The 508,554-nt window shown below is 45.7% G+C and overlaps 1 protein-coding gene across 9 annotated transcripts; it reads right to left on the reverse strand.

Moving 5' to 3' along the window:
• Positions 1-27,700: 27,700 nt before the first annotated feature.
• On the reverse strand, positions 27,701-314,243 carry LOC143782273 (synaptonemal complex protein 2-like). Of its 9 annotated transcripts, none has more exons than XM_077269574.1 (19): positions 314,085-314,243; positions 311,161-311,204; positions 306,002-306,062; positions 283,510-283,548; positions 253,859-253,916; positions 239,320-239,363; positions 239,108-239,168; positions 179,694-179,811; positions 178,859-178,911; positions 165,151-165,292; positions 164,686-164,765; positions 164,405-164,537; positions 156,899-157,023; positions 102,673-102,767; positions 80,144-80,212; positions 77,339-77,438; positions 65,765-65,823; positions 31,241-31,292; positions 27,701-28,558 (listed from the first exon to the last, which is right to left on the reverse strand). In XM_077269574.1, exons 6-19 carry the CDS (start codon positions 239,361-239,363, stop codon positions 28,508-28,510), a joined length of 1,182 nt encoding a protein of 393 aa, XP_077125689.1. In that variant the 5' UTR covers positions 253,859-253,916; positions 283,510-283,548; positions 306,002-306,062; positions 311,161-311,204; positions 314,085-314,243; the 3' UTR covers positions 27,701-28,507. The 9 variants fall into 9 exon arrangements, with proteins under 9 accessions (XP_077125689.1, XP_077125682.1, XP_077125685.1 ...); XM_077269567.1 differs by having other exon boundaries at positions 283,510-283,553; positions 314,085-314,240; XM_077269570.1 differs by having other exon boundaries at positions 164,480-164,537; positions 283,510-283,553; positions 314,085-314,238.
• Positions 314,244-508,554: the final 194,311 nt, after the last annotated feature.

Genomic DNA, 508,554 nt, shown 5'->3' on the forward strand with positions numbered 1-508,554 from the left:
GTGTCGTCCATTGCCGATCTTGTGCCGCCTTCTACTACTTCATGGTCGTCACTGTCTTTATTTCCACTACATGGGATGACAGTCCGGTATTGCCGAGTCCCTGTGATGGGTTCTGCTTCCTGTAACCGATGTTATAACAAACTCCTCCTCCCCCCCGTAGTCCTGGTTTGTACAATACATGAACTGGATGTTAGGAATATTTTTCTCCCTCCATTTGAGGAGTGGCCTGGGTGATAAGATTTGGTGTGAATATGGCCTCTGGAGACCCGAGCTGCCGGCCTGTCATCTGCTCTGCAGTCACCGTCTACCCCTGGTCATCCTCAGCCCTAACACAGTTTCTCCTCTGTCCTCTCCTGCTTCTAAGTGGTAACATAGTAAAATAATACAGGAATATCTAGCAATCATGGATTATTTGGTAAATCTAGACCCCACACTGTTAGACCACAAGCTGAGCAGATCTGAAATCAAGATTTTTGAACTGACACTGTAATAATTTTATTTTTTAAAATATGATCCCATCTTGTATTTTGGTACAGATGTGAATAGGAGCATAGCAGGCACATGTGCAGTTTTTGAAATTTTTAAATTAAACGTTTTTTTCGGAAATGCGTTTTAAAATTTTGCGCTTGCGTTCGCATAGGTAAATTATTATCAAAGATACTCTTGTGACATATCTGGTGAAAGCCTGTACTGTTCTGAGTAGAATGGTGTTTATTTTGTTTCTCTATCTCTTTTCTAGCCTGAGTTATGGGGAGAAATGTAAAGGCAGTCAACACCGAAATTCGCACTTTTTCCGAACTTTGAAAATCAATAAAAAATAAAAAAAAAATCTAGAATTTTTTTTTTCTTCACATTTTGCATTCTCTGACACACTGTTACCAAATAACAAAATCTCAAAAGAATTAAAAATATAGTGGTAAAAATCATTGGTTCACTTGACATGGAATGACCCACCATTGGTAATTTGCAGCCTAAATTTATTTTGTCTGTGACTTTAATTTGTTCATTGTCTTCCTACCCTGTTATGGCATTTGTGGATTCAGGTGCTGCCCTGAGTCTTATGGACTTGTCGTTTGCCAAGTGCTACGGTTTTGTCCTGGAGCCTTTAAAGGTTCCGATTCCTCTCAGAGGAATTGATGCTACGCCACTGGCGGAAAATAAACCGCAGTATTGGACACAAGTGACCATGTGCATGACTCCTGAACATCGGGAGGTGATTCGTTTTCTTGTTCTGCATAAAATGAATGATTTGGTCGTTTTAGGTCTGCCATGGTTACAGACCCATAATCCTGTTTTGGATTGGAAGGCTATGTCTGTCTCAAGTTGGGGTTGTCAGGGAATTCATTGTGATTCTCCGCCGGTGTCTATTGCTACTTCTACTCCTTCAGAAGTTCCTGAGTATTTGTGTGACTATCAGGATGTATTCAGTGAGTCCAGGTCCAGTGCTCTTCCTCCTCATAGGGACTGTGACTGCGCTATAGATTTGATTCCTGGCAGTAAATTTCCTAAGGGACGATTATTTAATTTGTCTGTACCCGAGCATGCCGCGATGCGTTATGTCAAGGAGTCTTTGGAGAAGGGGCATATTCGTCCATCCTCTTCCCCTCTCGGTGCGGGATTCTTTTTTGTGGCCAAGAAAGACGGGTCTTTGAGACCTTGTATAGACTATCGGCTTCTGAATAAAATCACTGTTAAGTTTCAGTATCCTTTGCCACTATTGTCAGACTTGTTTGCTCGGATTAAGGGTGCCAAGTGGTTCACCAAGATAGATCTTCGTGGTGCGTACAACCTTGTGCGCATTAGGCAGGGAGATGAATGGAAAACTGCATTCAATACGCCCGAAGGTCATTTTGAATACTTGGTGATGCCCTTTGGGCTCTCTAATGCCCCTTCAGTGTTTCAGTCCTTTATGCATGATATCTTCCGGAAGTATCTGGATAAATTTTTGATTGTGTATCTGGATGATATTCTAGTTTTCTCGGATGATTGGAATTCTCATGTAAAGCAGGTCAGGATGGTGTTTCAGGTTTTGCGTGATAACGCTTTGTTTGTGAAGGGCTCAAAGTGTCTCTTTGGAGTGCAGAAGGTTTCCTTTTTGGGTTTTATTTTCTCCCCTTCTGCTGTGGAGATGGACCCAGTCAAGGTCCGAGCTATTCATGATTGGACTCAGCCCACGTCTGTTAAGAGTCTTCAGAAGTTCTTGGGGTTTGCTAATTTCTACCGTCGCTTTATCGCTAATTTTTCTAGCGTTGTTAAACCTTTGACGGATATGACCAAGAAAGGTTCTGATGTGGCTAATTGGGCTCCTGCAGCCGTGGAGGCCTTCCAGGAGCTGAAGCGCCGGTTTACTTCGGCGCCTGTTTTGTGCCAGCCTGATGTCTCACTTCCCTTTCAGGTTGAAGTGGATGCTTCTGAGATCGGTGCTGGGGCTGTTTTGTCGCAGAGAGGCTCTGGTTGTTCTGTGATGAGACCATGTGCCTTTTTCTCTAGGAAGTTTTCGCCTGCTGAGCGGAACTATGATGTTGGTAATCAGGAGTTGTTGGCCATGAAGTGGGCATTTGAGGAGTGGCGTCATTGGCTCGAGGGTGCTAAGCATCGTGTGGTGGTCTTGACTGATCACAAAAATCTGATGTATCTCGGGTCTGCTAAGCGCCTGAATCCTAGACAGGCTCGTTGGTCATTGTTTTTCTCTCGTTTTGACTTTGTGGTCTCATACCTGCCTGGTTCGAAGAATGTTAAGGCTGATGCTCTCTCTAGGAGCTTTGTGCCTGACTCTCCTGGAGTCTCGGAGCCAGCTGGTATTCTTAAAGAGGGAGTAATCGTGTCGGCCATATCTCCGGATTTGCGACGTGTATTGCAGAGATTTCAGGCTGGTAGACCTGACTCGTGTCCACCCGACAGACTGTTTGTTCCTGATAAATGGACCAGCAGAGTCATTTCCGAGGTTCATTCCTCGGTGTTGGCAGGGCATCCGGGAATTTTTGGTACCCGAGATTTGGTGGCTAGGTCCTTTTTGTGGCCTTCCTTGTCACGGGATGTGCGGTCATTTGTGCAGTCCTGTGGGACTTGTGCTCGGGCTAAGCCTTGTTTGTTATGGTTCTCAATGGCAAGAGAACATAGCCCAGCATACATAAGAACTAGCTCTTGGAAGGATGGAAACTTAAACTCTTGGAAGGATGGAAACTTAAACTGACCATGAACTAAACCTGTCGCACAACTAACAGTAGCCGGGTAGCGTGCCTACGTTTTATCCCTAGACGCTCAGCGCCAGCCGGAGGACCAACTAATCCTGGCAGAGGAAAATACAGTCCTGGCTCACCTCCAGAGAAATTTCCCCGAAAGGCAGACAGAGGCCCCCACATATATTGGCGGTGATTTTAGATGAAATGACAAACGTAGTATGAAAATAGGTTTAGCAAAATTGAGGTCCGCTTACTAGATAGCAGGAAGACAGAAAGGGTACTTTCATGGTCAGCTGAAAACCCTATCAAAACACCATCCTGAAATTACTTTAAGACTCTAGTATTAACTCATAACATCAGAGTGGCAATTTCAGATCACAAGAGCTTTCCAGACACAGAAACGAAACTGCAGCTGTGAACTGGAACAAAATGCAAAAAACAAACAAGGACAAAAGTCCGACTTAGCTGGGAGTTGTCTAGAAGCAGGAACATGCACAGAAAGGCTTCTGATTACAATGTTGACCGGCATGGAAGTGACAGAGGAGCAAGGTTAAATAGCGACTCCCACATCCTGATGGGAACAGGTGAACAGAGGGGATGATGCACACAAGTTCAATTCCACCAGTGGCCACCGGGGGAGCCCAAAATCCAATTTCACAACAGTACCCCCCCCTCAAGGAGGGGGCACCGAACCCTCACCAGAACCACCAGGGCGATCAGGATGAGCCCTATGAAAGGCACGGACCAGATCGGAGGCATGAACATCAGAGGCAGTCACCCAAGAATTATCCTCCTGACCGTATCCCTTCCATTTGACCAGATACTGGAGTTTCCGTCTGGAAACACGGGAGTCCAAGATTTTTTCCACAACGTACTCCAACTCGCCCTCAACCAACACCGGAGCAGGAGGCTCAACGGAAGGCACAACCGGTACCTCATACCTGCGCAATAATGACCGATGAACATTATGAATAGAAAAAGATGCAGGGAGGTCCAAACGGAAGGACACAGGGTTAAGAATCTCCAATATCTTGTACGGGCCGATGAACCGAGGCTTAAACTTGGGAGAAGAAACCCTCATAGGGACAAAACGAGAAGACAACCACACCAAGTCCCTGACTCAAAGCCGAGGACCAACCCGACGCCGGCGGTTGGCAAAAAGCTGAGTCTTCTCCTGGGACAACTTCAAATTGTCCACTACCTGCCCCCAAATCTGATGCAACCTCTCCACCACAGCATCCACTCCAGGACAATCCGAAGATTCCACCTGACCGGAGGAAAATCGAGGATGAAACCCCGAATTACAGAAAAAAGGAGACACCAAGGTGGCAGAGCTGGCCCGATTATTGAGGGCAAACTCCGCTAAAGGCAAAAAAGCAACCCAATCATCCTGATCTGCAGACACAAAACACCTCAAATATGTCTCCAAAGTCTGATTCGTCCGCTCGGTCTGGCCATTAGTCTGAGGATGGAAAGCAGACGAGAAAGACAAATCTATGCCCATCCTAGCACAGAATGCCCGCCAAAATCTAGACACGAATTGGGTTCCTCTGTCAGAAACGATATTCTCCGGAATACCATGCAAACGAACCACATTTTGAAAAAACAGAGGAACCAACTCGGAAGAAGAAGGCAACTTAGGCAGGGGAACCAAATGGACCATCTTAGAGAAACGGTCACACACCACCCAGATGACAGACATCTTCTGAGAAACAGGAAGATCCGAAATAAAATCCATCGAGATGTGCGTCCAAGGCCTCTTCGGGATAGGCAAGGGCAACAACAATCCACTAGCCCGAGAACAACAAGGCTTGGCCCGAGCACAAACGTCACAAGACTGCACAAAGCCTCGTACATCTCGTGACAGGGAAGGCCACCAGAAGGACCTTGCCACCAAATCCCTGGTACCAAAGATTCCAGGATGACCTGCCAACGCAGAAGAATGAACCTCAGAAATGACTTTACTGGTCCAATCATCAGGAACAAACAGTCTACCAGGTGGGCAACGATCAGGTCTATCCGCCTGAAACTCCTGCAGGGCCCGCCGCAGGTCTGGAGAAACGGCAGACAATATCACTCCATCCTTAAGGATACCTGTAGGTTCAGAATTACCAGGGGAGTCAGGCTCAAAACTCCTAGAAAGGGCATCCGCCTTAACATTCTTAGAACCCGGTAGGTATGACACCACAAAATTAAACCGAGAGAAAAACAACGACCAGCGCGCCTGTCTAGGATTCAGGCGTCTGGCGGACTCAAGATAAATTAAATTTTTGTGGTCAGTCAATACCACCACCTGATGTCTAGCCCCCTCAAGCCAATGACGCCACTCCTCAAAAGCCCACTTCATGGCCAAAAGCTCCCGATTCCCAATATCATAATTCCGCTCGGCGGGCGAAAATTTACGAGAAAAAAAAGCACAAGGTTTCATCACGGAACAGTCGGAACTTCTCTGCGACAAAACCGCCCCAGCTCCGATTTCAGAAGCGTCGACCTCAACCTGAAAAGGAAGAGCAACATCAGGCTGACGCAACACAGGGGCGGAAGAAAAGCGGCGCTTAAGCTCCCGAAAGGCCTCCACAGCAGCAGGGGACCAATCAGCCACATCAGCACCCTTCTTAGTCAAATCAGTCAATGGTTTAACAACATCAGAAAAACCAGCAATAAATCGACGATAAAAGTTAGCAAAGCCCAAAAATTTCTGAAGACTCTTAAGAGAAGAGGGTTGCGTCCAATCACAAATAGCCTGAACCTTGACAGGATCCATCTCGATGGAAGAGGGGGAAAAAATGTATCCCAAGAAGGAAATCTTTTGAACCCCAAAAACGCACTTAGAACCCTTCACACACAAGGAATTAGACCGCAAAACCTGAAAAACCCTCCTGACCTGCTGGACATGAGAGTCCCAGTCATCCGAAAAAATCAGAATATCATCCAGATACACAATCATAAATTTATCCAAATAATCACGGAAAATGTCATGCATAAAGGACTGAAAGACTGAAGGGGCATTTGAAAGGCCAAAAGGCATCACCAAATACTCAAAGTGGCCCTCGGGCGTATTAAATGCGGTTTTCCACTCATCCCCCTGCTTAATTCGCACCAAATTATACGCCCCACGGAGATCTATCTTAGAGAACCACTTGGCCCCCTTTATGCGAGCAAACAAATCAGTCAGCAGTGGCAACGGATATTGATATTTAACCGTGATTTTATTCAAAAGCCGATAATCAATACACGGTCTCAAAGAGCCATCTTTCTTAGACACAAAGAAAAAACCGGCTCCTAAGGGAGATGACGAAGGACGAATATGTCCCTTTTCCAAGGACTCCTTTATATATTCTCGCATAGCAGCATGTTCAGGCACAGACAGATTAAATAAACGACCCTTACGGTATTTACTACCCGGAATCAAATCTATGGCACAATCGCACTCCCGGTGCGGAGGTAATGAACCAAGCTTAGGTTCTTCAAAAACGTCACGATAGTCAGACAAGAATTCAGGAATCTCAGAGGGAATAGATGATGAAATGGAAACCAAAGGTACGTCCCCATGCATACCCTTACATCCCCAGCTTAACACAGACATAGCTTTCCAGTCGAGGACTGGGTTATGAGATTGCAGCCATGGCAATCCAAGCACCAACACATCATGTAGATTATACAGCACAAGAAAGCGAATAATCTCCTGATGATCCGGATTAATTCGCATAGTTACTTGTGTCCAGTATTGTGGTTTATTACTAGCCAATGGGGTGGAGTCAATCCCCTTCAGAGGTATTGGAGTTTCAAGAGGCTCTAAATCATACCCACAGCGTTTGGCAAAGGACCAATCCATAAGACTCAAAGCGGCGCCAGAGTCGACATAGGCGTCCGCGGTAATAGATGATAAAGAACAAATCAGGGTCACAGATAGAATAAACTTAGACTGAAAAGTGCCAATTGAAACTGACTTATCAAGCTTCTTAGTACGCTTAGAGCATGCTGATATAACATGAGTTGAATCACCACAATAAAAGCACAACCCATTTTTTCGTCTAAAATTCTGCCGTTCGCTTCTGGACAGAATTCTATCACATTGCATATTCTCTGGTGTCTTCTCAGTAGACACCGCCAAATGGTGCACAGGTTTGCGCTCCCGCAGACGTCTATCGATCTGGATAGCCATTGTCATGGACTCATTCAGACCCGCAGGCACAGGGAACCCCACCATAACATCCTTAATGGCATCAGAGAGACCCTCTCTGAAATTCGCCGCCAGGGCGCACTCATTCCACTGAGTAAGCACAGACCATTTACGGAATTTTTGGCAGTATATTTCAACTTCATCTTGCCCCTGAGATAGGGACATCAAGGCTTTTTCCGCCTGAAGCTCTAAATGAGGTTCCTCATAAAGCAACCCCAAGGCCAGAAAAAACGCATCCACATTGAGCAACGCAGGATCCCCTGGAGCCAATGAAAAAGCCCAATCTTGAGGGTCGCCCCGGAGCAAGGAAATCACAATCCTGACCTGCTGTGCAGGATCTCCAGCAGAGCGAGATTTCAGGGACAAAAACAACTTGCAATTATTTTTGAAATTTTGAAAGCAAGATCTATTCCCCGAGAAAAATTCAGGCAAAGGAATTCTAGGTTCAGATATAGGAACATGAACAACAAAATCTTGTAAATTTTGAACTTTCGTGGTGAGATTATTCAAACCTGCAGCTAAACTCTGAATATCCATTTTAAACAGGTGAACACAGAGCCATTCCAGGATTAGAAGGAGAGAGAGAGAGGAAGGCTGCAATATAGGCAGACTTGCAAGTGATTCAATTGAAAGCACACTCAGAACTGAAGGAAAAAAAAAAAAAAAAAAAAAAAAATTTTCAGCAGACTTCTTTTTTCTCTCCTTTCTCTGCCAATTAATTTAACCCTTTGTGGGCCGGTCAAACTGTTATGGTTCTCAATGGCAAGAGAACATAGCCCAGCATACATAAGAACTAGCTCTTGGAAGGATGGAAACTTAAACTGACCATGAACTAAACCTGTCGCACAACTAACAGTAGCCGGGTAGCGTGCCTACGTTTTATCCCTAGACGCTCAGCGCCAGCCAGAGGACCAACTAATCCTGGCAGAGGAAAATACAGTCCTGGCTCACCTCCAGAGAAATTTCCCCGAAAGGCAGACAGAGGCCCCCACATATATTGGCGGTGATTTTAGATGAAATGACAAACGTAGTATGAAAATAGGTTTAGCAAAATTGAGGTCCGCTTACTAGATAGCAGGAAGACAGAAAGGGTACTTTCATGGTCAGCTGAAAACCCTATCAAAACACCATCCTGAAATTACTTTAAGACTCTAGTATTAACTCATAACATCAGAGTGGCAATTTCAGATCACAAGAGCTTTCCAGACACAGAAACGAAACTGCAGCTGTGAACTGGAACAAAATGCAAAAAACAAACAAGGACAAAAGTCCGACTTAGCTGGGAGTTGTCTAGAAGCAGGAACATGCACAGAAAGGCTTCTGATTACAATGTTGACCGGCATGGAAGTGACAGAGGAGCAAGGTTAAATAGCGACTCCCACATCCTGATGGGAACAGGTGAACAGAGGGGATGATGCACACAAGTTCAATTCCACCAGTGGCCACCGGGGGAGCCCAAAATCCAATTTCACAACACTTGTTGTTCTCGTGCTAGCGGGTTGCTTTTGCCCTTGCCCGTCCCGAAGAGGCCTTGGACACACATTTCCATGGATTTCATTTCAGATCTTCCGGTGTCTCAAGGAATGTCTGTCATCTGGGTGGTGTGTGATCGTTTTTCCAAGATGGTCCATTTGGTACCCTTGCCTAAGTTGCCTTCCTCTTCCGATCTGGTTCCTTTGTTTTTTCAGAATGTGGTTCGTTTGCACGGCATTCCGGAGAATATCGTGTCCGACAGAGGATCCCAGTTTGTGTCCAGATTCTGGCGTTCTTTTTGTGCTAAAATGGGCATTGATTTGTCGTTTTCATCTGCCTTCCATCCTCAGACTAATGGTCAAACGGAGCGAACTAATCAGACACTGGAGGCTTATTTGAGATGTTTTGTTTCTGCGGACCAGGATGATTGGGTGACCTTCTTGCCGTTGGCTGAGTTTGCCCTTAATAATCGGGCTAGTTCCGCTACCTTGGTTTCGCCATTCTTCTGCAACTCTGGTTTTCATCCTCGTTTCTGCTCGGGTCATGTTGAGTCTTCTGACTGTCCTGGGGTGGATTCTGTGGTGGATAGGTTGCAGCGGATTTGGAATCATGTGGTGGACAACTTGAAGTTGTCACAGGAGAAGGCTCAGCGTTTTGCCAACCGCCGCCGCGGTGTGGGCCCCCGACTTCGTGTTGGGGAATTGGTTTGGTTGTCTTCTCGGTATGTCCCTCTGAAGGTTTCCTCTCCTAAGTTTAAGCCTCGCTTTATTGGTCCTTATAAAATTTTGGAAGTTCTTAACCCGGTTTCTTTTCGTTTGGATCTTCCTGTGTCGTTTGCCATTCACAACGTGTTCCATAGGTCTTTGTTGCGGCGGTACGTTGTGCCTGTGGTTCCTGCTGTTGAGCCTCCTGCTCCAGTGTTGGTTGAGGGCGAGTTGGAGTACGTGGTGGAGAAGATCTTGGATTCTCGTCTCTCTAGACGGATGCTTCAGTATTTGGTCAAATGGAAGGGCTATGGTCAGGAGGATAATTCCTGGGTGGTCGCTTCGGATGTTCAATCGGCCGATTTGGTTCGTGCCTTCCACGCTGCTCATCCTGATCGCCCTGGTGGTCTTGTTGAGGGTTTGGTGACCCCTCCTTAAAGGGGGGGTACTGTTGTGAACTATACTTCTTGGCTCCCTCTTGTGGTCACTAGTGGTTTGGCACTTGGATTGTCCTTTCCCAGGTTGGTACTCACCTGCTTCGTTAGGCCTGGGGTGTTGCTATTTAAACTTCCTGGATTCTCAGTCCAGTGCCTGGCATCGTTGTAATCAGTTCACTTCTGTTTGCTCCTATCTGCAGGTCCTGGTTCTTTGCAAGATAAGCTAAGTCCTGCTTTCGTACTTTTGATCATTTGCATTGTTCATATTTTTTGTCCAGCTTGTACAAAATGTGATTCCTGTTTCCGCTGGAAGCTCTAGGGGGCTGATATTCTCCCCCCACGCCGTCAGTCGGTTTGGGGGTTCTTGGATATTCAGCGTGGATATTTTGCAGGGTTTTTTGCTGACCATATAAGTCTTCTTACTATATTCTGCTATTAGTCAGTGGGCCTCTCTTTGCTAAATCTAGTTCATTCTTACGTTTGTCTTTTCTTCTTACCTCACCGTTATTATTTGTTGGGGGCTTGTATTACTTTGGGGTCTTTTCTCTGGAGGCAAGAGAGGTCTTATTTTCCCTGATAGGGTTAGTTAGTTCTCCGGCTGGTGCGAGACGTCTAGGATCAACGTAGGCACGTTCCCCGGCTGCTGTTAGTGTTTTGTGCTAGGATCAGGTATATGGTCAGCCTAGTTACCACTTCCCTATGAGCTGGTATTTATGTTTTGCAGACTTTGCTGTAATCTCTGAGGTCCCCTGCCATTGGGACCATAACAGGTTACATACAGGGTTATAGCTATCATTTACAGTAAACAGGTTTACAGTGACACACTGGTACAGAGGGAAGAGAACCCTGTCCTTGCGGACTTACATTCTATGGGATAGTGGGGAAGATACAGAAGGTAGGGGTGGGCGGCGGCAGCTCTGGCGGTGGTGAGACGGCGGCTCTGTTATTGTAGGCTGTAGGCTTTCCTGAAGAGATGGGTTTTCAGGTTCCGTCTGAAGGATCCGAGGGTGGTGGATAATCGGACGTGTTGAGGCATGGAATTCCAGAGGATGGGGGATATTCGGGAGAAATCTTGGAGGCGATTGCGTGAGGAACGAATAAGTGCGGAGGAGAGTAGGAGGTCTTGAGATGAATGAAGATTACGATTAAGGTAATATAGTAACTAATAAAAAAGGTAAAATAAAAATAAACACCAGACGTGCGAAAGGTATAACATATTGGTTTTATTACCAAGAAAACCACGCTTTTGGGCCTTTTTTTTTTTTTTGGAAGAAACACATTTTTTACATAAACAAAACACATGGAAAACATGTCACACAATGATGTCTTGCCATGGAATCCGCCCGACAGGTGACACAAAATAATCCGCAAACTGGTCCCTCATCCTGGTAACAGAACCTGTAGAGCGAACAGAGCTGCTGCGGTAATCCCACAAGGTTGTCTCCAATTCTTCGTCATCCAAGGAAACGGGCTCCTTTGAAAGGACAAAGTTATGGAGCACCACACATGCCTTAACAACCTCGTCTACAGTTGTGGTTTGCAGTTTGATTGCCATCAGCAGAACTCTCCACTTTGCCGTCAATATACCAAAAGAACACTCTACTACTCCTCTTGCTCTAGTAAGGCGGTAATTAAATACCCGTTTGGCACGGTTTAAGTTCCGGCTACTATATGGTTTCAGTAGGTGCGGCGAGAGTTGAAAGGCTTCATCACCTACACAAACATATTGCATGGCTGGTTCACTTGTTCCTGGGAGTGGTCTGGCTGGCGGGAAATCGTATGTCTCTCCATACAGGCAACGACCCATTGGAGAGTTTTTAAAAACGTGAGAATCGTTGGACCGTCCATAGGCTCCTATGTCCACAGCAAGGAACTTGCAGTTGGCGTCTGCAATAGCCATGAGTACGATTGAGAAGTATTTCTTGTAATTGTAGTACTCCGAGCCTGTTCCTGCCGGTTTAGCAATCCTTATGTGTTTCCCGTCAACGGCACCAACACAATTTGGGAAATGGCAAATTTGCTGAAACTGTTCTGCACTTCTCAACCAGATGTCCATGGATGGTTGGGGGATATACTCTGGCTGTAAAGTGTCCCAAATAGCCCGACATGTCTCCTTCACTATTCCGGAAATAGTGGAAAGGCCCAGCCGGAATTGGTAATGGAGCGAAGTCAGAGATTCACCCGTAGCTAGGAAGCTGAGAAAAAAAATAAAATGTTAGAAAAAATTGCACAGACCAACATTTTTTGGGGGGGTTTCCTGGTAAAGTTTCAATAAATGGCACTGTGAAAATTTTTTTTAGGACGGGACACACAATAAAACCTGCATGAAACCGGTGTAAAATAGTGGAATGGCCTCAAACAATACAAAAATTACATGCTGCAGAAAATGGTACACAATGTGTCAGCGCAGTATTGTCTGCAGCATGTAATATAACATTAAATATGAGCAATGACATGAAAAAAAGCAGTTGAATGTCAACAAACAAACAAAAAAAAAAACATTCTGCAGAAAATGCAACGCAATGTTTCAGCGCAGTATTTTCTGCAGTCTGTTATAGGACATTCAATATGAGCAATGACATTAAAAAAAAGCAGTGGAATGGCCGCAAACAATACAAAAATTACATGCTGCAGAAAATAGTACGCAATATGTCAGCGCAGTATTGTCTGCAGCATGTAATATAACATTAAATATGAGCAATGACATAAAAAAAAGCAGTTGCATGTCAACAAACAAACAAAAAAAACATTCTGCAGAAAATGCAACGCAATGTTTCAGCGCAGTATTTTCTGCAGTCTGTTATAGGACATTCAATATGAGCAATGACATTAAAAAAAAGCAGTGGAATGGCAGCAAACAATACAAAAATTACATGCTGCAGAAAATAGTGCGCAATATGTCAGCGCAGTATTTTCTGCAGTATGTTAGGCTACGTTCACATTTGCGGTCCTCGCCGCAGCGTGGGGCGCCGCAGCGGCGCCGCATGCGTCATGCGCCCCTATATTTAACATGGGGGCGCATGGACATGCGGCGCACTTGCGTTTTGCGCCGCATGCGTCGCTGCGGCGCCCGCGTCGGGGCGCAGAGGACGCAGCAAGTTGCATTTTTGCTGCGTCCAAATTCAATGAAAAAAACGACGCATGCGGCGCAAAACGCAGCGTTGTGCATGCGTTTTGCTGCGTTTTTATTTGCGTTGTGCGTTGCGGCGCCGACGCTGCGGCGCACAACGCAAATGTGAACGTAGCCTTATATGACATTCAATATGAGCAATGACATAAAAAAAAGAGGCTTACCGCAGGGTCACCATCAGCCGCTCCGCCGGTGTGATGGCAAGCCTCGTCCTTGTGTCCTGCCTTTGGATGACATCCCCTAGTTTTTCAAGCAAAAAGTCAAAATGTTCCATCCTCATCCGTACGTAATTGTAGAATTTGTGTGGGTTGTGCCGCAACTCCAGGTACAGAGTGGACTGGACACCCCGGGTCATCCGCAGTTCATTTATCGGATGGATCCATAGTCTTCTCCGTCTCCGTTCCTGCAGAAGCATCCTCCGTCTTTCCGCTGCCGCCTCCTTCTCCCGCACTATGATATCCAGGCGATTCGTCTCAAATATCACGTCAGTAACCAAACTCGCAATCCTCACAAGAACACCTTCCATCTCTGCCACAAAACTAAAACCCTCAAAGATGGGCTGTAAAAACAGTAACTATATAGTTTTCCATATTTTCCAGTAGCCAATCAAATTTGGGAGCCTCCCATTTTAAAAACGGATCCGTCGTAAAAACGGATGCAACGGATGGTAAAAACGGATGCAACGGATGCAACGCATCCAGTATTTCGACGGAAACGTTTAGCGGATTTGCGACGGATCCGTCGAAATGCTGTATGCGTTGTATACGTTTTTCACTTTTTTGACGCATCCGTTTTTTCGGCAAAAAGACGATTTGTGACGGTTTGCAGTTAACGCTAGTGTGAAAGTAGCCTAATAAAGAGAAAACCACATATATTACCCGATTAGTGAAGTACATTACTGACCCGGTGAAAAGGTTGGTGTCCCTCCTCACCCCGAAGCACGTTTCGCATCCGCTTCTTCCAGAAGAAGCTGATGCGAAACGTGTGTTGGGGTGGAGGGACGCCGACCTTTTCACCGGGTCTGCAATGTACTTCACTAATCGGGTAATATACAGTACTAGATGGTGGCCCGATTCTAACATATCGGGTATTCTAGAATATGCATGTCCACGTAGTATATTGCACAGCCCACGTAGTATACTGCACAGCCCACGTAGTATATTGCCCAGCCCACGTAGTATATTGCCCAGTTACGTAGTATATTGCCCAGTGACGTAGTATATTGCCCAGCCACGTAGTATATTGCACAGCGACGTGGTATACAGCACAGAGCCACGTAATATATTGCCCAGTTACGTAGTATATTGCCCAGTTACGTAGTATATTGCCCAGTCACATAGTATACAGCACAGAGCCACGTAGTATATTGCACAGCGACATAGTATACAGCACAGAGCCATGTAAAATATTGCCCAGCCATGTAATATATTGGCCAGTCACGTAGTATATTGCCCAGCTATGTAGTATATTGCCCAGCCACGTATGTCACATGTTAAAAAATTAAAAATAAACATACACTCACCTTCCGAGGGTACCCTTGTAGTTCTGTCGCCTCCTTCTCGCGCAGGACCTGTGATGACGTCGCGGTCACATGACCGTGTCGCGGTCACATGACCGTGTCGCGGTCACATGACCGTGACATCACGGCAGGTCCTTCTCGCGCAGGCGCGTAAGACCTGTGATGACGTCGCGGTCACATGACCGTGACGTCATGGCAGGTCCTTTTCGCAGACCATCCTTGCCACCGGAACCTGCCTGGAGCGTCGCGAGGAGCGGGAAAGGCGGAGGAAGGTGAGTATATAATGATTTATTTTTTTTTTTAAATTATTTTTACCATTAGATGTTTTTACTATTGACGCTGCATAGGCAGCATCAATAGTGAAAACTTGGTCACACAGGGTTAATAGCGGTGGTAACGGAGTGAGTTACCGCGGCATAACGCGGTCCGTTACCGCCGCTCCTGACGAAGCCACGCTGTGGCGATACGCGTTGGGCGTTCTTTTGCCCCCCCCCATGACCGGTGCTATGCTGCTTCAGCGCTGTTTCTAGCCCTGGGCAGGTTGTATTTGGCGTCTATGGCTCTTTCTCACTCCCCTTTATGCGCATCTGCATGCCTTTCCATCTAGCCACTGTTTGTAGGCAGATGTGATATTTATGTGCCCTGTATCTGCAGGTCCGTATATACTCCATTTGCAGTCTGTGGTGTCTAGGCATTGTTCTTCATTTTACACCACAGCCTTGAATATCTTGCATATAGCACTTTATATATTGGGATCTTGCATATAGCACTTTATATATTGGGCTGTTGCGGTATATAGGATGCATTTGTATATTATTAATCTGATTTACCATAGGATATGGTCTGCACGCATCTCCTTCTTCATCCAGTAATTGCCTACGGGCAGGTGTGATATTTATGTGCCCTTCATTTGCAGGCCTACATACAGTATATCCTGTTTGCAGTCTGTGGGGTTCAGGCATTGCCTCCCCACCTCATATTATTGATTCTGTACATCTTGCATGCAGCACTTTATACATATATGGGATTCTTATAGCATATGGGACTCATTTTTAAGTTTGATTAGTTATTTGATATTGTTTCCTGTATTTTTGCAAGGGGGTGTATTAGATTGAATATCATCACTTTGTGAGCTTTTTTCATCTCATAATTGTTATGGCCATAACAATCTCATGCCTTTAGGGAAAACATGATAAATCCTGCCCATTGAGCAGTTGTACACTTTATATGCGCCTTTTACCATCTGTTTTACATCTGTATTTGCACCTGTTACGGTACATTTGTATTATACATATATATGTATATATACATATACATATATTTTCAGTATCAGTTTTCCCTTGTCTTGGGGGGCATTCCCCTTTCGGGGATGTACCAATTTGGTTTTTAATTGTTTTTACTGTGTGCTGTGTCTTTTTTTGACCACAATAAAATTGAGTATTATAAATAATATTGTTGTTTTCTTGGTGATCCCCGGTCATGTGTATGTCTTCTTTTCTCTTGTTCATTGACATTACTCTCTTGGACATACCCCGGGTTGATCCCAGTTTGATATAAGGTTGATGGTGCCCTCCATCCTTCTTTCCTATTGTCCGTTACCGCCGGCATTACCCCTGTGTGAGCGGTGACTGCGGGGAGTATGGAGCGGGCACCAGGCACTGACTGCAGGGGAGTAGGGAGGGACTAATCGGACTGTGGCCGTCGCTGATTGGTCGCGGCAGCCATGACAGGCAGCTGCCGAGACCAATCAGCGACTTGGATTCCATGACAGACAGAGGCCGCGAGCAATGAATATCCGTGACAGAAGGACAGACAGACGGAAGTGACCCTTAGACAATTATATAGTAGATGTGGTTTTCTCTTTATTATTTTTATGCACGCATTGGGGATAAAAATGGCTTTCTTTACATAGATTAGCAATGCTATTATCCATATATTGTCACTAGACAGGACATAACGTGCTTTACACTTGCCTGAAGTATAAACTTATGTCCATAAACTATTATGCTGCATTATATTTATTTGTCTATTTGGGATATTGAGACACACTTGCTATAAGAATAGTCTCGTATTTTTCATTACTGTGAAGCACTGGTTTGGACCAGGTGTCGCTCCTGGTTAGGGCACTCTTGTTTGTTCTGTTATATGTGACAATTATTTGTCTTTATATTATTAATAAAAAAACTGTGGATTTTAACATTTAATAATTGGATCTCTTCTTGCGGCTTCTGGTTAAGTGTTAGTCCGTATTTGGGTAATTATTTGATGAGGAAGTGCCAGTGTATTACTATTGGACTAAATTTGGGTTATTTAACTGTAACATATGTTGCCTGTATTTTCATTTTTTTACAGCAAAACAGTGTCAATAACTATGGTAAGACACAGCAAAAACAGTTCAATGTAGGCCTGAAATGCCACAACTTTTGGGCCACAGATAGCTGAGTCGTGTTGACGAGATACCACACTGTAAAATATGTGATAATATATAATAAAAATTGTATTTTGCATTCCTAAAATGGGACTTTAACTCCGTATTGTCTCTCCAGTTTATATGTATGCTTTTGGAGTGTCCTTTAGTGATTCATTCTGATCTCCTATACGATTACTAAATTTCCTATGTCATACTATGCATAGGTATAGGAGATCAAAATTACTATGGTTCTTGGTGGTATGTTTTTATTGTATCTATTTCTGTGTTTTCACAGCAACCACTGTGGAACAAATGGACTTTCTTGCACGCGAAAAAGCGTGGCTGACTCAGCTGGATAAAGTTTTCAGTGAGGGATCTGGGAACACTGTTGATTTTAATAATGGAGACTCAAGTATCTTGACGTCTAAATATAAGGAACTTCTTAATAAACGTACCCGCCTATGGTGGAACAGAGCTTTTCTGCAACGTTATTTGGGATGTGGCCTCATACCTAGAGGGTTGAGGGTTCAAGTTTTTCCCTCGTTTATAGTGGATGATCCCGAGTTTGTTAGACAGTGGGAGGAGGCAGCTTCTGCATGCTCCAGGAAATTCATGGAACTTTTGTCTAAATCCAACGATAGTCAACTAAAGGAGTTAGATATTGAACTTAAGAAAATACAGGATGAGATCAATAAATGTCTGACAGGCGACATGGTGGTAAAATTTAAAAATGAGGTGGACGGAGCCCTAAAAAAATGGGAAACAGAACTAGTACAAAATAAAACAAAAAAGTATCAACGTGACCTAGGGGATCGACAGCAGGACCGGGTCTACAAGTGGCATAAACGTATTCCATATAATAGGCAACATTCTAGAAATCGTTCCACCTCAGTGTCATCAGCATCCTCAGCTGAAGAAAGAATAAGTAACAGAGATAGTTCCACACCATATTGGGAGAGGAGAGATCATGTGAGAAACAATGAATGGAGAAGTGGACGGTCCAAAAACAAAAGGAAAATGACGTCCTCCCCACAAGCAGATAAAAAAACCAAAACTAACAACTTAGAGGTAATAAATTTGTCCTCACATGATCTCTCTGGACCACAACGGGAGGTTTTAGAGCTGGGTTTGTCGTTTTCCCCATCTAACAATTTCGATTTTTTTGTAGCCCTGAAGGACCTCCAACTGTTTTCTAGAAAAATCATTCTTAAAAAATTACATCTACAACCCTCTTCTTCAACTTCCGGAATAACTGACCCAATTGAAATGGAAGCCCTACAAAATCTCGAGGAACTGGAGCGAGAATCGACTGATACTGTGGTGAGTACCTCTCCACCTAACATCTCAGCCAGGTGTACTACGTTTCCCCCCCTGTCTTCGTGTCCTCAGGTGGAAATTTTCACGAAATTAGTAACGGAAGAATTTAAAAGAATTAGTAATTATAAAAAAAGAGATAATCTAACTAAAGAGCAGAGACACGCACTACAGGAAATTAAACAATGGGATGACGTTGTTATAAAACCTGCGGACAAGGGGGGCAACGTGGTCATCTGGCCTGTGGAGAGGTACGAACGAGAAGCATTTAGGCAGTTAAAAAATAAAGACACCTATATGCAATTGGCACAGAACCCTCTCCCAAAGTTCCAGAATCAACTCCAGAATATCTTGGAGCTGGCCTTTGAGAGAGGTCTGATAACCAAAAAAATTTTGGGTGGTCTCTTGCCCCAGGATCCGGTGATACCTACCTTTTACCTTCTCCCCAAGGTCCATAAAGACCCAATTTCACCACCCGGACGTCCGATTGTCTCTGGCATGGGAGGGCTGTGTGATATGACGTGTAAGTTCATTGAACACTATCTGAGGCCAGAGGTCGAGACGCTGCCCTCCTATGTCAGGGACACGACGGACGTCCTTAAACGGGTTGATGGCCTGATCGTGGAGGGTGATATGTTGCTGGTAACAGCTGATATCGAGGCTCTTTACACGAGTATTCGGCACGTGGATGGCATGAGGGCGGTGAGGTTTTTTCTTGAATCAAGTAATTTGGATATTGATCTTTGTGAGCTGATATTGGAGTTATTGGATTTTGTTTTGACACACAATTTTTTTGTATTTAAAGATCGATTTTTTCTTCAGAGACAGGGCACCGCCATGGGGGCGGCCTGTGCACCATCTTATGCAAATTTGTTTTTGGGTTTCTGGGAGAGAGAAATCTTCTCCAGTGAGGCACAGGCCGTCCCCCAAATACTTGGCTGGTACCGTTATATCGATGACGTGCTGTTCATATGGCACGGCCCTGTCTCTGAACTAGTTAATTTTATGGCTCAGCTCAATCTCAATGACTCCAATATCAAGCTCACCTACACGTATCATAAAAAAGAAATTCCCTTTTTGGATATTATGTTGAGAGTACAGGAGGATGGGACAATTTATACTGATATGTATAGAAAAGAGACCTCTGTAAACGCCCTTCTGCACTCCACTTCCTCACATCCGCCCTCCACGATCAGGGCTATTCCGATTGGACAATTCCTTCGGGCCCGGAGGATTTGTACCTCTGACTCAATGTTTGAAAGTCAGGCGGTGGACCTTGGGGAGAGGTTTAGGGCACGTGGTTATAGCGGCCACGCCATTAAAAAGGGTTATCGGAGAGCAAAATGGACCAGACGAAATGATTTATTAGCAGTAGGGAAGAAGGATAATCAAAAGAAGAGAGAGGGTGATGGACAACCAAGGTTCGTGTCAACCTACAACCACAAATGGGATGTGATGAGGTCCATTATGAATAAGCATTGGTCTGTTTTATTAACAGACCCAGTATTACGTAAGCATCTGTCGGACCGACCTCTGATGACGGCACGGAGGAGCACCAATATACGCGACATGGTGGTACATAGCCACTATGTCGCCAAAACCCCGAATCCTTTTGGAGCAGGACAACCACGAAAGGGTTTTTTTCCATGTGGGAGTTGTCTTGCGTGCAAAAATTTGGTGCGGTCCACATCGTTCACGTCATCCAATGGTAGAACTTTCCAAATTAGGGAGCACATTACATGTAGCTCCACTTTCGTGGTGTACTACGCAATATGTACATGTAAATTGATATATGTAGGATTAACCACACGTGAACTACGTGTACGCGTCCGTGAACATATACGGGATATCATGGGAGCAGGTGACGTGGACGATGTGGACAGTCTTAAACCAATACCCAGACATTTTCGCCTGCACCATCAATGCAACCCGAAACATCTAAAGGTCTGGGGTATTGATAAGGTGCGTGCCGGCATCAGAGGAGGTGATCTGAAACGTAAACTTGCCCAATGTGAATGCAGATGGATAACTCTGTTGGATACCATCTCCCCATTAGGGCTTAATGAACATCTCAGCTTTAGTTCCTTTTTATAATAATATACTTTGTCTCCTTTTTTATGTTCATTTTTTAGTTGTTCACTTATGTGTTTGTGTTTTGTATGGGTTATTAATTTATATTTTGTATTATACCTTCATCTAGTTTTGTATATACTTTTCATCGTATATGGGTCCATGTATGGAGTAGTCCGTGAGTGGCTCCGTGGAAGAATATGGAATGACTCTGGATCAAGATACCAATAGTGGGACTATGTTCGTGACCAACATATAACGTGTCATCGGGATCGTATTGCGCGCAGTAATATTATGCCTCTGTCAGGATGTTTATATTACGTGTTACCAGAATTGTATGGCTTGCAGCATTAAGTAATGATCACATTATCCTTATCTTTATTATTATTTTTTATATTTTTTCATTATGAATATTTTGGTTTTCGGTATATATTTATAAAATCATATACTTCAGTTTTTGTATATATATACACTTTATCCCCTGGTTGTTTATTGGGTTTTATGTTTATATTTTATTATGATTCCAGGGGGATTTTTCTCATATATATACGTGATAGGCACTGTTTTTATTCACTGGCAGTTTGTCTGCGTTTATCACATTATTATGGCTTGTATTATGCTTATTATATTGTGATTTGTAGTATAATGCACATTCATCCTTGTTATTTGTCCTTTTTATTTTTGTGCACTTATGAAAATTTGTTATTATTGGGGTCTGTGCGTTTTTCCCTTTTTTTCTTCACGTCTGTGCTGCAGCTGATGATTCTAAAAAAATCCGTTGTTTTCGGTGCGCTTGAGCGTCCTGTTTTGAGTCATATTATATTGCGGTGTAGCGTTCTTTTTTCGACGCTTCAACGTCACGTTTATCTCCATGTTCTTCCATGCCTAGTGCGCATGTCCCTCGTGGCCAATCGCCGGGGCATTGTGGGCGGCGCCCTGACAGTGACGTGTGCGGTCCAGTGACGTCATCAGGACGTGACTGTGAACCGCAGCGCCATCTTGGGCGCCGAACACCATGCAACTCCTGGCGTGGATGACGAGCTACATGCGCCGCAATTAGGCGCACATGATCCGGTATCATGGACACTATATATTTTGGGTCCAATACAGAGCACTTCACTGCCCCCTGAAGAAGCAAGCCGACGCGAAACGTGCGTTGGGGCTGCGGCGGTGATTCCCCCAACACCGGCTCTTTTATGGGTAAGAGTTATACCTACCATGCTGGATGCTATATAAGCTGATTGGGCTAATGGATTCCTTGGTTGGGTCCAGGCACATCCCCACACACTAGTGAGGTAATATGGTGGGCTCCTCTACCTAAAATATGCACTAACAGCACTTTACGAGTAATACTGCCAGTGTTTGAGTGGGTTTCACTGCTGTTATTTTTCAGTGTTCCATGAAGGTCTTTTCACTGTCTTCAGTTATATGTTGTTATTTATTGTTATGTATTATCTGATTAATAAAAATTGTATTTTGCATTCCTAAAATGGGACTTTAACTCCGTATTGTCTCTCCAGTTTATATGTTACTGTAAAATATGTGACCTGTATTTTTTTTCACAGCAAAATAGTGTCACTAACTAGGGTAGCACACAGCATAAACAGTTCAATGTAGGCCTGAAATGCCACAGTTTTTAGCCCACAGATAGATGAGGCATGTGACGGAGAAACCAGACTGTAAAATATGTGGCCTGTATTTTTATTTTCTTACAGGAAAATAGTGTGAAGAACAAGGGTAACACAGCAGTTAAATTGAGGCCTGAAATGCCACAATTTTTAGCCCAGATAGATGAGGTGTGTGACAAGAGATACCACACTGTAAAATATGTGGCCTGCATTTCTATTTTTTTTACAGCAAAATAGTGTCAAGAACTAGGGTAAGACCCAGCAAAACAGTTGAATGGAGGCCTGAAATGCCACAATTTGTAGCCCACAGATAGATGAGGTGTGTGACGGAGATATCAGAATGTAAAATATGTGGCCTGTATTTTTATAGCAAAGTAATGTTAAAGGGACACTGTCACCTGAATTTGAAGGGAACAATCTTTAGCCATAGGGGCGGGGTTTTCGGGTGTTTGATTCACCATTTCCTTACCCGCTGGCTGCATGCTGGCTGCAATATGGGATTGAAGTTCATTCTCTGTCCTCCATAGTACACGCCTGCGCAAGGCCTTGTGCAGGCATGTACTACAGAGGACAGAGAATGAACTTCAATCCCATATTGCAGCCAGCATGCAGCCAGCGGCTAAAGATTGTTCCCTCCAAATTCAGGTGACAGTGTCCCTTTAATGATTGGAGTAAACACACAGCAAAAACAATTTGAATGAAGACCTCAAATGCCACAATTTCTGTAGCCCACAGAGAGATGAGGCGTCTGACGGAGATTGTTGTGAATTCTGTTGTGGGTTCTGCTCTTGGGCTCCCTCCGGTGGTTATGAGTGGTAGTGCTGCTGTTTGTCCTTCACAACAGTCATCAGCTGCTTCCACTTTGGACGGGGCTATTTAGTCTGGCTCCTTCCTTTAGTGAGTGCCAGTTGTCCATTGTTTTCTAGGGATCCACATCTCTGCTTGGTTTCTCCTTCTGGATTGTCCAAATCATCAAAGATAAGTCCTGGCTCTGTTTTTGCAGTCCACATGCGGTGAAATAATAGTTCTGTGAATTGCTATGTTTTTTCTTGTCCAGCTTTGTCTGTGTTAAGATTTACTCAGCCAAGTTGGAAGCTCTGGAGTCACAGAGTTACCCTCCATGCCTTTAGTTAGGTGTGGAGATTTTTGTATTCTCTGTGGTGGATTTTGTAGTATTTTTTATACTGACCGCACAGAACTCTTTCCTGTCTTTTCTTTCTAGGTAGCGTGGCCTCCTTTGCTAAATTCTGTTTTCAGTCTGCGTTTGTAATTTCCCTCTCCTCTCACAGTCAATATTTGTGGGGGGCTGCCTTTCCTTTGGGAATTTTCTCTGAGGCAAGATAGTATTCCTGTTTCTTCCTTTAGGTGTAATTAGTCCTCCAGCCGTGACGAGGTGTCTAGGGAGTGACAGGAACATCCCACGGCTACTTCTAGTTGATGTGTTAAGTTCAGGGTCTGCGGTCAGTATAGAGGCCACCTACTCCAGAGCTCGTCCATGCTGCTCCTAGGCCACCACTTCATAACAGGAGATAGCCCACTTTCAAGCATCTGGCCTGTATTTTTATTTTTTTTGGCCAGCAAATTTGAGTCAATAAGTAGGCTAAGACACAAAAAAACAATTCTAAGGAGGCTTTAAATGGCACAATTTTGACCGCATTGATCTGCGATCTGTGTGGCGGACAAAAGCCAGTGTAAAATATCTGCCCTGTAGCTAAATATTTTTTTGGCAGCTAAATATTTTTTGGCAGCAAAAAGGTGTCAAGAAATTGTATAAGACACTCCCAAAAAATTTTTCAGTAGCACAAAAATGGCAGAATTTCATGCGCACTCAGATGTGACAGCTGGGACCGCTGGAGTTTCACGTTGTTCTATGAAAACCATCTGGCTGTATTCTGCAGCTGTATTCCCAAAAACCAAATGGAGAAAAAAACATGGGCTCTGGATTGCTTTGGAATTAAACAGGATTAAGATGCAAAAAAAAATATTCCTGGCCAATGATACCTGGGGCTATGTATAATCGGTCAATACATGTAATAGGCAGCAGCAGACAGTAATGGAATGGACCCTCTTGATGTATGCAATTAAGTATGCCACATACAATGCCTGCATGCTACTGATATCTATATACCCACAGACACTCCTTGCCTACCTAGCAAAGCAATCTATATACCCCATAATTAGTCCTTAGAAGGACTGTTGGTTTAGCTGGATTTGTGTATTCAATTATGGTATACCCACAGTAACTGTAAACCCCATCTATTCTGTCCCTATCGCTGCAGCAACTCTCCCTACACTGGTGATTCCAGAGCTGACTGTGCCGAGAAGGGTGGCGCCAACTCTGATATAGACTTGATGACTCTGTGTGGCCAGCCAATCAATGCCACAACCAACTTGGCTCGGCGAGTACGGCGATGCTCAGGCGAGTACCGAGCATTACTGAGTATGCTAGCTCATCACTAATGCCAACCCATCAGCAACCCGCGGTCATGTGACACAGGCGCCAATGGGAGGGATTAGTGAAGAGCTTCCAGCACAACCACATTAAATGCCGCTGTCAATCTCTAACAGGTTAACAGCCGCGGGTGGATCGCGATTCCACCCACAGCTGTTAGGGGCACATGTGTGACGGGAAAGATGTGGGCTATGGCGTTGAGCCCACATCAAAATGAGAGACATGTCATGCGCAGTACATGTATGGCACATGTCGTGAAGGGGTTAACGTACGCTTTGCTGTATACACATTGATCACCAAGAGTTTATTGGGTGCAAAACAATAATTTGTGTGCCCTTGCTGATCTACAGTGTTATTTTATCATGAAAATAGGGCATTTAATTAGAAGTATGCAATGGTGATTACCTCTCAAACAATTTATTGAAACAAATGCAAAGAACAGTGGTGGGTATACCCCAACAAAAAATGTCAATGTCTCAATAATTTGTCATGTCGCCTTGAGCAACAATTACAGCTCGACAACTACGTCTCATTCTGTTAACAACTCGAGTCATTGTCTGCTGAGGTATGGCATCCCACCCTTGTTGAAGGGCGGCCCACAGGTCATCGAGGTTCTGGGATACAGAGTTACGAGCATCTGCACGGCAACACAGCTGTTCCCATAGCTTTTCTAAAGGATTTACGACTGGAGAAAATGCAGGTCACTCCATTTGAGATACTCCGGTCTCCATCAGCCGTTCCCCAATGATGCAACCTTGATGAGCTTGAGCAGTTGTTCATAAAGATGAAATTAGGCCTGTGCTGTTAGTGCAGAGGCACAATGACTGGATTCATGTTGTTATTCAAGTAGTAGGGGCTTGTCACTGTACCATTCACAAAGTGTAGGGCAGTTCTGTATAGACTAAACACAAATGCGCACACTGGAACACCACCACACCAAAAGGCTCATCTGGTGACAACAGTGGGTAATGCATAGCGCTCTCCTTGACATCTCCAACATCACCATAATTTCTGCTTAGCACGAATAGACTTTCATCAATGAACAACAATGACGCTCACTGGTCCCTAATTCAGAGTAGATGCTCCCTGGCTCATGCAAGACGATGACGCTTGTGCCTGGTGGTGTGCTTAGGTACCCATGCAGGTCATCTAGCACACAGACCACGCTGATTGAAACTGTTTCGAATGGTCAATGTGATATGTTGAAGCATTTCAGAGTTATTACTACATAAAGTGACATGTCACTAAGGGGTTAAATCAATTGTACACATGAAAATAAGCAACTTTATAACGTAAATCAGATAAATCTGTTTCCTTCTGCTCCTGGATTGATCTTTCACTCTCAATTCATGGGTTAAATCTGTATTCAGATCTGTAAGACAGATTTTGCTACGGAAATACTTGACAGTTGGTTCTCATAGAATTCTATGCTGAAGAGCAGGGGTGTCAAACTGCATTCCTCGAGGGCCTCAAACCATGAGTGTTTTCAAGATTTCCTTAGCATTCCACAAGGTGCTGGAATCATTCTGTGCAGGTGATTAAATTATCACCTGTGCAATACAAGGAAATCCTGAAAACATGACCTGTTTGCGGCCCTCGAGGAATGCAGTTTGACACCTCTGCTGAAGAGTGTCATTTCAGGAGAATTTCCAGTATCAGTCTCTTTTACCTCCTCCTCCTCTCCATAAAAATTTAGAAGCACCTACTGTCATCTAATATGGAGAGAAGGAGAGAAGAGGAGATGGAAGCAGACACAGATTTTCTGCTGCAGGTTCTGATATGACACTTTGAATTTTATGAGCACTGTCATCTCCCATCTCTGTATTCATTGAAGAAAGATTTTATCAGTGAATTGAAAATATATTACAAAGTTGATTATTTTCGAACATTGTTCATTTTTGAAGAAAGATTAAACTACAAATACTCTAAGAGTTGTAAGGCAATCTATGTCTGTTCAAAAGAGCTGTGGGTACAACATTGTGATTCAATAGGCTCAATAGTGCAGTCTGAAACGGAGCTTACTTTCCTGCCAGGCAAAAGTTAAAGGATAAACACCACAAAAACGCAGTTAGATGCTCCCATAAAATGTATAAATTTATTAAATAACCAATAAAACACGGATCAGAACAGAGGACAGATTAATGGACAACAGTGAGGGGAAGTAAAACACTATGTGGCAGTGCAAGTTGCCCAAGGACTCCAAAGACCCATCACAGCACGATCATACCAACGATCATAATGAAAAAACAATCAATGGCCATATCACAATATAAAGGATCCAGACCGCCCCCTGAGGAAGGAGCTTTACGCTCCGAAACGCGCGTCGGGTGGACTCTCGGCTTCCCGCTGTCAACACATACCAGGTATTATTGTTGCATATTTTGATGCATGTGGCCATGACTTGCGTAATGCTATTATGCCGGCATACATAGGGATATGGATCCTTTATATTGTGATATGGCCATTGATTGTTTTTTCATTATGATCGTTGGTATGAGTGTTTATGCAATGAGTTTTGGCAGTTTCCCTGAATATAGTCCTGATACGCATGCAGGTGACATTTACAGTAAACTATTTGCTGATTGAACATTAACTGTATATTCATGCATGTATAATGTTTGTGACTACTTTATTATTAAAAGTTAAAGGAGTATACCCATCTCATGACCCTAACCCGATATGTAGTAGATGTAAAAATAATATTAGCAAATACCTTCATTTAGAAGAAGACTACCATATTTTCTGGTGTATAAGACGACTGGGCGTATAAGACGACCCCCAACTTTTCCATATAAAATATGGAATTTGGGATATGTCCGCCGTATAAGACGGAGGTCATCTTATACGCCCAGTCATCTTATACGGCGTGTGGTTCCCAGGGTCTGGAGGAGAGGAGACTCTCCTTCAGGCCCTGGGATCCATATTCATGTAAAAAATAAAGAATTTAAAAAAAAAAAAATGGATATACTCAACCCTCCGACGAACCCTGGCTGTCACCGCTGCAAGCGTCTGCCTCCGTTCCTAAGAATGCGGAGAGTGAAGGACCTTCAATGACGTCGCGGTCACGTGAGCGGTCACATGAGCGGTCACGCAACCAATCACAAGACCGCGACGTCATCGCAGGTCCTACACTCACTGCATTATTACGAACGGAGGCAGACGCTTGCAGCGGTGACAGCCAGGGGCCGTCCGAGGGTGAGTATATCCATATTTTTTATTTTTATTCTTTATTTTTTACATGAATATGGATCCCAGGGCCTGAAGGAGAGTCTCCTCTCCTTCAGACCCTGGGAACATCCAGGATCGCTCCCTGCACACGCCGTACCCGGCGTATAAGACGACCCCCGACTTTTGGGACAATTTTTAGGGGTTAAAAAGTCGTCTTATACGCCGGAAAATACGGTAGTTCCTCTGATTTCTTATGTTGCTTAACCAATATGCAGAGCATTGCAGTAGCATAGTGGTCATAATCATGGATACCTAACAAATGCTCCTGCAATGACTTGAATTTGGGGTAAGTGATATCGCTAATCAGAAGAACTATACTACATTTTTAATTGGTGGTATTTGCTAATATTATTATTACACCTACTACATACTGAGATAGGATCTTGGAGATGGGAATATTCACTTAACAAGTGCAGAACAAAAAAAAAAGTCATTTTCTACTAGAAAGGTTTATAGTCAACAAAACATTAAACTTTTATTTGCTAAATAGAAAATTGACATGCATAACAAAATTGTCAATTTGGGCAAACAAACAATGAAAGGTTACAATTTCTGGAGGCTCTCATTGACATGTAGAATTCTTTCTTACTTATATAAGCAAGCATACATGGTGGATGCCAAGAAAAATATTTGGTAAACATGTAGAAATTATCTAGTGATTACTAAAGATAATAGCAGATCTAATCTAGACAACAAAACAAACTAATATTAAGCTAAATCGAAAATTGACATACATAACAAAATTGTCAATTTGGGCAAACCATGAACAATGAAAGGTTACAATTTCTGGAGGCTCTCCTTGACAGCATCAATTGTTATTTCTTCTGCCTGTAAGCAAACATACATAGTAGTTATCAAGGAATACATTTGACAAACGTTTAGAAATGATCTTGTGATTAATTGAAGAAAATAGATCTCAAATATTATATGAAGACACTTTGCACACTTTTAAAGGTTACCTTTTCATATAACCCCTTAACGCTCAATGAAGGGCAATGTGAAAGGAGAAAATAAACATTTTAACTTTTTTTCACAAAAATTTTACTTAAGACACAATTTTTTTCAATTTTCACAAGGGTAACAGGAGAAAATGTACCCAAGTATTTATTGTGCAATTTCTCCTGAGTACGCTGATACCCCATGTGGGGAAAAACCACTGTTTGGGCGCACGGCAGAGCTCGGAAGGGAAGGAGCGCAATTTGACCTTTTGAACACAAAATTGCCTGGAATAGAGAGCAGACACCATATCGCATTTGGAGAACCCCTGATGTGCCTTAACAGTGAAAACGCCCCACAAATGATCCCATTTTGGAAACTAGACCCCTCAATGAACTTATCTGTGTACCCACAGTGACAATTCAGTGCTGACAGCTGTCATTTATATCTGAGAGGCACAGGAAGAGGTGCAGTGATCCATGCCATCGGTCCCTGCACCTAGATCACTGTGATCGGTCAATCATATGGGGTATCAGCGTACTCAGTAGAAATTGTACAACAAATATTGGGGTCCATTTTTTCCTGTTACACTTGTTCAAATAAAAAATTGGGAGCTAAAAGATAATTTTTGGGGAAAAAAAGTGATTTTTTTTATTTTCATGGCTCTAAGTTATAAACTTGTGTGAAGCACCTAGGGGTTCAAGGTACTCACCACACATCTAGATAAATTCATTGAGGGGTCTAGTTTCCAAAATGGGATCATTTGTTGGGGATTTCCACTGTTTAGGCACATCAGGGTGTCTCCAAATGCAACATGGTGACTGCTCTCGATTCCAGGCAATTTTGAGTTCAAAAAGTCAAACGGCGCTCCTTCCCTCCTGAGCCCTGCCGTGCTCCCAAACAGTGGTTTTCCTCCACATATTGAGTATCGGCGTACTCAAGAGATATTGCACGACAAATACTCGGGTCCATTTTCTCCTGTTACCCTTGTTAAAATTTAAAAAAAAATGTCTCTTAAGTAAAATTTTTGTGAAAAAAATTAAAAATGTTTATTTTTTTCCTTCCACATTGCTTTAGTTCCTGTGAAGAACCGGAAGGATTAATACATTTCTGTGGCTTTGAGCACCTTGAGGGGTGCATTTTTAGAATAGTGTCACTTTTGGGTATTTTCTGCCATATAGGCCCCTCAAAATCATTTCAAATTTGATGTGGTTCCAAAAAAATTTTGTTGGAAAAATGAGAAATTGCTGATCATCTTTTATCCCTTAAAAATAACAAAAAATAAAATAATGTTTCAAAAATTGTGCTGCTGTAAAGCAGACATGTCGGAAATTAACTATTTTGTGTGACAGAACTCTCACACTCTTAGTTTAAGGGCAAAAAAAAGTTTGAAAACTGTGAAATTTTCACCAAATTTGTTTTTTTCACAAATAAATGCAAATTATAACAAATAAATGTTACCACTATGATGAAGCACAATATGTCTTGAATAAACAATCTCAGAATCAGTGGTATCCGCTCAAGCGTTCCAGAGTTAATAACTCAAAGCGACAGTGGTCAGATTTAAAAAAATGAGGCCTGGTGATTAAAGGGAATCTGTCACCTCTGGACGATTTTTAACCATTAAATGAATGGTTAAACCGGGGGGGGGATAGCATAATGAAGTGAGGAGGCAGAGACTTCTTCCAGGCACCGCCATCCCCCCCCCCCCCCCCCCCCCCGCAGAGGGCCAGGAGGAAATCATTAACATAAATGATTATAAATCAATTTCTTGATGTCTACATCACAGATATGAAGCATACAGGCAAGACTGGTTTAAACATTCAAGCGCCTGCATGCCCATAGTAATAGATACAATTGTCCGGGGGGGGTGATAGCATAATGAAGTGAGGAGGCAGAGACTTCTTCCAGGCACCCCCCCCCCCCCCCCCCGCAGGGCCAGGAGGAAATCATTAACATAAAAGATTATAAATCAATTTCTCGATGTCTACATCACAGCTATGAAGCATACAGGCAAGACTGGTTTAAACATTCAAGCGCCTGCATGCCCATAGTAATAGATACAATTGTCCAGGGGCTAACAGATTCCCTTAAACCTGCAAAGTGGCTCGGTCCTTAAGGGGGTTAATGTAATTTTTTCTTAAAAAAAAAAAAAAAATGTACAATTCCATTCATCATTTTACAATTAAAATGTCCCCAACCCCAAAATAGATAAACTAAAAACCCCACAAGATGGTGTTATGTTCAAAATACGACCATCAAGATCAATCATAATGAAAAAGACCAGTTAAAGAATGATAGGAATGCAAGGCTGAAAAGGAAAGCATTTTATTTCTCTAGAAAATTATTAATCTTATTAAAATACTGTGCATTTCCATTGCCTCACATGCATTTTGGAAAAAGCTATGAACCATATGGCTTACTACCTACTACCATGAAAAATGTTAAAGTATGAACCATTTTTTTTACATTTACAGATCATAATAATATAAAAAGTGCTTGTAATATGTAGAAGTGAAAAAAAAAACATTACTACAATATAAGTAGACCTAAATAAAGCAATACAATAATTACCTGTTTAAGCAAGTTTAAAGCCTCAGGAACGGCACGTTCTATGGCTTCAATACTAAATGAAAAAACATTTACGGCAGTTTAATAATAATAATAATAATAATAATCTTTATTTTTATATAGCGCTAACATATTCCACAGCGCTTTACAGGTTGCATACATTATCATCGCTGTCCCCATTGGGGCTCACAATCTAAACTCCCTATCCATATGTCTTTGGAATGTGGGAGGAAACCGGAGGAAACCCACGCAAACACAGAGAGAACATACAAATTCTTTGCAGATGTTGTCCTTGGTGGGATTTGAACCCAGGACTCCAGCGCTGCAAGGCTGCTGTGCTAACCACTGCACCACCGTGCTGCCCACAAATTACTCTGCCTGACACAGAAGATAAAGTAGATTATATAAACCGCAATTTTTCAAAGACTTTTACCGTAACAACACACAGCTGATGCTCCCTTAAATATCTAGGTAGTATGCTTTACTAGGGTTGAGCGAAACAGGTCGTTCATTTTCATAAGTCGCCGACTTTTGGCAAAGTCGGCGTCTCATGAAACCCGACCCGATCCCTGTGTGGGGTCGGCCATGCGGTACGCGATCTAGGCGCGAAAGTCGCGTTTCGTATGACGCGTTTAGCGCCATTTTTGCAGCCAATGAAGGAGCGGTAGAGTGCTGACGTAGGTGTTAGGGGGCGTACACAACAACAGGCATTTTTTTTCGCGTGCATTACAGCGATGTGCAAAGTGTAAAATGAGCGTTCTGGGAGCGACGTGGAAAATATAGAGAGAGAGAAAGAGAGAGATATTTAAAAAATAATATTAAAAAAATGTCTTCATTGGGTTTCGTGTTTCGGCCGAAACCCAACTTTTCACGGTGGTCGGCCGATTACACTCGACTCGACTTTTAAGACAGTCGGGTTTCACAAAACCCGACTCGACCCTAAAAAACTAAAGGTCGCTCAACCCTATGCTTTACACCTGGACATGAGATTTCTAATTATGCAGAAAGAATAGTATGATGCAATTTTTGCTGCTAAAATTATATTATAATATATACGGTACATATATATATATTTTTTGTTGTTGCAAAAAAAGCCTTAATTAAAAAAAATATATAAAAATGATATTATTCCCTCATACCCATTTTCTTAAAAGACTTGACACACTGAAGATTCTGCTTAACACTTCGCACTCGCCTTACAGTAAAAATGCAACATGTTGTAGTTAAATAAATAATGCTTGTGCCTAATAAGATTGACCCATACAAAGTCTGGGACTCACAATGCCTCCTAAGGCTATGTGCACACTTTGCGGGGTCCTCTGCGGGTTCTCCCGCAGCGGATTTGATAAATCTACAGGGCAAAACCGCTACGGTTATCCCTGCAGATTTATCGCGGTTAGTTTTGCGGTTTCCGCTGCGGGTTTACTCCTATACTATTGATGCTGCATATGCAGCAATATGCAGCATCAATAGTAATGTTAAAAATAATTTAAAAAATGGTTTATACTCACCCTCTGACGTCCCGATCTCCTCGGCGCTGCACGCGGCGGTCCGGTTCCAAAGATGCTGTGCGAGAAGGACCTTTGTGACGTCACGGTCATGTGACCGCGACGTCACGGTCATGTGACCGCGACGTCACCGCAGGTCCTGCTCGCACAGCAACCCTGCGACCGGATGGCCGCGTGCAGTGCTGAGAGGTGAGTATATCATTATTTTTTATTTTAATTCTTTTTTTTTTACACAAATATGGTTCCCAGGGCCTGGAGGAGAGTCTCCTCTCCTCCACCCCGGGTACCATCTGCACATTATCCGCTTACTTCCCGCATCGTGGGCACAGCCCCATGCAGGAAGTTAGCGGATCAATGCATTCCTATGTGTGCAGAATCGCAGCGATTCTACACAAAGAAGTGACATGCTGCGGAATGTAAACCGCTGCGTTTCTGCGCGGCTTTTCCTGCAGCATGTGCACAGCGGATTGTGGTTTCCATAGGGTTTACATGTAAATGTAAACGCAATGGAAACTGCTGCGGACCCGCGGTAAAACCCGCAAAGTGTGAACATGGCCTAAAAATACAACATATAAAAATAAAATTCCTTCTTGTCCATATATTTTCTCAAATTTAAGACCCATCACATTATGAATATTCCAGCCAACACTTAGCACTTACTTTATGATCACTAAAATGCAACATTTTGCAAATAAATTAGTTACTTGCTGGGTAAGGGGCAAGCTCACCCCTTGAGCCTGCTCCATTCACTAACAACCGATGTGAGTCGTACATGTACGGCTGATGACTAAGTGCTTAAAGGGAGCCTGTCACCAGGTTTGGCCAATAAGAGATATGGCCATCACCTTTCAGGGCTGATATACAGCATTCTACAATGCTGTATATCTGCCCCCAACCCTACCTGCAAGAGAAGAAAATTAAACTTTTATTATATTCACCTGTGGGGCGGTCTCGTGGGTGTCGATCTTCTTGGTCTGGCGCCTCCCTTCTTCTTGCGATGCCACCCACCTGCTTGCTTCGTCTGACCCGTCTCCTCCGCACCCCGCTACTGCGCAGGCGTACGTCTCTGCCCTGTTGAGGGCAGAGGGACGGAAAAGTTCAAAGAGCTCCGATGCATGTGCACTGCAGTACTTTACTCTACCCTTGAAAGGGCAGAAAAGTACGCCTGCGCAGGACCGCTGTGCCGAAAAGACTGTGTGGATGACGAAGGGACGCATCAACCACATGAAGCAAGCAGGAGGACGGGGATCGCAAGAAAATGGGAGGCACCAAACCAAGACCAACGACACCCATTGGACCAGACCGCCCCGCAGGTGAGTATAATGAAAGTTATTTTTCTTCTCGTCGGGTTGGGGGCAGATATACAGCATTATAAAATGATGTTTATCAGCCCTGAAAGGTGATGGCTGTCTCTCTTATTGGTCAAACCTGGTGACAGGTTCACTTTAAATCACCCCCTACTTCGAAGATAATGATAAGGCCGGGGTCACACTAGCGTAGAATACGGATGAGTGCTCTGCAAACTGTAAAGCGCTTCGGAATATGTTAACGCTATGTAAAAATAAAAATTATTATTATTAACACACTGCATAGCAATCGGAACAGTGTTGATCTATGGGGCAGCTCATATCACCATATTTTTTCTCCGGCGTATTCTATGGCTACTTTCACATTAGCGTTTGAATCTGCAGCGTTTAATCCGCAAACGCAAGGACACGAAAAACGCATGAAAACGCGTGTAAACGCAGCGTTTTTAAAACGCTTACGGTTACCGCATGCGTCATTACAACGCTGCGTTTACATGCTTTTGCTTGCGTTTTCCATGCGTTTGCGTTTTTTGTGCGCATGTCGCAAAAAATTACCAGAGAAAAAATCTAGATGCAAGAACCAGCCAATGGGACTACAGAGGGCGTGTATTATGTGAAATCTATATATAGACCCTAGGACAGCTGAAATCTTCAGATTTTGCTCCTGTGTCCTGTGACAAGATGGATCTTCACATGGATAGCTATTACTTCAAACTGGATCTGAGCATCAAGATTTTTCTGGCATGTGCGTTTGCTTGGGAGCAACACCGAAACCGGGAAAGACAGAGAAGGACACGGCGTAGGCGGTTTTGGCAACACCCCATTGTAGAATTGCGTGAGAGCCGTGGTGCATATCACACCCTGTATGGTGAGCTCAATGAGAACCCAGAAAAATTCCCGGAATATACCAGGATGTCACAAGACTCTTTCCGGGATTTGCTTGATCGTGTCCAAGGAGCCATCCGGAGACAGGACACACAGCTCCGTAGAGCCATTCCACCAGAGGAACGTCTCCTGGTTACCTTAAGGTACGTAATAATTCTAAACAAAAGCTACCCAAAATTTTTTGCAGGTCTGATGTTTTTTTGCCTATTTTGTAAATTATTTATTCTTACTACAGATTTCTTGCAACTGGAGAGAGCTTGTCATCCCTTCATTTCCAGTACCGCCTTGGGATTTCCACGCTGTCCGGAATGGTTTTTGAAACCTGCCGGGCTTTATGGACCATTCTCCGTGAGGAATTTATACCCATACCCACGGAGGACATGTGGAAAGAAATTGCTGACAAATTTTGGACTGTTTGTGATTTTCCCAACTGTTTGGGTGCGGTGGATGGGAAGCACATCCGGATTACCAAACCAGCCAGAACGGGATCACAGTTCTTCAACTACAAAAAATATTTTTCAGTAGTTCTTATGGCAATAGCCGATGCGGACTGTCGCTTCATTGCTGTGGACATTGGTGCTTTTGGCCGTGGCAACGATTCACAGACTTTTAAAACCTCTGATATGGGCCGACGTGTTTATGGCAAAAATTTTAATTTCCCACAGCCACGACCACTCCCCTACACTCAAGGCCCACCGCTGCCATTTGTAATGGTTGGGGATGAGGCCTTTCAGATGAGTGAAAATCTCCTGAAGCCCTATTCAAGTCGGGACTTGAACCGCACAAAACGGATCTATAACTACAGACTAACCAGGGCACGCAGAACAGTAGAGTGTGCCTTTGGGATTATGGTGTCCAAATGGCGCATTCTAGCAACTGCAATAAATCTAAAAATGGAGACAGTGGATGAGGTGGTTAAAGCCTGTGTGGTTCTCCACAATTTCATTCTGGCTAAGGAGCGACCCACCATAGAACTTGATGAACCTGTTGCAAACCCTTTGCCTGATTACCGTCATCACCCGCTGCGGTCAACAGTTGAAGTAGGCCACATGCGGGACCAATTTGCAGCGTTTTTTGATTCTGACATTGGACGTGTGCCATGGCAGGACAATATGGTGTAAAATGTACTGCTGGTTTCGGGTCTGCAAATTTATGTTTGGAATGTTAATGTTTTTTCTAATAAAATAATTGTGATTTACTTTCTTCACCATGTCTCCTATCTATTTCCTTAACAAACCACTTTGGGTTTTTGGGCTTAGGTTCTTGACGTCATTGAGTGCTGTCTTGTTTCACCATTAGCTATTTGCCGCAGACTGTATAGACGATGTCTGTTATTGTCGCAGTAGTTGTCCAGTACTTAACAGCATTATTTGTAAGCCAAAAACAGGAGTGGTAGTTAAATGCTTTTAGTGGTGCATATGTGTTTATTGAACTTTTCCTCACATAGCTCCACTCCAGGTTTAGGCTTACAAATAGTGCTGTAAAATACAGAGCGAATACTGAGAGTGTGACGGCAGCCTGTACCACAAATCTATAGTAATCAAGTCAGGTGTCTGAAATAATGAATTTATGATGCTAATTGCTCTTGAATTCATTTTTCATGACACTTGTCCGGGTGAGTATAGATATGTCATGTATGACGTACATTGACCCTTCACTTTGTGTGAAATATATGTATATGTACCCATAAGATAAAATGGAGGTAATATAATGCATTTCTAAAATCAGCAGGTCAGGGGTCATAAATAATGTTTCTGATAAGACACGACTTGTTGAGTACACTTGTGCTGTGTATTACCACCATTTTGTCTTCTGTGTGCTACCAAAACTCACGGAGTAAACAGAAAGAACTGTTTTTGGAGAAAATACAAGTGTTTTTTTGGGGGGCAACCTCATATCTCTTAAGCAAACACACACCAAGCTTCAGTGTTCTGTTAATTAAGTACTGTAGGTTGGAGGTGGCCCCCCAAAAAGTGTTTGACGCATTATTTGTTATTGGCGCACGGTGTGTGGTGACGGCGGCGAAATACACAATTAACCAAACCTCATTGGGGCAAAACACAGGTTTATTATACACAAAAACAAAAAAATTAACTGCGCCTGCTTGGGGTTGAGTGCCGATATTGTGGGGTGTTGAGTTGTGAGGTCTGGCTTACTGTAGCCGACATAGGGGTGGCAGGAGAAGGCGCAATGAAACTGCTGGGGTCAGGATATTCAGGGATAGGGCTAGACACATGAGAGGGCTGAGACACACTGGAAGGGTGAGACAAACCAGACATTACAGACACATTGGGAGGTGAGGGGGGAGGGATAGCTATGGTTTTTTGTTTTTTTTTGCCTTTCCCCTTCCTTGTTTTGCGCGGGCTCGTTGTCGTGGTGGCAGGGAACGCCAGGGCAGGGTCCGGCAATGGCAGTCTGGTGGCGGTGCCAGGAAACGCCAGGGCAGGGTCCGGCAATGGCAGTCTGGTGGCGGTGCCAGGAAACGCCAGGGCAGGGTCCGGCAACGGCAGTCTGGTGGTGGTGCCAGGAAACGCCAGGGCAGGGTCCGGCAACGGCAGTCTGGTGGTGGTGCCAGGAAACGCCAGGGCAGGGTCCGGCAATGGCAGTCTGGTGGCGGTGCCAGGAAACGCCAGGGCAGGGTCCGGCAACGGCAGTCTTGTAGTGGTGGCGGGGAACGCCAGGCCAGGGTCTGCGGCGGCAGCATGCTGGTGGCAGTGGAGGAGGCCCAAGCAGGAGCAGCAGTTGTCATGGTGGTGGCGGTGGGCTGACCCACTGCACTGGGCATGGTGGTGGTGCTATAATACGGTACGGCAGTGTTTGGAATGGAGGTGGCCGTGCAGTGGTATGCAGCAGATGTCGGCATTGATGTAAAGCGTGACAGTGTGGGCACTGTTGGAAATGCCCCCACTGTCTGCTGAAAATACCGACTCTGCTGCATAGCCTGCACGTAAGCAGCATTGCAGGCCTGCATAACAGTAATCTGGAGCTCAGGACTAAGGTGTTCCGACATGCCCTGTTCTATCTGATTAAAAAAATGATGTGCTGGCCTCTGGAAGTCGGCTTTCACTTGGGCAAGGGCTGTGGTTACCTCCTGGATACGTGTGCTCATATGACTAATGGCAGTATCCAGTCGGTCACCCATCGCCTTGAGTCCCTCATGGAAGACCGAGCTCAAGTGCAAAAACTCGGGCATGAGTGACCTGTCCGCGGCCCTCTGCCGCTGCCGGGAGGAGCCCATAAAAAATTGGCTAGAGGCAGATGACTGGGGAAGGGGAACACCTGATGGACCAGCTTCCTGGTCTCCAGGTTGTGTGGCAGGCCCACTTGCTGCAGCGCTGGAGGATGGCTGGGACGGGTCCGTGGCTGACTGATGAAGGACTGCTCCAGAACCTGGGCCAACAGTGGAGCTCCAAGTGCTGCGGAAAAAAAAAAAAATATTACAAAACATTTACAAAAAGATAACTCAACAGTTAGATAAACATTCAGATAGGGAAAGGTCACACTAACACTATTTGTAGTGAATTTTACATCAGAATTTGCAAGCCAGGAGTTCAACAGTAGGAATAAAAGTTTCATAAAACAACATGCTATACTTCTGCATGCATCGACCAGTCCTTGGGGATTAAAAAAAACTGATGTAAAATATGAAGAGACGATGGAGGCAATACAAGCCATATCTCTATACAAGGTATTGGTAAGCCAAAACCTGGAGAGGAACTATGTGAGGGAAAGTATTCAAAGAACACGTACCCCACTTCTGCATCTATCAACCACTCATGGTTTTGGATTACAAATACTGATGGGAAATACGAATTGACGACAGAGGACATACAAGCCACCTGTATACTCACCAGGACAAGTGTCAGGAAAAATGAATTGAGGAGCCATTGGCATCCTGAATTCATTATTTCTGACACCTAACTTGCTGAGTATAGATCTGTTGTGCAGGCTGCCGTCACACTCTCAGTATTTGCTCAGTATTTCAAATCAGTATTGGTAAGCCAAAACCTGGAGAGGAACTATGTGAGGGAAAGTATTCAAAGAACACGTACCCCACTTCTGCATCTATCAACCACTCATGGTTTTGGATTACAAATACTGATGGGAAATACGAATTGACGACAGAGGACATACAAGCCACCTGTATACTCACCAGGACAAGTGTCAGGAAAAATGAATTGAGGAGCCATTGGCATCCTGAATTCATTATTTCTGACACCTAACTTGCTGAGTATAGATCTGTTGTGCAGGCTGCCGTCACACTCTCAGTATTTGCTCAGTATTTCAAATCAGTATTGGTAAGCCAAAACCTGGAGAGGAACTATGTGAGGGAAAGTATTCAAAGAACACGTACCCCACTTCTGCATCTATCAATCACTCAAGGTTTTGGATTAAAAATACTGATTTGAAATAATGACCCCCAAAAAATTGCATTATACACCACTTTTTTTTTTCTTTTTTAACCAATATACTTACGTTCTTCGTGCAAGGACCGGTCTCAAAAACGCAAGGATGCGGTGGTACTTGTATTTGCGTATCCTTGCTGCAGAACCACTTGGAAGCTGGCTCTCTTGGCGCAGGTCCTTGTTAAAGCGGTCCTTCATCGATCTCCAACGTGTTTTCACTTTTGACACTGTTGGCAAAACAAAACATAATAGTTAGGACAATGGTCTTTTGACCATGGTCACACAACTGTATGTGCTGTGAAAAAGTAATGACTTTCTGACATCATACACAGTTGTGTGAGCATGGCCAAGGTATTGACTACATCACACTGCATTGCGATACTTACCAAATGCAGAACGGACCCGAGCCGGGGCATTGGCCCAGCCATCCCACAACGCTGCGGCCACCTCATTCCAAAGCCTCCGGATCGTCACATTGTTGGCGTGCAGTGGATCCCGGGTGTCCCACAATGCGACTCGCTCGTGAACCAGGGAGATGAGGTGTTCATTCTCAATTAGGTCCTCATCCTCCTCTGGAACCTAACAACAAAAAGTACATTAATATAGGAGGCGTTCACATACGGAAGACAGAAAACAGAATCAGAGGAATGGCATGAATATTGAAGTAAAAAAAAACACTGGTGCTGAAGCAAAAGGGAAAGAAAGAGAGAAGTAGAAAGAAATGAAGATTCAAGAATTATAAAGTGAGGATACAATACACATTCAGCCAGCTATACTTACACGATGCCGCCGTGTTGCCCGGCCGTGACTACGCTGCTCCTGCCCAGTCTCTTCCGCTGTAGAAGAAGTGGTCTGAAAAAGGGAAAATATACATTGTCATATGTGTAGATGTGACAGTGAATACTTACCAATCTGAGGAGGTGAATACTCACTTCGCTGACATGTTCCCCTTGTGCAGGCCCAGGCGTTTCCTCATCAGAAGAAGAAGACATTCTGATGTGTGCAGAAAGAAAGGAATGACAGAAATTAGGGCATATAGACACAGATTATAGAAAAGAAATGCATTGGATAGGATATACTCACATAGTTCTGAGGCTAGTTTGCTGCTCCAAGGGGCTGTGGGGCGTCTCGTCTGCAAGGCAGTCTGATGAGTAGTGACCTGCAACTGTCCACACCCTCCCTTTATCACCTTGTATGTGGGGGGTGGCTTATCAGTGTCTAGACATGTTTTTCTCAATTGAGACGCATGCGTCGGCAAACGCAAGCAAACGCATGTACTGAAAAACGCATGCATTTACATAGACTACAATGCGTTTTTTTGGCGCAAACCTTGCGCAATCAGCCGCATACGTTTCCAGGCGGCAAAATGACGCCTTTAAAAATTACTACATGTTGCCTTTCCGCGCCAAGACGCAGACGGCTAGACGACGCATGCGTCGTCAAACGCGGCAAAACGCGAACATAGAAAAACGCATGCGTCGATAATGTTAAAGATAGGAATACACAACGCATGCAGATATTTGCGGAAGAAACGCTGCGGACACAACCGCAAATGTGAAAGCGGCCTAAATGCGTGTAAATTTGCAGCATGCAGCGATTGTCACAGAGTCTCGGCCGAGACTTGCCAATGCAAGCCTATGGGTGCGAGAAAAAAAATCGCATAGCACTCAGACCATGCAAGTGCTGTCTGATTTTTACGCAACGGTGTCCTTTGAAAAGCCGGCAATTCATCTGCAGTGTTCTCTAAAATCACTGCAGGCACTGACAGGATAGAAGAGATGGATTACATACAGTAAATACAAATGGAATAAGTACATACTGTATATAGATGTCAGTGACAAATATACCGTAATTAGTACAGTGTGTGCAAACTACTGGACATGTATTTAATTAATAAAAGATTATTTTTCGGAAAAAAATAACATGGGCTCCCGCGCAATTTTCCTAACTAGCAGAGGGAGAGCCGATGGCTTGGGGCAGTTGTTTATAGCCTGAGAAGGGGGTAACACCCATGGAGTTCCCAAGCTATTAATATCAGCTTACAGCTGTATAATTAGGCTTTACTGACTATTAAAATGGGGGACCCTAAAAAAAATGACATAGGGTCCCCCTATAATTAATAACCAGCAAAGGCTATGCAGACAGTTGCCGGCTGATATTCATAGCCTAGGAAGGGGCCATGGATACTGGCTCCCCGAGACTAAAAATATCAGCTTTCAGCCGTCCCAGTAAAAGCACATCTCTAAGATGCGCCAATTTTGGCACTTAGCCTCGCTCTTCCTATTTGCCCTGTAATGGTGGCAAGTGGGGTGATAGTTGTATGGTTGATGTCACCTTTGTATTGTCAGGTGACATCAAGCCCAGAGGTTAGTAATGGAGAGGCGTCAATAAGACGCCCCTCCATTACTAACCCCATAGTTACATTGTAAGAAAACACAGACACCCTGAAAAAAGTCCTTTAATGAAAGAATGACACAGACTCCATTAATATTCTTAATTAAACCATACTTACAACCTCGCCCATTCCTCCAATGCCCTTGTCATCTGCAAAAGAGGTAAAAAAAACAAACAACAGTATTTCTCACCTTTCTGCAGAGATGTTTTTAATCCATTTGTCCCACAATGACTCCAGCTTTGCTACATCTAGATGGCAGGCTGCATGATGCGACCATGCAGCCTGTCACTCAGCAGACACACTTATCACCGTGTTCTCAGTGTCTCTGTGAACTGCTATTCCCTGTCTGACGGCGCCGCAAACGAGAAAAAGTTCTCCTGCTCGCGGTGCCATCTGACAGGTCCTGCGAGTTCACGGCCAATGAACTCATTTCACCTTTCTGACGTCAGTGTGAGGGCAGTGGGAAAATTTCCCTGGTATAGTGTAATGGTTAAGTGCACATCCTTTGACATTGGAGACTGGGGTTCAAATCCCAGCTCTGCCCTGTTAAAAAAATAAACTAAGGCTCCTAACACTACAATACCTACCTTAGGTGGCTGTTATAGCGTAGTGGTTAAAGGGAAGGTGCCATAAAAAAAATTTTTTTTACAGCAATTGTAAAAATGTAAAGAATTAATGTTTAAATTTTCTTAAAAAATATTTTCATTTGTTTATAATTTAGTAAAATATGAAAAATAATTTGAAAAGTTTTGGAATTTCCACTTTTAAACACTAGGGGGAGCAGCTGCTGAAATTTCAGAAAAACCTAGTGTACAACTAGCTCACATTACAGCACTGCAGTAATTATGGGCGGAGTCTGCTGACGTGTGTGATGTCACTCCTCTCCTTCCATGTGTTTGCTAAGGGATGAGAGGATTCAGGAACACAGTGAGCAGCCATTTTGTTGGTGACGTGCAGGGTAAGGCCACGCTCACACTAGCAGTATTTGGTCAGTATTTTACATCAGTATTTGTAAGCCAAAACCAGGAGTGGAACAAATAGAGGAAAAGTACAATAGAAACATATGCACCACTTCTGCAGTTATCACCCACTCCTGGTTTTTGCTTACAAATACTGAGGTAAAATACTGACCAAATACTGAACGTGTGACGGCAGCCTTATACTGACAAGTAGACAGTCACCGAGGATGGCAGGCAGCAAGGATTCTGGGAGATATGTGGTGGAGGGAGCAGGGTGACAGCAGCACAGAGTATTTCAGGAGAGCAGTGTGCTGGTCTATGGAGGGGGCACCATGTTCAGTGCGCAGAGCAGCCAGGGATTGTACATAGAACGCTGTCTTTTATACACATGGATGGACCGTCTGCTCCACAGAAATCCAGGAAACATTTCTGCGGATTGATGGCCTGTTCTGATCCAGACTTTGCATGCAGACCCCATTCCCCTCCTCAGATCCTGTCTTCTCCATCCTGTCCTGGCGATGTGTGAAAGTGAGACGTCAGGCGAAGTATGGGGTGACGCTGGGAATGAAATGTAGCCATAGAGTAATGATAAAAATGAGATCCCTCTCTTCAGCTGCCTCACCAGCCCTGACTGCACCTAACTGAAGGTCATGCTGCCCCCTCTATTACCCCAGACCCGCGTGCAGGTGCTCAGCCAGAACCACCATAGAATGGGTCCCCTTTCTGAAGATAATACTGCCATAGTGTTCTCACATAATGCCACCATATAGATCACACATAATACCGCCATATACATCACACACAATACTGTCATACAGTTCTCACATACCACCATATAGATCACACATAATACCGCCATATAATTCTCACCTAGTACTTCCACATAGATCACACATAATCCCACAATATAGTTCTCATATACCACCGTCATATAGTTTTTACATCATTCCACAACACTGAGCAAACATAATATTGCCATATAGATCACATATAATACCGTCACATAGATCACACAATACTTGGCGGCATAATGTGTGATATTATATATATATTATAATATCCCGGCATAATGTGTGGTCTTTATGGGAGTATATGTGATATATATATATATATATATATATATATATATATATATATATATCGGCATTATACGTGATCCATATGGTATTGTGCTGCTCTAGGGAGGTGAGAGACGTATGGTGGAAGGAGCAGGGTGACAGGAGCACAGTATTTCAGGACAGCAGTGTACTGGTCTGTGGGTGGGAGGGTGTGCTCACTCACACGCTCGCAACTGTATACTTATAGCCTTTACTGGCTATTAAAATGGGGGACACCCCCCCAAAAAAGACGTGGGGCCCCCTTATAATTAATAACCATCAAATATTATGCAGACAGCTGCGGGCTGACATTAATAGCCTAGGAAGGGGCCATGGATACTGTCCCCCCCCAGGCTAAAAACATCAGCTCTCAGCCGCCTTTTACATGCGCCTTTTCTGGCGCTTTGCCTGGCAATTTCCACTTACCCTGTAGCGGTAGCAAGTGGGGTTCATATTTGTGGGGTTAATGTCACCTCCATATTGTCCGGTGACATCAGTAATGGAGAGGCGTCTATAAGGCACCCATCCATTACTAATCCTATAGTTGTATTGTAAATAAAGACTCGGCCAGAATAAAGTCCTTTATTAATCTTTTTTAAACCATACCGAACGCATAATCCCCGACTCCCTCATCTCCCACAACAAAAATAATAAACCACATTGAGGAAAGACACGCAGGGGGGAGAGGAGTGCATAGGAGAGGATTAGATACTGACTGCTGAGCCGTGTATCTAATCCTGGCCTGTGTGATACCGACAGCTGAGCCGTGTATCTAATCCTATCCTGTGTGATACTGACTGCTGAGCTGTGTATCTAATCCTGTCCTGTGTGATACCGACAGCTGAGCCGTGTATCTAATCCTGTCCTGTGATACCAACTGCTGAGCCGTGTATCTAATCCTGTCCTGTGATACCGACTGCTGAGCCGTGTATCTAATCCTGTCCTGTGATACCGACTGCTGAGCCGTGTATCTAATCCTGTCCTGTGTGATACCGACTACTGAGCCGTGTATCTATTCCTGTCCTGTGTGATACCGACTACTGAGCCGTGTATCTAATCCTGTCCTGTGTGATACTGACTGTTGAGGACACAGTACACGGGACAGGATTAGCTACCCAGGACAGAGGTAGCAGTGGTAGGTGTATATAGAGGCAGGTAGCAGTGGTATATAGAGGCAGATAGTGGTATACAGAGGCAAGCAGGCAGTGGTATACAGAGGCAGGCAGGCAGTGGTATACAGAGGCAGGCAGACAGTGGTATACAGAGGCAGGCAGACAGTGGTATACAGAGGCAGGCAGTGGTATACAGAGGCAGGCAGGCAGGGTAGCAGTGGTATACAGAGGCAGGCAGGCAGTGGTATACAGAGGCAGGCAGACAGTGGTATACAGAGGCAGGCAGACAGTGGTATACAGAGGCAGGCAGTGGTATACAGAGGCAGGCAGGCAGGTAGCAGTGGTATACAGAGGCAGGCAGTGGTATACAGAGGCAGGCAGGCAGGGTAGCAGTGGTATACAGAGGCAGGCAGACAGTGGTATACAGAGGCAGGCAGTGGTATACAGAGGCAGGCAGGCAGGTAGCAGTGGTATACAGAGGCAGGCAGTGGTATACAGAGGCAGGCAGTGGTATACAGAGGCAGGCAGTGGTATACAGAGGCAGGCAGGCAGTGCTAGGTGGTATATAGGGGCTGGTAGCAGTGGTAGATGCATAAGAAAATAAAAACGCTGTACTTACCTTCTTTCCTCTACCAGGAAGTGCTGAGTCATGTTCAGGGCAGAGCAGTGTGACGATCTCCCTGCTCTGCTCTGAACAGGTCGGCAGTGATTGCAGCCTGTAATGTAATACTAAGTACAGGCTGCAATCACAGCTCCTCGCTGCAGATATTTACCCTGGACCCTCGGCAGCAGCTTCTCCCAGCAGCAGCTTCTGCCATCGCACGCACTGAGCTGTGTGTGCGATGGCAGAGGGAAATAAACAAAATGGCCGCGATCTCCTCTCACAGCTGTGACGCGGCAGCTCAGTGGGCGTGGCCAAGTCACAGCTGAGAGGCAGGAGATGCGGTCGGGGCCCGACCGTTGGCTCCTATGTACATGGCTGCCGTAAGTGAGGTGTGCAAGTGTCGTGCCCAGACACTTACACCCACACTAATGAAAATGGCGGCCTCCAGTGGTGAATGTAAAAGTGAATAAATAAAAAAGTATGAAAGAGGTACATTTACTTTTGTATTAAAAATAATTGATTGTATAATCAATAATTATTAATACAAAAACTAAAATCACGGCACCCTCCCTTTAAGGTGCACAACCACCAATGTGGGAGACTAGGGTTATAATCCTGGCTCTGTCCTGTTGGAAATAATATACCAGTAGTGGTCCTTTGGCAAGACTACTAACACTATAGTGCCTACATCAAAAAACGTGAGAGTGTCACGAACAAAGAGAGTCAAGGTCCGCGTCAGATGTCGAGGAACCAGGACAATCTGATGATAATGGGCTACTGGAAAAAAACATACATGGACAAGGTGAAATGCTACTATAACACCAGACCAAATGAGAGAAGATATATGAAGCGTATGAGGAAACTCTGGATACAACACCTGCATGTCAACTGACTGAGAAACAACTAGTCACCTAAAGTTTCAATATCATAAAGAGAAAGCTATTATCACAACTTGAGATGGATCAACTGCACTGCAGATCCACCCCACATGAAGACCTGAAAGAACATGTGCAATCCCCTGAAAATCCCGATCCAATTCTGCAACTAGAGAGCACTGCAGCTGATCTGAAACAGTAGATCTTAGATAAACTAAATACCATCAATACCAGAAATCGACTGCCAAGGCTCAGCAAAGAAACACCACCAGACAGTATGCAAAAAGATGCCAAAAGAGCACTTGTATCAATACCTACCACCACCATAACTCAAACTAGTAAACTAATCTATGCTACCGCCTCAGCAATCATGGAAATGCTTGGCTATACAACCAGCAAGAACAACAGAAGTACATGCCCCACTTGGAAAAGAAGACTGGAGATAAATATCAAGGTGACACGAAGAGAAGTCAGCTAACTAACAGAAATACAGAAGGGTGTAAAGATCAAGAATAAGAACAAGCTGGACAAGTACAAAGGCCTGACCCCAACTGAAGCACTAGAGACTGCTAAACAAAGGCTCACAGCACTCGCTGCAAAACAAGGGAGATACACTAGAGAAGCTGAAGCCAAGAAGATTAACCTAGAATGCTTGACGTCACAAACCTACACTTTTAAGTAACGGGGGCCTTCATATGGGGGCAAATAATATGGAGAAACTCATATAAATAACGTTTACAAGTTTATTTCAAAATTGCAAAATAAGATAGGAATAATGCACAACATTTTAATTATAATTTTTTTGCAGAAAACTTTGTTTTTTCCAAATTTCAAACAAAGATATGAAAAATGCACATAGGTATATAAACCTAGAGTAAACTAGCTGCAGCTACATTTCTTGTACTGCTGAGTACATGATAAAAATAGCAGGGGCCTAAAAGGCCCCCGCTCCGTACAGATGTGGTTTTCCCCAAAAAAGCATTGTTACACCAAAATGCCTATCAAAAAAATTATATGAACAACTGGATATTACCAACAACAACATGCTTGAGGAATACCTAGAGTTTCAAAATTGTAACTTAAAGTATATACTCGAGTATAAGCCGAGATTTTCAGCCCACTTTTTGGGCTGAAAGTCCCCCTCTCGGCTTATACTCGAGTCATACCCAGGAGTCGGCAGGGGAGGGGGAGCGGGGGCTGTCTAAAAATACTCACCTAGTCCAGGCGCAGTCCCTGCACGTCCCTGCTTCCCCGGCGCCGGCAGCAGCAGCTTCTTCCTGTACTGAGCGGTCACATGGTACAGCTCATTACAGTAAATGAATATGCGGCTCCACCTCCCATAGGGGTGGAGCTGCATATTCATTACTGTATTCAGCGGTAACGGTGACCGCTCAGTACAGTTAGAAGCTGCGGCGCCGGGGAAGCAGGGACTGCATAGCGCCAGGACCAGGTGAGTATACGGGGAGGGGAGCGCAGCGCTGTGCGAGTCACCTTTCCTCGTTCCGGGCGCCGCTCTGTCTTCAGCAGTGACGCTCAGGGGCGCGGTGACGTAGTTAGTGTGCGCCCTCTGCTGAACGTCGGTGCTGAACATGGAGTAGCGCCGGAACGAGGTGCGGGTGACTATTGAAAGTGCCGGGGGCCTGACCGACGGAGAGGCGAATATGTGATTTTTTTTTTTTTATCGCAGCAAATGGGGCAAATATCTGTATGGGGCATCTATGGGGCCATAATGTTTGTGCAGCACTATATGGGGCCATAATGTTTGTGCAGCACTATATGGGGCCATAATGTTTGTGCAGCACTATATGGGGGCCATAACGTTTGTGCAGCACTATACGGGGGCTAAGTTTGTGCAGCACTATATGGGGCCATAATGTTTGTGCAGCACTATATGGGGCCATAATGTTTGTGCAGCACTATATGGGGCCATAACGTTTGTGCAGCACTATATGGGGCCATAACGTTTGTGCAGCACTATATGGGGGCCATAATGTTTGTGCAGCACTATATGGGGGCCATAACGTTTGTGCAGCACTATACGTGGGCTAAGTTTGTGCAGCACTATATGGGGCCATAATGTTTGTGCAGCACTATATGGGGCCATAATGTTTGTGCAGCACTATATGGGGCCATAACGTTTGTGCAGCACTATATGGGGCCATAACGTTTGTGCAGCACTATATGGGGGCCATAATGTTTGTGCAGCACTATATGGGGGCCATAATGTTTGTGCAGCACTATATGGGGCCATAACGTTTGTGCAGCACTATATGGGGCCATAACGTTTGTGCAGCACTATATGGGGCAAGTGTCTGTATGGGGCCATAATTAACGTTTGTAGGGCACTACAGTATATGGGGCAAGTGTCTGTATGGAGCATCCTATAGGGCCATAATCAAGGTTTGTGCAGCACTATATAGGGCAAATATCTTTATAGAGCATCTTATGGGGCCATAATCAGCATTTGTGCAGCATTATATTGGGCAAATGTGTCTATGGAGCATCTTATGGGGCCTTTATTAACCTTTATGCAGGATTATATGGGGCATATTTTAATATGGAACATCTTATGGGGCCATTATAAACTGCATGGAGCATTATATGGGGCTCCTGATTCAATATGGATATTCAAAAACACTTAACCTACTGATGTCTCAATTAATTTTACTTGTATCTATTTTTACTTTTGACATTTACCGGTAGCTGCTGCATTTTCCACCCTAGGCTTATACTTTAGTCATTAAGTTTTCCCAGTTTTTTGTGGCAAAATTAGGGGGCTCGGCTTATACTCGGGTCGGCTTATACTCGAGTATATACGGTAAGTAATGTTGCAGATAATAGCAAAAAAGTAAGCACGGGGGCCTAAAAGGCCCCCAATATGCATATTAAAGCCCTGTTTTCCAAACAACCATCCAAGGTGTACTCCCAACTACAGAGTAACAGCACAAAGGCAGCAACTCCACCAAGAGCAGAGACTGAACAATACTGGAGGAACATATTAGAGAAGGAAAAAACACACAACATCAGTGCAATGTGGCTGCAAGATCTGAGAATGAAACGCAGCAACCACCTAGAGCAAGAACCAGTCACCATTACAGATGCAGACATCCAGCAGCGTGTCAAGAACATGAAGAGCTGGACAGCATCTTACCCAGACACGATCCACACCTACTGGCTAAAGAAATTAACAGTGGTACATGAATGCATGGCAAAGCAGATGAACCAACTGCAAGAAGCAGGCCACCACCCAGCTTGGCTAACACAAGGAAGAACAGTGCTGATCATGAAGGATCCTCACAAAGGAACAGTTCCATCCAATTACCGCCCAATAACTTGATTTACGACAACATGGAAACTTCTGTCAGGCATCATAGCCACCAAGCTACAGAACCATATGAACCAGTACATGAATCCAGCTCCGGATGGCATTGGGACTGACACCAGAGGCTCTAAGCACAAGCTCCTAGTAGATAGAGCAGTCACTCAAGACTCAAGATCCAGACAGACCAATCTCAGCACAGCCTGGATTGACTGGATGACTCAATACCACACATGGATCTGGGACTGCTTGGCTCTCTACAATGTCAACAGAAAATTAAGAACCTTTCTCAGAAACTCAGTGGGGCAATGGATAACAACATTGGAAGTCAACTCAAGACAACTAGCACAAGTGACCATCAAATGCGGCACAAATCAAGGTGATGCACTGTCTCCATTGCTGTTCTGCATAGGCTTGAACCCCCTCAGTTAGATAATTACAGAGTCTGGCTATGGATACAAGTTCAAGAGTGAAAGCACCATCAGCCACCTCCTCTACATGGATGACATCAAGCTGTATACGAAAAACGAACGAGACATCAATTCACTGATCCACCTTACAAGGATCTACAGTGAAGACATCGGGATGTCCTGCGGACTGGAGAAGTGCAGCCGGTTGGTAATAAAGAGAGGCAAGGTAGGCAGGACTGATGGAGTGAAATTACCAGCAAGGCACATAGCAGATGTACATAGCAGATGTACAAACATGCTACAAGTATCTCGGCATCCCACAGAGATACAGTAACCATGATGAGGCAAGGAAAGCAGCAACATTCAAATACCATCAAAGGGTAAGGCAGGTCCTGAAGAGCCAGCTCGATGGGAAGAATAAAAGTCCAGGTGGGAGACCCCAGAAAAAGATGTGGAGAATTAAAGGGCTAAAATCATGTGGGACTTTCAGATCCAGACGGATAAGCAGGTTTTGGCTAACCAACCAGATATTGTGATAGTAGACAAGGATCAGAAGACAGCAATGATAATAGATGTGGCAGTGCCAGGTGACAGCAACATCAGAAAGAAGGAATATGAGAAGCTGGAGAAATACCAGGGCCTCAAAGGAGAACTGGAGAAGATGTGGAAGGTGAAGGCAACAGTGATTCCAGTGGTGATATGAGCACTTGGAGCAGTGACACCTAAGTTGGAAGAATGGCTACAACAAATCCCAGGAGCAACATCTGATCTCTGTCCAGAAAAGCACAATGCTGGGAAAAACTAAGATCCTGCACAAAACCCTCAAACTCCCAGGTCTCTGGTAGAGGACCTGAGGATGAGAGAGGACAAGAAAGACCACCTGGGGAGAAGGAAGTGTTATTTAGAGATATATATATATATATATATATTTATTTATTTATTATTTTTTTGAGGATTATTTCCTATGAAAACAATGTGTAAATGACAGAGAATTGCTGTATGTAACAGCTCATGTTAAAATCGCATTGCAATTGGACAGCAATCGCACTGCACACGGATGTAAATGGGATGGTAGGTGAGAAAAATCAGATTGTATTCACATTACACTCACTCGTGTGACTCTCAGCAGGGAGACTTGGACCGATTTTTCATACGTTTATTGTGACTGCAGTCACACTAGCAGTATTTGGTCAGTATTTTACATCAGTATTTGTAAGCCAAAACCAGGAGTGGGTGATAAATACAGAAGTGGTGCATATGTTTCTGTTATACTTTTCCTCTATTTGTTCCACTCCTGGTTTTGGCTTACAAATACTGATGTAAAATACTGACCAAATACTGCTAGTGTGACGGCAGCCTAATACTGATAATCTAAAGCAATGTTGCCCAAACTTCAGTCCTCACGGGCCCCCACAGATCATGTTCTCAGGATTTTCTTAGCATTGCAGAGGTGAAGTATCATCAAGGTATCAGGAAATCTCTCACCTGTGCAATAGTAGTCAGTCAAATCCGCAGTCAAAACACAGGTGTAAAAAGTCTGCGGATTTGTGCAGAAAGGAAGGAGGAAGACTGTGTAGGATGTGTGAGCGGAGAATATATGCGGGCCTGTCTACAGGTGTCTGTGCGGATATCTGTGTGTGTGTAGCCAGGCATCATCTGAAGGGACTACTACTCCCATATGGCTATGTCTGCTGTCACATATAACAATGACAGCACGAGCCGATGATGGTACTGTAGTCCCATTATCCGGCGACTGTGTTCAATTGTAAACCAAAAAAAACATTCATACTCGCCAAACACCTAATCCCCGATTGCTCGCGTCTCCTGCAACAAAAATAAAATAATAAACCAACATCTACTTAGCTTTCCGCCGTAGTCCATTTAATAACGAGTGACCCACGACGATCTCACATGTAGAACAATCACGTTGGGAGATGTGACAGCTCTACCTGGCTTCCGACAATAAACTGACAGCAGGTAATCCCTCCCGCAGTGTATCACTGCGCTGCTATGAGAGTTCATCAGCTGATCAGCTCCGGTTCTCAATTGTGGCACCGCTGCGTGAGAAAATTTTCACGCAGCGGTACCGTAGGTGAGAGCACGAACTTCGGTGAACTCTCAGTGATACACTGCAGAGTCAATTAGCTCTACATGTGAGATCGTCGTGGGACACTCGATAAATGGACTACGGCGGACAGGGAGCATTTAAGTTGGTTTATTATTTTATTTTGTTGCAGGAGATCGAGGGATTCGGTGATTAGGCGATGCAGTAAGTATGGTAAAATAAGATTAATAAAGGAGTCTGTGCTTTTATTTCAATTAAAGGACTTTGTTCTGGCTGTGTCTTTATTTAACATATAACTATAGGATTAGTAATGGATAGGTGTCTTATAGACGCTTCTCCATTACTAAGCCATGGTTTGATGTCACCGGACAATACAAAGGTGACATCAACCCCACAAATATTACCCCACTTGCCACCGCTACAGGTCAAGTGGGAAGAGCGAGGCTAAGTGCCAGAATTGGCACATCTATAAGATGCACCATTTCTGGGGAGGCCGAGAGCTGATGTTTTTAGCTTGGGGGGATGCTAATATACATGGCCCCTTCCCAGGCTATTATTAACAGCCCGCAGCTGTCTGCCTAGTCTTTGCTGGTTTGATTTTATAAGGAGACACCATGTAAATTTTTTTCTGGGGCTCCCCTGTAAACTAGCCAGTAAATGCTAAGCACATAGCTGTGAGCTGATATTAATGGCCTGGGAACCTTTATGGCTATTGGCTCCTGTCCAGAATATTAACATCAGCCCTCAGCCAAAGCAATTTAAAATTTTTTTTTTTTGCAAAATAAACAGATATTGCGTTTCACACAGATTTCTGAGGGTATGTTCCCACAGTCAGTAAACTGTTATGGACCTGGTGGTTAGGAGCACCCGGAATGACCTGATGAGTAAACTAGTAAACGGAACAAGCTCTGGGAAAGTGGGAACTCTGCTTACCGCAAACCCTACTCCTATCACACACACTAGAAATAGCCGTGGAGCGTACCTAACTCTCCCTAGACGCCTCTTCACAGCCTAAGAGCTAACTACCCCTAAAGATAGAAATAGAAGCCTAACCTTGCCTCAGAGAAATTCTCCAAAGGTAAAGGCAGCCCCCCACATATATTGACTGTGAGTAAGAGGAAAGTCACAAACACAGGAATGAAACAGGTTTTAGCAAAGGAGGCCAGACTTCACTAAATAGTCAGAGGATAGAAAAGGAAACTATGCGGTCAGCACAAAAAACTACAAAAACCACGCAGAGTATGCAAAAAAGACCCCCACACCGACTCACGGTGTGGAGGTGCAACACTGCACCCCAGAGCTTCCAGCTAGCAAGGAAATATCATGATAGCAAGCTGGACTAGAATTTAGCAGTACTAAGAAATATATTCAGGCAGCAGTAACAACAAATGAACTAGCAGGGACTTAGCTTCTGCTGGAGTAGACAGGTCCTCAGAGAAGTCCAAGAGAGATCTGAACCAATACTGATACATTGACAGATGGCATGAAGTAACGATCTGAGTAGAGTTAAATAGGGAAGCCAGCATAACAATAAACGAGGGCAGCTGACAAAGCAAACCTCAGAGACCAGCAGTTCCGCTCAAAGCCACCAGAGGGAGTCCAAGAGCAGAACTAACCAAAGTACCATTCATGACCACAGGAGGGAGTCCGAGAAATGGAATTCACAACAGTAAACGCTGCGGGTTGGATGCTGCGTACATCCACTGCGCCCAACCCGCAGCGGCCAGATGTTACAGCATAGTGGAGGGGATTTCAAGAAATCCCATCTCCACTATGCGTGCACCGACACCCGCGGCTTCCCTGCGGAGACGGACATGCGGCAGATCTTTCCAGACCGCAGCATGTCTATTTATCTTGCAGAGACTCAGTCTCCACAAGATAAATATCACCCATCCAATGTATAAGGCGCGGTGGTTCTGCACGGTTCAATGAACACACGTGTTCAAAAGCCAGCAGCATCCAAAGCTCTGCCGATTACTGACTTAGCCTAATAACAGTTGCTATTTTGTTACAGCATATGCAAGAAGGGGAGGACAAAGGAGGATCTAGGTTAAAAAAACAGTAATATTTGATTGACAATTCATCAAAAGTGCATACAAAAAGTACAAAATTCAATAAAGTGCATCAGGATAGAATAAAGAGGACACCCCAGGTGTGAGTCGCCAACTAGATCAATGCATATAATGGCAGAGAGTTGCTATTAGGTACAGACTCTGTGCAAGTGAATAAATGTCACTGCAACCACTGTTTAAGTGAATAGAGCAGCGCTTACCGGTAAAGTAGAAGAAGGCGGCGAACAACGGGTTGGATCCAGGAAGAAACCCTCGACACGTGTTTCGCTTACAACGGTATTTGCTTTCTCAAGGGGAAGAATGCTTTGTTACAGCATATGTAGGTCAATTATGTTAATGCTCCTACATAGGCTGGTGTGTGTGTGTCTTTAGTTAATTGTGTGTGTGTCTGTTTATTTAGTTGTGTGTGGGGGGTGTTTTTATTTAATATTAATGAGGGTATCTGGCTGACGAGTTTGAACAAAGAAATTACAACACATTTTTTTTTTTATAATATATCTTCATTTAGCTTACAAATCCGCATCAAAAACTTATCAAATCCGCGTGGAATTTCAACTGCGTTTTATGCCAAGAGACAGAATCTGCGCAGAATTATGCACAAGCAAATCTGCAACGTGCAAACATAGCCTTAATCTTATCTACCACCATCATCACAGCAAATGCGACTTTAGTAAGACAGGTATTATTCCTGGAGGCTGTAAATGGGTACAGCTTCTAGGAATAGTATGTCTCTTACCAAGTTCATATTTACTGTGGTGGTACAGGAGTGTAAGGGCACAGTCAGATGGCAGCATTACTTGTGTGAGGATCACATCGGAATCCTCGAAGTGGCCGTCTGTTCTCCTTACCTGAGCGTGACAGTATGTATTTTTATAAATATCTAAGACTGACCGTCACTTCCAAACAGAAAGACAGGTGTGAACAGGTGCAAGCCAAGAGTAGCCACTTCCCTAGGTAATGCTACAGTATACAAACATGGAATATATGAATTTAGGATTGCATTACTGCCCTAGAAAATAGATTAAAATGGAAGTACTTAACACATCAATTGCCCAGCTCATGTATGGCCAGCAGTAAACCACAAGGCAATCCTCTAGAAAATAAGCTAAAATGAAAATTGATCAGCCTATGGCAGTTTTAATCACAGCAGGATCCTACCTATCCATATAACTGTAGTCTTCAGCCCACGAGAGGTATCATTAGTATCTTCATTTTAACTTATTTTCTATAGCAGTAATGCAATTCCAATTTCATATATTCCATGTTTGAATGCTATAGCGTTAGATTGCAGCTTTAATTTGCTAGTTACATAGGGAAGTGGCTCTTTAGCTTGCACCTGTTCACATCTGTCTTTCTGTTTGGAAGGGCTGTCCCACACGTCCAGATAATTCAGGTACCGGAAAAAATCGGTACCGGAGTTATCCGTGTCCGTGGGCCCGTGAGCTCACGTAGGCCATACGTGCGGCACACGTGTGCCGAGTGGGTACCACACGGAGCGTGTGGTACCCACGCGTGTGTTACACTGCATCGTGCTGAAGCCGCGATTCATATCTTCTGTGCAGCAGCGTTTGCTGCATAGAAGATATGAATAATAGTGTTTAAAAGAAAGATCTATCTGTCCGCCGCCCTCCCACCCCCTGTGCGCCCCCCCGCTGTTCTGAAAATACTCACCCGCTCCCTCGTTGGCTGTCGCTGCTTCCTGGTCTGGCCCCATCTTCTCCTGTATGCGATCACGTGGGGCTGCTCATTTACAGTCATGAATAGGCGGCTCCATCCCTATGGGAGGTGGAGCCACATATTCATGACTCTAATCTGCGGCCCCACGTGACCGCATACAGTAGAAGGGGCGGCCAGACCAGGAAGCATCGACAGCCAACGAGGGAAGCGGGTGAGTATTTTCAGAACAGCGGGAGGGCGCACAGGGGGTGGGAGGGCGGCGGACAGATAGATCTTTATTTTAAACACTATTATTCATATCTTCTATGCAGCAAACGCTGCTGCAGGGAAGATATGAATCGCGGCTTCAGCACCATGTGGGGGGGACAGCGCTTACTGTAGCGCTGTCTCCTGCACGCCACACGGACTGCACACGGAGAAGGTCCGTGTGTGGTCCGTGTTTTACACGGACCCATTGACTTTTATGGGTCTACGTGTGTCAGTGGCTCCGGTACGTGAGGAAACTGTCACCTCACGTACCGGAGCCACTGACGTGTGAAACTGGCCGAAGGGACGGTCGGTCTTTTGATATTTGTATACATAGGCCACCTGACCGAGCACTCTACTCATCAGCCTATAGAGTTTTAAGTCACAGCAGGATCCTACCTATCCATTTAATTGTAAGCTTCAGCCCAGGAGGTATCATATAAATAATAATTTTATTTATATAGCGCCAACATATTCCGCAGCGCTTTACAAATTATAGAGGGGACTTGTTCAGACAATAGACATTACAGCATAGCAGAAATCACAGTTAAAAACAGATACCAAGAGGAATGAGGGCCCTGCTCGCAAGCTTACAAACTATGAGGAAAAGGGGAGACAAGAGAGGTCGATGTTAACAATTGCTTTAGTTATTTGGACCAGCCATAGTGTAAAGGTACCTTCACAGTAAGCGACGCTGCAGCGATACAGACAACGATGCCGATTGCTGCAGCGTCGCTGTTTAGTCGCTGGAGAGCTGTCACACAGACGGCTCTCCAGCGACCAACGATGCCGAAGTCCCCTGGTAACCAGGGTAAACATCGGGTTACTAAGCGCAGGGCCGCGCTTAGTAACCCGATGTTTACCCTGGTTACTAGCGTAAATGTAAAAAAAAAAAAACAGTACATACTCACCTTCTGCTGTCTGTCACACGTCCCTCGCCGTCTCCTTCCCGCACTGACTGTGAGTGCCGGCCGTAAAGTAAAAGCAGAGCACAGCGGTGACGTCACCGCTGTGCTCTGTACTGCCGGTGCTCACAGTCAGTGCGGGAAGGAGACGGCGAGGGACGTGTGACAGACAGCAGAAGGTGAGTATGTACTGTTTGTTTTTTTTACATTTACAATGGTAACCAGGGTAAACATCGGGTTACTAAGCGCGGCCCTGCGCTTAGTAACCCGATGTTTACCCTGGTTACCACTGTAAAACATCGCTGGCATCGTTGCTTTGGCTGTCAAACACGACGATACACGCCGATCTGACGACCAAATAAAGTTCTGAACTTTCAGCAACGACCAGCGATATCACAGCAGGATCCTGATCGCTGCTGCGTGTCAAACACAACGATATCGCTATCCAGGACGCTGCAATGTCACGGATCGCTATCATTATCTTTGCAAAATCGGTTAGTGTGAAGGTACCTTTAGGCTCGGGTGTTCATGTAAAGCTGCATGAACCAGTTACCAGCCTACAGTAAGTATGTAGCAGTACAGACACAGAGGCTATTAACTGTATAAAGTGTATGAGAACATGATGTGAGGAACCTGATTATGGTTTAAGTTTTTTTTCTTTTTGAATGGGCCACACAGGGATAGTTAGGTTAATGCGTTGTGGCGGTAGGCCAATCTGAACAAATGAGTTTTTAGAGCATGCTTAAAACTGTGGGGATTGGGAATTAATCGTATTAACCTGGGTAGTGCATTCCAAAGAATCGGCGCAGCACGTGTAAAGTCTTGGAGATGGGAGTGGGAGGTTCTGATTATTGAGGATGCTAACCTCAGGTCATTAGCAGAGCGGAGGACACGGGTAGGGTGGTAGACTGAGACCAAATCATATTAGGTTAGGTTCCCAGCAAAGAAGTTTGCCTTGTCATTGGCTCCTGGGCACACATGAATTGGCCAATTTAAGCTCTAAGTATTTTCATTTTAACTTATTTTCCATAGAAGTAATGCAATTCCAATTTCATAAATCCCATGTTTCAATACTATAGTGTTATAGAGTGCAGCTTTAATTTGTTAGTTTGCATGTATTTCTATGCAGCGGTCACACTGCGGTTAGGAAAGCCAACGGTCAGTCTGAAGATTGCAATGAGATGCTTGAGCAAGTAATACGGACGTCTATGTGGCCGAGCGGAGAGGACGCGTCTGGCTGGAGCTCCCGTGATCCTGCTCAAAATCCTGTGATATACTCACCCAGGAGGGTTCCTTTGGCTGCCGCTATGTTCCCCTGGACACCTGGAGGTGCCCGGCTTCAGAGGAGGTGTCAGGCGCAGCTCTGGCTGGGTGAGCGCCGGGGAAGCCAGTACGGAGGACGGGCCTTGAAGGAGACGGCGGCCATCTTTCTTGCCGCTTGTGCCGGCGGTGAAGGACGTGGACCGGCGGCACTAGGCTCAAGGGGAGTTAGCTGGACACAGGCGAAGCTCAGGGAGGTACAAAAGGGGGATCGCGCGGTGTGAGTCCTGAGAAACGGGCCCTACGCTCCTCCCATCCTTAAAGGGAACCTGTCACCCCCAAAATGGCTGGTGAGGTAAACTCACCGGCATCAGGGGCTTATCTACAGCATTCTGTAATGCTGTAGATAAGCCCCCGATGTTACCTGAAAGAGGAGAAAAAGACGTTAGATTATACTCACCCAGGGGCGGTCCCGATGCGGTCAGGTCGGATGGGTGTCTCCGGTCCGCTCCGGCGCTTCCCATCTTCATTCAATGACGTCCTCTTCGGGTCTTTACGCCGCGGCTCCGACGCAGGCGTACTTTGTCTGCCCTGTTGAGGGCAGAGCAAAGTACTGCAGTGCGCAGCGCCGGGCCTCTCTGACCTTTCCGGCGCCTACGCACTGCAGTACTTTGCTCTGCCCTCAACAGGGCAGACAAAGTACGCCTGCGCCGGAGCCGCGGCGTAAAGACCCGAAGAGGACGTCATGGAATGAAGATGGGAGGCGCCAGAGCGGACCGGAGACACTCATTTGACCAGACCGCACTGGGACCACCCCTGGGTGAGTATAATCTAACGTCTTTTTCTCCTCTTTCAGGTAACATCGGGGGCTTATCTACAGCATTACAGAATGCTGTAGATAAGCCCCTGATGCCGGTGAGCTTACCTCACCAGCCATTTTGGGGGTGACAGGTTCCCTTTAATACAGTATAACGCCTGATAGTCCCAGCGTCTGCTCCCAAACAGATATATCTCCCTCTGTTCCCGCAATTCAGAACATAACTGCAGACATTGCAGTGTCTGATGGGTGGCTGACCCACCGAGCACCACACAGACTGATATACAGTGGGGCAAAAAAGTATTTAGTCATTCAGCAATAGTGCAAGTTCCACCACTTAAAAAGATGAGAGGCGTCTGTAATTTACATCATAGGTAGACTTCAACTATGGGAGACAAACTGAGAAATAAAAATCCAGAAAATCACATTGTCTGTTTTTTTATCATTTTATTTGCATATTATGGTGGAAAATAAGTATTTGGTAAGAAACAAACAATCAAGATTTCTGGCTCTCACAGACCTGTAACTTCTTCTTTAAGAGTCTCCTCTTTCCTCCACTCATTACCTGTAGTAATGGCACCTGTTTAAACTTGTTATCAGTATAAAAAGACACCTGTGCACACCCTCAAACAGTCTGACTCCAAACTCCACTATGGTGAAGACCAAAGAGCTGTCAAAGGACACCAGAAACAAAATTGTAGCCCTGCACCAGGCTGGGAAGACTGAATCTGCAATAGCCAACCAGCTTGGAGTGAAGAAATCAACAGTGGGAGCAATAATTAGAAAATGGAAGACATTCAAGACCACTGATAATCTCCCTCGATCTGGGGCTCCACGCAAAATCCCACCCCGTGGGGTCAGAATGATCACAAGAACGGTGAGCAAAAATCCCAGAACCACGCGGGGGGACCTAGTGAATGAACTGCAGAGAGCTGGGACCAATGTAACAAGGCCTACCATAAGTAACACACTACGCCACCATGGACTCAGATCCTGCAGTGCCAGACGTCCCACTGCTTAAGCCAGTACATGTCCGGGCCCGTCTGAAGTTTGCTAGAGAGCATTTGGATGATCCAGAGGAGTTTTGGGAGAATGTCCTATGGTCTGATGAAACCAAACTGGAACTGTTTGGTAGAAACACAACTTGTCGTGTTTGGAGGAAAAAGAATACTGAGTTGCATCCATCAAACACCATACCTACTGTAAAGCATGGTGGTGGAAACATCATGCTTTGGGGCTGTTTCTCTGCAAAGGGGCCAGGACGACTGATCCGGGTACATGAAAGAATGAATGGGGCCATGTATCGTGAGATTTTGAGTGCAAACCTCCTTCCATCAGCAAGGGCATTGAAGATGAAACGTGGCTGGGTCTTTCAACATGACAATGATCCAAAGCACAACGCCAGGGCAACGAAGGAGTGGCTTCGTAAAAAGCATTTCAAGGTCCTGGAGTGGTCTAGCCAGTCTCCAGATCTCAACCCTATAGAAAACCTTTGGAGGGAGTTGAAAGTCCGTGTTGCCAAGCGAAAAGCCAAAAACATCACTGCTCTAGAGGAGATCTGCATGGAGGAATGGGCCAACATACCAACAACAGTGTGTGGCAACCTTGTGAAGACTTACAGAAAACGTTTGACCTCTGTCATTGCCAACAAAGGATATATTACAAAGTATTGAGATGAAATTTTGTTTCTGACCAAATACTTATTTTCCACCATAATATGCAAATAAAATGATAAAAAAAACAGACAATGTGATTTTCTGGATTTTTTTTTCTCAGTTTGTCTCCCATAGTTGAGGTCTAGCTATGATGTAAATTACAGACGCCTCTCATCTTTTTAAGTGGTGGAACTTGCACTATTGCTGAATGACTAAATACTTTTTTGCCCCACTGTATAGACAAATTTATCGCATACCAACATTGTTTGGAGGCCCTGACCTGCACCTCCCCCCAGGGTAATAAGTGCAGCAGCTGCAATAAATCCTTGGTGCCGCACGCTGCTTCCCCCGCAAGGACCCTTTGCAGGCTGTGTGGATATTTAACACAGACTTATCTGCTCTGCAACACATTGCTGCATTAACTAAGTAGTGACTGTATTCAATTATAGTGCAACAGTACTTGGACCTTACCTCACAAAACATTAACTATAAACCGTCCAAGAACCTCGGGTGCAACTGAAAAGTTGAGAAAGTATGCAGGACCTGACCCCCCTGATAACCTGCGGTCAAACAAAGATAATTCACCTGGGGCTAAGGGTACTGTCACACTCTGCAACTTTCCAACGATCACAACCAGCGATACGACCTGGCCGTGATCGTTGGAAAGTCGTTGTGTGGTCGCTGGGGAGCTGTCACACAGACCGCTCTCCAGCGACCAACGATGCCGAGGTCCCGGGTAACCAGGGTAAACATCGGGTTACTAAGCGCAGGGCCGCGCTTAGTAACCCGATGTTTACCCTGGTTACCAGTGTAAAAGTAAAAAAAAACAAACCATACATACTCACATTCCGGTGTCCTTCAGGTCCCTTGCCGTCTGCTTCCTGCTCTGAATGACTGCCGGCCATAAAGTAAGAGCAGAGCACAGCGGTGACGTCACCGCTGTGCTCTGCTCCGGCCGGCAGTCAGTCAGAGCGGGAAGCAGACGGCAAGGGACCTGAAGGACACCGGAATGTGAGTATGTACGTTTTTTTTTTTTTACATTTACGCTGGTAACCACGGTAAACATCGGGTTACTAAGCGCGGCCCTGCGCTTAGTAACCCGATGTTTACCCTGGTTACAAGCGAACGCATCGCTGGATCGCTGTCACACACAACGATCCAGCGATGACAGCGGGAGATCCAGCGACGAAAGAAAGTTCCAAACGATCTGCTACGACGTACGATTCTCAGCAGGGTCCCTGATCGCTGCTGCGTGTCAGACACAGCGATATTGTATGGATATCGCTAGAACGTCACGGATCGTACCGTCGTAGCGATCAAAGTGCCACTGTGTGACAGTACCCTAAGACCACTAGTCAGCCGAAAAAACGTGCCTCTGTTAGCGAGGAGGATGAGATAGGGAGGACCTATCTTTGAAGCAAGCGTCTGAGCAGAGCAGTTAATGCAGGCTATATCACTAACCAGTATGCTAAGAAAAACCGTATCCACTACCAGGGGTGGCGCCAAAGTAGGGTCCAAAACCAAATAGTGAGAGATAAACTAAGGCACTCAACTTATATGTAGTTTTTGTAGGTATAATGTCCACGCGGCATCCACCGAGCTGACGAGCGGTGGATGCCGCGTCACTGCCAGACACGCTGGCACATCTCCTAGGGCTTCCCACTTATATTGGACACACCAACGTGGACATTATACCTTGCTACAAGCATTTACTGTTACTGAAGAAGGCCCGTGTATTTGGGCCGAAACATTATTTGATGACTACAATAAATAGCAAAAACTACATATAAGTTGAGTGCCTTAGTTTATCTCTCATATCACTAACCAGGACATTCTTAACTGGGAAAATAGAGGAGGTGCACTCAGAGGTGGGACGCCTTCGACAAGACATGCAATCTTTGAGGGGCCACATCATGGAAGTGGAGTCCTGGGTATCTTGCCTGGAAGACAACTCTGTGCCCATGGAAACTAAATTGACAAAAGTGGCTGGCTCTATAAATGCCTGGAAGCAAAAGGCAGACGACTTGGAAAATAGACTACGTCGGAATAATATCCGCATTATTGGGCTACTAGAACGCTCAGAGGGTCAGCAACCGAAACAACTCTTGGAGAGTTGGCTCAAAGATACTTTAGGAGACGAATTCTCCTCTACATTCTCTGTGGAAAGGGCCCACAGATTGCCAACAAAACCTCTTCCTCCGGGCACCCCACCGAGACCCTTTTTGGTGCGCCTTTTGAATTGCAAGGATAGAGATGCAGTGTTCCGTAAGGCAAGACAAAAAAGCCCCATTAAATTTAATATTGCCACTATATCAATATTCCCAGATTTCTCTATGGAGTTGCAGAAACAACGTGCCCAATTCACGGAGATAAAGAAACAACTCAGGGAAAACAACATTTTATATTCAATGATCTATCCAGCCCGTCTCAAGATTGTTTACAAGGGCTCTTCCTCGTTCTTTACGACCCCAACAAAAGCCGAAGATTGGGTGCGATCTCATGTGGGAGCGAATGGGGGAGAAAAATCCTAAATCACCAGCCGTCTTTACATATAGATACTCAGGAAATGGAACTCTCTCACTGGGTTTTCTTCTACTTTTATTTTTTTCTTCTATTTTCAATGATAAGAGCTCTTTCCGCCAAAGTCCAAGAAACCAACTATAGCGGACTCTGTTTTCAGAGATGGTACCCTCTTTTTTTCTGGACAGTGACAGGAGCAAGGAACTTTGCTCCCTTTTGAAGCGTATTTTGCTTTATCTTGTTTTAGTATTGTTAGGTATTGGTTATAAAGGAATTGCTGCCATGTTTTGTTTCAATTGTGTATCAGAAGTGTGATTGGCATGACAATGTATATTATATGTGGATGAAGAGGAATGGCATCTGATCTTACATGTTTAACCTGGAATGTGAGAGGTCTTGGATCACCCCGAAAGAGAGCTAAAGTATTTTCTCAAATAAGATGTCACCATCTTCATATTGTAACCCTAGCTGAAACACACTTGACGAGAGATTCGGCCCGTTATGTACAAAAAACGTGGGTACAATGGTCTGTACATACATTCCATACTAGTTATTCTGGGGAGGGGGGGGGATCTCTCTATTAATCCACAAGGATGTTAGATGGGAGGTTGGGTAGGTACGGAGAGACCCTGAGGGCCGTTTTATCTTTGTACATGCGTGGATTAATTTGAAAGATTACGTTATAATATGTATATACAACCCCCTCCTGCTAATATGTCCATCATAAAAAAGGCGCTGAGTTTTCCATATATCATATGCATGGGAGACTTCAATTTGGTTATGGACGAGTGCCTTGATAGACTCAGGCTGGATGGCGAGGCTTTAGGGGTGACTTCCTCCCCATCTCGTTTGTCCACATTCATGGAGGGTAGTGGGTGGCTAGATCTGTGGAGAATACGTCATCCCGATGTAAAAGAATACACCTGCCACTCGTCCGTTAGTCGCACTCTATCCCGCTTGGATTATATTTTTTGATCCAGTAACTTGGCGATGTGGGTGGGGGAGATAGAACATGGGAACAGGGGCATTTCAGATCATAGCCCGGTAATACTTAAGCTCAACTTTGGTCAGACAAGACATAATGCGGTCTGGAAACTAAATTTAAGGCATACCTGAGAGGATGCTTGACCTCTACAATTTCCTACATTACACGAATGACCTCACGGGAAGACGATGAGATGGAGAGATGACTGAGAGACTCAGAAGAGGCCTATATCACTAGCCAAACCAGCGAGAATAGGGCTGAATGGTTACTTTCCCATATCTTTTCTATTTTTTCTGTCAATATGGAAGCATAAGGGCTTGTTTTTTGCAGGATGAATTGTACTTTTGAATTACACCATTTATTCTAACATATAGTGTACTGGAAAACAGGAAAAAATTCCAACTGCGGTGAAATTGCAAAAAAAAAAAGTGCAATTCCACAATTGTTTGGGTTTTTAATTTACCATGTTCACCAAATGCTAAAACTGACTGTCATTGTGATTCTTATTCTCAGGTCAGTATGAGTACGCAGATACCGAACATGTATAGGTTATTTTTTCTTTATTTGAGTAATGGAAAAAAAATCCAAAGTTTGTAAACAAAAAAAAAAAATGGAGCCATTTTCCGAGACTCGTTGCGCTTCTATTTTTCGGATCTGGGGCTGGGTGATACCTAATTTTTTGTACGCTGAGATGACGTTTTTATTTATACCATTTTGGTGTAGATAAGATATTTTGATTGCCTGTTATTGCATTATATTGCAATGTTGCGGTGGCCAATGAAACCTAATTCTGGTGTTTCGATTTTTTCTCTCGTTATGCCGTTTAACGATCGGATTGATACACTTAATATTTTCATAGATAGTACATTTCTGAATGTAGCTATACCAAAAGTGTGGGTTTTTTTAATGGTTTTATTTTGAATGGGACGAAAGCTGAAAACATGTTATGTGCAAGTTAAATCATGATCACGCTCGTGGCTGGAGTTCATAGAAGATTTACAAATGACAGGTACGGGGGTCTTCTGCAGACAACCCAGCGGCGCCCCGCAATCACAGGACGGGCAGGTCTTCTGGTGCGCTTCCATACAGCACAGCATGTGTTAAATCCCGCTGTCCAAGGTTGACAGCGGCATTTCATTTGTTAACAACCACAGGTGGATCACGAAGGGTCTTGAAAGGGTTAATCATATTAATATAAAAGCAATCTCACCACACTTAGCGTACTGGAAAATGGGAAAAAAATTATGTGTGGTAAAAAGAATGGTGTCAGCCAAAGTACAACTTGTTCCGCAGAAAACAAGGCTCATACATTTATGCAGACAGAAAAATATGTTATGTCTCTTGGAAAAGGGGAGGAAAAAAGAAAAACAAAAAAACACGGAAATTGGCCATGTTAGGAAGGAGTTTAGCTGTGTCCAAACAAATGGAGACAATGCAATAGTTCACACCTTAGACGTTGATTGTTGCAGAATTCCATAGCTTTCAATGTCTGTGCTTCCCAGAAATCCTGTTTAATAAAAAAAAAGGTTTACACAAATGAAATTATACAGCTTTATAACAAGAATTATACCCAAATTTCTTGAAAGGCTTAAAGAATAACACTCATTTTAATATTTATTTTATAAACCAATATTACACATGAAAATATGGAACTTTGTTATACATCTCAAGAGGAAAACTTGCTTTTATTCCTCCTGAACTGATTTTTCACTAATTACATGGGCAAAATCTGTATTCAGTGAGCACAGGTTATTCACATTACTAATATAGGAGATCACAATTGCTACTACTAAGATTCTAAGGAGGGGGAGGGAGAGGAACTAGAAACAGATACAGACATTCTGCTGCAAGTTCTCCTGAAATGACAATAATAATTAACTATTGTTTTAGGTGAACTTGCAGCAGACCGTGTCTGACTCTAGTTCCTTCTTCCTCCTGCCCCTCCACACTTCATAGAACCTTATGAGTCATCTCCTATTTCAGTAATGATAAAATCTGTTTTCACTCTAATACAGATTTTATAGCATTTACCCTTGAATTGAGATTGCAAGATGAACCTAGGAAAAGAAAAAAAAAGCAAATTTATCTGAAAAGATATATAACAAAAGTTTGTTTTCAAGTGTACTATTAATTTATAAAGTAAAATTGTTACTTTTTAAAGAACGTCTCCAAGAATGTGATAAATATGGTGACCGTGACATCATTCAAACTACAGATGTCCTAATTATGCATCAGCACCAGGGCTGTGGAGTAGGTAAACCAAACCTCCGACTCCTCAATTTCCCCAAATCCCAACTCCACAGCACTGCCTCACTACTGAGCATGTACATAAAGTGCAGCACAGATTCATCTCAACTAAAAGCCCAGATCCTCAGATCAGGAACAGAACAGACATTTATAGGACATTTCACAAGTTTCTCATATTTTTATGAAAACATTTACAGCCAACCTCAATTGAACTACTAAACCCAATTTATACTTTTTGGAGTCGGTCCATTTTATACCGACTCCACTAAAATGGACACAGACTCCACAGACATGATCAGGACCATTGCACGCTGAAGAAACGGAGCTTGAAATGTATATCAACTGTCAAGAGAAGCTGATGTCATAAATCTATCAGCTCAAGAGCAGCGCCGTGGACATGAGACAAAGTAAATCTTTTCACTGACTAGGCACAGTGGGGATAATAAGGACTTCTCCAGTTTCAGTGCTAAGTAGAAAGGGTAAACAGGCTCAGTCAGAGACTAGATTTGTTCTGTCTCTAGTCCACAGTACTGCTACTCAGTTGAGAGAAGCTGCCATCATAAGGACACATACCTGAGAATTAAGATACATCTTGAACCCTGTTTTTTCAGCATGCAGCGGTCCTGACACGTGACTAGGACTAAAGGAAATAACCAAAGCAATGGACTAATATATAAAATAAAAAATTCATATCAAAATTATGTGAAATATATATGAATAAGGATACGTCAGGAACGAAGGAATACATTCCGAAAAGCCTGGTAGACCTTAAAGGGCCACTGTCACCCCCCCCCCAGCCGTTATAAACTAAAAGAGCCACCTTGTGCAGCAGTAATGCTGCAGTCTAACAAGGTGGCTCTTTTAGTTTTTGATTCATTTATTACCTCAAAAAAGCGTTTAAAAAATTGGCCACACATACCAGATATTGTACCTGGAGGCGGTCCGAAGCGTCCTGTATGAAGCTCCCAACTGCCTTCACTCTTCTCTTCAGGGGCGATGGTACCCGCCCCCTGAGAGCTGTTATCTTCTGAAATCCGGCACCTGCGCTGTGCGCGCCTGCCTGGGGCCTGCGCAGTGTTCTTTGTCAGTGCGGCCACACTGTTGCTGAATCCCCCGCCCTGCACTGTTATTCATTATGCACAGTGCGGGGCTGGGGTTCCTGGGAAGGCGGGGGAGCTGGGGAGCGTCGGAGCTGGGGAGCGTCTAAACAGCGCAGTGCGCATGCCCAGGAACCCCAGCCCCGCACTCTGCATAATGAATAACAGTGCGGGGCGGGGGATTCAGCCGAAACGTCGCGCAGTGATGTGGGTCGATTAAAACTTCACATTTTTTCTACTGGAAAGTCTTGGTGCTGCCTTCTTTTTACTTTATATATATATATATATATATATATATATATATATATATATATATATATATATACAGTATATATATTATTTTTTTTCTTTGGGGCTCCTTTTGTGATCAAATACATATACTTTATATATGCTTTTACATAATATAATTTTATGTGATCAACTATTTCACTTTTTATTTATTGGTCCATCATCTTTGGTATTGAATCTATACAGTTATCCCTCAATGTATATTTTCCTGTATCATTTTACATTTTATATTCCTAGTACGTGCACATGTTTTTAAATAGTACCACCGTTTGCCATCTTTGCATAATAAAGGCAATTTTATTGGAATCTCCTCTGTCCGGTATTTCCTTTTAGTATATATATATATATATATATATATATATATATATATATATATATATATATATATATATATATATATATATATATACAGTCATGGCCAAAAGTATTCACACCCCTGCAATTCTGTCAGATAATACTCAGTTTCTTCCTGAAAATAATTGCAAACACAAATTCTTTGGTATGATTATCTTCATTTAATTTGTCTTAAATGAAAAAAACACAAAAAGAATTGTTCTAAAGCCAAATTGGATATAATTCCACACCAAACATAAAAAAGGGGGTGGACAAAAGTATTGGCACTGTTCGAAAAATCATGTGATGCTTCTCTAATTTGTGTAATTAACAGCACTTGTAACTTACCTGTGGCACCTAACAGGTGTTGGCAATAACTAAATCACAATGGCAGCCAGTTAACATGGATTAAAGTTGACTCAACCTCTGTCCTGTGTCCTTGTGTGTACCACATTGAGCATAGAGAAAAGAAAGAAGACCAAAGAACTGTCTGCTGAGTTCTTAAGAAACCAAATTGTGAGGAAGCATGAGCAATCTCAAGGCTACAAGTCCATCTCCAAAGACCTGAATGTTCCTGTGTCTACCGTGCGCAGTGTCATCAAGAAGTTTAAAGCCCATGGCACTGTGGCTAACCTCCCTAGATGTGGACGGAAAAGAAAAATTGACAACAGATTTCAACGCAAGATTGTGCGGATGTTGGATAAAGAACCTCAACTAACATCCAAACAAGTTCAAGCTGCCCTGCAGTCCGAGGGTATAACAGTGTCAACCCTTACTATCCGTCGGCGTCTGAATGAAAAGGGACTGTATGGTAGGAGACCCAGGAAGACCCCACTTCTTACCCCGAGACATAAAAAAGCAAGGCTGGAGTTTGCCAAAACTTACCTGAAAAAGCCTAAAACGTTTTGGAAGAATGTTCTCTGGTCAGATGAGACAAAAGTAGAGCTTTTTGGGCAAAGGCATCAACAGAGTTTACAGGAGAAAAAAGAGGCATTCAAAGAAAAGAACACGGTCCCTACAGTCAAACATGGCGGAGGTTCCCTGATGTTTTGGGGTTGCTTTGCTGCCTCTGGTGTTATGATCCTTAGTGGCTGAGGATCACGAATAGACCAGCAAGTGAATAAACTAAGGACAAGCTCTAGGGAGATGGTAACTGAACTGATCGCAAATCTAAACCTATCCAAAACAACTAGAGGTAGCCGGTGAACGTGCCTAAAAAATTCCTAGACGTCTCGAGCCAGCCTGAGGAACTAGCTACCCCTAAAGAGAAAGAAAGACCTCGCTTGCCTCCAGAGAAATAATCCCCAAAAGATATAGAAGCCCCCAACAAATATTAACGGTGAAGTAAGAAGAAGGCACATACGTAGGGATGAAATCAGATTCAGCAAAAGAGGCCCACTAGTACTAGAAAGCAGAAAATAGAGCAGGGGTCTATGCGATCAATAAAAAACCCTTACAAAATATCCATCCTGAGATTTCAAGAACCCACGCACCAACTAATGGTGTGTGGGGAGAAACTCAGTCCACTAGAGCATCCAGCAAGCGAGGGAATCACATTTTAGCAAGCTGGACAAGAAAACATGATAAACACTGCTGATCAAAAAAAGAGCAAACAAAACTTAGCTTGTCCTGGATGGACTGGGAGCAAGGTAGTCAGAAGGAATCTGAGTAGCACTGATTACATCGACAGCCGGCAACAAGTGGAAGTAAAACAGAGCTATATAGGAACCTCCCAGAGGATAACGAACCAGCTGATAGCCAGAGACCAGCAGGATAACAAACAAAGCCACCAGGGGGAGCCCAAAGCAAAAGTCACACCATACCACCAGTGACCACAAGAGGGAGCCCGAAAACAGAGTTCACAACAGTACCCCCCCCTTAAGGAGGGGTCACCGAACCCTCATGAAAACCCCCAGGGCGATCAGGATGAGCCACATGGAAGGCACGAACCAAATCGGCCGCATGAACATCAGAGGCGACAACCCAAGAATTATCCTCCTGACCATAGCCCTTCCACTTGACCAAATACTGGAGCCTCCGTCTAGAAACACGAGAATCCAAGATCTTCTCCACCACGTATTCCAATTCTCCCTCAACCAGCAGCGGGGCAGGAGGCTCAACCGGAGGAACCACAGGTACCACATACCTCCGCAACAACGAGCGATGGAACACATTATGAATAGCAAATGATGCTGGGAGGTCCAGACGGAATGACACAGGGCCAAGGACTTCCAGAATCTTATAAGGACCGATAAACCGAGGCTTGAACTTAGGAGAGGAGACCTTCATAGGAACGAAGCGAGAAGACAACCACACCAAGTCCCCAACGCGAAGTCGGGGACCCACACAGCGACGGCGGTTGGCAAAGAGCTGAGCCTTCTCTTGTGACAACTTCAAATTGTCCACCACATGATTCCAAATCTGATGCAACCTATCCACCACAACATCCACTCCAGGACAGTCAGAAGGCTCCACCTGACCCGAGGAAAAACGAGGATGAAACCCCGAATTACAAAAAAAAGGAGAGACCAAAGTAGCAGAACTAGCCCGATTATTAAGGGCAAACTCGGCCAACGGTAAAAAAGTAACCCAGTCGTCCTGGTCAGCAGAAACAAAACATCTTAAATAAGTCTCCAAGGTCTGATTAGTTCGCTCGGTTTGGCCATTCGTCTGAGGATGGAAGGCCGACGAAAAAGACAATTCAATGCCCAACTTAGCACAAAAGGTCCGCCAAAATCTAGACACAAACTGGGATCCTCTGTCAGAAACAATGTTCTCAGGAATCCCGTGCAAACGAACCACATTTTGAAAAAACAGTGGAACCAACTCGGAGGAGGAAGGCAACTTAGGCAAGGGCACCAAATGGACCATCTTAGAAAAACGATCACACACCACCCAGATGACAGACATTCTCTGAGAGACAGGGAGATCTGAAATAAAATCCATGGAAATGTGCGTCCAAGGCCTCTTCGGGACAGGCAAAGGTAACAGCAAACCACTGGCACGAGAACAGCAAGGCTTCGCCCGAGCACAAATTCCACAAGACTGCACAAAGGAACGCACATCCTGATACAAGGAAGGCCACCAAAAAGACCTGGCCACCAAGTCTCTGGTACCAAATATTCCAGGATGGCCCGCCAACACCGAATAATGAACCTCGGAGATTACTCTGTTGGTCCATCTATCCGGGACAAACAGTCTCTCCGGTGGACAGCGGTCAGGTCTATCCGCTTGAAACTCTTGCAGCACACGTCGCAAATCTGGGGAGATGGCAGACAAAATCACCCCTTCTCTAAGGATACCAGCCGGCTCTGAATCTCCAGGAGAGTCAGGCACAAAACTCCTAGAAAGAGCATCAGCCTTCACATTCTTCGAACCCGGCAGGTACGAGACCATGAAATCAAAACGAGAGAAAAACAACGACCAACGAGCCTGTCTGGGATTCAGCCGCTTGGCCGACTCGAGATAAATCAAATTCTTGTGGTCAGTCAAGACCACCACACGATGTTTAGCTCCCTCGAGCCAATGTCGCCACTCCTCAAATGCCCACTTCATAGCCAACAGCTCCCGATTACCGACATCATAATTCCGCTCGGCAGGCGAAAACTTTCTTGAAAAGAAAGCACATGGCTTCATCACAGAGCCATCGGGGCTTCTCTGCGACAAAACAGCCCCCGCTCCAATCTCGGAAGCATCAACCTCCACCTGGAAGGGAAGTGAGACATCTGGCTGACATAAGACCGGAGCCGAAGAAAACCGACGCTTCAGCTCCCGAAAGGCCTCCACAGCCGCAGAAGACCAATTAGTCACATCAGAACCCTTCTTGGTCAAATCCGTCAAAGGCTTAACAACGCCAGAAAAATTAGCTATGAAGCGACGGTAAAAATTAGCAAAACCCAAGAACTTCTGAAGACTCTTAACAGATGTAGGCTGCATCCAGTCATGAATAGCCTGAACCTTGACTGGGTCCATCTCAATAGTAGAAGGAGAAAAAATGAAACCCAAAAAAGAAATCTTCTGGACTCCAAAAAGACATTTTGAGCGCGTCACAAATAAAGCATTGTCACGTAGGACCTGAAAGACCATCCTGACCTGCTTAACATGAGACTCCCAATCATCCGAAAAAACCAGAATATCATCCAGATACACAATCAGAAACTTATCCAGATATTCACGGAAGATGTCATGCATAAAGTACTGAAAGACTGAAGGAGCATTAGAAAGTCCAAAAGGCATCACCAAGTACTCAAAATGGCCTTCAGGCGTATTAAATGCAGTTTTCCATTCATCACCCTGTTTTATACGCACAAGGTTATACGTACCACGAAGATCTATCTTGGTGAACCAACTAGACCCCCTAATGCGAGCAAACAAATCAGTTAACAATGGCAAAGGATACTGAAATTTGACCGTGATTTTATTCAAAAGGCGATAATCAATACAGGGTCTCAGGGAACCATCCTTTTCAGCCACAAAAAAAAATCCTGCACCAAGAGGGGATGAGGACGGGCGAATATGTCCCTTCTCTAAAGACTCCTTTATATAACTCCGCATGGCAGCATGCTCCGGCACAGATAAATTGAAAAGTCGTCCCTTAGGAAACTTACTACCAGGAATCAAATTTATAGCACAATCACAGTCCCTATGAGGAGGTAGAGAATTGAGTTTGGGCTCCTCAAATACATCCTGGTAGTCTGACAAAAACGTAGGGACTTCAGAAGGAGTGGACGAAGCAATTGACACCACAGGAGCGTCACCATGAATACCCTGACAACCCCAACTTGACACCGACATAGCTTTCCAATCCAGGACTGGATTATGAGTCTGCAACCATGGTAGACCCAACACGACGACATCATGCAAATTATGCAGTACAAGAAAGCGAATCACCTCCTGATGAACAGGAGTCATGCACATGGTCACTTGTGTCCAGTACTGAGGTCTATTCGTAGCCAATGGTGTAGAATCAATTCCCCTTAGTGGAATAGGGAATTTTAAAGGCTCCAAATCAAAACCACAGCGCCTGGCAAATGACCAATCCATCAGACTCAGGGCGGCACCTGAATCTACAAAAGCATTAACAGGGTAAGATGACAGGGAACAAATCAGGGTAACAGACAAAATGAACTTAGGCTGTAAAGTACCAATGGTGACAGATTTATCAACCTTTTTTTTGCCCTTAGAGCATGCTGAGATAACATGAGCTGAGTCACCACAGTAAAAGCACAACCCATTTTGCCGTCTATAATTTTGCCGTTCACTTCTGGTCAGAATTCTGTCACATTGCATAGATTCAGGTGTCTGTTCAGAAGACACCGCCAAATGGTGCACAGGTTTGCGCTCCCGCAAACGCCGATCAATCTGAATGGCCAGAGTCATTGACTCATTCAGACCTGCAGGCGTAGGGAACCCCACCATGACATTCTTAATGGCTTCAGAAAGAACTTCTCTGAAATTTGCAGCCAGGGCACACTCATTCCACTGAGTAAGCACCGACCATTTCCGAAATTTCTGGCAGTACACCTCTGCTTCATCTTGCCCCTGCGAGAGGGCCAATAACGTTTTTTCAGCATGGTTCTCAAGATTAGGTTCCTCACAGAGCAATCCAAGGGCTAGAAAAAGCGCATCTACACTAAGCAATGCAGGATCCCCTGGCGCCAATGCGAAGGCCCAATCTTGGGGGTCACCACGCAAAAAGGAAATGATAATCTTAACTTGCTGAATGGCATCACCAGAGGAACGAGGTTTCAAAGAAAGAAACAACTTACAATTGTTCCTAAAATTCAGGAACCTAGATCTATCTCCAGAAAACAACTCCGGAATAGGTATTCTAGGCTCTGACATAGGACTGTGAACAACAAAATCCTGAATACTTTGAACCCTAGCAGCAAGATAATTCAGACTGGAAGCCAAGCTCTGGACATCCATGTCAGCAGCTGAACTCAGAGCCACACCAAGATTAAGAGGAGGAGAGAAGCTAGCCACAGCAGCTAGACACACGGCAACAAAAAAAAAAAAAAAATTCTCAAGGCTTCTTTTCTCCTGCTTCTGCCATGCAATTAACACTTTAGAGGCCGGCTGTACTGTTATGATCCTTAGTGGCTGAGGATCACGAATAGACCAGCAAGTGAATAAACTAAGGACAAGCTCTAGGGAGATGGTAACTGAACTGATCGCAAATCTGAACCTATCCAAAACAACTAGAGGTAGCCGGTGAACGTGCCTAAAAAATTCCTAGACGTCTCGAGCCAGCCTGAGGAACTAGCTACCCCTAAAGAGAAAGAAAGACCTCGCTTGCCTCCAGAGAAATAATCCCCAAAAGATATAGAAGCCCCCAACAAATATTAACGGTGAAGTAAGAAGAAGGCACATACGTAGGGATGAAATCAGATTCAGCAAAAGAGGCCCACTAGTACTAGAAAGCAGAAAATAGAGCAGGGGTCTATGCGATCAATAAAAAACCCTTACAAAATATCCATCCTGAGATTTCAAGAACCCACGCACCAACTAATGGTGTGTGGGGAGAAACTCAGTCCACTAGAGCATCCAGCAAGCGAGGGAATCACATTTTAGCAAGCTGGACAAGAAAACATGATAAACACTGCTGATCAAAAAAAGAGCAAACAAAACTTAGCTTGTCCTGGATGGACTGGGAGCAAGGTAGTCAGGAGGAATCTGAGTAGCACTGATTACATCGACAGCCGGCAACAAGTGGAAGTGAAACAGAGCTATATAGGAACCTCCCAGAGGATAACGAACCAGCTGATAGCCAGAGACCAGCAAGATAACAAACAAAGCCACCAGGGGGAGCCCAAAGCAAAAGTCACACCATACCACCAGTGACCACAAGAGGGAGCCCGAAAACAGAGTTCACAACACTCTGGCACTGGACTGCTTGACCGTGTGCATGGCATTATGAAGTCTGAAGACTACCAACAAATTTTGCAGCATAATGTAGGGCCCAGTGTGAGAAAGCTGGGTCTCCCTCAGAGGTCATGGGTCTTCCAGCAGGACAATGACCCAAAACACACTTCAAAAAGCACTAGAAAATGGTTTGAGAGAAAGCACTGGAGACTTCTAAGGTGGCCAGCAATGAATCCAGACCTGAATCCCCTAGAACACCTGTGGAGAGATCTAAAAATGGCAGTTTGGAGAAGGCACCCTTCAAATATCAGGGACCTGGAGCAGTTTGCCAAAGAAGAATGGACTAAAATTCCAGCAGAGCATTGTAAGAAACTCATTGATGGTTACCGGAAGCGGTTGGTCTCAGTTATTTTTGCTAAAGGTTGTGCAACCAAGTATTAGGCTGAGGGTGCCAATACTTTTGTCTGGCCCATTTTTGGAGTTTTGTGTGAAATGATCAATGTTTTCCTTTTTGCTTCATTCTCTTGTGTGGTTTTTCATTTAAGACAAATTAAATGAAGGTAATAATACCAAAGAATTTGTGTTTGCAATCATTTTCAGGAAGAAACTGAGTATTATCTGACAGAATTGCAGGGGTGTGAATACTTTTGGCCATGACTGTATATATATATATATATATATATATATATATATATATATATACTGTACATATAGTTTGATTTTTTTATTTGGTTGTGGTATATACAGGTGTTACTGTTGATTCCTAAGTGACTAGGTCTACAACTTGAATTGTTAGTCACCATAATTATCAAATTCTTGGAGAATCTCATTAAGGGCTGTCCCACACGTCCAGATAATTCCGGTACCGGAATAAATCGGTACCGGAGTTATCCGTGTCCGTGTGCCTGGGAACTCACGTAGGCCATACGTGCGGCACACGTGTGCCGCCCGTATGGCGAGTGGGTACCACACGGAACGTGTGGTACCCACGCGTGTGGTACCCTGCATCGCGGATTCATATGTTCCCTGCAGCAGCGTTTGCTGCAGAGAAAATATGAAGAATAGTGTTTAAAATAAAGATCTATGTGTCCGCCGCCCTCCCACCCCCTGTGCGCCCCCCCGCTGTTCAGAAAATACTTACCCGCCTCCCTCGCTGCTTCCTGGTCTGGCCGCGGCTTCTAGTGTATGCGGTCACGTGGGGCCGATCATTTACAGTCATGAATATGTGGCTCCACCTCCCATAGGGGCGGAGCCGACTATTCATGATTGTAAATGATCGGCCCCACGTGACCGCATACAGTAGGAGGCGCGGGGCAGAGAGGAAGGAGTGACAGCCAACGTGGGAGCGGGTGAGTATTTTCAGAACAGCGGGGGGGCGCACAGGGGGTGGGAGGGCGGCGGACACATAGATCTTTATTTTAAACACTATTATTCATATTTTCTCTGCAGCAAACGCTGCTGCAGGGAACATATGAATCGCGGCTTCAGCACCATGTGGGGGGGACAGCGCTTACTGTAGCGCTGTCTCCTGCACGCACACGGACCCCAGACGGAGAACGTCCGTGTGAGGTCCGTGTTTTACACGGACCCATTGACTCTATTGGGTCCGTGTAATCCGTGCGCTCCCACGAACACTGACATGTCTCTGTGTTTGGCACACGGAGACACGGTCCGCAAAAAATCAATGACATCTGAACAGATGCATTGATTTTTATGGGTCTACGTGTGTCAGTGTCTCCGGTACGTGAGGAAACTGTCACCTCACGTACCGGAGCCACTGACGTGTGAAACCGGCCTCAAGCTCTTTTTGTATACATTACCATTTAAGAGCAACTCTAAAAAAAGATGTCCATGCATTTATTAACATTGGTAGTGCTCTCTAATATATTTATAGTCTGATTAGAGAATAAATTAGCAGGCGCTTGGTCCAAAGACCAAGTCATTATTCTGTGGTTACCTCCTATGTACTTGAATCCCCAACGTTTCTTCCGTTTGATAGGCCTAGGGCAACATCATTGTTGTGGCATGATGCACACAATATCACATCAAGCCTACTAGTGAGGAGAGACATCAGGGATTCCAGCAGGTAGGAGTTGGTTTGCAGGTCTCCCAACTTGTGGCCACAATACTGACAAATTGCTCACCTCTACAGACTAAACAGATGCGTGTAAAGATAGTAAAGATAGTGCTCACCATGGAATCCTTTTCCAGCTTTATGAAAGCCTTATTTTGGAACTGAAGACTAGAGACATGCTCTGCTACCACTGCGTGCAAATTATCCAAATTTCGTAATCTATAAGCATTTAAAAAAAAACAAAACAAAACACAACATAGTTAAAGACTGCCAACACTAAACAAAATAGACAGTGTGACAGGTATTTATAGAAGTAAAACTCTACCCCCTCTCTGAGAATTCATTAACTAGAGTAGAAAGCTAAAGAATACGGTCACGCCAATTCACTGAACAAGCAAATTTTCAAAACATACACCAAATAGCACATTGTCTGCAAGAGCAAATGGGAAAGACTTAAGATAGTTGTCCCATGAATATCAATAGATCTTGGAATAATAACTTCTACAATTGGATGTGTTAAATAAAATGTTCCAGTGCTGAGATAATCTTATAAATGTGCCCCTGCTATGCACTGTGTAATGGCTTTGTCTCACCATACAGAGAAATGGTCTGGTCATACCTCAGATCCTGGGCAGGGCAGAGGGCATAAAAAAATTATACAGCCTTTACACCAGGGAATCGCAGCTGATTCTTTGAAGTAAAACATTGTTTAAAGGGCCACTGTCGCCCCCCTCCAGCCGTTATAAACTAAAAGAGCCACCTTGTGCAGCAGTAATGCTGCATTCTAACAAGGTGGCTCTTTTAGTTTTTGGTTCAAGTATTCCCAAAATAAAGCGTTTTGAAACTTATCCAAAATACCTGTCTTTAGCCAGGGAGGCGGGTCCTCACTCCCCAGCTTGAACCGCTACTCTGCCGTTACTCAAATCTTCAGGGGCTTTCGGCGCCGCCCCCTCAGCGCTGTTTTCGCTTCAAAACCGGCGCCTGCGCTGTGTTTAAGCTCTGGCCGTCTGACGTCCCAGCCAGGCTTGCAGACTGCGCCTGTGCGGGCATTGCGACCACCCACCTTGGGAATCCCAGCTCCGCAGTGTGTTATGCATTATGCAGAGTGCGGGGCTAGGATTCCTGGGCATGCGCACTGCGTGTGTCAGCCTGTCACCCAGGTCCCCCGCCTTACAGCGTCTGTATACTGTACTGTATACTGTACTGTATACTGTATGAGGAGGCACGATCAGCTGAATACAGTATACAGACGCGCAGGCGCCGGTTTTGAAGCGAAAACACCGCTGAGGGGGCGGCGCCGAAAGCCCCTGAAGATTTGAGTGACGGCAGATTAGCGGTTCAAGCAGGGGAGTGAGGACCCGCCTCCCTGGCTAAAGACAGGTATTTTGGATAAGTTTCAAAACACTTTATTTTGGGAATACTTGAACCAAAAACTAAAAGAGCCACCTAGTTAGAATGCAGCATTACTGCTGCACAAGGTGGCTCTTTTAGTTTATAACGTCTGGAGGGGGGTGACAGTGGCCCTTTAATAACAGGCAGGGCAGTCTTTTACCTGACAAAAAGAATCAGCTGTGATCCCGTGCTGTAATGGCTGTATACTCTTTTTCTTCCTCCCCAGCAGATTTGGTATGATCAGACAATATTCCTGTACGGTCCGACACGAACATTACACAGTACACAGCAGGGGCACAATTATAAGATAATCTCAGCACAGGAACATTTTATTTAAACACATCCAATTGTGGAAGTTCTCATTATTCCAAGATCTATTGATTAAAATGAACTTTGTTTCGTTGGACAACCTTTTTAAACCACAATTTAGGGGAAAAAAATCAATTGGCTTAGGTCGGGTTCACATTAGGGTTTCTGTGTCCAGTGTATGATCCGCATACATCAGAATGCATCATGCATATATAGCTTTAACATGGGGCATGCGTTTGCATACGTTCACATGCGGATGTGTACGCATGCTTCGTTTCGCGGTGTGCGACGGAGTCAGGCGAACGCAACATGTTGCATTTTTGAGGGGTCAAATATTGCGCAATCATGCGCATGTGGATGATTGTATAAAAAACGCATTAGTACGCAAGGACATGCGCATGCATGCATTCGATACGCATGCGTACTTCACACTAATCATGTCCAGGAAATGATGTTACCACCTGCAAAATCCCTGATGCATAAAAGGGGGTCTTGAGACAGGTAGTCCATTACTCTCAAGACTCTGGATGGAAGCACAAGACTCTGGACAACACTCTGGATGTAAGTATAGAAGCTTTGAAAATGTCTGTTTGTCTTTGCAGTCTGTACTCCGTACTAATTTTTTTTCTGTTCCTTGTAGACTTTTTGCTGCTCCAGTCCTGGTGCTGCTGCCATCTTGGTGCTGCTGCTGTCCTGGTGCCGCTGCCATCCTGGTGCCGCTGCCATCCTGTTGCTGCTGCATTCCTGGTGTTGCTGCCTTCCTGGTGCTGCCGTCCTGGTGCTGCTGCCTTCCTGGTGCTGCTGCCTTCCTGATGCTGCTGCCTTCCTGGGGCTGCCGTCTTCCTGGTGCTGCCGTCTTCCTGGTGCTGCCATCTTCCTGGTGCTGCCATCTTCCTGGTGCTGCTGTCTCCTGGTGCTGCCTGACTGCTGTGCTGTTGGACTACTGCCTGTAATGTAAGTATTGGTGTCCATTGTTCCTTTTTTTTTTTGGGGGGGGGGGGGGGCTACATTGTGTTTGGCTCTTAACAAGTTAAATTTTTCTTATCTGTTCTTTTCTCTAGTGTTTCACTTGACTGCTGCCTGCTACTCCAACATGTCCTCCACTGAAGCTTCCGAAAGTGAACATGACACTGGATTATGTAATCACGTTTGATTTACTGATTGGTATGTATTGACTGTTAATACTATACATGTGGTAAATCATGTATTTTCTTTACAGGTACCTTCCAGTGCGGAAGAGCAGGAGCAGTCGAGTGGAAATGATTCTTCCCAGGTTCGTCGGCCTCAAGTTGCTGAGGAGGAAAGACAGGGTGTAAGCAGACTTTATCAGAATTATAATTGAATTTGTTTTAAGTTTCACTTACAATTTTTTTTCTATTTCATCTATAAATTCCACAACGTGAGGAAGGACAACGTGACATAGATAACGACCTACTTATTCAAGCTGTGCAAGAGCGAGCAGCGTTGTGGGAACACCGTGATAGGAATCATTCCGACTGAGCCTTGATCCGACAACTCTGGGAAGAAGTGGCCAGATCCCTGTTGGATGATTGGGACCATGCAAGGCCACAAGTCAGAAATAATTTTTGTAAGTATTGCAATGTGGTCTTATGCGTCTGTTTTGCTGTAAATGTTGGTGTTTTTCTTTTTTCACAATTAATTTTTTTTTCTTCCCCCTTCACAGTGAAGAGAATAAAAGTCAGTTGGCGTTCGATGAAGGATCGCTTCAATAAGGACATGAAAGAGGAAATGCGGGTTCGAAGTGGTGCTGCTCGAAAAATCAGAAAATATAAGTACCATCATCAGCTTTCTTTTCTAAAGCCTGCGGTTGCTCAGCGAATGTGAGTATCTTTTGTGTTCTCTAACTATTATTTAAACGTTTTCCTTTTTTTTTACTAATGTTTTTCATTTATTTTCCACACAGAACCTGGAGTAGCACCACACAACCTGGATCGTCCTCTGTTGGAGCGGCCCCTCATTGACCAGCCAATGAACAGGCCCAGTCTCAATCATCCATCAGCGATGGAGCAACCAGGCAGGCTTCACAGGCTGGGGAACAGGAAGCCTGTCCATCTGGTTTTCCCCTCTCCCAGCCCTCTGCCACTATTTTACTTGGGTCTGTTCGCCAGCGGCAGAGGGCCTGGGAGAGGTCAGTCATGCCGAGCTTATTCACTTAAGCTCGGTCTTCCATGCTGGGATGAAGGTGGTTATAGAAAGACTGGATAGTGGGTTCACTAAGGTGAACAAACTTTTCCAGGAATTCCACAGATGCCTTGACTGCCTGGAAGCTGACCTTAAGGCTACTTTCACACTTCCGTCAGTACGGGGCCGTCGCAAACCGTCGGCCCGACATACGTTGTGCTAAATTTAGCACAACGTGGGCAGCGGATGCAGTTTTACAACGCATGCGCTGCCCAGTGTGATGAGCAGGGAGGTGGGGGCGGAGTTCCGGCCGCGCATGCGCGGTCGGAAATGGCGGACACGTCGCACAAAAAACGTTACATTGAACTTTTTTTGTGCTTCGTGTCCGCCAAAACACGACGCATCCGTCGCACGACGGATGCGACGTGTGCACATTCGTCGCGATCCGTCGCTTATTGAAGTCTATGGGCAAAAAACGCATCCTTCAAGCACATTTGCAGGATCCGCTTTTTTCCCATAACGACGGATTGCGACAGAGGGCAAAAGACGGAAGTGTGATAGTAGCCTAAAAGACCGGTGCGACATTATTTTTACACTATAGAATGGGGTGAGACGGAAAACCTTAGTCCTGATTTCCAGCTGTATGTGATGAAGGCCTGTCAGGCTGCTTACACCGAGGCCATGCAGTGTTCCCGATATTAGCAGCAGGCACAAACTTCATTCCCTATAGGACAACAAGCTCCAGCACAGCATCAGTGGCACCAAATGACCTATCCACCACCACAACCACCACTGGACATTAGGACTGTTCCAACAGTACTCAGCTACACCATGCAGCCGAGTGCAGCAGCCCAGCCTTCCCCCTCAACCATGCAGCTGAACGCAGCAGTCCAGTCTTCCTCTTCGACCATGCAGCCAAGTGCAGCAGCCCAGCCTTCCACTCCCACCAGGCAGCAACAGGAACCAAAAGGCCAGGCAGCAAAACAAAGGCCAAGCAGCAAAACAAAGGCCAGGAAGCGAAAAGGAAAGAGACATTAACCACCCCCTTCACCCTCATCTCTGAATGTGTCTTTTTATTCTATCCACACCTTCCCTTGGTCCTTTCCCATCCAATGTGTCAATCCCTTCCAACTTGTTTTCCACTTCTAATGTGTCCTCTACCCCAATGTGTCCTCTGCCAATGTTTCTGACCCAATCCTCCAATTGACTGCCACTTCCACAACCACTCCTAGCTTACCATCTCAGCTTGACACCCCCCAGGTCCACCATGTAACTCCCTCCTGCAGACCCCAAAAGTAAATCACATTATTTTCTTTTTTTTCTAAAATTTCAAATTGTTTTTATTTTTGTTAGTAAAAATTCTTCAACGTGTCAATTGTTGAGTGTATTGTTGAGTGAAGTATTAACCGGTGTTAAAGTTAGGTGTTAGGTGTTTATTATTAAAGTTACAGTCAAAGTGTTAATATTAAAGTCAGAAAACAGTACAGATACATAACATTACAGGTACATTTGACTTATTTACAGCTTAAACCATTTCATCTTGCCATGCCAATATCAGAAACAAAGTAGGCAGCCAATGTATCTCTCATTTGGGCAAGTTCCACTGTAGTCCTCAGGTGAGCATGGTAACCCGGCAATGTGGTATTAACAGCTTCCTCATGTTCGACGTGGGGTTGCTCTTTTGACAGGATGTAATTATGCAGAACAACACACACTTTCAAAACCTCATCAATTGTCTCTATTTTAAGATTGATTGGTGTTCCCAAAATGCACCATTTAGCTGCCAGCAAACCAAAGGCACAGTCTCCACATTTCTTCGTGCCCTTGTCAGTCTGTAGTTGAAAATTCTTTTTGTGTGAATCAAGTTCTAACTCAAGTATGGTTTTATGAGGTTGGCACGCATTTGAAACGCCTCATCCCCAACAACAAACGGCATTGATGGTCCTCCAGTGTTCAGAAGAGGTTGTGGCGGTGGAAAAGAGGGATTTTTGGTACTCACCATAAAAATCTCTTTCTTGGAGCCTTCATTGGGGGACACCCCAGCAGTATACACCCACCAACAGGCACAAAGCAACTCAGTTGGAGTAAAAGCAGTAGGAGAAGCAACAAAAAGCTTAACATATGTACCAACCCAAAATAAAGGCACGTTGGCCCAACTGTGCAAACATTAGGGAGGGTGCTGTGTCCCACAATGAAGGCTCAAAGAAAGAGATTTTACGGTGAGTACCAAAAATCCCTCTTTCTTTATCGCTTCATTGGGGACAAAGGTAACCATGGGGCATCCAAAAGCAGTCCCAAGGGTAGGAGCAGAAATAATGCCAAGAAAGCTGACTTAGGTTGGCCGGTGTGCAACCGCCGCCTGCAACACCTTCCTACCCAAGTCTGCATCAGGCAAGGCATGGGTATGAACCCGCAAAAGTGTGCAAGGACGACCAGGTTGTGGCCTTGCAAATCTGTAAAGCAGAAGCCTGGTGACGAACAGCCCAGGAAGCCCCCACGGCCCGGGTTGAGTGAGCCCTGACTCCCGGAGGAGGCTGTTTGTCCTGAATGCGGTATGCCTCCATTATTGCAGAATGAATCCAACGAGCAATAGTGAACTTAGAAGCTGGGAGCCCCTTAAGACAACCTTCGGAGATGACAAACAGGGAATCGGAATGACGAAAGGAAGCAGTCCTAGAAAGATAGACCAGAATAGCTCTGACCAAATCCAGCTTGTGGAGGGACTTTTCCAGGCGATGAACCGGAGAAGGATAAAAAGAAGGAATGACAATGTCTTCGTTGATGTGAAAGGCAGAAACAACCTTGGGAAGAAAGAAAGGAACGGGTCAAAAAAGTACCTTGTCCTGATGCAGGATCAGGAACGGAGAACAACAAGACAGAGCTGCCAGCTCAGAAACCCTGATAGACGTAATGGCGATTAGGAAGGCCACTTTCCAAGACAGTAGAGAAAAGGAGTTATTTTGAATGGGTTCAAAAGGCGTGCACCAAGGTAAAAGAGATTCCAAGGTTCTATCGGGGAATGGTAAGGTGGCACCAGGTGGGCAACACCCTGAAGAAAAGTCTTCACCTGTGAATAAGAAGCTAGATCTCTCTGAACGAGAATAGAGAGAGCGGAAACCTGTCCCTTAAGGGTACTAAGCGATAGACCCGAGTCAAGACCCGCCTGAAGAAAACCAAGGACGGACGGAGGGAAAAAGACATTGGGAACAAGCTATTCTCCTCACACCACCGGAAGAAGGCCTTCCAGCATCTGTGGTAGATGCACGAGGATGCTGGTTTTCTCGCTTCTTAATCATGGTCTGAATGACCCTATGAGAAAAACCAGCTTTCTTTAAGACTGCTGCCTCAACAGCCATGCCGTTAATCTCAAAGACTGAGAACTCGGGTGGAAGAGGGGGTCTTGTGAGAGAAGATCTGGAAGCCTACAGAGAACGTCCATGAGCATGTTCACCAGCTCTGTGTACCAAGTCCGTCTTGGCCAGTCTGGCACTATCAGGGTTATGGGAATCCCTTCTGCCTTTATCTTTTTTACAACTCAGAATCAAGAGAGGCGGAAAAAAATAAGGCAGCTGAAACTGGGACCATGGGATCACCAGGGCATTGCAACCGATCGCCAGCGGATCCCGTGCCCTGGCTACGAACTGAGGAACCTTGTGGTTCATCCGAGATGCCATCTGGTCGACGTCCAGAGTGCCACACCTCTGGCATATTTGATTGAAGATGGCTGGATTGAGAGAACACTCGCCTGATGCGAGACCCTGACGACTCAGAAAATTGGCTGCCCAATTTTCCACCCCTGGAATGTGAACGGCTGAAATGGCAGGGACGTGCCGTTCCGCCCATCTCAGGATCCTTGTCACCTTTGACATGACCTGTTTGCTGCGGGTTTCACCTTGGTGATTTATGTAAGCTACAGCCGTGGCGTTGTCCGACTGAATGTGAACCACCTTGCCTGCGAGGAGCGACTGCCAGTGAAGAAAAGTAAGGAAGATTGCCCTGATCTCTAAAAGATTGATGGGGAGAAGGGCTTCCTGAGCGCTCCAGCAACCCTGCGCTGCGTGATGAAGGAAGACCGCTCCCCAGCCGAGGGGACTGGCATTGGTGGTGATGACATCGGAGAGGGAGAAAAGACCTCCCGAGCAGGACCAAGGCATCCACCAAGTCAGGGATTGCCTCACTCTGAGAGGCAGGAGAACCGGTTGGTCCAGGAAAACGGTTTTCTTGTCCCAAGCAGACAAGAGGGCAAGCTGAAGGGGCCGAGTGTGGAACTGGCAAAAGGCACAGCTTCCATGAAGGCAATCATTTTCGCCAGGACCTTAATGCAGGACCGTAGAGGAAGGGGGGCTGGACGCTTTAGAAAGAGGATCCCCTGGAAAAGAGAGGCAAACTTCTCCTTTTGGAGAAAGACACGAGCTTGAGCCGTGTCAAACTGCATACCTTGAAACACCAGGCGCTGAGCTGGGATTAGAGAGGACTTCTCCCTGTTGACTATCCAGCCTAGACGGATCAGAGTGTCTAGAGTGATCTTAAGACTCTAGTCGCAGTCTCGTCGGGACGGTCCCTTGATCAGAAGATCGTCCAGGTAGGGGATTATGAGAATCCCCTTGGAGCCAAGTATGGTCATGACCGCCGCCATGACCTTCGTGAATACTCTGGGAGCAGACGCCAGGTCGAAAGGTAGGGTTGTGAACTGATAATGATCCTCTTGGATCACAAAGTGAAGGAATCTCTGGTGTTGTACACAAATTGGAATGTGGAGATAAGGATCCTGGATGTCTACGGAACAAAGAAATTCTCCTGGTTCCATGGAGGCGATCACCGAGCGTAAGGACTCCATCCTGAAGTGGAGGATCCGAACGTGACGGTTCAGCTGCTTGAGATCCAAGATGGGGCGGAGCGACCCATCATTTTTCTGGACTACAAAAAGATTGGAGTTGAACCCTGAAAATCATTTGTTCTAAGGAACGGGTATAATTACTCCTGAACAAAGAAGGGAGGAGACAGCCTGAAGCATCCCTGGGGCTTGGGACGGCAGTTTTGGCGGGCGAGCGAGACAGAAAGAAACGTCTGCTTGGGGGAGAAGAAAAGTCGATCTTGTAACCGGACAAAACGATTTCCCTGACTCAGGCGTCGTCGACCACCGACAACCAAGCGTCTCTGAAAAGAAGTCTGGAAATATTTTCAGGTGGGGGTGACCCGTCACTTAAGAGGATAATCTGTGAGAGCGGGACCCCGAAAACCTTGAGGGGTGGCCCTTAGGCCTCCAGTGAGATGCAGGTCTGAAGGATGGCTTCCTTCTGTCCTTTGGGGCAGACGCATGTAGAAAAGCCGCGGAGACACCATCACGTGTTTCTCAACGCAAGCAATGAATAGCCAGCTTTGGGGCAGACGAGCGGTCCTGCTGGGAGTAGGGGGGTAGTCCCTGAAGAGGAAAAAGATCGAAAGGAACGAAAAGGCAGGGGGCCTTTCTTGTTAAAGGGACATTTAGGTCTGGACTGAGGAAGAGAAGTACTCTTCCCCCAGTAGCGTCTGAAATAATATGGTCCAGTCTGGACCCAAAAAGCCTAGAACCCTGAAAGGCCAGGTTGGTGAGAGACTTTTTAGATGTTGTATCCGCATTCCATGCCTTCAACCAAAGGATGCAGCGCATGGCAATGATGCTGCTGCTAGCTCTGGCAAAACAGGCAGCCGCATCCAAGGAGGCAGCCAAAAGGTATTTCCGGTATGACCAATCTGGTCCGCCAACTCTGTCAGCTCATCCGGAGGGGCTGCTGCTACGATGCCCTGGCGAAGTATTTTGGCCCAGGCAGAGATGGACTTCACCACCCAAGTGGAGGCGAAGCTGGGGCAGAGAGAGGCACCAGTTGCTTCAAAGGCTGACTTGGCCAGGGACTCAATCTGCATGTCTGTAGAGTCCTTAAGAGACGTGCCATCCGGCAAAGGCAGAACCGTTTTGAAAGATAGGTGGGAGACCGGCAGGTCCACTACAGGTGATTAAGCCCACTTGCTGACAAGATCGGGACTAAAGGGATAGAGAATGTCCAGCTGCTTCCTTCCTGAGAAGCGCTTACCGGAAATTTCCAATGTTTAGCCATAGTCGCCTCAAACTCCTTATGATTAGGAAAGGTCCGGGAAAGATGTTTTACCCGTTTGAAGGAGACGGACTGTTCCTCAGTGGGAACCTCATCCTCTTTTCAGTTTAAGAGTTTGCATAATAGCCAGGATAAGGCTATCTACCATGTCCTGCATCTTTGAAGTTTTGTCTGTATCAGAATCAGATCTGGACTGGGATAGCATATCCAACCCAAAAGCCGCCTCTGAGAAGGAGGAATGGGGAGAGGGGGGCATCCTTGGAGATGCCGAGGGGCCCAGGGAGCTGGATGGGGAGTTAGAGCGAGCCCACTTTCTAGACCTTTTACCCGATCGGTCCCTGCGAAGGTTGTGGTCAGGTGCTTGCAAATCGCACTGAGAGGCGTTCGGAGCACTGGTGGCCGCATATATATGTGCAAGGTGTTCTAGGACCTAAACAAGGGACTGGGAAACTTTAAGTCAGGTCAGAGACCGACTGAGACATAGCAACAGCCCACCCCGGGGGGAGGGATGTGTTCGCATCCCGGGCGTTATAGTGCTTCTGTGGGGCAGACATGGTGGAAAATCACATGCCATGATTATGTAACTTTGTCCTCCTACAGTGTGGGAGCCGGCACCGTGTTTGTGTGTGGGCGTGTCTTACGGCTCGCCTGGGCGTGTCCAATGGGCACTGCTCATGTGGAGCTGGGTGTCATGCGTATTCGCATACCGGAGTTGGCACTGCACGTTGGAGAGAGGCCGAATCTCTGCTGGATATGACGGGTAAGCGAGGTCCCGATCAGGTGATGTGGAGCTTTCTTTGGATTGGTTCTACTGCGTCGGCCTGAGATTCTGGCTCCATAGCCAATGGCAGTCACTGTATCAGACTGTGCTGGTGATAGTGCTGTGATTTGTTGATATATTTAGTGCTCTGATTGGGTTAAACTGGACATGTGACCACTTTTTGTTGGTAGCCAATGGCAGTCCTTGTAGTACACCATGTTGGAGGTAACGCTGTGATTTGCTGATATATTTAGAGCTCTGATTGGGTTAAACTGGACATGTGACCACTCTTTGTTGGTAACCAATGGCAGCCCTTCTATTAGACCATGCTGGGGATAGTGCTGTGATTTACTGATATACCTGGAGCTCTGATTGGGTTAAACTGGACATGTGACCATTTTTTTGGTAGCCAATGGCAGTCCTGGTATTAGACCATGCTAGAGATAACACTGTGATTTGTTGACTTTTTTAGAGCTGTGATTAGTTTAAACTGGACATGTGACCACTCTTTGTTAGGTTACATCTTATTGGTAGTGAATTAGTGACCAAAGCACCTTTTGATGTAACGATTGGTTTAGATACAACAGCATGTTTCTGTTTATTTACGTTTGATGTACTCCATGTGCTAGTAGTGACATCTATAGCGTTTTTATTAGGAATCTCTCCATATAAATAAGAATTGACACATTTATTTAGGTAGATGTGATGTATTAATGTGTGTTTTTATATATTGTTCACTTTATTATATATTTGTATGTAAATTATATGGGCGGTTTCTTGTAAAGAGATTGGTGGGATTTACAACCATTCCCTATTTAAAGCCGCCATTTTAATCATTTTGTATGCTTGAAAAAGACCTTTGATGGTTGAAACGTTGCACTTGGCACAATAAAAGAAGTTTTTTTCACCTGGATTGGATGCTGTCCTTCATCATTTTTATGGTGGAAGGACTGACCTATGGACCACTTTATTTTGCAGCAGGCGCAAGCATAGTGAACCATAGTGGGTCTAGAGTGGGGGTGAGAATCCTCTGCAGAGGTGAGCATAAATCGAGGTACTGCTGAAGAGAGGAACTGCTGAGGAGAGTTATAAAGGGAGGGAAGGGAGAGAGAAAGCCGAGCCTACCCGATGCAGCGATGTGCAGCAGAAGACCCAGGATAGCTTTGTCCCCCTAGTCCAGACACCGAGGCGGAAGCAGCGAGTCTGAAGAGCAGGGACACGAAACAAAGATGGACCCGGAAGAGCAGGCACGCTGTAGAGCGGGGGTCGTGGCGAAGGAGATGAATCCGGTTTGCTGACGAGCCAGAGAGGGCGGGGACGGCATGAAACGAAAGCGCCCCCGATAGGCTGACGTGCCGGGGGACGTGGCCAGCCGGGAAGATCTGCCGTCTGGGAAAACAAAAGCACTTCTCTGATTGGCTGATGCGGCGGGGGCGTGGCCAGCAGAGAGGATCTGCCGGCCGGCAAGAAAAGCACTGGCCCTATAGGCTGGTGGTATGTAGGTGGAGGACAAAGGATGCCGAAAAGGCGCACAAAGTGTGGGCGTGGATATACGGAGCGCCCGCCGAAAAGAGTGGTAAGTTTAAAGCGCGCAGCCGGGGAAGGAGACGTGGCCATATAAAATGGCCGGGGCTGAAAAAGATGGCTGGGACTGAATGGGATTAAAGATACTGCTGCACAGCTGCCATGGCGGTACCAGTAGAGGTACTCTGTCCCAAAAAGGGACAGGAATGAGAAAGGAACTGCCTGAGCCGCTGAAGGACATGGGAATACCTTAACCGCAGGAGGGACGTGCTGTTCCTGGGTCCACGAAACCTCTTCACGGATGAGGATCCATCAGGAGCCCTCGGGTGGGAGAGGGTCGCTGCATCGGAGATCCTCCTTCCCACACCGTCTCCGGAGGGTGCAGAAGACGGCGTCAACCGTCCCTCAAGGCTCTGTCCTAGGGCCCCTACTTTTTTCCATCTATACCCTTGGCCTAGGACAACTCATAAAGTCCCATGGCTTCCAGTACCACCTGTATGCGGACGACACTCAGATCTACCTCTCTGGCCCAGATGTGACCTCTCTGCTGTCCAGAATCCCGAAGTGTCTGTCAGCCATATCCTCCTTCTTCACCTCTCGCTCCCTAAAACTCAATGTAGACAAAACCGAACTCATCATCTTTCCCCCATCTCACGTATCCCCCCTACCTGACCTATCTATTATGGTAAACGGCATCACGCTCTCTCCCGCACCTGAAATCCGCTGCCTCGGGGTAACTCTCGACTCTGCCATGTCCTTCAAACCGCACGTCCAAACTCTTGCCACCTCCTGTCACCTCCAACTCAAAAATATTGCCAGAATCCGTCCCTTCCTCAGCCCACAGTCTACCAAAACTCTTGTGCATGCCCTCATCATCTCCCGCCTCGACTACTGCAACACCCTCCTCTGTGGCCTCCCCGCTAACTCTCTTGCACCACTCCAGTCTGTCCTCAACTCTGCTGCCCGGCTAATCCACCTCTCTCCTCGCTACTCCCCTGCTTCTCCCCTCTGCAAATTTCTCCACTGGCTCCCAATTCCCCAACGAATCCAGTTCAAACTACTAACACTGATCTACAAAGCCATCCACAACCTGTCCCCTCCCTATATCTCTGAACTAATCTCCCAATATCTTCCCACACGTAATCTCCGATCCTCCCAAGACCTCCTACTCTCCTCCACACTTATTCGTACCTCACACAACCGCCTCCAAGATTTCTCCCGAATATCCCCCATCCTCTGGAATTCCATGCCTCAACACGTCCGACTATCCACCACCCTCGGATCCTTCAGACGGAACCTGAAAACCCATCTCTTCAAGAAAGCCTACAGCCTGCAATAACCATTCTGCTGCTTCGCCATCGCCAGAGCCGCCGCCTCTCCATCGCCAGAGCCACCGCATCTCCTCGCCCCCTACCTTCTGTCTCTTCCCCACTATCCCATAGATTGTAAGTCCGCAAGGACAGGGTCCTCTCCCCTCTGTACCAGTCTGTCAATGTAAACGTGTTTACTGTAAACTGTATCTGTAACTCTGTATGTAACCCCTTTCTCATGCACAGCACCATGGAATTAATGGTGCTATATAAATAAATAATACTAATAATAACCCCTTACATGAAGGGGGGAGGCCACCGCAGGTGACCACCGTCTTCCTCTCAGTCCTCTACGAGGTGAGGGGTGAGGAGGGGAAAAGGCAAGGACTGGCTACCAGGAATCACCCTGAAACACCCAAAAAGGGTGACAGGGGAAAGACCTGCCTGCGGGTCCGAGAATGGGCGATGCGGATGACACCACTGCTCTCTCGGTCGCATACACGTGGGAAAACAGGGTGAGACATTACACCCTGTTACCCTGAAGCTGAAGAACCTGAAAGACAAAGGGAAAAAAAATAATAAAACACAACAGGGTACCTGAAAAGGAAAAGACGGATCTGGGATCAGATCCAGGTCTGCCTCCTACAGACACTCAGCTTAAACTGAGTTGTTTTGTGCCTTTTGGTGGGTGTATACTGCTGGGAAGCAGCTATTTTCCTTTTTTTGCCTAGTATCAGCCTCCTAGAGGCAGCAGCATACTCCCATGGTTACCTGTGCCCCCCAATGAAGCGATAAAGAAATAAAAATTATTAGCATACAAACATTGTCCCATGTCAGAGTTTTTAAAAGGAGGAGTCATTTCCTTGTCCAAATGAGCCAACGTCAACAAATCGGCACTCAGCATTTGCAATTGCCATGACAACAATGGGAAAGTATTTTTTATAATCCACTTCCAGCAAATTTCAGAATCCGAATGTGTTTGCCGTCCACAGCCCCCACACAGTTAGGAAAATTACAAATTTCCTTGAATTTTTCTGCATTTTTCACCTAGAGTTCAGTTGTGGGTTGGGGGAAGGAATTCTGCAAGCAGAACATCACACAATGCACAGCAGGTGTCTCCAACAATCTCAGAAAGGGTGGACAGTCCAATCCGAAATTGAAAATGTAGAGATCTTAACTTCTCTCTGGTAGCCAGAAATATGTGGAAAAGAAAATGGGGAAAAATCAGTACATGGCTTTTAGAACAAGAATATTAATGACGAGTGTTTCCTTTTCAAAATTACGTACCTTAGGGTCACCAAAAGACCTTCCTCAGCAGGAATTGCTCTACGTAGCTGTGTGTCCTGCCTGGTGATGGATCCTTTTGACAAGTAGCAGCAATTCTTGGTAGCTCTGTTCAGAGATTCTTGTGTACTCGAAAAACTTTTGCGGGTTTTCACGAAGCTCGGTGAACAATGAGTGGTAGACTCCACGGCTCTCTCGGATTTCAAGAATGGGGTGTTGCCAATAGCGTCCACGATGTCTTCTCCGTCTTTCTCTTCTCCTTTCTTCTTCACAAGCCACAGCAAAAGACAATTTCAGTGATAAATCCAGATTCAGATTGAAGCTCTCCACGCTAAGATCCATCTTACAGCAGGATACAGCATCAAAAGAGAATTTCATCTGTGCAGTGTCTCTATATATAGAAATCCCATAAGCCACGCCCATAGGGAAATACCGTACGCATGCGAATAAACAACGCAAACGCATACAAAAAAGCGTTTTTTCGCCATCATGCGCAAGATCATGCGGATAAAAAACGCTGAGTAAACATGCATTTTGGCATGCATATGATACGCTGCACACAGAAATGCTAATGTGAACATAGCCTTAAAGGGTTTATTCAGGACCTTTTTTTTACCATGGGCTTAAAAACTAATCAGCTACCTAACTACCTGACTGTACTACCTAGCGCCAGTACAGAGCTGTTAGTGACCGCTCCTTCCGACAATTCAGCAGCTCACTCCCGGTCAATAGAGTAGCCTGGAAGAAGAGGTGCTGCTTAGTTGATGGGGCGTGACTGCAAATGTCACGTTGATTGACAGCCAGCTCCTTGCAGTCTGCAGTCACACCTAGTTAACACAGCAGAGCAGAAAAGAAACCGCTGTTCTGTTAATGTAATGTCAGCAGAAAACCCCTCTGTGCCGACAGAGATCGGCGTCAGGCACAACAGGCAGATAGTACCACATACCTGCCTGTTAGTTTTTAGGCTGGACACAATCTCTTAATGGAAAACCGCATACATGCATGTCCTGATATGGTATAATTTGAGAGCTTCCAGAGAAAATTATTCTAGTTAGCGTAACATTATTCCTTTTTGCCCTATTTAAAGACCTTGTACATCACCTCATTCAATGCTGCCATGATTCATCTAGGGCTTAGCCCTTTATGATAAAAAAAAATGCTAGTTAATATAGTACAACTATGGGTGCACCTCCTGAGTAGTATATTTTTTTAGTTCACTTATGTTTTATCACTTATCACTTTACTACAATAAATACACAGAAGAAAATATATTTTTTGTCTCACCATCTTCTGAAGCCTATACATTTTTCTCATTACTGGAATTATATGAGGGCTTTTTTTGCACGACAAGCTGTAGTTCTCATTGGTTCCATGTAACCGTACATACAACTTTCTGATCAGTTTCTAATCAATTTTTTGGAAAGGAAGAGGGAAAAGAAATATCGTATTTTTTAGTATCTTTTCCAGCACATGATGGCTGTTTTATTCATCCATCATCTGCTTCTAGCAGTCGTAAATGAAGAACAATCATAAGGCGCTAATAGGTTGCCAAGACAAATGAGGGTCTGTTGTAGACCCCCGTGTGGCTTTCATGAAGGTATTTATTGCTATGAAAACCAACCCATGGCTGGCATTCATAGACCAGGATTTTTTTGCTATACACAGCAGTACTTTGTTCTTGATCAGACGATTACATGTTTAAGTACCTTGAAGTGATTTTCCCAAGAACAAAGTTAATTTTAACCAACATTCTATTCAATAGAATTTTAAATAGTAATGTCCACAATTGGATATTTAAAAAAAAATATTCCTGTGCTGAGATAATCTTATAAATGTGCCCCTGCTGTGTACTGTGTAATTGCTGTGTCTGACCATACAGGAACATGATCAGATCATACCACAGCTCCTGGTCAGAGGAGGATGGAAAAAACTATACTGATTCTTTATTTGAGATACAACATTCACTAAAACCAGGCATGTTTCGTCTCGCAAAAAGAATCAACTGTGATCCCCATGCTGACCTATCTGAATATCTTTCCATCCTCCCTGCCCAGGAGCTGTAGTATGATCAGACCATGCTCTTGTACAGTCAGCCACAGCCATTACACAGTAGGGGCACATTTATGAGATTATCTCAGGATGGGAACATTTTATATATTTATTTTTAACACATCCATTTGTTGAACTTATTATTAATCCAAGGTTTACTGATTAAGGAAAACTTTATGAAGTCCCTTTTAAGAAAACTGCAATACACAGTGAAAAGTAAAAAAAAAAGTTTTAAAATATATTTAAAAAACCTGACAGGGTTAAATCAGCCCGCAAAAAAAAAACAAAAAAAAAAAACGTGGCATCTCCATGTCCATAAAAGTCTGAATAAAACCAGGATTTTTGGTTACCTTAAAATCTGCTTCTCAGAGCCTTCATTTGGGACACAGGAAACTACCGTATTTTTCGGACTATAAGACGCACCGGACCATAAGACGCACCCCAAATTTTCAGAATAAAAATAAGGAAAAAAAAATAATGTTTCAAATGGGGGTACGTCTTACAGTCCGAATACAGCTTACCAGTGAAGGGATCGGCACAGGTGGAGAAGTGGTCACAGGGGTCTTTCGGTGGTCCAGGCTGGTGCGTTGGCCTCCAGGAAATCCCATCCCAGGCTGGTGTTCTGTACTTGGGCAGGGGTGGAGGCTCCGTGCTCTGGGGTAGTGGCTGTGCTCCAGGGCAGGGGCTGTGCTCCGGGGCAGTGGCTGGGCTCCGGGGCAGGGGCTGGGCTGCGGTCAGGGGCTGTGCTGCGGGGCTGTGGCAGCAGCTCTCTGGGCTCAGTGGGGGCTCCGACGACATTTCGTCAAAGCCCGGAGGCCCCCCGCTCATCCGTTAATGGCATGTTGCGGTGGCCTCCGAGAACATGGGCGCCGGGCTGACGCACGCTCAGATTCAGATCTTGTTGCTGAGATCTCGCCCGGAGATCTTGGAAAGACGAGATCTCGTTGACGAGATTTGAATCTGAGCGTGCGCCGGCTCGGCGCCCATTTTCCCGGCGCCCATGTTCTCGGAGGCCACCGCAACATGCCATTAACGGATGAGCGGGGGGCCTCCGGGCTTTGACGAAATGCTGTCGGAGCCCCCACTGAGCCCAGAGAGCCGCTGCCACAGAACCGCAGCACAGCCACTGCCCGCAGCACAGCCCCTGCCCGCAGCACAGCCACAGCCCCACCAGCATGGGAAGGGAGGCTGCATCGGTACCGCCGCCGCATGATTTGTAAGTATATTGCGACTAAAAGACGCACCCCCATTTTCCCCTAACATTTTTGGGGAAAAAAAGTGCGTCTTGTAGTCCGAAAAATACGGTATATACTGTATACTGCTGCCACTAGGAGGCTGACATTATGCACAGAAAAAGTTAGTTCCTCCTCCTGGCACTAGGTTAATCAGTTAGTGAGAAAGCAGGAGAAGCAACAAATAAAAAAAAACAACTCAAAATGTAACAATACAACACAGTAAGTAAAGCTGATAAACATGGGAGGGTGCCATGACCCCCAATGAAGGCTCCGAGAAACAGATTTTATGGTGAGTAACCAAAAATCCTGTTTTCTCCATCGCTTCACTGGGGACACAGAAAACCATGGGATGTCACAAAGCAGTCCCTGGGGAGGGAGCAGCATAAACTCCGTTTAGGTCAGAGAACTCACGACTGCCGCCTGCAAGATCCTTCTATGTAGGCTGGCATCTGCCGAAGCGTAGGTATGGACCCTGTAAAATTTGGCAAACGTGTGCATGGAATACCAGGTTGCCGCTTTGGAGAGTTGCAGGGTGAATGCCCTATGGTGTACAGCCCAGGAGGCGCCCACTGCCCAGGTAGAGTGTGCCTTAATCCCCAGGGGAGGCACTCTGTTCATAAATCGGTATGCCTCCAAAATAGCTGTCCTGATCCAGTGAGCAATCGTAGCCTTGGAAGCTGGCAGGCCTCTATGTGCACCCTCTGTAATGACAGAGTCCATCTTCCTAAAGAGGGCGGTCCTAACCAAATAGACCAGTACCGCCCTGACCAGGTCTAACCTGTTCAGTGAACGCTCCAGAGGATGAGTCAGAGACAGGCAAAAGGAAGGGAGGACAATATCCTCATTTAAGTGAAAGGATGACACCATCTTGAGAGGGAAAGAAGGTAGAGGAAGCAAATCCACCTTGTCCTGATGGAGAATCAAGAAAGGGGAACGAAAGAAGAGAGGCCCAAATCTGAGATGCGCCTAATGGAGGTGACGGCCACAAGAAATACCACCTTCCAAGACAAAAAGGACAGAGACCTCTCGGAAAGGTTCAAAGGCTGAACCTAGCCCTTTAGCGAACTAAGAGCCAGACCTGCGTCAAGGAGCCCGCCTGGAGAAACGCCAGAATGGAAGGAAGAGCAAAGGACATAGGCGATATGTGATTAGACTCGCACCAGCTGAAATAGGCTCCCCAAATCCGATAATAGACCCCAGACGACAACTGCTTTCTAGCCTGGATCATGGTCCGAATCACCTGATCTGAAAAACCCGGATGCTTTCAGAACAGCGGTTTCAACCTCCACGCCGTTTGCAGTTAAATCGAGCGACCGACAATTCTGCTGGCAGATCGGTCCTTGGGACAAAAGATCAGATCTCTCTGGAAGCCTCCAGGGGACGTCCGCGAGAAGATTGCCGATCTCTGAAAGCCAAGACCTTATGGGCTGTTATGGACCTGGTGGTTAGGTGCACCTGGAATGACCTGATGGTTAAACTAGAAGACAGGACGAGCTCTGGGAAGTGGGAACTCTGCTGACCGCAAATCCTAATCCTATAACACACACACTAGAAATAGCTGTGGAGCGTACCTAACTCTCCCTAGACGCCTCTTCACAGCCTAAGAGCTAACTACCCCTAAAGATAGGAAAATAAGCCTTACCTTGCCTCAGAGAAAATTCCCCAAAGGTAAAGGCAGCCCCCCACATATATTAACTGTGAGTTAAGAGGAAAGTCACAAACACAGGGATGAAACAGGTTTCAGCAAAGGAGGCCAGACTTACTAGATAGACTGAGGATAGGAAAGGGATCTATGCGGTCAGCACAAAAAACTACAAAAAGCCACGCAGAGTGTGCAAAAAGACCCCCGCACCGACTCACGGTGCGGAGGTGCCACTCTGCAACCCAGAGCTTCCAGCTAGCAAGGCAATATCATGTTAGCAAGCTGGACTAGAACTTAGCAAGTAGTAAGAAATATATTCAGTACACAATGAACAACAAATGAACTAGCAGGGACTTAGCTTCTGCTGGAGTAGACAGGTCATCAGAAAGATCCGAGAGAGATCTGAACCAGTGCTAATACATTGACAGCTGGCATGGAGTAACGATCTGAGTGGAGTTAAATAGAGAAGCCAACCCAGCCGCAAACGAGGGCAGCTGAGGAAGCAACCTCAGAACCAGCAGTTCCACTCACAGCCACCAGAGGGAGTCCATGGACAGAACTCGCCGAAGTATCATTCATGACCACAGGAGGGAGTTCAAGAACGGAATTCACAACAATGGGCCAATCCAGTGCAATCAGAATGACCTTGATCTTTTTCAACAGCCTTGGAAGAAGAGGGAGTGGAGGAAACAGATACGGAAAAACAAACTGTGACCAGGATATTGCCAGAGCATCGACGCCCACCGCAAGAGGATCACGGGACCTGGAAACAAACAGTGGAACCTTCCTGTTCAGCCGGAGGCAAATCTGATGGAAGACGTCTTGATGCAGAGACCACGCTCCCGCCGTGAGACTCTCGGCGGCTCAATTGTCCACGCCGGGGATATGTACTGCAGATATCGACGGAATCTTCACCTCTGTACAGAGCAGACTCTTGGATACCTCGGCCGTCCCCAAGGGACTCAGAGTTCCTCCCTTGTGATTGATATATGCCACCTCTGTGGCACTGTCTGTCTGAACTCAGATCGGCAGACACCTGAGACGGAGCGACAGAAGAATAGCCCTTATCTCGAGGATGTTGATCAGCAGAACTCTGCCGACTAACGACCCTGGACAGTCAGGTGGCTAAAGACCGCACCCCAACTGAGAAGTCTGGCATCCATTATCACAACCTGCCAGTGAATGGAAAGGAAGGACCGACCCTGGAAGATGAGAAGGGATGACAGCCACCAATTGAGAGATCGTTTGACTTGGGAGGAGAGCCGAATCGGACGATCCAGAGAGAGAACAGTCTTGTTCCACTGAGATAGGATGGCCTGCTAAAGCGGTCTTGAACGGAATTGCGCAAAATAAATCGCTTCTGACCCTGCCACCATCCTTCCCAGGACCGCCATGGCTGAGCATAAAGAAGGAAGCTGAGGGCCCTGCAGAGAACGAACCCCCTGCTGGAGGATTGCTCTCTTCTACGTGGGAAGAAAAGTCCTTGTCTGGCGGGTGTTGAACAGCATGCCTAGAAAAATTAGGCGCTGAGTTAGGACAAGGCAAGACTTTGCCCTGTTGATTAGCCATCCGATTCGAGAAAGAGTATCTAGAACGATGGACAGACTTTCCAGGGCCTAATAAAAGGATGGAGCCTTGATGAGAATGTCTTCGAGGTACGGTATGAGCACTAAACCTATGATCCACAAAATGGCCATTAATGTCGCCATGATTTTTGTGAAAACCCTGGGAGCGGTTACAAGCCCGAACAGCAGGGCGACAAATTGAAAATGGTCCTTCCGCACCAAAACGCAGGAATCCCTGATGCCCTGGGAAGATAGCGACATGGAGGTAAGCGTCCTGGATGTCTATGGAGCACAGGAACTCCTGAAACTCCATGGAAGCAATTACTGAACAAAGGGACTCCATCCTGAAATGTCACAAACGGACCCTTTCGTTCAGTAACTTTAGATCCAGGATGGATCGAACTGCATCATCTTTCTTCGGCACAACAAATAGGTTAGAATAAAACCCTGCAAAACGTTTCTGGTCTGGGATGGAAACGATGACACCTGAACTGAGAAGAGAGGCGATGGATGCAAAGAACCCTGGAACCAGAGAAGCAACTCTTGGAGGACGAGATTCGAACAATCGATCTCGGGGCCATGAAACAAAATATATTTTGTATCCAGAGGATACAACCTCCCTGACTCATGCGTCCTCTACCGAGGTAAGCCAAACATCTCTGAAAAAACAGAGACGGCTGCCCAGCCTGGGAGATTCCCAGGAATCTGGAGATGAGTCATGCAGAGGAAGATCTGCCAAGTCTAGGTCTGGTGGATCTACCCTGCACATTATAGAAACGCCAGGAGGCTGTGGGTTTAAAAGAGGCCCTTTTCCTATCCTGGTGAACCTGTGGCCTCTCCTGGCGGGGAAAACTTCCTTTGCAGAGAAACGGCAAAAGGGCCGAAAGGACCGAAGCTTACGCTTCAGAGGAGGCCAGCGAGGTCCCTCGTCCCTCCTTTGGCTCCAACTTGGAGCCAAATAGATGTGAACCCTGGCAAGGCAAGCTGGAAAGGGATTTTCTTTAAGATAAGTCCGCCTGTCACGCCTTAAGCCAAATAGTTAGTTGGATGGCAGATGCCTGAGCAGCACATGAAGCGGTGTCCAGGAAGGTGGATACCATGTACTTCCCTGCATGAGAAATCTGATCTGCGAGGTCTGCCAATTCCTACAGTCGGACTCCAGAAAGAATGCCCTGACGGAGTTGTTTAGCCCATGCGGCTATGGACTTTGACACCCAGGTGGTGACAAAAGCAGGGCACAATGTAGAAGCGTCTGCTTCAAAGGCAGACTTAGCAGAAGACTCTATGATCCTGTCATTGGAGTTCCTTGCGGGATGCTCCATTCATAAGCGGGAGGACCGTTTTGGTGGATAGTCTGAAAACTGGAGGGTCCACAATTGGAGAAGTGGTCCAGTTCACCATGAGCTCAGGTGTGTAGGGATAGGATGCCGAGGCGCTTCCCTCTTTGGAAGCATCTGGTCGGGTTTTCACATTCCCTAGAAAGTACCTCCTCAAATTCTCTGTGTGTGGCAAAGACCTTAGGAGCTAGTCTTGACCATCTAAACGAAACCACCTGTTATGCAGGTTCCGTACCGGTATCCATGATGTTAAAGGTCTGATTTACCGCCACAATGAGGCTCTGGACCATGTCTCTCACATTAGAGGCCTGATCAGAATCCAGGTTTGAGTCATCCTCTGATAGTGCGTCTGAAACCGACTCGCCTGACTCGGGAGAGAAGGACTGGGAAGAAGCAGTCCGCCAGGAAAGATCAGAGGGAGAGACAGAGCAGGAGGAGGTCCTAGAACGACACTTCAGCCTGGATCTCTTATGGTCCATGTTCGTAGGCACCGCCGGTAAGTTCTGTGATCCGCTAGTAACGGTGGAGGCAGGAAGGGGCAACCTGTCAAGAGCGGACACCAGGGTCTGCGACACCTTGGTTAAGTCCACCACAGACTGTGCTAAAGAGGTAGCCCTCATTGGGATAGGGGCACCACTCTCTCCTGGGACAGTAGGGGGCTCCTGCGTAGCAGGCATGGGGGGACTGCTGCAGTCCTGACAAAGGGGAAAGGACTGGCCTGAAGGGAGTTTGCATTTACATGAAGAGCAGACAAAGTGTCTGACGAGCAGAAGAAGAAGAGGAAACAGGAGGGCGAGAGCACTCTCCTTTAGGATTAGGCATGCTAAGGAGCAGACCCACTATCTAATGCCAGAAGGTTAGGGGACAGAAAGATATATGCCGAGGAGAGTGTCAGTCTGCAGAGCAGAGCTACTCACAGTAAGATGCAGGACCTGTCTGGTTCCAGGCTGTAGAGGGAGCACCATGACAGCTGCAGACGTAAATGCAGCACTTCCTGCAGAGAAAAGCCACCTTCCAGGTTCTGATGTCGGCAAATGGTGACCACAGGGAGGAAAAGGAGGGCCTCCAGTGTGAAAAGCGTGCGGAGATTCCACACCACTGGAGGAAAGGGGAACGTATGCAGAAGAACTTCCACAATGAAGGACGGGGAAAGGGGGCGGAGCCAACAGCAGGCGCTGTTAGAAGGGGGAGCAACTGCGGGAGCTCCGAGAAGGGGTGGGGCCAACCGTGGGAGCCGCGAAAAGGGGCGGAGCCAATCACGAGCATCCTGAGAAGGGGAGACGCCAACCGCAGGAGCTCCGAGAAGGGGAGGATATATTAAGATGATTTGACACAAAACTCAAAAAAATTATAATCAACTAGCGGCCAGGAGTGCAGTTGTCCACCTCCCTCAGTAATAATGTCCAAATCTAAGGGACAACTCAGGGAACTCCAGAACAAATATAGCACAAGAGAACGGAGTAATAAAATCCAAAAAATCATGTTCATAAAATAGTATAAATTTTATTTTGACCAATATTAACAATTTATATTTATAATACACAACAGGCACATAGCCAAAAAGAACAGGGTGTAGAGGAAACCTATGGTATGCTTAGTGGAATACGAGGAAAACAAAAAACATTTACATCCCGGGCTCTGCCAGTAAAGTAATGCAGTCAAAGTAAGGACTTATGGAGACATTCCCAACGTCCTAGGTGCCCCAATAATGAGTCCATGGTAATATAAATACAAAGTGCCCAAATGCAAATAAACATGGACCCTAACAGAAATAAGGCAGCTTACCCATACATGTGGATGGTTCCCTCAGGTTCCACAAGCGGCCCCCTGACGCACGTTTCGCGGTCTGCTTTTTCAAAAGGGGTATGTCTATTGGTCGCTCTTGTAAGTTTAAATAGGGGATAGACCGGAAATACACCTGGAGCATCGGCGCATGCGCATCCGGGATCCAACTCACATCTCCCTAGCGGCCGTCATCACTGCGCGCACATAGGGCGGAAATCCGCCCATTGACGTCAAATTATATGCGCGCGCAGCTATATCAGATAGCCCCACAGGAGAACGGAAGTAAAGACCCGGGATGCGCACGCGCACTGCCAGTGGCCATCTTGCCGAAGACCATACAGGTCGCCATTTTGCTGAGGATATTTTAGGGGACATAAGCTAACACCGCAGTGACAGCACTTAAGACATATTAATAAAATAGTCTAATGATTAAAAATTGGTACACAGCCATTAATTTCTGAAGATAGATATTTTTAAAATAGATATTCAAGGATGCTAATAAATTCTCTGGCACAACAAAAAAGAAGGCCAGCATGTACAGGGTGACCGAAAAGTAGGTATACAGCTGAATCTATTAAACTTATCACAACAGATTAGATGGGTGAAAATACACACTGGCGTGCAACAAAAGGAGTTCATTTGCTTCTTACTACATAGTTTAGCACACTTACAAGGCTAAACAGCATTAAAAAAAAATGTAAAGTGCTCAAAGTGTCTCATCAGCGTTGCAACATTCTTCATACTAGTCCTGTGTTACAGGGAGGCACAAATTCCTATCTACATCAGCATCTAAAAACGCTTCCAATTTTCATTTGTCCATTGTGTGGTCAGTCTGTGAGGAAAGTTGCGCTAACAAGAGAAAGTGGCCGACCTCTTTGTTGTGAGCCAGTGTGTATGTGTACCCATAAAATCTCATAGAATCCCATTGATTCAACTGTATCTCTACTTTTTGACCATCCTGTACACACACACACAACGAATCCCAACTCGTGGAACTAAAAAAGTTCTCCCTTGTTAAACCACATACTTGCTCTCTTGCATCTCAGTCAATAATGTTGATACTCGCTCATAGGTTGTTTTCAGTCCATCCTGTGCCCGAACTTCCATTTTTTTATAACTATCCTAAAAGCATAAAATAAGAAAAAGCAGTAAAAATTATCATATGTACTTTTGAGAAGGAAGCGGGATAAATTAAAAAAATGCAATTTTGGAGTTTTGATTCATCCCCCCCCTTTAACCCCTTCATGATCGGAGCTTTTTTCGGGTTTTGCGTTTTCATTTTTCGATCCCCTTCTTTCCAGAGCCATAACTTTTCTACTTTAAAGAAGTTGTCCACTACAATAATTTTTTTTTTTTCATAAATCTTGCTATTATGTGCCACTGAAAACATCCACTGTGTTTATTTTAGCAATATTACCTTTTATCATGCTGTAGCAGCACATCTTCAGTGCTGGATCCAGCTCTCATGGGGTTAATCGACAACTTCCTTTCTCCTGAGTTATTGTGCTCTAATACTACAAGATCCATGATGCTTTGCACTGGCCACTAAGCACGAACCTACCACACCCACTCCAAAACACACCCCAACCCCTCCCTCCTCTCCCCCCTCTAGCTTCAAAAAGATTTGTGATGTCATTTCTGTCCAACCTCCTCTTTTACATTTGCCCAACCGACACTCCATAACACACACAAATGGATAGATGGATGGATGGATGGATGGATGGATGGATGGATAGATAGATATTTAGATTTTTCGTTTATTGCTCCCCTTCTTTCCAGAGCCATAATTTTTCCGTCAATATGGCCATGTGAGGGCTTATCTTTTGCGGGACAAGTTCTACTTTTGAACGACACCATTGGTTTTACCATGTCGTGTAACAGAAAATGTGAAAAAAATTCAAAGTGCGATGAAATTGCAAAAAAAGTGCAACTCCCACACTTTTTGCTTGGCTTTTTTGCTAGGTTCACTAAATGCTAAGGCTGTGTGCACACGTTGTGGATTTGATTGCAGATCCGCAGGGTTTTTTGCTGCACAGAACTGCATCAAATCCGCAGTGTAGTGCACAACCAATGTAAGTCTATGGGAGCCGCAGACTAGTTGTGCACATGCAGCGGAAAAAGTCGCACCGAAACGCATCTTTTTTTCCGGCAGCATGTCACTTCTTTTGTGCCGAACTGCAGCGTTTCTGCACCCTTAGGCCGGGATCACACACAGTGAGATACGGCCGAGTCTCGCAGGTTAAACCCAAGCTCTGGCACCGGCACTCCAGAGCAGAGTGTGCAGCCGCATAGCAATACATAGAGCTGCACGCTCCGCTCCGGAGTGCCGGTGCCAGAGCTTGTTTTTAACCTGCGAGAATCGGCCGTATATCGTTGTAGTGTGACTCCGGCTTTAGACTTTCATTGAGTCAGGCACATCCGCAGCAAAACCGCAGATGTAAAAAAGATCTGCTGTTTTGCTGCGGATGTGGGTCCAAGAAACGCTGCAGTTCGAGAGGAGGGAAGTGTGTGGGCGGTAACTGTGTGCGTGTCTGTTTGTGCTGGTTGGCGGGATCTGCGGTCTGTTCGGGTGTGTACGGGACTGTTCGGGTGTGTGCAGGGCTGTGCGGGGGGTCTTTTGGAGGGGGTGTGCAGGCATCATCCGATGGGACTACAAGTACGCAGCATCCAATCTGCAGCTAATTCGGATGTAAGGCTACTTTCACACTTCCATCGGTACGAGGCCGTCGCAAACCGTCGGCCCGACGTACCGACAGATGTTATGCTAAATTTAGCACAACGTGGGCAGCGGATGCAGTTTTACAACACATCCGCTGCCCATAGTGATGAGCGGGGAGGACGGAGCGGAGTTCCGGCCACGCATGCGCGGTCAGAAATGGCAGACACGTCGCACAAAAAAAGTTACATTGAACTTTTATTGTGCGCCGCGTCCGCCAAAACACGACGGATCCGTCGCACGACGGATGCGACGTGTGGCCATCCGTCGCTAATACAAGTCTATGGGCAAAAAACGCATCCTGCAAGCACACGACGGATTGCGACGGAGCCCAGAAGATGGAAGTGTGAAAGCAGCCTAATCCGGACAGTGGACACGCACCCTACACTATCCATACATCTATCAATAGATATACAGTATCTATCCAGATATATCTATAGATAGATATATGAATAGATAGATGTATGCATCTATAGATCTATCTATATGTAGATCTGTCTATCCATTTCATCTATCATCTATCTGTGTGTAATTGAGTGGGGGTTGGACAAATGTAAAAGAGGAGGTTGGACAATAGTGACATCACAAATCTTATTTTTTTTGGTCAATAATATATCTTTATTTAGCTTTCAAAAACGCATACAAAACCGCACAAAAACTGCACAAAAAAAAAATAAAAAATGCATCAAAACCATGCAAAAAATGCACCAAAAACTGCATCAAAAAGCATAAAAAACCTGAACCAAACCACGCAAAAAAACGCACCGAAAACCACACAAAGGACTGTATCAAAACTGCACAAAAAAACGGCATCAACACCGCGCAAAAACCGTGAAAAAAATGCATCAAAAAGGCAGCTGCGTTTTCTGCAAGGAGATGCAGATTTTGTGCAGAAAATTCTGCACCCAAATCTGCAATGTGTGCACACAGCATAAAACTGACCTACCATTATGATTCTCTAGGTCATTACGAGTTCATAGACACCAAACATGTCTAGGTTATTTTTTATCTAAGTGGTGAAAAAAAAATTCCAAACTTTCCTAAAAAGAAATAACATAATTGCGCCATTTTCCAATACCCGTAGCGTCTATATTTTCTGAGATATCGGGTCGGGTGAGGGCTAATTTTTTGCGCGCCGAGCTGACATTTTTAATGATACCACTTTTGTGCGGATACGTTCTTTTGATCGCCCGTTATTGTTTTTTAATGCAATGTCGCGGCGACCAAAAAAACATAATTTTGGCTTTTGATTTTTTTTTCTCGCTACGCCGTTTAGCGATCATGTAAATTTTTTTTTAAGTATTGAAAACAGCTGACATGTTCTGGCTTTGAAGTGGGCTCACCGCCGAAGCCCACCTCAACGCGGGGGATGCTGCCAGCTGACGTACTATTCCCCCCCCCGGCTACAAATACCAGTCCGCAGCCGCCCCAGAAATGGCACATCTGTAAGATGCGCCAATTCTGGCACTTAGCCCCTCTCTTCCCACTCCCGTGTAGTGGTGGGATATGGGGTAATAAGGGGTTAATGTCACCTTGCTATTGTAAGGTGACATTAAGCCGGGTTAATAACGGAGAGGCGTCAATAAGACGCCTAACCGTTATTAATCCAATAGTAATAAAGGGTTAATAAAACACACACACATTAGGAAAAAGTATTTTAATATTCTTCATTCAACCATACTTACCATACTTCAGCGCCTGCAAAAAAACATAAAATAATAAACAGTATACTACCTGTCTGCCGTAGTCCAATTAATAACGAGTGTCCCACGATGATCTCCCCTATAGAACAGTGACATCGGGTGATGTCACTGCTCTATAGGACCTTCAGTGACACACTGACAGGAGACAATGGCTCCTGCAGTGCATCACTGAGGTTACTATAGTTCAAAGTCTCACTTTATGGCAATTGCTGCGTGGGAAAATTTCTCACACAGCAATGCCAAAAGTGAGACTAGGGACTATTTTCTCACAGGGGCGTAGGAATACATTGTGAGGAATACATTGTGGAATGATACCTTCCATCATTGCATTCCTGGAGCCCCTGGAGAGCGGTCGCATCAGCTGATGCTGCTGCTCTCCATGGGAGATCGTCGAGGGACACTCGTTTTAATTGGATATCTGCCTGATCAGGGAGTATAGTGTTTGTTTATTAGTTTCATATTTTTTACAAATGACACTGGCTTCGGGGAACAAAGTGACAAGTGATGGTGAGTATGTACTCTATGTTATATGTACTGTATGTCTATATGTATGTTGTATGTATGTACTGTATGTATGTACTGTATGTGGCATGTTGCATGTCATTGCATGTCGCATGTCATCGCATGTCGTCACATGTTGCATGTCATCGCATGTTGCATGTCGTCACATGTTGCATGTCATCACATGTCGCATGTCATCGCATGCTGCATGTCATCGCATGTCGTATGTTGCCGCATGTCGTTGCATGGTGCATGTCGCATGGTGCATGTCACATGTTGCATGTTGTCGCATGGTGCATGTTGTCGCATGTTGTCACATGTCATCGCATGTTGCATGTCATTGCATGGTGCATGTCACATGTTGCATGTCGCCGCATGGTGCATGTCATCACATGTTACCACATGTTGCATGTCACATCCTGCATGTCATCGCATGTTGTCACATGTCATCGCATGTTGCATGTCGTATGTTGCATGTTGCCGCGTGTCGTCGCATGGTGCATGCCACATGTTGCATGTCATCGCATATTGTAACATGTCGTCACATATTGCATGTCATTGCATGTCGCATGTCATCGCATGCTGCATGCCGCATGTTGTCACATGTTGCATGATGTCACAAGTTACATGTCACATGGTGTATGTACTGTATATGTGTTTTTTGGTTTTTTTTTACATTCAACACATTAGCCGGATGATGGGACTACTACTGTCCCATCATTGGCTAATGTGTCACTCACTGTCACTGTAGCAGGCAGAGCCCGATGGGACTTGTAGTCCTATCAGACGATGCCTGCACACAGAGACACACCAATGACCCCCTCCGCAGCAGACCCCAACTGTTATGACCCCAATGGCGAGGGTCTCAGAGGAACGTGGAAGTCTGCAGAATACAAAAATCCAGCTCATAGGGCAGTGGTAACTGGGTTGACCATATATCTACTCCTAACGCCAACACTAGAAGTAGCCGGGGATCATTCCTACGTTGATTCTAGATGACACGCGCCAGCCGGAGAATCTAGCTACCCCTAGTAGAGGAAAACAAAGACCTTTCTTGCCTCCAGAGAAGGGGACCCCAAAGCTGGATAGAAGCCCCCCACAAATAATGACGGTGAGGTAAGAGGAAATGACAAACACAGAAATGAACCAGGTTTAGCACAGAGAGGCCCGCTTACTGATAGCAGAATAAAGAAAGGTAACTTATATGGTCAACAAAAACCCTATCAAAATCCACACTGGAAATTCAAGAACCCCCGAACCGTCTAACGGTCCGGGGGGAGAACACCAGCCCCCTAGAGCTTCCAGCAAAGGTCAGGATATAGATTTGGAACAAGCTGGACAAAAATACAAAACCAAAACAAATAGCAAAAAGCAAAAGGCAGACTTAGCTGATATAACTGGAACCAGGATCAGTAGACAAGAGCACAGCAGACTAGCTCTGATAACTACGTAGCCAGGCATTGAACTGAAGGTCCAGGGAGCTAATATAGCAACACCCCTAACTAACGACCCAGGTGCGGATAAAAGGAATGACAGAAAAACCAGAGTCAAAAAACTAGTAACCACTAGAGGGAGCAAAAAGCAAATTCACAACAGTACCCCCCCCTTAGTGAGGGGTCACCGAACCCTCACCACGACCACCAGGGCGATCAGGATGAGCGGCATGAAAGGCACGAACTAAATCGGCCGCATGAACATCAGAGGCGACCACCCAGGAATTATCCTCCTGACGATAGCCCTTCCACTTGACCAGGTACTGAAGCCTCCGCCTGGAGAGGCGAGAATCCAAGATCTTCTCCACCACGTACTCCAACTCGCCCTCAACCAACACCGGAGCAGGAGGCTCAGCAGAAGGAACTACAGGCACAATGTACCGCCGCAACAAGGACCTATGAAATACATTGTGAATAGCAAACGACACAGGAAGATCCAGACGAAAAGATACAGGATTAAGGATTTCCAATATCTTGTAAGGCCCAATAAAACGAGGTTTAAATTTGGGAGAGGAGACCTTCATAGGAACAAAGCGGGAAGAAAGCCATACCAAATCCCCAACGCGTAGTCGGGGACCCACACCGCGGCGGCGGTTGGCAAAGCGCTGAGCCTTCTCCTGTGACAACTTCAAGTTGTCCACCACATGATTCCAGATCTGCTGCAACCTATCCACCACAGAATCCACCCCAGGACAGTCAGAAGGCTCCACATGACCCGAAGAAAAGCGAGGATGGAAACCAGAGTTGCAGAAAAAAGGCGAAACCAAGGTGGCGGAACTAGCCCGATTATTAAGGGCAAACTCAGCCAACGGCAAGAATGTCACCCAATCGTCCTGATCAGCAGAGACAAAACACCTCAAATAAGCCTCCAAAGTCTGATTGGTTCGCTCCGTCTGTCCATTATCGTTCATTAATTGTAGAAAAATACCAAAACTTTATTGTTTAAAATATAGTGTATGGGGGTACAGGATATGCATATGTAAAGTTGGTCACATCATAAAATGCAATACAAAAAATGGCCACGCCAAGATACGGTACCATCTATAAGAATTAACAAAAGTCAAATACAAATAAATCAAGTATAAGACACCACCCCTATAAAAGCATCCCCTTATGAGGTCAGCCAATGCTGTAATTAAGTATACTGGTATAACCACAATATTTTAAACGCTAGATGCTGGATGTTAGATTATACAGGTACATAGGTGAGCAGTCAAAATACCTAGGTATGCAGACTATTTAATGTATGAGCAACGGAATAAAGTAATGTCTACAGCTCACCCTTAGTAACCCTAATAGTTCAGCATAGTACTTTGCTATAACGATAAGTCGGAATATTTACCAGTAAGCAGGGGGGTAGGAGAGATGGACCAGTCCTGACCTGCGGTCATGTGACGCCGACGCCTTCCAGCGTCTCGGTTGTCATGGGGAGGTGCGCGTCATCAGAAGGTGCGGCGCATCACTTCCGGTCTTCTCGCTGTGATTATCGCAGCTGCAGTGGACATATAAAAGAGGCTCTAGTATGGTTACACACAGGCCCCCCGAAGAAGGAAGGTCCGAAACGCGCGTCGGGGCGGACGCGCTGGGTACTGGTCCATCTCTCCTACCCCCCTGCTTACTGGTAAATATTCCGACTTATCGTTATAGCAAAGTACTATGCTGAACTATTAGGGTTACTAAGGGTGAGCTGTAGACATTACTTTATTCCGTTGCTCATACATTAAATAGTCTGCATACCTAGGTATTTTGACTGCTCACCTATGTACCTGTATAATCTAACATCCAGCATCTAGCGTTTAAAATATTGTGGTTATACCAGTATACTTAATTACAGCATTGGCTGACCTCATAAGGGGATGCTTTTATAGGGGTGGTGTCTTATACTTGATTTATTTGTATTTGACTTTTGTTAATTCTTATAGATGGTACCGTATCTTGGCGTGGCCATTTTTTGTATTGCATTTTATGATGTGACCAACTTTACATATGCATATCCTGTACCCCCATACACTATATTTTAAACAATAAAGTTTTGGTATTTTTCTACAATTAATGAACGACCTTGGTATCATCTTTGTGTGGTATGTATCTAGTTTTGATGATGGGTTGGAATAGTCCAGACACTTTTTCCACATTATCGTGTTATTAACTCTATAAAATGTGTGGTTGTTGCTTTAAAACGTATGGTTCCGTCTGTCCATTAGTCTGAGGATGGAAAGCAGACGAAAACGACAAATCAATGCCCATCCTACTACAAAAGGATCGCCAGAACCTGGAAACGAACTGGGATCCTCTGTCTGACACAATATTCTCAGGGATGCCGTGCAAACGAACCACGTTCTGGAAAAACACAGGAACCAGATCGGAAGAGGAAGGCAGCTTAGGCAAAGGAACCAAATGGACCATCTTGGAGAAGCGATCACATATCACCCAGATAACGGACATGCCCTGAGATAGCGGAAGATCAGAAATGAAATCCATGGAGATATGTGTCCAAGGTCTCTTCGGGACAGGCAAGGGCAAGAGCAAACCGCTGGCACGAGAACAGCAAGGCTTAGCTCGAGCACAAGTCCCACAGGACTGCACAAATGACCGCACATCCCTTGACAAGGAAGGCCACCAAAAGGACCTGGCCACCAGATCTCTGGTGCCAAAAATTCCCGGGTGACCTGCCAACACCGAGGAATGAACCTCGGAAATGACTCTGCTGGTCCACTTATCCGGGACAAACAGTCTGTCAGGTGGACAAGACTCAGGCCTATCAGCCTGAAATCTCTGCAACACACGTCGCAGATCCGGAGAAATAGCTGACAAGATAACTCCATCTTTAAGAATACCAACAGGATCAGCGACTCCAGGAGCATCAGGCACAAAGCTCCTAGAAAGAGCATCGGCCTTCACATTCTTTGAACCTGGTAAATACGAGACAACAAAATCAAAGCGGGAGAAAAACAATGACCAGCGGGCCTGTCTCGGATTAAGGCGTTTAGCAGACTCGAGATACATCAGATTTTTGTGATCAGTCAAGACCACCACACGATGCTTAGCACCCTCGAGCCAATGACGCCACTCCTCAAATGCCCATTTCATGGCCAACAACTCCCGATTGCCCACATCATAATTTCGCTCGGCAGGCGAAAACTTCCTAGAGAAAAAGGCACAAGGTTTCATAACAGAGCAACCAGGGCCTCTCTGCGACAAAACGGCCCCTGCCCCAATCTCCGAAGCATCCACCTCAACCTGAAAGGGAAGTGAGACGTCAGGCTGGCACAAAACAGGCGCCGAAGTAAACCGGCGTTTCAACTCCTGGAAAGCCTCCACGGCAGCAGGAGCCCAGTTAGCTACATCGGAGCCCTTCTTGGTCATATCCGTCAAAGGTTTCACAATGCTAGAAAAATTAGCGATAAAACGACGGTAGAAGTTAGCGAAGCCCAAGAACTTCTGAAGACTCTTAACTGACGAGGGCTGAGTCCAATCAAGAATAGCTCGGACCTTGACTGGGTCCATCTCCACAGCAGAAGGGGAAAAAATGAACCCCAAAAAGGGAACCTTCTGTACACCAAAGAGACACTTTGAGCCCTTGACAAACAAAGAATTTTCACGCAAAATTTTAAAGACCAACCTGACCTGCTCCACATGCGAATCCCAATTATCAGAAAAAACCAAAATATCATCCAGATAAACAATCAAAAATTTATCCAGATACTTCCGGAAAATGTCATGCATAAAGGACTGAAAAACTGAAGGCGCATTGGAGAGCCCAAAAGGCATCACCAAGTACTCAAAATGACCTTCGGGCGTATCGAATGCGGTTTTCCATTCATCACCTTGCTTAATGCGCACAAGGTTGTACGCACCACGAAGGTCTATCTTGGTGAACCACTTGGCACCCTTAATCCGGGCAAACAAGTCAGACAACAGCGGTAAAGGGTACTGAAATTTGACAGTGATCTTATTTAAAAGCCGATAATCAATACAAGGTCTCAAAGATCCGTCCTTTTTTGCCACAAAAAAGAATCCCGCACCAAGAGGGGAAGAAGACGGACGAATATGTCCTTTCTCCAGAGACTCCTTGATATATGAACGCATAGCGGTATGTTCAGGTACCGACAGATTAAACAGTCTTCCCTTAGGAAATTTACTGCCTGGGATCAAATCTATAGCACAGTCACAGTCCCTATGAGGAGGCAGTGCACTGGACTCAGACTCACTGAAGACATCCTGATAATCAGACAAATACTCCGGAACTTCCGAAGGCGTAGAAGAAGCAATAGACACAGGCAGGGAATCCCCATGAATACCACGACAGCCCCAACTTGAGACTGACATAGCCTTCCAGTCCAGGACTGGATTATGGGTCTGTAACCATGGCAGCCCTAAAACAACCAAATCATGCATTTTATGTAAAACCAGGAAACGTATCACCTCGCGGTGTTCAGGAGTCATGCACATGGTAACCTGTGTCCAATACTGCGGTTTATTTGCTGCCAATGGTGTAGCATCAATACCCCTAAGAGGTATAGGATTTTCTAATGGTTCAAGAGTAAAACCACAGCGCTTAGCAAATGAGAGATCCATGAGACTCAGGGCAGCACCTGAATCTACAAACGCCATGACAGGATAAGATGACAGTGAGCAAATCAAAGTTACAGACAGAATGAATTTAGGTTGCAAATTACCAACGGTGACAGGACTAACAACCTTAGCTATACGTTTAGAGCATGCTGAGATAACATGTGTAGAATCACCACAGTAGTAGCACAAGCCATTCCGGCGTCTATGAATTTTCCGCTCATTTCTAGTCAGGATTCTATCACATTGCATTAAATCAGGTGTCTGTTCAGACAACACCATGAGGGAATTTGCGGTTTTTCTATCACATTGCACCGAATTAGGTGTCTGTTCAGACAACACCATGAGGGAATTTGCGGTTTTGCGCTCCCGCAACCGCCGGTCAATTTGAATAGCCAGTGCCATAGTATCATTCAGACCTGTGGGAATGGGAAAACCCACCATAACATTCTTAATGGCTTCAGAAAGGCCATTTCTAAAATTAGCGGCCAGTGCACACTTGTTCCAATGTGTCAGCACGGACCATTTCCGAAATTTTTGGCAATACACTTCAGCCTCGTCCTGCCCCTGAGACATAGCCAGCAAGGCCTTTTCTGCCTGAATCTCAAGATTGGGTTCCTCATAAAGTAAACCGAGCGCCAGAAAAAACGCATCAAGATCAGCCAATGCCGGATCTCCTGGCGCCAGCGAAAAAGCCCAATCCTGAGGGTCGCCCCGTAAGAACGAAATAACAATTTTTACTTGCTGAGCAGAATCTCCAGATGAACAGGGTCTCAGGGACAAAAACAATTTACAATTATTCACGAAATTCCTAAACTTAAACCTGTCTCCGGAAAACAGTTCAGGAATCGGTATTTTAGGTTCTGACCTAGGATTTCTGATAACATAGTCTTGTATGCCCTGCATACGAGTAGCCAGCTGGTCCACACTTGTAATCAAGGTCTGGACATTCATGTCTGCAGCAAGCATAGCCACTCTGAGGTAAAGGGGAAGAAGAAAAAAAAAAAAACTCAGAATCTTCTTTCTTATAATCCCTCTTCTGCAATGCATTAAACATTTAATATTGGCCTGGCAAACTGTTATGACCCCAATGGCGAGGGTCTCAGAGGAACGTGGAAGTCTGCAGAATACAAAAATCCAGCTCATAGGGCAGTGGTAACTGGGTTGACCATATATCTACTCCTAACGCCAACACTAGAAGTAGCCGGGGATCATTCCTACGTTGATTCTAGATGACACGCGCCAGCCGGAGAATCTAGCTACCCCTAGTAGAGGAAAACAAAGACCTTTCTTGCCTCCAGAGAAGGGGACCCCAAAGCTGGATAGAAGCCCCCCACAAATAATGACGGTGAGGTAAGAGGAAATGACAAACACAGAAATGAACCAGGTTTAGCACAGAGAGGCCCGCTTACTGATAGCAGAATAAAGAAAGGTAACTTATATGGTCAACAAAAACCCTATCAAAATCCACACTGGAAATTCAAGAACCCCCGAACCGTCTAACGGTCCGGGGGGAGAACACCAGCCCCCTAGAGCTTCCAGCAAAGGTCAGGATATAGATTTGGAACAAGCTGGACAAAAATACAAAACCAAAACAAATAGCAAAAAGCAAAAGGCAGACTTAGCTGATATAACTGGAACCAGGATCAGTAGACAAGAGCACAGCAGACTAGCTCTGATAACTACGTAGCCAGGCATTGAACTGAAGGTCCAGGGAGCTAATATAGCAACACCCCTAACTAATGACCCAGGTGCGGATAAAAGGAATGACAGAAAAACCAGAGTCAAAAAACTAGTAACCACTAGAGGGAGCAAAAAGCAAATTCACAACACCCAGCACTGCCCGCAGACCCCCGGCGCCGGCACGCAGACCCCCCGCGCCCGCACATCACATCGTGATCGGATGTACACATCCCTGCCTAGCCCCGCCCGCCCCCAGCACAGCCCTGCAGCCCCACCCACAGCCCAGTCACTCTTGATGAGTGAGGGTATGTGCCCACGTTGCGGATTCTGCTGCGGATTTTTCCGCTGCGGATTTGTAAAATCCACAGTGCAAAACCACTTCGGTTTTCACTGCGGATTTTATCGCGGTTTCTTCTGCGGATTCCTCTGCGGGTTTTCAACTGCACTTTCCTATTGGTGTTGGTTGAAAACCGCTGCGGAATCCGCACAAAGAATTGACATGCTGCGGAAAATAATCCGCTGCATTTCCGCGCGGATTTTTCCGCAGCATGTGCACAGCGGGTTTTTTTCCCCATAGGTTTACATGGTACTGAAAACTTTGGGAAAACTGCTGCGGATCCGCAGCGTCAAATCCGCTGCGGATCCGCAGCAAAATCCGCAGCGTGTGCACATACCCTGACTGCTGACTGTGGAGGCTGGTCACGCCTGCTGCTGATGTCACGTCAGTTTCCAGAGTCTGGAAATTGACGTGACGTCGGCGGAAATAAGCGGCAGCTGCAGCCTGAGGGTCACGTGACCCGGACTCAGCCGCCAGCATAGCGCCGTTCACAGGCGAAAACGGCAACGGAATGTATTTACACAATTCATTAGGGGCCCCTGGGGGATACATTGGGGGGTTAATTGAAAGTAGTGGACAACCCCTTTAAGGCTGGTTTCACACTTGCGTTTTGATCTGCAGCGTTTTAGCGCTAAAAAACGCATGCGTTTTAGCGCTAAAAAACGCATGCGTTTTTTCCCCTATACTTAACATTAAAAACGCATGCGTTTTTTAGCATGCGTTTTGACGCGTTTTCGGCAACGCATGCGTTTTTTGACGCGTGCGTTTAGTAGCAGAAATGCAACCTGTAGTAATTTCTAGCAGCGTTTTTTTGCCGCAAAAAAACGCATGCGTTTATTCGCGGCAAAAAAATGCATTGCTGTCTATGTAAACGCATGCGTTTTTAAGCACATTCGTTTGCTTGCGTTAAAAACGCATGCGTTTTTATAGAAAAACACAAGAAAAAACAAGAAAACCCTAACCCTAAACACAAGAAAAAAACAAGAAAACCTTAACCCTAGGGTTACTAGGGATCCTAACCCTAACCCTAAGGTTAGGATCCCTAGTAACCCTAGGGATCCTAACCCTAACCCTAGGGATCCTAACCCTAACCCTTAGGGTTAGGATCCTAACCCTTAGGCCGGGGTCACACTAGACCGTAATACGGACGAGTGCTATGCGATAAAAAATCGCATAGCACTCGGCCCAATGTTAATCTATGGTTCAGCTCCCATCATCCGATATTTTCTCCACCGTATTTCAGATCCGAGGGAACTCGCAGCATGCTGCGATTGTCAGCGTATCTCGGCCGAGACTCGCCAATGCAAGTCTATGGGTGCGAGAAAAAATCGGATTACACACGGACCATGCGTGTGCATTGCGAGAAATACGCAGCGGTGTTCTATAGAAAAGCCGGTAATTCAATTGCCGGCTTTGCATTTCTCCTTCACAAACCCGACAGGATATGAGACATGGTTTACATATAGTAAACCATCTCATATCCCCATTTTTTTTGCATATTCCACACTACTAATGTTAGTAGTGTGTATGTGCAAAATTTCAGCGCTGTAGCTGCTGAAATAAAGGGTTAAATGGTGGAAAAAATTGGCGTGGGCTCCCGCGCAATTTTCTCCGCCAGAATGGTAAAGCCAGTGACTGAGGGCAGATATTAATAGCCAGGAGAGGGTCCAGGGTTATTGGCCCCCCCGTGGCTAAAAACATCTGCCCCCAGCCACCCCAGAAAAGGCACATCTGGAAGATGCGCCTATTCTGGCACTTGGCCACTCTCTTCCCACTCCCTGTAGCGGTGGGCTATGGGGTAATGAAGGGTTAATGCCACCTTGCTATTGGAAGGTGACATTAAGCCAGATTAATAATGGAGAGGCGTCAATTATGACACCTATCCATTATTAATCCAATTGTTGGAAAGGGTTAAAAAACACACACACACATGATTTAAAAGTAGTTTAATGAAATAAACACAGCGGTTGTTGTAATAATTTATTGTTCTCTCAATCCATCAGGACCACCCTCGCTTGGAAAAATAATAAACGCACAAGATACATACCTTCTGGTGAACCGTCTCGTCCCACGATGTAATCCATCTGAAGGGGTTAACTAATATTACAGGCAGGAGCCCTGCAAATGCAGCTGTGCTCCGTGCCTGTAATCCCCGGCGAATGAATGAAATGTAGGTCATTGACCTACATTTCCTTCAGTCGCGGTGATGCGCCCCCTGGTGGATGTCCTCATATGACCTGGAGCGTGGGAAAAAGTTCCCAGGCTGCAGTTCATGAGAACATCCACCAGAGGGCGCATCACCGCGACTGAAGGAAATGTAGGTCAATGACCTACATTTCATTCATTCGCCGGGGATTACAGGCACGGAGCACAGCTGCATTTGCAGGGCTCCTGCCTGTAATATTAGTTAACCCCTTCAGATGGATTACATCGTGGGACGAGACGGTTCACCAGAAGGTATGTATCTTGTGCGTTTATTATTTTTCCAAGCGAGGGTGGTCCTGATGGATTGAGAGAACAATAAATTATTACAACAACCGCTGTGTTTATTTCATTAAACTACTTTTAAATCATGTGTGTGTGTGTTTTTTAACCCTTTCCAACAATTGGATTAATAATGGATAGGTGTCATAATTGACGCCTCTCCATTATTAATCTGGCTTAATGTCACCTTCCAATAGCAAGGTGGCATTAACCCTTCATTACCCCATAGCCCACCGCTACAGGGAGTGGGAAGAGAGTGGCCAAGTGCCAGAATAGGCGCATCTTCCAGATGTGCCTTTTCTGGGGTGGCTGGGGGCAGATGTTTTTAGCCACGGGGGGGCCAATAACCCTGGACCCTCTCCTGGCTATTAATATCTGCCCTCAGTCACTGGCTTTACCATTCTGGCGGAGAAAATTGCGCGGGAGCCCACGCCAATTTTTTCCGCCATTTAACCCTTTATTTCAGCAGCTACAGCGCTGAAATTTTGCATACACACACTACTAACATTAGTAGTGTGGAATATGCAAAAAAAATGGGGATATGAGATGGTTTACTGCATGTAAACCATGTCTCATATCCTGTCGGGTTTGTGCAGGAGAAATGCAAAGCCGGCAATTGAATTACCGGCTGTTCACAGATATCGCGCTGAATGAAATATAAATACAGAATATATATATATGTGTCTCAATGACATATATATATATATATATATACTGTATATATGTTTTCCCGAACATTTGAGCACATAAATCCATTAGATGTCGGTTTTGCAAGCTTGCGAGAAAATCTCGGCATACGGATGCCATACGGATGTCACACGGATGTCACACGGATCATTTGATGCGAGGAAATCGCATCCTCGCACTGCACACGGATCACTGTTTTTGAAACATTTGTGCGATTCTCGGCCGTGAAAAACGGACCGTTTTTTTATACGTTAAGTGTGTCCCCGGCCTTAGGGTTAGGATCCATAGGGTTAGGGTTAGGATCCCTAGGGTTAGGGTTAGGATCCCTAACCCTAGCTATTTCTGTTTAGTGGGTTTTCTAGTTGATTTTGATGATTGGCAGCTGTCACACACTTCTCAGCATGCGTTTAAAAAACGCAAACGCAGGAAAAAACGCATGTAAACGCGGCAAAACACCGCGGTTTTATTCTGCATGCAAAAACGCATGCGTCTAAAAACGCGGCATTTTGCCGCGTTTACATGCGTTTTTTCACCACATGCGTTTTTTTTAAAAACGCTGCAGATCAAAACGCAAGTGTGAAACCAGCCTAAGTTAATATGGCCATGTGAGGGCTTATTTTTTTGCGGGATGAGTTGTACTTTTGAACGATATCATTGGTTTTACCATGTCGTGTACTCGAAAATGGGAAAAAAATTCCAAGTGCGGTGAAATTGAAAAAAAAGTGCAATCCCACACTTGTTTTATGTTTGGCTTTTTTGCTAGGTTCACTAAATGCTAAAACTGACCTGCCAGTATGATTCTCCAGGTCATTACAAGTTCACAGACACCAAACATGTCTAGGTTCTTTTTTTATCTAAGTGGTGAAAAAAAATTCCAAAGTTTCCTAAAAAAAATAAATAAATATTGCGCCATTTTCCGATACCCGTAGCATCTCCATTTTTCATGATCTGGGATCAGGTGAGTGCTTATTTTTTTTTTTTTTTTAAATTCGTTTATTAATTGCAGGATAAATCATACACACATTTGCTCGTATTCATTATTATCCATTAGTTACATAAAATTACCATACATAGCCATATCAAAAGTATTGCAAAGGTAAGAAACAGTGCATGTTAATCATTTATGTCTTATTTTGAACTTTAACTAGTTTAACTTCTAATAAAACCTCTAAAACTAACATAATGCCGCCTGGAGGAGATTTCTAAATAGGTTCCGCCCTGTGAGTAAATAATGCCCGCATAATCGTACACCCATTTCTTATGCATATACTGAGTTATTTTAACTTAAACTGTATGGCAGGAGTTCCATCTTCCCCATATCTTCTCAAATTTGGCCGGACAACCTCTATTTTGATACAATGTCCGCTCATACGGAATAATTGAATTCACCAAGTCAACCCATGCTCTGTGAGTGCTTATTTTTGGCGTGCCGAGCTGAAGTTTTTAATGATACAATTTTTGTGCAGATAGGTTTTTTTGATCGCTCATTATTGCATTTTAATGCAATGTCGCAGCGACCAAAAAAAGTAATTCTGGTGTTTCGAATTTTTTTCTCGCTACGCTGCCAAGCGATCAGATTAATCCTATTTTTATTGATAGATCGGGCGATTCTGATCGCGGCAAATATGCAAATATGTGCAAATATGTGTATGTTTGATATTTTTTTATTGTCTTATTTTGAATAGGACAAAAGCGGGATTTATTGTCTTATTTTGAATGGGGCAAAAGGTGGGTGATTAACCCCTTCACCCCCAAGGGTGGTTTGCACGTTAATGACCAGGCCAATTTTTACAATTCTGACCACTGTCCCTTTATGAGGTTATAACTCTGGAACGCTTCAACGGATCCTGGTAATTCTGACACTGTTTTCTCGTGACATATTGTACTTCATGATAGTGGTAAAATTTCTTTGATATTACCTGTGTTTATTTGTGAAAAAAACGGAAATTTGGCGAAAATTTTGAAAATTTCGCAATTTACCAACTTTGAATTTTTATGCAATTAAATCACAGTGATATGTCACACAAAATACTTAATAAGTAACATTTCCCACATGTCTACTTTACATAAGCACAATTTTGGAACCAAAATTTTTTTGGGGTAGGGAGTTATAAGGGTTAAAAGTTGACCAGCAATTTCTCATTTTTACAACACCATTTTTTTTTAGGGACCACATCTCATTGGAAGTCATTTTGAGGGGTCTATATGATAGAAAATACCCAAGTGTGACACCATTCTAAAAACTGCACCCCTCAAGGTGCTCAAAACCACATTCAAGAAGTTTATTAACCCTTCAGGTGTTTCACAGGAATTTTTGGAATGTTTAAATAAAAATGAACATTTAACTTTTTTTCACACAAAATTTACTTCAGCTCCAATTTGTTTTATTTTATAAAGGGTAACGGGAGAAAATGGACCCCAAAAGATGTTGTACAATTTGTCCTGAGTGCGCCGATACCCCATATGTGGGGGTAAACCACTGTTTGGGCGCATGGGAGAGCTCGGAAGGGAAGGAGCGCCGTTTGACTTTTCAATGCAAAACTGACAGGAATTGAGATGGGACGCCATGTTGCGTTTGGAGAGCCACTGATGTGCCTAAACATTGAAACCCCCCACAAGTGACACCATTTTGGAAAGTAGACCCCCTAAGGAACTTATCTAGAGGTGTGGTGAGCACTTTGACCCACCAAGTGCTTCACAGAAGTTTATAATGCAGAACCGTAGAAATAAAAAATCATATTTTTTCGCAAAAATTATCTTTTTGCCCCCAATTTTTTATTTTCCCAAGGGTAAGAGAAGAAATTGGACCCCAGAAGTGGTTGTACAATTTGTCCTGAGTACGCTGATACCCCATATGTGGGGGTAAACCGCTGTATGGGCGCATGGGAGAGCTTGGAAGGGAAGGAGCGCCGTTTGACTTCTCAATGCAAAATTGACAGGAATTGAGATAGGACGCCATGTTGCGTTTGGAGAGCCACTGATGTGCCTAAACATTGAAACCCCCCACAAGTGACACCATTTTGGAAAGTAGACCCCCTAAGGAACTTATATAGAGGTGTGGTGAGCACTTTGACCCACCAAGTGCTTCACAGAAGTTTATAATGCAGAGCCGTAAAAATAAAACAAAAATTTTTTCCCACAAAAGCCCCCAGTTTTGTATTTTCCCGAGGGTAACAAGAGAAATTGGACGCCAAAAGTTGTTGTCCAATTTGTCCTGAGTACGCTGATACCCCATATGTGGGGGGAACCACCGTTTGGGCGCATGGGAGGGCTCGGAAGGAATGGAGCACCATTTGGAATGCAGACTTAGATGGAATGGTCTGCAGGCGTCGCATTGCGTTTGCAGAGCCCCTAATGTACCTAAACAGTAAAAAAAAAACACAAGTGACATTATTTTGGAAAGTAGACCCCCTAAGGAACTCATCTAGATGTGTTGAGAGCTTTGAACCCCCAAGTGTTTCACTACAGTTTATAACGCAGAGACGTGCAAATAATAAAAAAAAAATTCCCCTAAAAATTATTTTTTAGCCCCCAGTTTTGTATTTTCACAAGGGTAACAGGCGAAATTGGACCTTAAAAGTTGTTGTCCAATTTGTCTTGAGTACACTGATACCCCATATGTGGGGAGGAACCACCGTTTGGGCGCATGGGAGGGCTCGGAAGGGAAGGAGCGCCATTTGGAATGCAGACTTAGATGGAATGGTCTGCAGGCGTCACATTGCGTTTGCAGAGCCCCTAATGTACCTAAACAGTAGAAACCCCCCACAAGTGACACCATTTTGGAAAGTAGACCCCCTAAGGAACTCATCTAGATGTGTTGTGAGAGCTTTGAACCCCCAAGTGTTTCACTACAGTTTATAACGCAGAGCCATGCAAATAAAAAAAAATTTTTTTTCCACAAAAATTATTTTTTAGCCCCCAGTTTTGTATTTTCCCAAGGGTAACAGGAGAAATTGGACCCCAAAAGTTGTTCTCCAATGTGTTCCGAGTACGCTGATACCCCATATTTTGGGGTAAACCCCTGTTTGGGTGCACGGGAGAGCTCGGAAGGGAAGGAGCACTGTTTTACTTTTTCAACTCATTATTGGCTGGAATTGAGATCGGACGCCATGTCACGTTTGGAGAGCCCCTGATGTGCCTAAACAGTGGAAACCCCGCAATTATAACTGAAACCCTAATACAAACACACCCCTAACCCTAATCCCAACGGTAACCCTAACCACACCTCTAACCCAGAAACACCCCTAACCCTAATCCCAACCCTATTCCCAACCGTAAATGTAATCCAAACCCTAACCCTAACTTTAGCCCCATCCCTAACCCTAACTTTAGCCCCAACCCTAACTGTAGCCTTAACCCTAGCCCCAACCCTAGCCCCAACCCTAACCCTAACCCTAGCCCTAACCCCAGCCCTAACCCTAGCCCTAACCCTAGCCCTAACCCTAATGGGAAAATGGAAATAAATACATTTTTTAAATTTTTTTATTTTTCGCTAACTAAGGGGGTGATGAAGGGGGATTTGATTTACTTTTATAGCGGGTTTTTTAGCGGATGTTTATAATTGGCAGCTGTCACACACTGAAAGACGCTTTTTATTGCAAAAAATATTTTTTGCGTTACCACATTTTGAGAGCTATAATTTTTCCATATTTGAGTCCACAGAGTCATGTGAGGTCTTGTTTTTTGCGGGACGAGTTGACGTTTTTATTGGTAACATTTTTGGGCACGGGAGATTTTTTGATCGCATTTTATTCCAATTTTTGTGAGGCAGAATGACCAAAAACCAGCTATTCATGAATTTCTTTTGGGGGAGGCGTTTATACCGTTCCACGTTTGGTAAAATGGATAAATCAGTTTTATTCTTCGGGTCAGTACGATTACAGCGATACCTCATTTATATCATTTTTTTATGTTTTGCGCTTTTATACGATAAAAACTATTTTATAGAAAAAAATAATTATTTTGGCATTGCTTTATTCTGAATACTATAACTTTTTTATTTTTTCGCTGATTATGCTGTATGGCGGCTCGTTTTTTGCGGGACAAGATGACGTTTTCAGTGGTACCATGGATATTTATATTCGTCTTTTTGATCGCGTGTTATTCCACTTTTTGTTTGGCGGTATGAGAATAAAGCGTTTTTTTTGCCTCGTTTTTTTTTTTTTTTTTTTACGGTGTTCACTGAAGGGGTTAACTAGTGATATAGTTTTATAGGTGGGGTCGTTACGGACGCGGCGATACTAAATATGTGTACTTTTATTGTTTGGGGTTTTTTTATTTAGATAAAGAAATGTATTTATGGGAATAATATTTTTTTTTTCTTTATTTAGGAATTTTTTCTTTTTTTTTTACACATGTGGAAATTTTTTTTTTTACTTTTTTACTTTGTCCCAGGGGGGGACATCACAGATCGCCGATTTGACAGTTTGCACAGCACTCTGTCAAATTGGCGATCTCACTTACAGCCGTGCAGGCTGCAGCTTTCATATGCAGCCTGCTCTGCACCCGGAAGTAATCCCTGCAAGACCCGGATGCAGCCCCGCGGCCATTTTGGATCCGGAGCCTGCAGGGATACGAGGTAAGAGACCCTCGCAGCAACGCGATCACATCGCGTTGCTCCGGGGGTCTCAGGGAAGCCCGCAGGGAGCCCCCTCCCTGCGCGATGCTTCCCTGTACCGCCGGCACACCGCGATCATGTTTGATCGCGGTGTGCCGGGGGTTAATGTGCCGGGGGCGGTCCGTGACCGCTCCTGGCACATTGTGCCGGATGTCAGCTGCGATAGGCCGCCGTGAGCGCGGCCGATCGCGCTGGACGTACTATTCCGTCCTTGGGAATTAGGGCCCACCCCACATGGACGGAATAGTACATCCATTGGCAGAAAGGGGTTAAAACTGTTACATTTTTTTTTTATATTTTTAAAACTACAGTGTATATATCTTTAAGTTTTGGCATGCTTCAATAGCCTCCATGGGAGGGTAAGGGTATGTGCACACGCCTGGAATGCATGCAGAATTTTCTTGAGATAAACCTGAGGTTTTTTCCGCAGGAATTCCGTATGCGTTTTTTTGGGCATTTTTGGGGCGGATTTGACGCGTTTTTTTTTTGCGGATTTTATGCAGATTTTTTTGCGTTTTTATCCTGACACTCCAAAACAATGGGAAATCCGCAAAAAATCCCCAAAAATAATGAACATGATGCTTCTTTTTCCGCAATGCGTTTTTTTTGCGGAAAAAAACGCTTCATGTGCACAAAAATTGCGGAATGTATTCTAAATGATAGGATGCATATCTATGCGTTTTTTATGCGTTTTTATAGCGAAAAAACGCGCAAAAAAACGTGCAAATTCCTGAACGTGTGCACATACCCTAAAAGCTGCCACAACTTGATTAGCTCTGCTACATAGAGGTGATGCTCAGATCGCCTCTACGTAGTAGAATTACAGCATTGCTATGAGCGCCGACCACAGGGTGGCGTTCATAGCAAACAGACATCAACAACCATAGAGGTCTCAAGGAGACCTCTGGTTGTTATGCCGATGACTGATGACCCCCGATCACGTGAAGGGTGTCACGGGGAGACAAGGTGGGCAAGAGCTAATAACCCGGACCCCTGCAATTTCCCTCAGACTAGGGAAATCCTGACTGACCCTCTACCTGGAGTTTACACTGATGGTGTGCATGTCCAGGCCTCGAACCTCACCCTGTCTCCTGTTTCAACCCTAGGCTGAAACCTCCACCAACCACCCAGTGAAGACGTAATACACCAATACCCACAGTTAGCACAGAAAAGGATAACGGAAAATATACACCACTGTCATGAATCCCCAATGGCTAGGGATAGCACAGGACAAGCAAAGTACAAATAAATGACGGACGAGCTCTAGGGTGATGGAACCTGGGCTGACCGCTGCCCTACGCCTGACAAACGCAACTAGAGATAGCCAGGGAGCGTGCCTACGTTGGTTCTAGACGCCACGCACCAGCCTAAGAGCTAACTAGTACTGCAGAGAAAATAAAGACCTCACTTGCCTCCAGAGGAACGAACCCCAAAAGATATAGTTGCCCCCCACATATATTGACGGTGAAATGAGAGGAAGGCACACACATAGAGATGATATATATAGCTTTAGCAAATTGAGGCCCGCTGTAAACTAGAAAGCAGAACGATACAAAAGGGGACTGAGCGGTCAGCAAAAAACCCTAATCAAAAAAACCATCCTGAGATTACAAGAACCCATGTGCCAACTCATGGCACATGGGGAGAACCTCAGTCCACTAGAGCTACCAGCTAGCATAGAGACATATAAGCAAGCTGGACAAAAAACCAAACAACTGAAAATCAGCACTTAGCTTATCCTGAAAGATCTGGGAGCAGGTAGGCAGGAACCAAACAGAGCACATCTGAATACATTGATAGCCGGCAAGGGAAATGACAGAAAGGCCAGGTAAAATAGGAAACACCCAGCCTCTGATGGACAGGTGGAAACCAAAGGCCGCAACCCACCAAAGTCACCCAGTACCAGCAGTAACCACCAGAGGGAGCCCACAAACAGAATCCACAACAGTACCCCCCCCTTGAGGAGGGGTCACCGAACCCTCACGAGAACCCCCAGGGCGATCAGGGTGAGCTCTATGGAAGGCGCGGACCAAATCAGTCGCATGAACATCGGAGGCGACCACCCAGGAATTATCCTCCTGACCATAACCCTTCCACTTAACCAAATACTGGAGTTTGCGTCTGGAAACACGAGAATCCAAGATCTTTTCAACAACATACTCCAATTCTCCCTCCACCAGCACCGGAGCAGGAGGCTCAACCGAAGGAACAACGGGCACCTCATACCTCCGCAACAACGACCGATGGAACACATTATGAATAGCAAACGATGCTGGGAGATCCAAACGAAAAGATACAGGGTTAAGAATCTCCGAGATCCTATAAGGACCGATGAACCGAGGCTTGAACTTAGGAGAAGAGACCTTCATAGGGACAAAACGAGAAGACAACCACACCAAATCCCCAACAAGAAGTCGGGGACCCACGCGGCGACGGCGATTAGCAAACTGCTGAGTCTTCTCCTGAGATAACTTCAAATTGTCCACCACCTGATTCCAAATCTGATGTAGCCTGTCCACCACCACGTCCACTCCAGGACAATCCGAAGACTCCACCTGACCAGAGGAAAAACGAGGATGAAACCCCGAATTACAAAAAAAAGGAGAGACCAACGTGGCAGAACTAGCCCGATTATTAAGAGCAAATTCGGCCAGTGGCAAAAAAGCAACCCAGTCATCTTGATCAGCAGAAACAAAACACCTCAAATAAGTTTCCAAGGTCTGATTAGTTCGCTCCGTCTGGCCATTCGTCTGAGGATGGAATGCAGACGAGAAAGACAAATCAATGCCCATCTTGGCACAAAACGTCCGCCAAAATCTAGACACAAACTGGGATCCCCTGTCAGAAACGATATTCTCCGGAATCCCATGCAAACGAACCACGTTCTGAAAAAATAAAGGGACCAACTCAGAGGAGGAGGGCAACTTAGGCAAGGGCACCAAATGAACCATCTTAGAAAAGCGGTCACACACAACCCAGATAACGGACATTTTCTGTGAAACCGGAAGATCAGAAATAAAATCCATGGAAATGTGCGTCCAAGGCCTCTTCGGGATGGGCAAAGATAACAACAACCCACTGGCCCGTGAACAGCAAGGCTTAGCTCGAGCACACACTTCACAAGACTGCACAAATGTACGCACATCCCTAGACAAGGAAGGCCACCAAAAAGACCTGGCCACCAAGTCTCTCGTACCAAATATTCCAGGATGACCAGCCAACACAGAAGAATGGACCTCGGAGATGACTCTACTGGTCCAATCATCCGGAACAAACAGTCTTTCTGGTGGACATCGATCCGGTTTATCCACCTGAAACTCCTGCAATGCGCGTCGCAAGTCTGGGGATACGGCGGACAATATTACCCCATCCCTAAGGATACCAGTAGGCCCAGTGTCTCCAGGAGAGTCAGGCACAAAACTCCTGGAAAGAGCATCTGCCTTCACATTCTTTGAACCTGGCAGGTATGAAACCACGAAATTGAAACAAGAAAAAAATAACGACCAACGAGCCTGTCTAGGATTCAAACGCCTGGCAGACTCAAGGTAAATGAGATTCTTGTGATCAGTCAAGACCACCACACGATGTTTAGCACCCTCAAGCCAATGACGCCACTCCTCAAATGCCCACTTCATGGCCAAAAGCTCCCGATTACCCACATCATAATTGCGCTCGGCGGGCGAGAATTTTCTAGAGAAGAAAGCACATGGCTTCATCACCGAGCCATTAGAACTTCTCTGTGACAAAACCGCCCCCGCTCCAATCTCGGAAGCATCAACCTCAACCTGAAAAGGAAGTGAAACATCTGGTTGACACAACACAGGAGCAGAAGAAAACCGGCGCTTAAGTTCCCGAAAGGCCTCCACGGCCGCAGTAGACCAATCAGCAACATCAGCACCCTTTTTAGTCAAATCAGTCAAAGGTTTAACAATACTGGAAAAATTAGCAATGAACCGACGATAAAAATTAGCAAACCCCAAGAACTTCTGAAGGCTCTTAACAGATGTAGGTTGTGTCCAGTCACAAATAGCCTGAACCTTGACGGGATCCATCTCAATAGTAGAAGGAGAAAAAATGTACCCCAAAAAAGAAATCTTCTGGACTCCGAAGAGACACTTTGAGCCCTTCACAAACAGAGAATTGGCCCGCAGAACCTGAAACACCTTCCTGACCTGTAGAACATGAGACTCCCAGTCATCAGAAAACACCAAAATATCATCCAAATACACAATCATAAACTTATCCAGATATTCACGGAAAATATTGTGCATAAAGGACTGAAAGACTGACGGAGCATTGGAGAGTCCAAAAGGCATTACCAAATACTCAAAATGGCCCTCAGGCGTATTAAATGCGGTTTTCCACTCATCACCCTGTTTTATCCGCACCAGATTATACGCACCGCGAAGATCTATCTTAGTGAACCACCTAGCCCCCTTAATGCGAGCAAACAAATCAGTTAATAATGGCAATGGATACTGATATTTGACTGTAATCTTATTCAGAAGGCGATAATCTATACAAGGCCTCAGGGAACCATCTTTTTTTTGCCACGAAAAAAAAACCTGCTCCCAGAGGGGACGAAGATGGACGAATATGTCCCTTTTCCAAGGACTCCTTAATATAATTCCGCATAGCAGTATGCTCTGGCAGTGACAGATTAAATAAACGACCCTTAGGGAACTTACTGCCAGGAATCAATTCTATAGCACAGTCACACTCTCTATGAGGAGGGAGCGAATTGAGCTTAGGCTCCTCAAAAACATCCCTATAGTCAGACAAAAACGCAGGGATCTCAGAAGGAGTAGATGAAGCGATTGAAATCGGAGGTGCATCATCATGAACCCCCTGACATCCCCAGCTTAGCACAGACATTGTTTTCCAGTCCAGGACAGGATTATGAGTTTGTAACCATGGCAGACCAAGCACTAGTACATCATGTAAATTATACAGTACAAGGAAGCGAATCACCTCCTGATGAACGGGAGTCATGCGCATGGTCACTTGTGTCCAATACTGCGGTTTATTCATAGCCAATGGTGTAGAGTCAATTCCCTTCAGAGGAATAGGAACTTCCAGAGGCTCCAGACTAAAACCGCAGTGTTTAGCAAATGACCAATCCATAAGACTCAGGGCAGCGCCCGAATCCACATAGGCATCGACGGAAATGGAAGACAGTGAAAAAAATCAGAGTCACAGACAAAATGAACTTAGGCTGCAGAGTATCAATGGCAAAAGATTTATCAACCCTTTTTGTGCGTTTAGAGCATGCTGATATAACATGAGCTGAATCACCACAATAAAAACACAATCCATTTTTCCGCCTATAATTTTGCCGTTCACTTCTGGACTGAATTCTATCACATTGCATAGTCTCAGGTGCCTGTTCAGAAGACACCGCCATCTGGTGCACGGGTTTGTGCTCCCGTAAACGCCGATCAATCTGAATGGCCATAGTCATAGACTCATTCAGACCTGTAGGCGTAGGGAACCCCACCATAATATCCTTAATGGCCTCAGAAAGACCATTTCTGAAGTTTGCAGCCAGGGCACACTCATTCCACTGAGTAAGCACCGACCATTTACGAAAATTCTGACAATATATTTCCGCTTCATCATGCCCCTGAGAGAGGGCTAATAAAGCCTTTTCAGCCTGAATCTCTAGGTTAGGTTCCTCATAGAGCAATCCCAATGCCAGAAAAAACGCATCCACACTGAGCAATGCAGGATCCCCTGGTGCCAATGCAAATGCCCAATTCTGAGGGTCGCCCCGCAGGAAAGATATGACAATCCTGACCTGTTGAGCAGGGTCTCCAGAGGAGCGAGATTTTAAAGAAAGAAACAATTTACAATTGTTCCTGAAATTCAGGAAGGTAGATCTATCTCCAGAAAAAAACTCTGGAATAGGAATTCTAGGTTCAGACATGGGAGTGTGAACAACAAAATCCTGTATGTTTTGAACTTTTGCCGCGAGATTACTCAGGCTGGAAGCCAAACTCTGGACATCCATGTTAAACAGCTAAGATCAGAGCCATTCAAGGGTTAAGAGGAGGTAAGAAGCAGCTAGACAGCAATTAAGGGCTAGGCAGCAAAACTCTGAAGGGAAAAAATAAAAATAAATTTCCCTTGAACACTTCTTTTTCTCCTGCTTCAGCCCAAACAATTAACACTTTGTGGGCCGGCTATACTGTCATGAATCCCCAATGGCTAGGGATAGCACAGGACAAGCAAAGTACAAATAAATGACGGACGAGCTCTAGGGTGATGGAACCTGGGCTGACCGCTGCCCTACGCCTGACAAACGCAACTAGAGATAGCCAGGGAGCGTGCCTACGTTGGTTCTAGACGCCACGCACCAGCCTAAGAGCTAACTAGTACTGCAGAGAAAATAAAGACCTCACTTGCCTCCAGAGGAACGAACCCCAAAAGATATAGTTGCCCCCCACATATATTGACGGTGAAATGAGAGGAAGGCACACACATAGAGATGATATATATAGCTTTAGCAAATTGAGGCCCGCTGTAAACTAGAAAGCAGAACGATACAAAAGGGGACTGAGCGGTCAGCAAAAAACCCTAATCAAAAAAACCATCCTGAGATTACAAGAACCCATGTGCCAACTCATGGCACATGGGGAGAACCTCAGTCCACTAGAGCTACCAGCTAGCATAGAGACATATAAGCAAGCTGGACAAAAAACCAAACAACTGAAAATCAGCACTTAGCTTATCCTGAAAGATCTGGGAGCAGGTAGGCAGGAACCAAACAGAGCACATCTGAATACATTGATAGCCGGCAAGGGAAATGACAGAAAGGCCAGGTAAAATAGGAAACACCCAGCCTCTGATGGACAGGTGGAAACCAAAGGCCGCAACCCACCAAAGTCACCCAGTACCAGCAGTAACCACCAGAGGGAGCCCACAAACAGAATCCACAACACACCACGTCGCAGTCACTCAGGAATACACTATAAATGTGCAGGGCAAAATAAATACAAATATAGGAAGGAGTAAATAAGACAAAGGAAAATATACCACCAGCAACGAATCTCCAACTACCAGCTCACCACTCCAGACCGAGATAACAACGCACAAGACAGAAGCTATAATCGGCAACGCCCAATGTTCAGGAGAACTATTTAAAGACAATGGGCATGGCCCAGCTTCCAATCCGAGCATCGGGTAAATTAACCCAGGAACAGCTAGATAAAATCTAGCCGACGCCAATGAGCACATAGTGGTCAGAAGCGGAATTACCGCTGTCTGTCGAACGACCTGGTCTGAACAGCGCCCGACATGACAGTACCCCGCCTTCTACGAGGGACCCCAGGGCCCTCACGGCTTATAGGACCCGGCTTGTCTGGATGGCGACGATGAAAAAACCTGACAAGCCGATCCGCATGAATGTCCGAGGCTGGTACCCAGGACCTCTCCTCAGGCCCATAACCACGCCAGTGTACCAAGTACTGTAAAGTGCGGCGCACTACACGAGAGTCAACCACCTTGGAGACTTCAAACACCAAATTACCATCCACCAAGACTGGAGGTGGCATAGGCGCCGCGTCCACAGAACCCACCACCTTCTTTAGAAGAGACCTGTGGAACACGTTGTGTATCTTATACACCGTAGGGAGCTCCAATCGGTACGCTACTGGGTTAATGACGGCGGTGACCCTAAACGGACCAATAAACCGTGGACCCAATTTAAGGGACGGTATTTTGAGTCTTATGTTTTTTGTGGATAACCACACCCAGTCATCCACACTCAGGTCCGGACCTGGCACACGCCTACTGTCAGCCACACGTTTGTACCTAGCACACATACTCAACAGGCGCTGTTTAACTCTCATCTAGACTGATGACAATTGTGCTCCTAACTGGTCCTCCTCCGGAACGCCGGAAGAGCCCCTCTGACTCAAAGTACAAAATTGAGGATGTAGCCCGTAAACACAAAAAAATGGAGACTCCCCAGACGACTCCTGGCGGTGATTATTGATGGCAAACTCAGCCAAAGGAAGGAACGTCGACCACTCCTCCTGGTTATCAGAGACAAAGCAGCGTAGGTACTGTTCCAAATTTTGGTTCATACGCTCAGTCTGACCATTTGACTGAGGATGAAACGCCGAAGAATGAAACAACTTGATCCCCAGCCGTGAGCAAAATGCTTTTCAAAATTTTGCCACAAACTGAGACCCCCTATCAGACACGATGTCAGACGGAACCCCATGAAGTCTGACCACCTCCTGCACAAATACCTGAGCCAGAATCTTAGCGTTAGGCAACGAAGGCAAAGACACAAAGTGCGACATGTTTGAGAACCGATCAACAATCACCAAGATGACCGTGTAATCCAGCTGATGAGGGCAAATCAGTGATGAAATCCATGGAGATTTCTGTCCATGGCTTACTAGGTACCTCAAGAGGAAGTAGTGTGCCAACAGGACGGGAGCGGGGCGTCTTAGCCCTAGCGCACGTGGTACAAGCTGACACGTATGAGACCACGTCCTGTCGGATCTTGGGCCACCAAAACCGACGTGACACCAACTCCAAGGTACCTCTAACCCCTGGGTGGCCAGCCAGGACAGCGTCATGATGCTCCGCCAAAACCTTTAAGCGGAGATGAAGCGGTACAAAAGATTTGTTGATGGGAAGCTCAGATGGTACCTCCTCCTGAGCCTCGGCAATCTCAGCCTCAACCTCGGTAGTGAGAGCCGAAACCACAACACCCTTTTGGAGGATGGGTACTGGATCCTCCCAAGGTTCTCCCCCCGGAAAACACCTGGACAGAGCATCCGCCTTAGTGTTTTTAGTCCCCGGTCTGTAAGTGACAACAAAATTGAACAGCATGAAAAACAATGCCCAGCGAGCCTGCCTGGGGGACAGACGCTTAGCTGACTCCAAATACAACAGATTCTTATGATCGGTAATAACAGTAACCTGATGTATCGACCCCTCCAAGAAGTGTCGCCATTCCTCAAAGGCCAACTTAATTGCCAACAACTCCCTGTTGCCGATATCGTAGTTACGTTCGGCGGACGACAGTTTCTTGGAGAAATAGGCGCACGGACGCAAACCACTCAAAGATGAGCCTTGAGATAGTACCGCCCCCACACCAACCTCAGACGCATCGACTTCCACAACAAAAGGTTTTGATATGTCTGGCTGCACAAGAATGGGGGCTGAAACAAAACTGTTCTTAAGAAATTCAAATGCGCGCACAGCAGCCTCAGGCCAAACGGAGAAATTGGTACCCTTTTTAGTCATGTCAGTTAGCGGTTTAGCAATGATAGAAAAATCCTTGATAAATTTCCTATAGTAGTTAGAAAACCCAAGGAAACGCTGAAGTGCTTTCAGGTTATCAGGACGTTCCCAATGCAGCACCGCTTGCACCTTAGCGGCGTCCATTTTAAAACCAGAAGCAGACACAATATAACCCAAGAAAGGCAACTCTTGAACAGAAAATTGTTGTGAATTAGACTTTTTGGCTTCCTCTTGTGGTCACTAGTGGTATGACTCTGGGATTGTCTTTTTTCTGTTTGGCACTCACCTGGGTCGTTAGTCCAGGGGTGTCGCTATATTAACTTCCTGGATCCTTAGTCCAGTGCCTGGCATCGTTGTAATCAGATCCTTCTGTTGCTCCTGTCTGCTGGTCCTGGCTCTTGCAAAATTAAGCTAAGTCTTGCTTCTTTGTTTTTTGAGTTACTTGCTTTGCTACTATTTTTGTCCAGCTTGTACTAAATGTGATTTCTGACCTTGCTGGAAGCTCTAGGGGGCTGGTGTTCTCCCCCCGGCCGTTAGACGGTTCGGGGGTTCTTGAATATCCAGCTTGGATATTTTAATAGGGTTTTTTGCTGACCATATAAGTCATCTTACTATATTCTGCTATTAGCTAGTGGGCCTCTCTTTGCTAAATACCTAGCTCATTCTTGTGTTTGTCTTTTCCTCTTACCTCACCGTTATTATTTGTTGGGGGCTTGTATCCAACTTTTGGGGTCTTTTCTCTGGAGGCAAGAAAGGTATTTCTTTTCCCTTCTAGGGTTAGTTAGTTCTCCGGCTGGCGCGAGACGTCTAGAACCAACGTAGGCACGTTCCCCGGCTGCTTCTATTTGTGGTGCTAGGATTAGATATATGGTCAGCCCAGTTACCACTGCCCTATGAGCTGGTTTTTTGTGTTTGCAGACTTGATATTTATTCCTGAGACCCTCTGCCATTGGGGTCATAACAGTATGCCAGGCCTACATTGAATGTTTAATGCATTGCAGAAGTGGGATATAAGAAAGGAAATTCTGAATTTTTTTTTTTTTCCTCTCTTCCTCCCCTTTACCTCTGAGTGGCTTGAGCTTGCTGCAGACATGAATGTCCAGACCTTGATTACAAGTGTGGACCAGCTTGCTGCTCGTGTGCAAAGCATACAAGATTTTGTTACCAGTAGTCCTATGTCTGAACCTAAAATACCTATTCCTGAACTGTTTTCTGGAGACCGATTTAAGTTTAGGAATTTCAGGGATAATTGTAAATTGTTTCTATCCCTGAGACCCCGTTCATCTGGAGACTCAATTCAGCAAGTTAAAATTGTTATCTCTTTTTTACGGGGCGACCCTCAGGATTGGGCCTTCTCGCTAGCGCCAGGAGATCCGGCATTGGCAAATATTGATGCGTTTTTTCTGGCGCTCGGATTGCTTTACGAGGAACCCAATCTTGAGGTTCGGGCAGAAAAAGCCTTGCTGGCTATTTCTCAGGGCCAGGATGAAGCTGAAGTGTATTGCCAAAAATTTCGGAAATGGTCCGTGCTTACTCAGTGGAATGAGTGTGCTCTGGCCGCAAACTTCAGAAATGGCCTTTCTGAAGCCATTAAGAATGTGATGGTGGGTTTCTCCATTCCTACAAGTCTGAATGATTCCATGGCGCTGGCTATTCAAATTGACCGGCGTTTGCGGGAGCGCAAAACCGCTAATCCTCTGGTGGTGTTGTCTAAACAAACACCTGATTTGATGCAATGTGATAGAATTCAGACCAGAAATGAGCGGAAAAATCATAGACGTCAGAATGGGTTGTGTTTTTACTGTGGTGATTCTACACATGTTATATCAGCATGCTCTAAACGCCTAACAAGGGTTGTTAGTCCTGTCGCCATTGGTAATTTGCAACCTAAATTTAAGCCTCGCTTCATCGGTCCTTACAAGATATTGGAAATCCTTAATCCTGTGTCCTTTCGCTTGGATCTTCCTGTGTCGTTTGCCATTCACAACGTGTTCCATAGGTCTTTGTTGCGGCGGTACGTTGTACCTGTGGTTCCTTCTGTTGAGCCTCCTGCTCCGGTGTTGGTTGAGGGCGAGTTGGAGTACGTGGTGGAGAAGATCTTGTATTCTCGTCTCTCCAGGCGGAGGCTTCAGTATCTGGTCAAGTGGAAGGGCTATGGTCAGGAGGATAATTCCTGGATGGTTGCCTCTGATGTGCATGCGGCCGATTTAGTTCGTGCCTTTCACGCTGCTCATCCTGATCGCCCTGGTGGTCTTGGTGAGGGTTCGGTGACCCCTCCTTAAGGGGGGGGTACTGTTGTGAATTAGACTTTTTGGCTCCCTCTTGTGGTCACTAGTGGTATGACTCTGGGATTGTCTTTTTTCTGTTTGGCACTCACCTGGGTCGTTAGTCCAGGGGTGTCGCTATATTAACTTCCTGGATCCTTAGTCCAGTGCCTGGCATCGTTGTAATCAGATCCTTCTGTTGCTCCTGTCTGCTGGTCCTGGCTCTTGCAAAATTAAGCTAAGTCTTGCTTCTTTGTTTTTTGAGTTACTTGCTTTGCTACTATTTTTGTCCAGCTTGTACTAAATGTGATTTCTGACCTTGCTGGAAGCTCTAGGGGGCTGGTGTTCTCCCCCCGGCCGTTAGACGGTTCGGGGGTTCTTGAATATCCAGCGTGGATAACATAGGGTTTTTTGCTGACCATATAAGTCATCTTACTATATTCTGCTATTAGCTAGTGGGCCTCTCTTTGCTAAATACCTTGCTCATTCTTGTGTTTGTCTTTTCCTCTTACCTCACCGTTATTATTTGTTGGGGGCTTGTATCCAACTTTTGGGGTCTTTTCTCTGGAGGCAAGAAAGGTCTTTCTTTTCCCTTCTAGGGTTAGTTAGTTCTCCGGCTGGCGCGAGACGTCTAGAACCAACGTAGGCACGTTCCCCGGCTACTTCTATTTGTGGTGCTAGGATTAGATATATGGTCAGCCCAGTTACCACTGCCCTATGAGCTGGTTTTTTGTGTTTGCAGACTTGATATTTATTCCTGAGACCCTCTGCAATTGGGGTCATAACAGAAAATACACATTTCTCAAGTTTAGCATACAGCTTATTCTCTCTGAGAAGCTGTAACACCTGCCTGACATGATCTAAAAGAGCATCACGGTCGCAAGAATGTATGAGAATGTCATCTAGGTACACGATAACGAATTTCCCCAAAACATGCAAGAACACATCATTAATGAAATGTTGGAACACTGCAGGTGCGTTAGTCAACCCAAATGGCATCACCAAATTTTCAAAATGACCCTCTGGGGTATTAAAAGCCGTCTTCCACTCATCACCTTGACGGACTCTTATGAGGTTGTACGCCCCCCTGAGGTCAAGCTTGGTAAACCACTTAGCACCTGCCACCTGGTTGAACAAATCTGGTATCAGTGGCATAGGGTATGGATCACGAACCGTAATCTGGTTCAACTTCCTGAAATCCAAACATGGGCGTAATCCGCCATCTTTCTTCTTCACGAAGAAGAACCCTGCTGCCACAGGCGAAGATGACGACCTGATGTGCCCTTTGCTCAAACTTTCAGCAATGTAATCTTTTAACGCTTGTCTCTCCGGACCGGAGATGTTAAACATCCTTGCTTTAGGCAATTTGGCCCCTGGTTTAAACCTGATAGAACAGTCATAGGGACGATGTGGCGGCAACTCTGAACAACCCTTCTCAGAGAACACATCCACAAAATCCAGAAGTGACTCCGGAACGCTTGAAGTCACCGCAGCCACACATGTGGCCAGGCAATTCTCCTGGCAGAACTCGCTCCACTGAATTATGTCCTGAGTTTTCCAGTCAATAACCGGGTTGTGCATAGACAACCAAGGAAAACCCAAAACCACCTGAGCAGGAAGATTCCTGAGCACCTTACATGTAACCTGCTCGGAATGTAGAACCCCAATGTGGAGTTTCACCTCAGCCACAAATTCAGTAATCTCCCCCTGAGAGAGAGGAGCAGCATTGATGGTGACCACGCGGATGGGATGAGGCAGTTTTTCAATCCTAAAACCTGCTGTGCGTGCAAACTCCTCATCAATGAGATTTGTGGCTGAACCACTATCCACAAAAACAGTAATTGGCAGCTCACTGCCAGCGATAAAAACCTTAGCAGGGAGCATGCATTGAGAAACCACCATGGAGGATATACATAAGCTCAGATTGGTCACCTCCACACTCTCTGAGCTTAGAAGTTTTCCGCCGTTGCGTTTTTCTTAGACAGCAGAGGACAGATGTTAATAAAATGACCAGATTTTCCACAGTAAAAACAGGCTCCCTGCTTCCTGAGCTCAGGGGCTCGTCGCTTCACATGTGACACCCCTGCGATTTGCATAGGCTCCGTGGGCTGACCTGCAGCAACCTCACGTGAACCTAAACCCTCTCCCATAGGCGGTGTCTCATGCTCCCCCTGACGCAAACGGCGATCAATGCGGACAACCAGACTCATAGCGGAATCTAGAGAAGCAGGAGTCTCGTATATCAGTAGGGCTTTTTTAACCCTTCCAGAAATCCCATGTATAAACTGACTCCGCAATACTGGATCATTTTGTGTATCGATCGCCCAGCGACGAAATTCAGAACAGTAATCCTCTGCAACTCGCTCCCCCTGGCGAATAGTGCGTATCTTAGATTCTGCTAGAGCCAGTCTGTCAGGTTCATCGTAAATTTTTCCAAAAGAGGAAAAAAAACTCTCCACAGAGTCAATTGCAGCAGAATCAGATGGCAAAGAAAATGCCCATGCATGGGGATCCCCGCTTAACAATGACAACACCAGGCCCACACGCTGAGCCTCATTACCCGAGGAGATCGGGCGCATACGGAAATATAGTTTGCAAGCTTCACGAAAAGAAACAAATTTACTGCGTTCCCCAGCAAATTTTTCAGGCAATGGAAATTTAGGCTCAGCAACTCTACCTGTCGCTCCAGCTTGCACATTAGATACTGCTAGTCCCTGTTGCTGTACTGCCCCCCTCAACTCAGTGACCTGTAGGGACAGCGCCTCCAACTAGCGGGTTATGGAAGTCATGGGATCCATGACAAAAAAAAAAAAAAAGGAAACCCCGTTTTTTGTTTTTTTTTGGGGCCGATTATGTCACGGGGAGACTAGGTAGGCAAGAGCTAATAACCCAGGCCCCTGCAATTTCCCTCAGACTAGGGAAATCCTGACTGACCCTCTACCTGGAGTTTACACTGATGGTGTGCATGTCCAGGCCTCGAACCTCACCCTGTCTCCTGTTTCAACCCTAGGCTTGTGAAGTGAAGAGGTAATACACCAATACCCACAGTTAGCACAGACAACGATAACGGAAAATATACACCACGCCGCAGTCACTCAGGAATACACTATAAATGTGCAGGGCAAAATAAATACAAATATAGGAAGGAGTAAATAAGACAAAGGAAAATACACCACCAGCAACGAATCTCCAACTACCAGCTCACCACTCCAGACCGAGATAACAACGCACATGTTGTGAATTCCGTTCTTGGGCTCCCTCCTGTGGTTATGAATGGTACTTTTGTGAGTTCTGCCCTTGGGCTCCCTCTGGTGCTTTCAAGTGGAACTGCTGCTCCTTGAGTTTAGCCGCAGCAGCTGCTCTCACTAATCGGCTTCCCTGGTCTTGCTATTTAACTTGGCTCTGGTCTGTAGTCCATGCCAGCTGTCAATGTTCTCTGGGTTGGATTCAGATCTCTCCTTGGATTTCTCTGATGGCCTGTCCATTTCAGAATAAGATAAGTTCTTGCTAGTTCTTGGGTTGTCCATTTGCTTTGGACTTTACTGCTCAGTTTAAGTTATGTTTCTTTTTGTCCAGCTTGTCATTATGAATTATTCAGGCTAGCTGGAAGCTCTGGGGAAGCAGATTTGCCCCTCCACACCGTGAGTCGGTGTGGAGATCATTTTTGTAAACTCTGCGGGGATTTTTAGTTTTTAATACTGACTGCACAGTATCCTTTTCTATTTCTGTCTATCTAGATTAGAAATTGGCCTCCTTTGCTAAAATCTGTTTTCATCTCTGTGTATGTCATTTCCCTCTCTACTCACAGTTAATATTTGTGGGGGGCTATCTTTCCTTTTGGGAATTTCTCTGAGGCAAGATAGTTTTCTGTTTCCATCTTTAGGGGTAGTTAGTTCTTAGGCTGTGACGAGGTGTCTAGGGAGAGTCAGGAACACTCCACGGCTATTTCTAGTGTTGGTGTTAGGATTAGGAACTGCGGTCAATAAAGCTACCACCTCCTCAGAGCTTGTCCATGATTCATTTTACCCACCAGGTCATATCAGTGCTTCTCCGTAACCACCAGGTCATAACAGTACAGCTGGCCCACAATGTGTTGAATGCATCTCAAAAGAGGGAAAAGAAAATTCTGAGCCATTTTTTTTTCCTTTGCAGCTTGTTTTGTCTTTTTTTTCCCCTTAATCTTTGGGTGGTTCAGGATTCTGGTGCTGATATGGAGGTTCAGGCTCTGTCCTCGCGTGTCGATCATCTCGCTGCAAGGGTACAGAGTATCCAAGATTATGTTGTTCAGACTCCTGTTTCAGAGCCTAAAATTCCTATTCCTGATTTGTTTTCTGGGGATAGATCTAAATTTCTGAACTTTAAAAATAATTGCAGATTGTTTTTTGCTCTGAAACCCCGCTCCTCTGGTGACCCCATTCAGCAGGTGAAGATTGTCATTTCTCTGCTGCGTGGAGACCCGCAGGATTGGGCATTCTCCCTTGAGCCAGGGAATCCTGCATTGCTCAATGTGGACGCACTTTTTCAAGCACTCGGACTGCTGTATGACGAACCTAATTCTGTGGATCAGGCAGAAAAAATCTTGCTGGCTCTGTGTCAAGGTCAGGAAGCAGCAGAAGTATACTGCCAGAAATTTAGAAAGTGGTCTGTGCTCACAAAATGGAATGAGGATGCCCTAGCAGCTATTTTCAGAAAGGGTCTTTCTGAAGCCCTTAAAGATGTTATGGTGGGGTTCCCCACACCTGCTGGTTTGAACGAATCGATGTCTCTGGCCATTCAGATTGATCGGCGCCTGCGCGAGCGTAAGGTGGTGCACCATATGGCGGTGTCCTCTGGGCTGATTCCTGAGCCTATGCAATGTGATAGGATTTTGACTAGAGCAGAACGGCAGGAATTCAGACGTCAGAATGGGCTGTGTTTTTACTGTGGTGACTCTACTCATGCTATTTCTGATTGCCCGAAGCGTACTAAGAGGGTCGCTAGGTCTGTTACCATTAGTACTGTACAGCCTAAATTTCTCTTGTCTGTTACCCTGATTTGCTCATTGTCGTCCTTTTCTGTAATGGCATTTGTGGATTCTGGCGCTGCCCTGAACGTAATGGACTTAGAATTTGCCAAACGCTGTGGTTTTTCCTTGGAGCCTTTGCAGAGCCCTGTTCCCTTGAGGGGGATAGATGCTATGCCATTGGCCAAGAAAAAACCTCAGTACTGGACACAGTTGACCATGTACATGGCTCCAGCACATCAGGAAAATATTCGCTTTTTGGTGTTGCATAATTTGCATGATGTTGTTGTGCTGGGTTTTCCATGGTTACAGCTAGATAATCCGGTGCTGGATTGGAAATCCATGTCTGTGACTAGTTGGGGTTGCCAAGGGATACATTGTGATATTCCTTTGATGTCAATTTCCTCTTCCCCATCTTCTGAAGTTCCTGGGTTTTTGTCGGATTTCCAGGATATATTTGATGAGCCCAAGTCCAGTTCCCTACCTCCTCATAGGGACTGTGATTGTGCTATTAACTTGATTCCTGGCTGTAAGTTCCCTAAGGGTCGACTCTTCAATCTGTCTGTGCCAGAGCATGCCGCCATGCGGAGTTATGTAAAGGAGTCCTTAGAGAAGGGGCATATTCGCCCGTCTTCGTCACCATTGGGAGCTGGGTTCTTTTTTGTTGCCAAGAAGGATGGCTCCTTGAGGCCCTGTATAGATTATCGCCTTCTCAATAAGATCACGGTCAAATTCCAGTACCCTTTACCTTTGCTTTCTGATTTGTTTGCTCGGATTAAGGGGGCTAGCTGGTTTACCAAGATCGACCTTCGAGGGGCGTATAATCTTGTTCGTATTAAACAGGGTGATGAATGGAAAACAGCATTTAATACGCCCGAAGGCCATTTTGAATATCTTGTGATGCCTTTCGGGCTCTCTAATGCTCCATCTGTGTTTCAGTCCTTTATGCATGATATTTTCCGGGATTATCTGGATAAATTCATGATTGTATATTTGGATGATATTTTGGTTTTTTCCGATGATTGGGAGTCTCATGTGAAGCAGGTCAGGATGGTATTTCAGATCCTTCGTGCTAATGCATTGTTTGTGAAGGGGTCTAAGTGCCTTTTTGGAGTTCAGAAGGTTTCTTTTTTGGGTTTCATTTTTTCTCCCTCGGCTATTGAAATGGACCCTGTTAAGGTCCAGGCCATTCATGATTGGACTCAACCCACATCTGTGAAAAGCCTTCAGAAATTTTTGGGCTTTGCTAATTTTTATCGCCGCTTCATTGCTAATTTTTCTAGTGTGGTTAAACCTCTGACCGATTTGACGAAGAAAGGTGCTGATGTGGTGAATTGGTCCTCTGCGGCTGTGGAGGCCTTTCAAGAGCTTAAACGTCGTTTCACTTCTGCCCCTGTGCTGCGTCAGCCAGATGTTTCTCTCCCTTTTCAGGTTGAGGTTGACGCTTCTGAGATTGGGGCAGGGGCCGTTTTGTCTCAGAGAAGTTCTGATGGCTCTTTGATGAAACCGTGTGCTTTCTTCTCCAGAAAGTTTTTGCCTGCTGAGCGTAATTATGATGTCGGCAATCGGGAATTGTTGGCTATGAAGTGGGCATTTGAGGAGTGGCGACATTGGCTTGAGGGAGCTAAGCATCGCGTTGTGGTCTTGACCGACCATAAGAATCTGATTTATCTCGAGTCTGCCAAGCGGTTGAATCCTAGACAAGCTCGATGGTCTCTGTTTTTCTCCCGTTTTGATTTTGTGGTCTCGTATCTTCCGGGATCTAAGAATGTGAAGGCTGATGCCCTTTCTAGGAGTTTTTTGCCTGATTCTCCGGGAGTCCTTGAGCCGGCTGGTATTCTCAAGGAGGGGGTGATTCTTTCTGCCATCTCCCCTGATTTGCGGCGGGTGCTTTAGGAGTTTCAGGCTGATAAACCTGACCGCTGTCCAGTGGGGAAACTGTTTGTTCCTGATAGATGGACTAATAAGGTAATTTCTGAGATTCATTGTTCTGTATTGGCTGGTCATCCTGGGATTTTTGGTACCAGAGATTTGGTTGCCAGGTCCTTTTGGTGGCCTTCCTTGTCGCGGGATGTGCGTTCTTTCGTGCAGTCCTGTGGGACCTGTGCCCGTGCCAAGCCCTGCTGTTCCCGTGCTAGTGGGTTGCTTTTGCCTTTGCCGGTCCCTGGGAGGCCCTGGACGCATATTTCCATGGATTTTATTTCTGATCTTCCTGTTTCTCAGAAGATGTCTGTCATCTGGGTGGTTTGTGACCGGTTTTCTAAGATGGTCCATTTGGTACCTTTGCCTAAGTTGCCTTCCTCCTCTGATTTGGTTCCATTATTCTTTCAGCATGTGGTTCGTTTGCATGGCATTCCGGAGAATATTGTGTCTGACAGAGGTTCCCAGTTTGTTTCTACGTTTTGGCGGTCCTTTTGTGCTAGAATGGGCATTGATTTGTCTTTTTCGTCAGCATTTCATCCTCAGACAAATGGCCAAACGGAGCGAACCAATCAGACCTTGGAAACCTATTTGAGATGCTTTGTGTCTGCTGATCAGGATGATTGGGTGACCTTCTTGCCATTGGCCGAGTTTGCCCTTAATAATCGGGCTAGTTCGGCTACCTTGGTTTCGCCTTTCTTTTGTAACTTCGGTTTTCATCCTCGTTTTTCTTCGGGGCAGGTTGAGCCTTCGGACTGTCCTGGTGTGGATTCTGTGGTGGACAGGTTGCAGCGGATTTGGACTCATGTGGTGGACAATTTGACGTTGTCTCAGGAAAGGGCTCAACGTTTTGCTAACCGTCGTCGGTGCGTTGGTCCCCAGCTTCGTGTTGGGGATTTGGTCTGGTTGTCTTCTCGTAATGTTCCTATGAAGGTTTCTTCCCCTAACTTCAAGCCTCGCTTTATTGGTCCTTATAAGATTTCTGAAATTATCAATCCGGTGTCTTTTCGTTTGGCCCTTCCAGCTTCTTTTTCCATTCATAATGTGTTCCATAGATCTTTGTTGCGGAGATATGTGGTGCCCATGGTCCCCTCCGTTGACCCTCCTGCTCCGGTGTTGGTTGAGGGGGAGTTGGAATATGTGGTGGAGAAGATTTTGGATTCTCGTCTTTCGAGGCGGAAGCTTCAGTATCTGGTCAAGTGGAAGGGTTATGGCCAGGAGGATAATTCTTGGGTTTTTGCCTCCGACGTCCATGCTGCCGATTTGGTTCGTGCTTTTCATTTGGCTCATCCTGATCGGCCTGGGGGGCTCTGGTGAGGGTTCGGTGACCCCTCCTCAAGGGGGGGTACTGTTGTGAATTCCGTTTTTGGGCTCCCTCCTGTGGTTATGAATGGTACTTTTGTGAGTTCTGCCCTTGGGCTCCCTCTGGTGCTTTCAAGTGGAACTGCTGCTCCTTGAGTTTAGCCGCAGCAGCTGCTCTCACTAATCGGCTTCCCTGGTCTTGCTATTTAACTTGGCTCTGGTCTGTAGTCCATGCCAGCTGTCAATGTTCTCTGGGTTGGATTCAAATCTCTCCTTGGATTTCTCTGATGGCCTGTCCATTTCAGAATAAGATAAGTTCTTGCTAGTTCTTGGGTTGTCCATTTGCTTTGGACTTTACTGCTCAGTTTAAGTTATGTTTCTTTTTGTCCAGCTTGTCATTATGAATTATTCAGGCTAGCTGGAAGCTCTGGGGAAGCAGATTTGCCCCTCCACACCGTGAGTCGGTGTGGAGATCATTTTTGTAAACTCTGTGTGGATTTTTAGTTTTTAATACTGACCGCACAGTATCCTTTTCTATTTCTGTCTATCTAGATTAGAAATTGGCCTCCTTTGCTAAAATCTGTTTTCATCTCTGTGTATGTCATTTCCCTCTCTACTCACAGTTAATATTTGTGGGGGGCTATGTTTCCTTTTGGGAATTTCTCTGAGGCAAGATAGTTTTCTGTTTCCATCTTTAGGGGTAGTTAGTTCTTAGGCTGTGACGAGGTGTCTAGGGAGAGTCAGGAACACTCCACGGCTATTTCTAGTGTTGGTGTTAGGATTAGGAACTGCGGTCAGTAAAGCTACCACCTCCTCAGAGCTTGTCCATGATTCATTTTACCCACCAGGTCATATCAGTGCTTCTCCGTAACCACCAGGTCATAACAGCACAAGACAGAAGCTATAATCGGCGACGCCCAATGTTCAGGAGAACTATTTAAAGACAATGGGCATGGCCCAGCTTCGAATCCGAGCATCAGGTAAATTAACCCCGGAACAGCTAGATAAAATCTAGCTGACGCCAATGAGCACATAGTGGTCAAAAGCGGAATTACCGCTGTCTGTCGAACGACCTGGTCTGAACAGCGTCCGACATGACAACGGGGGACAGCAACACGCTAATTTCCGGCCCGATGGCTGGAAGCGCGCGTTAAATGCCTCTGTCAGAGTTTGACAGCGGCATTTAACTAGTTAATAGGCGAGGGTGGATCGCGATTCCACCCGCGCCTATTGCGAGCACCACTGGAGCCCACATCAAAGCAGGGGTATTGCCATTGGACGTACTATCAAGTCCAATGGCAGTAAGGGGTTAAACCAGAGAGTTACCAGTGATTTCTCATTTTTTCCAACACAATTTACAAAATCATGGGTTTTTTTAGGGACTACATCACATTTGAAGCAAGTTTGAGGAGTGTATATGACAGAAAATACCCAAGAATGACACCATTCTAAAAACTGCAGCACTCAAGGTGCTCAAAACCACATTCAAGAAGTTTATTAACCCTTTCTGTGCTTTGCAGGAACTAATGGAACACAAAAAAAGTGAACATTTAACTTTCTCACCAAAATTTTACTTTACACCCAATTTTTTTTATTTTCACCAGGATGACAGGAGAAAGTGGACCCCAAAATTTGTTGTGCAATTTCTCCTTAGCATGCCGATGCCCCATATCTGAGGGAAAACCACTGTTTAGGTGCACAGCAGAGCACAGAAGGGTAGGAGCATCATATGACTTTTTGAATGTAAAATTTGCTGGATTAATTAGTGGACGCCATGTCGTCTTTGAAGAACCCCTGATGTGACTAAACAGTGGAAACCCCCTACAAGTGACACCATTTTGTAAACTAGACACCTCAGGGAACTTATCTAGATGTGTCGTGAGCACCCTGAACCCCCAGGTGCTTCATAGAAGTTTATAACATTAGGCCGGGGTCACACTAGAGTGTTTTACGGACGTACGAGAGGCGCAAAAACAACGCATTGCACACTGACCAATGTTTCTCTATGGGGCAGCTCCTATCTGCCGTATATTTCTCGGCCGTATTTTACAGGCTGAGAAAATCGCAGCATGCTGTGTTTATCAGCGTATTGCGCAAAAAATCCGCCAATGAAAGTTTATGGGGGCGAGAAAAATATGGATTACACACGGACCATTCGTGTGACTTGCGAGAAATGCGCAACGGTGTTCTATAGAAAAGCCGGTAATTCAGCGCGGTGTACAGTAAAATCACACTGACAGGTTAGAATAGATAAATGTCTACACATAGTATAGGTATATATATTGTAAGGCAGGGATCGGTGTCATATGCGAGGGTCGCTATGTATCCCCCAGGATGTGCTTAGAAGCATATTAGATCCGCTGGAGTGCCCTGTGCTCACACAGCAGGTTTGCCTGTGAGACACAGGGAAGAATAAAAGTGAGTGTGAACTGGGTCAAGTTATTTGACCCAGAAATTATTCAGGAAAACCCGGTATGGGCTTTTATTTTTGAAACGGACTGCAGAAAGGTAGTGGGGCCAGTCCGTTTCCTCCAGCCCAGATCTTACAGTTGCCCATGGCCATAGAATCTGGAGGAAAGAAAAAAAAAACCCTGCAAGAGAGTTTGGGTGTGTCAGTATTGGTCTGGGAGTCAGACCTAGCAGGAGGCTTATGAGGGAGCTCTTTCCATGTGGTGCAACACGGGCCGGGCAGAGCCTAGAAAGCCAGACACCCCAGCGTACACGGGGGTGTAATACGTTCACGGCAACGGATTGTGGACTGTCTTTGTTTTTTCCCGGCTGCGTACCGAAGGATTTGTTTGCTTATTTTTTCAGTTTGTGAGTATGCTATAAAATAAACAAGACTTTATTTTGAACTTTATATGGGTCACTGCCTTCTCACTGCACAGCAAGGACAGCGCTGCATCACAATATATATCCAAATACGAAAGAAAACAGACGCACCACACAAGTCTTCCATGTAATTAAAAAACCTTTGTCCTTTATTTCAAACAACGTGATGTGGACATGGTTGCAGAGGGCAGGACGACTGCAGAACAATCTGGTGCAGTCAATGGACTATGGCCGTTTCGGATTGTTGCACATTTTTTTTCTAGCAAGCACGCCAATTTCGGTGGATCTACCGTTTGTGGTGTTGTCGACTCAGCAAACCTGTTTCATCAGTGAGCATTAACCTTGCTCTTAGTGCCATTCAGTTTCTTCTTGAATATATATATATACTAGCTGTACTACCCGGCTTCGCCCGGGTTAATGACTGCTGTTAGCAAAATAGAATGTGTTAACAAAAATTTATTCTGCACACAAAAACCACAAAACAAATAGATAGAAATGTAATTATTAAAAGGCAAAAACTAAGCAAATAGAAGCATTTCACAACATATATTAGCTTTGTTATACTGAGAATGTCTTTGTTGCCTATATTAACCAATCAGAGCTCAGGTTAATTAACTGTAGCAAAATAGAAGCTGAGCTGTGATTGGTTGCTATTGGCAGCCTGATAAATCCCCAGCCAACAGGAAGCCCTCCCCCCTGGCAGTATATATTAGCTCACACATACACATAATAGACAGGTCATGTGACTGACAGCTGCCGTATTTCCTATATGGTACATTTGTTGCTCTTGTAGTTTGCTTATTAATCAGATTTTTATTTTTGAAGGACAATACCAGACTTGTGTGTGTTTTAGGGCGAGTTTTATGTGTCAAGTTGTGTGTGTTGAGTTGCGTGTGGCGACATGCATGTAGCGACTTTTGTGAGATGAGTTTTGTGTGGCGACATGCGTGTAGCAACATTTTGTGTGTTGAGTTGCATGTGACAGGTTAGTGTAGCAAGTTGTGTGCAGCAAGATTTGTGCATGGCGAGTTTTGCGCGTGGCGAGTTTTATGTGTGGTGCATTTTGAGTATGTGCAAGTTTTGTGTGAGGCAACTTTTGCATGTGGTGCAACTTTTGTACATGTGGCAATTTTTCTGTGTGTGCAAGTTTTGCATGAGGTGAGTTTTCCATGAGGTGAGTTTTGCACGTGTGGCGAGTTTTGCGTGAGCCTAGTTTTGCATATGGCGAGTTTTGAATGTAGCGAGTTTTGAGTGGTGACTTTTGTGTTTCGACTTTTATGTGGCGAGGTTGGTGTGTGTGTGTGGTGAAATGTGTGCTGAGGGTGGTATATGTGTTCAAGCACGTGGTAGTGTGTGGCGCATTTTGTGTTTGTGTTCATATCCCCGTGTGTGGTGAGTATCCCATGTCGGGGCCCCACCTTAGCAACTGTACGGTATATACTCTTTGTCGCCATCGCTCTCATTCTTTAAGTCCTCATTGTTCACATCTGGCAGCTGTCAATTTTCCTCCAACACTTTTCCCTTCACTTTTTCCCCATTATGTAGATAGGAGCAAAATTGTTTGGTGAATTGGAACGCGCGGGGTTAAAATTTCACCTCACAACATAGCCTATGACGCTCTCGGGGTCCAGACGTGTGACTGTGCAAAATTTTGTGGCTGTAGCTGCGACGGTACAGATGCCAATCCCGGACATACACACATACATACATACACACATTCAGCTTTATATATTAGATATACCTGTATGTAATCTCCTGTATATAGTATATACCTGTGTGTCATCTCACCTATATATAGTATATATCTGTGTGTCATCTCCTGTATATAGTATATACCTGTATGTCATCTCCTCCTATACATAGCATATACCTGTGTCATCTCCTCCTGTATATACTATATACCTGTAGGTAATCTGCTCCTGTATATAGTATATACCTGTGTGTCATCTCCTCCTGTATATAGTATATACCTGTATGTCATCTCCTCCTGTATGTAGTATGTACCTGTATGTCATCTCCTCCTCTATATAGTATATACCTGTGTGTCATCTCTCCTGTATATAGTATATATCTGTGTGTCATCTCCTCCTGTATATAGTATATACCTGTGTGTCATCTCCCCTGTAAATAGTATATACCTGTGTGTCATCTCCTGTATATAGTATATAGCTGTATGCCATCTCCTCCTGTATTAGCCCTCGTTCACACGTTATTTGGTCAGTATTTTTACCTCAGTATTTGTAAGCTAAAATGGCAGCCTGATAAATCCCCAGCCAACAGTAAGCCCACCCCCTGGCAGTATATATTAGCTCACACATACACATAATAGACTGGTCATGTGACTGACAGCTGCCGGATTCCTATATGGTACATTTGTTGCTCTTGTAGTTTGTCTGCTTATTAATCAGATTTTTATTTTTGAAGGATACCAGACTTGTGTGTGTTTTAGGGCGAGTTTCGTGTGTCAAGTTGTGTGTGTTGAGTTGCGTGTGGCGACATGCATGTAGGGACTTTTGTGAGATGAGTTTTGTGTGGCGACATGCGTGTAGCAACTTTTTGTGTGTTGAGTTGCATGTGACAGGTTAGTGTAGCAAGTTGTGTGCAGCAAGTTTTGCGCATGGCGAGTTTTGCGCGTGGCGAGTTTTATGTGTGGTGCCTTTTGAGTATGTGCAAGTTTTGTGTGAGGCAACTTTTGCATGTGTTGCAACTTTTGTGCATGTGGCAATTTTTCTGCGTGTGGCAATTTTTCTGCGTGTGCAAGTTTTGCGTGTGGCGAGTTTTGCACGTGTGGCGAGTTTTGCATGTGGAGAGTTTTGCGCGTGGCGAGTTTTGAGCGGCGACTTTTGTGTTTCTACTTTTATGTGGCGAGGTTGGTGTATGTGTGGTGAAATGTGCACTGAGGGTGGTATATGTGTTCGAGCACGTGGTAGTGTGTGGCGCATTTTGTGTGTGTGTTCATATCCCCGTGGTGGTGTGATTATCCCATGTTGGGGCCCCACCTTAGCAACTGTACAGTATATACTCTTTGGTGCCATCGCTGTCATTCTTTAAGTCCCCCTTGTTCACATCTGGCAGCTGTTAATTTGCCTCCAACACTTTTCCTTTCATTTTTTCCCCATTATGTAGATAGGGGCAAAATTGTTTGGTGACTTGGAAAGCGCGGGGTTAAAATTTCACCTCACAATATAGCTTTGACGCTCTCAGGGTCCAGACGTGTGACTGTGCAAAATTTTGTGCCTGTAGCTGCGACGCCTCCAACACTTTTCCTTTCACTTTTTCCCCATTATGTAGATAGGGGCAAAATTGTTTGGTGAATTGGAAAGCGCGGGGTTAAAATTTCACCTCACAACATAGCCTATGACGCTCTCGGGGTCCAGACGTGTGACTGTGCAAAATTTTGTGGCTGTAGCTGCTACGGTTCAGATGCCAATCCCGGACATACATACATACATACATACATACATACACACACACACACATTCAGCTTTATATATTAGATATATATATATATATATATATATATATATATATATATATATATATATATATATATATAATTTTACTACAGAGTTAGATAGCTTAAAAGCCGGTAATTCAATTGCCGGCTTTTGCCATCTCCTTATCAAACCTGACAGGATATTAGGCGTGGTTAACATACTGTAAACCATCTCATATCCCTTATTTTTTTTTTACAAATTCCTCACTACTAATGTTAGAAGTGTCTGTGTGCAAAATTTGGGAGCTCTAAGTGTTAAAACAAAAGGTTAAATCACGGAAAAGACTGGCATGGGCTCCCGCGCAATTTTCCACCATAGTGGGAAAGCCAGTGACTGAGGGCAGATATTAAAGGGAACCTGTCACCCCCAAAATCGAAGATGAGCTAAACCCACCAGCATCAGGGGCTTATCTACAGCATTCTGTAATGCTGTAGATAAGCCCCCGATGTATCCTGAAAGATGACAAAAAGAGGTTAGATTATACTCACCCAGGGGTGGTCCCACTGCGGTCCGATGGGCGTTGGATTAATAGGTGTCTTATTGACATCTCTCCATTATTAACCTGGCTTAATGTCACCTTACATTAGCAAGGTGACATTAACCCTTTATTACCCCATATCCCACCGCTACTCGGGAGTGGGAAGAGGGAGGCTAAGTGCCAGAATAGTCGCATCTTACAGTTGAGCCTTTTCTGGGTTTGCTGGGGGCAGATGTTTTTAGCCGGGGGGGCAATATCCATGGTCCCTCCCAAGGCTATTAATATCTGCCCTCAGTCACTGGCTTTCCCACTCTGGCGGAGAAAAATGCCCGGGAGCCCACGCCAGTTTTTTCAGTGATTTAACCCTTTATTTTAACAACTAGAGCTCCCAAATTTTGTACACAGACACTTCTAACATTAGTAGTGAGGAATATGTAAAAAAAAATAAGGGATATGAAATAGTTTACTGTATGTAAACCATGTCTCATATCCTGTCGGGTTTGGTAAGGAGTTGGCAAAAGCCAGCAATTGAATTACCGGATTTTATGCTATCTAGCGCTGCATGAAATATATATACAGTTAGGTCCATATATATTTGGACAGAGACAACATTATTCTAATTTTGGTTCTAGACATTACCACAATAAATTTTAAACAAAACGATTCAGATGCAGTTGAAGTTCAGACTTTCAGCTTTCATTTGAGGGTATCCACATTAAAATTGGATGAAGGGTTTAGGAGTTTCAGCTCCTTAATATGTGCCACCCTGTTTTTAAAGGGACCAAAAGTAATTGGACAGATTAAATAATTGTAAATAAAATGTTCATTTCTAGTACTTGGTTGAAAATCCTTTGTTGGCAATGACTGCCTGAAGTCTTGAACTCATGGACATCACCAGACGCTGTGTTTCCTCCTTTTTGATGCTCTGCCAGGCCTTCACTGCAGTGGTTTTCAGTTGCTGTTTGTTTATGGGCCTTTCTGTCTGAAGTTTAGTCTATAACAAGTGAAATGCATGCTCAATTGGGTTCAGATCAGGTGACTGACTTGGCCATTCAAGAATATTCCACTTCTTTGCTTTAATAAACTCCTGAGTTGCTTTGGCTTTATGTTTTGGGTCATTGTCCATCTGTAGTATGAAACGACAACCAACCAGTTTGGCTGCATTTGGCTGGATCTGAGCACACAGTATGGCTCTGAATACCTCAGAATTCATTCGGCTGCTTCTGTCCTGTGTCACATCATCAATAAACACTAGTGACCCAGTGCCACTGGCAGCCATGCATGCCCAAGCCATCACATTGCCTCTGCAGTGTTTTACAGATGATGTGGTATGCTTTGGATCATGAGCTGTACCACGCCTTCGCCATACTTTTCTCTTTCCATCATTCTGGTAGAGGTTGATCTTGGTTTCATCTGTCCAAAGAATGTTCTTCCAGAACTGTGCTGGCTTTTTTAGATGTTTTTTAGCAAAGTCCAGTCTAGTCTTTTTATTCTTGATGCTTATGAGTGGCTTGCACCGTGCAGTGAACCCTCTGTATTTACTTTCATGCAGTCTTCTCTTTATGGTAGATTTGGATATTGATACGCCGACCTCCTGGAGAGTGCTGTTCACTTGGTTGGCTGTTGTGAAGAGGTTTCTCTTCACCATGGAGATTATTCTGCGATCATCCACCGCTGTTGTCTTCCGTGGGCACCCAGGTCTTTTTGCATTGATGAGTTCACCAGTGCTTTCTTTGTTTCTCAGGATGTACCAAACTGTAGATTTTGCCACTCCTAATATTGTAGCAATTTTTCAGATGGGTTTTTTTCTGTTTTCGCAGCTTAAGGATGGCTTGTTTCACCAGCATGGAGAGCTCCTTTGACCGCATGTTTACTTCACAGCAAAACCTTCCAAATGCAAGCACCACACCTCAAATCAACTCCAGGCCTTTTATCTGCTTAATTCAGAATGACATAATGAAGGGATTGCCCACACCTGTCTATGAAATAGCCTTGGAGTCAATTGTCCAATTACTTTTGGTCCCTTTAAAAACAGGGTGGCACATGTTAAGGAGCGGAAGCTCCTAAACCCTTCATCCAATTTTAATGTGGATACCCTCAAATGAAAGCTGAAAGTCTGAACTTCAACTGCATCTGAATTGTTTTGTTTAAAATTCATTGTGGTAATGTCTATAACCAAAATTAGAAAAAGGTTGTCTCTGTCCAAATATATATGGACCTAACTGTATGTATATAATATATATGTGTATGTATATATATGTATGTACACACACACACACATATCTGAGCCCATGGATCCATTCTATGTCCATTTTGCAAGCCGGCGAGAAAATCGCAGCCACAGCTTGCCTACGGATGACATACGGATCACTGTTCAGGGAACATTTCTGCGTATTTGGTCTGTAAAAAACGGACCGTATTTTTATACATTGTGTGACTCCAGCCTTAAGCCAAGAAATAAAAACAAAAAAAATCACACAAAAATGATTTTTAGCCCCAAATCTTGCATTTTCTCAAGGTAACTGTCACCATCCATGTTTGGATCTGTGGCAGATCTGGTTTCCCTCTGATTTAAACCTTTTTTACTTTCTGGTCATTGGGGGTTAATGCAGTTTTCTCCCCCGGTGGCCGCTGGTGTTATTGCATTGCTGCTGGGTCAGCTGATGTTTGTGACCTCTCCCACCATCCTTTATAAGGTCACCTGGTGCATCAGCTGACTGGTTATACAGGTCCTTTCAGGAGACCAACCTTGCAGTAGCAGCTCCCTGGTATCAGCCAAGTCTGGTGTTTGGAGCTCAGTTGCTGTACTATCTGTGTTTTGGAGTCTGCAGCGGCGTGCACAAGCTAAGTCCTGAGTTTTTGTTACTTTGTAGTTTGTGCATTCACCTTTTGGTATCTTGTTCCCCTCACTCTCATATTGTTTATTTGCTTTGTGGTGCTGTTTACACTGTTCACCTCCTGGGGTGGGGGTTGGGGGTTTAGTTCAGGGTTTAACAGGAGACAGGGACAGGTCGGTGACTTGGGCCTCCCTACCTTCAAGGGTACCCCCAAGTTAAGGAATGACAGGGCTCCCCCTAGCCTGAGGGGCAGTTCAGGGACCCAGATTCCTCATCTCCTGTCTTCCTATTTCTGCCCCGTGACAGTAACCGGAAAAAATGGAACCCAAAATTTGTTGTGCAATTTCTCCTGAGTACGCATATACCACATATGTGGGTTTAACGTACTGTTTGGGCGCACAGCAGAGTTCACAAGGAAGCGCGTGGTTTTGGACCGCAGATGTCGATAGAATTGTCTGCGGATGTCATGTCACGTTTGGAGAGCCCCTGATGTGCCTAACCAGTGGAAAAGAACAACAAGAGACCCCATTTTGGAAACTAGACCCCTCAAGGAATTTATCTAGATGTGTGGTGAGAACCTAAAACCCACAGGTGCTTCACAGAATTTTACAACGCGGATCTGAAAAATGAAAATAAATAAATAAATACATTTTCTCACAAAAATGTTGTTTTAGACCCTAATTTTTTTAATTTTTAAAAGGATAGCAGGTGAAAAATGACCCTATAATATTTTGTGCAATTTCTTCTGAGTACGCAGATACCCCATATATGGTCGAAAATGACTTTGGAGGCACAGTGCAAAGCTCGGAAGAGAAGGAACGCCATATTGGAGTTTAGATTTTGCTGGACTGGTTTGAGGGTGCCATGTCACATTGGCAGAGACCCTGAGAAGCCAAAATAGAAAAAAAAAACATAAGAGACCCCATTTTACAAACTACACTAAAATTCATCTAGAGGTGCAGTGATCATATTGACATTGCAGATGGATCAGAGAATTTCATGCCATTGGGCAGTGAAGAAAAAAAATAATTACCGTATTTTTCCAATTGTAAGTCGCACTTTTCCTCCCCCAAATTTGGGGGGAAAATGGGAGTGCGTCTTATAATGCGGATATACCTTATCGACATGCTGCACTGTGTCCCGGTGGCGGTGCTGTGCTGTGTCACCGATGCTGCGGGGGGCTCTGCTGACATTTTGTGAAAGGCCACAGCCCCTGGCAGTTCTTTCAAGGTATGACTGTACAATACTTCTTAGCCATAGAGCAACCCTTGGGAAGGACAGAGTGCTTCCTGGAGCATTTGGAAAATGGCAAAAAAACTTGAAAACTTTTTTTTTTTCATACAAAAATGTTGGTATATTTATTTCAACGCTTAAATAAAAAATAAACTATACATGTTTATCTGTGTATTCGTACTTACCAGGGGAATCATATTGTCAGGTCAGTTTTACCATATACTGAACATGGTAAATTAAAAAATTATTTTGGCATTGCACTTTTTTTGCAATGTCAGCGCATTTGGAATTATTTTCCAGTACACTATATGGTAAAACCAATGGTGTCGTTCAAAAGTACAAGTCGTCCCTCTAAAAACAAGCCCTCACATGGCTATATTGATGGAACAATACAAGTTATGGGTCTGGAAAGAAGGGGAGCAATAAACAGCCGTGACGTGAAGGTGTTAATATGTGGGGTTTTGATTTTTCAGAATGTTCTTTTCTGCGTCCCTGCTGACTACTTGCAATAAAACTTTTGATGGTTCTGTGATCATGCCCCAATTTCTTAGCAACTTCAAGAGTTCTGCATCTCTCAAAGACTCACGTTTTGACTTTTCAAAGTTAGTTAACACTCTTTTGGGGCCCATTTTGCCTGAGGAAAACAATCTGCCTGCTATTTCTGCACACCTTGATAAAGGTTGTTTTATCCTTACACACAACCTCATTACACAAATACACATCACCTGATCTGTTTCATCCAATAAGTATTGAAGTTTATACAGCTTGGAGATGGAAAATCTGCATAAAAATGTTATCTAAGCAAATACTCGCTATCTAATAAGTGAGCACTCAGAGTAAGTTTAAAACATCCATTTTATGCCATCACAAAATGACAAAAATATGCAGTTTCAGTACCACTACAAATTAACCAAACATGTATAGTAAAAAAAAATTCAAAAATTGAGGAAGTATCATAAATTGAGAACCATTGTGTATTGTAAATGAATCAGGAGCCAAATCTCAGATTTATTTGGTTCAGTTTTTTTGTTCTTCACGTGATCGGATACTGCATGACGATTATACAACCCCTGGCAGAAATTATGGAATCACCAGCCTTGTAGGATATTCATTCAGTTGTTTAATTTTATAGAAAAAAAAGCAGATCACAGACATGGCACAAAACTAAAGTCATTTCAAATGGCAACTTTCTGGCTTTGAGAAACACTAAAAGAAATCAAGAACAAGAAAATGTGGTAGTCAGTATCCAAGCATAGGGGAAAAAAATATGGAATCACTCAATTCTGAGGAAAAAATTATGGAATCGCCCTGTAAATTGTCATACCCAAAACTAACACCTGCATCAAATTAGATCTGCTCGTTATTCTGCATCTAAAAAGGAGTGATCACACCTTGGAGAGCTGTGCACTAAGTGGACTGACATGAATCATGGCTCCAACACGAGAGATGTCAATTGAATCAAAGGAGAGGATTATCAAACTCTTAAAAGAGGGTAAATCATTACGCAATGTTGCAAAAGATGTTGGTTGTTCACAGTCAGCTGTGTCTAAAATCTGGACCAAATACAAACAATATGGGAAGGTTGTTAAAGGCAAACATACTGGTAGACCAAGGAAGACATCAAGCGGTCAATACCGGAAACTTTAAAGCAATGTGTCTCCAAAACAGGAAATGCACAAAGAAACAAATGAGGAACGAATGGGTGGAAACTAGAGTCAACGTCTGTGACCGAACTGTAAGAAACCACCTAAAGGAAATGGGCTTTACATACAGAAAAGCTAAACGAAAGCCATCATTAACACCTAAGCAGAAAAAAATAAGGTTACAATGGGCTAAGGAAAAGCAATCGTGGACTGTGGATGACTGGATGAAAGTCATATTCAGTGATGAATCGCGAATCTGCATTGGGCAAGGTGATGATGCTGGAACTTTTGTTTGGTGCCATTCCAATGAGATTTATAAAGATGACTGCCTGAAGAGAACTTGCACATTTCCACAGTCATTGGTGATATTGGGCTGCATTTCAGGTAAAGGCACTGGGGAGATGGCTGTCATTACATCTTCAATAAATGCACAAGTTTATGTTAATATTTTGGACACTTTTCTTATCCCATCAATTGAGAGAATGTTTGGGGATGATGAAATCATTTTTCAAGATGATAATGCATCCTGCCATAGAGCAAAAACTGTAAAAGCATTCCTTGAAAAAAGACACATAAGGTCAATGTCATGGCCTGCAAATAGTCCGGATCTCAATCCAATTGAAATTCTTTGGTGGAAGTTGAAGAAAATGGTCCATGACAAGGCTCCAACCTGCAAAGCTGATCTGTCAACAGCAATCAGAGAAAGTTGGAGCCAGGTTGATGAAGAGTACTGTTTGACACTTATTAGGTCCATGCCTGAGACGGCAAGCTGTTATAAAAGCCAGAGGTGGTGCAACAAAATACTAGTGATGTGTTGGAGTGTTTTTTTGTTTGTTTTCATGATTCCATAATTTTTTCCTCAGAATTGATTGATTCCATAATTGTTCCCCTATGCTTGGTTAAAAAAGTAACCATTACTGACTACCACATTTTTTGTTCTTGAGTTCTTTTAGTGTTTCTTATAGCCCGAAAGTTGCCATTTGAAATGACTTTAGTTTTGGCCCATGTCTGTGATCTGCTTTTTTTTTTTTTTTCTATAAAATTAAACAACTGAATGAACATCCTCCAAGGCCGGTGATTCCATAATTTTTGCCAGGGGTTGTAGCTGTATTTAGCAAGGCTGCTAAAGATGGCAAGTTTTTATAAATTACAGAACCTGTATTTCAAAATGGAAAGAAAAATATTTGTTACCATTAGTGTCTTTTTAAGGTTGGCAGTAAATGTTTCCAAAGAGGGGATGAAGCTGCATTCTGTCATCTCCGATTCACAAGTGTCTGAGTGAAAAACTTCACCTTCTAGGTCAGCTGAAGGATTCCCTGTATAGATATTAAAACAGATGTTACTTTTGCGAATGCATCATTCACAGGGACTTAAAAAGGTATTATTTATGTATTAGCATGATAGCATTGGAGGCAACATCTTCCAGCACAGGACTGGTTATTTGTTTTCTTTAAAAGACCACAATACTAAAGCTGTCATTCTTGTTTCAACAAACATTGCACAAAAATAGTACAAGGAAATATAGTAAGCTTCGAAATATAGCTCAAGTTAATCTCCACTTATGAGCCAGCTCCAGTCTCCTTTGTTTATAATTCACTAGGAAAAATCTGCTTTACTGAAAAAAAGATGTACTGCCAGCTCACTGAGCTATCAAATTACAGCTGTTTGTCTAAAGGTACCTTCACACTTAACGATATCGCTAGCGATCCGTGACGTTGCAGCGTCCTGGCTAGCGATATCGTTGAGTTTGACAGGCAGCAGCGATCAGGATCCTGCTGTGCCATCGTTGGTCGGAGCTAGGAGGCCAGCACCTTATTTCATCGCTGGATCTCCCGTAGACATCGCCGAATCGGTGTGTGTGACGCCGATCCAGCGATGTCTTCACTGGTAACCAGGGTAAATATCGGGTTACTAAGCGCAGGGCCGCGCTTAGTAACCCGATGGTTACCCTGGTTACCAGCGTAAACGTAAAAAAAAACAAACACTACATACTTACATTCCGGTGTCTGTCCCCCGGCGCTGTGCTTTCCTGCACTGCCAGCGCCGGCCGGAAAGCAGAGCACAGCGGTGACATCACCGCTGTGCTTTCCGGCTGGCGCTTACACAGTGCAGAGAAGCACAGCGCCGGGGGACAGACACCGTAATGTAAGTATGTAGTGTTTGGGTTTTTTTACGTTTACGCTGGGAACCTGGGTAAACATCGGGTTACTAAGCGCGGCCCTGCGCTTAGTAACCTGATGTTTACCCTGGTTACCAGGGGACTTCGCATAGTTGGTCGCTGGAGAGCTGTCTGTGTGACAGCTCCCCAGCGAGCACACAGCGACGCTGCAGCGATCGGGATCGTTGTCTAGATCGCTGCAGCGTCGCTAAATGTGACGGTACCTGAAGTCTGAGTGAGTAAGGAGTGCGAACACACACACACAAAGAGGGTGTGGTTGCTTTCTAGTTTGTGTTTTTACCTCATCCAAATTTGGATTCACAGCCACACTGCTTAATGTCTCTGCATAATATTATACATGCTGCTGCTAAATTTTCAACATGTGCTACAAAAAGACAGGAGACCAGTTATCTCTTATGTCTCTCTTGCTGTCTCACTTACAGAGTACAATCTACTCCCAATAGGGTTGAATTTGCATATCCATGTGAAATGTCCGTGTACTGTTTAATTTTTTTTTTCCCAGATAGCACTCGGACCCATAGAGTGCAATGCATAAAATTCACAGATCCGAGTGCGAAATCTGTAACTCAGAACATGTCCTATTCTGATCCTTGTCTGAAGATCAGTCAAGGATACATATTTGAATGCTGAAAATTTGCTTCCATCTCTCACAGTTCTGTTGCTTTGGGATCAAATTTAATACAATAATTTGACCTTCCAGGAGTCTTTTTATTGGCTAGGCAGCAAACACACTTCCAGTTGTCCACAGCATATCAAGACCATGCTTATATTTTCCATTGCAGTTTAGTAAATTCAGTCTGAACATGGATTGCTGCTGGGAGACTATAACAAACTTATCAGTCAGTCTTTACAGCCAAGCATACAATGTATGCAAACTCATCCTTTCAGCAGTGAGTTTTTCTCACCAGAACTGAATAGTTTACGTGGTTTTAAAGTAATTTCAGGCCTTTCATCGCTTGTGCACTTTCTATTCTTTGAATCACCAACTTTGACTGAATGATGCACCTCTTTAATAAGCTCTAGCACGATACACTGGTAAACAATCGTGTTACATTGTAGAAGATAAGTGCTTAAAAAAATGTAGTGACACAATTGCAATAGAGGATACACACTGTATACATTGTATTGCTTTGAAATTAGTTTTGTATGACCAACATAGTGGGCACTACAAGAACAGTATAATACGTAGCAGAGAAGTTAGTCAAATTCTGGTATCCGATTTCCTATCGAGTCGATCCATTTCCTTCCATAGCTATAAGTTAGGGCTCATTTAGGCATCCATTTTTCACATACGAGTTCTGTTAGTCATTTTAGTCATCCAAGTGGTGTCAGTTTTTCATGGATTGCGAGATAAAAGGTGGAAAAAAAATGTTTCTTAAAAATGTGAAAAAAAGGACATCTACAGTATCTCACAAAAGTGAATATACCCCTCACATTTTTGTAAATATTTTATTCCATCTTTCCATGGGACAACACTGAAGATCTGACGCTTTGATACAATGTAAAGTATTCAGTGTACAGCTTGTATAACAGTGTAAATTTGGTGTGCTCTCTAAATAACTCAACACACAGCCATTAATGTCTAAACCGCTGGTAACAAAACTGAGTACACCCTTAAGTGAAAATGTCCAAATTGTTCCCAAAGTGTCAATATTTTGTGTGGCCACCATTATTTTTAATCACTGCATTAACTCTCTTGGATATGGGCTTCACAGGTTGCCACTCTAAGACCAGGGTCACACTAGAAACACAGACGAGTGAGAGGCGCAAAAACAACGCATTGCACTTGGACCAATGTTTCTCTATGGGGCAGCTTCCATCAGCCGTATATTTCTTGGCCGTATTTTACGGGCGGAGAAAATCGCAGCATGCTGCGATTGTCAGCGTATTCCTACAAAAATACGCCAATGCAAGTCTGGGGGCGAGAAAAATACGGATTATACACGGACCATGCGTGTGAATTGCGAGAAATACGCAAGACTTTTCCAGGTGACAGGAAATGGGCCAAGCCATTATCAAGAAGCTTAGACATGGTAATTAGCTCAAAAAAACGCTGAACACATCCCGGAAGAACGCCTCCACGGAGTCATGCAGCATGCCTTCATTTATCAATGTAGAGATGCTTATTGTTCTGGTCCAAGAAAGGCCTGAGCTTTGGGACCAGAGGGATGCACATTATTCCGACCGGGCCAGAAAAGAGGCGGCATGGAGGAGAATCTGTGGGCTACTTTTTGCAGGCAGACCGTCCAAGTGAGGGACAGCAACAAATAAATAAGTCCTTAATGTTTTCTAAATCATATTAACTGCACTAAATAACACATTTTCACGGTATCCCCTTAAATCCTATTGTGTATTTTTTTATCATTATGTGTAATCTAGATAATGTCTATAACTGACACCTTACTAGCCCACATGACTATGTAAAATGTCTATAAACTTGTGGATCCTTGTGTCCTTATACATTATTATTGTCTGTCATTGCAGTGGAAGATGTTATGAGATGCTGGCGCAGCATCTGCGACCAATATAGGCCGGAATGTCAGCAGCGGGCCAGGAGTGGTTATGCAGCACCGACCAACCGGAAATACATTTATTTTGACCGTCTGGCATTTCTGGCTCCCAGTATGGATCTCAGACCGTAAGTACATACATCACACCACATTACACATGTTTTTTAGGATCATATGTCAAAATTTTTATTTTTTAATTAAAATTTCATAACAGAACTCAGTCCAACCTCACTGAGAGGGAGACAGGGTTGGATTCTGAAGCCATTATTGATCCTGTCGGGAAAGGTGAAGAGGTGGCTGGCCCATCTTCACAGCCTTCCAGTTGCATCACCCAAGCACCACCTGAACCAGCACCAGTAGCTTTAACAGGACCTGGACCAGCAGCTGCACCAGCACCCGTCAGCCTTGAAGAACCAGGCAACAGCAGCAGCCCTACTCTTCCTCGAGGCCTCCCCCAAGCCTGCTATTATATCCCGTTGTGGGCGACGAAGGCGAGAGATCCCTGCTTCTGATACCAAGAGGAATATTGACACGGAGGTTCTCAATTACCTGTCCAGGGCTGCCCAGGATGAGGGTGGGGAGGCATATTCCCGCAATCTGTCCCGATACCTCTGTCCCTTACCCCGTGAGGTGAGGCTACGTGCGCGAGGATCAATACAGATCCTGATTGATGCATGTACACCCCACAATACCCCATATGAGGTCTTTGAGTTCTTGGAGAGGTAGCAGCTGTCACCCCGTAACCTGCTGAGACTTCAACCAAACCCAGAAGTGCATGCTCAACATGGATCTGACGCACCTCTTCCACGGGTGCCTACACCTCAACCCATTCCCCCCCCAAAACCAACCATGGCCACAACAGGCCCAAATGGCATCCTATAACCAACCTGCCCAATATGGCCACTTGTACAGACCCAGTGTTGGAGGCTAGTGGACGACATGGCCATATTGGGGGGTATGAGTCACGTGGGTTCCAGAATCCCCGGGAGTTTCATCTCCATTTTCCATATGGTCACTTTGCCACTCAACAATCTGACCCTGGCTACAACATACAGCATGGCCAAGATTATACACCCACACAGGATGAAGACCAATTTGGACAACAAAGCCAGCAAGAGAGGCTGGACTCCCACCATCATCTCCACCAACATTCCAAAATCTCCAATTTTGGGGGGTATTTGATTTTGCTGCTGCTAAATAATGTTTGTTTTATTGTTATGTTTAACAACATTTAAAAAATGGGTATGGCCAAATTTCTATGGCCACAAAAGCCATTTGACTTCAATATAGTTTTGCTCAAAAAATATTATGTTCTGATTTTATACAAAAAAGTTTGAAATGCCACTTTTTGTCTCTTCTTACAATAATTAATACAAGATACAAAATGAAAAACCAAACCATCTATTACATAAATCAATTGAACACACCCAACAACTTAAATGAAAAAAGTATATTTAGATACACAAACATTTTAATCTTATAACCTAGATACAGCATGCTCTTGCCAGAGAGTAGCACCTGAGGTGTCACAAAATAATTAGTGAAAATATCACGTCCTTTCAGTCCGGAAAGCGGACGACACTGAGGAATCACATGTGGTCTAGGCCTACCCACATTGCCCAACACACCTTCAGCACCATCAGATGATGAGCATTCATGAACTCGGGTGAAGTTATGTAGGACCACAAATGCTTTGATGACCTCATTTACGTTGGCTTCCCTCAGCTGAATGGCTGACTGGAGGACCCGCCATTTAGCGCAAAGAATACCAAAGGCGTGCTCCACCAGACGCCGTGCGCGTGATAGGCGCAAGTTAAAGATCCTACTCCGGTGGTCTAGGTTTCGACGCAGCTATGGCCTCATTACATGCCTGGTTAATTGAAAGTAAATAGCAAAGCCACTAGAGACTCAAGGTCTACAAAAATTCAATTTTCAACAGCAGAAAAAAAAGGCAGCAACACTTACCTGCCCAGATCTTGGAACAAATGCACTGCAGGGTGCAGCCAGCCCATAAAGTTATGTTAGCAACACAGGTGCAAAATACCAGATCAACAGCCACTCTCCATATACCCACTCCTGGAGGGGGTGACTGCCCAGTATAAAAGTGCACAATAAAGGCCCATATAGGGCGTTGTTCACACAATGGTACTGCATAGTAAAAATAAAAATCTGATTAATAAGCAGACAAACTACAAGAGCAACAAATGTACCATATAGGAATCCGGCAGCTGTCAGTCACATGACCAGTCTATTATGTGTATGCATGAGCTAATATATACTGCCAGGGGGTGGGCTTACTGTTGGCTGGGGATTTATCAGGCTGCCAATTTAGCTTACAAATACTGAGGTAAAAATACTGACCAAATAACGTGTGAACGAGGTCTAATACAGGAGGAGATGACATACAGATATATACTATATACAGGAGGAGATGACACACAGGTATATACTATTTACAGGGGAGATGACACACAGGTATATACTATATACAGGAGGAGATGACACACAGATATATACTATATACAGGAGAGATGACACACAGGTATATACTATATAGAGGAGATGACATACAGGTACATACTACATACAGGAGGAGATGACATACAGGTATATACTATATACAGGAGGAGATGACACACAGGTATATACTATATACAGGAGCAGATTACCTACAGGTATATAGTATATACAGGAGAAGATGACATACAGGTATATGCTATGTATAGGAGGAGATGACATACAGGTATATACTATATACAAGAGATGACACACAGATATATACTATATATAGGTGAGATGACACACAGGTATATACTATATACAGGAGGAGATTACATACAGGTATATACTATATATAGGAGGAGATGACATACAGGTATATACTATATACAGGGGAGATGACACACAGCAGGTATATACTATATACAGGGGAGATGACATACAGGTATATACTATATACTGGAGATGACATACAGGTGTATACTATATATAAGGGAGATGACAAACATGTATATACTGAGGTGAAAATGAGAGGTGTGAGGTGAAAATGAAAAGGTGTGAGTGCAAAATGAGAGGAGTGAGGGAAAATAGTGGAGTGATCGGAAAATGACAGATGTGAGGTCGAAATGACAAGTGTTAGGGGGGAATGAGAGGAGTGAGGGGGAAAATAAGAGGAGTGAGGGGGAAAATGAGAGGTGTGAGGGAGAAAATGAGAGATGTGAGGGGGAAAATGAAAGATGTGATGGGGAAAATGAGAGGCGTGATGGGAAAATAAGAGAAGTGAGGTGCTATAACTAACCACAGATATTTACTATGCCCAGGCAACGCCGGGCTCTTCAGCTAGTTAATAATAAATTAACAGCAGCTGGTAAGCAGAACTAGATAAGACATTTAGAGACACATCATCAACATAGAGTATGGGGAGGAGGAAAACATACCGAAATGTAAGAAGACGCTCCTCAGCAGATATACATTTATGCATCCTGGTGTCCTGAAAGGTGATCCCAGGGCGCACTGTCTCCAACAGAATATCAAAGGTGGCAATACTCATGCGACAATATTAAAACTTGTCAGGATGTGTTCGCAGAGGTGCATAGAGACGGTGGAAATGGCCTTTAGCGGGGCGTTGCCTTAAAAGCGGATGGACCCACATTTGTCTCCTCTTCCTGGGATCCACTATCACTGGGTATGGCTGCCCAAAGCGGCGTAACAAAATCCAGTTGTATAGGACTCGCTCAGTTGTAACACTAATGAGTCACATGACACTGGGGAGAGAAAATGGCTAATTGGGCACATGTTGGCCATGTTCACTTAGGAGTGTACTCACTTTGGTTGCCAGAGATTTATACATTAATTGCTGTGTGTTGAGTTATTTAGAGAGCGCACCAAATTTACACTGTTATACAAGCTGCACACTGACTACTTTACATTGTATCAAAGTGTCAGATCTTCAGTGTTGTCCTATAAAAAGATATAATAAATTTACTAAAATGTGAGGGGTGTACTCACTTTTGTGAAATACTATATATGTGGAGGAAAAACAGAGACTTGCAGAACACTGGTTATTTAGGGGAAAAAAAATACCCATCTGGTCTTCATTGCTTCCAATATCCATTTTACTGGCAGTGTCACTTGGCTTCGCCTGAAAATGAATAAATATATATTGAAATGTATGATACTACATCTATGTGTACTTTACCAAAACAACCTTACAGGACCATAATCTACACACTTAGATTAGATATTAAAGACATTTTATTATACAAAATATCGTAAGACTAAAAACTTACCCCTTCTAACTGGTCAACAAAAGAATCATCTACTAGAGGATCCATGGTGTCCTGATCCAGGTCAGACAAATATACAGTGCCTGAAAAAGTTTAGCATTAACTGCATTTTAGAGCAATTATACCAACACAAATGTATCACTCTGCAAACATCTTATGCATTCATAGAAAGCTGCTAATCAGTGGTGTCGGCGGGATTATACACGGCTCAGCATTAGGGAACTGCTAGATCTGCAGCTGAGAAATCAGTGACTAACAAAATTACAACATGCAGACCAAGAAGTGACGCATCACAGGAATCATGGTCTCTGCCCCTACATTGTGCTGCTCTCGGATTACATAATATCTGATAATGTATTCCCTTTAGTAGTCTACAGACCAAATGCATTGTCCAGAAGAACATATATGCAATGTGCTGTTTTTGACTTTTTAATCAAATTAATTTTTTTTAATGCAATGCATACCCACCTGAGGTTTGTGGATGGAAATTGTGAGGAGTTAGCAGGACTGAAACACCGGGCAGGTTTAACTCAGAGAATGACAGACTTTTTGCCACACCTCTTTTTTGTTTATTGTCACTTTTCATTTCTTTATCTTTTGACAATTTAGCCTTTAAATATAAAAGAATTAAATAAAAGTGAAAAATGGAACACTGTTCCTTACATATAGAGCTGTGAGATACATGCCTCAGCATTTCGTTGTGTAGTACGAAAATACATCAGGTCTAATCCCAAGTTTGGAAATGGCCCTTTTGCAATTTCTTACACAAAAAAAAAAGTTACGGTAAATTATTTAATTCTTGCTTCAAAAACTTTATGGTCCTCAGCTTCTTAGGGCTGCTTAAAAATACAAACAGAAACCTTATTCAGATAGATGTATACAGAGGTGTTTTAGTGAATCCATCCTAATGTTTGGAACCGTAATGTTATGTTAAGGGTATTTGCACACGATGCGAAAAACGTTTCCGCAGCTGCGGATCCGCAGCAGTTTCCCATGAGTTTACATTACAATGTAAACCTATGGGAAACAAAAAACGCTGTGCACATGCTGCGGAAAAAACCGCGCGGAAACGCATCGGTTTACATTCCGCAGCATGTCACTTCTTTCTGCGGATTCCGCAGCGGTTTTACAGCTGCTCCTATAGAAAACCGCAGTTGTAAAACCGCAGTGAAATCTGCAGAAAAACCACGGTAAATCCGCGATAAATCTGCAGCAAAAACGCAGCGTTTTTGCCCTGCAGATGTATCAAATCCACTGCGGAAAAATCCGCAGTGGACCATTCTACGTGTGCACATAGCTAACACGTCACGTTCTTGCTATGTAATTTTTCCACACAAGTTTTTTATGCAGTATTTTTCCTGCCAATAGAAACCTTTTCAATGCAGAAATGTCTGCGGGAAATACTTCTAGTGTGCACATACCCTAAAACCAGCAAGAAGTACAAAAATAAATGATCAAATCTATGCACGTCAGGACAGACCTCATCCACACAATTTCTTTAAAAAGGAGCTCTTCCAAAACTTGGCATTTTTATATGGAAAATGCTGTGACCCTTCAAAACTATAAGTGCAGAGGAGTCTGAGGAAACCAGATCGTGCTGCAACTTTCCAGATTTTTTTTTTTTAGTTTGCCATACTTTTCTTCAAAATACATAGCTGGCACTTTCTATGATGCTGGTGCCATCATCACCCTATCCAATGATTGCAGTAAACAAAAGTGAGAATTTTTAGGCTAAGTGCACACGTTGCAGAATTGCAGCGGAAATTTCCGCAACTCCTGCCGCGGGTATATCGCATGCGGAATTGGCATGCATATTCCCGCAGAAAACTAGCGTTTTGCAAGCATAATTAGCTTACAGAATGCTAGCGTTTTCCAAACGATCTGTAGCATCGCTTGGAAAACTGACAGCTTGGTCACACTTGTCAAACATAGTGTTTGACAAGTGTGACCAACTTTTTACTATTGATGCAGCCTATGCCGCATCAATAGTAAAAGATAGAATGTTAAAAATAATAAAAAAAATGGTTATACTCACCTTCCGCAAACAGCCGATCTCCTCAGCGGCTTCCGTTCCTATAGATGGTGTGTGTGCAGGACCTTCGATGACGTCGCGGTCACGTGACCGCGACGTCATCGCAGGTTCTTCACACACACCATCTATAGGAACGGAAGCGGGCACGTGCACCGCTGAGAGGCGGGAGGACTCCGGGGCCATCAGAGGGTGAGTATATCACGATTTTTTATTTTAATTCTTTTTTTTTTAACAATTATATGGTGCCAAGTCCGTGGAGGAGAGTCTCCTCTCCTCCACCCTGGGTACCAACCACACATGATCTGCTTACTTCCCGCATGGGGGGCACAGCCCCATGCGGGAAGTAAGCAGATCAATGCATGCGGATTGCATTCTATTAAATAGGATGCTTAATGTGAGCGTTTTTTTCGCGTTTTTATAGCGAAAAAACGCGAAAAATCTGCTACGTGTGCACACAGCCTTACTCTGAGCCACTGCCAGTTCATAAACAAGGAAGCCGTATGCTAGCACCAGGCTCTTAAAATGCTGTAATTGTTTCTGCATTCACAGGAAGTCTGATCATATGGCTAGCCACATGATTCTACAGATGACCAGCCACTTGCAGCTCCTCATGGGCAATGCAGGAAAGACAGAAAAAGGTGAGTAGGTACAAGGGATGTAGGTCCAGGACTAGCTATATGGCCATGGATCCACATGGTAGGCAGAGCCAGATGGGCATAAACAGTTGGTACAGGCCACATGCCTAGCTAATGATAGTGTTTTTTTGTTCACGTGTATTAACCACCATAGAAAAGGAAAGATACATTGCCAGAGAAGAAAAATACAAAATGCATATATGTATCTGGCAAATTAGCTGGAGAAAGCCTTTATGAAAATCTGGACCAGAAGAACCCAAAGCCATTATGTCTAGCAAATCAGCCCCATAGTGTGTGATTAAAAGACCATGAACGCCGCCACAGTGCTTAGCAGGTCCAAACGTCCTACATTGTTTGTAGCATGCGAAAAGTAGAGAACCACTAAATATGCAGAGGGATCAGTTGTTAGATTTCAACATTTTGGATCCCTTTGTTATCAGGAGGGAAAGGTTCTATCCTACACCCCTTTCCATTTTCCGAACACCTGCATGCTTACAGGGACTCGGTTTGAACAGTCACTCATTTTATTTACCTTCCCACCTGCTTGTTTCCGATCAATCTGCACTTCCCCTCTTCTTTGATTGACAGCTCTGGCTTCATAGAACCAGAGAAGGGTGAAGATAGATGGAAACCAAGCAGATGTATATAAATGATTGGCCCCACCATGAAGAACAGAGCGCCTGTACTTGGTTTGAACAATCATTCTTTCTGTGCCGACAGTCCCGTAAATAACATTAGGTCATCATATTGAAGATTTAATTTTTTTTTTTTTAAAAAGAAAATGTTGCATTAGCACCAAATCTTTCAATTTAGCAAGAAGTATCACAAAAAGGTGGACCCAAAAGTTTGTTACCTACTTTCTTCTGAGTGTAGTGACACTTCACAAAAGTTCTGTTTTGACACATGGCAGGGCTCAGAAGGGAAGAAGCGACATTTTGTATTTGGAATATAAATTTGGTTGGAATAGATTCCAAACACCATGTCGCATTTGCAGAGCCCATCCGCTAAAGTATAAAAACAACAAAAACCCCCACATGTGACCCCACTTTGTAAACTAGACCCATCAAAATACAGTTTTAGCACCAAATGTATAATTTACACAGGAGGTACTAGGAGAAAATTTACCCCATAATTTGCTAAAAAATTTATTCCTAACACAGTGATGCCTCATATGTGATCAAAAACTAAATGTTTGCACACATGGCAAAACTTAACAGCAAAAAGCACTGTTTCATTTTTGCAAATCAAATTTGGATATTTGCAGAGTCTCAGAGGTGTCAAAAATGCAGAACCACCCACAAGCCACCCCATATGGCAAACTAAACTCCATAAGGCATTCATCTATTTGTGTGATGAGCATTTTTAACTCACAAACTACATCATAGAATTTTATAAGACTGAGTCGTGAAAACGAAAAAACGTAGGGCTTTCGCTGAAATTTAACTTTAGTCTCAGCATTATATTTCACACAAGGGGTTATCAGTAAAAATTGCATAACAAATTGTCCTATGTGATCGGATGGGAAAGAGCGCTACTTGGGTTTTAGAACGCAAATTTCTTTTTTACAGACTGTGGGTGCCATTAGCCGAGCTCCTGCCCATACATTGTGCCCCCATGTATTGCAGCGCCCCCGCACATTGTGCTCAGATTGTGCTTCTGGAGATACGCACCCTGTATATTGTAAAGTGCTCTCTATGCTACAAGAATGCCAAATTTGTGACTGCTTCCTGCGGTTTAAGCACAGTGGGGGTCAGAAGAAGGGGGCATTTGGATTTGGGAATGCTGAAGTCACTGTATTTTATTTGAGGGGGTGGGAGCCTTTGTTCCACCAGTAAAATGGGAACTCCCTATATTTCCAGTGACAGATAAAAGACCTGAGTGGGGGCAGATTTTTGCGGGATAAATTAGGGTTTCTGTTGGTAACATTTTGGTGTACATACATTTTTTAGGGCTGTCAGTATAAGGCGGAGTTACGTTCTTTTTTTCTATGCAGAGCACTTACGTCGGGGTTTTGTGCAAATACAACAATGTGATTCAAACGGAACGACTCACTTTAATAAGGCAAATGAAGTCACTTTGGAGTCTGTTTGGCGTCTCTTCCAGTGGTATCCATCATTTTAGGCATCCAAAGACTCCCAGAACTGTATTCGACCAGACTTGTGAGCAGAAAAAATGCCCATTGTAGTCCCGGCATGGATAGCAGTGAGTATTTCGACAGCTGTCCTCAGCTTGTAAGCTGTGCATGACGTCCGTGCCATGCGCTGCTTGCAACCATAAAGCAGCTGCTGGCATCAGAACAAGACGCTGCGAGGGAGCAAGTATAATGGTTTATTGTTTTGGTTTTTTTTCTGGGGGCCATACATGCTAGGATGGGGATGGGGGACAATCATACCAGGATAGGGATGAGGGGGCCATGCATACCAGGATAGGGATGAGGGGGCCCTGCATACCAGGATAGGAATGAGGGTGCCATGCATACCAGGATAGGGATGAGGGAGTCATGCATACCAGGATAGGGATGAGGGGGCCATGCATACCAGGATAGGGATGAGGGGGCCCTGCATACCAGGATAGGGATGAGGGGGGCCATGCCTACCAGGATAGGGATGAGGGGGCCCTGCATACCAGGATAGGGATGAGGGGGCCCTGCATACCAGGATAGGGATGAGGGGGCCCTGCATACCAGGATAGGGATGAGGGGGCCATGCATACCAGTATAGGGATAAGGGGGCCCTGCATACCAGGATAGGGATGAGGGGGGCCATGCCTACCAGGATAGGGATGAGGGGGCCCTGCATACCAGGATAGGGATGAGGGAGTCATGCATACCAGGATAGGGATGAGGGGGCCCTGCATACCAGGATAGGAATGAGGGTGCCATGCATACCAGGATAGGGATGAGGGAGTCGTGCATACCAGGATAGGGATGAGGGGGCCTTGCATACCAGGATAGGGATGAGGTGGCCCTGCATACCAGGATAGGGATGAGGGGGGCCATGCCTACCAGGATAGGGATGAGGGGGCCCTGCATACCAGGATAGGGATGAGGGGGCCCTGCATACCAGGATAGGGATGAGGGGGCCCTGCATACCAGGATAGGAATGAGGGTGCCATGCCTACCAGGATAGGAATGAGGGTGCCATGCATACCAGGATAGGGATGAGGGGGCCATGCATACCAGGATAGGGATGAGGGGGCCCTGCCTACCAGGATAGGGATGAGGGGGCCCTGCATACCAGGATAGGGATGAGGGGGCCATGCATACCAGGATAGGGATGAGGGGGCCCTGCATACCAGGATAGGGATGAGGGGGCCATGTATACCAGGATAGGGAGGAGGGGGCCCTGCATACCAGGATAGGGAGGAGGGGGCCCTGCATACCAGGATAGGGATGAGGGGGCCATGTATACCAGGATAGGGAGGAGGGGGCCCTGCATACCAGGATAGGGAGGAGGGGGCCATGTATACCAGGATAGGGATGAGGAGGCCATGCATACCAGGATACGTGATATTGGTACAGAATTGACCACATTTTTTGCTTCGATTTTTTTTTTTATTTTTTTTATATAATTTCCTCTAAAACCTAGGTGAATCTTATGGTCCGATGCTTCTTATAGTAGGAGAGGCTGGGGCAGGAGCATACACCTCACATAGGAGAAGCTGGGGCAGAAGCATACACCTCAAATAGGAGAAGCTGGGGAAGGAGCATACACCTCACATAGGAGAAGCTGGGGCAGGAACATACACCTCACATAGGAGAAGCTGATCCAGCAGCATACACCTCACATAGGAGAAGCAGGAGCATACACCTCACATAGGAGAAGCTGGGGCAGGAGCATACACCTCACATAGTAGAAGCTGGGGCAGGAACATACACCTCACATAAGACATGCTGAAGCATATCCATCACATAGACGTTGGGGCTGGAACAAATACATCACAGGAAACAGTGAGTTTTGGGCATGTACATCACAGGACACAACAGGGCTGCAAAATGTACATTACAGGAGACACTGGAGATGCTGTTACTGCTATCTTCATGTGTGCGAACGGCACGCATTGCGAACAAATTCTGCCCACAAAGTATATACAGAAGCTGGCACTGGCCAGTGTCAGGACGTGATTCTTCAATGCATTCAATAATGCATGCTGAAGGCATGTGCTTGCAGTGCAAGAAGAGATTTAAAGGACTGACACCAGCAAAACATGGTTGTCGCACCTGGGAATCTGCCCTCGAACGGGAAGTTCCCTACCCCTGCACTAAATAGTAGGACATTGATCATAAGAACAATTTGCTTCAATGAATCTAAAATAAAAAGTTTGCAAAGAAAATAAATGTAATAGAAGCTGATATATTGTCATTACTAGTATTAACCCTTAATCCCCAAGGGTGGTTTGCATGTTAATGACCGGGTCAATTTTTAAGATTCTGACCAGCGTCCCTTTAGGAGGTTATAACTCTGGAACGCTTGCATGGATCCCGGTGATTCTAACATTGTTTTCTCGTGACATTATAGTGGTAAAATTCCTTTGATTTGTCTTGCGTTTATTTGTGGAAAAAAATTGAAAATTTTTTGAAAATTTCGCAATTTTCCAACTTTGAACTTTCATGCCTTAAATCACAGATACGGCACACAAAATACTTAATAAGTAACATTTTCCACATGTCTACTTTACATCAGCACAATTTTGAAACCAACATTTTTTTTTTTGTTAGGAAGTTATAAGGGTTAAAAGTTGACCAGCGATTTCTCATTTTTATACCACCATTTTTCTTTAGGGATGGACCACATCACATTTGAAGTCACTTTGAGGGATCTATATGATACAAAACACCCAAAAGTGAAACCAATCTAAAAACTCCCTCAGGGTGCTCAAAACCACAATCAAGAAGTTTATTAACCCTTCAGGTGCATCACAAGAATTTTTGGAATGTTTAACCCCTTTCTGACATCTGACGTACTATCCCGTCGAGGTGGGGTGGGCCCGTATGACCATCAACGGGATAGTACGTCATACGCGATCGGCCGCGCTCACGGGGGCATATCGCAGCTGACATCCGGCACTATGTGCCAGGAACGGTCACGGACCGCCCCCGGCACATTAACCCCCGGCACACCGCGATCAAACATGATCGCGGTGTACCGGCGGTATAGGGAAGCATCGCGCAGGGAGGGGGCTCCCTGCGGGCTTCCCTGAGACCCCCGGAGCAACGCGATGAGATCGCGTTGCTCCGAGGGTCTCCTACCTCCCTCCTCGCCGCAGGTCCCGGATCCAAGATGGCCGCGGCATCCGGGTCCTGCAGGGAGGGAGGTGGCTTACCGAGTGCCTGCTCAGAGCAGGCGCTGGTAAGCCTGCAGCCCTGCACAGCAGATCGCAGATCTGACAGAGTGCTGTGCACACTGTCAGATCACCGATCTGTAATGTCCCCCCCTGGGACAAAGTAAAAAAGTAAAAAAAAAATTCTCCACGTGTGTAAAAAAAAAAAAAAAAAAAAAAAATCCTAAATAAATAAAAAAAAAATATATTTATTATTCCCATAAATACATTTCTTTAGCTAAATAAAAAAAACAAAACAATAAAAGTACACATATTTAGTATCACCGCGTCCGTAACGACCCAACCTATAAAACTGCCCCACTAGTTAACCCCTTCAGTAAACACCGTAAGAAAAAAAAAAAACGAGGCAAAAAACAACGCTTTATTATGATACCGCCGAACAAAAAGTGGAATAACACGCGATCAAAAAGACTGATATAAATAACCATGGTACCGCTGAAAACGTCATCTTGTCCCGCAAAAAACGAGCCGCCATACAGCATCATCAGCAAAAAAATAAAAAAGTTATAGTCCTGAGAATAAAGCGATACCAAAATAATTATTTTTTCTATAAAATAGTTTTTATCGTATAAAAGCGCCAAAACATAAAAAAAATGATATAAATGAGATATCGCAGTAATCGTACTGACCCGAAGAATAAAACTGCTTTATCAATTTTACCAAACGCGGAACGGTATAAACGCCTCCCCCAAAAGAAATTCATGAATAGCTGGTTTTTGATCACTCTGCCTCACAAAAATCGGAATAAAAAGCGATCAAAAAATGTCACGTGTCCGAAAATGTTACCAATAAAAACGTCAACTCGTCCCGCAAAAAACAAGATCTCACATGACTCTGTGGACTCAAATATGGAAAAATTATAGCTCTCAAAATGTGGTAACGCAAAAAATATTTTTTGCAATGAAAAGCGTCTTTCAGTGTGTGACGGCTGCCAATCATAAAAATCCGCTAAAAAACCCGCTATAAAAGTAAATCAAACCCCCCTTCATCACCCCCTTAGTTAGGGAAAAATAAAAAAATAAAAAAATGTATTTATTTCCATTTTCCCATTAGGGTTAGGGTTAGGGCTAGAGTTAGGACTAGGGTTAGGGCTAGGGTTGGGGCTAGGGTTAGGGCTAGGGTTAGGGCTAGGGTTGGGGCTAGGGTTAGGGCTAGGGTTAGGGCTAGGGTTGGGGCTAGGGTTAGGGCTAGTGTTACGGCTAGTGTTAGGGCTAGTGATAGGGCTAGGGTTATTGCTAGGGTTAGGGCTAGGGTTGGGGCTAGGGTTGGGGCTACAGTTAGGGTTGGGGCTAAAGATAGCGTTAGGGTTTGGATTACATTTACGGTTGGGAATAGGGTTGGGTGTGTCTGGGTTAGAGGAGTGGTTAGGGTTACTGTTGGGATTAGGGTAAGGGGTGTGTTTGGATTAGGGTTTCAGTTATAATTGGGGGGTTTCCACTGGTTAGGCACATCAGGGGCTCCCCAAACGGGACATGGCATCCGATCTGAATTCCAGCCAATTCTGCGTTGAAAAAGGAAAACAGTGCTCCTTCCCTTCAGAGCTCTCCCGTGTGCCCAAACAGGGGTTTACCCCAACATATGGGGTATCAGCGTACTCAGGACAAATTGGACATCATCTTTTGGGGTCCAATTTCTCCTGCTACCCTTGGGAAAATACAAAACTGGGGGCCAAAAAATAAGTTTTGTGGGAAAAAAAAGATTTTTTATTTTCACGGCTCTGTGTTGTAAACTGTAGAGAAACACTTGGGGGTTCAAAGTTCTCACAACACATCTAAATAAGTTCCTTGGGGGGTCTAGTTTCCAATATGGGGTCACTAGTGGGGGGGTTTGTACTGTTTGGGTACATCAGGGGCTCTGCAAATGCAACGTGACGCCTGCAGATCAATCCATTTAAGTCTGCATTCCAAATGGCGCTCCTTCCCTTCCAAGCTCTGTCATGCGCCCAAACATTGTTTCTCCCCCATATATGGGGTATCAGCGTACTCAGGACAAATTGGACAACAACTTTTGGGGTCCAATTTATCCTGATACCCTTGTGAAAATACAAAACTGGGGGCTAAAAAATCATTTTTGTGAAAAAAAAAAGAATTTTTATTTTCACGGCTCTGCGTTATAAACTGTAGTGAAACACTTGGGGGTTAAAAGCTCTCAAAACACATCTAGATAAGTTCCTTAGGGGGTCTACTTTCCAAAATGGTGTCACTTGTGGGGTTTTTTAATGTTTAGGCACATCAAGGGCTCTCCAAACGCAACATGGCATCCCATCTTAATTCCAGTCAATTTTGCATTGAAAAGTAAAATAGCGCTCCTTCCCTTCCGAGCTCTGCTATCCGCCCAAACAGTGGTTTACCCCCACATATGGGGTATCGTCGTACTCAGGACAAATTGCACAACAACTTTTGTGGTCTAATTTCTTCTCTTACCCTTGGGGAAATAAAAAAATGGGGGCGAAAAGATCATTTTTGTGAAAAAATATGATTTTTTATTATTACGGCTCTGCATTATAAACTTCTGTGAAGCACTTGTTGGGTCAAAGTGCTCAACACACATCTAGATAAGTTCCTTAAGGGGTCTACTTTCTAAAATGGTGTCACTTGTGGGGGTTTCAATGTTTAGGCACATCAGGGGCTCTCCAAACGCAACATGGCGTCCCATCTCAATTCCAGTCAATTTTGCATTGAAAAGTCAAATGGCGCTCCTTCCCTTCCAAGCTCTGCCCTGCGCCCAAACAATGGTTTACACCGACATATGGGGTATCAGTGTACTCAGGACAAATTGTACAACAAATTTTGGGGTCTATTTTCTCCTGTTACCCTTGGTAAAATAAAACAAATTGGAGCTGAAATAAATTTTGTGTGAAAAAAAGTTAAATGTTCATTTTTATTTAAACATTCCAAAAATTCCTGTGAAACACCTGAAGGGTTAATAAACTTCTTGAAAGTGGTTTTGAGTCCCTTGAGGGGTGCAGTTTTTAGAATGGTGTCACACTTGGGTATTTTCTATCATATAGACCCCTCAAAATGACTTCAAATGAGATGTGGTCCCTAAATAAAATGGTGTTGTAAAAATGAGAAATTGCTGGTCAACTTTTAACCCTTATAACTTCATCACAAAAAAAAAATTTTGGTTCCAAAATTGTGCTGATGTAAAGTAGACATGTGGGAAATGTTACTTATTAAGTATTTTGCGTGACATATGTCTGTGATTTAAGGGCATAAAAATTCAAAGTTGGAAAATTGCGAAATTTTCAAAATTTTCGCCAAATATTAATTTTTTTCACAAATAAACGCAAGTTATATCGAAGAAATTTTACCACTATCATGAAGTACAATATGTCACGAGAAAACAATGTCAGAATCGCCAAGATCCGTTGAAGCGTTCCAGAGTTATAACCTCATAAAGGGACAGTGGTCAGAATTGTAAAAATTGGCCCGGTCATTAACGTGCAAACCACCCTTGGGGGTGAAGGGGTTAAAAAACAATGAATATTTAACTTTTTTTCACAAAAAAATTACTTTAGATCCAATTTGTTTTATTTTACCAAAGGTAACAGGAGAAGTTTATAATGTAGAGCCGTAAAAATAAAAAATCATATTTTTTTCCACAAAAATGATTTTTTGACCCCAATTTTTTATTTTCCCAAAGGTAACAGGAGAAATTGGACCCCAAAAGTTGTTGTGCAATTTGTCCTGAGCGCGCTGATACCCCATATGTGGGGGTAAACCACTGTTTGTGTGCATGTCAGAGCTCGGAAGGGGAGCGGCGTCGTTTGATTTTTCAATGTAAAATTGGCTGGAATTGAGATAGGACGCCATATCACGTTTGGAGAGCCTCTGATGTGTCTAAACAGTGGAAACCCCCAACAAGTGACAACATTTTGGAAAGTAGAACCCTTAAGGAACTTATCTAGATGTGTGGTGAGCACTTTGAACCCCCAAGTGCTTCACAGAAGTTTATAATGTAGAGCCGTAAAAATAAAAAATCATATTTCTTCACAAAAATACTATTTTCGCCCCCAATTTTTTATTTTCCCAAGGGTAACAGGAGAAATTAGACCACAAAAGTTGTTGTGCAATTTGTCCTGAGTACGCTGATACCCCGTATGTGGGGGTAAACCACTGTTTGGGCGCATGGCAGAGCTCGGAACGGAAGGAGCACAATTTTACTTTTTCAATGCAGAATTGGCTGGAATTGAGATCGGACGCCATGTTGCGTTGGAGAGCCCCTGATGTGCCTAAATAGTGGAAAACCCCCAATTCTAACTCCAACTCTAACCTGAACACACCCCTAACCCCAATCCCAACCCTAACCATAACGCTATCCACACCCCTAACCCGAACACGCCCCTAACCCTAATCCCAACCCTAATTACACTCCTAACTCCAACACACCCCTAACCCTAATCCCAATCCTAATCATAACCCTAACCACATCCATAATGCTGACACACCCCTAACCCTAACCATAATCCCAACTGTAATCCAAACCCTAACCCCATCTCTAGCCCCAACCCTAACCCTAACTTTAGCCCCAACCTTAACTGTAACTTTAGCATCAACCCTAACCCTAGCCATAACGTTAGCCCCAACCCTAACTTTAGCCCCAACCCTAAACCCAACTTTAGCCCCAACCCTAACTTAAGCCCTAACCCTAACGGGAAAATGGAAATAAATCCCTTTTTTTATTTTATTATTTTTCCCTAACAAGGGGGTGATAAAGGGGGGGGTTGATTTACTATTTATAGCGGGTTTTAATAGCGGGTTTTTGTTTGGCAGCTGTCACACACTAAAAGACGCTTTTTATTGCAAAAAATAGTTTTGCATCACCACATTTTGAGAAATATAGTTTTAATATTTTGGCCCACAGAGTCATGTGAGGTCTTCTTTTTTGCGGGACAAGTTGTCATTTTTATTGGTACCATTTTAGACCACATGACATTTTTTGATCACTTTTTATAACGATTTTTGTGAGGCAGAATGAACAAAAAAACCAATTCATGAATTTCTTTTGGGTGGAGCGTTTATACCGTTCCACGTGTGGTAAAATTGATAAGGCAGTTTTATTCTTTGGGTCAGTACGATTACAGTGATACCTTATTTATATCTTTTTTCATGTTTTGGCACTTTTATACACAAAAAACTATTTTATATAAAAAATAATAAATTTTGCATCGCTTTATTCTGGCGGCAATAACTTTTTAATTTTTTTGCTGATGATGCTGTATGGCGGCTCGTTTTTTTGCGGGACAAGATGTCGTTTTCAGCGGTACCATGTTTATTTATATCCATTTTTTGACCGCATGTTATTCCAGTTTTTTTGAGGCAGTATGATGATAAAGCATTGTTTTTTGCCTTGTTTTTTAATTTTTTTTACCGTGTTCACTGAAGGGGTTAACTAGTGGGCCAATCTTATAGGTCGGGTCGTTACGGACACGGCGATACTAAATATGTGTTACTTTCATTGGTTTGTTTTTTTATTTACATAAAGAAATGTATTTTTTGGGAAAAATATTTATTCTTATATTCTTTTCTTTATTTAGGAATGTTTCAAAAAATATTTTTACATGTAAATTTTTTTTTTTTACTTTTTTACATTGTCCCAGGGTGGGACATCACTGTATAAAGTCAGATCGCTGATCTGACACTTTGCACAGCACTGTGTCAGATCAGCGATCTGACAGGCAGTGTAGGAGGCTTCTCAGCACCTGCTCTCAGTAAGCACTGACAAGCCACCTCCCTGGTCCAGAAGGACCCTGCAGCCATCTTGGATCTGGGGGCCTGCAGGGAGGAGACCCTCGGAACAACGCAATCACATTGCGTTGTTCTGACGGTCTCAGGGAAGCACGTAGAGAACCCCCTCCCTGCGCAATGATTCCCTATGCCATTGGAACACTGCGATCTTGTACGATCGCAGTGTTCCGGTGGTTAAATGCCGGGAGCGGTCCGTGACCGCTCCTGGCACATAGTGCCGGGTGTCAGCTGTGATAATCAGCTGTGATAATCAGCTGACACCTGGCCGCGTTCCCCCCGTGAGCGCGGCTGATCGCGTATCACGTACTATCCCGTCGATGGTCAGACAGGCCCAGGTCACCTTGATGGGATTGTACATCGGATGGCAGAAAGGGGTTAATATTACCCAAAAGATAAAAAAACAAACAAAAATAACATACCATCTTCGAGGGCTTGTTTTCATCCCCAGAACTGTACGAAGGCTGGGGAAGTACTGAAATAATTAAAACTAAGTAAGTACAGAGTATATACAAACACTTTTCACTTCAGTTTGTGGACAAGGCTTAGTCAGGCTAATTTATTTACTTCTTACACAAAGGCAAGAAATTAAAAAGATTGTATAGGTTTTTTAATATATTGCTAATATAAAAGTGTCTATATAACTTCCCAATCAAGTATTACAATTTAACAGAGTATGGATATCTTGCATTAACCCTCATAAAATTTAAGGGTTAATAGCGTACTAACCAAAAACCCGGCTAGCGGAAGGAAATTAAGTGCCGGGGTTTGCTTACAGTCGGCACTCACTCTGTATTGAGCAATGACTAACCACTCTAGGCTCTCACTTCTACAACTGAAAGCCAGCGGCTTGAAAGAGAAATTAACGTTGATTTTCACCCAGCAACAGTGTTTTCAGTAAGGGAGTTAGGCAACACTGTTAACGCTATTAATATGCAGATTGACCCTATATAAGCAGGTCAATAGTCTTTCGGGACATGACCGGTCCCTTTAATGTATTTTAACCATAGAAGTGAATGGGGTGAATAGTGTTCAGTCCTTGTATTGTTTTGTATACAAAATAGAATACTGGTAACAGAATCTAATTAAAGGAATCTGTCACCAGGTTTTCGCTGCCTCATCTGAGAGCAGCACGATGTAGTGGCAGAGACCACATTATACTGCTCTCAGATAAAATGACAAAAAGCGAATAACAGACTCTCTTTTACATGATAAGAAATTTGTGCCATTTTATGATGTAAAAATGACTTGTGTTACCTTTACTCTTTTGCCCTTTACGACTGTTGTCAACAGATTTTGCTAAGGATTTTCTAGAAGCTTCTACGAGCCCGCTTAGGTCACTCCCTGAAGGACTGCTCTCGTTATTGTGTACAGCCTGCAGAAGTCAAGATGTGTCAAGTTATAATAAAACAATGCGAAGCCCTTTACTAAAGAATAGCAGAAGGCGCACGTAAGCAATGATTTCTAATGATCCAATGCAACCAGAATGAAATTACAATAGTTTTAAATTTAACCAGTTCAAGACTAGGGGCAGTTTGAGATTTTTTTTATACATGCTGCTTAAAGAGCTGTAATATTTTTTTATTTTTTTTTCCATCGGTCATTCAAGTGATTTTTGTATCTTTCTTTGTGATGCATGGGGCTTCATTGTTATATCAGCAAAACAAAAAGATACTATACCAGTGATTTAAGTGGGATAGTAAGTGTCTGATATTCCTATATTTTTTAGAACTAAAATACGTTTACAAAAATTTTCCACATTACATAATTATTTTTATACACTCACCGGCCACTTTATTAGGTACACCATGCTAGTAACGGGTTGGACCCCCTTTTGCCTTCAGAACTGCCTCAATTCTTCGTGGCATAGATTCAACAAAGTGCTGGAAGCATTCCTCAGAGATTTTAGTCCATATTGACATGATGGCATCACACAGTTGCCGCAGATTTGTCGGCTGCACATCCCAAAGATGCTCCATACAAGGCAGGATGGATCCATGCTTTCATGTTGTTTACGCCAAATTCTGACCCTACCATCCGAATGTCGCAGCAGAAATCGAGACTCATCAGACCAAGCAACGTTTTTCCAATCTTCTACTGTCCAATTTCGATGAGCTTGTACAAATTGTAGCCTCAGTTTCCTGTTCTTAGCTGAAAGGAGTGGTACCCGGTGTGGTCTTCTGCTGCTGTAGCCCATCTGCCTCAAAGTTCGACGCACTGTGCGTTCAGAGATGCTCTTAGGCCTACCTTGGTTGTAACGGGTGGCGATTTGAGTCACTGTTGCCTTTCTATCAGCTCGAACCAGTCTGCCCATTCTCCTCTGACCTCTGGCATCAACAAGGCATTTCCGCCCACAGAACTGCCGCTCACTGGATTTTTTTTCTTTTTCGGACCATTCTCTGTAAACCCTAGAGATGGTTGTGCGTAAAAATCCCAGTAGATCAGCAGTTTCTGAAATACTCAGACCAGCCCTTCTGGCACCAACAACCATGCCACGTTCAAAGGCACTCAAATCACCTTTCTTCCCCATACTGATGCTCGGTTTGAACTGCAGGAGATTGTCTTGACCATGTCTACATGCCTAAATGCACTGAGTTGCCGCCATGTGATTGGCTGATTAGAAATTAAGTGTTAACAAGAAGTTGGACAGGTGTACCTAATAAAGTGGCCAGTGAGTGTATATCGGCCCAATTATTTTTTGAGGGGGTAGAGGGGAGCAGAGCTAGTAACAGCAATTTGGATTGACAGTTGTTTTCTTTCCATGCAGTCTTTCCAGCTGCTCTGGCTACTAACACCCCCAAGCAGCATCCCATCCCCTTCGCTCACACTGAGTGTATTATCTCCCTTACAGCATCCTTCCCGGGCTCCAACTGTGGGGTCCCTCCTATATTTTAAAACCAACGCAGCAAAGCTATTCTCAGGCTGGTAAGGGGCCGTGGCCCCCCCAGCCTAACAGCAGCCCGCAGCTGCCAAGAAAAGGCCCATCTATTAGATGCGCCAATTCTGGAGCTCTGCCCCGTTCTTCCCACTTGCCCTGTAGTGGGGTTAATGTCACCTTCCTACTGTAAAGTGACATTAAGCCGGCTTAGTAATGGAGAGGTGTCAATAAGACACCTCTCCATTACTAATCCTATAGTTGTTAAAGGGTTAATCAAACACCACTCAGTAAGAAAAAAGTCTTTTAATGAAATAAAACAATATACACAGTTTGGCATTTTCCCATGCTGAAGAGTTCATTTTACTTCAGGCCGGCAGGGAGAGCAGCTTCAGTGACGTCACCACTAGTCACTGAAGCTCCACTCCCAGTATTTCATTCATTCCACAGTAGTTTACAGCCAGGAGCTGTCGCATTAGCTCCGCTCCCAGTTGTAAACTGTACATACCCCCGATATGGATTACGATGTGGGACTGACTGTATGATGGACAGGTATGGGTATACTGTTTGTTTTTTATTTTAACATTTATTTTTTTTTTACAGGAGATCGAGGGCTTAGCTTGGAATGGCAGACTAATAAAGATGGAAAAGCTGTGTATATTGTTTTATTTAATTAAAAGACTTTTTTCTTACTGTGTGGTGTTTGATTAACCCTTTAACAACTATAGGATTAGTAATGGATAGGTGTCTTATTGACACCTCTCCATTACTAAGCTGGCTTAATGTCACCTTAGAATAGGAAGTTGACATTAACCCCTCATTACCCCACTTGCCACCACTACAGGGCAAGTGGGAAGAACCATGAGCCGCATGTATGACACACATGGACAGCAAAATTTTAACAAAGCGAAAAAAGGTAGGGGCAGACTAAACTACTCTCACCAGTAGGGAGAACATTGGTCTAGACATTAACCCCTTCATGACGAAGGCATTTTCCGTTTTGCGGGTTCGTTTTTTGCTACCCTTCGTAACTTTTTTTATTTTTCAGTCAATATGGCCATTAGTGAGCTTTCTATTTGCAGGCCGAGTTGTACTTTTGAACGACACCATTGGTTTTAACAGATCTTGTACTGGAAAACGGGAAAAAAATTCCAAGTGCGGTGAAATTGCAAAAAAAAGTGCAATCCCACAGTTGTTTTTTGTTTAGCTTTTTTACTAGGTTCACTAAATGGTAAAACTGACCTGCCATTATGATTCTACAGTTCATTACGAGTTCATAGACACCAAACATGTCTAGGTGCTTTTTTTATCTAAGTGATGAAAAAAAAATCAAAACTTTGCTAAAAAAATAAATACAAATTTGCGCCATTTTCCAATACCTGTAGCATGTCCATTTTTGGTGATCTTGGGCTGGGTGAGGGCTTATTTTTTGCATGCGAAGCTGAAGTTTTTAATGATACCATTCTGGTGAAGATACAATCTTTTGATCGCCCGTTATTGCATTTTAATGAAATGTTGCGGCGATCGAAAAACTGTAATTCTGGCATTTGACTTTTTTTTTCGCTACGCCATTTAGCGATCAGGTTAATTCTTGTTTAATTGATAGACCTGGCGATTCTGAAAGCGTTGATACCAAATATGTGTATGCTTGATTTTTTTTAAATTGTTTTATTTTGAATGGGGCAACAGGAGGGAGATTTGAACTTTTATTTTTTTTATATTTTAAAAAAAAACAACTTTTTTTTTTTTTTTTTTTTTTACTTTTGACATGCTTCAATAGTCTCCATGGGAGACTAGAAGCTGCCATACCCCGATCGGCTCTGCTACATACAGGCAATGCTCAGATCACCTGTATGTAGCAAAATGCCTCACTTGCTATGAGCGCTGACCACCTTGTGGCGCTCACAGCAATGCGGCAGTGACAACCATAGAGGTCTCAAGGAGACCTCTGGTTGTGATACCAACCCATCGGTGACCTGCGATCATGCGACAGGGGTCACCAATGGACGGATTTCAGCCGCGATTGCTGGAAGTGTATAACATGTTTATTTACTCCTGATGAACCTCATGCGAGAGGGGAAATGCGTCGAGTTTACTTTTTCATAGACATGCTTGCTGTTTTTTTCACTAATTATTATGAGAGTTCATCTCTTCACATATATGCTCTCTTTTTTGGACTAATTGATGTAGGACCTATTGAGTATATGTGTGATGTTTACATTGGCTCCAACTATGGAAAAATGTAAATTGTTCTTTTAGTCTATAAACGTCTGACATGTCTCCGAATTTCCAAGCAATAAATTTTGTATTTTTTTCTGAAAAGGAGAAATGGTAAAAAAAAAAAAAAAAAAAAAACCCAGTGCTTTCAGACCTCAAATAATGCAAAGAAAACAAGGTCATAATCATTTAGAAACAACAATACTAATGTTTTAACTCAGGAAGAGTTCAGAAATCAATATTTTGTGGAATAACCATGATTTTTAATCACAGCTTTCATGCATCTTGGCATGCTTTCCACCAGTCTTTCACACTGCTCCTGGCACAAAAATTTAAGCAGTACTTCTTTGTTTGATGGCTTGTGACTATCCAGCATCTTCTTAGATTCCAGAGGTTTTCAATGGGGTTCAGGTAATATTGTTAAAGCAATCACTCTGCTATATTCTCACCCATCAGCGTTGGTTCCTGTCTCTGGAATGATGTCGGATAGGTTTACTATTACTAACGGGACGAGACACTCATGTCCGCTATCACCCCTTATATTCGCTTAGGTGATTGAGCCTCTAGCGGAGAAAATTAGATCTCACTCGATGATATCAGGAATCCAGGTGAATAAAACAGAACACAAAATAGGTTTATTTGCGGACGTCATCATTCTAGCGCTAACAAACCCGACAGAGTCATTACCGGCAGCAATGCAAATAATCGAATCGTATACTAAAACATCATATTATAAACTAAACGTGTCTAAATGCCAGGTTTTAAACCTAACCCCATTCATAAAACACCCAAAAAACTTTGAGAATAAATACCCTTTTAAATGGGAAAATTACTATATTGAGTATTTAAGTATTCGGCCGACACTCTCAGCAGATAAAATCCAAACTGACATCTTACGCATGAAGAAACACGAACTATCATGGCTGGGCAGGATCACGTTGGTGAAAATGTTTATTCTCCCACAAATACTTTATTTGTTCCGCAATCTCCCTGTCATTTTTACAAAAGAAAATATTAAAAGAGATTCAAGCAATGATTTTAAAATACATCTGGTAAGAGAAAAAACCCAGAGGCTAAGCGGAGACGCTTTACATCCCTATGAGTAAGGGTGGCCTGAGTGCCCCTCAGTGGTCCGTTACTACAGGGCCGCATTATTTGAACAGTTATGATTCATGTGGAATAATTATGACGACCGGCACTGTAAAACATCTGATGAGAACCTCCAATGGAGAGAGAGAGAGAAAGATTGAGAGAGAGAGATTGATTTTTCCCATGCCAGAATCAAAAACAAAGCTTCTGGGCATGCTCAATGTGTAAAAAATGGATTCGGTAGCCGGAACCGTTCATTCACACACCCGTCCCATGCGTTTATTGCCAGAAACGTCCCTTCAGGCTTTTTCGCCGCACGGAAAAAACATTGCAGTGAACGGTTTTTTCTGTCCGGCAAAAAAGCCTGAAGGGACAGATCCGGCACAAAATGGATGAAACGCATGTCCCTCAGGCACAATCCGGCGCTAATACAACTCTATGGGAAAAAAAAACAGATCTGGCGTAAAAAAAAACGGATCCGTTTTTTTCCGGAATTGCCGGTTTGTGCCTGAAACAAAAAACCTGATGTGTGAAAGCAGCCTTATAAATTAGGCCTTATACAATCCGCATTTCTCAAAGCTCCCATAGAGACACTGGAACGTTGTATCCCGGACCTCAAACTTAAAAATTGGAATTTACCCAAAACCACCTCAATTGGGAACCTATACGAGGGGGAGGAAATAATTACTTTTTCATCATTGCGAAATAAATACAATGTCCCTCATAGGGATTTTTACAAATATTTGCAGATCCGGCATTTCCTAACTGAAAGGAAAAAACAGATGCCTGCACCGCCATCTAAACTATACTCTCTGCTGATGACCCCGACGTCACAGATTAGGGCGCTGTCCACAAGCTGTATGTTGGAGAATACCCTGCCCTCTCTAACTACATACCTGCAAAAGTGGGAAAAAGACCTAAACTGCACATTCACACCGGATCAGTGGAGGGCATCTTTCTCAATTATTGGAAGCCAATCTAAATGTATTAACCACATAGAAAATGCAAGGAAATTGTTATATAGGTGGTATTTCACTCCCAATAGACTGACTAGGATGTTCCGCAGTTCCCCAGACACGTGCTGGAGGTGTGGAGACCCCAGTGCAGACATGCCACATATATGGTGGAGTTGTGACAGAATCAGGGTGAGTGTCCACGGCAAGTTAACGCTGCGTGATTGACGCTGCAGCGTCAAACACGCAGCGTCCAGATGTTCCAGCATAGTGGAGGGGATTGTTTGAAATCCCGTGTCCACTATGCGTGGAATCCCGCACGCGGCGGCCCTGCGACTCCGGACATGCTGCGCGTCGTTTCAGATCGCAGCATGTCCGTGCTACCTGCGGCGACGCTGCGACGCCGCAGGTAATATCACAGGGCCCTATGGCGAGGGGTGCGATGATCCCGGATGTGTACTGTACACATCCGGCATGATCGCGTCCCAGAAAGGGGGCGGAGCTTAGCGCCAAGCGGCTTCTCCGCTGCGGCGATACCGCCGGCCATCCTGAGCGTGGACATGCAGCCTTAGGGCTGTCCCACACGTCCAGATAATTCCGGTACCGGAATAAATCGGTACCGGAGTTATCCGTGTGCCTGGGAACTCACGTAGGCCATACGTGCGGCACACGTGTGCCGCCCGTATGGCGAGTGGGTACCACACGGAGCGTGTGGTACCCACGCGTGTGGTACCCTGCATCGTGCTAAAGCCGCGATTCATATGTTCCCTGCAGCAGCTTTTGCTGCAGAGAAAATATGAATAATAGTGTTTAAAATAAAGATCTATGTGTCCGCCGCCCTCCCACCCCCTGTGCGCCCCCCCGCTGTTCAGAAAATACTTACCCGCCTCCCTCGCTGCTTCCTGGTCTGGCCGCGGCTTCTAGTGTATGCGGTCACGTGGGGCCGATCATTTACAGTCATGAATATGTGGCTCCACCTCCCATAGGGGCGGAGCCGACTATTCATGATTGTAAATGAGCGGCCCCACGTGACCGCATACAGTAGGAGGCGCGGGGCAGAGAGGAAGGAGTGACAGCCAACGTGGGAGCGGGTGAGTATTTTCAGAACAGCGGGGGGGCGCACAGGGGGTGGGAGGGCGGCGGACACATAGATCTTTATTTTAAACACTATTATTCATATTTTCTCTGCAGCAAACGCTGCTGCAGGGAACATATGAATCGCGGCTTCAGCACCAGTGGGGGGGACAGCGCTTACTGTAGCGCTGTCTCCTGCACGCACACGGACCCCAGACGGAGAAGGTCCGTGTGTGGTCCGTGTTTTACACGGACCCATTGACTTTAATGGGTCCTCGTAATACGTGCGCTCCCACGAACACTGACATGTCTCCGTGTTTGGCACACGGAGACACGGTCCGCAAAAAATCAATGACATCTGAACAGATTCATTGATTTTTATGGGTCTACGTGTGTCAGTGTCTCCGGTACGTGAGGAAACTGTCACCTCACGTACCGGAGCCACTGACGTGTGAAACCGGCCTTAGACGTCTGTGGGAAGCCATAGATCATCTGATGTTCCAGCAGGCGTTACTCGCTACTGATTTGGACTCGTTTCCCTATGAGTTCCGTACAGTGATTGTACATATTATTGCAGCAACAAGAATCAAAATTGCAAGTTACTGGAAAAACTCCAAATGCCCCTAACTGTCTGAGGTCATGTCACTGATCAACGAGAATTGCCTATCAGAAAAGATAATTGCTACATCTAATAATAATATAGCTCAATATTATACAAAATGAAACAATTGGTTATCTTTCCGTTTAAATACCGTTATGAAATAATTTTGCAGATTCGCACATAGAGAATGTGATTAGATAGTTACTGTAATGTCACCATTTCCCCTCTCCTCTTCCCTTCCCTAATCCCCATAACATTGTGTTAATCATTAAGAATGTACTGTCAATAAGGCTACTTTCACACTAGGGTTAACTGCATTACGTCGCAAATCGTCTTTTTTCAGAAAAAAAGCATCCTGCAAAAGTGTTTGCAGGATGCATTTTTTCCCCATAGACTTGTATTGGCGACGTATTGCGACGGATTGGCATACGTCGTGTCCGTCGTACGACGTATGTGTCGAAATTTGGCGACACGTCGTCGGCAAAAAACTTTGATTGTAACGTTTTTTGTCTCCGCCTAAAAAACGTGTCGCGACGCATCCTGCGGCATGCGTCGTTGGCTACAATGAAAGCCTATGAGCGACGGATGCGTTGGGACACGTCGTACGACGCAATGCAGCGCTGCAATACGTTTTTTTACACTGAGCATGCTCAGAAGCTGGATTTTGTTGCCAATTGGCCAGACACCCCCAAATCTATATAAACCTGGCCTGGGCCTTCAACCCCACATATGCCAGCAAGACCCAGAGAGGAGAAGACTGCCAGCAAGACCCCAGCCAGCCACAAGACCCCAGCCAGCCACAAGACCCCAGCCAGCCACAAGACCCCAGCCGGCCACAAGACCCCAGCCGGCCAGAGGAGCCTGCCAGAGGAGCCTGCCACAGGAGCCAGCCATAAGACTCCAGCAAGCCAGCCACAAGACTCCAGCAAGCCTGCCACAAGACTCCAGCCACCATAGAGCCAGTGTGAGTATTGCAATTTTTGTGTGCATCTGTGTGCCTGTGCATTTGTGTGTGTATGAGGTACTGACTACAGCAAGAGCTTAAAACCTGAAGAGAACCAGAGGCCTGCCATCGTCCTGCACCAGCCAGTGCCATGCTAAGAGTCCAGATCCACCCTGATGCCAGCCACTGTGAAGACATGCAGCTCCAGCCAAAGGATTGTCAGCCTTTTTTACGTGTGTGTGTATGTGTGTGCGTATGCGTCTTCTGATTGGGTCCACCTTTCTGCCTTTGTTGTACATATGTGTATTTGAATAAAGCTTATGTGCTTGTGTGTGTGTGTGTGTGTGTGTGTGTGTGTGTGTGTGTGTGTATTTTTGTACGGCTGTGTGCTTTTGTAAGTATGTCTTCATGTGCCTGCACCTTATTATGCCTTCGCCAATCTTATGCCTGTTCATGTGGGAGGGTATGTGTCCACGTTCAGGATTGCATCAGGATTTGGTCAGGATTTTTCATTAGTATTTGTGTGGGTGATAAATGCAGAAGTGGTGCATATGTTTCTATTATACTTTTCCTCTAATTGTTACACTCCTGGTTTTGGATTACAAATACTGATGGAAAATCCTGACCAAATCCTGATGCAATCCTGAACGTGGACACATACCAGGCATGTTTGTGCGCATCATGTTGATTGCATGTGCATTTGTCCATGCCTAATTGGTTAATTGCCTTTTTCGGATGGATTTACTAAGTATAGTGGTCTGTGCAGCATGTGGTTTAAATGTGTGTATTTTTTTTTTATTTTTTTTATTTTTTTTTTAAATCTGATGTATTTTTGCAAAGTGTAGTCTGCAGCTTGTGGTTTGAATGTGTGTGTGTTTTTTTTTCTATTTAAAAGTGTTGATTTTCTGTTGAAACCATTCGCAGTTGATGTACCGTACTTGTATTTAAAATAAAGAGCATTTCAGCTCCCAATTGTGATGTGAAGGAAAAAATAAAATAAATAAATAAAATAAAATGTTTGTTAATAAAAATGTCTGTAGTATCATTTCAGAAAGGTAAATTTAAAACTGGTGTATGTACCAAAGGTTACACATGCAATAAAGAGTTGGTTGACATCTCACTTTTTAATAAAGGTTATACTTTAAAGGTTTTTTGGGGGAGGTGATTTTTGAAAATAAAATGTGGTAAATATATTTTTACATGGTGGGTTCACATTTAAAAATATTTTTTTTGGGACATGGAAATGAATGGTCTAACGTGCACCTGTTTTTGGGTTTTGGTGTTCACCTTTAATGAACATTTCTCACATCATTTCAGCAGGGTGTTTATCTTAAACATTACCTAGGTTCAGGGGGTGGTCTAACTATAAATCCATTATACTTATTACAGATACACCAGGGACCAGGACCACATCCGCCGCCGTCTGTCTTGCAAACCTGGAAGTCAACCAGGACCTGCCCACCAGGACCACAGCCACCAATCTTTTAAAGTAAGTTTTGAAGACCCCAAATCTGCTACTTCAATGTGTAGAGCAGATTGCAAGTGTCTTTTAACTTACAGATACACCAGGACCACAGCCGCTGCAAGCCGCCGCCGCCTCTAGTCCCAACCAGGACCACAGCTGCAGCAAGCCGCCGCCGCCTCTAGTCCCAACCAGGACCACAGCCACCAATCTTTTAAAGCAAGTTTTGAAGACCCCAAATCTGCTACTTCATTGTGTAGAGCAGATTGCAAGTGTCTTTTAACTTACAGATACACCAGGACCACAGCCGCAGCAAGCCGCCGCCGCCTCTAGTCCCAACCAGGACCACAGCCACCAATCTTTTAAAGTAAGTTTTGAAGACCCCAAATCTGCTACTTCAATGTGTAGAGCAGATTGCAAGTGTCTTTTAACTTACAGATACACCAGGACCACAGCTGCCGGCTTGCTACAGCAACAATGTCCTCTTCTGACAGCCCTCCTCCACAGCAACAGCGTGTATCGGTAAGTTAACACAAAAAAAGTAGTTTTTTTTTTGTTTGTTTGTTTTTTTAATTTACATTTTTGTTGATCACTACATGCATAAATTATGTTTAAACAGGAAGCTGAATCAGATGAGGAGCTGTCAGAAGGGGGCGAGACGGGTGGAGAGATGCAAGTGGAGGAGGAACCAAGTGTAAGTAGTGGTGAAACAGTTGCTTCACACATCACACTGCACCATACACAAAACAGATTTTCATACATAACTAAACACCGAAAACATGCCTACATTACAGAGAATTTGTTTCCTTTTTATTTCAGTCTCCTGCTGCTGCTGCTGCTGACCAGTCAGCAAATCGTGAAGGTTCTCCCAGCCGCTCCCAGAGTCGGCGGAATCGTCGCCGCGGTCGGCCATCAGTGAGTTTTTTTTTTTGGAGGGTGATTCTATTGGTACTTTAGTGTTTCAGTGTACTAATTTGTTTGTTTTTCTTCTTCTTTTTTTTGCACAGGCTTCACAGCGTGCTCCCGCAGAGGAGTTTGATGATGACATAGACATCGACAGTCTCATCGAGGAGGTTCGCGAGCGGGAGCCGCTGTGGAACATGGCTGACCGCAGGCATGCCGATACCGGTGTCACCCGTCGGCTCTGGGACGAAGTGTGTCATAACATCTTTCCAAGGTGGGAGAGCCTTCATCCACAGCAGCAGAGCAAACTATGTAAGTATTCACTTTTCAGTGATGTTTTGAGCTGACTGTAATGTATTGCATTTACCAATTTTTTTCTTTTTTTTTTCTTTTTATTCTTGTCTTCACAGGTGGAAAGGTTAGGAAGCGATGGCGGTCACTGAGGGATCGCTTTAAGAGGGAATTTAATGCGGAGATGCAGGCCCCGAGTGGCTCAGCAGGAAGGAAGAGGAGCAGATATAAACACGGCCAGGCCCTCTCCTTCCTGAGGCGAACAATGCTGAGCAGAGTGTAAGTATTCTACAGCCCACTAATAACCATGTTAACCTGTATACTTAGTTTTGTTTCAGTCAGGGCTTTTTCATATCAATATATTAATTTCTTTTGTTTTTTCTTTCACAGCACCTTCTCCAGCCACCGGGCGCCTGCATCTTCCTCTGCGCCCTCTGCAGCGATCCCTCCTGAGTCCGCCACTGAGGGCCACGTCGGTAGGCCCCACACCACTGACCCCTCCTCTGACCCCTCTGTTCCCTCCACTTCATCCGCCCCAAGCAGTGGAGCATTATTGCAGCCTTCATTGCTCGCATCTGATGCTGAACAGATAGCGTTCCCTTTACCCCACCCCTCTGATCCTGCCACCTCTAGACCACCATTAGGTTCGTGGTGGCAGCGACAGAGGGGTCAGGAAAGGAGCTATGCTCCTGAATTCTTACATCTGAATGCATCCTTCCAAAGCTCTTTCAAGATTTTGGGAGAGCAAGTGACTGCTGGTTTCAACATGGTGCAATCCCGCATCAGTGAAACAAGCCATGAAACCAGCAGTCGCTTGGATAGGCTGCATTCAGATGTAAGTCAGTCTCCGGCCAATCTTTTTTTTCAATCCATGCTCAGGAGCATGGAAAAGCTGTCTTTTGAGCAACAGATGCGGGTAATGAATACCTGCCATAATGCTCTACTGAAGGCCCTTAACGAACCCCAATCTACCCACACATCCACTACAATTCCACCCCAGGCCCCATTTCCACACCATGCCCCACCCCAGGCCCCATTTCCACACCATGCCCCACCCCAGGCCCCATTTCCAAACCATGCCCCACATTACCAAACCCAGCCCCAATACCCACACCAGCCCCAATACCAAACCCAGCCCCAATCCCCACACCAGCCCCATTACCAAACCCAGCCCCAAACCCCACGCCAGCCCCATTACCAAACCCAGTCCCAATACCCAACCCAGTCCCCATACCCATCCCGGCCCCCAAACCAAATTCCTTCCCCAATGTTTTCTTCCTTGCACAGCTTATCTTCCCCAGTAAGTATTCCCCCTACCCCAACACCACCCCCCTCTGGTCAGCCTCCTGGTTTTACCCCCCCCTTCCACTGCACCCCAAACAAGTAGGGTTTCCCCACCTATCGACGTGGTCCAACCTTCCTGCCCCTCCTCCCCTCGTATCTCCACCCCACACTTTGCAGATTTGTAATGTTATGTAAATGTTATTAAAAAAAAATTTGCAAAGTTTTAGAAAAAAAAATTTGAAAATAAAAAATATCTACTTTTTTTGCAAAGAAAAAAAAAAAAAAAAAAAAGAGTTAAAATAAAATTCTGATTTAAATTCTAGTCTTTGTGTGTGTGTGTGTGTGGATTTATTAAAGTAATATGGCAACTAATAAAAAAGGTAAAATAAAAATAAACACCAGACGTGTGAAAGGTATAACATATTGGTTTTACTAGCAAGAAAACCACGCTTTTGGGCCTTTTTTTTTTTTTTTTTGGGAGAAACACATTTTTTACATAAACAAAACACATGGAAAACAAGTTACACAATCATGTCTTGCCATGGGATCCGCCCGACAGGTGACACAAAATAATCCGCAAACTGGTCCCTCATCCTTGTAACAGAACCTGTGGAGCGAACCAAGCTGCCGCGGTAGTCCCACAAGGTTGTCTCCAACTCTTCGTCATCCAAGGAAACGGGCTCCTTTGAAAGGACAAAGTTGTGGAGCACCACACAGGCTTTAACAACCTTATCTATAGTTGTGGTTTTCAGTTTGATTGCTGTCAGCAGAACTCGCCACTTCGCCGTCAATATACCAAAAGAACACTCTACTACTCTTCGTGCTCTAGTAAGCCGGTAATTAAATACCCGCTTGGTACGGGTTAAGTTCCGGCTACTATACGGTTTCAGTAGGTGCGGCGACAGTTGAAAGGCTTCATCACCTACACAAACATATTCCATGGCTGGTTCACTTGTTCCTGGCAGTGGTCTGGCTGACGGGAAATCGTAGGTCTCTCCATAAAGGCAACGACCCATTGGAGAGTTTTTAAAAACTTGCGAATCGTTGGACCGTCCATACGCTCCTATGTCCACGGCATCTGCAATAGCCATAAGGACGATGGAGAAATACTTCTTGTAATTATAGTACTCCGATCCTGTTCCTGCCGGTTTCGCAATCCTTATGTGTTTCCCGTCAACTGCACCCACACAATTAGGGAAATTGCAAATTTGCTGAAACTGTTCTGCACTTCTCAACCAGATTTCCATGGATGGTTGGGGGATATACTCTGGCTGTAAAGTGGACCAAATAGCCCGACATGTCTCCTTCACTATTCCTGAAATAGTGGAAATGCCCAGCCGGAATTGGTAATGGAGCGAAGTCATCGATTCACCAGTAGCTAGGAAACTTTAAAAAAAAAAAAAAAAAATGTTAGAAAAAAATTGCACAGACCAAAAAGTTTCAATAAATGGCACTGTGAACATTTTTTTTAGGACGGGACACACAATAAAACCTGCATGAAACCGGTGTAAAAAAGCAGTGGAATGGCCGCAAACAAAACAAAAATTACATGCTGCAGAAAATAGTGCGCAATATGTCAGCGCAGTATTGTCTGCAGCATGTAATATAACATTAAAAATGACCAATGACAGAAAAAAAAGCAGTTGCATGTCAACAAACCCCCCCCCAAAAAAAAAAATCTGCAGAAAATGCAACGCAATATTTCAGCGCAGTATTTTCAGCAGTCTGTTATAGGACATTCAATATGAGCAATGACATAAAAAAAAAAGCAGTGGAATGGCCGCAAACAAAACAAAAATTACATGCTGCAGAAAATAGTGCGCAATATGTCAGCGCAGTATTGTCTGTAGCATGTAATATAACATTCCATATGAGCAATGAAATGAAAAAAAGAGGCTTACCGCAGGGTCACCATCAGCCGCTCCGCCGGTGTGATGGCAAGCCTCATCCTTGTGTCCTGCCTTCGGATGACATCCTCCAGTTTTTCAAGCAAAAAGTCAAAATGTTCCATCCTCATCCGCACGTAATTGTAGAATTTGTGTGGATTGTGCCGCAACTCCAGGTACAGAGTGGACTGGACACCCCGGGTCATCCGTAGTTCATTAATCGGATGTATCCAGAGTCGTCTCCGTCTCCGTTCCTGCAGAAGCATCCTACGTTTTTCCGCTACCGCCTCCTTCTCCCGCACTATGATATCCAGGCGATTCGTCTCAAAGAGAACGTCGGTAACCAAACTAGCAATCCTCACAAGAACACCTTCCATCGCTGCCACAAAACTAAAACCCTCAAAGATGGGCAGTAAAAACAGTAACTATATAGTTTTCCATATTTTCCAGTAGCCAATCAAATTTGGGAGCCTCCCATTTTAAAAACGGATCCGTCGTAAAAACGGATGCAACGGATGGTAAAAACGTATGCAACGTATGCAACGCATCCAGTATTTCGACGGAAACGTTTAGCGGATTTGCGACGGATCCGTCGAAATGCTGTATGCGTTGCATACGTTTTTCACTTTTTTGACACATACGTTTTTTTTGCAAAAAAGACGATTTGCGACGGTTTGCAGTTAACGCTAGTGTGAAAGTAGCCTAAGATGTAATGCTCGACACAATTTGTAGATAAATAAAAATGTATGTTTAAAAAAAAAAAAAAAAGACAGTTTGGATGTGATGGTCTCTTAACTTTTGCCAGGGGTTTATCCATACAGTACCGTTAATCAGCTCCAGTGACACTGTGTCCAATTCTATGGTCCATATGTTTTAATATTGGCACATCGAAGCACTCTAGCACCTTATGTACTATAAGGCCGGCCTCACACTGGGCGTAAGACAATACGCCACGTATTATACGTCCGTACTACGGCCGTAATACGGAGAAATGTTCACAAAATATTGATCCGTAGTCAGGGTGTGTCAGCGTATTTTGCGCATGGCATCCTCCGTATGTAATCCGTATGGCATCCGTACTGCGAGATTTTTGCGCAGGCTTGCAAAACCGACATCTAATGGATTTATGTGCTCAAATGTTCGGGAAAACATATATACAGTATATATATATATATATGTCATTGAGACACATATATATATATTCTGTATTTAGATTTCATTCAGCGCGATATGTGTTAAAAGCCGGTAATTCAATTGCCGGCTTCTCATTTCTCCTGCACAAACCCGACAGGATATGAGACATGGTTTACATACAGTAAACCATCTCATATCCCCTTTTTTTTGCATATTCCACACTACTAATGTTAGTAGTGTGTATGTGCAAAATTTCAGCGCTGTAGCTGCTGAAATAAAGGGTTAAATGGCGGAAAAAATTGGCGTGGGCTCCCGCGCAATTTTCTCCGCCAGAATGGTAAAGCCAGTGACTGAGGGCAGATATTAATAGCCAGGAGAGGGTCCATGGTTATTGCCCCCCCCCGTGGCTACAAACATCTGCCCCCAGCCACCCCAGAAAAGGCACATCTGGAAGATGCGCCTATTCTGGCACTTGGCCACTCTCTTCCCACTCCCTGTAGCGGTGGGATATGGGGTAATGAAGGGTTAATGTCACCTTGCTATTGTAAGGTGACATTAAGCCAGATTAATAATGGAGAGGCGTCAATTATGACACCTATCCATTATTAATCCAATTGTTGGAAAGGGTTAAAAAACACACACACACACACGATTTAAAAGTAGTTTAATGAAATAAACACAGCGGTTGTTGTAATAATTTATTGTTCTCTCAATCCATCAGGAACACCCTCGCTTGGAAAAATAATAAACGCACAAGATACATACCTTCTGGTGAACCGTCTCGTCCCACGAAGTAATCCATCTGAAGGGGTTAACTAATATTACAGGCAGGAGCCCTGCTAATGCAGCGGTGTGCTCCGTGCCTGTAATCCCCGGCGAATGAATGAAATGTAGGTCATTGACCTACATTTCCTTCAGTCGCGGTGATGCGCCCCCTGGTGGATGTCCTCATATGACCTGGAGCGTGGGAAAAAGTTCCCAGGCTGCAGTTCATGAGAACATCCACCAGAGGGCGCCTCACCGCGACTGAATGTAAGTATAGATCACTGCTTTCCTTTCAGCACCCGGGGATTACAGGCACCAGCGAGTGGTTTATCGCAGCTCGTGCCTGTAATATTAGTTAACCCCTTCAGATGGATTACTTCGTGGGACGTGACGGTTCAGCTGAGGGTATGTATCTTTTGCGTTTATTATTTTTCCAAGCGAGGGTGTTCCTGATGGATTGAGAGAACAATAAATTATTAAAACAACCGCTGTGTTTATTTCATTAAACTACTTTTAAATCATGTGTGTGTTTTTTAACCCTTTCCAACAATTGGATTAATAATGGATAGGTGTCATAATTGACGCCTCTCCATTATTAATCTGGCTTAATGTCACCTTACAATAGCAAGGTGGCATTAACCCTTCATTACCCCATATCCCACGGCTACAGGGAGTGGGAAGAGAGTGGCCAAGTGCCAGAATAGGCGCATCTTCCAGATGTGCCTTTTCTGGGGTGGCTGGGGGCAGATGTTTGTAGCCACGGGGGGGCCAATAACCATGGACCCTCTCCTGGCTATTAATATCTGCCCTCAGTCACTGGCTTTACCATTCTGGCGGAGAAAATTGCGCGGGAGCCCACGCCAATTTTTTCCGCCATTTAACCCTTTATTTCAGCAGCTACAGCGCTGAAATTTTGCACATACACACTACTAACATTAGTAGTGTGGAATATGCAAAAAAAATGGGGATATGAGATGGTTTACTGTATGTAAACCATGTCTCATATCATGTTGGGTTTGTGCAGGAGAAATGAAAAGCCGGCAATTGAATTACCGACTTTTCACTAACAGCGCTGCGTATTTCTCGCAAGTCACACTGCAGGTCCGTGTGGAATCCGTATTTTTCTCGCCCCCATAGACTTTCATTAGCGATTTTTTTGCGCAATACGCTGACAAACGCAGCATGCTGCGATTTTGTACAGACATAGAAAGCCGTATAATACTGAACCGTAATATACGGCTAATAGGAGCAGCCCCATTGAGAATAATTGTGCCGTTTATTTTGCGAGTTTTACGGGCGTAGTTTATGCGCTCATACGTCCGTAAAACTCGCTAGTGTGAGGCCGGCCTAAGAGTTTCCTTACAATTGAGTGACTAGGGTCATCTCGGGGACAGCCGTCAAGGAGCGTAGGCCCCATTTTCGCTAATTGTGTAAGTAGGGTGCCAACCTCCGCTGACATGCCGGGTCAGAACAGGGACAGTCTGACCATTAGCCACCTGTTGTCTGCAAGACACAATATATGTTTCCGTTCCCTTCCCCTGTTCCTATATTTTGTACTGTATTCGTACTATTGGATACACTTTATTTGTGTAATTGGTTTTTCTACCCTACACCTACAGGGTTACATAGGAGTAGAAGGGATAGTCGACGGTGAGCGGGGGCGCCATCTGCGCAGGTATAGGGTCACGCAGTAGCGTAGCTATCGGGGGGCAGAGGGGGCCATCGCCCCGGGCCCGGAGCTCAGAGGGGGCCCACCTGGAGCTATGCTACTGTAACTGTATCGGCGCGGCCCCCTGCCGGTCACTGCAAGGTCAGCTGTATCGGCATTTAGCCGATACAGCTGACCGCATTGATGAGGGAAGGAGCGCGCAGCGCTCCTTCTCCCATCACCCCCCTGTCAGCATCTGACGTCACCGACACCGACAGTGGGCGTGGTGACATCACCACCCGGCGCCCGCTGTCAGAAGATGAGCGGGTACTGTCTTATACTTACAGGGTCTGCCTATAGGGGTACTGTCGTATACTTACAGGGTCTGCCTATAGGGGTACTATCTTATACTACAGGATCTGCCTATGGGGGTACTGTCTTATACTTACAGGGTCTGCCTATAGGGGTACGTTCTTATACTTACAGGGTCTGCCAATGGGGGTACAGTCTTATACTTACAGGGTCTGCCTATGGGGGTGCTGTCTTATACTACAGGGTCTGCCTATGGGGGTACTGTCTTATACTACAGGATCTGCCTATGGGGGTACTGTTTTATACTTACAGGTCTGCCTATAGGGGTACTGTCTTATACTTACAGGGTCTGCCTATAGGGGTACTGTCTTATACTTACAGGGTCTGCCTATGGGGGTACTGTCTTATACTACAGGATCTGCCTATGGGGGTACTGTCTTATACTTACAGGGTCTGGCTATGGGGGTACTGACTTATACTTCAGGATCTGCCTATGGGGGTACTTTCTTATACTTACAGGGTCTGCCTATGGGGGTACTGTCTTATACTTACAGGATCTGCCTGGGGGTACTGTCTTATACTACAGGGTCTGTCTATGGGGGTACTGTCTTATACTTACAGGGTCTATCTATGGGGGTACTGACTTATACTACAGGATCTGCCTATGGGGGTACTTTCTTATACTTACAGGGTCTGCCTATGGGGGTACTGTCTGATACTTACAGGGTCTGCCTATGGGAGTACCGTCTTATACTTGCAGGGTCTATCTATGGGGGTACTGACTTATACTACAGGATCTGCCTATGGGGGTACTTTCTTATACTTACAGGGTCTGCCTATGGGGGTACTGTCTGATACTTACAGGGTCTGCCTATGGGGGTACTGTCTTATACTACAGGGTCTGCCTATGGGAGTACTGTCTTATACTACAGGGTCTGCCTATGGGGGTACTGTCTTATACTACAGGATCTGCCTATGGGGGTACTGTTTTATACTACAGGGTCTGCCTATGGTGGTACTGTCTTATACTACATGGGGGTGCATCTTATAATCTGAAGGTAGCTTACCAGGAGGGGGGGTTGCTGTGGAGAGGGGTTACAGGAGGCAGGATTGCTGCTTCAGGAGGCCAGTGTCAGGAGTTAGGCTAATGCTGCGGGTCCCAGCGGTGGGAGGCTGTATCCCCGGCAGGGGCTGGCTGGGCCAGGTGGCAGGGAGGCAAATGCCCCTCCCCCCGGGCTGCGAAGGGCCGACCGCCTGATTGCCATGCACAGCAAACTGTGCGAGGCCGTGTCTGCTGTGCTGCGGCCAGCAGCAGGCATGGCCACACGCATCAGTCTGTCTCATAAGCTGCAGACCGCGGCTTGTGAGACCTCAGCGTGCTTGTGCGGGGGTGCGATGACGTCATTGTCTCACGCCACTCTACAGGCCAGAAGACGGAGGCTGCGGTGTCGGGAATCAGGATGAGGTGAGTATAAACTTCATTATTTGTTATATGAATGGGCTGTTTGGCCATCCTACTATATATATGGGGCTGGGGCCATCATACAGTACATATGGAGGAACTGGGGCCATCATACTATATATGTGGAGGAACTGGGGCCATCACACTATATATATATTTTGCGTATAATCAAAAGAGTAAACAGTATACAGCACCGCCAATTTCACCGGATCTATGCACCTTTGATGCAATGTGTAGTTTGAGGCTGTGCCTTCGGATCTCGGGTCGTTAGCACCTGCACACTCCTGCCCTCACACTCCCGGGCCATGAAGAGTTTTTACTGTGACTGAATAAAGGAAACACTGTTTTAAAAGATCGGTGAGTGCTACCTATTTTTCCTTCTGGTTATGGACTGTATATACTTTGGCTGGGGCCATAACACTTTATATATGGAGGAATTGGGGCCATCATACTGTATATATGGGGGCTGGGGCCATCATACTGTATATATGGAGAAACTGGGGCCATCATACTGTATATATGGGGGCTGGGGCCATCATACTGTATATATGGAGGAACTGGGGCCATCATACTGTATATATGGGGAAACTGGGGCCATCATACTATATATTTGGAGAAACTGGGGCCATCATACTATACATGATGGAATTTTATACGAGAGACTCACGCGACTTTCCCAAATCACACTCGCAAGTGTGACCCCGGCCTAACAGAAAAAGTGACTGAAACAATGAGAACTAGTCTGAATAGGTGCACTCCGCCTTTCACCATGTGGTGATTTTAATTACATCTGATCACATCAGGTTCCAACCAACCAATAAATGTAGGCTTTACCAAGAGAGGTGTTTATATTCACCCATAGATTCAGAGATTAGCCATAGGTAAGTGTTCACACTGGGCAGTTACAGTAGGTCAGGGACCCATCCGATTCATGAGATAACCTTGATGATGGTGGATGGGCTCACTGTTATGATCCGGTGACCTTGGAGCCGCATGAGACTTTCTCAGGAGTAGGTGGAACCTGTACTGACCGCAAACCCTAAACTGTCACCGCAACTAGAAGTAGCCGTGGGGTGTACCTAACACATCCTAGACACCTCGACACAGCCGGAGGACTAAATACCCCTATAGATGGAAATGGGAATTCTATCTTGCCTCAGAGCAGAACCCCAAAGGATAGGCAGCCCCCCACAAATATTGACTGTGAGTATTAGAGGAAAGATGCACGCAGGCAGAAATCAGGATTTAGCCAAAGAGGCCACGCTAGCTAAATAGGAAAGGATAGGACAGAATACTAAGCGGTCAGTATTAAAACCCTAAAAATATCCACAGCAGATAATACAAAAATTCCACCATCTAACTAAAGACATGGAATGTATATCTGCATCTCCTGAGAATCCAACTTGACTGAAATATCCAAACACAGTCTAAGCTGGACAAGAAAAAACATTGAATAGTACTGAATTGTAAAGCACACAGCATGTGTGCTGCAGAAACAAAACCAGACACTTATCTTAGCTGATTTGGCAGCAGGGCAGGAGGAACCAGACAGAGATGCAAAACCTCCAAGAACAATGCATAACTGGCAAGGGCTAATGAATCCTGCACACCTAAATATCCCAGTCAGAGCTGCAATCAGCAGGGACACCTGCCCAGGATTGCAACCCAGGGACAACTGCATTACTATCAACAACCACCGGAGGGAACCCAAGAGCAGAATTCACAACAGTACCCCCCCCCCCCCCTTGAAGAGGGGTCACCGAACCCTCACCAGAGCCCCCAGGCCGATAAGGACGAGCCAGATGAAAGGCACGGACCAAATCAGCAGCATGGACATCAGAGGCAAAAACCCAAGAATTATCCTCCTGGCCAACACCTTCCATTTGACAAGGTACTGAAGCCTCCGCCTCGAAAAGCGAGAATCCAAAATCTTCTCAACCACATACTCCAACTCCCCACTCCAACTCCCCATCAACCAACACAGGGGCCGGAGGATCAACAGAGGGAACAACGGGCACCACATATTTCCGCAATAAAGATCTATGGAAGACATTATGGATAGCAAAAGAAGCCGGAAGGGCCAATCGAAAAGACACCGGATTAATAATCTCAGAGATCCTATAAGGACCAATAAAGCGAGGCTTAAACTTAGGGGAAGAAACCTTCATAGGAACATGACGGGAAGACAACCAGACCAGATCCCCAACCCGAAGCCAGGAACCAACACACCGACGACGGTTAGCAAAACGTTGAGCCTCCTCCTGAGACAATAGCAAATTGTCCACCACATGAGCCCAAATCTGCTGCAACCTGTCAACCACAGAATCCACACCAGGACAGTCAGAAGGCTCAACCTGCCCAGAAGAAAAACAAGGATGAAAACCAAAATTACAAAAGAAGGGCGAAACCAAGGTAGCCGAACTAGCCCGATTATTAAGGGCAAACTCGGCCAATGGCAAGAAAGCCACCCAATCATCCTGATCAGCAGACACAAAGCATCTCAGATAAGTTTCTAAAGTCTGATTAGTTCGCTCGGTCTGGCCATTTGTCTGAGGATGGAATGCGGAAGAAAAAGACAAATCAATGCCCAGCTTAGCACAAAAGGCCCGCCAAAACCGAGAAACAAACTGGGAACCTCTGTCGGACACAATATTCTCCGGAATACCATGCAAACGAACCACATGCTGAAAAAACAACGGAACCAAATCAGAAGAGGAAGGCAATTTAGGCAAAGGCACCAAATGGACCATCTTAGAGAACCGGTCACAAACAACCCAGATGACAGACATCTTCTGGGAAACCGGAAGATCAGAAATAAAATCCATAGAAATATGCGTCCAGGGCCTCTCAGGGACCGGCAAAGGCAAAAGCAACCCACTAGCACGAGAACAACAAGGCTTGGCCTGCGCACAAGTCCCACAGGACTGCACAAAATAACGGACATCACGTGACAAAGAAGGCCACCAAAAGGACCTACTAACCAAATCTCTGGTACCAAAAATACCAGGATGGCCAGCCAACACAGAACAATGAACCTCAGAAATCACTCTACTAGTCCATCTATTAGGAACAAACAGTTTCCCCACTGGACAGCGGTCAGGTTTGTCAGCCTGAAATTCCTGAAGAACCCGTCGTAAATCAGGGGAAATGGCAGAAAGGACCACCCCTTCTTTCAGAATGCAGACCAGTTCAAGGACCTCAGGAGAATCAGGCAAAAAACTCCTAGAGAGGGCATCAGCCTTAATATTCTTAGAACCCGGAAGATACAAGACCACAAAATCAAAATGGGAAAAAAACAAGGACCATCGAGCCTGTCTAGGATTCAGCCGCCTGGCAGACTCGAGGTAAATCAGATTTTTATGATAGGTCAAGACCACAATACGGTGCTTAGCTCCCTCGAGCCAATGTCGCCACTCCTCAAATGCCCACTTCATAGCCAACAACTCCCGATTGCCGACATCATAATTGCGTTCAGCGGGCGAAAACTTACGGGAAAAGAAGGCACACGGTTTCATCAAGGAACCAACAGGATCCCTCTGAGACAAAACGGCCCCTTCCGCAATCTCAGAAGCGTCAACCTCAACCTGAAACGGAAGTGAAACATCCGGTTGACGCAACACCGGGGAAGAAGTAAATCGGCATTTAAGCTCCTGAAAGGCAGAGACAGCCGCAGAGGACCAATTCGTCACATCAGCGCCTTTCTTCGTCAAATCGGTCAAGGGTTTAACCACACTGGAGAAGTTAGCAATGAAACGGCGATAAAAATTAGCAAAGCCCAAAAATTTCTGAAGGCTCTTCACAGATGTGGGTTGAATCCAATCATGAATGGCCTGAACCTTAACCGGATCCATCTCTATAGATGAGGGAGAAAAAATGAAGCCCAAAAAAGAAACCTTCTGCACTCCAAAGAGACACTTAGACCCCTTCACAAACAAAGCATTATCACGAAGGATCTGAAATACCATCCTGACCTGTTTCACATGAGACTCCCAATCATCGGAAAAAATTAAAATGTCATCCAAATATACAATCATGAATTTATCAAGATAAGTCCGGAAGATATTGTGCATGAAGGACTGAAAAACAGATGGAGCATTAGAGAGCCCGAATGGCATCACAAGGTATTCAAAATGGCCTTCGGGCGTATTAAACGCAGTTTTCCATTCATCACCCTGCTTAATACGAACAAGATTATATGCCCCCCGAAGGTCAATCTTCGTAAACCAACTAGCCCCCTTAATCCTAGCAAACAAATCGGAAAGCAGAGGTAAAGGGTATTGAAACTTGACCGTGATCTTATTCAAGAGGCGATAACCAGTACAGGGTCTCAAGGAGCCATCCTTCTTAGCAACAAAAAAAAATCCCGCTCCCAACGGTGAAGAAGATGGCCGAATATGTCCTTTCTCCAAAGACTCCTTAACATAACTCCGCATGGCGGTATGTTCAGGCACAGACAGGTTGAAAAGTCGGCCCTTAGGAAACTTACAGCCTGGAATCAAGTCAATCGCACAATCACAGTCCCTATGCGGTGGAAGGGAACTGGACTTGGGCTCATCGAATACATCCTGAAAATCAGACAAAAACTCTGGAATTTCAGAAGTGGAAGAGGAGATTGACATCAAAGGAACGTCATTATGAACCCCCTGACATCCCCAACTAGTCACAGACATAGACTTCCAATCCAACACAGGATTATGTGCCTGCAACCACGGAAAACCCAGCACGATAGCATCATGTAAATTATGCAACACCAGAAATCGACAATCTTCCTGATGGGCTGGCGCCATGCACATGGTCACCTGTGTCCAGAACTGGGGCTTATTTTTAGCCAAAGGTGTAGCATCAATCCACCTTAAAGGAATAGGGTTCTGCAAAGACTGCAAGGGAAAACCACAACGCCTGGCAAACTCAAAGTCCATTAAGTTCAAGGCGGCGCCTGAATCCACAAACGCCATGACAGAAAATGATGACAATGAGCAGATCAAGGACACAGATAATAAAAATTTAGGTTGTACAGTACTGATGGAAAATGAACTAGCGATCCTCTTTGTACGCTTAGGGCAGACTGAAATGACATGAGAAGCATCGCCACAATAAAAACACAACCTATTCTGACGTCTGAATCCCTGTTGTTCCGTTCTAGACAGAATCCTATCACACTGCATTGACTCAGGCATCTGCTCTGAGGACAACGCCACAGCGCGCACAGTTCTACGCTCCCGCAAACGCCGATCAATCTGAATGGCCAGAGACATAGAATCACTCAGACCGGAAGGCGTGGGAAACCCCACCATAACATCTTTAACGGATTCAGAAAGACCCTTTCTGAAAATTGCCGCCAAAGCATCATCATTCCATTTAGTCAACACAGACCATTTTCTAAATTTCTGACAATACAATTCTGCCGCTTCTTGACCCTGAGACAGGACCAACAAGGTCTTCTCCGCTTGATCCACAGAATTTGGTTCATCATATAATAATCCTAAGGCCTGAAAAAAGGCGTCTACATTAAGCAAGGCCGGATTCCCAGATTCCAGGGAAAATGCCCAATCCTGAGGATCGCCACGCAGCAGGGAGATGACAATTTTAACCTGCTGAATGGAATCACCAGAGGATCGAGGTCTCAGAGCAAAAAACAGTTTACAGTTGTTTTTAAAACTCAAAAATTTGGACCTGTCCTCAAAAAAACAAATCAGGAGTAGGAATCTTAGGCTCTAAAACTGGAGTCTGAACAATATAATCAGAAATACCCTGTACCCTAGCAGCAAGCTGGTCTACACGAGAAGCTAATCCCTGAACATCCATGCCAGCACAAGGCTCCTCAGCCACCCAGAGAAAAAGAGGAAAGAAAAGACAAAGTAGGCTACAGAAAAAAAATGGCTCTTTCTTCCCTTCTTCTGAGATGCATTTAACTCATTGTGGGCCAGTTGTACTGTTATGATCCGGTGACCTTGGAGCCGCATGAGACTTTCTCAGGAGTAGGTGGAACCTGTACTGACCGCAAACCCTAAACTGTCACCGCAACTAGAAGTAGCCGTGGGGTGTACCTAACACATCCTAGACACCTCGACACAGCCGGAGGACTAAATACCCCTATAGATGGAAATGGGAATTCTATCTTGCCTCAGAGCAGAACCCCAAAGGATAGGCAGCCCCCCACAAATATTGACTGTGAGTATTAGAGGAAAGATACACGCAGGCAGAAATCAGGATTTAGCCAAAGAGGCCACGCTAGCTAAATAGGAAAGGATAGGACAGAATACTAAGCGGTCAGTATTAAAACCCTAAAAATATCCACAGCAGATAATACAAAAATTCCACCATCTAACTAAAGACATGGAATGTATATCTGCATCTCCTGAGAATCCAACTTGACTGAAATATCCAAACACAGTCTAAGCTGGACAAGAAAAAACATTGAATAGTACTGAATTGTAAAGCACACAGCATGTGTGCTGCAGAAACAAAACCAGACACTTATCTTAGCTGATTTGGCAGCAGGGCAGGAGGAACCAGACAGAGATGCAAAACCTCCAAGAACAATGCATAACTGGCAAGGGCTAATGAATCCTGCACACCTAAATATCCCAGTCAGAGCTGCAATCAGCAGGGACACCTGCCCAGGATTGCAACCCAGGGACAACTGCATTACTATCAACAACCACCGGAGGGAACCCAAGAGCAGAATTCACAACAGTACCCCCCCCCCCCCCTTGAAGAGGGGTCACCGAACCCTCACCAGAGCCCCCAGGCCGATAAGGACGAGCCAGATGAAAGGCACGGACCAAATCAGCAGCATGGACATCAGAGGCAAAAACCCAAGAATTATCCTCCTGGCCAACACCTTCCATTTGACAAGGTACTGAAGCCTCCGCCTCGAAAAGCGAGAATCCAAAATCTTCTCAACCACATACTCCAACTCCCCACTCCAACTCCCCATCAACCAACACAGGGGCCGGAGGATCAACAGAGGGAACAACGGGCACCACATATTTCCGCAATAAAGATCTATGGAAGACATTATGGATAGCAAAAGAAGCCGGAAGGGCCAATCGAAAAGACACCGGATTAATAATCTCAGAGATCCTATAAGGACCAATAAAGCGAGGCTTAAACTTAGGGGAAGAAACCTTCATAGGAACATGACGGGAAGACAACCAGACCAGATCCCCAACCCGAAGCCAGGAACCAACACACCGACGACGGTTAGCAAAACGTTGAGCCTCCTCCTGAGACAATAGCAAATTGTCCACCACATGAGCCCAAATCTGCTGCAACCTGTCAACCACAGAATCCACACCAGGACAGTCAGAAGGCTCAACCTGCCCAGAAGAAAAACAAGGATGAAAACCAAAATTACAAAAGAAGGGCGAAACCAAGGTAGCCGAACTAGCCCGATTATTAAGGGCAAACTCGGCCAATGGCAAGAAAGCCACCCAATCATCCTGATCAGCAGACACAAAGCATCTCAGATAAGTTTCTAAAGTCTGATTAGTTCGCTCGGTCTGGCCATTTGTCTGAGGATGGAATGCGGAAGAAAAAGACAAATCAATGCCCAGCTTAGCACAAAAGGCCCGCCAAAACCGAGAAACAAACTGGGAACCTCTGTCGGACACAATATTCTCCGGAATACCATGCAAACGAACCACATGCTGAAAAAACAACGGAACCAAATCAGAAGAGGAAGGCAATTTAGGCAAAGGCACCAAATGGACCATCTTAGAGAACCGGTCACAAACAACCCAGATGACAGACATCTTCTGGGAAACCGGAAGATCAGAAATAAAATCCATAGAAATATGCGTCCAGGGCCTCTCAGGGACCGGCAAAGGCAAAAGCAACCCACTAGCACGAGAACAACAAGGCTTGGCCTGCGCACAAGTCCCACAGGACTGCACAAAATAACGGACATCACGTGACAAAGAAGGCCACCAAAAGGACCTACTAACCAAATCTCTGGTACCAAAAATACCAGGATGGCCAGCCAACACAGAACAATGAACCTCAGAAATCACTCTACTAGTCCATCTATTAGGAACAAACAGTTTCCCCACTGGACAGCGGTCAGGTTTGTCAGCCTGAAATTCCTGAAGAACCCGTCGTAAATCAGGGGAAATGGCAGAAAGGACCACCCCTTCTTTCAGAATGCAGACCAGTTCAAGGACCTCAGGAGAATCAGGCAAAAAACTCCTAGAGAGGGCATCAGCCTTAATATTCTTAGAACCCGGAAGATACAAGACCACAAAATCAAAATGGGAAAAAAACAAGGACCATCGAGCCTGTCTAGGATTCAGCCGCCTGGCAGACTCGAGGTAAATCAGATTTTTATGATAGGTCAAGACCACAATACGGTGCTTAGCTCCCTCGAGCCAATGTCGCCACTCCTCAAATGCCCACTTCATAGCCAACAACTCCCGATTGCCGACATCATAATTGCGTTCAGCGGGCGAAAACTTACGGGAAAAGAAGGCACACGGTTTCATCAAGGAACCAACAGGATCCCTCTGAGACAAAACGGCCCCTTCCGCAATCTCAGAAGCGTCAACCTCAACCTGAAACGGAAGTGAAACATCCGGTTGACGCAACACCGGGGAAGAAGTAAATCGGCATTTAAGCTCCTGAAAGGCAGAGACAGCCGCAGAGGACCAATTCGTCACATCAGCGCCTTTCTTCGTCAAATCGGTCAAGGGTTTAACCACACTGGAGAAGTTAGCAATGAAACGGCGATAAAAATTAGCAAAGCCCAAAAATTTCTGAAGGCTCTTCACAGATGTGGGTTGAATCCAATCATGAATGGCCTGAACCTTAACCGGATCCATCTCTATAGATGAGGGAGAAAAAATGAAGCCCAAAAAAGAAACCTTCTGCACTCCAAAGAGACACTTAGACCCCTTCACAAACAAAGCATTATCACGAAGGATCTGAAATACCATCCTGACCTGTTTCACATGAGACTCCCAATCATCGGAAAAAATTAAAATGTCATCCAAATATACAATCATGAATTTATCAAGATAAGTCCGGAAGATATTGTGCATGAAGGACTGAAAAACAGATGGAGCATTAGAGAGCCCGAATGGCATCACAAGGTATTCAAAATGGCCTTCGGGCGTATTAAACGCAGTTTTCCATTCATCACCCTGCTTAATACGAACAAGATTATATGCCCCCCGAAGGTCAATCTTCGTAAACCAACTAGCCCCCTTAATCCTAGCAAACAAATCGGAAAGCAGAGGTAAAGGGTATTGAAACTTGACCGTGATCTTATTCAAGAGGCGATAACCAGTACAGGGTCTCAAGGAGCCATCCTTCTTAGCAACAAAAAAAAATCCCGCTCCCAACGGTGAAGAAGATGGCCGAATATGTCCTTTCTCCAAAGACTCCTTAACATAACTCCGCATGGCGGTATGTTCAGGCACAGACAGGTTGAAAAGTCGGCCCTTAGGAAACTTACAGCCTGGAATCAAGTCAATCGCACAATCACAGTCCCTATGCGGTGGAAGGGAACTGGACTTGGGCTCATCGAATACATCCTGAAAATCAGACAAAAACTCTGGAATTTCAGAAGTGGAAGAGGAGATTGACATCAAAGGAACGTCATTATGAACCCCCTGACATCCCCAACTAGTCACAGACATAGACTTCCAATCCAACACAGGATTATGTGCCTGCAACCACGGAAAACCCAGCACGATAGCATCATGTAAATTATGCAACACCAGAAATCGACAATCTTCCTGATGGGCTGGCGCCATGCACATGGTCACCTGTGTCCAGAACTGGGGCTTATTTTTAGCCAAAGGTGTAGCATCAATCCACCTTAAAGGAATAGGGTTCTGCAAAGACTGCAAGGGAAAACCACAACGCCTGGCAAACTCAAAGTCCATTAAGTTCAAGGCGGCGCCTGAATCCACAAACGCCATGACAGAAAATGATGACAATGAGCAGATCAAGGACACAGATAATAAAAATTTAGGTTGTACAGTACTGATGGAAAATGAACTAGCGATCCTCTTTGTACGCTTAGGGCAGACTGAAATGACATGAGAAGCATCGCCACAATAAAAACACAACCTATTCTGACGTCTGAATCCCTGTTGTTCCGTTCTAGACAGAATCCTATCACACTGCATTGACTCAGGCATCTGCTCTGAGGACAACGCCACAGCGCGCACAGTTCTACGCTCCCGCAAACGCCGATCAATCTGAATGGCCAGAGACATAGAATCACTCAGACCGGAAGGCGTGGGAAACCCCACCATAACATCTTTAACGGATTCAGAAAGACCCTTTCTGAAAATTGCCGCCAAAGCATCATCATTCCATTTAGTCAACACAGACCATTTTCTAAATTTCTGACAATACAATTCTGCCGCTTCTTGACCCTGAGACAGGACCAACAAGGTCTTCTCCGCTTGATCCACAGAATTTGGTTCATCATATAATAATCCTAAGGCCTGAAAAAAGGCGTCTACATTAAGCAAGGCCGGATTCCCAGATTCCAGGGAAAATGCCCAATCCTGAGGATCGCCACGCAGCAGGGAGATGACAATTTTAACCTGCTGAATGGAATCACCAGAGGATCGAGGTCTCAGAGCAAAAAACAGTTTACAGTTGTTTTTAAAACTCAAAAATTTGGACCTGTCCTCAAAAAAACAAATCAGGAGTAGGAATCTTAGGCTCTAAAACTGGAGTCTGAACAATATAATCAGAAATACCCTGTACCCTAGCAGCAAGCTGGTCTACACGAGAAGCTAATCCCTGAACATCCATGCCAGCACAAGGCTCCTCAGCCACCCAGAGAAAAAGAGGAAAGAAAAGACAAAGTAGGCTACAGAAAAAAAATGGCTCTTTCTTCCCTTCTTCTGAGATGCATTTAACTCATTGTGGGCCAGTTGTACTGTTATGATCCGGTGACCTTGGAGCCGCATGAGACTTTCTCAGGAGTAGGTGGAACCTGTACTGACCGCAAACCCTAAACTGTCACCGCAACTAGAAGTAGCCGTGGGGTGTACCTAACACATCCTAGACACCTCGACACAGCCGGAGGACTAAATACCCCTATAGATGGAAATGGGAATTCTATCTTGCCTCAGAGCAGAACCCCAAAGGATAGGCAGCCCCCCACAAATATTGACTGTGAGTATTAGAGGAAAGACACACGCAGGCAGAAATCAGGATTTAGCAAAAGAGGCCACGCTAGCTAAATAGGAAAGGATAGGACAGAATACTAAGCGGTCAGTATTAAAACTCTAAAAATATCCACAGCAGATAATACAAAAATTCCACCATCTAACTAAAGACATGGAATGTATATCTGCATCTCCTGAGAATCCAACTTGACTGAAATATCCAAACACAGTCTAAGCTGGACAAGAAAAAACATTGAATAGTACTGAATTGTAAAGCACACAGCATGTGTGCTGCAGAAACAAAACCAGACACTTATCTTAGCTGATTTGGCAGCAGGGCAGGAGGAACCAGACTGAGATGCAAAACCTCCAAGAACAATGGACAACTGGCAAGGGCTAATGAATCATGCACACCTAAATATCCCAGTCAGAGCTGCAATCAGCAGGGACACCTGCCTAGGATTGCAACCCAGGGACAACTGCATTACTATCAACAACCACTGGAGGGAACCCAAGAGCAGAATTCACAACAGCTCACATTATTTCGCCATATTTTGTGCTAAGCATCTCATGTGTACTTTTCCTAAATTTCAAAAGCCATTTTGCTATTCACACTCCATGCATTTCACTTTGACATGCTTTAATACTATTGAGTGCAACCATTTTTCTTATTTTGATATACAAGTCATTTTTTGGTATGCAACTATTCAGACTAGTTCTCGTTGTTTCAGTCAGTTTTTCTGTTGCTTAGGCTGCTTTCACACTAGTGTCGGTACGGGGCCGTCGCGCTGCGTCGGCCCGAGGTACCGACGCATACTGTGAAAAAAATGCCCAACGTGGGCAGCGGAAGCAGTCTTACGACGCTTCCGCTGCCCCATTGCAAGGTCCAGGGAGGAGGGGGTGGAGTTTTGGCAGCGCATGCGTGGTCGAAAATGGCGGACTCAACGCACAAAAAAACATTACATGTAACTTTTTTTGTGGCGGCAGTCCGCCAAAACACGACGCAACCGTCGCACGACGGTTGCGACGTGTGGCAATACATCGCAATGCGTCGGTAATGTTAGTCTATGGGGAAAAAACGCATCCTGCAGACAACTTTGCAGGATGCGTTTTTTCTCCTGAACGACGCATTGCAACGTATTGCAAACAACGCTAGTGTGAAAGTAGCCTTATATGGGGGGAACTGGGACCATTCTACTATATATATAAGGGGGAACTGGGAGAACTAGGGCCATCATACTATATATGTGGTGAAAACTGAGGTCATATATACAGGGGCAGTGGGGCCCATCATACTATATATATGGGGCAGTGGGGACATCACATTGCACAGTATATAGGGGCTATGTAGCCATTCTACTATATGGGGAGCTATGAAGTCCTCAATCTACAGTATATATATAATCGTCTAAGGGGTACTTCCGTCTGTTTGTCTGTCTGTTTGTCTGTAACGGAAATCCCGCGTCACTGCCGGCCGCGACCAATCAGCGACAGACTTAGTCCAGCCGCGAATTGGCCCCTCCTTACTCTCCTCAAGTCAGTGCCCCTCCCTACTCCCCTCCAGTCAGTGCCAGTGTGCCGCCCCATTCCAGACCAACTTTTTACTATTGATGTTGCCTATGCAGCATCAATAGTTAAAAGATATAATGTTAAAAATAATTTAAAAAAATAAATATTTGTGCTATTCTCACCTTCTGCCGTCCACCGATGTGCGAGATGCTGCTGCCACCTTCCGTTCCCAGTCATCTGGGTAATTTCACAATGCATCACTGGGAACTGAAGCTGGCGGCAGGATCGTGCACATCGGGACAGCTTCGGTGGACGCCGGAGGGTGAGTAAATAACTATTTTTTATTTTAATTCTTTTTTTTAACAGGGATATGGTGCCCACAGTGCTATATAATACGTGGGCTCTGTTATATACTACGAGGGCTGTGTTATATACTACGTGGGCTGTGTTATATACTACGTGGGCAGTGTTATATACTGTGTGGGCAGTGTTATATACTGCGTGGGCAGTGTTTTATACTGCGTGGGCTGTTATATATTACGTAGGCTGTGCTATATATTACGTAGGCTGTGCTATATACTACGTGGCTGCTATAGACTACGTGGCTCCTATATACTACATGGCTGTGCTATATACTACGTGGTTGCCTGTGTTACGTGGGCTCTGCTATATACTATGTGGCTGCTATATACTACGTGGCTGTGCTATATACTATGCGGCTGTGTTACATACTACGTGGCTGTACTATTCCTGCGCCCTGAACCCCCGACATCCTGCGCCCCGAACCCCCCGACATCCTGCGACCAATCAGCGACAGGCGCAGTCCGGCCGCGAATTGACGCGGGATTTGAACCACGCTTCGCTGATTGGTCGCGCCCGGCCGGTCGCGACCAATCAATCAGCGATATTGTCTCGGGATTTAAACACTGTTTCGGTGATTGGTCGTGGCCGGCAGGGCACAACCAATCAGCGATATTGGCGCGGTATTTAAAACACCGCTTCGGTCATTGGTAGTGCCCCGTCGGCCGCGACCAATCAGCGACAGGCACAGTCCGGCCGCAAACTGGCGCCGGATTTGAACCACGCTTCGCTGATCGGCCAGCTGGGCGCGACCAATCAGCGATATTGGCGCGGAATTTAACCCCCACTCACAGCGCGACGTACATACATATTCTAGAATACCCGATGCGTTAGAATCGGGCCACCATCTAGTGTATAATAAAGGGTTTTGGGGACCATCATATTGTGTATTGGGGGCTGTAAGACCATCATTCTGTATATGCAGAGCTGTGTGGGCACTCAGATTCCAGTACTTTTTTGGGTGGGGACATTGTTAACTTGAAATGGACACTCAAGGGTATTTGTTGCTGGAAGGGGGCACATGGGATATTACATCCTTCAAAGAAGCATACAGGCATTTGCACAGTGGGGGTATTAATACTTTCTATGTGACACTTTAATTTTGGGGGGGAGGAAGTAATCATAGTAATGACACCGTTTTTTAAATATTGGAGTCAGTATTCTATGCCTCAGGTGCACGCAGAGTGGGGAGTTTTTGTAGGTTGGGAATAGAAGGAGATATCACTAGAAACGTGAGAAGTCAAATGTGTTTTTGTTGTAATCTGTGCAGACGAGATATGGCTGGAGAAGTGGTAATGGAGGTATGGGCGAGATGGAAAAGACAGGAAAAGTGAGCGACCCAAATCAGAAAGATGTCAGCTGTAAGTCACTATACAGTATATAACTGTACTGTACTCGTGTATGCTCTGCGGAACTGGTATCTACCAATATACAGTTACAGTAAGGTGGTAATATTGCTGTCTTTTTTTATTTAGTAACAGCTAAATTTGTTTCACTCATTATGTAGTAGAAGATGTATGGTGGTGTCATTGGTCTCTGTATAGTGTTTTGTTATGTAAAGTTAATGGTCATATTATATTACATTATGTATTCACTGTGTAGTGGTGATGGTGCTGGACATTGAGTAGTTTTATTGTTTTGGTCTTTTGTAGTAATAATTTTGATAATATTGGTCTTTGCATTGTATGTTTTTGGTTAGCAACAGTGGTATACTGTAAATATATATGGATAGATGCTCTTTTAAATGGCTATAGGGGGTTAGATGGGGAGACATGCACTTTGGGGCTTGGACCCCTGATCTTTTAGAACCCTAGCAATGTCCCTGCTGTACTGTGTGTTTACTTGTCAGTGTTTCTAGAGATATATGTATGTTTGTAAGTAAGCTCAGTTATGGTACCATATCTAAGGCCGGCATCACACTGGCGTGTTTTACGGACGTATGAGAGGCGCAGAAAATACGGATTGCTTACGGTACACTGATTCTCTATGGCCCAGCTCCTATCTGCCGTATTTTAAGGATCCGTATTATACGGTCTTGTACGGCCGTAGACCGGGGTAACACTAGAGTGTTTTACGGACGTATAAGAGGCGCAAAAACAACGCATTGCACACTGACCAATGTTTCTCTATGGGGCAGCTCCTATCTGCCGTATATTTCTCGGCCGTATTTTACGGGCTGAGAAAATCGCAGCATGCTGCGTTTGTCAGCGTATTGCACAAAAAATCCGCCAATGAAAGTCTATGGGGGCGAGAAAATTACGGATTACACACGGACCATGCATGTGACTTGCGAGAAATACGCAGCGGCGTTCTCTAGAAAAGCCGGCAATTCAGTGCGGTGTACAGTAAAATCACACTGACAGAATAGAATAGGTAGAATAAATGTATACACATAGAATAGGTATCTCTCTGTGTGTGTGTGTGTGTGTGTGTGTGTGTATATATTTATGTATATGTATATATATATATATATATATATATATTCAGTGGGACATATATATATATTTATATTTAATTCAGCGCTAGATAGCAGAAAAGCTGGTAATTCAATTGCCGGCTTTTCCTCTCTCCTTCACAAACCCGACAGGATATGAGACATGGTTTACATACAGTAAACCATCTCATATCCCTTCTTTTATTATATATTCCTCTTTACTAATGTAACAAGTGTCTCTGTGTAAAATTTGGGGTCTCTAGCTATTAAACTAAAGGGTTAAATCCCGGAAAAAAATGGCGTGGGCTCCCGCGCAATTTTCTCCGCCAGAGTGGGAAAGCCAGGGACAGAGGGCAGATATTAATAGCCTAGGGAGGTACCATAGTTATAGGACCCCCCCGGCAAAAATCATCTGCCCCCAGCCACCCCAGAAAAGGCACATCTGTAAGATGCGCCTATTCTGGCACTTAGCCTCTCTCTTCCCAATCCCATGTAGCTGTGGGATATGGGGTAAGGAAGGGTTAATGTCACTTTGCTATTGTAAGGTGACATTAAGCCAGGTTAATAATGGAGAGGCGTCAATTATGACACCTATCCATTATTAATCCAATAGTACGAAATGGTTAACCCCTTCCCGACCTTTGACGCCACGTAGGAGTCATGAAAGTCGGTGCCAATCCGACCTGTGACGCCTATGAGGCGTCATGGAGGGATCGCGTCCCTGCATATCGGGTGAAAGGATTAACTCCAATTTCACCCTACCTGCAGGGACAGGGGGAGTGGTGCTTCAGCCCAGGGGGGGTGGCTTCACCCCCCGTGGCTACGATCGCTCTGATTGGCTGATGAAAGTGAAACAGCCAGTCAGAGCAATCTGTAATATTTCACCTATGAAAATTGGTGAAATATTACAATCCAGCCATGGCCGATGCTGCAATAGCATCTGCCATGGCTGGAGACCCCGATCTGCCCCCCCCCCCACCAATCTCCTCTTCTCCGTCCTGTCATGTCCCCTGCTCTCCTCCGTCCTCCTGTCCGCTCCCCCCGTCCTCCTGTCTGCTCCCCCCCATGCTCCGATCCCACCCCCCCCATACTTACCGAGCTCCGATGTCCCTCCCGGTGTCCGTCCATCTTCTCCATGGGCGCCGCCATCTTTCAAAATGGCGGGCACATGTGCATTGCGGCCAGCAGATTCTTTCCAAGTACATTTTGATCGCTGTGATAGGTTCTATCACAGCGATCAAAATAAAAAAAATAGTAAATAACCCCCCCCCCCCCCTTTATCACCCCCATAGGTAGGGAACATTGAAAAAATAAAGAAAATATATTTATTTTTATTTTTCCACTAGGGTTAGGGCTAGGGTTGCACTTAGGGTTAGGGTTGCACTTAGGGTTAGGGTTGCGGTTAGGGTTGCACTTAGGGTTAGGGTTGCGGTTAGGGTTGCACTTATGTCACGGGAGACCTAGGTAGGAAAGAGCTAATAACCCGGGCCCCTGCGATTTCCCTCAGACTAGGGAAACCCTGACTCACCCTCTCCCAGAGTTTACACTGATGGTGTGCATGTCTGGGCCTCCACCCTCGCCCTATCTCCTGTTTCAACCCTAGGCTGAAACCACCACCCCCCACCAGTGAAGAGACCACACTCCAATACCCACAGTTAGCACAGACAAGGATAACGGAAAAATAAGCACCACGCCGCAGTCACTCAGGAATACACTATAAATGCAAAGGGCAAAACAAATACAAATATGGGAAGGAGAAAATAAGACAAAGGGAAATACACCACCAGCAACGATACTCCAACTACTTAGCTCACCACTCCAGACCGAGAGAACGCACAAGACAGAAGCTATAATCGGCGACGCCCAATGTTCAGGAGAACTATTTAAAGGCAGTGGGCATGGCCCAGCTTCCAATCCGAGCACCAGGTAAATTAACCCCGGACCAGCTAGATAAAATCTAGCCGACGTCAATGAGCACATAGTGGACAAAAGCGGAATTACCGCTGTCTGTCGGACGACCTGGTCTAAACAGCGTCCAACATGACAACTTAGGGTTAGGATTGCACTTATGGTTAGGGTTGCACTTAGGGTTGCACTTAGGGTTAGGGTTGCACTTAGGGTTAGGGTTGCATTTAGGGTTAGGGTTGCACTTAGGGTTAGGGTTGCACTTAGGGTTAGGGTTGCACTTAGGGTTAGGGTTAGAATTAGGGTTGCAATAAGGGTTAGGGTTGCAATTAGGGTTAGGGTTTCAATTAGGGTTAGAATTAGGGTTAGGGTTGCACTTAGGGTTAGAGTTAGGGTTAGAATTAGGGTTACAATTAGGGTTAGGGTTACAATTAGGGTTAGGGTTAGAATTAGGCTATGTGCACACTGTGCGGATTTGGCTGGGGATCCGCAGCGGATTGGTCACTGCGGATTCGTAGCAGTTTTCCATCACATTTACAGTACCACGTATACCTATGGAAAACCAAAACCGCAGTGGCCATGGTGCGGAAAATACCGCGCAAAAACGCTGTGTTGTATTTTCCGCAGCATGTCAATTCTTTGTGCGGATTCCGCAGCGTTTTACACCTGCTCCATAATAGGAATCCGCAGGTGAAATCCACACAAAAAACACTGGAAATCTGCAGTAAATCCGCAGGTGAAGCGCAGTGCGTTTTACCTGTGGATTTTTCAAAACCGGTGTGGAAAAATCCACACACAAATCCGCAACGTGGGCACATAGCCTTAGGGTTAGGGTTGGAATTAGAGTTAGGGTTGGAATTAAGGTTAAAGGGAACCTGTCACCCCGTTTTTTGAAGATGAGCTAAAAATAGCGTTAAATAGGGGCAGAGCTGGGCGTTACATTAGTGTCTTTTGTGTGCCTTTATTACCCACCTATGCTGCTGAAATACCATTGTAAAGTCGCCGTTTTCTGCTGTCACTCACGCTGGTCTGGTCCTATGGGCATGGTGACAGCGCTGTTTCTCCCCCAGATCAGGCTCATCATTCCGTTGGTGGCGTAGTGGTGTGCGCATGTCCAACAGAGAATATCCACTGCCCAGGAGATGAAAAAGAGCGCGATCTGCGCTATTCAGCCATTTAGCGGTGGGCGCGGCCATCTTTCCTGTGGCCGCACGTGCGCAGATGGAGCGCTCTGCTGCCCGGGGCTTCAGGAAAATGGCCGCGGGATTCTGCGCGTGCGCAGATGGAGATCGCGGCGGCCATTTTCCTGAAGCCCCGGGCAGCAGAGCGCTCCATCTGCGCACGCGTGGCCACAGAGAGATGGCCGCGCCCACCGGTAAACGGCTGAATAGCGCAGATCGTGCTCTTTTTCATCTCCTGGGCAGTGGATATTCTCTGTTGTGAACTGTGTTTCTGGGCTCCTTCTGGTGGTCACTAACGGTATTGTGTTAGGCATGTCTTGTTGCAGGCCTGAGCTCCAGCTGTGTCGTTAAGCAGCGGGTGTTCCCTATTTAAGTCTCCTCCGGACTCAGTCTCTTGCCTGGCATCGTTGTATCCAGACCTATATGGTCTCCTCCGGATTCCTTTCAGTCTGTCTCATGCAAGAAAAGCTAAGTCCGTTTTGTATAATTTGGATCGTTTGCATTTTTCAGTGTCTTTGTCCAGCTTGCTTAATGTTTGATTTTCTGGCTCGCTGGAAGCTCTAGGGGGCTGATATTCTCCCTCCGCACCGTCAGTCGGTGTGGGGGTTCTTGAATGTTCAGCGTGGATGTTTTTGTACGGTTTTCTGCTGACCGCATACTCCACTATCTGTTTTCTGTCTATCTAGACTAGTGGGCCTCACTTTGCTGAATCTAGTTCATCTCTACGTTTGTGTTTTCCTCTTGCCTCACCGTTATTATTTGTTGGGGGCTTTCTATATCTTTGGGGTTCAATTTCTCTGGAGGCAAGTGAGGTCTTATTTTCCCTCTAGGGGTAGTCAGTTCTCCGGCTGGCTCGAGACGTCTAGAACCAACGTAGGCACGTTCACCGGCTGCTTCTAGTTGTGTGTGTTAGGATCAGGTATGCGGTTAGCCCAGTTTCCACCTCCCTAGAGCAGTATTTATGTTTTTGCTATCTTGCCGGAATATCAGAGGTCCTCTACCACTGGGATCATAACAGTATGCCAGGCCGAAAGAAAATGTTTATTGCATCGCAGAAGCGGGATTAAAAAGAAGTTCTGAGGGTTTTTTTTGGTTTTTTTTGTTGCTGCAGTTTGCCTAGCTTCTTCCATCCCCTTTTTCTCTGAGTGGCTGGAACTCTGCTGCAGATATGAATGTCCAGACTCTGACTTCTAGTGTGGATCAGCTTGCTGCTAGGGTGCAAAGCATTCAGGATTTTGTTATCCATAGCCCTATGTCTGAACCAAAAATACCTATTCCTGAGCCGTTTTTTGGAGATAGATCTAAGTTCCTGAATTTTAGGAATAATTGCAAATTGTTTCTGTCTCTGAAACCTCGTTCCTCTGGTGATTCCGCTCAGCAAGTTAAGATTGTTATTTCCTTCTTGCGCGGCGACCCTCAAGATTGGGCCTTCTCTCTGGCGCCAGGAGATCCTGCATTGGTGAATGTTGATGCGTTTTTCCAGGCACTTGGTTTGCTTTATGAGGAGCCTAATCTTGAAAATCAGGCTGAAAAGATGTTGCTGGCTATCTCTCAGGGTCAGGACGAAGCTGAGGTATATTGTCAAAAATTTCGGAAATGGTCCGTGCTTACTCAATGGAATGAGTGTGCACTGGCCGCAAATTTCAGAAATGGTCTTTCTGAAGCCATTAAAGATGTGATGGTGGGGTTTCCTAACCCTACAGGTCTGAATGATTCAATGGCTCTGGCCATTCAAATTGATCGACGTTTGCGGGAGCGCAAATCTGTTAATCCTTTGGCGGTGCTGTCTGAACGGTCACCTGATTCTATGCAATGTGACAGAATTTTGACCAGAGCCGAGCGACAAAATCATAGACGTCAAAATGGGTTGTGTTTCTACTGTGGTGATTCAACACATGTTATCTCAGCATGCTCTAAACGCTTAAAAAAATTGTTAATCCTGTCGCCATTGGTACTTTTCAGCCTAAGTTTATTTTGTCTGTGACTTTAATTTGTTCATTATCTTCTTACTCAGTTATGGCTTTTGTGGATTCTGGTGCTGCTTTAAGTCTGATGGATTTGTCGTTTCCAAGCGCTGCGGTTTTGTCCTGGAGCCTTTGGAAAATCCTATTCCTCTTAGAGGAATTGATTCTACGCCATTGGCAGAGAATAAACCTCAGTATTGGACGCAAGTGACCATGTGCATGACTCCTGTACATCAGGAGGTGATTCGTTTTCTGGTACTGCATAAAATGCATGATGTTGTCGTTTTGGGTCTGCCATGGTTACAGGCCCATAATCCAGTTTTAGATTGGAAAGCTATGACTGTGTCTAGTTGGGGGTGTCAGGGGATTCATGGCGATTCTCCATTGGTGTCTATTGCTTCTTCTACTCCTTCTGAGATCCCTGAGTTTTTGTCAGACTTTCAGGATGTATTTAATGAGGCCAGGTCCAGTGCCCTTCCTCCTCATAGGGACTGTGATTGTGCTATAGATTTGATTCCTGGTAGTAAGTTTCCTAAGGGACGACTCTTTAATTTATCTGTGCCAGAGCATGCCGCGATGCGGAGTTATATAAAGGAGTCTTTGGAGAAGGGACATGTTCGCCCATCCTCTTCTCCTCTTGGTGCAGGATTCTTTTTTGTGGGCAAGAAAGACGGGTCTTTGAGACCTTGTATAGATTATCGTCTTCTGAATAAGATCACGGTTAAATTTCAGTATCCTTTGCCATTGTTGTCTGATTTGTTTGCTCGGATTAAGGGATCCAGTTGGTTCACCAAGATAGATCTTCGTGGTGCGTATAACCTTGTGCGCATAAAGCAGGGAGATGAATGGAAAACGGCATTTAATACGCCCGAGGGTCATTTTGAGTACCTGGTGATGCCTTTTGGATTATCGAATGCCCCTTCTGTGTTTCAGTCCTTCATGCATGACATCTTCCGGAAATATCTGGATAAATTTATGATTATTTATCTGGATGATATTTTGGTTTTTTCTAATCATTGGGAGTCCCATGTGAACCAGGTCAGGATGGTGTTTCAGGTTCTGCGGGAGAATGCTCTATTTGTGAAGGGCTCAAAATGTATCTTTGGGGTACAGAAGGTTTCTTTTTTGGGTTTTATTTTTTCCCCTTCTACTGTGGAGATGGACCCAGTCAAGGTTCGTGCCATTCATGACTGGACTCAGCCCACGTCTGTTAAGAGCCTGCAGAAGTTCTTGGGCTTTGCTAATTTTTACCGTCGTTTTATCGCTAATTTTTCCAGCGTGGTTAAACCTTTGACGGATATGACCAAGAAGGGTTCTGATGTTGCTATTTGGTCTCCTGCGTCCGTGGAGGCCTTTCGGGAGCTGAAGCGTCGGTTTACTTCAGCGCCACTCTTGTGCCAGCCGGATGTCTCTCTTCCCTTCCAGGTTGAAGTTGATGCTTCTGAGATTGGTGCAGGGGCTGTTTTGTCGCAAAAAAGTTCTGATGGCTCCGTGATGAAGCCATGCGCCTTCTTTTCAAGAAAATTTTCGCCTGCTGAGCGGAACTATGATGTTGGTAATCGGGAGTTGTTGGCTATGAAGTGGGCATTTGAGGAGTGGCGACATTGGCTCGAGGGAGCTAGACATCGTGTGGTGGTCTTGACTGATCATAAAAATCTGATTTACCTCCAGTCTGCCAAGCGCCTGAATCCTAGACAGGCTCGTTGGTCGTTGTTTTTCTCCCGTTTTGACTTTGTGGTCTCGTACCTGCCTGGTTCGAAGAACGTGAAGGCTGATGCACTTTCTAGGAGTTTTGTGCCTGACTCTCCGGGAGTCTCGGAGCCGGCTGGTATTCTCAGAGAGGGAGTGATTTTGTCTGCCATTTCCCCAGATTTGTGACGAGTGCTGCAGAAATTTCAGGCTGATAGGCCTGATCGTTGCCCACCAGAGAGACTGTTTGTCCCTGACAGATGGACCAGCAGAGTTATTTCTGAGGTTCATTCTTCAGTGTTGGCGGGACATCCTGGGATTTTCGGTACCAGAGATTTGGTGGCTAGGTCCTTTTGGTGGCCTTCCTTGTCGCGGGATGTGCGTTCTTTTGTGCAGTCCTGTGGGATTTGTGCTCGGGCTAAGCCTTGCTGTTCTCGTGCCAGCGGGTTGCTTTTGCCCTTGCCTATCCCGAAGAGGCCTTGGACGCACATTTCCATGGATTTCATTTCGGATCTTCCGGTATCTCGGAAGATGTCGGTCATCTGGGTGGTGTGCGATCGTTTTTCTAAAATGGTCCATTTGGTGCCCTTGCCTAAGTTGCCTTCCTCCTCTGATTTGGTTCCTTTGTTCTTTCAGAATGTGGTTCGTTTGCACGGCATCCCTGAGAATATTGTGTCTGACAGAGGATCCCAGTTTGTGTCCAGATTCTGGCGATCCTTTTGTGCTAAGATGGGTATTGATTTGTCTTTTTCGTCGGCTTTTCATCCTCAGACTAATGGCCAGACCGAGCGAACTAATCAGACGTTGGAGACTTATTTGAGATGTTTTGTTTCTGCTGATCAGGACGACTGGGTTACCTTTTTGCCACTGGCCGAGTTTGCCCTTAATAATCGGGCTAGTTCTGCCACTTTGGTTTCACCCTTTTTCTGCAACTCTGGTTTTCATCCTCGTTTCTCCTCGGGCCAGGTTGAACCTTCTGACTGTCCTGGGGTTGATTCTGTGGTGGATAGGTTGCAACGGATTTGGAACCATGTGGTGGACAATTTGAAATTGTCACAAGACAAGGCCCAGCGTTTTGCCAACCGCCGCCGCGGTGTGGGTCCCCGACTTCGTGTTGGGGATTTGGTTTGGTTGTCTTCTCGGCATGTTCCTTTGAAAGTCTCCTCTCCTAAGTTCAAGCCTCGCTTTATCGGTCCTTATAAGATTTTGGAAATCCTTAACCCGGTGTCTTTTCGCTTGGACCTTCCAGCGTCATTTGCTATTCATAATGTGTTCCATAGGTCCTTGTTGCGGCGGTACGTGGTGCCTATGGTTCCTGCTGTTGAGCCTCCTGCCGCGGTTTTGGTTGAGGGCGAGTTGGAGTACGTGGTGGAGAAGATTCTGGATTCTCGTATCTCTAGACGGAAACTCCAGTATTTAGTTAAGTGGAAAGGCTATGGTCAGGAGGATAATTCCTGGGTTGTCGCCTCTGATGTTCATGTGGCTGATTTGGTTCATGCCTTTCACGCTGCTCATCCTGATCGCCCTGGGGGTCTGGGTGAGGGTTCGGTGACCCCTCCTCAAGGGGGGGGTACTGTTGTGAACTGTGTTTCTGGGCTCCCTCTGGTGGTCACTAACGGTATTGTGTTAGGCATGTCTTGTTGCAGGCCTGAGCTCCAGCTGTGTCGTTAAGCAGCGGGTGTTCCCTATTTAAGTCTCCTCCAGACTCAGTCTCTTGCCTGGCATCGTTGTATCCAGACCTATATGGTCTCCTCCGGATTCCTTTCAGTCTGTCTCATGCAAGAAAAGCTAAGTCCGTTTTGTATAATTTGGATCGTTTGCATTTTTCAGTGTCTTTGTCCAGCTTGCTTAATGTTTGATTTTCTGGCTCGCTGGAAGCTCTAGGGGGCTGATATTCTCCCTCCGCACCGTCAGTCGGTGTGGGGGTTCCTGAATGTTCAGCGTGGATGTTTTTGTAGGGTTTTCTGCTGACCGAATAGTCCACTATCTGTTTTCTGTCTATCTAGACTAGTGGGCCTCACTTTGCTGAATCTAGTTCATCTCTACGTTTGAGTTTTCCTCTTGCCTCACCGTTATTATTTGTTAGGGGCTTTCTATATCTTTGGGGTTCAATTTCTCTGGAGGCAAGTGAGGTCTTATTTTCCCTCTAGGGGTAGTCAGTTCTCCGGCTGGCTCGAGACGTCTAGAACCAACGTAGGCACGTTCACCGGCTGCTTCTAGTTGTGTGTGTTAGGATCAGTTATGCGGTTAGCCCAGTTTCCACCTCCCTAGAGCAGTATTTATGTTTTTGCTATCTTGCCGGAATATCAGAGGTCCTCTACCACTGGGATCATAACAATTCTCTGTTGGACATGCGCACACCACTACTACTGATCTGGGGGAGAAACAGCGCTGTCACCACGCCCATAGGACCAGACCAGCGTGAGTGACAGCAAAAAACGACGACTTTACAAAGGTATTTCAGCAGCATAGGTGGGTAATAAAGGTACACAAAAGACACTAATGTAACGCCCAGCTCTGCCCCTATTTAACGCTTTTTTTAGCTCATCTTCAAAAAACGGGGTGACAGGTTCCCTTTAAGATTAGGGTTAGGGGTGAGTTGGGGTTAGGGTTAGGCTTGTGGTTAGGGTTATGGTTAGGGTTGGGATTAGGGTTAAGGGTGTGTTGTGGTTAGGGTTGGGATTTGGGTTAGGGGTGTGTTGGGGTTAGGGTTGGAATTAGGGTTAAGATTAGGGTTAGGCTTGTGGTTAGGGTTATGGTTAGGGTTGGGATTAGGGTTAGGGGTGTGTTGGGGTTAGTGTTGGAGTTAGAATTGAGGGGTTTCCACTGTTTAAGCACATCAGGGGGTCTCCAAACGCGACATGGCGCCACCATTGATTCCAGCCAATCTTGAGTTGAAAAAGTCAAATGGTGCTCTCTCCCTTCCGAGCCCCGTGTGCCCAAACAGTGGTTTACCCCCACATATGGGGTACCAGCATACTCAGGACAAACTGGACAACAACTTTTGGGGTCCAATTTCTCCTGTAACCCTTGGGAAAATAAAAAATTGCGGGCTAAAAATCATTTCTGAGAAAAGAAAAAATATTTTTTATTTTCACGGCTCTGCGTTATAAACTTCTGTGAAGCGCTTGGGGGTTCAAAGTGCTCAACACACATCTATATAAGTTCCTTTGGAGGTCTAGTTTCCAAAATGGGGTCACTTGTGGGGTGTTTCTACTGTTTAGGCACATCAGGGGCTCTGCAAATGCAACGTGACGCCCGCAGATCATTCCATCAAAGTCTGCATTTCAAAACGTCACTACTTCCCTTCCGAGCCCCGACGTGTGCCCAAACAGTGGTTTACCCCCACATATGGGGTATCTGCGTACTCAGGACAAACTGGACAACAACTTTTGGGGTCCAATTTCTCCTGTAACCCTTGGGAAAATAAAAAATTGCGGGCTAAAATTCATTTTTGAGAAAAGAAAAAATATTTTTTATTTTCACGGCTCTGCGTTATAAACTTCTGTGAAGCACTTGGGGGTTCAAAGTGCTCATCACACATCTAGATTAGTTCCTTGGGAGGTCTAGTTTCCAAAATGGGGTCACTTGTGGTTGAGCTCCAATGTTTAGGCACACAGGGGCTCTCCAAACGCGACATGGTGTCCGCTAATGATTGGAGCTATTTTTCCATTCAAAAAGCCAAATGTCGTGCCTTCCCTTCCGTGCCCTGCCGTGCGCCCAAACAGTGGTTTACCCCCACATATGTGGTATCAGCATACTCAGGACAAACTGGACAACAACATTTGGGGTCCAATTTCTCCTGTTACCCTTGGGAAAATAAAAAAATCCAGGCTAAAAAAATCACTTTTGAGGAAAGAAAAATTATTTTTTATTTTCACGGCTCTGCGTTATAAACTTCTGTGAAGCACTTGGGGGTTCAAAGTGCTCACCACACATCTAAATTAGTTCCTTGGGGGGTCTAGTTTCCAAAATGGGATCACTTTTGTGGGAGCTCCAATGCTTAAGCACACAGGGGCTCTCCAAACGCGACATGGTGTCCGCTAACGATTGGAGCTAATTTTTCATTCAAAAAGTCAAATGGCGCTTCTTCCATTCCGAGCCTTACCGTGTGCCCAAACAGTAGTTTACCCCCACATGTGAGGTATCGGTGTACTCAGGAGAAATTGCCCAACAAATTTTAGGATCCATTTTATCCTGTTACCCATGTGAAAATGAAAAAATTGAGGCTGAAAGAATTTTTTTGTGAAAAAAAAGTACTTTTTCATTTTTATGGATCAATTTGTGAAGCACCTGAGGGTTTAAAGTGCTCACTATGCATCTAGGTAAGTTCCTTGGGGTGTCTAGTTTCCAAAATGGGGTCACTTGCGGGGGAGCTCCAATGTTTAGGCACACAGGGGCTCTCCAAACACGACATGGTGTCCGCTAAAGATTGGAGACAATTTTTTATTCAAAAAGTCAAATGGCGCTCCTTCCCTTCCGAGCCCTGTCGTGCGCCCAGACAGTGGTTCCCCCCCAAATATGGGGTATCAGCGTACTCAGGACAAATTGGACAACTACTTTCGGGGTCCATTTTCTCCTTTTACCCTTGGGAAAATAAAAAAATCGTTGCTAAAAGATCATTTTTGTGACTAAAAATGTAAATGTTCATTTTTTCCTTCCATGTTGCTTCTGCTGCTGTGAAACACCTGAAGGGTTAATAAACTTCTTGAATGTGGTTTTGAGCACCTTGAGGGGTGCAGTTTTTAGAATGGTGTCACTTTTGGGTATTTTCAGTAATATAGACTCCTCAAACTGACTTCAAATGTGAGGTGGTCCCTAAAAATTTTGTTTCCAAAATTGTGCTGATGTAGAGTAGACATGTGGGAAATGTTATTTATTAACTATTTTGTGTCACATAACTCTCTGGTTTAACAGAATAAAAATTAAAAATGTGAAAATTGCGAAATTTTCAAAATTTTCGGCAAATTTCCATTTTTGTCACAAATAAACGCAAAAATTATCGACCTAAATTTACCACCATCATGAAGCCCAATATGTCACGAAAAACCAATCTCAGAATCGCTAGGATCCGTTGAACCGTTCCTGAGTTATTACCTCATAAAGGGACACTGGTCAGAATTGCAAAAAATGGCCAGGTCATTAAGGTCAAAATAGGCTGGGTCATGAAGGGGTTAATAAAACACACACATTATTAAAAAGTATTTTAATGAAATAAAGACACATGTTGTTTTAATATTTTATTATACTCTTAATCCACCTGAAGACCCTTGTCACCTGAAATAAAGTTAAACAAAACAAACAACAATATTCCATACCTTCCGTCGTTCAGTCTTGTCCCACGCTGTAAATCCATCTGAAGGGGTTAAATCATTTTACACCCAGGAGCTCTGCTAATGCAGCTGTGCTCCTGTCTGTAAAACTTAAGTGAATGAATGGAGTGCAGGGGAATGTACTGTAGTTACCTCGAGTCGCGGTGATGCGCCCTCTGCTGGATGAACTCATATGAACTCGAACCTGGGAACTTTTCAGAATATTTTATTTTACGCCCCTTATGTGAGGAAGCCAGTCAGGCGAAACGGCGCTGTCGGGGTCGCTGTGGAACATTCTCTGCTGTGAGTTCACACCTATGTAAGTTTGTACTGTTTTACATTATATAGGGGCACTGTCCAATTTCTAGCACGATGCACTTTTTTTCAGCTTTGCTTAGGTATTAGGAGTTTATACACAGGCTCATACAGCCATATATTATGTAGGAAACTTTCTGTTTCCACCATAGTTTTGTCACGTTATTACTCCTGGTCCTTCATATATTGTATTAGAATAGTGCAGTTGGTGTGCAGAGTGGTACAGATAGCCTGTAGAATTTATTAATTTTTGTATCTCTCGCACTGAGTTGTTGTTCCCGGCTATTTTAATGAAGAGGTTTCCCTGTAGTATATATTATTTTAATTGTTGTTAATAAAAATATATTTTAAATATCGCTAAAGCCTCGTTTTTCCTCATTTGTTTGGGATGAGGAAATTGGTTTGATATGATTACTGTGAGGTATGCGCTTTACTATCTATGGGCATTTGATAAAATTATCTCTGTAGTAGTAGGCTCAGTTCCTCTCCAATATCACTGTAGTAAGCTCTGTTCTGCTTCCATATCTCTTTAGTAAGCTCGGTTCTGCTCCTATATCTCTCTAGTAAGGTCGGTTTTGCTCCCTTATCTACATAGTAATCCATCCTTCTCATGTCTATGTAGTCACCTTGCATATGTTACAGTATCTATGTAGGCAGTAAGCTTGGTTCTGCTCCCATATCTATGCAGCTAGCTCCATTCTATTTATATATCTATGTACCAGCCTGTTTTTAAAGCCTGTTATCTCTGTTGCTTTAATGCAGCAGCCAGCAATAAGTAGGGCAAAGGTTAGCGACTGCAACTCGAGGGCCACTGCCTTGTGATTGCCCCCAGGCTGAAAAGTGCCAGCCAGCCCCTGATCCTCAGGCTTTCCTAAGATGTCAACGGTGATCAGAGTCCCATTTCCCACTGATTTCCCTTTGGTGAGCTTTCGGAAAATGGCTGCAGGAGGTGACGCATGCGCAGATAGAGATCTCGGGAGAAGGTATCTCATCTCGAGACCTCAATCTGAGGATGTGCAGACTCTGCTGGCCATTTTCCCGAACCCACCACATGGAAAATAAAAAGGGAAGGGGGACTACAATCACCGCCAACATCTTTAGGAAAGCCCAGAGCTGCAGGCTCGCACCACCGGGACACGCCTGTTGTGAATTAGACTTTTTTGGCTCCCTCTTGTGGTCACTAGTGATATGACTCTGGGATTGTCTTTCCTCAGTTTGGCACCCACCTGGGTCGTTAGTCCAGGGGTGTCGCTATATAAACTTCCTGTATTCTCAGTCCTGTGCCTGGCATCGTTGTAATCAGTTCCTTTCTGTTTGCTCCTGTCTGCTGGTCCTGGATCTTGCAAAATTAAGCTAAGTCTTGCTTCCTTGTTTTTTGGTTATTTGCATTACTATTATTTTTTGTCCAGCTTGTACTAAATGTGATTCCTGATTTTGCTGGAAGCTCTAGGGGGCTGGTATTCTCCCCCCGGGCCGTTAGACGGTTCGGGGGTTCTTGAATATCCAGCGTGGAAATTTTGATAGGGTTTTTGCTGACCGTATAAGTCATCTTACTATATTCTGCTATTAGTCAGTGGGCCTCTCTTTGCTAAATATCTAGTTCATTCTTACGTTTGTCTTTTCTCCTTACCTCACCGTTATTATTTGTTGGGGGCTTGTATCCAACTTTTGGGGTCTTTTCTCTGGAGGCAAGAAAGGTCTATCTTTTCCCTTCTAGGGTTAGTTAGTTCTCACGCTGGCGCGAGACGTCTAGAACCAACGTAGGCACGTTCCCCGGCTGCTGCTATTTGTGGTGCTAGGATTAGATATATGGTCAGCCCAGTTACCACTGCCCTATGAGCTGTTTTTTTTGTGTTTGCAGACTTGGTATGTATTTTTGAGACCCTCTGCCATTGGGGTCATAACACACGCCCTCCTCCCAGCCTGGGGCCCACAGCATCGCTTCACCGCTGCCACCGGCCTCTTGAAGCAGCGACCCTGCCTCCTGTGATCCAGTGCCACCCTTCCTCCCCAGTAAGCAACCTAAAATCAGACTGTAAGCTGCACCACCAGATGCCGTTAACAACCCATCAAATCTACACAGGCAAAGAAATCAAACCATAGATGTCCATAAATTAAGGTATGTGTAATAATGAAAAATTACACATAGAAAAGGGTTTTTAACACATGAAGTAAGAAAGGTGCAAAATACATGGAAAGTCATAACACCAGCTGAAATCTATCAGTAATTAGAAAGCAATTCTGCCACTTCGTTAAAAATATCAGCTGCTTCGGGGGCGTGGCCTAGAGCGCAATGTGAACGGACGTGCAGTAGAGCTCTCCCGCTACATTCTCCTCTAATGAATCCTTCATAGGCCCTGCGCTTAGTAAACCGATGTTTACCCTTGGTTACAAGCGAACACATCGCTGGATCGGTGTCACACACACCGATCCAGCGATGACAGCGGGTGATCCAGCGACGAAATAAAGTTCTGGACTTCTAGCTCCGACCAGCGATGTCACAGCAGGATCCTGATCGCTGCTGCGTGTCAAACACAACGAGATCGCTATCCAGGACGCTGCAACGTCACGGATCGCTGTCGTTCTCGTTGGAAAGTTGCTCAGTGTGACGGTACCTTAACTGTTAAGTTTGTCTGAATTTGATAGTCAATTGGCACTTTTACTGTGACTTGATGTTATCTTGATATAATCAGGTGGTGTTCGGCAGCGCAAGGGATATTGCATTTTGATAAAGGTGGGCGGGAGAGTTGTAGGAGCATTGAGTTTGTATTGTTAGGCTGTAAAACAGCGCTCCCAGATCACAAATTGAGAGTGTGAGTTGATTCTGATACTCCAAGAGTTGATAGGGGTTAAACCAAACTCTTTTGGTGGGGGGGAGGGGAGTTAGTTATTTCAGTTGGGAATTAGAGATGGGGAGGGAAGGGTTAGAGACCTTAGGGAGCCTGAACTTATTCATCGTTTCTATAAGTCACAATGGGTGGTGATTATTTAAATTTTAAGTTGGAATGTTAGGGGCCTTGCAAATGCTACTAAGCGTACAGCTATTTTCCAATATGTACTGAAACAAAGGCCCTCAATGATATGCCTACAGGAAACCCACCTGGTGGAGGAAAAAGTAGCTATGCTGCAAAAGAGATGGGTGAGAAAGGCGTATCACTCGACGTTCTCAACTTATGCCAGAGGAGTGTCCATACTGATACACATTAGTGTCCCGTTCGAAGAGATTGAGGTTATTATTGATAAAGATGGTCAATATGTGTTTCTAGTATGTAAGATATTTTATAGACTAATTTGTATTGTGTCGATATATATTCCACCACCATACTCCAAGAAAAAGCTACAGGAGATTCTGGAAATTATGGGTAGGTGGGACGGGGTCCCTCTCCTTATAGTGGGCAATGTAAAGGACAAGGGAAGGCACGCTGTGTTGAGAGGGGAGAGGAATGCTACTCCTTTTGGAAATTATTTAAGGGAAATAGGATGGATAGATCTATGGCGGGTACGTAATGTTGATAAATATACCTACTCTTGCTATTCGATAACATACGGCTCTTTGCCTCGTATTGACGTTGCTTTGGGAAACGAAGGAATGAATAACTTAATACACGAGGTGGAGTATAGGCCTAGAGTACTATCGGATCATAGCCCAGTATTGGTATCGCTACAATTGGCAGACCAGAGTAAATTAGGGGGGATGGGATGGAAAATTCACCCCTCCTGGTTACAGCTTTTAGATATGGAACAGGTGGGTGCAGAATTTGTGGAGTTTTTTAGGATTAATGAAGGGAGCCCGGGGACCACGTAGTGTGGGACACTATGAAGGCGTACCTGAGAGGAATCTTATTCCGGGACATCTCAAGACACAAAACCCGGTCTAAAATCCAGGACAAGGCGGTGATGGAGGAACTGAAGGCAGCAGAGGAGGCATTGGGCACTCAGTGTACTAGGGACACGCAAATCCGTATGAGGGCAGCTCAGGCAGCGGTCGATCAACTGCATAAGCGCAAGTCAGACAGGTTTAGAGTATTTCAAAAGGAAACCTTTTATTCGGAGGGAGAAAAGGGACATTTTCTCTCAGTGGTGGCCTCTGCGCAGCGCGACTCTTCTCACATATAGTCCATAAGAACAGAGGAGGGAAAAGTGGTTACTCAGGGGGAGAAAATTTTAGAAGTCTTTCGGAAATTTTACAGTAAATTATATTCCTCTAGGGTGGAAAAAGGAACTGAGGAGTTGAACAGATATTTGAAAGAGGTTGACTTTCCCAGACTAAGTAGAGAAGACCGTGAGTGGATGGATAAACCGCTTGGGGAGGAAGAATTGAAGGCGGCTCTGGCGGGTGTGGCGGGGGGCAAAGCTCCGGGGACGGACGGCATACCGGCAGAGGTCTATAGAATTCTTAATGCAGAGTTAATGACCAAATTGGAACGGGTGTTCACTGAGTCATTGGAGAGGGGAGTGCTGCCTCCATCAATGAGAGAGGCCATTGTTGTGGTCATCCCTAAAGCTGACAAAGACCCTCAGCAGCCGGAGTCTTACAGACCAATTTCACTCCTAACGGCAGACATAAAGATTTTGGCAAAGGCCCTGGCGAACAGGCTGTCCCAAGTGATTGATAAATTGATTCACCCAGACCAGTCTGGCTTTATGCCCCATAAATCCATGGCAATCAATCTAAGGAGGCTATTTTTAAATATGCAAATCCCTGCTGATAATGCCGGAAAGAGAGTAGTATTCATCTCTTGGGTGAAGTTGCTGTACTCTGCCCCAACGGCAAAAATTAGTTAATAATAAACTGTCAGAGAGTTTCCCACTGTTTAGAGGTACCAGACAGGGTTGTCCGCTGTCCCCATTGCTCTTCGCTTTGGCTGTGGAGCCGTTAGCTGCTAAAATAAGAGGTGCACAGGAGGTGAGAGGTTTTATTTACGGTATGAAGGAGGATAAAATCGCCTTATATGCCGACGATATTTTGCTGTTCCTTGAGGACTCTGAGAGGTCCCTGTGCAATGCGGTGGCTATAATTGAAGAATTTGGTCGGTTTTCGGGACTCATGATAAATTGGGACAAATCTTGTATTTTGTTGATTGAGGGGGACGGTATGGGCAATGGAGAGAGGGTGATAACTACAAAACTGAAGATAGTCCAAAAATTCAAATATTTGGGGATTCAGATTGCTCTCCCCTTTGACTAATTTTGAGGAATGGAATGTAAGCCCGCTACTGCAGAAAATACGTACGAAAATTTCGGCGTGGAATAAATTACATTTGTCGGTAGTTGGTAGGGTGAATCTTTTAAAGATGATTGTAATGCCACAATTACTCTACGTGCTACACAGCTCTCTCATATGGATTACACAGTGTAGATTCCACAGGATTAAGTCTTTGTTCGGTGAACTAATATGGGGGGGAAAGAGTCCTAGGTTTAAAGGGAACCTGTCACCCCGTTTTTTCAGTATGAGATAAAAATACCATTAAATAGGGCCTGAGCTGTGCTGGACAATAGTGTATTTTGTGTACACTGATTCCCCACCTATGCTGCCGAAATACCTTACCAAAGTCGCCGTTTTCGCCTGTCAATCAAGGTGGTCTGGTCAAATGGGCGTGGTGAAATCGCTTCTTCTCCCCCAGATCTTGCTTATCTTTCCGTTGGTGGCGTAGTGGTTTGCGCATGCCCAACAGGGGAATGCACTGCGCAGCTGAAGAAAAGGAGCGCGATCTGCGCTATTCTCCGCTTTTTCGCTGGCGGCGGCCATCTTCCTGAGGCCGCGCGTGCGCAGATGGAGCGCTCTGCTGCCCGGGGCTTCAGGAAAATGGCCGCGGGATGCCGCGCGTGCGCAGATGGGGATCGCGGTGGCCATTTTCCTGAAGCCGAGTTCGCAAGCTGTCATCAACACAGGCTTTTGCACAAAGTATTAATTCAGTAAGCATGTTCAATACGTTTTCCCAGTGTCATTTCTCATTACACATTTAATTTATGGACAACTATGGTTTGAATTAATTGGCATGTGTGGATTGCATGGGCTGTTACAGACATCTGGTGAGAATTTCATGCCAATAGCACCTTTAAAAATATATCAACTAAATGGGTGATATGCTAAATACTTATTTCACTAGATGTATTGGAAACTTTTGCATATCCCTTGCAGACCACTTAATTATCCTATTTTCATCAGAAGCAAATCACACAATGTCAAATCCATCATACAGATCCCCCCACAAAGAAATGAGATTGACTAATAATGGGGTCCTATGCGGTTACATTGTTTTGAAGCAAAGAATAGAGCTGCACGATGTGCTATTCCTGTGAAATCTTAAAGGGTTGTCCACAACTAAGGCAACCCCTTCTCAATCTAAATGTTTGGCTCCTATAAAATAAAAAAAAAGCTTATGCTCACCTCCCATGCCAACGCCGTTCCAGCGGTGTCGGCACTCGCGCTCACGGGGCTGTGATCACACGTGGTGCCCGGCGCCCAATCAGCACTGGTGTCACTGTTCCAACCTTCGTACGAATTTAACATGAAGAAGAAGTGAGAGATCAGGTGCAGCCCGGACTTCCTTTTCATGTTCAGTTCGTACAAAGATTGGGTGTCAGGTACCACGTGTCATGCAACTGCACAAGGGCACCAGGGCCGCGAGGGCCGACACCACTGGAATGGTGCTGGTATGAGAGGTGAGTATAAGATTTTTTTATATTATAGGGACCAAACATTTAAATCGAGAAGTCCTAGTAGGGAAAACCCCTTAACCCCTTCACCCCCAAGGGTGGTTTGCACGTTATGGACCGGGCCAATTTTTACAATTCTGACCACTGTCCCTTTATGAGGTTATAACTCTGGAACGCTTCAACAGATCCCGGTGATTCTGACACTGTTTTCTCGTGACATATTGTACTTCATGATAGTGGTAAAATTTATTTGATATTACCTGCGTTTATTTGTGAAAAAATCAGAAATTTGGCAAAAATTTTGAAAATTTCGCAATTTTCCAACTTTGAATTTTTATGCAATTAAATCACAGTGATATGTCACACAAAATACTTAATAAGTAACATTTCCCACATGTCTAATTTACATCAGCACAATTTTGGAACCAAAATTTTTTTTGTGACGGAGTTATAAGGGTTAAAAGTTGACCAGCAATTTCTCATTTTTACACCATTTTTTTTTAGGGACCACATCTCATTTGAAGTCATTTTGAGGGGTCTATATGATAGAAAATACCCAAGTGTGACACCATTCTAAAAACTGCACCCCTCAAGGTGCTCAAAACCACATTCAAGAAGTTTATTAACCCTTCAGGTGTTTCACAGGAATTTTTGGAATGTTTAAATAAAAATGAACATTTAACTTTTTTCACACAAAATTTACTTCAGCTCCAATTTGTTTTATTTTACCAAGGGTAACAGGAGAAAATGGACCCCAAAAGATGTTGTACAATTTGTCCTGAGTACGCCGATACCCCATATGTGGGGGTAAACCACTGTTTGGGTGCATGACAGAGCTCGGAAGCGAAGGAGCGCCATTTGACTTTTCAATGCAAAATTGACTGGAATTGAGATGGGACGCCATGCTGCGTTTGGAGAGCCCCTGATATGCCTAAACATTGAAACCCCCCACAAGTGACACCATTTTGGAAAGTAGACCCCCTAAGGAGCTTATCTAGAGGTGTGGTGAGCACTTTGACTCACCAAGTGCTTCACAGAAGTTTATAAGGCAGAACCGTAAAAATAAAAAATCATATTTTTTCACAAAAATGATCTTTTCACCCCCAATTTTTTATTTTCCCAGGGGTAAGAGAAGAAATTGGATCCCAAAAGTTGTTGTACAATTTGTCCTGAGTACGCTGATACCCCATATGTGGGGGTAAACCACTGTTTGGACGCATGGGAGAGCTCGGAAGGAAAGGAGCGCCGTTTGACTTTTCAATGCAAAATTGACAGGAATTGAGATGGGACGCCATGTTGCGTTTGGAGAGCCACTGATGTGCCTAAACATTGAAACCCCCCACAAGTGTCACCATTTTGGAAAGTAGACCCCCTAAGGAACTTATCTAGAGGTGTAGTGAGCACTTTGACCCACCAAGTGCTTCACAGAAGTTTATAATGCAGAGCCGTGAAAATAAAAAAATAAAAAATTTCCCCCAAAAATTATTTTTTAGCCCCCAGGTTTGTATTTTCCCAAGGGTAACAGGAGAAATTGGACCCCAAAAGTTGTTGTCCAATTTGTCTTGAGTACGCTGATACCCAATATGTGGGGGGGAACCACCGTTTGGGCGCATGGGAGGGCTCGGAAGGGAAGGAGCGCCATTTGGAATGCAGACTTAGATGGAATGGTCTGCAGGCGTCACATTGCGTTTGCAGAGGCCCTAATGTACCTAAACAGTAGAAACCCCCCACAAGTGACACCATTTTGGAAAGTAGACCCCCTAAGCAACTCATCTAGATGTATTGTGAGAGTTTTCAACCCTCAAGTGTTTCACTACAGTTTATAACGCATAGCCGTGAAAATAAAAAATTTCCCCCAAAAATTATTTTTTAGCCCCCAGTTTTGTATTTTCCCAAGGGTAACAGGAGAAATTGGACCCCAAAAGTTGTTGTCCAATTTGTCTTGAGTACGCTGATACCCAATATGTGGGGGGGAACCACCGTTTGGGCACATGGGAGGGCTCGGAAGGGAAGGAGCGCCATTTGGAATGCAGACTTAGATGGAATGGTCTGCAGGCGTCACATTGCGTTTGCAGAGGCCCTAATGTACCTAAACAGTAGAAACCCCCAAGTGACACCATTTTGGAAAGTAGACCCCCTAAGGAACTCATCTAGATGTGTTGTGAGAGCTTTGAACCCCCAATTGTTTCACTACAGTTTATAACGCAGAGCCGTGCAAATAAAAAAAAAAATTTTCCACAAAAATTATTTTTTAGCCCCCAGTTTTGTATTTTCCCAAGGGTAACAGGAGAAATTGGACCCCAAAAGTTGTTCTCCAATGTGTTCCGAGTATGCTGATACCCCATATGTGGGGGTAAACCACTGTTTGGGCGCACGGGAGAGCTCGGAAAGGAAGGAGCACTGTTTTACTTTTTCAACGCAGAATTGGCTGAAATTGAGATCGGACGCCATGTCGCGTTTGGAGAGCCCCTGATGTGCCTAAACAGTGGAAACCCCCAATTATAACTGAAACCCTAATCCAAACACACCCCTAACCCTAATCCCAGCTGTAACCCTAACCACACCTCTAACCCAGACACACCCCTAACCCTAATCCCAACCCTATTCCCAACCGTAAATGTAATCCAAACCCTAACCCTAACTTTAGCCCCAACCCTAACCCTAACTTTAGCCCCAACCCTAATTGTAGCCTTAACCCTAACCCTAGCCCTAACCCTAGCCCCAACCCTAACCCTAGCCCCAACCCTAACCCTAGCCCCAACCCTAGCCCTAACCCTAGCCCTAACCCTAGCCCCAACCCTAACCCTAGCCCCAACCCTAACCCTAGCCCCAACCCTAACCCTAGCCCTAACCCTAGCCCCAACCCTAACCCTAGCCCTAGCCCTAATGGTAAAATGGAAATACATTTTTTTATTTTTTTTATTTTTCCCTAACTAAGGGGGTGATGAAGGGGGGTTTGATTTACTTTTATAGCGGGTTTTTTAGCGGATTTTTATGCTTGGCAGCCGTCACACACTGAAAGAAGCTTTTTATTGCAAAAAATATTTTTTGCGTTACCACATTTTGAGAGCTATAATTCCATATTTGAGTCCACAGAGTCATGTGAGGTCTTGTTTTTTGCGGGACGAGTTGACGTTTTTATTGGTAACATGCTCGGGCACGGGAGATTTTTTGATCGCTTTTTATTCCGATTTTTGTGAGGCAGAATGACCAAAAACCAGCTATTCATGAATTTCTTTTGGGGGAGGCGTTTGTACCGTTCCGCGTTTGGTAAAATTGATAAAGCAGTTTTATTCTTCGGGTCAGTATGATTACAGTGATACCTCATTTCTATCATTTTTTTAATGTTTTGGCGCTTTTATACGATAAAAACTATTTTATAGAAAAAATAATTATTTTGGCATCGCTTTATTCTGAGGACTATAACTTTTTTTATTTTTTCGCCGATGATGCTATATGGCGGCTCGTTTTTTGCGGGACAAGATGACGTTTTCAGCGGTACCATGGTTATTTATATCCGTCTTTTTGATTGCGTGTTATTCTACTTTTTGTTTGGCGGTATGAGAATAAAGCGTAGTTTTTTGCCTCTTTTTTTTTTTTTTTTTTACGGTGTTCACTGAAGGGGTTAACTAGTGATATAGTTTTATAGGTGGGGTCGTTACGGACGCGGCGATACTAAATATGTGTACTTTTATTGTTTGATTTTTTTTATTTAGATATAGAAATGTATTTATGGGAATAATATTTTTTTTTATATATATATATATTTAGGAATTTTTTTTTATTTTTTTTTTTTACACATGTGCCAGGGGGGGACATCACATATCGGTGATCTGACAGTGTGCACAGCACTCTGTCAGATCACCGATCTCACTTACAGCCGTGCAGGCTTACCAGCACCTGCACGGCACCCGGAAGTAATCCCTGCAGGACCCGGATGCAGCCCCGCGGCCATTTTGGATCCGGGGCCTGCAGGGATAGGAGGTAAGAGACCCTCGCAGCAACGCGATCACATCGCGTTGCTCCGGGGGTCTCAGGGAAGCACGCAGGGAGCCCCCTCCCTGCACGATGCTTCCCTGTACCGCCGGCACACCGCGATCATGTTTGATCGCGGTGTGCCGGGGGTTAATGTGCCGGGGGCGGTCCGTGACCGCTCCTGGCACATAGTGCCGGATGTCAGCTGCGATAGGCAGCTGACACCCGGCCGCGATCGGCCGCGCTCCCCCCGTGAGCGCGGCCGATCCTGCTGGACGTACTATTCCGTCTTTGGGAATTAGGGCCCACCCCACATGGACGGAATAGTACGTCCAATGGCAGAAAGGAATTAAAGGCTCCAGACCCGAGACTTGGACGACAGTGTGTGCAGAGTCATTATGCTAACATTTCAGAGTGATCCCTTTATTTGGGTGTACTTGGTAGGAACTTCTTGCCATTGGGTGGTACTAGGTTTGGAAAGGTAGAGAAACAGCTGTAATAAAATGAACAATCATCTCTGTGGTTAAATGGAGACAAATTAACCTTTTACAGTCATTGCCATCAGAGCCTACTCAATTGTTGACTTACAAAGCAAAAATGAAAGACTAAAGGTACCTTCACACTGAACGATATCGCTAGCGATCTGTGACGTTGCAGCGTCCTGGCTAGCGATATCGTTGAGTTTGACACGCAGCAGCGATCAGGATCCTGCTGTGCCATCGTTGGCCGGAGCTAGGAGGCCAGCACCTTATTTCGTCGCTGGATCTCCCGCAGACATCGCTGAATCGGCGTGTGTGACGCGGATTCAGCGATGTCTTCACTGGTAACCAGGGTAAACATCGGGTTACTAAGCGCAGGGCCGCGCTTAGTAACCCGATGTTTACCCTGGTTACCAGTGCTAATGTAAAAAAAAACAAACACTACATACTTACATTCCGGTGTCTGTCCCCCGGCGCTGTGCTTTCCTGCACTGTCAGCGCCGGCCAGCCGTAAAGCAGATTACAGCGGTGACGTCACCGCTGTGCTTTCCGGCCGGCGCTCACAGTCAGTGCAGGAAAGCAGTGTTTTTTTAACATTAGCACTGGTAACCAGGGTAAACATCGGGTTACTAAGCGCGGCCCTGCGCTTAGTAACCTGATGTTTACCCTGGTTACCCGGGGACCGGCATCGTTGTTCGCTGGAGAGCTAGATCGCTGCAGCATCGCTAAATGTGACGGTACCTTTAGGTAAAGAGCAACTTGACCTTTCATTAGGATACATCTGCATCTATGGGTAAACAAGATAAAGCACAGCATACTAACGGAGGCTTTTTACATAAAAAAAAAGCATACTGTACCATTTTGGGGTTAGTTTTCTGGCTGGATCTTGTTCGTCGCATCATAGGGGCAATAGTCTTCCTATATAGATTTTTTTTTAAAAGAAACATTCAGAATCAATAACCATAATGTTCTATAAATAATGAAAGTTAACAAATGTGCATTGTTCACACTTCACAACAAGCCATAGCATTTTCTTATTAATAAAAAAAAAAATACTTAGAAAACATACCTGCTGGATGGAGGACTTAGATAGTTGATTGTTGCAGCAGACATCTGAAATAAAAGCGCATACTTTTAATTTCTGTATCCAGCCCCTCCCCCGCCCAACCACAAAAAAAAGCTAAACAGGCATTGCCAAAAATTAGAACGACACAAATTTGCAACTTTAGGGTTTTAGGTATTTTAGTCAGATGCTTCTATGGTTCCCGAAGGATGATTATTTCATAAGTTTGCAAACGGAACCCGTCAAAGTTTTTAGACCCTTAACCATTTAATGACCAGGCGATTTTCTTTTTTTTCATTTTTGTTTTTTCCTCCATTTCTTCCAAGAGCAATACCTTTATTTTTCCGTCCCCATAGCCGCATGAGGGCTTGTTTTTTTGCGGGACAAGTACTTTTGAATAACATTAGTCATTTTACCATGTGATGCACTGGAAAGCGGAAAATAATCCAAATGCATTGAAATGGCAAAAAAATACAACTCTGGGGTAGTTTTTGAGAGGGGGGGCTGAGGGAGGGGAGATGTGGGGGGGGCTGAGGGAGGGGAGAGGTGGGGGGGGCTGAGGGAGGGGAGAGGTGGGGCGGGGCTGAGGGAGGGGAGAGGTGGGGCGGGGCTGAGGGAGGGGAGAGGTGGGGCGGGGCTGAGGGAGGGGAGAGGTGGGGCTGAGGGAGGGGAGAGGTGGGGTGGGGCTCAGGGAGGGGAGAGGTGGGGTGGGGCTGAGGGAGGGGAGAGGTGGGGCGGGGCTGAGGGAGGGGAGAGGTGGGGCGGGGCTGAGGGGCCGAGAGCTGAGGGAGAGGTCCGAGAAGGCCTCTTTGTTGCAGGTAACAGAGAGTGACAATGGCTATCGATGCTAGAGAGGATCAGGGGCCTAAGCCACAAGACGTTAGTTTTACCAAAATGTAGCATACCTCATTCCCCAAATAAAGAAAATGAATAATAAAACAGTGATAGCTTCTTGCGTACAGATAATGAAGATGTCATCTGCAGTTCTATGTAACACCACTAATAACAGTGACAGCATTTAGACCTGCAGATGACATCCATTACATTATCTGTACTAAGTTTTTACTGCATTTCCTGTCATTTTACATAGGACTCCAGGTGACATCAACATTATCTGTACCATGAACACCACAGATAACAGTGGCAACCGAGTACAGATAATGCAGTAGAGGTCACCTGCAGTCCTATGTAACACCAAAGATAACACAGTGATAACTGGATGGGGGGGTGTAGGATCAGGGGCCAGTCCCAACCTGGATTCATCACAGAGGTAATTACAGCAGGTCACCCTGTTACAGATCAAGCAGTGATTAGTGCCTGTGCTCTCAGCTCCATGCCTAGCGACACCCAGGGCCTTCCAAATACAAAGGAAGGACAAAAGCTCTAGTTACAAAGCCTCCCCTGCCACTGCAGCCCACCACACTGTGCTCCCGTCTGTCCACTGTCATAAAGGTGTAAGTCTCAGCCGAGCCTACCGCGCCAACCCGAGGACAGCTCCTCACCCTGCGCCGTCTCCCCTTAGAGTGTCACTGGAAGCTCCTGGGCGAGAGCTATCCTCAGGAGCAGCGCCACTAGCTGCACTGGTTGTTAAGTTCCAAGTGCCCCAGACTACTGTAGAAGATCACACAAACAAGTGCTGAGCTGCATCTCACCCCTCCTGCTCCGTGCAGAGAGCTGTATGAGAAGGGAGTCAGTGCAAGAGCCAGCCAGAGCTTAGTACTGATGTACAGCTATCTACCCATCCATCATCCATCTCTTAGTATTGATGTACAGCTATCTCCCCATCCATCATCCATCTCTTAGTATTGATGTACAGCTATCTCCCCATCCATCACTTATCTCTTAGGGTAAGTTCACACAGGGCGTTTTTGCTGCGTTTTTTTATGCTAATTTTTCAGCTGCTTTTTACAGTACCAGCAAAGCCTATGAGATCTCAGAAATCTCATCCATACACATTTGTTTTTTGTTTGATCAGTATTTTGTGCTTTGCTGCGTTTTTTGGACATAGAGCATGTCACTCCTTTCAGTGTTTTTGCTGCGTTTTTTACCCATTGACTTGAATGGGTGTTGAAAAAAACGCAGCAAAAACGCAGGTATCATTATTTGCTGTGTTTTTGCTGCTGAAAATCCAAGGACATTAACATGGACAAAGAGAAAAATAAAAACGCACCAAAACCGCACCAAATACGCAACAAAAAACGCACCTAAACCTGCGTTTTTGACGCAGCTTCTTTCTTGCCAAGAAGATCAGCTTTTGCTGCAGAAAAAAAAGCAACAAAAACGCCCAGTGTGAACTTACCCTTAGTACTGATGTATAGCTATCTCATCATCCATCTCTTCGTACTGATGTACAGCCAACTCCCCATCCATCATCCATCTCTTAGTATTGATGTATAGCCATCTTCCCATCCATCATCCATCTCTTAGTATTGATGTATAGCGATCTCTCTATCCATCATTTTTTTTTTCCCTTCCCCTGCATGTTTTCACATTTTAATTCCTTGATGCCAATACACAGTTGGCTTTATCTTTCCATTTGGATCTATTTCCCCTTGCATTTTCCCTTCTGACTTCTAATTAATCCCCTCCTGTGTCTGTGACCAGTCTTCCTGCTGCCCCTCCCTCCTGATCACACCTGGCCTATTTCATGAGCACTTAGCCTATTATAAATTCAGAGACACAGGTCTGTCTGGACAGTGGTCTGTCTCTAGAAGGATGTCTCTAAAAGGATAACAGCAAATATGACAGCAAAAATATGCCAGAAATGAGCCAGAAGTGATCAGAAGGTAAGACTAACCACTGTTAATAAATGTACTAAACTTCTTTCCCTTTCCACCACACTTACTCTCATCATGCTGACATACGCTCTAACAGTTTTGACTCCATTACTCCTCAGCCTCCTTCACTATCCCCAAACCCCAGCACCCTCTAACCAAGTAATAATCTCTCCTTCCCTCTTGCCTCCCCACCTGTCCTCCTCTGCTGAGCTCCTCCTACACCTCAGATCTCTCCTAATAAAACACAAAACAAGCCACCCACTCTCCTCCCACCTGCTCTCTCTCTGCTTCTCCTCACTGCTGGAGACATATCTCCCAATCCTGGACCCCCACAGCTCATACCTCCCATTACTACCCCCTCTTAACGCTCCCAACCCACCATAAACACCCGAAATCTTGCCCACCTCAAATCCGTGCCCATGACGCCCACCCCCCTGCACCCTCTCCCTGGATCACTATGGAATGCCGCTCCATCTGCAATAAACTCCATGTGATTCACGACCTCTTTACCTCTCGTAATCTTTTCTTTCTGGGCATCAGCGAAACATGGCTGACACCCTCTGACACAGCCTCCCCCGCTGCACTATGTTACGGTGGCCTCCACTTCACCCACACTCCTCGCCCTGGCAATAAACATGGTGGAGGAGTGGGCCTTCTCCTTTCTTCAAACTGTACCTTTAACCCAATCCCACCTATACCCTCCCTTATCCTCCCTTCTTTTGAAGTCCACACTGTTCGCATCTACTCCCCCTACAACCTCCAAATGGCCGTCATATACCGACCTCCGGGCCCGACCACTGCCTTTTTTGACCAATTCTTCACCTGTCTGCTTCACTTTCTCTCTCCTGACTTTCCCACCATCATCATGGGTGATTTAAACATTCCCATTGACATCCACCAGTCAGCAGCCTCCAAACTCCTGTCCCTTACTTCATCCTTTGGACTTACTCGGTGGTCCTCCTCAGCCACCCACACAGACGGACACACATTAGACCTTGTGTCCACCCGGTTCTGCTCCCTATCTAACTTCACAACCTCCCCTCTCCCTCTATCATCAGTGATTTTCAACCAGTGTTCCGCGGCACACTAGTGTGCCGGGACACATGGTCGGGTGTGCCGTGGGGAAAGTTCCCCAAACTATGCTTTAACCCTTTCTACCCTTTCAATTTGCGCTGCCTGGCACAAGCATCTCAGTCAGTGCAGGGCCAGGCACACATAGGGGTTAAGGACACAGCCAGCCAGCGTGACATTGTGGGCGGAGAGTTCTCCTGCTCTACTCTCCTGGCTGCAAGCAGTGCTGAACTTATCAGGCACAGGCAGATTCCCGGAGCTGCTACCGGCACCTGAGTGAGTGCCATGCTATCATTATCGTTGTATGTTCTGACAGTCTACTCTGGGTGACCTGGGGCGGCCATGGGCTGGGCGGCTGCAGCTGACATATATATACTACAGCAGCCGCCCAGCCCAGCACAGCCTGTATAGATACAGTGTATATAATATATATACAGGACAGGTGCTGGGGGCCTGGGCTGGGCGGCTGTTGAAGTATATATACTGCACAGTACCTCTCCTCCTGTATATATACACGGCACAGTACCACTCCTCCTGTCCTGTATATATACACAGCACAGTACCACTCCTCCTGTCCTGTATATGTACACTGCACAGTAATACTCCTCCTGTCCTGTATATATACACTGCACAGTACCACTCTTCCTGTCCTGTATATACACTGCACAGTACCACTTCTGTCCTGTATATATACACGGCACAGTACCACTACTCCTGTCCTGTATATATACACTGCACAGCACCACTCCTCCTGTCCTGTATATATACACTGCACAGTACCACTCCTCCTGTCCTGTATATATACACTGCACAGTACCACTTCACCTGTCCTGTATATATACACTGCACAGCACCACTCCTCCTGTCCTGTATATATACACTGCACAGTACCACTCCTCCTGTCCTGTATATATACACTGCACAGTACCACTTCACCTGTCCTGTATATATACACTGCACAGTACCACTCCTCCTGTATATATACACTGCACAGTACCACTCCTCCTGTCCTGTATATATACACTGCACAGTACCACTCCTCCTGTATATATACGCTGCACAGTACCACTCCTCCTGTCCTGTATATATACACTGCACAGTACCACTTCACCTGTCCTGTATATATACACTGCACAGTACCACTCCTCCTGTATATATACACGGCACAGTACCACTCCTCCTGTCCTGTATATATACACTGCACAGTACCACTCCTCCTGTCCTGTATATATACACTGCACAGTAATACTCCTCCTGTCCTGTATATATACACTGCACAGTACCACTCTTCCTGTCCTGTATATACACTGCACAGTACCACTTCTGTCCTGTATATATACACGGCACAGTACCACTCCTCCTGTCCTGTATATATACACTGCACAGCACCACTCCTCCTGTCCTGTATATATACACTGCACAGTACCACTCCTCCTGTCCTGTATATATACACTGCACAGTACCACTTCACCTGTCCTGTATATATACACTGCACAGTACCACTCCTCCTGTCCTGTATATATACACTGCACAGTACCTCTCCTCCTGTCCTGTATATATACACTGCACAGTACCACTCCTCCTGTCCTGTATATATACACTGCACAGTACCACTTCACCTGTCCTGTATATATACACTGCACAGTACCACTCCTCCTGTATATATACACTGCACAGTACCACTCCTCCTGTCCTGTATATATACACTGCACAGTACCTCTCCTCCTGTCCTGTATATATACACTGCACAGTACCACTCCTCCTGTCCTGTATATATACACTGCACAGTACCACTTCACCTGTCCTGTATATATACACTGCACAGTACCACTCCTCCTGTATATATACACTGCACAGTACCACTCCTCCTGTCCTGTATATATACACTGCACAGTACCTCTCCTCCTGTCCTGTATATATACACTGCACAGTACCACTTCACCTGTCCTGTATATATACACTGCACAGTACCACTCCTCCTGTATATATACACTGCACAGTACCACTCCTCCTGTCCTGTATATATACACTGCACAGTACCTCTCCTCCTGTCCTGTATATATACACTGCACAGTACCTCTCCCCTGTATATGTACACTGCACAGTACCACTCCTCCTGTATATATACACTGCACAGTACCTCTCCTCCTGTATATATACACTGCACAGTACCTCTCCTCCTGTATATATACACTGCACAGTACCACTCCTCCTGTCCTGTATATATACACTGCACAGTACCTCTCCTCCTGTCCTGTATATATACACTGCACAGTACCTCTCCCCTGTATATATACACTGCACAGTACCACTCCTCCTGTATATATACACTGCACAGTACCTCTCCTCCTGTATATATACACTGCACAGTACCACTCCTCCTGTCCTGTATATATACACTGCACAGTACCTCTCCTCCTGTCCTGTATATATACACTGCACAGTACCTCTCCCCTGTATACACTGCACAGTACCTCTCCTCCTGTCCTGTATATATACACTGCACAGTACCTCTCCCCTGTATATATACACTGCACAGTACCACTCCTCCTGTATATATACACTGCACAGTACCTCTCCCCTGTATATATACACTGCACAGTACCACTCCTCCTGTATATATACACCGCACAGTACCTCTCCCCTGTATATATACCACACAGTACCTCTCCTCCTGTATATATACACTGCACAGCACCTCTCCCCTGTATATATACACAGCACAGTACCTCTCCCCTGTATATATACACCGCACAGTACCTCTCCTCTGTATATATACACTGCACAGTACCACTCCAAGGAGTTCCCCATTATGGCCAACAAAGCTATTTTGACATTGCTCCCATTTTCAACCTCATATCTATGTGAGCTGGGCTTCTCAAGCTTGACTGCGATAAAAACTAAAAACAGGGAGAGACTGAGAACTGTTGAGGAAGAGCTTTGTGTGTGTCTTTCCACCATTCCTGCCAGGATATCCCTTTTGTGTTTATCGAAACAGGCCCAGGTTTCACACTGAGTGAGTATAAATACATTTAGAATCTATATTATTAACTATATGTAGAATATGTACTGTTTTAGTGTCATTTTGTGCCATTTTGGTTGGTGGTGTGCCCCGGGATTTTTTAAGTATAAAAAGTGTGCCGCGGCTCAAAAAAGGTTGAAAATCACTGCTCTATCTGACCACCATCTACTCACTTTCTCATCCCTGTCCTCCTCACCTATCACCCATGTCCAGCAACATGCGCACCCACGCAGGAACCTCACACACCTAGACACCCACACACTCTCTGACTCTATCCTACCACTAGAATCCATATCCTCACTCCACGACACAGACACTGCCACTGCTTTCTACAATGCCACTCTTGCATCAGCTATTGACATGGTCGCCCCTGTCATGCATAGCAGAGTGCGACGATCCAATAGACAATCCTGGCACAATAACATCACTAAAAAGCTTCGGCAAGCATCCAGAATTGCAGAACGACATTGGAAGAAAACACATTCGCAAGATGATTTCACTGCACTCAACAAGCAACACTCGCATTCAAATCAGCACTCACCTCTGCTAAACAGGCCTACTTCACAACCCTGGTATCTTCCTTATCCCACAACCCCAAACATTTGTTCAACACTTTTAAATCCCTCCTCCGCCCACCACTGCCCCCTCCAAGTTTCCTAATCGTTGCCGAGGACTTTGCCATGCACTTCAAACATGAGATGGACCAAACAAGGCAAATCTTTGTCGTCAAGCCACCACAACCCCTTTGTATACCAGACCAATGCCCAAACCCCATAACTTCCCTCTCCAAAATCACTGAAGGGGAGCTTGCTCATCTTCTCTCCAAATCACACCTCACCACTTGTGCACTTGACCCCATCCCATCCCACCTCCTCCCCAACCTCACCACCACTCTAATCCCATCCCTAACTCATCTCTTCAACCTATCACTAACTTCTGGTACCTTCCCCACTGCTTTCAAACATGCCACAATCACACCTACCCTCAAAAAGCCATCCCTTGACCCAAGCGCTATGTCCAGCTATAGCCCCATATCTTTGCTCTCATATGCATCCAAACTCCTTGAGCATCACGTCCATGCTGAACTTTCCTCTCACTTTGCATCTAACTCTCTCTTCGACAACCTACAATCTGGCTTCCGTCCCCACCATTCTTTACTTACAGCCAAAGCTAACAGACAATTCTCTATACTCCTCCTTCTAGACCTGTGCTATGCCTTAAACACAGTTGACCACTGCCTCCTACTACAGATCCTCTCTTCCTTTGGGGTCAAAGACCTCGCCCTATCTTAGATCTCCTCATACCTTACCAAAAGCACATTTAGCGTTTCCTACTCCCATACTACCTCTTCATCTCGCCCCCTCTCTGTTGGTGTCCCTCAAGGCTCTGTCCTTGGGCCCTTACTCTTTTCAATCTATACACTCGGCCTGGGACAACTCATAAGGTCCCATGGCTTCCAGTACCATCTATATGCTGATGACACTCAGATCTACCTCTCTGGCCCAGATGTCACCTCCCTGCTCTCCAGAATCCCGGAGTGTCTATCAGCCATATCCTACTTCTTTTCCTCTCGCTTCCTCAAGCTCAATGTGGACAAATCTGAACTAATTATCTTTCCTCCATCTCGCATATCTTCCCTACCTGATCCATCTATCAAAATAAATGAAATCACACTTTCCCCTGTCCCCAAAATCCGCTGCCTTGGGGTAACCCTGGATTCTGCCCTGTCCTTCAAACCGCACATCCAAGCTCTCGCCACCTCCTGTAGCCTCCAGCTCAAAAATATTTTCAGAATCCATCCTTTCCTCAACCCTCACTCTACCAAAATGCTTGTGCATGCCCTAATCATCTCCCGCCTTGACTACTGCAACATCTTCCTCTGTAGCCTACCTTCTAACACTCTCGCACCCCTCCAGTCCGTCCTTAACTCTGCTGCCCGACTAATTAATCTCTCTCCTCGCTACACTCCTGCTTCCCCTCTTTGCAAATCCCTTCACTGGCTCCCAATTTCCCAGCGTATCCAGTTTAAACTACTAACACTGACCTACAAAGCCATCCATAACCTTTCTTTTCAGTATATTTCCAAACTAATCTCTCAATAATCTTCCCTCACGTAATCTCCGGTCCTCCCAAGACCTCCTTCTCTCTTCCACGCTTATTCGCTCCTCACCCAATCGCCTCCAAGACTTCTCCCGAATATCCCCCATCATCTGGAATTCTGTGCCCCAACACATCCGGTTATCCACCACATTTGGATCCTTCAAAAGAAACCTGAAAACCCACCTATTCAAAGAAGCTTACAGCCTGTAATGACCACACGGCCACCTCAACACCATCGGAGCTACTGCAACCTTCGACCTACTGTCTCCTTCCCCATAATCCTGTAGAATGTAAGCCCGCAAGGGCAGGGTCCTCTTCCCTCTGTGTCAGTCTGTCATTGTTAGTTTTGTTTACTGCAAGTTATATTTGTATTTTGATGTAACCCCTTCTCATGTACAGCACCATGGAATTAATGGTGCTATAGAAATAATAATAATAATAACCCATCATCCATCTCTTAGTACTGATGTATAGCCATCTCCCCATCCATCATCCATCTCTTAGTATTGATGTACAGTACAGACAAAAAGTTTGGACACACCTTCTCATTTAAAGATTTTTCTGTATTTTCATGATTATGAAAATTATACATTCACACTGAAGGCATCAAAACTATGAATTAACACATGTGGAATTATATACTTAACAAAAAAGTGTGAAACAACTGAAATTATGTCTTATATTCTAGGTTCTTCAAAGTAGCCACCTTTTGCTTTGATGACTGCTTTGCACACTTTTGGCATTCTCTTGATAAGCTTCAAGAGGTAGTCAACGGGAATGGTTTTCACTTCACAGGTGTGCCCTGTCAGGTTTAATAAGTGGGGTTTCTTGCCTTATAAATGGGGTTGTGACCATCAGTTGTGTTGTGCAGAAGTCTGGTGGATACACAGCTGATAGTCCTACTGAATAGACTGTTACAATTTGTATAATGGCAAGAAAAAAAGCAGCTAAGTAAAGAAAAACGAGTGGCCATCATTACTTTAAGAAATGAAGTCAGTCAGTCAGTCCGAAAAATTGGGAAAAATTTGGAAGTGTCCCCAAGTGCAGCGGCAAAAACCATCAAGAGCTACAAAGAAACTGGCTCACATGAGGACCGCCCCAGGAAAGGAAGACCAAGAGTCACCTCTGCTTCTGAGGATAAGTTTATCCGAGTCACCAGCCTCAGAAATCGCAGGTTAACAGCAGCTCAGATTAGAGACCAGGTCAATGCCACACAGAGTTCTAGCAGCAGACACATCTCTACAACAACTGTTAAGAGGAGACTTTGTGCAGCAGGCCTTCATGGTAAAATAGCTGCTAGGAAACCACTGCTAAGGACAGGCAACAAGCAGAAGAGACTTGTTTGGGCTAAAGAACACAAGGAATGGACATTACACCAGTGGAAATCTGTGCTTTGGACTGATGAGTCCAAATTTGAGATGTTTGGTTCCAACCACCGTGTCTTTGTGCGACGCAGAAAAGGTGGACTCTACATGCCTGGTTCCCACCGTGAAGCATGGAGGAGGAGGTGTGATGGTGTGGGGTGCTTTGCTGGTGACACTGTTGGGGATTTATTCAAAATGGAAGGCATACTGAACCAGCATGGCTACCACAGCATCTTGCAGCGGCATGCTATTCCATCCGGTTTGCGTTTAGTTGGACCATCATTTATTTTTCAACCGGACAATGACCCCAAACACACCTCCAGGCTGTGTAAGGGCTATTTGACCAAGAAGGAGAGTGATGAGGTGCTACGCCAGATGACCTGGCCTCCACAGTCACCAGACCTGTACCCAATCGAGATGGTTTGTGGTAAGCTGGACCGCAGAGTGAAGGTAAAAGGGCCAACAAGTGCTAAGCATCTCTGGGAACTCCTTCAAGATTGTTGGAAGACCATTCCCGGTGACTACCTCTTGAAGCTCATCAAGAGAATGCTAAGAGTGTGCAAAGCAGCCATCAAAGCAAAAGGTGGCTACTTTGAAGAACCTAGAATATAAGACATAGTTTCAGTTGTTTCACACTTTTTTGTTAAGTGTATAATTCCACATGTGTTAATTCATAGTTTTGATGCCTTCAGTGTGAATGCACAATTTTCATAGTCATGAAAATACAGAAAAATCTTTAAATGAGGTGTGTCCAATCTTTTGGTCTGTGCTGTATAGCGATCTCTCCATCCATCATCCATCTCTTAGTACTACTGTATAGCCATCTCCCCATCCATCATCCATCATCCATCTTAGTACTGATGTACAGCTATCTCCCCATCCATCAACCATTCTCTTCGTACCGATGCATAGCCATCTCCCTATCCATCATCCATCTTAGTATTGATGTATAGCGATCTCTCCATCCATCATCCATCACTTAGTACTGAAGTATAGCCATCTCCCCATCCATCAACCATTTTCTTCGTACTGATGTATAGCTATCTCCCCATCCATCTCTAAGGCTAGTTTCACACTAGCGTTTAGCTGAGCTGCGGAGGGCTGCGGACTTCCTCCGTGAAGTCCCGCCCACGGCCACACCTCAGCCGCTCAGCTCCGCCTACGTCTGCATGCGGCCTGTGTACCTATCTTTAACATTAGGTACGCAGGTCGTGCAGATCTATGTGGATGCCTCCGCATGTGTCGTTTTGACGATGCGGTGACCCGCGTCAAACGCAGCTGGTTGGAATTTTTCTTTCTCTGCCGAGTCAAAACGACGCATGCGGAGGCATCCGCACGACCTGCGTACCAAATGTTAAAGATAGGTACGCAGGCCGCATGCAGACGTCGGCGGAGCTGAGCGGCGGAGGTGCGGCCGTGGGCGGGGCTTCACGGAGGAAGTCTGCAGCCCAGCAAAACGCTAGTGTGACCAGTAGAAGCGCCACTGCAGTGCGAAAAGGCTGTCGTCCATTCCACTCCTGCTCCCATCCTCCCGACACCGATATTTTAAAGTATTGGAATAAAGACGTTTTTTAACTGGTGAGTGCCATCCGTTCCTTTCAATTTTTGCAAAACTCTAGTGTGAAACTAGCCTTAGTACTGATGTATAGCCATCTCCCCATACATCATCCATCTCTTAGTACTGATGTATAGCCATCTCCCCATCCATCTCTTAGTACTGATGTACAGCTATCTCCCCATCCATCATCCATTCTCTTCATACTGATATATAGCTATCTCCCCATCAATTCTCTTCATACTGATGTATAGATATCTCCCCATCCATTCTCTTAGTACGGATGTATAACTATCTCCCCATCCTTCAATCATCTCTTAGTACTGATGTATAGTCATCTTCCAATCCATCAACCATCTTTTAGCATTGATGTATAGCGATCTCCCCATCCATCATCCATCTCTTAGTACTGATGTACAGCTGTCTCCCCATTCATCATCAATTTTCTTTGTACTGATGTATAGATATCTCCCCATCCATCTCCCATCTCTTAGTATTGATTTATGTCTATCTGCACACCTATCACCCATATCTTAGCATTGATGTATAGCTATCAGCATATCCATAATACAACTCTTACTGCTCATGTATAGTCATCATCCATCTTAGTACTGATGCATAGCCATCTCCCCATCCATCATCCATCTTAGTATTGTTGTATAGCGATCTCTCCATCCATCATCCATCTCTTAGTACTGCTGTACAGCTGTCTCCCCATTCATCATCAATTTTCTTTGTACTGATGTATAGATATCTCCCCATCCATCTCCCAGTATTGATTTATGTCTATCTGCACATCTATCACCCATATCACCCATATCTTAGCACTGATGTATAGCTATCAGCATATCCATAATACAACTCTTACTACTCATGTATAGTCATCATCCATCTCTTAGTACAGATGTATAGCCATCTCCCTATCCATCATCCATCTCTTAGTACTGATGTACAGCCATCTGCCTATCCATCATTCATTTCGTAGTGTTGATATATAGCTATCTGCCCATCCATCACCCATATTAGTATTGATGTATAGCTATCTCCCCATCAATCTATTCGTATTGATGTATAGCTATCTCCCCATCAATCTCTTAGTATTGATATACAGCCATCTGCCTATTCATCACCCATTTCGTAGTGTTGATTATATAGCAATCTGCATATCCATTCCCTTTCTTACTACTCATGTATAACTATCATCCATCTCAGTATTGATGTATAGCTATCTGGCCAGCCATCATCCATCCCTTAGTACTGAAGTATAGCCATCTCCCCATCCATCACCCATCTATTAATATTGATATACAGCGATCTTATCATCAATCTCTTAGTACTAATCTATAGCTCACTGTCCATCCATCTCTTAGTATTGATGTATAGCTATCCAGAGGTGAACCTAGGGGGTGCAGCAGCCGGGGCATGCGCCCCCGGCACCGCCGTCAGGGGACGCAGTCGGGATGCCCTCTGGACTGTGAGTGTGGCCATTCTCTGTGCCAGCTGTTAAGAAGCTGCAGCGTGCCGGCTCCCAGTGATCAATTATACGCAAGTACAATTGAAGCTCTGATCGCCGTCCTGTGATCACACTGGTGACGTCACTCGCCAGCATTAGTGGTAAATGTTTGCTTGAGGAGCAAAGAAGGGACACGTGCGAATACAATATGAGGAGCAGGAACAATTTGAAGACAATTTGAGGAGGAAGGTATGAGATAAGGGGCATGTATGGGGGGATGGGTGCAGAGACAGTATGAGGAGGGGAAAATATATGCTGAGTTGAAAGGATGTGTGAGGAGGCCGAATTGAAAGTGAGACGGTCAATGTGGAAAGTGAGTCAGTGTATGAGAAGGGAGGAGTAAACGTGTGAGGAGACAGTCAGGGACGGTTTTAGACAAAGTGGACCCAGGGGCAAAAGTTTAAAGTGGGGCCCCAAATGCTCACATATTGCACCATCACACAGAAACATTTTGGTTGTATTTACATGCACTAAGTTCAGGCCGTTAAACGAGCGTGATCGACAATATTGAAGTCGTTCGACGCTTGTTCCTGAGTTTCTTTATACCAACTGAGGAAGAATGATGGGGACAGATAGTCCTCTCTACTGTATAATGCAGATCCCATATAGTACATATAGTATAATGCACTCACCATGGTCCTAATGCAGCTCCCCCTCAGAGTACAATGCAGCCATCCCTCTAGCGTACAATGCAGCCACCCCTCCTGTGTACAATGCAGGCCCTCCTCCAGCATACAATGCAGCCTACCTCCAGCGTACAATGCAGCCCCCCTCAGTGTACAATGCAGCCCCCCTCAAGAGTATAATGCAGCCCCCCCCAGACACACAGTATAATGCAGTCCCCAACACACACAGTATAATGCAGCCCCACATATAGTATAATGCAGCTCCCCACACACAGTATAATGCAGTCCCCAACACACACAGTATAATGCAGCCACACATTGTATAATGCAGCCTCCACACACAGACAGCATAATGCAGCCCCCCCACACATACACACTGTATAATTCAACCATACTGAATGCTTTTCCTGGGTTGTGGGGTTATCATCAGTTGTTCAGAGCTGGCAGTTATCACAAATTTTTTTCTCTGTTTCATACATTTTGAGTTTTGGGGGAAAAAAACAAAAACATATCTTACCTCTGTATCTGAAGTGGACTCTGATGAGCTTTTACAATCAAAAACATTAAATGCTTTTCTAAAACAAGCAGAAAATTACAATTAATATTCATTATATGAGATCATTTAAGTCCAAAAAAGAAGAAAAATTGAATGGCAACTAGGGCACACAAATCACCACTCCAAACAAACAGAGATCCGTTTTAAAACTGAACTGTTGTGGTACAGATATTCAGATTAAAAAAGGTGCTAGCATGGAAACAAGGAATGTCGCAGTAAATCATGAAGAAAAAATGCAGCACTCACTAGCTGAAGTGTAAGGTTAATTGTCCTTTATTTCACAACCGTGCCATGGACAAATAAATGGACAAGCAGGGCTTAGGAGGATTGCTCGCTTCTATGGGTCCTGCTTAGGAGGAATGCGGGGGGAGTGAAAGCCAGACGATGGCCGTTTCGCGATTGCTCGCTTCTACATGTCCAGGACCCGTAGAAGTGAGCAATCGCGAAACGGCCGTCGTCCGGCTTTTACTCCCCCCGCATTCCTCCTGAGCCCTGCTTGTCCATTTATTTGTCCATGGCACGGTTGTGAAATAAAGAACAATTAACCTTTCACTTCGGCTGGTGAGTGCTGCATTTTTTCTTCATGATTTACTGATATAGAATATTAAAACTTATTTTCTGAAATTTTATATAATATACAAGCACAGACATTACCAATGAATTTGCAACACCAAGGTGATAATAACACAATTTTTAAAACATCTCTATTTATTCAGCGCCACACACAAAAATACACGCATGCTAGCAAAGGGGTTACTTATGATTGTCTGAGAAACGTTCTGCCACTCTGAATGCAATTGGGGATGCAAATCATCAAGATCCACTGCTGGTATAAGGGGGTGAGAAGAAGAGGCCGTGTCAAGAGGGAGTTAAATTTTATAGTAATATATAAAGAATGTTTTATGGTTATAGGTCTTGTACATAAATCTGCCTTTTATCTTTTTTGCCAGTTGGTGTCTCGGTTTTCATTGAGGTTTACCTCAAGCCGTCCCCGTGGAATTGGGGAGAGCTGACCATAGGAGATCCAGTGGAAGGCAGAGAGAAACACTTTATAGCAGTGACTAGGAGGGTATCAGACAGTGTGAAGAGTGACAGGTTCAATGTCAGTGGATGCATATGTGTTGAAGTGTCCTATCAGTCTCAAGTCTCTCAAACAGAATGGGAACACATCTGAAGTTTCGTGCAGACCCAGGGGCAGTCCAGAAGATCAAAATAATAAAAAGCTGATCGGCACTCTGTGTGATCGTGGTGCACATGGAGAGAAACCGCAAAATGGAAAGAAATCCCAGCCCTCACGTGTACAATAATTCCTCATTTAATCCAGTAAAATCCAAACAATCAGACATTTCAGCCCATCCCAGGCTTTTGTCCGGTCACAGCGAGTGGAAATGGTGGTGATCCTCAAAGAAGCTGTAATGCCGGATAGGAAGTGCCTGGTACCAACAGAAGCTGTTGAGGTGGGGACAGTTTGAGCAGAACGGAGGCAAGAACTGATAGTATACGGAGCAAAGGGAACACCAACCAGAGGGGATTCAGTCTCATACTGTATACCTGTCACGATCCATGTTTGGATCTGTGGCAGATCAGGTTTCCCTCAGATTAAAACCTTTTTTCCTTTCAGGTCATCGGGGGTTAATGCAGTTTTTCCCCTGGTGGCCGCTGGTGTAATTGCATTGCAGCTTGTTCTGCTGATGTGGGTGGTGACCACTCCCACCTTCCTTTAACCCCTTCACCCCCAAGGGTGGTTTGCACGTTAATGACCGGGCCAATTTTTACAATTCTGACCACTGTCCCTTTATGAGGTTATAACTCTGGAACGCTTCAACGGATCTTGGCGATTCTGACATTGTTTTCTCGTGACATATTGTACTTCATGATAGTGGTAAAATTTCTTCGATATAACTTGCGTTTATTTGTGAAAAAAATTAATATTTGGCGAAAATTTTGAAAATTTCGCAATTTTCCAACTTTGAATTTTTATGCCCTTAAATCACAGACATATGTCACGCAAAATACTTAATAAGTAACATTTCCCACATGTCTACTTTACATCAGCACAATTTTGCAACCAAAATTTTTTTTTGTGACGGAGTTATAAGGGTTAAAAGTTGACCAGCAATTTCTCATTTTTACAACACTATTTTTTTATAGGGACCACATCTCATTTGAAGTCATTTTGAGGGGTCTATATGATAGAAAATACCCAAGTGTGACACCATTCTAAAAACTGCACCCCTCAAGGTGCTCAAAACCACATTCAAGAAGGTTATTAACCCTTCAGGTGTTTCACAGGAATTTTTGGAATGTTTAAATAAAAATGAACATTTAACTTTTTTTCACACAAAATTTATTTCAGCTCCAATTTGTTTTATTTTACCAAGAGTAACAGGAGAAAATAGACCCCAAAATTTGTTGTACAATTTGTCCTGAGTACGCTGATACCCCATATGTGGGGGTAAACCACTGTTTGGGCGCATGGCAGAGCTCGGAAGGAAAGGAGCGCCATTTGACTTTTCAATGCAAAATTGACTGGAATTGAGATGGGACGCCATGTTGCATTTGGAGAGCCCCTGATGTGCCTAAACATTGAAACCCCCCACAAGTGACACCATTTTGAAAAGTAGACCCCCTAAGGAACTTATCTAGATGTGTGGTGAGCACTTTGACCCAACAAGTGCTTCACAGAAGTTTATAATGCAGAGCCGTAAAAATAAAAAATCATATTTTTTCACAAAAATGATCTTTTCGCCCCAAATTTTTTATTTTCCCAAGGGTAAGAGAAGAAATTGGACCCCAAAAATTGTTGTGCAATTTGTCCTGAGTACGCTGATACCCCATATGTGGGTGTAAACCATTGTTTGGGCGCAGGGCAGAGCTTGGAAGGGAAGGAGCGCCATTTGACTTTTCAATGCAAAATTGACTGGAACTGAGATGGGACGCCATGTTGCATTTGGAGAGCCCCTGATGTGCCTAAACATTGAAACCCCCCACAAGTGACACCATTTTGGAAAGTAGACCCCCTAAGGAACTTATCTAGATGTGTGGTGAGCACTTTGACCCAACAAGTGCTTCACAGAAGTTTATAATGCAGAGCCGTAAAAATAAAAAAACATATTTTTTCACAAAAATGATCTTTTCGCCCCCAATTTTTTATTTTCCCAAGGGTAAGAGAAGAAATTGGACCCCAAAAATTGTTGTGCAATTTGTCCTGAGTACGCTGATACCCCATATGTGGGTGTAAACCATTGTTTGGGCGCAGGGCAGAGCTTGGAAGGGAAGGAGCGCCATTTGACTTTTCAATGCAAAATTGACTGGAATTGAGATGGGACGCCATGTTGCGTTTGGAGAGCCCCTGATGTGCCTAAACATTGAAACCCCCCACAAGTGACACCATTTTGGAAAGTAGACCCCCTAAGGAACTTATCTAGATGTGTGGTGAGCACTTTGACCCAACAAGTGCTTCACAGAAGTTTATAATGCAGAGCGGTAAAAATAAAAAATCATATTTTTTCACAAAAATGATCTTTTCGCCCCCAATTTTTTATTTTCCCAAGGGTAAGAGAAGAAATTGGACCCCAAAAATTGTTGTGCAATTTGTCCTGAGTATGCTGATACCCCATATGTGGGTGTAAACCATTGTTTGGGCGCAGGGCAGAGCTTGGAAGGGAAGGAGCGCCATTTGACTTTTCAATGCAAAATTAACTGGAATTGAGATGGGACGCCATGTTGCATTTGGAGAGCCCCTGATGTGCCTAAACATTGAAACCCCCCACAAGTGACACCATTTTGGAAAGTAGACCCCTTAAGGAACTTATCTAGATGTGTGTTGAGCACTTTGACCCAACAAGTGCTTCACAGAAGTTTATAATGCAGAGCCGTAAAAATAAAAAATCATATTTTTTCACAAAAATGATCTTTTCGCCCCCATTTTTTTATTTCCCCAAGGGTAAGAGAAGAAATTAGACCACAAAAGTTGTTGTGCAATTTGTCCTGAGTACGACGATACCCCATATGTGGGGGTAAACCACTGTTTAGGCGCATAGCAGAGCTCGGAAGGGAAGGAGCGCTATTTTACTTTTCAATGCAAAATTGACTGGAATTAAGATGGGATGCCATGTTGCGTTTGGAGAGCCCTTGATGTGCCTAAACATTAAAAACCCCCACAAGTGACACCATTTTGGAAAGTAGACCCCCTAAGGAACTTATCTAGATGTGTTTTGAGAACTTTGAACCCCCAAGTGTTTCACTACAGTTTATAACGCAGAGCCGTGAAAATAAAAATTCCTTTTTTTTTTTCACAAAAATGATTTTTTAGCCCCTAGTTTTGTATTTTCACAAGGGTATCAGGATAAATTGGACCCCAAAAGTTGTTGTCCAATTTGTCCTGAGTACGCTGATACCCCATATGTGGGGGGGAACCACTGTTTGGGCGCATGACAGAGCTCGGAAGGGAAGGAGCGCCATTTGGAATGCAGACTTAAATGGATTGGTCTGCAGGCGTCACATTGCATTTGCAGAGCCCCTGATGTACCCAAACAGTACAAACCCCCCACAAGTGACCCCATATTGGAAACTAGACCCCCCAAGGAACTTATCTAGATGTGTTGTGAGAACTTTGAACCCCCAAGTGTTTCACTACAGTTTATAACGCAGAGCCGTGAAAATAAAAATTCCTTTTTTTTTCACAAAAATGATTTTTTAGCCCCCAGTTTTGTATTTTCACAAGGGTATCAGGATAAATTGGACCCCAAAAGTTGTTGTCCAATTTGTCCTGAGTACGCTGATACCCCATATGTGGTGGGGAACCACTGTTTGGGCGCATGACAGAGCTCGGAAGGGAAGGAGCGCCATTTGGAATGCAGACTTAAATGGATTGGTCTGCAGACGTCACGTTGCATTTGCAGAGCCCCTGATGTACCCAAACAGTACAAACCCCCCACAAGTGACCCCATATTGGAAACTAGACCCCCCAAGGAACTTATCTAGATGTGTTGTGAGAACTTTGAACCCCCAAGTGTTTCACTACAGTTTACAACGCAGAGCCGTGAAAATAAAAAATCTTTTTTTTTCCACAAAACTTATTTTTTGGCCCCCAGTTTTGTATTTTCCCAAGGGTAGCAGGAGAAATTGGACCCCAAAAGATGATGTCCAATTTGTCCTGAGTACGCTGATACCCCATATGTTGGGGTAAACCCCTGTTTGGGCACACGGGAGAGCTCTGAAGGGAAGGAGCACTGTTTTCCTTTTTCAACGCAGAATTGGCTGGAATTCAGATCGGATGCCATGTCCTGTTTGGAGAGCCCCTGATGTGGCCAACCAGTGGAAACCCCCCAATTATAACTGAAACCCTAATCCAAACACACCCCTTACCCTAATCCCAACAGTAACCCTAACCACTCCTCTAACCCAGACACACCCAACCCTATTCCCAACCGTAAATGTAATCCAAACCCTAACCCTATGTTTAGCCCCAACCCTAGCCCCAACCCTAGCCCTAACCCTAGCAATAACCCTAGCCCTATCACTAGCCCTAACACTAGCCGTAACACTAGCCCTAACCCTAACCCTAGCCCTAACCCTAGCCCCAACCCTAGCCCTAACCCTAGCCCCAACCCTAGCCCTAACCCTAGCCCTAACCCTAGCCCCAACCCTAACCCTAGCCCTAACCCTTGCCCTCACCCTAACCCTAACTCTAGTCCTAACTCTAGCCCTAACCCTAACCCTAATGGGAAAATGGAAATAAATACATTTTTTAATTTTTTTATTTTTCCCTAACTAGGGGGTGATGAAGGGGGGTTTGATTTACTTTTATAGCGGGTTTTTTAGCGGATTTTTATGATTGGCAGCCGTCACACACTGAAAGACGCTTTTCATTGCAAAAAATATTTTTTGCGTTACCACATTTTGAGAGCTATAATTTTTCCATATTTGAGTCCACAGAGTCATGTGAGATCTTGTTTTTTGCGGGACGAGTTGACGTTTTTATTGGTAACATTTTCGGACACGTGACATTTTTTGATCGCTTTTTATTCCGATTTTTGTGAGGCAGAGTGATCAAAAACCAGCTATTCATGAATTTCTTTTGGGGGAGGCGTTTATACCGTTCCGCGTTTGGTAAAATTGATAAAGCAGTTTTATTCGTCGGGTCAGTATGATTACAGCGATATCTCATTTGTATCTTTTTTTTTATGTTTTGGAGCTTTTATACGATAAAAACTATTTTATAGAAAAAATAATTATTTTGGTATCGCTTTATTCTCAGGACTATAACTTTTTTATTTTTTTGCTGATGATGCTGTATGGCGGCTCGTTTTTTGCGGGACAAGATGACGTTTTCAGCGGTACCATGGTTATTTATATCAGTCTTTTTGATCGCGTGTTATTCCACTTTTTGTTCAGCGGAATGATAATAAAGTGTTGTTTTCTGCCTCGTTTTTTTTTTTTTTTTTCTTACGGTGTTTACTGAAGGGGTTAACTAGTGGGCAGTTTTATAGGTTGGGTCGTTACGGACGTGGCGATACTAAATATGTGTACTTTTATTGTTTTTTTTTTTTTTATTTAGCTAAAGAAATGTATTTATGGGAATAATAAATATATTTTTTTTTATTTATTTAGGATTTTTTTTTTTTTTTTACACACGTGGAGAATTTTTTTTTAACTTTTTTACTTTGTCCCAGGGGGGGACATTACAGATCGTTGATCTGACAGTGTGCACAGCACTCTGTCAGATCTGCGATCTGCTGTGCAGGGCTGCAGGCTTACCAGCGCCTGCTCTGAGCAGGCACTCGGTAAGCCACCTCCCTCCCTGCAGGACCCGGATGCCGCGGCCATCTTGGATCCGGGACCTGCGGCGAGGAGGGAGGTAGGAGACCCTCGGAGCAACGCGATCACATCGCGTTGCTCCGGGGGTCTCAGGGAAGCCCGCAGGGAGCCCCCTCCCTGCGTGATGCTTCCCTATACCGCCGGTACACCGCGATCATGTTTGATCGCGGTGTGCCGGGGGCTAATGTGCCGGGGGCGGTCCGTGACCGCTCCTGGCACATAGTGCCGGATGTCAGCTGCGATATGCAGCTGACACCCGGCCGCGATCGGCCGCGCTCCCCCCGAGAGCGCGGCCGATCGCGTATGACGTACTATCCCATCGGTGGTCATACGGGCCCACCCCACCTCGACTGGATAGTACGTCAGATGTCAGAAAGGGGTTAAAAGGTCACCTGGTGCATCAGCTGACTGTTGGTTATACAGGTCCTTTGGATACCAACCTTGCTGGAATAGGAGCTTGCTGAGTGCTGTTGTTCTTCAGCTGAATACTCATTCCTGGTGCCTTACTCTGCTGTGCGGTGCATTGCAGCAGAGAAAGCTAAGTGTGGTGTTATTGTTTCTTTGTCCCTTTGCTGTTGGTTACTTGGTAGTTTGTGCATTCACCTTTTGGTATCGTTTTATCCCCTCACTCTCATATTGTTTATTCCTGTTTATTTGCTTTGTGGTGCTGTTTACACAGTTCACCCCCTGGGGTGGGGGTTGGGGGTTTAGTTCAGGGTTTAACAGGAGACAGGGACAGGTCGGTGACTTGGGCCTCCCTACCTTCAAGGGTACCCCCAAGTTAAGGAAAGACAGGGCTCCCCCTAGCCTGAGGGGCAGTTCAGGGTCCCAGATTCCTCATCTCCTGTTTACCTATTTCTGCCCCGTGACAATACCGAAGCCGAATGTATCCTAATTACACAGTAAAGCTGAACCTGTTGAACCGCACCAAAATGTCTCTTGTGTGTACAGTTGTTTCTGTTCCCAAGGATGTGGAGGTAACAAGGACTCTCGAACGACAACTGAGTACAGAACGAAGCCCCCAGCACAACACACACGACAGATGCCCGTTTAGAAGAAGGAATTCAGGGTGAAGAGAAGTCAGAACCGACCCACAGTTCTGGGCCTGACCTCCCCTTCACTGACTCTGCAGACCACAGTAGCATGTTTAGGCCACGCAGGCTGGTGACAGTGGTACAAGTAACATGTGTCATGTTGAAAAACTGCTTCTGTTACACTTTGGAAACATGATCATACCAATGGTTCAGTGATTGATCCATTCTGTACTGCAAGTGAATTTGGACATCACATACAAAGGCTAATGCATAGTGTCTACACAAACCATCAAAAGTAGTGATGAGTGAATATACTCCTTACTCGAGATTTCCCGAGCATGCTCGGGTGTCCTCCGAGTATTTTTTAGTTCTCGGAGATTTAGTTTTTAATGCCACAGCTGAATGATTTACATCTGTTAGCCAGCATAAGAATATGTGGGGCTTGCTTAGCATTTTATGCTCTCAAATGCCATCATGGTGCCGAGCTCTGTCCTCTTCAGTGATAAGGTCCGCTTTTAGCTATCATTGTATCCTGAGTTTTGTCTGGAGACTATGTGGTAGCTGGACTTCTCTATTCTTCATTCCAGGTACATTAATAGCACAGAATTATGTTGATTTGGTCATGCAACCACTGGTACAGTCATTTCTCAAAAGTGTCCCAGGAGCTATATTTCACGACAATGCCAGGTCGCATTTTGCTTGTGCAACTGTGAACAACCTGTGTGGCTCAAGCGTGCTACCATGGCCTGCAGAGTGTCCAGACTTGTCCCCCATAAGGCACATGTAGCATGTCATTGGGTGGCAATTGTAAAGGGGGCTGCCAGCAGCGGATCTTTAGATTTGCATTCCCAAGTACATTTAGGGAGGCACAATAGTTCTTAGACATCCATTAACCCTCTCACGCCATGGCCATTTTCCGTTTTTGTCTTTCTTATTTTTTCCCCTTCCAAGATCCATAACTTTTTATTTTTCTGTCAATGAAGCCATATGAGGGCTTATTTCTTGCGGGACGATTCGAACTATTCAATAACATTGTTCATTCTACCACACAGTGTACTGGAAAACAGGAAAAGACTTCCAAATGTGTTGAAATTGCAAAAAAAGGTGCAATTTCACAATTCTTTGTTTTTTAATTTACCATGTTCACTATATGGTAAAACAGACCTGGCAATATAATTATCAGTATGAGTACACAGATACCAAACATGCATAGGTTTTCTTTTTTATTTAAGTGGAGAAAAAAATGTCACCATTTTCCAAGACCTGTAACACTTTCATTTTTTTTAATATGGGTTTGTGTGAAGGCGTATTTTATGCCTCCTGAGGAGACGTTTAAAATAATGGGATGCATTAAAAGAGGCATAGATGTTCATGAGGAGAACATAATTTTACCTCTATACAAGTCACTAGTTCGACCACACTTAGAATACTGTGAACAGTTCTGGTCTCCGGTGTATAAGAAAGACATAGCTGAACTAGAGCGGGTGCAGAGAAGAGCGGCCAAGGTTATTAGAGGACTGAGGGGTCTGCAATACCAAGATAGGTTATTACACTTGGGGCTATTTAGTTTGGAAAAACGAAGGCTAAGGGGTGATCTTATTTTAATGTATAAATATATAAGGGGACAGTACAGAGACCTTTCTGATGATCTTTTTAATCATAGACCTGAGACAGGGACAAGGGGGCATCCTCTACGTTTGGAGGAAAGAAGGTTTAAGCATAACAAGGCTGGGTTCACACTACGTTATGGGCATCCGTTAGACGGACTACGTTACACTGCGGCATAAACGCGGTGTAATGTAGTCCGTTAAGGCCGCCATTAATTCCTATGTCGGACGCATCGCTAGCGCACGCCCACAATGGGCGTGCGCTAGGGATGTGCCGTCATTCAGTGACGGACCCTGAGACGCGGGCTGCAGCGTTTCCGGGTCCGTCACTGCTAGCGCAGACAGAGCTAGCAGATGCTCTATTTGCGCTAGCGTGCTGCCATACCGGCACTTGCATTTACAGCATCCCGTTACCGTATGTGTTGAACGTTCTGCTGTAAACGCAATGTGAACCTGGCCTTACAGATGCGGATTCTTACTGTAAGAGCAGTGAGACTATGGAACTCTCTGCCGTATGATGTTGTAATGTGTGATTCGTTACTAAAATTTAAGAGGGGACTGGATGCCTTTCTTGAAAAGTATAATGTTACAGGTTATATATACTGTATATACTCGAGTATAAGCCGAGATTTTCAGCCCAAATTTTTGGGCTGAAAGTGCCCCTCTCGGCTTATACTCGAGTCACGGTCGGCGGTGGGGTCGGCGGGTGAGGGGGAGAGGGAGCTGAGGTATACTCACCTAGCCCCGGCGATCCTGACGCTCCCCCTGCCTGTCACACTGTCTTCGGGTGCCGCAGCTCTTCCCCTGTTCAGCGGTCATGTGGGACCGCTCATTAGAGAAATGATTATGGACTCCACTCCCATAGGGGTGGAGCCGCAAATTCATTTCTCTAATCAGCGGTGCCGGTGACCGCTGACAAAGGAAGAGCTGCGGCACCCGAAGACAGTGTGACAGGCAGGGGGAGCGCCAGGATCGCCGGGACTAGGTGAGTATTTTATATTCACCTGTCCACGTTCCACCCGCCGGGCGCCGCTCTGTCTTCGCGTCCTCTTGTTCTGACTGTTCAGGTCAGAGGGCGCGATGACGCATATAGTGTGCGCGCCGCCCTCTGCCTGATCAGTCAATGCAGAGAGACGCCGGGACGGGACGCTGAGGAGCTGCAAGCAAGAGAGGTGAGTATGTGTTTTTTTTTTTTTTTATTGCAGCAGCACATGGATAAATTTGTGCGTAAAAATCGCATCCTCGCATTGAATACGGAACAGTGTTTTGGGACAATTACTGCGTATTACGGCCGTAAAAAACGGACCGTATTTTCATACGCCTAATGTGACACCGGCCTTACTGATACCATTTGGGGTAGATACAACGTTTATTCAGTTGCCATGACACCACAACGAGAGAGAGGGGATCCACCCTTCAGGGACAGGAAACCTCAGACATAAAAGGGCGGCACCTCACTCCCCCGCCAGTTGGTTTCCTGTCCCTGACAGTGGAACCTCTTCAGACAGGCCTTAAGAAGAAGGTTGAAGAAAAGAAGCTGTCCCACTCCTGACAGGCCGGTGCAGGTAGCGGGGGTCCCCTACCTCGGCCTGGTCAGGATGATGGAAGCACCACACGGCAGGGGGACTGTCTGTGTAGGTGGCAGCAGGAGGAAGCAGCCCTAGGTAAATGGGTTGGCTTCTAAGGTGCCCGCTTTATACCTGGTAAGTAGGGTCCCCATGGTGCCGCGTCTCCTGGAGTCTCTGGGGTCTGTCCACCGCTGGCGCTGGTGTCTGCGTTGGCTGGGGAGTGCTGTCGTCCTTGTTCGGCGCGTCTGCTCTCAGCGCCGCAGCCGCGACCGGAAGGGGCGTGTCCGGGTGAAGCGGCGAGCAGCGCGGGGTGATGACGCGGCCGCGCATGCGCGGTAGCACTTGTTTCCGGCTAATGGCGGCGCCCAGCGTCTGGGGTGGGTTTTTGGCCTCAGGGTGTCCGACGCTTACACGGGTCATCATGGGGGCTTGACTCGCGGTGGACCGGACCCTATCGGTGCAATACCGATCAGCGACACCTGGAATGTTTTCCCTGCTGACCCCCATCCAGGGGTGGTACCCAGGGGGATGGATTTAAGTGGTGCACAGAGGCCTCAGCGTGTTCCTGTCCGTCTTTCCAGTATGGAGTCACCGGAGGGAACACCGCAGCTGTGCGGTGAACAGCGGCAACCACTTGAGCAGCCTCAGGTAGAAAAGCCTCTGAGAAGCTCCCAGCGACATTCTAGTGGCAGTAGTCGCGCTGGTGGAGTTAAAGCGGCTCAGAAATCTACCAAGTCCTCAGGCCGTAAGGAATCTCCGGCTAAGAAGGACCCCCCAATCACGGTACCATTCGCTGCAGGGAGGGGTAAGTGAGCTACGTGAAAGTACGCTTTTTGATTGCTGTCCCTCCTTGTATTCCCTCTCTCCTTATTAGGGGAGGAAATGTGATTCCAAGTCCAAGCATAGGGAGTGTGCCATGTGTACGGAGCCACTTCCAGATGGACATAAAAAGAAGTTGTGCAGATCCTGCATACAGCGTTTAATTGAGGAGGCCCCTGACCTTACGTCTACTCTTAGGGACATGGTTAAGCAGGAGGTCAGAGATTCCATGAGGTCCAGGTCTCACAAGTCAGTTTCCAAAAAAAGGAAGGAAATTTCATCCCCAGCCTCAGATGTGGATTCAGAGACAGGTGGTGTGAGCTCGGATTCTCTTCCGTCATCTTCATCATCAGAGGACATAGAATCTGGCCGAGCCTGTCTGTCACTGGATAGGATTAATCACCTAGTCAAGGCCGTCAACAACACTATGGGGATTGAAGAGACCCAGTCGGAATGTTCCATCTAGGACATAATGTTCAAAGGCATAGATCATAAATCCCGAAGGGTTTTTCCGGTGGTAGATAAAATTAAGTCGCTGATTACAAAAGAATGGAAAAAACCCGAAAGGAAGGGGTCACTTCCACCAGCATTCAAAAGGAGGTATCCTTTCGAGGAGGAGGCGTCATCCTCTTGGGACAAGGTCCCGAAATTGGATTCAGCAGTGGCCAAAGCGTGCAAAAAGACTTCTCTCCCATTTGAGGATTTAGGTAACCTAAAGGACCCGCTTGATAGGAAAGCCGATGTGTTCCTCAAAGGAGCTTGGGAAAAGTCAGCGGGATCCCTGAGGCCGGCAATTGCGGCCACTTGCACAGCCCGGTCATTGATGGTGTGGCTGGGCCACCTGGAAGACCAACTCAAGGATAAGGTTCCTAGAAATGAGATCCTATCTTCTATGTCCATTATTCAGGATGCAGCAGCCTCCCTTTCGGATGCGTCAGCGGATTCTGTTAGGCTGGCCGCAAGGTCCTCAGCCTTATCGAACGCAACCCGTAGAGCACTTTGGATAAAATGTTGGCCAGGAGACTTACAGGCCAGATCAAAGCTATGTGGCATCCCCTGTGAAGGGGTTCATTTGTTTGGACCGGTGCTAGATGAATTTCTAGAAAAGGCGGGTGACAGTAAAAAGCGATTCCCTCTTTTGAGAAAACCCTTTTATAGACGGGATTACAACAGAGGATGGTCTTATCGCCGAAGGTCTGACAGAGATTCAAATAGAGAATCGACCAGATATAACTCCAACAGAAGAAGAGGTAGAGGATATATGTTTAACTCTCCTCGGGACTCTAAAAAACCTCAATGACTGGCGGTCCAGGTGGGCGGTAGGCTTTTAGCCTTCTACCCGGCCTGGTTGAAGATCACCAATAGTCCGTGGATTCTTAGTATCGTTAAAGAGGGTTTAAAATTCCAGTTCCATCACATCCCTCAGGACAAATTTAAATTAACCCCCATCCGTTCTTCTCCCGCAGAACAATTGGCACTGGAGTCAGAAGTCCAGGATCTCCAACAAAAAAGGTTTCTGATTAGAGTACCCACGGAAGAGCGAGGTAAGGGTTTTTATTCCCCTTTATTCCTGATACAAAAAACCTGATGGGTCATATCGTACCATCATCAATCTAAAAGGCCTGAATGAATTCTTGCTGATCCCATCCTTTAAAATGGAATCTGTGAAAACGGCAATAAAGCTTCTCTTTCACAATTGCTTCATGGTTGTCTTAGATCTGAAAGACGCCTATTACCATGTCCCAATACATGTATATCATCAGCGTTTTCTCAGGGTGGCGGTTTTCTCTTGCCGGCACAGTAGAGCACTTTCAGTATCAGGCACTCCCTTTTGGTGTTGCAGTTGCACCCCGGGTTTTCACTAAGATCATGGTAGAGGTTATGGCACACCTTCACGAACAAAACATACTAATAATTCCCTACCTAGATGATTTATTGATTGTGGGACGTTCAGAGTCACACTGTAAAGACCAGTTGGAAAAGGTGATAGCAGCATTACATAACTTAGGATGGGTTATTAACCTCAAGAAGTCGCGCCTTCCTTAACATCACAGGAGTTTTTAGGTCTTATTATAGATTCGGGTCAGCAGGAATGTCGCTTGCCGGACTCAAAAGTGGACAGTATTCATCGGCTGGTCACCAGAGCGATTAGTAATCCCGTAGTCTCCTTAAGAGGAGCGATGTCACTTTTGGGTTCCGTTACTTCTTGTTTTCCGGCGGTGCTCTGGGCACAGTTTCACTCCAGGTCTCTGCAGTGGGATGTTCTACATAATTTTCGTCGGCTGGGCGCTAATCTCGATAACAAATTTTCACTATCTGTTGAGACCACTAATTCACTAATTTGGTGGACGCACATTCCGAATCTTCGTAGAGGGGTACCCTGGACAAATCGGATAACGCGAGTAATAACAACTGATGCTAGCCCCATTGGTTGGGGGGCACACTGGGAGGATAATTGCATCCAGGGTCTGTGGTCCCAGTCTGAACGAAACACATCCTCCAATCTAAAGGAATTGTTGGCGGTAGAACGCGCATTAAATGGGTTCCTTATACCCCTGCAGGGTAGACATGTCAGACTATTCTCTGACAACCAGGTGACCGTTGCCTATATTAACCATCAAGGAGGTACGCGGTCTAGGTCGTTAATGGACGTTGCGAATCGTATTTTTCAGATGGCCGAGAATCACCTACTTTCCCTTACGGCTCTTCACATAAAGGGAAAGCTCAATACCATGGCCGATTATTTAAGCCGCAACGAACTCAAACAAGGGGACTGCTCTCTAAAGCCGGCTGTCTTCAATCAGATCGTGCATTTATGGGGATGTCCAGAAATAGATCTCTTTGCCAGTCGAGGAAACAGAAAACGACATCAATTCTGTTCCCTAAATCCAAGGGACAACCCGTATGCAGTCGACGCTCTCCTAATCTCCTGGAACTTCAGTCTCGCCTATGCCTTTCCCCCTCTAAACCTAATTCCTATAGTTCTGAGGAAAATACGGGAAGACAGGGCCCGAGTGATACTAATAGCCCCGTTCTGGCCCAGAAGATCGTGGTTCCCATGGCGGAGAAACATGTCCATTTCCCAGCCATGGATTCTCCCAGAAATACCAGACCTCCTCTCCCAGGGCCCAATCCTGCATCCACGAGTAGCCAACTTACACCTAACAGCGTGGAATTTGAGAGGTCACTACTAAAGGGGAAAGGATTTTCTCAAAATCTTATAGATACACTTCTTAAGAGTAGAAAGACCTCAACGACAAACATTTATGTCAGGGTTTGGAGAAAGTTCCTATCGAGTTCAGGGGCACAGGTTGATCAAAAACCTTGTATCACTCAAATTTTAGAATTTTTACAAAGGGGACTAGAGATGGGCTTAGCCACCAGCACCCTCAGAGTTCAGGTATCAGCTCTGGGGGCGCTATATAATTCTAACTTAGCCAGTAATCACTGGGTATCTAGGTTCTTCAAGGCGGTTACCAGATCCAGACCGGTTAACAGAAAATAGTTCCATGGGACCTAAATCTTGTGCTCTCAGCTCTAACGCAAGCCCCGTTCGAGCCTATTGATACTGTCCCAATCAAAATCCTGTCGGTCAAAACGGCCCTCTTAGTTGCCCTCACGTCCGCAAGAAGGGTTAGTGATCTGCAGCATTGTCTAGGCAACCTCCATATATGCAGTTTAGGGAAGATAGAGTTGTTATGAAACCTGACCCCCTTTATCTTCCAAAAGTTGCTTCAAAATTTCGTAGATCACAAGAGGTGGTCCTACCTTCATTCTGTTCTAATCCCTCTAATGATAAGGAACATAGATTTCATTGTTTGGATGTACGTAGGTGTCTTCTCAAATACATTTCAGTTACAGACACCTGGAAAAAAGATAACTCCTTATTTATATCCTACCAGGGAGTTAGGAGAGGGCTTAGGGTATCAAAAAATACACTAGCCAGATGGATCAGGGAGGCGATATCTCTCGCTAAGGCCATGTGCACACGTTCAGGATTTTTAGCGTTTTTTTCGCGTTTTTTCGCTATAAAAACGTGATAAAAACGCGAAAAAAACGCTAACATATGCCTCCTATTATTTACAAGGTATTCCGCATTTTTTGTGCAAATGTTGCGATTTTTTCCGCGAAAAAATCGCATAGCGGAAAAAAAAGCAACATGTTCATTAAAAATGCGGAATTGCAGGGATTCCGCACACCTAGGAGTCCATTGATCTGCTTACTTCCCGCACGGGGCTGTGCCCACGATGCGGGAAGTAAGCAGATTATGTGCGTTTGGTACCCAGGGTGGAGGAGAGGAGACTCTCCTCCACGCACTGGGCACCATATAAGTGGTCAAAAAATAAGAAATAAAATAAAAAATAGTCCTATACTCACCCTCGATGTCCCGCGCAGTGTTCCCGCCTCACCGCTGCACGCTGCCGTTCGGTTCCTGTAGCTGATGTGCGGCGAAGGACCTTGCCGATGACGTCACTGTCCTGTGATTGGTCGTGAGCGGTCATGTGACCGCTCACGTGACCGTGACGTCACGGAAGGCCCTGTGCGCACAGACCAGCTATAGGAAGACGAACGGACGCCGCTGATGAGATGTCTGGGTGAGTATAAGCATTTTTTTATTTTTTTTATTATTTTTAAACATTCTATCTTTTACTATAGATGCGGCATAAGCTGCATCTATAGTAAAAAGTTGGTCACACTTGTCAAACAGTATGTTTGACAAGTGTGACCAACTTGTCAGTCAGTTTTCCAAGCGATGCTACAGATCGCTTGGAAAACTTTAGCATTCTGCAAGCTAATTACGCTTGCAGAATGCTAAAAAACCGCGAAAAAAACAGAAAAAAAACGCAAAAAAAAAAATGCGGATTTCTTGCAGAAAATTTCCGGTTTTCTTCAGGAAATTTCTGCAAGAAATCCGCAACGTGTGCACATGGCCTAAGGGCTCATTTCCACTGGCGAGGAAAACGGACGAGTGCAATCCGATAAAAAATCGGATTGCACTCGGACCAATGTTATTCAATAGGTGTCTTTTCATTTGCGATTTTTTTCTCAGCCGAAATCGGACTGAGAAAAAAATCGCAGCAAGCTGCGTATTGCTGCGATTCTCGGACGAGACTCGCCAATGCAAGTCAATGGGTGCGAGCAAAAAAATCGCACAGCACTCGCACCATGCGAGTACTGTCCGATTTTTACGCACCGGTGTCCTTTGAAAAGCCAGTAATTCAGCGCGGTGTACAGTAAAATCACACTGACAGGTTAGAATAGAGTAGATATATACACATAGAATAGGTATATATACATATATATATGTCAGTGAGACACCTATATATGTATATTTATATTTAATGCAGCGCAAGATAGCATTAAAGCCGCTAATTCAATTACCGGCTTTTTCTTTCTCCTTCCCATACCCGACAGGATATGAGACATGGTTTACATACAGTAAACCATCTCATATCCCCCTTTTTTTTGCATATTCCACACTACTAATGTTAGTAGTGTGTATGTGCAAAATTTCGGCGCTGTAGCTATTAAATTTAAGGGTTAAATCGCGGAAAAAATTGGCGTGGGCTCCCGCGCAATTTTCTCCGCCAGAGTAGTAAAGCCAGTGACTGAGGGCAGATATTAATAGCCAGGAGAGGGTCCATGGTTATTGGCCCCCCCTGGCTAAAAACATCTGCCCCCAGCCACCCCAGAAAAGGCACATCTGGAAGATGTGCCAATTCTGGCACTTGGCCACTCTCTTCCCACTCCCGTGTAGCTGTGGGATATGGGGTAATGAAGGGTTAATGCCACCTTGCTATTGTAAGGTGACATTAAGCCAGGTTAATAATGGAGAGGCGTCAATTATGACACCTATCCATTATTAATCCAATTGTATGAAAGGGTTAAAAAACACACACACACGATTAAAAAGTATTTTAATGAAAGAAACAAACAGGTTGTTTTAATAAATTATTGCTCTCTCAATCCATCAGCAACACCCTCGCTTGGCAAAATAATAAACACACAATATACATACCCTCCGATAAACTGTCACGTCCCACGAGGTAATCCATCTGAAGGGGTTAACTAATATTACAGGCAGGAGCTGTGCTAAGGCACTCGCTCGTGTCTGTAATCCCCGGGTGCTGAAAGGAAAGCTGAGTGATCTATACTTACATTCAGTCGCGGTGATGCGCCCCTGCTGGATGTTCTCATGAACTGCAGCCTGGGAACTTTTTCCCACGCTCCAGGTCATATGAGGACATCCACTAGGGGGCGCATCACCGCGACTGAAGGTAACTATAGGTCATTGACCTACATTTCCTTCATTCCCCGGGGCTTACAAGCACGAGCACAGCTGCATTAGCAGGGCTCCTGCTTGTAAAATATTTTAACCCCTTCAGATGGATTTACATCGTGGGACGTGACAGTTCATCAGAGAGGGTATGTATATTGTTGGTTTATTATTTTGCAGAGCGAGGGTCATCACATGGATTGAGAGAGCAATAAAATATTAAATCAACCTGTGTGCTTATTTCATTAAAATACTTTTTAATCGTGTGTGTGTTTTTTAACCCTTTCATACTATTGGATTAATAATGGATAGGTGTCATAATTGACGCCTCTCCATTATTAATCTGGCTTAATGTCACCTTACAATAGCAAGGTGGCATTAACCCTTCATTACCCCATATCCCACCGCTACACGGGAGTGGGAAGAGAGTGGCCAAGTGCCAGAATAGGCGCATCTTCCAGATGTGCCTTTTCTGGGGTGGCTGGGGGCAGATGTTTTTAGCCACGGGGGGGGCCAATAACCATGGACCCTCTCTAGGCTATTAATATCTGCCCTCAGTCACTGGCTTTACTACTCTGGCGGAGAAAATTGCGCGGGAGCCCACGCCAATTTTTTCCGCGATTTAACCCTTAAATTTAATAGCTACAGCGCCGAAATTTTGCACATACACACTACTAAAATTAGTAGTATGGAATATGCAAAAAAAAGGGGGATATGAGATGGTTTACTGTATGTAAACCATGTCTCATATCCTGTCGGGTATGGGAAGGAGAAAGAAAAAGCCGGTAATTGAATTAGCGGCTTTAATGCTATCTTGCGCTGCATTAAATATAAATATACATATATAGGTGTCTCACTGACATATATATATGTATATATACCTATTCTATGTGTATATATCTACTCTATTCTAACCTGTCAGTGTGATTTTACTGTACACAGCACTGATTTGCCGGCTTTTCAAAGGACACCGGTGCGTACAAATCGGACAGTAATACGGATGTCATACGGATGTAAAACGGATGGTGCGATTAAAAATCGCATTGCACTCGCATTACACTCGCATGACAATCGCATACGCTACATCCCTTTTTTCGGTCCAGATTATGGACCGATTTGTCTCTCGGCAGTGGAAATGTACCCTTATACTGCAGGTGGCGTGGAAATTCCAGAAGGTATAAAGGCTCACTCCACTCGTGCGGTAGCCACATCCTGGGCTGAGAGAGCAGAGGTGTCGATTAAAGACATTTGTAAGGCGGCCACATGGTCTTCTCCATCTACCTTTCTTAGACACTATAGATTAGATCTAGGTGGCTCCTTCGACCTCACGTTTGGGAGAAGGGTGCTGGAGGCAGTGGTCCCTCCCTAGTCACTTTTCTGAAAGTCTCTCGTTGTGCTGTCATGGCGACTGAATAAATACGTATGCTACTTACCTGGTAGCAGTGTTTTTTCAGGAGCCATGACAGCACCCTTATATTCCCTACCCTCTTTGCTTATTGGGATCGACACTTCCTTTAGTAAATTCCTAAGTTTATTCACTGGGTGAATTGTACCATGTTTTAAAATTGTTTATGTGCTACTAACCTAGAAGGTCCTTTCGTACTCTGTAAACCAACTGGCGGGGGAGTGAGGTGCCGCCCTTTTATGTCTGAGGTTTCCTGTCCCTGAAGGGCGGATCCCCTCTCTCTCGTTGTGCTTTCATGGCTCCTGAAAAAACACTGCTACCAGGTAAGTAGCGTACGTATTTTGACCGCCTCTTATAGCAATGTTGCGGCAGATAAAACTCCATAATTCTCGCTTTATGATATTTTTTAGTATGCCTTATACCGATCGGATTCATTTATTTTATATTTTGATCAGAATTTCAGATTTTATTTTTTTTTAGAACACAGCCATGCCAAATGTTTATTGATTTTTAAATGGGGCAAACGGGAAGGTGATTTGAACTTTTGCTTTCTTTAGTTTTTTCATATTGTTAAAAACTTTTTCTGAATTTAATAGTCCCCTTAGAAGACTTGAAACTGCGATCGTCTGATCTTCTGTGCTATGTGTTGCAGTGCATCAGTACTGCGATGCATAGCAGAAATCACAATCTCCCATGAACGTTGGCCATGGGCCAGTGTCGACAGGAGGATCGTAATGACAGGCATGGCGGTTTCCGCAAACCCTTTGCTGTTTATGACAATGCATCGACCCTTCGTGATCATGTCACGGGTGTGCCGATGAGAGCATGAACTATACGCACACCTGTTGGGGTATGTGCACACGTTGCAGATTTTCTGCAGATCTGCAGCATTTTTTTCCGCGCAGAAACGCTGCAGATCCGCAAGTGATTTACAGTACAATGTAAATCAATGGCAAAAAAAATGCTGTGCTAATGGTGCGGAAAAATCTGCACGGAAAACGCAGCAGATTCAAAAAAGGACCATGTCAATTCTTTTTGCGGATTTGCTGCGTTTCTGCACCCATTCCGTAACAGAAATCTGTAGGGGTAAAAAAAAGGATAAAATCCGCACAAAAATCTGCAACGTGTGCACATACCAAAAAAAGGCGCAAATTCTGACCTGCGTTTTCTGCCAAGAAATGCAGAATCTGCACAGAATATTCCACAGTCAAATCTGCAACGTGTGCATATAGCCTTGGTGTGTGATAAACTTAAATGCCACCGGGGTGGATTAAGAGTAGCTAGGGACCTGGGCAATTTAAAAGGCATGCCCCCCCATCTCCAATGTCACATGACCTCCTTTGCTAGATCATCTCACAAGTCACGTGATTAATGCACATGTACACAACTGTAGATACATAACGAGAGATGTCTTATGTGCAGTGCTATATACAACATACACAATAGAGCAGGGGTGGACAATTAATTTCCCAGGGGGCCACATGAGAGACTATGACTGTTGTGGTGGGTGAACCAATAAGCTGAAATTAATTCTGCTCAGTGAGTTAAGTATGCTGAATTAAGTATTAAGAATTAATACAGAATTAAGTATGCTGCTGACATCCCCCATAGCACCTCATACACAGGCCTACGATATATAGCATAAGCCTCCACATAGCATCCCTAAATACATGATGAACCCCCACATGGCATTCGCATACACAGTATGAACCCTCACAGCTGTCTATATACATTATGAAATCTTACACAGCTCCCTGTATACAGTACGAACCTCTACAGTGAGCCACCATAGCTCCCTATATACAGTCTGAGCCTTTACATAGCTCCCTATATACAGTGAGCCCCTACATAGCTCACTATATATAGTATGAGCCAGCACAGCCTCCTATATACAGTATGAGCCCCTACATGGCTGTGTAGACAGTATGAACCCCTACATAGCTCAATATATACAGTATGAACCCATCCAGCCTCCTATACAGTATGAGCCCCTACATAGCTCTCTATATACAGTATGAGCCCCTACATAGCTCCTATACAGTATGAGCTCCTGAATAAACTGTGTCTAGTATGAACCCCTACATAGCTCACTATATACACAGTATGAGCCCACTATATACACAGTATGAGCCCTCACAGCTGCCTATATACAGTATGAGATCTTCCATAGCTCTCTATATACAGTATGAACCTCTATATAGTGAGCCACCACATAGCTTCATATATAGTCTGAGCCTTTGCATAGCTCCCTATATACAACATGAGCCCCTAGATAGCTTCCTGTATAAAGTATGAACCCCTACATAGCTCTCTACATACAGTATGAGCCCTCAGTCTCCTATATACATTATGAACCCTTACAGAGCTCACTATATACAGTATAAACCTCACTATACTCAGTATACACCGTATAAGCCCTCATAGCCACCTGTATACAATATGAGCTTTACCTAGCTCCCTATAACTGGCATATGGCGTAAGTTAGTCATATGTCATGAAGGGGTTAATCAAGCCAATTCCTGTATTTCTGTGTGTGTCGCTTATACTTGATAATGAATAAAATAGAATATATTTGAAACTTTTGTTGTCATTTTTTCAATTGTATAAAATTAACATGTCCGTTGTTCCAGTCATTTCCATAATTCCCTTACTTTTTCTTTCCTGGTGTTCCTATTTCAATGTTGACTAGTGTATACACACACAAAGTATATACAATATATATTATTTATCTAGAATCTAAAGCATTATTTCAGTCCCAAATAGTAGGATTTTACTTATATGTATTACATATATACACTTATTACAACTAGTGATGAGCGAGTGCACTCCTTGCTCGGGTTTTCCAGAGCATGCTCGGGTGACCTCCGAGTATTTATGACTGCTCGGAGATTTAGTTTTCATCCCCTCAGCTGAATGACTTACAGCTACTAGCCTGCTTGATTACATGTGGGGATTCCCTAGCAACCAGGCAACCCCCACATGTACTCAGCCTGGCTAGCAGCTGTAAATCATTCAGCTGCCGTGATGAAAACTAAATCTCCAAGCAGTCATAAATACTCAGTGGTCATCCGAGCGTGCTCGGGAAAACCCGAGCAACGAGTATACTCGCACATCGCCAATTACAACCTATGACATGTTAGTACATACAGAGAGAGTCTATTAGTGCAAATCAACATTATGGTGTCATGACGATTGCATGGGCACAGGTACTGTGCTCGTGTCATCACAGATGTCAAACTGTGAGTGATGGCTAGCTTCCTGCTGCAAAAGCCAAGGGACAAACATTGCAGTATTTATATTTGAACAAATAAGGGTCAGAAGGTTAAAGGGAATCTGTCACCTCAAAATTTGCCTATAAGCTAAAGCCACCGGCATCAGGGGCTTATCTACAGCATTCTGTAATGCTGTAGATGAGCCCCTGCGCACTGCAGTACTTTGCTCTGCCCTTAACAGGGCAGATAAGAGTATGGCTGCGCAGGAGCTGTGGCATGAATCAAAGAGAACGTCATCGTATGAAGATGGGAAACGCTGGACCCGGACCACGACGCCCATCTGATCGGACTGCATCGGGACCACCCCTGGGTGAGTATAATCTAACTCATTTTTCTTATCTTTCTGGTTACAGCATTACACAATGCTGTAGATAAGCCCTGATGCCGGTGGCCTTAGTTTATAGGAGAATTTTGGGGTGACAGATTTCCTTTAACCCCTTCACCCCCAAGGGTGGTTTGCACGTTAATGACCGGGCCAATTTTTACAATTCTGACCACTGTCCCTTTATGAGGCTATAACTCTGGAACGCTTTGACGGATCTTGGCGATTCTGACATTGTTTTCTCGTGACATATTGTACTTCAAGTTAGTGGTAAAATTTATTCGATATAACTTGCGTTTATTTGTGAAAAAAATGGAAATTTGGCGAAAATTTTGAAAATTTTGCAATTTTCCAACTTTGAATTTTTATGCCCTTAAATCACAGACATATGTCACGCAAAATACTTAATAAGTAACATTTCCCACATGTCTACTTTACATCAGTACAATTTTGGAACCAAAATTTTTTTTTGTGACGGAGTTATAAGGGTTAAAAGTTGACCAGCAATTTCTCATTTTTACAACACCATTTTTTTTTAGGGACCACATCTCATTTGAAGTCATTTTGAGGGGTCTATATGATAGAAAATACTCAAGTGTGACACCATTCTAAAAACTGCACCCCTCAAGGTGCTCAAAACCACATTCAAGAAGTTTATTAACCCTTCAGGTGTTTCACAGGAATTTTTGGAATGTTTAAATAAAAATGAACATTTAACTTTTTTTCACACAAAATTTATTTCAGCTCCAATTTGTTTTATTTTACCAAGGGTAACAGGAGAAAATGGACCCCCAAAGTTGTTGTACAATTTGTCCTGAGTACGCTGATACCCCATATGTGGGGGTAAACCACTGTTTGGGCGTATGGCAGAGCTCGGAAGGAAAGGAGCGCCATTTGACTTTTCAATGCAAAATTGACTGGAATTGAGATGGGACGCCATGTTGCGTTTGGAGAGCCCCTGATGTGCCTAAACACTGAAACCCCCTACAAGTGACACCATTTTGGAAAGTAGACCCCCTAAGGAACTTATCTTGATGTGTGGTGAGCACTTTGACCCACCAAGTGCTTCACAGAAGTTTATAATGCAGAGCCGTAAAAATAAAAAATCATATTTTTTCACAAAAATGATCTTTTCGCCCCCAATTTTTTATTTTCCCAAGGGTAAGAGAAGAAATTGGACCCCAAAAAATGTTGGCCAATTTGTCCTGAGTACGCTGATACCCCATATGTGGGTGTAAACCATTGTTTGGGCGCATGGCAGAGCTTGGAAGGGAAGGAGCGCCATTTGACTTTTCAATGCAAAATTGACTGGAATTGAGATGGGACGCCATGTTGCGTTTGGAGAGCCCCTGATGTGCCTAAACATTGAAACTCCCTAAAAGTGACACCATTTTGGAAAGTAGACCCCCAAAGGAACTTATCTAGATGTGTGGTGAGCACTTTGACCCACCAAGTGCTTCACAGAAGTTTATAATGCAGAGCCGTAAAAATAAAAAATCATATTTTTTCACAAAAATGATCTTTTCGCCCCCAATTTTTTATTTTCCCAAGGGTAAGAGAAGAAATTAGACCCCAAAAAATGTTGGCCAATTTGTCCTGAGTACGCTGATACCCCATATGTGGGTGTAAACCATTGTTTGGGCGCATGGCAGAGCTTGGAAGGGAAGGAGCGCCATTTGACTTTTCAATGCAAAATTGACTGGAATTGAGATGGGACGCCATGTTGCGTTTGGAGAGCCCCTGATGTGCCTAAACATTGAAACTCCCTAAAAGTGACACCATTTTGGAAAGTAGACCCCCTAAGGAACTTATCTAGATGTGTTTTGAGAGCTTTGAACCCCCAAGTGTTTCACTACAGATTATAACGCAGAGCCGTGAAAATAATTTTTATTTTTTTTCTCAAAAATGATTTTTTAGCACCCAGCTTTGTATTTTTACAAGGGTAACAGAATAAATTGGACCCCAAAATTTGTTTTCCAATTTGTCCTGAGTACGCTGATACCCCATATGTGGGGGGGAACCACTGTTTGGGCGCATGACAGAGCTCGGAAGGGAAGGAGCGCCATTTGGAATGCAGACTTAAATGGATTGGTCAGCAGCCGTCACGTTGCATTTGCAGAGCCCCTGATGTACCCAAACAGTACAAACCCCCCACAAGTGACCCCATATTGGAAACTAGACCTCCAAAGGAACTTATCTAGATGTGTTTTGAGAACTTTGAACCCCCAAGTGTTTCACTAAAGTTTATAGCGCAAAGCCGTGAAAATAAAAATTCTTTTTTTTTTTCACAAAAATGATTTTTTAGCCCCCAGTTTTGTATTTTCACAAGGGTAACAGGATAAATTAGACCCCAAAAGTTGTTGTCCAATTTGTCCTGAGTACGCTGATACCCCATATGTGGGGGGGAACCACTGTTTGGGCGCATGACAGAGCTCGGAAGGGAAGGAGCGCCATTTGGAATGCAGACTTAAATGGATTGGTCTGCAGGCGTCACGTTGCATTTGCAGAGCCCCTGATGTACCCAAACAGTACAAACCCCCCACAAGTGACCCCATATTGGAAACTAGACCTCCAAAGGAACTTATCTAGATGTGTTGTGAGAACTTTGAACCCCCAAGTGTTTCACTACAGTTTATAACGCAGAGCCGTGAAAATAAAACATCTTTTTTTTCCCACAAAAATGATTTTTAGCCCCCCAAATTTTTATTTTCCTAAGGATAACAAGAGAACTTGGACCCCAGAAGTTGTTGTTCAATTTGTCCCGAGTACGCTGATAACACATATGTTGGGGTAAACCCCTTTTTGGGCGCACGGGAGAGCTCGGAAGGGAAGGAGCACTGTTTTACTTTTTCAACGCAGAATTGGCTGGAATTGAGATTGGACGCCATGTCGCGCTTGGAGAGCCCCTGATGTGCCTGGACAGTGGAAACTTCCCAATTCTACCTGAAACCCTAACCCAAACACACCCCTAACCCTAATCCCAACGGTAACCCTAACCACACCCCTAGCCCTGACACACCCATAATTCTAATCCCAACCCTAATCCAAACGTAAATGTAATCCAAACCCTAACCCTAACTTTACCTCCAACCCTAACCCTAACCCTAACCCTACCCCTAACCCTAACCCTAAACGTGACTGAAATACGTGGCACTGAAATACGTGGCACTGAAATACGTGGCACTGAAATACGTGGCACTGAAATACGTGGCACTGAAATACGTGATACGTGGCACTTAAATACGTGGCACTGAAACACGTGGCACTGAAATACGTGATACGTGGCACTGAAATACGTGGCACTGAAATATGTGATACGTGGCACTGAAATACGTGGCACTGAAATACGTGGCACTGAAATACGTGGCACTGAAATACGTGGCACTGAAATATGTGGCACTTAAATACGTGGCACTGAAATATGTGATACGTGGCACTTAAATACGTGGCACTGAAACACGTGGCACTGAAATACGTGGCACTGAAATACGTGGCACTGAAATACGTGATACGTGGCACTGAAATACGTGGCACTGAAACACGTGGCACTGAAATACGTGATACGTGGCACTGAAATACGTGGCACTGAAATACGTGGCACTGAAATACGTGGCACTGAAATACGTGGCACTGAAATACGTGGCACTGAAATACGTGGCACTATGACTGTCAGAAAATGTTCATTAAACGGTTAGGGGTGAGGTTAGGGGTAGAGTTAGGGTTAGGGTTTGGATCCCTTTATCACCTTGATGGTGGTGGGTGGCTTTTCAGTGTGTTTTCTGTTTTTTTTTCGATAAAAATGCATGCGTTTTTAACGCAAACAAACGCATGTGCTTAAAAACGCAAGAAAATACTGCAGGTTGTATTTCTGAAAATGAACGCATGCAGAAAAAAACCGCATGCGTTTGAAAACGCGACCAAACGCGTACAAAAAAAACGCATGCGTTTTCAATGTTAAATATAGGGAAAAAACGCATGCGTTTTTTTGTGCAAAAAACGCTGCAGACAAAAACGCAAGTGTGAAACCAGCGACGCTTTTTATAGCAAAAAAGTTTTTGCGTCTCCACATTTTGAGACCTATAATTTTTCCACATTTTGCTCCACAGAGTCATGTGAGGTCTTGTTTTTTGCGGGACGAGTTGACGTTTTTATTGGTAACATTTTCGGACACGTGACCATTTTTGATCGCTTTTTATTCCGATTTTTGTGAGGCAGAATGACCAAAAACCTGCTATTCATGAATTTCTTTTGGGAGAGGCGTTTATACCGTTCCGCGTTTGGTAAAATTGATAAAGCAGTTTTATTCGTCGGGTCAGTACGATTACAGCGATATCTCATTTATATCATTTTTTTATGTTTTGGCGCTTTTATACGATAAAAACTAAAATATAGAAAAAATAATTATTTTGGTATCGCTTTATTCTCAGGACTATAACTTTTTTATTTTTTTGCTGATGATGCTGTATGGCGGCTTGTTTTTTGCGGGACAAGATGACGTTTTCAGCGGTGCCATGGTTATTTATATCAGTCTTTTTGATCGCGTGTTATTGCACTTTTTGTTCGGCGGTATGGTAATAAAGCGTTGTTTTTTGCCTCGTTTTTTTTTTTTTTTTCTTACGGTGTTTACTGAAGGGGTTAACTAGTGTGGCAGTTTTATAGGTTGGGTCGTTACGGACGCGGCGATACTAAATATGTGTACTTTTATTGTTTTGTTTTTTTTATTTAGATAAAGAAATGTATTTATGGGAATAATATATATTTTTTTATCATTATTTATTTAGGAATTTTTTTTTTTTTTTTTTACACATGTGGAAAATTTTTTTTTTTACTTTTTTACTTTGTCCCAGGGGGGGACATCACAGATCATTGATCTGGCAGTGTGCACAGCACTCTGCCAGATCGACGATCTGCTGTGCAGGGCTGCAGGCTTACGAAGTGTCTGCTCTGAGCAGACACTCGGTAAGCCACCTCCCTCCCTGCAGGACCCGGATGCCGCGGCCATATTGGATCCGGGACCTGCGGCGAGGAGGGAGGTAGGAGACCCTCAGAGCAACGCGATCACATCGCGTTGCTCCGGGGGTCTCAGGGAAGCCCGCAGGGAGCCCCCTCCCTGCGTGATGCTTCCCTATACCGCCGGTACACTGCGATCATGTTTGATCGCGGTGTGCCGGGGGTTAATGTGCCGGGGGCGGTCCGTGACCGCTCCTGGCACATAGTGCCGGATGTCAGCTGCGATATGCAGCTGACACCCGGCCGCGATCGGCCGCGCTCCCCCCGTGAGCGCCGCTGATCGATGATGACGTACTATCCCGTCGGCGGTCATACGGGCCCACCCCACCTCGACGGGATAGTACGTCAAATGTCGGGAAGGGGTTAAAGTTTACAGTTGTTACAAAAATAAAAAGGAATGATTATTTATGACATATAAACCCATATAAAAGCTTTTGGTTTTTTTCTCCATTTCCCCAAAAGATCTAATAGTTTTCTATATTTTATACACCCAAAAACGGAAAGGTGGCACTGAAAAACAAGCACGGATCAAAACATGCCCTGACAGAACATGAAAACATTATTGCTCTTTGACGACATTGTTTGGAGAAAAATGTTTAGCCTTTAAAGGAAATCCATGTAAGAATCACTGAGTTTTTTTTTTTTCAAGGGTAGAAGATTTCATGCTACTAGTTAGAGAGTGAGAGCTCCTAAGTTCAGTGTATGCAGGCAGAAAATGCAATCTCCACTCACAGAGGCTTCCAGATGCAGGGTGGAGGGACTCTGAAGAACTGTCAGTTAGGTTGGATGGGGGAGATTGACTACTTTCACACTAGCGTTAACTGCAATCCGTCACAATGCATCGTTTTGCAGAAAAAACGCATCCTGCAAAAGTGCTTGCAGGATGCGTTTTTTCTCCATTGACTAACATTAGCGACGCATTGCGATGGATTGCCACACGTCACAACCGTCGTGAGACGGTTGCGCCGTGTTGTGGCGGTCCGCCGGGAGCAAAAAACGTTACATGTCACGGTTTTTGCTCCCGACGGTCCGCTTTTTCCGACCGCGCATGCGCGGCCGGAACTCCGCCCCCATCTCCCCGCACCTCACAATGGGGCAGCGGATGCGCTGGAAAAATGCATCCGCTGCCCCCGTTGTGCGGCGGAGACAACGCTAGCGTCGGTGACCTCGGCCCGACGCTAGTGTGAAAGTAGCATTAGCTCACGAGTTTATGGGATTAATGTGATAATTATACAGCCACTTTCATCATGTCTAAGATCTATTTAACAATGTTTGCCATTTGTGTTGTGCCATCTAGTGACAATTACTCTGAAGATAGAGATAGAAAACATTGGTATAAAGACTATGCTCAAACTAACATTTTGACATTCTGTCTGTTCCTAAAAATGGAACAGAAAAGCAATCTGTTTATCAACCTAATCAAATAATATGTTATACATATAAATAAAACAGATATTGAATATTGTGAAATTGTACTTCTCTGCTGATTGCTGTCCTTTTGTTTCAGTAGTAGTTCTATTCTGAGAAAGAAAACAATAAAAAAAAAAAAAGAAATGAATCCACTATATATATTATATATATAAAATTTGATTGCACACATACATACTTATTCACACACACGCTTTACAAACATGCAAATTAATCTCACAAGAAAAAAAAAGTTATTAGATTCATATACATATTACTATGACCTATAGTGGTGTCACAATATAGGTTTTAAAAAAAAAAAAAATAGTTATTAAAGGGGTATTTCCAGAATAGAAATTAATCCATTATGCCCCATGTAATTCAGATTTCAATGGCAGTCCCATAGACAAGAATATATGTCCAAGTGTGCTCCATCACAAATGGGGCTCTGCAGTTTGTTGAAGGTGTGACTACTGAGTGATAAGTGATAAGAGTGATAAGCGAATATACTTGCTGCTTGGGTTTACCTGAGCACGCTCGGGTGGTCTCCGAGTAATTGTGACTGCTTGGAGATTTTGTTTTTGTTGACTAAGCTGCATGATTTACGGCTGCTAGCCAGTCTGAGTACATGTGAGGGTTGCCCGATCGCTAGGGAATCCCCATATGTAATCAAGCTGGCTAGCAGCCGTAAATCACACGGCTGCAGCAATGAAACAGGGATTTTTGTGTACTCACCGCAAAATCCTTTACTCCGAGCCAATCATTGGGGGACACAGGACCATGGGTGTTATGCTGCTGCCACTAGGAGGACACTAAGCAAATACACAAAAAAGTTAACTCCTCCTCCACAATATACACCCTCTGCTGGCTCTCTCGTGAACCAGTTCGGTACCAAAGCAGTAGGAGCTCACAAACAGAATTGCAATATGCCAAAACCAACAAAGACTACAAGCCTATGGGCTAACAGGGTGGGTGCTGTGTCCCCCAATGATTGGCTCGAAGAAAAGGATTTTACGGTGAGTACACAAAAATCCCTGTTTCTCCTTCGCCTCATTGGGGGACACAGGACCACGGGACGTCCTAAAGCAGTCCCTGGCTGGGAAAACGTCACAACAGGTGAAACCTCATGCACCCAATACTTAAATTATTAAGTGATTAAATGAAGCCTACAGATGCGAAACTGCCGATTGCAGATTCTGTCTGCTGACGGCCGCATCTGAGGAGGCTTGAACATGAATGTTGTAATGTTTATCGAATGTGTAAATACTGGACCAAGTCGCAGCCTTACACACTTGCTGTGCGGATGCCTGGTGCCGAATGGCCCAGGAGGCCCCCACTGACCAAGTGGAGTGTGCCTTAACCCTGCAGGGATAGGCTGGCCTTTGACACAATAAGCTTCTTGGATCGCTGAACGAAGCCATCTGGCTATCGTGGCCTTCAAGGCAGGCCAACCCTTTCTGTGACCATCCGGAAGCACAAAAAGGGCTTCAGCCTTGCGAAAAGATGCCTTCCTGGAAATGTAGCCCTCACCAAGTCCAGAGTGTGAAGGGCTTTCTCAGTAGATGGACTGGAGCCGGACAGAACAAGGTCTTCATTCAGATGAAAAGCCGAGACGACTTTAGGCAAGAAGGAAGGGGACTTCCTGAGCACCACCTTGTCCTGGTGGAAAATCAAAAATGGAGGTTTGAACGACAAAGCTGCCAATTCCGAGACCCATCTGATGGATGTTATTGCCACCACAAAGGCAACTTTCCATGAAAGGAGGGAGAGAGAAACATCCTGCAATGGCTTGAAGGGAGTCTCTTGTAAAGCACTGAGGACCAAGTTAAGGTCCCAAGGTTCTAAAGGCATCTTGTACGAAGGGACAAGATGCATAACTCCCGGCATGAAGGTCTTAACCTGAAGCTTGGAAGCTATCCGACGCTGGAAAAGGACAGAGAGGACTAAGACCTGGCCCTTGAGAGAGGCCAGCACTAGGCCTGAATCCAGACCCACCTGAAGAAACTCCAGAATGGAGGGGATGGAAAACACCAACGGGGAAAAACCCTTATCTTTACACGAGAAAAAAGTTTTCTAAACGCGATGGTAAATACGCATGGAAACAGGCTTTCTAGCGTTGATCATGGTAGATGCCACTTGATGGGAGAACCCGGCCTGGGCTAGGATCCAGGATTCAATGGCCAGGACGTTAAACTCAGAACTCTCGAGTTCTGGTGGCAAATGGATCCCTGGGTGAGAAGGTCCGAAAGATCCGGTAACCTCCAGGGAATGTCGGCGACGAGATGCATTAGCTCTGAGTACCAAGCTCGGCGTGGCCAGTCCGGAGCGACCAGGACCACTGGCACGCCTTCCGCTTTGATTTTTCGGATGACCCTTGGGATCAGCGGAAGAGGTGGAAAGATGTTAAGGAGACGAAATTGGCTCCATGGAAGTACTAGGGCATCCGAGCAGATGGCTAACGGATCGCGGGATCGGGCTACAAATGCCAGGACCTTGGCATTCAGCCTGGAGGCAATGAGGTCCACATCTGGAGCGCCGAAACGCTGGCAATTTCCGTGAAAGACTTCTGGGTGAAGAGACCACTCTCCTGAGGCTATGCCCTGGCCGCTGAGTAAGTCCGCCGCCCAATTCTCTACTCCCAGAATATGAACTGCGGAAATGAGCGATTGATGTGCCTCGGCCCATTGAAGAATGTGCAAAACTTCAGTCATCGCTCATCTGCTGTGCGTGCCTCCCTGGTGATTGATGTACGCCAAGGCCGTGGCGTTGTCTGATGGGATCCGGACGGGACGTCCCGCCAAGAGGTGATGGAAACGATGAAGAGCCAGCGATACCGCTCGGATCTTGAGGATGTTGATCAGAAAGTTGGCTTCCTGAGCAGACCAACATCCCTGAGCCGTGTGGTGACAAAAAATCGCGCCCCATCCAAGGAGACTGGCGTCGGTGGTCTCTACCAGCCAGTGAACCGGGAGGAAGGACCTTCCCTGATCCAAGGACAACGTTGCAGTCCACCAACTGAGAGACCGCCTGTTTCTGGGTGCCAGGCAAAAGCGGCAACCCATGGAGGCTGGATTCTTGTCCCATGCTGAGATCAAAGCCTGCTGCAGGGGACGGAAGTGAAATTGGGCAAACAGCACTGCCTCGATAGATGCCACCATTTTCCCGAGAACCTGCATGGCGAACCGCAAGGAGTGAGAGCGGCCCAGAGATAGCAATTAGGCTCCCCGGATTAGAGAGGAAATCTTTTCCAGAGGGAGAATTACCAACCCTAGGGAAGTGTCCAAGATCATCCCCAAAAAGGGGACTCGCTGGGATGGAACTGGAGACGATTTCTCCAAGTTCACTAGCAAACTAGACGAGACAGAGTGTTGATGGTAACAGTGACGCTCTCTTCGCAAGCCCGAAAAGACGGATCTTTGACGAGAAGATCGTCCAGATATGGAAGAATCACCACGCCCCAGGAGTGTAGAATAGACATGACGGCTGCCATGACTTTTGTGAATACCCTGGGGGCGGTGGTGAGCCTGAAGGGCAGAGTAGTGAATTGAAAATGATCGTCTCCGACCACAAAGTGCAGAAATCTTTGACTTTCGAAGATTGGAATGTGAAGATATGCGTCTTTGATGTCGATTGATGTCGGGTATTCCCCTTTTTCCAAAGAAGCGACGACAGAGCGTAGGGATTCCATCCTGAAATGGCGCACTGAGAGGAATCTGTTCAACAACTTCAGGTCCAAAATGGGAAGCATGGTTCCGTCCTTCTTGGGGACCACGAACAGGTTCGAGTAGAAGCCCTTGAACCGTTCTGTGGAAGGAACCGGAACGATGACTGCGCTGTTGCAGAGGGCTTGTAAGGCCTGGTAAAAGGGGATTGCATGCGCCTTGGACTTTGGAAGACGAGACTGGAAGAAACGGGTCGGAGGGGGGAAATGAAGTCGATCCTGTATCCGGAAGACACGAAATCTCTGACCCACTGGTCGTGAACGACCGATAACCATACTTGGCGAAACAAAAGTAGACGGCCGCCTACTCTTCCTGTGTCCACCGGACACGGCCAGAAGCCATTGAGAAGAGAATTTTCCGGAAGGGGCACTTTTAGGCCTGGATCGGGGAGATCTGTTTATCCAGGAATTAGGTCTGAAGGAAGGTTGCGACCCCCTGCCTCTGCGTGGGGGGCGAGACGAGCTAGCTGGGGCGGCTGAGGAAGACCAGCCTGTGGTACTGCGAAAGGGTCGGAAGCGAACCTGGGATTGGTTTGGAAAGGGACGAACGGGCCCACACTGAGGGAAGAGCTTGCTTTTTCCGTCGCTAGCGTCTGAGATAAACTCGATCAGATTATCTCTGAACAGGCGCCCCTGCTGGTATGGCAGGGAAGTCAAGGATTTTTTTCAAAGCGGAGTCTGCCCGCCATTCATGGAGCCACAATGCTCTCCTGATGGTCCCGGTGTTAGCGGCCACAAGTGCGGCGCAATTAGCTGCATCTAGGGAGGCATGAACTACATAATCTCCTGCTCGAGCAATCTGATAGGCAAGATTGGACACTTCGGAAGGCAAGCTATTGTCTCTATTGGATTTCACTATGGCCTCGGCCCAGGCCCATAGAGAGAAGGCATGGACTGTGTCAAAGAGGAAGCCCACTCAGGGAGGCTGGCACTGCTGTGTTCAACCATGGCGGGGGTCTCCTGAGAGCCTGAAGCTTCAAGGTCCGTGCAAAGAGGTTTAGGATGTTTCCACGGTAGGGAAACATTGCATGAGGTGCATGAGGCATAGATCACCGTGTGCGTCTTATCCGAATTTTTATTAGCCTTTGATTGAGACATACTGCAAAAGGCTGATGAAAGCTTGCAGGCATGCAGCGTGCACCTGCAGCAGTGTGTGTGTGTGGCTATCTTACCCAGGACCTGCGTGCCCCCAGAGAAGTGCCTGTGCGCGGATCCTGCAGCGGTAATGGCGTCCCCCACAAGCTTCCTGTCTAGGAAGCGCCAGGAAGCAAGGTCCAATGGGAGATTTGGCGCTTCTCGTGAGGTACGAGAAGAGCCAGAAATGGTGGGCGTAGAGACCAGGAAGATGCAGAGCGAGTCCCCGCCCACTCTTTACAGGCCCAGCTAGAAGCGCATGGAAAGGGGGGGCAGAGCCGGCCGGGACCGTGGGCGTTGTTGGGCCTAGCATGGCCAGAAGCCAGGGATTAAATTAGAGGCCGCGGCCGGCGGTAACGTCCGCGGCAGAGGGCGATCGCAGTCGGTGGTAACGGCCGCGGCAGCAAAAACGCTGCAGCTGCCGCTGTCTGAGAGGATCGCGCAGCAGGCACACACGCAGACAGACGGGGGGGAAGATAACGGCCGTGGCAGTAGTAAAGGGCCGCAGTGCAGCCTATGGGCCAGGTGCCGAACCCCCCCCCCCCCCCGGGAGGCCCAGGCATAAACTCAGGACCCCGGGGAGGGAGGTAAGGAGTCCTCCCTCCCGTTGACTGGATGTACTCACTGCGATCCGAGGCAGGAGCGCTGAGCCACAGACGGCGAATATCAATCGCGCCGTCCATCCTCAATCCACCATCCCTTTGATAGGGAGGTGGAGAGGGCACCATTTCTGGATTTCTCACACCAATCCCTTTCTTTCAGTGGTGGTGCATTGGGGCCACACACAAGCCATGAGGGAGCTTCTCCTTCACCTCATTGGGGGGCAGGCCGGCTGAAGTCCCGGCTCCGGAAGGGGGTACGTGAGGGCGACACCTCATGTTCCCATCCGTTGTTGGTGAAGGGAGAGCAGACCCATTAAAGAAATCCATCGCACCGATGAGAGCCCAGGCTGACGTTGTAGGAGGGGGTACGGGAGACGACACTCTGCGTTCACGCCTGTTGATGATTTTGGGAGATCGGGACCTTGAAAGGCCCTGTCGCCCATCCAATCCGTGGAAAAATATGGCAAAAAAAATAAAATAGTAAAAAATAAAATAAGAAAGTTGGGGTCTGAAATCAGACCCTAGTGCCCCCAGAGACACTAAGCAAGAAACTGGTTCACGAGAGAGCCAGTGGAGGGTGTATACTGCGGAGGAGTTAACTTTTTTGTGTATTTGCTTAGTGTTCTCCTAGTGGCAGCAGCATAACACCCATGGTCCTGTGTCCCCCAATGAGGTGAAGGAGAAAGCTAAATCTCCGAGCAGTCAGAAATACTCGGAGATCACCCGAGCACGAGTATACTCGCTCATCACTACTCCCATCGATCAGCAAGTTATCCACTATCTATTTTAGGGAACACACCTTCAAGTTAGCATTTGCCATACTTCAAATGGTGAATTAAACTGAAAAGTATGGAATCGTTTTGTGCAAAATTATTATGCTTACTCTTGGCAAGCCTACACCAAAGTATAAATCTTAATACTATTAGAGATCATGGCCATATGAGCTCCAAAATTGTAATAATCGTCATTAAAAGGTAATCTGTCACATGAAAAAAAAAATACTATTAACCTGGTGATAAGGGGTTAATCTTTAGGTTATGACTGTTGTGAACCTGTCCGGTGCCAGCACTTAGACCCACGCTGTGGTGAGCAAATTAACTTTATTCCTCCCAGCAGCGTTCCAGTTTAATTTCTTCCCAGCAGCAGGGGTCTATACACTGGGGCTGAACAGGTTTAGAATGTTATCATCCTGCAGATTAAGCCCAAATCTGCTGGTTAATAGCATTTTTCCCAGGTAACAGGTTCCCTTTAAAATATTAAATATGAATCAAACAGCTAAAGATTTTTAACATTAAAATTAATATTTAACTATTGCTATAGGTTCAACACATTGTGCATTTTGTTTGCTCCCTGTGTAGATCTGAAGTTGTGGGTTGCAATAATCACCTAGGCAGGTTAACTATTTTTTATTCCTTACGTCCATGGTTTTACACTAACTCCAGGTATATAGCCAAAATACAATGTCCCCAGTCCACAAGATCCCCGCCCCAGGGCCAGGAGTCCCACTGCCCCCGTGCCTGGGGATACTCACTATCTCCCAACTTTTGGTTGGCCCACAGATTTCGTATTTCCCGCCAGTATAGTCTGTAGTCACAGTCCACACTCCTCCAAATGATAGGTAATATAACAAAAGCCCATGTATCCAGCAGCAACAGTTCCTATTAAAGGGAACCTGTCACCCCCAAAATCGAGGGTGAGGTAAGCCCACCAGCATCAGGGGCTTATCTACAGCATTCTGGAATGCTGTAGATAAGCCCCCGATGTATCCTAAGAGAAAAAGAGGTTATATTATACTCACCGAGGGGCGGTCCCGGTCCGGTCGGATGGGTGTCACGGTCCGGTCCCTCCTATCTTCGTCAGATGATGTCCTCTTCTGGTCTTCGTGCTGCGGCTCTGGCGCAGGCGTACTTTGTCTGCCCTGTTGAGGGCAGAGCAATGTACTGCAGTGCGCAGGCGCCGGGCCTCTCTGACCTTTCCCTGTGCCTGCACACTGCAGTACTTTGCTCTGCCCTTAACAGGGCAGACAAAGTACGCCTGCGCCGCAGTGTGAAGAACAGAAGAGGACGTCATCCTATGAAGATGGGAGGCCCCGGACCGGACCGTGACGCCCATCGGATCGGACAGCCCGCCCATGTGAGAATAATATAACCTCTTTTTCTCATCTTTTAGGTTACATTGGGGGCTTATCTACAGGATTCCAGAATGCTGTAGATAAGCCCCTGATGCCGGTGGGCTTAGCTCACCGTCGATTCTGGGGGTGACAGGTTCCCTTTAAGAAAGTTCCTGAAATCCAGTCGACAAATCCCTCAACAGTAGCACATGTGTTCGACGCAGCCAGCAACCAATCTCCATAGGCCATCCATCCATGTGCTCCAGGACGTCATCCTCGATCCTCTCCCTTCGACGTCACTCTCCCAACTCCCTCACATAACATGTGGCTTCTCCCTTCCTAGGATCAACCCTTTGAATGGGCAGAAGTGTACACACCTGTTGTGAATTCCGTTCTCAAACTCCCTCCTGTGGTCATGAATGGTACTTCGGTGAGTTCTGTCCGTGGACTCCCTCTGGTGGCTGTGAGTGGAGCTGCTGGTTCTGAGATTCCTTCTCCAGCTGCCCTCGTTTGGGGCTAGGCTGATTCTCTATTTAACTCCACTCAGATCGTTACTCCATGCCAGCTGTCAATGTTCTAGTACTGGTTCAGATCTCTCCTGGATCTTTCTGAGGACCTGTCTACTCCAGCACAAGCTAAGTTCCTGCTTGTTCATTTGTTACATATGGTTTTTTCTTGCTAAGTTCTAGTCCAGCTTGCTATCATGAAACTACCTGGCTAGCTGGAAGCTCTGGGGGTGCAGAGTGGCACCACCGCATCGTGAGTCGGTGCGGGGGTATTTTTTGCACACTCTGCGTGGTTTTTTGTAGCTTTTTGTGTTGACCGCAAAGATCCCTTTTCTATCCTCAATCTGTTTAGTTAGACTGGCCTCTCTTTGCTAAAACCTATTTCATCCTGTGTTTGTGATTTCCTCTTATCTCACAGTCAATACTTGTGGGGGGGCTGCTTTTACCTTTGGGGAAATTTCTCTGAGGCAAGTAAGGCTTTGTTTCCTTTCTTTAGGGGTAGTTAGCTCTTAGGCTGTGAAGAGGCGCCTAGGCAGAGTCAGGCACGCTCCACGGCTGTTTCTAGTTGTGTTGATAGGAGTAGGGTTTGCGGTCAGCAGAGTTCCCACTTCCCCAGAGCTCGTCCTGATTCCGTGTTTAACTATCAGGTCATTCCTGGTGCATCTAACCACCAGGTCCATAACAGTACAGCTGGCCCACAAAGTGTTAATGCATCTCAATAGAGGGAAAAGAGAAGTTCTGAGACCATTTTTTTTTTTTTCTGCAGTGTGTTTTGCCTTTCTTTTCCCCTTAAACTCTGGGTGGTTCAGAACTTAGGTGTGGATATGGACATTCAAGGTTTGTCCTCTTGTGTAGATCAATTCGCTGCAAGGGTACAAAACATTCAAGATTATGTAGTTCAGAATCCTATGTTGGAGCCTAGAATTCCAATTCCTGATTTGTTTTCTGGGGATAGATCTAAATTTCAGAATTTCAAAAACAATTGTAAACTGTTTCTTGCTCTGAAACCCCGCTCTTCTGGTGACCCTATTCAGCAAGTAAGAATCATTATTTCTTTGTTGCGTGGCGACCCTCAAGACTGGGCATTCGCCCTGGCGCCAGGAGATCCTGCATTGCGTAATGTAGATGCGTTTTTTCTGGCGCTGGGTTTGCTTTATGATGAACCGAATTCTGTGGATCAGGCAGAGAAAATTTTGCTGGCTTTGTGTCAGGGTCAGGATGAAGCGGAGGTATATTGCCAGAAGTTCAGAAAGTGGTCTGTGCTTACTCAGTGGAATGAGTGTGCCCTGGCAGCAATTTTCAGAAAGGGTCTTTCTGAAGTCCTTAAGGATGTTATGGTGGGGTTTCCCACGCCTGCTGGTCTGAATGAATCAATGTCCTTGGCCATACAGATCGATCGGCGCTTACTTGAGCGCAAAACTGTGCACCATTTGGCGGTCTCCTCTGAGCAGAGGCCTGAGCCTATGCAATGTGATAGGACTTTGACCAGAGCTGAACGGCAAGAACATAGACGTCAGAAGGGGCTGTGTTTTTACTGTGGTGACTCCACTCATGCTATCTCTGATTGTCCTAAGCGCACTAAGCGGTTCGCTAGGTCCGTCACCATTGGTACTGTACAGCCTAAATTTCTTCTGTCCGTTACTCTGATTTGCTCTTTGTCATCCTATTCTGTTATGGCATTTGTGGATTCAGGCGCTGCCCTGAATTTGATGGACTTGGAGTTTGCCAGGCGCTGTGGTTTTTTCTTGGAGCCCTTGCAGCATCCCATTCCTTTGAGGGGAATTGATGCTACGCCTTTGGCCAAGAATAAGCCTCAGTACTGGACCCAGTTGACTATGTGCATGGCTCCTGCGCATCAGGAGGATATTCGCTTTTTGGTGTTGCATAATCTGCATGATGTGGTCGTGTTGGGTTTGCCATGGCTGCAGGTCCATAATCCAGTATTGGATTGGAAATCAATGTCGGTGTCAAGGGGTACATGGGGATGTTTCATTAGTGTCAATTTCTTCCTCCACTCCTTCTGAAGTCCCTGAGTTTTTGTCAGATTACCGGGATGTATTTGATGAGCCCAAGTCTAGTACCCTACCTCCTCATAGGGATTGTGATTGTGCTATTAATTTGATTCCTGGTAGCAAGTTCCCTAAGGGACGACTTTTCAATTTGTCTGTGCCAGAACACGCCGCTATGCGGAGTTACATAAAGGAGTCCTTGGAGAAAGGGCATATTCGCCCGTCGTCGTCACCATTGGGAGCAGGGTTCTTTTTTGTGGCCAAGAAGGATGGTTCTCTGAGACCTTGTATAGATTACCGCCTTCTTAATAAAATCACGGTCAAATTTCAGTACCCTTTGCCTCTACTGTCTGATTTATTTGCTCGGATTAAGGGGGCTAGTTGGTTCACCAAAATAGACCTTCGAGGGGCGTATAACCTATGCATGACATCTTCCGAAAGTATCTGGATAGATTCATGATCGTATATTTGGATGATATTTTGGTCTTTTCGGATGATTGGGAGTCCCATGTGAAGCAGGTCAGAATGGTGTTCCAGGTCCTTCGTGCTAATTCCTTGTTTGTAAAGGGATCTAAGTGTCTCTTTGGAGTTCAGAAGGTTTCCTTTTTGGGCTTCATTTTTTCCCCTTCTACTATCGAGATGGATCCTGTTAAAGTCCAAGCTATTTATGATTGGACTCGGCCTACATCTGTGAAGAGCCTTCAGAAATTTCTGGGCTTTGCCAATTTTTACCGTCGCTTCATCGCTAATTTTTCTAGTGTTGTTAAACCACTGACTGATTTGACCAAGAAGGATGCTGATGTGGTGAATTGGTCCTCTGCGGCCGTTGAGGCTTTTCAGGAGTTGAAACGTTGTTTCTCTTCGGCTCCTGTGGTGTCAGCCAGATGTTTCGCTCCCTTTTCAGGTCGAGGTTGATGCTTCTGAAATTGGAGCAGGGGCTGTTTTGTCTCAGAGAAGTTCTGATTGCTCTGTAATGAAGCAATGCGCTTTCTTTTCGAGAAAGTTTTCGCCTGCTGAGCGTAATTATGATGTTGGCAATCGGGAGTTGTTGGCTATGAAGTGGGCATTCGAGGAGTGGCGACATTGGCTTGAAGGAGCCAAGCATCGCGTGGTGGTCTTGACAGATCACAAGAATCTGACTTATCTCGAGTCTGCCAAGCGGTTGAATCCTAGACAGGCTCGTTGGTCGCTGTTTTTCTCCCGTTTCAATTTTGTGGTTTCGTACCTTCCGGGTTCTAAGAATGTGAAGGCTGATGCCCTTTCAAGGAGTTTTGTGCCTGATTCTCCTGGGGTTCCTGAGCCGGCTGGTATTCTTAGAGAGGGGGTAGTTCTGTCTGCCATCTCCCCTGATTTGCGGCGGGTGCTGCAGGAGTTCCAGGCTGATAGACCTGACCGTTGTCCAGCGGAGAAACTGTTTGTCCCTGATAGATGGACTAATAGAGTTATCTCTGAGGTTCATTGTTCGGTGTTGGCTGGTCATCCTGGGATTTTTGGTACCAGAGATTTGGTGGCTAGGTCCTTTTGGTGGCCTTCCTTGTCGCGGGATGTGCGTTCTTTTGTGCAGTCTTGTGGGACTTGTGCTCAGGCTAAGCCCTGCTGTTCTCGTGCCAGTGGGTTACTTTTGCCCTTGCCAGTCCCGAAAAGGCCTTGGACGCATGTTTCCATGGATTTTATTTCAGATCTTCCTGTTTCTGAAAGGATGTCGGTCATCTGGGTGGTTTGCGATCGCTTCTCTAAAATGGTCCATTTGGTACCCTTGCCTAAATTGCCTTCTTCCTCTGATTTGGTTCCATTATTTTTCCAACATGTGGTTCGTTTGCATGGCATTCCGGAGAACATCGTGTTTGACAGAGGGTCCCAGTTTGTTTCAAGGTTTTGGCGGTCCTTTTGTGCTAAGATGGGCATTGATTTGTCTTTTTCTTCGGCTTTCCATCCTCAGACAAATGGCCAAACCGAACGAACCAATCAGACTTTGGAAACTTATCTGAGATGCTTTGTTTCTGCGGATCAGGATGATTGGTTGACCTTCTGAGTTCGCCCTTAATAATCGTGCCAGTTCGTCCACTTTGGTTTCGCCTTTTTTTTGTAATTTTGGTTTTCATCCTCGTTTTTCTTCAGGGCAGGTTGAGCCTTCGGACTGTCCTGGTGTGGATTCTGTGGTGGACAGGTTGCAACAAATTTGGACTCATGTGGTGGACAATTTGACCTTGTCCCAAGAGAAGGCTCAACGTTTCGCTAACCGCCGTCGCCGTATTGGTCCCCGACTTCGTGTTGGGGATTTGGTTTGGTTATCATCTCGTTATGTTCCTATGAAGGTTTCTTCTCCTAAGTTTCAGCCTCGTTTCATTGGTCCTTATAAGATTTCTGAAATTCTTAATCCTGTATCATTTCGTTTGGCCCTTCCTGCTTCTTTTGCCATCCATAATGTGTTCCATAGGTCGTTGCTGCAGAGATATGTGGCGCCTATGGTTCCCTCCGTTGATCCTCCTGCTCCGATGTTGGTCGAGGGGGAGTTGGAGTATGTGGTGGAGAAGATTTTGGATTCTCGTATTTCGAGACGAAAACTTCAGTACTTGGTCAAATGGAAGGGCTATGGTCAGGAGGATAATTCCTGGGTTGTTGCCTCTGATGTCCATGCTGCCGAATTAGTTCGTGCCTTTCATTTGGCTCGTCCTGATCGGCCTGGGGGCTCTGGTGAGGGTTCGGTGACCCCCTCCTCAAGGGGGGGTACTGTTGTGAATTCCGTTCTCGAACTCCCTCCTGTGGTCATGAATGGTACTTCGGTGAGTTCGGTCCGTGGACTCCCTCTGGTGGCTGTGAGTGGAGCTGCTGGTTCTGAGATTCCTTCTCCAGCTGCCCTCGTTTGGGGCTAGGCTGATTCTCTATTTAACTCCACTCAGATCGTTACTCCATGCCAGCTGTCAATGTTCTAGTACTGGTTCAGATCTCTCCTGGATCTTTCTGAGGACCTGTCTACTCCAGCACAAGCTAAGTTCCTGCTTGTTCATTTGTTACATATGGTTTTTTCTTGCTAAGTTCTAGTCCAGCTTGCTATCATGAAACTACCTGGCTAGCTGGAAGCTCTGGGGGTGCAGAGTGGCACCACCGCATCGTGAGTCGGTGCGGGGGTATTTTTTGCACACTCTGCGTGGTTTTTTGTAGCTTTTTGTGTTGACCGCAAAGATCCCTTTTCTATCCTCAATCTGTTTAGTTAGACTGGCCTCTCTTTGCTAAAACCTATTTCATCCTGTGTTTGTGATTTCCTCTTATCTCACAGTCAATACTTGTGGGGGGCTGCTTTTACCTTTGGGGAAATTTCTCTGAGGCAAGTAAGGCTTTGTTTCCTTTCTTTAGGGGTAGTTAGCTCTTAGGCTGTGAAGAGGCGTCTAGGCAGAGTCAGGCACGCTCCACGGCTGTTTCTAGTTGTGTTGATAGGAGTAGGGTTTGCGGTCAGCAGAGTTCCCATTTCCCCAGAGCTCGTCCTGATTCCGTGTTTAACTATCAGGTCATTCCTGGTGCACCTAACCACCAGGTCCATAACACACACCCCCCCTTAAACATTTGCTTTTAGCTCCAAGAATGAAGAATATTCCAGCATCCCATCACCTGGGATTTCATGTGAGACCCCTGTGGTGACAGCTCCCCTGGGTCTACTATTACGATTCACAAAGGGCCTAGAGGCTGGGATCACATTGGCTTGAGACCCTGAGATAATGATGAGATTAATGGAATGATTGCTTTACCTTTAGCCATCTCCTGTCTGGCCTTATGTATACATAAAATCCATCCAGCATGTCTCTTCATCCGATTGCTGTCACTGAATGGAAACGGATTCATGAGGATGAACTGATTATCGACATAACCGATGCTTCGTGCTGGAAAAAGTCTACATCTCAAAGAGATGTGGACTCCGCTCTACGTCCATTCGTCCTATAGTCTTTAGTAAGTGGTCAGCTCCTCACACTCCCATAGGAAACACTATATTACTAAAACATATAGGGTTGATTCTGCAAAGCAACTGAAATGGCATACAATGTTGTGCAACTTGGAGTTGCGCAAAAATTTTGAAACTTTTGGCGTTTTCATGTAAGTTTCTCACAGTTCCACCAAAGTGGGTGGAAATGGACCAGAATGGGGGAGTAACCCAATAATTCATCTAATTCATGAAGCGCAACAAAGAGGGGTCAGAAGATCACAACATCTGGTAACACAAAATCCTGCACCATTTAGAACTGCTTCACCATGTTATACAGTGCATTTTTTTTTCTTTGCTCTGTCATTGCAAGGTTAATCAGTTCAGTTGATCATCTGGAGCTCTCAATCCTAAATTGTCTCAGCTGTTCTGTGTTAACCACTCCCCTCTGGTATATATGTTCCGAGAAATTCAGTATTTGGAGCACACGGTTGGAGAGTTGTTCAGATTTCTGCTTGGAATTGGTTTGCATGCTTATCCTCATCCTCTCTTATCTGGTTTCTCCTACCTATCCCTCCCGTGTTCCACTGTTTTGTGAGTATATTTGTACGATTGCGTTCTTTCATCCTTATCTGTCTACCCTTGTTTTTCTGGTTAGTATAATTCTATACACTTCAACCTCACACCTCTGAGTGTTGGAGGAAATAGGCAAGGTTTAAGGTAGGAGCATAGCAAGGTACATAACCATAGCATCTCCACCTTCTGGTGTAATCCATTGTCATGCACAGTGTGGGAAGACTAAGTGCAACACGAAGGGATGAGGGGAAGGAAGCCAAAATGCTAGGGAATGGGGGAGTGGAGACCCCTTGTTGGATCTAATAGTATCCTACCTACCCTACCGTCCCTTTATTGGTTCCACACCAATCGCCAAGCAGGAAACCTAAGCCCTGTATATCCCTAGAGCTAGGAGCTGAATAGGGAAATGGGGGGTGAGCACTGGTCCGACCCACTGCACACTAAAGACAAGAGAGAAACAAGGGAGGAGAAAGTTAACTTCAGCAGACTCCAGAAAGGTAACTCCAAACATCCTCCAAGAGCACCAGAGAGGAAGTAAGCAGACTGCTATAATTCCAAGCCTTCACAATGGAAAATGTGAATATCACAGACAGTCTATAAACACCTAGGTCCAGGTGTGTCAATTCGAGTCGGAGGGAGGTTGCCACTGGGTCCAAAAGTCAGAAGGATTAAGAAGCTGTCTGCAATGCCAAACACAGAGACCTTCTGCCGCCAGATGCAAAGCAGCTGTCTGTTGCATCTGACACACCTGTGACTTCAGGGGGACAGAGATATACTAAGACACCCTAGTTCAAGAAATCAGGTAGGCGCTCACTGTCCCTAGACACTACGCGACAGTTGTAGCATTCCTTACGCTATGTCAGGGATTGGAGTAAGATTTGTGGGAAGTTACACATCTCATAAGGAATCAGGAGTGTCAGGCTCCAACATGCCCCCTCATCAAGGTCTGCATGATTCATGGCCAAAAAGCGTAGTTTCAACTCTGAACAGTCACCAGTTAGCATAGATGACTGTTTAGTGAGCGTCTGTAACAGCTGGGTTTTCTGAAAGAGTTTCTCCCATTGGATTTCACTTTTATTTTATTCTGCTCAGCTTTGTACTATATATAATATATAGACATAATGAAGTATGCCTGATTTACATTCATGTGTATTGTAAGTCCTCATAAACCACAACACAGGAAACTCATTGACAGAAACCAATTTTTTGACAGTTTGAAGTGCAAAAGATTGTTGATTCCCGGAAAGTCCGTAAATCCCTCCAGTACCTCATTCATTTTTAGAGGTTACGGACCGGAAATTAGATCTTGGTTCCCTGCTCCGGTTAACGCCGATCGCCTGGTCAGGGTCTTCCATCGCAGGCTTCCTGGGAAACATGGGGGTCTGGTGGCCCCCTAGAAGAGGGGATGCTATCACAATTCCTCCTCCTCCGCAGTGAGTGATTGCTATGCTGTTTTATGGAAATTGACTTGCTGAGTTGCCTGTTTTTTTTGAATGACAGCTTGGCTGTCCAATCCTGTGATGTGCTTGCTGAGCTGTCAGTGCCTTGATTGACTGCTCAGCTGTCCAATCTGTGACTGGGAGGTGCAACACTTTCTCCAGGTGTTCAGTGTTCTGTTGCTTGCCCAGCTACTTACCTGAGATGTCTGCACCTGTCCCTGATAGACGTAGTTTGTGCTTCCTGGTGAGTGTTAGCCTGATTGTGTCGCTCTGAGTTCTGATCTTCTGCTGCCTGACCTTTTGGAATGTGTTTTATTATTATTATCATTTATTTATATAGCACCATTGATTCCATGGTACTGTACATGAGAAGGGGTTACACACAAATTACAGATATCACTTAGGGTACCGTCACACAATGCCATTTTTATCGCTACGACGGCACGATCCGTGACGTCGCAGCGTCGTATGATTATCGCTCCAGCGTCGTAGACTGCGGTCACACTTTGCAATCACGGCGCTGGAGCGATGCCGAAGTCCCCGGGTAACCAGGGTAAACATCGGGTTACTAAGCGCAGGGCCGCGCTTAGTAACCCGATGTTTACCCTGGTTACCAGCGTAAACGTAAAAAAAACAAACAGTACATACTTACATTCCGGTGTCTGTCCCCCAGCGTTCTGCTTCTCTCCACTGTGTAAGCGCCATAGCCGGAAAGCAGAGCGGTGACGTCAGACGTCACCGCTGTGCTCGCTTTCCGGCCGGCAGGCACTCACAGTGCAGAGAAGCTGAGACGCCGGAGGACAGACACCGGAATGTGAGTATGTACTGTTTGTTTTTTTTACGTTTACGCTGGTAACCAGGGTAAACATCGGGTTACTAAGCGCGGCCCTGCGCTTAGTTACCCGATGTTTACCCTGGTTACAAGCGAACACATCGCTGGATCGGTGTCACACACAACGATCCAGCGATGTCAGCGGGTGATCAAGCGACGAAAGAAAGTTCCATACGATCTGCTACGACGTACGATTCTCAGCAGGGTCCCTGATCGCTGCTGCGTGTCAGACACTGCGATATCGTAACGATATCGCTAGAACGTCACGAATCGTACCGTCGTAGCGATGAAAATGGTACTGTGTGACGGTACCCTTACAGTAAGCAAACTATCAATTACAGACTGATACAGAGGGGTGATGACCCTGCCCTTGCGGGCTTACATTCTACAGGATGGTGGGGATGGAGACAATAGGTTAAGGGTTGTAGGAGCTCCGGTGTTGGTGAGGCAGTAGCTTCGGTAGAGGTGAGGAGTCAGCAGGGTCAGTGCAGGCTGTAGGTTTTCCTGAAGAGGTGGGTTTTCAGGTTCCGCCTGAAGGATCTGAATGTGGTTGATAGTTGGATATGTTGGGGCAAAGAATTCCAGAGGATGGGGGATATTCTGGAGAAGTCTTGGAGGCGGTTAGGTGAGGAGCGGAGTGTGGAGGAGAGAAGGAGGTCTTGGGAGGACCAGAGATTACGTGAGGGAAGATACTGAGATTAGTTCAGAGATATATGGAGGAGACAGATTATGAATGGCTTTGTAGGTCAGTGTTAGTAATTTGAACTGGATACGCTGAGGGAATGGGAGCCAGTGAAGAGATTTGCAGAGGGGGGAAGCGGAGGAGTAGCGCAGAGAGAGAGATGAATTAGTCGGGCAGCAGAGTTAAGGATGGACTGGAGAGGTGCAAGGGTGTTAGCAGGGAGGCCACAGAAAAGGATGTTGCAGTAGTCAAGGGAGATGATGAGGGCATGCACAAGCATTTTAGGAGATTGATGGTTGAGGAAAGGACGGATTCTGGAGATATTTTTGAGCTGGAGGCGACAGGAGGTGGAAAGAGCTTGGATGTATGGTTTGAAGGACAGGGCAGTCAAGGGTTACTCCGAGGCAGCGAACTTCCGGTACGGGGGGAAGCGTGATGTCGTTAATTGCAATAGATAGGTCAGGTATGGAATATATATGAGATGGAGGAAAGCTGATGAGTTCAGATTTGTCCACACTGAGTTTGAGGAAGTGAGAGGAGAAGGAGAAGGACATGGCTGATAGACACTCCGGGATTCTGGACAGCAGAGAGGTGACGTCTGAGCCAGAAAGGTAGATCTGAGTGTCATCAGCATAAAGGTGGTACTGGAATCCATGGGACTTTATGAGTTGTCCCAGGCCAAGTGTATTGATTGAGAAGAGTAGGGGTCCTAGAACAGAGCCTTTGGGGACTCCAACAGAGAGGGTGGGATGAGGAGGTAGCATGGGCGTGGGAGACGCTGAATGTGCAGTTGGAAAGGTATGAGGAGATCCAGGATAGGGCGAGGTCTTTGATGCCAAAGGAAGAGAGGATCTGTAGTAGGAGGCAGTGGTCAACTGTGTCAAAAGCAGAGGAAAGGTCTAGAAGGAGGAGTACAGAGTATTGTCCATTAGCTTTGTCATTAAGTAGGTCATTAGTGATTTTGGTCAGGGCTGTCTCAGTTGAGTGATGGGGGCGGAAACCAGATTGTAGATTGTCAAAGAGCAAGTTAGATGAGAGGTGGGAGGGAAGTTCAGCGTAACCGTGCTGCCCCAGGATTTTGGAAGCAGCGATATTGGGCGATAGCTGGACATAGCTGTTGGGTCGAGGGTTGGCCTTTTAAGGATAGGCGTGATTGTGGCATGTTTGAAAGCAGAAGGGCAAGTGCCAGAAGTTAGTGATAGGTTGAAGAGGTGGGTTAGGGATGGGATAAGTGTGGTGGTGAGGTTGGGGAGGAGGTGGGATGGAATGGGGTCAAGCGCACAGGTGGTGAGGTGCGATTTGGCGAGGAGACAATTAAGCCCCCCTTCAGTGATCTTGGAGAGGGAGGTTATGGGATTTGGGCATTGGTCTGGTATACAAAGGGGTTGTGGTGGTTCAACAATGAAGACTTGCCTTGCTTGGTCGATCTTATTTTTAAAGTGTGTGGCAAAGTCCTCAGCACAGATGAGGGAGGTTGGAGGGGGCAGTGGGGGGCGAAGGAGGGATTTAAAGGTTTTGAATAACTGTTTGGGGTTGTAGGATAGGGAAGATAGGAGGGTTGTGAAGTAGGCCTGTTTAGCAGAGGTGAGAGCAGATTTAAAAGCAAGTGTTGCCTGCTTGAATGCAGTGAAGTCGTCTTGCGAATGTGTTTTCTTCCAATGCTGCTCTGCAACCCTGGACAGTTGCCGGAGCTTTTTAGTGGTGTTATTGTGCCAGGGTTGTCTTTTGATATGTCGCACTCTGCCCTGAACGAAAGGGGCGACCGTGTCAATAGCTGATGCGAGTGGCATTGTAGAAAGCAGTGGCACTGTCTGTGTCATGGAGTGAGGATATGGATGACAGCGGTAGGGTAGAGTCAGAGAGCGTGTGGGAGTCTAGGTGTGCAAGGTTTCTGTGGGGGTGCGCATGTTGCTGGACATAGGTGACCGGTGAGGACAGGGATGAGAAAGTGAGCAGATGGTGGTCGGACAGAGGGCGAAGGGAGGTGGTGAAGATAGATAGAGAGCAGAGATGGGTGAAGACCAGGTCTAGGGTATGTCCGTCTGTGTGGGTGGCTGCGGAGGACCACTGAGCAAGTCCAAAAGATGAAGTAAGGGACAGAAGTTTGGAGGCTGTTGACTGAAGGGTATCAGTGGGGATGTTGAAGTCACCCATGATGATGGTGGGATTGTCAATAGAAAGTGAAGAAGCCAGGTGGAGAATTGCTCAATAAAGGCAGTGGCCGAGCCCAGAGGTCGATATATGACGGCCACTTGGAGGTTTGAGGGAGAATAGATGCGGACAGAGTGGACTTCAAAAGAGGGGAGAGAGGTGGGATTGGGTTAAAAGTGCAGTTTGAAGAAAGGAGAAGACCCACTCCTCCACCATGTCTGTTGCCAGGGCGAGGGGTGTGGGTGAAGTGGAGGCCGCCGTAACACAGCGGAGCAGGAGAGGAGGTGTCAGATGGTGTTAGCCATGTTTCTGTGAGGCCGCGGAAGGCAAGATTGTGAGAGAGAAAAAGGTCATGAATCACATGAAGCTTATTGCAGATTGAGCGGGCATTCCAGAGTGCTCCAGAGAGGGAGCAGGGAGGTGGGCGTCAGGGGCACGGGTTTTAAGTTGGAAAGATTGCGGTAGTTTGTATTAGATAGGGAGCGATAGGAGGGGGTAGTAGTGGGAGGTATGAGCTGTGGGGGTCCAGGGTTGGGAGATATGTCGCCAGCAGTGAGGAGAAGCAGAGAAAGGGAGGGCAGGTTGCAGAAGGAGAGTGGGCGACTTGTTTCATGTTTTATTAGGACAGATTTGAGGTTGAGGAGCAGGTCAGCAGAGGACAGGTGGTGATGTAAGAGTGCAGTGGAGATGATTATTTGGTTAGAGGGTGCTGGGGTTTGTGGATGGCGAAGGAGAGGACTAGTGGAGCAAACACTGTAAGGGCATATGACTATCCTTTTGTCTTGTCCTTTGCCTTTTGTCTTGTCCTTTTGGCTTTTGATCCTCCATCTCATTATTGACCCTGGACTGTGACCTGACTTACACCTTTGTCTTTTCCCTTGTTTATCTACGTACTCTCTTGGTATTGAACCCGCAACAACTGACTTCTGCCTCACGGTCCATCCGTGAGTAGTGACTAGAATCACAGTCCCCTTCTGGCTCAACCAGCAAACATGGGAGTTTCAAACACGTCTCAGTCTTGCCCTGACTTGATGGGTAGGGGCAAGAGTGAATTTCGGAAGCTGTGGAAGCTGTTAACCGGCAAGTGGGACAGGACTTGCAATACCTTTCTAGGTGACATCCGTCCCAACACAATCTCCACATGACTAGTTGTTGAAGATTGTTAACACCCAAAATGGCCACCCAAGACATGTGAATGGGCCATGTCCAACACCCTCCATCTATAGGGTTCTGGTACCAACAATTGTTCTACCCTTTCCCCTCTGACCTTACGGAGCATAATAGTCCTATAAAATAATTTAAAAAAAAAAAAAAGCTTATGCTCACCTCCCGTGCTGACGCAGTTCCAGCAGTATCGGCCCTTGCGGTCCAGGGGCTGTGATACGGTTGCATGACACATATTGCCCGGCGCCCAATCAGCACTGCAGTCACTGTCCCCACCTTCGTAAAATTGAACATGAAGATGAAGTGAGAGATGAGAGATGAAGTGAGAGATCCGGACATCCTTTTCATGTTCAATTCGTACAAAGATGGAGACAAGAAACGCCAACGCTGATTGGGCGTCGGGTACCACGTGTCATGCAACTGCACAAGAGCCGCAGGACCAAGAGGGCCGACAGCACTGGAACGGTGCTGGTATGAGAGGTGAGTATAAGATTTGTTTTATATTATAGGGACCAAACATTTAAATCGAGAAGGGGTTGTCCTAGTAGTGAAAATCCCTTAAAGGCTCCAGACCTGAGACTTGGACGACAGTGTGTGCAGAGTCATTATGTTAACATTTCAGAGTGATGCCTTTATTTGGGTGTACTTGGTAGGAACTTCTTGCCATTGGGTGGTACTAGGTTTGGAAAGGTAGAGAAACAGCTGTAATAAAAAGAAACACTCATCTCTGTGGTTAAATTGAGACAAATTAACCTTTTACAGTCTGATCATCGCCATCAGAGCCTACTCAATTGTTGACTTACAAAGCAAAACTGAAAGCATAAGGTAAATAGCAACTTGACCTTTCATTAGGATACATCTGCATCTAAGCACAGCATACTAAGGCTATGTGCACACTTTGCGTGTGACCTCTGCGGGTTCTCCCGCAGCGGATTTCATAAATCTGCAGGGCAAACCCGCTGCGGTTATCCCTGCAGATTTATCGCGGTTTGTTCCGCGGTTTCCGCTGCAGGTTTCCGCCTATACTATTGATGCTGCATATGCAGCAATATGCAGCATCAATAGTAATGTTAAAAATAACAAAAATTGGCTATACTCACCCTCTGACGTCGCGATCTCCTCGGCGCTGCACTCAGCGGTCTGGTTCCAAAGATGCTGTGCCGAGAAGGACCTTCGTGACGTCACGGTCATGTGACCACGGCGTCATCACGGTCATGTGACCGTGACGTCACCGCAGGTCCTGTTCGCACAGCAACTGAGACCGGGGACGGCCGCGTGCAGCGCTGAGAGGTGAGTATAACATCATTTTTTATTTTAATTCTTTTTTTTTTTACACTATTTATGCTTCCCAGGGCCTGGAGGAGAGTCTCCTCTCCTCCACCCCGGGTAGCAACCGCGCATTATCCGCTTACTTCCCGCAACGTGGGCACAGCCCCATGCGGGAAGTAAGCGGATCAATGCATTCCTATGGGTGCAGAATCGCTGCGATTCTGCACAAAGAAGTGACATGCTGCGGGTTGTAAACCGCTGCGTTTCTGTGCGGTTTTTCCCACAGCATGTGCACTGCGGTTTGCGGTTTCCATAGGGTTTACATGTTAATGTAAACGCTATGGAAACTGCTGCGGACCCGCAGCATCAAAATCGCCGCGGATCCGCGGTAAAAAACGCGAAGTGTGAACATGGCCTAAAGGAGGCTTTTTACATTAAAAAAGCATACTGTACCATTTGGAGTTTGGTTTTCTGGCTGGATTGTGTTCGTGGCATTTTAGGAGCAATAGTCTTCCTATATTTAAAAAAAAAAGAAAAGAAACATTCAGAATCAATAACCATAATGTTCTATAAATATTGAAAGTTAACAAATGTGCATTGTTCACACTTCACAACAAGCCATAGCATTTTCTTATTAACCCCTTCATGACCCAGCCTATTTTGGCCTTAATGACCTTGCCGTTTTTTGCAATTCTGACCAGTGTCCCTTTATGAGGTAATAACTCAGGAACGCTTCAACGGATCCTAGCGATTCTGAGATTGTTTTTTCGTGACATATTGGGCTTCATGTTAGTGGTAAATTTAGGTCGATAATTTCTGAGTTTATTTGTGAAAAAAACGGAAATTTGGCGAAAATTTTGAAAATTTCGCAATTTTCACATTTTGAATTTTTATTCTGTTAAACCAGAGAGTTATGTGACACAAGATAGTTAATAAATAACGTTTCCCACATGTCTACTTTACATCAGCACAATTTTGGAAACAAATTTTTTTTTTGCTAGGAAGTTATAAGGGTTAAAATTTGACCAGTGATTTCTCATTTTTACAACAAAATTTACAAAACCATTTTTTTTAGGGACCACCTCACATTTGAAGTCATTTTGAGGGTTCTATATGGCTGAAAATACCCAAAAGTGACACCATTCTAAAAACTGCACCCCTCAAGGTGCTCAAAACCACATTCAAGAAGTTTATTAACCCTTCAGCTGTTTCACAGCAGCAGAAGCAACATGGAAGTAAAAAATGAACATTTAACTTTTTAGTCACAAAAATGATCTTTTAGCAACAATTTTTTTATTTTCCCAAGGGTAAAAGGAGAATCTGGACCTCGGACGTTGTTGTCCAATTTGTCCTGAGTACGCTGATACCTCATATGTGGGGGTAAACCACTGTTTGGGCGCACGGCAGGGCTCGGAAGGGAAGGAGCGCCATATGACTTTTTCAATGAAAAATTGGCTCCAATCTTTAGCGGACACCATGTCGCGTTTGGAGAGCCCCCGTGTGCCTAAACATTGGAGCTCCCCCACAAGTGACCCCATTTTGGAAACTAGACCCCCCAAGGAACTTATCTAGAAGCATAGTGAGCACTTTAAACCCCCAGGTGCTTCACAAATTGATCCGTAAAAATGAAAAAGTACTTTTTTTTCACAAAAAAATTATTTTAGCCTCAATTTTTTCATTTTCACATGGGCAACAGGATAAAATGGATCCTAAAATTTGTTGGGCAATTTCTCCTGAGTACACCGATACCTCACATGTGGGGGTAAACCACTGTTTGGGCACATGGTAAGGCTCGGAAGGGAAGGAGCGCCATTTGACTTTTTGAGTGTAAAATTATCTCCATCGTTAGCGGACACCATGTCGCATTTGGAAAGCCCCTGTGTGCCTAAACATTGGAGCTCCTCCACAAGTGACCCCATTTTGGAAACTAGACCCCCCAAGGAACTCATCTAGAGGCATAGTGAGCACTTTAAACCCCCAGGTGCTTCACAAATTGATCCGCAAAAATGAAAAAGTACTTTTTTTTCACACAAAATTTCTTTTAGCCTCAATTCTTTCATTTTCACATGGGCAACAGGATAAAATGGATCCTAAAATTTGTTGGGCAATTTCTCCTGAGTATGCCGATACCTCATATGTGGGGGTAAACCACTGTTTGGGTGCACGGCAAGGCTCGGAAGGGGAGGCGTGCCATTTGACTTTTTGAATGGAAAATTAGCTCCAATCGTTAGCGGACACCATGTCGCATTTGGAGAGCCCCTGTGTGCCTAAACATTGGAGCTCCCCTACAAGTGACCCCATTTTGGAAACTAGACCCCCCAAGGAACTTATCTAGATGCATAGTGAGCACTTATAACCCCCAGGTGCTTCACAGAAGTTTATAACGCAGAGCCATGAAAATAAAAAATAATTTTTCTTTTCTCAAAAATGATTTTTTAGCCCACAATTTTTTATTTTCCCAAGGGTAACAGGAGAAATTGGACCCCAAAAGTTGTTGTCCAGTTTCTCCTGAGTACGCTGATACCCCATATGTGGGGGTAAACCACTGTTTTGGCACACGTCGGGGTTCGGAAGGGAAGTAGTGACGTTTTGAAATGCAGACTTTGATGGAATGCTCTGCGGGCATCAGGTTGCGTTTGCAGAGCCCCTGATGTGCCTAAACAGTAGGAACTCCCCACAAGTGACTCCATTTTGGAAACTAGACCCCCAAGGGAACTTATCTAGATGTGTGGTGAGCACTTTGAACCCCCAAGTGCTTCACAGAAGTTCATAACGCAGAGCCGTGAAAATAATAAATGTGTTTCCTTTCCTCAAAAATATTTTTTTAGCCCAGAATTTTTTATTTTTGCAAGAGTAACAGGAGAAATTGGACCCCAAAAGTTGTTGTCCAGTTTCTCCTGAGTACGCTGATACCCCATATGTGGGGGTAAACCACTGTTTGGGCACATGCCGGGGCTCGGAAGGGAAGTAGTGACGTTTTGGAATGCAGACTTTGATGGAATGGTCTGCGGGCATCATGTTACGTTTGCAGAGCCCCTGATATGCCTAAACAGTAGAAACCCCCCACAAGTGACCCCATTTTGGAAACTAGACCCCCCAAGGAACTTATCTAGATGTGTGGTGAGCACGTTGAACCCCCAAGTGCTTCACAGAAGTTTACAACGCAGAGCCGTGAAAATAAAAAATCATTTTTCTTTCCTCAAAAAAGATGTTTTAGCAAGCAATTTTTTATTTTCACAAGGGTAACAGGAGAATTTGGACCCCAATATTTGTTGCCCAGTTTGTTGTGAGTACGCTGATACCCCATATGTGGGGGTAAACCACTGTTTGGGCACACGTCAGGGCTCGGAAGGGAAGTAGTGACATTTGAAATGCAGACTTTGATGGAATGGTCTGCGGGCGTCACATTGCATTTGCAGAGCCCCTGATGTGCCTAAACAGTAGAAACACCCCACAAGTGACCCCATTTTGGAAACTAGACCCCCGAAGGAACTTATCTAGATGTGTGGTGAGCACTTTCAACCCCCAAGTGCTTCACAGAAGTTTATAACGCAGAGCCGTGAAAATAAAAAATAATTGTTCTTTCCTCAAAAATTATGTTTTAGCAAGTAATTTTTTATTTTTGCAAGGGTAACAGGAGAAATTGGACCCCAACAGTTGTTGCCCAGTTTGTCCTGAGTACGCTGGTACCCCAAATGTGGGGGTAAACCACTGTTTGGGCGCACGTCGGGGCTTGGAAGGGCGGGAGCACCATTTGACTTTTTGAACGCAAGATTGGCTGGAATCAATGGTGGCGCCATGTTGCGTTTGGAGACCCCTGATGTGCCTAAACAGTGGAAACCCCTCAATTCTAACTTCAACACTAACCCCAACACACCCCTAATCCTAATCCCAACTGTAGCCATAACCCTAATCACAACCCTAACCCCAACAAACCCCTAACCACAACCCTAACCGCAACACACCCGTAACCCTAATTCCAACCCTAATCCTAACCCTAATCCCAACCGTAACCCTAATCCCAACCCTAACCACAACTGTAACCCCAACACACCCCTAACCCTATCCGTAACCCTAACCACAAGCCTAATCTTAACCCTATTTCAAACCCTAGCCCTAATTCCAACCCTAACTCTAATTCCAACCCTAACCCTAAGGCTATGTGCCCACGTTGCGGATTCGTGTGAGATTTTTCCGCACGATTTTTGAAAAATCTGCAGGTAAAAGGCACTGCGTTTTACCTGCGGATTTACAGCAGATTTCCAGTGTTTTTTTGTGCGGATTTCACCTGCGGATTCCTATTGAGGAACAGGTGTAAAACGCTGCGGAATCCGCACAAAGAATTGACATGCTGCGGAAAATACAACGCAGCGTTTCTGCACGGAATTTTCCGCACCATGGGCACAGCGGATTTGGTTTTCCTTAGGTGTACATGGTACTGTAAACCTGATGGAAAACTGCTTCGAATTCGCAGTGGCCAATCCGCTGCGGATCCGCGGCCGATCCGCTGCGGATCCGCGGCCGATCCGCTGCGGATCCGCGGCCGACCCGCTGCGGATCCGCGGCCGATCCGCTGCCGATCCGCGGCCGATCCGCTGCGGATCCGCTGCGGATCCGCTGCGGATCCGCTGCGGATCCGCTGCCGATCCGCTGCCGATCCGCTGCCGATCCGCTGCCGATCCGCTGCGGATCTGCGGCCGATCCGCTCTGTGTGCACATGCCATAACCCTACCCCTAACCCTAACCCTACCCGTAACCCTAACCCTACCCCTAACCCTACCCCTAGTTCTAACCCTAGTTCTAACCCTAACCCTAGTGGAAAAAGAAAAAAAAATATTTTCTTTATTTTATTATTGTCCCTACCTATGGGGGTGATAAAGGGGGGGGTTTATTTATTATTTTTTTATTTTGATCGCTGTGATAGAACCTACCACAGCGATCAAAATGTACCTGTAAGGAATCTGCCGGCTGGCAGATTCGGCGGGCATACTGAGCATGCGCCCGCCATTTTGCAAGATGGCGGCGCCCAGCGAGGAGGCGTACGGACACCGGGAGGATCGGTAAGTATGAAGGAGTGGTGGGGGGGTGGATTGGAGCACAGGGGGGGGTGATTGGAGCACAGGGGGGGGGTGATCGGACCACAGGGGGGAGCGGACAGCAGGACGGGGGAGCCGGCAGGCGGACGGAGGGGACCGGAGGACTAACGGAGGACTGGGGGGGCGATCGGCGGGTGTGGGGGGGGTGACTTCAGGTTTTCCAGCCATGGCCGATGATATTGCAGCATCGGCCATGGCTGGATTGTAATATTTCACCAGTTTTTTAGGTGAAATATTACAATCGCTCTGATTGGCAGTTTCACTTTCAACAGCCAATCAGAGCGATCGTAGCCACGGGGGGGTGAAGCCACCCCCCCCTGGGCTGAAGCACCACTCCCCCTCTCCCTGCAGATCGGGTAAAATAGGAGTTAACCCCTTCACCCGATCTGCAGGGACGCGATCATTCCATGACGCCACATAGGCGTCATGGGTCGGATTGGCACGGGTTTTCATGACGCCTACGTGGCGTCATGGGTCGGGAAGGGGTTAATAAAAAAAAATACTTAGCAAACATACCTGCTGGATGGAGGACTTAGTAAGTTGACTGTTACAGCAGACATCTGAAATAAAAGCGCATACCTTTAATTTCTGTATCCAGCCCCTCCCCCGCCCACCCACAAAAATAAAAGCTAAACAGTCGTTGGCCAAAATTAGGAGAACGACACAAATTTGCGGCTTTATGGTTTTAGGTATTTTAGTCAGATGCTTCTATGGTTCACGAAGGATGATTACGGTATTTCATAAATTTGTAAATGAAACGTCAGAAAGTTTTTAGACCCTTAACCGTTTAATGACCAGGCGATTTTCTTTTTTCTTTCCTCCATTTCTTCCAAGAGCGATACCTTTATTTTTCTGTTCCCATAGCCGCATGAGGGCTTGTTTTTTTGTGGGACAAGTACTTTTGAATGACATTAGTCATTTTATCACTGGAAAGTGGAAAATAATCCAAATGCATTGAAATGAGCCGAGGGAGAGGGGGGCTGAGGGAGGGGAAAGGGGGCAAGGAGGTGGGGAAGAGGTAGGGGAGATGGGGGGGGCGAAAGAGGGGTGAGGGGGGCCAATGAGGTGGGGCAGAGAGGGGGTGAGGTGGGGCAGAGAGGGGGTGAGGGAGGGGAGAGGTGGGTGAGGGAGGGGAGAGGTGGGAGGGGAGAGGTGGGGCAGAGGGAGGGGAGAGGTGGGGCAGAGGGAGGGGAGAGAGGGGGCTGAGTGGGAAGCTGAGGGAGGAGAGAGGGGGCGAGGGAGGGGGGAAGAGGTAGGGGAGATGGGGGGGGCGAAACTAGGGTGAGGGGGGCCGAGGGAGGGGAGAAGATGGGGCAGAGGGAGGGGGGTGAGGGAGGGGAGAGGGGGCTGAGAGCTGAGGGAGAGGGGGTGAGGGAGGGGAGAGGGGGCTGAGAGCTGAGGGAGAGGTACAAGGCACGGGGAAGGTTTCTTTGTTGCAGGTAACAGAGAGTGACAATGGCTAGCGATGCTAGAGAGGATCAGGGGGCCTAAGGCCTCTTTCACACTAGTGTCGTACGACGCATGTCGCAATGCGTCGTTTTGGAGAAAAAACGCATGCTGCAAAATTGCTTGCAGGATGCATTTTTTCTCCATAGACTAGCATTAGCGACGCATTGCCACACGTCGCAACCGTCGTGCGACGGTTGCGTCGTGTTGCGTCGGACCGTCGGCACAAAAAAACGTTGCATGTAACGTTTTTTGGTGCGTCGTGTCCAGCATTTCCGACCGCGCATGCGCGGCCGGAACTCTGCCCCCTCCTCCCCGGAGCTCACAATGGGGCAGCGGATGCGTGGAAAAACTGCATCCGCTGCCCCTGTTGTGCAGCCAGGGCCAGCGTTAGGGGCAGGCACACCAGGCAGCTGCCTGGGGCCCCCTCTCCCCCAGGGGCCCCCAGCTAGCGGCAAGTCACGCAGCCGCTATGGGGCCTCTGTGAGGCAGGGGGGCCCGCCTGCCGCCAGCGCCGACTCCCATGCCGCATTGAACAATACCGGCGTCTGCCGGTACAGTTCAATGCAATGATGGAGGAGAGAGCGTCACCTGACGCTCCCTCTCCCATCATTCCCCGCTCTGCCTCTGACACAGCGGGTGCGCGCGCACTCACTGTGTTCCAGGCAGAGCAGCGGCAGCTGCCTAGACAGGAGCAGGGAGCACCGCGGGCTCGGGGAGAGGTGAGGAGCTTGTGTTTTTTATTTTTTTATTTACTGGACTGTGGAGCCATTCTCAGGAGGGGAGAGGAGGGGAGGGAAGGGGGGATGTGGGCTGTTCCTGTGCTGTTTACTACTGTGTGGGCAGTGCTGTATACTACTGTGTAGGCAGTGCTGTATACTAGTGTGTGGGCAGTGCTGTATACTAGTGTGTGGGCAGTGCTGTATACTAGTGTGTGGGCAGTGCTGTATACTAGTGTGTGGGCAGTGCTGTATACTAGTGTGTGGGCAGTGCTGTATACTACTGTGTGGGCAGTGCTGTATACTACTGTGTGGGCAGTGCTGTATACTACTGTGTGGGCAGTGCTGTATACTACTGTGTGGGCAGTGCTGTATACTACTGTGTGGGCAGTGCTGTATACTACTGTGTGCGCAGTGCTGTATACTACTGGGTAGGCTTAAACTTTGCCTAGGGCCCCACTTTGCCTAAAACCGGCCCTGTGTGCGGCGCTTTCACAGTATGCATCGGTACGTCGCCACGTCGCATTGCGACGTGCGACGCTAGTGTGAAAGTAGCCTAAGCCACAAGACGTTGGTTTTGCCAAACCGTAGCCCCCCCCATCCATTACATTTTATTGCATTTTCTGTCATGTGACATAGGACTGCAGGTGACATCTACATTCTCTGTACCATGAACACCACAGATAACAGTGGTGATGCAGTAGATGTCACCTGCAGTCCTATGTAAGACCACAGATAACACAGTGATAACTGAATGGGGGGGTGTAGGATCAGGGGCCAGCCCAGCCTGGATCTAGCACAGAGGTAATTACAGCAGGCCGCCCTGTCACAGATCAGGCAGTGATTAGTGCCTGTGCTCTCAGCTCCATGCTCGCTCCGTGCTGTGTGTGGATGACAAATCTGACCCTGCACCGACCAGTGCGGAGCTCCGGGATCACAGTCACTAATCTCTGCTTCTGTGCTGCCATTCCTGGGTTCCTGGCTCAGCAGAGGCTGGACAGGGAGCAGAGGCTGCAAGTGACTGGCTGGGGAGGAACCCCTGCCGCCTGCGTGCATGGCCTGAGGCCGGAGAGTCCGCGTGTAGCACCAGCCTGCACTGAAGAGCAGCGTGACCTGGGGCAGCCGCGTGACTCGGAGCACAGGCCTAGCGACGTCGGGGGCCATCAATACAGAATGAAGGACAAAAGCTCTAGTTACAAAGCCCCCCCTGCAGCCCGCCACACTGTGCTCCCGTCTGTCCACCGTCATAAAGGTGTAAGTCTCAGCCGAGCCTACCGGGGACAGCTCCTCACCCTGCGCCGTCTTCTCTCAGAGTGTCACTGTCAGTGTCTGCAGGGCGTGGTGGAACGGCCGCGCTGGAAGCTTCTGGGCGGGAGCTCTCCTCAGGAGCGGCGCCACTAGCTACAATTGTTACAATGTCGATTGCTCCAGACTAGAAGATCGCACAAACAAGTCTGTGCTGCATCCTACCCCTCCTGCTCCGTGCAGAGAGCACGTATATAGCACGTATAGAGCACGTATAGAGAGCTCCTGTATGAGGAGAGAGTCAGTGCAAGAGCCAGCCAGAGCTTAGTACTGATGTACAGCTATCTTCCCAACCATCATCCATCTCTTCCTACTGATGTACAGCCATCTCCCAATCCATCATCCATCTCTTCCTACTGATGTACAGCCATCTCCCCATCCATCATCCATCTCTTCCTACTGATGTACAGCCATCTCCCCATCCATCATCCATCTCTTCCTACTGATGTACAGCTATCTACCAATCCATCATCCATCTCTTCTTACTGATGTACAGCTATCTCCCCATCCATCATCCATCTCTTCCTACTGATGTACAGCTATCTCCCCATCCATCATCCATCTCTTCCTACTGATGTGCAGCTATCTTCCCATCCATCATCCATCTCTTCCTACTGATGTACAGCCATCTCCCCATCCATCATCCATCTCTTCCTACTGATGTACAGCTATCTCCCCATCCATCATCCATCTCTTCCTACTGATGTACAGCTATCTCCCCATCCATCATCCATCTCTTCCTACTGATGTACAGCCATCTCCCCATCCATCATCCATCTCTTCCTACTGATGTACAGCCATCTCCCCATCCATCATCCATCTCTTCCTACTGATGTACAGCTATCTCCCCATCCATCATCCATCTCTTCCTACTGATGTACAGCCATCTCCCAATCCATCATCCATCTCTTCCTACTGATGTACAGCCATCTCCCCATCCATCATCCATCTCTTCCTACTGATGTACAGCTATCTACCAATCCATCATCCATCTCTTCTTACTGATGTACAGCTATCTACCAATCCATCATCCATCTCTTCCTACTGATGTACAGCTATCTCCCCATCCATCATCCATCTCTTCTTACTGATGTACAGCTATCTCCCCATCCATCATCCATCTCTTCCTACTGATGTACAGCTATCTCCCCATCCATCATCCATCTCTTCCTACTGATGTACAGCCATCTCCCCATCCATCATCCATCTCTTCCTACTGATGTACACCCTTCTCCCCATCCATCATCCATCTCTTCCTACTGATCTACAGCTATCTACCAATCCATCATCCATCTCTTCTTACTGATGTACAGCTATCTCCCCATCCATCATCCATCTCTTCTTACTGATGTACAGCTATCTCCCCATCCATCATCCATCTCTTCCTACTGATGTACAGCTATCTCCCCATCCATCATCCATCTCTTCCTACTGATGTACAGCTATCTACCAATCCATCATCCATCTCTTCCTACTGATGTACAGCTATCTCCCCATCCATCATCCATCTCTTCCTACTGATGTACAGCTATCTACCAATCCATCATCCATCTCTTCTTACTGATGTACAGCTATCTCCCCATCCATCTCTTCCTACTGATGTACAGCTATCTACCAATCCATCATCCATCTCTTCCTACTGATGTACAGCTATCTCCCCATCCATCATCCATCTCTTCCTACTGATGTACAGCTATCTACCAATCCATCATCCATCTCTTCTTACTGATGTACAGCTATCTCCCCATCCATCATCTATCTCTTCCTACTGATGTACAGCTATCTACCAATCCATCATCCATATCTTCCTACTGATGTACAGCTATCTACCAATCCATCATCCATATCTTCCTACTGATGTACAGCTATCTCCCCATCCATCATCCATCTCTTCCTACTGATGTACAGCTATCTCCCCATCCATCATCCATCTCTTCCTACTGATGTACAGCCATCTCCCCATCCATCATCCATCTCTTCCTACTGATGTACAGCTATCTCCCCATCCATCATCCATCTCTTCCTACTGATGTACAGCTATCTACCAATCCATCATCCATCTCTTCCTACTGATGTACAGCTATCTCCCCATCCATCATCAATCTCTTCCTACTGATGTACAGCTATCTCCCCATCCATCATCCATCTCTTCCTACTGATGTACAGCTATCTCCCCATCCATCATCCATCTCTTCCTACTGATGTACAGCTATCTCCCCATCCATCATCCATCTCTTCCTACTGATGTACAGCTATCTCCCCATCCATCATCCATCTCTTCCTACTGATGTACAGCTATCTCCCCATCCATCATCCATCTCTTCCTACTGATGTACAGCTATCTCCCCATCCATCATCCATCTCTTCCTACTGATGTACAGCTATCTCCCCATCCATCATCCATCTCTTCCTACTGATGTACAGCTATCTCCCCATCCATCATCCATCTCTTCCTACTGATGTACAGCTATCTACCAATCCATCATCCATCTCTTCCTACTGATGTACAGCTATCTCCCCGTCCATCATCCATCTCTTCCTAGTCCTACTGATGTATAGCTATCTCCCCGTCCATCATCCATCTCTTCCTACTGATGTACAGCTATCTCCCCGTCCATCATCCATCTCTTCCTACTGATGTACAGCTATCTCCCCATCCATCATCCATCTCTTCCTACTGATGTACAGCTATCTCCCCATCCATCATCCATCTCTTCCTTCTGATGTACAGCTATCTCCCCATCCATCATCCATCTCTTCCTACTGATGTACAGCTATCTCCCCATCCATCATCCATCTCTTCCTACTGATGTATAGCCATCTTACCAGCTATCATTAGGGATTGGCGAGTAGAGGCGTAGCTAAGGTTTTGGTTCAGGGGGGGCAAAGCTTCTGAGTGGGCCCCTAACCAGGTAACCTTTATTACAACTGGGTAGTGTAATAGAGTGCAGGGTTGCGTATGTCACCACGGAACAGACAGACCAACTGTTGAAGGGGATTTATTAACAGGGGTAAAATTCTCCTCGCAGGGAGTAAACAGGGGGTTAATGGAGTCAAACAGTAAACAGTAAACAAGCGGAATCAAAAGGGTTAACGAGTGTTCTGGTAACTTATCAGCCCAGGGAGGTCCTGACTGGAGGGTCCTTATTTCCCAATGTGGATACAGTCACCAGCAGGGCTTGAGATCCTGAAGTCTCTTCTGTGTCTCCTGGAAAGTCCGGGGTTAAGCCTCTGCAGCCTGTTCTTCTCAAAGTGAAACTGGAACCAGGAAATAGCACAGCCTCCATCGCTGGTGCAGGAGCCTCTATGTACCAGGCTGACAGTCTCTCTGTAATAACGCTGTCACACACACACTGGGCAGTTACTTATCACACTCAGGGATCTTTGCTTGTCACTGCGGTCATCAGGGCTGCACAGTCACTGTCTCTGATTCAGGAGGCTTCCAAATCTACACCCCCGCATCCAGCCTTCACTCTGGTGGGTATCTCAGCCTCAGTGCCCTCACGGGGAGCACTACTTTTAGGGGAGCACGGCGCTGCAGCCTGCCCTCTCTTTGGCGCGCTGCCTTCTCTCTGCTCTCCCGCTCTTTTCTGACCACTCCCCTCTCTCTTCCCAGCAGTCCCCTGGTCCCCTCTGTCCAGGGCAGAACGTCTTCCCCCCAACAACCCAGCTGTCTGACTGTGGTTCCAGGCAAGGAGCAGGGAAAGCAACCTCCTTACATTCCCCCTCTCTTAAAGCTCGCCAATCCACGGGCGAGGTCTCTTCGTGCTTCTCTTTGTTCTTCTGAGGGGAGTCAGATACTGGCAATCCTTGCATCTCCTTCTGCCTTTCTTCTTGCACATACTCCCAAACTAAATGGTTTAGGAGCTGTTCATCAGTCAGGTTGAGATATGCTTTCTCTGCTTCATCAACAACTGCTGTCCTCTTCTTCTTTTTCTTCTTCTTCTTAGCCTTGCCGGTAGCAGGTGTTTGCGTAGGGGCTTCTTGCTCGGGTTCCTCAGTCTGGGGGCTTAGTACAGGTAATTCTTCTCCATAGCTCCCCCTCTCTTTGACAGGAGCATTCTCGTCGAAGCTTGAGTCAGATGAATTAAGACCATGCAGGCCGGACTCTTTGTCATCTGCGCCGGGCTCTGCGGACATCACTTCCCAGGGCTTCTCAACCACACGCCCTGTCTCACACAGCTGTTCCATTTCCCCTGTCCGATCAGGAACTGGTGAGCTGACAGCCAGCACATTCTTCACCTCAGGGGATGACATCAGTGGTTTCTCCTTCTTATAGGCTCGGACCTTGAAAATGAGTGTCGCAGGAACACTTCGCACTTTCTCTCCTTCTTCGGGAACTCGTGCTGGGCAAGGTAGTAAAGCACTTCGGTGGTCTTCTTGAGTGAACGTCACTTTCTTTCCTCCGGACTGAGTCTCACCAACAAAACCTTCAGACCCAGGCTGTAGATCCACCAGGTTCGCCTTTACGCATTGGGACAGCGCAGTCATTTCACCAGAGATGCTTGACACCTTCTCCACCTCTCCTTGGCATCCGACATTGTGATACTGTCTTGTCCTAGGTGGAACTCTTCTCTTTCTGCCGTACCATTCCCTCCATGGGCGACGTTCCCTCCAGTTAGCAGGACCCTCAGAGGGGTGAGCGGATCTCTGCCACCGCTCTTCTCGGGTAGGGCAATTTCTGGACATGTGTCCCACCTTTCTGCACGACCAGCACTCACGTCTGCGACGGTCTGGAGGGCGCTTCAGTCTGGATCGTCGACCTCGGCGGGGGACATCTCTCATCTGCGGCTGCTCTTCACCCCAGGATATGGAGTTACACTCTGGGGCCACCACCGAAGCCTTCTTCATGCTGCTCACCTCTCCTCTATCTCTTTCTGGCGGCTTCCGCACGTTGCCTCGGGGTATGCCGCTGGTCCCCAAAACGGCAGTAAGGGCTTTCCCCAGACTCTCAATCTCCTCCCAGATTCTTCTTATCTTCAGCTGGGAATCTCGGGTCCACATTGCCTCCTCTTCATTGTGACTGGGTGCTCTGCAGTTGTAGCATCTAGGCAGTCTTCTTTGCCGAGCGGCACTAGTCTCACTTTGGGGGGCGGTCTCTCTTTCTCGCACCGGAGGGCTGTACTCTGCAGCAGAGATCTTCTTATATTCAGCCACCTCCTCACGGACTCGCTTAACCTCCTTCAAGTCTTCTACCCATTGAGGGGCTGTTACCTCCCTGCTCCATACCTTTCCCACTGGCCCTACCACCCCTTGCTCTTGCTCGCGCGTGCGTGCCTCACTCCCGACCTCAGAGAAAGTCATATCTAGCTTTACGCACATGCGCTCTCGCAGGGCCTGTTTCATCAACACATCTCGCAAGCCTGTCACCAGTTGGTCTCGCAGCACAACGTCAACTGACCCCACACCTACGCCGTCCTTCCGTATAATGGCAGTATGAATCTCGTGCAGCGCGTTCATATATTGCGTCACAGTCTCCCCCTCTCTTTGTACCCAGCGGAACAGTCGCATGCGCAGCTCCCCTACGTCAGTGGGGTCCCCATGCGTCTCCTCAAGTATACGTAATACTTTGTCCAGGGTATCTCTCGCCTGAGGGGGTCTGAGCATAACAGAGTCCCGTGCATCCCCCTCTAGGGCCATCACAGCTATTTCCGCCTGCAGAGCCGGTGTCATAGGATGCATCCGCATCATCCCTCGGATGCGCTCCGTCCAACCCCACAACATGACATTACTCCCTGAAAATCTTGGCAGGTTAGCTAACATGGCTCCCAGGGAGATGCTAGACCTGGGACCTCCATCAACTGCTTGGTCTGCCCCTTCCGCGCTACCGTGTGACATCCTGCCGACTACGCCAAGTGTAATAGAGTGCAGGGTTGCGTATGTCACCATGGAACAGACAGACCAACTGTTGAAGGGGATTTATTAACGGGTAAAATTCTCCTCGCAGGGAGTAAACAGGGGGTTAATGGAGTCAAACAGTAAACAGTAAACAATTAAGTGGAATCAAAAGGGTTAACGAGTGTTCTGGTAACTTATCAGCCCAGGGAGGTCCTGACTGGAGGGTCCTTATTTCCCAATGTGGATACAGTCACCAGCAGGGCTTGAGATCCTGAAGTCTCTTCTGTGTCTCCTGGAAAGTCCGGGGTTAAGCCTCTGCAGCCTGTTCTTCTCAAAGTGAAACTGGAACCAGGAAATAGCACAGCCTCCGTCGCTGCTGCAAGAGCCTCTGTGTACCAGGCTGACAGTCTCTCTGTAATAACGCTGTCACACACACACTGGGCAGTTACTTATCACACTCAGGGATCTTTGCTTGTCACTGCGGTCATCAGGGCTGCACAGTCACTGTCTCTGATTCAGGAGGCTTCCAAATCTACACCCCCGCATCCAGCCTTCACTCTGGTGGGTATCTCAGCCTCAGTGCCCTCACGGGAGCACTACTTTTAGGGGAGCACGGCGCTGCAGCCTGCCCTCTCTTTGGCGCGCTGCCTTCTCTCTGCTCTCCCGCTCTTTTCTGACCACTCCCCTCTCTCTTCCCAGCAGTCCCCTGGTCCCCTCTGTCCAGGGCAGAACGTCTTCCCCCCAACAACCCAGCTGTCTGACTATGTGGTTCCAGGCAAGGAGCAGGGAAAGCAACCTCCTTACAGTGACGCACCCTAATAGTGGAGGAGAATCTCAGCAGATGACCGCACTGTTGCTGAAAATAATCTCTATATAAAGACCAATATTGATATTACCTCCATATGGTCAGTGGTAGATACCAGTCCTACAGAACATATAAGAGATCACAGCACAGTTCTAAATAATGTCTTACCGCTGACGTTATTTCTGATGCAATCGTTCATTTTTCCCATCTTTTCCATCTGGCCAAGACCAATATGACAACTTCTTCCACCCAGGACTCGGCTTCAGAGAATACAACAAAGACACATTTCACGCCTCATGTTCCAACCCCATCACCTTCTATTCCCGACCTGCACCAACTCCTCATCCTTTTGATACCCCAATACTGAGCTGCTGCTGCCGTATGTGTCCCTATTACTGCAACTGATACCCCAATACTGAGCCGCTGCTGCTGTATGTGTCCGTATTACTGCACCTGATACCCCAATACTGAGCCGCTGCTGCTGTATGTGTCCCTATTACTGCACCTGATACCCCAATACTGAGCCGCTGCTGCCACATATGTCCCTATTACTACACATGATACCCCAATACTGAGCTGCTGCTGTATGTGTCCCTATTACTGCCCCTGATACCCCAATACTGAGCCGCTGCTGCCGTATATGTCCCTATTACTACACCTGATACCCCAATACTGAGCTGCTGCTGTATGTGTCCCTATTACTGCACCTGATACACCAATACTGAGCCGCTGCTGCTGTATATGTCCCTATTACTGCCCCTGATAACCCAATACTGAGCTGCTGCTGCTGTATGTGTCCCTATTACTACACCTGATACCCCAATACTGAGCCGCTGCTGCTGTATGTGTCCCTATTACTGCACCTGATACCCCAATACTGAGCCGCTGCTGCCACATATGTCCCTATTACTACACATGATACCCCAATACTGAGCTGATGCTGTATGTGTCCCTATTACTACACCTGATACCCCAATACTGAGCTCCTGCTGCCGTATGTGTCACTATTACTACACCGCATACCCCAATACTGAGCCGCTGCTGCTGTATGTGTCCCTATTACTGCCCCTGACACCCGAATACTGAGCCGCTGCTGCCGTATGTGTCCCTATTACTACCCCTGATACCCCAATACTGAGCCGCTGCTGCTGTATGTGTCCCTATTACTGCCCCTGATAACCCAATACTGAGCTGCTGCTGCTGCTGTGTGTCCCTATTACTACACCTGATACCCCAATACTGAGCCGCTGCTGCTGTCCTGATAACCCAATACTGAGCTGCTGCTGCTGTGTGTCCCTATTACTACACCTGATACCCCAATACTGAGCCGCTGCTGCTGTATGTGTCCCTATTACTGCCCCTGATACCCCAATACTGAGCCGCTGCTGCTGTATATGTCCCTATTACTACACCTGATACCCCAATACTGAGCTGCTGCTGTATGTGTCCCTATTACTGCACCTGATACCCCAATACCGAGCCGCTGCTGCCGTATGTGTCCCTATTACTACACCTCACACCCCAACACTGAGCCGCTGCTGCCGTATGTCCCTGTTACTACACCTCATACTCCAATACTGAGCCGCTGCTGCCGTATGTGTCCCTATTACTGCCCCTGATAACCCAATACTGAGCTGCTGCCGTATGTGTCCCTATTACTGCACCTGATACCCCAATACTGAGCCGCTGCTGCCGTATGTGTCCCTACTACTGCACCTACTGTGTGGTTCTCTGTGCCTTCTAAATTCTAAAGCAACCCTCTATAATATACTGTAGTAATGCCGGGTGCAAGTGTCCTAGAAAATAGTGTCCATATTTTGCCCCCTAGAAAGTAATAATGTCCTGTGTGTGCCCCTTTGATAGTAACAGTAACCCGAGTTTCCCTATCACAATAAGTTATCCTGATAGCGGGCGTCGGCTAGTGACGTAATCGCACCCTGTCAGTGTCTGCGTTGGTGACGTCAGACGCTGAGGGGGGATGATGGGAGAAGGAGCGTAGCTCTCCTCCCATCAATGCGATCAGCTGTATCGGCTAAATGCCGGTACAGCCGACCTTCTGATGACGGGCAGGGGGCCCACTGCTGGCACCGGGGCCCCCCTCCTGCTCAGGGGCCCCATAGCGGCTGGGCGGCAGAGCAGGGAGATCGATTCTCCGTGCTCTGCCGCAGAATGTAACTGTTTCGGCGCGCACAGCACGCCGATAGTTATAGTAGTGTAGCTTCGGGTGGGCCCCCTCAGAGCGCGGGGCCGTGGGCGACCGCCCCCTCGGTAGCTACGCTACTGGCGAGCACTAAAATGCTTGGGTGCTCGTTGTTCGGGTCGAACAAATTGGAATACTCGGGTATTCGACCCGAGCAACGAGCCCAATGTAAGTCTATGGGAAACCTGAGTATTTTTACCACGATCCCCCGGGGGTCCTTTTAACTTCTAAGGCTAGTTTCACATTTGTGGTAGAATCCGCAGTGTTTATGCCACAACCTGAAACACATGATAAACAGCATGCAAACCCAGCCTTTTTTTAGACGTATAAGGGTAACGCATGCGTGAAAAAAAAAAACGCAACGTTTTCATGCGTTTTGCATGCATTTGCGTTTTCTGTGCGCATGGTGGAAAATTTAACAGGAGAAAAATCTCGATAAACAGACACCGCCAATGGAACTACAGTGGGCGTGTATTATGGGATAGCTTTATATAGACCCTTGTACTGCTGAAATCTTCAGATTTTGCTACTGTATCCTGTGTCATGATGGATCTTCGGATGGAGAGCTTTTATTTCAACCTGGATTTAAGTATCAAGCTGTTTCTTGCCTATGCGTTTGCTTGGGAGCAACAAAGAAATCGAGAAAGATAGAGAAGGACATGGCGTCGGCGTTTTTGGAGACACCCCATTATTGAACTCCGAGAGAGCCTACCACACGCCATATGGTGAGCTTAATGCCAACCCGGAAAAATTCCCAGAATATACCAGGATGTCTCAAGAGACTTTTCAGGATTTACTTAGTCGTGTCCAAAGAGCCATCCGGAGACAGGACACACAGCTCCGTAGAGCAATTTCTGCAGAGGAACGTCTCCTGGTCACACTAAGGTACGTAATAATTCTAAACAAATGGCTGTCATAATCATAATTGTTCTGCCATGTATTATTTGTATTTTCCTTTATGTGTTTAGCAAAACCCCATCATAAATAGAATTGTTCGTAATTTTTATTTTTTTTTTTTCTTTCAGATTCCTGGCTACCGGAGAGAGCTTATCATCGCTCCACTTTCCGTACTGGCTTGGAATTTCCACCTTGTCTGGAATAGTTGGGGACACCTGCCGGGCTTTGTGGAACGTTCTCCGGGATGAATTTATCCACCTACCCACCGCGGGCATGTGGATGGAAATTGCCGCCAAATTCTGGAGAGTGTGTAATTTCCCCAGCTGTTTGGGAGCGGCGGATGGAAAGCACATACGGATTATCAAACCCGCCAGATCTGGATCGGAATACTTTAACTTCAAGAAAAATATTTTTCTGTAGTGCTCATAGCAATATCAGATGCGAACTGTCGCTTTATCGCCATGGACATTAGAGCTTTTGGCTGTGGCAATGACTCCCAGACTTTCAAGAACTCGGATATGTGCCGACGTTTGTATGGCAAAAATTTTAATTTTCCCCTGCCACAACCTCTCCCCAACACTCGAGGCCCACCGATGCCATTTGTTATGGTTGGGGATGAGGCCTTTCAGATGTGTGAAAACCTGTTGAAGCCATATTCCAGTCAGGACTTGAACCACACTAAAAGGATTTATAACTACAGACTGACCAGGGCCCGAAGAGCAGTTGAATGTACCTTTGGGATTCTTGTCTCAAAATGGCGCATTCTTGGGACAGCCATTAATCTTAAAATGGAGACAGTCGATGAGGTCGTCAAAGCCTGTGTGGTTCTCCACAATTACAAATGGCTAAGGAGCGACCCAACATTGAACTGGATGAACCAGTTGCAAACCCATTGACAGATTACCAGCATCACTCTCTGTGGTCAACTGTTGAAGTTGCCCACATGCGGAACTAATTTGCTGCCTATTTTGTTTCTGACATCGGACGTGTGGCACGGCAAAATAATATTGTGTAAAATGTGGTGTTGGGTTTGGGTCTGTACCAGTTATGTTTTAAATGTTACTAATATTTATTGTTAATAAACAACGTGTTTTGATACCTGTACCGAGTCTCCTATGTCTTTCCTCTAAAAACCACTTATGTTGTTAGCGGTAAGGTAGTTGACGTCATTACATCCTGAATCTCTTCTGCAGTATCTATTGGACGCAGACTGAAGAGACGATGGAGGTATAATACAAAGCAGATCTATACTGACCAGTTCATGTGTGAGAAATAATGACTTCATGATGCGCAAAACCCAGCCTCATGAATTCACTATTTCTGACACCTGCCCAGGTGAGTATAGATATGCCTTGTATGACCTCCATTGCATTGTCTCTTCAGTTTGTGTGAAATAGAATACGTAGACTGAAGAGAAAATGGAGGTTATACAAGGCAGTTCTCTACTCTCCAGGTCAGGTGTCATAAATGAGTTCAAGACGCAGAGATTTGTGCATCATGAACTCACTATTTATGACACAGGACATGTTGAGTATAGATCTGATTTGTTTTACTGCCATTGTCTCTTCAGTCTGCATTACATAGATTAAGCAGAATGAAGAGATTATGGAGAAAATAACAAGTAATACTAGTTTTTGACAACTCATAGCTCCATACCAAACCCACAAAGCTGCTGTGTTCTACTTAATAACTCCTGGAGCTATGAGGTGGCAAAAAAAACAGTGTACGGCGCAGTGTGTTTATTCGCCACACGGTGTGCGTTGCCTGCGGCGAAATACACAAATAACCAAACAGTATTGGGGGCAAAAAAACATTTACAGTTTAAAAAAAAAAAAAAATTAACTGAGTCGGCTTGGGGTCGAGTGATGGAACTGGGGGTGTGTAGCTGTGAGGCCTGGCTGGCTGAAGACGACGCAGGGGTTGCAGGAGAAGGGGCAATTAAACTAGGGGCTAGACAAATCTGACATCAGACACATTGGAGGTGAGGGGGGAGGGATAGCGATAGTCCACATCTTTTTCTTTTTCCCTTTTAGGGATCGGTGCTGCGGTCTGGGGAGCATCGGTGGGCTCATTTCTTGCGGCCCAGTCGTGGTGGCCGACCTGTCATGGTTCGTGTGCTGGTGCTGCTGCATGGTGGTGGTGGTAGTGAAGGCCATGCTCGGGTCCGGCTGCTGCTGCATGGTGGTGATGGTGAAGGCCATGCCAGGGTCCGCCTGCTGCTGCTGCATGGTGGTGGTGGTGAAGGCCATGCCAGGGTCCGGGTACTGCTGCTGCTGCATCCTGGTGGTGGTGAAAGCCATGGCAGGGTCCGGCTGCTGCTGCTGCAGCTGGGACCTGGTGATGGTGGCTGACCTGTCGTGATCCGGGTGCTGCTGCTGCATGGTGGTGGCAGTGGAGGATGTCCAAGCAGGAGCAGCAGTTGGCATGGTGGTGGCGGTGGGCTGTCCAACAGCACTCGACATGGTGGTGGCGCTGTAGTGGTGTCCGGTAGTGCTTGGAATGGTGATGGCCGTGCAGTGGTATGCAGCAGTGCTCGGCATTGAGGTCAAGCGTGACAGTGTTCTACTGTGATCACAAAATAATAAGTTTTCATGTAACCTTTAATAAGATGGGTAGTAGGGGGGTGACAAGGACACTAAACTTCAGGAGGGCAAATTTCCAACGGATGAGAGAGGATCTTGGTGCAATTAACTGGGACGATATCCTGAGACACAAAAATACACAAAGAAAATGGGAGACATTTATTAGCATCCTGGATAGGACCTGTGCACAGTATATACCGTATGGGAATAAACATACTAGAAATAGGAGGAAACCAATATGGCTAAATAGAGCTGTAAGGGGCGCAATAAGGGACAAAAAGAAAGCATTTAGGGAATTAAAGGAAGTAGGTAGTGAGGAGGCATTAAATAAATACAGAAAATTAAATAAATTCTGTAAAAAGCAAATCAAGGCAGCAAAGATTGAGACAGAGAGACTCATTGCCAGAGAGAGTAAAAATAATCCCAAAATATTCTTTAACTATATAAATAGTAAGAAACTAAAAAATGACAGTGTTGGCCCCCTTAAAAATAGTCTGGGTGAAATGGTGGATGAGGATGAGGAAAAAGCCAATATGCTAAATGACTTTTTTTCATCAGTATTTACAAAAGAAAATCCCATGGCAGACAAAACAAAATGACTAGTGATAAAAATTCCCCATTAAATGTCACCTGCTTAACCCAGCAGGAAGTACAGCGGCGTCTAAAAATAACTAAAATTGATAAATCTCCGGGCCCGGATGGGATACACCCCCGAGTACTGCAGGAACTAAGTACAGTCATTGATAGACCATTATTTTTAATCTTTAAAGACTCCATAATAACAGGGTCTGTACCACAGGACTGGCGTATAGCAAATGTGGTGCCAATATTCAAAAAAGGGGCAAAAACTGAACTCGGTAATTATAGGCCAGTAAGCTTAACCTCTACTGTGGGTAAAATCCTGGAGGGCATTCTAAGGGATGCTATGCTGGAGTATCTGAAGAGGAATAACCTCATGACCCAGTATCAGCACGGGTTTACTAGGGACCGTTCATGTCAGACTAATTTGATCAGCTTCTATGAAGAGGTAAGTTCCGGACTGGACCAAGGGAACCCAGTGGACGTAGTATATATGGACTTTTCCAAAGCTTTTGATACGGTGCCACACAAAAGGTTGTTACATAAAATGAGAGTAATGGGGATAGGGGAAAATATGTGTAAGTGGGTTGAGAGCTGGCTCAGGGATAGGAAACAAAGGGTGGTTATTAATGGAGCACACTCGGACTGGGTCACGGTTAGCAGTGGGGTACCACAGGGGTCAGTATTGGGCCCTCTTCTTTTTAACATATTTATTAATGACCTTGTAGGGGGCATTCAGAGTAGAATTTCAATATTTGCAGATGACACTAAACTCTGCAGGGTAATCAATACAGGGGAGGACAATTTTATATTACAGGATGATTTATGTAAACTAGAAGCTTGGGCTGATAAATGGCAAATGAGCTTTAATGGGGATAAATGTAAGGTCATGCACTTGGGTAGAAGTAATAAGATGTATAACTATGTGCTTAATTCTAAAACTCTGGGCAAAACCGTCAATGAAAAAGACCTGGGTGTATGGGTGGATGACAAACTCATATTCAGTGGCCAGTGTCAGGCAGCTGCTACAAAGGCAAATAAAATAATGGGATGTATTAAAAGAGGCATAGATGCTCATGAGGAGAACATAATTTTACCTCTATACAAGTCACTATTCTAGAAAAAACACCACAGAAAAACAGGCAAAGGTGCTTACCTGTCTAGGCCTCAAATCAAATGCACTCTCATGGTGCAGTGGGCCCCAAGTAAAGATGGCGACTACACAGGTGTGGTAATACCAAATGAGACAGCCAGCCTACAATCAGGGATTGGCCGCTGGGCACACCAGTGCAAATAATAATCTGCAGCAATGTTCACACAGAGTATGCACAGCAACTGGATCCTAGCCTATTAGTAACGCCATGTGGCGGGCTGACCAGTGCTAACTGTAATGCGTCCTGTGTGAACAGAGGCCACAACTTACAAAGCCATCAGGGCCCAACTGCACCTCAAAAAGTAAAAGTAAAAAAAGTGCACAAGAACATATCGAAAAATGTAAGGTATTAGTTAATATTATGGCCACAATACATAAGCTGGCAACCCACGTCACGGGTCCTCACGCTTGCCAGTCCTAGTCTAACAGCAAAAACCACAACAGGAGGAAAAAAAGAGGAAAAAACCTCCACTATTCTAGAAAAAACACCACAGAAAAACAGGCAAAGGTGCTTACCTGTCTAGGCCTCAAATCAAATGCACTCTCATGGTGCAGTGGGCCCCAAGTAAAGATGGCGACTACACAGGTGTGGTAATACCAAATGAGACAGCCAGCCTACAATCAGGGATTGGCCGCTGGGCACACCAGTGCAAATAATAATCTGCAGCAATGTTCACACAGAGTATGCACAGCAACTGGATCCTAGCCTATTAGTAACGCCATGTGGCGGGCTGACCAGTGCTAACTGTAATGCGTCCTGTGTGAACAGAGGCCACAACTTACAAAGCCATCAGGGCCCAACTGCACCTCAAAAAGTAAAAGTAAAAAAAGTGCACAAGAACATATCGAAAAATGTAAGGTATTAGTTAATATTATGGCCACAATACATAAGCTGGCAACCCACGTCACGGGTCCTCACGCTTGCCAGTCCTAGTCTAACAGCAAAAACCACAACAGGAGGAAAAAAAGAGGAAAAAACCTCCACTATTCTAGAAAAAACACCACAGAAAAACAGGCAAAGGTGCTTACCTGTCTAGGCCTCAAATCAAATGCACTCTCATGGTGCAGTGGGCCCCAAGTAAAGATGGCGACTACACAGGTGTGGTAATACCAAATGAGACAGCCAGCCTACAATCAGGGATTGGCCGCTGGGCACACCAGTGCAAATAATAATCTGCAGCAATGTTCACACAGAGTATGCACAGCAACTGGATCCTAGCCTATTAGTAACGCCATGTGGCGGGCTGACCAGTGCTAACTGTAATGCGTCCTGTGTGAACAGAGGCCACAACTTACAAAGCCATCAGGGCCCAACTGCACCTCAAAAAGTAAAAGTAAAAAAAGTGCACAAGAACATATCGAAAAATGTAAGGTATTAGTTAATATTATGGCCACAATACATAAGCTGGCAACCCACGTCACGGGTCCTCACGCTTGCCAGTCCTAGTCTAACAGCAAAAACCACAACAGGAGGAAAAAAAGAGGAAAAAACCTCCACTATTCTAGAAAAAACACCACAGAAAAACAGGCAAAGGTGCTTACCTGTCTAGGCCTCAAATCAAATGCACTCTCATGGTGCAGTGGGCCCCAAGTAAAGATGGCGACTACACAGGTGTGGTAATACCAAATGAGACAGCCAGCCTACAATCAGGGATTGGCCGCTGGGCACACCAGTGCAAATAATAATCTGCAGCAATGTTCACACAGAGTATGCACAGCAACTGGATCCTAGCCTATTAGTAACGCCATGTGGCGGGCTGACCAGTGCTAACTGTAATGCGTCCTGTGTGAACAGAGGCCACAACTTACAAAGTCACTAGTTCGACCACACTTAGAATACTGTGCACAGTTCTGGTCTCCGGTGTATAAGAAAGACATAGCTGAACTGGAGCGGGTGCAGAGAAGAGCGACCAAGGTTATTAGAGGACTGGGGGGTCTGCAATACCAAGATAGGTTATTACACTTGGGGCTATTTAGTTTGGAAAAACGAAGACTAAGGGGTGATCTTATTTTAATGTATAAATATATGAGGGGACAGTACAAAGACCTTTCTGGTGATCTTTTTAACCCCTTCACCCCCAAGGGTGGTTTGCACGTTAATGACCGGGCCAATTTTTACAATTCTGACCACTGTCCCTTTATGAGGCTATAACTCTGGAACGCTTTGACGGATCTTGGCGATTCTGACATTGTTTTCTCGTGACATATTGTACTTCATGTTAGTGGTAAAATTTATTCGATATAACTTGCATTTATTTGTGAAAAAAACGAATATTTGGCGAAAATTTTGAAAATTTCGCAATTTTCCAACTTTGAATTTTTATGCCCTTAAATCACAGACATATGTCACACAAAATACTTAATAAGTAACATTTCCCACATGTCTACTTTACATCAGTACAATTTTGGAACCAAAATTTTTTTTTGTGACGGAGTTATAAGGGTTAAAAGTTGACCAGCAATTTCTCATTTTTACAACACCATTTTTTTTTAGGGACCACATCTCATTTGAAGTCATTTTGAGGGGTCTATATGATAGAAAATACTCAAGTGTGACACCATTCTAAAAACTGCACCCCTCAAGGTGCTCAAAACCACATTCAAGAAGTTTATTAACCCTTCAGGTGTTTCACAGGAATTTTTTGAATGTTTAAATAAAAATGAGCATTTAACTTTTTTTCACACACAATTTATTTCAGCTCCAATTTGTTTTATTTTACCAAGGGTAACAGGAGAAAATGGACCCCCAAAGTTGTTGTACAATTTGTCCTGAGTACGCTGATACCCCATATGTGAGGGTAAACCACTGTTTGGGCGTATGGCAGAGCTCGGAAGGAAAGGAGCGCCATTTGACTTTTCAATGCAAAATTGACTGGAATTGAGATGGGACGCCATGTTGCGTTTGGAGAGCCCCTGATGTGCCTAAACACTGAAACCCCCTACAAGTGACACCATTTTGGAAAGTAGACCCCCTAAGGAACTTATCTTGATGTGTGGTGAGCACTTTGACCCACCAAGTGCTTCACAGAAGTTTATAATGCAGAGCCGTAAAAATAAAAAATCATATTTTTTCACAAAAATGATCTTTTTGCCCCCAATTTTTTATTTTCCCAAGGGTAAGAGAAGAAATTGGACCCCAAAAAATGTTGTGCAATTTGTCCTGAGTACGATGATACCCCATATGTGGGTGTAAACCATTGTTTGGGCGCATGGCAGAGCTTGGAAGGGAAGGAGCGCCATTTGACTTTTCAATGCAAAATTGACTGGAATTGAGATGGGACGCCATGTTGCGTTTGGAGAGCCCCTGATGTGCCTAAACATTGAAACTCCCTACAAGTGACACCATTTTGGAAAGTAGACCCCCTAAGGAACTTATCTAGATGTGTGGTGAGCACTTTGACCCACCAAGTGCTTCACAGAAGTTTATAATGCAGAGCCGTAAAAATAAAAAATCATATTTTTTCACAAAAATGATCTTTTTGCCCCCAATTTTTTATTTTCCCAAGGGTAAGAGAAGAAATTGGACCCCAAAAAATGTTGTGCAATTTGTCCTGAGTACGCTGATACCCCATATGTGGGTGTAAACCATTGTTTGGGCGCATGGCAGAGCTTGGAAGGGAAGGAGCGCCATTTGACTTTTCAATGCAAAATTGACTGGAATTGAGATGGGACGCCATGTTGCGTTTGGAGAGCCCCTGATGTGCCTAAACACTGAAACCCCCTACAAGTGACACCATTTTGGAAAGTAGACCCCCTAAGGAACTTATCTTGATGTGTGGTGAGCACTTTGACCCACCAAGTGCTTCACAGAAGTTTATAATGCAGAGCCGTAAAAATAAAAAATCATATTTTTTCACAAAAATGATCTTTTCGCCCCCAATTTTTTATTTTCCCAAGGGTAAGAGAAGAAATTGGACCCCAAAAAATGTTGTGCAATTTGTCCTGAGTACGATGATACCCCATATGTGGGTGTAAACCATTGTTTGGGCGCATGGCAGAGCTTGGAAGGGAAGGAGCGCCATTTGACTTTTCAATGCAAAATTGACTGGAATTGAGATGGGACGCCATGTTGCGTTTGGAGAGCCCCTGATGTGCCTAAACATTGAAACTCCCTACAAGTGACACCATTTTGGAAAGTAGACCCCCTAAGGAACTTATCTAGATGTGTGGTGAGCACTTTGACCCACCAAGTGCTTCACAGAAGTTTATAATGCAGAGCCGTAAAAATAAAAAATCATATTTTTTCACAAAAATGATCTTTTTGCCCCCAATTTTTTATTTTCCCAAGGGTAAGAGAAGAAATTGGACCCCAAAAAATGTTGTGCAATTTGTCCTGAGTACGCTGATACCCCATATGTGGGTGTAAACCATTGTTTGGGCGCATGGCAGAGCTTGGAAGGGAAGGAGCGCCATTTGACTTTTCAATGCAAAATTGACTGGAATTGAGATGGGACGCCATGTTGCGTTTGGAGAGCCCCTGATGTGCCTAAACACTGAAACCCCCTACAAGTGACACCATTTTGGAAAGTAGACCCCCTAAGGAACTTATCTTGATGTGTGGTGAGCACTTTGACCCACCAAGTGCTTCACAGAAGTTTATAATGCAGAGCCGTAAAAATAAAAAATCATATTTTTTCACAAAAATGATCTTTTCGCCCCCAATTTTTTATTTTCCCAAGGGTAAGAGAAGAAATTGGACCCCAAAAAATGTTGTGCAATTTGTCCTGAGTACGCTGATACCCCATATGTGGGTGTAAACCATTGTTTGGGCGCATGGCAGAGCTTGGAAGGGAAGGAGCGCCATTTGACTTTTCAATGCAAAATTGACTGGAATTGAGATGGGACGCCATGTTGCGTTTGGAGAGCCCCTGATGTGCCTAAACATTGAAACTCCCTACAAGTGACACCATTTTGGAAAGTAGACCCCCTAAGGAACTTATCTAGATGTGTTTTGAGAGCTTTGAACCCCCAAGTGTTTCACTACAGATTATAACGCAGAGCCGTGAAAATAATTTTTATTTTTTTTCTCAAAAATGATTTTTTAGCACCCAGCTTTGTATTTTTACAAGGGTAACAGAATAAATTGGACCCCAAAATTTGTTTTCCAATTTGTCCTGAGTACGCTGATACCCCATATGTGGGGGGGAACCACTGTTTGGGCGCATGACAGAGCTCGGAAGGGAAGGAGCGCCATTTGGAATGCAGACTTAAATGGATTGGTCAGCAGCCGTCACGTTGCATTTGCAGAGCCCCTGATGTACCCAAACAGTACAAACCCCCCACAAGTGACCCCATATTGGAAACTAGACCTCCCAAAGAACTTATCTAGATGTGTTTTGAGAACTTTGAACCCCCAAGTGTTTCACTAAAGTTTATAGCGCAAAGCCGTGAAAATAAAAATTCTTTTTTTTTTTCACAAAAATGATTTTTTAGCCCCCAGTTTTGTATTTTCACAAGGGTAACAGGATAAATTAGACCCCAAAAGTTGTTGTCCAATTTGTCCTGAGTACGCTGATACCCCATATGTGGGGGGGAACCACTGTTTGGGTGCATGACAGAGCTCGGAAGGGAAGGAGCGCCATTTGGAATGCAGCCTTAAATGGATTGGTCTGCAGGCGTCACGTTGCATTTGCAGAGCCCCTGATGTACCCAAACAGTACAAACCCCCCACAAGTGACCCCATATTGGAAACTAGACCTCCCAAGGAACTTATCTAGATGTGTTGTGAGAACTTTGAACCCCCAAGTGTTTCACTACAGTTTATAACGCAGAGCCGTGAAAATAAAACATCTTTTTTTTCCCACAAAAATGATTTTTAGCCCCCCAAATTTTTATTTTCCTAAGGATAACAAGAGAACTTGGACCCCAGAAGTTGTTGTTCAATTTGTCCCGAGTACGCTGATAACACATATGTTGGGGTAAACCCCTTTTTGGGCGCACGGGAGAGCTTGGAAGGGAAGGAGCACTGTTTTACTTTTTCAACGCAGAATTGGCTGGAATTGAGATTGGACGCCATGTCGCGCTTGTAGAGCCCCTGATGTGCCTGGACAGTGGAAACTCCCCAATTCTACCTGAAACCCTAACCCAAACACACCCCTAACCCTAATCCCAACGGTAACCCTAACCACACCCCTAGCCCTGACACACCCATAATTCTAATCCCAACCCTAATCCAAACGTAAATGTAATCCAAACCCTAACCCTAACTTTAGCCCCAACCCTAACTTTAGTCCCAACCCTAACTTTACCTCCAACCCTAGCCCTAACCCTAACCCTAACCCTACCCCTAACCCTAACCCTAAACGTGACTGAAATACGTGGCACTGAAATACGTGGCACTGAAATACGTGGCACTGAAATACGTGGCACTGAAATACGTGGCACTGAAATACGTGGCACTGAAATACGTGATACGTGGCACTTAAATACGTGGCACTGAAACACGTGGCACTGAAATACGTGATACGTGGCACTGAAATACGTGGCACTGAAATACGTGGCACTGAAATACGTGGCACTGAAATATGTGGCACTGAAATACGTGGCACTGAAATGTGATACGTGGCACTGAAATACGTGGCACTGAAATACGTGGCACTGAAATACGTGGCACTGAAATACGTGGCACTGAAATACGTGATACGTGGCACTGAAATACGTGGCACTGAAATACGTGGCACTGAAATACGTGATACGTGGCACTTAAATACGTGGCACTGAAACACGTGGCACTGAAATACGTGATACGTGGCACTGAAATACGTGGCACTGAAATACGTGGCACTGAAATACGTGGCACTGAAATACGTGATACGTGGCACTGAAATACGTGGCACTGAAATACGTGGCACTGAAATACGTGGCACTGAAATACGTGGCACTGAAATACGTGGTACTAAAATATGTGGCACTGAAATACGTGATACGTGGCACTGAAATACGTGATACGTGGCACTGAAATATGTGATACGTGGCACTGAAATACGTGGCACTGAAACACGTGGCACTGAAATACGTGGCACTGAAATACGTGGCACTGAAATACGTGGCACTATGACTGTCAGAAAATGTTCATTAAACGGTTAGGGGTGAGGTTAGGGGTAGAGTTAGGGTTAGGGTTTGGATCCCTTTATCACCTTGATGGTGGTGGGTGGCTTTTCAGTGTGTTTAAATGCATGCGTTTTTAACGCAAACAAACGCATGTGCTTAAAAACGCAAGAAAATACTGCAGGTTGTATTTCTGAAAATGAACGCATGCAGAAAAAAAACGCATGCGTTTGAAAACGTGACCAAACGCGTACAAAAAAACCGCATGCGTTTTCAATGTTAAATATAGGGAAAAAACGCATGCGTTTTTTTGTGCAAAAAACGCTGCAGACAAAAACGCAAGTGTGAAACCAGCGACGCTTTTTATAGCAAAAAAGTTTTTGCGTCTCCACATTTTGAGACCTATAATTTTTCCACATTTTGCTCCACAGAGTCATGTGAGGTCTTGTTTTTTGCGGGACGAGTTGACGTTTTTATTGGTAACATTTTCGGACACGTGACCATTTTTGATCGCTTTTTATTCCGATTTTTGTGAGGCAGAATGACCAAAAACCAGCTATTCATGAATTTCTTTTGGGGGAGGCGTTTATACCGTTCCGCGTTTGGTAAAATTGATAAAGCAGTTTTATTCTTCGGGTCAGTACGATTACAGCGATATCTCATTTATATCATTTTTTTATGTTTTGGCGCTTTTATACGATAAAAACTAAAATATAGAAAAAATTATTATTTTCGTATCGCTTTATTCTCAGGACTATAACTTTTTTATTTTTTTGCTGATAATGTTGTGTGGCGGCTTGTTTTTTGCGGGACAAGATGACGTTTTCAGCGGTACCATGGATATTTATATCAGTCTTTTTGATCGCGTGTTATTCCACTTTTTGTTCGGCGGTATGGTAATAAAGCGTTGTTTTTTGCCTCGTTTTTTTTTTTTTTCTTACGGTGTTTACTGAAGGGGTTAACTAGTGGGGCAGTTTTATAGGTTGGGTCGTTACGGACGCGGCGATACTAAATATGTGTACTTTTATTGTTTTGTTTTTTTTATTTAGATAAAGAAATGTATTTATGGGAATAATATATATATTTTTTTTATTATTTATTTAGGTTTTTTTTTTTTTTTTTTTTTTACACATGTGGAAAAATTTTTTTTTAACTTTTTTACTTTGTCCCAGGGGGGGACATCACAGATCATTGATCTGGCAGTGTGCACAGCACTCTGCCAGATCGACGATCTGCTGTGCAGGGCTGCAGGCTTACCAAGTGTCTGCTCTGAGCAGACACTCGGTAAGCCACCTCCTTCCCTGCAGGACCCGGATGCCGCGGCCATCTTGGATCCGGGACCTGCAGCCAGGAAGGAGGTAGGAGACCCTCGCAGCAACGCGATCACATCGCGTTGCTCCGGGGGTCTCAGGGAAGCCCGCAGGGAGCCCCCTCCCTGCGCGATGCTTCCCTATACCGCCGGTACACTGCGATCATGTTTGATCGCGGTGTGCCGGGGGTTAATGTGCCGGGGGCGGTCCGTGACCGCTCCTGGCACATAGTGCCGGATGTCAGCTGCGATATGCAGCTGACACCCGGCCGCGATCGGCCGCGCTCCCCCCGTGAGCGCCGCTGATCGGTGATGACGTACTATCCCGTCGGCGGTCATACGGGCCCACCCCACCTCGACGGGATAGTACGTCAAATGTCGGGAAGGGGTTAATCATAGACCTGAGACAGGGACAAGGGGGCATCCTCTACGTCTGGAGGAAAGAAGGTTTAAGCATAATAACAGACGCGGATTCTTTACTGTAAGAGCAGTGAGACTATGGAACTCTCTGCCGTATGATGTTGTAATGAGTGATTCATTAATTAAATTTAAGAGGGGACTGGATACCTTTCTGGAAAAGTATAATGTTACAGGGTATATACACTAGATTCCTTGATAAGGCGTTGATCCAGGGAACTAGTCTGATTGCCGTATGTGGAGTCGGGAAGGAATTTTTTTCCCCATGTTGGAGTTACTCTTTGCCACATGGGTTTTTTTTGCCTTCCTCTGGATCAACATGTTAGGGCATGTTAGGTTAGGCTATGGGTTGAACTAGATGGACTTACAGTCTTCCTTCAACCTTAATAACTATGTAACTATGTAACTAAGTGTTGGCACAGGTGGAAATGCCACCACTGGCTGCTGAAAATACCGAGTCTGCTGCATAGCCTGCACGTAAGCAGCATTGCAGGCCTGCATGACACTAAGCTGGAGATCAGGAGTAAGGTGTTCCGACATGCCCTTTTCTATTTGATTAAAAAAATGATGTGCTGGCCTCTGGAGGTCGGCTTCACTTGGCCAAGGCTTCTGGTGACATCCTGGATAAGTGTATTCATATGGTTTAAGCCACTATCCAGTCTGTCTCCCATCGCCTTGAGTCCATCATGAAAGATCGAGCTCAATTGCAAAAACTCGGGCATGAGTGACCTTTCCGAGGCCCTCTGCTGCTGCCGGGAAGAGCCCAAAAAAAAGAAGCAGAGGCAGAGGACTGGGACAGGGGAACACCAGATGGACCAGCTTCCTGGTCTCCAGTCTGTGTTGCAGACCCACTTGCTGCTGTGCTGCTGGATGGCTGGGACGCATCCGTGGCTGTTTGATGAAGGACTGCTCCAGAACCAGGGTCAAGAGTGCTGCTCCAGGTGCTGTGAAAAAAAAAAAATATATATATTAGTACAAAACATTTATAATAGTAAAAGAGCCAACTCCTTTGGAATTTAAAAATACAGATTAGGCAATACAACACAATCCAATGCAAGACAAAAATACTTACGTTCTCTGGGCAAGGACCGGTCTAAAAAAATGCCAGAATGCGATGATGCTTATATTTTCTGATCCTTGCTCCAGAACCACTGGGAACCCGGCTCTCTTGACGAAGGTCCTTGTTGAAGCGATCCTTCATCAAACGCCAACGTGTTCTGACTTTGAGCACTGTTTAAAAAAAAAAAAAAAATGTTTAGACAATGCACTTTTGGCCGGGATCACACAACTGTGTGTGATCAGAGAAACTCTCAGGAGTTTCTCTGATCAAACACAGTTGTGTGATCCCGGCCAAGGTCACTGCTGCATCACACCGAATTGCAATACTTACCAAATGGCTTGCGGACCCGAGCCGGGGCATTGTTCCAGCCATCCCACATCGCTTGGGCCACCTCATTCCATAGTCGCCGGATCGTCACGTTGTCCGAGTGCTGCGGAACCCGGGCGTCCCACAACAGGACTCGCTCATGGACCAGGGAGATGAGGATGTCATTGTCAATCAGGTTCTCATCAAACTCTGGAACCTAGAAAATAAATAAATACATTAATGTTTGAGACATTAACATAAGGAAAAGAAAGAAAACAACAGAGACAGAAAACAGGCAAGAATATTCAAAGTCAAGAAAAAAAAAGGAGTCAAGAAGAAAAAAGGTAAAGAAAGAGCAAAGTATAGAAATGAACAGTCAAGAATAGTAAAGTCAGGATACAATAAACAGAGTACAATCAGTCAGGTATACTTACACACTGCCTTGCCACACGACCGTGCCCACGCTGCTCCTGCTCGGCCTCTGCTGCAGTTGAAGAACTGGTCTGAAAAAGAAGAAAAAAATTTGTCACATATGTAGATGTGACAGAGAATACTCACTTCACTGTCATTTCCACCTTGTTCAGGCCCAAGACGCTTCTCAGAAGAAGACGATGACATTCTGATGCATGCAGCAAGAAAAAAAAAGACAGAAATTATTAGGACATATATAAAGAGAAAAAAGAAAATGCAGACAATGGCTTTGATACTCATATTGTCCAAAGTGTAGATTCCTCCCAGGTTCTTTCCAGCGTCTGATCTGCTTCCCAGTCTGCAAAGTTGTGGAATGCCAATGTCCACTCCCTCCTTTTATCAGTTTGTATGTGGGGGGTGGCTAATCAGTGTCTAGACAGGATTTCCTGTGGTAAAACGCATGCGTTCACAAATGCATATGTTTGCGAACGCATGCGTTCTCACAGACTGAAATGCATTTTTTCACCACATTCAATCGCAGGCACCTGCATCCCTAATGTTAAAGATAGGAATACACGACGCATGCGGAAAAATGTGGCATAAATGCTGCAGACACAACCGCAAATGTGAAACCAGCCTTAGAGTCTCAGTTTGTGTTTTTCGTGTAAAAGTGTCCACTTTTCTGTGTCTGTTAGAACAGATAGACAAGTTCAGAGAAGAAAAAAATCACACGTAAAATTCATTTGAACTCCATTCCTGTCATTGCAGTCTATGGCTCTATACAGGATTCAGTCAAAATGCACTTTGCGAAAGACAGTGTGAACAGGCCCTAATGTAAAACACAGGCATTAGATAAACTGTTGATCCCTATTACGGCGACACTACAATTACGGAGCTATATATGCAGCACATATACACAGATATACACTATACATGTACACATTATATATACTTTATAAATATAGAAACATACACTACATATTGTATATACAGTATACAGACACAGTATGTTTCAGCACATATATAAAGTATATAAACACAATCATTCAGTTTATATACAGTTGCTCACAAACATATACAGTTTATATATATTTACACGATATACTGCACACATGCAGTATAGATATATAATAAATACACACAGACACATTATATATACACACGCACCACAGATATAAACAGTATATAGTCTAATTATGCATATGTACACACACAGATGCACATATATACAGTGGGTACGAAAAGTATTCAGACCCCTTTACATTTTTCACTCTTTGTTTCATTGCAGTCATTTGGTAAATTCAAAAAAGTTCCTTTTTTTCAGATTAGGGCTCATACTCACTTGTGCGAAAGTCGGATGAGTCTCGCATGTTAATACCCGGCGCTGCTGCCGGCACTCAGATCGGAGCGTGCGGCCGCATAGGAATACATGCAGCCGCACGCTCTGCTCCTCTGTGCCAGGTGCAGTGCCGGGTGTTGCCGTGCGAGACTCATCCGAGTTGCTCGCAAGTGAGTATGAGCCCTTAATGTACACTCTGCACCCCATCTTGACTGAAAAAACAGAAATGTAGTAATTTTTGTAACTTTATTAAAAAAAGGAAAGCTGAAATATCACATGGTCATAAGTATTCAGACCCTTTGCTCAGTATTTGAGTAGAAGCACCCCTTTTGAGCTAGTACAGCCATGAGTCTCCTTGGGAATGATGAAACAAGTTTTCCACACCTGGATTTGGGTATCCTCTGCCATTCTTCTTTGCACATCCTCTCCAGTTCTGTCAGGTTGGATGGTGGACGTTGGTGGACAGCCACTTTCAGTTCTCTCCAGAGTTGCTCAATTGGGTTTAGGACAGGGCTCTGGCTGTGCCTGTCAAGAATGGTCACAAAGTTGTACTGAAGCCACTCCTTTGTTATTTTAGCTGTGTGCTTAGGGTCATTGTCTTGATGGAAGGTGAACCTTTGGCCAAGTCTGAGGTCTAGAGCACTCTGGAAGAGGTTTTCATCCAGGATATCTCTGTACTTGGTACATTCATGTTTCCTTCAATGATAACCAGTCGTCCTGTCCCTGCAGCTGAAAAACACCCCCATAGCATGATGCTGCCACCATCATGTTTCACTGTTGGGATTGTAATGGGCAGGTGATAAGCAGTGCCTGGGTTTCTCCACACATACCCCTTAGAATTATCACAAAAAAGGTCTATCTGTGTGTCATCAGACCACAGAATCTTATTTCTCATAGTCTGGGAGTCCTTCATTTGTTTTTTAGCAAACTCTATGTGGGCTTTCATTTGTCTTGCACTGAGGAGAGGCTTCCGTCGGGCCACTATGCCATAAAGGCCTAACTGGTGGAGGGTTGTAGTGATAGTTGACTTTGTGGAACTTTCTCCCATCTAGATGCTACTGCATCTCTGGAGCTCAGCCACAGTGATCTTGGGGTTCTTCTTTACCTCTCTCTCCAAGACTCTTCTCCCACGATTGCTCAGTTTGGCTGGACGACCAGATCTAGGAAGACTTCTGGTGGTCCCAAACTTCTTCCATTTAAGGATTATGGAGGCCACTGTGCTCTTAGGAACCTTGAGTACTGCAGTAATTCTGTTGTAACCTTGGCCAGATCTTTGCCTTGCCAAAATTCTGTCTCTGAGCTCCTTGGCCAGTTCCTTTGACTTCATGATTCTTATTTGGTCTCACATGCATTGTGAGCTGTGAGGTCTTATATAGACAGGTGTGTGCCTTTCCAAATCAAGTCCTATCAGTTCATTAAACACAGCTGGACTCCAATGAAGGAGTAGAACCATCTCAAGGAGGTTCACAAGGAAATAGACAGCATGTGACCTAAATATGAGTGTCTGAGCAAAGGGCAGGAATACTTATGACCATGTGATATTTCAGTTTTTCTTTTTTATTAAATTTTCAAAAACTTCTACATTTCTGTCTTTTTTTCAGTCAAGATGGGGTGCAGAGTGTACATTAGAGAAAAAAATTAACTTTTTTGAATTTACCAAAAAGCTTCAATGAAACAAAGAGAGAAAACTGTAAAGGGGTCTGAATACTTTCCGTACCCACTGTATGTATACTTACCAGGTCCTGCTGCTTCACTTGTGCAGATCCCAGGACAGTGGTTTACGAGCAGCCATAATGAGGAGGAGGGGACACAGACAGGGTTGCAGGCATCTTCCTGCCATCTGTGTCTAAACTTTGCTGTGATATCAAAATACGAAAATGGTTGCACTCAATTGTGTTAAAGCATGTCAATGTGAAATACATGAAGTGGGAATAGCAAAATGGCTTTTGAAATTTAGGAAAAATACACAAGACGTTTAGCACAAAATTTGGCCAAATAGTGGGAGCCCATCAACCATTGTCAAGGTAAGGGCGGATTGCTCAGTCAGAAAGCTTAGCATATAAATAGCAGAAAAAACACAATTGAGTGCAACCATTTTTGTATTTTGATATATAAATTGCTTTTTTCGTATGCACCTGTTCAGACTAGTTCTTGATGTGTCGGTCAGTTTTTCTGCTATTTTCAGACTTTGCTGTGAGATGGCCCCTCACTCTCAACTTCTAAGGGTATGTGCAGATGTTCAGTAACTGGCAGCGCTTTGGACGCAGCACATGTCAGCTGCGTCCAAAGCGCTGCTGGCTATTGAACGCAGGTGAATCCACATGTGTTCACTGAATCATGCGGAATCACAGCTCCAATACATTGTATGGGTGAGATTTATCTTGGAGACTAGCGTCTCCGCAAGATAAATTGACATGCTGCAGTCTGGAAAGCCGTGCTGCATGTCCGTCTTTGCAGGTGAGCCATGGGCATCGGTGCAAGCATAGTGGGCATGGGATTTCTTGAAATTCCATCCACTATGCTGTAGCATCTGGACGCTGCGGATGTACGCAGCATCCAACCTGAAGCATTTACTGACTGTGTGCACCTACCCTAACCCGACACTGCTGGGGGAGAGGGAGAGAGACACTCTCCTGGACTACAGAGGATGTACAACATTATTCAATGTAAGTAATACTGCATAACCTCTATGCACTTCCTAAAGGGGCTGCAGACACAGAGGCCCTCTTTGTGGGTGGCGCCCTAGGCATCTGCCTTGTTTGCCTGCACCAAACACCGATCCTGGGTACTATGGCGATAACAAACAGCTGAATATTTTCTAATGCACTGCATTTACACTATATGGCATCATACGCTAACATGTTAAGGACCAGGCATTTTATTAAATGTAAGGTGATACTTATGCATCTAATAAAGTGATGGCATATCAGAGAAAAATATATCTGGTTGCAATCGTGCATCTAGGCTCTGATTTAGGCCGGGGTCACTCTTGCGATGCAATGCGAGAAACTCTCACGAGTCTCTTGCATCAATACCCAGCGCTGCCGCCGGCACTCGGGACCGGAGTGTGCAGCTGCGTAGAAACACATGCTGCCGCCAGGTATTGATGCGAGAGACTCTTGCGAGTTTCTCGTATCACACTTGCAAGTGTGATCCCGGCCTTATGCCGCCTGTGGTTTGGCCAGAATAAATCAGGAGATTGCCTGCACAGTGTGGTGTCTGGTTGCCTATAACAGGCTGCGTAACCAGTCAGTCTTGTGCTAATTTTTTCCCAGAGCAGATGAGCCCTGGATTCAGGAAAGACGGGAAGAAGTGTCTCTTATGCCTTTTTCCTCTCTTCTCATGCAAATCTGTGTCTCGCCCATAGTTCTTAACAGCTAATTTATATGACATAAAAAGCTTTTCCTATTTGCCTAGACTATTAATTTCAAGTGAATGATTGTGTATAATAAAAATGAAAAAGTAACGTCAATAAATATAAAGCCCTCTTCAGCCCTGACAGGCCTTAGCAATAGTTGGTGAGGATACTGTATGCCTCAGTATTATGTAAGGGGTTCGGGAGCAGAAGATGTGATTCATCAATGTTCTAAGGCTCGCAAGATCAATTGTCGCCATCTATCTGCTGTCCTCACTGAATAACGTGGAACTAGAAGATGGAGGAATCATTTCTGGTGGGATGAACTTGAATGGGACATCAGGTCAAGTAGTAGCACAGTTATCAAATATAAAAAGCCGGAATAATAAGGCGATAGTTCAGTTAGCAGTAGCACCAACCAGTGAAAGGAGGAAATGTGAGCGGTGGAACGCAGAGGCAGAGCAACTAGAGTGCCTGGGGAACAAATAAGCATGATATCGTTGGTCAAGCACTAAAGTCCAGAATATGCCAGTTAAGACCCAAAGTCCAGTGTTCACCAGTTAAGACCTCATGGGTTCCAGAAGGACCACGAATGGCCAGTGTGAGGAACACACACAGGGTATTAAAGGGAACCTGTCACCACGTTTTTGGAAGATGGGATAAAAATAGCGTTAAATAGGGGCAGAGGTGGGCGTTACATTAGTGTGTGTGTTATGCGTTTATTACCCACCTAAGTTGCCGAAATAACTTTGCAAAGTCTCCGTTTTCGCCTGTCAATCAGGCTGGTCAGGTCACATGGGCGTGGTGTCTTCACCCAGATTTGGCGTAGTTTTCCGTTGGTGGCGTAGTGGTGTGCGCATGCCCAAAGTCCGGAATCCTCTTCCAGGGGATTTAAAATAGCGCGGTGTTCGTTATTGCATTGGTGATCGGTGGGCGCGGCCATCTTCCTTTGGCCGCGCGTGCGCAGAAGCGGCGCTCTGCTGGCCGCGGCTTCAGGAAAATGGCCGCGGGATGCCGCGCGTGCGCAGATGGATATCGCGGCGGCCATTTTCCTGAAGCCGCGGCCAGCAGAGCGCCGCTTCTGCGCACGCGCGGCCAAAGGAAGATGGCCGCGCCCACCGATCACCAATGCAATAACGAACACCGCGCTATTTTAAATCCCCTGGAAGAGGATTCCGGACTTTGGGCATGCGCACACCACTACGCCACCAACGGAAAACTACGCCAAATCTGGGGGAAGACAACGCCCATGCGACCTGACCAGCCTGATTGACAGGCGAAAACGGAGACTTTGCAAAGTTATTTCGGCAACTTAGGTGGGTAATAAACGCATAACACACACACTAATGTAACGCCCACCTCTGCCACTATTTAACGCTATTTTTATCCCATCTTCCAAAAACGTGGTGACAGGTTCCCTTTAAGTGACTTGTTGCTAGAGATTTTCGGCCTAGCGGGAAATACCAGTGACTTCTCACTTGTAACAGTATAGTAATGAAAAGCTCCTGAAGGACATATTGCAGTGACTGGCCTAATGTTGCAAGTGACGCCCGTGGAGTTAAAGCAGAAAAACATAAAACACTGTTCACGCTAAAAGATAGCTAAATGGAACATAGAATTAGATCAGTGATGGGCAACCTTTTGAGCTTGGTGTGTCAAAATTTGCCAAAAAACCGAGCATAACTTGGGTGGTGTGTCACCTTGATAAAAAAACATAATTTTGCGACATGTATAGTTTAAATAACAAATATGTATAATTAGAATTAACTTACCTGCTTAGTGACTTCTTTGTTCATCTGTCAGTTGGTTTCTTTTGTTGGTCTTGCTATTATTTAACTTGTGTGGGGTGCCGTGAACTAAGATAAGTGAGGGGGAGGGGGAATTCTTCCAGTGATGGCGAACCTGTGGCACTCCAGCTGTTGCAAAACTACAATTCCCATCATGTCTTCACAGCCAAAGCCTTTGCTTTGAATGGCCAGCCATGATGGGAATTGTAGTTTTGCAACAGCTGGACTGCCACAGGTTCGCCATCAATGATGCTTCCCTCTCACTTATCTCAGTAATGGCCAATGACACCCCACAGTTCACTGGATGATGGTTGCTGTAGTAGTCACAGGGCCTCCAGACAGCAATCACAGGGCCTCCAGACAGCAATCACAGGGCCTCCAGACAGCAATCACAGGGCCTCCAGACAGCAATCACAGGGCCTCCAGACAGCAATCACAGGGCCTCCAGACAGCAATCACAGGGCCTCCAGACAGCTATCTCCTCAGGCCTCAGAAGTGCAGCCTGGGACTTCTGGTCGGCGCAGCAGGGAGCAGCGCAATGTCGCCCAAACAACACAGATCCGACGCAGAGGCCTGGGACTTCCGGGAGCTGCGCCTGGCCTACCGGAAGTCCCAGGCCTAGACGCTCTGCACCGGAGCTCTGTTGTTTGGACCCACAGACCTCCTGCATGGCATCCGATCCGATAAAAAATCGGATCGGATGCCATTGTTTAGCATTCCGATACCGCAAGTATCGGGTATCGGCCGATATTTGCTGTATCGGAATTCCGATACCGAGATCCGATACTTTTGTGGTATCGGGTATCGTTATCGAAACAACATTAATGTGTAAAATAAAGAATTAAAATAAAAAATATTGCTATACTCACCTCTCCGACGCAGCCTGGACCTCACCGAGGGAACCGGCAGCGTTGTTTGCTTAAAAATCGCGCTTTTCCTTCCTTACGTGAAGTCCCGGCTTGTGATTGGTCGCGTGCCGCCCATGTGGCCGCGACGCGACCAATCACAGCAAGCCGTGACGTAATTTTAGGTCCTTCAGGATTTTAAAATCACGTTCTGGCTTGTGATTGGTCGCGTCGCCCATGTGACCGCGACGCGACCAATCACAAGCCAGAACGTGATTTTAAAATCCTGAAGGACCTAAAATTACGTCACGGCTTGCTGTGATTGGTCGCGTCGCGGCCACATGGGCGGCACGCGACCAATCACAAGCCGGGACTTCACGTAAGGAAGGAAAAGCGCGATTTTTAAGCAAACAACGCTGCCGGTTCCCTCGGTGAGGTCAAGGCTGCGTCGGAGAGGTGAGTATAGCAATATTTTTTATTTTAATTCTTTATTTTACACATTAATATGGTTCCCAGGGCCTGAAGGAGAGTTTCCTCTCCTTCAGACCCTGGGAAAGAAGCAATTTCTATGGGGCCGCGGCCGGCGGCCGGCGTGTCACTGAAAATGACTACGCGTGTCAGCACTGACATGCGTGTCATAGGTTCGCCATCACTGAATTAGATACTAAAATTGTTGCACTGTTATAACCAATTTTGTTTTGATTTGTCATCTTGTACCCAAATAACTGTTTCCATAATTTTCACTAATTTCTGTGGTAGGAAAATAAATAGCTTTAGGCCGGGGACACACTTAACGTATAAAAAAACGGTCCGTTTTTCACGGCCGAGAATCGCACAAATGTTTCAAAAACAGTGATCTGTGTGCAGTGCGAGGATGCGATTTCCTCGCATCAAATGATCCGTGTGACATCCGTGTGACATCCGTATAGCATCCGTATGCCGAGATTTTCTCGCAAGCTTGCAAAACCGACATCTAATGGATTTATGTGCTCAAATGTTCGGGAAAACATATATACAGTATATATATATATATATATATATATATATATATATATATATATATATATATATATATATATATATATGTAATTGAGACACATATATATATATTCTGTATTTATATTTCATTCAGCGCGATATCTGTGAACAGCCGGTAATTCAATTGCCGGCTTTGCATTTCTCCTGCCTAAACCCGACAGGATATGAGACATGGTTTACATACAGTAAACCATCTCATATCCCCCTTTTTTTTGCATATTCCACACTACTAATGTTAGTAGTGTGTATGTGCAAAATTTCACCGCTGTAGCTGCTAAAATAAAGGGTTAAATGGCGGAAAAAATTGGCGTGGGCTCCCGCGCAATTTTCTCCGCCAGAATGGTAAAGCCAGTGACTGAGGGCAGATATTAATAGCCAGGAGAGGGTCCATGGTTATTGGCCCCCCCGTGGCTAAAAACATCTGCCCCCAGCCACCCCAGAAAAGGCACATCTGGAAGATGCGCCTATTCTGGCACTTGGCCACTCTCTTCCCACTCCCTGTAGCGGTGGGATATGGGGTAATGAAGGGTTAATGCCACCTTGCTATTGTAAGGTGACATTAAGCCAGATTAATAATGGAGAGGCGTCAATGATGACACCTATCCATTATTAATCCAATTGTCTGAAAGGGTTAAAAAACACACACACACATTATTAAAAATTATTTTAATGAAATAAACACAGAGGTTGTTTCAGTATTTTATTGCTCTCTCAATCCATCAGCAACACCCTCGCTTGGAAAAATAATAAACGCACAAGATACATACCCTCAGCTGAACCGTCACGTCCCACGAGGTAATCCATGATCTGAAGGGGTTAAAATATTTTACAGGCAGGAGCCCTGCAAATGCAGCTGTGCTCGTGCCTGTAATCCCCGGCGAATGAATGAAATGTAGGTCATTGACCTACATTTCCTACAGTCGCGGTGATGCGCCCCCTGGTGGATGTCCTCATATGACCTGGAGCGTGGGAAAAAGTTCACAGGCTGCAGTTCATGAGAACATCCAGCAGGGGCGCATCACCGCGACTCAATGTAAGTATAGATCACTGCTTTCCTTTCAGCACCCGGGGATTACAGACACGAGCGAGTGGTTTATCGCAGCTCATGCCTGTAATATTAGTTAACCCCTTCAGATGGATTACTTCGTGGGACGTGATGGTTCAGCTGAGGGTATGTATATTGTGCGTTTATTATTTTTCCAAGCGAGGGTGTTGCTGATGGATTGAGAGAGCAATAAATTATTAAAACAACCGCTGTGTTTATTTCATTAAAATACTTTTAAATAATGTGTGTGTGTGTGTGTGTGTGTGTGTGTGTGTGTGTGTGTGTGTGTGTGTGTGTGTGTGTGTGTTTTAACCCTTTCATACAATTGGATTAATAATGGATAGGTGTCATCATTGATGCCTCTCCATTATTAATCTGGCTTAATGTCACCTTACAATAGCAAGGTGGCATTAACCCTTCATTACCCCATATCCCACCGCTACAGGGAGTGGGAAGAGAGTGGCCAAGTGCCAGAATAGGCGCATCTTCCAGATGTGCCTTTTCTGGGGTGGCTGGGGGCAGATGTTTTTAGCCACGGGGGGGCCAATAACCATGGACCCTCTCCTGGCTATTAATATCTGCCCTCAGTCACTGGCTTTACCACTCTGGCGGAGAAAATTGCGCGGGAGCCCACGCCAATTTTTTCCGCCATTTAACCCTTTATTTTAGCAGCTACAGCGCTGAAATTTTGCACATACACACTACTAACATTAGTAGTGTGGAATATGCAAAAAAAAGGGGGATATGAGATGGTTTACTGTATGTAAACCATGTCTCATATCATGTCAGGTTTGTGAAGGAGAAATGCAAAGCCGGCAATTGAATCACCGGCTTTTCTATAGAACACCGCTGCGTATTTCTCGCAATGCACATGCATGGTCCGTGTGTAATCCGATTTTTTTCTCGCACCCATAGACTTGCATTGGCGAGTCTCGGCCGAGATACGCTGACAATCGCAGCCTGATGCGAGTTCCCTCGGATCCGAAATACGGTGGAGAAAATATCGGATGATGGGAGCTGAACCATAGATTAACATTGGGCCGAGTGCTATGCGATTTTTTATCGCATAGCACTCGTCCGTATTACGGTCTAGTGTGACCCCGGCCTTAGTTGGATACTTTCGCCTCATCCATATCAGCGGGTTGGTTCGCAGTAACCTGTTCACAATTACATGGTGAATCTTTGTTAATAGAATACAGCCAGGGCCCTCAGACTAGGCATTTGCCTAGGGCCCCACTGTCACAGGGGCCTCCAGCCAGTGGCATGCCACTAATTGCGCAGACCATGCGGCTGCTATGAGGCCTGTGAGTCAGGGGGGCCCAATGTCAGTGCCCCCCGCATCACGCATTAAACTGTATTGGCATCAGAGATGCAGATACAGGGTAAACCAATGATGCTGGAGAGAGTGTCATGTGATGCTCCCTCTCCCATCATCCCTCACTGCCTCTGACGTATCACGCTGTGCCAGTAGTGGAGCTGCTAAGGTGAGGAGACAGGTTGCAGCGGGGAATGAGGAGAAGAGAGTATTGTATTTATTTTTTTAAATCAGTGAGTATGTGGTGTCCATAATACTGGAGGACTATAAGGGTTGCATCATACTGTTTATACTATATGGGGGACTATGGTGTGCATTGTGCTATATGGAGCACTATGAGGTGTGTATTACACTATATGGAGGACTATGGGGTGTGCATTATACTATATGGAGGACAATGGGGTGTGCATTATACTATATGGAGGACTATGAGGTGTGCAGTATACTATATGGAGGACTATGTGATGTGCATTATACAGTATGGAGGATTATGGGGTGTACTATACTATGTGGAGGACTATGGGGTGCATTATACTAAATTAGCAAAATGCTGCCTATCCATCGATTGATTGGATTGTTTATACAGGAATAAAAATCATTGTTTTCAGCAGCACATCGCCCCGTGAAAACTACAGATGTGCTACTGATAGTATGATACTGTATGTGGACAGATTGATCTATTAGTGATTGTTCTGTCCCCATTATTCTTCCTCAGCCAGGAACAAGTGTCCAAAGACTTCAATATTGTTGAACACACTCGTTTAACAGCCTGAACTCAGCGCATGTAAATGCAACCAAAATGTTTCTGAGTGATGAAGCAATATGTTAGCATTTGGGGCAAAACTTTGCTTTATTCAGGGCCAATTTTAGACAAATGCCTTTTAAAATCTTTTTAATATAAGATCAAGAATTTCAAGTTGTATCTGCCTCATCATTTCACGTGTAGAATGAAATACCCTGGCTGCACACGTTGAAATCAATCCAAAAGTGCTGAAGTTTATCAGCCTGAGATTTTGTAAGCTAAATCAGAAAAGAAACAAAAACATTCAAGCAATAATATTTTGAATATGGATGATATTAGCAACGAGGTTTAATGGGTTTACTCAAGATTAGAAGAACGTGGATTCTTTCTTTTAGAAGCAATGACATCACTGACAAACAGATTGTGAGTGGAACTGCAACTCCAGTCCAGATTCCTAAACTTTGTGATACCAGACAGTTTCTGAAAGAAAGCCGTCACATTTCTCTAACTGCAGTCAACACCTTCAAGGGATTCTCTGGGGCTATACCACTGATTGCCCACCCTTAAGACTTTTGGGACCGCCGCTGATCAACATGAGTAACCCAAACAAGCAGCAGTACCAGGCATGGCAAATCATATGGAAGTTGTATGCTTATGTAAACCTTGAAAGCAAGTTTATCCTGACTGGCAGTGATCTTAGAGCTCAGACCTAACCAAATATTGGTGGCTTCTACAGCAAATATCCATCTTCCTTCGCAAGGCCCTCAAGGACTCATTTCCTCTTTATATACCTATCTATTATCCATAGGCGGAGGATCTATTATAGACTCAATTAAGGGGAAGTGGGGGAGGCTCCTTCCAGATACACTGGGAGAAGAATGGGATGAAATCTTGGAATCCCCAACTAAGGCTACGTTCACATTTGCGTTGTGCGCCGCAGCGTCGGCGCCGCAACGCACAACGCAAACAAAAACGCAGCAAAACGCATGCACAACGCTGCGTTTTGCGCCGCATGCGTCCTTTTTTTAATTGATTTTGGACGCAGCAAAAATGCAACTTGCTGCGTCCTCTGCGCCCGGACGCGTGCGCCGCAGGGACGCATGTGGCGCAAAACGCAAGTGCGACGCATGTCCATGCGCCCCCATGTTAAATATAGGGGAGCATGACGCATGCGGCGACGCTGCGGCGCCCGACGCTGCGGCGCAGACCGCAAATGTGAACGTAGACTTAGGCTTCTTTCACACTAGCGTCGAGGTCACCGACGCTAGCGTTGTCTCCGCCGCACAACGGGTGCAGCGGATGCATTTTTCCAGCGCATCCGCTGCCCCATTGTGAGGTGCGGGGAAGTGCGGGGAGGTGGGGGCGGAGTTCCGGCCGCGCATGCGTGGTCGGAAAAAGCGGACCGTCGGGAGCAAAAAACGTTACATGTAACGTTTTTTGCTCCCGACGGTCTGCCACAACACGGCGCAACCGTTGCACGACGGTTGCGACGTGTGGCAATGCGTCGCAAATGCGTCGCTAATGTTAGTCAATGCTGAAAAAACGCATCCTGCAAGCACTTTTGCAGGATGCGTTTTTTCGGCAAAACGACGCATTTGCAACGTATTGCAGTTAACGCTAATGTGAAAGTAGCCTAAAGTCTCCCCATCAATCAATAATAGGATGACCCAATTGTACATTATATATCAATCTTATTTGACCCCGACTCGTCTCTTTAAAATGGGTTGTCTCCAATCATCAGACTGCTTGAGGTGTCACTCCAGTAATGCGGATGTCATACATATGATTTGGAAATGTCCTATTGTTTTTCATTATTGGAAAGAGGTGACGACACTATTGACATCCTTGGTGTCGATCCCTGTCCCACTTGAGCCATTGATATGTTTGTTTGGAGTATGGGAAGCGGAGGCCTGGGACCATTACACTGGGATTTTCCTGAGGAAGACACTGTTTATGGCAGGAAAGGTGCTGGCACTACGGTGGATGGGTGGTTCTAGCCCATCCCTCAGAGCATGGGTTGAATTAGTGAATTCAATTATTCCGTATGAACGGACATTGTATCAAAATAGAGGATGTCCAGCTAAATTTGAGAAAATATGGGGAAGATGGAACTCCTCCTGTCATACTTTATAAGTAGCAATAACTCAGTATATGCGTGAGAAGTGGGGTGTACGATTTTGGAGGCATTACGGTACTTACTTGCAGGGCGGAATTTATATAGAATTCTCCTTTTGGCGGCACTACATGTTAGTTTTAGAAGTTTTATTAGATGTTATTGTAATTAAGGTTATAAAATAGGATATTAACGATCAATATGCACTGTTTGATATCCTTGTAATACTTTAGACATGGCAATGTATGGTAATTATCTGTAATTTATGGATAATGATGGATACAAGCAAATGTGTGTATGTGTCATGTCGGACGCTGTTCAGACCTGGTCGTTCGACAGACAGCGGTAATTCCGCTTTTGACCACTATGCGCTCATTGGCGTCGGCTAGATTTTATCTAGCTGGTCCAGGGTTAAATTACCTGGTGCTCGGATTGGAAGCTGGGCCATGCCCACTGCCTTTAAATAGTTCTCCTGAACATTGGGCGTCGCCGATTATAGCTTCTGTCTTGTGCATGTTATCTCGGTCTGGAGTGGTGAGCTAGTAGTTGGAGTATCGTTGCTGGTGGGGTATTTCCCTTTGTCTTATTTGCTCCTTCCTATATTTGTATTTATTTTGCCCTTTGCATTTATAGTGTATTCCTGAGTGACTGCGGCGTGGTGCTTATTATTTCCGTTATCCTTGTCTGTGCTAACTGTGGGTATTGGAGTGTGGTCTCTTCACTGGGTGGTGGTTTCAGCCTAGGGTTGAAACAGGAGACAGGGAGAGGGTGGAGGCCTAGACATGCACACCATCAGAGTAAACTCTAGGTAGAGGGTCAGTTAGGATTTCCCTAGTCTGAGGGAAATTGCAGGGGCCCGGGTTATTACACAGGCATGGCTGACCGGACTCAGGGCTCCTCTTGCCTGGACAGTCCATCTGCATTTTGGTGTTGGCTGCCTCTTCTATACTGTATGGTAAAGTTATAGGGCTGCAGAGCCAGGCTCCATCGTAGTAAGCGTCCATTGTCCCCAGAGACTCTGTTCAGCCAGATGAGGGGATTGTGATCAGTAACCACAGTGAATTCTCGTCCATACAGATACGGTCTTAGTTTCCTGAGGGCCCACACTACAGCCAGACATTCTTTTTCAACAGTTGCATAGGCCACTTCTCGGTCCAGCAATTTCGGGCTGAGGTAGGCAATGGGGTGCTCGTCCCCAGCTGCATTCACCTGGCTGAGTACAGCTTCCAGTCCATAAGCAGAGGCGTCCGTCTGCACAATGAATCCCCTCTTGTAGTCTGGAGCAGCCAGAACAGGGTCGCAGACCAGAGCGTCCTTCAGCCGGTTAAAAGCCTCATCACAGGCTGGAGTCCAGATCACCAGCCGGGGCATCGTTTTCTTGGTCAGGTCGGTAAGAGGCTTGGCCACAGTGCTGAAATGAGAAACAAATTTTCGGTAATAACTGGCAGTGCCCAAAAAAGCCATAACTTGTTTCTTAGTTTGGGGTACAGGCCAGTCTCTAATAGCCTGGATTTTGGCAGGTTCAGGACGGAGCTTCCCTCCTCCCACTCTATGCCCTAGGTACTGGACTTCACCCATCCCCAATTGGCATTTATCTGGTCGAATGGTTAGGACTGCTGCAAGAAGCAGGTCAAGAATAACGGATACTTGGTTCAGATGTTCCTTCCACGTCTGGATGAAGATGGCGATATCATCCAAGTAGGCACAAGCAAAGTCACCACATCCCCGGAGGATCTGGTCCACCATTCTCTGGAAAATTGCAGGGGCATTCTTCATTCCAAAGGGCATGTTTAGAAATTCATACAGACCAAAGGGGGTTATAAAAGCGGACTGTTCTCTCCCTTCCTCCGTCAGAGGGATTTGCCAGTATCCCTTACTGAGATCCAAGGTAGTGACATATCGGGACCCAGCCAGGCGGTCTAGAAGTTCGTCAATACGGGGCATTGGGTAAGGATCACTGACGGTATGGTCGTTTAGTCGTCGGTAGTCCACACAAAACCGAGTACTCCCATCCTTCTTGGGTACTAACACCACAGGAGAGGCCCAAGGGCTATGGAAGGTCTGGATTACCCCAAGCTGTAACATCTCCTCCAGTTCGTGCTGCATGGTGTGTCGAACTGATTCAGGTACCCGGTAAGGAGCCTGTTGTATGGGACGGACACCCTGAGTGTCCGCATGATGTTGGGTGACGGTGGTTCGACCTGGTTGGGATGAGAAAGCAGCCCGTCTCTGTTGAAGCACTCCCAGCATCTGGTTTTTCTGTAAGGAATCCAGGTGATCTCCCAGTGGAACCTGTTCCACAGTGGATGGGGCTTTCGCTGCTTCCACGAGAACAGGTAGGGAGTCCTCATCCTCTTGACCGTCTTCTGAAGCCAGCCAGCAGCTTGCTATCATTGGAATGTTCCGGTCATGGTACTCCTTAATCATATTCACATGGACAGTCTTTTGTCTTAGCCCTTGATCATCTAAAGCAAGAAGATAATTGGTGTCATTTAGGTTTCTGAGAACCCGGAAGGGACCCTCCCATGTGGTCTGCAGTTTATTCTGCCGATGGGGAACAATCATTAAGACCTGTTGTCCTTCTACAAACTCCCGATAGCGTGCTTTACGGTCATACCATGTCTTCTGTCTGGTTTGAGCCATCCGCACATGACTCTGGGCAAAACTAGCAAGTTGAGCCAGGGTTTCTCGCAGCTTTAGGACATAAGGGACAACAGGGGCTCCTGTATCCTCAACTTGCCCCTCCCAGTATTCCTTGAGCAGGGTTAAGGGTCCTCGGACCTTTCTTCCATAGAGTAGTTCAAAGGGGGAAAACCCAGTGGACTCCTGGGGAACTTCCCGATAGGCAAACAAGAGATGGGGTAGGTAGTTCTCCCAGTCTGAATCTCTGTCAGTGAAGGCCCTTAGCATACTCTTCAGAGTGCCATTGAATCGTTCACAAAGTCCATTTGTTTGGGGATGATACGGGGTCGTTCGGATCGGTTGTACTCCACAAGTGCGCCACAGGCACTGGACCAGCTCTGACATGAATTGGGAGCCTTGGTCTGACAAGATCTCACTGGGAAATCCTACTCTGGTAAAAATGGTAACCAAGGCCTCTGCCAACTTGGCTGCAGAAATACTTGACAAGGCCACAGCTTCTGGATATCGGGTGGCATAGTCCACGACAGTGAGAATGTACTGCTTTCCAGATTTACTTGGTTTGCCCAGAGGTCCAATGATATTGACAGCTACTCTTTGAAAGGGTTCTTCTATTATAGGGAGCGGTTGCAGGGGTGCCTTTGGGTGATCTCCGGGTCGCCCTCTACGCTGTCATATGTCACAAGTTCGGCAGAAATGAGCTACGGCTTGGGAAATCCCCGGCCAATAGAAAGTTTGAGTCAATCGTCTCTCTGTGCGAGTTTTGCCTTGATGGCCAGCTGTAGGAATGTCATGAGCAAGGTGTAATAGGGGAATTCTGTACTTCTGAGGAACAATCAGCTGTTTGCTATAAGTCCAGGGCTTATCTAGGGAGTCAGCATTGGTAACCCGATTAGAAGTCCATTTTCTCTGATAATTCTTTCCCCGTTCTCCCCTAGCTGCCCTATCTCAGCTCGAGCTCTAAAACTAGCAAGGGTGGGGTCAGTCTCTACCTCTTGTCTAAACTGAACTTTATCCCAAGTAACATTCATATTATCCCCACAAGAAGAATCACTCACCGGCTGTGACGGCAGTTCTGGTGGCCTCATTTCCATGGATGGGTTGTACACGTCCACATCCGCTGCTCTCTTGGCTTGACTTCTGGTTACCGCACTGACAAAGTGGCAATGAAGATTTCCCACATCATTTCCTAGAAGAACATCTGCAGGGAGGCCACTCATCACACCGACCATGCATTGTTTGGCCCCAAAGCCATAATCCAGGGTCACACTCGCTCTTGGAATATATTTCTGGGTGCCTCCAGCCAATTCAATGGCAATTGCTGGTCCCTTTTGAATTGCTTCTGGTTGAATTACTCGGGGATCGGCTATGGTGAGGAAAGCCCCAGTGTCACGGAAGCCAATGACTTTTTGGCCATCCAGCAAGACCTCCTGTAGATGTTTGTGCTGAAGATCAGAAGAACAACATAGACTCCTGGTAGGGGAGGCAGGATATCAGAGTCACTTGGCAAGTCATCAGGGACTGAATCCAGCTCTTCTCCTGGTGAGGGGGTCTGTAGATAATGAACAGGCAAAGGCGGTCTGTAGCTGTTCTGCCTCCGAACACCTGGACATTGGAATTGCAGATGCCCAGGCTGCCCACATCCATAACATCTGCGCTCTGGGATTCTTCCTCCATGTCGTATTCCCAAAGGTGGAGCAGGAGTAGTGCGAGGCACAGTCACACGAAGGTCACCATGAGTTGATGGTCTAGTGGGATGGTGAATATTGGGGACCGAAGGATCAAGGGCCGCCAGCGTTGGGGGTTTGGTAGTTTTTTTCTCACTGAGTAGTAGTTTTTTCCACTGAGGCTTGATGGTGAGAGCCTCATCAGCTAGAGCTGCAGCTTCCTCCACAGTGGCTGGTCTCCTCTTACGCACCCATTCCCGGATCTCAGCAGGGCACTTGAAGTAAAACTGCTCTTTTAGGATAACCTGAAGGAAGGTCTCCCAGGTTAAGGCCTCCTCTGCCTCCAGCCAGCGATGACATATTTGTTTGAGTCTGTGGGCATACATCTTGAAAGACACTTCCTCATCACAGGCTAAAGTACGGAACTGAGTCCTGTATGTGTCTGGGGAAACAGCATAATGTTCTAGAATAGTCTGTTTAATCTCCGCATACTCACAGTTCCCCCGAGGGTCCATAGCTCTATAGGCTGCGGCAGCTCCATCCTCTAAGAGCCCCACCAGATGTCGGACTCGCTCCCTTTCCGGGACTTCCATTAATCAACACTGATGCTCAAAGTCCTGGAAGAAGCCCTCAATGTCGCCTGCAGCCTCATTAAACGGCTTGAAGTCTTTGCGGGACACTCTGGGGAGTTCCCTCATGGTGGGTGCTGGGGTTACAGTCTGTCTGGAGCTTCTAGCTGCTTCCAAAGCGATCTGCCTCTCCAGCAATGCCATCTCCTGAGCTCTGTGAATGACCTCCCTCTTATCGTCTATGGTGGCCTCTTCTCCCAGCAATGCCAACTCCTCCTCGTACCACACAACCCACTGACTTTTTTGGGTATTTACCTCCGGCTGACGTCTTTCCTCCGTTTGCTGTGGGGATCCTTCCTCAGCGTAATCTTGCAGGCGAACTCCTTCCAAAGCCTCAATTAGCTGCTCCTTGGAGAGTCCCTTGTAGCTGACTCCCAGTTCACGGTCCTTTGTTTGTAGGTTCACAGCAGTCCAGTTCTTGTACTCTGTGGTGCTAGTTCCCGATGTTGATGGGCCTTTGTCCTCCATTCCTTCTGCTCTGATCCCACTGCTTGCCACCAGTTTGTGACGGGGTGTATGGCAGAGCTAGAAGGGACAACAGGCCAAGGGATGATTCAACAGATTTATTATCAAGAACGCTGGAACAACACATGCAGAGTCCACAATTAGTCCAATGGAACAGTTTCGGGGCACCTCCCGATAATCCATGTGCCAGCTAACAAAGCAATAGTCCACATGAGTCCAAGGGATCCCAAAACAATCCCACAAATGACGAGATATGTCCTCAGCTCAAGTCTCGCCCCGTTCGCTTCCGCAGTCACAGATGGATGTGGGGTCTTGCCTCAGCTAAGAATCCCCACTCCTTCTCCTTCAAGGGTCAACTGACATCTGATCTCAAAAATAAGAATGGATTGTCTGAGCTCCTGGGATCAGTCCATGAAGGGGGTAGGGGTCACACCTTCTATTCAATGGTTGGGTCCACCAGAAGATTCTAGACTGGTCGGCTCCGCTTAGTCTATCCAGTATGTGCATTTGACTAGCCACCTGCTGTGAGGAAGAATGGCTATTCCTTCGCTAGTGGTGTTGACAAAGCTTAATTACATTATAGCTTAGGGTACCGTCACACATTGAAATTTCCATCGCTACGACGTTACGATTCGTGACGTTCTAGCGATATCGTTACGATATCGCTGTGTCTGACACGCTACTGCGATCAGACACCCTGCTGAGAATCGTACGTCGTAGCAGATCGTTTGGAACTTTCTTTCGTCGCTTGATCACCCGCTGACATCGCTGGATCGTTGTGTGTGACAGCGATCCAGCGATGTCTTCGCTTGTAACCAGGGTAAACATCGGGTAACTAAGCGCAGGGCCGCGCTTAGTAACCCGATGTTTACCCTGGTTACAAGCGTAAACGTAAAAAAACAAACCGTACATACTCACCCGTCGGTGTCCTTCAGGTCCCTTGCCGTCTGCTTCCTGCTCTGAGTGCCGGCCGGAAAGTGAGAGCAGAGCGCAGCGGTGCTGCGATCTGCTCTCACTGTCCGGCTGCACTCAGAGCAGGAAGCAGACGGCAAGGGACCTGAAGGACACCGACGGGTGAGTATGTACTGTTTGTTTTTTTACGTTTACGCTGGTAACCAGGGTAAACATCGGGTTACTAAGCGCGGCCCTGCGCTTAGTTACCCGATGTTTACCCTGGTTACCTGGGGACTTAGGCATCGCTCCAGCGTCGTGATTGCAACGTGTGGCCGCAGTCTACGACGCTGGAGCGATGATTATACGACGCTGCGACGTCACGAATCGTGCCGTCGCAGCGATGAAAATTTCAATGTGTGACGGTACCCTTAGGCCTGCAAGTATTGGGGGAAGGAGACAGGTTAAGTTACATACATCCCATGACATTGTAAAGTGTACAGTAAATACAACCAAAGAGAAGTCGCACCACATCATGACATATTATACAAAATACAGGACAGGGAGAAAAGTACATATCATGACATATGTCACACAAAATACTTAATAAGTAACATTTCCCACTTGTCTACTTTACATCAACACAATTTTGGAACCAAAATTTTTTTTTGTTAGGGAGTTATAAGGGTTAAAAGTTGACCAGTAATTTCTCATTTTTACAACACTATTTTATTTTAGGGACCACATCTCATTTGAAGTCATTTTGAGGGGTCTATATGATAGAAAATAACCAAGTGTGACACCATTCTAAAAACTGCACCCCTCAAGGTGCTCAAAACCACATTCAATAAGTTTATTAACCCTTCAGGTGTTTCACAGGAATTTTTGGAATGTTTAAATAAAAATGAACATTTAACTTTTTTTCACAAAAAATTTACTTCAGCTCCAATTTGTTTAATTTTACCAAACGTAACAGGAAAAAATGGACCCCAAACGTTGTTGTACAATTTGTCCTGAGTACGCCGATACCCCATATGTGGGGGTAAAACACTGTTTGGGCGCATGGCAGAGCTCGGAAGCGAAGGAGCACCATTTGACTTTTCAATGCAAAATTGACTGGAATTGAGATGGGACGCCATGTTGCATTTGGAGAGCCCCTGATGTGCCTAAGCATTGAAACCCCCCACAAGTGACACCATTTTGGAAAGTAGACCCCATAAGGAACTTATCTAGATGTGTGGTGAGCACTTTGACCCATTAAGTGATTCACAGAAGTTTATAATGCAGAGCCGTAAAAATAAAAAATCATATTTTTTCACAAAAATGATTTTTTCACCCCCAAATTTTTATTTTCCCAATGGTAAGAGAAGAAATTGGATGGCAAAAGTTGTTGTACAATTTGTCCTGAGTACGCTGATACCCCATATGTGGGGGTAAACCACTGTTTGGGCGCATGGGAGAGCTCGGAAGGGAAGGAGCGCCATTTGACTTTTCAATGCAAAATTGACTGGAATTGAGATGGGACGCCATGTTGCGTTTGGAGAGCCACTGATATGCCTAAACATTGAAACCCCCCACAAATGACACCATTTTGGAAAGTTGACCCCCTCAGGAACTCATGTAGATGTGTTGTGAGAGCTTTGAACCCCCAAGTGTTTCACTACAGTTTATAACGCAGAGCCGTGAAAATAAAAAATCTTTTTTTTTTCCACAAAAATTATTTTTAAGCCCCCAGTTTTGAATTTTTCCAAGGGTAACAATTGAAATTAGATCCCAAAAGTTGTTGTCCAATTTGTCCTGAGTACGCTGATACCCCATATGTGGGGAGGAACCACCGTTTGAGCGCATGGCAGAGCTCGGAGGGGAAGGAGCGTCATTTGGAATGCAGACTTAGATGGATTGGTCTGCAGGCGTCACATTGCATTTGCAGAGCCCCTAATGTACCTAAACAGTAGAAACCCCCCATAAGTGACCCCATATTGGAAACTAGACCCCCCAAGGAACTTATCTAGATGTGTTGTGAGAACTTTGAACCCCCAAGTGTTTCACTACAGTTTATAACGCAGAGCTGTGAAAATAAAAAATCCTTTTTTTCCACAAAAATTTTTTTTAGCCCCCAGTTTTGTATTTTCCCAAGGGTATCAGGAGAAATTGGACCCCAAAAGTTGTTGTCCAATGTGTCCTGAGTACGCTGATACTTCATATGTTGGGGTAAACCCCTGTTTAGGCACGCGGGAGAGCTCGGAAGGGAAGGAGCACCGTTTTACTTTTTCAACGCAGAATTGGCTGGAATTGAGATCGGACGCCATGTCGCGTTTGGAGAGCCCCTGATGTGCCTAAACAGTGGAAACCCCCCAATTATAACTGAAACCCTAAGGCTGCTTTCACACTAGCGTCGGTACGGGGCCGTCGCGCTGCGTCGGCCCGACGCATACTGTGACAAATATGCCCGACGTGTTATACACACACAGAGGTGGAGGGCACCATCCGCACAAAGTAGTAAAAAATTATTTTTTATGAAATAGGGGATCAACCAAAGCTTGATTAAGACAAAGTGCAGCCGAAAAAGGAGAAAAGCATCAAGCTATATGATAGGGACCACCACTAATTATAATGCAAAATTTGTATTTGTCAACCAAAAACAGAAAACACCACACAATTAAAATCACTTAAAACCTCAATACAAATGTAACATGGGTTCCACAACGGGAGTCACCCCCCCTGGACATGGTTGGTAGAAAAAAGATGCACATGTAATAAGCACACTATACAGGATACATAGTAGTAAACTATGACTATTACACTAATATGCCTATCCCATAAAGAAAAAATCCTATAATAGTACAAAATATGGCACAGCTCGCTGCATAATAACCAGAAATAGATGTGTGCAGGTGTTTACCCAAACAATAAAGGCAGATTAGACAGTATGAACAATATAGGATGGAAATAGAATATACAATAGGATTTAACCAGCACTACAATTTTCCGTTAATATGAAGAAATGCACCTATGTCATACATAAAAGACTAGTCACAAATGGACTAAATGTTAACACATCCTACGTTTGACAGCCCTAAATGCAATGATATGAAATGGTACATAAGAAAAAGAGCTGACCGAACCTGTGCAAAATGTGGTGGGCTAGGATAGAGCCAACACCGCTAATAATGGGAAAGTAGCCTGCTGTAAGAACATGACCATTACCACCATCATACCATCATAGCCCAGAGGTCCAGGGAGCTTAAAGCCCAACGCGTGTCGCCACCTAGCGTGGTTTCGTCAGGAGCAGATACCTGTGACGACGGCTGACTACTATATATACAAATTATATTATGTACCTTATTAAAGAAACCCCCAGCAGCTGGAGGAAGAAACGACATGGAGACCGGGCACCTGTTCTCAGCGTCCCGGAAACGGAAATGACGACGCTGACGGGGCTAAACTATAGCGAGAGTACCAATATGACCGCTAATGACGCCACTGTGCAGGTGCCAAGGCATACCAATGAGTATGCAGAGCGGTTTTGCCTAGGAGTACCAACATGGCCGAGAAAGCGAATACTGCGCATGCGCGAAAGCCCCATACAGATACAAGCACCAGATACGTAGCTAGATCCTGTAACATGTTAGAGGCCGGACATAACAGCGCATTAGCTGGACAGCGCCTGGCATACCAGTGTAGCCATAGACAATAATGAGACGCAAGCATCGGAATATGTATATATTCCATCTGTATATACAGACTCAAAAAAATACAAGCAAGGCTGCTAGTGAGATAGCTGCGCATGCGTAATGTCCACATGATAATGGAGGCTTAGACGGCGAGCTCTAAGCTGTTCCTGCCCATATAAACATAAATGAGGTTGCGCCTAAACAGTAAACAAAAGGGCACAACGATTTAGGCACATCAAAGTGGACTCAAAGCATGTGCCAGTGTCCAATACTTGTGCCAGGAAAGATACCGACACAGTAAGATTAGTAAAAAGAATGATAGATGGTATTTTTCGCTTATTTACCAGTATAGATCGGCGCAAAGCAAAATGTGCTGCCCACATAAAAATTGTATTTGCGTAATGTCCACATGATAATGGAGGCTTAGACAGCGAGCTCTACGCTGTTCCTGCACATATATACAAATAAGGTTGCGCCTAAACAATAAGCAAAAGGGCACAACGATATAGGCACATCAGAGTGAACTCAGAGCATGTGCCAGTGTCCAATACTTGTGCCAAGAAAGATCCCGACACAGTAAGATTGGTAAAAAGAATGATAGGTGGTGTTTTTCGCTTATTTACCAGTATAAATCGGCGCAAAGCAAGATATGCTGCCCACATAAAAAGCCAAGTAAATTGTATTTATTATTTAACCTTTAGAACTAAATAAATATACAAAAGGTGGAGATAGATATTTGACCATGGCTTCAAAAGGGTGCCCAAGGTGCATGTCAGCTCACCAAAGATGAACAAAGCCAAGATAATGATTCCAAAAAGATTATGCTTAGATGCCAGAAAGCAATAGTTGGGGGTATCCATGGCAACAGGGTACTCAAGATTCAAAGATTCAAAGAAGCTTTATTGGCAGGACCAAATACACATCAGTTTTGCCAAAGCAAGTGTATAAAGGCAATAGGGATAGGGACTGTGGGGATGTTGGGTAGGAGCTGTAGGGGAGGTGGATGGGGGCAGATCCAGGGTGGGGGCTATAGTCCATGGCATAGGGAAGGTGGATGGGGGCAGATCAATTGTGGGGGCTATAGTCCATGGCATCATGGCTGTCTTTCTCGCAGTCTATGACATTCGCTCACATACCGCGCTGCTATCTCCACTGCTCTCTCTTCTTCTCCCAGCAGGATATATGTCTTCTCTTCCTCCTTCATGGTGATGAAGTCCGGGAAGAGATGTGAGAGTCTCCTGAAGTGAGTGTCCCTCACTGCTGAGTATTTGGAGCAGTGTAGCAAGAAGTGGGTTTCGTCCTCTATGGCCTCCTGATCACAGTGTTGGCACAGTCTTTCCTCCCTGGGCTTGTAGTTCTGCCTGTGTCGGCCACATTCGATGGCCAGACTGTGGGCACTGAGTCTATATCGGCTCAGGATCTTGCGATCTGCGGGGTCCAGGAGTTTCTCCAGATATGGGGCCAGTCTGTAGTCGCTCTGTAGGCTCCGGTACATGATCAGTTTCTGTGAGTTGTTGATATCATTCTTCCAGTCACTGACATACCTCTCCTGGCCTTCGTCTGCCATCTTCCTGATTCCGGCTTTTGTCAGGTTGTTATGATTGGTGTTCTGGTCCGGTTGGGTTTGGCTTGGCTGTTCCGAGGGTTCTGGTTTTTCTGTTTCACCTACATGTATCAGGGCTTTATGGTGATGGGAGCTTGGATTGCTCCTATGCAGGTGAGCCCGGAATGACAGCACCCTCTTTAGAACTGTTAGGTGTAGAGGGAATCTGCCCAGCTCGGCCCGACAAGCACTGTTGGAGGTGCTCCGGTGGACCTGGAGAAGGTGCTTGCAGAATTCCAGGTGGAATATTTCTGTTGGACTGGAATCCCACCTTGACCAGTCTGGGTAGGTGTGGGGACCCCAGACTTCGCTGCCATACAGGAGGATTGGGGCGATGATGGAGTCGAAGATTTTTAGCCAGACCCTCACTGGTGGCTTCAGATGGTAGAGTTTCCTTTGGATGGCATAGAAGGTTTTGCAGGCCTTGTCTTTCAGGGTCTCTATGGCTTGTTTGAAGCTCCCTGACAGGTGAATCTCTAGGCCCAGGTAGGTATATTTGTCCGTTCCTGTGAGGTCGCAGTTGTTGAGGACAAATGATGGGTGCTGGTCTGATCTTCTCTTTCTCCTTTGGAACACCATGGTGTTGGTTTTCTTTAGGTTGACCGGTAGAGCCCAGGTGGAGCTGAATTTCTCTAGGATTTTCAGGTTGTCCTGGAGTCCTTTCTCGGTTGGTGACAGCAGCAGCAGGTCATCTGCATACAGCAGGAATTTCACCTGCGTGTCGTGGAGGGTGAGACCAGGTGCTGAGGAGGATTCCAGGGTGGTAGCCAGCTCATTGATGTAAATGTTGAAGAGTGTTGGACTTAGGCTGCAGCCTTGTCTGACCCCGCGGCTCTGCTGGAAGTAAGCAGTTCTTCTGCCATTCACACTCACGCTGCAGCGGTTCTCGGTGTAGGAGCTTTTGATGACATCATAGGTCTTTCCTCCTATTTCGCTCTCCAGCAGTTTCAGGAATAAGCCCGGGTGCCACACTGAATCAAAGGCCTTTTTAAAGTCCACAAAGCAGGCGTATATCTTCCCATTCTTTGTATTGTAGACATGTCTCTGAATGAGGCTGTGCAGAGTGTAGATGTGGTCAGTGGTTCGGCATGAACCCTGCTTGGCTCTTGCTGAGGACGTTGTGCTCGGTGAGGAAGGTGAGGATCCTCTTGTTCAGGATACCGTTGAACAGTTTTCCCAGGTTGCTGCTGACACATACAGTGGGGCAAAAAAGTATTTAGTCAGTCAGCAATAGTGCAAGTTCCACCACTTAAAAAGATGAGAGGCGTCTGTAATTTACATCATAGGTAGACCTCAACTATGGGAGACAAACTGAGAAAAAAAAATCCAGAAAATCACATTTTCTGTTTTTTTTAATCATTTTATTTGTATATTATGGTGGAAAATAAGTATTTGGTCAGAAACAAAATTTAATCTCAATACTTTGTAATATATCCTTTGTTGGCAATGACAGAGGTCAAACGTTTTCTGTAAGTCTTCACAAGGTTGCCACACACTGTTGTTGGTATGTTGGCCCATTCCTCCATGCAGATCTCCTCTAGAGCAGTGATGTTTTTGGCTTTTTGCTTGGCAACACGGACTTTCAACTCCCTCCAAAGGTTTTTTATAGGGTTGAGATCTGGAGAGTGGCTAGGCCACTCCAGGACCTTGAAATGCTTCTTACGAAGCCACTCCTTCGTTGCCCTGGCGGTGTGCTTTGGATCATTGTCATGTTGAAAGACCCAGCCACGTTTCATCTTCAATGCCCTTGCTGATGGAAGGAGGTTTGCACTCAAAATCTCACGATACATGGCCCCATTCATTCTTTCATGTACCCGGATCAGTCGTCCTGGCCCCTTTGCAGAGAAACAGCCCCAAAGCATGATGTTTCCACCACCATGCTTTACAGTAGGTATGGTGTTGGATGGATGCAACTCAGTATTCTTTTTCCTCCAAACATGACAAGTTGTGTTTCTACCAAACAGTTCCAGTTTGGTTTCATCAGACCATAGGACATTCTCCCAAAACTCCTCTGGATCATCCAAATGTTCTCTAGCAAACTTCAGATGGGCCCGGACATGTACTGGCTTAAGCAGTGGGACACGTCTGGCACTGCAGGATCTGAGTCCATGGTGGCGTAGTGTGTTACTTATGGTAGGCCTTGTTACATTGGTCCCAGCTCTCTGCAGTTCATTCACTAGGTCCCCCCGCGTGGTTCTGGGATTTTTGCTCACCGTTCTTGTGATCATTCTGACCCCACGGGGTGGGATTTTGCGTGGAGCCCCTGATCGAGGGAGATTATCAGTGGCCTTGAATGTCTTCCATTTTCTAATTATTGCTCCCACTGTTGATTTCTTCACACCAAGGTTTTTGTCTATTGCAGATTCAGTCTTCCCAGCCTGGTGCAGGGCTACAATTTTGTTTCTGGTGTCCTTTGACAGCTCTTTGGTCTTCACCATAGTGGAGTTTGGAGTCAGACTATTTGAGGGTGTGCACAGGTGTCTTTTTATACTGATAACAAGTTTAAACAGGTGCCATTACTACAGGTAATGAGTGGAGGAAAGAGGAGACTCTTAAAGAAGAAGTTACAGGTCTGTGAGAGCCAGAAATCTTGATTGTTTTTTTCTGACCAAATACTTATTTTCCACCATAATATGCAAATAAAATGATAAAAAAACAGAAAATGTGATTTTCTGGATTTTTTTTTCTCAGTTTGTCTCCCATAGTTGAGGTCGACCTATGATGTAAATTACAGACGCCTCTCATCTTTTTAAGTGGTGGAACTTGCACTATTGCTGACTGACTAAATACTTTTTTGCCCCACTGTATGCCTCTGTAGTTGGCTGGGTCATACCTGTCCCCACTCTTGTGGATGGGTGTGATGAGGCCTTGGTTCCAGGTACGAGGGAAGTAGCCAGCACTCAGCACAATGTTGAAGAGTTTAACCATTGCAGCCTGTATTTCTGGTGGGCTGTACTTCAGCATTTCTGGTAGGATTCCATCCAGGCCACCGGCTTTTCTACATCTTATGGAGGAGAGTCTCTCGGCTACTTCCTGTAGCGTTATAGGTGTATCCACCGGGTTTTGGAAGTTTTTGATTTTTCCCTCCATTGCTTTTAGTTTCGCCATTATGTTTTCCTGTTCTTGGCTTAGTTCTTCCTTTGGAATGTCTTTATAGAGGTCTCTGAAGTATTGGAGCCAGAGGTTGCCATTTTGGATATGGGTGTTGTTTTTCTTGTCTTTGGTGCCCATGTGGTTCCATAGTTCCCAGAAGGAGTTGTCCTGGAGGGCGTCTTGGAGTTGGTTAAGCTTGGTAGAGATGTAACTCTGCTTCTTCCTCCTGAGGAGGGTTTTGTACTGCCTTTGTATGGAGTCATAGGCTTCCCTCAGACCCAGGTGGTTGGGGTCTCTGTGTTTCTTGTTGGAGGCTGTTCTCAGTGTCTTCCGTACAGCTTTACATTCTTTGTCAAACCAGCCATTGACCTGTGTTTCTTTTGGTCTCTTGTAGTCGACTTTTTTAAGGTCGGACAGTCTGGCCATTGCGTAGAATATATTGTTGAGGTCCTTTGCGGCTTGGCTCACTCCCTCTGGGTTTGGCTTGTACTCGAGGTTGTAGAAGTGGTGCAGCATCCGCTGTATTTCAGGTCTGCTGGAAGCTTCTTTATACTTAAGTGCCGACGTTTTGGACCATTTATAGGATGGAGGCCGGGTGAAGAGGCCGCTCTGCTGTGGCTTCTGAGTGGATGGTTTCTCTGTAGATTTCATGTACAGAAGAAGTTGGCTGTGGTCTGACAGGTGCGTTTGTGGGGTGACTATGAGGGCGCTGACATCTGCCAGGTTCAGATCTGTAATGGCGTAGTCTACTACACTCCTCCCTACATGGGAGTTTAGTGTATACCTTCCTAAGGAGTCACCCTTGCTTCGTCCATTAAGGATATGAAGTCCTAAACTTCTACATACGTTCAGGAGCTTTCTGCCACTTTTGTTGACTGTACTGTCATAGCTGTTTCTCTCAGTGTGTACAGGGTCTTGGCCGTCATTCTCTGCTCCAAGTATGTAGATGTTTCCATCTGTGGTCAGGAAGTCTCTCTCTCTCCCTGTTCTTGCATTGAGGTCCCCAAAGATGAGAACTTTGCCTAGGGCCTGATAATGGGCGGCTTCTCTTTGTAAGATCTGGAAGCAGTCTGGATTGAAGTAGGGGGACTCTGGCGGTGGTATATAGGTGGCACAGAGGTGGACATCAGACTGGCAGGTGAGGATGGAGCTGCTGATTCTGATCCATATGTGGCTGCCTCCTTTCTTCACCGGTTTGATGTACGGGTGGAGCTCCTCTTTATACCAGATCAATACTCCTCCTGAGCCCCAGCCCTGTTTGGTGTTTTTATTTTTCTGGGCATAGACCGAGAATTCCTTGTATCCAATAGGCACCAGGGATTCGTTTTCGGCTCTTGTCCATGTTTCCAGGAGGATCTGAATGTCTAAAAAAATTTCAAAAAGTGAGCGCGGCCGATCGCTATGACGTACTATCCCGTCGAGGGTCAGATAGGCCCAGGTCACTTCGACGGGATAGTACGTCTAAGGTCAGAGAGGGGTTAATGCCGCCTAATGCCTCTCTAAAAATTGGCTTTGTGACTTTAAGAGTCCCTCCTTCATAAATGAAACAAGATGTGTCTCCTTATGTGTCACACACCACATGCCCAGCTAGGGTTGTTAAATGTTACAATGACATTTCCAAGTGAATGCATTTGTGTTGCTTGAAAGCAATGTTAAAGTTGAAAAGCGCATCAAAACCGCTGCGCGTGAACATAGCCCAAGTGGCGGAGGAACATTTTGGTCTGGGGTTAATTATTTTGCCTTATGTTAAGGTACATCCTTTCCAGGGTAATAACTTGTATATATTTCCCAGTAAAATTCATTTTTATTTCGTTTTTGTATGTTTTTTGGTGCACCTGTAAAAATGGCGTGAAACTCTGACAACATTGTTTACAGCTGTGACCTAGGAGTCAGAAATGCTTCCAAGGGTGATCCCCATGATGTTCCTGTGTCATTTGAGCAGTGTTTCCATCATTTTCATATGTTTTTAGACCTTAAAAGGACCCCGGGGGGGGGGGGGGAATCGCGGTAAAATTTACTCGGGTTACCCATAAACTTACATTGAGCTCGTTGTTCGGGTCGAGTACCCGAGTATTCCAATTTGCTCGACCTGAGCAACGAGCATTTTGGTGCTTGCTCATCATAGATCTCAGAGTAAACTGATGCAAAAATAATTATTTTTTCTATAAAATAGTTTTTATTGTGTGCAAGAGCCAAAACATAAAAAAATGGTAAATGTGGTATAGTTGTACTCGTACTGACCCAGAGAAACAGCCACCTTATAAATTTCACCACATGTGGTACGGTATAAAAGAAAAAAAACAATTCCTGAATTGTTGGTTTTTGTTCTTTCTGCCTCCCAAAAATTAGAATAGAAAGCTGTCAAAAAAGAACATGTGCATGCAAAAAAGAAGCTGTCACATGACTGTCGGCTAAAATATGGAAAAATGATAATAGCTATCTAAATATCGGGATGCAAAAACTAGTTTTTGCAATATAAAGCATCTTTTAGTGTGTTACAGCTGCCATACATAAAAACCTGATATAAATCTGGCATCGCTGTAATCACATCGACCCAAAGAATAACCTCATCTAATCACTTTTACCACATAAGGAACTGCATAAAAAATAAATAAAGCCAATGCTTCACCTGCTGTTGATTTGTTCATTCTGTCTCCCAATAATCGCAGTATGACTCGGCTCACATTTATCCTGTGCTAAACGCTGAGCTCTTACATTGGGGTGGAGTTTCCGTGTAAATATCTGAAATACCTGATGCAGATGGAACCCCTGAATGCAGATTCCATATAATAAGGTAGGTGGAAGCACTGTGGATGCCATAGGACCTTTGATACAATGGTGTCTGTCTTTTTAGGTGAGCATAAAAGTCCAGTCGACCTTAGTCGTGTGCACTTCTGAAAAGAAGCACACCGCTGAACAGAGGCCAGACAAAGTCCAGAGTATCTCTGCTGCCTCATTATAGTGAATGGATCCCTTGCAGGTTTCATCTGTCACATCGCTCAGATTTAGATGGAAATCCTAAAGTGCTCAGCATAGAGCACCGGCTTTAAATGTGATCTATTTGAATAGCTGCTGCAACAGAGCCATCTAGTGGCCACAGCAAAACATTGCAAAACAGTCAAACTAGAGTTCCCTATGTCTGTATTAAAAATTTTTAAAAAAATTATAGATGAATTAGTACTAGTGTTGAGCGATACCTTCCAATATCGGAAAGTATCGGTATCGGAAAGTATCGGCCGATACCGTCAAAGTATCGGATCTCGAAGATTCCGATACCCGATCCCAATGCAAGTCAATGGGACGAAAATATCGGAATTAAAATAAACCCTTTCTTTCCTTGAAACCAAACAAAAAAGGAGTTCTATACAAAAATTAAAATGATTATTTTATTACCATAACTTGTAAAAAGACATAATAGTCCAAAGTTTTGTACACAAAAATTACAATCAAAGAAGAAAAGGAGACCCTAGTACAAAAAACATCCGAGTTACAGGCAATGGAAGTAAAGAATACCATGGTATGAGTATAAACATGAGTAAGCACCCATACTAGCACAAAAAGATGTGGTCTAGGTAATTAGTTTAATTATACCAGTGTCCAAGTGGACATGCATGCCACATACATAGAGAGCGCCAGTTATGGTGCAGCTATAACACAAGTGCATTGCAAAATTCCTTACCCATGGTAAAAATAGTTGTTGCCTGGGACTCCGAGTACCCCCTTTCTTTCCTTGTAGGTTCATTCTACATGAAGGAAAACAACTAAGAATAATGTAGGATGTATTGGGGGAGGTGGCGGAGACATTAAAGGCATAGAGGTTTAGCCCAATCAAATAGAATAGCAGGAATTTTAATTTTTTTTAAAGACGTTCGGAGTTACAAAGATATTGACTATGTTAAGATTTTTTTTATTTTGTCAGATATTGATGTTTCACTACTTCCACGCCCTTCACCCTCTTTTTTACTTCTCCCACACTTTCTTCTTCATCATCATCAGCATCTTTGACATCAACTTCTTCTTCACCTTATTCATCTTCTTCATCTTCTACCTATAATTTTTTTTTTTTACATTGTTCATATTCTTTTTATTTAACTCTTATTCTTCTTCATATTCAACTTCTTCATCATATTCTTATATGTGACAGGCATTCCCGTAGTTGTTATCTATAAAAGTTTGAAGATTACACCTTCTTATAATTTAGATAATATCTTTTGCTCTGATATTTAGTGTTATGCTTAATGTTCTTCTGCTCTTTGTTCTGCAGCCTCTTGTTCTTCTGCTTCTCGGTCTCCCATGTCGTCGTCGTCTCCAGGGTCGTCGTCTCCAGGGTCGTCGTCTCCGGGGTCGTCGTCATCGGGGTGGTCTTCAGGGTCATCGTCTCCAGGGTCATCGTCATCTCAGTGGTTGTCGTTTCTGGTGTCGTCGTCATCTTAGGGGTGGTCTTCCGGGTCGTCGTCTTTAGGGTCTTGAACTTGGAAATGTATCAGAAGGTACAAGAAGGCTGAGAAAATGCCGAGAAACAGCTGATGGAACTGGAACTCGGATGGCTACCCGAAGGTCCAAGAGCCAATGGAACTACCGAGGACCAGCTGACGTTACTGGAACCCGGTTACTAAGCAGGAGGTACCCGTGCCTGAAAGCACTACCAAGGACCACCTGACATTGGTGGAACTCGGATACCCAGAGGGAGGCACCTAAGCCAAAGGCTCTGCCCGGAACCAGCTGACGGTACTGGAACCAGGATGGGGAGCAGAAGGTACAAGAGCAAAAGACACTGCCGAGAACCAGCTGACGGTACTGGAACCCGGATGGGTAGCCGAAGGTCCAAGAGCCAATGGAACTACCGAGGACCAGCTGACGTTACTGGAACCCGGTTACTAAGCAGGAGGTACCCGTGCCTGAAAGCACTACCAAGGACCACCTGACGTTGGTGGAACTCAGATACCCAGAAGGAGGCACCTAAGCCAAAGGCTCTGCCCGGAACCAGCTGACGGTGCTGGAACCAGGATGGGGACCTATTCAAGCTTGTCTTCCTAGAGCCCCAACTAGCGGTGTTGGAGCAAAGGGACAGCAGGGGGAGCAGAGTGTAGGCCGAAGCCTGCACTGGAGGCATTTGTAGGTCTGTTGTGTCTGCGTGGCGTTTGCAGGACACGTTGCCGGCTACACAGCAGGGGAACAGCTGGCGGTGCTGAACCCCATTGACACATTGGCGGGCACCAACTGGCGGTGTTAGAGCCCAGGCTCTGCAGGGGGAGCAGAGTGTAGGCCGAAGTCTAATTGAACCAATTTTAAAGGTAACCTTTAACCCCCCCCCCTCAGGTGTTACAAACTAGAAGAGCCACGCCTTATGCAGCAGTAGTGCTGCACAAGTTAAAGGTTGCTCTTTTAATTTTGTTCCTTGCACAAGCAGAATGAAACACGTACAACATTTTGGCCCTTATACAGTCAATCTGTCTTGGAGGCGGGAGTTCCGTTCGTAATGAGACGCAGCACAGCTGGCAAAAATACCACCTTGGTGCTTGGCGCGGCCTCCTGAGCATCGCATTTTGCTGTACAGGAGTCTGCGTTGCTGCGTTATCCCTTGGCCATGCGCTGCCCGTCTTCAGACATCGTTTCATGTCGGCTGGTGCTGTTCGCGATGCCCATGAATCCCAGCCCCGCAGTGTCTTTACAGTGTTTCACACTGTGGGGCTGGAATTCATGGCCTGGCGCAGTACATATGTTCGCCTCTCGCTCGTGTCCTTACACCTGCTACAGACTGTGCAGCGTCAGCTGATCCCTTATCGCATGCCACGGCCATGAAGCCGCAGCACTTCCGGACAACAACTAGCGGTGTTGGAGCCCAGGGACAGAAGGAGGAGGAGGTGGAGGAGAGAGGAGGGATTGCCACACACACAGCTGGGGAACAGCTGATGTTACTGAACCCCAATAACAGAGGAGCAACTGTGGACTGTGCGGACAGCACTTCCGGACAACAACTAGCGGTGTTGGAGCCCAGGGACAGAAGGAGGAGGAGGTGGAGGAGAGAGGAGGGATTGCCACACACACAGCTGGGGAACAGCTGACGTTACTGAACCCCAATAACAGAGGAGCGACTGTTGACTGTGCGGACAGCACTTCCGGACAAAAACTAGCGGTGTTGGAGCCCAGGGACAGAAGGAGGAGGAGGTGGAGGAGAGAGGAGGGATTGCCATACACACAGCTGGGGAACAGCTGACGTTACTGAACCTCAATAACAGAGGAGCGACTGTTGACTGTGCGGACAGCACTTCCGGACAACAACTAGCGGTGTTGGAGCCCAGGGACAGAAGGAGGAGGAGGTGGAGGAGAGAGGAGGGATGGCCACACACACAGCTGGGGAACAGCTGACGTTACTGAACCCCAATAACAGAGGAGCGACTGTTGACTGTGCGGACAGCACTTCCGGACAACAACTAGCGGTGTTGGAGCCCAGGGACAGAAGGAGGAGGAGGTGGAGGAGAGAGGAGGGATTACCAGACACACAGCTGGGGAACAGCTGACGTTACTGAACCCCAATAACAGAGGAGCGACTGTGGACTGTGCGGACAGCACTTCCGGACAACAACTAGCGGTGTTGGAGCCCAGGGACAGAAGGAGGAGGAGGTGGAGGAGAGAGGAGGGATTGCCACACACACAGCTGGGGAACAGCTGACGTTACTGAACCCCAATAACAGAGGAGCGACTGTTGACTGTGCGGACAGCACTTCCAGGCACCAACTAGCAATGTTGGAGCCCAGGGACAGCAGGAGGAGCAGAGGAACACAGTGTAGGCCGAAGCCTGATTGGAGAAAGTCGAAAGGGAACCTTTAACCCCCCCCCCCCCAAGGCGTTTGTAGCTGAAAGAGCCAGCTTGTGCAGCACAAAGGATGCAAAAGGAAAAGGTGGCTCTTTTCATTATGCTCCTTGCAAACACAGAACTAAACACTTATAAAATGTGTCCCCTGATACCGTGAGACCATCCCGGAGGTGGGACTTTCCTTCGTAATATGACGCAGCACAGCCGTCATTCCTACCCCCTTGGCGCCGTGCCCCGGCTCCTCAGCGTTGTTTGATTCTGTCCCGAAGCCTGCGCTGTTATGTTATCCCTTGGCCAGGCACACTTAGCGCTGCCCATCTTCTGACATCATTTTGTTTTAGTCTGGCTGCGCCTGTGCGTCCGCGCTGGCCGAGATCCCGCCTCGCAGTGTCGTCTAATGTAATCCCACCGCGGGCCTGGGATCCGTGGCCATGCGCAGTGCATATCCTCGCCTCTCACTCCCCTCCCTCCGGCTTCTTCAGACTGTGCGGTGTCACGGCCGTGGCATGCTATTAGGGATCAGCTGACGGCGCACAGTCTGAAGAAGGCGAAGGGAGATGAGTGAGAGGCGGAGGTGAAGATATGCACTGCGCATGCCCATGGATCCCAGGCCCGCAATGTGATCAAATCAGAAGACACTGCGAGGCGGGATCTCGGCCAGCGCGGACGCACAGGCGCAGTCAGGTTGACACCAAATGATGTCAGAAGAGGGGCAGCGCTAAGTGTGCCTGGCCAAGGGATAACATAACAGCGCAGGCTTCGGGACAGAATCAAACAACGCTGAGGAGCCGGGGCACGGCGCCAAGGGGGTAGGAATGACGGCTGTGCTGCGTCACATTACGAAGGAAAGTCCCACCTACGGGACGGTTTTACGGTATCAGTGGACACATTTTATAAGTGTTAAGTTCTGCATGTGCAAGGAGCTAAACAAAAATAGCTACCTTTTCCTTGTGCAGCATTACTGCTGCACAAGGTGGCTCTTTCAGTAACAAACGCCTGGGGGGGGACAGGTTCCCTTACATTTCAGTTGTGTCAGCGTGGCGGTCGCAGGACACATTGCCGGCTACACAGCTGGGGATCAGCTGACGTTACTGACACCCAATAACACTGGGTCGTATGTTTTGACTGTGCAGACGGCACTTCTGAGCCTCAACTGGCGGTGTTGGAGCCCAGGAATTAAAGTTCAGGTGGTAGAAAGATGAACACAACAGGAGACCTGGATACTGTAGACAGTCACCTAATTATTTAATCAGGAAGAGGAGTGGCAAATTCCTGCGAGATCCAGGCCTGATTCATTTTCAGGAAAGTAAGCCGGTCAACGTTATCGGAGGATAGTCACATGCGACGGTCAGTTAGCACACCACCTGCAGCACTAAAGACGCGTTCCGATAATACACTAGCCGCAGGGTAAGCCAGCACCTCCAATGCATACTGGCTTAGCTCTGGCCATGTATCCAGCTTTGAGACCCAAAACTTGAAAGGGGAAGAGCCGTCTGGGAGTACAGCAAGAGGGCAAGACATGTAGTCTGTCACCATCTGACGGAACCGTTGCCTCCTGCTGACTGGAGCTGTCTGTGATGGTGTAGACTTTTGTGGCGGGCACACAAAAGTGTGCCACAGTTGGGCCATACTGGTCTTGCCTTGGGCAGAGGCACTGCTTCTGCTCCCTCTTTGTGCAGAGCCTCCTCCACTGCCTGGACGCACTGAGCTGCTTTGTAATGCACTAGCAGCACTTCTCTCACTTGGAATGGAGAAGATGATGGAATTCACCAGTGTGTCTTGGTACTCCCGCATTTTTCGCTCCCGGTTCAACGGTGTGATGAGGCTTTCTACGTTGTCCCGGTAGCGAGGATCGAGGAGGGTGAACACCCAATAATCAGACATGTTGAGAATGTGGGCGATGCGGCGGTCGTTTCTCAGGCACTGCAGCATGTAATCCACCATGTGCTGCAGACTGCCAACTGGCCAAGAAACGCTGTCCCCTGCTTGAGGCGTGATCTCTGCCCGCTCGTCATCACCCCACCCTCGCTGTACACACTGACTACTGGACAATTGTGTAACTCCCTCCTCTAAACGGATGTCTTCCTCCTCCATTGACTCCTCCTCATCCTCCTCACAAAGTGTCCCCTGCCTACGCGTTTGTGAGGAACCACGTGGCGCTGACTGTCCAGAAGATGATGGAAATAGTGAATCCTCATCCTCCACCTCTTCCACAACATCATCCCTTAGCGCTTGCAGTGATTTTTCAAGCAGTCAGATAAGGGGGACAGTCATGCTGACTAGTGCATCATCTGCACTCGCCATCCGCGTGGAATAATCGAAGGGACGCAAAACCTGGCAGACGTCCTTCATAGTGGCCCACTCTGTGGTTGTGAAGTCTGAACGGCGCGGAGTGCGACTTCTTTGCGCCTGATGCAGCTGGTACTCCATTACTGCTTGCTGCTGCTCACACAACCGCTCCAACATACGTAACGTGGAATTCCACCTGGTAGGTAGGTCACATATGATGCGATGTTCCGGAAAGCGGAATCGGCGCTGCAGAGCCGCAATGCGCGATTTTGCCGTGCTGGAACGCCGCAAGTGAGCACACTCTAGGAGGGCCTTGTGCAGCAGTGCATCAAGATCCGGATAGTCCCTCAAAAAACTCTGCACGACCAAATTGAGCACATGTGCCAGACATGGGATGTGAGTGAGGTTGCCGAGGCCCAGAGCTGCCACCAGATTTCGGCCATTATCACACACTACCATGCCTGCCTGGAGATTCGCTGCCACAAACCACACATCGCTCTCCTGCTTGATGGCATTCCAGAGCTCCTGCGCTGTGTGGCTTCGATTCCCCAAAGAAATTAATTTCAAGACGGCCTGTTGACGTTTGGCCACGGCTGTGCTCATGTCGGTCGTAACAGGTAAACGTTCACGGGTCCATGTGGAGGTGGACTGTGACGGCTCCTGCAGCGACGATTCTGAGGAACTTGTGTAAGAGGAGGAGTCAATGCGTACAGACTGGATTCCTGCAATCTTTGGAGTGGGCAGGACACGTCCTGCGCCACTCGCACGATCTGTACCCGGCTCAACAACATTAACCCAATGGGCAGTGAGGGAAAGGTATCGCCCCTGTCCATGTTGACTGGTCCACGCATCGGTGGTGAGGTGGACCTTGCTACTGACGGCGTTCAGTAGCGCGTGTTTTATGTGTCCCTCCACATGCTTGTGCAGGGCAGGGACGGCTTGCCTGCTGAAATAAAAGCGGCTGGGCACATTGTACTGTGGGACTGCCAATGACATCAAGTCACGGAAGCTGTCAGTCTCCACCAGCCTGAATGACAGCATTTCCAGTGACAGAAGTTTGGCAATGCCTGCAGTCAGAGCCTGTGCTCGTGGGTGGTTTGCCGAGAAAGGCTGCCTTTTCTCCCATGCCTGTACTACCGATGGCTGTAGACTGGCCTGGGAGTGTGAGGATAACTGTGTGTACTTAACCAGCGACCTGTAGAGGTCCCTAGTACGTACACAAATTGGGAGGGGAAGGGATTGTCATGATATGTACTTTTTTCCCTGTCCTGTATTTTGTATAATATGTCATCATGTGGTGCGACTTCTCTTTGGTTGTATTTACTGTACACTTTGCAATGTCATGGGATGTATGTAACTTAACCTGTCTCCTTCCCCCAATACTTGCAGCCCTGAGCTATAATGTAATTAAGCCTTGTCAACACCACTAGTGAAGGAATAGCCATTCTTCCTCACAGCAGGTGGCTAGTCAAATGCACATACTGGATAGACTAAGCGGAGCCGACCAGTCTAGAATCTTCTGGTGGACCCAACCATTGAATAGAAGGTGTGACCCCTACCCCCTTCATGGGCTGATCCCAGGAGCTCAGACAATCCATTCTTATTTTTGAGATCAGATGTGAGTTGACCCTTGAAGGAGAAGGAGTGGGGATTCTTAGCTGAGGCAAGACCCCACGTCCATCTGTGACTGCGGAATCGAACGGGGCGAGACTTGAGCTGAGGACATACCTCGTCGTTTGTGGGATTGTTTTGGTATCCCTTGGACTCGTGTGGACTATTGCTTTGTTAGCTGGCACATGGATTATCGGGAGGTGCCCCGAACCTGTTCCGTTGGACTAATTGTGGACTCTGTAGATCTACCTGCATGTGTTGTTCCAGCGTTCTTGATAATAAATCTGTTGACTCATCCCTTGGCCTGTTGTCCCTTCTTGCTCTGCCGTACACCCCGTCACAAGGCCTACTAAACAAAACTGTCCCATTACCTAGGAGTGTGTCTCCCAGACTCGTACTGACCATACACTAAGTGTATGGGCTGACCAACATTTCCCCATGGGGGAGTAAAAATTTTTTTACAAAAATTAATGACAAAATAGTGTTTATTGTTTTGAGCTAGGGTAACAGACAGCAATAAAAGGATAATGGAAGCCTTAAAAGCACACTTTGTAGCCCACACATAGATGAGGTGTGTAATGAAACTACCACTCTGTAAAAATGTTTTGTTTTAACCAAGATAGTGTAAAGACCTAGGGTATTAGATAGACCAAAAATTGGAATGTATGCATGAAAAAAACTATTTTTAGACCACACATAAAATGGCAGTCAGACTGTTTCAATATGTGGCCTGCATTTTTAAAAATTTTCAAACCACAAAATACTGTATACACCAAGGGTAGCAGACCAAAAAATTGAATGTATGTCTGAAAAGACAAGATTTGAAGACCACTGATAGACCAGATGTTTGACTGAGATAACAGACTTGAATATGTGGGATATATTTTTTTAAATTTAGAAAAACACAAAATACTGTAGACAGCAAGGGTATCTGACCAAAAACTGGAATGTATGGCTGAAAAGCCAAGATTTGAAGACCACACATAGACCAGACGTGTGACTGAGATAACAGACTATTTCAATATGTGGTTTTTATTTTTTTAAATTTAAAAAGACACAAAATACTGTATACACCAAAGATAGCAGTCTAGCAGACCCAAAAATGCAATGTATGCCTGCAAAGGAAGGATTTGGACATGACAGATACACCGAGTGTCTGACGGAGGTAACAGAGTGATCAAAATGTGTTGGTTTTTTTGGCCCACCAAAATTGTGTCCGTAAGTAGGCTATGGCACGAAAATAAAACATTTGGAGTACTAAAATTGTCCAAATATTTCCCCATGGGGGATACATTTTTAAAAAATCTTTTATGGGCATCATAGACACCCGTGGCAAAAATTGGACTGGCTGTAGCAGCACAAAACCCGTTAACCCTGGTGATCTAGAGGTGGAAAATGAGGAGACATAAGATAAATCATACTGAAATCAAAGAAATAAATAAAAAATGTGACTCCAGCTATGAAGGAAAATAACAAAAGGTAGGGGCAAACACAGATTCATAAATATGAAGCCAGAATGTGTCTAACGAGATATGTTTGTCCCTAGCAATAGCTCAGAGACAGGGCTATAAATAAAAATCTATATATATATAATCGTCTAAGGTCCATTTCCGTCTGTTTGTCTGTAACAGAAATCCCGGGTCACCAGCCGCGACCAATCAGCGATATATAAAAAGATATAATGTTAAAAATAATAATAAAAAAATCGTGATATTCTCACCTTCCGGCGTCCCCGGCAGCTTTTCCCTCTCCTCGCGATTCTCCTGTCCCAGTAATGCATTGCGGTAATGACCCCAGATGACGTAGCGGTCTCGCAAGACTGCTACATCATCACGGGTTATTGCCGCAAAGCATCACTGGGAACGGACCTGGCGGGAGCATCGCTAAAAGCCTGGGCTGGATCCGGGGGCCACTGAAAGGTGAGTATATAACTATTTTTTATTTTAATTCTTTTTTTAACAGGGATATGGTGCCCACACTGCTATATACTACGTGTCTGTGTTATATACTACATGGGTTGTTATATACTGCGTGGGCTGTGCTTTATACTGCATGGGCTGTGCTATATACTGCGTGGACTGTGCTATATACTACGTGGGCTGTGCTATATACTGTGTGGGCTGTGTTATATAGTACGTGGGCTGTGTTATTTACTACGTGGCTGTGCTATATACTACGTGGCTGTGCTATATACTACGTGGCTGTGCTATATACTATGTGGCTGTGCTATATACTATGTGGCTGTGCTATATACTACGTGGCTGTGCTATATACTACCTGGCTGTGCTATATACTATGTGGGCTGTGTTATATGCTACGTGGGCCGTGCAATATACTACGTGGCTGTTATATACTATGTGGCTGTGTTATATACTATGTGGACTGTGTTATATACTATGTGGGCTGTGTTATATGCTACGTGGCTGTGTTATATACTATGTGGCTGTTACATACTACATGGCTGCGCTATATACTACGTGGGCTGTGTTATATGCTATGTGGGCTGTGCAATATACTACGTTTCTGTGTTGTATACTACATGGCTGTGTTATATGCTATGTGAGCTGTGTTATATGCTACGTGGCTGTGTTATATACTACGTGGCTGTGTTACATACTACATGGCTGTGCTATATACTACATGGCTGTGCTATATACTATGTGGCTGTGTTATATGCTACGTGGCTGTGTTATTTGCTAAGTGGGCTGTGTTATATACTTGGGCTGTGTTATATGCTACGTGGCTGTGCTATATGCTATGTGGCTGTGCTATATGCTACGTGGGCTGTGTTATATACTAAGTGGGCTGTGCAATATACTACGTTGCTGTGTTGTATACTACATGGCTGTGTTATATGCTACGTGAGCTGTGTTATATGCTACGTGGCTGTGTTATATACTACGTGGCTGTGTTACATACTACGTGGCTGTGCTATATACTACGTGGCTGTGCTATATACTACGTGGCTGTGCTATATACTACGTGGCTGTGCTATATACTACGTGGCTGTGCTATTTACTATGTGGCTGTGCTATATACTATGTGGCTGTGCTATATACCATGTGGCTGTGCTATATACTACGTGGCTGTGCTATATATTACATGGCTGTGCTATATACTATGTGGGCTGTGTTATATGCTACGTGGGCCGTGCAATATACTACGTGGCTGTTATATACTATGTGGCTGTGCTATATGCTATGTGGGCTGTGTTATATACTATGTGGGCTGTGTTATATACTATGTGGGCTGTGTTATATGCTACGTGGCTGTGTTATATACTACGTGGCTGTTACATACTACGTGGCTGCGCTATATACTACGTGGGCTGTGTTATATGCTATGTGGGCTGTGCAATATATTACGTTGCTGTGTTGTATACTACATGGCTGTGTTATATGCTACGTGAGCTGTGTTATATGCTACGTGGCTGTGTTATATACGACGTGGCTGTGTTACATACTACATGGCTGTGCTATATACTACATGGCTGTATTATATACTACGTGGCTGTGTTATATGCTACGTGGCTGTGTTATTTGCTAAGTGGGCTGTGTTATATACTTCTTGGGCTGTGTTATATGCTACGTGGCTGTGCTATATGCTATGTGGCTGTGCTATATGCTACGTGGGCTGTGTTATATACTAAGTGGGCTGTGCAATATACTACGTTGCTGTGTTGTATACTACATGGCTGTGTTATATGCTACGTGAGCTGTGTTATATGCTACGTGGCTGTGTTATATACTACGTGGCTGTGTTACATACTACGTGGCTGTGCTATATACTACGTGGCTGTGCTATATACTACGTGGCTGTGCTATATACTACGTGGCTGTGCTATATACTACGTGGCTGTGCTATTTACTATGTGGCTGTGCTATATACTATGTGGCTGTGCTATATACCATGTGGCTGTGCTATATACTACGTGGCTGTGCTATATATTACATGGCTGTGCTATATACTATGTGGGCTGTGTTATATGCTACGTGGGCCGTGCAATATACTACGTGGCTGTTATATACTATGTGGCTGTGCTATATGCTATGTGGGCTGTGTTATATACTATGTGGGCTGTGTTATATACTATGTGGGCTGTGTTATATGCTACGTGGCTGTGTTATATACTACGTGGCTGTTACATACTACGTGGCTGCGCTATATACTACGTGGGCTGTGTTATATGCTATGTGGGCTGTGCAATATACTACGTTGCTGTGTTGTATACTACATGGCTGTGTTATATGCTACGTGAGCTGTGTTATATGCTACGTGGCTGTGTTATATACGACGTGGCTGTGTTACATACTACATGGCTGTGCTATATACTACATGGCTGTATTATATACTACGTGGCTGTGTTATATGCTACGTGGCTGTGTTATTTGCTAAGTGGGCTGTGTTATATACTTCTTGGGCTGTGTTATATGCTACGTGGCTGTGCTATATGCTACGTGGCTGTGCTATATGCTACGTGGGCTGTGTTATATACTACGTGGGCTGCGCCCGGCTGGGCGCAACCAATCAGCGACAGGTGCAGTCCGGCTGCGAATTGGCGCGTGATTTGAACCACGCTTCGCTGATTGGTCGTGCCCGGCCGGCCGAATCCTGTGTATTCATTGCATTATTCTTAAATCTTCATAAATAAACTACATTCATATTCTAGAATACCCGATGCGTTGGAATCGGGCCACCATCTAGTAAAATATAAAAGTCTATGAATAATTTTCTATTGTAGAGTTTTACACTATCTCATTAGAGGTCTGTCCAGAGCTATTTAAAATTGAAAATATAAAAATAAATGGGAAGAAGATACGTAAATCTCCTTTTTACGAAATTTCCTCCTGGGAGAGTAACATTTCTTTTGGTTTAAAATTGGTAATGGGCATCATATAGACACTTTTGCCCAAAATTGCACTGGTGTATCAGCACAGAACATGGTAAACCTGGTGATCTAGTGGTGGAGAACCAGGAAACATTGATGAAGGCCTTATTAAAAACTAGGCCCAAGGTAAAGGAGCGGGTCTCCTAGACTTGTAATGCCCAGAGACGAAGTGCATGGGCTGACAAACATTTCCCCATGGGGTTACAGTTTTAAACATTTATTTATGGGTATCATACACACCCTTGCCCAAAAATTGAATGGCTGTAGCAGCATACAACATGTTCACCATGGTGTCTGTTGTGAATTCCGTTCTTGGGCTCCCTCCTGTGGTCGTGAATGGTACTTTGGTGAGTTCTGTCCTTGGACACCCTCTGGTGGCTTTGAGTGGAACTGCTGATCTTTGAGGTTGGCTTTCTCAGCTGCCCTCGTTTATTGCTTCTGCTCGCTTCCCTATTTAACTCTGCCCAGGTCGTTAGTCCATGCCAGCTGTCAATGTCTCAGTACTGGTTCAGATCTCTCTTGGAATTCTCAGATGACCTGACTACTCCAGCAGAAGCTAAGTCCTTGTTAATCATTTGCTGTTCATTGGTTTTTTGAATATATTTTTCAGTACATGTTATATTTCAGTCCAGCCTGCTATTATGATATTTCCTTGCTAGCTGGAAGCTCTGGGGGTGCAGAGCTGCACCTCCACATCGTGAGTCGGTGTGGAGGTCTTTTTGCACACTCTGCGTGGTTTTTGTAGTTTTTTATACTGACCGCATAGTTTCCTTTCCTATCCTCTGTCTTTCTAGAGAAGATTCGGCCTCCTTTGCTAAAATCTGTTTCATTCCTGTGTTTGTCACTTCCCTCTTAACTCACAGTTCATATTTGTGGGGGGCTACCTTTACTTTGGGGAATTTCTCTGAGGCAAGGTAGGCTATTATTTCTATCTTTAGGGGTAGTTAGCTCTTAGGCTGTGAAGAGGTGTCTAGGGAGAGTTAGGTACGCTCCACGGCTATTTCTAGTGTGTGTGATAGGATTAGGGATTGCGGTCAGTAGAGTTACCACTCCCTCGGAGCTTGTCCCAGGTTTTCTGTTTTAACCATCAGGTCACTTCGGGTGCTCCTAACCACCAGGTCATAACAGTACAGCTGGCCCACAAAGTGTTAATGCATCTCAAAAGAGGGATAAGAGAAGTTCTGAGTCAATTTTTTTTTCTTTGCAGCCTGTTTTGTCTTTCTTTTCCCCTTAACCTCTGGGTGGTTCAGGACTCAGGTGTAGATATGGATATTCAAGGTTTGTCCTCTTGTGTGGATCAACTCACTGCTAGGGTACAGAGTATTCAAGATTATGTAGTTCAGAATCCGATGTTAGAGCCTAGAATTCCAATTCCTGATTTGTTTTCTGGGGATAGATCTAAATTTTTGAATTTCAAAAATAATTGCAGACTGTTTCTTGCTCTGAAACCCCGCTCCTCTGGTGATCCCATTCAGCAAGTAAAGATTATTATTTCTTTGTTGCATGGTGACCCGCAAGACTGGGCATTCTCCCTTGAGCCAGGAAATCCTGCATTGCTTAATGTGGATGCATTTTTTCTAGCGCTTGGATTGCTTTATGACGAACCTAATTCTGTGGATCAGGCAGAAAAGATCTTGCTGACTCTATGTCAGGGTCAGGATGAGGCAGAAGTATATTGCCAGAAGTTTAGAAAGTGGTCTGTGCTTACTCAATGGAATGAGTGAGCCCTGGCAGCAATTTTCAGAAAGGGTCTTTCTGAAGCCCTTAAGGATGTTATGGTGGGGTTCCCCACGCCTGCTGGTCTGAATGAGTCAATGTCTTTGGCCATTCAGGTTGATCGGCGTTTGCGCGAGCGCAAAGTTGTGCACCATTTGGCGGTGTCCTCTGAGCGGAGGCCTGAGCCTATGCAATGTGATAGGACTTTGACCAGAGCTGAACGGCAAGAACACAGACGTCAGAATGGGCTGTGTTTTTACTGTGGTGACTCCTCTCATGCTATCTCTGATTGTCCTAAGTGCACTAAGAGGTTCGCTAGGTCTGTCACCATTAGTACTTTGCAGCCTAAATTTCTCTTATCTGTTACCCTGATTTGCTCACTGTCGTCCTACTCTGTTATGGCATTTGTGGATTCAGGCGCTGCCCTGAACATGATGGACTTGGAGTTTGCCAGGCGCTGTGGTTTTTCCTTGGAGCCTTTGCAGAGTCCTATTCCCTTAAGGGGGATTGATGCTATGCCATTGGCCAAGAATAAACCTCAGTACTGGACTCAGCTGACCATGTACATGGCTCCCGCACATCAGGAAAATATCCGCTTTTTGGTGTTGCATAATTTGCATGATGTTGTCGTGTTGGGTTTGCCATGGTTATAGGTTCATAATCCAGTACTGGATTGGAAATCAATGTCTGTGTCTAGTTGGGGTTGTCAAGGGATACATGGTGATGTTCCTTTGATGTCAATTTCTTCTTCCACTCCTTCTGAAGTCCCTGAGTTTTTGTCGGATTACCAGGATGTATTTGATGAGCCCAAGTCCAGTGCCCTACCTCCTCATAGGGACTGTGATTGCGCTATTAATTTGATTCCTGGTAGTAAGTTCCCTAAGGGCCGACTGTTCAATTTATCTGTGCCAGAACATGCCGCTATGCGGAGTTATGTAAAGGAGTCCTTGGAGATAGGGCATATTCGCCCGTCTTCGTCGCCGTTGGGAGCAGGGTTCTTTTTTGTGGCCAAGAAGGATGGCTCTCTGAGACCCTGTATAGATTACCGCCTTCTCAATAAAATCACGGTCAAATTTCAGTACCCTTTGCCTCTGTTGTCTGATTTGTTTGCTCGGATCAAGGGGGCTAGTTGGTTTACCAAGATTGACCTTCGAGGGGCGTATAATCTTGTGCGTATTAAACAGGGCGATGAATGGAAAACAGCATTTAATACGCCCGAGGGCCATTTTGAGTACCTGGTGATGCCATTCGGGCTTTCTAATGCTCCATCTGTGTTTCAGTCCTTTATGCACGACATCTTCCGGAAGTATCTGGATAGGTTCATGATCATATATTTGGATGATATTTTGGTCTTTTCGGATGATTGGGAGTCTCATGTAAGGCAGGTCAGGATGGTGTTCCAGGTCCTTCGTGCTAATGCGTTGTTTGTGAAGGGCTCTAAATGCCTCTTTGGAGTTCAGAAGGTTTCCTTTTTGGGCTTCATTTTTTCCCCTTCTACTATCGAGATGGATCCTGTCAAAGTTCAGGCCATTTATGATTGGACTCAACCTACATCTGTGAAGAGTCTTCAGAAGTTCCTGGGCTTTGCTAATTTTTACCGTCGCTTCATCGCTAATTTTTCTAGTGTGGTTAAGCCTTTGACTGATTTGACGAAGAAAGGCGCTGATGTGGTGAATTGGTCCCCTGTGGCCGTTGAGGCCTTTCAGGAGCTTAAACGTCGTTTCACTTCGGCCCCTGTGTTGCGTCAGCCAGATGTTTTGCTCCCTTTTCAGGTCGAGGTTGATGCTTCTGAGATTGGGGCAGGGGCTTTTTTGTCTCAGAGAAGTTCTGATGGCTCCTTGATGAAGCCGTGTGCTTTCTTTTCTAGAAAGTTTTCGCCTGCCGAGCGTAATTATGATGTCGGCAATCGGGAGTTGTTGGCTATGAAGTGGGCATTTGAGGAGTGGCGACATTGGCTTGAGGGAGCCAAACATCGCGTGGTGGTCCTGACTGATCACAAGAATCTGACTTACCTCGAGTCCGCCAAGCGGTTGAACCCTAGACAGGCTCGATGGTCACTGTTTTTCTCCCGTTTCGATTTTGTGGTCTCATACCTTCCGGGATCTAAGAATGTGAAGGCTGATGCCCTTTCTAGGAGTTTTTTACCTGATTCTCCGGGAGTCCCTGAGCCGGCTGGTATTCTTAAAGAGGGGGTGATTCTGTCTGACATCTCCCCTGATTTGCGGCGGGTGCTGCAGGAGTTTCAGGCTGATAGACCTGACCGCTGCCCAGTGGAGAAACTGTTTGTCCCTGATAGATGGACTAGTAGGGTTATTTCTGAGGTTCATTGTTCAGTGTTGGCTGGTCATCCTGGGATTTTTGGTACCAGAGATTTAGTTGCCAGGTCCTTTTGGTGGCCTTCCTTGTCACGGGATGTGCGTTCTTTTGTGCAGTCCTGGGGAACTTGTGCTCGGGCCAAACCTTGCTGTTCTCGTGCCAGTGGGTTGCTTTTGCCTTTGCCTGTCCCGAAGAGGCCCTGGACACATATTTCCATGGATTTTATTTCTGATCTTCCTGTCTCTCAAAGGATGTCTGTCATCTGGGTGGATTGTGATCGGTTTTCTAAGATGGTCCATTTGGTACCCTTGCCTAAATTGCCTTCCTCCTCTGATTTGGTTCCATTATTTTTTCAGCATGTGGTTCGTTTGCATGGCATTCCTGAGAACATTGTGTTGGACAGAGGTTCCCAATTTGTTTCTAGGTTTTGGTGGTCCTTTTGTGTTAAGATGGGCATTGATTTGTCTTTTTCTTCAGCGTTCCATCCTCAGACAAATGGCCAAACCGAACGAACCAATCAGACCTTGGAAACCTATCTGAGATGCTTTGTTTCTGCTGATCAGGATGATTGGGTGACCTTCTTGCCATTGGCCGAGTTCGCCCTTAATAATCGGGCTAGTTCTGCTACTTTGGTTTCGCCTTTTTTTTGTAATTCTGGTTTTCATCCTCGTTTTTCTTCAGGGCAGGTTGAGTCTTCTGACTGTCCTGGTGTGGATTCTGTGGTGGACAGGTTGCAACAAATTGGGACTCACGTGGTGGACAATTTGACGTTGTCTCAGGAGAAGGCGCAACGTTTTGCTAACCGCCGTCGCTGTGTTGGTCCCCGACTTCGTGTTGGGGATTTGGTTTGGTTGTCTTCTCGTTATGTTCCTATGAAGGTTTCTTCTCCTAAGTTCAAGCCTCGTTTCATTGGTCCTTATAAGATTTCTGAAATTATCAATCCTGTGTCATTTCGTTTGGCCCTTCCAACTTCTTTTGCCATCCATAATGTGTTCCATAGGTCTTTGTTGCGGAGATATGTGGCGTCTATGGTTCCTTCCGTTGATCCTCCTGCTCCGGTGTTGGTTGAGGGGGAGTTGGAGTATGTGGTGGAGAAGATTTTAGATTCTCGTATTTAGAGACGGAAGCTGCAGTACCTGGTTAAATGGAAGGGCTATGGTCAGGAGGATAATTCCTGGGTTGTTGCCTCTGATGTCCATGCTGCTGATTTGGTTCGTGCCTTTCATTTGGCTCATCCTGATCGGCCTGGGGGCTCTGGTGAGGGTTCGGTGACCCCTCCTCAAGAGGGGGGTACTGTTGTGAATTCCGTTCTCGGGCTCCCTCCTGTGGTCGTGAATGGTACTTTGTTGAGTTCTGTTCGTGGGCTCCCTCTGGTGGCTTTGAGTGATACTGCTGGTCTTTAGCTGTGCTCCAGCTGCCTCGTTTTCTGCAGTGCTGGTTGCCTATTTAACTCCACCTAGATCTTTACTTGTTGCCAGCTGTCATTGTATTCAGTTCTCTCTGGGACTTCATGTGTGACCTGTCTCCTCGTGGAGAAGCTAAGTTCATGCTAGTTCATTTTTGCTCATTGCTTTTGGAAAATGTTTCTCAGTATATGAAAGTTCAGTCCAGCTTGCTTATATGCTATTTTCTTGCTAGCTGGAAACTCTGGGGAGCAGAGTTGCTCCCTCACATCGTGAGTCAGTGTGAGTGTCTTTTGTACTCTCTGCGTGGATATTTTGTAGTATTTTATACTGACCGCACAGTTCCCTTGCTATCTTCATACTATTTAGTACTAGTGGGCCTCTTTTGCTAAAACCTGTTTTCATTCCTATGTTTGTATTTTCCTCTTAACTCACCGTCATTATTTGTGGGGGGCTGACTTTAGTTTGGGGAAATTTCTCTGAGGCAAGTGAGGCTTTTGTTTCTCTCTAGGGGTAGCTAGCTCTCAGACTGTGAAGAGGCGTCTAGGGAGAGGTAGGTATGCTCCACGGCTGCCTATAGTGTGTGTGATAGGATCAGGTTTGCGGTCAGTAAAGTTCCCACATCCCCAGAGCTTGTCCTATATATCTGGTTTACCTATCAGGTCATTCCAAGTGTTCCTAACCACCAGCACCATAACAGACCCCCCTGAATCTTCCCCTGCAACACCCTCTGCCACAGGACGTTGCCTGGTTCCAACCCAGTCAGCTTCTGACTAACTTCCTTTCTAACCCCCAGTTTTACCAGATTGTGAGGAGTGGCCTAATACATAGTGCCCTTAGCTCCCCCTGGAGGCTAGACTGTGAAGTGTATTGGTGTCTGTGATACCTGGTCAGGTGAACTCCTTCAGTGCCATCAGATGTACCATAGCCCCCCTTAGCGGCGGAGCATCAGTACTGCAACGACCAGGACTCTGGGGCGCTGCACTCCCCCCCCCCCGGTTAAATCCAGTACTCCTGGACTGGGAAGAAAACAACAATACATGTCAGCAAAAAGACATACAATTTTGAAATGCAATAACAATAAGCAAATTTGAACAGAGCTTCCCTTTATGGGAGGTGAGGACACTTGAACGTTACAAACATGGTTAAATACTTTAAATAACATACTATAAATAACTTTTCTTACCCAACCGGGTATTCTACTAAGTGCAAATTTTTGAACAATAATTTAACGTTGCCTTTAAGGACGTACACACTGAATCCACTAAAGACCTTTTTATAAAACACTATAAGGCTAATCAACTTTTTCTTCACTTTCCATCCTTACATCTGCAGGGCAGCCTGTCTATCTGCCCCAGGCCTACTGCCTCTCGCTCTGTTGCAGGACCGCCCCTTTCCGCCCGGGCCTACTACCTTTCTGCTACTATACACAGTATAGAACTTATCAACCTTCCCTCAGTTCAGGATCACTGAGCCATCTCGGTATGGCTCCTAGGAGGACTCACCGACTAACCCCTTACGGGTTTACTTCCTGTCCTCATTCTTCTAGCAACATCATTAAACATTTCTCACAATTAACTAGCTAACTACATATAACTTTTACATGTAAGCATTATTCAACTTTAAGTGCTATTGGTGAACGTTCCCTTTAAGAGGGGACCAAGTCTCTATGAGGTAGTGCAACTTCTCAAGCTGCAAGTCCGTATGCAGCAAAGACTCCGATACTGCTTCCAGGAACAGTTTCTTCGCAAAGAGTCCTTTTCTTTGTAAAACCAGTAGAGGGCACCTTTAAGAAGGTGCAAACTATTTACAATAAGTTTGTAATCATGCAGTGTTCATGATCCAGCAGTTCTTTTTCAACAATGACGAACAAGAAACAAAAACAAAAGCAGAAGAAGGGATCCCGGGTAAACAAAGGGATCCCTTTAAGAGTAACCCTGGTCGGGTTGTAGCAGCAAAACAGCAAAAAGACAAACAGTTAACTATTTACATGTTCAAAATATTAGGACATTTACTTGAACCACTCATGCGGCAGCACCGGCGGAGGCAACCCCTTTGGATATTGCCCGCCGCCTGGTACCGCGTAAGGGGGTTTGTTGTCCCATCTGGGGGTCTGCGTACCCACTGTCTTCAGTTCTGGGGCAGCAGGGGCACTGACCACCTGGGGAGGCGCCTCCTTGGCCACGACGGTGGTTGAGGTGACGATGCTGCAGGTCGTGGTTTTGACAATGGTGCACGTTGGAGTGACCACGGTGGTCTTGGTGATGATCGTGGGCTGACCACAAGGGGGCACCTTCACCATGGGGGACAGCTTCACCGGCACCTTAGTCGGGGGTGTCACGGGGTTTCACTTCTTATGGACATTCAGGGCGAACCACCCCTTTTCCCCAAAATGCCGGGTGTAAGTGACTTCGTCCCCCGGGTAGAGATCCCGGTCTGGATGGCCTTCTCTGAGATGAGACTCCACATCCCGCCGGTTGACGAAGACTTTGGCATACAGGCCCGGCTCTTTGATAAAGCCCCAGCCTCCGTGGAGCTTGAAGGCGACGACGGTGCCCTGCCTGCGCGGGACCTGGTGAGCGGTGGGGTCCTTGCGGGCCCGGTCCTTGACCGCCAAGTCTTTTTGGTGGTGGGCCGCCAGCCCGGCCTGGTATGCCTTTTCCTTCTCCTCCCACTGCTGTTCCAGCTGGGCCTGGTATTCCTCCCAGCTCAGGGCCTGCACCATCTCACCTTCCTGTGTCTTCACCCCGGGGAACCCCATGAGGTTGGATCCTGGGTTCAACCAGCGGCACACTGTGCGCTTCGCATGGACCTCACACAGCAGGGTCGTTGGTGGAATCGGGGCTTTCAGGAAGTGTTCCATACCCATTGTCTCCTCCCATGTTAACAGGCGCTGGAGTCTATGGGTCCCAGGGAGAGGGGGTGCCGCGACGGGGCCTATCAACAGACACTCAGCCAGCGGGACAGGGTCGGCGGACTCACCAGTCTGTGCAGGCCCCTCCTCCTTGGTCGGTTCCGCTGGCGGTATGGTAGATGGGAACGTCGGCTGGAGTTCCGGCAGCGACGCAGGGTCAGGCATTGGAAGGTCCTCCACCGGCGCCCCAATCGGCAGCTGGAGGAGTTGTTCGATCAGGCCTTCCATTTCAATCTGCAGGAGGCCGGTCCCAATCGCGGAGAGCTGACTACTGTGCTCGTCCGGGTGGCTGGGGGAGTCCTCGGCTCCGACCCCGTATTCCTGGTCTGAGCGACTGGTCATGACGTCCTCCACGTGGGTCACTTCCTGGTCTTTTTCCCGCTCTCTCCTTCGTGGGCGGTTTCGTTTTCTCTGCCTCCGCCCACCATTGAGAATCAGGAGGCGGATCTCGGCTGCTGACGGACACGTCCTCAAGGTACAGAAATATTTAGACTGGGCGGCCATTGTCTTTTGCGCTCTTCAGCTGGTCCACGCCTACTCCACGCCCCTCTTCTTCTCCGGCGCTCTCCTCAGCACTGTAATGGCGGCTGGTTTTGGCGGCAGATGGCAATCCACAGTCTTCGCAATAAGTCACAGTCTAAGCACAATAAATCACAGTTCCAAGGCACACATGACCTGATTCTTCAGGCTTAAGTAGATCCTGTTCGTGATGCCAAGTTGGAGCGCCCCCACTGCCACAGGGCCGAGGGGTACCCGGTAACCCGGTACCGGGCCCCTGAGTCTCTGTTCTGGGGTTGTCACGGTGGCTAGACCCGGTCCGTGACCCTGCTGAGTGGCGTCCAATGAAAGGTGTGGATGGTGATGATGTTGTGGTGCGGTGCAGGTCGCAGTAAATAACGAGGACACCAGGTTGCAGTCTCTTTACCTCTTTACTGAAGGCTTCAGGATCCTCAGTCCGGAATACGGTTAACCGGGCTGAGCAAGTCCGGCCGGTCCGATGGCACCTCCAGGGTTCCCTTTGCAGGTGGAAATCTGTGCCTACCTTCTAGCGCTTGTGTGTTGTGGTCCTCCCCTGCTGTGCTTACGGGATAGTCCCCACAACTGTTGTGTCTGTTATCTGAAGTTCCCTCACAACTCGATTATGATGTTCTGCTTCGTCCCCCAGATGATATGGCTAGGACGCACCCATATGACGGGTAGGCTTGGAGGTCTTCCAGGACCCTAGAGTCGCCCCTCTCCAAATGTTGCCCCCTATGTCTTCTTAGGTGATTTGAGTGAGACAGCCCGCCTATAACTGACTGTCCTGCCATAGGTTTGAAGTAAGGCCTGGAGCTTAATACTTCCTCGGCGTTCCAGCCACCGGCTGTGCGCCTCTGTAGGATGTTGCCTCGACTTACAGCACGACTCCTACTGGTGTTTCTCCTTGTTGTGTTGATCTCGTTTCTCACTCAGCACAATAAACCTCGCTTCTTGTCCTTTCTTGGGGTACCGCCGCAACGAAGTGCAGGCACGGTCCCGTAACGTTCTTTCTGTTCGCTAGGCCTCTGTCATGATCCCACCCCGGACAGGGACCCCCCTGAATCTTCCCCTGCAACACCCTCTGCCACAGGATGTTGCCTGGTTCCAACCCAGTCAGCTTCTGACTAACTTCCTCTCTAACCCCCAGTTTTACCAGATTGTGAGGAGTGGCCTAATACATAGTGCCCTTAGCTCCCCCTGGAGGCCAGACTGTGAAGTGTATTGGTGTCTGTCATACCTGGTCAGGTGAACTCCTTCAGTGCCATCAGACGTACCATAGCCCCCCTTAGCGGCGGAGCATCAGTACTGCAACGACCAGGACTCTGGGGCGCTGCACTAGTACTAGCTGAGTCATCCATAACTGTGTTGCCTCCAGACGCCCTACACCCTCCTGTTACGGACTGAGTACTACTAGCATCAGCAACCACTGTATTTGAAATTCCCCCATTGTCAGCAAAACCTCTAGTGCCTAATACGGAATTCCCATCCCCCAACCAAGCTGCCGACGGAGATGCTCCTCTCACACCTCCTCCAGACCCCAGTAAAAAGGCTAAATCCCTAAGTCCGTGTAACAATAAACCCATGCCCCCACTCACCCCACCAGACAATAACTCCCGCCACGTATTCTCAATAAGCGGTAAGCAGGGATTAACAGGAAAAATACGCTCACTCTCACCTGGCTGCCTAGGTGCTGTGACCCCACCAGCCGTAGATCCTGCATCCTGATGAAAACGTCCTGTAGCACTCATAGATAGATCCCCTGCTCCAGTTGTAGCCGCTGGGTCGACCTGTAGGCTCGGCTGCTGGACATTTTCAGCTGGTGCTGTAGCTGCCAGGCCAGGGACCCCTGAGGCTGATGCTGTGCTGTAAGTGACTCCTGTCACGTTTTGCGCTGCCACATATGAGCTTCCCTGCGATTGTGCAGGGAATCCAGAATCGCCACCTGAGGCTGCTGATCGCTGCCCGCCTCCCAGGAAGGCCATGGGAATCGATCCCCCAACTCGGCCTGCGCTGCTCCTCTGCCTACCGCGTGGCGCCGTCGCTGACCGCGCGCTGCTGCCTGGGCCGGCCGGCTGCCGCATGCTATGACTCCCACGCTGAGGGGCTGAAAGGTAAGGCCCCGCCTCTTGGTCTCCCGCTCTCGACCTCGCAGAGCAGGCCTTGCTGCCGCGCAGGCGCCTGCCGTCTCTGGTCCCGACTCCCGCTGGGGGACACTCACCGCCGCGAGGGAAGCGTACGCCTCCCCCTGCTGCAGGTCCCGCCGTCTGCTCGGATTCCTCCCAGTTCTCTGACAAGGCGCGGGCTGCCTGTGGCCAGTGTCAGGAACCGGAGGGTCCCTGGAGGGGCTCCGTACTCAGCGCCGGACCCTGAGGGTGGCATGTGGGCTAAGGCGCACCGGAGGCCTAGCTCTCTGCGGCCGTCTGCCGAGAGATGGGGTTTGTGAGCCTCCTGCTGCCACCCCCTGCAATAGGCTGCTGATGGAAGTCTGCAGCCATGCTGTTCCTTGGGTGCCCGCAGCCTCCCTCAAGCTTTGAAGCAGGGCTTCCACCTCCATATCTGCCATGTGATAGGGAGCTTCTTCTAACAGGTGGGTACCTGACTGTCCCACCAATATGGCTGCACTATTTATAAACCCGCCTTTTTTTGAATCCCTCTGCCCCACCCAAACAGTGATCTCATCACCTCAGCATTCCCATTAACCCTTTATTTACTTTTAAAACCAAAACGCTCCTTATCATCGCACGTCTCCTTGTCATGCCGGCCTCCCTTTAAAGGGCCGGTGGCCCAGTACGGCCTCACTTCAGAGGTGTTAAATCATTACATGGGTGAGTGGTACTCACATACAGTTGACACCCACACACGATCTTGGCGGAGCTCAGTGTGAGCCAACGTGATCGCGGTGCCATATGTATATGGCAGTTTGCAGAATTGCAGTCCCCGCATGTCGGGAAGTGGTTATAGGGGTGATGTGAATTCTAAATTTTCCTCCTAAATATCTATAGCCATGATCTAAATTGTTTTCTAATATACTTCAATTAAAATTTTCTATCCTTCCCCACCTACATTATCTGCTTTTCTATTTTTTTCACTTCCTCTTTTAGAATCGCAGTTCATGCTGGGATACTCAAAGTGTTATCAGAGGGCAGTGGCTGAGGTCAGTGCAGTAGCCCCTGCACCTCCCTGTATAGTAGAGATGAGTGAACGTGTCCGTAAAACGTTCGTCAATCTCAAATTCTGCATGAACGTAGCATATTCACATTTATGTTCGATTTCCCGAGCATTTTTACTCAGTTGGCAAAAATAGGTCACAGTTTGCTAAATCATCACGTTACCACTTATGCTTTTGTATGACTTTGGCTAGGATAGTGGTGATGTATGAGTGGGGGTATGGCGGGACGTGTTTGATGAGGGAAGGGGGTGTGAAGAGGCTAAAGGAACGTCTGAAGAGATTATAGGAGCGGGGCACGCGTCTTTTTTTCCTTAACTTTGTGTGTTGATTTTGGCAACCAGTCAGGGCGCACTGACAATCCACAATGTCATGACACAAGGTCTTTTGTGATTGGTTGCTGAAATCACATATTCCTGGCCATATTAAAAGGGGACACAATGTTTTGCTGGCGCCATTTGCTCAGTGTCACTCCTGCGCTAGTGCTGCCGAAAGTGAACTTATCCTGTGTGAAATCGATCTTCCAGCATCAAAGTACACTGTGCCAAAGCTGTGTGGCAGTCTCCGGAAGCCCCATTAGCTACTCCAAATTGTTTGAGCTAAAACTGTGTTTCAGTGGCAATTCAGATGGCCACATTTGAAAATATAAATTTCTTTACTAATACAGTTGTCCTAAAACAATGCCACATTTTGGCAGAATAATATTTTGGGCTGATAATATTTTGGCCTAGGTAGGAGTCCACATTTCAAAATATGAATTCTTTGTGGTAATACTGTGGTCCAAAAGTAAGGCCACATTTCTCCAGAAAAATATTTTGTGCTGGTACTATTTTTTTGCCATGCATGAGTCCACATTTGAAAATAAAAATTGTTAGTGCTAATAGCATGTTCCTGAAACAAGGCCACATTTAAGTATATAAATATTTAGAAATACTAGTTTTTCTCCAGCCAGGAGTCCACCTTTCTGAATTTAAATTGTTTTGACTAATAGAGTGCTCCAGAAAGCAGGCTACAATTCAGTATATACATTTTTTGTGCTAATTGTGTGCTGCAGCCAGCAGGCCACATTTCACATTTCAGAATTGGGACAGGGCCTGAGACAGAGCTTGGAGTAGCATTTGTAGCTTAACCCCTTCATGACCAGAGCTTTTTGAGCTTTTTTCGGTTTTGTGTTTTCGTTTTTCGCTCCCCTCCTTCCCAGAGCCATAACTTTTTTATTTTTCCGTCAATATGGCCATGTGAGGGCTTATTTTTTGCGGGACAAGTTGTATTTTTGAACAACACCATTTTACCATGTTGTGTACTGGAAAACGGGAAAATGATTCCAAGTGCGATGAAATTGCAAAAAAAGTGCAATCCCACACTTGTTTTTTGTTTGGCTTTTTGCTAGGTTCACTAAATCCTAAAACTGACCTGCAATTATGATTCTCCAGGTCATTATGAGTTCATAGACCCCAAACATGTCTAGGCTCTTTTTTATCTAAGTGGTGAAAAATATTCCAAACTTTGCTAAAAAAAAGGCGCCATTTTCCGATACCCGTAGCGTCTTCATTTTTCGAGATCTCGGGTTGGGTGAGGGCTTATTTTTTGTGAGCCGAGCTGATGTTTTTAATGCTACCATATTGGTTCAGATACAATATTTTGATTGCTTGTTATTGCATTTTAATGCAATGCTGTGCCAACTAAAAAAAACGTAATTCTGGCATTTTGACTTTTTTTTATCGCTACATCGTTTATCGATCAGGTTAATCCTTTTCTTTTATTGATAGATCAGGTGATTCTGAACGCGGCAATACTAAATATGTCTATGTTAGATTTTTTGTTGTTTTTTTTAATAGGGCAAAAGGGGGGTGATTTAAACTTATTTAAAGTAATTTTTTTTATATTTTTTAAAACATTTTTCTTTAACTTTTGACATGCTTCAATAGTCTCCATAGGAGACTAGAAGCTGACATAGCCCGATCGGCTCAACTACATAGAGGCGATGGTCAGATCGCCTCAATATAGCTGAATTACTGACATGCTATGAGCGCCAACCACTGGGTGGCTCTCATAGCAATCCAGCACTAACAACCATAGAGGTCTCAAGTAGACCTCTGGTTGTCATGTCGATGAACCGATGACCCCGATCATGTAATGGGGTCACCGGTGCTCTTATTTCCGGCCCGATGGCCGGAAGTGCGATTACACCCACGGATATTGCGGGCACATGTTAGCTGTTCAAAACAGCTGACATGTCCCGTAAAAAATGCGGGCTCACTTCCACAGCCCACATCAAAGGGGGGATACCGACATTGGTGTACTATTACACCCGATGTCGGTAAGGGGTTAAACATTGATCAGTAATAGGTGAAAGTGTGACAGGTGTAGGTTTGGTGGTCTGGGAGCCCTGCCGAATTTAGGTAAGACGCATGAAGGAGACGCAACTTGGGAGTCCAAACCTTTTTAAAAATTAGGGGCAGACACCACTAAAGTGGTATAAATTTATTTACTCACTTATATAGCATAATTAATTCCACAGCGCTTTACAGACATTATCAATTTCCACAGAGTAGAAATAGTATAATGGGGCTCTGACACCCCTTCCATTACAGGCACCCCACCAGATTGAAACCCAACTTGCAGTCTCCACATTTCATAAAATTGTTTGTAACATCAGCAGCAGTAGCAACAGCAGACACAGAAGCCACGACAAAGGTGTCACAGACTGCAGTAACGTGAGGTCAATGCAGCACAATAAAAACAACACCTTCGTCTAATCTGCCCAGTCTGCGACTGGGGTGCAAAAGTTATTGGAAGTCCACGACTTGCTCATCTTGATAAAAGTTAGGTGGTCTACTCTTTCAGGGGATAGGCTCATGCGCTTATCTGTCAGGATACCACCAGCATCAATGAAGACACATTCTGAGAGAACGCTGTCTGCCGGGCATGACAAAAACTCCAAGACGTGTGTAGCGCCCTCCTCTATGCCTGCAGTCCCTCTCTCCCTGCTAAGACACCAGCATACTCCCCACCGTAGCCCCGTCCAACTCCTTACAGGTCTGCTATTGTCTGGGGTGTGTGCACTGCACGCAGGTTACCGGGCACTGTGCTTAGGGAACGAGCATTCCTCTAAAGTATCCACCGCCAATAGCTGGAGGACACTTACTATATAAAGCACCTCCTCCAACATGGAGGTGCCTGTGCAATGTTGTGAGTTTATTTTCTTAATACTCTTCTGAGTTCTCAGTGCTTGTATCTCAGCCTGCTGCACCTGCCAGTGCTCACCTCAACGGCAGCCAGTCCAGTTGCACCAAACAGTGCTCAACTCAACCGCTGCCAGTCCAGTTGCACCTGCCAGGGCTCTCCTCAATGGCACCCGGTCCAGTAGCTCCCATCAGTGCTCATCTCAACGGCAGCCAGTCCAGTTGCATCTGCCACTGCTCACCTCAACGGCAGCCGATTCTGCTAAACCCACCAGAGCTCATCTCAATGGCGGCTGCTCCAGCTGCACCCACCAGTGCTCATTTTAACGGCAGCCGGTCCAGCTGCACCTACCAATACTCATCCCTCCATAAGCCGGTCCTGTCTGCATCTGTGGGTCCTGTCATCTTACTCTGCCTGCCTGCATCTGTTGGACACCCCAGCTATCCGATCCTAGCGGTCAGCTGCCATCTACTCAGGGTCAGTCCTGGAATAGCACCTTTGTCTTTAGCTGCTGCATATCCATGCACAGATTGGGTGAGGCTCCTAGTCATACCCCTCCAGGTCTTTCTTGGGCTTCAGTACAGTAGTTCCACCACCCAGCCCGTTACAGATTGAAACATTATTTGGCCTGTAGAGAAATATGAAAACGTCATTCAGACAGTGGAATAACAAAGAAACATACTGTCACATAACCCAACTGCGACCCACATTCATTGTCTGCAAAAAATTCTATTAAGAGCTTTTGAGTGTGGTATTATCACCATGAAAATCCTGGATGGCCTCCTCATTGACTGTCCAAAGATTCTTACCTTTTAACCAAGATACATAAAAATCCGATCAATGATCTTGGTCGTCCAATGGTGTCCGGAATTGGGGGATTAGTATAGTATGATGTTCCACCTCATAGCCCAGTATATAGTATGATGGTCCACATCACAGCCCACTATATAGTATGATGGTCCATCTCACAGCCCCCCACATAGTATGATGGTATACCCTACATCTCCTTATTATGATGGTACCCCTCACATCAACTATGTGATTTGATGGTACCTCCGAGAGCCCCTGATATAGCATGATAGTTTACCTCATAGCCCCCTATATAGTATGATGGTCCACTCCACAGCCCCCATCTAGTATGATGGTCCTCCCAACAGCCTCCTATGTAGTATGATGGTCTCCCAACAGTACACTATATAGTATTGTAGCGCCCCCACTGCCACAGGGCCGAGGGGTACCTGGTACCGGGCCTCTGAGTCTCTGCTCTGGGGTTGTCACGGTGGCTAGACCCGGTCCGTGACCCTGCTGAGGGGCGTACAATAATAGATGTGGATGGTGGTGGAGGTGCGGTGCAGTAAATAACGAGGACACCAGGTTGCAGTCTCTTTACCTCTTTACTGAAGGCTTCTGAGTCCTCAATCCGGAATCCGGTTAACAGGGCTGCGCAAGCCCGGCCGGTCCGATGGCACCTCCAGAGTTCCCTTTGCAGGTGGAAATCTGTTGCTACCTTCCTGCGCTTGTGTTGTGGTCCTCCCCTGCTGTGCTTACGGGATAGTACCCCACAACTGTTGTGTCTGTTTCTCGTGTTCCCTCACAACTCGATTCTGACGTTCTCCCTCTACGTCCCCCTGATCTTACGGTTAGGACGCACCCGTATGAGGGGAGGCTCGGAGCTCTTCCGAGACTCTTGCGTCGCCCCACTCCTGTTGTTACCCCCCTGTGTCTTCCTGGGTCTGGGTGAGACAGCCCGCCTGTAACTGACTGTCCTGCCGTAGGTTTGAAGTTTGGCTTGGAGCTCTATACTTCCTCGGCATTCCGGCCACCGGTTATGCACCTCAATAGGATGTTGCCTCGTCTTACAGCACGACTCCTACTGGTATTCTCCTTGTTGCGTTGATCTTGTTTCTCACTCAGCACAATAAATCTCGCTTCTTATCCTTTCTTGGGGTACCGCCGCTATATCGTGCAGGCGCAGTCCCGTAACGTTCTCTCTGTTCGCTAGGCCTCTGTCAGGATCCCACCCCTGACAGGGACCCCTCTGAATCTTCCCCTACAACACCCTCTGCCACAAGGTGTTGCCTGGTTCCAACCCAGCCAGCTTTCTGTCTAACTTCCTGCCTAACCCCCAGTTTTACCAGACTGTGAGGAGTGGCCTAATAAATAGAACCCTTAGCTCCCCCTGGAGGCCAGACTGTGAAATGTATTGGTGTCTATGATACCTGGTCAGATGAACTCCTTCAGTGCCATCAGACGTACCATAGCCCCCCTTAGTGGCGGAGCTACAGTACTGCAATGACCAGGACTCTGGGGCGCTGCACTCCCCCCCGGTTAAATCCAGTACTCCTGGACTGGAAAGAAAACAACAATACATGTCAGCAAAAAGACATACAATTTTGAAAATGCAAGTACAAGTAAACTTTTTTTAACAGAGCTTCCCTTTATGGGAGGTGAGGACACTTGAACGTTACAAACATGGTTAAATATTTTAAATAACTTTTCTTACCCAACCGGGTATTCTACTAAGTGCAAAATCTTTGAACAGTAATTTAACATTGCCTTTAAGGACGTACTCGCTAAATCCACTAAAGACCTTCTTATATCACATATAAGGCTAATTAACTTTTATGCATTCTCCTTCTTTTACGTCTGCAGGACCGCCTGTCCTAACTGCTCCAGACCTACTGCCTCTCCTTTCTATACAGGACCGCCCCTTTCCGCCCGGGCCTACTGTCCTTCCACTACTATACACAGTATAGAACATATCATTTTTCTTTCAGTTCAAGATCACTGAGCCATCTCTATATGGCTCCTAAGAGGACTCACCACTAACCCCTACGGGTTCACTTCCTGTCCTCATTCTTCTATTAACATTAATAAACATTTCTTACAATCAACCAGTTAGCTACATATAACTTTTACATATCAGCATTATCAGTACTTTCTTTCAAAACATCATCATTCTTTAAGTGCTTTTAAGGAACATCCCCTTTAAGAGGGGACCAAGTCTCTATGAGGTAGTGCAACTTCTCAAGCTGCAAGTCTGTTTGCAGTAAGGACTCCGATGCTGGTTCTGCGACCAGTGTCTTCGCAAAGAGTCCCTTTCGCTTATAAAACCAGTAGAGAGCACCTTTAAGAAGGTGCAAACTATTTACAAGATCAGTTTTTGAATCATTCACCGTCCATGATTCGGCAGTCCTTTGATAACTTGTGCGAAAAAGTAGAAAACAAACAAAAACAATAGGGATCCCGGGTCAACAAAGGGATCCCTTTAAGAGTTAACCCTGGACGGGTTTTAGCAGCAAAACAGCAGAGAAACAAGCAGTTAACTATTTACATATCCATGGCCTCGAGGTTTACTTTCGCTCTGGCGGCCGTAGCTCTGCATAGACCTCGCTCGGTAAGGTGATCGGCGAGATCGGGGCCTTTAAGAAGTGCTCCATACCCAGGGCCTGATCCCAGGGTATAAGGCGCTGGAGTCTATAGGTCCCAGGGAGAGGGGGTGCCGTGACGGGGCCTATCAGCAGGTCCTCTGCTGGCGGGGCAGGGTCGTTCTTCATACCTGCTTCAGATGCGGTCCCTCCGGTGCCGATCTGCTCTGTCTCCGCTGGGATCTGGAACGCTGGTTGCAGGGCCTTGCGCGGTGGCGTTGTCATCTCCGTTTGCAGCATCTCGCTTTCCGGCAGGGCCTTGCTTTCTGGCTTCGAAGCGCTGGAACTTCTTTCCTGCTCCGGACCAGACGAGGCTGCCGACAGACGTCTGGCGAGGCTCCCGATGATGGCCTTCTTCCACCCGGCCTCAGTGCTCAGCTGCATCTGCAGGAGTTGGTGGATCTGCTCGTCCGCTCCGGTCTGCAGGAGGTCAGCGTCAACTGTGGAGGTCTGGCTGCGGTGCCTCTCCGGGTAGCTGGGGGAGTCCTCGGCTCTGACCCCACGCTCCAGCTCCGGGCGGCTGGCCATGGCGTCCTCCATGTCACTGACTTCTTCTTCCTGGTCCTTTTCCCGCTCTCTCCTTCTTGGGTGGTTTCATTTTCTCTGTCTCCGCCCACCATTGAGAATCAGGAGGCGGATCTCGGCTGCTGACGGACACGTCCTCACGGTGCAGAAATACTTAGACTGGGCGGCCATTGTCTTTTGCGCTCTTCAGCTTGTTTACGCCCACTCCACGCCCCTCTCCTTCTCCTGCGCTCTCCTCAGCGCTGTAATGGCGGCGGTTTTGGCGGGAACTTCTGGCGGCAAGTGGCAATACACAGTCTTTGCGATAAGTCACAGTCCAAGTATAATAAATCACAGTTCCAAGGCACACATGACCTGATTCTTCAGGCTTAAGTAGATCCTGTTCGTGACGCCAAGTTGTAGCGCCCCCACTGCCGCAGGGCCGAGGGGTACCCGGTACCGGGCCTCTCAGTCTCTGCTCTGGGGTTGTCACGGTGGCTAGACCCGGTCCGTGACCCTGCTGAGGGGCGTACAATAATAGATGTGGATGGTGGTGGAGGTGCGGTGCAGTAAATAACGAGGACACCAGGTTGCAGTCTCTTTACCTCTTTACTGAAGGCTTCTGAGTCCTCAATCCGGAATACGGTTAACAGGGCTGCGCAAGCCCGGCCGGTCCGATGGCACCTCCAGAGTTCCCTTTGCAGGTGGAAATCTGTTCCTACCTTCCTGCGCTTGTGTTGTGGTCCTCCCCTGCTGTGCTTACGGGATAGTACCCCACAACTGTTGTGTCTGTTTCTCGTGTTCCCTCTCAACTCGATTCTGATGTTCTCCCTCTACGTCCCCCTGATCTTACAGTTAGGACGCACCCGTATGACGGGAGGCTCGGAGCTCTTCCGGGACTCTTGCGTCGCCCCACTCCTGTTGTTACCCCCCTGTGTTTTCCTGGGTCTGGGTGAGACAGCCCGCCTGTAACTGACTGTCCTGCTGTAGGTTTGAAGTTTGGCTTGGAGCTCTATACTTCCTCGGCGTTCCGGCCACCGGTTATGCGCCTCAATAGGATGTTGCCTCGTCTTACAGCACGACTCCTACTGGTATTCTCCTTGTTGCGTTGATCATGTTTCTCACTCAGCACAATAAATCTCGCTTCTTATCCTTTCTTGGGGTACCGCCGCTATATCGTGCAGGCGCGGTCCCGTAACGTTCTCTCTGTTCGCTAGGCCTCTGTCAGGATCCCACCCCTGACAGGGACCCCTCTGAATCTTCCCCTACAACACCCTCTGCCACAAGGTGTTGCCTGGTTCCAACCCAGCCAGCTTTCTGTCTAACTTCCTGCCTAACCCCCAGTTTTACCAGACTGTGAGGAGTGGCCTAATAAATAGAACCCTTAGCTCCCCCTGGAGGCCAGACTGTGAAATGTATTGGTGTCTGTGATACCTGGTCAGATTAACTCCTTCAGTGCCATCAGACGTACCATAGCCCCCTGTTATGACCCCAATGGCGAGGGTCTCAGAGGAACGTGGAAGTCTGCAGAATACAAAAATCCAGCTCATAGGGCAGTGGTAACTGGGTTGACCATATATCTACTCCTAACGCCAACACTAGAAGTAGCCGGGGATCATTCCTACGTTGATTCTAGATGACACGCGCCAGCCGGAGAATCTAGCTACCCCTAGTAGAGGAAAACAAAGACCTTTCTTGCCTCCAGAGAAGGGGACCCCAAAGCTGGATAGAAGCCCCCCACAAATAATGACGGTTAGGTAAGAGGAAATGACAAACACAGAAATGAACCAGGTTTAGCACAGAGAGGCCCGCTTACTGATAGCAGAATAAAGAAAGGTAACTTATATGGTCAACAAAAACCCTATCAAAATCCACACTGGAAATTCAAGAACCCCCGAACCGTCTAACGGTCCGGGGGGAGAACACCAGCCCCCTAGAGCTTCCAGCAAAGGTCAGGATATAGATTTTGGAACAAGCTGGACAAAAATACAAAAACAAGACAAATAGCAAAAAAGCAAAAGGCAGACTTAGCTGATATAACTGGAACCAGGATCAGTAGACAAGAGCACAGCAGACTAGCTCTGATAACTACGTTGCCAGGCATTGAACTGAAGGTCCAGGGAGCTTATATAGCAACACCCCTAACTAACGACCCAGGTGCGGATAAAAGGAATGACAGAAAAACCAGAGTCAAAAAACTAGTAACCACTAGAGGGAGCAAAAAGCAAATTCACAACAGTACCCCCCCCTTAGTGAGGGGTCACCGAACCCTCACCACGACCACCAGGGCGATCAGGATGAGCGGCATGAAAGGCACGAACTAAATCGGCCGCATGAACATCAGAGGCGACCACCCAGGAATTATCCTCCTGACCATAGCCCTTCCACTTGACCAGGTACTGAAGCCTCCGCCTGGAGAGGCGAGAATCCAAGATCTTCTCCACCACGTACTCCAACTCGCCCTCAACCAACACCGGAGCAGGAGGCTCAGCAGAAGGAACTACAGGCACAATGTACCGCCGCAACAAGGACCTATGAAATACATTGTGAATAGCAAACGACACAGGAAGATCCAGACGAAAAGATACAGGATTAAGGATTTCCAATATCTTGTAAGGCCCAATAAAACGAGGTTTAAATTTGGGAGAGGAGACCTTCATAGGAACAAAGCGGGAAGAAAGCCATTCCAAATCCCCAACGCGTAGTCGGGGACCCACACCGCGGCGGCGGTTGGCAAAGCGCTGAGCCTTCTCCTGTGACAACTTCAAGTTGTCCACCACATGATTCCAGATCTGCTGCAACCTATCCACCACAGAATCCACCCCAGGACAGTCAGAAGGCTCCACATGACCCGAAGAAAAGCGAGGATGGAAACCAGAGTTGCAGAAAAAAGGCGAAACCAAGGTGGCGGAACTAGCCCGATTATTAAGGGCAAACTCAGCCAACGGCAAGAATGTCACCCAATCGTCCTGATCAGCAGAGACAAAACACCTCAAATAAGCCTCCAAAGTCTGATTGGTTCGCTCCGTCTGTCCATTAGTCTGAGGATGGAAAGCAGACGAAAACGACAAATCAATGCCCATCCTACTACAAAAGGATCGCCAGAACCTGGAAACGAACTGGGATCCTCTGTCTGACACAATATTCTCAGGGATGCCGTGCAAACGAACCACGTTCTGGAAAAACACAGGAACCAGATCGGAAGAGGAAGGCAGCTTAGGCAAAGGAACCAAATGGACCATCTTGGAGAAGCGATCACATATCACCCAGATAACGGACATGCCCTGAGATAGCGGAAGATCAGAAATGAAATCCATGGAGATATGTGTCCAAGGTCTCTTCGGGACAGGCAAGGGCAAGAGCAAACCGCTGGCACGAGAACAGCAAGGCTTAGCTCGAGCACAAGTCCCACAGGACTGCACAAATGACCGCACATCCCTTGACAAGGAAGGCCACCAAAAGAACCTGGCCACCAGATCTCTGGTGCCAAAAATTCCCGGGTGACCTGCCAACACCGAGGAATGAACCTCGGAAATGACTCTGCTGGTCCACTTATCCGGGACAAACAGTCTGTCAGGTGGACAAGACTCAGGCCTATCAGCCTGAAATCTCTGCAACACACGTCGCAGATCCGGAGAAATAGCTGACAAGATAACTCCATCTTTAAGAATACCAACAGGATCAGCGACTCCAGGAGCATCAGGCACAAAGCTCCTAGAAAGAGCATCGGCCTTCACATTCTTTGAACCTGGTAAATACGAGACAACAAAATCAAAGCGGGAGAAAAACAATGACCAGCGGGCCTGTCTCGGATTAAGGCGTTTAGCAGACTCGAGATACATCAGATTTTTGTGATCAGTCAAGACCACCACACGATGCTTAGCACCCTCGAGCCAATGACGCCACTCCTCAAATGCCCATTTCATGGCCAACAACTCCCGATTGCCCACATCATAATTTCGCTCGGCAGGCGAAAACTTCCTAGAGAAAAAGGCACAAGGTTTCATAACAGAGCAACCAGGGCCTCTCTGCGACAAAACGGCCCCTGCCCCAATCTCCGAAGCATCCACCTCAACCTGAAAGGGAAGTGAGACGTCAGGCTGGCACAAAACCGGCGCCGAAGTAAACCGGCGTTTCAACTCCTGGAAAGCCTCCACGGCAGCAGGAGCCCAGTTAGCTACATCGGAGCCCTTCTTGGTCATATCCGTCAAAGGTTTCACAATGCTAGAAAAATTAGCGATAAAACGACGGTAGAAGTTAGCGAAGCCCAAGAACTTCTGAAGACTCTTAATTGACGAGGGCTGAGTCCAATCAAGAATAGCTCGGACCTTGACTGGGTCCATCTCCACAGCAGAAGGGGAAAAAATGAACCCCAAAAAGGGAACCTTCTGTACACCAAAGAGACACTTTGAGCCCTTGACAAACAAAGAATTTTCACGCAAAATTTTAAAGACCAACCTGACCTGCTCCACATGCGAATCCCAATTATCAGAAAAAACCAAAATATCATCCAGATAAACAATCAAAAATTTATCCAGATACTTCCGGAAAATGTCATGCATAAAGGACTGAAAAACTGAAGGCGCATTGGAGAGCCCAAAAGGCATCACCAAGTACTCAAAATGACCTTCGGGCGTATTGAATGCGGTTTTCCATTCATCACCTTGCTTAATGCGCACAAGGTTGTACGCACCACGAAGGTCTATCTTGGTGAACCACTTGGCACCCTTAATCCGGGCAAACAAGTCAGACAACAGCGGTAAAGGATACTGAAATTTGACAGTGATCTTATTTAAAAGCCGATAATCAATACAAGGTCTCAAAGATCCGTCCTTTTTTGCCACAAAAAAGAATCCCGCACCAAGAGGGGAAGAAGACGGACGAATATGTCCTTTCTCCAGAGACTCCTTGATATATGAACGCATAGCGGTATGTTCAGGTACCGACAGATTAAACAGTCTTCCCTTAGGAAATTTACTGCCTGGGATCAAATCTATAGCACAGTCACAGTCCCTATGAGGAGGCAGTGCACTGGACTCAGACTCACTGAAGACATCCTGATAATCAGACAAATACTCCGGAACTTCCGAAGGCGTAGAAGAAGCAATAGACACAGGCAGGGAATCCCCATGAATACCACGACAGCCCCAACTTGAGACTGACATAGCCTTCCAGTCCAGGACTGGATTATGGGTCTGTAACCATGGCAGCCCTAAAACAACCAAATCATGCATTTTATGTAAAACCAGGAAACGTATCACCTCGCGGTGTTCAGGAGTCATGCACATGGTAACTTGTGTCCAATACTGCGGTTTATTTGCTGCCAATGGTGTAGCATCAATACCCCTAAGAGGAATAGGATTTTCCAATGGTTCAAGAGTAAAACCACAGCGCTTAGCAAATGAGAGATCCATGAGACTCAGGGCAGCACCTGAATCTACAAACGCCATGACAGGATAAGATGACAGTGAGCAAATCAAAGTTACAGACAGAATAAATTTAGGTTGCAAATTACCAACGGTGACAGGACTAACAACCTTAGCTATACGTTTAGAGCATGCTGAGATAACATGTGTAGAATCACCACAGTAGTAGCACAAGCCATTCCGGCGTCTATGAATTTTCCGCTCATTTCTAGTCAGGATTCTATCACATTGCATTAAATCAGGTGTCTGTTCAGACAACACCATGAGGGAATTTGCCGTTTTTCTATCACATTGCACCGAATTAGGTGTCTGTTCAGACAACACCATGAGGGAATTTGCGGTTTTGCGCTCCCGCAACCGCCGGTCAATTTGAATAGCCAGTGCCATAGTATCATTCAGACCTGTGGGAATGGGAAAACCCACCATAACATTCTTAATGGCTTCAGAAAGGCCATTTCTAAAATTAGCGGCCAGTGCACACTCGTTCCAATGTGTCAGCACGGACCATTTCCGAAATTTTTGGCAATACACTTCAGCCTCGTCCTGCCCCTGAGACATAGCCAGCAAGGCCTTTTCTGCCTGAATCTCAAGATTGGGTTCCTCATAAAGTAAACCGAGCGCCAGAAAAAACGCATCAAGATCAGCCAATGCCGGATCTCCTGGCGCCAGCGAAAAAGCCCAATCCTGAGGGTCGCCCCGTAAGAACGAAATAACAATCTTTACCTGCTGAGCAGAATCTCCAGATGAACAGGGTCTCAGGGACAAAAACAATTTACAATTATTCACGAAATTCCTAAACTTAAACCTGTCTCCGGAAAACAGTTCAGGAATCGGTATTTTAGGTTCTGACCTAGGATTTCTGATAACATAGTCTTGTATGCCCTGCACACGAGTAGCCAGCTGGTCCACACTTGTAATCAAGGTCTGGACATTCATGTCTGCAGCAAGCATAGCCACTCTGAGGTAAAGGGGAAGAAGAAAAAAAAAACTCAGAATCTTCTTTCTTATAATCCCTCTTCTGCAATGCATTAAACATTTAATACTGGCCTGGCAAACTGTTATGACCCCAATGGCGAGGGTCTCAGAGGAACGTGGAAGTCTGCAGAATACAAAAATCCAGCTCATAGGGCAGTGGTAACTGGGTTGACCATATATCTACTCCTAACGCCAACACTAGAAGTAGCCGGGGATCATTCCTACGTTGATTCTAGATGACACGCGCCAGCCGGAGAATCTAGCTACCCCTAGTAGAGGAAAACAAAGACCTTTCTTGCCTCCAGAGAAGGGGACCCCAAAGCTGGATAGAAGCCCCCCACAAATAATGACGGTTAGGTAAGAGGAAATGACAAACACAGAAATGAACCAGGTTTAGCACAGAGAGGCCCGCTTACTGATAGCAGAATAAAGAAAGGTAACTTATATGGTCAACAAAAACCCTATCAAAATCCACACTGGAAATTCAAGAACCCCCGAACCGTCTAACGGTCCGGGGGGAGAACACCAGCCCCCTAGAGCTTCCAGCAAAGGTCAGGATATAGATTTTGGAACAAGCTGGACAAAAATACAAAAACAAGACAAATAGCAAAAAAGCAAAAGGCAGACTTAGCTGATATAACTGGAACCAGGATCAGTAGACAAGAGCACAGCAGACTAGCTCTGATAACTACGTTGCCAGGCATTGAACTGAAGGTCCAGGGAGCTTATATAGCAACACCCCTAACTAACGACCCAGGTGCGGATAAAAGGAATGACAGAAAAACCAGAGTCAAAAAACTAGTAACCACTAGAGGGAGCAAAAAGCAAATTCACAACAGCCCCCCTTAGTGGCGGAGCTACAGTACTGCAACGACCATGACTCTGGGGCGCTGCAGTATGATGGTCCACCCCAGAGCCCCTTACTTTACTTCCCTCTGGGCTGCACCAGTTAACTGTCCAATGAGGATGTTGACTTTTTGCTCCTCAAACGGGGTACACTTTAAACAAACTGCAGTCTCTCCTTAAAATCACTCAGGGTGTGTGACTCCCCCGAGTACTGTGGTAACCATTCCGCTCCTGGTATGTATGGCATCAATAACGGCATTATAGGGGCTGGGTCTGGCGGCTTTATAGGCGCTGTGGCCACCGCTGCGTCTGGAGGCATTATGGGGCTGCGGCTGCCGCCAGCACTGCATCTCCACCCGGGCTGGACATGTTCTTTCTCCCCCCTGTTAACTTCAGCCAGGCCCTGCACTCTATTACCTTGATCGGTGGCTGCTACGTCGGCGGGCTGGAAGAACTCCGTCCAGTCTCCAAGTCAAGGCTTCCTGCTTTCCACCCGCTCACAAGAGAGCGCGCCAGAGCTTTACTTTGCGCTCTTTCTTCTGGGTGCCGCCCATGATGGCACGCCCCCTATGCTTCCCGCGCGCAGTGTGGCGCTGTAATGGCAGCAGTTTTGGGCAATTTTTTTTTTTTATAATTCTATTGCGCGCACCGTGTGACGCAGTTATGGCGATGATTTAGTACCCCATTAAAGTCTCTGGTACACAATTTAATAAAGTCTCTCTAGTTTATCAGTAAAGCACAGTCTCTTAGGCGCACAAGACCCTTTTGCTGGGTTAGTCCATCCTGTTCGTGATGCCAAAATGAAATGCCTGCCAGGGCTGTGGGGTACTCGGTACTGGGCCTGGTACTTAAAGGGATGTCATGGCAGCAGTGATCCGGTCCATGGCCCTGGGCACCCATGTTAAAGAAAAAGTGTATGAAATAATAAGTTAGTGACGCAAAATGTAGTATTCGGTCAGGGATGACCGACGCTGCTTAAAGGGGTCCTCTGGGTGATGTTGTGGCAACAGGGATGGTATGGCTTCCCACAGGTGAATCTGGGTCCCCAGGGCTCCCGGTGTAGTAGGTACAGGTGTAGGTGGTGTAAGAAACGGAGGACACAGGGTTGCAGTCTCTTTACTTGGATTAAGGTTGCCACAGTCCAGGGTACTGGATCATAGGTGCTTGTATGGTCTGGCCGGCTTGGAAGCGACTCAGGAATCCCCCTAACCAGGTGGGGTTGGAAGCCTTCCCTCTAGCGCTGCCTCTCTTGCTGCCTTAGGCCTCACACAAGGTCTTCATGTTTTGTCTCTCTATCTCCTTTTAGGTAGGACACTAACCTGCATGACAGGTAACGCGAGACTTTTTTACAGGATCTCTATCACGACCTGGGCTCTATGCATTACTGTGTCTTCAGGTGTCTATGGTGGACAGGTGACTTGCAATCCAGCTGTCCACTGGTTTCTGCTGTGAGACATATAGTACTGCACAACCTGTCTTCTGGCTACCGGGATCTACACTCAGTGTGGAGGAAGCCCACTCGCAGCTTCTATCTCCAGCTCCTCACTTCGCCTTTGATCCTCCTCATTTCAGTCTCTTTACAAGTTGCTCTGCTCTCTTTTTCCTTCCCAGGAGCTGCAGAATCACTTGTCTGCACGGCCCCAGCTTTCCTTCCTCACTCCTCACTCTCCACTCACCAACTGTGCAACTGCCTAGCAACCGACTCCTCCTCCTGACCAGAGAGAACAGCTTCCCTGAACTCAGGTGTAGAGCTTCCCCTTCTGGAATGGAGTCTGACAGGTATTCAGCACATACAACACTGTTCTAAGGGATCCTTCCTCGCTTCCACACGTGACATCACTGTCCCCGGGAGGAAAGCAATGCCACTGTAACAATCAGTTACCTGGGGTGTTACACTGTCATCCCCCTTTATATTGTTTGAACCCGAGTACAGACCCTTCTGTATATCGTATGAGCCCCCAACAGCCCCTTAAATGCTGCATGAGCCCCACACAGCCTCCTCCATATGTGGCATGAGCCCCACACTGCCTCCTCCATATGTGACATGAGCCCCAGCAGCATGTCACCCACATGTGCAGCACCATGTCACCCCCATGTCCAACACCATGTGCAGCATGACACCCCCATAGCCTCCTCATGCCCACCCAAACATCCCATATGCGTGAAAAAAACAAACATCACCACATACTCACCTTGGTCCGTTCTCTGGCGATCTGCTTCTCTCTCTCTGCCTCCGTTTTGCTGATTCTGCAGTACACAGCTGACATGATGAAAGGAGTCAGCGATCGCAGATAGAGACAGCGAGTGGGTGGGCTCCCTGCAGCCCATGGACCTCTGGTTTCCAGACCCACGGGTGTCTCAGTCCGCGGGCCGGACTGAAACAGCCAGATTGCCGGATGTGGCCCATGAGCTGCACTTTGCCCAGGTCTGTTCTATATAATATACTAGATGTTTCCAGCCAGCTAACGCTCGGCACGCTTATTACTATCTAACTAACGCTGCTGGTGATTAAACTAAAGTAAATAATGACAACATTCAATAGTGCTTACGCAGGTGGTAAATTAACTTAAAATGAAGTTAATAACAATAGTGTGGTGATGTGCTGGGGGCGGGATTATGTGTGGTGATGTGGGCGGGATTATCTGAAGTAATGTGGTGGCGGGGCGGGATTATGTGTTGTGAACTCTATTTCTGGGCTCCCTCTTGTGGTCACAAGTGGTACTGTGTGAGTGCTGTCTTTCTGCAGGTTTGTGACTGGCATCAGCTGTCTCGTTATCTGTGGGCTGGTTTTCTATTTAAGCTCACTTGGACTCTCAGTCTATGCCTGCTGTCGTTGTATTCAGTGCTATTCTGATTGCTCCTGTCTACATCCGTTATCAGTCTCTCCATGAGAAGCTAAGTTCTGTTTGCTTATTCTTGCTCATCTATGTTCAATATGTTTCCTAGAATATTATGAGTTTTGTCCAGCTTGCTAATATGTGATTTCTCTGCTTGCTGGTAGCTCTGGGGTGCTGAGTTGCTCCCCCCACATCGTTAGTTGGTTTGGGGGTTCTCGCATTCTCTGCGTGGATATTTTTGTATAGGGTTTTTTACTGACCGCACAGATCCCTTGCTATTTTCTGCTATCTAGTGTTAGCGGGCTGTTATGAATCCCAATGGCAGGGGATCTCAGAGATTAAAGCAAGTCTGCAAACATAAATACCAGCTCATAGGGAAGTGGTAACTAGGCCGACCATATACCTGATACTAGCGCAAACACTAACAGTAGCCGGGGAACGTGCCTACGTTGATCCTAGACGTCTCGCGCCAGCCGGAGAACTAACTAACCCTATCAGGGAAAATAAGACCTCCCTTGCCTCCAGAGAAAAGACCCCAAAGTAATACAAGCCCCCAACAAATAATAACGGTGAGGTAAGAAGAAAAGACAAACGTAAGAATGAACTAGATTTTAGCAAAGAGAGGCCCACTGACTAATAGCAGAATATAGTAAGATGACTTATATGGTCAGCAAAAAACCCTGCAAAATAACCACGCTGAATATCCAAGAACCCCCAAACCGACTAACGGTGTGGGGGGAGAATATCAGCCCCCTAGAGCTTCCAGCGAAATCAGGAATCACATTTTGTACAAGCTGGACAAAAATATAAACAATGCAAATGATCAAAAATAAGAAAGCAGGACTTAGCTTATCTTGCAAGGAACCAGGACCTGAAGACAGGAGCAAACAGAAATGAACTGATTACAACGATGCCAGGCACTGGACTGAGAATCCAGGAAGTTTAAATAGCAACACCCCAGGCCTAACGAAGCAGGTGAGTACCAACCTGGGAAAGGACAATCCAAGTGCCAAACCACTAGTGACCACAAGAGGGAGCCAAGAAGTATAGTTCACAACAGTACCCCCCCTTTAAGGAGGGGTCACCGAACCCTCACCAAGACCACCAGGGCGATCAGGATGAGCAGCGTGGAAGGCACGAACCAAATCGGCCGCATGAACATCCGAGGCGACCACCCAGGAATTATCCTCCTGACCATAGCCCTTCCATTTGACCAAATACTGAAGCCTCCGTCTAGAGAGACGAGAATCCAAGATCTTCTCCACCACGTACTCCAACTCGCCCTCAACCAACACCGGAGCAGGAGGCTCAACAGCAGGAACCACAGGCACAACGTACCGCCGCAACAAAGACCTATGGAACACGTTGTGAATGGCAAACGACACAGGAAGATCCAAACGAAAAGAAACCGGTTTAAGAACTTCCAAAATTTTATAAGGACCAATAAAGCGAGGCTTAAACTTAGGAGAGGAAACCTTCAGAGGAACATACCGAGAAGACAACCAAACCAATTCCCCAACACGAAGTCGGGGGCCCACACCGCGGCGGCGGTTGGCAAAACGCTGAGCCTTCTCCTGTGACAACTTCAAGTTGTCCACCACATGATTCCAAATCCGCTGCAACCTATCCACCACAGAATCCACCCCAGGACAGTCAGAAGACTCAACATGACCCGAGGAGAAACGAGGATGAAAACCAGAGTTGCAGAAGAATGGCGAAACCAAGGTAGCGGAACTAGCCCGATTATTAAGGGCAAACTCAGCCAATGGCAAGAAGGTCACCCAATCATCCTGGTCCGCAGAAACAAAACATCTCAAATAAGCCTCCAGTGTCTGATTAGTTCGCTCCGTTTGACCATTAGTCTGAGGATGGAAGGCAGATGAAAACGACAAATCAATGCCCATTTTAGCACAAAAAGATCGCCAGAATCTGGACACAAACTGGGATCCTCTGTCGGACACGATATTCTCCGGAATGCCGTGTAAACGAACCACATTCTGAAAAAACAAAGGAACCAGATCGGAAGAGGAAGGCAACTTAGGCAAGGGTACCAAATGGACCATCTTGGAAAAACGATCACACACCACCCAGATGACAGACATTCCTTGAGACACCGGAAGATCAGAAATGAAATCCATGGAAATGTGTGTCCAAGGCCTCTTCGGGACGGGCAAGGGCAAAAGCAACCCGCTAGCACGAGAACAACAAGGCTTAGCCCGAGCACAAGTCCCACAGGACTGCACAAATGACCGCACATCCCGTGACAAGGAAGGCCACCAAAAGGACCTAGCCACCAAATCTCGGGTACCAAAAATTCCCGGATGCCTTGCCAACACCGAGGAATGAACCTCGGAAATGACTCTGCCGGTCCATTTATCAGGAACAAACAGTCTGTCGGGTGGACACGAGTCAGGTCTACCTGAAATCTCTGCAACACACGTCGCAAATCAGGAGATATGGCCGACACGATTACTCCCTCTTTAAGAATACCAGCTGGCTCCGAGACTCCAGGAGAGTCAGGCACAAAGCTCCTAGAGAGCATCAGCCTTAACATTCTTCGAACCAGGCAGGTATGAGACCACAAAGTCAAAACGAGAGAAAAACAATGACCAACGAGCCTGTCTAGGATTCAGGCGCTTAGCAGACTCGAGATACATCAGATTTTTGTGATCAGTCAAGACCACCACACGATGCTTAGCACCCTCGAGCCAATGACGCCACTCCTCAAATGCCCACTTCATGGCCAACAACTCCCGATTACCAACATCATAGTTCCGCTCAGCAGGCGAAAACTTCCTAGAGAAAAAGGCACATGGTCTCATCACAGAACAACCAGAGCCTCTCTGCGACAAAACAGCCCCAGCACCGATCTCAGAAGCATCCACTTCAACCTGAAAGGGAAGTGAGACATCAGGCTGGCACAAAACAGGCGCCGCAGTAAACCGGCGCTTCAGCTCCTGGAAGGCCTCCACGGCTGCAGGAGCCCAATTAGCCACATCAGAACCTTTCTTGGTCATATCCGTCAAAGGTTTAACAACGCTGGAAAAATTAGCGATAAAGCGACGGTAGAAATTAGCAAACCCCAAGAACTTCTGAAGACTCTTAACAGACGTGGGCTGAGTCCAATCATGAATAGCTCGGACCTTGACTGGGTCCATCTCCACAGCAGAAGGGGAGAAAATAAAACCCAAAAAGGAAACCTTCTGCACTCCAAAGAGACACTTTGAGCCCTTCACAAACAAAGCATTATCACGCAAAACCTGAAACACCATCCTGACCTGCTTTACATGAGAATCCCAATCATCCGAGAAAACTAGAATATCATCCAGATACACAATCAAAAATTTATCCAGATACTTCCGGAAGATATCATGCATAAAGGACTGAAACACTGAAGGGGCATTAGAAAGCCCAAAGGGCATCACCAAGTATTCAAAATGACCTTCGGGCGTATTGAATGCAGTTTTCCATTCATCTCCCTGCCTAATGCGCACAAGGTTGTACGCACCACGAAGATCTATCTTGGTGAACCACTTGGCACCCTTAATCCGAGCAAACAAGTCTGACAATAGTGGCAAAGGATACTGAAACTTAACAGTGATTTTATTCAGAAGCCGATAGTCTATACAAGGTCTCAAAGACCCGTCTTTCTTGGCCACAAAAAAGAATCCCGCACCGAGAGGGGAAGAGGATGGACGAATATGCCCCTTCTCCAAAGACTCCTTGACATAAGAACGCATCGCGGCATGCTCGGGTACAGACAAATTAAATAATCGTCCTTTAGGAAATTTACTGCCAGGAATCAAATCTATAGCGCAGTCACAGTCCCTATGAGGAGGAAGAGCACTGGACCTGGACTCACTGAATACATCCTGATAGTCACACAAATACTCAGGAACTTCTGAAGGAGTAGAAGTAGCAATAGACACCGGCGGAGAATCGCAATGAATTCCCTGACAACCCCAACTTGACACAGACATAGCCTTCCAATCCAAAACAGGATTATGGGTCTGTAACCATGGCAGACCTAAAACGACCAAATCATTCATTTTATGCAGAACAAGAAAACGAATCACCTCCCGATGTTCAGGAGTCATGCACATGGTCACTTGTGTCCAATACTGCGGTTTATTTTCTGCCAGTGGCGTAGCATCAATTCCTCTGAGAGGAATCGGAACTTTTAGAGGCTCCAGGACAAAACCGCAGCGCTTGGCAAACGACAAGTCCATAAGACTCAGGGCAGCACCTGAATCCACAAATGCCATAACAGGGTAGGAAGACAATTAACAAATTAAAGTCACAGACAAAATAAATTTAGGCTGTAAATTACCAATGGTGACAGGACTGACAACCTTGGTTAGGCGTTTAGAGCATGCTGATATAACATGTGTAGAATCACCACAGTAAAAACACAGCCCATTCTGACGTCTATGATTTTGTCGTTCGGTTCTAGTCAGGATTCTATCACATTGCATTGAGACAGGTGTCTGTTCAGACAACACCGCCAGAGGTTTAGCAGATTTGCGCTCCCGCAAACGCCGATCAATCTGAATAGCCAGCGCCATAGAATCATTCAGACTTGTAGGAATTGTAAAACCCACCATGACATTCTTAATGGCCTCAGAAAGGCCATTTCTGAAATTTGCGGCCAGAGCACATTCATTCCATCGAGTAAGCACGGACCATTTCCGAAATTTTTGGCAGTACACCTCAGCTTCATCCTGGCCCTGAGAGATGGCCAGTAGAGCTTTTTCTGCCTGAATTTCAAGATTAGGCTCCTCATAAAGCAATCCGAGTGCCAGAAAAAACGCATCAACATCCGCCAATGCCGGATCTCCTGGCGCTAACGAGAAAGCCCAATCCTGAGGGTCGCCACGCAAGAAGGAGATAACAATTTTAGCTTGCTGAGCTGAATCTCCAGACGAACGAGGTTTCAAAGATAGAAACAATTTACAATTATTCCTAAAATTCCTAAATTTAAATCGATCTCCAGAGAACAGCTCAGGAATAGGTATCTTAGGCTCTGACATAGGACTGCTAACAACAAAATCCTGAATGCCCTGCACACGTGCAGCAAGCTGATCCACACTAGTAATCAAGGTCTGAACATTCATGTCTGCAGCAAAGCTTCAAGCCACTCAGAGATAAAGGGGAGGAAGAGAAAAAAAAAAAAAACTCAGAACTTCTTTTCTTTTAATCCCACTTCAGCAATGCATTAACTATTTATTGGCCTGGCATACTGTTATGAATCCCAATGGCAGGGGATCTCAGAGATTAAAGCAAGTCTGCAAACATAAATACCAGCTCATAGGGAAGTGGTAACTAGGCCGACCATCCTAGCGCAAACACTAACAGTAGCCGGGGAACGTGCCTACGTTGATCCTAGACGTCTCGCGCCAGCCGGAGAACTAACTAACCCTATCAGGGAAAATAAGACCTCCCTTGCCTCCAGAGAAAAGACCCCAAAGTAATACAAGCCCCCAACAAATAATAACGGTGAGGTAAGAAGAAAAGACAAATGTAAGAATGAACTAGATTTTAGCAAAGAGAGGCCCACTGACTAATAGCAGAATATAGTAAGATGACTTATATGGTCAGCAAAAAACCCTGCAAAATAACCACGCTGAATATCCAAGAACCCCCAAACCGACTAACGGTGTGGGGGGAGAATATCAGCCCCCTAGAGCTTCCAGCGAAATCAGGAATCACATTTTGTACAAGCTGGACAAAAATATAAACAATGCAAATGATCAAAAATAAGAAAGCAGGACTTAGCTTATCTTGCAAGGAACCAGGACCTGAAGACAGGAGCAAACAGAAATGAACTGATTACAACGATGCCAGGCACTGGACTGAGAATCCAGGAAGTTTAAATAGCAACACCCCAGGCCTAACGAAGCAGGTGAGTACCAACCTGGGAAAGGACAATCCAAGTGCCAAACCACTAGTAACCACAAGAGGGAGCCAAGAAGTATAGTTCACAACAGCGGGCCTCATTTGCTTAACCTGTTTCATCTCTGCGTTTGTCTTTTCCTCTTAACTCACCGTTATTATTTGTGGGGGGCTGTTCTATATCTTTGGGGTTATTTCTCTGAGGCAAGTGAGGTCTTACTTTATCTCTAGGGGTAGTCAGTTTCTCAGGCCGTGAAGAGACGTCTAGAATTTCAGGAAACGTTCCACGGCTACCTTTAGTGTGTTTGGTTAGGATCAGGTTTTGCGGTCAGTCCAGTTACCACATCCCCAGAGCTTGTCCTATTATCTCTGACTTAGCTGGTTACATTTGTGATCCTAAGCCACTGGGATCATAACAGTACAGCAGGCCTGAAAAGTGTTTAATGCATCGCAGAAGTGGGATAAGAGAAGTCCTGAGTACAATTTTTTTTTTTTTCCTCTCCCTTTGCGGCAGTCTGTCCAGCTTCTCTCATCCCCTTAATCTCTGGGTGGCTTTGAGTTCAGCTGCAGACATGGATATTCAGAGTCTGACTTCTAGTGTGGATCATCTTGCTGCAAGGGTGCAAAGCATTCAGGATTTTGTTGTTCACAGTCCTATGTCTGAGCCAAAAGTACCTATTCCTGAGTTGTTTTCTGGAGATAGATCTCGGTTTCTGAATTTTAAGAATAATTGTAAATTATTTCTTTCTTTGAGACCTCGTTCCTCTGGTGATTCCGCTCAGCAAGTTAGAATTGTTATCTCCCTGTTACGTGGCGACCCTCAAGATTGGGCCTTCTCCCTGGCGCCGGGACATCCTGCATTGCTGAATGTGGATGCGTTTTTTCTGGCGCTTGGATTGCTTTATGTGGAACCTAATCTTGAGAACCAGGCAGAAAAGGCCTTGCTGGCTCTCTCTCAGGGCCAGGATGAAGCTCAGGTGTATTGTCAAAAATTTCGGAAATGGTCGGTGCTTACTCAATGGAATGAGTGTGCCCTGGCTGCAAATTTCAGAGAAGGTCTTTCTGAAGCCATTAAGAATGTTATGGTGGGGTTCCCCACGCCTGCAAGTCTGAATGACTCAATGGCTTTGGCCATTCAGATTGATCGGCGTTTGCGGGAGCGCAAATCTGCGCACCATCTGGCGGTGTTTTCTGAACAGAGACCTGAGTCTATGCAATGTGACCGAATTCTGACCAGAATTGAGCGGCAAAATCATAGACGTCAAAATGGGTTGTGCTTTTACTGTGGTGATTCAACTCATGTTATCTCAGCATGCTCTAAGCGCGTAAAAAAGATCGCTAAATCTGTCACCGTTGGTACTATACAGCCTAAATTCATTTTGTCTGTTACTTTAATTTGTTCTTTGTCATCCTACTCGGTTATGGCTTTTGTGGATTCAGGTGCTGCCCTGAACCTGATGGATTTGTCGTTTGCCAGGCGCTGTGGTTTTGTCCTGGAGCCTTTGGAATTCCCTATTCCACTGAGGGGTATTGATGCTACACCATTGGCTGAGAATAAGCCTCAGTATTGGACTCAAGTGACCATGTGCATGACTCCTGTACATCAGGAGGTGATTCGCTTTCTTGTGCTGCATAATCTGCATGATGTTGTCGTTTTGGGTCTGCCATGGCTGCAGGCCCATAATCCAGTTCTGGATTGGAAAGCTATGTCTGTTTCAAGTTGGGGTTGCCAGAGAACATGCCGCAATGCGGAGTTATATAAAGGAGTCTTTAGAGAAGGGACATATTCGCCCGTCCTCCTCCCTCTTGGTGCAGGATTCTTTTTTGTGGCCAAGAAGGATGGTTCTCTGAGACCTTGTATAGATTATCGTCTTCTAAATAAAATCACGGTCAAATTTCAGTATCCTTTGCCATTATTATCTGATCTGTTTGCTCGGATTAAGGGGTCCAGTTGGTTCACCAAGATAGATCTTCGTGGTGCGTATAACCTTGTGCGTATTAAGCAGGGGGATGAATGGAAAACAGCATTTAATACGCCCGAGGGCCATTTTGAGTACTTGGTGATGCCTTTTGGACTCTCTAATGCTCCTTCTGTGTTCCAGTCCTTCATGCATGACATCTTCCGAGAATATCTGGATAAATTTATGATTGTGTATCTGGATGACATTTTGGTCTTTTCTGAGGACTGGGAGTCCCATGTGAAGCAGGTCAGGATGGTATTTCAGGTCCTGCGTGCTAATGCCTTATTTGTGAAGGGCTCAAAATGTCTCTTCGGAGTACAGAAGGTTTCCTTTTTGGGTTTTATTTTTTCTCCTTCTACTATTGAGATGGACCCAGTCAAGGTCCAGGCTATTCATGACTGGACTCAGCCTACATCTGTTAAGAGTCTTCAGAAGTTCTTGGGTTTTGCTAATTTTTACCGTCGCTTCATTGCTAATTTTTCTGGCGTGGTTAAACCCTTGACGGATTTCAAGAAGGGTTCTGATGTGACTAATTGGTCTCCTGCGGCAGTGGAAGCCTTTCGGGAGCTGAAGCGCCGGTTTTCTTCAGCTCGTCTTATGTCAGCCTGATATCTCTCTTCCTTTCCAGGTCGAGGTGGATGCTTCTGAGATTGGAGCAGGGGCTGTTTTGTCGCAGAGAAGCTCTGATGGCTCTGTGATGAAGCCTTGTGCCTTCTTTTCAAGAAAGTTTTCACCTGCCGAGCGGAATTATGATGTTGGTAATCGGGAGTTGTTGGCTATGAAGTGGGCATTTGAGGAGTGGCGACATTGGCTCGAAGGGAGCTAGGCATTGTTTGGTGGTCTTGACTGATCACAAAAATCTGATTTATCTCGAGTCTGCCAAGCGCCTGAATCCTAGACAGGCTCGTTGGTCGTTGTTTTTCTCCCGTTTCAATTTCGTGGTCTCGTACCTGCCTGGTTCGAAGAACGTGAAGGCTGATGCCCTTTCTAGGAGTTTTGTGCCTGACTCTCCGGGAGTTTCAGAGCCAGCTGGTATCCTCAAAGAGGGAGTGATTTTGTCTGCCATTTCCCCAGATTTGCGACGAGTGCTGCAGAAATTTCAGGCTGATAGACCTGACCGTTGCCCACCAGAGAGACTGTTTGTCCCAGATAGATGGACCAGCAGAGTTATTTCCGAGGTTCATTCTTCGGTGTTGGCAGGTCATCCTGGGATTTTTGGTACCAGAGATTTGGTGGCTAGGTCCTTCTGGTGGCCTTCCTTGTCGCGGGATGTGCGTTCCTTTGTGCAGTCCTGTGGGATTTGTGCTCGGGCTAAGCCTTGCTGTTCTCGTGCCAGCGGTTTGCTTTTGCCTTTGCCTGTCCCGAAGAGGCCTTGGACGCACATTTCCATGGATTTTATTTCAGATCTTCCAGTATCTCAGAGAATGTCTGTCATCTGGGTGGTGTGTGATCGTTTTTCCAAAATGGTCCATTTGGTGCCCTTGCCTAGGTTGCCTTCCTCCTCCGATTTGGTTCCTTTATTTTTTCAGAATGTGGTTCGCTTGCACGGCATCCCTGAAAATATTGTGTCTGACAGAGGATCCCAGTTTGTGTCCAGATTTTGGCGGATTTTTTGTGCTAAGATGGGCATTGATTTGTCTTTTTCGTCAGCCTTCCATCCTCAGACGAATGGCCAAACCGAGCGAACTAATCAGACGTTGGAAACTTATTTGAGATGTTTTGTTTCTGCTGATCAGGATGATTGGGTGACTTTTTTGCCATTGGCCGAGTTTGCCCTTAATAATCAGGCTAGTTCTGCTACTTTGGTTTCGCCTTTTTTCTGCAATTCCGGTTTTCATCCTCGTTTTTCCTCGGGTCAGGTTGAGTCTTCTGACTGTCCGGGGGTGGATTCTGTGGTGGATAGGTTGCAGCAGATTTGGAACCATGTGGTGGACAATTTGAAGTTGTCACAGGAGAAGGCTCAGCGCTTTGCCAACCGCCGTCGCGGTGTTGGTCCCCGACTTCGTGTTGGGGATTTCGTATGGCTGTCTTCTCGGTATGTTCCTATGAAGGTTTCCTCTCCTAAATTCAAGCCTCGCTTCATCGGTCCTTATAAGATTTTGGAAATCCTTAACCCGGTGTCTTTTCGTTTGGACCTCCCAGCATCGTTTGCCATTCATAATGTGTTCCATAGGTCTTTGTTGCGGAGGTATGTGGTGCCTGTGGTTCCTTCTGTTGAGCCTCCTGCTCCGGTGCTGGTTGAGGGCGAATTGGAGTACGTGGTGGAGAAGATCTTGGATTCTCGTATTTCCAGACAGAGGCTTCAGTATTTAGTTAAGTGGAAGGGCTATGGTCAGGAGGATAATTCCTGGGTTGTCGCCTCTGATGTTCATGCGGCCAATTTGGTTCGTGCCTTCCATGCGGCTCATCCTGATCGCCCTGGGGGTCTTGATGAGGGTTCGGTGACCCCTCCTCAAGGGGGGGGGTACTGTTGTGAACTCTATTTCTGGGCTCCCTCTTGTGGTCACAAGTGGTACTGTGTGAGTGCTGTCTTTCTGCAGGTTTGTGACTGGCATCAGCTGTCTCGTTATGTGTGGGCTGGTTTTCTATTTAAGCTCACTTGGACTCTCAGTCTATGCCTGCTGTCGTTGTATTCAGTGCTATTCTGATTGCTCCTGTCTACATCCGTTATCAGTCTCTCCATGAGAAGCTAAGTTCTGTTTGCTTATTCTTGCTCATCTATGTTCAATATGTTTCCTAGAATATTATGAGTTTTGTCCAGCTTGCTAATATGTGATTTCTCTGCTTGCTGGTAGCTCTGGGGTGCTGAGTTGCTCCCCCCACATCGTTAGTTGGTGAGGGGGTTCTCGCATTCTCTGCGTGGATATTTTTGTATAGGGTTTTTTACTGACCGCACAGATCCCTTGCTATTTTCTGCTATCTAGTGTTAGCGGGCCTCATTTGCTTAACCTGTTTCATCTCTGCGTTTGTCTTTTCCTCTTTACTCACCGTTATTATTTGTGGGGGGCTGTTCTATATCTTTGGGGTTATTTCTCTGAGGCAAGTGAGGTCTTACTTTATCTCTAGGGGTAGTCAGTTTCTCAGGCCGTGAAGAGACGTCTAGGATTTCAGGAAACGTTCCACGGCTACCTTTAGTGTGTTTGGTTAGGATCAGGTTTTGCGGTCAGTCCAGTTACCACATCCCCAGAGCTTGTCCTATTATCTCTGACTTAGCTGGTTAGATTTGTGATCCTAAGCCACTGGGATCATAACAATTATGTGTGGTAATGTGGTGGGGGTGGGATTATGTGTGGTAATGTGATGAGGGGAGGGATTATGTGTGGTAATGTGGTGGAGGGCGGGATTATGTGTGGTAATGTGGTGGGGGCAGGATTATGTGTGGTAATGTGGTGGGGGCAGGATTATGTGTTGTAATGTGGTGGGGGGGCGGGATTATCTGTAGTAATGTGGTGGGGGGGCAGGATTATGTGTGGTAATGTGATGAGGGGAGGGATTATATGTGGTAATGTGGTGGAGGGCGGGATTATGTGGTAATGTGGTGGGGGCGGGATTATGTGTGGTAATGTGGTGGGGGCAGGATTATGTGTGGTAATGTGGTGGGGGGGCGGGATTATCTGTAGTAATGTGGTGGGGGGGCGGGATTATGTGTGGTAATGTGGTGGGGGCGGGATTATGTGTGGTGATGTGGTGGGGGGGCAGGATTATGTGTGGTAATGTGGTGGGGGCAGGATTATGTGTGGTAATATGGTGGAGGTGGGATTATGTGTGGTAATGTGGTGGGGGGCGGGATTATGTGTGGTAATGTGGTGGGGGGGATTATGTGTGGTAATGTGGTGGGGGGGCAGGATTATCTGTAGTAATGTGGTGGGGGGCTTGATTAGGTGTGATAATGTGGTGGGGGCGGGATTATCTGTAGTAATGTGGTGGGAGGTGGGATTATGTGTGGTGATGTGGTGGGGTGCGGGATTGTGTGGTAATGTGGTGGGGGGGCGGGATTATGTGTGGTAATGTGGTGGGGGGCGGGATTATCTGTAGTAATGTGGTGGGGGGGCGGGATTATGTGCGGTAATGTGGTGGGGGCGGGATTATGTGTAGTAATGTGGTGGGGTGGCGGGATTATGTGTGGTGATGTGGTGGGATTATGTGTGGTAATGTGGTGGGGGGGCGGGATTATGTGTGGTAATGTGGTGGGGAGGCGGGATTATGTGTGGTAATGTGGTGGGAGGCGGGATTGTGTGTGGTAATGTGGTGGGGGGCGGGATTGTGTGTGGTGATGTGGTGCGGATTGTGTGTGGTAATATGGTGGGGGCGGGATTGTGTGTGGTAATGGGGTGGGGGGCAGGATTATGTGTGGTGATGTGGTGGGGGACGGAGCTACTGTGCAGGGGGCGGGATTAATGAGTAATCACGATGCCTCTTATATATATAGATGCCCCATATAATGCTGCACAAAGGTTAATAATGGCCCCATAAGATGCTCCATAGACACATTTGCCCCATATAATCCTGCATAAAGGTTAATAAGGGCCCCATAAGATGCTCCATAGAGATATTTGCCTAATATAATGCTGCACAAACGTAGATTATGGCCCCATAAGATGCTCCATAGAGATATTTACCCCATATGCTGTTGCTGCGATAAAAAAAAAATAAAAAATGACATGCTCACCTCTCGTCGCTCAGGCCCCGGCACTTGCAATATTCACCTGTCCTTGTTCCGGCGCCGCTGTGTGGTGATGTGGTGGGGGGCGGGATTATGTGTAGTAATGTGGTGGGGTGGCGGGATTATCTGTAGCAATGTGGTGAGGGTGCGGGATTATGTGTGGTGATGTGGTGGGGGGGCGGGATTATATGTGGTGGGGGGGCGGGATTATGTGTGCTAATGAAATAGAAAAAAAAAGAGAAGCCAGCACTGCTAATGGTCAGAACGCAATACAAATGGTGCACATGCACCTACTGAATTCTAACTGTAGTTCAAATATGAGACATTTAGCAAATAATTGATCAATTTTTTGAGCTACCCCGCCACTTCACGGCAATCTCATAATGGGGCAGTCCTACGCTACGTTTTTTATTAACGTTATGCCATTACGGCCTCCTAGATGTATAAAAAGAGCATAAAAAGAAAGACACCATTACTATACTATGACATGCAAGCTGTACCTGGAGACATTTTCAGAATCACCCCCTTGGTGCCAGGAAGGACAAGCGTAGGTGAAGTATGTGTGCTAATGTGGTGGGGGGCCTGGATTATGTGTGGTAATGTGGTGGGGGGCGGGATTATCTGTAATAATGTGGTGGGGGGTGGGATTATGTGTGGTAATGTGGTGGGGGCGGGATTATGTGTGGTAATGTGGTGGGGGGGCGGGATTATCTGTAGTAATGTGGTGGGGTGGCGGGATTATCTGTAGTAATGTGGTGAGGGGGCGGGATTATGTGTGGTGATGTGGTGGGGGGCAGGATTATATGTGGTGGGGGGGCGGGATTATGTGTGCTAATGTGGTGGGGGCCTGGATTATGTGTGGTGATGTGGTGGGGGGTGGGATTATGTGTGGTAATGTGGTGGGGGGCTGGATTATGTGTGGTAATGTGGTGGGGGGTGGGATTATCTGTAATAATGTGGTGGGGTGGCGGGATTATCTGTAGTAATGTGGTGGGGGGCGGGATTATGTGTGGTAATGTGGTGGGGGCAGGATTATGTGTGGTAATGTGGTGGGGGTTTGGATTATGTGTGGTAATGTGGTGGGGGGCTGGATTATGTGTGGTAATGTGGTGGGGGGCGGGATTATCTGTAATAATGTGGTGGGGGGTGGGATTATGTGTGGTAATGTGGTGGGGGCGGGATTATGTGTGGTAATGTGGTGGGGGCGGGATTATCTGTAGTAATGTGGTGGGGTGGCGGGATTATCTGTAGTAATGTGGTGAGGGGGCGGGATTATGTGTGGTGATGTGGTGGGGGGGCAGGATTATATGTGGTGGGGGCGGGATTATGTGTGCTAATGTGGTGGGGGGCCTGGATTATGTGTGGTAATGTGGTGGGGGGTGGGATTATCTGTAGTAATGTGGTGGGGTGGCGGGATTATCTGTAGTAATGTGGTGGGGGCGGGATTGTGTGTGGTAATGTGGTAGGGGCGGGATTATGTGTAGTAATGTGGTGGGGTGGCGGGATTATGTGTGGTGATGTGGTGGGATTATGTGTGGTAATGTGGGGGGGGACGGGATTATGTGTGGTAATGTGGGGGGCGGGATTATGTGTGGTAATGTGGTGGGGGCTGGATTATGTGTGGTAATGTGGTGGGGGGTGGGATTATCTGTAATAATGTGGTGGGGTGGCGGGATTATCTGTAGTAATGTGGTGGGGGGCGGGATTATGTGTGGTAATGTGGTGGAGTGGCGGGATTATCTGTAGTAATGTGGTGGGGGGGCGGGATTATGTGTGGTAATGTGGTGGGGGGCAGGATTATGTGTGGTAATGTGGTGGGGGGCGGGATTATGTGTGGTAATGTGGTGGGGGGCGGGATTATGTGTGGTAATGTGGGGGGTGGGATTATCTGTAGTAATGTGGTGGGGTGGCGGGATTATCTGTAGTAATGTGGTGGGGGGTGGGATTGTGTGTGGTAATGTGGTAGGGGCGGGATTATGTGTAGTAATGTGGTGGGGTGGTGGGATTATGTGTGGTGATGTGGTGGGATTATGTGTGGTAATGTGGGGGGGACGGGATTATGTGTGATTTTTAATGATATTCTAACTTTGTGAGAAGCACCTGTATATGTGTGTGTAATTAATGTATGTACAGTATATATCTGTGTATATGTATAATAAATGTATGTACAGTATATATGTGTGTATATGTATAATCACTGTGTTTAGTATATATGTGTGTGTATACAGTATATATGCATAGTTACTTTGTGTTCAGTATATATGTGTGTACAGTATACAGCTCTGGAAAAAATTAAGAGCCCACCACATCAAAACCCTGTCATGGGCAACCCAATCTCCAGACCCGAACCCTATTGAAAACCTTTGGAATGTAATCAAGATAGATAGTCACAAGCCATCAAACAAAGAAGAACGGCTTAAATTTATGTGCCAAAAGCAGTGTGAAAGACTGGTGGAAAGCATGCCAAGACGCATGAAAGCTGTGATTAAAAATCATGGTTATTCCACAAAATATTGATTTCTGAACCCCTCCTGAGTTAAAATATTAGTAGTGTTGTCTCTAAATGATTATGAACATGCTTTATTTGAGGTCTGAAAGCGCTGTTTTTTTTTTTTATTTTGACCATTTTTCTTTGTCAGAAAAAAAAATACAAAATGTATTGCTTGGAAATTCGGAGAGATGTTGTCAGAAGTATAAACAAAATTAAAAAAATAAAATAAAAATAAAAGAACAATTTACATTTTACTCAAAAATATACCTATAAAGAGAAAAATCTGACAAATTGAACATTTTGCAGTGGTCTCTTATTTTTTGCCAGAGCTGTATAATCATTGTGTGTACAGTGTATCTAATATATAAAGCTGAATGTGTGTGTGTGTATGTATGTCCGGGATTGGCATCTGAACCGTCGCAGCTACAGCCACAAAATTTTGCACAGTCACACGTCTGGACCCCGAGAGCGTCATAGGCTATGTTGTGAGGTGAAATTTTAAACCCGCGCTTTCCAATTCACCAAACAATTTTGCCCCTATCTACATAATGGGGAAAAAGTGAAAGGAAAAGTGTTGGAGGCGTCGCAGCTACAGGCACAAAATTTTGCACAGTCACACGTCTGGACCCCCAGAGCGTCAAAGCTATGTTGTGAGGTGAAATTTTAACCCTGCGCTTTCCAATTCACCAAACAATTTTGCCCCTATCTACATAATGGGGAAAAAGTGAAAGGAAAAGTGTTGGAGGCGTCGCAGCTACAGGCACAAAATTTTGCACAGTCACACGTCTGGACCCCCAGAGCGTCAAAGCTATGTTGTGAGGTGAAATTTTAACCCCGCGCTTTCCAATTCACCAAACAATTTTGCCCCTATCTACATAATGGGGAAAAAATGAAAGGAAAAGTGTTGGAGGCAAATTAACAGCTGCCAGATGTGAACAAGGGGGACTTAAAGAATGAGAGTGATGGCGCCAAAGAGTATATACTGTACAGTTGCTAAGGTGGGGCCCCGACATGGGATAATCACCACACCACCACGGGGATATGAACACACACACAAAATGCGCCACACACTACCACGTGCTCGAACACATATACCACCCTCAGCGCACATTTCACCACACATACACCAACCTCGCCACATAAAAGTCGAAACACAAAAGTCGCTGCTCAAAACTCGCCACGCGCAAAACTCTCCACATGCAAAACTCGCCACACGTGCAAAACTCACCTCATGGAAAACTCGCCACACGCAAAACTTGCACACGCGGAAAAATTGCCACATGCACAAAAGTTGCAACACATGCAAAAGTTGCCTCACACAAAACTTGCACATACTCAAAAGGCACCACACATAAAACTCGCCACGCGCAAAACTCGCCTTGCGCAAAACTTGATTCACACAACTTGCTACAGTAACCTGTCACATGCAACTCGACACACAAAAAGTTGCTACACGCATGTCGCCACACAAAAATCATCTCACAAAAGTCGCTACATGCATGTCGCCACACGCAACTCAACACACAACTTGACACACGAAACTTGCCCTAAAACAACACAAGTCTGGTATTATCCTTCAAAAATAAAAATCTGATTAATAAGCAGACAAACTACAAGAGCAACAAATGTACCATATAGGAATCCGGCAGCTGTCAGTCACATGACCTGTCTATTATGTGTATGTGTGAGCTAATATATACTGCCAGGGGGTGGGCTTACTGTTGGCTGGGGATTTATCAGGCTGCCAATTTAGCTTACAAATACTGAGGTAAAAATACTGATCAAATAACGTGTGAATGAGGTCTAATACAGGAGGAGATGACATACAGATATATACTATTTACAGGGGAGATGACACACAGGTATATACTATATACAGGAGGAGATGACACACAGATATATACTATATACAGGAGAGATGACACACAGGTATATATTATATACAGGAGGAGATGACACACATATATACTATATACAGGGGAGATGACACACTGGTATATACTACATACAGGGGAGATGACATACAGGTATATACTATATACAGGAGGAGATGACACACAGGTATATACTATATACAGGAGCAGATTACCTACAGGTATATAGTATATACAGGAGGAGATGACATACAGGTACATACTATATACAGGGGAGATGACACACAGCAGGTATATACTATATACAGGGGAGATGACATACAGGTATATACTATATACAGGAGATGACATACAGGTGTATACTATATATAAGGGAGATGACAAACATGTATATACTGAGGTGAAAATGAGAGGTGTGAGGTGAAAATGAAAAGGTGTGAGTGCAAAATGAGAGGAGTGAGGGAAAATAGTGGAGTGATCGGAAAATGACAGATGTGAGGTCGAAATGACAAGTGTTAGGGGGGAATGAGAGGAGTGAGGGGGAAAATAAGAGGAGTGAGGGGGAAAATGAGAGGTGTGAGGGAGAAAATGAGAGATGTGAGGGGGAAAATGAAAGATGTGATGGGGAAAATGAGAGGCGTGATGGGAAAATAAGAGAAGTGAGGTGCTATAACTAACCACAGATATTTACTATGCCCAGGCAACGCCGGGCTCTTCAGCTAGTACACTATATATACTGCACCCACAGTAATTATGCATATACATATATATAACTATATACTGTACACAAAGTGATTATAGAAATACACACATGTATATTGTACATACAGTGATTATACATATACACACATATATATGCCAGAAATGTGCAAGAAGTAAACAGAAGGTACGACTAACCACTGTTAATAAATGCACTAAATTTCTTTCCCTTTCCATCACACTTACTCTCATTATGCTGACATATGCTCTAACAGTTTCAGCTCAATTACGCCTCACTCTCCTTTGCTATCCCCAAACTCCATCACCCTCTAACCAAGTAATAATCTCTCCTTCCCTCCTGCCTCCCCACCTGACCTCCTCCACTGACCTGCTCCTCAACTTCAGATCTCTCCTAATAAAACACAAAACAAGCCACCCACTCTCCTTCTCCCACCTGCTCTGTCTCTCTCTGCTTCTCCTCACTGCTGGCAACATATCTCTGTTAGCCGGAGTATTACCACAGCAGCGCGTGTTACTTCATATAAGCAGCAGAATCCAACGTAAGGCAAACTGTGTTTAATATATGCAGCTTGAACTGGAACAAAATAAGAAAGCTTTGACAGTAACTACCGATATAATCTAGTCCATGTAACACATGTCTCTCTGTGAAGGAAACAGCAGCAGACTGATGCAATCAGTGAGTGTCCTCTGACTTTTTTTTTTTTTTACAAACTTTAACAATCACAGCATAGCTGACAAATGAACACTCATAGACATTCAATGCAGACTACAACAGGAATGGAGTTGTTGCATTTAAACTTATTCCAACACCCCCACTCAACAACTGCTTATCCTGTTAGTCCCATTGCAGTTCTGAATTCTTCAAACTTGGCTCTTGACAATGGCTTTGTCAAAACATCTGCTAACATCTTGTCAGATTCACAGTAAACAAACTTTAGAACTTCACGCTCTACTAAGTCACGCAAGTGATGATGTTTAACATCAATGTGCTTTGTTCTTGCACTTATCCTTTCACTGCTGGCGAGCTTGATACATCCTTGGTTGTCCTCATAGATAACAGTTGGTTCAGCTAGTGGTTTGCCGAATTCTTCCAAAAGTTGCTTCAACCAAATTAACTCTTGACTTGCATGAGCAGCTGATGTATATTCTGCTTCTGTAGAAGACAATGCAACTGACACTTGTTTTCTACTCGACCATGAGATTGAAGTGTGTCCTAACTTGAACAAGTAACCACTTGTTGATCTTCGATCACTTGAGTCTCCAGCCCAATCTGCATCTACATATCCTCTGAGAATTAGATCTCCTGATGCAGAAATCTTTAGACTTAACTCTTGGGTTGCCTTAAGATACTGAAGAAGTCTCTTAATTGCATTCCAATCTCTTTGGCGTGGCTTGCTTACACGTCGGCAGAGAATTCCCACTGTGGCTGAGATATCTGGACGGGTTGTGGTTGCTATGTATAGAAGTGCCCCCACTGCTTGTCTGTAACTGTCATTTGTGGGTAGCAGATCTTCTTCTCCTTCCAATTTTAGGTAAGATGGATCCATTGGAGTTGATATGCCTTTGGCTTCTGACATTCCAAACTGGTTTAGAACTGTGGAGATTTTAGAATTTTGATTAAGAAGAAAACTTCCATCTTCCTCTCTCTGGATTTGGATTCCCAAATAGTATGTCACATCTCCAAGGTCCTTGGTCTCGAAATGCTTGTTCAGAATTTGACCTAGTTTTGAAATTTCTCTCTCTTCTTGATGCGCTATTATTACATCATCCACATATAGAATAACATACATCCAATCTTGTGATACACTTTTTGTATACAAACATGGATCCGCTTGAGACCTTTTAAATCCTTCGTCGATTAACACTTTGTTCATCTTAGTGTTCCATGCTCTTGCTGATTGCTTAAGGCCATAGAGAGATTTTTGCATTCTGCAAACAAGGTTCTCTTTACCCCTTTTAACATAGCCTTCTGGTTGAGTCATGTACAGCTCTTCTTCAATGTCTCCATGTAGAAAGGCTGTTTTGATGTCAAAATGTCTTACTTTCATCTGCTGAACAGCAGCTATGGATAATAAAGTTCTGAATGTAGTTTGCTTGGCAACTGGAGCAAAAGTAGCATCATAATCTTCACCATATTTTTGTGAATATCCTTTTGCGACCAATCTTGCTTTAAAACGGTGAATATTACCTTCGGAGTCATATTTGTTCTTAAAGACCCACTTACATCCAATTGCTTTCTTGCCTTGAGGTAGCTCTGTGAGCTCCCATGTTTTGAGCTTATGAAGGGATTCCATTTCTTCATCAGCAGCTTTTATCCATTTTTGCTTCTTATGAATAGGCAGTTTTTGCATTTCCTGCCATGACTGTGGCTCTTCTTCTGGAATTGATCTGACCATATAAGAAAGGCGTTTAGCTGGAATTCCTTTATTTGATCTTTCTGATCTTCTGATCTCCTGAGGTTGGCTTGGTTCTTCTGTTTCTTTTTCAGTACTTTCAGAGCATATCCAGACTTCAGTATTTTCTTTGAGATTCTCTTCAATGTCTGGAATCACTGACTGAAATTCTTGTTCCTTAGGTTGAATTATTTGCGTAACCTCATGAAATTTGAGCGATACTGAGTTTTCATCAATCACTACATCTCTGCTGATTGTTACTGTGTTGGTCTGTGGATGCAGGATTCTGTATCCTTTCTGAGTTTCACTGTACCCCACAAGAACTCCTTCCTTTGCATGAGATTCCCACTTAGAACGTTTTTCTTTGGGAACATGCACAAAAGTTTTGCTTCCGAATATCCTGAGATGCTTCAGGTTGGGCTTCTCACAGTTCCATAGCTCATATGGAGTTTTACTTGTAGCTTTACTTGGCAGTCGATTTTGAAGATAGGTAGCAGTCATGATGGCTTCTCCCCAATATGTTGTAGGTAGGTTTCCATCAAATAGCATACTTCTTCCACTTTCACAAAGAGTTCGGTTCTTTCTCTCTGCTGTGCCATTCTGCTCTGGGTTGTATGGAACGGTTGTCTGGAACACGATTCCATTCTTTTTCAGGATGGTTTGCACTTTACCACTTGTATATTCAGTTCCATTATCTGCTCGCAGTACCTTTGGTATTCTTCCAAATTTGTTAAGAACTGCAGCAAGATATTCTTCAAGTTTCTGTGGAACTTCATCTTTACTTTGAAGTAGGTAAGTAACAGTATATCTGGAATAATCATCAATGAATGTGAGAAAATATCTCTTCTTGCTGGGAGTAAGAACACTCATTGGACCACACACATCTGTATGTATCAAATCCAGTATCTGTGCAGATTTAGTAGTGCTTACTTTAGGAAACGATTTTCTGGACATTTTCCCTTTTAGGCAACTTGTGCACTTCATTGTTTGATTACACTGGTTGATTGCAATACCATTTGCAAGTTGAGCTAGTTTCTTTACTGCTTCTGGATCTCTGTGGCCTAGGCGTCTGTGCCACACATGAATACAGTCCTTATGAAAATCTTGTCTAGCACTGTAAACAGTTTCATTGCATTTCAGCTGATAAAGTTCATCTTTGATTTTTCCTTCGGCAAGGGTATGACCCTTCTTTGAAATGATGCATCTGTCATCCTTAAATGTAACTATATTTCCTTGTTGTGCAAGCTTCTTTACAGATAAAAGGTTACTTTCAAGTTTGGGAACATACAGCACGTCTTTAACTGGGATTTTTCTGACTTGTGCTGAGGATTGAACTTGACAATGGAAATAACCATCTCCTATTCCTTCTGATGTCATATAGTGACCATTAGCTAAAATTACCTTTTCAGACTTGCTTTCATCTAGATTAATGAAGAAATCCTTATCACGTGTCATGTGAGCAGTCGCTCCAGAGTCAATACACCAAACATGGTTTGCATATGGGCTTGTGCTGACCCCAAATGCAGTCGCAATACATGCATCTTCCTTCTTTACAGCTGTTTTAACCTTTTGATGACTGTCCTGCTTTTTAAACTGATTCATTCTTGCTTTCCACACTCTGCAGTCTGCTTTAAGGTGACCAGGTTTTTTACAGACAAAACATTCACGAGTTTCCTTTAAATGACTCTGAGCTTTAGAAAAGTACTGTGTCTTTAATGCTGTTTCTGCTTTGCATATATTATTGCTAATAGTCTCTGACTTTCTCTTGTATTCATCTGCAAGTTTCCCTTTCACATATTCTAGTGTGAGTTCATCATCTGGTCTGGCATCTAATGCAGTCACAAGCGTGTCATAACTTTCTGGAAGACCACTTAATAGTAATGCAGCAACATGAAAATCTTTAATTTCTTCACCAATACCCCTTAGGCGCTCCACAATCTCTAGGGTGTTTCTGATATAGTCCTGCATATGCTGGCCATCACTTAATTTAGACTGATACAGCTTTCTCATAAGATATAGCTTATTGCTGAGACTTGACCTTTCATGCACTTTCTGTAATTCTTCCCACATTTTCTTTGCAGTATCACATTTGCATACATGTACAATCTGGTTATCATCTATGCTGAGGGAAATAGTGCTTTGTGCTTTCTGATCAGTCTCTAGCCAATCACCCGGTACTGGGTCAGGCACAGGCTGTTCAATACATTTCCATGTACCCTCTCTTATAAGTAACATCTTTACCTTGAATTTCCAGGAGCTGTAATTGTGATTTGTGAGACTTGGCACTGTGTACTTCACTGCATTCCTTTCTGTAGACATTCTTGTCTCTTGTACCTCTTTTTTTTGTTTGTTACTGGCCCTTTAAGCTGCGCTGTCCGGTGCTCTGTACACTGCGGTACCTTTGCGTTCCGGTGTCCTTGTATTCCGGGGGTTCCTCTGTGCTGTCTGCGCTTGGCTCGCTGCTTATTCCGGTGACTGGGCTTTTTACCATTTACTTTCCGGTGGCTGGGCCCATAACCTGTTAGCCGGAGTATTACCACAGCAGCGCGTGTTACTTCATATAAGCAGCAGAATCCAACGTAAGGCAAACTGTGTTTAATATATGCAGCTTGAACTGGAACAAAATAAGAAAGCTTTGACAGTAACTACCGATATAATCTAGTCCATGTAACACATGTCTCTCTGTGAAGGAAACAGCAGCAGACTGATGCAATCAGTGAGTGTCCTCTGACTTTTTTTTTTTTTTACAAACTTTAACAATCACAGCATAGCTGACAAATGAACACTCATAGACATTCAATGCAGACTACAACAGGAATGGAGTTGTTGCATTTAAACTTATTCCAACAATCTCCCAATCCTGGACCCCCACATCTCATACCTCCCATTATTACCCCCTTCTATCGCTCCCAACCCAACGTAAACACCTGAAATCTTGCCCACCTCAAATATGTGCGCTTGATGCCCACCACCCTGCTCCCTCTCTATGGAGCACTCTGGAATGCCCGCTCCATCTGCAATATACTCCACGTGATTCATGACCTCTTTACCTCTCGTAATCTTTCCTTCCTGGGCCTCACTGAAACATGGCTGACAACCTCTGACACAGCCTCCCCTGCTGCGCTATGTTACGGCGGCTTCCACTTCACCCACACTCCTCGTCCTGGCAACAGACATGGTGGAGTAGTGGGCCTTCTCCTTTCTTCCAACTATACCTTTAACCCAACTATACTATACCTTTAACCCAATTCCACCTCTACCCTTCCTTATCCTCCCCTCTTTTGAAGTCCACACTATGTCCGCATCTACTCTAACTCCAGCCTCCAAATGGCCGTCATATACCGAACACCGGGCCTGATTACTGCCTTTATTGACCACTTCTCCACCTGGCTCCTTCACTTTCTGTCTGCTGACATTCCCACCATCATCATGGGTTACTTCAAAATCCCCATTGACACCCACCAGTCAGCAGCCTCCAAACTCCTGTCCCTTACTTCATCTTTTGGACTTAATCAGTGGTCCTCCTCAGCCACCCACACAGACGGACACACATTAGACCTGGTCTTCACCCATTTTTGCTCCCTAACTTCACAACCTCCCCTCTCCCTGTATCTGACCACCATCTACTCACTTTCTCATCACTGTCCTCCACACCTGTCACCCATGTCCAGCAACATGCGCCCCCCCCCACAGAAACCTTGCACATCTAGACCCTCGCACACTCTCTGACTGTATTCAGCCACTGTCCTCCATTGCTTCACTCCACGACACAGACACTGCCACTAGTTTCTACAATGCCATTCTGGCATCAGCCATCAACTCAGTGGCCCCTGTCATGCATAGCAGAGTGCGCCGAATCAATAGACAACCCTGGCACAATAGCTTCACTAAAAAGCTTCGGCAAGTATCCAGAATTGCACAACGGCGTTGTAAGAAAATGCATTTGCAAGATGATTTCACTGCACTCAAACAAGCAACACCCGCATTCAAATCAGCTCTCACCTCTGTTAAACAGGCCTATTTCACATCCCTCATATCTTCTTTATCCCACAACACCAAACAGTTGTTACACCTTTAACCCCTTCAAGACCTTGACCTTTTCCGTTTTTGCGTTATAATTTTCCGCTCCCCTCCTACCCAGAGCCATAACTTTTTTATTTTTCTGTCAATATGGCCATGTGAGGGCTTGTCTTTTGTGGGACAAGTTGCACTTTTGAACGACATTATTGGTTTTAGCATGTGTACTGGAAAACGGGAAAAAAATTCCAAGTGCGGTGAAATTGCAAAAAAAGTGCAATCCCACACTTGTTTGGCTTTTTTGTTAGGTTCACTAAATGCTAGAACTGACCTGCCATTTTGATTCTCCAGGTCATTACGAGTGCATAGACACCAAACATGTCTAGGTTACGTTTTTTCTAAGTGCTAAAAAAAAAATTCCCAAACTTTGCTAAAAAAAAAAATTGGCCCAATTTTCCGATACCCGTAGTGTCTCCATTTTTCGTGATCTGGGGTCAGGTGAGGGTTTATTTTTTGCATGCCAAGCTGATGTTTTTAAGGATACCATTTTGGTGCAGACACGTTCTTTTGATTGCCCGTTATTGCATTTTAATGCAATGTCACGGCGACCAAAAAAAAGTAATTCTGGCGTTTCTAATTTTTTTTCTCGCTGCGCTGTTTAGCGATCAGGTAAATCCTTTTTTTATTGATAGATCGGGCGATTCTGAACGTGGCGATACCAAATATGTGTAGGTTTGATTTTTTTATTGTTTTACTTTGAATGGGGCGAAAGGGGGGTGATTTAAACTTTTATATTTTTTTCATATTTTTTTTAAACTTTTTTTTTTACTTTTGCCATGCTTCAATAGCCTCCATGGGAGGCTAGAAGCTGGCATAGCGTGATCGGCTCTGCTACATAGCAGCGATCATCAGATCGCTCCTATGTAGCTGAATTACAGGCTTGCTATGAGCGCCAACCACAGGGTGGTGCTCACAGCAAGCCGGCATCAGCAACCATAGAGGTCTCAAGGAGACCTCTGGTTACTAGGCCGACGCATCGCTGACCTCCGATCATGTGATGGGGTCGGCGATGCGCTCATTTCTGGCCCGATGGCCGGAAGCGCCGGTTAAATGCCTCTGTCAGCATTTGACAGCGGCATTTAACTAGTTAATAGCGGCGGGTGAATCGCGATTTCACCCGCTGCTATTTCGGGCACATGTCAGCTGTTTAAAAAAGCCTTCCCTTGACCGGAGCGCAATGTCCAGCTACCGCCCCATATCTTTGCTCTCATTTGCTTCCAAACTACTTGAGCTGAACGTCCACGCTGAACTTTCCTCTCACCTTGCATCTAACTCTCTATTCGACAACCTACAATCTGGCTTCCGTCCCCACCATTCCACTGAGACTGCCCTGACCAAATTTACAAACAACAAAAGGTACCTTCACACTAAACGACGCTGCAGCGATATCGACAACGATGCCGATCGCTGCAGCGTCGCTGTTTGGTCGCTGGAGAGCTGTCACACAGACAGCTCTCCAGCGACCAACGATGCCGAGGTCCCCGGGTAACCAGGGTAAACATCGGGTTACTAAGCGCAGGGCCGCGCTTAGTAACCCGATGTTTACCCTGGTTACCATTGTAAATGTAAAAAAAACAAACAGTACATACTCACCTTCTGCTGTCTGTCACACGTCCCTCGCCGTCTGCTTCCCGCACTGACTGTGAGTGCCAGCCGTAAGGCACAGCACAGCGGTGACGTCACTGCTGTGCTCTGCTTTCACTTTATGGCCGGCGCTCACAGTCAGTGCGGGAAGCAGACGGCGAGGGACGTGTGACAGACAGCAGAAGGTGAGTATGTACTGTTTTTTTTTTTTTACATTTACAATGGTAACCAGGGTAAACATCGGGTTACTAAGCGCGGCCCTGCGCATAGTAACCCGATATTTACCCTGGTTACCACTGTAAAACATCGCTGGCATTGTTGCTTTGGCTGTCAAGCACGAAGATACACGCCGATCTGACAACCAAATAAAGTTCTGAACTTTCAGCAACGATCAGCGATATCACAGCAGGATCCAGATCGCTGCTGCGTGTCAAACACAACGATATCGCTATCCAGGACGCTGCAACGTCACGGATCGCTATCGTTATCGTTGTAAAGTCGCTTAGTGTGAAGGTACCTTTACTTACAGCCAAAGCTAACAGACAATTCTCTATCCTCCTCCTTCTAGACCTGTCCTCTGCCTTCAATACAGTTGACCACTGCCTCCTATTACAGATCTTCTCTTCCTTCGGTGTCAAAGACCTTACCCTATCCTGGATCTCCTCATGCCTCACCAACCGCACATTTAGCGTTTCCTACTCCCATACTACCTCTTCATCTCACCCCCTCTCTGTTGGTGTCCCTTAAGGCTCTGTCCTAGGACCTCTTCTCAATCTATACCCTAGGCCTAGGATAACTCATAAAGTCCCATGGCTTCCACTACCATCTATATGCCGATGACACTCAGATCTACCTCTCTGGCCCAGACGTCACCTCTCTGCTCTCCAGAATCCCAGAGTGTCTATCTGCTATATCCTCCTTCTTCTCTTCTATCTTCCTCAAACGCAATGTGGACAAAACTGAACTAATTATCTTTCCTCCATCTCGCACACCTTCCCTGCCTAATCTATCTATCACAATAAATGAATTCACACTTTCCCCATCCCGATAATCCGCTGCCTCAGAGTAACCCTTGACTCTGCCCTGTCATTTAAACCACACATCCAAGCTCTCGCCACCTCCTGTCGCCTCCAGCTCAAATATTTCCAGAATCCGTCCTTTCCTCAACCCTCACTCTACCAAAATGCTTGACTATGCCCTAATCATCTCCCGCCTCGACTACTGCAAAATCCTCCTTTGTGGCCTACCCTCTAACACTCTCCAGTCCGTCCTTAACTCTGCTGCCCGACTAATTAATCTCTCTCCTCGCTACACTCCTGCTTCCCCTCTTTGCAAATCCCTTCACTGGCTCCCAATTTCCCAGCGTATCCAGTTTAAACTACTAACACTCACCTACAAAGCCAGCCATAACCTTTCTCCTCCGTATATTTCTGAACTAATCTCTCAATATCTTCCCTCACGTAATCTCCGGTCCTCCCAAGACCTCCTTCTCTCCTCCAAGCTTATTCGCTCCTGACCCAATCGCCTCCAAGACTTCTCCTGAATATCTCCCATCATCTGGAATTATGTGCCCCAACATATCTGGTTATCCACATTTGGATCCTTCAAACAGAACCTGAAAACCCATCTCTTCAAAGAAGCTTAAAACCTGTAATGACCACACGACCATCTCAACACCATTGGAGCTACTGCAGCCCCTGACCTACTGTCTCCTTCCCCATAATCCTGTAGAATGTAAGCCCACAAGGGCAGGGTCATCTCCCCTCTGTATCAGTCTGTCAGTGTTAGTTTTGTTTACTATAAGTGATATTTGTATTTTGATGTAACCCAGCCTCATGTACAGCACCATGGAATTAATGGTGCTATATAAATAAATAATAATATATAATGTACACACAGTGATTATTCATTTACACACACATATACTGTACATACAGTGATTATACAGATTCACACATACATATATATCTCCTGTGCCATTTTGACTTGTAGCACAGATATCACATAGTAATTATACATATCCTATAAATCCTATAAATTTAGTAGCATCTTAAGGGGTGCACGCGTGTGGGGTCAGGCACGCGCATTTCTGCAGCAAAGCATTGCGCAGCTAAGCATATAGACGCCACAGTTATTTCAACGGCCGGGAATTAACATCCATCTCCTCTCTTCATACAGGTACAAACATCTCTTATTGCTGTTATCTGCTGTCTACCATCCTGCAACCTTCCCTTTTAATGGTACAAACATCTCTTATCTCTGTTATCTGCTGTCTACCATCCTGCAACCTTCCCCTTTAATGGTACAAACATCTCTTGTCGCTGTTATCTGCTGTCTACCATCCTGCAACCTTCCCCTTTAATGGTACAAACATCTCTTATCGCTGTTATCTGCTGTCTACCATCCTGCAACCTTCCCCTTTAATGATTTTCCTTACCTGACCTATCTATCGCAATCAATGACATCATGCTTTCCCCCGTACCGGAAGTCCACTGCCTCGGAGTAACCTTCGACTCTGCCCTGTCCTTCAAACCGCACATCCAAGCTCTTTCCACCTCCTGTCACCTCCAGCTCAAAAACATCTCCAGAATCCGTCCTTTCCTCAACCATCAATCTACTAAAAGGCTTGTGCGTGCCCTCATCATCTCCTGCCTTGACTACTGTGACATTCTTTTCTGTGGCCTCCCTGCTAACACCCTTGCACCTCTCCAGTCCATCCTTAACTCTGCTGCCCGACTAATTCATCTCTCTCCTCGCTACTCCTCTGCTTCCCCCCTCTGCAAATCTCTTCACTGGCTCCCATTCCCTCAGTGTATCCAGTTCAAATTACTAATACTGACCTACAAAGCCATCCATAACCTGTCTCCTCCTTATATCTCTGAATTAGTCTCCCGATATCTTCCCTCACGTAATCTCCGGTCCTCCCAAGACCTCCTTCTCTTCCACACTTATTCGCTCGTCATCCAATTGCCTCCAAGATGTCTCCCGAATATCCCCCATCCTCTGGAATTCTTTGCCCCAACACTTCCGACTATCAACCACATTCGGATCCTTCAGGCGGAACCTGAAAACCCACCTCTTCAGGAAAGCCTACAGCCTGCACTGACCCCGTTGCCTTCTCATCACTACCGGAGATACTGCCTCACCAACACCGGAGCTCCTGCAACCCTCAACCTATTGTCTCCATCCCCACCATCCTGCACAATGTAAGCCCGCAAGGGCAGGGTCATCACCCCTCTGTATCAGTCTGTCATTGTTAGTTTCTTTACTGTAAGTGATATCTAAGTCACTTTTTTTTGGAAGATCTATAGTATATAAGACTCCAAAACAGGTGATACTTAGAATTAAAATATGAATTTATTGAAAAAAGACTTAAAACCAAATATACATATCAGTCAATCAAAAAAATAAATAAATCAACAAGTGCAGATTCCATTAAAAGAGGGACTGTTTAGCCATAGGGAAGCCACCAATTGTCTACAACGCTATGATGTCTGGTATATTACAGTAATAAGAATCACTATTAGATGCAAAACTAAATTGCAAAATAATATACTGCCAAATATTAGATCCCGTGAGTAACCATAATAGCCTTTGTAAATAATATAATGTCAAGGTTCTAACAAGTAGGTAACCCTGATATAGTTACATTTAAGGCTTACGATGTTACATGGGCTAATGATAGTGTGGTAATAATGGCTAAAAGAGAGATGAAAATTACGATGTTACTTTACCAGAGCGATGTGGTGTGGCTGTGCCTCGGCGTCCCTCTGCCCCGACGCGCGTTTCACAGACCGCTTCTTCAGGAGGCGCCTCCTATTACCACACTATCATTAGCCCATGTAACATCGTAAGCCTTAAATGTAACTATATCAGGGTTACCTACTTGTTAGAACCTTGACATTATATTATTTACAAAGGCTATTATGGTTACTCACGGGATCTAATATTTGGCAGTATATTATTTTGCAATTTAGTTTTGCATCTAATAGTGATTCTTATTACTGTAATATACCAGACATCATAGCGTTGTAGACAATTGGTGGCTTCCCTATGGCTAAACAGTCCCTCTTTTAATGGAATCTGCACTTGTTGATTTATTTATTTTTTTGATTGACTGATATGTATATTTGGTTTTAAGTCTTTTTTCAATAAATTCATATTTTAATTCTAAGTATCACCTGTTTTGGAGTCTTATATACTATAGATCTTCCAAAAAAAAGTGACTTATATATTGTGCCTAGTGGTACTTGTTCCCCTGGTTATGGGGCAAAACATTGAGGGCAAATTTATGTGAGGTATGTAAGTGATATCTGTAACTTGTATGTTAGGCTACTTTCACACTAGCGTTTTTCTGCGGACTTCTTAAAGCGTTGGCGCGACGCATCGACGGATGCGTCACAAAGTGAAAAACGGACGCAACGCATACAGTATTTCAACGGATCCGTCGTAGATCCGCTAGACGGTTCCATCGAAAAACTGGATCCGTTTCATCCATTGTGTTCGTTTTTACTATCCGTTTCATCCGTTTTTATGACGGATCCGTTTTCCCTGCCTAAAAATGGGAGTCTCCTTATGTGATTGGCTACTGGAAAATAGGGAAAGCTATATATTGAATGTTTTTACAGCCCATCTTTGAAAGGGTTTAGAGAAAGTGGCAGAGATGGAAGGAGTACTTGTGAGGATTGCAAACGTAGTTACCGATGTGATTTTTGAGACAAATCGCCTGAATATAATGGTTCGGGAGAAGGAGGTGCAGCGCCCCAGAGTCCTGGTCGTTGCAGTACTGATGCTCCGCCGCTAAGGGGGGCTATGGTACGTCTGATGGCACTGAAGGAGTTCACCTGACCAGGTATCACAGACACCAATACACTTCACAGTCTGGCCTCCAGGGGGAGCTAAGGGTGCTATGTATTAGGCCACTCCTCACAATCTGGTAAAACTGGTGGTTAGAGAGGAAGTTAGAGAGAAGCTGACTGGGTTGGAACCAGGCAACATCCTGTGGCAGGGGGTGTTGCAGGGGAAGATTCAGGGGGGTCCCTGTCAGGGGTGGGATCCTGACAGAGGCCTAGCGAACAGAGAGAACATTACGGGACCGCGCCTGCACTTGATCGCAGCAGTACCCCAAGAAAGGACAAGAAGCGAGGTTTATTGTGCTGAGTGAGAAATGAGATCGACGCAACAAGGAGAAACACCAGTAGGAGTCGTGCTGTAAGACGAGGCAACATCCTACTGAGGCGCGTAGCCGGTGGCCGGAACGCCGAGGAAGTATTGAGCTCCAGGCCTTACTTCAAACCTACGGCAGGACAGTCAGTTATAGGTGGGCTGTCTCACTCAAATCACCTAAGAAGACATAGGGGGCAACAACTGGAGAGGGGCGACACTAGGGTCCCGGAAGAGCTCCAAGCCTACCCGTCATACGGGTGCGTCCTAGCCATATCATCTGGGGGACGAAGCAGAACATCATAATCGAGTTGTGAGGGAACTTCAGAAACAGACACAACAGTTGTGGGGACTATCCCGTAAGCACAGCAGGGGAGGACCACAACACACAAGCGCTAGAAGGTAGGCACAGATTTCCACCTGCAAAGGGAACTCTGGAGGTGCCATCGGACCGGCCAGACTCCCACAGCCCGGTTAACCGTATTCTGGACTGAGGATCCTGAGGCCTTCAGTAAAGAGGTAAAGAGACTACAACCTGGCGTCCTTGTTATTTACTGCGACCTGCACCGCAGGTTGCTTCAACCTCGACGTCGCAGACTATGGATTCATCCCATTAATGCACTGCGGATGACCTGGGGTGTCTATTCTACTCTGTACATGGAGTTGCGCCAGAACCCGGAGAAATTTTTTAATTATCTTCGGATGAGGCAGGAGCACTTTGATTTGTTGCTGTAACAAGTTAGGGATGTCATCCAAAGGCAGGACACACGTATGAGGTTTTCCATTTCACCGGCGGAGCGGCTGATGGTGACCCTGCGGTAAGCTCTTTTTTCTTTTTTAAATCATTGTTCATATTTAAACCTTCACATCAGCAGTGAACATGCTCCACAAAATACTGCGTTGCATTTTCTGGAGCATGTTAATTTTTTTATTGTTTGTGACCATTACTAATTTTTTAACACCTGCTGCATAAGAATGCACAGATGTAAAAATGCTGTTTTTAATGTGCACTACAACACACAAAAAAAATCCACAGTGCCATTTTTTGAAACATAAAAAAAAAAAAGTAACATTTGTGTAAATTGTTTAAAAATGTTATGTGGGTCTTTGCAATTTTTACTAACATTTTTTTTTTTTCACAGCTTCTTGGCTACAGGAGAATCCCTTACGTCACTACACTACCAGTTCCGCCTTGGAGTTTCAACTATTTCCGGAATTGTGAAAGGCACCTGCTGCGCTATATGGGATAACTTGCACACAGAGTACATTGTTGTGAATTCTGTTCTTGGGCTCCCTCCGGTGGTTATAAGTGGTAGCGCTGCTGTCTGTCCTTCACAGCAGTTATCAGGTGTGTCCACTCTGGACTGGGCTATTTAGTCTGGCTTCACCCTTTAGTCAGTGCCAGTTGTCCATTGTTTCTGGAGGATTTACATCCCTTCATGGTTTCTCCTGCTTCCTGGTCTTTTCACCAAGATAAGTCCTGCTTGTTTTGCAGCCCACATTTTGTGGGCCTCATTGTTCAGTGCATTTCATGTTTTTTCTTGTCCAGCTTAATCTGTGTAAGGATTTATGCAGTCAAGCTGGAAGCTCTGGAGAGGCAGATATACCCTCCATGTCTTTAGTTAGATGTGGAGTTTGTTGTATTTTCTGTGGTGGATATTTCCTAGTATTTTAATACTGACCACATAGTTCTCTGTCCTATCTTTCCTATTTAGCTAGATTGGCCTCCTTTGCTAAATCCTGTTTTCAGCCTGTGTATGTTTTTTCCTCTCCTCTCACAGTCAATATTTGTGGGGGGCTGCCTATCCTTGGGAATTTTCTCTGAGGCGAGATAGTTTTCCCTTTTCTATCTATAGGGTTAATTAGTCCTCCGGCTGTGTCGAGGTGTCTAGGATCAGTAGGTACATCCCACGGCTACTTCTAGTTGCGGTGTTCAGTTCAGAGTCCGCGGTCAGTACAGATACGACCTTCTCCAGAGTACGTCCAATGCTACTCCTAGGCCACCAGATCATAACAGTACAACTGGCCTACAAAGAGTTAACCGCATCTCAGAAGAAGGGAAATAAAGTGCTGAGCCATTTTTTTTTCTGTACTCTGTTGTGTTTTTTTTCCCTCTTTACCTCTGGGTGGCTCAGGAGTTTGGCGCTGACATGGATGTTTAGGGACTTGCTTCTCATGTGGATCAACTTGCTGCTAGAGTACAGGGTATTTCTGATTATATCGTTCAGACTCTGGTTTTAGAGCCTAGAATTCCAACTCCTGATCTGTTTTTTGGGGACAGGTCTAAATTTCTGAGCTTTAAAAATAACTGTAAACTGTTTTTTGCTCTGAAGCCCCGTTCCTCTGGTGATCCCATCCAGCAGGTTAAAATTGTCATATCTCTGTTGCGTGGCGACCCCCAGGATTGGGCATTTGCCCTGGAACCTGGGAATCCGGCGTTGCTTAATGTAGACACCTTTTTTCAGGCGCTTGGGTTATTGTATGATGAACCTAACTCTGTAGAGCATGCTGAGAAAACTTGTTGGCCCTGTGTCAGGGTCAAGAAGCGGCAGAATCATATTGCCAGAAATTTAGAAAATGGTCTGTGTTGACTAAATGGAATGAGGATGCTTTGGCGGCAATTTTCAGAAAGGGTCTTTCTGAATCCGTTAAAGATGTTATGGTGGGGTTCCCCACGCCTGCTGGTCTGAGTGATTCTATGTCTCTGGCCATTCAAATTGATCGGCGCTTGCGTGAGCGCAGAGTTGTGCACACTATGGCGTTGTCTTCCGAGCGGAGTCCTGAGCCTATGCAATGTGATAGGATTGTGTCTAGAGCTGAACGACAAGGATTCAGACATCAGAATAGGTTGTGTTTTTACTGCGGCAATTCTGCTCATGTTATTTCTGATTGCCCTAAGCGTGTCAAGAGAATCGTTAGTTCCATTACCATCAGTACTGTACAACCTAAATTTCTGTTATCTGTGACCCTGATCTGCTCATTATCGTCATTTTCTGTCATGGCATTTGTGGATTCAGGCGCCGCTTTAAACTTAATGGACTTTGAATTTGCCAGACGTTGTGGTTTTCCCTTACAGCCTTTGCAGAGTCCTATCCCTTTGAGGGGCATTGATGCTACACCATTGGCTAAAAATAAACCTCAGTTTTGGACACAGTTAACCATGTGCATGGCGCCAGCCCATCAGGAAGATTGTCGTTTTCTGGTGTTGCATAATCTGCATGATGCTATTGTGCTGGGGTTTCCATGGTTACAGGTGCATAATCCGGTGTTGGATTGGAAATCTATGTCTGTGACTAGTTGGGGTTGTCAGGGGGTTCATGATGACGTTTCTTTGATGTAAATTTCCTCCTCCCCCTCTTCTGAAGTTCCTGAGTTTTTGTCAGATATCCAGGATGTTTTTGATGAGCCCAAGTCCAGTTCCCTTCCACCGCATAGGGACTGTGATTGTGCTATTGACTTGATTCCACGCTGTAAGTTCCCTAAGGGCCGACCTGTCTGTGCCAGAACATGCCGCCATGCGGAGTTATGTTAAGGAGTCTTTGGAGAAGGGGCATATTCGGCCATCTTCTTCTCCATTGGGAGCAGGTTTCTTTTTTGTTGCCAAGAAGGATGGCTCCTTGAGACCCTGTATTGATTATCGCCTCTTGAATAAGACCACGGTCAAATTCCAATACCCTTTGCCTTTGCTCTCTGATTTGTTTGCCAGGATTAACGGTGCTAGTTGGTTTACTAAGACTGACCTTCGAGGGGCATATAATCTTGTTTGTATTAAGCAGGGCGACGAATGGAAAACAGCGTTTAATACGCCCGAGGGCCATTTTGAATATCTTGTGATGCCTTTCGGACTCTCTAATGCTCCATCTGTGTTTCAGTCCTTCATGCATGATATACAATCATGAATTTATCAAGATAATTCCGAAATATATTTGGATGATATTTTGATTTTTTCGGATGATTGGGAGTCTCATGTGAAACACGTCAGGATGGCATTTCAGATCCTTCGTGATAATGCCTTGTTTGTGAAGGGGTCTAAGTGCCTCTTTGGAGTACAGAAGGTTTCTTTTTTGGGCTTCATTTTTTCTCCCTCATCTATAGAAATGGATCCGGCTAAGGTTCAGGCCATTCATGATTGGATCCAGCCCACATCCGTGAAGAGCCTTCAGAAATTTTTGGGCTTTGCTAATTTTTATCGCCGTTTCATTGCCAACTTCTCCAGTGTGGTTAAACCCCTGACTGATTTGACGAAGAAAGGCGCTGATGTGACGAATTGGTCCTCTGTGGCCGTTTCTGCCTTTCAGGAGCTTACACGCCGATTTACTTCTGCCCCTATGTTGCGTCAGCCGGATGTTTCTCTTCCTTTTCAGGTTGAGGTTGACGCTTCTGAGATTGGGGCAGGGGCCGTTTTGTCTCAGAGGAATTCTGATGGTTCCTTGATGAAACCGTGTGCCTTCTTCTCTCGAAAGTTTTCGCCTGCGGAACGCAATTATGATGTCGGTAATCGTGAGTTGTTGGCTATGAAGTGGGCATTTGAGGAGTGGCGACATTGGCTTGAGGGGGCTAAGCACCGTATTGTGGTCTTGACCGATCATAAGAATCTGATTTACCTCGAGTCTGCCAAACGGCTGAATCCTAGACAGGCCCGATGGTCCCTGTTTTTCTCCCGTTTTGATTTTGTTGTCTCGTATCTTCCGGGTTCTAAGAATGTTAAGGCTGATGCCCTCTCTAGGAGTTTTTTGCCTGATTCCCCTGGGGTCCTTGAGCCGGTCGGCATTCTGAAGGAGGGGTGATTCTTTCTGCCATCTCCCCTGATTTACGACGGGTTCTTCAGGAATTTCAGGCTGATAAACCTGACCGCTGTCCTGTGGGGAAACTGTTTGTTCCTGATAGATGGACTAGCAAAGTGATTTCTGAGGTTCACTGTTCTGTGTTGGCTGGCCATCCTGGGATTTTTGGTACCAGAGATTTGGTTAGTAGGTCATTTTGGTGGCCTTCTTTGTCACGGGATGTGCGTTCCTTTGTGCAGTCCTGTGGGACTTGTGCGCGGGCCAAACCTTGCTGCTCACGCACCAGTGGGTTGCTTTTGCCTTTGCCAGTCCCTGAGAGGCCTTGGACGCATATTTCTATGGATTTTATTTCGGATCTTCCGGTTTCCCAGAGGATGTTGGTTATCTGGGTGGTTTGTGACTGGTTTTCTAAGATGGTTCATTTGGTACCTTTGCCTAAATTACCTTCCTCTTCTGAGTTGGTTCCGTTGTTTTTTCAGCATGTGGTTCGTTTGCATGGCATTCCGGATAATATTGTGTCCGATAGAGGTTCCCAGTTTGTTTCCAGGTTTTGGCGGGCCTTTTGTGCTAGGCTGGGCATTGATTTGTCTTTTTCTTCCGCATTTCATCCTCAGACAAATGGCCAAACCGAGCGAACTAACCAGACTTTGGAAACTTATTTGAGATGCTTTGTGTCTGCCGATCAGGATGATTGGGTGGCTTTCTTGCCATTGGCCGAGTTTGCCCTTAATAATCGGGCTAGTTCTGCTACCTTGGTTTCACCTTTTTTTTGTAATTCTGGGTTTCATCCTCGTTTTTCTTCGGGGCAGGTTGAGCCTTCTGATTGTCCTGGGGTGGACTCTGTGGTTGACAAGTTGCAGCAAATTTGGGCTCATGTTGTGGACAATTTGGTCTTGTCTCAGGAGGAGGCTCAGCGTTTTGCTAACCGTTGGCGGCGTGTGGGTTCCCGGCTTCGGGTTGGGGATTTGGTCTGGTTGTCTTCCCGTCATGTTCCTATGAAGGTTTCTTCCCCTAAGTTGAAGCCTCGGTTTATTGGTCCTTATAGGATTTCTGAGATTATCAATCCAGTGTCTTTTCGTTTGGCCCTTCCAGCCTCTTTTTCCATCCACAATGTTTTTCATAGATCTTTGTTGCGGAAATATGTGGTACCCGTCGTTCCCTCTGTTGATCCTCCTGCCCCGGTGTTGATTGATGGGGAGTTGGAGTATGTTGTTGAGAAGATCTTGGATTCTCGTTTTTCAAGGCGGAGGCTTCAGTATCTTGTCAAGTGGAAGGGTTATGGCCAGGAGGATAATTCTTGGGTTGTTGCCTCTGATGTTCATGCTGACGATTTGGTTCGTGCCTTCCATTTGGCTCGTCCTGATCGGCCTGGGGGCTCTGGTGAGGGTTCGGTGACCCCTCCTCAAGGGGGGGGTATTGTTGTGAATTCTGTTCTTGGGCTCCCTCCGGTGGTTATAAGTGGTAGCGCTGCTGTCTGTCCTTCACAGCAGTTATCAGGTGTGTCCACTCTGGACTGGGCTATTTAGTCTGGCTTCACCCTTTAGTCAGTGCCAGTTGTCCATTGTTTCTGGAGGATTCACATCCCTTCATGGTTTCTCCTGCTTCCTGGTCTTTTCACCAAGATAAGTCCTGCTTGTTTTGCAGCCCACATTTTGTGGGCCTCATTGTTCAGTGCATTTTATGTTTTTTCTTGTCCAGCTTAATCTGTGTAAGGATTTATGCAGTCAAGCTGGAATCTCTGGAGAGGCAGATATACCCTCCATGTCTTTAGTTAGATGTAGAGTTTTTTGTATTTTCTGTGGTGGATATTTCCTAGTATTTTAATACTGACCGCATAGTTCTCTGTCCTATCTTTCCTATTTAGCTAGATTGGCCTCCTTTGCTAAATCCTGTTTTCAGCCTGTGTATGTTTTTTCCTCTCCTCTCACAGTCAATATTTGTGGGGGGCTGCCTATCCTTGGGAATTTTCTCTGAGGCGAGACAGTTTTCCCTTTTCTATCTATAGGGTTAATTAGTCCTCCGGCTGTGTCGAGGTGTCTAGGATCAGTAGGTACATCCCACGGCTACTTCTAGTTGCGGTGTTAAGTTCAGGGTCCGCAGTCAGTACAGATACCACCTTCTCCAGAGTACGTCCAATGCTACTCCTAGGCCACCAGATCATAACAGTACATGCCACAACCGACAAGGGACATCTGGCTGCAGAGTGCAGAACTGTTTGAGAAACTGTGCCATTTCCCAAACTGCTTGGGTGCAGTAGATGGGAAACACATCCGCATAGCCAAACCGGCAGGATCAGGCTCAGAGTTCTTCAATTACAAGAAGTACTTTTCTATCGTACTCATGGCCATTGCAGATGCCAACTGCAAATTTCTGGCTGTGGACATTGGAGCTTATGGCCGGTCCAATGACTCCCAAGTATTCAAAAATTCACCGATGGGCCGTTGTTTGTATGGAGACATGTATGACTTTCCACCAGCAAGAGCACTCCCGGGAACAACTGGACCACCTATGTCTTCTGTCTGTGTGGGTGATGAGGCCTTCCAGTTATCCCCACATCTCCTTAACCCCTTCATGACCTTGCCGTTTTTTGCAATTCTGACCAGTGTCCCTTTATGAGGTAATAACTCAGGAACGCTTCAACGGATCCTAGCGATTCTGAGATTGTTTTTTCGTGACATATTGGGCTTCATGTTAGTGGTAAATTTAGGTCGATAATTTCTGAGTTTATTTGTGAAAAAAACGGAAATTTGGCAAAAATTTTGAAAATTTCGCAATTTTCACATTTTGAATTTTTATTCTGTTAAACCAGAGAGTTATGTGACACAAAATAGTTAATAAATAACATTTCCCACATGTCTACTTTACATCAGCACAATTTTGGAAACAAATTTTTTTTTTGCTAGGAAGTTATAAGGGTTAAAATTTGACCAGTGATTTCTCATTTTTACAACAAAATTTACAAAACCATTTTTTGTAGGGACCACCTCACATTTGAAGTCAGTTTGAGGGTTCTATATGGCTGAAAATACCCAAAAGTGACACCATTCTAAAAACTGCACCCCTCAAGGTGCTCAAAACCACATTCAAGAAGTTTATTAACCCTTCAGGTGTTTCACAGCAGCAGAAGCAACATGGAAGTAAAAAATGAACATTTAACTTTTTAGTCACAAAAATGATCTTTTAGCAACAATTTTTTATTTTCCCAAGGGTAAAAGGAGAAACTGGACCACGAACGTTGTTGTCCAATTTGTCCTGAGTACGCTGATACCTCATATGTGGGGGTAAACCACTGTTTGGGCGCACGGCAGGGCTCGGAAGGGAAGGAGCGCCATTTGACTTTTTGAATGAAAAATTGGCTCCAATCTTTAGCGGACACCATGTCGCGTTTGGAGAGCCCCCATGTGCCTAAACATTGGAGCTCCCCCACAAGTGACCACATTTTGGAAACTAGACCCCCCAAGGAACTTATCTAGAAGCATAGTGAGCACTTTAAACCCCCAGGTGCTTCACAAATTGATCCGTAAAAATGAAAAAGTACTTTTTTTTCACAAAAAAATTATTTTAGCCTCAATTTTTTCATTTTCACATGGGCAACAGGATAAAATGGATCCTAAATTTTGTTGGGCAATTTCTCCTGAGTACACCAATACCTCACATGTGGGGGTAAACCACTGTTTGGGCACATGGTAAGGCTCGGAAGGGAAGGAGCGCCATTTGACTTTTTGAATGAAAACTTATCTCCATCGTTAGCGGACACCATGTCGCGTTTGGAAAGCCCCTGTGTGCCTAAACATTGGAGCTCCTCCACAAGTGACCCCATGTTGGAAACTAGACCCCCCAAGGAACTCATCTAGAGGCATAGTGAGCACTTTAAACCCCCAGGTGCTTCACAAATTGATCCGCAAAAATGAAAAAGTACTTTTTTTTCACACAAAATTTCTTTTAGCCTCAATTCTTTCATTTTCACATGGGCAACAGGATAAAATGGATCCTAAAATTTGTTGGGCAATTTCTCCTGAGTATGCCGATACCTCATATGTGGGGGTAAACCACTGTTTGGGTGCACGGCAAGGCTCGGAAGGGGAGGCGTGCCATTTGACTTTTTGAATGGAAAATTAGCTCCAATCGTTAGCGGACACCATGTCGCGTTTGGAGAGCCCCTGTGTGCCTAAACATTGGAGCTCCCCTACAAGTGACCCCATTTTGGAAACTAGACCCCCCAAGGAACTTATCTAGATGCATAGTGAGCACTTATAACCCCCAGGTGCTTCACAGAAGTTTATAACGCAGAGCCGTGAAAATAAAAAAATAATTTTTCTTTCCTCAAAAATGATTTTTAGCCCAGAATTTTTTATTTTCCCAAGGGTAATAGGAGAAATTGGACCCCAAATGTTGTTGTCCAGTTTGTCCTGAGTACGATGATACCCCATATGTGGGGGTAAACCACTGTTTGGGCGCACGGCAGGGCTCGGAAGGGAAGGCACGCCATTTGGCTTTTTGAATGGAAAATTAGCTCCAATCATTAGCGGACACCATGTCGCGTTTGGAGAGCCCCTGTGTGCCTAAACATTGGAGCTCCCACACAAGTGACCCCATTTTGGAAACTAGACCTCCCAAGGAACTAATCTAGATGTGTGGTGAGCACTTTGAACCCCCAAGTGCTTCACAGAAGTTTGTTTATAACGCAGAGCCATGAAAATAAAAAATAATTTTTCTTTTCTCAAAAGTGATTTTTTAGCCCACAATTTTTTATTTTCCCAAGGGTAACAGGAGAAATTGGACCCCAAAAGTTGTTGTCCAGTTTCTCCTGAGTACGCTGATACCCCATATGTGGGGGTAAACCACTATTTTGGCACACGTCGGGGTTCGGAAGGGAAGTAGTGACGTTTTGAAATGCAGACTTTGATGGAATGCTCTGCGGGCGTCAGGTTGCGTTTGCAGAGCCCCTGATGTGCCTAAACAGTAGGAACTCCCCACAATTGACTCCATTTTGGAAACTAGACCCCCAAGGGAACTTATCTAGATGTGTAGTGAGCACTTTGAACCCCCAAGTGCTTCACAGAAGTTTATAACGCAGAACCGTGAAAATAAAAAATGTGTTTCCTTTCCTCAAAAATATTTTTTTAGCCCAGAATTTTTTTATTTTTGCAAGAGTAACAGGAGAAATTGGACCCCAAAAGTTGTTGTCCAGTTTCTCCTGAGTACGCTGATACCCCATATGTGGGGGTAAACCACTGTTTTGGCACACGTCGGGGTTCGGAAGGGAAGTAGTGACGTTTTGAAATGCAGACTTTGATGGAATGCTCTGCGGGCATCAGGTTGCGTTTGCAGAGCCCCTGATGTGCCTAAACAGTAGGAACTCCCCACAATTGACTCCATTTTGGAAACTAGACCCCCAAGGGAACTTATCTAGATGTGTAGTGAGCACTTTGAACCCCCAAGTGCTTCACAGAAGTTTATAACGCAGAGCCGTGAAAATAATAAATGTGTTTCCTTTCCTCAAAAATATTTTTTTAGCCCAGAATTTTTTATTTTTGCAAGAGTAACAGGAGAAATTGGACCCCAAAAGTTGTTGTCCAGTTTCTCCTGAGTACGCTGATACCCCATATGTGGGGGTAAACCACTGTTTGGGCACATGCCGGGGCTCGGAAGGGAAGTAGTGACGTTTTGGAATGCAGACTTTGATGGAATGGTCTGCGGGCATCATGTTACGTTTGCAGAGCCCCTGATATGCCTAAACAGTAGAAACCCCCCACAAGTGACCCCATTTTGGAAACTAGACCCCCTAAGGAACTTATCTAGATGTGTGGTGAGCACGTTCAACCCCCAAGTGCTTCACAGAAGTTTACAACGCAGAGCCGTGAAAATAAAAAATAATTTTTCTTTCCTCAAAAAAGATGTTTTAGCAAGCAATTTTTTATTTTCACAAGGGTAACAGGAGAATTTGGACCCCAATATTTGTTGCCCAGTTTGTTGTGAGTACGCTGATACCCCATATGTGGGGGTAAACCACTGTTTGGGCACACGTCAGGGCTCGGAAGGGAAGTAGTGACATTTGAAATGCAGACTTTGATGGAATGGTCTGCGGGCGTCACATTGCATTTGCAGAGCCCCTGATGTGCCTAAACAGTAGAAATACCCCACAAGTGACCCCATTTTGGAAACTAGACCCCCGAAGGAACTTATCTAGATGTGTGGTGAGCACTTTCAACCCCCAAGTGCTTCACAGAAGTTTATAACGCAGAGCCGTGAAAATAAAAAATAATTGTTCTTTCCTCAAAAATTATGTTTTAGCAAGTAATTTTTTATTTTTGCAAGGGTAATAGGAGAAATTGGACCCCAACAGTTGTTGCCCAGTTTGTCCTGAGTACGCTGGTACCCCAAATGTGGGGGTAAACCACTGTTTGGGCGCACTTCGGGGCTTGGAAGGGCGGGAGCACCATTTGACTTTTTGAACGCAAGATTGGCTGGAATCAATGGTGGCGCCATGTTGCGTTTGGAGACCCCTGATGTGCCTAAACAGTGGAAACCCCTCAATTCTAACTTCAACACTAACCCCAACACACCCCTAATCCTAATCCCAACTGTAGCCATAACCCTAATCACAACCCTAACCCCAACACACCCCTAACCACAACCCTAACCGCAACACAACCGTAACCCTAATTCCAACCCTAATCCTAACCCTAATCCCAACCGTAACCCTAATCCCAACCCTAACCACAACTGTAACCCCAACACACCCCTAACCCTATCCGTAACCCTAACCACAAGCCTAATCTTAACCCTATTTCAAACCCTAGCCCTAATTCCAACCCTAACTCTAATTCCAACCCTAACCCTAAGGCTATGTGCCCACGTTGCGGATTCGTGTGAGATTTTTCCGCACGATTTTTGAAAAATCTGCAGGTAAAAGGCACTGCGTTTTGCCTGCGGATTTACAGCAGATTTCCAGTGTTTTTTTGTGCGGATTTCACCTGCGGATTCCTATTGAGGAACAGGTGTAAAACGCTGCGGAATCCGCACAAAGAATTGACATGCTGCAGAAAATACAATGGAGCGTTTCTGCACGGAATTTTCCGCACCATGGGCACAGCGGATTTAGTTTTCCTTAGGTGTACATGGTACTGTAAACCTGATGGAAAACTGCTTCGAATTCGCAGCGGCCAATCCGCTGCGGATCCGCGGCCAATCCGCTGCCGATCCGCGGCCAATCCGCTGCCGATCCGCTGCGGATCCGCTGCGGATCCGCGGACGATCCGCTGCGGATCCGCTGCGGATCCGCTGCGGATCCGCTGCCGATCCGCTGCGGATCCGCGGCCGATCCGCTGCGGATCCGCGGCCGATCCGCTGCCGATCCGCTGCGGATCCGCTGCGGATCCGCTGCGGATCTGCTGCGGATCCGCGGCCGATCCGCTGCCGATCCGCTGCCGATCCGCTGCGGATCCGCGGCCGATCCGCTGCGGATCCGCGGCCGATCCGCTCTGTGTGCACATGCCATAACCCTACCCCTAACCCTAACCCTACCCGTAACCCTAACCCTATCCCTAACCCTACCCCTAGTTCTAACCCTAGTTCTAACCCTAACCCTAGTGGAAAAAGAAAAAAAAATATTTTCTTTATTTTATTATTGTCCCTACCTATGGGGGTGATAAAGGGGGGGGTTTATTTATTATTTTTTTTATTTTGATCGCTGTGGTAGAACCTACCACAGCGATCAAAATGTACTTGTAACGAATCTGCCAGCTGGCAGATTCGGCGGGCGCACTGAGCATGCGCCCGCCATCTTGGAAGATGGCGGCGCCCAGGGAGAAGACGGACCGACTTCGGGAGGATCGGTAAGTATGAGGGGGTGGTGGGGGGGTGGATCGGAGCACAGGGGGGGGGGATCGGAGGACGGGGGGAGCGGACAGGAGCACGGGGGAGCGAACAGGGGGACGGAGGGGGGTCCCGGACAGAACGGAGGACTGGGGAGGAAATCGGGGGCGGTGGGGGGGGCCAGAACATGATTTCCAGCCATGGCAGATGCTATTGCAGCATCGGCCATGGCTGGATTGCAATATTTCACCATTTTCATAGGTGAAATATTGCAAATTGCTCTGATTGGCTGTTGCACTTTCAACAGCCAATCAGAGCGATCGTAGCCACGTGGGGGCAAAGCCACCCCCCCTAGGCTGAAGTACAACTCCCCCTCTCCCTGCAGATCGGGTAAAATAGGAATTAACCCTTTCACCCGATCTGCAGGGATGCGATCATTCCATGACGCCACATAGGCGTCATGGGTCGGGAAGGGGTTAAACCGTATTCAAGCAGAGACTTGACCCGAACAAAAAGAGTATTCAATTACCGGTTAAGAAGAGCAAAAAGAGTTGTTGAATGTGCATTTGGCATTCTCACTGCAAAGTGGCGCGTGCTGCTCACCGCCATAAGACTGCACACACAAACCGTGGATGAGGTTGTGAAGGCCTGCGTGGTCTTGCATAACTATGTACTTTCCAAGGAGCCTGTTTCCGTGGAAGATGAGGACTTGGAGACCACCCTGTGGGATTACAACAGCAGCTCAGAAAGGCCGTACTGGCCTCTAGGGCCATCAGGGGAGGTCGACATGACGGGGTCACATGCAAAATCAGGGCCACAAGGGGTTAATGGGCAGTTACAGGGTTAAGTGGGCTGCGGGGAGTTATTTGAGTTGGTAAGGGAGGAGGGACCCAGAGGGGCGGAGTGACTGCAGGGCCGTTATTGGAAAACTGCCAAGGACGAGTCAGCATTTGGCTGGAGCACGTAATTACCTGCGGTCTGCCAGCAAGCGAAGCTCCAGCCTGCCGACAGCATGGATGTGGAAGCGCTCCTGCAGAGCCTCAGAGACGCAGCCAGCATGCAGGGGACGGCATGGCTGCAGCAAAATGTAAGCAGCCTTCTCCAGGGGGTGGCGAGCGGATCTCCCCAGGTCCCCACAGGAGGGCGCCGGCTGCGGCGGTCCCGGCCGCCGGCACGCTTAAGCCCCGATGTCCCCCCCGGGCCCGACACCGAGTTAGGAGCCCCTCCGGGGACCCTCCAGCTGATGGCGCGCGCCGCGGGACTGCTGGGTCCCGAGGGCGAGCTGGGAGGAATCCAGTCACGCGGCGGGGCCTGCAACAGGGGGAGGCGGCGGCCTCCTCCTCAACATCCAGACCACGCAGGGTGTCGGGAGCAGGAACGGCCGGAGCCACCAGGGCAGGTGAGCCGGCTCAGCATGTGACAGGCAGGTGAGACCATATACGGGGGCCTGATCCACAGGCGCCTCAGTGGGGGGCACAACGCGGGCGGCTAACAGCTGGCCCTAGCAGCGCCGCCTTACCAGGCACAGCGCAGAGCAACAGGGGGTCGAGCGTGGCGCGAGTCCTTGGGCCGATGATCGGCGCTGCGCAGGCCCCATCCCCCACTCCAGCGCTCACGGACCACCAGCGGCGACAGTTCATGGATGACGCGGGCTCCCAGTCCACAGCACAGACTTCCGCGGCTCTTCCGATAACGCCAAGGAGAGCGTCGCCGAGCAACTCCCGAATGGATCACAGTGCACCAGACCACAACAGGAGGACGGAGGAGGAGAGGCAGCATCAGGCTACCGGACCGTCGGCTGCCGGGTCCACAGCGCTCGGGCAGCTTGGTGAGAATGTAAGAGGGTGGTGCTGGTATGGATAATAAGAAACATGCTGTCACTTTAAGAGGCTGCATCCCCTTGTCTGATGTGATGGTATGTTCTACTGTTCTCCCCTACTCTGGTTTTGCTATGAACTGGTCGGTGCTGTGGAGAGTGGGTGGAGCTGAGCAGCGAGGGAAGAAGAAGTGTTTGGAGAGGGAAACTGAGAGAACTGTGAGCTGTTCTGCCTGCAAGGAAGAATCGTTGGCTGCAAGAAAGACTACACAGCTTGAGACGAACTGCGATTGTTAAATAGACTTTCCCGGTTACAGCGAAGGGTGGCTGTTCTGCGCTGGTTGATGTAGCCATGAAGATACTGAAAGGGGACTTACGGTTTCCAGGAGCAAAGGAAAGACCACGCTTTACAGAGCCGACAGGAATCCGTGTGCACCACCGTTTAGGACTTCGGGGGCCCCCTGGGACTGGACCTGTGTCCCCAACATCACCGTGAGTCTGTTCCTGTCTGGTGCACCAGTTAGGGCCTAGTACAGGCTTCAGTAGTTAGAGCACGGTAGCCGTGTGGCCTGCGTAGTAAAGGCCAGGGAGATTATATGCAGAGTAGCATTGATATATGTGTTTATTGTGTAAAGTTGCTTGTGAGATAGATTCTGAGTTTGCAATTGCTTAAGCACTGTGCTATTTACAGACAAATTGACTCATGTGCATTATCTTTTGTTATTGTAAACCCCTGTTTGCACCTTCCTTGTCCTTTCCATTTCCTGTTTCCCAATAAATCTATCCTTTGTTGTTTGCACCTCATCTTGTGTACAGTAGTCTTCCTGCACCGTGGTGGTCCCCCGGCCATCGCTTCAAGTGGCACTGCGAGCAGGGTACTACCGTCGGTTTGTTAAAGACTTCGCGAAGGTGGCCGGTCCTCTCAATGAGTTGCTGAGGGGGACCGCTGGAGTGCCGAAGACCCAGCGCATCCCCTGGGCACAGGGACAACACGAGGCCTTCCAGGCTATAAAGAATGCCCTTACTTCGGCCCCGATTTTGGCCTACGCAGACTTCGATCAACCGTTCCTGTTGTACACCGATGGTAGCCTACATGGACTCGGTGCAGTACTTTCTCAGATACAGGATGGACATGAGAGAGTCATTGGGTATGCTAGCAGGTCCCTGCGAGACAGCGATAGAAACCCTCACAATTTCAGCTCCTTCCGGTTAGAGCTCCTGGCTCTGGTGTGGGCCATAACAGAAAAGTTTGCAGGCTTCCTGACAGGTACAAAAATTCAAGTTCGAACAGACAATAATCCCTTGGCCCACCTTGAGAATGCTAAACTGGGGGCCTTAGAACAACGGTGGATGGCTCGCCTGGCCAAGTTCGACCTTACTATTCGCTATCGCTCTGCTACCGAAAACGCAAATGCGGATGGGCTGTCTAGAGTGCCTGTGGAGACTCCAGTGGGGGATCTTGACGAACAACTCAAAGAGGAGGAAACCCCAGACTTTAATAAGTTCAAGCCCCCGATGGTTGTGGCCCAGTCAAGAAGGGAGGCCTGCGCACTACCTCGGTCCCTGGGAAGAACCAATGAAGAATGGGGGCGCATTCAGGATGAAGACGAAGGGCTGAGACAGATGAAATGGTGGGTAATGCAAAAGCGGAAGCCTGTCAAACAAGAGAGAGATAATCTGGACTCTGAAACGAGGAGTGTGTTGCACCAGTGGGATAGACTGGAAGTGCGAGAGTCAGTACTATATCGTAAGAAGCAACAGCCAAAAGATATGGAAGTAAGGTGGCAAGTGGTCATCCCAGGAAGAATGGCTCAAGAAATAGCTAAAGAAGCCCATGAATTCGGAGCGCACTTTGGCTCCACAAAGACCTACCAATGGTTGCAGCGGCATTTCTATTGTCCTCGGTTGGAGCTTGTGGTGGAAGAGGTTTGCCGGCAGTGTCGAGTATGTGACCTCATTAAGAGTACTGAACAGAGGGCACCCATCCAGACCATACAAACTAAGGAGCCATTGGAAGTCTTGATGATCGACTATCTCCTCGTGGGACACTCGGCCCGGGGGCTGCAATATTGTTTGGTGATGATGACCGATCATTTTTCTAAGTTCGCAGTAGTTACTCCGACTAGAGACCAGACTGCAGAATCGGCGGCGCGAGCCATCTGCCAAGACTTAATTCGGGTGTATGGGTGCCCAAAGCGCATCCACTCCGACCAAGGCGCGTGTTTCCAAGGCAAGGTGATGGAAGAATTGTATCGCATGTATGGCATCGAGCGGTCCCGGACCACCCCTTATCATCCTCAAGGCAATGGAGCTTGCGAACGCTTTAACAGAACCTTGCTTCAGATGCTGAGAACATTGGAGGAGGATAAGAAGGTGTGTTGGCCAGACTATCTGCCGGAATTGGTCTGGACCTACAACAATCGGGTCCACTCCACCATGGGTTATACCCCCTATCTACTGTTGTTTGGAAGAGCTGGACGAGAGATCATTGAGCTGAATCTGGAACAGCCAGAGGAGCTGATGGAGCGAAATGTCACCTCATGGGTGAAAGAGCATCGGCAACGTTTGCAAACGATACGGCGGTTGGCGGGTCAGCAACTGCAAGGAAAAGAACATACGGCCCGCAAACCGACTCAAGAGTTACCGCTTCAACCTGGAGACCGGGTATTGGTCAGAGAGAGATGCCCTAAGGGAAAACTAAGTGAGAGATGGGAAGTACAGCCGTACAAGGTTATCGAGCGAGTGTATGCTAACGGCCCTGTCTACAAGGTGCAGATTGAAGATGGGTCATCCACCCCTAGAGTACTTCACAGAAATATGCTGCGGCCTTGCCGGTCTGAGGTCTGTTCTGTGCCATTGTTGCCTGGAGGTGCCACTCCACTTCCTGAATCTGTCATGCCTGATGTCCAAATCGATGATGAGTGGTGGACCGTCCCTGACACAGTAGGGGGTCCTCAGCCGCCCCGAGGCGGTAATCTCATGGATGTACCAGTACCGCCATGTGAGGATGAGACCAGACAAGAGAGCACAATGTCCTCTGCAACAAGTGTTACTCTGGAAGATAGTCAAGCCTTGCCTGACAGCCAAGAGCTTCGGAGATCTCAAAGGTCTAATGCAGGGGTTCCACCAGTCCGATATGTAGAACAGTGTGCTCTGTCTGTTTATCTACCTTTGTTGCCTCCTCCATTACACTTTTACCCTGAAGCTGTGATGGCCGAGGACGACCATCATTAAGAAGGGAGGCATGTAAGAGGGTGGTGCTGGTATGGATAATAAGAAACACGCTGTCACTTTAAGAGGCTGCATCCCCTTGTCTGATGTGATGGTATGTTCTACTGTTCTCCCCTACTCTGGTTTTGCTATGAACTGGTCGGTGCTGTGGAGAGTGGGTGGAGCTGAGCAGCGAGGGAAGAAGTGTTTGGAGAGGGAAACTGAGAGAACTGTGAGCTGTTCTGCCTGCAAGGAAGAATCGTTGGCTGCAAGAAAGACTACACAGCTTGAGACGAACTGTGATTGTTAAATAGACTTTCACGGTTACAGCGAAGGGTGGCTGTTCTGCGCTGGTTGGTGTAGCCACGAAGATACTGAAAAGGGGACTTACGGTTTCCTGGAGCAAAGGAAAGACCACGCTTTACAGAGCCGACAGGAATCCGTGTGCACCACCGTTTAGGACTTCGGGGGAACCCTGGGACTGGACCTGTGTCCCCAACATCACCGTGAGTCTGTTCCTGTCTGGTGCACCAGTTAGGGCCTAGTACAGGCTTCAGTAGTTAGAGCACGGTAGCCGTGCGGCCTGCGTAGTAAAGGCCAGGGAGATTATATACAGAGTAGCAACGATATATGTGTTTATTGTGTAAAGTTGCTTGTGAGATAGATTCTGAGTTTGCAATTGCTTAAGCACTGTGCTATTTACAGACAAATTGACTCATGTGCATTATCTTTTGTTATTGTAAACCCCTGTTTGCACCTTCCTTGTCCTTTCCATTTCCTGTTTCCCAATAAATCTATCCTTTGTTGTTTGCACCTCATCTTGTGTACAGTAGTCTTCCTGCACCGTGGTGGTCCCCCGGCCATCGCTTCAAGAACATCCCTTTTTTACCTTATCCCCCTTTGTTAACCTCGTCTGGTAGGGGTAGTCACGAGGGGGTCCCAGGGGGGGTTAGCGGGGGATTAAATATTCTTATGCACGGTTTAAGAGACTTAGCTCTTCTGTGGGGGGCTGGGCAGACTGCTGCTCCACCATCTACTGCATGGCTGGGGTGTACAGGTAGGAGCGCTGGGCAAGGGGGCATGTTTGGTGAGCTATCCAATGTGCAGGCTAGGGATCCATTGGCAGAGAATTTAAGGAACGAGAGCGGACGGGACGGTGCAGCCGTTTCTTCCGCTACAGTATCAGTGGCCAGTCAGGTAGGAGACACGGAAAAGGAGGAGGATACAGTGAGGTTAGACGATACAGCACGTGGAGAGGTATACGTCTGTTTTGAGGGCCCTTTAGGAGCTCACCTAAAAAACGAGACTAGGGAAAAAATATGGAAAGGGGAGTATGTGGAAATTTTTGCTTTATTGCCCCTAGAACGGTTTAATTTAGATAGAGTGAGGAGAGATGACTCTAAAAAAAGAGGACGAGGAAAGGAGGAGGTACAGATTGATTCCGAGAACTTTTACAAATTGGCTGCAGGCATTTGCCATTTTGGCCAGTGTTATAGGAGAAAAGGCTCCCGAAAATTGTCCAGGATTATTCTGTTATATGGACGCCATAGGGGAGGCTTATCGCGTTTACGGGGGTCAGGGGTGGCTCAGATATGACGAGCAATTTCGTCAGAGGAAGGCAGTTAGGCCTAACATTCGGTGGGATCATAAGGATATCGCTCTGTGGATGCGGGTGATGGTCCCATCCAGAGCGGCGCCTAGCACTCAGTCCTTTCCCGGGAGCGCAGGGGGCTATAGTCAGCCAGGACATTCAACGGCCATACAGAAGGGTTTGTGCTTCGCATTCAACGAGGGGGCGTGTAGATTTGGCGCAAAATGCAAGTTTAAGCATGAGTGTACAATCTGTGGAGGAGCACACGGATCAGCTAAATGTTTCAGGGGAATCAGACAGAGAGGAGCGTAGGGATCTGAAAAAAGGGGTGACGCCAATTCAGCTGGGAGAGATGGTACATTACCTAAATAGGTACCCAGATAGGATGGTAGCCAGGTTGTTGGAAGATGGCTTCAGGGCTGGTTTTAGAATCCCGTCAGTTGATACGGAAGTAAATTTATCCCAAAAAAATTTAAAGACAGCGCGGCAATTTCCTGAGGTTGTGTCGGAGAAGTTAGAGAAGGAAGTCAGTTTGGGTAGGATGGCAGGTCCGTTTGCTTGTCCTCCTTTGCGGAACTTAAGGGTATCGCCATTAGGTATAGTCCCTAAGAAGGAACCCAATAAATTTAGAATGATACATCATCTGTCATTTCCCAGGGGGTCGTCTGTAAATGATGGCATTGATCCGCAATTGTGCTCAATGGTTAATACTTCTTTTGATGCAGCCATGCATTGGGTTCGGGTGTGCGGACAGGGTGCCAAGTTAGCAAAGACTGATATTGAAGCAGCGTTCAGGCTGTTATCTGTCCATCCTGATAGTATGCATTTGTTGGGTTGCTATTGGAATGGAGGTTATTTTGTCGACCGCTGTCTTCCCATGGGATGCTCCCTATCCTGTGCGTATTTTGAAGCATTCAGCACCTTTTTGGAATGGGTGATAAAAGACGTGTCAGGTTTAAATGCATATATACACTATCTTGATGATTTTTTGTTCATAGGGGCGGCTCAGACTGCTGACTGTTCAATATTATTGCATTCAATGGAGAAGATTGCTAAGAGTTTTGGGGTCCCATTAGCGGCAGATAAGACAATGGGCCCAGTTACTGTTTTAAGTTTTTTAGGTATTGAAATTGACACGATGGAAATGGTTTGCAGATTACCAGAGGAGAAAGTAGGCTCGTTGCGAGTGGAAGTATTTAAGGCGCACAGGGCGAAAAAACTGAGACTACGTGAAGTGCAGTCGTTGTTGGGAAAGTTGAACTTCGCTTGTCGGATCATGCCGATGGGCCGAGCATTTTGCAGGAGGCTTTCATTGTCAACAGCAGGTGTAAAATCTCCAGTTCATTTTATTAGATTGAAAAAAGAGTTACGGGATGATCTGGCAGTTTGGGCGAGATTTTTGAAGGATTATAATGGTAAGTCCATTTGGATTGAACCGGTGATAGACGCGGATGCTTTGGGGCTTTTTGTCGCAGTGGTAGACGGACGCGGTTTCGAACTGTTTTTTCAGGGAGCTTGGTTGTTGGCAGAATGGCCTAAATTTTAGAAGGAGCAAGGTTGGACAGCGAATCGGGTGTTGACGTACCTGTTTCCCATTTTGGTGGCCTTGTCGTTATGGGGTAAGGTTATCATGAACAAAAAGATACGTTTTCCATGCAGGTCAGAAAGCGAGGCGAGGGTGATGAATTTATTGTCAGCGGATTCCCCGTTAGTGGTAAAAATTTTGCAACGTCTGGTTTTCTTGGGTTTATCGTATAACTTGTGGATTGTGGCCGAAGTCAGGTCAATGGAGTGTAACCCAGTCGTTGTCGCTCTTTCTCATCTTCAGGAGGACCGTTTTCGAGAGCTTGTGCCTCAAGCGGACTCAACAGGCATGGAGTGTCCGGCGGATTTGTGGAATCTTCCTGGCGGGCTTTAGAGGGTTTGTTGGTGAACTCCTTATCCGATAGGCCCTGGAAGCAGTACGATCATGCATGGGGAGTGTGGGAGGAGTGGAAAGGTTGTTTAGGGGAGCATTTACAAGATGAACCCAGATTGCTTTTGTTGATCGGTCACCTAAAAGAAAAAGGTTGGTCTGTTCTAAATTGAACAAGCTGTTAGCAGGGTTAGCTTTTGGTTTTAAGGCCCGTGGTTCAAAAAGATGTTACAAAATCGTTTTTGGTGGGCCAAGTGGTAAAAGGATGGAGAAAGGGTTGGAAAGTTCAGGATTTAAGGCGCCCGGTTTCGTACGAGGTGTTGTTGGTGTTAGGTGCACAGTTGTCGACGGTTTGAGGATCACAATGGGAGATCGTTCTTTTTAGAGTAGCATTCGCTTTAGCCTTTTTTGGTGCTTTTTGCCTTGGGGAATTGGTTAGCCCCTCCAAACTGAAGAAAGGGGGTGTATGGAGGGAAGATATTAATGTGTTTGGCGACAGAGTCGAGATATTAATGAGGTCCTCTAAGACCGATGTCTGCGGTAAGGGTTGCAAAATAACATTGTTTGCGGTTCCGGGTTCATTCATGTGTCCAGTGTCGTGCGCGAATAATTTCATTAGACACGGTGGTGCGTTATCCAACCCCCTTTTGATACACGAAGATGGGTCTTTCTTATCGCGATTCCAGTTTATCGCGGTGTTCAAACGGTGTTTGGCAGCTGGGGGTGTTTTGCCTAAGTACTACAGTGGACACTCGTTTAGGATTGGTGCGGCGACGGAGGCGGCAGAAGAGGATTAGGTGAAGAAATGGTTAAGAGAATTGGTCGATGGGAATCGATTAGATTCAGATCTTACATCCGCCCCAATTTGGGGGATTCGTTTTCGTGGGCTTCGTAAAGTTTTTCTTACTTACGGTTTTTGTTATTTATTTCAGGCGGTACATCCCGTTTGGTCTGGATTTTAGGCCATTCATTTGTGTTCTGGGTGGCACTAAGGGCAGAAGTTCGGCCGGATGGGCATCAGCTGGGGTTCCAGAGAGATTCCGCGACGTTGCGATGGATCGGGAAGCGCGGGATGGTTTGGAGTCAATTCTTGCCGGAATTTCACCGATTCGTGCGCTTAGATCGAGCCCCAGATGTGGTGGTGGTTCACTTGGGTGGGAACGACTTGGGAAAAAGGCCATGCCGGGAGCTGATAAAGGACATAAAATTTGACATGCTGTGGTTGTGGGCGTCGTTCCCGAAGTTGTTGGTGGTGTGGTCTGACATTGTTCCTCGAAAAGTGTGGCGGGGGGCGAGGTCGGTGGAAGGAATAAATAAGGCAAGAATCAAGGTGAACAGGGCGATTTCGCGCTTCATGTCACGAAATGGAGCTGTGGTTGTACGGCACGTTAATTTAGAATCGGGAACAGGGGAATATTGGAGGTCAGACGGGGTTCACTTAAATGCGGTAGGGACGGACATGTGGTGTCTGGCCATACAAGAGGGCATTGAAACCGGCCTCAGGGTTTGGAGGGACATAAATGTTTGAGGTGTCAGAACATTTATGCTGGTGGCGGGGGAGGGAGGTCCTCGAAGTTGGTGGAAAGGGCGATGGCGGATTGCAGGGGGGGGATCTCTATTGGTCCTGGACTCCCCCGGAGTAGTTTACAAGGAAATGTGGTCGATCAGTTGGTGGAATGGATAATTTTGGGGAATTGGTATTGGTTAGTTTTAGCCGGGCTGGTCATTAGCGGCCTCCGATCTGGTGCTTTACGGCTGGGGGCAAGACTAAGCCTGGAGGCCAAAAGGAATATATAAAATAGGAACATTGAAAATCCTTAATTTTGTGGCTTCGAGGACTACCTCTTCCTAGTTTGGGTTTTTTATTTAATTGTGTACCGTATATACTCGAGTATAAGCCGAGATTTTCAGCCCAAATTTTTGGGCTGAAAGTGCCCCTCTCGGCTTATACTCGAGTTATGATCGGTGGTGGGGTCGGCGGGTGAGGGGGAGAGGGCGCTGAGGCATTCTTACCTAGTCCCGGCGATCCTGTCGCTCCCCCTGCCCGTCCCACGGTCTCCGGGTGCCGCAGCTCTTCCCCTGAGCGGTCACGTGGGACCGCTCATTAGAGAAATGAATAGGCTGCTCCACCCCCCATAGGGGCGGAGCCGCATAATTCATTTCTCTAATCAGCGGTGCCGGTGACCGCTGATAGAGGAAGAGGCTGCGGCGCCGAAGACCAGCTGTCCGGGGGAAGGAGCGGGACGCCGGGAGCAGGTAAGTATGACATATTCACCTGTCCTCGTTCCACACGCCGGGCGTCGCGCCATCTTCCCGGTGTCTCGCCATCTTCCCGGCGTCTCTCCGCTCTGACTGTTCAGGCAGAGGGCGCGATGACGCATATAGTGTGCGCGCCGCCCTCTGCCTGATCAGTCAGTGCAGAGAGACGCCGGGAAGATGGCGCCGAGGAGCTGCGGCAAAGAGAGGTGAGTATGTGTTTTATTATTTTATTGCAGCAGCACAGCTATGGGGCAATAATGGACGGTGCAGAGCACTATATGGCACAGCTATGGGGCAATAATGGACGGTGCAGAGCACTATATGGCACAGCTATGGGGCAATAATGGACGGTGCAGAGCACTATATGGCACAGCTATGGGGCAATAACGGTGCAGAGCACTATATGGCACAGCTATGGGGCAATAATGGTGCAGAGCACTATATGGCACAGCTATGGGGCAATGGTGCAGAGCACTGTATGGCACAGCTATGGGGCAATGGTGCAGAGCACTATATATATGGCACAGCTATGGGGCAACGGTGCAGAGCACTATATGGCACAGCTATGGGGCAATAACGGTGCAGAGCACTATATGGCACAGCTATGGGGCAACGGTGCAGAGCACTATATATATGGCACAGCTATGGGGCAACGGTGCAGAGCACTATATATATGGCACAGCTATGGGGCAACGGTGCAGAGCACTATATATATGGCACAGCTATGGGGCAACGGTGCAGAGCATTGTATATATGGCACAGCTTTATGTGGAGCATCTATGGGGCCATAATGAACGGTGCAGAGCATTATATGTGGCACAGCTTTATGTGGAGCATCTATGGGGCCATACTGAACGGTATGGAGTATCTATTTTTAATTTTGAAATTCACCGGTACCTGCTGCATTTTCCACCCTAGGCTTATACTCGAGTCAATAAGTTTTCCCAGTTTTTTGTGGCAAAATTAGGGGGGTCGGCTTATACTCGGGTCGGCTTATACTCGAGTATATACGGTAATTGTTTGTTAATAAAAGGCTGCTGTGGCCATTTAATCCAAAACAGGTGTAATGTCATTCTTTTTGGGTATTACAACTGATGTTACTATAGGGTGGGGGCGGTATGGATAAGAATTTGAGAATAAGGGGATAGTATCGGAGGCGCTGGTGAGTCAAGTGTACCCCAGACGTCAAGAAAGGCCGTACTGGCCCCTAGGGCCATCAGGGGAGGCCGACATGACGGGGTCACATGCAAAATCAGGGCCACAAGGGGTTAATAGGCAGTTACAGGGTTAAGTGGGCTGCGGGGAGTTATTTGAATTGGTGAGGGGGAGGGACCCAGAGGGGCGGAGTGAAGGGGCTTTGGGCTGAGAGACTGCAGGGCAGTTATTGGAAAACTGCCAAGGACGAGTCAGCATTCGGCTGGAGCACGTAATTACCTGCGGTCTGCCAGCAAGCGAAGACCCCCTAAGGAACTTATCTAGATGTGTGGTGAGCACTTTGAACCTCCAAGTGCTTCACAGAAGTTTATAATGTAGAGCCGTAAAAAAAAATTAATATTAATTTTCACAAAAATGATTTTTTGCCCCAAATTTTTTATTTTCCCCAGGGTAGCAGGATAAATTGGACCCCAAAAGTTGTTGTGCAATTTGTCCTGAGTACGCTGATACTTCATATATGGGGATAAACCACTGTTTGGGCGCATGGCAGAGCTCGGAAGGGAAGGAGCGCCATTTGACTTTTCAATGCAAAATTGCCTGGAATTGAGATCGGAACCCATGTCGTGTTTGGAGAGCCCCTGACGTGCCTAAACAGTGGAAACCCCCACAAGTGACACCATTTTGGAAAGAAGACCCCCTAAGGAACTTATCTAGATGTGTGGTGAGCACTTTTAACCCCCAATTGTTTCACTAAAGTTTAGAATGTAGCGCTATGAAAATTAAAAAATAATTTTTTCTTTCCACTAAATTATGTTTTAGCCCGCAATTTTTTTTCCCCAAGGGTAACAGGAGAAATTGGACCACAAAAGTTATTGACCAATTTGTCCTGAGTACGCTGATACCCCATACATTGGGGGGAACCACTGTTTGGGCGCGCGGCAGAGCTCGGAAGGGAAGGAGCGCCGTTTGAAATGCAGACTTAGATGGATTGGTCTGCAGGTGTCTTGTTGCATTTGCAGAGCCCCTGATGTACCTAAACAGTAGAAACCCCCCACAAGTGACCCCATATTGGAAACTAAACCCCCCACGGAACTTATCTAGATGTGTTGTGAGAACTTTGAACCCCCAAGTGTTTCACTACAGTTTATAACGCAAAGCTGCAAAAATAAAAAATATATTTTTTTCCACGAAAATTATATTTTAGCCCCCACGTTTTTATTTTCCCAAGGGTAAGGCTGGTTTCACACTTGCGTTTTTATCTAAATGCGTTTTTAAAAAAAACACGTGTGAAAAAACGCATGTAAACGCGGTAAAACGCATGCGTCTTTTAGACGCATGCGTTTTTATAGAAAAACACAAGAAAAAACCAAAAAAACCCTAACCCTACCCCTAACCCTAACCTGAAATACGTGGCACTGAAATACGTGGCACTGAAATACGTTTATATACGTATATACGTATATAAGTGCCACGATATTTCAGTGGCCACGTATTTAAGTGCCACGTATTTAAGTGCCACGTATATAAGTGCCACGTATATAAGTGCCACGTATTTCACGTAAATGCCACGATATTTCAGTGCCACGTATTTCACTGAAATATCGTGGCACTTAAATACGTGAAAAACACCAAAAAAGGAACAATTCAAGAAAACACACCAAAAACAGGCAGAGATGCTTACCTGTCTGAATAGGCCTCAATACAAATGCACAAGCAGGGTGCAGCGGACCCAAATAAAATAGCAAATGCACAGGTGCAATACCTAATGAAACAGCCAGCCTTCAATCAGGGATTGGCCGTGTGGTACACCAATGCACTAAGATAAAAACTGTATGTGGCATGTTCACACAAGGAATGCAAGCATCTGGCTCCAGCCTATTAATGACACCCTATGGCGGGCTGCCCAGTGCTAAAATGCATCCTGTGTGAACAGAGGCCACAGTATACAGAACCATTTGGGCCCAACTGCACCCTGCAAAAAAATATACGTGCAAAACAAAACATATAAATATATGTAAGGTATTGGTTGATATTCTGGCCATAATATGGAAGCTGGCAACCCACGTCAAGGGTCCTTGCCGTGGGTTGCCAGCTTCCATATTATGGCCAGAATATCAACCAATACCTTACATATATTTATATGTTTTGTTTTGCACGTATATTTTTTTGCAGGGTGCAGTTGGGCCCAAATGGTTCTGTATACTGTGGCCTCTGTTCACACAGGATGCATTTTAGCACTGGGCAGCCCGCCATAGGGCGTCATTAATAGGCTGGAGCCAGATGCTTGCATTCCTTGTGTGAACATGCCACATACAGTTTTTATCTTAGTGCATTGGTGTACCACACGGCCAATCCCTGATTGAAGGCTGGCTGTTTCATTAGGTATTGCACCTGTGCATTTGCTATTTTATTTGGGTCCGCTGCACCCTGCTTGTGCATTTGTATTGAGGCCTATTCAGACAGGTAAGCATCTCTGCCTGTTTTTGGTGTGTTCACTTAAATACGTGGCACTGAAATATCGTGGCACTGAAATATCGTGGCACTGAAAGACGTGGCACTGAAATACGTGGCACTGAAATACGTGACACTATGACTGTCAGAAAATGTTCATTAAACGGTTAGGGGTGAGTTTAGGGGTAGGGTTAGGGTTTGGATCCCTTTATCACCTTGATGGTGGTGGGTGACTTTTCAGTGTGTGTTCTGTTTTTTTTCTATAAAAACGCATGCGTTTTTAACGCAAACGCGTTGAGATCGGACGCCATGTCGCGTTTGGAGAGCCCCTGATGTGCCTAAACAGTGAAAACTCCCCAATTCTAACTGAAACCCCAACCCTAACCCCAGCCCTAACCCTAGCCCTAACCCCAACCCTAACCCTAGCCCTAACCCTAGTCCTAACCCTAGCGCTACTTTCACACTAGCGTTTTTTTGCATACGTCGCAATGCGTCGTTTTGGCGAAAAACGCATCCTGCAAAGTCATCTGCAGGATGCGTTTTTTCCCCATAGACTAACATTAGCGACATATTGACACGTCGCAAGCGTCGTGCGACGGTTGCGTCGTGTTGTGGCGGACCGCCGGCAGCAACAAACGTTACATGTAACTTTTTTTGTGCCGACGGTCCACCATTTCCGACCGCGCATGCGCGGCTGGAACTCCGCCCCCACCTCCCCGCACCTCACAATGGGGCAGCGGATGCGTGGAAAAACAGCATCCGCTGCCCCCGTTGTGCGGCGCTTGCACAGTATGCGTCGGTATGTCGGGCCGACGCAGCGCGACGGCCCCGTACTGACGCTAGTGTGAAAGTAGCCTAACGGGAAAATGGAAATAAATATATTTTTTTTAAATTGTATTATTTTTCCCTAACTAAGGGGGTGATGAAGGGGGATTTGATTTACTTTTATAGCGGGTTTATTAGCGGATTTTTATGATTGGCAGCCGTCACACACTAAAAGACGCTTTTTATTGCAAAAAATAGTTTTTGCATCACCACATTTTGAGAGCTATAATTTTTCCAGATTTTGGTCCACAGAGTCATGTGAGATCTTGTTTTTTGCGGGACGAGTTGACGTTTTTATTGGTACCATTTTCGGGTACATGACATTTTTTGATCGCTTTTTATTCTGATTTTTGGGAGGCGGAATGAACAAAAATCAGCAATTCCTGAAATTCTTTTAGGGGGGGCGTTTATACCGTTCCGCGTTTGGTAAAAAGGATAAAGCAGTTTTATTCTTCACGTCAGTATGATTACAGCGATACCTCATTTATGTAATTTTTTTATGTTTTGGCGCTTTTACACAATAAAAACTATTTTATATAAAAAAATAATTGTTTTTGCATCGCTTTATTCTGAGAGCTATAACTTTTTTATTTTTCTGCTGATGATGCTGTATCGCGGCTTTTTTTTTGCGGGACAAGATGACGTTTTCAGCGGTACCATGCTTATTTATATCCGTCTTTTTGATCGCGTATTATTCCACTTTTTGTTTGGCGGTATGAGAATAAAGCGTTGTTTTTTGCCTCGTTTTTTTTTTTACGGTGTTCACTGAAGGGGTTAACTAGTGATATAGTTTTATAGGTGGGGTCGTTACGGACGCGGCGATACCAAATATGTGTACTTTTATTGTGTGATTTTTTTTTAATTTAGATAAAGAAATGTATTTATGGGAATTTATTTATTTTTTTTTCTTTATTTAGGAATTTTTTTTTTTTTTTTTTTTTTTACACATGTGGAAGATTTTTTTTTTTTACTTTTTTACTTTGTCCCAGGAGGGGACATCACAGATCGGTGATCAGGCAGTGTGCACAGCACTCTGTCTGATCACCGATGTGACAGGCACATTCCACAGGCTTGCCGGCGCCTGCTATGAGGATTCTCAGCAGACGCCGGCAAGCAGGGTCATCCTATGACCCGGAAGGAGTCCCGCGGCCATCTTGGATCCAGGGATTCCTTCCAGGTCACCGGAGCAGCGCGATCTCATCGCGCTGCTCCGGTGGGAGAACGCAGGGAGCCCCCGTCCCTGCGCGATCCCCCTCTATGCCGCTGTCACTATTGACAGCGGCATCAGAGGGGTTAAATGCCCACGATCGGCGATGGCGCCGATCGTGGGCATTGCTGCGGGGTGTCAGCTGTCATATACAGCTGACACCCGAACCCGATCACCGCGGCGCTCAGCGCGAGACCGCGGTGATCGAGCCGCCGTACTAGTACTGCGGCTGTCAGTAATGCAGTGCCGGCAGCGCAGTACTAGTACGGCGCATGTCGGGAAGGGGTTAAATAAACCTTTGTTTTGGTAAACTTTTTTTTTTTTTTGTAAACCTTTTTTATCCAAAACTTTTTTTTTTACAAAAAATGTAACAGTCCAAATATATACATTACAAATCTGTAAAGTGTGGGGTGGAGATACTAGTGGAGGGGCTGGAAGGTTGGACCACGTCGATAGGTGGGGAAAGCCTACTGGGTTGGGGTGTAGTGGAAGGGGGGGAAAAAAACAGGAGGCTGAGCAGGAGTGGGTGTTGTTGGGGTAGGTGGAATACTAAATGGGGAAGGTAAGGTAGACAAGGAAGAAAACATTGGGGAAGACACTTGGATTTGGGGCCGGGATGGGAATTGGGACTGGGTTGGGTATTGTGACTGTGTTTGGTATTGGAGATAATGAAAAATGCACACGGCACTCAAGGTTCCTGTATGGTGCTCAAGTCGGGTTTCCAGCCCCTCAATCCAATATTCAAAAAACACTTGGCACTCAAAAAAATATTTTGCAAGTTGATTATTCCATTTATTTGTGCATCCAGTTAGAAAATAAACGTTTTCGGTCCATACATCAGACCTTCATCAGAAATTCCTTTTTTATCAAACTGAAATATAGGCAGATAATAAAATAAAATAAATAACGACATACAAAGAAACACAATATGCATGGTGCACAACATAAAGGACAATGGAATTATAGTGATATGTTTCCAGACCAAATCCATCATGTGATAAACAGTGTACGCAACCGTGGCGGCTGGAGTAGCGGCACGCGGCACGTCTAACTGCGCATGCGCGCGTCTGATACTACAGAGAAAGCAGCGGTGACTGCAGGTGAAGCTAAACATGTTAAACTGCGCATGCGTTGGGGCCAGAAAATGTACATAGTAGTTGCCAGGGCGACCTATGCCGCCCAGGAAGAAGCAGGGAGAGCGAGCATGGATGGAAAGAAGTAAATAAAGAAAATGAGCATGAAAGGAATGAAATCAGGGGTAACAAAACAGAATAAAGGCGCCTGTGAAGTGCAACATCCCCATAGATACTTGTATACTCTACCATCTATAGTGCCATATGTGATCGCCAGTGCCACGTGTGTGTCGTGAGACTATCGGTTCTAGGAAAAAGATAAAGACATAATAAAATTAGACAAATTGATTTAAAAGAACTATATACACATAATGCCATAATAAGGAGATACATACATATTATGAATGTAAACAATTACAGGAATGCTGCTACATCATAATCCCTGTTAAGTCTCTTGGGCCCAAGATGTTATACCCATCTACATTAATTTTCCAGGTACGTTACTCCCCTTTTGTGCTCTTAGGGCCTCGTTATATTGTCACAGTTCACGGCTCAGCATCCTTTATTTCATGTTGTAAGTGTGGTTGCCACTTGGCTCCTTAAAAAAAACCTATATACTTCCCCTTTTCTTTTTTCTGTGTTCTTTTTACCTCCTCCCTTCTTTACCAATCTTGCCTAGACTACTATGTCAGTACCTAGGATAACGGGTCACTCACAGTATCCATATAATGTTTAGTGCTCTTTACAGCCTAATACCAACACAGACACCATCTATTGTGATAATTAACATATGTTGTCACACTTGCTTTGTAGGCTATCACTAGTCCGTTATAGTGCACAGCACCTCTCTCAAGCACCCGGATTAATCCTTCACCTAGTATCCTTTGAGGTAATATGGACCTCTACCACAAGTGCAGTCCTCACAGGACTTACCGTCTCAAGCCATAACCCTCTGCTTTTGTGCCATTTGTTCTTTTCCTTACCTACAAGTACAGCTGCACAGCTTTTCATCTCTTGTTATCTAGCTCTTGATAATTGGAAGTACTCACAACTCACGGACCACCAACCCGGAACTACTCCAGCCGCCACGGTTGCGTACACTGTTTATCACATGATGGATTTGGTCTGGAAACATATCACTATAATTCCATTGTCCTTTATGTTGTGCACCATGCATATTGTGTTTCTTTGTATGTCGTTATTTATTTTATTTTATTATCTGCCTATATTTCAGTTTGATAAAAAAGGAATTTCTGATGAAGGTCTGATGTATGGACCGAAAACGTTTATTTTCTAACTGGATGCACAAATAAATGGAATAATCAACTTGCAAAATATTTTTTTGAGTGCCAAGTGTTTTTTGAATATGTGTTTGGTATTGGGCCTGGGGTGGGAAATGGGCCTGTGTTTGGTATTGGGCCTGGGGTGGGAATTGGGCCTGGGGCGGGAATTGGGCCTGGGCAGGGAAAGTTGTAGTGGCTGTGTGGGGAGGTGTGGAAGTTTTGGATTTGGACATGACCCGCAGTAGAGCAGCATGGCAGTCGTGCATTACCTGCATCTGCTCGTCAAGACTAAGCTTTTCCATGCTCCTGAGCATAGATTGAAAAAAAAGGTTGCTTGGAGCTTGACTTGCATCTGAATGCAGCCTATCCAAGCGACTGCTGTTTTCACTGATGCGTGCTTGCACCATGTTGAACCCAGCAGTTACTTGCTCTCCCAAAATTTTGAAAGAGCTTTGGAAGGCTGCATTCAGATGCAAGAACTCAAGAGCATAGCTCCTTTCCGGACCCCTCTGTCGCTGCCGCCACGAACCTAATGGTGGTCTAGAGGTGGCAGGATCAGAGGGGTGTGGTAAAGGGAACGCTATGTTTTGACCAGCAGATTCAAGTAACGAAGGCTGCGATGCTGCTCCAGTGCTTGTGGAGGTGGATGGGGCAGAGGTACCGGAAGGGCCAGATGAGGGTTCAGAGGGGTGGGGTCTACCGACGTGGCCCTCGGTGGCAGACTCCTGAGAGATCGCTCCAGAGGGTTCCAAGGTAGATGCAGGCGCCCGATGACTAGAGAAGGTGCTGTGAAATAGAGAAAAAAACAATATATTAATAGGGGAAAAGCCCTGACTGAAACCAAACAAGTTATACAGGTAAACATGGTGATTTATTCAATGGGCTGTTGAATACTTACACTCTATTCAGCATACTTTCCCGGAGGAAGGACAAGGCCCGGCCATACTTGTACCAAGTCCTTCTACGTCCTCTAGAGCCACTCGGGGCCTGCATCTCCAAGTTAAACTCCCTCTTGAAGCGATCCCTGAGTGACCGCCACCGCTTCCTAACCCTTTCACCTGTAAAGACAAGAATAAAAGCAACTGTTAATTAAAACACATTCCATTCAGTTCAAAACATAACTGAAAAGTGAATACTTACATTGTTGAGTCTGCAGCCTTGGCTCAAGGTCCTCCCACCTCGGCAAAATGTTGTGGCAGACTTCCTCCCAGAGCCGACGGGTGACATGTGTATCTGAATGCCAGCGGTGAGCCATATTCCACAGCGGCTCCCGCTCGCGGACCTCCTCGATGAGGCGGTCCACATCGATGCCTATGATGTCCTCACCGTCTGAGTCGGGAGCACGCTGTGGATACTTGGAAAAGGAAAAAAAAAATTAATACACTGAAACACAAAACTAACGAGAGGAAAAAAAAACAACTCACTGCTCGATGACCGCGGCCGCGATTATGCCGGCTCTGGGAGCGGCTGGGAGGATCTTGCTGGCGTTGGCCAGATTGTGCAGCAGACTAAAAAAAAAAAAGAATTATGTTTGAGGTAGGCATGTTGTATGTGTACTGTGATGTATGATGAAGTGTTTTGTATGTGTTGGGTGCTCTGTGATGTGTGAAGCAACTGTTTCGGCACAACTTACTCTGTGCGCCCGCTCCTTGGTTTTCTACACCCCTCTCGTCTCCTTCTGAGAGGACCTCGGCTGCTTCAGCTTCCTGTGAAAACTTAATTAATGCATATAGTATTTAGGGTTAGGGTTGGGGCTAAAGTTAGGGTTAGGGCTAAAGTTAGGACTAGGGTTGCGGCTAAAGTTAGGGTTAGGTTTGGGATTAGGGGTGTATTGGGATTAGGGTTAGTGTTATGACCCCAATGGCAGAGGGTCTCAAAAGTACATACCAAGTCTGCAAACACAAAAAAAACAGCTCATAGGGCAGTGGTAACTGGGCTGACCATATATCTAATCCTAGCACCACAAATAGCAGCAGCCGGGGAACATGCCTACGTTGGTTCTAGACGTCTCGCGCCAGCCGGAGAACTAACTAACCCTAGAAGGGAAAAGATAGACCTTTCTTGCCTCCAGAGAAAAGACCCCAAAAGTTGGATACAAGCCCCCAACAAATAATAACGGTGAGGTAAGGAGAAAAGACAAACGTAAGAATGAACTAGATATTTAGCAAAGAGAGGCCCACTGACTAATAGCAGAATATAGTAAGATGACTTATATGGTCAGCAAAAACCCTATCAAAATTTCCACGCTGGATATTCAAGAACCCCCGAACCGTCTAACGGCCCGGGGGGAGAACACCAGCCCCCTAGAGCTTCAAGCAAAATCAGGAATCACATTTAGTACAAGCTGGACAAAAAATAAGAGCAAAGCAAAAAACCAAAAAACAAGGAAGCAGGACTTAGCTTAATTTTGCAAGATCCAAGACCAGCAGACAGGAGCAAACAGAAAGGAACTGATTACAACGATGCCAGGCACTGGACTGAGAAACCAGGAAGTTTATATAGCAACACCCCTGGACTAACGACCCAGGTGGGTGCCAAACTGAGGAAAGACAATCCCAGAGTCATATCACTAGTGACCACAAGAGGGAGCCAAAAAAGTCTAATTCACAACAGTACCCCCCCTTTAAGGAGGGGTCACCGAACCCTCACCAAGACCACCAGGGCGATCAGGATGAGCAGCGTGAAAGGCACGAACTAAATCGGCCGCATGCACATCAGAGGCAACCACCCAGGAATTATCCTCCTGACCATAGCCCTTTCACTTGACCAGATACTGAAGCCTCCGCCTGGAGAGACGAGAATCCAAGATCTTCTCCACCACGTACTCCAACTCGCCCTCAACCAACACCGGAGCAGGAGGCTCAACAGAAGGAACCACAGGTACAACGTACCGCCGCAACAAAGACCTATGGAACACGTTGTGAATGGCAAACGACACCGGAAGATCCAAGCGAAAGGACACAGGATTAAGGATTTCCAATATCTTGTAAGGACCGATGAAGCGAGGCTTAAATTTAGGAGAGGAGACCTTCATAGGAACAAATCGAGAAGACAGCCATACCAAATCCCCAACACGAAGTCGGGGACCCACACCGCGGCGGCGGTTGGCAAAACGCTGAGCCTTCTCCTGTGACAACTTCAAGTTGTCCACCACATGATTCCAGATCCGCTGCAACCTATCCACCACGGAATCTACCCCAGGACAGTCAGAAGGCTCCACATGTCCCGAGGAAAAACGAGGATGGAAACCAGAGTTGCAAAAAAATGGCGAAACCAAAGTAGCGGAACTAGCCCGATTATTAAGGGCAAACTCAGCCAACGGCAAGAAGGTCACCCAATCATCCTGATCTGCAGAAACAAAACACCTCAAATAAGCCTCCAGAGTCTGATTAGTTCGCTCCGTTTGTCCATTAGTCTGAGGATGAAAGGCAGACGAAAATGACAAATCAATGCCCATCTTAGCACAAAAGGATCGCCAGAACCTGGAAACAAATTGGGATCCTCTGTCAGACACAATATTCTCAGGAATGCCGTGTAAACGAACCACATTCTGAAAGAACAAAGGAACCAGATCGGAAGAGGAAGGCAGCTTAGGCAAAGATACCAAATGGACCATCTTGGAAAAGCGATCACATACCACCCAGATGACAGACATGCCCTGAGACACCGGAAGATCTGAAATGAAATCCATGGAAATGTGTGTCCAAGGCCTCTTCGGGACAGGCAAGGGCAAGAGCAACCCGCTGGCACGAGAACAGCAAGGCTTAGCTCGAGCACAAGTCCCACAGGACTGCACAAATGACCGCACATCCCGTGACAAGGAAGGCCACCAAAAGGACCTAGCCACCAGATCTCTGGTGCCAAAAATTCCCAGATGCCCTGCCAACACCGAGGAATGAACCTCGGAAATGACTCTGCTGGTCCACTTATCAGGAACAAACAGTCTGTCAGGTGGACAAGAGTCAGGTCTACCAGCCTGAAATCTCTGCAACACACATCGCAAATCCGGAGAAATGGCTGACAGGATAACTCCCTCTTTGAGAATACCAACTGGTTCTGCGACTCCAGGAGAGTCAGGCACAAAGCTCCTTGAAAGAGCATCAGCCTTCACATTCTTTGAACCTGGTAAATACGAGACCACAAAGTCAAAATGGGAGAAAAACAATGACTAGCGGGCCTGTCTAGGATTCAGGCGTTTAGCAGACTCGAGATACATCAGATTTTTGTGATCAGTCAAGACCACCACACGATGCTTAGCACCCTCGAGCCAATGACGCCACTCCTCAAATGCCCACTTCATGGCTAACAACTCCCGATTGCCAACATCATAATTCCGCTCAGCAGGCGAAAACTTCCTAGAGAAAAAAGCACATGGTCTCATTACAGAGCAACCAGGGCCTCTCTGCGACAAAACGGCCCCTGCCCCAATCTCAGAAGCATCCACTTCAACCTGAAAGGGAAGTGAGACATCAGGCTGGCACAAAACAGGCGCCGAAGTAAACCGGCGCTTCAACTCTTGAAAGGCTTCCACGGCTGCAGGAGCCCAGTTAGCAACATCAGAACCTTTCTTGGTCATATCCGTCAAAGGTTTAACAACGCTAGAAAAATTAGCGATAAAACGACGGTAGAAGTTAGCAAAACCCAAGAACTTCTGAAGACTCTTAACTGACGTGGGTTGAGTCCAATCATGAATAGCTTGGACCTTGACTGGGTCCATCTCCACCGCAGAAGGGGAAAAATAAAACCCAAAAAGGGAACCTTCTGTACTCCAAAGAGACACTTTGAGCCCTTAACAAACAAAGCATTCTCACGCAAAACCTGAAACACCATCCTGACCTGCTCTACATGCGAGTCCCAATCATCAGAAAAAAACAGAATATCATCCTGATAAACAATCATAAATTTATCCAGATACTTCCGGAAAATATCGTGCATAAAGGACTGAAACACTGAAGGAGCATTAGAGAGCCCGAAAGGCATCACCAAGTACTCAAAATGACCTTCGGGCGTATTAAATGCAGTTTTCCATTCATCTCCTTGCTTAATGCGCACAAGGTTGTACGCACCACGAAGATCTATCTTGGTGAACCACTTGGCACCTTTAATCCGGGCAAACAAGTCCGACAACAGAGGCAAAGGATACTGAAATTTAACAGTGATTTTATTCAGAAGCCGATAGTCAATACAAGGTCTCAAAGATCCGTCCTTCTTGGCCACAAAAAAGAATCCCGCACCAAGAGGGGAAGAGGATGGACGGATATGCCCCTTCTCCAGAGATTCCTTGATATACGAACGCATTGCGGTATGCTCAGGTACAGACAGATTAAATAATCTTCCCTTAGGAAATTTACTACCTGGAATCAAATCTATAGCGCAGTCACAGTCCCTATGAGGAGGAAGAGCACTGGACCTGGACTTGCTGAATACATCCTGGTAATCAGACAAATACTCAGGAACTTCCGAAGGAGTAGAGGAAGCAATAGACACCGGCGGGGAATCACCATGAATTCCCTGACAGCCCCAACTTGACACAGACATTGCCTTCCAATCCAAGACTGGATTATGGGTCTGTAACCATGGCAGACCCAAAACGACCAAATCATGCATTTTATACAGAACAAGAAAACGAATCACCTCCCGATGTTCAGGAGTCATGCACATGGTTACCTGTGTCCAAAACTGCGGTTTATTTTCCGCCAATGGCGTAGCATCAATACCTCTAAGAGAGATAGGATTTACCAACGGCTCAAGAACAAAACCACAGCGCTTGGCAAACGACAGATCCATAAGACTCAGGGCAGCACCTGAATCCACAAACGCCATAACAGGGTAGGAGGACAATGAGCAAATTAAAGTCACAGACAAAATAAATTTAGGTTGCAAATTACCAATGGCGACAGGACTAACAACCCTAGTTAGGCGTTTAGAGCATGCTGATATAACATGTGTAGAATCACCACAGTAAAAACACAACCCATTCTGACGTCTATGATTTTTCCGTTCATTTCTAGTCTGAATTCTACCACATTGCATTAAATCAGGTGTTTGTTCAGACAACACCACCAGAGGATTCGCGGCTTTGCGCTGCCGCAAACGCAGGTCAATTTGAATAGCCAGCGCCATGGAATCATTCAGACCTGTAGGAATGGAGAAACCCACCATCACATTCTTAATGGCTTCAGAAAGGCCATTTCTGAAATTTGCGGCCAGAGCACACTCATTCCACTGAGTAAGCACGGACCATTTCCGAAATTTTTGGCAATACACTTCAGCTTCATCCTGACCCTGAGAAATAGCCAGCAAGGCTTTTTCTGCCTGAATTTCAAGATTGGGTTCCTCGTAAAGCAATCCGAGCGCCAGAAAAAACGCATCAACATTTGCCAATGCCGGATCTCCTGGCGCTAGCGAGAAGGCCCAATCCTGAGGGTCGCCCCGTAAGAAAGAGATAACAATTTTTACTTGCTGAGCTGAGTCTCCAGATGAACGGGGTCTCAGAGATAGAAACAATTTACAATTATTCCTGAAATTCCTAAACTTGAATCGGTCTCCAGAGAACAGTTCAGGAATAGGTATTTTAGGTTCAGACATTGGACTACTGGTAACAAAATCTTGTATGCCCTGCACACGAGCAGCAAGCTGATCCACACTTGTAATCAAAGTCTGGACATTCATGTCTGCAGCAAGCACAAGCCACTCAGAGGTAAAGGGGAGGAAAAAAGAGAGGAAAGAAAAAAAAAACAAACTCAGACTTTCCTTTCTTGTAATCCCACTTCTGCAATGCATTAAACATTCAACCTTGGCCTGGCATACTGTTATGACCCCAATGGCAGAGGGTCTCAAAAGTACATACCAAGTCTGCAAACACAAAAAAACAGCTCATAGGGCAGTGGTAACTGGGCTGACCATATATCTAATCCTAGCACCACAAATAGCAGCAGCCGGGGAACGTGCCTACGTTGGTTCTAGACGTCTCGCGCCAGCCGGAGAACTAACTAACCCTAGAAGGGAAAAGATAGACCTTTCTTGCCTCCAGAGAAAAGACCCCAAAAGTTGGATACAAGCCCCCAACAAATAATAACGGTGAGGTAAGGAGAAAAGACAAACGTAAGAATGAACTAGATATTTAGCAAAGAGAGGCCCACTGACTAATAGCAGAATATAGTAAGATGACTTATATGGTCAGCAAAAACCCTATCAAAATTTCCACGCTGGATATTCAAGAACCCCCGAACCGTCTAACGGCCCGGGGGGAGAACACCAGCCCCCTAGAGCTTCCAGCAAAATCAGGAATCACATTTAGTACAAGCTGGACAAAAAATAAGAGCAAAGCAAAAAACAAGGAAGCAGGACTTAGCTTAATTTTGCAAGATCCAAGACCAGCAGACAGGAGCAAACAGAAAGGAACTGATTACAACGATGCCAGGCACTGGACTGAGAAACCAGGAAGTTTATATAGCAACACCCCTGGACTAACGACCCAGGTGGGTGCCAAACTGAGGAAAGACAATCCCAGAGTCATATCACCAGTGACCACAAGAGGGAGCCAAAAAAGTCTAATTCACAACAGGTTAGGTTTGAGGTTAGGGTTGAGATTAGGATTAGGGGTGTGTTGGATTTAGGGTTCTGATTAGGGTTATGGTTGTTTTGGGGTTAGGGTTGCGATTATCCTTAGGGTTGTGATTAGGATTATGGATCGGGTTGGCATTAGGGTTAGGCCTCTTTCACACTTCAGTCTTTTGGCATCAGTCTGAAACTGCCATTTTCGTCAAATAGCGGATCCGCCATTTTTTTTGGTGGATCCACTATTTTCCCATAGACATGCATTAGCGACAGATTGTGGCGGATGGTCATCCATTCCATCTGCCATGCGACGGATCCGTTGAGATTTGGTGGACGTCATCTAGACATTCACGGCCATTGTAACGTTTTTTGTCTGCGCCGAAATGGCGGTTCGCGACGGATCCGTTGCATCCGTCATTCCATAGAATGGCCGCCTATGGGCGACGGATCCGTCGTTACCGTCATTTCGGCGGATCCGTCGCCCCAATCCGCTTTTTCAATTGCGCATGCTCCAAAAAGTAGATACTTTTCCCAGACAACCCCCAAGTAACGGATCCGTCAAAAAACCGGATCCGTTAGAACAGTTTTCTCAACAATTGTGACGGATCCGTCACTATGTCGGAGCTGACTGACGCCAAACAACTGAAGTGTGAAAGAAGCCTTAGGGGTGTGTTGGGGTTAGGGTTGGAGTTAGATTTGGGGGGTTTCCACTGTTTAGGTACATCAGGGGGTCTCTAAACGCCACAGCCAATTTTGCGCACAAAAAGTCAAATGGTGCTCCCTCCCTTCCGAGCTCTGCCGTGCACCCAAACAGTGGTTTACCACCACATATGGGGCATCAGCGTACTCGGGATAAATTGGACAACAACTTTTATGGTCCGATTTCTCCTGTTATCCTTGTGAAAATAAAAACTTGGGGGCTAAAAAAAATCTTTTTTTGTGGAAAAAATAATATTTTTTATTTTCACAAGTCTGCATTATAAACGTCTGTGAAGCACTTGGGCATTCAAAGTTCTCAACAGACATCTAGATAAGTTCCTTGGGGGCTCTAGTTTCCAAAATGGGGTCACTTCTGGGGGATTTCTACTGTTTAGGTACATCAGGGTCTCTGCAAACACAACATAATGCCCGCAGACCATTCTATCAAAGTCTGCATTCCAAAATGGCGTTCCTTCCCTTCCGAGCTCTGCCATGCGCTCAAACAGTGGTCCCCCCACACATGGGGTATCAGTGTACTCAGGACAAATTGAACAACAACTTTTGGGGTCCAATTTCTCCTGTTACCCTTGTGAAAATAAAAACTTGGGGGCTAAAAAAATCATTTTTGAGGAAAAAAAAAAGGATTTATTTTCACGGCTCTACTTTATAAATTTCTGTGAAGCACTTGGGGGTTTAAAGTGCTCACCACACATCTAGATAAGTTCCTTAAGTGGTCTAGTTTCCAAAATGGGGTCACTTGTGGGGGGATTCCACTGTTTAGGCACATCAGGGGCTCTCCAAACGCGACATGGCGTCCGATCTCAATTCCAGCCAATTCTACATCGAAAAAGTAAAACGGCACTCCTTCTCTTCCAAGCTCTGCAGTGCGCCCAAACAGTGGTTTACCCCCACATATGGGGTATCGATGTACTCAGGAGAAATTGCACAACAACTTTTGTGGTCTAATTTTTCCTGTTACCCTTGTGAAAATAAGAATTTGTGGGCGAAAAAATCATTTTTGTGTAAACAAATGCAATTTTTTATTTTCACGGCTCTACTTTCTAAACTTCTGTGAAGCACTTGGGGGCTCAAAGTGCTCACCAAACATCTAGATAAGTTCCTTAAGGGGTCTAGCTTCCAAAATGGGGTCACTTGTGGGGGGTTTCCACTGTTTAGGCACATCAGGGGCTCTCCAAACGTGACATGGCATCCGATCTCAATTCCAGCCAATTCTGCATTGAAAAAGTCAAACGGCGCTCCTTCTCTTCCAAGCTCTGCGGTGCGCCCAAACAGTGGTTTACCCCCACATATAGGGTATCGGCGTATTAAGGAGAAATTGCTCAACAACATTTATGGTTAAATTTCTGTTTTTACACTTGTGAAAATAAAAAAAATGGTTCTGAAGTAAAATGTTTGCAAAAAAAAGTTAAATGTTCATTTTTGCCTTCCACATTGTTTCAGTTCCTGTGAAGCACGTAAATGGTTAATAAACTTCTTGAATGTGGTTTTGAGCACCTTGAGGGGTGCAGTTTTTAGAATGGTGTCATACTTGGTTATTTTCTATCATATAGACCCCTCAAAATGACTTCAAATGTGATGTGGTCCCTAAAAAAAAATGGTGTTGTAAAAATGAGAAATTGCTGGTCAACTTTTAACCCTTATAACTCCCTAACAAAAAAAAAAATTTGTTTCCAAAATTGTGCCGATGTAAAGTAGACATGTGGGAAATGTTATTTATTAACTATTTTTTGTGACATACCGTATATACTCGAGTATAAGCCGACCCGAGTGTTAGCCGACCCCCCTAATTTTGCCACAAAAAACTGGGAAAACTTATTGACTCGAGTATAAGCCTAGGGTGGAAAATGCAGCAGCTACCGGTGAATTTCAAAAATAAAAATAGATGCTCCATACCGTTCATTATAGCCCCATAGATGCTCCATATAAAGCTGTGCCACATATAATGCTCTGCACCGTTCATTATGGCCCCATAGATGCTCCACATAAAGCTGTGCCATATATAATGCTCTGCACTGTTCAGTATGGCCCCATAGATGCTCCATAGAAAGCTGTGCCATATATAATGCTCTGCACCATTCAGTATGGCCCCATAGATGCTCCACAGAAAGCTGTGCCATATAGAATGCTCTGCACCGTTCATTATGGCCCCATAGATGCTCCATAGAAAGCTGTGCCATATATAATGCGCTGCACCGTTCAGTATGGCCCCATAGATGCTTCATGTAAAGCTGTGCCATATAGCATGCTCTGCACCATTCATTATGGCCCCATAGATGCTCCATATAAAGCTGTGCCATATATAATGCTCTGCACCGTTCATTATGGCCCATAGATGCTCCATAGAAAGCTGTGCCATATAGAATGCTCTGCACCGTTCATTATGGCCCCATAGAAAGCTGTGCCATATATAATGCTCTGCACCGTTCAGTATGGCCCCATAGATGCTCCACATAAAGCTGTGCCATATAAAATGCTCTGCACCGTTCAGTATTGCCCCATAGATGCTCCATATAAATCTGTGCAATATATAATGCTGCTGTGGAACAAAATAGAGCAAAGTGTATGCATGAGAAATGGGATCACCACAACAGTTTAAAATTTATACAAAAAACGTCTTTATTTTAGGAAACAAACACAACAACATAAAAACATTTAAAAACCCCAAAATATGACCTGGGGTAAGGGGTCCATATAGATACCAGATAAATGCTATAATATTGCACACAACATTAAACAGCCTATGCACATTAATGTACAGATAACCAAACCACTATTCCCAGCATATGGGCGTTATATAATACAGTATGATATTACACATCAAGTTATACACTCTTAAATAGAGGTTAACACTCCATACCATACCCCATGTATGAGGAACTAACAAGGAAAATGGTGAATGGAATACAAAATATACTAGACACCAAGCAGATCCCTAGACCCTGCTGTGCACTGACCTAAGTCTTACCCTACCTAGCAGGCAGGCTGTACAAGGTTCCCGGGGTGGTGGGTTTAGTGGATTACAATCAGGCTGTTCTGTTTGCTGAGACCCACGCGTATCGACGCCTGCGGCGTCTTCCTCAAGGTCAATATAACACAAGTGCTATGTTCCCTAACTTATATAGCTAAATAATTTCTTTTAACACCTACCAGGTGTGAGCAGCAGTGTCAGCCATAACGAGCTCTTCTCAGCGTGTCAGAAGTTCTAGTACACAAGTGCGCCGGCGTTCGTCATTATCATGTAACTGCAACAGTAACCAGCGCGTGCGTACTCAATAGTTTCACGCCGCCCGTCTCAATGGAGACTCAGCGATACCAAATGGCGCTGCCCAGTATACAATGCGCCTGTGCACCTGAGCGCCTAGGTATAACTGGCGATTCTGATCACATAGTAGAATAAGTGCCAAATGGTGCTAGTAGTCATAGTGGTGGCGCTAGACCCAGAGAGCGCCTAAAGCAACATACCAGTTAACCTTACAAGCCCAGCCGAGCACGGGTTTGATCCCATTTACAATAACCATATAGTGCCACACAAAAAAAAATAACTCAAAACCTAGTGAACAGAGGGTAGAGTAACCAAGGGCTCAAATCTCCCTAATATGATCATATATGCAAAACAAGCCTATATGGTCATAGAGTATGTATGCGCATACATTTTATTTTATTTTAAGGTGTGAGATACTCCACCCTAATAGAAGGACTGGAGAATCTCCCATCAGACCATAGGGGAGAGTAAGTATCCAGTACACTTTAGAACTGACGCAGTTATAGTATGTGGTCATTACCAAGAGACACTGTATGGTGACTGTATTAGAACCTGGGATACGGATATTACAGTATAGAACCATGATGAATAGCGCACAGAGTATACATATGCAGAGGGTACATAATAAACTAAGTTGGTGGACAGACCAGTAGATGGAGAAAAAAAAAAATAATAATTTTTTTTTTTTTTAATATATAAATGATATATATATTTTTGCACTACATTGTACAAGATGTAAATAGTTGTCCTATAGGCCTCCAGCCAACACTGAATGTTCCATCTCCATTTCATTTCTTAGGGAAACCATACTCTCAAATCATCCTTAAAAAGGAGTCTTGTAGATAAATGTGTGCAAAAACCTGTCTTGTAGAACCTGTAATAAAAAGAAAGCAAATAAATATATGTCTGCATGTGACCAGCAATAATTTTATACCTATCCCAGTTCATACCCATTGTCATCCACAAGAGGTGTATAGGTCAAGAGCCTATAATCTTTTGTAGAATCCCGTATATAAAAGTTCACCATTCAGGCCCCCTGGAACTAGACTCTTAAGCTCGTAAATCCAACGAGATTCTTTCCTTAATAACTCATCTGTCAATCTGCCCCCCCTAATGTTAGGGGTGACCCCCTCTAATCCCATTACACGAAGGGTCTTATGACTACCACTATGATATTCTAAAAAATGGGTAGCCACAGTGGTCAGCTGTTTGCCCTTGTCACTGTCGCTTTTAGCCGTGGATATACTCGAGATATGTTGTTGCACCCTGCGGCGCAATTCTTGAGTAGTTTGACCAACATATATCTTGTTGCATCCACAGATTAGGGCATAGACTAAATTGCGTGTGCGACAATTGAAGTACGATCTTGATTTAACCCGAAAGGGTAGGGAGGGAACAGAGATACCTGTATCAGCCAACATTAGGGGACATATTGAACAGTCACCACATGGATATGAACCGAGTACAGCACTACCTGAGCGAGTTCTATATGTGGGCCTTCTAAAGTGGCTCCTAGATAAATGGTCTTTAAGATTTCTCGCTCTTCTGGCCACAATGCCCGGTTTGTTAGGGACAACTGCCCTCAACTTCGTATCGCTCAATAAGATCCCCCAGTTCAAATCCATCAAGCGCTGCACATCATCCCACTGATTGTTAAATCGTGTTATAAGACTCACTTGTTCCTTATTAGTTCTTTGTTGTGCTTTAACCCCTTCCCGACATGTGACGGTATAGTACGTCACATGTCGGGACCCCCGCTTTGATGTGCGCTTCGGCGGTGAGCGCACATCAAAGCCGGGACATGTCAGCTGTTTTGAACAGCTGACATGTGCCCGCAATAGGCGCGAGCAGAATCGCGATCTGCGCGCGCCTATTAACTAGTTAAATGCCGCTGTCAAACGCAGACAGCGGCATTTAACTACCGCATCCGGCCTTGCGGCCGGATATGAGCGCATCGCCGACCCCCGTCACATGATCGGGGGTCGGCGATGCTCCTCCATTGTAACCATAGAGGTCCTTGAGACCTCTATGGTTACTGATTGCCGGTGGCTGTGAGCGCCCCCCTGTGGTCGGCGCTCACAGCACACCTGCAAATCTGCTGTGTAGCAGCGATCTTATGATCACTGCTGCATAGCAGAGCTGATCGGGCTGTGCCTGCTTCTAGCCTCCCATGGAGGCTATAGAAGCATGGCAAAAGTAAAAAAAAAAGTTTTTAAAAATGTGAAAAAAATAAAAAAAATATAAACGTTTAAATCACCCCCCTTTCGCCCCAATCAAAATAAATCAATAAAAAAAACCCCCAACCTACACATATTTGGTATCGCCGCGTTCAGAATCGCCCGATCTATCAATAAAAAAAAAGGATTAACCTGATCGCTAAATGGCGTAATGAGAAAAAAATTCGAAACGTCAGATTTACGTTTTTTTGGTCGCCACGACATTGCATTAAAATGCAATAACGGGCGATCAAAAGAACGTATCTACACCAAAATGCTATCATTAAAAACGCCAGCTCGGCACGCAAAAAATAAGCCCTCACCTGACCCCAGATCACGAAAAATGGAGACGCTACGAGTATCGGAAAATGGCGCAATTTTGTTTTGTTTTTTGCAAAGTTTGGAATTTTTTTTCACCACTTAGGTGAAAAATAACCTAGTCATGTTAGGTGTCTATGAACTCGTAGTGACCTGGAGAATCATAATGGACGGTCAGTTTTAGCATTTAGTGAACCTAGCAAAAAAGGCAAGCAAAAAACAAGTGTGGGATTGCACTTTTTTTGCAATTTCACTGCACTTGGAATTTTTTTCCCGTTTTCTAGTACACGACATGCTAAAACCAATGATGTCGTTCAAAAGTACAACTCGTCCCGCAAAAAATAAGCCCTCACATGGCCAAATTGACAGAAAAATAAAAAAGTTATGGCTCTGGGAAGGAGGGGAGCGAAAAACGAAAACGGAAAAACGGAAAAAGCTCCGGGGGTGAAGGGGTTAAGCACCTCTTCCCTTGGTTTTTGTCTTGAGTGTTCAAAGGCCCTTGAAATAACCCTCCGTGGATATCCGCGTTCGTGGAAGCGATTCGTGAGCTGTCTCGATTCACTGAGGAAATCTGCTGTGGTACTACAATTTCTTCTCACACGGAGGAACTGTCCCTTTGGGATGCTATTGCGGAGATGTCCCGGGTGGAAGCTGGAGTAATGCAAGACATTATTGGTGGCGGTCTTTTTCCGGAATAAGGTGGTGTTAATCCGGTTATCTTTAACTGTAATTTTCAAATCCAAGAAGTCCACCGAACTTCTAGAGAAGCAGGATGTCAATCGAATGTTACATTGGTTTGTATTCAGTTCACCAACAAACTCTTCCAATGTTTCCGCCGTACCTGTCCACAAAACAATAATGTCATCGATAAAACGATACCACTTTAGGACGTTTTGTTGAAAGTGCTGATTCTTGGTTACTTGAGTCTCCTCCCACCACCCCATAAAAAGATTCGCATATGGGGGCGCACACCTAGCCCCCATAGCTGTTCCAGCCACTTGTTTGTAAAACACCCTATCAAAGGTAAAGTAGCTCTTCTCGAGGACCACCTTAAGTAGATCCAAAATGAACGAGTCATGCCCCCTACTCCCTGTTGTAAACTTGTCTAGGAAATACCCAATTGCTGAAATACCTAGGTCGTGCTTGATGTTAGTGTACAATGCTTCGACATCCATTGTATTACAGGTTCTACAAGACAGGTTTTTGCACACATTTATCTACAAGACTCCTTTTTAAGGATGATTTGAGAGTATGGTTTCCCTAAGAAATGAAATGGAGATGGAACATTCAGTGTTGGCTGGAGGCCTATAGGACAACTATTTACATCTTGTACAATGTAGTGCAAAAATATATATATCATTTATATATTAAAAAAAAAAAAAAATATTATTTTTTTTTTTCTCCATCTACTGGTCTGTCCACCAACTTAGTTTATTATGTACCCTCTGCATATGTATACTCTGTGCGCTATTCATCATGGTTCTATACTGTAATATCCGTATCCCAGGTTCTAATACAGTCACCATACAGTGTCTCTTGGTAATGACCACATACTATAACTGCGTCAGTTCTAAAGTGTACTGGATACTTACTCTCCCCTATGGTCTGATGGGAGATTCTCCAGTCCTTCTATTAGGGTGGAGTATCTCACACCTTAAAATAAAATAAAATGTATGCGCATACATACTCTATGACCATATAGGCTTGTTTTGCATATATGATCATATTAGGGAGATTTGAGCCCTTGGTTACTCTACCCTCTGTTCACTAGGTTTTGAGTTATTTTTTTTATTTTATTTTTTTGTGTGGCACTATATGGTTATTGTAAATGGGATCAAACCCGTGCTCGGCTGGGCTTGTAAGGTTAACTGGTATGTTGCTTTAGGCGCTCTCTGGGTCTAGCGCCACCACTATGACTATTAGCACCATTTGGCACTTATTCTACTATGTGATCAGAATCGCCAGTTATACCTAGGCGCTAAGGTGCACAGGCGCATTGTATACTGGGCAGCGCCATTTGGTATCGCTGAGTCTCCATTGAGACGGGCGGCGTGAAACTATTGAGTACGCACGCGCTGGTTACTGTTGCAGTTACATGATAATGACGAACGCCGGCGCACTTGTGTACTAGAACTTCTGACACGCTGAGAAGAGCTCGTTATGGCTGACACTGCTGCTCACACCTGGTAGGTGTTAAAAGAAATTATTTAGCTATATAAGTTAGGGAACATAGCACTTGTGTTATATTGACCTTGAGGAAGACGCCGCAGGCGTCGATACGCGTGGGTCTCAGCAAACAGAACAGCCTGATTGTAATCCACTAAACCCACCACCCCGGGAACCTTGTACAGCCTGCCTGCTAGGTAGGGTAAGACTTAGGTCAGTGCACAGCAGGGTCTAGGGATCTGCTTGGTGTCTAGTATATTTTGTATTCCATTCACCATTTTCCTTGTTAGTTCCTCATACATGGGGTATGGTATGGAGTGTTAACCTCTATTTAAGAGTGTATAACTTGATGTGTAATATCATACTATATATTATAGTATATAACGCCCATATGCTGGGAATAGTGGTTTGGTTATCTGTACATTAATGTGCATAGGCTGTTTAATGTTGTGTGCAATATTATAGCATTTATCTGGTATCTATATGGACCCCTTACCCCAGGTCATATTTTGGGGTTTTTAAATGTTTTTATGTTGTTGTGTTTGTTTCCTAAAATAAAGATGTTTTTTGTATAAATTTTAAACTGTTGTGGTGATCCCATTTCTCATGCATACACTTTGCTCTATTTTGTTCCATTGTTGTTTGGTATGCAGTTGGTGATCCCCTTAAATGTTAAATTTTTGTAGATGGTGCCTGCTCAGTGTTGTTTAAAAAAATATATAATGCTGCTGCTGCTGCTGCTATAAAAAAAAAAAAAATGACATACTCACCTCTCTTGCTGCCCGCAGATCCTCAGCGTCCCGTCTCGGAGTCTCTCCGCACTGACTGTTCAGGCAGAGGGCGGCGCGCAGATTAGTACGTCATCGCGCCCTCTGACCTGAACAGTCAGAGCAAGAGAACGGGAAGACGGAGCGGCGCCCGGTGGTTGGAACACGGACAGGTTAATATGTAATACTCACATATTCCTTATCCCGGACAGATGGTTTCCGGGTGGCGCAGCCTCTTCCTCTGTCAGCGGTCACCGTTGCCGCTGATTAGAGGAATGAATATGCGGCTCCACCCCTATGGGAGTGGAGTCCATATTCATAACTTTAATGAGCGGTCCCATGTGACCGCTGAACAGGGGACGAGCTGCGGCACCGAAGACCGTGGGACGGGCAGGGGGAGCGCCAGGAGCGCCGGGACTAGGTGAGTATGCGACAGTCCTCTCTCCCCCTCACCCCCCGACCCCACCGCCGATCATGACTCAAGTATAAGCCGAGAGGGGCCCTTTCAGCCCAAAAATTTGGGCTGAAAATCTTGGCTTATACTCGAGTATATACGGTATCTCTCTGATTTAATGGCATAAAAATACAAAGTTTGAAAATTGCTAAATTTTAAATATTTTTGCCATATTTCTGTTTTTTTCATAAATAATCACAAGTAATATCGAAGAAATGTTACCACTAACATGAAGTACAATATGTCACGAAATAACAGTCTCAGAATCAGCAGGATCTGTTGAAGCGTTCCAGAGTTATAACCTCATAAAGTGACAGTGGTCAGAATTGTAAAAATTGGCCTGGTCATTAAGTACCAAATTGGCTCTGTCACTAAGGGGTTAAATCAAACTGTCCACTTTGGTTAGGAAGTAACACTGTTTGACAATCAATTTGACATGCTGTTGTGCCAGTGGAATAGACAACAGATGGAAATTATTGGCAACTAGATGGTGGCCCGATTCTAACGCATCGAGTATTCTAGACTATGTATGCGTAGTGTATTGCGCAGCCCACGCAGTACATTGCGCAGCCCACGCAGTACATTGCGCAGCCCACGCAGTACATTGCGCAGCCCATGCAGTTCATTGCGCAGCCCAAGCAGTACATTGCACAGCCCACGTTGTATATTGCGCAGCCCACGTATATAGCAATGTGGGCATGATATCCCTGTTAAAAAAAAAAAAAAAAAAAAGTATTAAAATAAAAAATAGAATTATTCTTACCGTTAATTCGGTTTCTAGGAGCCTTGCACGACAGCCTCAGGATGTTGTCTCCATACCCTAATGGGGGACAGGAAGCACAAGAGGTTAAAAAGCCCCTCCCACCTCCCATTAACCAGTGACTTACAACAGAACCCATAGCACCGGTTACCTTTTAGGTTCTCAGAAAAAATATCCAAGAACATCGGAAGGGAATTAACGCTGTCGTGGAAGGCTCCTAGAAACCGAATTAACGGTAAGAATAATTCTATTTTCTCTAGTTGCCTTCCACGACAGCCTCAGGACGAATGCCAACCAATTCTGTATTTAGGGAGGGACCACAGCCTGGAGAACTTTCCGGCCAAAGACTAGATCCCGGTTGGACCAGAAGTCCAATCTATAATGTTTAGTGAATGTGTGTAGAGAAGACCATGTTGCAGCCCTGCAAATCTGCTCCGTGGATGCACCAGCCCTTTCAGCCCAGGAGACGGAGGTAGATCTGGTGGAATGAGCCTTTAGGCCTGCAGGTACCGCGACATTCTGAGCTAAATATGCTTCAGTTATGGCCTTTCTTATCCAGTTGGCAATAGTACTCTTCACTACTTTTTTGCCTTTGTTTCGGCCAATGAAATGAAGAGATTTTGGTCAATTCTGAAAGCTTTAGTTTGTTCCAAATAGTGTAAAACTATACGACGTACATCCAAAGCATGGAATCTATGTTCTTCCGGATTTGTGGGATTGTGACAGAACGATGGAAGGACTATATCCTGTGATCGGTGAAACTCTGACACCACCTTTGGAAGAAAACATGGATCAGGTCGGAACACAATGGAATCGTCCCTTATGCTGAGATAAGGTTCTCTGATTGAAAGGGCTTGTATTTCCCCCACTTGTCTTGCAGTGGATATGGCAACTAAGAAGGCGGTCTTGCAGGACAGCAGCTGCGAGGAACAAGAGGATAGTGGCTCAAATTGAGGAGCCGTAAGGCCCTTTAGGACTATCTTTAAGTCCCATGATGGCACAAAGATTTGTTGCTTTGGATGATGCCTTGATGCTGAGATATAAAACTTTTTTATCCAACGATGACCTGCCAGGTCTTGATCAAAGACAGAACTCAAGGCTGATACTTGAACTTTTAATGTACTCGGTTTTAACCCCAATTCCAGCCCTTTTTGTAAAAAGTCTAATATTTGTGAGATATTAGAGTGGAAGGGGTCAAGATTACAAGGGTGACACCACGAGGAGAACCTTTTCCAAATTTTGCTATATATAGCGTTAGTGACAGGTTTCCTGGATTTTGTAAAGTGGAGATCACCGATTCTGAGAGTCCTTTAGCTCTTAGCACCTGGGCTTCAATAGCCAGGCTGCCAGTTTGAATTTTTGGGGGTTCGGATGATGAAAGGGACCCTGCAGGAGAAGATCGTCTGACGTTTGTAGAAAGACTGGACCATCCACTTGTAATTCCCTGATGAGGTGGTACCAGCTCCTCTTCGGCCATGCTGGAACTACCAGGATAGTCTGGACCTGATCGTCTCGGATCTTCCAAAGGGTCTTTGCAAGCAACGGTATTGGAGGAAATACATACGCTAACGGGAACCTCCATGTATGGGCAAAAGCGTCTACTCCCTGAGATTTGTCTCTGGGGTTTAGAGAGAAATAAGTCTCGACCTGTGCATTCTGACTTGAAGCTAACAGATCTATGTCGGGAAGGCCCCATCTGTTCGTCAACATCCTGAAAATGTCTGTCTTCAGGCTCCATTCTCCTGGTTGTAAGTCGTGACGACTTAGGAGATCTGTTATGGTTCTCAATGGCAAGAGAACATAGCCCAGCAAACATAAGAACTAGCTCTTGGAAGGATGGAAACTAAACTGACCATGAACTAAACCTGCCGCACAACTAACAGTAGCCGGGTAGCGTTGCCTACGTTTTTTATCCCTAGACGCCCAGCGCCGGCCGGAGGACTAACTAATCCTGGCAGAGGAAAATATAGTCCTGGCTCACCTCTAGAGAAATTTCCCCGATAGGCAGACAGAGGCCCCCACATATATTGGCGGTGATTTTAGATGAAATGACAAACGTAGTATGAAAATAGGTTTAGCAAAATTGAGGTCCGCTTACTAGATAGTAGGAAGACAGAAAGCGCACTTTCATGGTCAGCTGAAAACCCTATCAAAACGCCATCCTGAAATTACTTTAAGACTCTAGTATTAACTCATAACATCAGAGTGGCAATTTCAGATCACAAGAGCTTTCCAGACACAGAAACGAAACTACAGCTGTGAACTGGAACAAAATACAAAAACAAACGAGGACTAAAGTCCAACTTAGCTGGGAGTTGTCTAGCAGCAGGAACATGCACAGAAAGGCTTCTGATTACAATGTTGACCGGCATGGAAGTGACAGAGGAGCAAGGTTAAATAGCGACTCCCACATCCTGATGGAAACAGGTGAACAGAGGGGATGATGCACACCAGTTCAATTCCACCAGTGGCCACCGGGGGAGCCCAAAATCCAATTTCACAACAGTACCCCCCCCTCAAGGAGGGGGCACCGAACCCTCACCAGAACCACCAGGGCGATCAGGATGAGCCCTATGAAAGGCACGGACCAGATCGGAGGCATGAACATCAGAGGCAGTCACCCAAGAATTATCCTCCTGACCGTATCCCTTCCATTTGACCAGATACTGGAGTTTCCGTCTGGAAACACGGGAGTCCAAGATTTTTTCCACAACGTACTCCAACTCGCCCTCAACCAGCACCGGAGCAGGAGGCTCAACGGAAGGCACAACCGGTACCTCATACCTGCGCAATAATGACCGATGAAAAACATTATGAATAGAAAAAGATGCAGGGAGGTCCAAACGGAAGGACACAGGGTTAAGAATCTCCAATATCTTGTACGGGCCGATGAACCGAGGCTTAAACTTAGGAGAAGAAACCCTCATAGGGACAAAACGAGAAGACAACCACACCAAGTCCCCAACACAAAGCCGAGGACCAACCCGACGCCGGCGGTTGGCAAAAAGCTGAGTCTTCTCCTGGGACAACTTCAAATTGTCCACTACCTGCCCCCAAATCTGATGCAACCTCTCCACCACAGCATCCACTCCAGGACAATCCGAAGATTCCACCTGACCAGAAGAAAATCGAGGATGAAACCCCGAATTACAGAAAAAAGGAGACACCAAGGTGGCAGAGCTGGCCCGATTATTGAGGGCAAACTCCGCTAAAGGCAAAAAAGCAACCCAATCATCCTGATCTGCAGACACAAAACACCTCAAATATGTCTCCAAGGTCTGATTCGTCCGCTCGGTCTGGCCATTAGTCTGAGGATGGAAAGCAGACGAGAAAGACAAATCTATGCCCATCCTAGCACAGAATGCTCGCCAAAATCTAGACACGAATTGGGTTCCTCTGTCAGAAACGATATTCTCCGGAATACCATGCAAACGGACCACATTTTGAAAAAACAGAGGAACCAACTCGGAAGAAGAAGGCAACTTAGGCAGGGGAACCAAATGGACCATCTTAGAGAAACGGTCACACACCACCCAGATGACAGACATCTTCTGAGAAACAGGAAGATCCGAAATAAAATCCATCGAGATGTGCGTCCAGGGCCTCTTCGGGATAGGCAAGGGCAACAACAATCCACTAGCCCGAGAACAACAAGGCTTGGCCCGAGCACAAACGTCACAAGACTGCACAAAGCCTCGCACATCTCGAGACAGGGAAGGCCACCAGAAGGACCTTGCCACCAAATCCCTGGTACCAAAGATTCCAGGATGACCTGTCAACGCAGAAGAATGAACCTCAGAAATGACTTTACTGGTCCAATCATCAGGAACAAACAGTCTACCAGGTGGGCAACGATCAGGTCTATCCGCCTGAAACTCCTGCAAGGCCCGCCGCAGGTCTGGAGAAACGGCAGACAATATCACTCCATCCTTAAGGATACCTGTAGGTTCAGAGTTACCAGGGGAGTCAGGCTCAAAACTCCTAGAAAGGGCATCCGCCTTAACATTCTTAGAACCCGGCAGGTAGGACACCACAAAATTAAACCGAGAGAAAAACAACGACCAGCGCGCCTGTCTAGGATTCAGGCGTCTGGCGGACTCAAGATAAATTAGATTTTTGTGGTCAGTCAATACCACCACCTGATGTCTAGCCCCCTCAAGCCAATGACGCCACTCCTCAAAGGCCCACTTCATGGCCAAAAGCTCCCGATTCCCAACATCATAATTCCGCTCGGCGGGCGAAAATTTACGCGAGAAAAAGGCACAAGGTCTCATCACGGAACAATCGGAACTTCTCTGCGACAAAACCGCCCCAGCTCCGATTTCAGAAGCGTCGACCTCAACCTGAAAAGGAAGAGCAACATCAGGCTGACGCAACACAGGGGCGGAAGAAAAGCGGCGCTTAAGCTCCCGAAAGGCCTCCACAGCAGCAGGGGACCAATCAGCAACATCAGCACCCTTCTTAGTCAAATCAGTCAATGGTTTAACAACATCAGAAAAACCAGCAATAAATCGACGATAAAAGTTAGCAAAGCCCAAAAATTTCTGAAGACTCTTAAGAGAAGAGGGTTGCGTCCAATCACAAATAGCCTGAACCTTGACAGGATCCATCTCGATGGAAGAGGGGGAAAAAATATATCCCAAAAAGGAAATCTTTTGAACCCCAAAAACGCACTTAGAACCCTTCACACACAAGGAATTAGACTGCAAAACCTGAAAAACCCTCCTGACCTGCTGGACATGAGAGTCCCAGTCATCCGAAAAAATCAAAATATCATCCAGATACACAATCATAAATTTATCCAAATAATCACGGAAAATGTCATGCATAAAGGACTGAAAGACTGAAGGGGCATTTGAAAGACCAAAAGGCATCACCAAATACTCAAAGTGGCCCTCGGGCGTATTAAATGCGGTCTTCCACTCATCCCCCTGCTTAATTCGCACCAAATTATACGCCCCACGGAGATCTATCTTAGAGAACCACTTGGCCCCCTTTATGCGAGCAAACAAATCAGTCAGCAGTGGCAACGGATATTGATATTTAACCGTGATTTTATTCAAAAGCCGATAATCAATACACGGCCTCAAAGAGCCATCTTTCTTAGCCACAAAGAAAAAACCGGCTCCTAAGGGAGATGACGAAGGACGAATATGTCCCTTTTCCAAGGACTCCTTTATATATTCTCGCATAGCAGCATGTTCAGGCACAGACAGATTAAATAAACGACCCTTAGGGTATTTACTACCCGGAATCAAATCTATGGCACAATCGCACTCCCGGTGCGGAGGTAATGAACCAAGCTTAGGTTCTTCAAAAACGTCACGATATTCAGTCAAGAATTCAGGAATCTCAGAGGGAATAGATGAAGAAATGGAAACCACAGGTACGTCCCCATGCGTCCCCTTACATCCCCAGCTTAACACAGACATAGCTTTCCAGTCAAGGACTGGGTTATGAGATTGCAGCCATGGCAATCCAAGCACCAACACATCATGTAGGTTATACAGCACAAGAAAGCGAATAATCTCCTGATGATCCGGATTAATCCGCATAGTTACTTGTGTCCAGTATTGTGGTTTATTACTAGCCAATGGGGTGGAGTCAATCCCCTTCAGGGGTATAGGAGTTTCAAGAGGCTCCAAATCATACCCACAGCGTTTGGCAAAGGACCAATCCATAAGACTCAAAGCGGCGCCAGAGTCGACATAGGCATCCGCGGTAATAGATGATAAAGAACAAATCAGGGTCACAGATAGAATAAACTTAGACTGTAAAGTGCCAATTGAAACAGACTTATCAAGCTTCTTAGTACGCTTAGAGCATGCTGATATAACATGAGTTGAATCACCGCAATAGAAGCACAACCCATTTTTTCGTCTAAAATTCTGCCGTTCACTTCTGGACAGAATTCTATCACATTGCATATTCTCTGGCGTCTTCTCAGTAGACACCGCCAAATGGTGCACAGGTTTGCGCTCCCGCAGACGCCTATCGATCTGGATAGCCATTGTCATGGACTCATTCAGACCCGCAGGCACAGGGAACCCCACCATAACATTCTTAATGGCATCAGAGAGACCCTCTCTGAAATTCGCCGCCAGGGCGCACTCATTCCACTGAGTAAGCACAGCCCATTTACGGAATTTCTGGCAGTATATTTCAGCTTCGTCTTGCCCCTGAGATAGGGACATCAAGGCCTTTTCCGCCTGAAGCTCTGAGGTTCCTCATAAAGCAACCCCAAGGCCAGAAAAAACGCATCCACATTGAGCAACGCAGGATCCCCTGGAGCCAATGCAAAAGCCCAATCCTGAGGGTCGCCCCGGAGCAAGGAAATCACAATCCTGACCTGCTGAGTAGGATCTCCAGCAGAGCGAGATTTCAGGGACAAAAACAACTTGCAATTATTTTTGAAATTTTGAAAGCAAGATCTATTCCCAGAGAAAAATTCAGGCAAAGGAATTCTAGGTTCAGATATAGGAACATGAACAACAAAATCTTGTAAATTTTGAACTTTCGTGGTGAGATTATTCAAACCTGCAGCTAAACTCTGAATATCCATTTTAAACAGGTGAACACAGAGCCATTCCAGGATTAGAAGGAGAGAGAGAGAGGAAGGCTGCAATATAGGCAGACTTGCAAGAGATTCAATTACAAGCACACTCAGAACTGAAGGGGAAAAAAAAAAAAAAAAACTTCAGCAGACTTCTCTTTTCTCTCCTTTCTCTGTCAATTAATTTAACCCTTTTTTGGGCCGGTCAAACTGTTATGGTTCTCAATGGCAAGAGAACATAGCCCAGCAAACATAAGAACTAGCTCTTGGAAGGATGGAAACTAAACTGACCATGAACTAAACCTGCCGCACAACTAACAGTAGCCGGGTAGCGTTGCCTACGTTTTTTATCCCTAGACGCCCAGCGCCGGCCGGAGGACTAACTAATCCTGGCAGAGGAAAATATAGTCCTGGCTCACCTCTAGAGAAATTTCCCCTATAGGCAGACAGAGGCCCCCACATATATTGGCGGTGATTTTAGATGAAATGACAAACGTAGTATGAAAATAGGTTTAGCAAAATTGAGGTCCGCTTACTAGATAGTAGGAAGACAGAAAGCGCACTTTCATGGTCAGCTGAAAACCCTATCAAAACGCCATCCTGAAATTACTTTAAGACTCTAGTATTAACTCATAACATCAGAGTGGCAATTTCAGATCACAAGAGCTTTCCAGACACAGAAACGAAACTACAGCTGTGAACTGGAACAAAATACAAAAACAAACGAGGACTAAAGTCCAACTTAGCTGGGAGTTGTCTAGCAGCAGGAACATGCACAGAAAGGCTTCTGATTACAATGTTGACCGGCATGGAAGTGACAGAGGAGCAAGGTTAAATAGCGACTCCCACATCCTGATGGAAACAGGTGAACAGAGGGGATGATGCACACCAGTTCAATTCCACCAGTGGCCACCGGGGGAGCCCAAAATCCAATTTCACAACAGAGATCTGCTTGAACATTCACCGACCCTTTGAGGTGTATTGCTGATAATGAGAGATGTTTTTCTGCCCAGCAAAAAATTCTGCTTGACACGACTCTCAGGTAATTGAATTTTGGACTCCCTTGGTGTTTGAGATGCGCTACAGTTGTTATATTGTCCGAGTACACTGTGACATGTTGACCTACAATTAGACTGTTGGCGGCTAGAAGGGCCCTCTCCACTGCCATCAATTCTCTGAGGTTGGAGGAACTGGAGCTTTCTTTGTGATTCCAGTGACCCTGGAATGGGACTTGCGACACAACGGCACCCCAGCCCCTTCGACTGGCATCTGTTGTTACTGTCACCAGTGGAGTTTGTACCCAGTCCACGCCTTTGAGAAGGTTTGTTTGGATCACCCACCAGGCTAAGGAGGCTTTTACCTTCCCTGGAGTGTATACTCTTCTGTTTAGGAAATTTGGATTTCCATTCCAGTTTTCCAGAATGTGTGCCTGCAGAACTCTGGAATGGGCCTGAGCCCACTGGACTGATTGTATGCAGGCCGTCATCGACCCTAGAAGAGACATCGCTGTCCGCAGAGTAGGGGACCTTTTGTTTTTTTAAATCTAGGACTTTGGATACCAATTTCTTCCGGTGATCTTCTGGTAAGAAAGACTTTTGGTTCCCTGAGTCGAACAGGACCCCCAAAAATGTTATCATCTTTGAAGGCAAAAGATGAGATTTCTTTAGATTGGGTATCCAACCCAAGAGTTGTAGGATGTTTAGAGTTCTGGCAACTCTCTGATTGAGAATTTCGGTGGAAGGACCAATGATTAGAAGGCCGTCCAAGTAGGGTACTATGGCGACACTTTGGCTTCTGATGTGAGATACAGCTTCCGCCATGACTATGGAGAAAACCCTGGGAGCCGAGATCCCGAATGGAAGAACATTGTATTGAAAATGTAGAATCTTGTGATTCAACTGAACCGCAAATCTCAGATACTTCCTGTGAGAAGGATGTATCGGGATATGAAAATAGGCATCCTTGAGATCTATTGTTGCCATATGTGAATGCGGAGCTATTAGAGGGATGGCTGATTTTACTGACTCCATTTTGAATTTGCGGTAAGTGATGTATTGATTGAGAGCTTTTAGGTTTATTATGATCCAGGCTTGTCCGGAGGGCTTCTTTACCATGAATATACGGGAATAATGCCCCCTTCCCTGCTCGTTTACTGGGACCATAGAAATTGCTCTCGAAGCCATCAGGTCTTGTAATCCTGACATCATCAATTTTTGAGTCTCCCGAGATGACAGGGAGGTGACTCTTAAAGGGCCACTGTCACCCCCTCCAGCCGTTATAAACTAAAAGAGCCACCTTGTGCAGCAGTAATGCTGCAGTCTAACAAGGTGGCTCTTTTAGTTTTTGATTCAGTTATTCCCTCAATAAAGCGTTTTAAAATTTGCCCTAAATACCTGTCCTTAGACCTGGAGGCGGTCCGAAGCCTCCTCTGTGAATCTCCCAACGGCCGTCACTCTTCTCTTCTGCGGATGTGGTCGCCGCCCCCTTCGCGCTGTTGCTGCTTAAATCCGGCGCCTGCGCTGTGCGTGCCTGCCTGGGACAGGCGCAGTCTTCATTGTCCGTCATAGGTCAGATGCAGGGTGCCTGACTGCGCCTGTGCGGGCAGTGCGGCCACCCTGTTGCTGTAACCCCACCCCGCACTGTGTTATTCATTATGCACAGTGCGGGGCTGGGGTTCCTGGGCATGGGCACTGCGCTGTTCAGATGCTCCCCCAGCTCCCCCGCCTTCCAGCGTTGTTATTTGCGGCTGCTTCATTCCAAACGCTGGCAAGGAAACCTGTATATTCCGGCAACGCTGGAAGGCGGGGGAGCTGGGGGAGCGTCTGAACAGCGCAGTGCGCATGCCCAGGAACCCCAGCCCCGTACTGTGCATAATGAATAACACAGTGCGGGGCGGGGATTCAGCAACAGGGTGGCCGCACTGCCCGCACAGGCGCAGTCAGGCACCCTGCATCTGACCCATGACGGACAATGAAGACTGCGCCTGTCCCAGGCAGGCACGCACAGCGCAGGCGCCGGATTTAAGAAAAACAGCGCGAAGGGGGCGGCGACCACATCCCCAGAAGAGAAGAGTGATGGCCATTGGGAGATTCACATAGGAGGCTTCGGACCGCCTCCAGGTCTAAGGACAGGTATTTAGGGCAAATTTTAAAACGCTTTATTGAGGGAATAACTGAATCAAAAACTATAAGAGCCACCTTGTTAGACTGCAGCATTACTGCTGCACAAGGTGGCTCTTTTAGTTTATAACGGCTGGAGGGGGTGACAGTGGCCCTTTAAGATCCTGGGAGGGGGGGCTTCAAACTCTCTAAAAAGACCCTGCTGGATAACACATAAAACCCAGGGGCTGTTGGAGATATTCCGCCAACTGTGAATGAAGTTCGAGAGCCTCCCCCCTACTGGATCGGAGTCATTGTTTCTCTTGTTGTGACTCCTGGGGGATAAGGATATTTTTGGGTTTCCCCTTAGCATAGCTCCATCTACCGGTTTTCCCTTTGCCCTTAGCCTGGGAGGGCTAAGACTGGGAGGGCCGAAAAAGACGTTTTCTGGGGGGTCTCTGCTCAGGAAGAGTCTTTTTCCTGTCCATGGCTTTTTCCAGGATATTATCTAATGAAGGCCCGAAAACATAGTCTCCTTTAAAGGGAATGGAGCATAATTTTATTTTTGAAGTCACATCTGCACTCCACATCTTGAGCCAGAGCGCTCTTCTGGCTGAATTTGTCTGTACTAAGGATCTGGCGGCTACACGGATAGATTCCATGGAGGAGTCTGCAAGAAAACCCGTTGCTCTATGTAAAATAGGCAAGGAGTCCAATAAATCATCTCTCGGAGTTCCCTGAGAGATGTGGTTTTCTAATTCTTCCATCCAGGGGAAGAGAGACCTGGCCACACAGGTAGATGCAATATTAAATCTGAGAGCCGAAGTGGAGTTTTCCCAGGATTTCTTAAGTAGGCTTTCAATCTTCCTATCTAGAGGATCTTTTAACTGGGAGGAGTCTTCGAACGGCAGGGCAGTCTTTTTAGCCACCTGAACATCTATTTTTGGGATGTTCCATTTAATTGAATCCTCATCCAGAGGAAACCTGTGCTTAAAGTCTGACGGGGTGGTTAGCCGTTTCTCTGGAAGTTCCCACTCATTATTGATCATGTCAATAATACTCTTATGTTCGGGAAAGCCAGTCTGTTTATCAGTGTGAATGCCAAATAACTCATCCTGTATAGTTTGAGGAACGGGTTCCTCTTTAAGCCCCATAGTATTTCTCACTGCAGACACCAACTCCTCAATATGTTCAGAAGAGAAAAGGTACTTTCTGATTTCAGGCGTTTTCTGATGTAGGACGTCTTCCCATTTAACTGAGGATGACGTATATGAGCCGTCAGAATCTGAGTCAGAGTATTCCTGGATTTTCCTTTTCTTGGGAAGCGATGGACCAGGTGAGGGTGGTGGTGGCGGCGGGGCAAATGTGGCCATAGAGGTCTGAACCTCCTGCCTAACCAAGGAACGTATCTCTTCAATTAGCGAAGGATGTTCAGCCCGGATTATTTTGTCCGTACAGGGTTGGCACAATGTTTTCTCCCATTTTAAGGGTAATTTTTCATTACATGTAGCGAATTTGCGCTTAGAGGTGGATTTAGGCTTGTCTCCCTGAAATGAGAGAGGGAGCAGTATAAGAATGTATACTAAAAACCACCCTTAAATGGGACCCATCCCTGCCACACTTACTGGGGCCTGGGGAGCGCTGGGCTCTGCAGCTGCAGGGCAAGATGTATCCATCTGAGCAGCTTACCTGAGAGACATCTTCTGCAGCTTTATATAGAAAATAAAAGCTGCCACAGCGCCTGGCAATTAGCCATCCCCTCCCCCTCTGCAGTCCGGGGAAGGTGTGCGAGGATGCAGCGTGCCCCACACGCCATTCAGAGGTCCGGAATCCCGGAAGTACAGTGCTCCTGTACAGAAGAGCCCGACCCGGAAGTGAAGCGCCAAAGCACCACGTGACTTCCGGGTCGCCGATCAGCGTGCACAGGTGGGGGAGACGCTGGAGAGCTCAGGGAGGCCTCAGAGAGGGAATCGCTGGTCCGCTTTACCCCCTCAAGGGGACGCAGGAGGACCAGGACAGCGGTCCCAGAATCCAAGGAGACGGGAGCAGAAAGCGGAGGAGGAAGCCCAGGGCCCGACCACCACTGTCCGGCAAAAGTTTACAGGTACCACTGCCAGAGCCGGCCGCGCAGCGTACCAGGAACCTCTCCATGCCCCATGGGGAACAGGAAAGACACTGGTTAATGGGAGGTGGGAGGGGCTTTTTAACCTCTTGTGCTTCCTGTCCCCCATTAGGGTATGGAGACAACCTCCTGAGGCTGTCGTGGAAGGCAACTAGAGAAAATAGTTATATACTCACCTTCCGTTGGCGCCTGGATCCAGGAAGCAGTTACCGACGCTTGGGATCCACCGAAGCTCCGCCGAGCCGCTCGCGCCGGCCGCCATCTTCCGTTCCCAGGATGCATTGCAAAATTACCCAGATGACTTAGAGGTCTCGCGAGACCGCTAAGTCTTCTGGGTAATTTCGCAATGCATCACCGGGAATGGAAGATGGCGGCCGGCGCGAGCGGCTCGGCGGACTACGGAGGGTGAGTATAGCAGGTTTTTTGTTTTTTTATTATTTTTAACATTACATTTTTTTACTATTGATGCCACATAGGCAGCATCAATAGTAAAAAATTAGGGACACACAGGGTTAATAGCAGCGGTTACGGAGTGCGTTACCCGCGGCATAACGCGGTCCGTTACCGCCGGCATTAACCCTGTGTGAGCGGTGACCGGAGGGGAGTATGCGGGCGCCGGGCACTGAGTGCGGGGAGTAAGAAGCGGCCATTTTCTTCCAGACTGTGCGCGTCGCTGATTGATCGTGGCAATGGTCGTGGGCGTTTTACCACGACCAATCAGCGACTTGGATTCCATGACAGACAGAGGCCGCGACCAATGAATATCCGTGACAGACAGACGGAAGTGACCCTTAGACAATTATATAGTAGATTATCAAGACACACTCAATAAAGGAGTGGTTCTGCAGGAGGGGACCACAGACCACATCTCAGTACCAATGCTTTCTGGCTGATGTTTTGGTCACTTTTGAATGTTGGTTGTGCTTTCACACTCGTGGTAGCATGAGACAGACTCTACAACCCACACAAGTGGCTCAGGTAGTGCAGCTCATCCAGGATGGCACATCAATGCGAGCTGTGGCAAGAAGGTTTGCTATGTCTGTCAGCATAGTGTCCTGAGGCTGGAGGCGCTACCAGGAGACAGGCCAGTACACCTGGAGACATGGAGGGGGCCACTGGAGGGCAACAACCCAGCAACAGGACCGCTACCTCAGCCTTTGTGCAAGGAGGAACAGGAGGAGCACTGGCAGAGCCCTGCAAAATGACCTCCAGCAGGCCACAAATGTGCATGCGTCTGCACAAACGGTTAGAAACCGACTCCATGAGGATGGTCTGAGTGCCCGACATCCACAGATGGGGTTGTGCTCACAGCCCAACACCGTGCAGGAAGCTTGGCATTTGCCACAGAACACCAGGATTGGCAAATTTGCCACTGGCACCCTGTGCTCTTCACAGATAAAAGCAGGTTCACACTGAGCACATGTGACAGACGCGACAGAGTCTGGAGATGCCGGGGAGAGTGATCTGCTGCCTGAAACATCCTTCAGCATGACCGGTTTGGCAGTGGGGTAGCATTTCTTTAGAGGGCCACACAGCCCTCCATGTCCTCGACAGAGGTAGCCTGACTGCCATTAGGTACCGAGACGAGATCCTCAGACCCCTTGTGAGACCATATGCTGGTGTGGTTGACCCTGGGTTCCTCCTAATGCAGGACAATGCCAGACCTCATGTGGCTGGAGTGCGTCAGCAGTTCCTGCAAGATGAAAGCATTGAAGCTATGGACTTGCTCACCAGTTCCCCAGACCTGAATCCGATTGGGACATCATGTATCACACCATCCACCAATGTCACGTTGCACCACAGACTGTCAAGGAGTTGGCGGATGCTTTAGTTTAGGTCTAGGAGATCCCTCAGGAGACCATCCGCCGCCTCATCAGGAGCATGCCCAGGCGTTGTAGGGAGATCATACAGCACGAGGAGGCCACACACCCTACTGATCATTCCCATTTTTTTGAGCAGTGTGTATAAGTTGCACTACGAGACAATTAAAAGTATGCATTCGGGAACATGTCCTTGGAATAAAGGCAGCGAAAAATGAAAAGGACATTAATGTCCTGAAGACTATTCCAAGGCATTTTAAACTATCACAATTGTGATAGTACTCAATTTAAGGAACATGGTATCACCGACCTGCCTGTTGTGTCCCTTGGTCTTCATGATGCTCTCTGTGCTTCAAATAGAACCCTGAGACTATCACAGAGCAGGTGCATTTATACGGAGACTTGATTACACACAGGTGGATTATATTTATCATCATCATTTAGGACAACATTGGATCATTCAGAGATCCACAGTGAACTTCTGGAGTGAGTTTGCTGCACTGAAAGTAAAGAGGCCGAATAATATTGCACGCCCCACTTTTCAGTTTTTGAATTTTCCACAAAAATTTAAAATAACCAATAAATTTCATTCAACTTCACAATTGTGTTCCACTTGTTGTTGATTCTTCACTAAAAATTTATATTTGGTATCTTTATGTTTGAAGCATGATATGTGGGAAAAGGTTGAAAAGTTCAAGGGGGCCGAATACTTTCACAAGGCACTGTACACACATATATACCTTACACAGTGATTATACATATACACACATATACGGTATACTGTGCAGACAGTGATTATACATATACACACATATATACCGTACACAGTGATTATAAATATACACACATATATACCGTACACACAGTGATTATACAGATACAAACATACGGTATACACCGTACACACAGTGATTATACATATACACACATACAGTATATACCGTACACACAGTGATTATACATATACACACATATATACCGTACACAGTGATTATACGTATATATACACACATACAGTATATACCGTACACACAGTGATTATACATATACACACATATATACCGTACACACAGTGATTATACATATACACACATACAGTATATACCGTACACACAGTTATTATACATATACACACATATATACCGTACACACAGTGATTATACGTATATATACACACATACAGTATATACCGTACACACAGTGATTATACATATACACACATATATACCGCACACAGTGATTATACGTATATACACACATACAGTATATACCGCACACACAGTGATTATACATATACACACATATATACCGCACACACAGTGATTATACGTATATATACACACATATATACCGTTCACACAGTGATTATACATATACACACATATATACCGTACAGTGATTATACATATACACACCTATATACCATACACAGTGATTATAAATATACACACATATATACCGTACAGTGATTATACCTATACACACATGTATACCTTACACAGTGATTATACAGATACACACATATATACCGTATTATATAGGAAAGGAGAAACACAACGCAGTCATAGAATCCAAAACCAAGTAATACTTTATTAATTATAAACACAAGTAAAACACCAGACAGATAATGCTCAGCAGGGCTAAAAGATGACAGTGGATGCCATCCGCAACATGTAAAAGCCCAAGGTACGGCAGTCCCCAACTATAGAGTCATAGATAAATAGGTGAGTTATAAAGTGCAGCTTGCAATAATTAGCAGTAAAACAAACCACCCATTAGCAGTAATACAATCAGTAACACCATCATTGTCATACAAACAAAAAACAGGATGGTAGCTGTATATCTATAAATAAGTATAAAAAATGCACATCACCTGATGGTAGTAGTCAATAGTATAGGGACCCCGGGGTCCATGTCTGGTGTTTTACTTGTGTTTATAATTAATAAAGTATTACTTGGTTTTGGATTCTATGACTGCGTTGTGTTTCTTCTTTCCTATATAATTTATGTTTGGCAGTTATCCTTTTGTCCATGCATGGGTGGTATATGGTTACATGGTTATCTGGTGCCATATGGTGCATTTATCTGGTTGATTTTATATACCACCAATAATGCATATTGGAATTTTTTTATATTTTTACATATATACCGTACAGTGATTATATATATATATATATATATATATATACACACATATATACCGTACACAGTGATTATACATATACACACATATATACCGTACACAGTGATTATATATATATATATATATATATACACATATATACCGTACACAGTGATTATACATATACACACATATAAACCGTACACACAGTGATTATACAGATACACACATACGGTATACACCGTACACACAGTGATTATACATATACACACATACGGTATATACCGTACACAGTGATTATACATATACACACATACAGTATATACCGTACACACAGTGATTATACATATACACACATATATACCGTACACAGTGATTATACATATACACACATATAAACCGTACACACAGTGATTATACAGATACACACATACGGTATACACCGTACACACAGTGATTATACATATACACACATACGGTATATACCGTACACAGTGATTATACATATACACACATACAGTATATACCGTACACACAGTGATTATACATATACACACATATATACCGTACACAGTGAATATACATATACACATATATACCGTACACAGTGA

This window comes from Ranitomeya variabilis, chromosome 6 (genome assembly GCF_051348905.1).
Source record: "Ranitomeya variabilis isolate aRanVar5 chromosome 6, aRanVar5.hap1, whole genome shotgun sequence".
Classification (NCBI taxonomy): domain Eukaryota; kingdom Metazoa; phylum Chordata; class Amphibia; order Anura; family Dendrobatidae; genus Ranitomeya; species Ranitomeya variabilis.

Coding starts and splice junctions, on each gene's coding strand:
- LOC143782273 (XM_077269567.1), bottom strand. CDS start 311,204: ATGTCTGCTGTAACAGTCAACTTACTAAGTCCTCCATCCAGCAG. Junction 165,293..178,858: donor AAAACAAGCCCTCGAAGATG/GTATGTTATTTT, acceptor TTATATTTAAAG/GCTAAATTGTCAAAAGATAA. Junction 157,024..164,404: donor ATATATAGTATTTCACAAAA/GTGAGTACACCC, acceptor ATATCTATACAG/GGAATCCTTCAGCTGACCTA.